At 45.4% G+C, this 576716-nt stretch overlaps 11 protein-coding genes, 1 non-coding gene and 1 pseudogene across 20 annotated transcripts; 6 read left to right on the top strand and 7 right to left on the bottom strand.

The window, feature by feature from the left end:
• Positions 1 to 3991: 3991 nt before the first annotated feature.
• PAFAH1B1 (platelet activating factor acetylhydrolase 1b regulatory subunit 1) lies at positions 3992 to 86801 on the top strand. Of its 4 annotated transcripts, none has more exons than XM_027624883.2 (12): positions 3992 to 4366; positions 26444 to 26514; positions 35450 to 35671; positions 63334 to 63418; positions 63673 to 63747; positions 64556 to 64762; positions 71090 to 71258; positions 73318 to 73420; positions 74355 to 74583; positions 77351 to 77452; positions 81856 to 82012; positions 82879 to 86801. In XM_027624883.2, the coding sequence occupies exons 3-12, from the start codon at positions 35640 to 35642 to the stop codon at positions 82950 to 82952; spliced, it is 1233 nt and encodes a 410-aa protein (XP_027480684.1). In that variant the 5' UTR covers positions 3992 to 4366; positions 26444 to 26514; positions 35450 to 35639; the 3' UTR covers positions 82953 to 86801. The 4 variants fall into 4 exon arrangements, with proteins under 4 accessions (XP_027480684.1, XP_027480683.1, XP_027480686.1 ...); XM_027624885.2 differs by lacking the exon at positions 26444 to 26514 and adding an exon at positions 61546 to 61784 and having other exon boundaries at positions 3993 to 4366; XM_027624882.2 differs by lacking the exon at positions 26444 to 26514.
• LOC113939204 lies at positions 57514 to 57807 on the bottom strand (annotated as a pseudogene).
• A 3396-nt stretch (positions 86802 to 90197) lies between the features above and the next one.
• CLUH (clustered mitochondria homolog) lies at positions 90198 to 106684 on the bottom strand. Its single transcript, XM_027626455.2, is given in 27 exon segments — positions 90198 to 91725; positions 92452 to 92525; positions 92615 to 92749; positions 92850 to 92943; positions 93218 to 93339; positions 93430 to 93555; positions 93631 to 93711; positions 94475 to 94614; positions 94695 to 94848; positions 95020 to 95104; positions 95360 to 95604; positions 95695 to 95757; positions 95850 to 96002; positions 96846 to 96946; positions 97081 to 97185; positions 97395 to 97618; positions 98449 to 99143; positions 99949 to 100029; positions 100031 to 100042; positions 100265 to 100412; positions 100757 to 100882; positions 100963 to 101117; positions 101231 to 101355; positions 101537 to 101680; positions 103195 to 103366; positions 103500 to 103708; positions 106461 to 106684. Coding segments are annotated over 27 exon segments (4095 nt in total). The 5' UTR covers positions 106600 to 106684; the 3' UTR covers positions 90198 to 91538.
• A 12035-nt stretch (positions 106685 to 118719) lies between these two features.
• CCDC92B (coiled-coil domain containing 92B) lies at positions 118720 to 137814 on the bottom strand. The gene is given in 5 exon segments (XM_027626397.2): positions 118720 to 122311; positions 122313 to 122635; positions 124975 to 125022; positions 128568 to 128720; positions 137576 to 137814. Coding segments are annotated over 4 exon segments (771 nt in total). The 5' UTR covers positions 128698 to 128720; positions 137576 to 137814; the 3' UTR covers positions 118720 to 122041.
• A 10856-nt stretch (positions 137815 to 148670) lies between these two features.
• On the bottom strand, positions 148671 to 148921 carry LOC113939113 (MICOS complex subunit MIC10-like). The gene is made up of 2 exons (XM_035724681.1): positions 148836 to 148921; positions 148671 to 148782 (listed from the first exon to the last, which is right to left on the bottom strand). The coding sequence occupies exons 1-2, from the start codon at positions 148919 to 148921 to the stop codon at positions 148671 to 148673; spliced, it is 198 nt and encodes a 65-aa protein (XP_035580574.1).
• A 4490-nt stretch (positions 148922 to 153411) lies between these two features.
• On the top strand, positions 153412 to 398816 carry RAP1GAP2 (RAP1 GTPase activating protein 2). 6 transcript variants are annotated; one of them, XM_027625987.2, is made up of 26 exons: positions 153412 to 153495; positions 167643 to 167759; positions 193544 to 193579; positions 266078 to 266162; positions 320499 to 320534; positions 327311 to 327355; positions 328065 to 328097; positions 328487 to 328699; positions 329869 to 329972; positions 345344 to 345422; positions 346170 to 346223; positions 348670 to 348753; positions 354152 to 354252; positions 356245 to 356374; positions 358566 to 358721; positions 363792 to 363863; positions 364375 to 364461; positions 365760 to 365894; positions 374084 to 374221; positions 375884 to 375999; positions 378293 to 378406; positions 378645 to 378762; positions 379171 to 379297; positions 393393 to 393469; positions 393863 to 393901; positions 394746 to 398816. In XM_027625987.2, exons 1-25 carry the CDS (start codon positions 153446 to 153448, stop codon positions 393869 to 393871), a joined length of 2316 nt encoding a protein of 771 aa, XP_027481788.1. In that variant the 5' UTR covers positions 153412 to 153445; the 3' UTR covers positions 393872 to 393901; positions 394746 to 398816. The 6 variants fall into 6 exon arrangements, with proteins under 6 accessions (XP_027481788.1, XP_027481791.1, XP_027481789.1 ...); XM_027625990.2 differs by lacking the exons at positions 153412 to 153495; positions 167643 to 167759 and adding an exon at positions 172256 to 172394; XM_027625988.2 differs by lacking the exons at positions 153412 to 153495; positions 167643 to 167759 and adding an exon at positions 189756 to 189970 and having other exon boundaries at positions 379176 to 379297.
• On the top strand, positions 234024 to 234128 carry LOC113908428. The gene has a single exon (XR_003515492.1). It is a non-coding gene; the product is annotated as a U6 spliceosomal RNA (small nuclear RNA).
• Positions 398817 to 425802: 26986 nt separating the features above from the next.
• Positions 425803 to 426753, bottom strand: LOC113939859 (olfactory receptor-like protein DTMT). Its single transcript, XM_027626527.1, has one exon. It carries the CDS (start codon positions 426751 to 426753, stop codon positions 425803 to 425805), a length of 951 nt encoding a protein of 316 aa, XP_027482328.1.
• Positions 426754 to 484690: 57937 nt separating this feature from the next.
• Positions 484691 to 485734, bottom strand: LOC113908049 (olfactory receptor 1A1-like). Its single transcript, XM_027567946.2, has one exon. The coding sequence runs from the start codon at positions 485732 to 485734 to the stop codon at positions 484691 to 484693; it is 1044 nt and encodes a 347-aa protein (XP_027423747.1).
• A 14353-nt stretch (positions 485735 to 500087) lies between these two features.
• On the top strand, positions 500088 to 501111 carry LOC113908053 (olfactory receptor 1A1-like). Its single transcript, XM_027567962.1, has one exon. The coding sequence runs from the start codon at positions 500173 to 500175 to the stop codon at positions 501109 to 501111; it is 939 nt and encodes a 312-aa protein (XP_027423763.1). The 5' UTR covers positions 500088 to 500172.
• A 21007-nt stretch (positions 501112 to 522118) lies between these two features.
• LOC113936872 (olfactory receptor 1A1) lies at positions 522119 to 523162 on the top strand. The gene has a single exon (XM_027620383.1). The coding sequence runs from the start codon at positions 522119 to 522121 to the stop codon at positions 523160 to 523162; it is 1044 nt and encodes a 347-aa protein (XP_027476184.1).
• A 27639-nt stretch (positions 523163 to 550801) lies between these two features.
• Positions 550802 to 551812, bottom strand: LOC113908146 (olfactory receptor 1P1-like). Its single transcript, XM_027568188.1, is given in 1 exon segment — positions 550802 to 551812. A coding segment is annotated over 1 exon segment (948 nt). The 5' UTR covers positions 551750 to 551812.
• Positions 551813 to 569326: 17514 nt separating this feature from the next.
• LOC113907971 (olfactory receptor 1D2) lies at positions 569327 to 570292 on the top strand. The gene has a single exon (XM_027567799.2). The coding sequence runs from the start codon at positions 569330 to 569332 to the stop codon at positions 570290 to 570292; it is 963 nt and encodes a 320-aa protein (XP_027423600.1). The 5' UTR covers positions 569327 to 569329.
• Positions 570293 to 576716: the final 6424 nt, after the last annotated feature.

Here is a 576716-nt window from a genome sequence, read left to right as displayed (position 1 = left end):
GTTATGATCTCAGGGTTGTGAGATCGAGCCCAGCATTGGCTCCGTGATGTGTGGAGCCTGCTTAAGATTCTCTTTCTCCCTCTGCCCCTCCTAACTCATGTTCTTGCATGCTCTCTCTCTCAAAAAAGAAAAATAAATAAATGATAATTAAAAAAATGAAATCCAAATTCTCTACTATGTTCTCAAGGCCCTGTACTGATTCCTACTTGTTTTTCTGATCTTGTTTCCTACTTTTTTCCTTTCCTGGGCTATTCAGAGAATAAAACGTGAATGGTGTCCCCTGGACCAGTGTAGTCCAGAAACCTCCTTCCTCACCATCATTTCATTCTATCTGCCAGGACCTTCTTTCATTTCCTGGGACACAGCAAGTGCATTTTCTTGTCTCAGGGTTTTTGCACGTGTTCCTTAATCTGGAATCCCTTGGCTACTCCAGTCTTCGTTTAAATGTCATTCATTCCTCAGAAATGTTTTCTCTTATTACCCTCATTAGTGTAGTCTGTCGTATTTTTTCACCTCGATACTGTTTATTGCCACCTTTTTTTCCGTCTTCTACTAGGATACAAACTCCATGACCTCAGGGATTCTATTTGTTCTGTTCATTGTATCTGGTACACAGAAGGCACTCAATAAATATTTGTTGAATGAATGAATTAAAATTCTAGCCATTTTTTAAGGTCTGCTTTAAATCACCTCCTTCATAAAGCCTTCTTTGAGTCCTCTCAGTGAGAATCTTTTACTCTACTAGGTGTACACACAGTCATAAAAGGGAAGAAAGCTTGTTTTACTTTCTTCATGGTCTATGGTGGTGACATCTAGAACGAATTTGGTATGTCCTTTTGTATGTTAGCATTTTAGAAATTATTTTCTTTTTTTTTTAAGATTTTATTTATTTATTTGAGAGAGAGAGAATGAGAGATAGAGAGCACGAGAGGGAAGAGGGTCAGAGGGAGAAGCAGACTTGCCGCTGAGCCAGGAGCCCGATGCGGGACTCGATCCCAGGACTCCAGGATCATGACCTGAGCCGAAGGCAGTCGCTCAACCAACTGAGCCACCCAGGCGCCCTTAGAAATTATTTTCTATATATATTTTAAAAGTTTTCAGATTACAAAGTGTAACTTCTAAACATTTTTTCTATGTCCAGTTTGAGAATTTCCCCTCTTTTAATAGTCTTTGTTTCTATGGCTTCCCAATGTTCATGACACATGAGGATGTCATGATGCTGAGATGAAGAATGACTAGTTTAGTTGGATTTGCCCTCATTGACATGTCCATGCTTTGGAGAAATGCAGATACACAAATTAATTAGCTAAAAACTCCTATAGTGAGTCTCTTGACAGAATCTTCTCACCATCTAATTGTTCTCTATCAAATATGAACACACAACAATGTGTCTTTGCCTTTAAACGAAGACAGTTTAATTCTCAAAGTTTTAACATTTATGCTCATTGTTATAACTGAAACTAATATAACACTGTATGTTAACTATTTTGGAATTAAAAAGTAATAATAAAAGTAGTAATTTGAAAAAAGAAAAAAACATTTGTTCTCCTTGTAAACAGATTTTAGAAGACATTTTGTCCTCTCCCCAATAGTATTTTTGGAGTGTTTCTTCGTTAGGTTATTTGCAGAATTGTTTAAACTAACACTAATTTTACTGCAGCAATTGAAACAAATGTTTCCATTTTGAAAATGTCTGCTGGAAAAATAAAGATCTGCAATTCAAATGAATGGGGAGATTGTTAAATTGTGGTAAGTAAAATGGATGTTTATACTTAATCTTTTCTCAAGAAACATCATCCAAAATATTATTAAATGTTTCTTGGATGTAGTAGGTTCTATGTAAGTCCTTATGAATTATGATGGATGGCATAGATGTCCTAATTCTCCATTCTCAAAAGACAAGTGTTTATTAAGATGGATCTATCATTTTAGCAACTGAAAAGAAAGTGCACAGAACTATAACACATCACTCCACATCAAGTTAAGCATATAACAGTTTTATTTCCATTCGGAAAAATTATAATCCAAGGAAAGTTTTTTATACATTCCTCCCAAGGGAGTTTGTATTTTAAAGGAGTGCTACAGAAATAAAACCTGATCTCAGTTTAGTGTATAATAACATAAAAACAGATTTTAAAGATTCTAAATACATGAGTCTATGAGCTTAAGGTTTACAGCAGTCAGTACTACCTACTTGTCTCAAATCAGTGTTTATCAATGTGATTCTGATTTCTTTCTGGGCAATTCTGTTGGCTTTTGGAACATTCATTTTAAAAATAACTGATTTACTCAGCTATTAAATACTAAGTAGTATGATATCATACAATAATAAATATTTTAAAAAAGGTAAAAATGAACCAAAGGTGGATTCTTAGAACAAGAGAGGTTAATTTATTTCATGTTTACTGTTACTGGACACAGCACAGACCAAACCTCTGTGCCTCCTCTTGTTGTCCTTGTCTAACTCCAAAGCTGTAAACCTGAAAGAGATCTTCCAGAGACCCTTTGACTTCCTTCCCTGCCTTCATGAAGAAAAACCCAAGCCCTCCAGACAACCAACCCTCACTCATGCTCTTCCTGAACACCTCCAGGGATAGAGACAACCTTTCTCTGGAAAAGTGAACTTGCTTTGGTATCAAGCAACAGAAATGGTTACATGAGTTACCTAGGACTCCCCATTAAGGACAATATATCACACATGCAGCATCACCTCTCCATTTCTCACAGAAGCCTTATAAGTTAGCTATTTCATTAGGTCTGTTTTATAGAGAAACCCAGGCCAGACAAGTAATTTAGCGAAGGTTGCACTTCTGGTAAATGGCTGATCCAGGATTCACACCCAAGTTATCTCTTTCATTAACCCAGTTGCTTCTCAAAGTCAGTGTATGCATTTACCTACACAGGGAATTAATAAAATCAATAAACAAAAGCCTAAACCTATGTTTTAGGAAACGAGTTTCCTTGGACAATATAAATTAAATAATCACACTAGATACCACTTATTAAGAGAATATTCCATATTGAAAGTGTCAGAACTTCAAATCTAGCCTATTTTTATTTTAAATTTTAGTTAACATACAGTGCAATATAAATCTGGCCTATTTTAAATCAAGTATCTCCGTGTGGAATAAATAGACTGCAAATCCCCAAGACTTGTCATCAGTATATAAACCTATAATTTAGCAAACACACACACACACACACACACACACACACACGCACACACGCACGCATGCACGCACATACACGCAGGCGTGAACACCTTCTAAGGATAAAGTTCCAGGTCTTTCTTTGGGTGTCAGTTTCGAGACTTCAAGTGTCTCAAACGTGTGTGTGACTAAGGAAAAGAATAGCTGAATCATGTCTAAAAGCGAGTCCTCCCAATTAAAAATCTATAATAAAAAATAAAACAATTGGGCTTTCCATCAGCCTTTTAACCTCAACAGCTCTTCTCTCCAAACCAACCCAACCTACTTCCCTCCTCTTTGCCCCCACCAAACTGGAAAATAAACCCTAAGGCCGGAGGTAGAAGGGGCCACAGCTTGGCCTAGGCTCCACATTAGCCTGAAGCCTATCGGGGCCCGGAATCCACGGGTCCCAACGGGTCCCCGCTGTTGGCGGGGAGAAGCGGGGAGAGCTCTGTTTGTGGGCAAAAGCAGGGCGGGGAGGTGAACACAGCCGGAGTTCACGAGGTGCCTGAACCATCAGACGAGGGTCTAGGAAAAGAGAACCTCAAGGTTACAGAGGCGAGGAGAACGCGAGAAGGAGCACCTCCTGCGCAAACTCCTCCGCCCGCCACTCGGTACCGCCAAACCGCACCGCAAGCCCGCCGGCTAAGCGGAAGGCAGCGCGGCTCAGGGCCCGGCCCAGGCCGGCGCATGCGCCGCAGCCCTCTCCGCTCCCGGCCCCCCTCCCCTCTCTCATCCCGGCGGGTCTGGGGCGGCGGCGGCGGCGGTGGCGGCGGCGGCGGCGGCGCGGTGACGTCAGGGCGTTGGGGCAGCTCCTGTGACAGACGGAGCTGGAGCGGCGGGGCGGCGGCGGAGTCCGGCGGCTGAGATAGCAAGTGAGCGAGCGAACGAGCAGCGATCCCGGGGCCCAAGGAGCGAGAAAGAGAAGGAGGAGCGCTCGGGCGCGAGCGAGAAAAGCCGCGAGGGCCAGGCTTGGGCTCGAGCCCCGGAACGGCTGAGGAGCCCGCCCGCTCCCCTCCCCTCCCCCTCCCCGGGACCGGGCCCAGCGCGCCATCCTCCCCCTCCCTCCTTCCCTCCCTCCCTCCTTCCTCCCTTCCCTCTCCCTCTCCCCCTCCCCCGCCGGTGGATGGGAGTGAAGGACGGAAGAGGCCCTGCGGAGGCGGCGGTGCAGCGCTCCGGTAAGGCGGCGAGGGGGTCTGTGCCCTCCCCTCTGTCTTCTCTACGGCGCTCGGGCGGCTGCGGGCCGGGCCGGGCGGCCTGACGAGGTGGCTGCGCCGGTCCCCTCCCTCCCATTCTCCCCTCCCCCTGCCACCGCCTCCTCCTTCTTCTTCTCTCCTCGCTCTCAAAATGGCGGCCGCGACGGCCGTTGAGTGAGAGACACGGGAGGAGGGGGGACAGGCCGGGGAGGGCGCTGCCCTCGCTCCCGTCCTCCCCGACCCGGGTTCGGGGGGTGCCGGAGCCGCCGCGACTCCACCCGCGGCCCTCCCCGGGAAGAGATCGCCCTCCTCCCTCAGTGACTTAGCAAGAAAAGTATTCTTGGGTAGGAAGGGCGTGGAGAGCAGGTCGCTCTCTGATCTTGGGGAAATGGTTGGCCCTCTTCTCCCTGGCCGCGGAAGACGAGCTCCGCAGTCCCCACCCCACCCGTGGTTGGCGGCTCGGGGACTGTGCTCGGCTCCGCGCGGCCTGGGCACCCATAGGCCTTCAGGCGTTCCGTCCCCCACCTGTCCTTAGGATGGGGTTGACCTGAGGAGGATGGCCCAGCCCTTCCCTGGTCCCTCTGTGCGGTGGTCCAGCCTCTACTCCCGCTAAAGAGCGGTCCGACCCCCTGAACCATCCGCCGCATCCACCCACCGAATCAGGCAGGTTTTTCTTTTCTGCCCCTGGCTCCTGAGACGGGAGTTGCCTTTTGACGTTGTAACACAGCTTCGAGGCCCTCAGCCATTCCCCTTCATCTAATCTCCCCACTCCTTTAGGAAACGCAGTGCCTTCTTTAGTCTCCCAGGTGACAAAATAGAAAATGTCTTTGAGGTGGTGGGCAAATTTGAACTCTCTCAACAGTAGAGAAGAGTAGGTTTTCAGTATTTTAGATAAGAGAGCAAGGTGCCTTGGCTTTATTTGTTTTTCTACCTTTCTTCAGTGACTTAGCAAGAAACTCCCTGGGAGGAGGGCAGGAAATTTTCTTTTGGGGTTGGGGTTTGGGTCCAAATTACATCCGTCCTTTGGTTAAGAATTTGTGCTTTTGAAGAGAAGAACCAGATTTGTGGTTTCATTCTCAATGGGCGATGTCATGCCAAGGTCCCCCCCTCCCCCTTTCCTTAAGAGGCAATCGGGAGAGAATAAAGATATTACTGTTATCCCGACTTCTACTTTAATACATAGTCCTCAAGATTCATGACGTTTTAAAGGCTAAACAAAAAATTTATGCCATTTTTAGTAATTCTATTTTTGTTGGGAGGTGGGTTGTTTTGTGTGAATTTCATTTGAGTCTAGGGCGGAGGAGAGAGCTTGGGCCTTTCATACCAGTAATGTCATCCCTCCTCCTTTGCCACAGTAGTATTTGCTTAAAAATTTTTTGTGTGTGTGTGTTTGTTTTTTTTCTGCAGCAGGGCTTGATTACTGCAGGGTTCAGTCTTTTAATCAGGAAAATTTCCTGCCTGAGTATGTCGGCAGTGATATAATGTTGAATAAATAAAAGGCTTTTACTTAAAAAATTCTGATTTGCTTCTAAGACATCAGCTAGCTTTTAATCTCTCATGGTATCTTTCAAGACACAGTTTTGCAAAATAACTGGCAATTGCAAGTTGCAGTTTTTATTAAAGCATAACTGTAATCTGTATTTAGGGTGATTTATTCTTTCATGTTCTATTATAAATGATCATTGTTTGGATTGTTCAGAAGGGGAGGATCTCTTAAAACAAATTTGAAGCTGTTATTTTTTTTATAAATCAGAGAAAGGAACCGAATTTTTCACCAGATATTTCTCTGTATATTGATTTTGATAGAGATAACCCTGTTTTGGTACCCATCCCCTCTCCTTTTAAAAATGGGCTAATATTTGTGGATGCTGTGAACAGCCATTGAGCTGAGGAGACTGGGTGGAGTAAGAGAGCAGAAGCTGTGAAATGCTAGATTGCCCTTTCATAGCATTTTTCTTTTGCTTATGTTTTGTAAGGTTATTTGATACTAATTGGTGCTACAACAAAGGCATTTCTCTCTAGTAAATTTTAAAATCTGATGTTTTTAGTTTCCAACATTTTTGCAGTTGGGGTAAAAAGCAATGTCCCTGCTCTAAAGCAGACACTTATTGTCTCTCTGTATTTGTGTATACATATACACACACATGTATACAACCTGTGTTAATGTTTTTTTTATTGTTTTAGTCAAGTAAATGTAAGTTAATGAATGCCAGAAATATTTGGCAAGAAATAGTAATAGATAATATGGCAAAAATCTAAGAATACTATAGATGTTTTCTTTTACTTTAGTTTGCATTGAAACAGTAAATCTGATTTTTTAATAATATCAGAGATGAGTAAAAAAGGATAAGATAATTTGTGTTAAAGGCTATTTATAAAGGTTTTCTTGTGTTGTCCCTTGAAAGGGACCTTTTGTAAGGTACTACCATAAGAGAGGGTAGGTCACTTTAATGTCTTCCATCAAGCATTCATGTGAATAGACATCTTCAAAAGAATGTCAGATTCATATGGTAAATGTGATTTTGATGAGACTTAAGACTGTCAGTGTATGATATATTTTCACACTTTTGTTATTTTTAATGTGATTAGAAGGTAGAAGGGTTCATATGGTGAGGAACGAGTAAGGTAGAGAATGGTAATTGACTGTTATGTGACATATTCCCATCCTAGTATTTTTAAGGTATAAAAGTGCACTAAGAGTGGTGATTTTTCAGTAGACTATTCATTGATCAGGAGCTTAAAATAATTTGACTTAAGAGAGCTTTAGTCCAAATAATGTATCTGTGGATGTTTCTGATACATGTGACAGGATCTTTTGCTTAATTTGTAGATCAGTTTTTAAAATTCTTCATAATCCTATATTTATGAAACTTTTAATGATAGTTTTATAATTATAATTCTACTAAAAAATGATAGATTTCATTTTTTTAGTAGAATTGTTTGGTATGTATTTTTTCAGTTAAAATAACTTTAGAATATTAGAAATTTGGAGATGTTTCTGGAAGGGAAAAATCAGTATCATAACTTTTCTTTTTCTAGCTAGAACATCCATGTTTCATTGTCTCTATTTTTTCTATGTAAATGTTTCCCTTCTGTGTACTAAATAATATGTATGTCAATACATACTACACATACACACACATACGTGCATGTATACACCTTGTGACTCATATTTTAGGTATTCAAGAAAAAATAGGACCTTACTTTTTGTTTACATATGGCTCATCTTATTCACAACTTGTCATCTTAATAAACAAGCCATAGAAACTATGGAAGTTGACAACAGTATGGAAATGTCTTTAAAAAACAGACTCAAAGCAAAATCTTAGAGCAATCAGAACGAATTTTCCAATTCTTTCCATTGAGTTCTACAATAGTGAGTCACATACTCTTTTGCCAAGGGGACTTAAGGCTCAGTTGGTTTTAAACTGAGCTAGCCAATGTCTGCTGTGGTCCTAGAAGAGATTTTTTTATTCACGTCTTAAGTCTCTATTTTGAAATATTTCATTATGACAAGTAACCTGTCACAATGTTGGAAAGAGAAATAGTTAAATGTGAAGTGGAAATTCTTTGTCACTGTTCTTAAAGTCTTCTACAATAGGACTGTAATTGTTTTGTTTTTACTTAAAATGTTGCTCTATTTAAAATAAAACTAATGGTATGCAATGAGTTCTGAAAAGATAAAGGAAAAAAAAAAGATGAAAACCTGTCCTCCTGAAGTTGTTTAGCTGTAGAGTGAATCTTAGTTGTAAAGGCCAAGTGTTTTGAGAAATCTGTACTTCGTGAAGAAAAATGTTATAATACATGAGCCTAATAATGAACTGCAATTAAGGCTTTTTGGATTGTTTTAGCTTTGTTGCTAGTTTGGCATGACATTTTCAGGTAGTTATTTAAACAGAACCTTGGTTATGTGTCTGAACTGCTATATGTATCATTTTTAACCTTGCCATGGCAGTTAGATATAATTGATATTTGTGAAATGCTTTATACTCAGTGGATGCAGGCATCATAAGTGCTTATGATTTTGATTTATTGTTTTCTCTTTAAAAGATGGTGGCTTTTGGTTGAAATGTCCCTAGGTAGGATTGATCTGTGCATTAAGGATACTTCTGGAAAGGTATCCTCTAAAGTTACTGTCATCTGGGTGCCTGGGTGGCTCAGTTGGTTAAGCGACTGCCTTCGGCTCAGGTCATGATCCTGGAGTCCCGGGATCAAGTCCTGCATCGGGCTCCCTGCTCAGCGGGGAGTCTGCCTCTCCCTCTGACCCTCCCCCCTCTTATGCTCTCTCTCTCTCATTCTTTCTCAAATAAATAAAAATCTTTAAAAAAAATAAAGTTACTGTCATTTAACATTGTCATAAACATTTCTCTGGAACTTTGTAAATATATTGAATGTGGTACTCATTTTCATTTGTTCTGCTACTTTTGGAGGCAGATTTGTATTTTTATGGGTGAGAAAATTAAAATTTAGAGAATGTCTTTCCCTAAGGTCACATGTTGGGGCAGCAGCTAGATTGAGGTAAATATAGGAATTTATTTATTTATTTTTATTTTTATTTATTTCACAGAGAGATAGCGAGAACAGGAACACAAGCAGGGGGAGTGGGAGAGGGAGAAGCAGGCTTCCCGCCAAGCAGGGAGCCCGAGGCGGGGCTCGATCCCAGGACCCTGGGATCATGACCTGAGCCGAAGGCAGACCCTTAACGACTGAGCCACCCAGGCGCCCCAAATATAGGAATTTAACCACTTGGGTGTTGCCTTGCATGATTTCTTATTCTTTTGACAAAATGGACCCTTTTTATGACTATTCTTGTGTTTGTGAATTTCTTCCTTTTCTAAAATGGTGAAAATCCATTAGCATTTATTGCCTGCATCATTTAAATTGGCATTTATTAACATACAGTCTTGTATTGTTAACTATTTTGCTTACATAAGGCCTTAGGTATTTGAGTAGGGACTCCCAGAGAGTGCCTGATACTGTTTTACAGTAGTATTAATAAGCAAATAAATACTTGTTGCATACGTGCTGGTAGTATTAACAAGCAAGTGTTAATAAATTAATATTAGGTATTAAATTAATATTTAAGTAAATATACATAAGTTGTATTAATAAGTAAATATTTGTTTTAATAGATTGAATGCAGGGTTATGTGAAAGGAAATGTGCTAAGCTATAGTTCTTAGTAATAGCTGACTTCCAGTGATCTTTCAGGAATTGAGGTGAAGGAGGGAAAAGTGTTCATACTTCCTTTAAAGGGATTTTATGTTGTTCCAGGGAACAGGGTTACACTCCCGACATACCGATCAGGGCCACAAAATTCTCATCCATAAGAAGTGAATTAACTCACCTGGATGCATTACGTTTGCATCTTGTATTATTTGTTTTTTGCATTTTGATTATCTGTTCTTTGAGCTCTTATGTGTTGACAAGAATTATTAACAGTTAACTAAGGTTGTTAACAAATTTTCTGAGAGACTGTCCTTTGATAACAGTGAAATTAAGAATCTGGGAAATTTTCAGGGCGCCTGGGTGGCTCAGTTGTTAAGTGTCTGCCTTCGGCTCAGGTCATGATCCCAGGGTCCTGGGATGGAGCCCCATGTCGGGCTCTCTGCTCAGCAGGAAGCCTGCTTCTCCCTCTCTCACTCCCCCCGCTTGTGTTCCCTCTCTCGCTGTGTCTCTCTCTGTCAAATAAATAAATAAAATCGTAAAAAAAGAAAAATCTGGGAAATTTTCAAGGACTTTAATTTTTAAATGAATACAAAATTTTATGTTTATTAAGATTTTGCATATTGATTAATCCACTTTAATAAGTCTATGGCAAAGATAGATGTTTTGTGATATTAGTGTTCTGTATGCTTAAGGCATATTTTATATTTTATTCATCTTTCCATATTTGTTTTTATTTTATCAAAAATATGCTGACTGCAGGATGCCTGGCTGGCTCAGAAGAGTGTGTGACTCTTGATCTCGGGTCATGAGCTTGAGCCCCACATTGGGTGCAGAGATTACTTAAATGAATAAATAAAAACTTTAAGAAAAAATATGCTGACTGCAAAAAAAGGGAAGGTGAAGATGAGTCAGTTTTATTATTTGTTTTTTTGTTGCTAATTTTTATTTTTTAAGGGGGGGAGTTATACATTCAGCATTATCACAGAAAACAGATTAAGCTATTGACTAAAACCATATCTGAATATTTTAGTAGTCCTACTTCCACAATTTGCCAGCTATGTTCTTTGAGCAGAAGCTTCAGTTTCCTTATCTGTAAGTGGATAATGTTGACAGTATCTAACTCAGAGAATAATGGCTACTATTGAATGAAGAATGGCTTATAAATCCTTCAGTAAATGATTTTTTTTATTGTTAGAGACTTTTTTTAAGGAGAATTTAACATACAGTTAATCAAATAAGTAGTCAATATATTAATATAGTAGGTTTTTTTTAAAAGATTTTATTTATTTGAGAGAGAGAGAGAGCATGGAATTGGGGGGGCAGAGGGACAAGCAGACTCCCTACTGAGCAGGGAGCGCAATGCCAAGGTTAGTGTTAGGGATTTTTTTTCTCTTTGGTATTCGTTATGTGTATCTGAAAACCAATGATGTCTTCATAGTTTCTTTTTTTTAGGATTGTATGTATGTATGTATGTATTTAGAAAGGCTTGTGCAGAGGGAGAGGGAGAGAGAGAATCTGAAGCTGACTCCACACTTAATTTGGAGCCCAGTGCAGACTTGATCTCACCACCCTGAGATCATGACCTGAGCCAAAATCAAGAGTCCCACACTCAACTGACTGAGCCACCCAGGCACCCCTCAAAGTTTCTTAATAGGCAAAGAGTGCTATGTAAATCAGTGCCAAATGGAATAATTCATCTTTTTTAACGTAAAAGTATGTTGCAAATAAGCATTTTATTTAAACTGTAAAGTATGGTTTACATCTTTAACAGTCAGAACATTTTTGTACTTTTAAATATTAATTTAAATAATTTAAATTAATTTAAACACATTTTTCCTGTGTTTTTTTAATAAAGTTTTTTGTTGTTGTTGTTGTTTTAAGATTTTATTTATTTATTTGACAGAGAGGGAACAGAAGCAGGTTTCCCGCCGAGCAGGGAGCCCGATGCGGGGCTCGATCCCAGCACCTGGGATCATGACCTGAGCTGAAGGCAGATGCTTAATGGCTGAGCCACCCAGGTGCCCCTAAAGTTTTTATTTTGGAATAATTTTAGATTTACAGACAAGTTGTGAAGATAGTGCGGAGAGTTCATACACCCTGAACCCAATTTTCCCCATTGTTAACATTTTAATTTTTGAGGTACATTTGTCAGTCTTTGTATTTACTGTTCCTAAACTCCAGACTTTATATGGATTTGACTAGTTTTTCCATTAATGTCCTCTTTCTGTTCTAGATCCAGCCCAGGGTACCGTATTACATTTGGTTATGCCTCTTCTGGTTTGTGACAGTTTATTGGTTCCTTGTTTTTCATTACCTTGACAGTCTTGAGTAGTACTCGTCAGGTATCCAGTAAGATGTCTCCCAAACTGGGTTTGTGTGGTGTTTTTTCAGTAGACTCGGGTTAAGGGTTTTTGGAAGAAATACCACAGAGGTGAAGTGCACTTCTCATCATATCATGTCTAGGGCTGTATGATACACACAAAACATCACTGGTGGTGTTAACCTTCATCATTTAGTTAATGTAGTATGTGCTAGTTTTCTCTACCCTAAAGGTATTTTTTCTTTCTCCTGCTTTATCCTTTGGAAAGCTAGTCAAGTTCAGTGTTTAGGAAGGGGGCAGTGTTTACATGTGTTAATTGGAGTTCTATAAAATAGATTCATCTCCTCTCCCCCATTTATTAAAATAATTTACATTTTTGACTATCAGAAAAATTTTGTTTAGAATCTTAAATATTAATTCAAATAACCCTAAATTTTGCCTGGTTTTCTAAACAGTATTGTAACTATAGTTTGGAAAGTAAAGATCAAAGAAAAATTTTGAAGAAATATGCTTAAGTGAATTATATATCCCTTTAGAAATCATTCTGAGAGTAAAGTTCAGTGTTGGGATTTTAGAGAAGAGCTCCCCATTTCTCCATTTTGGGGCTTATGTAGAGGGAGACTGCTGTGATCTGAGAAGCAAAGCAAATAGGGGATCTTAGTCATTGATTCTTTCCTAGTATTTGAATATTCTAAATAATAAATTTTAAATAGTGCAGCAGAAAACAAAACATTTTGACTGATTAGACTCTTACTTTCAAAACAGAACTGGTAAATGGACAGGACATGTCCTGTCCTAAAAGATACTATTTTATATTAAAGAGAATTTATAATTTGAGAGTAAGATTATTTTTGAGAATTGCAGTTACTACATTCTTTATATCTTGCCCTTCCATTGTAACACTTATATAGAGACTTGCATTGGTTTTCTATTAAAAAAAAAACAAACAACCCTGGGGTGCCTGGGTTGCTCAGGCTCTTGATATTAGCTCAAGTCTTGATCTCAGGGTTGTGAGTTCAAGCCATGCATTGGGCTCTATGCTGGGCCTGGAGCCTACTTAAAAAAATAAAAACTTAAAAAATATCCAACACCATTAGATATATTTCTCTTCTAAATTTTCATCAGTTTTTTTTTTTTTTTTTAGGGGTGCGTGGGTGGCTCAGTCGGTTAAGCGTCTGACTCTTGTTTTTGGCTCAGGTCATGATCTCAGGGTCGTGGGATTGAGCCCTGCCTTGGGCTCCACGCTCAGTGGGGGCTGTTTGAGATTCTTTCTCTCCCTTTCCTCTTGCACTCTCACTCTTTCTCTCTAAAAACAAATCTTTAAAACAAATAAATTTTCATCGTATTTTCTGTCCAGCAAACATTTATTTAGCTAAATTATATCCCAAGTACTAGGGATACAAACATGATTGTCAGTCCCTGCCCTTGAAGGTCTTAAAGTATATAAACACATAATTTAATATACAAAGGTAGCATAACACTGCTATAATCAAAATATGTACTTGGTGTGATGAGGGCCCAAACTGTTCAAGGAAGTCTTCACAAAGGTGTTGAACATTTTTGAAGAAATCCTCTCACGTTGTTTGGGGTTCCAGGTAGAGGAAATGATTTGTACCCAGTCCCATTAGTACAGCTTGGTTGGTGAGGAAAGTTTCAAGTAGGTCAGTATGGCTGGGTTCATGAGTTAGTATAGAGGAGTTGATCTGGCCTGATTACCTTGGTCTGGCCTGTAAAGCAGGGTGTTAATGGACCGTCTTCATCAGAGGTAGGTTTTTATCTGTTAAAAATGTAAATTTCCAGGCTCCATCATAGACTTAAGAAAGAGTTGAAGGAGGACCAAGGTTGGGGAAGGTTTTTTGGTTATTGTTGTTTGTGTGTGTTTTAACTGGATAACCAGTTAGGTGTACTGGAGACTTGAGTCCTAAAACACTTGGTGTTTTTGTGTTTCATATGTCTGCCAGTGTAATTAATAATAGGAAATTTTTGTTTCTTATTGCTCAATAACCTTATGAAGCATTAAAAAATTGATTCTGTCATCAGGATGTATTCAGTGCAGTCTGTTGTAGGAACCATGCTGAGGTACTAGAAGGTGCTCCAGACTGGGGACAGCAGTAGAATCATAAAGGTCACAAAGTGAGGAGAGGGAAGATCTGACCTCCTTTACATGATGCTCAGTGTTACTGGAGTGTGAGCAAAGTGGGACCTGATTAAAAATGAGACTTGAAAAGTGGGCAGGGATCAGATAGTCATCAAAGGCCTTATAAACTATTTTGAAGCATGTGGACTTTAGGAAGTAGGGAGACATCATAGTTGAGTGATGAAGAGCCCCACCTATGGACCCCAGGTGCTGGGTTCAGCTTTCAGCTCTGTTGCTTACATAACTGTGTTATCTATATTTTACACTCGTGTGTGCGTACACACACATGCACACTATATAAAGGCTAGTTACTTAAATTCTCATAAACAGTTATGAGGAGTAAATGAACACCTGTAAAACACTTAAAAGCAGTGACTAGCATATACTAAGTGTTATGTAAATATTAAGTAAGTAAAAAATAGGGGGCCGATGAAGGTTTTGTTTTTAAGTAGAGAAGTGATATGGTCAGATTATATCTTAAATAGATGGCTCTGCAAGCTGTGTAGAGGATAGATGTTAACAGCCCAAGACTGGATTTTGGCAGACCTGTTGAAATTAGTCCAAGTGAGAGATGATGGTGATATGCATAGACAAAAGAATAATCCAACAAATGTTGAGGAGGTAAACTTGGCAGATGAAAGTAATCGGTTATAGAGGAATAAAGAGTCAAGATGGATTCCCACATAAAGTATTATTTCTAACATTTCTAAAGCAATACTTTTTAAAGTACTTATGATCTTAGATATTCTCTGTGCTAGTGGTATTTGAAGCTTTGGGGGTATATTGTGATGCTTCCATAAAAATGAGAACTAATGACCTAAGATAGTTTTTAATTTCTCTAAATTAATAGGCCCTTGTTTTTTTCTAGGTAGAGATAAATTTCTCTTTAAGGATATACTGTTATGGGGCGTTGTTAAGCATCTGCCTTAGGCTCAGGTCATGATCCCAGGGTACAGGGATTGAGCCCCGCCCGCATTGGGCTCCCTCCTCAGCGGGGAGCCTGCTTCTCCCTCTCCTGCTTCCCCTGCTTGTGTTCCTCTCTCGAGTTCTCTCACTCTGTCAAATAAATAAAATAAAATCTTAAAAAAAAAAAGATATACTGTTACGCAGAAAACTCTTATTTAGGTCAATTCCAAAGAGCCAGAAAGCTTGAATAATTTTTTATGTGTTTTTTATGTTATATCTTTATGTTGAGATTTATGATTGTAAAGATAATAGCTAGCATCATGGCGTAATAATTTTAAAAATTTGAAGTGACTGTTTAATCATTAAAAACATTAAAATTTGTTAATTCTGTTATATCCAATTTTTTTCATTGTTTATGAAAATATGGTAATAAACTTTTTTTTAATGTTTTAGTTATTTATTCATGGGAGTCAGAGAGAGAGAGAGAGAGGCAGAGGCAGAGGGAGAAGCAGGCTTCCTGCGGAGCAGGGAGCCCGATGCGGGACTTCATCCGAGGACCCCAGGATCACGACCTGAGCCGAGGGCAGATGCTTAACCATCTGAGCCACCCAGGTGCCCCTCTGGTAATAAACTTTAATAGCCAGAATATTTAATGACTTACTCATTTCTTGGGTAAATCTTAGCTCCCTGCTCCCCTCCCTATTTCTAGATTTGTTAGATTGGGGGGGCTATTTTACTATTATTATTATTATTAATTCCAGTATAGTTAACATACAGTGTTACAGTAGTTTTAAGTATAAGGATTTGTCAGATTTTAAGAAGGGCTCTTTTTTTTTTTTACCATCAAATGGTTTTATAAAAAGGGGGGGAAACTTGACTGAAAGTAGAACTTTTGGATTTGAATTTTCTCTAGATTCTTAGTAATATAATTAAATGGATAGGAAATTTAGTATTCATAGGTTTTTTTTTTCCTTCTTATGTAGTATTTAAAATCTGGGTCCTGGATTATAGGGGTATGCATTGTGTATGATATCTGTCACTTAGGCTATTGCAGGGCCATTAGGTAGAGGAAACAGCAACGTCCACAGGTACAAAAGCATGAAGAACTATTATGTGTATGCTGGAAAGTAGTTGGCAGAGGGGATTTGTAGGGTATGTATGGATATGAGGCTGCCAAGGTAGACTGATAGACTTTGTAAATTATATTCTGTATACATATGGTAGGCAATTTGGAAGTCAACAAACAGTTCCAAGCAAAGATGAGCATTATGATCAGATGTGTATTTTAGATAGTTTATGTGGGTGGCAGTGAGGGATATAGATTGGAGTTTGGAGGTCACTTAGGAAACTTTTTCAGGAAAGGATGATTAGTGCTTGATATAAGGTCATGACAGTGAAGGTTACTGATGAGAGAAAGGTTTAGGAGGTAGAATTGTGAATGAGTAGTGTGATGGGGAGAGGGAAGTATTAGAAGACATCTCGGATTTGTAGCTTGGGTGTCTGGGTAAAATTGAGAAACTGGGTGTTGTTAGCCATAGGAGAGAATAAGAGGAGGAATTATGTGGGATATTACATAAAGCAGCCAGATTAATTTTCCTGAACCACAGTTCTGAGAAGTCACTTTGCCAAAAATTAGCTTTTTACTGTCTTTAGTGAGCAAAGGGCAAAGGGCACGCTGCTGGAAACATGCTATTTAATAGATACCAGCTTAAAACAGATGAGGTACTCAAAGGAGTTTTCTTGTGTCCTGGCTCATCTTTTTACCCTTTTTCTTACTGCCTTCCATGTATCCTGTAATTCAGCCTTATGAAGATACTTCCTATTCCTTAGTGTTTTCACTGTGCCACTCCCTTCTCTTTTTCTCTGTATATACCCTGACCTGTCCATCTTTCAAATCTGCATACCAAATTTTCCTTTTCCAGGCAACTCCCTAATTTTTTTCACCTGAAAGAAATTTTCTTTTCTTCTCAGTTCATAATCTTATGGTATCTGTTACTTTCACTCTTGTTCTGGCTTACATCAAATTTTATGTGATGTAGCAAATGAGTTAATGCATTTAAAGAGCCTAGGACAGTACCTGGCACTCACTAAAACTAAACATTTAGTAAATGTTGATCATTGTTATTAATGGTGATGATGAAGATGATTAAGATGAGTTGATAATGGTAATAGGGCAGTCCACCTTTACTTTCTGCCATCTTGTGATGGCAAAAGTGATTTGTTCTTGTCCTTGGACACTAGGAGAGCAAGGGTCTCTTTTACTTTGCTTATGTATGTAAAAGTGCAAAAGGTACTGTGCCATATTGCCATTTTTCGAAGTGAAATTACTATCTCTTCTTCATTATTCCTGAGCTCTGTTGAGGGAATTAAAATGGCAGGCAGGCTCTTAACACTGATTATCTCATTAAGTTTCACCACAACTATTTGAGGTAGGTAGTAGAACTCCTTTTATAAATGGGCAAATAGGCTTAGGAAATTTGAAAATTTGCCTAAGGTCACACAGTTTTTAAGTGGCCAGGTTGACATTTGAACCTCCACTATTGAACTCCAAAACTCAACACAGTAGGACCTCAAAAGTGTAGGATTTATTCCTTCAGTGCTTTCATCAGTTTGCTGTTGGAGGCCCTGTGATGGAACCTATACTCAGAATGCTTTTGTTTTTTATTTTACATATCTCCAGTTTAATTTATTATTTATTTTAATTATGGAATATATCAAACATGCAGGAAAAGTACTTGCAGTAATGTAAAAAAATCCACATACACTACTACCAGAATTGACAGATGTTAACATTTTGTCATATTTGCTTTAGTTTAAGAAATAAAGCATTATTGGGGCACCTGGGTGGCTCAGTCGTTAGGCGTCTGCCTTCGGCTCCGGTCGTGATCCCAGGGTCCTGGGATCGAGCCCCACATCGGGCTCTCTGCTCCGCGGGAGGCCTGCTTCTCCCTCTCCCACTCTCCCTGCTTGTGTTCCGTCTCTCGCTGTGTCTCTCTCTGTCACATAAATAAATAAAAATCTTTAAAAAAAAGAAAAGAAAAGAAATAAAGCATTATTGGGCACCTGGGTGGCTCATATGGTTAAGCATCTGCCTTCAGCTCAGGTCATGATCCCAGGGTCCTGGGATCGAGTCCTGCATCGGGCTCCCTGCTCAGCGGGGAGCCTGCTTCTCCCTCTGCCTCTCTCTGTCTCTTATGAATAAATAAATAAAATCTTAAAAAAAAACAAAGAAATAAAGCATTATTGTAGTTGATGTCCTTTTTATACCTCTTTCTAATCCGTTACCCCTCCCTCACTCTTCCCAGTGGTAAAGTTCCTCTTAAAGTTTGTATATATCCTTTTGTTCTGTTTTTATACTATAACAGTAAAGTATACATATATGTATCCATAAACTATGTATGATAATGCTTAAAATATGGGTGCCTGCGTGGCTCAGTCGGTTAAGCGTCTGCCTTCGGCTCCTGGGATCCAGCCCCTCATCCAGGCTCCCTGCTCAGCAGGGAACCTGCTTCTCCTCCCCCTGCCCTTCCCCTCCCCCATGTTCTCTTTCGAAGTTTTTAAACAAAACAAAAGAAAACAAATAATGCTTAAAGGGCACCTGGGTGGCTCAGTCAGTTAAGCATCTGACTTTGGCTGGGGTCATGATATTGGGTTCCTGGGATCAAGCCCCCACATTTGGCTCCCAGCTCAGTGGGGAGTCTGCTTGTCCCTCTCTCTCTCTCTCTCTCTCTCTCAAATAGATGAATGAAATCTTTAAAAAACAATAATGCTTAAAATTTATATGAATTATATACTCTATATTATTCTAAAAATTTTTTTAACCTAACAGTGTTTTCTAGATATATTACTAATATGTAGATCTAGTTTATTTTGTTGTATAGTTTATCATATATGATTATACTGTAGCTTCTTTATATCTGTACTACAAAAATAGACATTTAGGTTGTTTCTAAATTTTCATTATAGATAGTACTTCAGTAAACATGAAGCTGTCTATAGATAACATAAAATTATTTTTTATTTTTGCATTGCAGAATTTATCCTAAGGTTATTAATTAAATATTTGTTATTTAGTAATTTGTATGCTTTTAATTGAATAAATAGAATAGATCATATTGTTAGCACTGATATATATATATATATTTTTTTTTAGACCATAAATTCGTAAATCCTGTTTTTCTTTCTTGTCTCTTCAACTATTCAAAAACCCATATTAATCTGGTACTGAGCTAGGGTTTACACACTGGTAGGCAGTCTTTAGGCAAAACCAAATCTGTAATTGCATTTATCTTTGCCTTGCATCATTAAAAAAATTCTTTTGTGTCAACATTTAAAAATTAGCTATTTTGCATAAGGTCTCCATTTTTGGATTATCCTGAAAAATTAGGAGCTCTTGCAACTGTGAGGCTCACATTTTCCCATGGCAGCCGTTGGTCCAAGCGGAGTTGCAGCTGCCCTCCTTTAGATGGGCATAAGCTCGCCAGTGAAACAAGTTCCTACCACTTCATTACTGTTTAATTATTGCCCTTGCACTGTTTTTTATAGTGAAGAAATACTTTGTTGATGTTTCTATAAAAAAATGGAAAAAAGTATAGTTGGATGACTGCAATAGTCAACAAAGTGGAACAGAGCATATTTCTCTAGGAGTGAAGAATATTGTAATATGCAAACAAAATGAGTCTTGTATGGAAAGATTACAACCTTCCTTGCTTTTCTCATTTATATTACCTGCATTGTTCTCTGTAGACCTCTGTTTGTGATCTCTTCATTCTTGTGTAAGTTGCTTTGAGGACACAGTGCAGTTGAAGATCAAAAAGATATTAAGATAGTTTGTAATTCATGAAGTTCTGTACAATGCAAGATATTCACCTTTTTTTTTTTTTTAAGCTGTTATATATACCCTTGTTCTAGAAAGGTTTATTTAAGCAGAGGGGTTGAAAACTCTTCAACCATCCTATGTTTCAGCACTGTGTATTTATTAAATACCTTATCCACAGATTACAAGTGCATGGTCCAGGGTTTTCTTTTTCTTTTTAAGTTATCCCTACACCCAACACAGGGCTCTAACCCACAACCCTGAGATTGTGTTGCACACTCCAGCACACTCCAGTGACAGCCAGGTGCCCCAGGTGGTCCAGAGTTTGGGTTGCAATCATAGTTCTTCTCATCATTTTGTTTTTAATTTTAATTTAACTTATATTAAAAACCCAGTTCTAGGGGTGCCTGGATGGCTTAGTCTGCTAAGTGTCTGACTCTAAAATCTTTAAAAAAAAAACAAAAACCCAGTTCTACCACTGTTGTCTTTTTTTCTAGCTGATTCACAGTTTTACCTGTTTAGTTTCTGTGTTTGATTTGTAACCCTTTATTTAAGGCAGTTTATAAAGATGCACATACTACAAAATACCATAAATTAAAAGTGAAGAGAAAGGGCACCTGGGTGCTCCGTGGTTAAGCATGTGCTTTCGGCTGAGGTCATGACCCAGGGTCCTGGGATCAAGCCCTGCATCAGGCTTCCTGCTCAGCGGGGAGTCTGCTTCTCCCTCTCCCTCTGCCATTCCTCCTACTTGGGCTCTCTGGCTCTATCTCTCTGTGAAATCAATAAATAAGATGTTTAAAATAAAAAATGAAGAGAAAGAAGAAACAAACAAAGGGTAAGGATAAAATGTAATCAGAATCTAGGCCAAAAAGGTGTATCACAATGTACTTGCTACAGGCAGAGCACAAATTTAACTCTTAGCTTTCTATGAGCTAACAATGAAAAAACCTGTTATTTTCACAATGTTCTTATGATAAAAGTAAACTAGTTAATTCAGAAAGATAACTAACCACTGTCAGATTAGAATTTTTCATAGGGGTCTTCGTAAAGGGGATTATGTATTATCATTACCCTCCTTAACATCTCTAAGGTAGATGGTTGTCTAGTATTTAATTACACAATATGGAAAGATCAACCACATGGGAGAGGCAGTCTGAAAAAGTATGTAGATTGCCCTTTGTTGTCTGACCAATGGATAGAATTTCTCTCAACCCAGTCTTCGATACATACTGAGATTGATTTCTTTGGCAAGCACCTTAAAGTGCAGATGTTCCGTACATGAAATACAGACCATTTTTATGTAGGATTTAAATATTTTTGTGAAAACCTAGTTTACCCAAATAGAATTTGTGTGAGGGCTTGTAGCTTAAGATTCCTCTTAGAAAAAAGTTTAAATCTGTTACACGACTGTCATGTTTGAAGGTACTCAGAGCATTATTTTTCCAGAGTATCCCCAAATGGTAAAATCATTAAGAAATAGACTTGAAAGAAAAAAGGGCCAATACACAACCCTGTTTTATGCTGCTAGAATTTGCCTCAGCAGAAGACCATTCCTATGGATCAGAATTCATGATAGTTTTTAGCATAGATTAAATGTAAGGAGGTATTTTTTATTTATTATGTCTGTAATAGAGATGGTCTCTACCCTCAAGAAACATACTAATATATGTCTCTGCCCCTTAAAAATAAGATTTTTTTTCTTCATCTGTACTAGAACTACAGTTCTGTATCTTGTTACTACCTTCACTACTGAATCTTTTGAATTCAGTCAAAACCTAGTTTCTGATGACTCCTTGTATTTGCCATCTTTAGCCTCAACTTTTCAGCAATACTGTATTTTCCAACTGCTTAAAATAATTTTGCATTTGTCATGTTTTATTCAACATATTATTTTTCCTTCTTCCAAAACCTGCCTCAAAAATTTCTAATCACTTGTTTTTTTAGTCTTTTAGTTTATAAAGCTGACTTAGTCTTCAGCTTATGTTATATTCTTGTTTTTGCCTTCTTTCCTGTCCCTCCTTCCCACCTTACTATCATGTTTAATCTTAAAACCTCTTAGCACAGAGCCTAGCATAATCAATGAATGAATGAAAGGATATGTATAGCTCACATCTTCCAATTATATTCAACATATATAAGTTTCTTATGGACAGGAACGATTTCTTAACATTGCTTTTATGTCATAGGCAGCTTTCCTATGTGCTGAGCTACATGGGACACAGATCTGTATTGTTGGGTTTGAATACTGGGTACCTGGAAGATCCTCAGGAAACAAATTGAATAACTGACACCAAGAATACAGTTCTCAGTTGTCTGTTATCTGTTTCAGTGGAGGCAAACACTGCTATAGATAATAGTAAACTAGAAATCAGTTCAGTTGAGAGACACTGAAGGTTTTCCAGTTGTGTTGTCATAATACCTGGGCAGTTGTCCTTGGATGTAAACAGGGCTCTGTCTTTAGGACTAGAGAAAGGTCATCTTCAAGACCAAGAGCAGCAAGTAGTGGACTGTGTCAAAAAAAAAAAAAATTCCACTTATGCTGAGTTGTAGTTTGACCATAAAAGCTCTTTTTTTCTCATCATTCCATTGCTCCATCCCAGTCCAGGCCTCTGTCATCTTCTACTTCCAGCTTTCCCTTGCTTTAGTATCTCTTAGGTATTATCTCCAAAACAATCACCATGAAATACCAATTTTAGAACACTGCTCCCTTGCTTAGGAATTGTAGTGATTTCTGCATTGTCAGAATGGACTATTTGCATTAGTTAGTATTCACCAAACCTTACTCCAAAAAAAAGGACACATAGAACAATATATCTTTGGGGCACCTGGGTGGCTCAGTCGGTTAAGCGTCTGCCTTTGGCTCAGGTCATGTACCAGGGTCCTAGGATGGAGTCCCACATCGGGCTTCTCTGCTTCTCCCTCTGCCCCTCCCCCCTGCACCTGCTCTCTCTTTCTCTCTCTCAAATAAATAAATAAAATCTTAAAAAAAAAAGCAGTATATCTATTATTTGTGTGATTGGAAAGCATTAGGAAACTTTTTTCTTGTGTTACAGCATTGGATTTGTGTGTTTGTGTGTGACTTAGTTTTAACTTAAAACATCAGGCTTACAGGGCGGTTGTAGCTATGTCTGTCTAGTTGTCACCTGAAAATGTAACATTTATAAGCAGAAACTGGAAAAGTAATACACATGTTAGAATGTAAAAAGGTCTTCAGTTTTAAAGTTGTAGTATAATCAGTGTTCAGCCTTTAAAAAGAAAAAAATTATATTGAAACCAGCCCCAGGGAGCTGGACTTTGATTTTTGCCTACATTTCAAAATTTGAATTTTTTGGAATTTTAAAAAAGTAGAATGAGAATAAAGCGATACAGTGCATCTTTAGTTCTGAGGACATAGTAGATTTTTATTTGTTTTACTATTGATGCCTGTACAAGTCATTTAGAAACATTTACTAAATACCAGTTGTATGTTAATTACCATGATTTTTTTTTTTTTAAAGAATTACCATGATATAAAGATACAAGAAGGAATATGTCAAGGTTGGAGGCTTTGGAGGAATGTTGTTAAGAGATATCAAGGCAGATAATTAGAGTATAGTGTGAGAATTGTTAAATTGTGCGTATATATACAAACAAGTATGAAATCACAGGAGGGAGTTACTCTGCTTACTTTTTTTGGTTAAAAATGTAAATAAATCCCTCAAGTTCTGCTATTTATGCTGAGAACTTTGCTAATACTCTTTAAATAGTATTGATAAGTATTAGGTTGAACCTGTGTAATTGCCGTTATTGGCAATTTAATATGGTTAACCCTGATAGTATTTTGATATGGCAATTAAAACAAAATAAAACACGGTTTTTTTGGATAACTGATGTCTTATTAAAATAAAGCCTTGAATATTGAATAAATGTGCCATTTTGGAAAACACTGTAAAATGTTCAGCTTGGTTTCTCTTTTTTAAGAAGATAACATATATATGAAAGAATTTCATTAAGTATAAATTGCTGTGCAGTTATAAATAACTTTATAATTGCCTGTAACTGTGGAAGTATAGTTAATTAATTTGGAAAGTTTTGCTTTGAAGGCTTGATTCCCTACAAACATTTGTTGAGTGCCAAGACCCTATGCCTGGTTCTAGAGGCAAAGAAGTTCAGTTCAGTGTTTGCCTTCTAAGGAGGTCAGTGTGGTACTAGAGACGGCATATATAGAGTTACTTAGAAAGAATGCGCAACACAAGGTAGTATCAGTGATTTTTCAAATTTGCCTTTTTTGTTTTTAAAGATTTATGTATTTGAGAGAGAGGGTGTGTGTGAAGGCAGGGGGGGAAGGGCAGAGGGAGAGGGAGAAAATCTTTTAGCAGACTCCCTGCTGAGCGTGGAGCCTGAAGCAGGGCTCAATCCCAGGACTCCAAAATCATGACCTGAACTGAAATCAAGAGTCAGACTGAGCCATCTAGGTGCTGCTCAAATTTATCTTAAGAGCGGAAACTTTTCCCAAAAAACCTTGTATGCAGAAACTCAATATATAAGCAGATAAAAAGAGAGTCTTGCCTACTTGGCCTCCTCTCTGTTCACATTCCTGCTGTTTGAAACCATTGGTGTGGGAGTCAAAAGCAAACCTGGTTTGAATCCTGGCCCTGCCAATATCCAACTGTTTGACCTTGGATACATGACTTCTTCATCTGTTAAATGAGGATATTAGTTTCCTTGCTGGGTATTGTGAGAATTAAACATTGTAGTAAAGAAGCGTAGCACCTAATGTCAGTAAATGGTTATTAGGGTTATATATATATGTATACATGATACAGTAAGACTAAAAAAGAGGGAACCTACCTCTGCAAAGGGGAGTGGGCTAGCCAGGGTAGGCTTCACAGAGGTAGTGATAGACTGCTTTCAGGCTGAATCTTGAAGGGGAAAGGAAAATTGCAAAACATGGTAAGGGGAGTGTACCCAAAATAAAACATTTAATAATGAAGACTTGGACATGTGGAATGCTGCCTCTTTATACCTTTCTGGAGATAATGGCCTTACTCGTTTTCTAAGGTAGCTTTTCCTTAGATTCTTTGACTCACATTTTAGTATTAGTCTGGGCCAGGCCAGGATGAGAATCGCTAACTTTCTTTTGCTAATTGATTAACTAAAGGAAAAAAGTACTCTTAAACCTGAATTTGTAAGCTATGCCTTGTTTATCGTGTAATGGTACATTCACAGGCAAGTCCTTCCTAAATGCATTTGCATTAGTGTGTTGGAAATTAGGAATCTCTGTGTCCTCCTCTGAGGTCTTAGTAGGTAGGTAAGATGTTTTGTTTTGTTTTTTTTTGCCTGAGATTGCAGTTAATAATACTACTGCTATGGATAAATTGCAGGTAGGTATTTACTTTAGATTTTTGGAAAAGAGAGCTTTAGTTAGTTTCAGTAACTGAAAAGTTAGTTTCAAGGAAAAACTAATGAATCAATTGAATACTTTTTCTCCCTCAACAATGAAGGATTTTCCCTTTTTATAACAGATTTTAGACAAAACATTTCAGTGTGATAGGCTAATAGGGGAGGGGATATTAAACAAAATAGAGAAGATACAGAAAAAAATTAAGGTATAGATATATAAAATCATATAGCACTTCCTATGTACCAGGTACTGTTGTAAGCACTTTATATGTAATCAACTCATTCAGTCTGCTCGACAATTCTGTGAAATAGATCCTATTAGTAAAAGGGGCCTGTATCAGTTAACTTCATTTGTTTGGTTAAGGGGGTTTGGAAATTACGGCTGGCAAACCAAATCCTGCCTGCTACTTGTTTTTGTACAGCCTGTGAGCTAAGCATGATTTTTACAATTTTTGGTGGTTGAAAAAAGCAAAAGAATATCTTGTAAACTTTTTTTTGTAAAAAATTTGTTAATTTTATAAATTATCAATTTGTTAAAAAAGATTGCATGAAATTCACAGTTCGGTTTCAATAAAGTTTAATTGGAACAGAAACACCTGTTCCTTTACATATTTTTTTAATCTTTCTTTTTTTTTTGAGATAGAGTGTGTGTGTGTGTGTGTGTGTGTATGTGTGTGAGAGAGAGAGAGAGAGCACAAGGTGGTGGGTTGGGACAGAGGGAGAGGGAAAGACAATCCCGAGAGAGAGAGAGAGCACAAGGTGGTGGGTCGGGACAGAGGGAGAGGGAAAGAGAATCCCAAGCAGGCTCTACACTGAGCTTGGAGCCCAATGTGGGGCTCAGTCTCACAACCCTGAGATCATGACCTGAGCCGAAATCAAGAGTCAAATGTTTAACTGATTGAGCTATCCAGGCGCCCCTCATCTTTTTTTTTTTTAAGTTTTTATTTAAATTCCAGCTAACATACAATGTAATATTAGTTTCAGGTGTACAGTATAGTGATTCATCACTTAACATACATCACCCTAAGCTCATCATAAGTGCACTCCTTAATCCCCATCGCCTATTTAACACATCCCCCCACCCACTTTCCTCCTGGTCACCATCAGTTTGTTCTCTATAGTTAAGAGTCTTTTCTTTCTGCTTTATTCATTTGTTTTGCTTCTTAAATTCCACATATGAGTGAAATCATGCTGTCTTTCTCTGACTTATTTTGCTTAGCATAACACTCTAGCTAAGCGAAATAAGTCAGAGAAAGACAAATAGCATCTCTAGCTCCATTCATGTCATTGCAAATGGTTTTACATATTTATTGTTGTTTTCTTGCTATAGATACTGAGGTTGGCAAAACCTAAAATACTTACTTTCTGGTTCTTGGGGAGAAGACACAATCAAAATAAAAGGTAACAAAGTTAATAAGATGCAAAAGAATGTTGTCTATTAGAACATACCAGGAAGACTATTTAAATAATGAACAGACCAGCTTGAAGTATTTTTTTTAAGATTTTATTTATTTGAGAGAGGGAACGAGGGAAAGAGCCCACAAACAAGGGGAGGGGCAGAGGGAGAAGACTCCCTGCTGAGTGGTGGGCCAGATGAAGGGCTTGATCCCAGGACCCCAAGATCATTACCCAAAGGCAGATGCTTAACCGACTGAGCCACCCAGGAACCCCTTCTTGAAGTATTTTTAAAAAATTTTTAATGAGGGGCACAGCTGGTTAAGCCTCCGACTCCTGGTTTCCACTCAGGTCAGGATCCCAGGGTGTGAGATCAACCCCCATATCCCTCCAGCTCTGCACTTGGCGTGGAGTCAGCTTGGAATTCTCTCTCTCCTTCTGCCTTTCCCCTTGCTTGCGTGTGGGCACATGAGCACACACACTCTCTCAAATAAAATGAATAAATAAAATCTTTTTAAAAAATCTTAATAAAAGCTTAACTGTAATGAAAAATACTTATTTCAAAATGTTGGATTGACCTCTTTTTCCTGTTAATATACCTCTTCATATCTGAGGAGTCTTGTAAATATTTTTTTGAATTTGAGTGGCAGTTTGGAATTACCATTGAAATCTGAGTAACTTTGCCTTATAATTTGATTTTTGCCCTTAGAGCCCAGATAACATTTTCTGACACTGATGATTTCTTTCTTTTTTTTTTTTTAAGTATTTAGGTATATTTCTTTTTTATTTTTTATTATGTTAATCACCATACATTATATCATTAGTTTGTGATGTAGTGTTCCATGATTCATTGTTTGACACTGATGATTTCTTGATGAAATTTTGCTTTTAACCCTTTAGGACTGGCTGTAGTTTATACTGTTGAGGGTATGGTTTTCCACTGAGGATGTGCATCAAAATCAGTTGGAGACTTAAAAAATTTAGATGTCTCCTCAGAATCTCTGAGGATAAGACCCTTTACCATGATTATCTTCAGGAACAATAAATGCCACATGTGTATTTTTGTCAAACTGGACATATTAAAATAGTTGAAGAAGGAAATAACCAGGTGTACATTAGAACCACTTTGGGAGATGATTGCTTCAGTTTTCATTTCTCAAAATTTATAGAACATCAGTCATGTGACACTAACTGGACCATACACATTCTTTGTTATACTTTATGAAAAAAGTGTCAAAAATAAGTGAACAAGAACTTTGATAAGAAATCATATCCCAGGTTCATTGCAGGTATTCATCGTATTTAAGCTGGGATTTTTAAAATACATTTAAAGTTCAAAACTGATGGCAGAGGTTAACATGTATGGTATTAATTATAGAATTTGTTTATATTATTATCCTGGTTAATCCTCACTAAATCCTGAGGTATATTTCACATTTAAGTCCATTTCATAGTTGAGAGAAGCTTAGAACTTAACTATGTGTTAATTTGATTATCTAAAAATAGTTATGGCATATAACATGAATAGGCAGTTTTATTTATGTCTCTTTTTTGTTTGATGCTGGTTATCTGTTCTTTAAAAAACCTTGGTCTGATTCTTTTTTAAGAGAAAGCCAACAGGGAGGGTGGGGAGGGGCAGAGGGAGAGGGAGAATCTTAAGCAGGCTCCACACTCCACATCCACTGTGAGCCCTGAGTCCTACGTGGGGCTCTATCTCATGATCCTGAGATCATGACCTGAGCCAAACTCAAAAGAGTTGGAGGCTTGGGGTGCCTGGGTGGCTCAGTCGTTAGGCATCTGCCTTCAGCTCAGGTCAAAAATAAATAAAGTCTTTGGGGGAAAAAAAAAAAGAAGTTGGAGGCTTAACCGACTGAGCCACCCAGGCACCCCTTGGTCTGATTCTTTTGAAATGTAATGTATGGCCAGTGTCAACTAGGAAAGTAGCTTTTAGTTGTTTAGGCCAATTTGAGATCTTAATTCATTAAATTATAGACAAGTATTTTTTCATCCTTTTTTACCACCTTGTAAAAAAAAAGGTTAGGGGTACCTGGGTGGCTCAGTTGGTTAAGTGTCTGCCTTTGGCTCAGGTCATGATCCCAGGGTCCTGGGATTGAGCCCCATGTCAGGCTCCCTGCTCAGCGGGGAGTCTGCTTCTCCCTCTCCCTCTGCCCCTGACCCCACTTGTGCTCTTGCTCTCTGACTCTCTCTCTCTCAAATAAATAAAAATCTTTTTATTTTTTATTTTTAGTTTTTTAAAAAAGATTTTATTTTTTTTTTGACAGAGAGGCAGCGAGAAAGGAAACAAAAGCAGGGGGAGTGGGAGAAGGCAGGTGTCCCGCAGAGCAAGGAGCCCGATGTGGGGCTTGATCCCAGGACGTGGGATCATGACCTGAGCCGAAGGCAGACGCTTAACAACTGAGCCACTCGGGCACCCAATAAAAATATTCTTAAAAAGAGGTTATCTTTATTTTTCTTTATTGAATTATTATATATAAAATCTATGTAAGGATAATAGGTAAAATAGTTGGAAGCACCAAGAGGGGTATATCTGTAATATGAATAGTCATGCATATTAATAAAATATCTTACATCCTATTAGTGACTTTGAGAAAAATTCTGTTTTTTGGAACTATGCTAAAAATGTAATGATTTGCAAAGTACCATGAAACATGCAGTTAATTGGGAAACAACAGATTTTATTTAACTTCTGAAAATTAACTAGTGTGCAAAGGTACTCAGTAAATCTTGATTGGCAGTAGTTGCTGCCTTGCCTCATTGCTGTATCTGGAAAATACTGTTTGGATTAGGATTATGAGCTATAATATATGTGCTGTTCAAGCAAGGTAGATAATATGCTGACCCTTTTTTTTTTTTTTAAGATTTTATTTGAGAGAGGAAGTGAAAGAGAATGAGGGAGGGGCAGAGAGAGAAACAGGGAGCCCGATGCGGGGCTCCATCCCAAAACCCTGGGATCATGAGCCGAAGGCAGATGCTTAACTGACTGAGCCACCTAGGCACCTTTCTGCTGACCCTCTTTAAATAAAGCATTGTCAAGTGACAATTTCATGAGAGCAGGAGTTATTGGTAATTATCCAATTACTGTAGTGTAGGTCTTTGGTGTCTCTCCTAAACTCTTATGTCTACATCTAATAACAAATCTGATTATTTCCATTGTATATGTATTAATATCTACTGTTAACATATAGTTGTTTGTTTTTCTCTTACACACATCTTTTATTTTCTGTATTTTCCCTATTTCATAAACTCATGGTTAGGGACCAATGTACAAAATAAATTATTAATGAAATATGGTATAAGTTGTTTTAATAAGTGTGAAACCTATGATAACACATGGAAACTGAAAATGAAAAGAATTTAAATTAACTCACCATTCAGTTTTGTAACATTTTTTAATGCTCAGTTATTTATCTTTTCTTTTTTACTTTTCCCCTTCTTTCTATGGTGAGGTACTTATCCAAGCAATAAACGTTGTTTAGGAGAGCTGCATTTGTATAGCAGATGAACAGATATAATATTAGAATATAGAACGGTTAAGAATTCTGCATTCCAAAAACCATACTGAAGCTTGTTTCTAGTGCTTAGGCAACACAGATCTGATCTCTAAGAATGCCTAGATATTGACATGCAAATGAATAAATGAGACTTTTCTTTGAAATATGTTTGTAATATATACAAGTAGCTTAGAAGGGATTATTGAAGTGCTGCCAGAATACATTTAAAAAATGTTAGGTCTTCTCATTCATTATGTTGACTTTGGAAGAATTTGGAAACTGCCTTGAAATGCATGTAATATTTTGTTTATATGTGCTTCTTTGAGGGAAGAGATCTTGATTTTCATTACATTTTCAAAGGAATCTAGTGACCCCCAAAAAAGATTAAGAACTCCTTTACCAGGTGGTATGAAAATATTGCCTGGTTTATTTGTACTGTTGGTTATAAATATAGATTGTTCATTGCAAAATATTCTAAACTGTCTCTTTTGTTCTGTTGGAGAACCATTTCTGTCTTTTGTCATGTGATATTTTGCAGTTATATGTTAAAATATTAATCAGGCTAAAGGTAAATCTGAGAAATACTGTACATTATATTCTTAGATTCTTAGTCCCAACATTTTATTTTTATGTAAACTTTACACCCAATGTGGGGCTTGAACTCACAACCCCAGATCAAGAGTTGCATTGGTCCACCAACTGAGCAAGCTGGGCGCCCCACTGCACAAATTTTTTTGACCCATATCCCAGACATATTTTACTGATAAATTTTTTGTTGTACATTTCTTTTTTTTTTTTAAGATTTTATTTATTTATTTGACAGAGAGAGAGACAGCAAGAGCAGGAACACAAGCAGGGGGACCGGGAGAGGGAGAAGCAGGCTTCCTGCCAAGCAGGGAGCCCGATGTGGGGCTTGATCCCAGGACTCTGGGATCATGACCTGAGCCGAAGGCAGATGCTTAACGACTGAGCCACCCAGGCACCCCTTGTATATTTCTAAAAGTCTTAAAAATAACCACATTATTGGGATACCTGGGTGGCTCAGTTGTTTAAGCACCTGACTCTTGATTTTGGCTCAGGTCATGATCTCAGGGTTGTGAGATACAGCCCCACATCGGCTGGGCCTGGAGCCTGCTTAGGATTCTCCCTCTCTCTATGCCCTGCCACCCCTGCATGCACGAGCTCGCTCACTCTCTAAAAATAAATAATAAGAAAAACCACAATACCATTATGATTCTTGAAAAATTCACAATTACTCTTTAATATCAGACCTCCATCTAGTGTTCACATTGATTTATTTTGCAGTTTATTTTTCAAACAGTTTTTTAAAATTCCAGATCTAAATAAGGTCTGTAAACTGCGATTGTTGATATGTCACTTTTGTCTTTATCAGTCTGTAGGTTTCCCTTTCTGGCTCTTTTTCTTCCTTTCCTTGGAATTTATTTGAAGAAACTGGGTCATTTATTTTACAAGGATTTTCACAGTCTGGATATTCCTGGTTGTATCCCCATGGTGTCTTTAACATATTCCTCTGCCCTTTGTACTTCTTGCAAATAGATAGTTGGAGCCAGAGACTTAAAAAGATTCAGATTTGATTTTGTGGCAAGAGTATTTTATAGGTGGTGCAGTGTTATTCTGTCATGGGATACATCGTGTCTGGTTGTCTGTTTGCCTTTGGTTGATTAGGGGGTGAAAATGGTGATGTTAAAATTCTTTATTCCTTTCTTCATTTCTTCTGTGTCTTTTTTTTCCTCCACCAGTAGCATTTAAGCATCTCATCTGGTTGAGAAAAACCTTTTAACATTTCCAGCTATTTCTAAGATACTTATTTACGGTACTGTCTTTACTTCATCTCACTGCACTTGTCAGACATCTATATATGGTTTCTGCATGTTCAACCATATCCTTATCATTTTACTGAAACCATTCTCATCAAGGTTATCAGTGGGCTCTATATGGAATGGAGTAGACCCATTTCAGCTTTATTTTGCTTAGTAGTTGGATAATGTTGGATACTGTTGATTGCCACTTCTTCTTGAAATACTCCTTGGCTTCTGTGATGTACTCTTTCCTGTTTTTACTTTTACTTCTTTAACTGCTTTCTCTCAGCCTCAGTTGTAGACTTTTTTTTTTTTTTTTAGGTGTTGGTCTTGTTCTGCTTGGCTCTAGCCTAGGCTCTCTGCTCATCTAGCTCTGCGCATTCTCCATGGTTCCTCCATTGTCATGGCTTCAGTTATACTATCTCTAAAATGATAAGTGCCAAATCGTTTTTTGGTTTTTGGGTTTTGGGTTTTTTTTGGTAGGTTGGTTCTATTCACAGCTGACTTGTTTGTACTATTTCCTACTAAAAACCTTGTAGGCACCTTGGAATCAACTGTACCTAAAATGGAATGAATCATCACTTTCCTCATCCCCTCACACATAGGAGTTTCCTGTTTAACATAGTTCTAAGCCAGAAATCTCTAGAAGTTATCCTTGACTCCTTGCTTGACCCTTCTCACACCTTGCTGCTCAAATCTAGTCACCAGTCATGTAAAACTTACCTGGTTAATAATTTAAATTCAAGTAATTCTGTTCATTTCACTGCTGCTATGCTAGTGTGAATCCCCATAATCTATCCCCTTCATTACTGTAAGCCTCCTGTCTGGTCTGTTCCTTTCCTGTCTTTCTGGTCCATTTTTAACTATGTGAGTAAAAGTAATTTTTCTGAAAAACGTTATCTAATGGCTCCCCATTTCCCCTAGGATAAATGTAAAGACCTGGGCTTGTTTTATGATCTTCATCCTGAGTCATCGCCTCCTATGTAGTACTTACTCTGCTTTTACACTGGTGGTTTTTTGTTTGTTTCTAGATTTTATTTATTTGAGAGAGAGAGAGCAAGGGGGAGGGGCAGAGGGAGAGAATCTCAAGCAGACTCCACGCCTAGCACAGAGCCCAGTGTGGGGCTCGATCTCATGATCCTGAGATCATGACCTAAGCTGAAATCAAGTTGGACGCTTAGCCAGCTGAGACACCCAGGTGCCCCTTTTTGCACTGTTTTAACTGACTCTTCCACTAGACTTTAAACTTCTTGAGTGTAAAGACCAAGTATTTTCCTTCATTAGACCTGGTGCCTGGTACTGGTGTTTTGTAAATGCTTGATGAATTAATAAATTGTGCAGTACACAGTTACACATTCACTGATTTATTTACTTCTTGGTTTTATTGTTATTAGATCATCCTAGTATTCTAGTACTGCTGTTATTCTTGTACACTGGTTTAGTTTTTTGGCTAGAGGTAGTCTTTCTATAATTAAATTGGACCCTGTGGATTACCATTGTTCCAGATAATAGAAACCTGTAGACAGTTCAGATAGTCATCACCATCAGATAAGCCTTACCCTAATGTGACCTTTATCAGAGTGTAGGAGTCCTTAGATGCTTTTGCTTGGTGATGGTTAAGACTTAGAAAAGTGAGGGGTGCCTGGGTGGCACAATCAGTTAAGCGGCTGACTCTTGGTTGTGGCTCAGGTCATGATCTCGGGGTCATGAGATCAAGTCCCACATTGGGCTCCACACTCAGCGCAGAGTCTGCTGGAGACTCTCCCTTTCCTTCTGCCCCACCCCTCACGCTCACGCGCACTCTTTCTCTCAAATAAATAAGTCTTTAAAAAAAAAAGACTTAGAAAAGTAAGGCTTAAATAACTAGAAGTTGTTAAATACCAAAGAGAGATGGTTTTCTGGGGTGTCCATTGTGTTTGGTTCTCATTCCACTATTACTGATATTTAGTCATATTTTTCTAGATTTAAAGAGATGTGGTGCTTTTCAGCTGTCATTTTGAGCCAGGTGGTCTCTAGGTTGGAAGAATCATTAAAGATCATAAAATAAGGGGCACCTAGGTGGCTCAGTCATTAAGCGTCTGCCTTTGGCTCAGGTCATGATCCCGGGGTCCTGGGATCGAGCCCCCACATCGGGCTCCCTGCTCAGCAAGAAGCCTGCTTCTCCCTCTCCCTCTCCCCCTGCTTGTGTTCCCTCTCTCTCTGTGTCTTTCTCTGTCAAATAAATAAAATCTTAAAAAAAAAAAGATCATAAAATAAATCCCTGATTACATTTGCTAGAATTGCTAAACAGAGAAGGATCTTCCCATGTCCATTGGGAACATCTGAGCACTCACTTTTTGACTTAGGGATCATATTTAAAACCAGGGTTTGCTCTCATTTTTTTCTACTCCTTGACTGGCTTATTCACCACTGTATCCCCTTTGCATAGAACAGTGTGACTGGCATAGCACGAAAAAGGTACTCAAGAAACAGTCTTTGTCTCTTCTGTCCATGATGTGTCTCTTGATAGGTGGTCCCACAGGCCCTTCATTAGATGTTAATTTCATTTTATTTACAGGATGATTTCCTGTTTCTTTCAAGTATCCCTGCCAACAGAATTTTGTATGTACCAGTAGTCTGCATTTTAAGTAAGACTATCTCAAATATATTTTCTAAACACAGTGGAAATTCTATCTAGCTATTTTTTGTACAGTGTGAGAAGATAAACTAAACTTACTTTTTTTTGTAAAATAGATTTAAAGAATAATTCTTTAAGAAAAGAAATAGTTTTTGATTTTTCTTAACTTTTACCTACATTTACTCTGATTGAACTGATCACAATGCTTTTTAGATGTTATATAGAAATTGATTTTACAGTGTTACAAGTATAAGGAAAGAGCTCTGAAATACTGAGTAATATTATCCAAAAACTGGGTTAGAGAATTGGATTAGTGTATGAGCACATAGACTTTTGGGTAGTTCATGCAGTTTTTTATTTTGAAAACAGGTGCTTCTAAAGAACACAAAATAAATTGAAATAACATGAAATTGTTTCTTGATTAAATGCATTGGTTAAGAGGGCATGTGTTTGCTGAATACTTTATTACATAATATCAAGTATTCTAAGATTATTACTGACTTATATTCAGTCTTGAAGATTACTTTGGTTATGATTTTTTAAAAGATTTCAATTTTAAGTAATCTCTCTACCCACCATTGGGCTCGAACCCACAACCCTAAGATCAAGAGTTGCATGCACCACCAACTAAACTAGCCAGGTGCCCCAATTTTTTTTACTTTGAGGGAGAGTTATAGTCTAGAGAAGTTATATGTTAATATTTGAAATTTAATAAAATTGATATCAGTATTTTCTGGCAGGTGACATGGTTGGGCATGGTAAATTTGAAAATAATGCTGTTTTGGCTCAGTAAACTATTAAAGGTAGTTTAAAATATATACTAATATTACGGAATTAATTATAACAGAAAACATCTAATAATCATATTAGCATTAAGAAAACCTCGTCTTTGAAAGTGTATACTGCAAATAGTAATTTGGGAATAATTTAAATTCTAAGTGAGTGAAATTATCTTCTCTCTCTCTCTCTCTCTCTCCCTCTCCCCCCCTTAGGTGGAATGAACCCTATTTGTTGACTATCTCCTGATTACTGGTTGGATTCACTTGTAAAAGAATCGTCTTCCCCTGTGTGGACGCCACTTAGTGGCATATTTAATTATAAATCCAGGGATCACAAAGCTTTTTGATTTTCCCAAAGGAGGGACATACCACTATATCAAAGAAGCTTGATATTACAGCCAAAATGGTGCTGTCCCAGAGACAACGAGATGAACTGTAAGTTTCTCTGTTTTGTGTTTTTTAAAAAATCTTCTCATAAAAGACAAAGTAGTAAGTTAAAATGCTTTGGGAGATCTATTCTTTAAAACAATTATTGTAAGTGTTCAAATATTGTTTTGGGCAGTTTGGTCTGATTTTAAAAACTGGGTCTTTGAAGTAGTGTTATTTACCCTTGTGACTTTATTGTGTAGAAGTTTAAAGCAGAACAAATAAGTTAGTTAAAAGCAGAACAAAGAAGTTAGTTGGGATAAGTTTTATTCTAAGCTTGTCTTAAATATATTATGTTCAGTAGGAAAATAGATCATTAAAAGCTCTTCTGAATTTTTTTGTTGAGAATATGTGTTTTAGAAAAGTGAGGGGTGCCTGGGTGGCTCAGTCGTTAAGCGTCTACCTTCGGCTCAGGTCACGATCCTGGGGTCCTGGGATCAAGCCCTGCGTCGGGCTCCCTGCTCAGCGGGAAGCCCGCTTCTCTCTCTCCCACTCCCCCTGCTTGTGTTCCTGTTCTCACTGTCTCTCTCTCTGTCAAATAAAGAAATAAATCTTTAAAAAAAAAAAGAAAGAAAAATGAAAGCTTTGTTGTTGTTATTGCTAATTTCCTTTCCTTTGCCTTATTGTATTTTTTTTTATCTTTTATCATCCAGGGGCTATTAGAGGATTTGAACTTTATGAGGTAGATAACATAATAGTTAATGTAAATGCATTAATTAGAGAGACATAAAATGATTTCACCACTGCTATTTGATAGTATCTTATAACATCCCATATTTTATAGCATTCTGTTTTTTTAGGTGAAGAATATAGAGGAATAATTTAGCTTTATGTTCTAGATTTTTAAAAAATTTTTCTGTGGCTTTTTACAAGACTGTTTATTTGATTTCAAATTAAAGGTAAGTTCTAAGATTGGTACAAAGAATAGTGTACATTTTATCCACTTCACCTGTTTTGTGCCATTTTGTACCATTTGCTTTATTATTTGTACTTTGTACCTATGTGTGTGTGTGTACATGCAGTATTTTTTCCTGAACCATTTGAGAGTAAGTTGCATACACCAAGGATCTTTACCCCAGATATTTGGATGTGCAGTTCCTAAGAATAAGGATATTCTTCTATAAAACCACAGGACAGTTAGCAATTTCAGCAAATTTAACGTTGACACAGTACGCTTATTAAATCTACTTTCCATATTCCAATTTTGTTAGTTGACCCAATAATATCCTTTGTTGCAGGGTTGTTGGGTTTCTTTTTTCTGTCTCTCCTTTCTAGTACATTATCCAGTGTAAGATTAGGTGATGTATTTAGTTGTCACTTCTCTTTAGTCCTTATTTTTTTTTTAAAGATTTATTTCTTGGGGCGCTTGGGTGGCTCAGTTGGTTAAGCAGCTGCCTTCGGCTCGGGTCATGATCCTGGAGTCCTGGGATCGAGCCCCACATCAGGCTCCCTGCTGAGCGGGGAGCTTGTTTCTCCCTCTCCCTCTGCCTGTTGCTCTGCCTGCTTGTGCTCTCTCTCTCTAATAAAAAATAAAAAATCTTAAAAAAAAGATTTATTTCTTTATTTGAGAGATGGAGAGAGAGAGAGAGAGAATCTCCAGCAGACTCCCCACTGAGCACGGAGCCCGATGGGGGCTTTATTATTTGAGAGAGAAAGAGAGCACAAGCCGGAGGGGCAGAGGGAGGAGAAAGAATTTCAAGCAAATTCCATGCAGAGCCCAATATGGGGCTCGATCTCAGGACCCCGAGATCACGATTTGACCCAAAACCAAGAGTCTGACACTCAATCTGTGTCACCCAGGCGTCCCTAGGACAATATTTTTGAGGAATGGTTGTTTGTTTGGGTTTTTTTTTAAATAGCATATTCCTCATTTTGCAGCTGTCTAATGTTTCTTCATGATTAGATTCAGATTATGTACTCTTGGCCAGAATACTACATAAGTAATTTGTATTCTTATCAGGATATCCTGTCTAGAGACACATGTGTATCTATCTCCCAGTGGTGATGCTAATTTTGATCCCTCAGTCAAAATGCCTGATTTCTCCACTGTTTAGTTACATTTATTTTCTTTTCAACAAATATAAGTGGGGAGACATTTTAAGAAAATGCAAAACTTTTTTTTTTTTTAAGTTTATTTATTTGAGAGAGAGCAAGAGACTGGGGTGGGGGGTGGGTAGAGGGAGAAAATCTCAAGCAGACTCCCCTTTGAGTGTAGAGCCTGATGCAGGGTTTGATCCCACAACCCCGAGATCACGACCTGAGCCAAAATCTAGAGCCAGCCACTTAACTGACTGAGCCACCCAAGCACCTCCGTGCAAAACATTCTTATTTCCATCAAATTCCCCAACTAGATTTAACATCCATTGATAATTCTTGCCTGAACCATTTTTTAGTACAGTGGTTGCAAAGTGATGATTTTCCTACACAACCACTCATTCCACATTACTAGTCATCACTCAGCATTTTCTTTATTCCTTTTTATTTAGTTATTTTTTTTCATTATTGGTATGAACTCCTAAGTTCTCATATTTTCAATAGTTTTTATCATTCATTCCTTTTCTTATACTTTTGGTGTTTGAGTATTCCAGACTGGCCCATAGGAGCCTCTTCAGGTGGCTCTATTTATTGCCTTATTTGTGGACACTTTCTTACTTTCTAGCATAACAAGGTGGTCCATGCTTGTGTGTACCCATCCTGCTTTAATCCTAGAATCAGTCATTGCTCCAATAAGCCCTGATTTCTCTTAGTAGGGAATGGTATTAGACATCAAGATATGGGTACTAAGTATACTTGTTGCTATGGGGTGTCTGCTTCTGGGCTCTTTAAGTAGACAGAACCAAGAAATATGTATGTATAAACATATACAGACACCCTGGTACACATGTATACTAAGGTTTCTCAGTCTTGGCATTATTGACCTTGACATCTTGAGCTAAATAACTCTTTGCTGTGGGATCTGTCCTGTACACTGTCAGTTGTTAGCAACATCCTTGGCCTCTACCCACTAGATGCCACAATAAAAAATGTCTCCAGACATTGCCAACTCTCCTTGGGCGGCGTGGGCGGGGGGGGGTGGAATTCTCCCTGAGTTGAGACCCACTGATATACATATACATGTACACGTACTTATTTTAGAAATCATTAGGCTATCCCGATACTTCTAAATCCAGTCTATTCCCACAAGGTTCCTTCTTGTTTTCCTCCCCACCATCTCTTTCTCCTGCTATGGTTAAGACCTGACTCCCAGCAATATCAACACATTGACTCATTTGCTCAATCCTATAATACTTCCAGAATAGTTTCAGAATTGTTACACTCTTACCACTTCAGAAAACAAAGCTTCCTGGAAAGGGTTTACAATTTGTATTCAGTTTTCCTCCCATCCATTCTTCCCGAGACTGAAAATAAATAATTGAATACTGCGTTTTAAGTTATTTGGATTAGTTTTGTTTCTCTCCCTCTCCTGTGGCTATATTATTTGTTTGAAATTTAGTTGGGTTCATCTGTTCCAGTTTTTCAGTTTTGTGTGTTCTGCATTTCCTCTTCTTTCCCATCCTTGTTAATTTAGTATTTTGAATATGTAGGACATTATCTATACAAAAATGTATACTCAGGAGTATTGCTGTCTCCTGAATCCCTTCTACGAAGTTACTCCCTTCTTGCCCCCTGTAAGAACCAACTTCATTCACTGTTTTATAAAGATAAGAGAGGGGCGCCTGGGTGGCTCAGTCAGTTAAGCATCCAACTCTTGATTTTGGCTCATGTCAGGATCTCAGGGTCATAGGATCGAGGTCTGCATTGCTGGGCTCGCCTCTGCTTAAGATTCTCTCTGGGCACCTGGGTGGCTCAGTTGGTTAAGCGTCTGCCTTCAGCTCAGGTCATGATCCCAGGGTCCTGGGATCTAGTTCCGCATCAGGGTCCCTGCTCCTCGGGGAGCCTGCTTCTGCCTCTGCCTCTGCCTCTTTCTCTCTCTGTCTGTCATGAATAAATAAATAAAATCTTTAAAAAAAAAAAGATTCTCTTCCTCCCCCTCTGCCCCTCCCTCCCTCTATAAAAGAAAAAAAAAATAAGAGAGATACATGTATGTTTTCTTGTTTCTCCTTTTTTTTTTTTTTAAGATTTTATTTATTTATTTGAGATGGAGAGAGAGCACGAGCCGGGGGGGAGGGGCAGAGGGAAAGGGAGAAGCAGGCTTTCCACTGAGCTGGGAGCCCCATGTGGGGCTTGATCCCACGGCCCCTGGATCATGACCTGACTGACTTAGCCACCCAGGCACTCCTTGTTTCTCCTTTCTTAAGTAAAAGGTAGCATATTTTATGTGTTCTTTTGCACTTGGCTTATTTTCCATTAGCAGTATCTCCTGGAACTCACTCCATATCAGTTCATAGAGATCCCCCTTTTTATTCTTTTAACAGCTAGATAGTAGTCTACTGTGTATATACCATGTTTCTTCAACCATTCTCCCATATTTGAACATTTAGGTAGTTTCCACTATTTTGTACCTGTAAATAATACTGTAATTAATAACTCTGCATATGTACTTTTGTGTATATCTGGTTTTTAATCATTCTTGTTCCTAAGTCAGGTCAGATCTTGTAGATGCCTTGTGTGCACCAACTGCAGTCATCCTTATTACCCTCATAACCAAGATTAATATTTAAATATTATGACCCAAAATAGAGCTTTTAATTTTTTTAAAAGGTTTTATTTACTTATTAGAGAGAAAGAGAGCACACGCACAAGCGGGTGGAGGGGCAGAGGGAGAGGGAGAAACAGATTCCATGCCGAGCAGGGAGCCCGACATGGGGCTCAATCCTAGGACCCCACGACCATGACCTGAGCCAAAGTCAGATACCCAGCTCACTGAGCCACCCAGGCGCCCCAAAATAGAGCTTTTAATTTTTTTTTATTGTTGAAGTTTTTTTCTTTTAATTTTTATTGTTATGTTAATCACCATACATTACATCATTAGTTTTTGATGTAGTGTTCCATGATTCATTGTTTGTGTATAACACCTAGTGCTCCACGCAGAATGTGCCCTATTTAATACCCATCACCAGGCTAACCCATCCCCCCCCACCCCCCCTCTAGAACCCTCAGTTTGTTTTTCAGAGTCCATTGTCTCTCATGGTTTGTCTCCCACTCCCAATTTCCCCCCCTTCATTCTTCCCCTCCTGCTATCTTCTTTTTTTTTTTCTTAACATATATTGCATTATTTGTTTCAGAGGTACAGATCTGTGATTCAGCAGTCTTGCACAATTCACAGCACTCACCATAGCACACACCCTCCCCACTGTCTATCACCCAGCCACCCCATCCCTCCCACCCCACCCCACTCCAGCAACCCTCAGTTTGTTTCCTGAGATTAAGAATTCCTCATATCAGTGAGGTCATATGATACATGTCTTTCTCTGATTGACTTACTTCACTCAGCATAACACCCTCCCGTTCCATCCATGTCATTGCAAATGGTAAGATCTCATTCCTTTTGATGCCTGCATAATATTCCATTGTGTATATATACCACATCTTCTTCATCCATTCATCTGTCGATGCACATCTTGGCTCTTTCCAGTTTGACTATCGTGGACTAGAGCTTTTAATTTGAGTAAAAATCGGTTGAGAGAACCTAATTTAGGTGGCTAAATTTGTAGGGAATTTTAGGTAAGAATTGACTTAAAAGTGCTCATTAAGCAAAGAAAATTGGTCTTACATCTAAATGTAAACCTGGGGAATAGAAAAATCTTGGAGTTTTTAGTAAGGAGATAAAATAATGGTGTTTGCCTTTTCTCCCATTTTTGAAAATAATATGAATATGTATTTACTGAGGTAGAAACAAATGTGTATGTACCTCTTAGAAGTAAGATACATTTTGGCACTTCAGTTTGCCTTTGTAACATTTTAACATTTCTAATAGGCCGGAAAGCAATTAGCTTGTAAAATACTTTGAGGTATTTTTGGGGTTGAAATGAAATGAATTTTGACAAACTGGGAAACTCATCCTGCCTCTATTACTAGTCATGAAACTGGTAATTTTAATTTCTCCCATCCTCAATTTACCTGTAAAATAAAGATATGTCATATCCATATAAATGAATTTGTTATTATTCAATATTTGTATGCCACAGAATAGTAAAAACAAAGAAGGCAGGTAATATACATTTGCTGAGCTGAATCATACTTAGTAGTACTGCTCAAATGATCAGTTTCCAGTATAAGTTCACTATTCAAAAACACAATTCTATTACCAAAATTAATATATGTCAAAATGTAAACATTACCCCTCCTCAGTTTGTCAGTCCCATTTTCCAGTGGTGGCCACTGTTGCCTTTATATTATAATCTTTTCACATATTTTCATGTATTTACAAAAATTTCATGAACATCTTTTTTCCTTCAGATTTGTAAAATAGAATTGTGTTTTACAACTGTTTTTAATAATTTTTTGTCAGTCTTTCTGTGAATTTGGAAATGGTATTGTCTGTTAGTTCATCTCAGAGTTACTTTTTGTTTAAGATTGATTGATTTGAGAGAGGATGCATGTGTGTGGGGTGGGAGGGTGTTGCAGAGGGAGAGGGAGAAGGGAGAGAAGCAGACTCCACTGAGCGTGGAGCTGGACACAGGGCTCGATCTTATGACCTGAGCAGAAATCAAAAGTCGGACGCTCAACCCACTGAGCCACCCAGGTGCCCCATCTCGTAGTTACTTTTAGTGACATAAGCTTCACCTCTATTTCTGTATCAAATTTTTACCTGTTGATCCTGCTCCATGAAAGATGAAGAAAGTCTGGGTTTTTTTTAGGTTGTCCTGATTGATAACATTTGCACTTTATTTGATTTGTTGCTCACCCCTAATTCTTTGTTCCACAACTTTCTCATTCTTGTGTTCCTTTTTTGGTTAACAGCTGTATTGTAGTGTCAGTGACATACAAAGAACTGTACATATTTAATGTGTACAATTTGATGAGTTTGGAACATTCTTCTTTTTGATTACTCTGTTAGTTTGGTGGATTTTGTCATATCTTTTTCAGGATGGGCTCCTAAATGGACCTCCATGAGTCTTTACATGTTAGGGATTAATTTTTTTCTTGCTTCCATAAATGAACGATTCTTAGGTTACACATTTTTCCCACTCAGAGTTAGATATTAAGGAAAAAATTACCATGTATAAGACTGCAAAGAAAAATCTCAAATTCCAAAAATGCAGAAATCACATAGGCCTCATTTGCTGACCATAATGCAATAAAATAAAAATTAATAGCAAAAGGAGAGCTAAGAGAAACCTATCCATGTAGATATTTAAAAATGTACTTCTAGGGGCGCCTGGGTGGCTCAGTCAGTTAAGCATCTGCCTTTGACTTGGGTCATGATCTCAGGGTCCTGGGTTCAAGCCCCACATTGGGCTCGTGCTTAGCGGAGAGCCTGCTTCTCCCTCTCCCTTTTCCCCTCCCCTACTTGTTCTCTCTCTCTCTCTCTCCCCCCCTTTTAAATAAATAAATAAAACCTTCAAAAAATAATAAAAAATAAAAATGTACTTATAAATGTTTTGGGGCGCCTGGGTGGCTCAGATGGTTAAGCGTCTGCCTTCGGCTCAGGTCATGATCCCAGAGTCCTGGGATCAAGTCCCGCATCAGGCTCCCTGCTCTGCGGGGAGCCTGCTTCTCCCTCTCCCTCTGCCTCTGCCTCTCTCTCTCTCTCTGACTCTCATGAATAAATAAATAAAACATTTAAAAAAAATGTTTTGGAGTTAAGAGAACAAAATGAAATGTAGGAAATTAAGAAATCAATAATAATGAGGTGTTACTCATAATAAAAACCAATGTAGCACACAGAAAATTAGATGGTCTAATGAGTCTTAAAAAACTAAAGGTCAGAAATGAACTACAGGTTCAATTCAAGAATAAGAACAACAGGAGCGCCTGGGTGGCTCAGTCAGTTAAGTGACCAATTCTTGATTTCAGCTCAGGTCATGATCACAGGTTTGTGAGATTGAGCCCCACTTCTTTGGACTCCACGCTCAGCAGGGAGTCTGCTGGAAATTCTTTCTCTTTCTCCTTCTGCCCCTCCCCCACTTATACTTGCTTGCTCTCTCTTTCTCAGATAAATAAATCTTTTTTAAAAAAAGAATAAGGACAATGAAATAAGCCCAAAGGAAGCAGAGGGAAAGAATTAATATTTTTTTAAAAAGCAGAAATTAATAAAATAGAAAATATAACCTGGTAAACTTGATTAGCAAAATTAAAAAGTGGCTTTTAAGAAAGACCATAAAACTGATGAATAAAGAGAAAAGACACAAATGAACAATATAGTAATGAGAAAGGCAACATAAAATGAACTCAGAGGTGATTTTCAAAATTTTGAAAATGTTCTATTAAATTTGAAAATCTGAATTACCAGGGTGATTTTCTAGGAAAATATATGTGATAAAATTCGTTCAGGAAGTAGAAAACTTAAATAGGTTCCTCTATAGGTAACTATAGAGGAAATTGTAAATACAGTTAGAGACATCAAGTCCAGACGGTTTCTAAGGACCAGTAACTTTCCAGATTATATTGTCTTCCACAACATAGAAAAAGGTGGAAAACTAAGAGTTCATTTTATGAGGCTAGAATAGCCCCGTTAGTAGCACTAAGCAAGGGGAAAATAATAAAATTACAAGCTAATTTTTTATATGAATTCAAATAATAAAAGATACTAAATAACAATTGAATGTAGTAGCATATGAAAAAAGTTCATTATGGCCAAGTATTATATACCCAAGAACACAAGAGTTTTCCAGCATTGAGAAACCTATTAATGCAGTTACTGTATCAATAATAGAAGAAAAATATTATCAGTCCAAAAGATACAGAAATATTTTTAATACCCACTTTGATTGTTAATTTTGTTTGTTTGCTTATGTAGGCTCCATACTGTGTGTGAAGCATCCCTGAGATGAAAACTTGAGCTGAGGGCGCCTGGGTGGCTCAGATGGTTAAGCGTCTGCCTTCGGCTCAGGTCATGATCCCAGAGTCCTGGGATCGAGTCCCACATTGGGCTCCCTGCTCCTTGGGAGCCTGCTTCTTCCTCTGCCTCTCTCTCTCTCTCTCTCTCTCTCTCTCCGTCTCTCATGAATAAATAAATAAATAAAATCTTTAAAAAAAAAAAAAAACTTGAGTTGAGATCAAGAGTTGGATGCTTAACTGACTGAGCCACTCAGGCACCCCAGGATTGGGTTGCCTGGCTGGCTCAGTAGGGCATGTGACTCTTGATCTCAGGATTCTAAGTTCAAGCCCCACATTGGGTATAGAGATTACTTAAAAATAAAATCTTTTTAAAAAAACTTAAAAAATGGGGAAGAGTATATTTTCTTAACTTGATTAAGGCTCTCTGCCTGAAATTTACAGCAAATGTTGGAGGTATTAAGTACATTCCCAAGAAAGTCAAGAACAAGTTCAGAGTTCCCATGTTTCTACTACCATTTAACTTAGATTTGACATTCTAACCAATGCAATAAGACAACAAAAAGAACTATAGATAGAACTACTAGAAAGGAAGAAAGCAAACTTATTTGTAGGTGCTAGTATCTGTATAGAAAATCAGAGAGGGCCTGGGTGGCTCGGCTCAGGTCATGATCCCGGGGTCCTGGGATTGAGCCCTGCATCAGGCACCCTGCTCAGCAGGAGTCTGTTTCTCCCTCTCACCTCTGCCCTCCGACCCCCACCGCTCATGCTCTCTCTCTCTCTCTCTCTCAAATAAATAAATAAAATCTTAAGAAAGTGAATCAACAGTTAGAATTACTGGGTTTAGATGGACTCTGAAAAACAAACTGAGGGTTCTAGAGGGGAGGGGGTTGGGGTGGGTTAGCCTGGTGATGGGTATTAAAGAGGGCATGTTCTGCATGGAGCACTGGGTGTTATGCACAAACAATCATGGAACACTACATCCAAAACTAATGATGTAATGTATGGTGATTAACATAACAATAAAAAATTTAAAAAAAAGAATTGCTGGGTTTAGTATATTGTCCATAAATAAGATGGCATACAAGAATAAATTGTTTTTGTTACTGGGTAATGTTACAGAAAAGATTTTTTTGCCCTATTTCTGGTGGGAAAAAACTGAATAATGGAAAAATGTCAGAGTTCCCAAATTATTAATAAAATTAAATACAACCCCAGTTAAAATCCAAGCAGAATTTTTCATGAATTTGACCAGCTTGATTCTGAAATTCTTCTGGAACAGGAAAATACTGAAAAATAGTTAAGAAAAAATTTTAAAGGATCAGTGAGAAAGGAACTAATTGTACCAGATATCCAAACATTGCTGTAATGGTAGTAAGTAAATTATTTTTGGAATAGGCACATAGGTTAGGGGAACAAATAAAATTCAGAGACAGGCTCATTTTATCTATGGAAATTTAGCGTATGTTATCATATGGCATTTTACAGCAGTAAGAAAAAGATATACTATTCAAATAGTATCAGTATCATAGGTTGCACTAAATAAAATAAATTTGGATTCAAATGTAGTAAAATTCCAAATGTTAAGCACATAGAAAGTAACAATGTCAAAGTAGTAGAAAAAAATACAGCCTTTGGTAGGAAAGGACTTTCCACAGATTCCAAACATGACAACCAAAAGAAAAATGGATACGTGTGACTATATCAAAATATAAAATTTGGTATGAAGAAAGACTTGAAACAATATATAAGTGACCCAGCTGGGAAGAATGCTTGCAACACATGTAACAAAGGAATGGCATCTAGAATATATAAAGAAATCATAACAATTATCACAGTCAGTAGAAAAATGAGATAAAGATAGTACTAAGGCCATTCACAAAACAAATTTTAAAATTGGCCAGTAAACATGTGTAAACAAAACGACACAGTTTGTTCTCCAAGCAGTTGAACAAAATGAAAAAATTCCGATGATGGGTAGCTTTCGGTAGCAAGGATGTGGGGAAATCGGTTCTTTCAGACACTGGTGGTGGGAGTATATACATTGTTAAAATTTCTTTAAAGGTCAGTTTTGACAATATCTTTTAAAATATGTCCTTTGATTTAACAGTTTTATTTATAAGGAGCTTTTTTAGCACATGTGCAGGTATTTTTCTAGGGAATAGCTATGTAAAAGGATGTTTTTTGCGTTGTTTGTGGTAGGAAACTGCTAACAACCTAAAATGTTGATCTGTAAGCGTATGTGAAATATGGTACATCCAGGAGCACCTGGGTGGCTCAGTCAGTTAGGCATCTGCCTTCTTCGGCTCAAATCGTGATCTTGGGGTCCTGGGATTGAGCCCCGTATTGGGCTACATGCTCAGCAGGGAATCTGCTTCTCCCTCTTCTTCCTCTCCTTATGTGATCTCTCACTCTTGCTCTCTCTCAGATGAATAAATGAAATCTTTAAAAAAAAAAAACATATATGGTACATCCAATCTGGGATACTGTATAGCAGCTTAGAAATGTCGTATATCCATGTTTATCTACAAGCAGAGAGCTTTAAAATCTATTGTTGAGTGAAATAGCTTGCTAAATAAGATGTTATGATGCATTTATATTAAACATCCCCTCAAACACACACACCCAACTACATATGTTTCTTCCGTGCCTCTGTATGTGTAGGTGCACAGATGAAGGCCTGAGATACACACTAAACTGTGAACAGTGGTTGCCTCTGAAGAGAAGAGTAAGATTTGGAGAGAGTGGAGCAAAGATTTGTGACAGTATTGTTTGAATATTTTACAAGGCAAATATACTTCTTATTTTTTGTGTAATAAGAGTAAAATTTATTGAATTCTCTTTTAAACAAAGGAAGTATAGATAACAAGTTGCAATGGAGATGTTGTAGGTCAGCCTGGTATTTCTCCTTACTTTTCTGCCTGTGTATCCATAGTGTGTTTTTTCTCCTATCTTCATATTCACCAAGCTAGATTTTATTTTAGGAACGTTCTCTTTTTTTTTTTTTTTTGTTTAAAGATTTTATTTATCAGGGCACCTGGGTGGCTCAGTCACTGAGCGTCTGCGTTCGGCTCGGGTCATGATCCCAGGGTCCTGGGATCGAGCCCCGCATCGGGCTCCCCGCTCGGCGGGAATCCTGCTTCTCCTTCTCACACTCCCCCTGCTTGTGTTCCCTCTCTTGCTGTCTCTGTCTGTCAAATAAATAAATAAAAAATCTTTAAAAAATAAAAATTAAAAATAAAGATTTTATTTATTTATTTATTTATTTAGTTTTATGTTACCACAGATTTCTTTGAGAATATAGAGTTATCTAATTTTCCCCTTCTTGGGGTTATTCCTCTCTAAAGCATGCTTTCCTCTATTTTATTTGCTTTATTACTTTTCCCCTTCTCTTTTTTTCTTTCTTTCTTTCTTTCTTTCCTTCTTTCTTTTTCTTTCTTTCTTTTTCTTTCTTTCTTTCTTTCTTTCTTTCTTTCTTTTCTTTTTTTTCTTTTCTTTCTTTTCTTTCTTTTCTTTTCTTTTCTTTCTTTTCTTTTCTTTTCTTTTCTTTTCTTTTCTTTTCTTTTCTTTTCTTTTCTTTTCTTTTTTCTTTTTTTTTAAAGATTTTAAGTAATCTCTACACCCAGTGTGGAGCTTGCCTTTACAACCCTGAGATCAATTGTTGCATGCTCTACTGACTGAGTCAGCCAGGCGTACTTTTCCCCTTCTCTTAAGAAAATATTCATAGGTTCTGTGTTGCATCCTTCCTTCTTCTTAGCCATCTTTGAGGATAGTTCTGTTTGTGGGAAAAAATGAGATAGCTTGAAATTAAGTGTGCTGTCTTAGAACACCTTTCTGTCATCTTATTATAGTCCTTTGCCCGGGAGGCATGTTGTCTCTCGACTTCCCAGATCCTCTTCAGGTGAGCTGGCAACTTTCCTAAAAGTGATCTGAAACCCTTTTTAGATAATTTATTGTTTATCTCTGTTAGCTAATTCTGGCCAACACATTAAAGCTAATATTCTTTACCCTACTCTTCAATTCTGCTTTACCTATATATAGCTTCACTGCCCTAAAAATCCCCAGTGCTCCACCTATTTGTCCATCCCTTGGCAACCACTGATCTTTTTACCATCTCCGTAATTTCCACCTGCAGAAAGTTGGACTCATATGGTATATAGCCTTTTCAGAATAACTTCTTTGATTTGGCTATATGCATTTAAGGTTCCTCCATGTCTTTTCATGACTATAATGTATTTTTAAGCTGTATTTTGCTTTTAAAAACTAACTTCTGCTATTAATTGAGGTGTTCAAGTTACTCCTGTGCATATATGAATATTATATATATATTTAGCATTGATTAGAAAGTTGTTCTGCCCTGGTCTTTAAAAAAAAGTAAAGATCTGCCCTTACCTGTACATGTAAAATTGTACATGAGAATACACTACAGTTACACATGTTCATGGAGTTGAGTTAGATGCCACACAAGGTTCGCACAGGTGCACATTGTCATCATGTTGGAAATAGTTGTGAAGACAAGTTGTAGGCACAACAAATAGAATCATGGCAGTATCCTATTACTGGTAGTTTTAGGGTTTAAAGTTCTGAACACTTCTTGTCTGGCTTTAGGATCTATAATAGGAATGAGAGCAATGTTTAGATCTTATTAGTGGTTCAGTTTTCAAATAGGCATTCCCATTCCTTTTAAAATCTTTTGGTTCAGTTTAAAGAATACTCTGATACTGCATTTGAGCTGTTTAAATCCAGTTACTGTTTGTACTGCTCATCTGTGTGAATTAGAATTTTCTTCATATCGGGCAATGAAAGCAAAATAATGAATTTGATGCTGGGGCTGAAATAAGACTGTGTCTGTAATCCATATCCTCTCAATTTCAGGTTTTTATATTCACAAAAATAGCTGTATATTTTCATTGACTTTAAAGTAAATATAGTTGACCCTTGAACAATGTGGGGGTTTGGATTCCCACCCTTTGCTTAGTTGAAAATCAACATGTAACTTTTGACTCTTCCCAAAACCTAACTACTGTTGAACAGCAGCCTTACTGATAACATAAAGAGTTGACTAACACGTATTTTGTATGTTTTGTGTATTAAATACTGTATTCTAACAATAAAGTAAGCTAGAGAGAGGAAAATATTATTAAGAAATTTATAAGCTGGGGGGGGTGCGCCTGGGTGGCTCAGTCAGTTGGGTGTCTGACTTGTGATTTCTGCTCAGGTCATGATCTCTCAGGGTTGTGAAATCCAGCCCTGAGTCAGGCTCTGTGCTGAGTGGGAGCCTGCTTGGGATTCCCTCTCTCCCTCTGCCCTGCTCGTGAGCTCTTTCTCTCTCAAAAAACAAAAAAGAGGGTCACCTCTTTTTTGAGGTGGCTCAGTCATTAAGCATCTGCCTTTGGCTCAGGTCGTGACCCCGGGGTCCTGGGATTGAGTCACGCATTATCGGGCTTCCTGCTCAGCGGGAAGCCTGCTTCTCCCTCTCCCACTCCCCCTGCTTGTGTTCCCTCTCTTGCTGTGTCTCTCTCTATCAAATACATAAATAAAATCTTTAAAAAAAAGAAAAAAGAAAAAAAATCATAAGGAAGAGAAAATTTATTTATAGGACTGTACCGTATATATTGGGGAAAAACTCCCACAATATAAATAGACTCACACAGTTCAAAACCCCCTGTTTTTTAGAGGGTTAACTGTATATTTAAATATAAGCTTCTTAATATATTGCTTTTATCTAGCTTATGCTTTGAGATTCTGCTGCTTTTTAAACTTTAAAAAGTTGACAATCGTGGAGCCTATAACCATATTGCCTATATTATCACATCCCATACAATGATCACTAAAATTTCTAATTATTGCCTTGCAATAAAATATTGTAAGGGGCCTTCTGAGTCTTCAAAGGGAGATTTAAGTATTCCATTTGTTATATTTAATCTTTTTATTTTTTTATTTTATTTTTTTAAAGATTTTATTTATTAGAGAGAAAGAGACAGAGCACAAGCAGGGGGAAAGGAGAGGGAGAGGGAGAAGCAGACTCCCTGCTGAGCTGGGAGCCCAATGTGGGGCTCCACCCAGGACCCAGAGATCATGACCCGAGCCAAAGGCAGATGCTTAACCACCTGAGCCACCCAGGTACCCCATAATCTTTTAATTTTTTGAGTAGTTTTTTTTCTTAAGATTTTATTTATTTAATTATTTATTTATTTATTTGAAACAGAGAGAGTGCAAGTGGGGGAAGGAAGAGGGACAAGCACCCTCCCCACACAGGGCTCAATCCCACCACCCTGAGGTCATGACCTGAGTCAAAATCAGGAGTCGGACACTTAACGAACTGGGTCATGCAGGCGCCCCATTCTTTTTATTTTTTGAAAATTGATTTTTAATTGAAATATTTCATTCAGTAGAATGTGTCATATTCTGATCATTCCAGATAACAAGTAATGCCACCCTATACTGTAGGAGTACTGGTATTTTTTCCTGTTGTTCATGTTAGATTTGTCAAAACAATAAACCAGTAAACCAAAACACATACTTCATTTGTGGGTTTGAACCAAAAATTATGAAATTGTTGATTGTTTCAAAAAGTATATTTCAGCATTTGTTAACAAGAATGAAGTGTAAGCATCTCTAAAGAGATAAGCAAGGGGAGCCAGGGTGGCTTGGTTTTTGACTCAGGTCAGGATCTCGTGGTTGTAGGATCAAGTTCCGTGTTGGGCTCTTCGCTCAGCCCAGAGTCTGCTTCAGATTCTTGCTCGCTCTCTCAAATAAATAAATAAAATCTTAAAAAAAAAAACAAAAAACAAGATATGGTCATCAAGACCAAAATTGTTGACTTTCTGTAGAACTCATACAAAGCCCCTTTATTGTGCTTATATATCACATTTTATTTCACTGAAAGATTTGATCTTACTCTATTGTATTAGAAGAAGAAACATTGTAGGAGAGAAAGACAGTGCCACAAATAACAATAAGTTGAGAATGTTATATACTGAGTAGCTCCTATTTCCTGTGTGAGGTTGGAGGTCAACCCAAGGCTGGAATACAACCAGATATTTGAGAATTGAGGCAAGGGGACAAGGGACAAGTAAATGATTGATCAGGCAGCGGTGGAATGACAACCATATGTTAGGACTTGACCCATTGTAGATTATTGACTATCCTCCAGTTCGTTGCAGGGTAAAAACTATGATCCATCAACAAATGAAAGCTATATTTAGTGATGATGCAATTTATGATGACCTGATTTTAAGGGATCTTCACTTTTATTCTTTAGGGCTTGACTTATTATATGATGGTCTTCCTTTGGTTTCCCTTCCATCTAATCTGCCACTATACTTCTGATAAATAGGTCTTTTTAAAATATCACTTTCATTAAACTGGCTTTTCTTGCCTTGCATGTCCTTCATATTCTGCTTCTGTCCTGTCTTTTCAGCCATTTCTCTCATTATCTTAATCTCATTTCAGTATTTATATCTATTAGATGGGATTGCTTTTGAAACCATTTGAAATAATAGTAGTGATTATAGGCATCCTTGTTCTTGTTCTTGGCTTTAGTGCAAATATTTGTAGTGCTTTGCCATTAAGTATTCAATTTTTGGTTGAAGGTTTGAGATTTATTTATTTTTTATTTAGGGACAGAAGGAGGGGGCAGAGGGAGAGGGAGAGAGTGAATCTTAAGCAGGCTCCACGCCCCAGTGTGGAGCCTGATGCAGGGCTCCGATATCATGATCTGAGCCAAAATCAAGAGTCGGAGGCTTAACTGACTGAGCCATCCAGGCACCCCTGAGAGATATCTTTTTAAAAACTATTAATGAAGAGGGGTGCCTGGGTGGTTCAGTCGTTAAGCGTCTGCCTTCGGCTCAGGTCATGATTCCAGGTCTTGGGATTGAACCCCACATCGGGCTCCCTGGTCAGCAGGAAGCCTGCTGCTCCCTCTCCTGCTCCCTCTACTTGTGTTCCCTCTCTCACTGTGTCTCTTTCTGTCAAATAAATAAATAAAATCTTTAAAAAATATATTAATGAAGAGGTACCTTTCTTTAATGTTATGAAGACCTTTCCATTGTTAAGGAATGTTTTAAAGTCAAGAATGTTGAGGGGTGCCTGGGTGGCACAGAAGCTAAGTGCCAGACTTGTTTTTGGCTGGGGGCTGTGACCTTGGTGTCATGGGATCGAGTCCCATGTCCAGCTTCTCACTCAGCACAGAGTCTGCTAAGGTTTCTCTCTCTCTCTTCCCCTCTGCCCCCCGCACTCTCTCTCTCTCAAATAAATAAATCAATCTCTTAAAAAAAAAAATCAAAGAATGTTGAATGATTTGATTAAATATACATTGAGATCTTCATTGTGTACCATTCTCATTCCCTTTCCCCACCTCCTTATAATGCCTGCTATTTCTTTTTCCTTTAAGGCTCAGCTCACATCTTGCCTTTTTTTAAAAAATTCTTCCATTTACTCTTGTTTCTCTCTTTTTTTAATTAGGTGTCACATATTTTGGTAACTTTGGTTTTATTCCTTAGATAGATTTATAAACTCCTGGAAGACAAGGGACCATAACCTAATCCTCTTTTATATTCCCTAGTGTGAAGCTGGGAATATAACAGACACTCATCCCTTTTGCTTTACATTTTAAAAATGTAAATGTTTCAAACTTCCCAATATATGACAGCTCAGTATTGTTTATCCCTATTGTACAACCTGACTTTCTTTTCCTTTTTTTTTTAAGATTTTATTTATTTATTTGACAAATAGAAACATAGGGAATACAAGCAGGGATAGTGGGAGAGGGAGAAGCAGACTCCCCACCAAGCAGGGATCCTGATGCGGGGCTCGATCCCAGGACCCTGGGACCGTGACCTGAACCGGAGGCAGACACTTAACAACTGAGCCACCCAAGCACCCCAACAACCTGACTTTATGGGTTTCTTAAGTATGCAAAATAATTTTTTTTAAGTTTTTTTTTTTTTTTGAGAGAATGAAAGACAGCACGAGAGGGAAGAGGGTCAGAGGGAGAGGCAGACTCCCCACTGAGCAGGGAGCCCGCTGTGGGACTCGATACCGGGACTCCAGGATCATGACCTGAGCCGAAGGCAGTCACTTAACCAACTGAGCCACCCAGGCACCCTGCAAAATAATTTCTTACAGAAATATATTCTAAGTGGCTCTCACAGTTAAAATAAATATCTTTAAAAATTACTGTAGACTTTATATTAAAGTTAGAGGAAAAGGGAGAAAATGTTTTGGAAGTTGTGCTGAGGAACTGAGGCAAAATCTCCCATCTGTTTGTTGACATCACTGATTTCTGATTATAGTAGGCTATGCAACTTTTTAAATGTCAGTCAGTAATATATGTATCATTAATTTGAAAAAGCATAATCAGAAGTATAGCCTAGTTAGTGTGAAATCATGTCATAATCATACCTTCATTTACCTTAGTTTTCAGTAAGATTCTTTTTCTTAACAGGTTAAAAGAGTATAAAAAAGAAAACATAAGGGAGATCAAAACTGATCTGTTCAATAGTGACTTCTGGGGGTGCCTGAGTGGCTCAGTCGGTTAAGCGCCTGCCTTCGGCTCAGGTCATGATCCCAGGGTCCTGGGATCGAGCCCCGCATTGGGCTCCCTGCTCAGTGGGGAGCCTGCTTCTCACTCTCCCTCCATCGCCACTCTCTCTCTCTGTCAAATAAAATCTTTAAAGAAAAAAAAATAGTGACTTCTGCTTTGTGGTTCCATAACTCAAAAAGTTTTATCTAAATATGAGAATGAACAGTAATGCATATTTTTGTGTTTATTTTTGTTTTGCTTTAAAAAAAAAAAGTCCAACATAGTATACTTATTTAGTAGATAGTTTTGTTGCTCCTATGTGTGGAGAAGGAGGGGTGGATGTTACCTCAGACCCAGAGCTCTGCTGAAGAGCAGTGGTAACTAACAGGCCAGTATACCAGATATATATTCTTTTGCTTAATGGTGAAGATGAGGGTCCACTCATACTCACCCTAATTTCATTTTCTTTTACTTCATCACTGCCAAGATAAGGTTTCATTGTGACCTCTTGCTGTGCTCATACTTATCCCAAGACTAGTAGTTGTTGAATCCTGATCTACCCTTACGAAGTAGGTACATCTTTTCAAGTGTGATAGTGAAGGATGATCATCGTAACCCTTTGTCAGGGCACATGTGGTTGGAGAGGTATAAGACCTGTGACCAATGGGCAGTTGTAGCATATTTAAGAAGTCATGTTACCTGTCTGAAACTTAGTTGATGTCCTATGGCAGCAGCTATGGAATGACCCTCAGTAGTGTCTCTGCTTGAAATGAACTTTATTCATATTTTCCCCCAGTACTATGTAGTTCATCTTGATGTTTGTGTAAAATGGTGTAGCCTAGCTGGTGAGGGTCATCTGGAGCAGGGCACTAAAGGTGACAGTATCCTCCTGGTGCTGTGAACTGGCATGCTTGATCCTGACTGGTTTTCTTTATTACCTTAACAGTGTGCCCTCATAACCCTGCAGACATCCCAGATTTATTGGGCCACTGCAGCCTTTTAGAACAAAGAACATTAACTCCATTGCTTTCCTAATTCCTGAACATGTAAACTCAGCCTTTTCAGTGTTTCTCTTTTAATGGGCTTGGTAAGAAAACATCTTACTCAGTTTGTCAGCTTTTGATTTAACCTTGTTTCTCCTCATATAGACAATGAATTTAAAGTAAAATACTTATAGAATTCACAAAACATTTTTATTCATCCTGAGAGTGCTAGAGTACACAGTTTGAAAAACACTGTTACTGTCACATTGGCTTCAAAAGACCCAAGTTTGATTCCTAGCTCTACCGCTTGCTAGCCAAAAGGCCAGTTAAATTCACTGAGCCTCTGTTCTTATCTGTGAAAAACAGCTTCCACCTCAATCTCCTCTAATGCATGCTCTGGAATTCCTTCTCCTCTGATTTAAATTTGTCGGAGATACTGGGGACCCTGAAGTATTTTGCTTTTATTGTTGGCGCTATCCAGTCTTTTAGAGTTGATACTGTTTAACTATCAGTTCATAGAATTTGTAGTAACTTTTTTTTTAAGATTTTATTTATTTATTTATTTATTTGAAAGAGAGAAAACACAAGCAGGGAGGAGGGGCAGAGGGAGAGGGAGAAGCAGACTCCCTCCTGAACAGGGAGCCTGATGCAGGGCTCGATCACAGGACCCTGGATCATGACCTGAGCTGAAGGCAGACACTTAACCAACTATCTGACTGAGCCACCCAGGCACCCCACATTTGGAGTAACTTTTAAAAATCTTACCTCCCTTTATAAGGGTTGGTAGTGGTGGGATGTTACAAGTGATATTACAGCTACAAAAATTCTCCTGGGGGATAAAAGAACAATGAAGAGAATGTAGGAAGTCAGCTAAAATGCTTAAAATCTAACCCTGGCATTTTAATAAACTTGGAGTTGTTTAGAAGGCAAACACAGATCTCACTCGTGATAGTTTCAAAGGATAACAGTATTTCCATATGTAAGCCTAAGCTCTGTGTAGCCAATTCTGTTTGTTCATAGATAAAAGTCCTTCATTTCAGTTCGTTCTTTCTATTTTAACCATTTGCTTTGTATATAGGGTTACCAGTTTGGGTCTACTCAGAATGATCTGTTACACTTATGTGTGAATTTTGCTTTGATTCCAGTGATTGGTTGCTTTTTTTCATCTCCTGAGACTTAATAGATTAATTTTTTAAAAATATTTTATTTATTTATTTGACAGAGAGAGAAATAGAGCAGAAACACAAGCAGGGGGAGTGGGAGAGGGAGAGGGAGAAGCAGGCTTCCTGTCAAGCAGGGAGCCTGATGCAGGGATCAATCCCAGGACCCTGGGATCATGACCTGAGCCGAAGGCAGACGCTTAACGGCTAAGCCACCCAGGCACCGCTTAATAGATTAATTTAAGTCATGTGTATGAAGTTTCTTGGAGAGATGATTATAAACTTGTGCCTTGATGTCCACTTGTTTCAAAAGAGATTAAGTCTTCCATTCTTAATAAAACTGATGAAAATCAACTCTAGATTAACAACCAAAATTAGTAGCAAACTCCAGAAGCACAGTTAACTGTTAGATCCAAGAGATTCTTCAGTCTTTACTTACTCTTACTTAAGTGATAGTGGTATACCTTCCCTGGTAGAGGTTCCACATTCACTGGATTCAGCTATCCCTAATGGCATCAGACTCATTTAAACTTAAGTTCTAATTTTTTTTCTGTATTTTTATATATATATCTTGCTCTTTCGTTGTTCTGTGTAGTGATACTATTAATGCCATGTGATACCTCTTTGCAAACTCTCATATATCATAGTGTTAACCAAGCATTTACCCTCATCTAATAAAAAGAGAATCCATTCCTGATATTCTCAAAACTCGCTGCTCTCGCCAACTCCAGTGTTTTACAGTACTCATTTGAAACCTTATTGTGGAATGGAATACTGAGGCCACTTGAAGTTCTGAAACTGCTTGCTAAAGTCGACAGGGACCTTTTAGTGCTTTTTAGACTGACTTTGACCTCTCACGTGTGTTTGTCATTGCTGTCCATCTCCCATTTTTTTGAAGCTTCCTTCTCCATTGCCTTGCTCACATCTCTCTTGATTGTCTTCTCTTTATTTTATTTTTTTTAAGATTTATTTGTTTTAGAGCGAGAGAGCTCATGCGCATGAGTAGGGGGAGAGGGAGACAGACAGGGAGAGAGAATCTCCAGCAGACTCCCTGCTTAGGGCAGAGCCTGGTACAGGCTAGATCTCAGGATCCTGAGATCATGACCTGAGCCAAAACCCAGGAGTCGGACGCATCACTGACTGAGCCACCCAAGTGCCCCTTAGTTCTTTTTTTTTTTTTAACATTGAAGAAATCTTATAAGAGAGTTAAGAATCTTGTTAAGATACTTCCAGGTATTATCTTCAGTGATGCTTTTCTTTATTCTTGGACTCCAGGTAATACTACGCCCCTACAGCTACCACAAATGCTGCAAATCCCCATTTGAATCCTTTTAATAATGCACCAACAAAGGAAACATTGTTTGCAAAGCCACCCATGTATCTCTAAGCTTCGTTGCAGTCCCATGGATCCCTTAGCCCTCGTGCAACCAGCCTCTCCTGGACAGTTGCTAATGGTGTCCTGTCTACCTTCCATTGTTTATGATCTGGAAGTTCCAGTTTACTAGGGCCATGTTCATGCCCATGTCCGTGGGCCATGTCTGACAGCAATCTGACCTCTCACGACACTCAATAGTCAATCCTCCAGCCGGAGCCAAGCAGAAACGGAAGTTGTTCCCTGTCTTAGTTCTTAAGTATTGGTATCTGTCAAGGTTCCATCGGTTACTTTCTGGTCTCTTTTTTTGACCCTCATAATATACCTTCTTCTGAATTGTCTTTCACCACTTACGTGGTTTGAATCACTACTCCCTGATTGCTAATTTTCCCAAATTCTTTTCTTACATCAAGTCTCTCTCTCAAGCCAAGACCTGTATATCTAATTACCTCTCATATCATGTATCTTTACTTAAATATCTTACAGCTATTTCAAGTCAGCAGGTTTAAAACTGAACTCATATTCTACCTCTTTTTCTTCTTGGTACTACAATTCACTAGGAACTTGTGAATTAACTGTGTTCTCCCATCTCTCACATCTAGTCAGTTATCAAAACAAAAGTCTAGTGGTTAAAAGTGTGATTCATTTTTGGCTTCAAGGATTTGGGTGTAGGGATTTTTAAAGAGCAGTATAGGCTTTTATTTTTAATATTTATTTATATATTTTAGAGAGTGTGTGTGCAGGGGCTGGGGATGCAGAGGGAGAGGGAGAGAGAGCCTTAAGCAGACTCTGCACTGAGCACAGAGTCTGATGCAGGGCTCGATCTCACGACCCTGAGATCATGACATGAGCTGACACCAAGAGTTGGACGCTTAACTCACAGTGCCCCAGGTGCCCCATTATAAGTCCATTTTTAAAGCACTTACAAAAAAATACAATATATGGAAATATATAAAAATGGAACCACTCTAATGAAAGGAGGGAGGTGCAGAGCTCCACCTGCTTAGCCAGTTTCTTCCCCAGCCACTCAGTAAATGTTTTTTAGAATTATTATCCTAGAGGGATGCCTGGGTGGCTTGGTCGGTTGAGCGTCTGCCTTCGGCTCGGGTCATGATCCCAGGGTCCTGGGATTGAGTCCCACATCAGGCTCTCTGCTCTGTGGGGAGCCTGCTTCTCCCTCTGCCTTTCTCTCTCATGAATAAATAAATAAAATCTTTAAAAAAAAATTATTATCCTAGATTATTTTACTACTTGCTAGTTTTGTGGCCTTGATAAGACAATCTGCCAATATATAATATAGGGTAATATACTTTTTTACCTAATTTGGCAGGATTGTTTTAGGATCAAAAGAGATAGTGAATGTTGTTTTTTAAATTGTATTTAACATTTTATAAAAAGTATAAATGTGACAAAACTATAATGAGGTGCTGCTTTATGCACATTTGTAATCACCTGCATCTTTCTAATTCATTGCATTTGCCACACAACATTTTTTTAAAATGCAGATGTCGAGGGGCGCCTGGCTGACTCAGTCTGTTGAGCATCTCACCGTTTATTTGGGCTCAGGTCATGATCTGTGGGTCATGAGATCGAGCCCTCTGTTGGGCTCCACACTCAGTAGGAGTCTGCTTGAGTTTCTTTCCCTCTACTCCTCCCCCTGCTCATGCACACTCCCTCTCTGTCTCTCAAAAAAGTAAATAAATCTTTAAAAAAAATACTAAAATGCAGATGTTGGGTTAAGCTACATAGAATATAGAAATATTGCAGAAGTTTTAAAAATTTAACATCTAGTCCACTTTTTATAAAAGTTACATAAGCAGAGGGGGCACCTGGGTGGCTCAGTTGGTTGGGTGACTGCCTTTGGCTCAGGTCATGGTCCCGGAGTCCTGGGATCGAGTCCCACATCGGGCTCCCAGCTCAATGGGAAGCCTGCTTCTCCCTCTGACCCTCTCCCCCTCTCATGCTGTTTCTCTCTCGCTCGCTCTCTAATAAATAAATAAATAAATAAATAAATAAATAATCAAAAGTTACATAAGCAGAATCAAAGGATAAAAACTTGGGTTTTTTGGGGGGCACCTGGGTGGGTCAGTTGGTTAAGCGACTGCCTTCGGCTCAGGTCATGATCCTGGAGTCCCGGGATCGAGTCCCACATCGGGCTCCCTGCTCAGCAGGGAGTCTGCTTCTCCCTCTGACCCTCTTCCCTCTCGTGCTCTCTGTCTCTCATTCTCTCTCTCTCAAATAAATAAATAAAATCTTTAAAAAAAAAAAACTTGGGTTTTTTTTTTAAGTCAGTAAATACTAATCCAAATGTTTGACAAGTAAAGATGGTAAAGGGATGACATAACTCTTGATAGGAATATAAATTGGTATAACTCTGGGGAGCAATTTTTCAGTAGCTATCAAAATGTCCTAAAAATGTATATAACTTTTGTCTTTGTTCAGTCTACTCTAATGAATACTGTAAACTGGGTGGCTTATTAATAACAGATATTTCTTTCTTTTTTTTTTTTAAGATTTTATTTATTTATTTGACAGAGAAAGAGTGAGAGAGGAAACACAAGCAGGGGGAGTGGGAGAGGGAGAAGCAGGAAGCCTGCTGAGCAGGGAGCCCAATGTGGGGCTCGATCCCAGGACCCTGGGATCATGACCTGAGCTGAAGGCAGATGCTTAATGACTGAGCCACTCAGGTGCCCCCAGAGATTTATTTCTTAGGGTTCTAGAGGCTGGGAAGTCCAAGATCAAAGCATTAGCAGATTTGGTGTCTGGTGGTGCTTGCTTCCTAGTTAACATTCTCTTATAAGGGCATTAAATTCCATTCATGAGGGCTCTGCCCTCATGACCTAAGCACCTCCAAAGGGCCCATCCCCAAATACCATCATATTAGGTTTCAACATAAGAATTGGTGGCGGGGAGGAGGATGACATACAAACATTGAATGTGTAGCATCTTTTGACTCTAAAGATGTGAGAAAGGCTTTATATGAATGTTTATTTGCAACATTGTTTAAAATGATGAAAAATTAGAAACAACCTGAAAGTCCAACAGTAGGTAATTGCGTAAATAAAATTTGGTACATCTACATCATAGAATATTGTGTTCGAATATTAATAGCTATAATGTTAGAGATGAATATTTACTGACCAGGGAAGAGTTTCATAACATGGTGAACAGATTAAGTTACTTGATAAAAAGCCATACAGAGGTTCCTGGGTGGCTCATTCGGTTGGGCAGCTGCCTTTGGCTCAGGTCATATAAATAATCTCAGCAGTCCTGGGATGGAGGCTGGACTCCTTTCTGGGGGTTGGGGGGAAAGTCTGCTTCTTCCTCTCCTTCTGCCCCTCCCCCTGCTGGTGCTCTGTCTCTCTCTCTCAAATAAATTCTTGGAAAAAAAGGCCATATATAATGCATCCATGGCGATGTGAATTTATTGGCAAAGAACATGGTATGAGATGACTACGGAAGGGTTAGCAGTGGTAATCTGAAAATGTTGGGACTTTTTTAATAAGGAAAAGGAATAGTTGGTTTGCATTTTTCTCCTTTTACTATTCTTTTCTGGAAAAGTACCACCATTTATCTATCTTTACAGAAAGGAGGTTCTTTAAGATAATAATTGTTATAATTTGTCCATGTATTACATATATATATGTATTATTTCTTATATGAGCTTCAGAGTTGTAAGCTGTGTGCTGTGTCTTCAGGCAAAGTTTCAGGCATTAGGGTTTGACCCTGAGGTAAGAATGGAGCTAGGTAGGAACATTAAATATTTGCAAGTACTATATATAATTTGTTTACCCTTGACATTTTTAAAGAAAAAAATAAAGCTAAGAAATAGATATGTTTTTTAACTTGTTTCCCTTATTATTTGGGATATTCTAACCAAGGGAAATTTACTTTTGTTGAAGGTTTGTAACACAGGCTCTGACAACACAGTATTTGATGGAATATTTTGAGAGATCCATTGCCTTCCTATTTTGTATTGTTTCGGAAGGCCCAAGTAGAACTACTTGGAAATTAAGACGGAATAGATTTCAGCTCCATGTAAAGAAGACACTTCTTATGAATCAAGTTATCCATTAGTAGGACAGGCCAGAAGGTACAGGCTGTGTGATATGAGCAGCACACAGACAGACTCAAAATAATAGTAAGAATTTATCTTTCCTCAGCCCCCATTTTCATGAATGTGATGTGCTTGACCCTGTTATCCATTGGTTACTATGCTTTAATCTTTGGTATGCTAATAATTACCTGGAATATTAAGTGTTTGATGTAATTCCCTATTATCTTTCTCCACCATTTGTTTTACTTTTAACATGCCATTGAATTAAAACTTGATTCCACCAATTCTACGATACTACTAGAGTGTTTTTATTTCCTAAAGCATTAGGTGGGCAGTGGCCTTGATAGGGTAGTCATAGGAGCATTGTTTGTGGTAGTAAAAGCATATGTCTATAATGGAATACAATATATTTTTTTAAAGGCAAATTTATGTCTGCTGGTAAAGAATGATGGCTTAGATTGAGTTTATGTGACTGTGTAAGAAACAAATATTGATTATCTCTAGAAGACTATGCAGGAATTTGTGTGTTTAGGTAGATTCTGAATATACAAAACACTGATTAAGTGGTTACCTTAGGAATGGAATATGAGGGGTCAGTGGTAGAAAGGATATTTTATTGTGTACTTATTATATATTTAAGTTTTGTTTAACCTTGCATATATGTTAACTTTTTAATTAAATTACAATGTTTTAAAGGAAATCCTAAACAGCTATTTCGGTCACAGTGGTACTTAAGGCTCAGAAAAGTTGATAGACACATTGGAATAGGTTGCTTTAGGAGGGGAGGTAGCTGATTTTCTCTTTGAAAGATTATAAGGACAGCATGAAGAGGCACCTGCTAATTGAGCTTTTCTAACCTTCGAATTTTCTAATTCTAAATAAATGTCTCATTCTATGATATACTAAGTTTAGAGCTTGTGCCCTTTTTTCACCCATTCTAATGGTTAAAATTATCTCTGATATTAAATACTTATTAATTATAATTTATCAGAACAATTTTCTCTGTAAAACTAAATTTCAGTTGCTAGTCCTTGAGCGTCTGCTAGCATAACAAGTAGTAAAGGAAGGCTGAATGTAAACATGAACAAAACGATGATTACTGTCACAAATCACTAGCTGTTCTATAAGCTGTATCTTGACCCGCAGAGTCCCCTCATCTTATAAGGTAAGCAATACATTAGAAACTTACAACTAAAAGCTCAAGAATAATGTTTTAATATTATGGATGTACTATGACAGGACTAAATGTTTTAGAGGCTTTGGGGGAGGGTTCCTTTTTTTATGAAATACTTGTGTGATTTGGAACGGAATACTTTCAAAAGAGTGTTTTAAGATTTATGAGATTTTAAATAAAATATTTAACATCGAAATCAGATTTTGTGGGGCGCCCAGGTGGCTCAGTCGGTTGAGCATCTGACTCTTGATTTTGGCTCAGGTCATGATCTCAGGGTCATGGGATCGAGCCCCACGTAGGGCTCCATGCCCACTCGGTGCAGTCCCCTTGTCCCTCTCCCTCCCCCTCTGCCTCTCCACCTGCTTGCACATGCTCGCTCTCTCTTAAATAAATGAGTAAATAAAATTTTATTTAAAAATCAGATTCTGTTAGAAGTCATTTGAATTTGTTTTCTTTCAGAAATCGAGCTATAGCAGATTATCTTCGTTCAAATGGCTATGAAGAGGCATATTCAGTTTTTAAAAAGGAAGCTGAATTAGATATGGTATGTTCGCCTTTTTACAGTTATTCGTGGTATAGCTAATAAGTGGATTTTACTCAAGTATCAGTATTGAACAGTCATGTCAATTATTCACAAATGCTATCATTTGTTATGTGGTTCTTTGGCCCTAGGTTTTCACCCCCACCTTTTTGTATAATCATATATTTAGTAACATTTGGGCTTAGGTGAATGGTCTGTATGCCTTAAACAATGTAGTTGAGCCATTTTTCAAAAGGTTCTAATTTTTTTTCCTCTAGAATGAAGAATTAGATAAGAAATATGCTGGTCTTTTGGAAAAAAAATGGACATCCGTTATTAGATTACAAAAGAAGGTATCTACGTCTTCTTTCTTTAAAGTCACTGGTACTCAGAGTGTTCTTATATAAACTTTCTGAAAATATTAATATCAATTAGTCTGCATTAATTAATAATTATATTTATTCCTGAAAGGCAAATAAAAGTCATTTTTATGCATTAAAAAAAACTGACCTAGACAGGTCTTTGCCTAATACATGCTAACTCATGCAACCCAAATGTTGGCTCCAGTGAATATACATAACCCTGACTTGAAAGAATTGATAATGAACGAACTCATTTGTGCATTTAGATTGGAAGAAAGCATGGAGCCAGTATGAAGCTGGGGAAAGAGCACTAAAGTGTGCACTTAGAGAAGTCATTTTCATCTCTGAGCTTTTGTTTTTATCTGTAAAGTGAAGGCAACAAATAATACTCTGGTCCTAAAATTTATACTTTCAGTAGGCAAAGTTAGAATAAATAAATAACATTCTTTAACATGAGTTAATCCATAAAAAGCTCTTAGAAAAGTTGCATAGCACATACATAATGTCAGCTTTTATTGCACTGCTCTTCCTCTAATTAGTAGATAGAAACTGAAATTTTTTTAGTTAAGTAGTTGATACAGTCATAGTTTTTCTCAAGTTTCAGTTTTGTCACACTAATAAAATTTTGGGTAGTATATTATAAAATCTTTTCAATTAAATTTGATGAATGCTTTGTAAATTACTGAAATTTTTTCAAGTATCCTGCATAAACAGATGCAAACTAAAGGCAGTTTTTAAAAATATCAAATATATTACTTTTATTGGAATCTATGTATATATAACCGTGTTCCTTCTCAAGGTTATGGAATTAGAATCAAAACTAAATGAAGCAAAAGAAGAGTTTACATCGGGTGGGCCCCTTGGTCAGAAACGAGACCCAAAAGAATGGATTCCCCGTCCACCAGAAAAATATGCGTTGAGTGGTCATAGGAGTCCAGTCACTCGAGTAATTTTCCATCCTGTGTTCAGTGTTATGGTCTCTGCTTCAGAGGATGCTACAATTAAGGTAATTTTTTCAAAAAAATTAAAAATGTTAAAAGCAGATTAAAGTTAATTGGGTATAAGGGAAAAAATGATCCTGAAAATGCAGACTTGTACAAGACAGGAAAGACAGGAGTTTGTAGCTCCTGAGAGGCAAGCTGCCAAGTAAGTTTACTGATGAATTTGAGAAAGTAGGGTGTCACTGATTGAGTGTGGGGCCATAGGTCACCTAGTACTTGAATAATTTTTGTTTTTGGAGAATGAAGACATAAGTGTACCTTGCTTTTAAGCAGAGATGATAGATGAAAATACAAGATTACAACATGAGTACTTCAGGGGATGAATATATTCTGCAAAAGAATTCAGCAGGGGACTTGTTCAAATTGGGCTCTCCTTGATGTATTTTAAATACTGGCTTTGATTCCAAACAGTAGTTCTCTCCAGGGGTGTGGGGATATAGAGGGTTTTCACTTTATAAGTTATGTATTTCTCTCATTTTTGTATTTTTTACAGTAAGTATACACATTTTAATGTTTTATCTTTTAATCCGGAAAAAAGTTGTTTTTATAATTCCCTTTGATCCAGACACAATACAGTAACAGTTATATAAACTACCTGCAGAAAGATAAGTAAAATATAGTTAAAAGGTTTAGGTAGGTTTTTCTCTTTTAAGGCTTTTTCCAGATTAAGTTCTAGAGGGAGAGGGAGAAGCAGGCTTCCCATGGAGCAAGGAGCCTGATGCGGGGCTCAGTCCCAGGACCCTGGGATCATGACCTGAGCCAAAGGCAGATGCTTAACAGACTGAGCCACCCAGGCGCCCCTAAGTTCTAGATTTTAAAAAGTTTCATTTATAGAGGTATAATTAAGAAAACATGAGCAGGTTGTTAAGCCTATATCGCCTAGCAGTAGTCCAGTTTAAAGTACCGTAATGACTTAAATGTGACTCTACTTAATTTGTTCTTCAAATTAAACATTGTTTTATATTTTCCTAATGTGGTTTCTTTCTTTAGTTTCTAAATCAGTGGCTTCCTTCCATCCCATGGGCTGGTGATCCATGGGGTGGGCTGCAGAGTAATTGGAAGAGAGTCTTAAATCATATGTGTACCATGTAGTCTGAAATGATTACATACCTAATACATTAACCGTTGCTGTTTCTCTTTTTTTAAGATTTTTTTTTTTTTTTTGAGAGAGAGAGCACGAGAGGGAAGAGGGTTAGAGGGAGAAGCAGACTCCCCGCTGAGCAGGGAGCCTGATGTGGGGACTCGATCCCGGACTCCAGGATCGTGACCTGAGCCGAAGGCAGTCGCTTAACCAACTGAGCCACCCAGGCGCCCCAACCATTGCTGTTTTTCAAATATATGTAGACATGTATTTAAATTATTGATTTCATGATAGTTTTGTGTACTGTAAAAACTGTACTGCTGTCATGAGGCTTAAGGGTGAATAGATTAAAAACCTAGTCTTAATTATTGATTTTACAGCAGTGGTATAAAAGCATAAACAAAACTGTTATCTTAAATCTTAAAATATACCTATTGAGTGAACTTCAAAATATTACAAATCAGGGTGCCTTGGCTGGCTCAGTTGGTAGAGCACGCAACTCTTGATCTCAGGGTGGTGAGTTCAGGCCCCATGTTGGGTGTGGAGCCTACTTAAAAAAATAAAATGTTAAAATTGGAAGTTTTAAAATTTCTTTGTATAATAATCATACCATATATCTCAGCAACTACTTACTAGTTCTCCCTTCCATTTACTCTTTATTTAATGTGTGTACACGTGGTGGTTTCATTAATGAAAATCTTTTGTATTTAGTTTCGATTCTTTTTTTATTAAATTATTTTAGAAATAGGTTTCTTTGTTTCTGATGAATCATTTTTAATGATTTTATGCTAGTTCTGTTTATATGTGGAGGCTTTATATAGGGGAGTTAATGCTCTTGGTTAGAGTCCTGACCCCATCATTCAAAATTAATGTGATCATGGGCAGATTAACTTTTTGTGCTTCTCTTTCCTCATCTATAAAATGAAGATAATTAATACTTATCTCTGGGGCTTTTGATAGGATTAAATGAGTTAATATGTAGAAACTGCTTAAAACAGTACTGGACAGACACTAGAGGAGTACTTGGTGCCAGCAGTGTTTCAGTACCATGAACAAACTTTCTTCCTTTGGACGTTTTATGTCATTTCCAGTCATCTACTATCATAAATAATGTTCTTTTCATTCTTACCCATAAAGCTTTTTTTCCTCTCATTAAATTAACTCTGTGTATATTTTTGGGAATTAAAAAAACTTTTTCTACTCTCCTTCCATACTTTTATTATTCAGTTGTAGTAAAACCTAGGTGATTGCTAAATGAAGATTGTGATAGAACTACTTTCCCAAAAACTCAAAGGAGAACATAGAATTTTTTGTAATTTTGTGACTGTCTTGGACAAAGTGCTTGATATGTTTAAGGCTCAATTTTCTTATTTTTTGGGAATACAATTCTTTGGCTTAAAATTAAGTAATGTGTACATAACATATTAGCAGTATAGTGTCTGAGAGATTTAGGTAGATGGTAAGGGCCCAGTAAAATGTAGTTAATGGTAACAGAAATTTTTATTATATTATTTCCCTTGTGCATCTGGTAAATACAACAGATTTATTCCTTTTATAGTAATTCATTTACATCATCAACCTTTAATAATTTAGGGAAAATGTAGGATAGATATTTGAAATAGTTCATAACAGTATTTTGAAATGTTATTTCTTTTTCTTTTTTTCTTTTTTTAAGATTTAATTTTTAAGTAGTCTCCACACCCAATGTGGGGCCCAGACCCGAAACCTTGAGACCAAGAGTCGCACATTCCACTGACCTAGCCAGTCAGGCACCCCTTGAAATGTTATTTCTGATTGTCATGTAGAGTATTCTTAAATATTTTTAAAAATGAACAAACAAAACTGAAAAATACATTCAACAAATGAAGCAGATGAAGGACTGCCAAACTTTTTTTTTTAACTTTTTTTTTTTTAAGATTTTATTTATTTATTTGACAGAGCACAAGCAAGGGGAGTGGGAGAGGGAGAAGCAGGCTCCCCACTGAGCAGGGAGCGTGATGCAGGGGCTCGATCCTGGGACCCTGAGATCATGACCTGAGCCAAAGGTAGATGCTTAACTGACTGAGCCACCCAGGTGCACCAGGACTGCCAACTTTTTATAGAGTTCAAAACAAATGTGAAAAACAGTAATCATTCTCAATAGAAAATTGAACTGTGGAGTGTAAACAGACAATTCATAGAAGAAGAAAAAATGGCTTACCAACAGTAAAAAAAGTTTTGGCTTTGCTACTAATAGTAGAAAAAGTGCATATTAATATTACAGTATATCTCAAATCTGTCAGTATATTTTACTTCTTAGATGAGAATTCCCAGTGGTGATAAGAATTTAATGAATCAGGCATTCTCATTACATTTGATACAGTCTTATGAGAGAACAATTTAGCAGAAGGGCTTAAAAAGTCTATACTTTTTGACCCAAAATTCTTTTTCACCATCTGACCTAATATTGGAAAATGAGGACAGATATTTTTCAATATTCAAAGATTTTCATTTATATAATGTTTTCTATGATAATGAGAAATTGTAGGGCACCTGGGTGGCTCATTCGGTTGAGTTGTCTGACTCTTGATATCAGCTCAGGTCATGATCCTCAGGGTTGTAAAATTAAGCCCCTTGGTGGGCTCTGTGCTGGGCATGGAGCCTGCTTAAGATTCTCTCTCTCTGTCCTTCCCTTCCCCCACAAAAAATTTAGCTAACAATAGGAATTCCTTTAAAAAAAGATGTTTGCCCCAAAAAGGCAGGGGGAGGGGTACGCAGCACATGGCTGGCTCAATGGGTGGAGCATGCAATTTTTGAGCCCCGCATTGGGTGTAGAGATTACTTAAAAATAAAATCTTTTAAAAAAAAATGTTTGCCAAGTCTTTAATGGCATGGAATAATACTTGTGGTGAGAAGCAGAGAAGAAATGGGATAATGAAGTATACACTGTCATTATACTTAAAAATAGCATAGAAAGAATGGAAAAACCATTCCTTTGGTAGGATAGTGGTTATTTTTATTGCCTTTAGATAAGTACATTATAGCTTATCATGAGCACTTATTTTTATAATCATACAAAAGGTAAATAGCAAGTAAAGGAAAAATAAAATTAATTCTTATTAGTTCTTGATATTTGCAAACTAACATTAAAATGCCTTGTTCACCATCTATGAAGAGAGACAGTTCATTTTCTGAGTATTTATTTTAGAGAAAATGCTATAGTGTTCTTTGACAAATGCATGGAAAGTTAACTGAAACTGAACTGCAAGATCACAGCTTATTTTTAGTATGTAAAATATTCATCTGAACTTTTGGTGTCATTAGATAACTAAATGGAACAAAAATCTTACAAAAAAAGAAAGCAACTGACAGTATTATACCATTCATGAATGCATATGCAAAATTCTTAACAAATTATAAGCAAATTAAATCCAGCAATTTATAAAAAGGTTAATTAATACGACCCAAGTAGGGTTTATCCCAGAGTGCAGAATTGGGAAAATCAATCAGTATGATACACCACATCAATAAAAAAACATAATGGGTTCTGAAAATGCATCTGTGACAAAATTCCAGCCTTCATTCATGATAATAGCTCACAGCAAGCTAGGAAGGGAGCTTCATTAAGCTGATAAAAGGTTAAAAGGTATCTGAGCATAATTAATGGTGGAAAACAGTGCTTTCCCCCTGAGATCAGGAACCAAGGCCAGGATGTTCAGTTTCAACCACTTACATTCATGTTTGTAAAGGAGTGCCTTGTCAGTGCAGTAAGGCAGAAAAAGAAATAAAAGGCAAACAGATTGGAAAGGAAGAAATGAAACTGTCTTTACTTGCAGACATGATCATCTATGTAGAAAGCCCAAAGAATCTACCAAAAAGCTACTAGAACTACTCTGGATACAGGGTTACTCTACAAAGGGTCATTGTATTTCTATAATCCTAGCAATGAATAATTTGAAAATTGAAATTTTAAAATGCCACATAGTAGCATCAAAAAACCCCAGGATACTTAAGGATTAATCTAACAAAATATGTGCAAAATTAGAAATCACTTCTATGTAGAAGTACTTGAATATATGGTAAGAAAAAAATCTGTTTATATTGAGAAGGGTATATACATTTTCTGGAAAAGAAATGTTTTTTAGAAGATAGTTTACTTTTCTTAGGTGAGTTTTTTATGTAGTTGTGATCACATGTAATTTTGTGTTCTTTTTTATGTAACAAGTTCCTTATAATTGCAGGTCTTAACATCTACTTAGCCATACCCCTCATGTTTCCCCTAACTGTTTCCAAGTTTTCGAAATGCATTTTCTAAGTTTCTTTAAATTGGTTGGTATATACCCTACTGCAGGTAAATTTGAACCTACCATCAGAAGAATGGAATCAATCATTTGATTTTAGAGCATATAATTGGTGTCGGGTAAAGATTGAACTTCAGACTAGCATTTGACCACCAGAGTGAAAGTTTAGTATGTTCTTGAGGTCTGTTTCTAATATTTATTCTTTTTTTAATAAAGATTTTATTTACCTGTTTATTTATTTGAAAGAGAGAGAGAGAGAATGAGAGCGCGCTCAAGGGGAGGAGCAGAGGGATAGAGACAAGCAGACTCCGCACTGAGCGCGGAGCCCAGTGTGGGGCTCAATTCCACGACCCCGATATCATGACCTGAGCCGAAATCAAGAATCGGATGCTTAACCATCTGAGCCACCCAGGCACCCCTAATATTTATTCTTGATAGCTTATTATGTCTATTATCTTAGAAGAATTATCTTTAAAAAATGTGTCCGTGAATTCCCATTTTTGCATCAAAATGATAAATCTACTGTTCATGGACAGTAACATCTTATGAAGTCTTTCCTTGCCTCTTAGGTGTCTGAGCTCTGCTTGTCTATTAGATTAAGCACTCTTTATTGTCCCCTAATATTCTACATATAGATGCCTTTCATAACTGCCCTCAAAACTTTTGTCTTTAAATTTACTTGTTTACATGTCTGTTGTCTCCTGTCAGGCTGGGAAGAGACTTTGTCTGTCTTTTGGCTTTATATACCTACTCACTAGCATAATTAGGTATACGGTAGATAATGTGGTACTAGAAGTCTGGTTTAATAATTATAACTTCAGTTTTCTCTGTACAGAAAAGACCAATTTATACTTGAAGACGTGCTGTTTCTAAGACAGCTCTCTGTCATTTGCTCATACTAGTGTGCTGAGTGCTGATGTGAAATGAGAAGGGATGGGGTGATGTTAACTAAGTTTCTGATCATTTGACAGGTGTGGGATTATGAGACTGGAGATTTTGAGCGAACTCTTAAGGGACATACAGACTCTGTACAGGATATTTCATTTGACCACAGTGGCAAGCTTCTGGCTTCCTGTTCTGCAGATATGACCATTAAACTATGGGATTTTCAGGGCTTTGAATGCATCAGAACCATGCACGGTAAGGGGTAGAAGATAGTATTTTGATATTGATTTGCAACATCACATTCCAGAGAAAAGAATATTGTTTTCTGATAGTGTGCAGTCCCCTACATTTAATCCTTATTGTATCAGTGGAAGAGTATATGATGTCCATAGCCCATGGATAAGCCACAGTAGTTGAGAGTTGTTTCAGTTATGAGGTTTTAAGTATCTCCTAGTACTGGTTTATATAAAATACTTAATTCATTTTCAGGAATATTTTTGAATAAGAAAAACTGCTGGGACATCTGTCTTCAAGAAAGAAAGAAAATGGGGATTTGTTTTGTTTTGTTTTGTTTTTCATTTTTCTCACTTGAGAAACTGAAGTCCAGAGCAAATAGGTACAGTAAAAGCTGGAACCTAGCATTTCTTGCTCATTTTATAATGCTCCACATACACTGTAGTCTCAATGTTAGGTGGTTTTCCTGGGTCTTGTCGTAGAGACTATTCTCTGAGTCAGTTTGGCCTTGTGGAAAGAACATGGGCTTTGGAATCAGGTATCTGGGTTCAAATTCCTTCTTGTTTACTTGTGGCATTGGGAAATTTCAACCTCTTTCATCTGCAAGATAGAGGTCGAAGGCAGTCGCTTAACCAGCTGAGCCACCCAGGCGCCCCATCTGCAAGATAGAGGTAATAATACCTGTCATAGGATTGTTGTGAGGATAAAATGAAATCGTATACATGAATCATCTTGGTTTAGTACATGGCACATAGAAGATGCTCACTAAGGATTTTTGTTGTTTCTTTGAACATGATAAAATTTGAATGTTCGGATTTTACATAAGGAACACATGCTGTGTTGGTAATAAAAGGGGTTTTTATTTTATTTATTTTAAGATTTTATTTATTTATTTGACAGAGAGAGATACAGCGAGAGAGGGAACACAAGCAGGGGGAGTGGGAGAGGGAGAAGCAGGCTTCCCACTGAGCAGGGAGCCCGATGCGGGGCTCGATCCCAGGACCCTGGGATCATGACCTGAGCCGAAGGCAGATGCTCAACGACTGAGCCACCCAGGCGCCCCTAAAAGGGGTTTTTTAAATAGATAATCCAGTGATGTAAGCTATGTGATTAGATAGTATAATTTGAAGGGTGTTTTTTCCCCAAATTAAGTGGGAAACTTACCAGTTAAAGGAATTCTTTCGTAAAAGAATTGAATCCTTTCGTAAAATCTGGTGTTTATGTTTCTTTGAGTAGCCTGTATCTTGTTGTTGTGACTTTAGTGAAGAAGGGGAGTGGGAGATAAGGCTTCCAGTTATGGAATGAGTAAATCAAGGGACTAAAAGGCACAGCATGAGGAATAGAATAGAGTGAACAGTATTGTACTGGTGTATGGTGGCAGATGGCAGCTACACTTGCAGTGAACATAGCATAGTGTATAAACTTGTCGAATCACTGTGTTGTACAACTGGGACTAATGTAACGTGTGTCAACTATACTTAAATTTAAACAATTTTTTAAGAAGGAGTTCTTTCCAACCATTGTATATTCCTTAAATAATGATATTTATGAGGATCCTCTAGGGCATTTTCCACACAGAATAGCTAATTAGGAATGTGAATAATGCATATAGAATAATGCATTTTTACCCCCAAGGACATTTAATTTTCAACCATTATTTTAAATATGGAACCAAATCTCCATTTTTCTTCTTTCTGTTTAGCTTTGTAAATCTTATTTCCAATCTATACTGTATCCTAGAATATAAAACATGGAAATTTTTGTGTTTCTAGTGTTCATATATAAACATTCAGCATATTAATATATTCAAATGCTGATGATACTGATGACTTGTGATGTTAAAACAGTTGTACAGGTTGAAATTTAATCATAAATTGAGCTAGCTACTTAATTCATTATGGATTGTTTTATTAAGTTGCTAATTCCTTAACTCGTGTGTGTAAATCCAAGTTTCTTATCAAATTTATATAAAGCCCAGTATATTTAAAGTTGCTGCGATATTTGAAATCTCATGGTAAACTGAGGTTTAATTGCTCTTGGTGATGTAGCACTTAATATGTTGCTGTGTTATGTGTTTTAGGCCATGACCACAATGTTTCTTCAGTAGCCATCATGCCCAATGGAGATCATATAGTGTCTGCCTCAAGGGATAAAACTATAAAAATGTGGGAAGTGCAAACTGGGTGAGTAGGTTTGGTTGAAAAGGTGTCAGCTAAAGAGATATTAAACAACCAAAATGTGTTCTGAACCAATTATTTTGACTTTAAACCAGAATGATCATGGTGCTGGTTGTGTTATATACTTTAAAACGAGATTTTAATCTCTAAATATGTTTCCCAAAAAGGAACAGGAAAATTATAAAATAACTTCCCTGTCCTTGAGAGCCATTTTCTGTGCAATGGCTTATTTTTTTTTTTTTTAAGATTTTATTTATTTATTTGAGAGAGAGTGCAGAGTGAGAAAGAGAGCGCGTGAGTGCATGGCAGGGGGCAGGGGGAGAGGGAGAAGCAGGCTCCCCACTGAGCAGGGAGCCCTACAATGCAGGGCTCCATCCCAGGATGCTGGGATCATGACCTGAGCCAAAGGCAGATGCTTAACCGGCTGAGCCACCCAGGCGCCCCCAGTGGCTTATTTCTCTGTGGTCTTTTCTGTGGGTTGAAATAAAACGTAAATAACATTTGTGCAGGTATTCCCTTATTAGGCTGAGTTTGGTTGTGCACATGATTGTTATCATAAAACCTTAACCTACTACTAGTTTTACCCAGATTAGTAGAGTGTGCCTTTTTCCCAACAAGGCTATAAATATTTTTGTTAGGTTTATTGTGTGTGTTTAGTTCTGGAAGATTTTATTTCTCTCTATATTTTACCTTCTAGAATGTGTTGATTGGTTAGCTCCTTAATGATACTCCCGTCAGCACATTTTGATTGATGTTTGATTTTCCAGCCTGTCCCCATCTTTTATTAACTGTGAATGTACATTTATTCTGTTGACTTGCATGTGATTACTCTAACTTGGTGCCAGCCTCTTCATTCCAGTGCATAGCTAGTTTTATATTGCTTCTGGGAAGTAGCCCAATAATTGCCATTCACAGTGTAAATTATTACTTACTTCGACAGCTACTGTGTGAAGACATTCACAGGACACAGAGAATGGGTACGTATGGTGCGGCCAAATCAGGACGGCACTCTGATAGCCAGCTGTTCCAATGATCAGACTGTGCGCGTATGGGTCGTAGCAACAAAGGAATGTAAGGCTGAGCTTCGAGAACATGAGCATGTGGTAGAATGTATTTCCTGGGCTCCAGAAAGCTCATATTCTTCCATCTCTGAAGCAACAGGATCTGAGGTATGTGATTTATGTGTCATTGCATGATTTTATTGATGATATCAGAACCTTAGGTAACTTTTCTGATTCTCAGTTTTAGGGCAGTTAACGCATTGACAAATCTGCATCCCAAAATTCTGATCTTGAAACTTTTTACTCTTTTGAACTTGCAGAAGTATTTATATTTTTTAACCAGTGATGATTATTGTCAGCTGACCCTTGACTTGTGGTGAGGATGGTAGATTCTCCTGAAGAGTAAAAGTGGTCATTAAATTTATCAGAAATGTCATTGTTAGTATACCTATGCAAAGTAAAACTTAATGGGAGAAGTTAAAGTTATCTTTTAGAAGAATTGCCTTTAATGAACATAATTATTTTATTAAAAATTTCTGGTGGAATACAATTCAGTCCTTAAATATTTATTTTAAAGAATATTTCATATGGAGTCCTCTTGATACTCTTGATCACTAGAAGCACTGAGTCTGGAGTTTTATTTATTTGGTTGTTTGTTTTAAGTTTTTATTTTAATCACCTGGTGCTCATCACAGGTGCACTCCTTAATGCCCATCACCTATTTCCCCCATCCTCCCACCCTCCTCCCCTCTGGTAACCATCAGTTTGTTCTCTATAGTTAAGAGTCTGTTTTCTTGGTTTGTCTCTTTCTCATTTTTTTTCCCCTTTGCTCGTTTGTTTTGTTTCTTAAATTCCACATGGGAGTGAAATCATATGGTATTTGTCTTTCTCTTACTTTATTATAGTGTTCTGACTTATATTCTGACTTTATTTCATTATACTCTCTAACTCCATCCGTGTTGTTGCAAATGGCAAGATTTCATTTTTTCCCCCATTTTTTAGGGATGAATAATATTCTATTGTATGTGTGTGTATCATGTCTTTAGCCATTCATCAGTTGATGGACACTTCAGTTGCTTCCATGTCTTGGCTATTGTAAATAATGCTGCTATAAATATAAGGGTGCATGCATCCTTTTGAATTAGGGTTTTTTTTAAATTCTTTGGGTAAATACCCAGTCGTACAATTACTGGATCATAGGGTAGTTTTATTTATTTATTTATTTATTTATTTATTTATTTTGAGATTTTATTTATTTATTTGACAGAGAGACACAGCGAGAGAGGGAGAAGCAGGCTATTTGGGCTTTTCTGTGGTTCCATACCAATTTTAGGATTGTTCTGTAAAAAATGCTGTTGGTATTTTGATAGGGATTGCATTAAATGTGTAGATTGCTTTGGGTAGTATAGACATATTACCAACATTTGTTCTTCCAGTCTATGAGCATGGAACGTCTTTCCATTTTTTGTGTTGTCTTCAGTTTCTTTCATCGGTGCTTTATAGTTTTCAGAGTACAGATCTTCCACTTCTTTGATTAGGTTTATTCTTTGGTATCTTATTATTTTTGGTGCCTTTATAAATGGGATTGTTTTCTTAATTTCTCTTTCTTCATTATTGAATGCAACAGATTTCTGTACATTGATTTTGTACAGAAATACAGATTTTGTACATTTGCGACTTTACTGATTTGCTTATCAGTTCTAGCAATTTTTTGGTGGAGTCTTTTGGGTTTTCTAGTCTGGAGTTTTATTATATTTCTTCATGGTTCTTAATTTGTACTTTTCATGATTTTAGTCTTTATGATTAATAACTTAAAAACAAGTTACAGAATATTATTTCTTTGAATAAATTGCATGAGCCAAAATTGACCACATGTCTTTTATATAGTCCTATTGGGGATTTTTGCTTTTGTTAGTTAACATACAGTGCAGTATTGGTTTCTAGAGTATAATTCAGTGATTCATCACTTACATACAACACCCAGTGCTCTTCACAAGTGCCCTCCTTTATACCCATCACCCATCTAGTCCATCCCCCACCCACCTCCCTTCATCAATCCTGTTTGTTCTCTATCACATCAGTCCTATTTGTTCTCTGTCATTGAGTCACTTACAGCTTGTTTCCCTCTATTGTGGATATTTTTAAATTACATTTTAATGAAGGAGGAGAATCTTCCCCCAAAGTCCCCATCCCCCCCCCCCCCCCCCCCCCCCCCCCCCCGCCCCAAAACTGTTTTTCCAAAATGAGGCTTCTATAGTAACTTTAGATTTTGGCTGACTGGTTGCCTTTTCAAATTCTTTTTACTGCCCTCTGGTGGTGGTTACTTACCATGTCATAAATTTGATTCTGGCTGGATTTTATATAGACCTAATTACATAGTTTTAAATTTTTCTTGATTACAGAAGTCTTGAACAGTAAATTTATCATCCCATTAGTATTATTAGAAACTGAATCTTAATCTTAGTGGAGATATTCTGTTTTTATGTTATCTGGGTCCTTCCTGTGTAACAGCCTGCGTATGTCAAAAGACCTATGTATTTCAATAGAGAAAATTATGAAGACTAAGTCCTAGAGATCTAATTGTATAGCATGGTGACTACAGTTAACAATACTGTGTCATATACTTGAAATTTGCTAAGAGGGTAGATCTTAAGTATTCTTACCAGCTTAAAAAAAAATGTATTCTCACTACCTAAAGGGGGGGGTGGGAATGTTTATACAAGGTGATGGCTATATTAATTAACCTGACTATGATGATCATTTTACAATATGTATGTATCTCAGAACATCAGATTGTGTAATAAACATGTACAATATTTGTCCCCCCAAATTGCATTTTTATAAAAATTGGAAATATAGATCATTGCTAAAAGTCATTTAAAGTCCTCACCTAACTTCTTACATGGGAAACTTAATATTTGTATGTTTTTTATAGACTAAAAAAAGTGGCAAGCCTGGGCCATTCTTACTGTCTGGATCCAGAGACAAGACTATTAAGATGTGGGATGTCAGTACTGGCATGTGCCTTATGACCCTAGTAAGTTTGCATAATCTTACTGCTTCTTTTGCGTCTTAACTAGGTTTAAACCTTTTTGGGTTAGATGCCTTGTGATATCTTATTAAATAATCTGAATTTTTGTAGGCTTTAAAAGAACTTCTTGGGCGCCTGGGTGGCTCAGTTGGTTAAGCGACTGCCTTCGGCTCAGGTCATGATCCTGGAGTCCCGGGATCGAGTCCCACATCGGGCTCCCTGCTCAGCAGGGAGTCTGCTTCTCCCTCTGACCCTCTTCCCTCTCGTGCTCTCTATCTCTCAGTCTCTCTCAAATAAATAAATAAAATCTTTAAAAAAAATAAAAATAAAAGAACTTCTTGTAAAGACATTTTTTCTTAAACTTTTTTAATTCCATTGTTAGAGTGATAAGAAAATTATTGCTGTAGAATGTCATGTTTATATAAAGGATCTACAAAGCCAGTTAATGCCAGGAGGGAGATCCTAGCTCACTGTATCTTTAAAAATTATATATCTCCTATGCGAGATAAACAGTATTATTATAGACTTTTTTTTTTTAAGAGAGAGAGCGCGTGTGTGTGCGCGCAAGTTGGGGGAGGGGCAGATGGGGGAGGGAGAAGTAGACTCCCTGCTGAGCAGGAAGCCTGTCATGGGGCTCTATCCCTGGATCCCAAGATCATGATCTGAGCCGAAGGCAGGCACTTAACCAACTGAGCCACCCAGGCGCCCCTAGACTTGTTCATTTTTTAAACTGTTTCTGTATTTCACTGTGTTTAATTTTAATATGAAACCTTTTAACTATTATCTACTTGTTCACATGGTCCACTTTATTTGGTTTATTTTACCATTCTGATGTTAATGTTGTTACCTAGCTTTATGACTTAGAAATGTTATTTCAGGGGCACCTGGGTGGCTCAGTTATTAAGCATTCACCTTTGGCTCAGGTCATGGTCCCAGAGTCTTGGGATCGAGCCCCACATCGGGCTCCCTGCTCAGTGGGAAGCCTGCTTCTCCCTCTCCCACTCCCCCTGCTTGTGTTCCCTCTCTCGCTGTGTCTCTCTCTGTCAAATAAATAAAATCTTTAAAAATAAAACAATGTTACTTCATTTTAGGAGCACCTAGAATTTGGTATTAGGATATATAAATGAGGATTTATATATTAGGATATATAAACGCTTAACTGACTGAGCCACACATGGGTGGCTCAGTCAGTTAAGCGTCTGCCTTCAGCTCAGGTCATGATCCTAGGACAAGTCCCACAGCGGGTTCCCTGCTCAGTGGGGAATCTGTTTCTCCCTCACTCTACATCTTCACCCTGCTCGTGCTTTCTCACAAATAAATAAAATCTTAAAAAAAAAAAAGGATATATAGTACAGCATTGTGGACATTCTTATTTGCCCAAGGAAGTTCTGAGGGAATCTGGGTATTAATTCAGTAGCAGTTTTTTGTAATTTGGCATCCATGTTTGTTTTAGAGATTTCTTTTTTTTTTTTAAGATTTTATTATTTGAGAGAGAGAGAATGAGAGATAGAAAGCGTGAAAAGGAAGAGGGTCAGAGGGAGAAGCAGACTCCCTACTGAGCAGGAAGCCCGATGTGGGACTCGATCCCGGGACTCCAGGATCATGACCTGAGCCGAAGGCAGTCGCTTAACCAACTGAGCCACCCAGGCGCCCCTGTTTTAGAGATTTCTTAACCATACCTTGAAGTGATTGTCTCTCTGTAGGATATGGTAGACACTTCGGAAGTATCATTAAGAATTGGCACTTGGGTGGCTTAGTTGGTTAAGTGTCTGACTCTTGATTTCAACCTAGGTCTTGACCCTCAGGGTCGTGAGTTCAAGCCCCACATTGGGCTCCATGCTAGGCATGGAGCCTACTTTAAAAAAACAAACAAAAAGAAATTGGGCTCCCTGCTCAGCAGGAAGCCTGCTTCTCCCTCTCCCGCTCCCCCTGCTTGTATTCCCTCTCTCGCTGTGTCTCTCTCTGTCAAATAAATGAAATCTTTTAAAAAAATTAAACAGAATAAAAAATAAGATGATCTACACTTAAAATCATAAAGTGTGTATGGGGCACCTGGCTGGCTTAGTCAGTGGTGTGTGGAGGCTCCTGATCTCAGGGTTGTGAGTTTGGGCCCTATGTTGGGTATAGAGAGTCCTCAAAAATAAAATCTTTTAGGGCACCTGGGTGGCTCAGTTGGTTAAGCGACTGCCTTCGGCTCAGGTCATGATCCCGGAGTCCTGGGATCAAGCCCCGCATTGGGCTCCCGGCTCAGCAGGGAGCCTGCTTCTCCCTCTTACTGTCCCCCCTCTCATGCTGTTTCTCTCTCGCTCGCTCTCTAATAAATAAATAAATAAAATCTTAAAAAAAGAAAAGAAAATCTTTTAAAAAAGAAAGAAAAGCATGTGCTCTGCTCTCCTGTAATAACACAGGTCACCTTAATTTCCCCAGAGGTTTCTGGCTCCTATTTTTTCAGCTGAAGGAGGGTACTTTTTACTGCTTTATTTTGGTGTAGCCACGGAAATGTGATTTAACTTTTGTTGAAGCTTCTACGTCTAGTGATTGGTGACTTTTATAGGTCACTATAATAGAACAGGTTTTTTTTTTTAATTCTTAAGATTTTATCTGAGAGAGGGCGCCTGGGTGGCTCAGTTGGTTAAGCAATTGCCTTCGGCTCAGGTCATGATCCTGGAGTCTCGGGATCAAGTCCCACGTCGGGCTTCCTGCTCAGCAGGGAGTCTGCTTCTCCCTCTGACCCTCTTCCCTCTCGTGCTTTCTATCTCTCATTCTCTCTCTCTCTCTCAAATAAATAAATAAAATCTTTAAAAAAAAAAAAAAAGATTTTATCTGAGAGAGAGCGCGCATACACAAGCCAGGGGTGGGAGGGCAGAAGGGAGAGGGAGAAGCAGATTCCCCACTGAGCAGAGAGCCCGATGCAGGGCTCGATCCCAGGACCCTGAGATCATGACCTGAGTCGAAGGCAGACGCTTAACCAGTTGAGCCACCCACGCACCCCTAGAACAAAGTATTTTAAATAAGGGTCAAGGCAAAGGATATGTCACCTTGGTCATCTTTTTTTTTTTTTTTAATTAACTCCCTTTTTTTTTAGTTCTTTTACAAAAGCAATATGGTTATTTACACTGTAGAAAAATTAGAAATATACAGAAAAGCTAAAAGAAAATAAAAATCACCCTTATATCACTCATAATAATACCTACCAAGTATATTTTCTAGTCTAGGGCTGCCCAGTAGAACTTTCTGTGATGATGTTCTATATCTATACTATCCAGTGTTGTGGCTAGTGAGACTGAAGGACTGAATTGCTGATAGTATTGTTTGTTTATTTTTTTTTAAGATTTTTATTTATTTGACAGAGAAAGAGCACAAGTAGGCAGACCTGTGCCCCTCACATGTAGCTTTTTAAATATAAACTAACATTGGGGTGCCTGGGTGGCTCAGGCGGTTGAGCGTCTGCCTTCGGCTCAGGTCGTGATCTCAGGGTCCTGGGATCGAGCCCCGCATCAGGCTCCCTGCTCAGCGGGGAGCCTGCTTCTCCCTCTGCCCCTCACTCCACTCTCATGCTCTCTCTCTCAAATAAATAAAATCTTAAAAAAAAAAAAATCTACATGTGACTAAATGGCTACCCTGTTGGACTGTGCAGTTCTAAGCTGTTTTCATTAATTTCTATGTAGATTAATATGGTGGGGATTTTTATATATAAATGATAATTATATTGTACATATTGCTTTGTAGCAAACCTTTAATTTAGGAGGTATGTGACACTGCTCGTGTTGCTAGATATTTTATTACTGATTACATACAGTGCTTTGATGAACATCTTTGTTAAATAAATCTCTGGGCCATTCTTAATTATTTCTTAGGGTAAATAGCAAGAACTGGAACTGCTGGGTTAGGGGATGTAGATAGATGAGTGGATGGAGGGATACGCAGTAAATACCTGTGTACCCGTCACCTAGAGTCACCAGTTGCCAACATTTTCCTGTGTGTGTGTGTGTGGGGGGGGGTGTGTGTGTACATTTTGCTGAACAATTTGAGAGTTACTTGTAGATACCATGGCAATTTTATCTCCTAAAAATAAAGGTATTCTGTATAACCACAATAGAATAATCATACTCAAGAAACTTACCATTGGGGTGCCTGGCTGGCTCAGTTGGTAGAGCATGTGACTCTTGATCTCAGGGTCATGAGTTCAAGCCCCACATTGGGTATAGAGATTACTTTAAGAAAATGATTTTAGAAAAAAAAGAAATTTGACATTAATACTACATATTCACAATTTCTCCAATTATCCCAATGGCTCTTTTTTGACATTGACATTTTTTATTGCACTTTGAGTAATGACTTACTATTTTTCTAGGTGCTATTTATATACTTTATCCCTTTATTAAGTCAAATACCTTTTTGTTTTTAAGGTGGGTCATGATAACTGGGTACGTGGAGTTCTGTTCCATTCTGGGGGGAAGTTTATTTTGAGTTGTGCTGATGACAAGACCCTACGTGTGTGGGATTACAAGAACAAGCGATGCATGAAGACCCTCAATGCGCATGAACACTTTGTTACCTCCTTGGGTATGTACGAGTAATGAGGTTTTTAAGCAATTAGGTTTTGGAGTGCCAGGCATAAACAGTTTTATGTAATCGTGTGGAATTTTCCAGGTAAGAAATGACTGTGTGCTTTCAGGACAGACTAGAGAAGACAGTTTAAAAACTTTGTGGATTCCTATCATTTGTTTTAAATTCTCCTTTCCTTAACTCTCTCTCTCCATCATCAGCCTTATAATAAAAAAATTACTTTCTCCATGCACAACATTGGTTTTGGAAACTAGGATTGTGAAGAGGATGCTTACTAACCACTCTGATGGGTAATTTTTCTCCCCTACTAGTTTGTAAGTTTCTCAAAGTAAATTTTACTCAGCCTTTTTCTCCTCTGGCAGGTATATACTACCATGTACTGGGAACTCACAGAATCATATTTAAGTTTAATAAATATCCTCAGAATTATCTGGACCTGAATCTAGAATTAAAATAGTGAATACAGTAAAATATAATACACCTAGTGTTTGATGGATCTAATGATAAAAATAAAACTAATGCCGATCTCATAGGATTGTTACAGAAATTAAATATGAATATAAAGCATTTAGTACTAAGCCAGAAACATAGTAATTTAAGTAAGTAGATACATTGAGGCTACCCTTGTTGTTAGATTTGAGTGTTTATTCAGATTTAGTTGGGGTGGGTGTTAATGGGGGAGGGATTTTTATTGAAATGTTAACATAGGACTTAATCATTACATCTCAGCTTCCCTAAACCAGGGATGGGTGTGTGGGTGTATATAGAAAAAAATGAGTATCCCTGGCACTTGGACTTGCTTATTTTGTGGCTTGTTAAAAATTTTATCTGGATTTAAAATAAGCCTTTTCTTTTTCTTTCAGATTTCCATAAGACGGCACCATATGTGGTTACTGGCAGTGTAGATCAAACAGTAAAGGTGTGGGAGTGCCGTTGATTGAGTCTCATTTGGCCCCTCCTCCCATTTTTCCTCTGGATGCACTCTGATGATACCATGGTTACCCCATTGAGCTCTGTTTAAATAAATATTGTCCTTTCATGTAAATTATTCTGGATGTAGATTGAGCTTATTAAATGTTACACACAAAGTATTCATGCATGGTGAATCCAAATTGTATACTGTAAATTTACATACGTTGTCTAGAAGTACATAGGGTTTAAAAACCTGGGCTGGCATTGGTCACACCAGGCCTAAGAAGGCAGAAGTTGAATAAATTGAACTTAGGGCACTAAACTGAATAGTTGACAGTGTCATTTTATGTTGGATTATTAATTCCTGTTTTTCTTTCTGCTCTCTGTTGGTGCCTGACTTGATGGCCTCATTTGGGGAAAAGTGGTGATTATTAGGGCTTTTTCTGAAATGTGTATCTATGTAACATCACTTAAGTGTGCTTAATAAATCTTTAAGGATGTTAGATGATAAGGCTACAATTCAAAATCTTCTGAACCATCTATGTAATTAATGGGGATTACACATTGGAATTTTTGTCATGACACATTTGCCAAATCAATAGGATACATTTGTTTTGGCAGCCTATCAAGCAGAGGCTAGTGGTATATTTATGTAAGAAAATGACTGTAAATCTCAAATAAGAAAAATCTCAGCAGCTAATAGCAAATCATTTATTTCATTTGGGTTTTAATGCTTTGTAAACAGGTTAACAAAACACTGTAATACTCTAAGCTTCTATTTTTCACACTAGACACACTTCTAGTTGTATTCTCCATACTATTAGACTGTATAGTGATGTGACTTCCAAGTAGAATTTAATTCCCATTGAGTGTGTCATGGTACAAATCACTATTTGTTTTGATGTTTTTTAGGGATGTGCAATGTGCATTACATGATGACAGATATTGAAAAGGTTATGTTTGCCCATTTTAAAGAAGTGGGAGAAATAACAGCAGTTTGTTTTTCAACATGAATCTGATACCGATTTGAATTGTATTTAACTTACACGTTAAAAAAAAAAAGACAGGGTTTAATGGAGCATGCATAAAAATGTACTGTGTTTTCACCTTTTGTTTATATATAAATGTTTATATGGGCCTATCTATAAGTGGATAAGTCTGTATATGTATATCACACACATACAACCTCCATGTCTTTGGGTCCTGGGTTTTTGAAGAAGTGCTAAAACATACAAGTAGAATAAATTTTGCTGTGGAATACCATGCTTTAGAACAAGCCCTTTTTGATCCTAATGCTTCTGAAAACTAGGTCTGACTCTGTGGGAATTTTTCCCAGTTAAAAGGAAAATCACACACACACACCCCTCCCCCACAGTTTGGCTGTTCAGCATTTTACACAGCCTGATGTATATTGTGATCCAAAGTTACTACAAGTAGGTTTAAGAGAATTTTTATCTATGACTTTGGAAACAATATTTCATTGCAGATTATTAAATAAATAATTCTATTGCTTAGCTAACCAACAGCTTTTTTTTTTAAGGTCATTTGAAAAGTTAACAAAGAAATAACAAAGTTTAACAAAGAAACTTACTCTGAATTGCATTTTATTCATTTGCATAATATATGGTTTTTTTTAAGTGTCCCTTTTAGTATTTAATGGAAATTTGGTTCCTGAAAAAGACAAAGGGTTAGAGTTAGTATCCTCTAGATACACACACAGAGACTAGGCCTTAATGTTTACTAGAAGCAGCTTTATGTCTAACTTGTGTCTTTTTGTTTGTTTGCTTTGTTTTTAATAATTCCTGAGCGACGTCTCTGGAAGGAAAAGTGTTTTGAGAACTAATGGCTATTTTTGAAGACAAAAATTACAACTTAAGCTAATTCCTTAAATACAGTAGAATAACTTTCAGGACAATATTGCCTCACAACCCTGCTCACACTCAGAAGTCTTATTTTGTTTCCCTTTAGCTGTTCTGACTGGAGTTTTCTACAAAAGCTATGGAAGATACCTTTGTTCTCGTTTGCTGCTATTTCCTGTCCTATTTTAAGAAATATAAATACATAGAAATGGTGCATCTTAACATTTGTACATGTATAAATGTCTTGTATTTTAATTCATTTTTAGCATGTAGCAACACAAATTGTTTAAGGGTAAGCCACAACATCTAGAAATCACTCATAGATATGAACAATAAAGGAAAAAATGGTACCAATGTAGGAGGAAACAAAGCTAACAAAGCTGCTGTCCGCTGGGTTTTCCCCCCTGCAGGATACAGTGACTTCGTTGACAAAGGAGGAGAAACAATATTACTCTGTAAACAAAGTTATCCTTACTTGGGAGACTGCCACAGCCTGCTGCTTAGATGAGCTACCAGACATCCTCCGTTTAAGAAGCAGCAAACACTGAATCTCAGGGATGGTCCTCAACTGGATCCAAATGTAACGAGCCCTGTTTGAATAATGAAGGGGGTGGGGGAGAGCGATCCATCCACAGTCCGGAGTCGGAGGTGCGCGGTTTCCTGCACTGTTGTTTGACACTGCCCTGTTGATGCCCTTTCTTCCTGTTGCCTCCGTTTTCTCTGTCTGCTGTCTGACCCTGTGCCTTGCCTGGGATAAGTACAATGATGAGGTTACTGGTTTGGATTGTAAGTGGAGGAATTTATGAATTGGTTTAGAGGTTCACTGCTGCTTTGTCACTTTCTCAATCAAATTGGCCACTTATTTAAGAAATAAAAAGCTGGTAGAATTGCATCCTCAGATGATTATTTGACTTTGTGTGTGTGAAAACAGACATTCCAGTGCCACCCTTAATAATGTGCCCAAGGAGTCCTAGCTGCACTCTTGAACGTGCAAGCCACGGAAACTGTGGTGTAGACATTGCTTGGAGAATAGTTGCTTTTTGACATGGCATCTTGCACTTTAGGAGACTAAGATCGTCCTGTTTTGTCTATGTGTGGTGTGACCAATGGTGTGCCCAGAGCACTGCTCTAAAAATCACTAGTGTTAGCAAGTCGTCCAGGCTGTGGAGCGCTCGCTGTAGTCTTTGGAAGCTTTGGCTCTAGATCACCAAGCCCAGTCTCCTTACTGTCAGTGCCCTGCTCTCCTGTTTGCCTCTTCCTGTTTCTGTGTGAACTTCCAGGTCAAATCACTCATTAAATAGTTTTCTTTTAAACTTATTTAAAGAAAAACTATTTAAAAGTAAAGGATATTTTGTTTTGTTGACAGTGGTGGCTTGATAATCCTTAAGCAACTGAAATTAAAATTGTTGAAGGAAAAGGCACTTAAAATGGTTACTCTTTCTGTCCAGCTGTATATAAGTCCAATGTGTTAATTAATCTAGATGATGCAAAGAAGAATCTCCTGGTAGAGAAGCGACATGTACAAAATCGGTGAAAAAGGTTTTGGGTTTTTGTTTTTTGTTTTGTTTTCTGTAGGGTGGGGGGAGGGCAAGCTGGATTTACAAGTCACGACTGGACTGAACTGGCCTTTTTATCTTTCCACTATATCATGTAAGTAGCTGCTTTCTTGTCCTGCCTATCCTGCAGGCATCCCTAAAGCTCACTCTGAAGATGATAGAAACAAACACAAAATCTTCAGGTTAGATGTTGATCCTGACACTGACATGAAGGCAAGCATTGATTTCATATGAATGTTGCAGAAGTGGTGGTGATTGGAGAAAACAGTAAGAGTTAACAAGTTATTGACACAATTTAAAAAAAAAATCAGTAAAGGAATGTATATAATATTGCTCTTGTGTTTTACAGTAAGATTTGTTGCTCTCAGACTGTGTAAAACAAAATTTATTCATGTTTTCTGCATATTAAAAAATCCTATTGTACCAATTGGTAAACTATTAAATGCCTATAAAACTAGATGTGATTTTGTGTGTGTGTGTGTGTGTGTTGTGTGTGTGTCCTTGTGCAGAGATTTAAAGCCGAGTCCTAATAGGAGATGGGACTGTGTTCAACACCAGCCATAGAGTAAGATGCAGATTGGTAGCAGGGCCTCGATGGTGGGCTTTTCTCGAGGGCCGTGCTGGCACTGCCTTCGCTGTCCGCTTCCTTCACCTTATTAGGAGGTCAGGATCTAGGAGCGATGGCTGCAGGGGCCCTTGGCGATGGTGGTGGGTGGGCTTGCACCGCCCTCCTCTCCAGCAGCCTTTTTCAACAGTTGACTCGTCGGCCCAGGCACTGGAGAGCTGAGGCCAGAAAAAAACCTATTGTAAACACTACCCCCCCCCCACCCCCACACACCCCAACAAAGACTTGGCCCTCTTGTGGTGGTCAGGGCCTAGACAGAAGGATCGTGGTCCCCTTTCATTCTTCTAATGAATGAGCCTCCTGTTTTGTCCGGTGGTCTTGGATTCTTGAAGATTCTTAAAACTGTTTTAAATTTTGGTCGAAAGGTACCCAAATCGCCTTCACTCTTGCCCCAGAAACCCCATGGCTTTCCCTCTGCTTTACACATGTTGGCTATGTCCTACCTCCCATGCCTCCTACTGCCCAGCTGGGGCCTGTGGTGTCCAGGGCACCCAGGAAGTCTCCAGCGTTTCTCATGGATAAAGAACAAGTTGGATGATGTGGTGTCTCTTTACTCACAGCCCAGTTGTTTTCCTGCCTCCCCCATCCCAAAATGGGAATCCTCAAGAGCACCAAAGTAATTACTTGCAATTCGAGTCTTCTGAGTTTTGCAGCTTTTCCACTTCCCTTCAGGGCTCCTCTTTTCCCCTAGCTTGAGATGCCGACATGCCTCACCACTTTCCCTGGGGGTAGAGAGTTCCAGCATTGGTATATCACCATCCTGAAATGCAGTTAGCTATTCGAAACTCACCCACTGGTGTATCACTTAAAGCTTCTTTCCAACGCTCATTGGGTGTGTCCCTGACATAAGACGAGGGATAGGAAAGTGGAAGAATTGGGGAAATGGTACAGCATCCTAAATGTGGCAGCTCTGTCCCTGTTTGGGCTTTGGCGAAACTTGACTTGCATGCAATTTTTGGATGCTGACAGACCTACCAGAATTCTCTAAGAAAGTGATTCTCACGATGTTCCCCAGCAGACCAGTGGCAGCAGTACTTGGGAACTCATTAGAAATGCAAGCTCTTGAGCTCCAGCTCAGACCTACTGTATCTGAAACCTCTATATGAAAAATCAATTTTAACAAGCCATCCAGATGATTCTGACGTAGGCTCAAGCTTGAAAACCACTGATTCTGATTCATTCAACTAGCTTCTCATTGATTAGAATCAGTGGTTGATCTCGGGGTTGTGAGTTTAGCTCACTTTAAGTCTTATGCCAAGGGTATGAAGCCCAGCTAAAACGGTGAGCTGGGACTCAAACCCAAATGCACACGCTCTTTCCCTAATCTGGTTCTGCCTATGTTACGCATCTTGTTAGCTATCTAAAGTGTAAGGAGGACCTTCTGACCTCTCAGTTTTTTAACCTTCAGCAAAGCGGGAATAACCCTCCTCCCGCCCCCCCCCCCCCCCCCGAGGCCCTCTATCACACCACATCACACTGCGAACTCCCTGGGGAGATGACCCTTGGGAACAGGGCGGAGCCTGGGAATGGGTCAGCAAGGATTATGTTGCCTACACTTGGAACTCCTAAATCATTCTGAAATGACCTTGTTCTCAGGATAATTGGGTCCTGCATGGTTTGCATCTTTTTTTTTTTTTATCGATGGATTTGCCTGTCTAATGGGAGTATTTCAGTCTGCATTTGAGCAAGGCCACCTGTCCTCCGTAGGCGTCCTGATATGCATGCTTTGCTGGATTTGATTTTAAGATTTTATGTATTTGAGAAAGAGTGAGCAGGAGCAGGTGGGAGGGGCGGAGGGAGAGGGACAAGCAGACTCCCCGCTGGGCAGGGAGCTCCATATGGGGCTCGATCCCAGGACCCTGGGATCATGACCTGAGCCGAAGGCACACTCAACTGAGCCACCAGGGCGCCCCTGGATTTGACAGCTTGGATTCTGGCAGTAGGAATGTGGAAGTACTCAGGCCACAGCAGGCTCCCTGGTTCTCTGCCTCAGGGTACACAGGTTCCTCAGTGTGGTCCAACAATCCTCTCAACACCCATTTCATGGGACACCTGGGTGGCTCAGTCGTTAAGCGTCTGCCTTTGGCTCAGGTCATGATCCCGGGGTCCTGGGATCGAGCCCCGTGTTGGGCTCCCTGCCCAGCGGGGAGTCTGCTTCTCCCTCTCCCTCTGCTGCTCCCCCTGCCTGTGCGCTCTCTTCTCTGTCAAATAAATAAAATCTTTAAAAAAAATACCCATTTCACAATGGCAGTTTGAAGGGCAGGAAGGAGTGGAGACAGATGATACAGTCGTCGTCGTCTGATACAATCTTAAAAGCTTAATTTGGTTATACTAGCTTTTCAAAAAAGATACTTAAGTATAAAAGTGACATGCATGTTAAATCCATCGGGCTCCCTGCTCAGTGGGAAGCCTGCTTCTCCCTCCCCTGCTTGTAAGCTCTGACAAATGAGTAAGTAAAATCTTTAAAAAAGAAGAAAAAAAACTTCAAGGTCAAGAATATCTTTCCAGTCAGCTCGGGAAAAGTAACCAATACTCGGGCTGGAGTATTTTTTTCTTTTCAGAGAATTTGTTAGACGCACACAAAAAACCCGTCAAGACTCAAGACGGTATTGCCGTGCGCATGCTGCTGAGGCCCACCTGCTCAAGATAGCCAAGTAGCAGCGGCCAGTTATGAGACTTCCCCTCTTCCTGGAGACAGGACCTGCCCCTCACGCTCACCGGCTATCCCTGCCCCCATCTCACTACATCTCCACAACAGCCTAGCTCACCCAGAATTTACCCTAGGACAGCAAACATGAGTTTTTCCCGCAGTCCTAGCCTTCTGGAGGCCACCGCCCAGTTCTCCCGACTCAAAGGGACAAGGGCAGCCCAAAATCAGGTGTTGAGCAACTTATCAAGGCCAGCAAGTCCAGGGCCCGGGTCCCCAGCCTATGGCACCCCTCATTCCAACTGGCCTTCACCCAACCCTGTACCACACAAATCTCTATAGAGGAGTGACTCTCAGCCTCCTCTTCTGTGACCGACGGGTGACACCTGCTGTGTCGGCAGTCAGGGAAACCCTAGCTGGGTGCCTGGGACTCTACCCGCCTTAAAAGACCTTTTCAGGAGAACCTTCAATTTGACCTAATTTATACACATTCCTGGGCTTTAAACTCCTGCACCAGTAATACTTCTGGCAACAGCCCTCCCCGTGGCACGAGCCTGGACAGAACACACAGGAGAGGCTGGGGCAGCAGGTTTCAAAACTCACTTTATTCCAATGTGAAATGAAGACGTGATGGTTTAAAAACAAGAAAAAGTTCTTGATCAGCGGTGGGGAGGCTTCGCTTGCTAGCTCACACCCACTGCCTTTGAAACAAGGGATGTGGACAGACCATACCCAGAAGCAGCTCCCCACAAAGCCCCGGGCAGAGGCCCCAGCCCGGGAACGGGTCCCTCAAGCCCACCAGGGTGGGGTGCTCCCCCCTCCCCCATCAGGGCTCCGACAGCAGGCACAGAGGAAGCGGGAGAGGGAGTAGGTGGGGCTTGCGGGAGCCACCGCCTTCCACGGACACCCCCCCACCCCGCCCCAGAGCTCCTCTCTGTAGGAGGTGCTTGTGTGACAAGGACCACGTAGGGAGCTGGGCTCCACCACCAAGTGGCAATCACTTCTGTATCTAGTCAATTCCCCACCAGGATCCAGGACTCAGCCCTGGTTCCCCCGGTCCCTCCCTCCGCCTACCCCAGCCCCACTGTGCCCACGGTGCCCACTGTGCGTCTGGCAGCTCAGGTTACAAGGGGGAGGATACATTCAGACAAAGCCCCCCGGGGTGGGCCCCAGCTGGGAGGCAGGGAGCGGGACAGGCGACAGGCGTCTGTCTGGGCAACCACCGCCGCGCGCCCGCCCTCCCCGCGCCCGCGAGCGCAGCAAGGCCCGGCCCAGTAGCCACCACCTTGCTGCGGAGCTAAAGTGCACCCCCACCCTCCGGCCCTGCCGCAGAGCTCTGGCTCCCCACCCTAGGACACAGGAAAGCTCCCCTTTTTGGCGTCTGGCTCCCCACCCTAGGACACAGGAAAGCTCCCCTTTTTGGCGTCAAACCTGGACTTGAGGCCAAGTTGGGCCGAGGGGCAGCGGCGGCACATGCAGCAGCCGTGACGTCAAACATATGAGCGACCTGAGAAATCTCATCTTCACGCCATCCACTCGGAACCAACGTGGGGCTATGTACAGGTTAGGAAGGACGGACCGACACACTCACAGGCACGGACACACTCGCACACACCTGCTGGGGGGGGGGCCCGAGGGGGCACTGGCCCCCCAACTGGGAACGGATGCCCACACACTCCATCCACGTGTCTTCAATTAGGCCTCTGCATCGTATATTCATTGAACCAGTGCAAAAACGTCTTTGGGGAAGGGGCAGGCAGGCCAGGGTCCCAGGAGGATGCTTCGGGGTGGGGTTGGGGTTGGAAACATGGAAGAAGAGGGACCTGTTTCCTCTCCCGATCTGCAGGGCATGCCCCCCTTCTCCTGGAGTCTGGATCACTGGGCAACGGGGCAGCCGGCTGACTGTCCATCTGTCTCTCCCTTTCTACCCCTGCAAGCTTGGGGAGGAAGGGTCCTTGGCGGCCCGGGGCTGGGAGGCTGAGTTCTCTGCGGCCCCTGCTGGCTCAGGCTCGGTGGCCATGGGTTCCTCAGCCTTCTCCCTGTTTCTGCTGGCCTCCTGGAGCTGCTGCCGCCGCGCCACCTCGGCTTTCAGATTCTCCAAGTCTTTTTGGCTGAGTAAAGGACAGGGGCGAAAGGCAGGTGTCAGAGCAAGCCTGGGCCCTCTGTCACCTTACTGGCCCTGGTTACACCTACACCCGGGGCAAAACCAGGCTCGTTCTTTGTCTGGAGAGACACGTGCGGAACAAGTGCTTCCCTCCCCAAAGCCAAAGGCTTCTAAGCGCTCAAAGTACGAGCTCCGCGCATGTGGCACGGCCTCCCGTTAAGGGCTGGCTCTGCCTCAGCCTCCACCTCCAGCTCACGCACACGGCAAGTGCCAGCGGGGCAGGCGCACGACCCCCGGCGGCACGCCGAGCCGCCCTAGCCCCTGGCTGGCCACGCCACGTCCCCCAGCGGCGGCAGGGAGGCAGGGCCCGGCTGGGGGGGGCGATGCCCGCGTGGGGGCAGGAGGCCCGAGGACGTAGACAGTTGCTCTCGAGGCGCGGACAGGGAAAGACCACCGGGGCACAGCAAGCGTGGGGTAGATGCAGCCCTGGCCGTGCTCTGCCACAACTGTGTGCAAATAAAAAGGGAAAAAAGGAAAAAAAAAAAAAAGAAAGATCACAGACATGTGTCTGCTCAACTACGCAGACTATTTCCTGGAAGATTCACAGGGCGCTTCTTACCACTGGCTGTACTTCTCAATTCCGAGCCACGACAGTGAATTATTTATTTTGAAAAGCAAAACACTAAAGCCAACTTCCACGCGGGTGCGGAGCGCACTCGGAGGGGGGCCTCACCTGAGAGGAATGAAGAGGATGCCGTTGATGACGTTGAGCTGTTCCAGGACGCTGGCCATGCTGGGGGCTGTGAGCTGAGGGGCGGCAGGGCAGGTGAGCCACGAGCGGCGCCGGGAGGCCGGGCCACGGGCGCCCGCGGGGGGGGGGGGGGGGTGACACCCACCTTGAGGGGCGGGATGTTGGCGCTGGAGCCGTTGCGGTAGATCTCGTTCATGGTGCGCTGCAGGGCCACGGCCTGCTGGGTCAGGCACTTGAGGTACTCGGAGCTCTCCTTGGTCTTCTCGTGGTCCTCGCCCAGCTACGGGGGTGGGGGTGGGGTAGGGCACAGGCAGGAGGGGGTCAGCAATGCCACAGCCCACGGGCCCAACGCCACCTCCCCAGCCCCTGCCGCGGCCCACCTGGGTCTTATAGATGGTGTAGCCTTCCTTCTCGTGCTGCAGGGCTGACCGGAACTCGGCTTTGCTCTCGTAGACCCGGGCCACAAGGTGGTGGCTGCAAGGAGGTGTGCAGGGCACAGAGGGACAGGCGTGGGCGGGGGCATGATGGGGGTGTGCAGACCACTCTAGATTCGGCTCTGGAATCCACCCGAGGGGAACAAACAAGCCCAGGACTCGGAGAAGAGACGAAGTTTAGAGAAAATTCCTCAGGAGTCAGATGGAAGCCAGGATGCTGGATCCCATGTCCACCCTCTATCCCGAGTTGCCTCCTGGGACCTCGTCACCATGGCCCTGGGTGCCCCCCTGCCCCTAAGCCAGCACGGCCTCACCTGAGGGCCACCTTGAGGGATTTGGGCCCGTGGTACTTGGTGCTGACAGCCAGCGCGTTCTCCAGGAAGCGCAGTGATAGGTCATACTCCATCACTCCATGCAGCACCAGCCCGATGTTGTTCTGGGGAGAGCGGGAGGGCCTGGGTCAGTCCTGCTTCCCCAGGACTGAGGCTCACCCCACCACACCCCCCGCTGGTCCCCCGGCACTCACATCCAGCAGGGCCATCTCGGGGTGGTCCTCCCCGAACACGAGCAGGGTGAGGTAGCGGGCGCGGTACAGCAGGCTCAGGGCCGTGGACAGCTGGCTGCTGGCGAAGCAGTACAGGGCCAGGTGCATCTGCGGGGGCAGCCGTGTCAGGCCCGGTGGCCACGCCCTCCCCCCCGGCAGGCCCCGCCCCGACCGGCTGCTCACATATTCCTGGATGGTGTTGGGGTGCTCGATGCCCATCACTCGCTCGCTCATCAGCACTGCCTTCTGTTGGTTACTCAGGGCCTGGGAGAGGTGGGGAATCGTCATCCCAGGGTGGGGAGCTCCCCACATCGAGTCTGCCTGGCCCCCAAGCAGCCCCCAAGCGACTCAGCCTCCTCAGCAGAGAAGTGTTCAAAACTCAGTTCTGAGCATGGAAGGCCATGCCCCACTCTGAGGCCTTTTTAAATAGCTTGTCTTGAGCCTTTTGCTCCTGACAAAATCTGTGCAAACATCTATACAAATTTAACATTAGACTAAAAATAAAGCAATAAAAAAAAAAAAGGCACACACAAACAAAAGAAAAACTCTACGGTTGAGGAGTGGGGGCGTACAGTGCACCTGCCCCATGAAGCAGCCTCTTGAAGTCCCAGGCCAACAAGGCCAAGGATCGCTTAGCGATGCTCCGAGCAGCTTCACACCTCTCACAAGGCCCCAGGTCTAATGACTCTGAGAACCCACCCTCCCCACTGTCCCTGTGAAGGGAGGTCCTGTCAGCACTCTGTCCACAAGCATGGCGGCTCTCCCGACATCACTCCAGAGCTGCAGAGCAAGGGAAGAAAGCCCAGGCAGTCTCCCTGGTCTCTGCCTGTTCCTCCCCGGGGGGGGGGGCCCCAGGGAGAGCAGCACCCTTGGCCCCACAGACGGGGCGCACTTTCCCAGGCCTGGACCTCTGCTGCCTGTGGCAATGGGGTGAGAACACAGCCCCGGCTCCCTCGCTAGCCATCCCCCAGTGCCAAGCCAGGCGCCAAGGCCTCCGCTGACAGCCCAGAGGGTGCTCCAGGCCCACCTCGGCGTAGTCGCCCATAATGTAGTGGAGACGAGCAAGGAGGCGCAAGCAGGCGCAGATCTCCACGTGCATGGCTCCGTACACGTTGTTAAACAGGTTCAGGGCCTCATTGATGAGCTCACAGCCCTCCTTCAGGAAGCCTGCAGGGCACCCCCAAGGGTGGCAAGGTCAGGGCTGGGCCAGGGGAGCCCCCTCCCCCCGGCCACACCTGGTCACGCACCCTGCTGTACTTTGGCCTGCCCACTCTGGAAGAAGTGGAAGGCGTCCGAGGCCTTTGGGTTGACGTGCTTGACCACGGGGAAGATATTGAGCACGTCCTCCTCGGTGAACGCGGGCTTGTGGCGGCTGTCGAAGCCGTACTCCTTCAGCAGGATCTGGGGGCACAGCCCAAGCCCCACAGGTGGCCTCAACCCCAAGCTCACATGGCTGGCACCTGCCAGCCTACCACCCCATGTCGAGAGAAAGCCCCCCGCCCCCACCCTGGTGGCCCTGCAGGAGCCTACAGGAGCAAGGGCGTGGGACGGACCCCCCCCCGAGGCACCCACCTGGATTCCGGTTTTCAGGGAGATTTCCCGCAGCAGCGTGATCTTCTGCAGGCCATACATCTCCACGGCCTGGTCCGCGGTCTCGCTGGGGGAGAGGCGGCCATGTGGGCCTGGGCAGCCCAGCCCGTCTCGGCCCCTTGTCCACAGCTGCCTCCCCACCTGAGTACCAAGTACTCACCAGCCAGGACCCAGACCAACAGCCCCCATCCCCACTCCAGGAGCAAGCAGCCCTCCACTGCTCCCTTCCTCCTCTCCTAGCCCACCCATTGCAACCACAGGCCCTGGCCCCCAGCGGCCCTCGTGCTGAGTGCCCAGCGTCCCCGCAGTGTTGCTCACGCACCACTCAAGGCTGAAGTCGAAATAGTTCTTGGCCTCCTGGCAGATGTTCTTCCAGAGCTCCTGGGGGGTCATGACAGCCCAGGCCGTGTTATCTGCCGCCCCCAGGGGCCGGTTTCTCCTCCTCCTGTTCCTCTTCTTGGAGATCAGCTCATCGGCGGGCAGGTGGGCCACGGGGTTGGGATAGGAGCTCAGGAAGCAGTTCAGAAAGTGGCTGATGGCAGCTGAGAGGCCTGAGAGCTCCACTCCCTGCAGGGAGTTTTGGACTCATGTTGTAAGGGCCCTCAGGCCCCAGCCCAGGGCTCTTCCCCTGCCTCCCCCTGCCCCGCCCCGCCATACCTGTAAGTATGTCTTGAAGATGTGCTTGGCAGAGCGAGTGATGAGCTCTCCGATGCCAATTTTCTGCAAGGGTTCAGAGAAGGGAGTCTGGGTCCCGCCCCAGGCCTCCACTCAGCCCCCCTGCCGCATAGCCTGCCACCCCGAGCACCACTCACATAGATGTGGTCCAGCTGTTCTCGGGCCGGGCTCCGGAGGACCAGGTCCAGCACCTTGCCCAGGTAGCGCATGTTGATGCCCCGCTGACGCATCACCTCAGCCAGCGTGGCCCCGTCCATGGGCAGCACCGCGTGGTCGATGCAGTCCTTCACCTGTGGGCTGCAGCAGGTCAGGCCCCCCCAGCCTGGACCCTCTGCCTCCTCCCACCCTGCGTCTTCCTGGCGGGGAGCTCATGCTGTCCTGAGGTCCTGAGGGAAGGAGGGCACTGAGACCCGAGCTCCCAGTTGGGAAGAGGGAAGAAGGCAAAGCAGCAGCCAGGACACAGGAGAAATGTATCCCCCAGCCTTTTGCACAAGCAACAGAAAAATGGGAGAGCAGTCACCCTGTGACTGCCAGGCCCACCCCATAGAGCAGCAGGGGTGAGGGCTCCCCTCTGAGCATGGAGGACAGAGCAGAGGTGACCACTTGGGGGCCACAGCTTTGCCAAGCCTGGAAGGTTTGTGCCAAGCCTCAGAGAGGTCAGGCAGGGGGCCCAGGCAGCTGGCACAGAACACTTGGCTCCAAGATCTGAGACAAGCATGCTACCCGACCACAGGGCTACCTTACTAGGGAGCAAGCTCCCCATCATCCAAGGAGCCTATGTACAAGGCTTGTGAGGCCAAGAAGATAGGACCCTCCCCACCTTTTTTCCAGATGCCCCGCCCCCTGTCACCCTCCCTTAAGCTGTCCTGTCACACGGGGGCTCAGAGGCCCAGACCCCCAGCTGCCAGCTCCTGTGAAAGGCACAATAGAGCAGACTCTGTGCCTGATGCCTCCCTTGGCCTCTCTGGGTCAGCTGCCCTATCCGTACGATGGTGGCAAGCACTCTGGCCCGCCGCCCTCACAGATCAGCAGGTCTAAGGTTCCACAGCTTCCAGAACTGGATGGATGAGGCACCAGGGCCTTTAACAGCATGCCCTGTGCAGCCCTCTCCCCCACCCTGGCACCTCCCTCACCAAGCCAGGGATCTGGCAGGAGAGCAGGAAGGCAGCGGCGTCTTTCAGCAGCTGCTTCTGGTCCCGAACTTCCTCCTGGCAGGACTCTGGGAAGCGAACCCCTGTGGGAAGAACAGCAGAGGCCTGAGCGAGGCAGAAGAGAGGAGGGTGGGGGAGACAGATACCAGCACCCACCAGCACCAAGGGCCCCAAGATGGCCCGTGTGGTCCTCCACCCGCCCTGACGCAGGGCTTGCCTGGTGAGAAGATATCAGGGTTGAAGCGAACGTCAAAGGCTGTGCTGCTGATGGAGCCAACTGCCTTGCATGCGTTGCGGATCACCTCCCGGCTCCGAGGGTCTGCTGTGGAGACACGGCTGGCTGGGAGGCAGCTTCCCACCCCGCGACCAGCACTACCAGGTGCTACCCTGAGCCTCCCCTAGCTCCACGCAGACACACCTGCGGGCCTCCCTCCGGCTGGCCCAAGCACCCGCCACCCCCCGGCCTCAGCCAGCACCAGCTGCTGGGACAGAAGTGGGGCTCGGCCCTCCCCGCATCCACAGCAGCCCCACCTGTCCCGTCGTCTGAGGCGATGGTCTCCGCTAGCTCCTTCACCTTGGCCAGGCCGCTAGCACTGCCACCTTCCTCCTCACTTCCTGCCTCGGGTCCTGGAGGGTCTTCAGGCTTAGATTCTGAGGACGGGGAGTCACCGTTTTCCAGCGAGGTGGGGTTCTCCATCCTGCTGGCCTTCTGCTGCATGAGCTGCAGGGCAGCAAGCTTCATGAAGAGGAGGTACCTAAAACACAGCAGACCGGGCAGAGCAGGAGATGGGAAAGAGCTCTCCGGAAGCCTCACTGGCTGGCCGGCAGGGACCCGTGCCAGGCCCCCGACTCCTGGCCTGTGCCACCCCAGCAACTCCAACGGGCAGCAGCAGGTCACCACCCAAACCGAGCTCTTCCCAACTGGAGGGCGACAGCTGGGTGAGAGTGGGGGAGAAGCCAGGGGCTCCGTGCAGGCCAGGCTCACATGGGAGAGGGAGCCTCACCGGCATTTTGAGCAGATTGGTTGCAGTGTGGGACATTTGATGTGGCTGACTCCTGAGCACTAAATGCCAGCAGTGATGACAGCCCCCGGCACTGGGGCATTTAAAAACACTTTAGCAGGGGCGCCTTGGTGGCTCAGTCGGTTGGGCGTCCACCTTCGGCTCAGGTCATGATCCCGGGGTCCTGGGATCGAGCGCCGCATCGGGCTCCCTGCTCAGCGGGGAGTCTGCTTCTCCCTCTCCCTGCCGCTCCCCCTGCTTGTGCTCTCGATCACTCTGTCTCTCTCAAATGAATAAATATAAAATCTTAAAAAACAACAACAAAAAACCACCTTTAGCGGATTTCCACATGCCCCCTTAGAGGAACAGCGCCACCTCTGAGAGCCCTGGTCTAGCTGGTTTGCTGGCTCTCCACCAACAGAAAGCTCCTGGACGTCCACGTTGCGGAGCCCGATGTCACAGTAGGGGGGCCGGGGGTGTAATGACCGTGGCCAGAGCGGGCTGCTCGTCACTTTCCCGAGCCTGTCCCGTCAAGGAGCAGGCCCCAGGACCGCCTGCCAGCTGGGCGCCCACCCAAGCCTCACCTGTGCTCCACGAAGGCGTCCACCAGCTCCTGGCGCAGACAGCAGAGCTTGTGCCGGTGGGCACGGGGGAAGCCGGCGCGGCTGCACTCCTCAGGCAGCCCCTCGCCGGGCACGGGCAGGAAATTGAGGTCGGGGGGGAAGGTGCGCAGCAGGTCGAGGATGTAGTGGCGCCCGTCGTTGCCGATGATGCCCTTGCACTCCACAGAGGAGCAGAGCTCCACCTCCTCGTCACGGTCGTTGAGCACCCGGTGCCTCAGGATCTTGAGAGGCCGGCTGGTACGTTCCAGAAGCTCCAGGTAGCGAGGGTGCGACATCACGGTCTTGCCGAAGTCAATGGAGCCGTAAATGACGCTCTGCTCCTGGTCCCGCTCCAGGATGCCTGGGATGATGGACTGGGCCGTGACGCGGTAACCCCGGTAATCCACCACCACCGTGCCCAGCGTGTACAGCCCCTCCACGTCGACGGCGTTGTACGTGCGCACACCGTTCAGGTCATTGGTGGGTGCCACGTAGGCCGCCACGTCCCCACCGAAGTCCTTGTAGTGATCACGAACGTCAAAGCCCAGGCTAAAGAAGATGTTGTTCCAGATGAACATCTGCATCTTGGTCTCCTCACTGGGGTTGATGGCCATCACATTGCCATCGATGACCGCCATGGCACCCCGCGTGGCTGCGGCCGTGAAGTCACTGTGCACCTGTGGGGCGGTCGAGACCAGGAGGGTGAGAAAGGCCCCATCCCCGGGAGCCGCAGGTTTCGGCCCGCCTGGCCAAGCTCACCCAGACAGTGCGGGCAAGTAGATGGCCCCGGGGCCACGGGGGGGGGGGGGGGGGTCTAACATCGGCTTCCTCACTTAGAAAAAGGCAAGAAACCCATTTTTTGAAAAAACGTTAACTTATGCTGAGACACAGAGCTCAGGGATTAACAAGGAGGGAAAGGACTAGAGCGGGTCTTGGATCCACCCATTATGTGCCAGGTGAACTTGGCCAGGTCCCCTCTCAGACCTGTTTTCCCCGCCAATAAAACAGTGACAATCAAAGTATCAACCTTTACGAGGTGTCCAAAAAGTTCCAGATGGTGCCTGTAAGACACCTGACAGAGGCGCTGGCCAAGTCAGTACTCAAAACAGTGCCATCTTAGGTTTACCATTATCATCTCTAGGCAGGAAGATTATAGGAGGTTAAAAACGGCTCTTCTGAAAGCATTATTTTTCCTCCTCTCTCTAGGTAGTATCACATGTGCCCAGGCGAGGTCCCAGTGGCAGACAGCGGTGGGTGGGAAGCCGGGAGAAACCTGTCACGCAGCCCACAATGGAGGAGGTCCCCCTACCCTCCGCCCAGCCCCTGGCCTCCCAAGTCTCAGAGAGGTCACAAAACGGAGCTGGGATAGTCTGCCCGGAGGCGAGAAGCCAGCCAGTGCCCTGCAGGGTACCCTGACCGGCCCTCTTCGCAGGTGGCAAGCAGGCCTGAGGCTGCCAGTCAGGCAGAAGGAGCTGTAGGCACCTTGAATATAGCTCTTTCTCGAAGCAGCCGCTCAGGCAGGTTCTTGCGGGGCAGTTCCCTTGTCGTCTGCAGCTCCTCGTTTCCAGTCCCGGGTCTGCAAAGTGACCAAGGAGGGAGATGCCGGATCAGCCCAGGCCCCAAGACCTGCTCTGGGTAGCCCCTCCCTCCGCCTGCCTGTGGACAGCCTCACACGCTCCCAGGTGAACCAGACAGACAAGCAGATAAAGTTTCCAGGAGGTGCACAGAACCCAGCCTGGCACCCACCCAGGGTGGGGGAGAGAGGGGTCCAGGGAGGGCGGGGCCAGGCTGCAGGCACCTGTCCAGGAATGTGCTCCTCATAGCCCAGCCTGGAGGTGTAAGCATCCTCCGCACGCACACAGTCCATGGCATGCTCTGCCTGGGGGGCTGTCCAGCTGTACACCTGGAACGGGGTGGCAATCCTCTCGAAGGGGTGACGCTGGACCCTGTGGCAGCGACAGGGGGAAATGGGGAAGACGGCCAAGCTCAGAGCCCTGGCCTAGCCCCCTTCTCTGACACCCGCACCAGCGCTCGTGCCTCCCAGCCCGGAGACCCTGCCCCCGCAGAGTCTAACAGAAGCAAATGGGCACCTCTTCTAGGACTGCTGTCTTGGAGTCTAGCAGCTCCCTAAGGTGAGGCTCCGGGGTGCTGGGGGCTGAGGGCATAGGGCTTCTGAGGGAAGCTGCAGCTGAGGGCTTCTGAGGGAAGCTTCCATGGGGCTGAGGGAAGATGCAGCCCCACCCCCTCGCGGGGTGGGAGACAAGGAGCAGAGACAGGGCAAAGGCGCTACCTTTTCTTCTGCAGCACAGCAAAGTTTTTTTTGAAGGTGGGGCTGATCTGGTTGAGAAGCTCCACCAGGGAATGGCTGAGGAAGCGGGGACTGGCAGGCTTGGGGTTGAAGTGATATGCTGTGGACCTGTGGGGAGAGGGTGGTCACTGCACAGGGCACCCCAAGTAGCCACCCAAAGACCTGGGTGGGCTCACACAGGGACTTACTGGTTCAGGTAAAAGCCCCGCGTGGACGCCGTGATGCTGACTTGCCGGTCCTCGGCTGTGATCACAAACAGGTACATGAGGTCCCCGTGCATCTTGCGGTTCCCAGGGGGCGGGTTCCAGCCACTCATGGTGAGCACTTTTAGGCACTGCAGGGGCTGCAAGAATGGCCAAGTATGAGCGGGGGCTAGGCCTCTGGGTGTGGTGCACCGCCCCCCTCCCTGCCCCGCCCCACCAGCGGCCTGCTCCCTGTCTGTTCCGGGTATACTACCTTCCAGTCACGGTTCTGGGGCTGCAGGGGACACAATGGTCGCTCCCGGCTCCCTGGAAGGATGTACTCAGGTGGGGTGCAGTCAATGGGGTCCATCTCCAAGCCTTTCTTCCGCTTCCCGCTGTCTGAGGGACCCGAGGCTGGTGGTCAGTACAGGGCCACCCAGGGGCAAATTGGCCCCAGCATGGAGGCCTCCAGCCCTGCCCCCTCCTGGTGGCAAGGCCTGGCCCCTAGCCCCTTCACCAGCCCCTGGTCAATTTGCCCCTGGACCCTCTGCCCAACCCCCAGCCCCAATGCCTCCCGCACCTCCCAGGTCGCCATCAGTAAAGACGCTCAGGAAGGACAAGGAGTTGCAGTCAACCCCGTTGAAGGCATCGGATGGGTCAAGGCTCTTGAGCAGGTCCCGGACATGGCGCACGTGGATGCGGGCCTCACGGACTGTGTACGGTTCTGTCAGGAGGGCGAGGGGCAGCACGTGAGCCGGGCCCGCCCCCCCCACTGCACCAACCTGCCCAGCACAGAGAAGGCAGCCATCCGGCTACCATGGTAGTATTGATTTTCACATTTTAGGCCTCCACTTACAGATTCCATTATGAGCACATAAGCTGGATTCAACACACACACCCCCTTCCGTTAGGCAAGGATCCTTGTTTGCAAAGAACCTTCAGCCAAAGGGCACAAAAAATGCTTCCTGAAGCACACAGACCTCGGGGAGCCCACAAAAGCCCCCTGCTCTCAAAGGTGTCCCACGTGGGAAGGCCCGAGGAGTGGCAGGGCCCCTACACCGCAGCCTCAATCCTGCTCTCCCAGGGCGGCCCTTGCTCGGGCGTGGCCTGAGAACTTCCCCATAACTACAACACTACCCCCCAATATATGCTTCGTGAATTTTAATGGGGGCTCTTTTGAGGGAGAAGAGAGACTTCATCATCAATTAAGTTTGGGCATGCTTGCATTACACTTTCCACATTTGCTTTTAACAAGCTCACATTGCCCGGAACCTCTGAGCTATCTCTCTCCCCTGGGGACCCAAGGTCACGGAAGCTTTTATTTTACAAGCAAACCAGCCTCACCACACCAGCCGACTGCTGCCAACTGGGCCTGACTGCTCTACTTGAGAGCTGTGAAACTTAATTTCTTTATGAGATTTAACTTTTCTCCCTCTTTTTTTTTATTCTAAGCTGTAACCGTTTCATTTTTTTTTTTTTTTAAGATTTTATTTACTTTGAGAGAGAGAATAAGCAAAGGGAGGGGCAGAGGGAGAAGCAGACTTCCCACCAAGCAGACAGCCCGATGAGGGGCTGGATCCCAGGATCCTGAGATCATGACCTGAGCTGAAGGCACACGCTTAACGACTGAGCCCCAAGATTTAACTTTTCTTTCTATAGAATTTGGGCTGATTTCAAGCCCTTGGTACCGTTTTTTAAGATTGTATTTATCTGATGAGAGAGAGAGAGAGAGAGAGAGAGCGAGCGAGCACATACGCATGCACACCCAGGCGCCCGTTTTTTGTTTTTGTTTGAAAGTGAGCACGCAAGTGTTGAGTTGGGGGGAGGGAAGGAAGGGCACAGGGAGAGGGAGAGAGAATCTCAAGCAGGCTCCATGCCCGGTGTGGAGCCCGATGCAGGGCTCAACTCACAGCCCCGAAATCACGACCTGAGCTGAAATAAGAGTCAGATGCTTAACTGACTGAGTCACCCAGGCGCCCCAGTTGGTACTGTTTTTTTAAAAACAAAACAAAACCAAAAAACATGACTTTGATATTTAACCTATAACGTTGGAGAGTACACATGTGAAGGCCTGAGGAGCAGATCTGGGCTCCAATCCTGCCTTCACAAGTTCAGTACTGTTCCGAGCCTCCACACACCCATCTGTGACACTGAGATACCAGCCAGGGTGGGTGGAGTGCCACCCGGCCCCACCTCTGTGTGCCCTCCCTTGGCAGGCTGCCCAACTTCTGGACAAACCTTCCACCACGCGTAGCACCGAGCCCTCCTGCAGCCCCTCGACACTGCGCAGCTCTGAGAAATGGTCCAACATGTTGCCATCCAGGTGCAGCGAGAAGCACGTGCGGTGACATGTGTCTTCACGGTCCATCAGAACCTGGTGGATCTCCTGTACCATCTCCTGGGGGGACACCTACCAAGGAAAAGGCCCCAAACACCGTGCTGAGGACATACTGCCTTCCCTACAGTCCAAGGCTAGGACGAGCAACAGCCAGGCCCTAATGGGCTCATGCTCTGGTCCCCAGCACCCCTCTCCTCCATCTCACCTGTAAGGAAAAGGGCTCAATCCCGGGTGCCAGGATCTTCACAGAAAAGCCTGTGTCCTGAATGACAATGACTTCCTGTCCAGTCGTCTCCTCTCCCGGCTCGGCCTCATCCACACCATTTTCCCGGGATAGCTCAGCAGCCCTTTCTTCCTTCTTTAGGCCCTCTGGACAGTCCCCATTCAGTAGCATGACTGACGGCAGCTCTGCAGCTAACAAGGGAGGAGCTGAGGTAAGTGGGGCCACCTGCCTCACCCACTTGGGTGGACATGTGCGCCACATAATGGCATCTGCTGCACTTCCTCCCGAGACTCAGCCCTACCCCAGACCCACAGTCCCACTCACACTGGGCACACAACTTCCCTCAACCCTGGCCACCTGGAGACCACTGCCTCCTCCCTTCCACATCCTGGGCCTTCCCTTCCATCGGCTCCTCAGTCTTCCAGTCTGGCTTCCATCTGGGCACACCACCCAAATCCCTCTCCCCAGAGTCACCCCAAGGCCCAAGCCCAACTGTTCTCTGGCCTCAAGGTGTGTGACTTCTCAGCAGCACCCATCACTGCTCACTTTCTCCTCCCCTTCTCTGTAGCCACTGATCCCTTGTTCCTTGCTCTCCAGCTCCACCCCCCCCCCTTCCAGCAGCCCAGGCTGTGGGTGTCCCAAGCCCCAGCCTCTCCTGATCTCCCAGGACTTCAAACGCCCTCCCGTCATGCAGCTAACCTGGCCAATCTAGGCCTTGCTCAAGCTTTTCAACATGTAGCCATCCTTTAGGCATCACCCAAGTCTCATCTTGTTGACACGGAATTCACTTGCCTCCACAAGCTGGCCTCTGCTCTGTAAATGCCCCCCCGCCCCAGTCACCCAGCCTAATCTCCAAACTGGTCATGGAACCCAGCCTCTGCAGCCACGGCCCCGGATAGGCCATTTTCCCTATTTCAAGAGCACCACTTAGAACCCACTGTTCACAAGATCCAAGCTTCTTAGGCCAACACTCTCAGGCACCAGCCTGAAGCCCATCTCAGCTCCTACCAGCTCTCCCTGTCAATGTCTCAGGTACACAAACTACTAGGAAGCCTGAGAACAGGCTCCACATCTTCCCTCCCACGTCTGTGCTTTCGTGCAGTTCATGCTGCCCTCAATATACCACTGCATCGGGCAAACATACCCATGCATCAAGGCCCAGGTGAAATAAGCCCCCCCCCCCTATTTATTTATTTATTTAGAGCAGAAGCAAGGGAGGGGGAGAGGGAGAGAGAATCTCAAGCAGATTTCCATGCTCAGCACTCAAGAGCCCAACGCAGGGCTGGAATCTCACGACCCTGAGATCATGACCAGAGCCGAAATCAAGACTCGGACGCTTAACCGACTGAGCCACCCAGGCATCCCTAAACCCCCTTCTCTAAAGCCTGCCCAAATGACCCCTGACAACAGAATCACTGCATCCTCATTGCCCCCCAGAGACATGGTGACCACCTCCCAGAGCACTGTTTTGTCATTCCGGGGGGCTGTTCACACTAGCAGTTGTATCTTCTTCCTCCATCTTTCTTGCATTCAACAGAAGTGCGCTGAATTAATGAACTAATTACTGCACATGTGGAGTTAAGTCCAGTATTTGTGAACAGCACCCAATTCACATGCTGTGGGGAAAGAGAAATAAGCAGGTGACAACACCTTCCCTTTCTACCCAGGCACTAAGGGGAATAAAGAAGAGTCCCCTCCTTGCCCTGGGGAGCAAGGACCTCCTCACAATCACGCCAGCAAAACACAGGCCTGCCTGGATATCCACTTGGCCCATGGGCCTTTCCGCCCACGGTCAGGCCCCTTGCTTGTCTGAGAGGTCCAGACAGGTCAGCTCACCCAGCTCTGCTCCACACACCACCTCCTCTTCCCTGTTAGGAGTGAGATGCATTTCCCCCAGAACTCCGTGGGCCCTGCCCAGACCCACCAGAAATGTGGAGCCAGGGGCCTCAGGGAAGGAGATAAGCCCAGGACAGAAGGGCACGCCAGGGGCGGTGTGCAGAGAAGCCACTCCCTCTTCCCTGTGTCCCCCCAGCTTAGTGATAAACAGGACCGCCAGGAGCTCAGATACAGTTCCCTCCAAATAAGGACGTATGAGGCCCAGAAAAGTTCAGAGCCTTGTCCAAGGTCAAGAGCGGACCCCAGATTCCCCATCAAGAGCCCCCACCGCCAGACCATCAAACTGCCCTCAATCTCGGCCACTATGGATCTCCAAGGACTGTTACCACTCTCGTCCCAGCACACCTCTCCAAGCCTGAGGTGGGATTCCTGAGACCCACAAGGACACACGAGGGCCTCTCGCTAGTGAGCCCGCAGCCCCAGCAGTGCGAACCCAAGCTCCTAAAGTGAGCAGCCACCCCAAAGGGAGAACTCGGCTGACTCTATGAGGAAGCAGGCAGGAGGGTGGGGAGAAGGGTGGTGCTTGGTCAGCTTCCAAAAGGCAGCAAGAGGAATGGCAGATATGAGAAGGCGCTTCCCCTAACTCGGTCCTTGAAAAAGGCTTTGCTGTTGGAAGGCCCCTGGGATGAGGGCCCCCCCAAATATGGTGCAGCAGCGCTGAGGTCTAAGACCCCAAAAGTGAGAAGTTAGAAACGCGGACCCTGATGGGCAGCCTGTGCTCCCTGAGTCTGGGCCTGGAAGGATGGGAAGGAGGGCAGGGGAGACAAGGCAGGATGGCTGCAGCTCCCTCCCGTCTTCCCCAGGCCGGGGAGCCTGCCCAGAAGGTACCTCAGCACCAGGTTAGTCCCAGATGGTACCCAATCCCAATCCCCTATCAGATTTCAAAGGAATGTGGCTGGTTCCCAGGGGGCCTCCATTGCCCCAGAATGGTGGCTCTGCCCTCCTCCTTCCTCTAAGGAACACTGAAGGTCTCCCTACCCCTGGATTAAAGCCAAGTGATCTCCCCAGAAGAGGATGGCCACCTGGCTCCCTGCCCCCACAGCCCACCTGGTGCAGTTGGAGGCTGCCCTCTCCTGGACTCTGGAGTCTCGGGACCACCATGGCAACGAAGCGGCCAGCTCTCCGGCTCAGGCTCGGGACTGCCTGAGTCCCCTGTTCCGGCCTCTGCCTCCACCCTCACCCCCATGCAGCTGGTCAGCCCAGGGCTGGAGCTCTGGCTGGCTTCGGGTTTCAGTGGGGCCAGGCCTGCTGGAGCAGCCCTGGGAAGGGCACACTCCCCCTGCCTCTCATCCTGCTCAAGGTCGGCCAGAAGGACGGCTGTGGGCCAGGAGGGCCCTAGTGGCTCCAGGATCCCAGGGGGAGCTGCTACCAGCACGCAGGCCCACCTCCCTGTACCCACCAAAAGGGGGGTCACTGCTGCCGAAGCCATTAGGGGAGCAGGAGAACCCAGCGTTTGGGGTACCTGGGCCCCTCAGGACCGAGGGCCCTGGGACTGGCTGGCCGGGGCAGGGCCCAGTAAGGGGGTCCTCTCCTCAGCCCTAACCCCAGTGGGGGTGGGCAGGATGGCTTCAGCCAGCTGCCAGCAACAGCTGCTGCAGACCCGGGCCCAAGCCATGAGGTGGCCGCCGTCCACCGTCCACCAGTCGCAGGCGCCCGAGCACCCGGCCTCCTGGGTCAAGCGGCTGGCTGAGGCCGCTGGCTCATGCTGCCCCCTGCAGGTGACCCGGCAGCTCTCTCTCCGACAGTCCTGGTTCTGGTGGGAGGGGGGAGGGGCCCGCAGTCTCCCAGAGGACAACTGCACCCGCGGCCCCAGGTCTCCAGCTCCACCACGAAGCTGGCAGGCTCTATCTTCCCTTCCCAGCAGCCCCTGCGCTGCCAGGAGCAAACCAAGTCTCTCCCCCCGGGGGGAGAGCAGAGCTGGCAGCAAGAGGCCGAAGGCCATTCGGTTGTGGAGAAGGAAACATGCCCAGCCTCGCCAGGGCGCCTTCCCAGGGCCCCTGACTCGTTGCCAAGGCCCAGGCAGCACTGCTCCGGCATCCATGCAAACCAGACTGGGGGCGGGGAGCCAGGCTCCCTCCAGGACCCGCCCCCCAGTCCTGTCCCAGGCAGCCCTGACAGCCAGGCACGCAGCAGGCCCTCGGCCTCTCTCCTCAGCCCCCACCCAAGGGTTCCAGTCCACACACACTGACCAGATGGGAAGAAGGGCCAAGACGCAGGCAGCGCTCCTCTTATCCTGCCCTCTTCTCAAACACACCCTCACCCTCTGGAAAAGGGGGCGGGGCACAGCAGCCCAGCAGTAACCTCTGAGTAGCAGCATGTACCGTCCATCTCCATTCTGGTTCCCAGAAAGCCTGCGCTCGCTCTAGGGCCCATCCCACAGCAAGTCCCTCCATCAGCTCAACTGGCCCATCTCACTTGAGGAAACACAGGCCCCAGAAGCCAGTAAGCCCAGCTGCCCCAAGGACCCGGAGGAGACAGGCGGCCAAGCCACGTCAAGAAAAAACGAGGGGGGCGCCTGGGTGGCTCAGTCGTTGAGCATCTGCCTTCGGCTCAGTCATGATCCCGGGGTCCTGGGATCGAGTCCCGCATCGGGATCCTTGCTCCGCAGGAAGCCTGCTTCTCCCTCTCCCACTCCCCCTGCTTGTGTTCCTTCTCTCGCTGTGTCTCTGTCAAATAAATAAATAAAAATAATAAATAATAAATAATATTAAAAAGAAAAAACCAGGTCTGTCAGGTGTCCAAACCCATGCCTCTGAGTGCCACTGCCCCAGGCTGCAGAACCCACTAGGCATACAGCATCTCTTCCTCCTCCAGGCCTCAGGCCTCAGGCCTGAGGCCAGGAGGCAGATCTATCTCCAATCATAGCGCCCTCCCAACCCTCTACACCTCTGGGCCAGCACCCCCTCTTCTCACATCCCGGGGGGAACCCCTAGGATCTGGGCTTGGGGAAGAAAGTGGTCCGCTGCAGGGGCTGGGAAGGGGTTGCCTAAACTGCACACTGCACACTGCACATACACACCCCCCGACTCTTCACTGGCTGGATTGGGATGAGGAGATAAAAGTGTACCCCTGGCCTGGGAGCAAAGAGACCCCATGGGCAGCAGAGAGGAGGAGTTAGAAAAGAAACTTAGGACATCCCAAGTGGCCTCTGTGTCTTCCCCGGCCTGGCATGGCCTCACTCAGTAGACTGTGCCAGGGCCAAGCCCCGCCCCAGTCAAGGCCTCAAAGCCCCACCCCAGTCAAGGCCTCGGCAGGTGAGGCTCCAGCAGAAGTTAAGGCCCCAAAAGACACATCACCCCTCCCAGGAATGCAGGGCTTCAGGGGAAAGGGGTAGGGGCGGGCAGGGAGCCTATGGAAGACCCCAAGGATACGGGCATCTGGTCCCCCCAGGCCAGAAACAGGTATGCAAGGTCTGAAGATAGTCCAGTGATCCTCAACTGGTCTACTCAGACCTCCCCACATTTAGAGCTTTAGGATTCTATCACGGAGCTCCCCTAAGCCCTCAAGCTCCTCCCCAGTCTGCCAGCTCCCTTTTCTGCTCTGGGCCTCAACTCCAAGGAGCCCTCCCCTAGGCAGAAGGAACTTGACACACCACTGTGAACTTGAAAAACCTGCCTGTTCTCTTAACCCTAAAGGTAGCTTTATTCCCAAGAAGGTAACTGACCCTTGCCCCCAACCCCCCCCCCCCAAAGGCCTGGATTAGCGCCTCAAAGGGACTGAAAGAACCTTCAAGAGCTGGGTCCTAAGGGTCAGGAGCCTGGATGAGAACCTACTCGGGGGTCTCCATTAAGGCCACCCTCCTTCTTTGAACAGATTCAGGCTGGCTGTAATTCAAAGCCTACCTATCTATACTAGCTTCCCAGAGACATAAGGAGCTAATGTCCCACCCGCTAGCATGCTCCCAGTTTCCCAAAAATGAACAGCTGAGCCCTTCCCCTGACCCCAGGCTGCCCCCGACAGAGGCTCTCGGCACACAGCAGAGACAGGGGCTTTACTCAAGCCCGCGGGGTAAACCCTCCAACAGACTCTCCCCCTCCTCACTCCCCATGTTCTCAATATAAAACCCAAACCAACATGCCTGTCCCGGGCTTTCTCTGGGGCAGGTAGGGGAAGCCTTGGCATGCTGGCCACAAGCTAGAAATCCAACCCCCCCACCAACACACACACACACACCAGCTCAAGCGCTGTGTGACCTTGGGCAAGTCACTTTCTCTCTTCATGTCTTTTTGCTAGAAGGGAAATCAGCCAGACCTGACTTCCTCTTATCTAGCCTGCCCCACTGATTCAGAGCCACATCAAGGGAAAGCCTGGCAGGTTGGAGTCATCAGTATCTGTTGTTCTGCCCAAACCTTGGCCTTATCTAGGCAATCAGCAAAGCTGCCACAGTACCTACCACCAACACAAGGTAACTCTGCTGTGACTGACTGGGTCAGAGAGCCTCCTCCTAAATATTGTTCCCATCCTGACTCACCAAAGCTGGAAAGGGAGATGAAGATGACAAGTCCATGCTGAGAAGGGGGGTGGGGGGGGGGGGAGTGGAAGACAGAGGTAGTTCTGCATTCCCACCACCAACCACGCCAGAGGGGGACCATAGCCCAGGCCTGGAACCCTGAGGATGATTTGGAGATGACAACTGAGGCTCTGGGAAAGGGAATCTAAGAAATGAATAAGGAACAGAGGAAGCCCAGGAGAGAAAGATGAAGCAGGCACCACTGCCACATAGCCCCCACGGGGGAGAGTTGGGAGCTCCACTCCACACTGATGACCTTTGCCTTAAAAACAGCAACCCTGGGCTGATCCACTTTTCGCAATAAGGCGGGTTAATGATCAAGTTCTGGCACAAACACCTACTCCTGCCAAGGAATTTGGCTTTGCCCCCCACACGCAGGCAGACCCCCTAGGTCTGCAGATCAGGCCAACACCCAACAGGGAAGAAATCAGAGCCTAAACACCTGGGGTTAAAGCACTGCCCCTGGGAATGAACCAGACAAGCCCCCTCAGAATACACACCCACAGCCCAGATCGCACTCTTCCCCACAGACCCATGCCTGGGAAGTCCCAGGTTGAGCCTTACTCGCAGGGCTGCAATCCTGTACACAGGCAACGCTTGAGATCCTGACGCGAAGGGCGCCAGACCGAGCAAGTGTCAGCGACCCCAGCCCGGAGGGTTACCCATGCCCGCGCGCGGAGGGGGTGGGGCCACCGATTCCACAGTCTGCGGCGGCGGCGCACCCCGAAACCGCGTGTGCGCGCACGTGTCCCCTCTACCGCTGTCCTCCCCGGGACCCCACGTGCGAAACCCAGGCCGCAGCCAGGGGCGACAGGTGAAGGTGACCTTCAGGGCGGGGGCGGCCCGGTGAGATGCAACCCGGCCCGGGGCGGAGGGAAGGCGGCGGTCCCTGCAAACCCCGAACCCCGCCCGCCCACTCGGCCCGGTCCAGCCTCCCCCGCCCGGCTGACCGCTGGCCCCGGCCCCGCTCACCGGCCGCGCCCGGCCGCCCCTTGCCACCGGCCTGCGAGCTGGGCTCCCGGGCGCCGTCGGCCGGAGCGGCCGCCGGCAACTCGTCCCGTTTTGATGACCATGGCGGCGGGAGCGGGCGTCCGGCTCGACTGTCCGCGCCGCCCGCCGCGGCCACTAACCCAAGTGCCCTGCGCGCCGCGGCCGCTGCGGGAAGGGACGGAGTCACCGGCCCACGTGGTGCGCGCTGTAACCTTTGACCTCACCGCCGCTTCCCCCTTGCCCCGCCCCTCGCGCCCGGCCTGGCCCACGGAAGCCCGCGAGGGGACAAAACGCACCGCGCTCGTTGGCCGTCCACCAAAGGCGGTGACTTTCCCGAACGGCCTTAAAGGGAACGCACTGTGACTCAGGGTACTGGGAGGCTTCTGGCCCCCTCGAGGGGCGGGGCTGCGGAGAGACGTCCTTGCAGTTCTTAGTCGGTCCCGCGGGCGTCCTGACCTTGGGTGGAGATTGTTCTAGGACTGCCATTGCTCACCGTCCCTTCCCCCAATGACCCTCTGCTTCCTATTGCAAATCTGCCAAATGACCACGCGGTCTCTAATCTGCGGTGTCAGTGTGACCCACAGAACCCTCCTCACCAGGCTCAAAAGGGTGGAGCTGGGGTGGGGGGCGTCTAGCTTCTTGAGGAAGGGGTGCAGGGCAGCTAAAGGGGATGCAGTGTCAGAAATGGAGCCACCAAACTTTGCTGTGAGCTGCAACCTGCTCCTCCCACCAGTGGCCTCGACATTCCCCCCCCCTCAAAATGGGTCCTTACTTCCAGGCTGGCACATTATCCCCATTTTTCAGTAAAGGAAGCTGAGACCAAAGTCACACAGAGAGCAAGAACTAGAGCTGAGTCAAGCTAAATCCACAGCCTGGACACTTTCCAGTCGTTCATTATTTTAGGAGTCTGGGTTTTGGTGGGGACTGAGAAGTGAGGTCAGAGAGAATGCCGCCCAGGTGACATTTTGCCAGGTCTTGCCAGTGAGCTGACATTCTCCAGGCATGGAGAGTAGGGAGGGTCTTTCATGCACAGGCCTGGGATTCAGGTAAGGCCTATTCCTGACATCTGCCAGGATCTGAATGGGAATTGGGAAGCTGAAACTGCAGAGGTGGGCTGGGGCGGGTCCTAGAGCCTTGTAAAAATTGCAAAGAAAAGCGGACTTTGTTCTGGAGTACAGGTGCTGGGAAGAGGAGCTAGTGAAAGTCTTTAAGCATTTAAGCAGGAGGAAGAGAAGTGAGAAATGCTCTGACTGGGGGCGCCTGGGTGGCCCAGTCGTTAAGCGTCTGCCTTCCACTTGGGTCATGATCCCAGGGTCCTGGGATCAAGCCTTGCATCGGGCTCCTTGCTCCGCAGGAAGCCTGTTCTCCCTCTCCCACTCCCCCTGCTTGTGTTCCCTCTCTCGCTGTGTCTCTCTCTCTCTGTCAAAAAAATAAATAAAATTTTTAAAAAAACGCTCTGACTGCTGTGTGGGGATAAGGGGACGCTGAACTAGACTAGGGGCAGATGAGTCTGAACCATTGCACAAGAAGCCTGGAAATAAAAAAAGACCTGACTATTGGGTGTATAAGGAAGGCAGGCAGTCAGGAATGTGTATCAACCTAATACTTGATTAGGTTAGAAATCTGCATCCTGCAACCTCTACCTTGTCTCACCTAGCTATTGTGAGGAGATAGTGGTCATCAAAGTACTTTAGATAGTGTGCACACTCAGTGTGATCTCAGGCTTTCTAGCACAGCTTGCAAAAAGTTCAGTGCTGCAGGAAGATCAGAGATATCAGACCCAGTACCTGCCAGGAGAAGTTTCAATCTCGTGGATGAAGTGAAATGCACACAGCAACTTCATGTCCACAGCTACAGAATAAAAGCCTTTAAAGATGGCTGTTTTAAGTGTGCAGGGAGGGCTTCTGGAAAGAGGTGGCTCTGACCTGAGCTTCAAAGGGTAAGAATGATTTTAATGAGCAAGTCAGAGGAATTATATGGGCAGACACAGAAGGAAGGACTCTGGGAATTTATTCACTCATTTATTTTTTAAATATTTTAATTTTACCTAGAATTTTAAATAGGTAACACATTCACATGGTTCAAACTTCACAAAGTACAAAAGGATATACGGTGAAATCTCTCACCTGCCCCCAGCCACCTAGGTTCCCTCCCCAGATCACCAAGGTTACCAGTTCTTTTATACTCTTTGCATATAAGAGTGTGTATAAATATTTTTCCCCTTTCATTACACAAATGTCAACACACTATACCTGCTATTCCTTACCCTGATTTTTTTTTTTTAAAGATTTTATTTATTTATTTGAAAGAGAGAACAAGCAGAGGGAGAAGCAGGCTCATGTGATGCGGGGCTGGATCCTAGGGTCCCGGGATCATGACCTGAGCCAAAGGCAGACATTTAACCAACTGAGCCACCCAGGCGCCCCTCCCCTGATTTTTTACTTAACAAAACATTCTGGAGATTGTTCTCTATCAGTACACAAAGAGCTTTCTCATTCCGTTTTATGGCATTCCATTTTACGGCCGGATTATATTCCATTGTGTGGTGGTACCATAATTCTTTTAACCAGGCTCCCAACTGGTGATGGGTACTTTGTATCCATGAAACTCAAGGAATGTGGAGAATTGTACCTAGTCCAATGTAGCTGAAGGTAGAGGCCCCCTCCATTTTGGTAACGTTACTCATAACCAGAAACATAGCTGAGTTGTTTTTTTTTTTAAAGATTTTATTTATTTATTTATTTGAGAGAGAGAGAGAGAGAGAGAAACAGCATGAGAGGGGAGAGGGTCAGAGGGAGAAGCAGCCTCCCCGTTAAGCCGGAAGCCCGATGTGGGACTCGATCCTAGAGATCCTGACCTGAATCAAAGGCAGTCGCTTAACCAACTGAGCCACCCAGGCGCCCGAAACATAGCTGAGTTTTAACACTAGGAGCAGCAAGCCTGGTAATAGGGAAACAGACACACACAAAAAAGCGTCATCCTCTGGCCACTTTCTCTGTAGCCTGGTGGTCCGACCTCCAGTAACATATTGAACAGACAGTTTTTTGCTTTCAAGCTGCCTCCGCCAATGTCTCTTCATCGTGGTCTTTAAAAAAAAGAGAGAGAGAGAGAGATTCTATTTATTTGAGAGAGAGAGAGAGAGAGAGTACCAGCAGAGGAGAAGGAGAGGAGGAGCAGGGAAGGGACAGGGGGGAGAGGGAGAAGAAGCAGGCTCCCCACTGAGCAGGGAGGCCTGATGCGGAACTTGATGGGGGGTGCTCTATGCGGGGATCCAGGACCCCAGGATCATGACCTGAGCCCAAGGCAGTTGCTTCGCCAACTGAGCCACCCAGGTGCCCCTCTTCATCGTGGTCTTAAGAGCAACTACAACCACCACTTTCCACCACTATTCCCACCAGTGCCTGGACATTGTGCCATGGTTAAGGTGACTATGTCCGCCAAAGCAGGACACTTTTGAAAGCGGACGCTAATTAATAATGGCATTGGGATAACGGGCATAAACTGAGTCTGTCTTGGCCATGCTGGCATGTCTGGTTCTCAGGTGAGAACCCTGGTGGCTGCTAGACTGGGGGTCTTCTTCTTCTTTTTTAAGATTTTATTTACTCATTTGACAGAGAGAGAGCACAAGAGGGCAGAGTGGCAGGCAGAGGGAGAGGGAGAAGCAGACTCCCCGCCAAGCAGAGAGCCCGACCCTGGGATCACGACTTGAGCTGAGGGCAGAGACTTAACCGACTGAGCCCCCCAGGTGCCCCTAGATTGCGGGACTTTTTTTTTTTTTCTAAAGATTTTATTTATTTATTTAACAGAGAGAGACAGTGAGAGAGGGAACACAAGCAGAGGAAGTGTGAGAGGGAGAAGCAGGTCTCCTGCGGAGCAGGGAGCCCAATGCGGGGCTCGATCCCAGGACCCTGGGATCATGACCCAAGCCGAAGGCAGACGCTCAATGACTGAGCCACCCAGGCGCCCCAAGATTGGGGGACTTCTTAAAAGCAAGGGCCATACCTTATTTATCTGGGAATCCCCGGCATCTTCCCAAAGCCTGAAGCACAGTAGGTGCTTCATGCACATTTGCTGGTTCGAATGGATGAATCACATGTAGAGAGTACCAAGCAGTTCTTTTGAGGGCTCCACAGGATGTTAAGGAGGGAGTGTTGCTAGCAACGCAGGGTTTCACCTTTGATCCCCATCATTATTTATAATATGTGGGCTTTCCTTGTAGATATCTCTTTTGTGAACTCTATGTTTTGACTCTTGTATCCAGAGCTTCAGATCATTTCCACAATGCCTGGCTGAGACCCAGGCTGACCTTGGAGAGGTACCAGTCTGTACCCTACCCTGGCCCTTTCTCTCCTGTCCTCTTCATGGCTGGGAGCTGAGTGCCTACTGGTCAGCATGGGTGCTTGCGACCAATCGGCCCATGGGCCTAGTGACTATCCAGTCCCAGCATCCTCAAAACCTGCAACTTAGTTTCCATAGATCCTCTTCCCGTTTCCCTGGCAAGCTCCTGTTACATAGTCCCCAACCTCAGGGCTGCCCTGGTGACCCTCCTGAGCATCTCAGTTTTCCTGTCTTTAGGGCTCCTGGGTAAAGATGCTAACGAAGTATGAAGGGAGGTTTATCAAGGCTGAGACCTAGCCTACATAATTAGCCTGTTTAAAGCCTCCCACCTCCCTAATTAGTGTTAGGATGAATACACCCACTCACCTGGGCATTCCTATTCCCCCCTCCTTTTCAGAGTTCCCAAGGAGTTGGAGAGGTGAGCAGGAATCCAGACTTCGGGATTGCAGGAGGGAGTCCCCCTACCTTACTGGCTTGACTCCAGGGACCCATAAGAGAGGAAATGCTCCATCTCCCTCAACCCCAAACCTGTGTGGGCAGAACTGCCAGGAGGGAAGGAATGACAGTCCTAAAGATGCCCTGGAACTCAGTCTCCCCATCTGTAAAATGAGGGGGTTGCCTACATGATCTCTGAGTTATCTGGTGCTGACGTTGCAAATCTCCACCGTGTACTGTGTCTCTGGGCTGGGTTCAGCCAAGCACCCCTTGAGGTTTATGAGGGGACCCTAAGGCCAATTCCCCCTGTCTCTTCCCTTTCTCTCCTTTTTCTTGAAGTGAACGTGGGACCCCAGAGTCTTGGGCAGATCTTTATCTGGGGCTGGGCCTTCCCTCTCCTAGCTGCCCCAGGAGATAAAAGGTGATGGACAAGCAGAAGCCTGGGCCATACTTCTCAGAATGGGAATTGCTATAGGTCTGGTCCTCGCCCATCCTGGGCTCAATTCTGATCCCCAGAGGTTGGAACAAGCAGCTGAGATGGGGCAGCTCAGGCCTGCCTGCCTGCTCCACCTGGATATCCTGGGTAGGAATCAATACACATGACTTCAAGTCCAGCTCCATCCCTGACTCTTTCACTACAACTTCCTTGCTTACCTTGAGTAAGTCACTTCTTTTTTCTTGATGCCAACTTCCCGGGGAGGAGCGTCACAGGCCGGGTGTAGAAGCTATCCCAGGTCTATAGTCAAGCTCAGATATCACTGTATGTGTTAAACTCTTTAGTCTTGGCTAGAAGTGGTTATCCCCTCCCTAGAGCTCTGCAAATATTGTATTTAATGTCATTTATTGGTTGGGGTCCACTTGTTTCCCCCCCATGGTTGTTCTTGGGCATCATCATGACTCTTGGGATTAGCAAGCCAGTGAAACCCAGCTTAAAACGTCTTTAAAAAGTGTGTCATAGATTGAGAAGACTAAGGAAAGATAACTAAATGCAATGGAATCCTGGAGAGAATACCTGCAACAGAAAAAGGGCATGGGTGGGAAAACTGGTGAAATTCAAATGAGGTCTGTGGCTTAGTTAATAGTCATGTACCAGTGTCAATTTTTTGGTTTTAATTGTACCACAATAAAGTAAGACGTTTATATAGGGGGGGAGGCTGGGTAAAGGGTATACTGGAACTCTGTATTATTAATTTTTTAAAGATTTTATTTATTATTTATTTATTTATTTATTTATTTATTTATTTATTTATTTGAGAGAGAGGGAGAGAGAGCACAGAGGAAGAGGGAGAAGCAGACTCCCCGCTGAGCAGGGAGCCCGAGGTGGGGCTCGATCCCAGGACCCTGATATCAAGACCTGAGCTGAAGGCAGACGCTTAACTGACTGAGCCACCCAGGAGCCCCAAGGAACTCTGTATTAATTTTGCAACTTTTCTCTAAGTCTAAAATTAGTTCAAAAAAATTAAGTTAGGGGCGCCTGGGTGGCTCAGGCAGTTAAGCGTCTGTCTTTGGCTCAGGTCATGGTCCCAGGGTCCTGGGATCAAGCCCCGCATTGGGCTCCTTGCTCAGCGGGGAGCCTGCTTCTCCCTTTGCCTGCTGCTCCCCCTGCTTGTGTTCCCTCTCCCTCTCTCTCTCTGACAAATAAAAAAATAAAATCTTTTTTAAAAAATGCACAAATTAGGCGTGCCTGGGTGGCTCAGCCATTAGGTATCTGCCTTTGGCTCAGGTCAGCATCCCAGAGTCCTGGGATTGAGCCCCGTGTCTGGCTCCCTGCTCAGCGGGAAGCCTGCTTCTCCCTCTCCCACTCCCCCCTGCTTGTGTTCCCTCTCTTGCTGTCTCTCTGTCAAATAAATAAATAAAATCTTTAAAAAAAATACACAAATTAATGCTGACCACTTAAAAACAAAAGTATGGGAGGAGGAGGGGGTTTATTGGTCCACATAACCGAGAGGGGCTGGGGTATATGGAATGCAGGCAAAGCTGGATCCAGCAGCTTAATGGTCAGGAGTTATCTCCATCTCTCCTGCTTTTGCTTCTGGTGTGATAGCTTCATATTCAGGCAGCCCTATCCCTTGTGGTGGCAAGCAGCCTGCCAGATTTCTAGGCTGATATTCTGCCATTTTAGCGGCCCAAAAGTCCTGTTTTGTTCACTGATGTATCCCTAGCATCTAAATTGGGTGTGTTGAATGAATGGCTCCTTCCAAAGTCCTGAGACTGACTCCCATTGGTTCAGACTGAATCGTGTGCTCACCTCCAACCCAATCAGTGTGACTTACTTTACCTGGGTCACATGGGTAGAGTCAGCTCCCCACCCCCTCAACACGGACTGAAATAGAAGGGCAGAAACCCAAAAGAAAACAATGGATCCTAGTATCAGAGGGGTTGCTGGCAAACCAATATGTCCCCCAAATCCTTAGAATGCAGGGCTACTGCTCTTTCTCCTAGAGTCATCCACAACATAGACCTACACTGAAAATGTACAGGCTTAAATTCTTGTGGGTGCTGGGTGTGCTGAGCTCCTTAACTGCAGCCTCAGCATAACCCTCACTAATGGAATATAAGAATAGGGCTTATTTCTGGGATGCTGGGCTTCTGCAGCTGGATCAGATGGGCTTGGGGGTCAGGTAAGGGAAACCAGCATGGCTAAAGATGCCAGAACCCCAGGATTCCTTCCTGGCCAAGACAATGGGCAGTTCCAAGCCTGGAGCCCTTCTAGTCTCTCTCTTGCAACCCTAGCCAGGAGCCTCAGATCCAAGGTCTCATTTGTTCATTTGGATTGGCCCGGGATGGGGAAAGAGTCAGGCTAGCCTGAACACTGGGATGCCTCAGATGAGTGCCTTATGCCTTGTGAGGAATATCCAGTAGAAGACTCCAGAGTCTCAGCTCCCAGTCTCACCCAACCCACCAGCTGACTCCCAAACCACTCTCCATGTCTTCCACATCTTCTCCCACACCTGCAGGAACAGAGGTTGGAGTAGGGCAGAGTGCCCACAGAGAAGAGGTCTGACTTGTGTGTTTTTCAGGTATTTTATTAAGAATAAGGCATATGACAGTCACCCCTAAAGCATAGGGCTCTATTTCTGTGGGTGAGTGAGTACACTCTGAAAAGCATTGGATTAAAAAGCACAGCCAACAGAGAATTTGGAGCAGGATCCCTCTGCCCCACCCACGGAGCTCCTGCCAGGGGGTTCGGAAGCCCCGCGTGTCCCCCATTCAAGGCTGGCACCTCAGGGAGAGGGTGCTCAGGGATCCCCAGCTCTCTGCACTAAAGAGATGCTGTTCCACACCCTCCTGGCCTCCGTCCTCTCCATTGGGAGACCTCTATTCTGCTGCTGATTTGGGGAAGGGCTACCCCATTTCAGCCCTGGAGTGGTCCCCCAAACTGCAGACCACTGTGGGTGGGATATGGGGGGCAGGGGGTACGGAGCCTCATGCTGAATTGCCCACTGGTCCCTCCAGAACAGGGAGGGGTTCCCACCTGCTGCTCACCTTCCTGGGTCTGTCCACACTTCGGGTGTGGCTGGACCTCCACCTAGGGCAACATGCCCCCCACCCAGTGGGGATTTGTGCTACCGAGAAGAGGGGAGGAGGGGAGAGGAGACACAATCCTTTCTATTCTAGTCACTCAGACCGTCCCGGGGCTTATGGGAGGGGGCTCTTTCCTTTGGCAGAGTGGGTCCCCCAGGCCAGAAGAGGGAGAGGGCTGGAGGCTAAGGAATTTGGGGCTCCTGAGGCCAAGGGCAGGCTACTGACTCCCAGTCCCATTCTGCTGCACTGAGGGGTCTGTTCCAAATCCCAGGGGGCGGATGGATAGAGGGAAGTCTTTAGTCCATTATTTCCAGGAGAAGAACGGGGAAGAGGAGTTTGTTAAAACAAAACTGGAAACCTCCATCTGCTTCAGCCCCTCCCCCAGCTTGCTAAGTGGAGGAGAAGGGCGGTTGGCTCATTTCCTTTCCCAGACCCTCAACACCCCAGGTGAGAGTCAGCAAGTCAGCCGCCCCAGCACTCTCAGAACCTTTCATCTGGGGGATCTCCAAGCACCCCACAAATAATTAAGTGTCATTATAGCTGGTCGCTCGGAAGAGAGATAGGAGTTCGGAGGTGCTGATGGGGTCACTTGGGGAGAGGCAGGCGGGCCACTGGAGGCTCCCTGGGGTAGGGGTGTGGTAGAGGCCCCCAGCTAGACACCCTGGGCCCCCAGGAGGGGAGGGGGGAAAAGGGCTATTGCTATAGAGCTGGGGGGAGGCCAGGCGGGCATAGCTATGGCTTTTAGTAGGTGGGTGGGTGGATAAAGTATGTCACCCTCTCTGTCGAAGAATCAACATAACAAAGTCACCCTGTTTACCCCAAAAGTGTGGCTGTGGAAGCTCAGGGTCTGGGTGGGCTGCTCCAGAAAGACACCCTTTCCCTCCTTCCCACACAGTCCTTTGGGCCCCTTCGAGAGAGTGCAGCCAAGAGAGAAGAGAGGTGTCCTCACACAGACACCTCTGGAAGGTAGGCAACAGGACCAGGGGTACAGTGTGTCACACGCACCTGAGGGGAGACATGGAGGGCAGAGGCACAGATGGGGCGGGAGAGGAGGGTAAGAGGCCAGGGCAGGCAGAGCAAGGGCCCCAGGCCACCACCACTGTGGCCCAACTTAGACTGAGAGAGAGAGAACACTGTCTGTCCCAAGGGCGTCCACACCTTGGTTGGACACCCGGATGAGGCCTGGTTATTGCTCAGTGGTCTCAGCAGTCCTGAGTGCAGTCAGCTGGGGGAGGACAGCATATTTGTGGGGGCTGGGAGTGTGCTCACTGGTTTTGCTTCTTGCCCATTGATATCCCACACCCTCTGACCTACACAGCGAAAGGGAACACGATTGCGGGTTCCTCCGGTTCATTACAGGGACTATGATGGGAGAAGGGTTCACCACCCCTAGAGATGGACTCTGCTCATCTCCCAGACCCTGGGTGCCGCACAGAATGCTTGGCCGCAGCCAGGGCAAGGCGTGCCAGGATGCGCTATCTGTGAGTGAGGTAAAGGCCTCTCCCTGCCCCCCACACTCCCTCAGCAGCCCCTGGAAGACCTCACAGGCACTTAGGACTCAATGCAGGACCAACAGAGGAGGCATGGCATGGGGAGAGGGGCTCTAGGGTTTGTCTTTCTAGGGGCTGGGCTTGCGGTGGGGGCCACTTGTTGGACTGGACCTGCACTCCCTGCCTTTGGTCAGGAGAGGGGAGCTGGGGAGAAAGTAGTTAGGAGGTGGGGTGTCCCACTTTCCATTTCACCACTCCCCATCCTAGATAGAAGGGTTACACTGAGCACAGGCCACTGTCACCTCTGGTAGGACTGGGGGCCTCCCTGGAGGGGACCAGCCTGGGGACTAACCTGTGCTCTTACCTCCTCCCTCAGCAAACTCAAGCCTCTATCCACCACTGCCACTTCCAGGAACCTGGCCCTTCTTCCCACCTCCGGGTGCAGCTGGGCAAAATTAGCACCAATAGACAGGACTAAGAAAGCTCCCAAGGCAGCCTTCACGTTCCCAGCTACCTCCCGCAGGGGAAGGCAGTTTCTGCCCTTCCAAAGCCTGACCTGGGGGGCGGCTGACTCGGGCTGACTCGGCAGTGTCCCCCTTGCTTCCCTAGCACAGCTCCCAGCCGAAATCCTCAGGTGGGCGTCCTGGGGAAAAACCTAACTGGAGACAGCTTTAGACCAGGTTCTGCCATCGAACCCATTCTGTACTCCTCTCCAGAAGTTCAAACCTCCATCACGTCACACTTTCCCTACCAGGGACACTGGCAGGAAATGCCTTTAAAGAGTTGGGTGCTCTCCGGTAAGGACCTATCAGCGGGGTAGGGGTCGGAGAAGCGGCGTCAGAGGAAAAAGGTCCAGCCGCCAGCCCGGAGCCCGAACCTCCCCTCGAAGGCAGGCTTGGCGGGAAGGGCAGCCGTGCGGGAATGGGGGAGGACCAACAGGGGAGCTGGAAGGCCTAGGGGTGCTAAGTGCCACTGCGTTCCTTTCGTAGGCCAGCCCAGCCTTCCCCCTCGCGTCCCGCGATTGTCCGCTTCCCGGGACCGGGCGCGCCCCCCGCCCCTCCCCTCCCCGTAGCAGATAAGCCTCCGCACTGCGAGTCCTTGCCACAAAAGAAGGTGCACTCTCTCAGCCCCGCCGAGGAGCCCCCTCGGGGCAGGACAATACAAAAAGGCTGGGGCGGTTGGAAGGGGTGGGGGTGGGGGAGCTGGGGCCGCCTCCGCTCGCTCCCTGGAGGAGCGCCGGCTCCCGCGGCCCCCCCGGGACCTGCCTGCGCGGGCCCAAGCTGCGTCCCTAGCCGGAGGCCGAGCCGGCCTTCCCCACTCCCCGCCCCGCAGCCCCGTGCCTACTCCGGCTCCCCGGGAGCGCTGGGCGGGCTGGGCGCGGCCGGCGGGCTGGCTTGGTCCGGGGGCTCCTGGGGAGGCGGCTGGCGCGGGCTGCGGCCGCTCGGCCTCGGGGGCCTCCGGGCATAGAGGAAGAGCGCGGGGTCGGGCATGGGGTCGACGTCGTCCAGGGCGCGGGCCGCGCGCTCCCAGGCGGCCCAGTCCCGGCCCGGGCCCTTGGCTGCGGCCTCGGCGGCGGGCGGGCGGCGGGCCCGCTGTGCTCGCCGGCGGGGGCCGGGGCTCGGCGGCGGCGGCGGCGGCGGGGCCCGGGCGCGGAGTCTGCAGTCTCTGGCGCGCCGCGTGCAGCTGGCAGGAGAGGTAGGCGGCCGCCTCGGTGTGCTTCTGCAGCTCGGTGCCCAGCACGGTGGCACGGTGGCTGCGGCGCCGCAGCTCCTCCAGGAAGCGGCGCTCCTCCGCGCGCAGGCTGCAGCGCAGCGCCGACACCAGCGCCTCGCGCTGCGCCACCTCCCGCCGCAGCTCGGCGTTGGCAGCCGTCCGCGCGGCCAGCTGCGACTCCAGCGCGCGGCACTTGCTCTCCAGCTCCCGGGACGCCGCCTCTGCGGGGGAGGGGGGGGGGAGAGATGGACAGGAGAGGTGATGGTCTCCGCCTGGCCGACCCTGCACAGCTCGCCGAGCCACGTTACGGAGCCCCGCACTCCCTCCGCACTCCTCCGCTACGCTGGCCTTCCTTTTCTCCTCCTCAGGGCCCTGGCATCTATCCTACCCTCTGGCCTAATTCATCAGGCTTCAGCTTAAATGCAAACCCCTCCCTGACCATTTATGCACCCCACAAATATCTGTTGAACTCTTACTATATGCATTGTGCTAGGCATAGGGAATATGGTGGATAATAAAACATTCCTTATGAAGCTTACAGCAAGCATAGTGGGAGAGGTATGGTACATAATCACAAATGAATGTGAGGTTGCATCTGTGACTTGTGCCAGTGCCATGACTCACAGGAGACTGTGACCTAATCAGGCTTCACAACAGAAGAGCCACTTAGGCTAGCAGGAGTTGGAAGAATGAGTTGGAGTTAAGCACTGAAGAGCTAGAGAGGAGGGTGCTTTGCACAGAGGAACATGTCTCCCAGGGGAGGAGAGACATGCAAGAGTGAGGGACTGAAAGACCTGGGACCTGAGAATGTGGGCAGGAAAGGGGAATCAGCTGCCTTGGAGCTTGCTGTTTCTTTCCTAGAGCATTTGCTACATTTTGTAATTTATGTGTGTTGCTTATTGTTTGCCTTTGCCCACTGCACTGAGTTTCAACACTGGACACACACTGACCACCCAGAGAGCTTTAAAAAATCATTTCCTGGGCCCTAACAAAGACCAATTGAATCAAGATCTCTGGGATTGGACCTGGGAACCGGCACTTCTTCAATGTGCCCAGGTGATTCTAATGTGCCCGCAGAGTTGAGGACCCCTGTCTCCCAGATCATGAGCTCCATTTCAGCAGGGAACATATCCTGGGATTAACACATGTGAGAGATTGTAGTGACAGAGATAGCTGAAAGGTGACAAAAGGTGGGCAAAATGTGACCCCGGAAAGGATATGAAAAATCAGCAAGTGGTAGGGGGACAAAGAAAGGGAGCTCAAATCCACTGAGAGAGAAGATTAAAAAAAAAACCAGGACACTAACTAACCCTTGAGCTCAGATGACCCCAGAAACTCTTTCAGAGGAAGGATAGTAGGTGGGGTGAAGGTTACGATTGTTACAGAACTGGTGTTTGGCATGTATGCCCCCTTCCTCCAAGTACCGAGGCATGAAGAGGTTGCCCTGGGTGCCACTTAAAGAAGTGGGCAGAATTCGTTCAAGTCTATAAATGTTTAGATCTTTATGCGTGAATATGCAAAGCAATTTGTAGGGCTCTCAACATTTTACCTTAAACTTCAGCTTTCTCCATGCCTAAGTCTTGGTCATGTATATCGTTCTTGATCTATGAGCAGCACATCAATGGCAGGGAGTCCATTCCCTGCTAAATTCCTCCCGGCTAAGAAAGACTACATGGTGATTCATTTTAAATTAAGCATTTACCAAGTCCCTCTTCATGTCTTGCATTGGGAGACAATGGGTAACACCCAGTCCCAGTTCTCAGAGATCATATAATTTTGGTGATTAAGATCTCACAGTGGAATCCCTCCCTTTTAAAAAAAAAGTTTTAATTGTAGCAAAAACCAAATAACATAGAGTTTGCCATCTTAACCATTTTTAAGTGTACAGTTCAGTAGTTTTAAGTAAACTCATATTGTTGTGCAACAGGTCTTTAGAACTTTTTCGTTTTGCAAAACTGAAACTCTATGCTCATTGAACACCATCTCCCCCCACCCTCCATTTTATGGGTGAAGTAATAATGTGTAAACAAATATTTTAGTGGAATTGCTACAACGGCAAGAAGTCCTGCTTTTGTAAAATGAAGGATTTGCTGATGTGCATGTGTTTCTTTTTTCTCATCATCTAGATGAAGTTCCTTCAAGTCATGGACTCCATATTGCCATTGTGTTGCATCTCAACAATTAGCATCTTGGACGGTGTGGACACTGACCATGGAAATCACTTGTGCAAGGATGGGAAGGATTAGGGAGGTAGGTCATAGAAAGGAGTAAACTCGACGAGATGGACTTCCTGGATACCATATCCTTCCTGCGTTCATTTTCCTACTTTGGACAGAGACACGGATACAGGGTATGGTGGTGCAGGTTGTTCATTTTACAATGTCACCCAGATGAGTAGGTAAATGGGGCTGACATCCTGCACTCTGTTTAACAAGCTGAGGAGTGGCTGTCCCCCATGTCTGGACTGGGGACAGAGAAGGCTTGGGTCCTACTAAGTGGTGGGGAAAAGGTGACCTCTTGGGCCCACATGGCATTTCCCCACCAGTCATTCTTCCCTTACCTTGCTGGTGAGACTGGGCCTCTCTCATCTCCAGGTCACGAGTCAGTTCTGGGGGGAGGAGAGAAAAAAAAAAAGGCAGTCGTGTGTGTGTGTGTGTGTGTGTGTGTGTGTGTGTGTGTGTGTGGTGTATGAGAGAGAGAGACATACGGAGAGACAGAGGGAGAGAGATCAGGGATTCACAACTCAGTAAAAGTGGCAATATTAGCATCCTTAGAAGCCATCTAAACCACTTCCCATGCCTATTTTACTGCAGTTCAGTGAGGGAAAGAGATGAAGAGACGTGCAAGGCACAGCCTGAGCCTGACTGGCCTGATTCTAAGCCCAGAGAACTTTCTAGTGCAAGTGCTATGGGCTGCATTTGGAGATTAGTTCAACCCTTGGACTGAAGAGGGGGAGTATTTGCTCCTTCCCAACCGTGATATACAAATATCTAACATGACAGCCAATCAGAGCCACTCTGGAGGACCCCTGCTGTGCTAAACCGTTAGGGTTTAGTTGGTGGATGTGGGAAGGCTGGAGGGTCCTGGGCTGCTTGGGGGCCCTGGAGCGGGACTCAGGGCAGTAGCTATTTACCAATAGGGTACATGCATTTCACTATTTTCACAGCCAGTACTGCTGTGCCTGCGTTATTTTCTGAACATCAGCCCTGCTCCTTTCCAAGCCCTGTTTTCCGCCATGTTTCACAAGGCAAGGAGAGGGGCCTCAGGGAGGACAGCGCCACCTGGTGATGGAAGGCCTACATGGCACTTCCCTTGGAGCTGAGGGGGCGGGGTCAGCCCGCCGAGGGGGCTGGTGTTAAGAGAGGTTTCCTCCTGGGTGCTGGCAGCCCAGCCACGACCCTTGCGCCTCCCTGTCTTCCCAGTCCCCATTCCTTACCGCCCAGAATGCCCCATCCCTCAGCTAGCTGAGTTTGATCATTTTTTTCAGCCCCACCCCAACTCCCCCAAATCCACCACAGCTCAAGAGCTGGAAAAAGGGCAGGAGGGAGCCCGGTAGCAGCTGGTGACAGAGGGCATCTCCTCTGGAGCAAGTGTGTGTACTTGCAGGGATGCGATCTGGTGCCTAAAGGGAGGAGGTTGTGAACCTGGCAGTGGGATAAGGTAGCAAATCTCTGGGATCAATGCCCAGCAGCACCTAGAGAGTCTAGCCTTGTGGGCCCTCTGCCGCTCCTCACTGGCTCTTCCCTTGGGAGGCCAAATGTTGCTAGGAGACCAAGAGCCAGGGTACCTGGGCCTTTTGCTGTGACCTGAGTCTGAACCTCCTTCCTGGAGCCCCAGGGAGGACCCTGATGCCTCTATCCTCCAGGGCTTCCTGGAGCCAACTTGGCCCCTCCTGCAAGGCCCCTGGGTAGCCCAAGGGATCTGGCTCTGCCAATACCTCCCACTGGAGTGTCTTCACCCTTAATCAGGGAAGTTGGGGGAGGGGAGATAGACTCCTAGTTGGGCTCCACTCCCCCCATCCATCAGATCTCCCTGCCCATCTTCTGGCCAGGGAGGCCCCCACCTTTAGAAGAGCATGCAGTGAGATCAGATACCCTGTGTGACCTTGAGCCAGGAATGGCACCTCTCTGAGCCTTAGTATTCTCATCTGTGAAATGGGGACAAAATCACACCTGCTTCTCAAGGGGCTATTGCTAGGATTAAATTAGAGAAAATAAACAGAGGGCCCAGCCCAGGGCTGAGTCAGTGCTGAATACATGGGGCAGTTCTTCTTATCATCCAGGCTGCCCCACCACCCAAAATACACCCACCTGTCTCTTAAACCCCTTCAGTCTGAATGGCACCCCTTTTTTTGCAGGCTCTTTCTGAAGCCCTGCCTGCTTGGTTCCTACACTACTTTATCCCTTCTCCCATCCCCTTCTCAGCCTCTGAGCCCCGATTTATTTTATTTATATATATATTTTTAAAGATTTTATCTATCTATCTATCTATCTATTTATTTATTTACTTACTTACTTATTTGAGAGAGAGAGAGAGAGAGAGAACCCAAGCCAAGGGAGAGGCTGAGGGAAAGCCCATGCGGGGCTCGATCTCAAAACTCTGAGATCATGACCTGAGCCGAAATCAGGTTGGACATTCAACTGAACTGATTGAGCCATCCAGGCGCCCCTATATATATATATTTTTTTTATTTATTTATATATTTAATTTATTTTATTTTTTAAAGTAAGCTCCATGCCCAACAAGAGGCTTGAACTCACAACCCTGAGATTAAGAGCCAGGCACCCCTCTGAGTCCCTGTTTAATCTCCTTGAAAAAATCTTTGTTCTGCTCCCTTCCCCTCACTCCTCTACCCCTTGGAAGAAGGGCCTTATTCAGTTATTTCAGCCCTAAGAGTGGCTGTTCCAGGCCAGCCCAGAGTTATTTTTATCTCCTTAATCAATAACCAAGAGGCTGCAGTCCCATACCCAGCTGGAAAGGGTGGTGGGGGCTGTTCCAGCCCTATCACACTTTCTTGGAATTCTGGCCTATGTCCTGCGTGGAAGGACCCAGGTCTTCAGAATTAGGGCAAAGCAAAAAGAAACTAGAGCAAGAGCTGTAGGGTCTTTTTTATTTTTTTAGAGCTGTAGGGTCTTAGGGTACACTCATTCTGATTTTCCTTTCATGTTGCCACTGCAATGAAAAAATGCATCAGGCAAGGGCATCAGGCAGGGGTGAGTCAGTGTGGGCCATCTGTGCCCCCTGGGCTGGCCTCTGCTGCCATCCCAGCTTCAGGGGAGATTGCAGGGGGCCTGGCCTAGGAGTGTAGCTGCTGAATCTGTATATGGAGCCGGAGGAGGGCGTGGTGGTGGAGAGTCAGGATGACCAGCGTCGCATGCCACAGAGTGAGAAGCCAGGCAGGTCTCTCAGTTTCCCTCTAGAGAATGGGGGGCCTCCCATGAGCAGAGGCTGGAAGGGAGGTAGAAGTGTGAGCATCTTGGGGAGAGAGTGTGCAGAAAGCTGCAGAGGCATGCACAGCTGAGAGTCTGGAGCTCTGGGTTCTAAACTTGGCTCTGTCACTAGCATATTGTGCAGCGCTCTCTCTCTCTCTCTCTCTCTCTCTCTCTCTCTGGATCTCAGTTTACCTACTTGTATAATGAAGACGTTGGGCTGTTCCAACTGACACATTCTATTAGTCACGGACTCTAAAGCCTGTACTTGGAGACTCAGCCTGGGTGAGCACTTGGGCCAGAGCCCAGCCTCTGAGAGGGCCAGGCAGCTGAAGCCTGAGGTCCAAGAGCAGAGGTCAGGCCTGGGATTTGGCTTCATTCTTGGTGCCTCCTTCTCTCTTGTTCACAAATCCAGTCAGTTGCCACGTCCTTCCCTTCACCCTGTCTCCCACCAGTCTTCCCCTTTCTACCCCTTTCATCTCTCCCCGGACCATTTCATTGGCCCCATCACTAGCCTCCCTGTCTCCCTTCCCCTCCAATTCATCTTTCATACAACTGCTGAGTTTGGAGTTTCATAATGCAGCATGATGCTCTTCAGAAACATTCAGTGGCTCCCCACTCCCCAGGAGGACAGGCCAAACTTCTCAGCTGTCCTGATACTTGTCAGGGTCTCCCATGAGCTGCCCCCACCCCTCCCCCCAACCCCCCATCCCTCCGGCCTCACCTGAACAGCGTTTCTGCAGCCTCAGGATTTCCAGGTGCAGGTCTCTCAGCAGGGCCATCTGCTCCTTTTTCAGGAAGCTGATGTGGCGTTGCACACTCTGGATCTGATGCTCCAGGGACACGGTATCCATGGCAACCCAGGCCTGGGCCCCACCTGGCGGGGAGATGATAAGGTAAACCCACATCTTGTGGGCCCATCTGCCCCACCCACCCTCAGATCCCTCAGAGTCTCCCGCAATCAGGGCTCCTGTTGCCACCAGGCAGAGAGTTCTACGGCCGCACTCATTTCCCCCATGTTTACTCACCAAAGCGTCACACGTGTGTTGTCAGGGAAGTATAGTTATTCCCATTTAACAGATGAAGAACCAGAAGCCTGGAGGGAAATGGCTGCATGCCCCTGCCTGCATGTAACTTTAGCCTATCTGCTTCTTAGAAAGGAGCACGAATGGAGCTGCAAAGTCAGTGAAGAAAGACAGAGGCAGGCTGTAGCCTGCTTCCTCACCAGCTCTGGGCAAGCCCTCTCCCTCTCTGCGCTCTTGGTTTTCTTGTGCCTAAACTGAGGGAGTTATGGAGTGGAAAAACCCATCCCGCCAGCATCCCAGTTCAAGGGTGCCCACGAGCTGGTAGACCAGCATGATGGTTAGAGCACATCCTCTCCCGGTTCAACTCCATTTCTCTGACTTAACCTTAACCCAGGACTCTGGGGTCCTCTAGGTTGCAGAGGAGGAGGATCTGATGAGTAGTCTACTAACACCAACTCTATGGGCTGAAGGCAGGTGGCAGAGTCCCTTTATGAAAGAGAAGTGGCTGGCTCAGTTGGTAGAGCATGTGACTCTTGATCTTGGGATTGTGAGTTCAAGCCACGTTGGGTGTGGAGATTACTTCAGAATAAAATCTTCAAAAAAAATAAAAGAGGAGTGGGAGAGGTTGATAAGGAGATCCATGCAAATGAATCCATGAATCACAGAAGACACTGTGAAGGGAGGGGAGCTCTGTGCCCCTGAATCCTAATGATGCCCTGGCTTTGCAGCCCTCCCCCTTTTGATCCCATCCCTTTCCCAGGAGGTTCCTCCTGTGATGATCACCGTCCTGGAGAAGCATAAGCAGAGGGCAGAAACAGGAGGCAGAGTTCATGCCTTTTCTGCCAGGGACTCCCTAAGCGTTTTTTGTTTTTTTTTTTAATTTGAGACAGAGAGAGAGAGAGAGAGCGCGCGCGCGCGCGCGCGCGCGCGCGCGCGCGCAAGTGGGGGAGGGGCAGAGGGAGAGAATCTTCAAGCAGACTCCCCGCTGAGTGCAGAGCCCAACACAGGGTTCCATCCCATGACCCCAAGACCATGACCTGAGCCAAAACCAGGAGTCTGACACTCAACCGACTGACCCATCCGGGCACCCCTCTCCCTAAGCTTTTGAAGGAGCTGTTTCTACCTGCACCAGGAATTCCCTGGGCCGTGGAGAGAGAGGCCAGTTGATGGACCGCTCTTTTTGGCAAATGGTCCCCTCCAGATTGACTTCGATGTAAGTCCCTGCAAATCCAGATTTTCATTTGTAGGGTTGCATCAAGCATGTGCACCTGAGAAACTCACATTCATAGGTTGGTCTCTTGGGCTCCCCTTTTTTTTTTTAAAGATTTTATTTATTTATTTGAGAGAGAGAGAGTGAGAGACAGAGAGCACGAGAGGGAAGAGGGTCAGAGGGAGAAGCCGACTCCCTGCTGAGCAGGGAGCCCGACGCGGGACTCGATCCCGGGACTCCAGGATCATGACCTGAGCCTAAGGCAGTCGCTTAACCAACTGAGCCACCCAGGCGCCCATCTTGGGCTCCCTTTCCTTGTATTCCCTTAATCCAACTGAAGAGGCCTTTCATTTCAGCAGGGGGTGGCCCTTTGGCCTGTGGGAACCACTGGCTACATTTACTGACCATCTCCTATGTTTAGGAACTTTATACACATTATCTTACCTCTGCTAACCACTCTTCAGTAAATATTACCACCCCCATTTCACAAATAAAGAAACTGAGGCTCAGAGCCGAAGTGATTTGCGCCAGTTCATATGGTAAGTGGTGGCAGACCCAATTCTCTAACAGTCTTTTGAATCCAAAGTAGGTTCCCAGTATTCACACTGAGGACAGTCCGGGGTTTGAATCCTGAGACTTTTGGTTACCTGCTGTGTGACTCTGGGCAAGAAAATTAACCTCCCTCAATCTTTTTTCCCTTCTCTGTAAAATGGGGCTAATGGTAACAGTCTTGGGATAGTTGTGAGAATTAAATGAGATTAAAAAGTTCAGAGCACTTCTTCTCTGTCTAGTGTGTGGAGTTACAAGGAGTAACCTACTCCATGTCTTGATTTGCTCATTTATTCATTCATACATTCATACATTCAATGATCTACTTATTGCCAACTATGGGGGTATGGGGGACACAGTGATGAACAAAACAAAATTCTTGCTCTCATGGAGCTCACAGGATGAAGAGAATCAAATAAATAAATGCATCAAACAAATAATAATATAAATAATATACAATTATAATCTGTGAAGAGCACCATGAAAGAAACATAGGGTAATGTGAAAGAATATAAAGTGGGACCTATTTTAGATTTGGGGCCAGAGAAGGTCTCTTGAAGGAAGCGATTTTAAGCCAAGACCTTGTGGCAGGCAGAATTCTAAGCTGGTCCCCAAGATTCCCAGCCCCTGGTGGATACGTCCTCCTGCATCATCCCCTTTCTTTGAGTGTGGGTGGGACTTGGAATATGACGGATTTCTCTCCTGTGATTAGAAGGGATTTTGCAGTGTAATAAAGGTCTCCAATCAATTGACTCTAAGTTAACCGAAAGGGAGATTATTCCAGGCAGCCGGTTCATAGGGCCCATACTGAAGGAAAAGATCTGAAGCCTGAGAGAAATGGTGCTGCTGGCCTTGCAGGAGTAAGCCACCATGCTGTGAGGCAACCCAGGAAGGAAGGCACAAGGCAAAGACCTGAGAGAGGCTGCTGGTGGCTGAGGATGGTTCCTGGCAGACAGCAGGCAAGCAATGAGGACGGCAGTTTGACAGCTGCAAGTCCATTCTATGGGCTACCTAAGGGATCTTGGAAGTGGATCTTTTCCCTAGTTGAGCCTTCAGATGAGAATGCAGCCAGCCTTAATTTCAGCCATTTGAGACCCTGAGCAAGGACCCAGCTAAAATATGCCAAACTCCAGATCCTTGGAAACTGTGAGGTAACAAATTTATGCTGTTTTAAGCCACTTAGTTTGTGGAAATTTGTTACGCCACAATAGAAAACTAATACAGACTTGGAGGAGGTGTAGGAGTTAGAAGAAGAATAAAGGGAAGAGCATTACAAACAGGGAACAGCATTTGTGAAAGTCCTGGGGTAGGCTAATAATGATAACTTACATTTATTCAGTGCCTACTATGTGCCAAGCCTTGTGCTAAGAGCTTCACATGCTCTTTTTGGGGGAACAGGGACATTGTCACTGCTGGTGAGGACTAAAGTATAAGGTGTCAGGGGAGGGTCACAAGAAGTGAGGTTAGCAGGAGAAGGATTGCATAGAGTCTTGTATACTATGCTAAGAATTTTGGATTAATACTAAATGGATTGGTAAGTTACTAAAGGATTTTAAGCAGAGGAGGGACATGATATGATTTGCACTTTTAAAAGATCATTCTGGCTGCTGTGGGGAGGGCAGGTTAGAGGGGGCAGAGTGGATACAGGAGGTGAGCTGGGAGAATGTTGCAGTGGTCAAGGTGAGAGATGATAGAGGCCTGGGCCAGATGATGGAAATGAAGACAGGGAGAAGTTCCAGGTTTGGTATTTTGGGGGTAGAATTGTCAGCATGTGGGAATGGATTGGATTAAATCATGATGACGGGGAGGGTGAATGTTCAGGATGTCTCCCAGTTTTCCAGTTTGGGCAACTCAAGTATGAAGGCACATTTGCTGGCTCTTTCTACAGTTCTTCATTTTTCACATAAGACCTCATTCACAATGGACCTCTTCTCTAATCTCTAATCTCTAATCACTCCCTAGGTGATCTTGTCCAATCCTATGGCTGCAAATACTATTTATATGCTGACTCCTACATTAACTATCCCCTGCACGCTAGACTGACTATGTATCACCTCCATTTGGATGTCTAATGGGTCCCTCAAATTTACAAGTCCCAACGCTGAGCTCTTGCGATTCATCCTACAAACCTTGCCCACTGTTCACCATCTTGATAAATGGCACCAGTTTTTGCGTGTTCACTCAGTTGCTCAGGCCAAGAACTTAAGAGTTATCTTTGATTCCTCTCTTTCTTCATATTCCACAGCCAATCCATCTGCAAATCCAGTTGTCTCTACCTTTGAAAAGGTATATGCTTAATCCAGTTAGTTCTCATCATTTCCATTGCTGTCACCCTAGTCCCGGCTACTGCCATCCCTCTGATGTACCCTGCAGTAGCCTGCTGACTGGCTTCTCGCTTCCAGTCTTGCTCCTTGTTTGCCATGCAGAGCTGGGGTTCCTTTAGCAAATCTGATCACATGGTGCTGCTCCCCACTCAAAACCCTCCAACAGCTTCCCATCACACTTAATACCTAATGCAAAATTCTTATCAGACCCTATGCAATTGCCCCTGGCTCTGTTTGCCCTCATCTACTACTATTCTTCCCCTGCTGGCTCCACCCCAGCCACTCTGGCCTCCTTACTATTTCCTGAACCTGCCAAACACATTCTTGCCTCAGGGACTCTGTGCCGTCCCCTCTCCCAGGAATATCCTTCTCCAGATACCCTCATGGCCCATTCCTCCCCTTCATTCAGGATTCTGCTCAAATGTCACTTCCTTAGGGCCCTTCTCTGATTACCTGATTTAAAATAGAACCCTCTGTCACTGTCCATTCCCTTAATCTGCATTGTTTTTCTTCCATGAATTTATCATCACATGAATATACTACATTTTGTTTTTTGTCTATTTCCTCTGCCAGATTTTGGCAACACAAGATGAAGGACTCTGTTTTGTTTCCTCCTGTTCCCTAGTGCCTAGTACAGTATCTGGCAAATAGAATATACTCAGGAAATACTCGTGGATTGCACCAGTGTGTGAGTTTGTGAAGCTGGGGCAGCCTGACGGAGGAGCAGATTTACAGAGAAGGGAAGATCAAGCCTAAAACATATTAGAATTGACATGCTCAAGAGACCTAAACAAGGAAACATATATGTCAAGTAGGCAGTCAAATATCCTGGTGCGTAATTCAGGAGACACAGATGAGCTGTGTCTGTGCTATCGTGTAACCAGGTTGGGATGTGTATGCCTGTGTCTGCACACGTACCCGAGGCTGCGGGTGCCTCGAGGAGTGCACGTATGTGTACACACATGTGGAGGGGGTCCTGCTTCTCTTGCATCTATGTGCCGATGTTCTGTGTGCACCTGGATGATGAAGGATGTGGGCCTCTGCTTATGAGGAGAGAGAAAATGTCTGTCCCCAACCACTGAAATGCAAGTGTTGCCGAAGACGAAAAGCCCTTTCCACACAGCCCTGGAGACTGGACCCTGGCCACCGTGAGAGGCTGAGCCAACCAGCTGTTTCTGAGCCTTCCCAGAAGGACTTGAGGATTTGCTTCCAACTAGGCAGGCTGCTCTTCTCAGGGCAGGAATTTGGGTCACAAACGATCTTGGCAGATATTCTTTCTTACACATGTTTAGTTTGTTTGGGGGAGGGTGGGAAATGGGTTGGGGAAGGGGACTACAACACAGCCCTCTCCCATGTGGCTGTCACATGCATTTCAGAAGGCCCAGGCCAGGAAGATGTCATAGAAATGTCATAGATATTCACATAGAAATGTAGTCGTGGAACCCTCTGGCTTGAGAAGAAGCTTGTGCCTGAGGGCTTGGTCCAGACTGGTGGCAGCAGCCAAAAGGTTAGAGTTATCAGCTTTATCTTCTGGCCACATCCAGCCCAAGGTGCCCAGCCTCACAGGTTAATGTGAGAAGGCTCCCTTGCCTTTGTCCACTGTCCTGACCTCCTCAGAGTCTGCATTGTTTCTTTTTTTTTTTTAAAGATTTTATTTATTTATTTGAGAGAGAGAGAGAGAGCGAGCACATGAGAGGGGGAAGGGTCAGAGGGAGAAGCAGACTCCCCGCTGAGCAGGGAGCCCGATGCGGGACTCGATCCTCAGACTCCAGGATCATGACCTGAGCCGAAAGCAGTCGCCTAACCAACTGAGCCACCCAGGCGCCCCGAGTCTGCATTGTTTCTGCTGCCCACCTTCTCCTGGAGCTCCTAGGTTCTTCTTTGTTTTAATTTTCTAGCTTGATGAAAAATGTTCATTAAAAATTGTTTATTTAGGGGCACCTGGGTGGCTCAGTCATTAAGCGTCCACCTTCGGCTCGGGTTATGATCTCAGAGTCCTGGGATCGAGCCCCGCATCAGGCTCCCTGATCGGTAGGAAGCCTGCTTCTCCCTCTCCCACTCCCCCTGCTTGTGTTCCCTCTCTCGCTGTCTCTCTCTGTCAAATAAATAAATAAAATCTTTTAAAAAAATTGTTTATTTAAAAATAAAAAAAGGACCTGTAACAAGTTTATAGAGTATAGAGTATAAACAAGTTCAAGTTTATAGAGTTAATCCAAGTACTTTTGACATGTCTCTCATCTGTCTGAAACTTACACAGTTCCGACCCTAAGGCCTGGGCTCCTGGTTTCTGAAAACAATCTCACCTCCTGCTTGTTTTTTGGCGCTTGTGAGTACCCGCTTTTCTTTCCAGCTATCTGACTCCAACTGACATGGCAAGTAGGAAATTTTCCTCTTTCCACTTCTTACAATTCTTTGCATTGGAAGAACCACAGAAAGAGAAGAATCATAGCACTCAGGGCTCAGAGGGGTCTTAGGGATCATCCTAATCAGTGGTTTGCAAATTTTGTTCTATAGAGCCCAGAGTTCTGCAGAGGGGTCTCAGAAGTTGCCAAAAATGGTTGGGGGCCCAAGGTAGGGCTAGAGGCTTTGCTATTTTTACCCCTCTTTATTTTGATGGGCTTGTACATACAAATTCATTGGAGCGAAGGCTTCTGCTAATCAAAAATCTGAAAACCACTTTTATAGTCCAGTCTTTCCTTGGGTGGCTAACCACTCCCCCTCCCTTAATCTGCTCAGTGTCCCCTGGTCTCTGCTGCCCCAACTCACCCTCAGTCAGACAAAGTGGCTGGGCAAGGAACCAGAACTGAAGACTCTTGCTTTCTGCTTGTGTAGAGTTTGCATTTTCTGCCACCCCTCACCCCCTGACTGCTTCTCTTGTCCCAGTTTCAATTTCATCCTTAGTGCTCCTTTTCTCTTTGGGACTGAAAGTATTTATTGAGTCAACAAATATCCTCAAACACTCAATATCCACATTTTGTTAAAATTTTTTAAGTACGCCTTCTTGTTTCAGGGAGAATGTTAAACTCATCGTTATCATTTTTATAGCCAGGGCAGGCATATTAGATAGGACAGGCATGGTAATAAATGAATAAAGGAATTATGTTCTTTATTTTTCTTAGTCATTATTCTTCTTTACTACCTGACTCTGAGGCCTGGGATAGAGGGAGAGCAGAAACTCAAGAAATCTTTCTCCAATAGGGAGGCATAGGTAATAATACTTACAATAATCACCAATGCACAGGTAATAATACTTATGTAACCATAATAAATGGCTGGCACTGTTCTTAGCATTTTACATATATTAACTCATTTTTCTTTATAACAACCCTACACTGAAGGTTCTATTAGTATGTCCACTCTGTAGATGAGGAAACAGAGGCTCAAACAGGTTAAGTACCTTGCTCAATATATACAACTGCAGTGGCCAGCAACTAGGAGCTCCCCATTGGGTTCCCAGCCTACATTAAGGCCCTTCAAATCTAAGCACAGTCCACATTTGCAGTCTGATCTCCTTCTTTTTGTGATTCTACCTTTTACTGCTCTCACAACAAACTCCTCATAAACATGGAAGGACATCCCACGACCCTATCTCTGCCTCCTGAAACCTGACCCATCCTTCAAGGCACTTCTCAAAAGCTACCTTTCTTACCAAGTTTTTCCCCTGACCCTCACCAAGCTGGGATGACTCTCTTCCATCTCTGTGTTTCCCAGGCATCATTATGCCATGTATCACACTTCTCCCCCCACCCCACCCCCGGGATGTGTGCCTACCTGGTTTCTGCTCTAAGCCATAAGCTACCTGAGGGCAAGACCTTATCTCTGGGAATCCTTTGTATGGGACAGGTGTACAACGAATGTTGGTGAAACTGGGAGAATGAGTTGAGTGTCACTGGGAATCACCAGGGCAAGTAAGTGCATGTATTAGAAAGTAATCCCCACCCCACCCCCACCCCCACCCCCCAAGTCCTTGGCTTTCCTGGGGACTTGTGTTGGGAACAAGAAATCAGCCTTTGACAAGTGTCTGGGACTCTGCAAGGCGGGCTCACCTGGCCAGTGGTGGAGCCACCTTCTCCAAGGGTCTCGTGGTCCTCTCCACTCCAGAAGCCCTCCTCCCCTGTTACCCCTAGGCTATGGCGTCCCCCCCTCCACTGAAGATCTCAGGACACCCAACCTCAGCAAAGCTGAGGATCCAGGGGCACGGGAGTGAGATGTATGAGGAAACTGGACCGCCCATCCCCTTCAGTCTGGTGTTCTGCCTGATTATGCCTCCAATATGACTCCCAGAGAAGGCAGAGGGGGAGATGGAGACTAAGGAGGACGGGGAAGAGGGTTACCAGGGAGGACAGGGAAAGGAAGGCAGAAAGACGTGTGTGATGGGAGGTGGCAGGAGGTGGCGGTGGCTCGACCTCAGGCCGCTCTGGACTCTTCGCCAGGGCCGGTAAGGACCTGAGTCTGGGCAGCGGAGGACAACTTCTGCCAGCAGCCCGCGGGTCCTGTCCGCCTCCCGCGCGCTGCGGTGCCCAGCCCAGCGCCAGCCCTCCCAGGGGAGCTGGAGCTCGGGCCCCGCTGCTCCCCGCCCCGGGCCACCCGGCCGTCCACCCCCCACGCCCACCGGCCTCCTCACCTTCGGGACCTGAGGGAGCGACGGGCCACCGGGGCCCTCGGACCGGGCCAGGCTGGGTGGGGGGAGGCGCTCTTCTTCCCCGCGCTAGCTGCGCCGGGGGTTCCGCAGCACCCGCTCGGGCTGCGGTGCCATCAGCTGCTGCGAGGCTGCGGGGTTGTCGGGCCGGGGCTCCAGGGGGGCTCCGGGGCGCCGAGGGGGGTCCGGGGCGGGCTCCAGGCGTAAACACCCAGCAACGTGACCGGAACTGGCGAACAAGCCGTAGGGGGAGCGGGGGGGGGGGGCGGGGGCGGGAGAGATAAGGGGGGAGGGGAGGGACCTGGGACTGGCGGGGAGGGGCCGTGGGCGGGGCGGGGGGAGGGGAGGCTGGCGGCGCGCAGTCGGGGGAGGGGGAAACCCAGTAGCCCGGGAGCCAGGCCTGTGGACCCCGGCGGGCAGCCGAACTCGGAGAGCTGGCTTTGGCTGGGAGCTGGAAGGGAAACCCGGGGAACCTGCGGGCCACTTGGCGAGCAAGGGCGCGGCGGGCGGATCAGCACCGCGGACAGCGCCCAGGCCGATAGGCCGCGATCCGCTCCGCCCCTCTGCCCACCCACTGGCGTAGGAACCGGAGCAGTTCCCCACTGGCCCAGGGAAGGGTTGGGGGGCGAGCTGACCAGGGGTCAGGAAACCTATTCTGTGCCTAGTTGGCAGTGAAGCCACCCCAGACCTCTCACTAGCTGTGTGACCTTGGAGGAGTCACATCACGTCTCTGGATCCCAGTTGATAAGACATCCTCTCTCCTATGAGGGTCCAAAGAACCAAGAGAAGATCCTTTGTAAACTCTGAAGTCCAGAACATTGGTATTGATACGCTTTCACTGTACATGGGAGACTTCTGGACTTGGGCTACTTGGCATCTAATTCTGGCTCTACCAATACCTTTCTCTTCCTTGGACCTTGGTCTCCTGATTTGTAAAACAGGATAATGATGAGCTATGCAGCCCATAAGTCTTTGAGTTGTTGTGAGGATGAAATAAATTAATATCTGTAAAGTGCTTGAAACAGTGCTGCATGCTCTTTAGGCATTCATGCTTATGATGGCAAGGGACCAGGTAGCATTGTGTGAATGGCAGGTGGCTCAGCTCTGGGTAAGTCATTTCCATCCCTACCTTTAGGGGCCAGAGGAAGGGTCTGAGGGAATTCAGATTAAAGGGCTGATCTGACTTTCCCCACACCACTGCCAACCAAATATTCCATGTCCTGCCTTTTTGGACCAAATATCCAGAGAAGTCCTCCATCTTTGTCTCCGGAACTGGAAGACTCTGGCATGAAGGCTTTGGAGAGGGTTTTGGCAAGTCATTGGCCTCAAGGGCACCCTGCCTTCTCTCTGTGGATCCCTTTCCTCCCTGCCCTCCCCAGTCAACTTTTAAGCCTTAACTGGACTTGGGTGTCAATAAAGAAAGGCTTTAGCTGCTCCTAGAAAATTATAACCCTCAAAAAGTTGAAGAAATGACTCTGTTAGGTCTCTTGACAAGTGGGGTTCCTATTTTGTTCAAGGGCATCTCAAATCCCACTCTGTAGGAACTGTAGATTCTAGTTGTGCTTTGGGGGGCCCCACTTCCTCCTGTCTTCTCTAAAGAAACCCCTGAGAGAGGAGCAGAATGGCCAGCCCAGTCCTGCTTCTTAGTGCCTCGCTGTCCCTGCAAGGACAGTATTCCTGGGCCATGTACTGTGTGTGTGTCTCCAACAGGGCCATGGGTTCTGATGAACCATCTGTTCATCAATGATTTCGACTAACCCTCAATTCTGAGGAAATAACCCCTCAATTTCATGATATATTGGTAAGAAAGATGAAAGATATGTTTAGTATCCCCCCAAAATGTGTGGTATGAAGGAGGCTGAAAACCTGGGGTCTCATGCCAGCTCTGTTACTTACTAGTTACTTACTTACTAGTACTCCTGGACTAATCTCAAGCTCTCTGAGTTCCAGCTTCTCCTCAGTAAAATGGGAGAAGTAACATCTATTCTGCCAACAGGATCATTGTGTTGGAGGGGTGTCAGGAGGTGAGAGTGAATGTGTTTTGTAAAGGGTGTACAGATGGGATTGTAACGACCACATCTTAAATGTTTTTCTCTTTGATCTGTATCAAGACAGATCCTGGGACTTTGGCTTTTCACCAGCTAAAGCAAACAGTCCTGCCCTAGATGTTTGTCTGAGGGGTGGCCCTGCCTCATGCAAAGCTCTAGCCCTGCCCCAAGAAGCACTTCTTGCAGAGTCCTGCCCTGGGCCAAGCTCCCATCTGGGCACCAAAGGCCTGGCCTCTAGGGCTGTCCTCAGGGCACTTGCCACATCTTTGGCAACATGTGCAACAACACAAAATGTGCACAAAACACCCATAAAACAACTGAAAGTGATGGGCCAGCAGAGCTGAGAGAACACTATGTGGAGACAGAGCTAGGGCCTGGACTTGGGGCAAGGGGACTCAGGGGCGCCTCCTTGAGGAGGTGAACAATCGTAAAACCAGTACACAGAGTAATACTGAGCAAGGCTGACTGCATGGCACTCTACTTCAGGTTGTAGGGAGACCAGAATGTTGAGAGATATGGGGATGATGACATTGGAGATGATGGTGTTGATAATAATTGATGTTCATTAAGCATGTTCTCTGTGCCAAGCAATCTACTAAATAATGCTTAAAAATCTTTTTTACTATTTTAAAAATTAAACTTGTTTTTTTTTTTTAAGTAAACTCTAACCCAAGATGGGGCTCAAACTCATGACCCCGCAATCAAGAGTTGCATGCTCTATGGACTGAGCCATCCAGGCGCCCCTCAAAATTAAACTTGTAATAAAGTCTAAGGAAACCAAAGTGTATAAAAAGTGTACATCTGGGGCAGCTGATGGGCACAGTCAGTGGAGCAAGTGACTCTTCTTTTTGGGGTCATGAGTTCGATCTCCAGGCTGGACATAGAGCTTACTTAAAAAACAAACAAACACTGGGGCATCTGGGTGCCTCAGTCGGTTAAATGTCCAACTCTTGATCTCAGCTCAGTCTTAATCTCAGGGTCATAAGTTCTAGCCCCAAGTTGGGCTCCATGCTAGGTGTGCAGCCTACTTAACAAAAAAAAACCCCAAAACCCACCAAAACCAAAAATTAAAACATTAAAAGCCTACAAAAAGGTGTATATCTCACCTCAAAAGTAACCATTATTTTGAGCTGAGCACTTTACCCACATAATGTCATTTAAACTGTAGAGAAATCTTATTGGAAAGATTTATTCCCATTTGTAGGTAGAGAAAACGAGACTCAAGAGAGGTTAAATTTAACAGCACCCAGATGGTAGGCAGTGGAGCCAGGACTCAAACCCCAACCCAGTCAAGGCCAGAGGTAACTTTGTTAGGGCACTCAGTAAACAGATGAATCCAGCTCTGGTGGAAGGCACCCACAGGGGTCATGAGTTTTAGGGGAAGCTGCATACCAGCTAAAAGAATGAGGTCTGGGTAGCAGAGAAGGCCTAGAAGTTCCCTTTATCTCTTTGTGACATCTTAGGATATGGGCTTTCTGAGTTCTGTTTGGGTAACAGCTCTGTATGTGGGTCACTGTCCTGGCAGGGAACAGACGGCACATTTAAAATGGATCATTTGAAAAGAGTTAAGGGACTATTTACAAAGCTGTGGTTGGAGTTTAAGGGACAAGATATAGGTAGAGCTGTTACCATCCCTAGGCCTGGAGGGATAAGAGAAGGCAGTTCGGGGAGCTCAGAATGAATGGATGGTGAATCATGATCTTGGGCAACTAGCTCCCAAACTCTTTGGTGATCTGGTATAACTGTGGCTTCCTTTTTCCTTATTTTTCCCTAGGTTTATATTAGCTTTTTTTTTTATGATTTTATTTATTTGTTTGAGGGGCACCTGGGTGACTCAGTCGGTGAAGCATCTGCCTTCGGCTCAGGTCATGGTCCCAGGGTCTTGGGATCGAGTCCCACGTCGGGCTCCTTGCTCAGCGGGGAGACCGTTTCTCCCTCTGCCTGCTGCTCCCCCTGCTTGTGCTCTCTCTCTCTGTCAAATAAATAAAATCTTTAAAAAAAAGATTTTATTTATTTGAGAAAGAGCACATGAGAAAGCACAAATGGGCGGAGGGGCAGAAGGAGAGGGAGAAGCAGACTCCCCACTGAGCAGGGAGCCCAAGGTGGGGCTCAATCCCAGGACCCCAAAATCATGACCTGAGCTGAAAGCAGACGTTTAACCAATTAAGCCACACAGGGGCCCCAGGATTTATGTTAATTTTACCACACATGATGCTCTTCATTTTGCCTTAAATGTGCCACTTTCTATAGCTTGTTCTTTTCAATATATTTTATTAGAGAAGTATTAGAATTACACTTTAAAAAGACTGGGAAATGGATGCAGTAACAAAATTGTGCCTGTAATCCTACTGTCTTAATGCAACTAGTATCACTTTTGTGAATTATCTTCCAGTATTTTCTTATGCATGATGATTCACCTAGTTGTTTCCATGCCATAACTATCTGATTTTTTTCACTACCTTGGATTATATTTTTTTTTCATGTTTCGGTATAGTCTTTATAGTTTCACAAACTCTTTTTTTTTAAAGATTTTATTTATTTATTTGAGAGAGAGAGAGAATGAGAGATAGAAAGCACGAGAGGGAAGAGGGTCGGAGGGAGAAGCAGACTCCCTGCTGAGCAGGGAGCCCGATGCGGGACTCGATCCCGGGACTCCAGGATCATGACCTGAGCCGAAGGCAGTCGCTCAACCAACTGAGCCACCCAGGCGCCCAAACTCTTAAAGATAATTGGCCATTTAGGGGTGCCTGGGTGGCTCAGATGGTTAGGCATCTGCCTTCGGCTTGGGTCATGATCCCAGGGTCCTGGGATGGAGCCCCACATCAGGCTCCTGGCTCGGCAGGGAGCCTGCTTCTCCCTCTCCCTCTGCCTCTCTCCCTACTCATGCTCTCTCTCTCTCTCTGTATCTCTGTGTCTCAAGTGAATAAATAAAAATCTTAAAAAAAAAGATAATTGGCTATTTGTAGTTGGTTTTTGCCTTTTATTTGTTAGAAATAACTTGCTACTCAAGGTGCCTGGGTGGCTCAGTCATTTAAGTGTCTGCTTTCAGCTCAGGTCAAGATCCCAGGGCCCATCCCATTCAAGGGCCCACATTTGAGTCCTGCATTAAAGTCCCATATCGAGTCCCACATCAGGCTCCCTGCTCAGCTGGGAGCCTGCTTCTCCCTCTGCCCCTCCCCCTGCTTGTGCTCACTCTCTCTCTCAAATAAATAAATAAAATCTTAAAAAAAAGAAATTATTGCTTTATTTTTTAATTGTTAATTTTTTAAAGATTCTATTTATTTATTTGACAGAGAGATAGAGAACAAGTAGGCAGAGCGGCAGGCAGAGGGAGAGGGAGAAGCAGGCTCTCCGTTGAGCAGGGAGCCAGACGTTGGGCTTAATCCCAGGACCCTGGGATTGTGACCTGAGCCTAAGGCAGCCACTTAACCAACTGAGCCACCCAGGTACCCCAAGAAATCATTACTTTAAAATGGTTTTTAGGGGGTGGGTGGCTCAACATTCAACTGAGTTAGTTAAGCATCCAACTCTTGATCTTGGCTCAGGTCTTTTTTTTTTTTTTTTTTTTTTTTGGTGGGTGGCAGGTTTAATGAGTAAAGTGAACTTATTTTTTTTTACAAATATTTTTTATTGTTATATTAATCACCATACATTACATCATTAGTTTTTGATGTAGTGTTCCATGATTCATTGTTTGTGCATAACACCCAGTGCTCCACGCAGAATGTGCCCTCTTTAATACCCACCACCAGGCTATCCATCCTCCTAACCCCCTCCCCTCTAGAACCCTCAGTTTGTTTTTCAGAGTCCATTGTCTCTCATGGTTCATCTCACCCTCCGATTTACCCCCCTTCATTCTTCCCCTCCTGCTATCTTCTTTTTTTTTTTTCTTAACATATATTGCATTATTTGTTTCAGAGGTACAGATCTGTGATTCAACAGTCTTGCACAATTCACAGTGCTCACCATAGCACATACCCTCCCCAGTGTCCATCACCCAGCCACCCCATCCTCCCACCCCCCACTACTCCAGCAACCTCAGTTTGTTTCCTGAGATTAAGAATTCCTCATATCAGTTAAGTCATATGATACATGTCTTTCTCTGATTGACTTACTTCGCTCAGCATAACACCCTCCAGTTCCATCCACCTCATTGCAAATGGCAAGATCTCATTCCTTTTGATGGCGGCATAATATTCCATTGTGTATATATACCACTTCTTCTTTATCCATTCATCTGTCGATGGACATCTTGGCTCTTTCCACAGTTTGGCTATTGTGGACATTGTTGCTATAAACATTGGGGTGCACGTACCCCTTCGGATCCCTACATTTGTATCTTTGTGGTAAATACCCAGTAGTGCAATTGCTGGATCGTATAGTAGCTCTATTTTCAACTTTTTGAGGAACCTCCATACTGTTTTCCAGAGGGGTTGCACCAGCTTGCATTCCCGCCAACAGTGTAAGAGGGTTCCCCTTTCTCCGCATCCCCGCCAACATCTGTCGTTTCCTGACTTGTTAATTTTAGCCATTCTGACTGGTGTGAGGTGGTATCTCATTGAGGTTTCGATTTGGATTTCCCTGATGCCGAGCGATGTTGAGAACTTTTTCGTGTGTCTGTTGGCCATTTGGATGTCTTCTTTGGAAAAAGTCTGTTCATGTCTTCTGCCCACTTCTTGATTGGATTATTTGTTCTTTGGGTGTTGAGTTTGATAAGTTCTTTATAGATTTTGGATACTAGCCCTTTATCTGATATGTCATTTGCAAATATTTTCTCCCATTCTGTCGGTTGTCTTTTGGTTTTGTGGACTGTTTCTTTGGCTGTGCAAAAGCTTTTTATCTTGATGAAGTCCCAATAGTTCCTTTTTGCCCTGGCTTCCCTTGCCTTTGGCGATGTTTCTAGGAAGAAGTTGCTGTGGCTGAGGTCGAAGAGGTTGCTGCCTGTGTCCTCCTTTAGGATGTTGATGGACTCCTGTCTCACATTGAGGTCTTTCAACCATTTGGAGTCTATTTTTGTGTGTGGTGTAAGGAAATGGTCCACTTTCATTCTTCTGCATGTGGCTGTCCAATTTTCCCAACACCATTTGTAGAAGAGACTGTCTTTTTTCCATTGGACATTCTTTCTGGCTTTGTCAAAGATTAGTGGACCATAGAGTTGAGGGTCCATTTCTGGGCTCTCTCTTCTGTTCCATTGATCTATGTGTCTGTTTTTGTGCCTATACCATACTGTCTTGATGATGACAGCTTTGTAATAGAGCCGGAAGCCCGGAATTGTGATGCTGCCAGCTTTGCTTTTCTTTTTCAATATTCCTCTGGCTATTCGGGGTCTCTTCTGGTTCCATACAAATTTTAGGATTATTTGTTCCATTTCTTTGAAAAAAGTGGATGGTATTTTGATGGGGATTGCATTGAATGTGTAGATTGCTCTAGGTAGCATTGACATCTTCACAATGTTTGTTCTTCCAATCCCTGAGCATGGAACATTTTTCCATTTCTTTGTGTCCTCTTCAATTTCTTTCATGAGTATTTTATAGTTTTCTGAGTACAGATCCTTTGCCTCTTTGCTTAGATTTATTCCTAGGTATCTTATGGTTTTGGGTGCGATTGTAAATGGGACTGACTCCTTAATTTCTCTTTCTTCTGTCTTGTTGTTAGTGTATAGGAATGCCACAGATTTCTCTGCATTGATTTTATATCCTGCCCCTTTACTGAATTCCTGTATGAGTTCTAGCAGTTTTGGGGTGGAGTCTTTTGGGTTTTCCACATACAGTATCATATCATCTGCAAAGAGTGAGAGTTTGACTTCCTCTTTGCCGATTTGGATGCCTTGGATTTCTTTTTGTTGTCTGATTGCTGTGGCTAGGACTTCTAATACTACATTGAATAGCAGTGGTGATAGTGGACATCCCTGCCGCATTCCTGACCTCAGGGGGAAAGTTCTCAGTTTTTCCCCATTGAGAATGATATTCGCTGTAGGTTTTTCATGGATGGCTTTTATGATATTGAGGTATGTACCCTCTATCCCTCTACTCTGAAGAGTTTTGATCAAGAAAGGATGCTGTACTTTGTCAAATGCTTTTTCTGCATCTATTGAGAGGATCATATGATTCTTCTTCTTTTTTTTGTTAATATTGTATCACATTGATTGATTTGAGGATGTTGAACCAACCTTGCAGCCCAGGGATAAATCCCACTTGGTCGTGGTGAATAATCCTTTTAATGTACTGTTGGATTCTATTGGCTAGTATTTTGGTGAGAATTTTTGCATCCATGTTCATCAAGGATATTTATTGGTCTGTAATTCTCCTTTTTGATGGGGTCTTTGTCTGGTTTTGGGATCAAGGTAATGGTGGCCTCATAAAACGAATTTGGAAGTTTTCCTTCCATTTCTATTTTTTGGAACAGTTTCAGGAGAATAGGTATTAATTCTTCTTTAAATGTTTGATAGAATTCCCCTGGGAAGCCATCTGGCCCTGGGCTTTTGTTTGTTGGGAGATTTCTGATGACTGCTTCAATTTCTTTAGTGGTTATAGGTCTGTTCAGGTTTTCTGTTTCTTCCTGGTTCAGTTTTGGTAGTTGATACATCTCTAGGAATGCATCCATTTCTTCCAGGTTATCTAATTTGCTGGCATAGAGTTGCTCATAATATGTTCTTAAAATTGTTTGTGTTTCTTTGGTGTTGGTTGTGATCTCTCCTCTTTCATTCATGATTTTGTTGATTTGGGTCATTTCTCTTTTCTTTTTGATAAGTCTGGCCAGGGGTTTATCAATCTTGTTAATTTTTTCAAAGAACCAGGTCCTAGTTTCGTTGATCTGTTCTACTGTTCTTTTTGTTTCTATTTCATTGATTTCTGCTCTGATCTTTATTATTTCTCTTCTCCTGCTGGGTTTAGGCTTTATTTGCTGTTTTTTCTCTAGCTCCTTTAGGTGTAGGGTTAGGTTGTGTATTTGAGACCTTTCTTGTTTCTTGAGAAAGACTTGTATTGCTATATACTTTCCTCTTAGGACTGCCTTTGCTGCATCCCAAAGATTTTAAACAGTTGTATTTTCATTTTCATTGGTTTCCATGAATTTTTTAAATTCTTCTTTAATTTCCTGGTTGACCCATTCATTCTTTAGTACGATGCTCTTTAACCTCCATGTACTTGAGTTCTTTCCGAGTTTCCTCTTGTGATTGAGTTCTAGTTTCAAAGCATTGTGGTCTGAAAATATGCAGGGAATGATCCCAATCTTTTGGTACCAGTTGAGACCTGATTTGTGACCTAGGATGTGATCTATTCTGGAGAATGTTCCATGGGCACTAGAGAAGAATGTGTATTCCGTTGCTTTGGGATGGAATGTTCTGAATATGTCTGTGAAGTCTGTTTGGTCCAGTGTGTCATTTAAAGTCTTTATTTCCTTGTTGATCTTTTTCTGCTCAGGTCTTGATCTCAGGGTCGTGAGTTCAAGCCCCATGCCCAGCGTGGAGCCTATGTTAAACAAAATTTAAAAAATAAATAAAATAAAATACATAAATAAAACGAATTTTAGGGACGCCTAGCTGGCTCAGTCTGTAGAGCATGCGACTCTTGATCTTAGGGTCATGAGTTCAAGATCCACATTGGGTGTGGAGCTTACGTAAAATTGTGAAAAATTTAAAAATGATTTTTAAAAATTTTTAATGAAGAAAATAAAGAACCTATAATCTCACCATCCAGATAATACAGAATTATATAAATATTATACAGACAATTCTTTTTTTTATATCCAGACAATTTTTTTAAAAGATTTTATTTATGTATTTGACAGAGAGAGAGAGCACACAAGCAGGGGGATCAGCAGGCAGAGGGAGAAGCAGGTTCCCCACTGAGCAAGGAGCCCAATGCAGGACTCGATCCCAGGATCCTGGGATCATGACCTGAGCCAAAGGCAGACGCTTAACCAACTGAGCCACCCAGGTGTCCCTATATCCAGACAATTCTTAAAAACACTTAAAAAAAATAGGACATGTTGATGCTTGAAAAAGTAAAAACCTCCTCATTGTCCATCATTTTCCTCATTGTCCCCATTTTCCTCAACTTCTCTGTCCAAAGTTTTCCATCATTAACAAGTTCCATGTGTATACACACACACACACACACACACACACACACACACACACACACAGTTTGTTATTTTTAAGACACTGACAGGATCATAAAGTACCATACCCTGTTCTGCATTGTGCTCTGTTCACTTCTATTTTGGAGATCTCCTAAAGATCAGTAGATGCTTTCATTTGCTAATCAATGCCTATGCATTTAAAAAAAAATGATTTTTCTGGGGGCACCTGGGGTTAAGTGTCTGCCTTGGGCTCAGGTCATGATCCCTCAATCCTGGGATCGAGCCCCGCATCAGGCTCCTTGCTCAGCGGGAAGTCTGCTTCTCCTTCTGCCCCTCCCCCTGCTTGTGCTCTCTCTCTGAGATAAATAAAATCTTTAAAAAACTAAAATATTATTTTTTTCTCATTATTCACTGTGGAAGATTAGGAATTCTAGATAAGTAAATATGTGAAAATAAAATTGCCCATTTATATCTCCCAGTCATAATAACTTATAACATTCGGCATTTATGCTGCTTGTGTGTGTTTTTTTTAATATTTTATTTATTTGATAGAGAGAGACACAGTGAAAGAGGGAACACAAGCAGGGGGAAGGGGAGAGGGAGAAGCAGGCCTCCTGCCGAGCAGGGAGCCCAATGTGGGACTCAATCCCAGGACCCCGGGATCATGACCTGAGCCAAAGGCAGACACTCAGTGACTGAGCCACCCAGGCACCCCATGCTGCTTGTTTTTAATTTATTTATTTTAAGAACACCTCCTTGCAATTCCTAGACAGAAAATACAAGACAAGAAACAGACTTAGTTTCAAATATATAAACAGTGTGCGGGAGTTTAAAGCATTACTGATAACATTGTTACAGAAGAATGTCAGCTTGCTCTAGGGCACTTCAGTATTCCTGAGGAATAGACGTGATTTCTCTTTTTCTCTCACCGGGATGCTCTCAGGGTTAAGTCACTGCTCCTGCTCCTTGACATATTTTCCATGTAGAAGATACGGAGCCTGGAAATCATGCTGACAGTTGGAGTAGGCCATTCCCAGTCCCATGCCAGAACCAAAGGCTAATGTAATGGCCACATTCCTCTTTTCAAGAAGGTAAGTGAGAAAACAAGTCCTAATCCAAAACCAGTACCTGTCTTCAGGACCACATCCACCATGCACTGGTCCCACTTCCTGCTCAGCTCTGAATCCGGTAAGTTCCCCATCTGTAATATTTGGCATTAAAAAAATTCTTTTTCCCTTGCATATATAAACATCAGATATAATTTTAACATCTTATTTTGTTGTCTTTTTGTTTATTATTTATTTGTTATTACTTTTTTAAGTAGGCACCATGCCCAGCCTGGAGCCCAACACAGGGCTTGAACTCATGACCCTGAGGTCCTGAGATCGAGTCCTGAGCTGGAATCAAGAGTTGGACACCCAAAGGACTGAGCCACCCAGGTGCCTCTGTAGTCTTTTTAACTTAGCAATATAGCATGAACATTTTTCTCCACTACAGAGTATGATTCCACTGTACACAGAAACTACAGTACAATGTATCTATCCATTTTCTTATTGTTTGATAATCAGGTTGCTTCTACTTTTTTTTTCTTTTTTTAAAGATTTTATTTATTTGACAGAGAGAGACACAGCGAGAGAGGGAACACAAGCAGGGGGAGTGGGAGAGGGAGAAGCAGGCTTCCAGCCGAGCAGGGAGCCTGATGCGGGGCTTGATCCCAGGACCCTGGGACCATGACCTGAGCTGAAGGCAGACGCTTAACGACTGAGCCACCCAGGCGCCCCAACTTCTACTTTTTTTTTTTTTTAGAAGATTTTGTTTATTTATTTGACAGAGGGAGAGAGAGAGCATGAGTGGGGGCAGAGGCAGAGGGAGAGGGAGAGGGAGAGGAAGACTCCCTGGTGAGCAGGGAGCCCGACAATGCAGGGCTCTGTCCCAGGGCCCCAGGATCATGACCTGAGCTGAAGGCAGGCGCTTTAACCAATTGAGCCACGTAGGTGCCCCTGGTTGTTTCTACTTTTTAATGTTATAAACAGTAATGTGATGAACATCTTGATAGCTTAATCATTTGAAAAGTGACTTTTATTGTATTTTTTCTTATTGCACATATTTAGAAAAATTAGGATATATGGATTAGAAAAAGAATAAAATAAAAATCATTATAACTTCACCCATCCATACATAAATCACCTTTTTATGTGTTCCTATAGTTCTTCCAGATTTTTCTAACAAATACAGTTATATACTAGTTCTTTATGGTAACTGATTTTTTCATTTTTTATTTTTTTATTTTTTAAAGATTTTATTTATTTATTTGACAGAGAGAGAGAGACATAGCGAGAGAGGGAACACAAGCAGGGGGAGTGGGAGAGGGAGAAGCAGGCTTCTTGCCCATCGGGGGGCCCGATGCGGGGCTGGATCCCAGGACCCTGGGATCACAACCTGAGCCGAAGGCAGACGCTTAACGACTGAGCCACCCAGGCGCCCCTCATTTTGTTTTATTTATTTTAAATATTTATTGATTTATTTTGGAGAGAGAGAGTACAGTGGAAAGGGGCAGAGGGAGAGGGAGAGAGAGTTTTAGACAGTCTCCTCGCTGAGTGCAGAGCCTGATGCGGGGCTCAGACTCATGACCTTGAGATCACAACCTGAGCTGAAACGAAGAGTTGGGTGCTTAACCAACTGTGCCACCCAGGCGCCCCAGATTTTTTTCATTTAAAAATATATATTGACTTTTTCATATCAATAAAAGTTTTTCTTAGTAGCTATATAATATCCCATCATATGGACGTGCTTCTTAACTAACCTCCTGTTGGACTTTTGTGTTGTTTCCAGTTTTACTTTATTGTAAACAGTGCTGTCTTCTACAGAGGATCTGTTTTCACATTTTTAATCATCTCAGGATGAATTCCAAAAAGAGAAATTACAGAGTCAAGACACACGTCCATCTGATGGCTTTTGATCGTCCTGTCAAATTGCCATGCTCCATAGTTGGACCAATTTGTACTCCTCCTTCAGTCATGATTAGGACTGCCCACTTCCCTTCTCCATACAAACCCTGAGTGGGATAATTAAAAATAGCAACAACCAGCTGTTCCAAATTTGACAAATAAAAAACGGTACCACATTTAAATTTTTGAGTACTTAATTTCTAGCACGATTTATATTTCTTGCATGAGTTGTTTGTTCATGTTCACTCATTTCTCTATTGGAATGTTCATCATGTCCTATTCTTTTATAATAAAAATTTTCAATGTTTTAGTTTTTTATTGTAGTAAGATACACATAACATAAAATTTACTATCTCTCTCTCTCTTTTTAAAGATTTTATTTATTTATTTGAGAGAGAGAGCGAGCACAAGAAGGGGGGGTGGCAGGCAGAGGGAGAAGCAGGTTTCCCGCTGAACAGGGAGCCCAATGTGGGACTCGATCCCAGGACCCCGGTATTATGACCTGAGCCGAAGGCAGATGCTTAACAGACTGAGCCACTAGGCATCCCTAAAATCTACTATCTTAACTGTTTTTAAGTGTATAGTTCAGTGGCATGAAGTACATTCACATTGTTGTGCAACCATCACCACTATCAATTTCCAGAATTCTTTTCAGCTTACAAAACTGAAACTCTCTGTCCATTAAACACTAACTCTCCATTCTTCCTCTCTCCAACTCAAGACCCTAGCAACCACCATTCTGCTTTCTGTCTCTATAAAGTTGACTACTCTAGGTACCCCATATAAGTGGTATTGCACAGTATCATATTTTTGTGACTGGCTTCTTTCACTTAGCATAATGTCCTCAAGCGTCATCCCTATTGTAGCACATGTCAGAATTTCCTTCCTTTTTAAGGCTGAAGACTATTCCATTATATGTATGTACCACATTTTCCTTATCCATTCACCCATCCATGGATACTTGGATGTATCCCTCTGCTATTGTGAATAATGCTGCTAATAATGAACATGGATGTACAGATACACGCATATATTTTAGAAACATTTAAGTTTGACATTTGCCTTTTAATTTTGCTCATCATATTTTTCTGATTTGCTAAGGTTAAATATTTTTATTTTGGTCAGATCCATTGATTTCTTCCCTTATGGTATCTGACATTGAAGTCAAGCTTAAAAAAACCCACCTCCCACTTTAATACATAATGAAATACTATATATTTTTTCTAGTCCTTTATATATATTTATACACTATATTTATAATTCATTTGAACTATATTTTGTGATGTGAAATAGACACTTTTCTCCCCCCCATAAATGGTTAACTAATTGTCCCATCACCATTTCCCCCACCAATCTGAAATACATTATCACACACACACATCTTTGGGGATGTTTTTGGACTTTCTGTTTGTTTCCTTGGTTTCTGTGTTAATTAAACTGGGAAAACTTAAAGAAAGGATGCTCAGGGGCGCCTGGGTGACTCATTTGGTTAAGTGTCCAAATCTTAATTTTGCCTCAGGTCATGATCTCAGGGTTTGAGATTGAGCCCCTCGTGTGGCTCCCTGCTGGGCATGGAGCCTGCTTAAGATTCTCTGTCTCCCTCTGCCCACCCCCCCCAAAGGATGCTCAAAGGTAAGGATACACTTGGAAGGTCAAAGGCAAGCTGCCAAATTACCTTGTCTGTATTTCCTTCCCTGTTTTCTTTTTATGTGATGCCTCTGTGTTGGTTACATTCTTTGTCCCCTGTTGCTTCCTGTCACTTCTTTAGACATAGTGGAAAGCTTTGGTGAGGCTTCTTAGGATATATGCAATTTTGGTTTTCATTGAACATTGGGGAAGGCACCTATGGATATAATAGCAAATGCCAGTAGCTTTTGGATTTCCCTGCAAACTTTTTCAATACTCCTGGGTATGGCCAACAGTCCCTAAGAGGTAGGCAAGCTCTCAGGATCTTCACACTGGAGGCCAGGTTTTCTCCTCTCAGCATGTTTCCCTCCTGCAAAGGATGTGGGCTGTCCTGGTATGGGAGGCAGGTGAATTTGGAGGGCACTGTGCAATGTGCAGGCAACCTCTATATTTATAAACATGTCTAAAACTCAGCTGCTTCAGACAAGGCTTGAGAAGCATGCTCTTACGATGCTGTCGGCGGGCCTGGTCTCTGCTCAACTCCAGGAATGTAAGCGATCCTGGGGCGGAAGTAGCTTGAAGCCTGGATGGAGCTGGTCCTAGGGTCGGGCAGCATGCCGGAACAATGTCCTACTGTTTTAAATACAGTCCCTTTAAAATATTTTAATAATCTGTAGGGCCCACCAGTTTTCATTTTAGGTATTGAGAGTGATTTAATTTTGTATGCTTAACTTTCCAGGTAGGCAGAGCAGGTGTCGTAAGGGAGAAAGGCCTCGTCACTCAGCAAATCCGATTTCCCTCGCAGTAGAACTCTGAGAATCTGATTCCTCACGCAGTGCTCCAAAGAAACCCGGCTCTTCGGCGCCACTGGGCAGTGAGCGGACGGGCTGTGGCCTCGGCGGCCGCGGCGCAGGAGCGCGCAGCCCCAGCCGCAGCCCCAGCCCCAGCCCTAGCCAGCTCCAGGGGCGGGGCCGCGGCCGCGGCCGCGGCCGCACGGGGGATGAGCGCCGCCGGCCGCACCGCCCGAGCTCCAGGCGGAGTCGCATCGCGCCCGCCCCGCCCGCCGGGACCCGCGCCCGCGAGCGCGCCCTCGGCACTGGCCTGCGGCAGCCGGACTTGCCTCCGCCCAGTGGCCCGCGGCGGGGCGAGGCATGGCGGGCCGCCGGACGCCGGGGGACAAGCGCTGGCAGCTGGTGCGCTGGTGAGTGGGCACCGGGGGGTGAGGGGGGGTAGGCGCGGGGCCTGGTGCGGGCGCGAACCCGCGCGCCCTGCGCCCGGAGGTCCGGCTGGGCGCGGGAAAGCGCGGGGCGCTGGCCCAAAGTTTCTTCTCGAGCTGAGGTTGCGGGGCCGGGTTTACCGAGGGGCGCTGGACTACCTGGTCGTAACCATCCCGCGTCCCCGCGCGGGGTCTTTGCGGCTCCCCAAACAGATGGGCACTGGGACCCGGGACTCTGTCCCTGACGTCAGGCTTTGGAGGGACCCCGGCCCCCCTTCCACAGGCTCATAGGCAGGGCTTCCCTCCTTCCTTTAATTCCCAACCTCAGCTTTCTGATTTGTGCCATGGGGGTCCCGCCTACCTCCATTCCTTCTGCTGCTTTGGTCGGGCCACGGAATTGGGCCCCAGGCTGCACAACCCACAACCTTCCGCTCCCCTGTTCAAGGAGCTACCCCTGTCTATCTACACAGGGACCTCTGAGGGTGGGGGGCACTTTGGGGTTGTAGGCTTAGAGATGGGGGCCTGGGAGGTGAGGGAAGAGGTCCCTGCGTACGTGGGTGGTTGCCCCTACCCCCACCGCAGTCCTGCCCAGGCCTGCGGGTATCAGGTTACCTGACTGCAGCCTGAGCGGGTATCAGACGCAGCGCTGGGAGTCACCTGGGTTGGGCCTATGTCCCCAGTGTCCGAACGAACGTTGAGGGCTGCTTCAGCCAGAGGCTTGACCTCTGCTTGGCGGGATTTAGAATGCAAGGTAACCTGCTTTGGGAGAACTCCAAGAATCGAAGGAGGATGTCTGGCTGGGACCACTCCCCATCCCACATCATCCCACCCACATAAGGACCAGGGAGCATCTCTGAAGTAACATTCTGGACACATCTCACCAGGTATATTCTGTAGCTGGAATACAGATAGGAATAATATCATCAATAATAACAACCTGGGCTTCCTGCTCACTTTCTTCTGGCTCCAGGATCCAGGTGTTGCACTTACTCTTCATAGTGATGCTCAGAGGAAGGTATTTGCACCCTATTTTACAGATGAGGAAACTGAGGCTTAGAAGAGGAAAGTGGTTAGTCAAGGCCACCCAGCAAACAAGTGGCTGAGTCAGGGTTTATCCCCAGGTCTTGCCCAGGGGATTAACTGCTCCTCTGTTTTGCTCATTTCCTGGACCCTCCCACCCAGCCTGGCCATGCATCCAAGTTCCCATTGTCAGAAAATCCTAGCATGTCAGAGCAGGAGGGGTCATTGGGTGTCCAGCCTGCTCAGCCCACCTCTGCACTGGGAGGATTCCAAAAATCAAAGTCTAAATAATCAACATTATTATTTAGAAGTGGAACCACTTTTCAGATTAAACCCCAAATACATAAATCAGATAAAAGTAGAGTTAATCTGTTTGAAGAGTTGGTGGAAAGCTAGTGTCCTCTCCCTGGTAAGGAGGCAGCACCCCAGTGCTGCAGATCAGTGTGCTCAGATCAAGTGTGCTTCACCGGGGAGGAAGTAGGAAGTTTTAAAGGGGGAGAGCTTAGATTCCTGCTCTGAATCTCTCCCCCCCCCCCCCCCCCGCCCTGGTATTGCCTGGCTGCGTTGGATCCTGGGCTGAACTGGATGATGCATGAATTATTGTTAGTGCCCTAATTAGGTCTGGGGTTACCTTTCACCCCCAGGTGAAAGCCCTTTGCCATGAGAAGGTCCTGAAGATGTGGCTTGAGTGGTCAGGCAGCTTGGCAGGGAGCACTCTTGAGGGCAAGACACCCTCTGATCCTCATGGTATGCTCCCAACATGTCAGCCTTGGCCCCTGGTTCCAGAATTTCACATTGAGTCAGTTTGCTCCACTCAAACTGGCTCAAGAGCAAAAGGGGATATATTGGCTCACAGAACTGAGAACTCCAGGGACTTTTCGTGTTTCAGGCACAACTGCTCTCAGGTACTCAAATGTCACCAAATAATGCTCTATGCTCTTCATCCCTCTGTTTTCCTCTTATTCTCTTGTGGAGGCAAGTTGGCTACCGCAGCTGTAGGCAGCTCTCCAGTTAGCAACCCTCATGGAAAGAGCTTTCCTTTCTCAGTGGTCCCAGCCAGTCTCAGGATGTCATCTTTTTTTTTTCTGCTTTAAATTTTTTATTGTTATGTTAATCACCATACATTACATCATTAGTTTTTGATGTACTGTTCCATGATTCATTGTTTGTGCATAACATCCAGTGCTCCAAGCAGAATGTGCCCTCTTTAATACCCATCACCAGGCTAACCCATCCCCCCACCCCACTCCCCTCTAGAACCCTCAATTTGTTTTTCAGAGTCCATCGTCTCTCATGGTTCGTCTCCCCCTCTGATTTACTCCCCTTCATTCGTCCCCTCCTGCTATCTTCTTCTTTTTCTTTTTCTTAACATATATTGCATTATTTGTTTCAGAGGTACAGATCTGTGATTCAACAGTCTTGTACAATTCACAGCGCTCACCATAGCACATACCCTCCCCAATGTCTATCACCCAGCCACCCCATCCCTCCCACCCCACCCCCACTCCAGCAACCCTCAGTTTATTCCTGAGATTAAGAATTCCTCATATCAGTGAGGTCATATGATACATTCCTTTCTCTGATTGACTTATTTCGCTCAGCATAACACTCTCCAGTTCCATCCACGTCATTGCAAATGGCAAGATCTCATTCCTTTTGATGGCTGCATAATATTCCATTGTGTATATAGACCACATCTTCTTTATCCATTGTCTGTTGATAGACATCTTGGCTCTTTCCATAGTTTGGCTATTGTGGAAATTGCTGCTATAAACATTGGGGTGCACGTACCCCTTCGGATCCCTACATTTTATCTTTGTGGTAAATACCCAGGAGTGCAATTGCTGGATCGTATGGTAGCTCTATTTTCAACTTTTTGAGGAACCTCCATACTGTTTTCCAGAGCGGTTCCACCAGCTTGCATTCCCACCAACACTGTAGGAGGGTTCTCCTTTCTCCACATCCCCGCCAACATCTGTCGTTTCCTGACTTGTTAATTTTAGCCATTCTGACGGGTGTGAGGTGGTATCTCATTGAGATTTTGATTTGGATTTCCCTGATGCCGAGCGATGTTGAGCACTTTTTCATGTGTCTGTTGGCCATTTGGATGTCTTCTTTGGAAAAATGTCTGTTCATGTCTTCTGCCCACTTCTTGATTGGATTATTTGTTCTTTGGGTGTTGAGTTTGATAAGTTCTTTATAGATTTTGGATACTAGCCCTTTATCTGATATGTCATTTGCAAATATTTTCTCCCATTCTGTCGGTTGTCTTTTGGTTTTGTGGACTGTTTCTTTTGCTGTGCAAAAGCTTTTTATCTTGATGAAGTCCCAATAGTTCCTTTTTGCCCTGGCTTCCCTTGCCTTTGGCGATGTTTCTAGGAAGAAGTTGCTGCGGCTGAGGTCGAAGAGGTTGCTGCCTGTGTCCTCCTTTAGGATTTTGATGGACTCTTGTCTCACACTGAGGTCTTTCAACCATTTGGAGTCTATTTTTGTGTGTGGTGTAAGGAAATGGTCCACTTTCATTCTTCTGCATGTGGTTGTCCAATTTTCCCAGCACCATTTGTTGAAGAGACTGTCTTTTTTCTCCTGGACATTCTTTCCGGCTTTGTCAAAGATTAGTGGACCATAGAGTTGAGGGTCCATTTCTGGGCTCTCGATTCTGTTCCATTGATCTATGTGTCTGTTTTTGTGCCAGTACCATACTGTCTTGATGATGACAGCTTTGTAATAGAGCTGGAAGTCTGGAATTGTGATGCTGCCAGCTTTGCTTTTCTTTTTCAATATTCCTCTGGCTATTTGGGGTCTCTTCTGGTTCCATACAAATTTTAGGATTATTTGTTTCAGGATGTCATCTTATCGGCCTGGCTTGGGTCCCATGACCATCCAAGAGCCAATCACCGGGAGCTGGGGGATGGACTGCTCAGTTGGGCCAGGCTGGGTCATGTGCCCACTTAGGGAGCTGAGGCCTGGGGTCAGCTCTACCCCAACCACAGAGTTCTGAGTGATAGAGAGGGTAATGAATGGTAAATTATTGGGAAACAAAAACTCATGCAAACCCGCAATAAAGTTAAAAGACAAACTAGAAACTGGATAACAATATTTACACAGGGGCGCCTGGGTGGCTCAGTCGGTTAAGTGGCTGCCTTCGGCTTGGGTCATGATCCCAGAGTCCTGGGATCGAGCCCCGTGTCGGGCTCCCTGCTCAGTGGGAAGCCTGCTTCTCCCTCTCCTACTCCCCCTGCTTGTGTTCCCTCTCTCTGTCAAATAAAAAAATCTTAAAAAAAAAAACCCCAACAATATTTACACAAAACAAACTAACTGCTAATGTGCTAAACGTAAGAAGTGCTCTTATAAATAGGTTTAAAGGGGCGCCTGGTGGCTCAGTCAGTTAAGCGTCTGACTCTTGATTTTGACTCAGGTCTTTATCTCAGGGTTGTGAGATCGAATGCCTCGTGGAGCCCCAGGTTGAGCCCTGGGTCGGGCTCCACACTCAGGGTGGAGTTTGCTTCTCTCCCTCTACCCCTCCCCCCACTCATGTTGGTGCCCTCTCTCTCTAAAATAAAGAAATAAATCTTTAAAAATAAATAAATAAATTTAAAGATAAGAAAAAGAAGAGACCACCACGGACTAGGTGGCTTAAACAACAGGCATCTATTTTCTCACGGTTCTGGAGGCTGGAAATCCAAGATCAGAATGCCAGCATGATGAGGTTCTGGTGAGAGCCCTCTTCCTGGCTTAGGGATGGCTGCCTTCTCCCTGTGTCTTCAACATGGTGAGAGAGCTCTTCTTATATGGACTCAAATTCTGTTGGGTCAGGGCCTTATCTAACCTTAGTTCCACAAAGGCCCCAATAGAGTTGTATTGAATATATGAATATGAGGTGGGGGTGAGGGGATAGGGGTGGGGGCACAAACAGTCCATAATACTTACCCAGAAAAACTTGGGAGTCTAAGTGGTGAATGATTCAGGCTCAACACCTGGAAGCTCGTGGTTGCTGCTCAGGGTCTCACTGGGGGAATAATGTCTGAATGTGAAGCAAGGGAGCCCCCTTTGGAGCCCAAATGTGGCGCACCACTGCAGAAACAGCAGATACAGAACAAGGACCTCCCCACAGCAGTTTATGCGTCCACCAGGCTGTGCAGGACTGGTGTTCAACAGTGCCACCTTGTGGTGCAGAGAGCAAGAGCACTAGAGGGCTGCTGACTACAGTTCTCTCTACATCTGGTATTTCAGAAGCAGAACTGAGTAAGGCTTTGGGGGTTTTTGGAGCATTCAAAAGCAAGATATTAAACTTTATAATAATAGAGGTTGAGGGGGAAGGAGGATTCAAGCGACTAATTAGGAAAGAACTCCGATCAACTTCATACCCTAAGCTATTGGTATAGTTTGTACCAGTTCTGCAGGAAATGAATGCACCTGTTGAGCTGTTGGAACTCCTTGGTAATAAAGTTTTTCAGCTGTTCAGATTGGCTACCCTTTTAATGTGCTCATGGTACATAAGTACATAGACATACCTAAATAGCCACAGAATATGGGGTGAGACTTTAGTGGTTCTCTCATAAAATAAAATGCTTCAAGTGCTTTTTGAAAACAAAAACCCAGGGTGCCTGGGTGGCTCAGTGGTTAAGCATCTGCCTTTGGCTCAGGTCATGATCCCAGGGTCCTGGGATCGAGTCCCACATCGGGCTCCTTGCTCAGCAGTGAGTCTGTTTCTCCCTTTCCCCCTGCCCCTCCACCTGCTTGTGTGCTCTCTCTCTCTCTCTCAAATAAATAAATAAATAAAGTCTTAAAAAAATAAAAGTGAAAACTCAAGGCAGAACCACTTTTAAACTTTAACTGTGGTAAGCTTTAACAGTGCCATGTTCAAATTTGTGGGAGAATTAGGATCTTTCAAGAACTAGGATATTTTATTTTATTTTTTATTTTTTTAAAGATTTTATTTATTTATTTGAGAGAAAGAGCACAAGCAGGGGGAACAGCAGGCAGAGGGAGAAGCAGGCTCCCGGTCGAGCAGGGAGCCCAATGCGGGACTCGATCCCAGGACCCCAGGACCATGACCTGACCCGAAGGCAGATGCTTAACCGAGCCACCCAGGTGCTCTGAGAATTAGGATAATTTAAAAACTATATCGATAGTCTGTTGAAATGTATGCTTTTAAAAGAAGTAGAGGCTTAAAACAACAATGAGATATTACTGCACACCTGTTAGAATGGCCTAATTCTGGAACACTGGTGGCACCAAATGCTGGTGAGGATGAGGAACAACAGGAAAAGTCAAAAATTGCTGGTGGGAATGCAAAATGGGATGACTACTTTGGAAGACAGTTTGGCGGTTTCTTGCAAAACTAAACATATTCTTACCATATGATCGAGCAATCTCGCTCCTCGGCTGAAAACTCATGTCCACGCAAATACCTGTGCGTGGATGTTTATATCTGCTTTATTCATAACTGCTAAAGTTGGAATCAACCAAGATGTTCTTCAGTAGGTGAATGGATAAATAAACTGGCACAGCCAGACAGTGGAATATCTTTTGGTGCTAAAAAGACATCAGCCATTGAGCTGTGAAAAGACAAGGAGGAACCTTAAATACACACGGGTCAGTGAAGCTGCATCCTGCATGGTTCCAATTATAGGACATTCTGGAAAAGGCAAAATTTTTTGTGTTTGTGAGTTGGGGGGTGGGGGGAGATGAGTAGGCAGAGCACAGAGGATTTTTAGGGCAGTGAATGTACTCTGCATATTAATATAATGACGGGTATATGTAAAAAAAATCCTCATGTTCACTTACCTGTCAGAATTGCCCTCTCCCATTGGACTCTCCTCCAAATTCTCCATAAAGTACCAAAAACTAAATTAAAATTTGATTGCGTTCATTAACAGCACAGGTTGTTAAATATGTTCGGTTTTCAGCCTTCCTGTTCTATCTGAGAGCCTGTGCTGGGCCCTGCCCAGGTTCTGATGGGGGGGCCTTCGAGTCTGGGGGAGAGAGCCCAGGAGGCTTGAGGCTAAGGCTGTGTAAGTCATTGAGAAGCCAAGCAGTGTGCTCTGGCAATGTTCTTTTTATTGGCTGCAGGGTATTCCACTATGAATTGGACCATAATTTCTCTACCCAGCCTCTATTGATGACCTTTTAGGGTATTTCAAATATTTTGATATTACACACATTGCTGCAATGAACATCTTTAAACCTATTCCATGCAAACATATGCAAAGGTAATGGTTGTGTATAATCTTCAATGTAAAATTGCACAGTAAAATCATGTGCACATTGTGAAAGATACTGCCGACCTGACATCCAAAGAAATTGTACCATTTCATATTATCTCCAATGATGTGTGAGATGCCACTTTCTCCACAACTTTACTCACACTGGGAATTAACAAACTTTTGAATCTTGGCCAGTCTCACCAGTGAAAAAAATATTCTCTCATTGTTCCTGTAATTTTCATTTCTTTAAGAAAAGTTGCATTTTAGGGCGCCTGGGTGGCTCAGTTGGTTGGGCGACTGCCTTCGGCTTGGGTCATGATCCTGGAGTCCCGGGATCGAGTCCCACATCGGACTCCCTGCTAGGCGGGGAGTCTGCTTCTCCCTCTGACCCTCCCCCCTCTCATGTGCTCTCTCTCTCTCTCATTCTCGCTCTCTCAAATAAATAAATAAAATCTTTGAAAAAAAAAAAGAAAAGTTGCATTTTATTCATGTTTATGGGCCTTTTGTGTTTCTACTTTTGTAAAGTAGAAACTATAATTTCCTTTGCCCCTTTCCCCCCCTACTGGTTTGCTCATTAAATATTTTTCTCTATTGATCTGTAAAAGCTCTTTGTTTATCATGGGAATTCGTCTTTTTTTTTAGTTTTTGGTAAGTATTTTAGAACAGTTTTAGATTTACAGGAAAATTGAGAAGATAGTACAGAGAATCCCCATATACCCTACAGTCAGTTTCCCCTATGAACATCATACACGAGTATGGTACATTTGTTACACGAATGAACCAATATTGATGTGTTATTATTAACTAAAATCCATAGGTTATTCAGATTCCTTAGTATTTCCCTAATGTCCTTTTTCTGTTCTAGGGTCCCATCCGGATACTGCGTTACATTTAGTTGTCGTGCCTCCTTAGGATCCTGTTGGCTCTGACAGTTTCTCAGACTTTCCTTGTTTTGTTTAAGATTTTTATTTGTTTATTTGAGAGAGAGTGAGACAGAGAGAGAGAGAGAGAGCGCACAAGCAGGGGAGGGGCAGAGGGAGAGGGAGAAGCAGACTTCCCATTGAGCAGGGAGCCTGACAAGGGCTCCATCCCAGGACCCCGAGATCATCAGCTGAGCTGAAGGCAGACACTTACCTGACTGAGCCATCTAGGTGCTCCTCGGACTTTCCTTGTTTTTGATGACCTTGACAGTTCAGGACGTACTGGTCTTTTTGTAGAACATCCCTCAACTGGAATTTGTCTGATGTTTTTCTCACAATTAGAGAAAACCCCTCATGATTAGGGGTTATGAACTTTTGGGAGAAGGATCACAGGGATGGAGTGCCGAGTCATCACATCATATCAAGGGTACATACCATCAACGTGATCCCAGTCCATACTGACTTTGGTCACCTGGCTGAGTTAGTGTTTGTCAGGCTTCTCTGCTGGAAGGTTACTGTTCCCCTCCCCCTTCCCAGAGAGTACTCTTGGGAAGGAAGTTACTATGTGAAGCTCACCTTTAAGTACAGTGGAGTTGTGATCTGCTCCCTGAAGGGCAGAGTTTTTACATATATTGTTTGGAATTCTTCTGCATGGAAGATTTATCTCTTTCCCCCATTTATTTATTTATTCATTTATTTATATCAGTATACACTCATGGATGTTTGCTTTTTTATAAGAGCTTTATTTTTTATTTTTAAAAAATATTCTTTTAAAGATTTTATTTATTTATTTGAGAGAGAGAGAGAGTGCAAGCAGGGGGAGGGGCAGAGGGAGAAGGAGAAGCAGACTCCCTGCTGAGCGGGGAGCCTGATGTGGGACTCGATCCCAGGACCCTGGGATCACGACCTGAGCTGAAGGTAGACGCTTAACTGACTGAGCCACCCAGGTACCCCTAGAGCTTTATTAAAATAGAATTCACATATCCTACAACTCACCCATTGAATGTGTACATTTCAGTGGTTTTTAGTATTTCACAGAGTTATGCAACCACCACCATAAGCGATTTTAGAACATTTTCATCTCCCTGTAAAGAAACCCCATAATCATTAGCAGTACTCCATCACTTCCATTAGCTTCCAACTCTCCTCTCCCCCCTCCCTAACCCCAGCCTTAGGCCAGCACAAATCTACTTTCTCTAAGGATTTGCTTATTCTGGACATTTCATACGAACAGAATCGTACAGCATGTGGTCTTTTGCCACTAGCTTCTTTCACTTGGCCTGATGTTGTCAAGGCTCAGGGTTCAATGCCTGCCTGACCTACCCCAGGGTTAACTGAAAAAATAGGTGTAACCTGTAAAGCGCCTGACTGGTTTCTCTTTTGGTGATGGGTTGCGTCCTCCTGGAGGTGTCACCCGGCCCCCAGAACCTGGGGCCTGTTTCTAGGAGCAGCTTCTGCCCTCCCTCTTCCCATTCCCTTAAAAATGTCCCTGACTATGCTCAGGGCTCTTGACTGTTACTCTCCCAGAGATAATCTGAGCAGCTGCTTCTTGCTCAGGTTTTAATGGTTGACAGGGGCTTACAGGGTGAGCCTCTGCAGTGTTTAATCTCCCCCAGAGTCCAGTTCAACAGGATTTCAGGTACATGGCAGGTTAATGCGGGATATATGTGGGAATGGCTGCTGTTCCTTCAGTGTGGTCCAATACAGCAGATACGTGACGTTAATACATTGGACTCGTTAATAGAGATCATCGGTGCCAGAGCATTCTGTGAAGGAAGCTTCCCACGGATGTGATGAATTGATCGGTGTTGTTGTTGTGACTTTGGCGAGAGGGCTGCGTGAGGATGTTGCAAGGGGTTTCAGAGGTGATCAGACACGATCTTTATACTTAGCAGGAGACAGACAGGCACATAAATAACTCGTGTAAAGGCGGGTAGAGAGCAACGTTGTGATCAAGGTTAAGCGAGGCCTCGCTGGAGCCTGGCTCTTCATTCTGGTTAGAGTATCAGGGACAGACTCTTAGAGGCAGTGTTGTTTGAGGAGTCGAGGCGAGGCGGGCAGATCTGGGGGAGAGATGGAGGGAGGGCAGTTCAGGTCAGAGCACAGCCTGAGCAAAGCCTCCGAGGTAAGAACAGGCAGGGCATGCTTAGAGAAGGACAGACAGATGAGACATGCGGGGGCCCATGCGTGTGATGTGGAGGGGGTGGCCTGACATGGTGAGAAAGGCTGGAAAGGAACAAGTGGGAGAGATCGGGCTCTCAGGTGAGCAGTTTGGAAGATACTTGATATGCAGTGGGAGGACACTAACAGTTTTGGGCAGGGGTCTGGGTTGGGAAGTGGGGGCTGGTATGGGGGAGGGAGAGGATGTGTGTGTGTGTGTGTGTGTGTGTGTGTGTGTGTGTGTGTGTGTGTGTGTGTGTGTGTAGGGGGCTGGCTAGAAGGACACTGGATGCCATGAGCTGACTGCATGTATGACCTCGGACAAGTTCAGTCCCCTCCCCTGGCCTCTTCTTCCTCATCTCTGAAACGGAATCGACCTGTTCTGGGGGTTTGCTGTGAGGCTTAGAGGCTGTGGGTTTGTCCATCGGGGGTAAAGCACGTGAGGCCCGTGACTTGGTGAAGGCCGATGGGGATGGTGGTGGGGAGGGAAGACGGTAAAGAGGACTACGTGGCAAGGGATTCCCTCACATTATTTCATGTAAGCCTTGCCCCAACCCTTCAAAGTGGGTGTTATTGTCACTCCTATGTTACCGACGAGGAATCTGGGACTCGTGGTGGGAAGATCACTCAGCTACAGTTGGTAAGTTGAATCCAGGCCAGGGTGCCTGCAGGTGGAGGACAGGGCCTTCCACCTGCCTCACGGGAGTGGAAGGAGAGGGAGGCGGAGGTGGTGCTCGTAGCTGAGGGGGTTTGCATCCCGCACAGAGGCACAGGGGAGTGGTGAGTGAGGAGAGAATTTGGGCGCGCAAGGTCCCGGAGTGGGTCTACTTCTCCTGCAGCCTGGGGGCCTGTGTGTGCTTGGTGGGGTCAAGGGCAGCGCTGTTGTGGTCTATCAGCCTGGAAGTGAGGGGACATCACTATCAGGTTTTGGTTCTGCCACATCTTTGGGCAAGCCCTGTGCCTGCTCTGGGCCGCATGTCCTCATCTGTAAAACAAAGCCCTTGGAACAGATGAGTGACCTCTGGGGGTTCTCCTCGTCCTAATGGCCTAAGACTTCACGATCAGCAGAGTTCTCAAATTAAAAAAGAAAAAAAGACACTTTTTTGAAAACATAGTATGCTCATGGTTCAAATTCAAAAAGCACTAAAGCAGTGCTCCTCAGCCACTCCGTTCCCCTTCTTGGAGGCAACTGGTATTACCAGTTTCTCCCGCAGAGATGGTAACAGTGTCATTCAGGGCTGAGTGCCAAGGAGTGCAAGGACGGGGAAAGGTGTAGAAACTTGTCATCAGAATAGGATGGGATTAATCAGGTGGGCTTCCTGGAGGAACCACACTTTGAACCAGGTTTTACAGGAGGGCAGTCATCTTGGCGCAGGAAGCACATCACAGAGGAGGGTCACGTCCCAAACGGAAGTCACAGTCTTCCCTCCCAAACCTGCTCCTGTCCAGCGTGAATGGCACTGTGGCCAACTGCCCGCCCCAACTAGGAACTGGGGAACAACTTTGCTGCGGGTCTCCCCTTCACCCATGTCCAGCCCATCACCCTGTGCAGCCAACACTGCCTCCTTAGCTCACTCAAGAGTCCTCCCACTTTTTTTTTAAAGATTTTATTTATTTGACAGAGAGAGACACAGCGAGAGAGGGAACACAAGCAGGGGGAGTGGGAGAGGGAGAAGCAGGCTTCCCGCGGAGCAGGGAGCCCAATGCGGGGCTCGATTCCAGGACCCTGGGATCATGACCTGAGCCGAAGGCAGACGCTTAAGGACTGAGCCACCCAGGCGTCCCACAATTTTTTTTTCATAGCACTTTCTGTAGTTCGTGGTTTCTCCCCCTCTCTCTCTTTCTCTCTCTGTCTCTGTCTCTCTCTCTCTCTCTCTCTCACACACACACACACACACACACACACACCATGTGGAATAGGTAATACCTCTCCTGTATGAAAATATACATTGTTAAAAAGTCACTCTCCCATGCCTCCATTCACCCAGTTCTGTTTTTATTAGCTTTTGTGTTTCCAGAATTTCTTTCTATAAAGATAAACAAATATGAATTCATATTTTATTCCCTCCCCCTTTTTTAACATAAATTACACATACGGCTATTTCTGCAGGTTTTTTTTTATCTTAACAATGTATCTTTTTTTTTAAAGATTTTATTTATTTATTTGAGAGAGAATGAGAGATAGAGAGCACGAGAGGGAAGAGGGTCAGAGGGAGAAGCAGACTCCCTGCTGAGCAGGGAGCCCGATGTGGGACTCGATCCCAGGACTCCAGGATCATGACCTGAGCCGAAGGCAGTTGCCCAACCAACTGAGCCACCCAGGCGCCCCTTAACAATGTATCTTGAAGATCTTTGCATGATAGTGCACAGAGAATACCCTCATTTAAAACATTTTTAATGACTGCACACTTTTTTCCATATGGTTGTACCATAATTTATTTAACTAGTCTCCTACTGATGACTGCTTAGGCTGTTCCCAGACTTTTGCTCTTATAAACAATGCCACAGGTGGCACCTGGCAGTTGGAAGAGTATGCGACTCTCGATCTTGGGGTCTTAATCTTGGGGTCGTGAGTTTGAGCCCCATGTTGGGTGTAAGGATTACAAAAAAAACAAAAAAAACCCAAAAGAACCCCCCAAAACCAATGCCCCACATAACCTTGTTCACATGGTAGAATCTGTAGATAAATTCTCTGAAAGGGCATCCTTGTCCTACAAAGGAAGTGCACTTGTAATTTTTTTTTTTAATTAAAAAATTTTTAAAGATTTTATTTTATTTTATTTATTTTTCTAAATTAATTTATTTGACAGAGAGAGAGAGAGCGCACAAGCAGGGGGAGTGGCAGGCAGAGGGAGAAGCAGGCTCCCTGCTCCAGAGGCAGTCGCTGAACCAACTGAGCCACCCAGGCGCCCTAAAGATTTTATTTTTAAGCAATCTCTATACCTAGCCTGGGGCTTGAACTTACAACCCTGAGATCAAGAGTCACACGCTCTACCGACTGAGCCAGCCAGGCGCCCCTGCACTTGTAATTTAGACAAGTGTTGTCAGGTTGTCCAGCAGAGGAGTTATCCCAACTGACACTCTTGCTGGTAATGTATGAGAGGGCCTGTCTGTAATGATATATTTGTTCATGTGACTATTTGGTGGTTTCTCTCTCCAGAAGACTCTAAACTCCAGGGATTAAGTCTCTCTTGCTCATCATCATAGATACTCAATAAATTTTGAATTCATGAATGGATTCACACTTCAGGAGGGGGTGGCCAGAGTGGGAGGGACCCGCTTGTCTTCACCTTGCCCAGCCCAGCTTCCTTCATTCTTACTGTAGGCTCACTGTCCATCCAGACAGTGACTGAGACCCTGTGAGAGGTTCTGGAAGAACCTAATCCTGACATCTGCCTCATGACCCCCACTCCAGGGCAGCCCTTCTCCTGCTGGGAAATCAGGAAGTCTAGTATCTCAGTCCTATAAGGAGCTTGGAAAATGAGCCCTTGTCTAATGCTTGAATCCCCTGCCTAGCCTCTGCTTACATTCTTCCAGCCACAGGGACAGGGAACTCACCCTTCCAGGTGACTCCTTTCAATTTTAGACAGCTAACTTTCAGAAAGCTTTTCCATCAGTGAGTTGAAACCCTGTAGCTGCCTCCTCTTCAGGGTATTCTAACCGTGACCTTGTGGAAACAGGGCTTTCTGGCAGATGAGCAGGAGGGAGGTTTGGGAACAGGTACCCCTCAGCGATCTTTTTCCAGCAAGCAGGGTCAACTTCTCAAAGAAGCTGTGCAGAGTGCTGCCTGCCATCCGCTCACTCTCTCCTGTCCTGCTCGCAGGTACGTGCAGGAAGGACGGTTCCGAGTTGAGGAGAGGACCCTGACAGCCTTCCAGTGGCTTTACAGTCCACAGCAGCATCGCATCCTCAGCCGCGCCGACCTTGAGTCCCCCTCCAGGTAAAGGGACCCACAGCCCTTGTTCTCCAAAGGCGGTACTTACACAGCCGCCCGCACAACGGTCTGCAAAGCTGCCATGGGGGACCACTGCCCTCAGGGCAGAGGAGCCTCCCAGGGTTCTGGAAAGAGTATGTCAGCCTGGGTGCTTGTTCAGCCTAGAAGGCACGGAGTGATTTGAGGCAGATCACTGCCTCTGCTTTCTCCTCTGTAAAATGGGTATGATTATACATTCCCTGCCTTCTATCAGGAAGATCATGAGTTTCAAGGGAAATGACGCCTACAGAGAATCCTAAGGTTGGTTCCTCTTTAAGAGGGAGAGTGGCTGGCATATTTGCTGGGCTGCCTCCCCATCCCTCCTTGACCTGGGTGGATGGAGCCAGCCCTGCCTTCCTCATCTCCTCCTTCCTTCCTCAGGCATCCAGCTGGGAGCCTGAGTCTGAGTGAGGGGCTGGGAGAAGAGGGCTTTTCCTGGCCCAGATCCCTGCTCCCAGCCTCCTGCCCCCTCTTCAACCACACTGGACTGATGTGATGAGCATTAGCAGTCTCCACAGAGATCCTGGGTAACCCTGTTGCAGCCTCAGCCCTTCCCAAGGCTTTTGCTAGACCTGACCCTGAACCTTTCTTCCACGTTCCCCCTCAAGACCACTTTGCACCAGCTCCTAAATTAGTAGACCCTCACAGCCAAGAGTGAGCAAGCCCCACTTCCCCGGAGTGGTTTAAATGAAAGAAGAGTGGAGGTGGTATCATTTGGGGGGTATACCATGGGCTAGCCAACAAGAGAACAGGGGTGATGCTCTACTGCTTCTCCCCAGCCGACCCCAGGAATAAGATTTAGAAGTCGCTGGGAGACTTCACCTCCTAGATATCTGCCAGGAATCCTATTTAGCTAAGAGCAGTGCATCTGCTCCCTCTTGTCTCATCGAGATTTCAGTAGGTACAGGAAACAGTGAGGTGGCCGGGTACTCTGGATCTCGATCTGATACTCTGGAGGAAGAATTAATTGGAGGATGATGTGGAAATGACAGGAACTCTGGGGAAGGTGACTCTGGCCACCTGTGAACTCTCGGTAGTCAGGGAGTGGGTAGTCAGATGAGTGCCCTGGACTCCGGAGGGTAGATTTCAAATAATGTAGAGAAAAGACAGAAAATCCCCTGGAGCTTGAGGCAAGACTATTGGGAAGGCTGCCAAAATGAAATTCTGAGTGTATAGCTGTGAATGCTTGCAGGGAAAAAGAAAGAGGCCAGTGTGGCTGCCCTGGGAGCAGGGGAGCGACACATGGACATGAGGGCACAGGGTTGGGGTCAGTTGCAGGCAATGTGCAAAACCCTAATGTGTGCCATTCGCCTCTGACATAATAAAGTAGCTTCTCCCTCACCTTCTCTCCTTTCCTTCAAAGTTCTTGCCACTATCTGACCTTCTCTTATTGGTCTATTTGTTCATTGTCCATGACACCGCTCCCCCTCATAAGCTTTATGAGGGCAGGGCCTTCTCCAGCTTGTTTTTTGCTGTATCCTGAGGCCCTGTGTCAGAGAAGGAGTTCATGAAACGGGTACTGGGGGAATGACAGACAAACACAATGCAGGCTCAGAACCTGTAGGAAGGCTGGGAGAGAGGCTAGCCTCCCAGACTCCAAGACAGGTGGGCCAGCAGAGGGTGAGTACCGGAGGATGAGCCCTCCTGCCCACGCAGGTGGCCTGGGGCTGACAGAGCTGCTGCCTTCTGAGCCAAAGAGCAAGAACGCATTTGGGAGTCACAGCAGTAGGGGCGCCTGGGTGGCTCTGTCGGCTCGGGTCATGATGCCAGGGTCCTGGGATCGAGCCCCGCGTCAGAGTCCCTGCTCAGCGGGGAGTCTGCTTCTCCCTCTCCCACTCCCCTGCTTGTGCTCTCTATCTCTGTCAAATAAAGAAATACACACAATCTTAAAAAAAAAAGAAAAGAGAGAGAGTCACAGGAGTAGAGCTGAGTCCTTGGAGGAGGGCAGCAATCATAAGACAGGATGGAGCCATTTGGAATAAAATCAGCTTTCATACTTGGGAAGGCTACATCCCAGGGGAGTTGAAGAGGAGGCTGCCATATTCTGTACTAATTTTTGTGACAGAATATTAATAGTTAATTTTTTGAGGGCTTATTATGTGTCATGTGTAAATGCTTTATAAGAATAAATTGATTTAATCTTCATAACAATGCTATGATTTAAGTACTCTTGTTCTCCCCATTTTTCAGATGACTCAACCAAGGCACAGGGGTTAAATAACAGCTAGTCAGTTGCAGTGCATATAACCACCATGCACACTGCCTCTTAGAGAATAAGGTGTGTGCCCAAAGGCAGGAGATAGCTAAGGTAATGCCTATCTTTACAAAGAGGAAATAAGTCCAGAAACCATAAATAAGGAACTCAGGATTTGTCCTGGTCACATTTCAGAGTTTGTTTTTAAAGAGATGATTTGGTAGAGGTAGATGATCAGCAGCAGCAAGTGAATTCGCTGAGAACCCATCCTGCTGGGGGAAGCTTATTGACTTTTCCGATTAGTTTTCTAGACTAGAAAGTAGGTTGGGGGTGGCAGAGCAGAAGACTGTAGTTCTGGGTCTGATGAGTGGGCTGCCATTGGCTGCGTCCCGCTCCACATGTTTATGAGTAGGCTGTTGAGGAAGGATGTGGAGAGCTGGTGACATTGCTGATGGCAGGAACCTGGGCACCATCCCAACAGGCAAGATGGCAGAATGGGGACCCAAAATGCCCTGGAGGCTGGATTCCAGGTCCAAGTCTAGTAGGTACAATTTAACAGGGATGAAGGAGAAATCTATTTTGGCCTCCAGTCCTGCCTATACCTGGGAGCGAGACAAGGGAATCAGAGCTGTCTGAGGGGTTCCGATTGACTAGAAGCTTGGGTCTGGCCCCATGATTTAGGTTTTAAGAAAATGCTTGCATCTTGGGGCTGCAAGAGCTCAGAGCAGAGTCCAGCGCAGGGGAAGGAAGGCCCTGCTGTTCTGAGTCTCAGACTCTAAGAGGAAGGTTCCTTCATTTGTTCATTTGTTTGGGGGACTGGGGCTGAGTGCCTTTCCTCTGGTAACACTGCACCAGATATTACCCGGAATGGCTGAGCAGGTTGCATTTCAGGATGATGGACAAAGCTGCTGAAAGGACTCAGACCATGGGCGGGCCACCTCTGTCTTCCTTTCTTCCTTCTCCCTGCTCTGGGTCAGGCCTTGGTGTTACAGGGTCTCGTGGTAAGGCAGATAAAGATTCTGCCTCCATGGGGCACATATTCTAGTGGGAGATAGACCATAGACGCATAGACAAGAGCATTTCCTCTGACGACCAGGGTGCTGAAGGTGCTAAAACAGGGCATCAAGAAAGGGGGACCAATGTGTGTGTGTGGGGGGGACTTTGGATGAGGTGGAAGGCCTCTCTGAGCAGCTGAGTCCTGAAGGATGCAAGGGTAGCCATATGGAGAAGCTGCTGGTGGATAGGGGAAGGGGACACAGGAGATGGGATGGAAGAGAATTGCAGGGGCGGGGAACAGCAAGGACAAGGCGCTGAGTATATTCTAGAAGCAGAAAGCCATTGTGGCCAGAGCAGAATGATGCTGTGGTCAACAGACAGAAGGGAGGCAGATTTCCATGAAGCTAAAGAATGGCTTTTAGCACGTAGATTTGCCCGAGGACAGCATGGGCTGCCCCCTGAGGTGTACAAGCCGTATTCCAGAGGCCGCCTGGTGTGCGGGTTACCAAAGAAAGGACTCAGGCATCCCAAAGGCTGCCTAGAGGACCCCTTCAAGTTCGGAAGCGTCCTTGGTCTGGCAGAAGCTGGGAGGAAGTCTGTGGAGTGAACGAGCGAAACCCGGCTGCCAGGTACAAAGCAGGGGCAGCTTCAGGGCTTTGGCCGTCCCAGAGGCCTCCTGCCTCCAAGTCCAGAAAACACTGTACCTCCTCGCTAGGCTCACCCCACACAGAGCTGGAGAGAGCCTCGGAGTGTTCACCTCAATAGACCAGGAACCCAGGGATCTTTCCACAACTCCCCTCCCCACCGCTCCGGGGCCCCATGCTCCAGAAACTTCTGTGGGCTGGTGGGCTGTTCCCTCCTCTCCCCCGGGTCCCTTGGGCGCGCCCGCCCCGCCTCGCGCCTTTGTTCCCCAGGAGCCGCCTCGGGAAGCTTGCTAGCGCCGGCGACGAGAGCTTCTCCCGTGCGGGCTCGGCACTCGGGACCCGCCGCAGCTCCTCCCGCCCCGGCCCCCCCTTCAGCAGCTGCGCGGCGGCGGCGCTGGGCCAGCCGGGCGGGCACCGCCAGGACCCGGGCGCGGGCGGAGCGGGCCGGGCGCGCCCCTAGCAGGCGGGCGCGCGGCTCGGGCGGCGGGGGGCGCGCCCGCCAGGTGTGCGGGCGGCCGGCGGGCGCGGAGGGCGCAGCTTTGTGCGTTCGCAGCAGCCGGCCGGCCGTGCGCGTGTGCGGCGGCAGTGACTGCGCACGCGGCTGGGCGGGCTGCGAGGGAAGCCCGCCGCCGGGAGGGGGCTTGGGTCCGGATGGAGGCGGGAGGACGCCGCCGTTGCGGGCGCACGGGCGGGGTGAGCCGCCGCCGCTGACTGTTGACATTCTGTCCGCGTCGAGGAGTGAGCTCTGGGCGCCGTGCGTCGGAGAAGGTCAGTGGGTCCTGGGCTGGGTGGGGATTCCATGAACAGCCTGGATCGGGGCGCGAGTCCTGGGTGTGACTGAGCGTGGAACCGGGGTGTCTGTTGCGAGTGTAAATGCGTGTGTTTGCAAAGAGAAATGCAGCCCGTACGTGTGTGAGCTCTGTGCTCCGATTGCACAGGGCATTTAAGCGTAATGGGCTCTGTTTGGCAGATGGGGTGACTGTCCTCAGCAGTCCATGCGGGTGGGGCGTTGCGCACACACATCACGTTTCGGGGTGTGTGTGTGTGCCTGAGGCAGACGTTGCTTAGCCCTTGTCAAAGTCTTTGGCTAGAGAAGCTGACCGAGGTCGAGGTCAGAGGTGGGGTGTTTACAGGTGGTGGCAGAAGGAAACAGCCAGGAACCCCAGGAGGACCCTGTGGCTAGTCTGGGTTAGTTTTTTTTTTTTTCCTTTCCCCCTCAAAGGGCATAAACCCCACCCCATCGTCACTCCAACCTGTGCCTGTTGCGGAGAGGGCGGCCAGGATGGCGGGGTGCTGGCAGGGAGGCCTTAATGGACCTCAGGGGCAGGGCCAGCCACCAGCCTGCTCCTCATTTCTGGAGGCCCTGGGTGAGGGCGTGTGGGAGAGCCAGCCTTGGGTGGGGGGCTAGGGCAGGTGTTTGTTCAGGGGACCTCAGGACTGCGTAGAGTCCACTTGGTTTTGCCACCACCAGATACTGCGTGTCTGGACCAGGGAGCTGGTTGGGGGGACATCCTTCTTCCTCCTCATCTGTTTCCTGTAGCTCCAGCTACACCCTCCTTAACAAACCCAAGGGCATTTATATGCAAGTGGGGTTTGGGCTCTGAATGCTGGAGATCTGCCTCTGTTGAGTGGCCCCCTTCAGAGCAGCCTCCCTAGGGAATAATAGGGTTGTCCTGGGCCGGGTGCCAGGGCTCTTGGGTTCCTTTCATGCTTTGTGACACTGCGGCTTTGCCTTAAGCCCCACAGGCCTCAGTTTCCCATGCAGAGGGAAGGAGCCCCCCCCCCCTTTGCTGCGCGTTAAGGAGGATCCAAACAGCTGCCAGGGTAGGGGTGGGGTTGGGCAGGGAGGCTGGGAGTGACTCAGGGCTCTGAGGTCCCAGGAATGATTTCCCCCAGGCAAGTCCCATCACATCTTTGTGACTTGGTCAGGAGTTGCGGGAGGCTCTGTCCTCACCTCCAAGCAGGTGTGTTGGGTTTTCTGAGTCCAGGGATGAGGCAGTGTGGGCGTCTGCTAGTTCTGGCTGCTCAGGCTTCAAGAAGCTACCTGAGGTCCCCCCTCCCTTCCAAGACTTGTGTTGAAGATTGGGGAGGCGCTTGGGGGGTCTGCTTGGGGACTGGGATGGGGGACTGGAGCTGAAGAGCCCCAGAAGTTTCTGGATGGAGGCAGATGCTACTCGTAAGTAGGGCCAGGGCATATCTAGCTGGGACTCCTGCTCAACCCAGCATGTTGGAGCAATTTGGTAGAGGTGGCGTCAGTTCCAGAGAGATGACCCTCCTGCGGCAGGTACCCTCATCCTCTCTCTGTTCCCTGCACCCTGTCTGGAGCAAGTGTGGCTGAGCCACTGGGGTTCAGAATGACTTGAACCTTGAGGAAAAGGGACCCTGGCATGGATGGTGGTAGCAGCAGTAGCTGGTTCAGCATAAAGGCCCTGTGGTTACTCGGACCTGGGTTCGTATCCCAGCCCCTCCACCCTCTCACTGTGTCTCCACCGGTGTTCCCCCAAAGCAGAAGCTGCTTGTGTGTGGTGGTTTATTTGGGAAGTGGTCTTGGGAAGCGAGGGCGCGGCAAAGGGCATGAAGGGGAAAAGGGGAAAGCATGGGGCGGCTGGCTGGCTTAGTTCATGGAGCATGGGACTCTTGATCTCGGGGTTGTGAGTTCAAGACCCACGTTGGGTGTAGAGCTTACTTAAAAAAAAATAGAAAAGGGGACAACATTACAAGGATGCATTTTTTTAAAAAAGATTTTATTTATTTGAGACAGAGAGAGAGAGTGCACACAGGAGCAGGGGTGGGGGCAGGGGTAGAAGGAGAAGCAGACGCCCCGCCCAGCAGGGAGCCCAACGACGTGGGACTCGATCCCAGGACCCCAAGATCATGACCTGAGCCGAAGGCAGATGCTTAACTGACTGAGCCACCCAGGCGCCCCAAGGATGCTTTTTTTTTTTTTTTTAAGATTTGTTTATTTTAGAGCGAGAATGAGCATGAGGGGTGGGGCAGAGAAAATCTCAAGCAGGTTGTGCGCTAAGTGCAGAGCCTGTCGTGGGGCTCGATCCCATGACCCTGAGATCATGACCTGAGTGGAAACCAAGAGTCGGATGCTTAACTGCACCACTCTGGTGCCCCAGAATACATTATTTTTATGACCACCATTCTGTCCTGGGCAGTCTCCTGAGGAGCCTTATGGAATGCATTTCAGAACTGTCCTGTTGGGGAGAGAAATAGGGAAGCGTTCATCCATCGGCACTCTTCCCCACTGGACAGGATGACTCTGTGGACATTAACACCCACATGCTTGCAGGCTGCACCTGTGTGAGACCCATGTAGGTTCTTGCGGGCATCCCACACTGCAGCCTCAAGGAAGGCCCCATACAGCCCTCGGGGGTGAAGTTTTGCACGTGGACCATATGCTGCTTCACAAAGGCTTCAGGGAGCTGGTTGTTGCTGATGTGGCTGGAGTAGGAAGTAGGGCAAGAGAGGGTTTGAAGTGGCATACTGAGGTATCCAGCACACTGCATGACCTTGGGCAAATTACCTAACTTCTCTTGAGCCTCATTTTCCTTATTGGGGGTTATAAGTGTTAAATAAGGTATTTATTGAATTTTTGGACATGGTGATGGGTCCTAAAATATATTTCTGTATAGTTGGGAAGATAGCACATTCTGGGGGGCTCAGACATTCAATCAGTCACATGGAGGAGGAGGTGGATTAAGTGACCTCTAAAGATGCCCCCACGCCTCCACCCCCCTCAGCCCCTGGCAGTAGAATCTGGGGCTCCAGGGCCAGACACCTGCCCTGGTCAGTTCCTCCTGGAGCTGCAGCCCCATCTCCCAGATCCCCTGGAGGGCTCTGTTGCGCAGTCTGTGAACTGGAGCCAGCACGCCCTGCCCCTGGGCCGGCTGCTCAGAGGTGCCTCTTGCTGGGCTTGTCCCTGGCAGTGGACAGAGGGAGGCGAGGGGTGTGGGTGGCTTGAAGCAAGTGCTTGGAAGAGGAGTGGCAGGAGGGCAGGTGCCGGCGTGTGGAGTTGGCAGATGGTTGTGGGCACGGGTCTGGGCCACAGTCAGTGGGGAGTTCAGTACAGGGGAATAGAGAGCAGAGAGGGAAGGGAGAAGGTGGCCAAGAGTGAGGAGGAGCCAGGCCTTCGGGGTGGGGTGGGCAGCCTGGGTGCCTGGGGCAGGCCTCTGGGAGAGCGACGAGAGATAAGGGATGACCTGACCGTGGTTGAGGATTAGTTGGGGGGCCCAGACAGGCTTCGGATTTCAGAGTATAGCGCCTAGATTTGGCCTCCTCATTCTCTGCCCCCTGAGTGTCTCCCAGCCCCTCTCTGGCCACCACCTGCTTTGGCAGCCAAGATGCTGACCTCAAACACTTGGGTCCTGTCGAGGACGTGCCTCTGCCAAGGCCTTGTGTCGTGGTGGCCCTGGTCCCCCGAGCCCACCTGCTGTCTCTGAGAAACATGCCATCCCCTCAGGGAGACGTCCCAGGTGGGGAAGGGGCCCAGCCGCCTCGTGCTCATGCACGGGCACCTCAGGTTCCTGCATCCACCCCTCTGCCTGCAGGCGAGGTCACAGGCAGCCTGGGGTGGGGGGGCGGTGTTCAACAGCCACGCTCATTTACAGCCATTTAAAGATCTCTCTGACCTCTGCAAGTTGGAACTCCTTTCGTTTTTAATAAATTTAGTAAAAAAGAAAAATTGGTAATGCTAGTGTATCCACCTCCTCCCTTTTTATTTATTTTTTATTTATTTATTTATTTATTTAAGATTTTATTTATTTATTTGAGAGAGAATGAGAGAGAGCGCACATGAGAGGGGGTAGGGTCAGAGGGAGAAGCAGACTCCCTGCTGAGCAGGGAGCCCAATGTGGGACTCGATCCCGGGACTCCAGGATCATGACCTGAGCCGAAGGCAGTCGCTTAACCAACTTAGCCACCCAGGCGCCCCTATTTATTTATTTTTTAAAAGATTTTATTTATTCACGGGCGCCTGGGTGGCTCAGTTGGTTAAGCGACTGCCTTCGGCTCAGGTCATGATCCTGGAGTCCCGGGATCGAGTCCCACATTGGGCTCCCTGCTCAGCAGGGAGTCTGCTTCTCCCTCTGACCCTCTTCCCTCTCATGCTTTCTATCTCTCATTTTCTCTCTCTCTCAAATAAATAAATAAATCTTTAAAAAAAAGATTTTATTTATTCATTTGAGATACAGAGCGAGAGAGAGAGAGCATGAGGAGGGGGAGAGGCAGAGGGAGAGGGAGAAGCAGGCTCCTCGCTGAGCCAGGAGCCCGATGTGGGGACTCGATCCAGGGACTCCTGGGATCATGACCCGAGCTGAAGGCAGACGCTTAACCATCTGGGCCACCCAGGCGCCCCTATTTATTTTTTAAAAAAGGTTTTATCTATTTATTTGTCAGAGAATCCGAGGGCGCAAGCAGGGGGAGAGGCAGAGGCAGGCTCCCAACATGGGGCTCGATCCCAGGACTCTGGGATCATGACCTGAGCCGAAGGCAGATGCTAAACCGACTGAGCCACCCGGGCGCCCCACCTCGTCTCTTTTTAAAGAAGACTTCTTTATGGAGCCAGATGACAGTCTCTTCTTGCCCACACCTCTCTTTGAATGCTTTGGTGCTTGTCTAGTGGGAAGTTCTGCTTCATGTCTGATCTTAGCCAGCAATGCTGTAGTTGGTTTTTATTTGCCACAACCCTTCGGGGCTTCTGTACAGTTATAAGGGGATTCCTCTCCACCTGCTCAAAATGTAAAGCAGCGATAGGGGCTCTCATGGCAGGTGGGACACCAACGCAGGGCTTGTGCTCTGGGGGCTGAATCCCGTGTGAAGGTCTCAGGGCCTGAATCCCATGCAAAGGTCTCAGGGCCATCTGGTTTCCCACCCCCTTCCCTCATTCTGGTCCAGGGCTGGCAGCCTGCTTCCTGGATTATGCCGGGTCTGCTGGCTGGGCCCTGCCAGGTCCAGGTCAGCAGATGGCAGCAGGCATGGGCCCCTGGGGGCCTTGCCGATGAGATGACTGGTAGTGAGCAAGAGCGGGAGGGAAGGGACTGGCGGCCGGGCACAGGGAGCTGTGCACACATGTTTGGAGGGCACATTGCTGCACATCTCTGTATGTGTGTGTCCCTGTGTGCATTACTGTGTGCTTTGTTGTGTGTTCGTGTCCTCTCCTCTGGGTATGTGTGTTGGCCACCCACTGGGTGCTCTCCAGAGTCCTCAAGGGTGTGCCTGTCTGATGGCAGGTAATACTTGACCCCAGCAGGATTTCCTGGCCCCCTGGGTCTCCTGAGTCTTCTGCCCTGCCTTGCTCTGCCCTCTCTCCAAGTTTCCTGTCCCTGGGCCTCCCCCTGCCTTGAGGAGGTTGCTTCTCCTCCACTGGCCCTGTGGGTGCCCGTTGCCTATGGAGCAGGGCCTGGGAGGGATAACCAGTGCGTCTTCCAGCCCCGTCCTTTGAGCTCTGAACCTACGGTGGTAGATGGGTGAGCCCTGGATTGAGGAGATGAGACAGGAACGGCTGCAGGGGGTGGGCACAAGCCTGGCTGTATGTGTCAGCATGCTTCAGGGAAGTAGGTGTGCACACCACACACTTGACCACCCCGCCCCCCAGGCCTGAATATCGGTGCGGCCGTGGGAGGGCCCCCTCCCCCCCGCCACTGTCCACGCCCTCTTCCCTGGCAGCTGTGACCAGCACAGTTTCTGACAGGGAGCAGAGTGGTCTCGGGGGGCTCTGGGCATTCCACTGGGGCCCTTCACCTCGAGTAATTCCTGTCACCACAATCCTTTATATTTATGGAGCTCTTCCTGAGCCAGGTCCTGGACTGTACACTGCACTTGTATTAACTCCTTGGCTCCTCAGAGCAATGCTATGACGTGGGTTCTGAAAGCATCCGTATTTTATGAGGAAGTGGAGGCTCAGTGGGGCTGGGTCACTTCCACAAGCCCACACAGCTAGTCAGCAGTGGAACCAGGAGGCACCCCAGCTTTGTTCTTGACTTTGGCTGCTGCATTCACTCTTCACAAAGCTGGGCCATCTCGTCCTTGCCGTCTCCCCTTCAGAGGGGCTGTCCCAGGTCGCCCTTTCCAAACAGGGCTCCCCACCTGCCCAGGCCCCTTTGGATCCTGTCACCTTGTAAATGTGGCTGTAAAGTGATCTCTCTTTCATCTTTCACCCCCTCCCTCCCAATTTCCCTGGGGCAGGGATCTGTCTTGTTCACCATTATATCCTCAGCACTAGCAGAGCCTGGAACACAGTAGGGATGGTCTGAGACCAATTCCTGTGTGTGTGTGTGTGTGTGTGTGTGTGTGGATGGGTGGTGGGTGGGTAAGTTTCCCCATACATGTAACGGAACAATTTTTGGACACCAACAGGGTATCTGAGAATTCAACTCAATTCTGACATGATCTCCCCAGAGATAGCACCATATTCCACAGGGGAAGGGTTCAGTCCAACAGATGCTAGTCACGAGCCCAGGTTGTCACCTGTATTCTGACTCCCTGGCTACACATCAGAGGTTCCCAGGACCTCCTCCTCAGGTTGGGGTTATTTGCTAGAGCAGCTCACAGAACTCAGAGAAACATTTTCTTACTAGATTACCCATTTATTATGAAAGGATGTAACTCAGGAACAGGCAGATGGAAGAGGTGTGTGGGGCAGTGTGTGGGGAGAGGGTTACCCTATTCTCCACATGTCCACCAACCTGGAAGTGCTCTCAGCCCTGTCCTTGTGCCTGTTTATGGAGGCTTTCTTACGAGTCATAAATGATTAAATCATTAGCCATTGGCGATGGAATCAACCTCCAGCTCCTCTCCTCTCTTTGGAGGTCAGGGGGTGGGACTAAAAGTTCCAACCCTCTAATCACATGATTGGTTCTCTTGGCAACCAGCCTCCAACCTTTGGTGCTTCTAAAAGTCACCTCATTCACACAACAAGACACCTTAATCACTCTCAGCACTTAAGAAATTCCAAGGGCTTGGGGAGCTGTGAGCCAGGAACTGTAGACAAAGACCAAATAGATATTTCTTATAAATCACAATATCCCGGACTGTGGTAAGTAAGCATGTATTGATTGAATGAATGAATGAATATCTGAAGATACATCTGCCTCGAGGCACAGGCTCTAACCCCCTCCTCGGTGCTGTCTCTCACACAGAGACCATTGCGGAATGGCCAGGGGCTCAGGCGCTGGAGCCAGCTTGTGGGTCCTATTCTGGCTCTACCAGTCTTCTGGTTATTTTATACTGAATCATACACTGCCCAGAAGCTTATGGCTTAAAACAGTGGCGACATTTATTTTGTTCAGGAATCTGCACTTTGGGCAGAGCAGTCCTCATCTGGGGCGGCTCAGAGTAGGGGATGGAATGGTCTGAAGGCTCAGTTGCTCACGTCTGGCATTTAATGCTGGCTGTTGGTTTAAGGACGCGTCTCCTGCCCACACGGGCCTCTCCGTGGGCTCAGTCTTCTTGTCACACAGGCCACCTCCCTGTGTGCTAGTTTGGGCTTCCTCACAGCATGGTGGCTGGGTTAAGGGGCAAGAATCCCCAGAAATCGCTCGTAGAAGCTATTTTACCTTTTCTTACATGCTCTCGGAGATGATGTAGCACTGCTCCTGCCATAGTCACAGACCCACACGGATCCAGGAGGAGGGAACAGAGATTCCCCCTCTCAGTGGAGGGGGTCAGTGTCATAAGAGCACGTGGGATGGGGGATATGTCGTGGGGTGGGGTGGCTGTCTTTGGAAAATACAATCTGCCACAGTTACTTCCTAGGAGTGTGAGCAAATTACTTAGTCTCTCTGTGCCCCAGTTTTTCCATCCGTAAAATGGGGATAACATTAGCATATACTTCATTGGTTATTTCTTTAGCAGTGACTGTAATTCCACCTACAGATCCCCCAGCCCCACGTGAGGCGTTGGTCCAGGTTTTCACCATGCTGCGGGATCCAGCCCAAGTTTCCCACCCACCTGCGTGCAATACAGGCGGCACCTCACTGTTCAGAGGCCTTTTGAGGGTGGGGCTAGCAATGGGGAGGGAAGAGGGGATCTTGAGTGGAAAAGGCCTTTTCTGTCTCCATGTGTTGTGTCATCCTTAGTTAACCCTGCTCCCTTCAAAGGGGCAAGGGACAAGTATTGATGGAGATGTCACAAGGCTAGGACTCCAGCTGGACTTCTCCTTCTGGGCCCGGGAGGGCAAACCCCACTAGGACCCCCGTCTTTATTCAGGGAAGTCGTGATAAGTGCATCATGAGCAGGCTGTGTTTGAGCTGCGGGGCTTTTTAAACAGTGTTTGAGGGAGTGCCTTGCCTCTCCTCTGTCCTCCCACCCGCCTCCACCTGAGTCACTGTTCATCTGCCAGAAGGCGCACTCCCCAGCCCAGTCTGTCAGGCCCCGGGGAGGAATCCCAGTGTGTGCTCGTCCTGGCCCAGGTTGGGGCTGCTCCTCAGCTTAGCATTGGCGGGGGCCCAGGAAGAATCTCAGTTTGCTTGAGCCCAGCCTGGAGCTAGCTCACATCTAATGCTGCCCTCATTCTCTATAGGAAGGGCAGACATATTAAAGGCCCGGCCTCTGGGTTTGAATTCTGCCTCCGCCACCTACCCGCCCTGTGACCTTGGGCAAGTTCCTTCTCTATGGCTCCATTTCCTCACCGGGAGAGAGGACGTGGTTGTGGCAAGGATTAAATAAAGTAAAAAGTATGACGTAACTGTTTCATGGGAGATTCTCGAGACATGAGTGCTGGTATTCTTTATAGATGAAAAAAACGGCGGCGGAGGGCAATGAAGTGGTTTCTCCTCAGCGGTATTTAACGTCAGAACCAGGGCCGGAACCTGTGTGTTCTGACACCAGGTGGTTGTTCCTTATCTCCTGCAAGACCTAGGATTCCTCCAGCCCCCAATCCCTTATGCCGGGGGGGGGGGGGGGGGGGGGGGGGGGAGGGGCGGAGTGGCTGTCATCCGAGAAATACAAGCAGGACGCCCCCTTTTCTTTCTTGCACTACCCAAACTTGCCTGCAGAGGGTGCCGATGCCCACACCAGCCCATTCAGGAGAGGCTCTGCAGGTGTAGGGGAGGGTTGGGAGTGACCCAGCTGAATGGAGGGAGAGTGGAAAAACTGGCTCTGTGATCTCCTTTAGTGAGATCTCCCTCAGACAGCTCCTAGTGCCCAAGACTTCCTGCGGATAGTTCCAGGGCCACTAAAGATAATGGGGGCATTGTAGTGGGTTTCCTTCCAGTGTTTTTAATGGGGCCGGAGTCATCAGGGGAGTTTGTTAAGCCTGCAGATTCCCTGGCCCCATCCCAGAACGATGGAATCAGGATTTTAGCAGTCCCACTGGCTAACACACCTATAGGTCTATGCCGGGCACCCCTCTGAAGGCTTCATGCATAGTAACTCATGTACCCCTCCCAATGGTCTTCTGAGGTAGGTACTATTGTTATCCCCATTATATAGATGGGGAGTCTGGTCTGAGACACACAGAAGTTGAGGGTCACACTGCTGGTAAGCAGCAGGGCTGGGGTTTGAACCCGTGTTATTCTAAGCCCCAGGTGACTCTCGTGCCCAGTGCATTTGAAAACCACTAATTTATAACCCTGGCCTGTCCCCTTTCTTGCCTCCTTTTGCCTCCTTTTATTTGTCATTATTTTAAGTAGCGTTTATTGTGCTTTTCTAATTATAGATGTAAGGCATGCTTATTTCAGAAAACAGAAAATTCAGAAAAGCGCTAAGAGGAAATAAAAATCATGATCCTTAATCTCACCCCCTGAACGATATGGCACCCAACATAATATTTAGCCTGTTTTATTCCATTCAGAAATATACTGTAACTGCTTCCCCCCGTCATTACATGTATTTCTACACCTACTTTATATTGGCTGGAATGGACTCAGTTGTTAGGAGGTACGATCTTTCTTGAACCTACCCTGTCGGTAATTTAGGTCATTCCCATAGTTTCATAGTTATGACAGCAATGTGCCGGAGACCCTCAAAAGTACAACTTGGCACACAGCTCTGATTTTTTTTCTCCTTGGGATGGTGTGGAATTGGGAGCAGAATTGCAAGGTCAAAAAGGAGGCATATTGGGACACCTGGCTGGCTCAGTCGGTTAAGCATCTGCTTTTGGCTCAGGTCATGATCCCAGGGTCCCGCATTGGGCTCCTTGCTCAGCGGGGAGCCTGCTTCTCCCTCTGCTGCTCCCCCTGCTTGTGTGCTCTCTCTCTCTGACAAATAAATAAAATCTAAAAAAAAAAAGATTAAAAAAACAAAACCCCAAAAAACATGTGTATGAAAAAACAAACCTCTTTATTAAAGCTTAATATATATACAGAAAAGTGCACAGATTTTAAGTGTATGGGTGAATTTCCATAAACTTGATACACCCATGTAAAACCAACACCCAGATCCAAATTTCCTCCAGCAAAGTTGTATGTTGGTCTCCTTTGAGTTTTCTTAAGATTAAGGCACAGATTCTTTGCTTAAAAGAAGAGTGGTTGGAAGAACCATCTGGAGTTAGGCAGTGAAAGAGAGATCCTGGTCTGCCCTTTCTGGGGCAAGACAGACTTCCCTTCAGAGTAGAAGAGGTAGTTGCTTGCAGGACTGGGATCAGTGTCTGTCTGAGCTCCAAACAGTTTAAGAAAGTTTTAAAGAAATGAGCCTTTGTAGCTGCTACTGTTTCTGCTTGCTTTTGCTTATTTTTTTTTCAAAACAAACCATTTGTATATTTAACATTTTTTTCTTTAAAGTATAACATGTTCATGGCAAAAAACCCCCAAGAAAACAAAAAAACAAAAAACAGGCAGCACAAAAGGATATAAAATGAAAAGTCCCTTCCCCCCAAATTTCCAGTTCTGGTCCCATTCTTCAGAGGTAACTAGTCTCGGACCGTTGCTTATGTTGCATTCCAGAAATTATCTAGGCATGTGTAAGAATTTACATATTTATTTAAGGGGCGCCTGGATGGCTCAGTTGGTTGAGCGTCCAACTTTTGATTTTGGCTCAGGTCATGATATCAGGGTGGTGGGGTCAGGTTCCTGCTGGGCGTGGAGCCTGCTTAAGATTCTCTCTTTGCCTCACCCCTTCCCTCTCCCTCTCTAAAAAAAAAAAAAAAGAATTTATGTATTTAAACTAATGAGATCCTACTATATGAGCTGTTTTTTTTTTTTTAATTGAGTTCTTGGGTTATCTTTATATAGCAACACATATAAATTCTGCCTCCTTTTCAGTGGCTCCATAGTATTCCATCCTTTTTTTTATGATTTTATTTATTTATTTGACCGAGAGAGAGCACAAAGCAGGGGGAGCAGCGGAGGGAGAGGGAGAAGCAGGCTCCCCACTGAGCAAGGAGCTGACATGGGGCTCGATCCCAGGACCCTGAGATCATGACCTGAGCTAAAGGCAGATGCTTAACCTACTGAGCCATCCAGGCGCCCCCATAGTATTCCATCTTATACTTGTTTTCCAGTATAGTTAAATGATGGTCATTTAGGTTATTTTTTGTATTTGCTGTTTCAAACAATGGTATAATTAACATCTATATGCATAGATCTTGTCAACTTGTATGACAAGTGGAATAAATCTCTAAAGACAAAACTGTTGGCACGAAGTGTCTTAAAATTTTGATAGATATTTCCAAATATCTACACTAATGATGGGAGTCCTGTTTCCTTATAGCCTCATACCACTGTCAAGGTTTCTTTTAACTTTTACTGTTTGATGGGTAAAAGTGATACCGTGTTATTATTTAAGCAGTTTTATTTATTTGTCTATTTGTTTATGTATTTTTAAAAAGATTTTATTTATTTGAGAGGGAGAGGGTGAGCGAGAGAGAGCGATCACGAGCAGGAGGAGGGGCAGAGGGAGAAGCAGACTCCTGGCTGAGCAGGGAGCCCGATGCGGGACTCGATCCCAGGACCCTGGGATCATGACCTGAGCTGAAGGCAGATGCTTAACTGACTGAGCCACCCGGGCGCCCTGTTTAAACAGTTTTAGGTTGTGGTTCGTTTGACAGTGATTTAGTCCATAGCATGTGTTGCTGGCAGCTCTCTTGGTAGACTGGCTGCACTGAGCCTGTCAGAATAAACCGTGCAGTCATGGGTCGGGAGTCCGGTTTTCACTCACATTGCTCTTGCATATTTTCATCATCGTCTTGCTTTTCAGAACTTGTGCAATGGGAAATTCAGTCTGGCCCTTGAGATAGCACGTGTGGGGAAGTGATCAGTGCACCCTAAATCACAGTGCAGATCTTAGACGTCATTTTTTCTCGATCCCAAAGCGTGGATTTCTAACTGATGGGTGTTTGCTGGCTCTGAATGCCATTGCACCCTGTTTTCCTGGAGATCAGAGTGTCCTTCTCTGCCACTGTCCTTTGTCCTCACTTGACTTATGAAGGAAGCAGGGGTGAATCTCGCCTCCCCTTTAAGGAAAGGTCAGCGGAGGCCCCAAAGAAGTATGTGACCTGCTCAAGGTGGTTCAGCGGGCAAGGCGGGAGGAGAGCTGAGCCCCCGCTGGTCGCTACCGGTGCCGGCTCCTGCGGTGTGGAGCAGGGGAGGATCTTGGCCAAATGATCTAGCGCCTGCTTCTCCAGGGGCCTCTGCTTTCTGAGCTTCCCATCGCTGCTCGTCCCCATGCCTGGGAAAGGAGCTTGTCTCCTCTTTCAGCTCCCACTAGTGGTTGTGAGGACAGAGCTGCAAGCAGGGGAAACCACATGGTCGCTCTCTTCCCTCCTGCCCCCCCAGGGCCTGCACACATGGTGCAGGGGCTGTTGGCAGGTGCTTGGACTGCTTCCTCCGCTGATCCCAGCTGGCGTTCTCAGCTCCTCATTCCGCTAAAGCCCAGAGAGCTGGTGGCTCCCCTGGAGTTCTGTCCTGGGCTCGGGGCTCTGGCTGGAACTTGTCCCTCTGCTGGACCAGGAACACCCACAGGTGTGTGTGTGACTTGGTGTGTGATTTGGTGACCCCAAGCTGGCTCTGTGGAAGGGGCAAGGACCAACCTCAGGACAGAAAGAGCCCGCCTCACCTGGTGTTAGAAGGACTCGGGCACTTGCTTTTTCTGACTTCACCCTTGTTTTCTCTTAGCTGTTGAGCTGGGCTTTGCTTCCAGGTCTTTAATTTCCCTGTCTGTAAAATGGGCACTGCATGAACTGGGCCCTTGTGTAGGTTGCAGAGTTAATGGGGCAGGTTTGATCTGGTGGTCAGCACTTGCCGATGCAGATCATCATATAGAACACTGACTGATGCCTCGGTCTCTGGCGTCCGACCTAACTTGGCCACCGTTGTGCTGGGCAAATTTTGTCAAGTTCCTTGAACTTTCTGTGCCTCAGTGTCCTCATCTATAAAATAGGGGTAACAATGGTATTATCTCAGAGGTGGTTCTGAGACTGAGAGGAGCTAAGCAGTTAGGTCAGCGCTGCTCATAGTAAACTCCCAGATACAGGCGTTGCCCTTGGCACCCCCCCCCCCCCCCGCCCCATCCCCATGGCCTGTCCTTGTCTCTGTTCTGACAGCTTGGCCATCTGAGTCAGTGGAGGTCTGGGAGGAAGCGGGGCTGTGCTTGGTGGGGGTAGGAGGGCTGGCCTGGCTCACAGCGTGCTTCTCTTTTCTCTGACTCATGGTCTTTCCCAGAGAGCACGCAGACCCCTTGCCACCCCCCCCATACAGAAGAGGAACTGAGGGGTCGGAGCAGGGGTGACAGGAAGTTGGGCAGGACAAGGGGAGGGGGCAGAATTGTAAGAGATACTAGTTATAACAGCTCCCATAATAGTGCGGGAGCCCTGTGCTGAGTGTTTACATTCATTTATAATCTGGTGAGCTTGGTGGCAGTCACCATATTACAGAGGAGGAAACCGAGGCCTCCGGGGGTAGGTTACTTGTTGGAGGTCACACAGCTCTAAAGCTCAGGAGACTGGAACTGAGGAAGGGAGAGTGGAAGATGCTCTAGATTGGCTCTCACCTCCCTCTAGAGCTCAGAGAGTAAAGTATAAGCCATGTGGGAACCTCCCTTCTCTCTCTGCAGGCCCTTACTCTGAGGAGAGAGGAGGGCATGGGTCCGCCTGGACTCTCCAAGGTTCCCGGATCTGAGCAGCTTCCAGGACGTCCAGGGTGCTGTGAGTTCTGTGTTCTTTACTGCTGATGCCGCCAGGCCATCGCCGCTCCTTGGCCAACGGTCTGAGTTGCATAACTCCTTGTCTTTTGTGGTTACCATGCAAGAGACCAGAACCCCAGGTGGGAGAATCCAGCCTCCAGGTGGCAGCAGCTGAGGCCTTGAAATGTCTGGTCGCTGGGCCGCCCTGCTGACCTCCAGATGCTTCGGCCTGGGCCTGCATCCCTCTTGGGCTGTGGCCTCTCACCTAGTGTCCACCCGGGTATCTCTGTCGGCTGTGAGGTCCTGCGTGAGAGCATCTCTCAGCTGCTTCTTCCCCTAGAATATGATGATGGGTAACGTGAAAACATGGTCACGTGTGTGGACAGATAAGACTAGATGACAGGTGGTTGGAAGTGCCCCAGCTTGTGGGGGTAACCCCACTTCATTCTCTCCCACATGAAAGACGGCAGATGGTGCTCCAGTGATGGGTTCACCAGGAACTCCCTCTCATTGATAAAAAAGTAAGTAATTTGCAACAGGATTTGTGCTATTAGTAACCTGCATGGTGCCCAGGCCCGGGCTCTCACCTGGTTCTCTCTGTGCCCGGAGCAGTGCTGGGCCTAGAACTGGAGTTGGTGCGGGGAGGGACAGGCTGAGCGGCCCGCCGGCTTTTCTCACCTGTACTCCTGCACCCACCGAGCTCTTGATCTTAGTTGGAACTTCCTCAGTGGAGAGTGAGAGGAATCCTACTGGCTTTAGGAATAATGGGATATATCCCTGCCTCTTATAGGCCCAGGGGTGGACTGGCTCCAGGAGTTTTGATGATGTCCCAGAGACCTGCTCTTTCTCCTGTTCCCGCCCCTGCTCTCCTCTGTTCTGTACGTCCATCTTGTGGTTTAGCAGCCTAGGCAGGAGAGAGGGTGTGCTCTGGGAGTGAGGTCCACGGAGTTCTGCCCACTTCCGAGTGAGTCACTGCAGCCAGCAAGGTGGGCACCCTGGTTAGTCAGGCTGGCCAGGTGCTCCCTCTGGGGGTGCATGGAGCACAGAGCTGTTTTACCCAGAGGGAGGCCAAATGGACGCAGGGCAGGCAGGACCCCAGGCATCCATGCTATCTGCTGAGCATCTTCTGGGTGTGGGGTGGGTGCAGTGTGGGGAGAGGTCTGGGTGTGGAGCAGACATCTAGCGGGAAGCCAGTAGTCTGATGCAACCCCAGAGGGTGGGCCACACCATCCTTCCTTTCCTGGTGAAGGTGGGGGCGGAGGATGCGGCCGAACTGAGGGCCACCAGGCTTCTGCTGAGAGGCCGCTGCCTTAGAGGAAAGGACCCCACGCTTGGCACTCATAGACCGGAACTGGGCCGGGCCCTGAAGCTGCTCCTGCGGCCCATCTCGGGAGCCACCTGCCACCCATGTGGCCTTCCCTGCTATGGAGGAGTCCAGAAAATAGAAATGCCTGTGCCCAGTTTATGAAGACCTGAGGTATAAGCTCTCCCTGGAGTTCCCCAGTGGCTACCCTTACAACGCGCCCATGGTGAAGTTCCTCACACCCTGCTACCACCCCATCGTAGACACCCAGGGGAACATCTGCCTGGACATCCTGAAAGACAAGTGGTCTGCCCTGTATGATGTCAGGACCATCCTGCTGTCCATCCAGAGCCTGCTAGGAGAACCAAACATTGATAGTCCTTTGAACACATGCTGCCGAGCTCTGGAAAAACCCCACAGCCTTTAAGAAGTATCTGCAAGAAACCTACTCAAAGCAGGTCTCCAGCCAAGATCCCTGACTGTCCAGCCTCTCTCTTTGTGCTGTCTTTTTATTTTCTCCTTAGATAGTCTTTCTCTTCATTTCTGTCTAGGACTCTGTATCTTAAGCTGTGGTGTCATCTTTGTTTTGTTTGTTTTTTAAGTTCTCTGGTTGAGCCCTTGTGATGAGTATATTAAATAAATACATTGGGTTTTTTAAAAAAAATGCCTGTGCCCTTTGCCCATGACCTGGGGTAGGCCCCACCCATCTGACACCCAGAGTGGCAGTGGGCCCTGAACAGGAAGCTGTGGGGAGGGTGGGTCAGTGAGAAAAGCCACGGCAACTGTATTTCCCTTTCTCCGCTGCTTGAGGGCAGGGTGCAGGCCCGGTGCCCCACCTGTGGTCCCCTGCACCCTAGCCCGTCCTGGCGCATGTGCCACATCCTTCCTTGGGCTGTCATTAGTGAGCACCTGCTGTGTGCCTGGCACGGTTAGCATAGGTGCATGCAGAGCTGAGGGCTAGCCTTGACTTCCAGTGGGAAAGAAACACCCTCGCACCCGTGGGCTACCCACCTGCCCCCACTCTTGCCAGCATGAAGGGTGGTCCTGCTGACCTCTGTCTGGACACTCGAGGGTGTCTGTGCCTCTGCATGTATACGTGTGAATGCACCTGTGGGCATGTGTGCTGCCCGAATGTGTGTCTGGGTGTGTGCACGTGGGTCTGTATCCCTGCGTGAGCCTGTGTCTCATGGGGAGTTACAGAGACACAAGATCTACGTGCAGGTGTCTCCGTCGAGGTCTGTATGAACTTGCATGGGAGTGTGCAGTGCGTGTGCACTTGTGCATGGGTGTCTAAGGACACTTGTGTGAGCACACCTATGTGCACCTGTGGATCCTGTGCGTGTATACATATGCACGTGTGTGTGCCCCTGTGAGTGCATGTGTACTCATGCCCACGAGTGTGCAGGTGTGGGGCTGGTTCGTCTGGTGTGTGCTGAGCCCTGGTGGAGCAGGAAGGCAGAGGTCCTGTCTTGGGCAGCCCTAGGGAGTGGGTGTGAAGGGCGTGTCTGCAAGGCTCCTGAACCTTCCAGGAGGCTCTTTCCCTCACAGGCACATTGGTGTGTGCCTGTGCCTCACGGTCCTGTGGGTTCTGGGAGGCCGGGGCTGTGTGGGACTGAGCTGCCAACTCGGGCTGTGGTGCAATCTGCCAGCCGAGCCCCTTCCGGAGCTGCGGGTTCCTCTGGGCGTAGGGAAGCTGCCCTCTGAGAACTCCCCTGCTGGCAGTCTGGGGGCCTCCGGGAGGGCAAGACACACTACCCAGCCCTGCAGCCTCACCCACAGGAAGTGCTGGGGTTGGGGGGCAGGCAATGGGGGAGGGACCGCGCTGGGTGTCCCACGCTATGCCTGTGGCCCCACTGACCCGGCTGCGCCGCCACGGCGCTTTGGCCAACAGCCCCGGGAACATCGCTGGGACCTGGGGCCTGGCGGCTACAACCATGTTTCGCAGGAAGCGCAGTGTCTCCTTTGGGGGCTTCGGATGGTAGGTGATGAGGGAGGGCAGCTGAAGGGATGGGAGTGAACCTAGCCGGGAAGCCCTGCGTCTGCTGTGGCCGCCGTGGGAGCGGAGGGCTCGGGCTATGCCGGAGGCCTGGGGGGTGGGGGGCATTTCCCATGCTGCGGCTGGATGGAGATGGAGGGGCTACCAGATGCCAAGCTTTTCCTCACTGTCCCTGTAGTAGGATCCAGTGAGCAAGCCTGTGTGGCTGGGGTTGAATGTGTGTGTCTTGTCATGTGTTCCCGTGTGTGTAGTGCGTCTGTGATGATTGTGGCTGCGTGTGTGGGGGGCATGTCTGCAGCTGCCCATCTGGGCGCCTGTGTACATACGAGGTATGTGGCCGGCTGCATAGGTGTGTTAGGCATGTGACTACGTGTGCGTTTTTGAGCAGGTGTCTGCACTCCTGGTCTTCCATAGCTTTGTGTGCTCTTGTCCTTGTGTGTGTGACTTTGTGATGGGGGCGTCTATGGCCCACTGGAGCTTTGGGCTGCCTCCGCTGGGGGGTGAGCTGTGAGGGGAGGGGCAGGCCTGTCTGCAGAGGTGCCCCCCTCCCCAGCAGCCCATCCCGGCTCTGTCTGAGCCTGATCTGCTGGCTTTGTGCTCCAGCCTCTTGCCTGGGCCTCCAGGCCACTTTTGCCACTAAGCTTCTGTGAGGACAAGGGAGAGGTGCTTCCCTCCCCAGGGCACCAGAAAATGGGGAGACCGAGGTCAAAGACTTGTCTTCGGTTACCAGCTGCTGACAGCTTCCCCTCAGCTGGGGAACAGGGTCTAGCGGTTTTCATGATCGGTTTCCTTTCAGCTTCTGGGCCTGGGGCGTTGTCAGAGAAAAGGTTCCCACCGCCGCAGGGAGGTGGCTGGGGGAGCCCTGGTGTGGAGGCTCGTGGGCTGACTGGTGGGCACCCAGGCAAGGGAAAGAGGGAGGGGCCGCAGGGGCCTGGAGGAGGTGGGCTCTGTCTGCTCCTCTGGCTAGTTACGCTTCTGCCTGTGTGCAGCCGTTGACTTCCCTTTCCCTTCTCTCTGCAGGCACTTTGCCTTCCATCCTCTGGCAGGAAGGAGTTGTGGGTGCTGCATGTTTGGCAGTTGGGGAGAGTGGGGATGAGATGGTGCTAGGGCTGGCACAGTGTGGCCTGGTGCCTGCTCACGGGCCCTCCCTGACGCCCACCCCGGGCCAAGGGATTGCTGTGCTGAGCGTGGGCTCTGGGTTCGAATCCGGTCAGGCTGGCTGGGATTGCTACAGGGCAGGGCTCGGCTGAGAGAGGGTTTCCCCTAAGAGCCACACTCCTCTGGGAGCCGGCGGGGGGGGGGTGGTGGTGGCTGGGGGACTGTGTGTGGCACATTGCGCATGCTCAGTCCATGCTTATGGAATGACTGAGTGTCCACGACAGGCATTTGGTTAGGGGCTCATTGAGCTTGAGGGGATGGCAGGGCTTCCTGGTGGGGTTGGAGGGTTAGAGTAGGCATCATCTGGAGATGGCTGTCAGCTGGGAGGGTTGGAGACTAAAGTGCAGATTCCTAGAGCCCTGGTCCACTCCAGATGGTGACCAGAATCTCAGGGCCTGGTATTCTAGAAGCTCCATTGATGCCAGGGTGGAGAACCAGTAGCATTAGGGATAGACACGTGAGGAGAGGGAATGGGGTGGGGCAGGCGGGCAGTGGGGAGGAGAGAGAAGGCGCCAGGGAGAACCTAGGGAGTTTGGCTTTCGAAAGTGAAAAGCCCAGTGTCTCCGGCTGCCTGCCGCTCTTGTCTCTGGTCTCAGTCCTGCCGAGGCCGTTGGCCCCGCCCTCCCAGGGCCACACCCCAGTGTGGGACCCTGCGGACAGACTGCTGGCTAGTGTGGGTGGGTGCTGGGCCAGAGACTGCTGTGACCCACAGTGCCACCCAGTGGTGCAGTGGTTGGTTGGGAGGGCGCCGCACCAGGAGTCCCGCTTCTAAGCGCTGGCTCCACCTTGACTCATTGAGAAATTCAGATAGGATACTTCCCCTCTCTGGGTCTCAGTTTCCCCATGGGAAAGTGGGGGATTTCCACCTTATCTACAACGTACGGATGTTGTAAGAATTAAAAGAGATTCCTTGAGAAAATATAAAATGTAAGGGCTTGTTGTTAGGTAGCTCTGGTCTACAAATATTGCAGCAGAATGTGGGGATCTGCCCCCTGGATTCACCCTACCCCTATCTGGTGGGCTGAATGGGAGAGGAAGAATATCTGCATGCCAGAGGGATTGGGGGGCCCCATGAGACCCTTGGGGACCAGTTGTGGAGGCTCCATGAAAGGGGCCCAGGATGCAGTGGGGAAGCTGGGAGGGACCTGGGTCGGGAGCCTTGGGGTGTGGCTTGTTTTGCCGCTGAGCACTGAGATCAGAAGGCGTGGGGAGTTTACTCAGAGTGAAAGGATCCCATCTCCCAGCTCAAGGGCTCGGTGCTGACCTGTGATTGCTCGGCCAGCTCTGTGTCCTCCACGCGTGGCCCCTGACACTGCTCCCATCCGGGGTTGCCCCATAGGAAGCCTGTGGCAAAGCTGAGAGGGGGTGGCTCCTGGAGGGGGTGGCTGGAGGGGGGTGGCTGAAAGCATCCTGGACGTGGCACTGATGGTCATGCTGACGTGGTGGTGGTGACACGGGGGGGGGGTGGTGGTGATGCCGAAGGTGATGAAACGGGGTGGTGGGGATATGGATGGTGATGGAGACAAGGTGGTGTTGATGACATGGGGCTGGTGGTGACACTGGTGGGGGTGATACTGGTGTTCGTGACCCCTAAGCAAGAGGAGACACTGACAGTGGGAATCTCGCCCACTTTCTGTCTCTAGAGAGAGGAAGGGGCCCCTTTTACCAGCCATAAGGGCTGGCATATGCAGAGGGTAAAAATAGAAGTGTAGCAGCCCTGCCGTGTCTTCCAGCAAGGGTGGGTGCAGGCTGGGGTGGAGGGGCTGGGGGCCATACAGTCTGCCGTAAATGTGATCTTCTCTGCTCTGAGTTCCATGCCTGACATCCCACTTGCCCATGCACCCTGGAGCCTGCTGTTGGGTTCTGTCTCAGTTGTGGGGTCTGTCTCCTCGTGTAGATTGGCAGCTCCTGGAACGGGGCCGGGGCGGGGCAGGGGGTCCCTGGTGCTGGCAACTTTCCAAAGTGGAAGCCCAGGGAGTATCACTGTATTGAATGTCTAGCTGCCAGTGACTGATGGAGCCGGCTCGCAGAGCTCTCTTGTGGAGGGGGGGTAAGGAAGGGAAATGCTGTCTACACGTGCTTGTGATCTCGGGGTGTGGAGTCAGAACCTGGATTCAGACTGGGCCAGTGATGTGATCCTTCTGAGCCTCCGTTTCCTCATCTCTAAAATGGGAGGAATAGCAGGACCTGCCTCCTAGGGTTATGTGTGGCTCCAGCCCTCCCAGAGCTCACAGCCCTCCTTCCTGGGCTGGAGGAGAGCTCCCCTCTGTAGCGGCTGTCCCCTGCAGGGCCCTGTTGGCTTGGTGGTCTGGACTGGCCAAGGGACCTCCCCTGCAGATGCTAGGTGGGAGCCTTCAGCCTTAGCACTGACCAAAGCCTTTGCTTTTCTTTTGGCAGGATCGACAAGACCATGCTGGCGAGCCTAAAGGTCAAGTAAGTAGCCACTTGCTGTTATGCAGTGATTGGGGCTGATGGTAGGCCAGCGCTCCTCTGAGGCCCCCATTTCCCCCTGAATTGTGGGAGACATGAATGGGGCTGTTGCGTTTGTCAGATTCTCCATCTCAGTCTTAGGGGCTTTGGATTAGAGAGGTTGGACCAGGCTCTTGATTCCTGGGGCATTTGGAGAAAGACAAGTGCTGGAATGGAAACAGCAGGTGTCACATGGATGGCAATGTGTTTAGCAGTGTCTTTTAGGCCATAACTTGGGGGTGTAAGAAAAATAATTATGTTTCCTATCATCTTGATTTTTACGTGAAGCCCCAGTTCCATCAGGCTTTCTGACATTCCTACTTACCTGGAAAATTGTGCCACATAGTTCTAGAACCTCATAAAACACTCCAGAGCGTGCACATGCATGTGTGTATGCGCATGCGTGTGCTGGTGCACATACGTGTGGTCAGTTGGTCATTGAGTCATCTGTTATCAGACACGTCATCCTGTGAGCCCAGCCTGGGGCTCCCTGAAGCTTCCGCACCAGATCTGGGGTCTGGGAATTGTCTGTCGTGCTTGGCCATATGTCTGCTCATCTGTCTGGGAAGCCCTGAGCAGACACACCTCTCTCCTAGAACCTCCAACCGCTCTTCCATCACCATCTTTGCTCCTTTTCCACATGTGTTTCTGGCCAAACCATTTTGTTTGCATCCTGACCCCCTTTCCCCTTCAGACTTTAACAAAATCAGCTTCCACCTTCATTCCTTCCCTGGGCAGTGAGTGACCAACCACCTGCTCCAACTGAGTGAATTGAAAAGGAGGGGAATTCTAGGAGGAAAAAATAGCATTGGTCACTAGCCCAAAATATGATCCTGCCATATGTGAATTAGCCTGTGCATGAAAAATTCCTCCAATGAGTGTGCTTCTGTGGAGGCAGCTTTTCCCACTTGTAACCCTCCATCTCAGCTGAAAGGTTTTCCAGGCCGGCCTCCCTCTGCCATGCCATTTGGTTGTTAGCACTGGCTCTGTGTGCCCTGGGTACAGGTCCCTGGATAAAGCATGGCTGCTCTTGAGGGTTGGAACATCGGGCGTGAGGCTTCCCACTTCAGCCTGCTTTGCTCAGAAGGGTGAGGGTGAACAGTTAGCAGGGCAGGGATGGATGGCAAACAGTCCCTGCTTTCTGAGAGCTTTCTGTCTCTGTGTAGAATTGGTCAGAGGTCCAGTGGGACCCGTCTTGGAAGACTGCCAGGGGGAGGTAGTCTCTATGGCAGCTCTTGAAGATGGGGTGGGACAATGGGTACACCTGTGCCTGTGCTGGTTGGTGTGGGGTGTGGGTGCCACAGTGCAGTGCAGCGTTCAGGGCAAGTCACTCCTGGGCAAGACATTTAACTTCTCCTGACTTCGGTTTTTGTATCCTTTGTCCAGGGGGCACAACGATGGCTGATTTCCTAGAGCTTCTTATCGACAGATTGAGTGGGATTGAGGCATGAAGCAGGGTTACTAAGGGGTGTAGAGTGGTAGGAATAGTTTTTTTTTTTTTTGGTGCTATTTTGGGTTCCTAGTTCAATTTCACAAGCATTTATTGAGGGCTTGCTTAACTGGTAAAGGTGATGTATGTAACCTGGAAGGGAACTGGTTACAAGGTGGCTGGGGACACTGGCCAGTGTTGAGATTGGGACCCCAGTGTGGGTATCTGGGGGGCAGGTTGAGTGCTTTAGTCCTGGGGAGGTGGTGTTGAGATGATTGCCTGGGACAGTGTGTAGGATTGTATTCTTACTTGTGCCTGGCTAAGATCCTTCTGATTGCAAGAAAGAAAAACTCAGTGTAACCCGGTTAAGCAGAAATTATGGAGAAGATCCCAGGGTGTCTCAGGGAACACCTGAGAGAGGTGGAGGGGTTGAACAGGGACTGGAAACCCTCCCCAGCAAAATCCCAGCTGGCTTCTTTGCAGTAATTGCTAAACTGATCCTAAGATTCATACGGAAATTTAAGGGTAGTCTTGAAAAAGAAGAACAGAGTTCAAGGACTCTACTTCCTTGTTTCAAAACTTACTACAAGTCTCTAGCATTCAAGAGTTTGGTACTGGTGTGAGGATAGCCATATGGATCAATGAAATAGAATATAGTGTCTGGAAATAAACCCTCACATTTGTGGTCAGTTGATTTTCAACAAGTATGTCATGACAATTCAATGAAGAAAAATAGCTTTTCAACAAATGGTGCTGGGACGACTGTATCCACATACAAAAGAATGAAATGGAGCCCCTCTCTCACACCGTATACAAAAATTAACTTAAAATGGATCAAAGACCTAAATGTAAAAGCTAAAACTATAAAACTCTTAGAAGAAACCATAGATGAAAATCTTTGCAACTTCGAATAAGGCAATGGTTTCTTAGATATGATACCAAAAGCATTGATAAATTGAACTTCACCAAAATTAAAAACTTTCGTCTTACAAAGGACACCATTAAGAAAGTGAAAAGACAAACTGCAGAGTGGGAGAAAATATTTGCAAATCACATATCTGATTAGAGACTCATACCTAAGATATATAAAGAACTGTTTCAACCCAATAAAATGACACAAAGACGCGTAACACACTTAAAAAATGGGCAAAGAAGGACGCTTGGGTGGCTCAGTCGGTGAAGCATCTGCCTTTGGCTCAGGTCATGATCTCGGGGTCCTGGGACTGAGTCCCGCATCGGGCTCCCTGCTTCTCCAAAGAAAGCAAATGGACAGTAAGTACTGAAAAGATGTTCAGCATCATTAGCCATCAGAGAGATGCACATCAAAGCCACAGTGAGCTACTCCTTCACACCCACTAGAATGACTATAATCAAAAAGAAGATAATGGCAATCAGAGAAAGACATGTATCATATGACCTCACTGATATGAGGAATTCTTAATCTCAGGAAACAAACTGAGGGTTGCTGGAGTGGTGGGGGGGTGGGAGGGATGGGGTGGCTGGGTGATAGACATTGGGGAGGGTATGTGCTATGGTGAGCGCTGTGAATTGTGCAAGACTGTTGAATCACAGATCTGTACTTCTGAAACAAATAATGCAATATATGTCAAAAAAAAAAAAAGAAGAAAAAGATAGCAGGAGGGGAAGAATGAAGGGGAGTAAGTCGGAGGGGGAGATGAACCATGAGAGACGATGGACTCTGAAAAACAAACTGAGGGTTCTAGAGGGGAGGGGGGTGGGGGGATGGGTTAGCCTGGTGATGGGTATTAAAGAGGGCACGTTCTGCGTGGAGCACTGGGTGTTATGCACAAACAATGAATCATGGAACACTACATCAAAAACTAATGATGTAATGTATGGTGATTAACATAACAATAAAAAATTAAAAAAGACAATGGCAAGTATTGGGGAGGATGGGGAGAAACTGGAACCATCATATGCCGCTACTGGGAACGTAAACTGGTGCAGTCGGTTTGGAAAACAATCTGGTAGTTTCTCAAAAGGTTAAAGGTAGAGTTACCAAATGACCAGCAATTCCTTTCTTAAGTACATATCCAAGAGAAATGAAAATATATGTTCATGTAGAAACTTGTAACACAAATGTTCGTAGCATTATTTTTTTTCAAAGATTTTATTTATTTATCTGAGAGAGAGAGAGAGACAGCATAAGCAGGGGGAGTGGGAGAGGGAGAAGCCGGCTTCCCGCGGAGCAGGGAGCCCTATGTGGGGCTCGATCCCCAGACCCTGGGATCATGACCTGAGCCAAAGGCAGATGCTTAATGACTGAGCCACCCAGGCGCCCCTGTTCATAGCATCATTAATAATAACTCAAAGTGGAAACAACCCAGGGCGCCTGGGTGGCTCCGTCGGTTAAGGGTCTGCCTTCGGCTCAGGTCATGATCTCAGGGTCCTGGGATCAAGTCCCACATCGGGCTCTCTGCTCGGCAGGGAGTCCGCTTCTCACACTCTCTCTCTCTCCCCGTCTCCTTCTGCCCCTCCCCACTGCTCGTTCTTTCTCTCTCCCAAATAAATAAATTAAATTAAATCTTAAAAAAAGGTGGAAACAACCCAAATGTTCATCAACAGATGGATGGGTAAACAAAAGGTGACATATTGATACAATGGCATATTATTTGGCCATGAAAAGAAATCAAGTACTGATACGTGTTACAACATAGAGGAACTTTGAAAACATGCTAAGCGAAAGTCACAAAACACCACACACTGCGTGATTCCCTTTATAGGAAATGTCTGGAATAAGCAAATCCATAGAGACAGAAAATAGATTCGTGATGTCCTAGGGTTGAGGAGGTTGTTGGGGGGACCAAGGGGAGTGAATGCTAAAGGATACAGGCTTCTTTGTGGGGTGGTGTAAGTGCCCTGGGCCTAGATAGTGGTGACGGCACCACCAACTTCATGAATACACCCAAAACCGTGGAATTGTACAGTTTTAAATGGTGAATTGTATGATCTATAAATTACATCTCAGTAAATCTTAAAAAAGAGGGAGCATCTTACTGGCCCAGCCTCGGGTCAGTCAGTTTAGCTGGAGAGATGGGGTTTTATGGATAAACCAGGGCTGTTGTGGCCATCTCTGTCTGTGGGAGGGGTTAGTTCGCAGACAAGGAGGGTGGACTGTGGGCTGGGCAGACACCATAGGGGTCTTATCTAGCCACCCCTACTCCCCTTGGCACTAAAAGTGCGTTCAGTCCCCGTTCTTCCGTCCTTCTTCCTCCCCCCATTGATGGCACCGAATATGGAGTTCTGCCTGGATGCCCAGGATGTGGCCCTACTCACTGATGTGTCCATTGGGCCGCCAACTCCACAGGCTACAGGTCTCCTAGAAGCGCCAGGAAGCCACTTTCCCTCTGCCTCTGCTGGGTGAGACGTCTTTCTCTCTACTAGTGTAACCCCAAACACGCCCGGGCTGTGGCCTGTGCTTCCAGTCGCCTTGGCTCCTTCTCCGGGGACCTGGTCCTGTGCACACAGTCAGCCACATACCTCCTGGAGGTGTCCCTGAGGCACACAGCCCTGAAGATGGGGGTTCTGGCCCCAGCACTGTTGAGCACGTTTGTGTGTGCTAAGTTGTCACACATTGCACGGTCTCCCTGAGGTTTCACAGCCACCTCCTGAAGCAGCTACCACTACTCCCTGCGTGTTACAGATGAGAAAATGGAGGCTCAGAGAGGTTAGGCCACTTGGTTAAGGTCATGGAGCTGGGATTTGAATCCAGGTCTGTGCTTCGTGGCTGGCTTCGTCTTGGCTGGAGCTGAGTAGTTCTCATCACCTCCCCCACCCTGCTTTCCCACTCTTGTTCCCCCCGATATGCATGGGGGCCTTGGCCACAGAATGCATCTCTGCTTTCACAGTACATGCCCTTGCTGGAGACCCAGGTTGAGTGGCATGAGGCCCCTCACAGGCAGGTGGTGCAGAGGGCATGGAGCACACAGGAACACTGGAGGGGGGGTGGTGGCAGTGCACAAGAATCCTTCAGGTACCACCAAAATGTTCTAGAACCTTCTGGGGCTGCTCCCTATGTCCCTTCGTCTTACACACCCAGAGCATGTGCTGAGAGTTTGCTGGGTTGTCCAGGGTGGGGGAGCTTGCTGTTCTAGGGGGTTAGAATGCTGCATCAGTTCAGCTCACAATTACTGGGCGCTTCCATCCCATGCCCAAAGCCAGGCCCTGGGGTCGGTAGGGGAAACAAAGATGAAAAAGACCCGTCTCTGCTCATGGAAGCTTACAGCCCTGCAGGCAGGCAGACATCTAGACAGACAATGCAGTGGAATGTGATGAAGGCTAGCAGAGATGTCCTCCAAGAGGATGGAAGGGGTTCCCTGCAGACTTGGTGATGCCTGAGCCATCTCAGGGGTGAGTAGGGTCAGCCCCCAGGAGAGAGAGGCGCTCTGGGTAACAGCAACAGTGCATAGACGGGTTAGAAACGCAGCGGGTCGGAGGGGTGTGGGGCCGGTACTACTAGAGATGGAACACTGGGGTGGGGGCTTGGGGACAGGCGGGGCTGCCTCTGGGAGTATGGGACAGCTGTGCAGGGGGCTGAGCTGGCTTCTCCGGGTGAGTGGGAGCCATTGAAGGCTTTTGAGGGGAGTAGGACACAGATTTGAGTGTCCCCCCCCCCTCCCTGGCTGCCCTCTGCTGACTCATTGGAGAGGTTGGAGTCTGGGGTGGGGGCAGTGGGGTTGGAGAGAGTGGACAGATTGGAGAGTTAGAGGAAGTGGTCTCCCCAGGCTGCATTGGTTTGGATGTGGAAGGTGAGGGCAAGGGAGCGGTCAAGGTGAAGACTTTTAAGTTTCCAGTTGAGTTCTTGGGTGTATGTTGGTCCCATTTATGGGGATGAGGGAGTAAGGCTCTGAATACATAATCTCTGCTCCCCCTTTCTCTTCTTCCCTCTTCACGTGACTGGTTTAGGTCCTGACTCTCATACTTACCCGCTCATGGAGGAGGCAGAGGAGAGGGGTAATATGTGGAGGGTTGCAAGAGTTGGTCTGTGGTCAGGAAACAGGCCGGGCAGTGCCTGTGGTGGTCCTGGGCTCTCAGCTCCCCCTGCTCAGCCCCTAGGGAACCTTTGGCAGGTGAGCTCCAGGTAAGCGCTGGCTGGTGCCCCTGCCCCGGAGCCACACCTGGCTGGACCGTGCATGCAGGGAACCCACTTTCGGACACCTTGTGGGCCCTGAGCCTGAGAACAGTGCTGGCGTGTGTAGGGGTGTGTAGGCCTGTGTGTATGCTTGCTTGTGCAGGTGGACATGAGCTTTGAGGGCCCATGTGGGTGACTGTGTGGTGCCTTTTTTGGCTTTAGCGAGTTCCTATGGTAACCACGAACATGTCTCTTTTGGGATCTGGAGTCTCACGGCGTGAGTGGCTCCAGGGAGAAGCAAGGCGGGCGGGTGCTTAGCTGACAATTGGGCTGTGGCCTGATTTCATTGCCAGGCAGGCACCGGGGATGCACCTGGAGGTGCCATTTGCCAGGCGGCAAGGTCTGCAAATTCCAGGGGTTTGTGTGTTCCTGGCCGTCATCCCGGCCGGTCTCCGCCATGCCTAGGAAGCCCTGGTGAGTCCCTGTTCTGATTTCTTGATGGATAAGCAGCTCCCTGGGTCTTGACCAGGTCTGGTGGATATCTGCTGGTGGGCAGGCAGGGTGCTGGCTGGCAGCTCTGTCACTGGGCATTGGGCTCTTCTGAGATGGGTATGGGCCCAAGGGCAGGCAGGTTCCTGGGGCCCTTTGAGGGTGTTTGCCATGTGGCCGGTGAGCTGAATGGCCCTTATTGACCCCGTGGGACAGGGCTAAGTGTGTTACGGTGACAGACAAGGGCAGGGAAGCAGGAGAGCAGGATGCCTGGGCCCAGCTATCCTTGGGGGAGCCCTCTCACCCCACTTAGCTCCCTGAAAGCATCCTTCAATCCCCAGGTCCCTGGCCATGTGCTTGAGCTTCTTCACAGTTCTCCCCAGGCCTAGAGGCCTGCTGGCCTGACCTGATGAGAAGACTCAGGGTCCCACGAAGAGGAGGCCGGAGAGCTCTGCTTGGCTCACCAGGAGCTGGATTTGGCCAGGACTGGGGAACAGTTGCTCTTATGGGCTTTGGAGAGAGGTTCTGACCCCTCTACGTTGTGCTTCCCATGTGCTTCCTGTCCATACACTATGGACCCCTGGGCGTGTCAGGACCCCCACTGCCCTCAGAGAGGCTCCTGCTGGACAGGGGCCTAGGCAGCACTCAGAGGTGCCTGGGAGTGTGTTGGGGGGTGCTTCCTTCTATTTCCTTCCTCCTGCTGGCCCCCTCTGGGGCTGGGAGCAGGGAGTGGGGACGCGAGTGTTGGGAGGGGATGTAGGTGGCCCCTCTGGCTTGTGCTGGGAGGGCCATCTAGCTGTTCCCTCTGCCTGGAGGGGCCCCTGATGAGACTCTTCTGGGACAGGGGCTGTGCAGCAGGGGTTGCTGGGTCTGGCTTGGGGGTTGTGGTCTTGCTGAAGGGCAAGGGAAGTAGGGAGGTGGACGTTCTGTGCTTTTTCCAGACCAGCTAGGCCCTCCCTTTCTAGAAGGCAGAGTCCAGAGCTTAATCTCCAACAGCTTTCCCTGGGGGCATTGGGAGGAGTGGGGAGCCTTTAAGAGAGATCTCCAGATCTCTGGAACCCTTGAATCTTAGAACTTGAAATTAAAAAAAAAAAAATAGCGACTATGCAGATTCTTTGTGCCCCTGAAGCTAGTCACTGAGCCTGAGCTTGGTTACCTCCAGTGATGGGGAGCTCATTACTTTGTAAGGATGCCTATTCTGTTACAATACAGCTCTGATTATTCAAAGCTGACCATTCTTTTCATCTGGAATCTCTGTAACTGCTGTTTCTTGGTCCCCCATCCCTTCCCAAACAAGGCTAATCCCTCTTTCTCCTGAGACCCCTTCAGATTTGGAAGGCAGTTCTTTTTTTTTTTTCATTAAGATTTTATTTATTTATTTGACAGAGAGAGAGCACAAGCAAGCGGAGCGGCAGGCAGAGGGAGAGGGAGAAGCAGGCTCCCCTCCGAGCAGGGAGCCCAATGTGGGGCTTGATCCCAGAACCCTGGGACCCTGACCTGAGCCAAAGGCAGACACTTAATGGCTGAGCCACCCAGGCGCCCCTGGAAGATGGTTCTTGTTTCTTATGTCTCCTCTTCTCCCTGGCCCCTTCAGCTGTATTTGGGATTTCTCCCGGCCTGGGCTAATCTTTGTTGGAAAGAATCAGGTTTTCCAGTCTTCATCTCAAAGCCTGGCCAGGGGGGTTGATCTGGGCAGCCTGCAGGAGCCCAGTGGACAGGAGAATGCACAACTAGAGGTCAATGGGCATCAGCCTCCTTGTTTACAGATCAGTACATGGGACCCCAAGGGGGGATGTTCCTAAGTTGAGGTGGCACCGCACAGAGGTGGGGGATGCAGGACCAGAATGAGAGGTCGGCAGTCCGGCTCTGAGCAGCGTCTGGCTCCTTTCCTGCTTCCCTAGCAACCCCTCGGTCTTCACTCCTTTCTGAGGTAGCACGTCGTCTCGTCTCCTCTTTTTTTTTTTTTTTTTTAAGATTTTATTTATTTATTTGCCAGAGAGAGAGAGAGAGTGTGAGAGCACAAGCAGGGGGAGCGGCAGGCATAGGGAGAAGCAGGCCTCCTCTGAGCAGGGAGCCTGATGTGGGACTCGATCCCAGGACCCTGGGATCATGACCTGAGCCGAAGGCAGGCGCCTAACCGACTGAGCCACCCAGGCATCCCACATCTCCTTTTTCTGAAGAGAGGCCTGACAGCTGCAGGAATGTGGCAGGGCCAAAGACAACCACAGGCAGGGGTCGGGGGGCATACAGCAGCACTCCGCCAGGATGCTGTCTGTCTCACCACATCTTCCACTGTCCAAGAGAAGCTGGAAATCTGGAATTTTAGGAAAAATCTTGACAGCTAACTCAAGCTGCGTGTGGCCTGCCTTGCAGGCCGGATTCAGCACAGAGGTCACCAGTGGGCCCCCCTGTTCTGGGGCTGTCATCCCTCTTAGGTTTCCCCATGGCTGACTCCTTAGTCTCCCTCCCAGGTCACCCCCTCCCTGGTGCACTCACCCCCACCTTCAGCCGCTCATGGATCATTTCCTGCTCTGTACCCAGACTGCACTCACTCTCAATTAACCTTTTCTGTCTTCCAATCGAGTTCTTTCTCTGTCACCGGGTTGTGAAGTTCCTGAGTCACGGGATCCTCTCCTGCCCTCCTCCCAGTTCAGGCCCATTATCTCCCGCCCAGACAGTGACAAAGACTCTCTAATTATCCTCCTCCTCAGGCCTCTGCCAGCTCTGAGTAACCTGTCACCCCGAAGCCATCTCTAGCTCTGCCCTCCCTGCGCCCATGGCAGGCTTTGTCGGTGCTGATTCCATGCAGGCTTGTTCCGGGGACAGTCCCCACCCCACGTTGTTGGGGCCCTGGGCAATCTCTGGTTGTGTTGACTTTCCAGCGACTTCTCTTTCTGGCATTAGCATCCATGAACAGTCTTGGGTCCATTGCAGATAGCTGGAGCCTTCCCTCCCTGCCAGGGCCATATTTCTTAGACTTTTGGCACTTTGCTGTCACCTGGGAGGCTTTAAGAAATTCTCATGCCTGTCTTGTTAATTTTAGCCACTTTGATGGGTGTGAGGCAGTATCTCACTGTGGTTTTGATTTGTATTTCCCTGATGCCAAGTGATGCTGAAAAAAAATAAAAAATAAATTCTCATGCCCAGGTTTCACCCAGTTCCAGAATTGGAAATCAGAATGCCTGGGGTGGGACCCAGCATCAGTATTTTTGTTGTTGTTGTTGTTAAGATTTCCAGGTGATTCTATTTTTTTTTTTAAGATTTTTATTTATTTATTTGACAGAGAGAGAAAACGAGAGAGGGAGCACAAGCAGGGGGAGTGGCAAAGGGAGAAGCAGGCTTCCCGCTGAGCAGGAAGCCCGATGCGGGGCTCGATCCCAGGACCCTGCGATCACGGCCTGAGCCGGAGGCAGACACTTAATGACTGAGCCACCCAGGCGCCACCAGGTGATTCTAATATGCAGCAAAATTTGGGAACCTCAGTCGCAAGGGTTGAGCAAGTGTGATGCTTGTCAATGGTTCAGGTCAGGTTGGATGTTAAAATGGGCTCCAGGTGGGTGAGTCACTCTAGGTCAAGGTTTCTATTGACATCTGGGGCTGGATAACCCTTTGTGGTGGGGACTGTCCTGTGCACTGTAGATATTGAGCAGCATCTCTGGCCTTTGCTTACGAGATACCAGCAACCCACCCTCCAGCAGTGACAATTGAAAATGTCTCCAGACATTGCTGAATTTTCAGGGTGTGGGAGTATAGAAGCTCTCCCACCCCACAGAGGACCCTTGCTCTAGGCCTAGCCAGGCTCACCTTCCCAGTGTTCCAAAATATGCACAGAACCAAAGGCTGCCAGACAGTGAACCCCATCTTAGTGGTTAATGTGTGGGCTTTGGAATCAGGCAGTTTTAAATCCTGACTCCACCATCTCGATGACCTTGGGCAAGTTATTTAACCTCTCTGTGCCTCAGTACATTTGTAGGTTTTTTTTTTTCCTCTTTTCTTACAACCTCCTCTTGATCTTTAGCTCCAGCCAGATGGTGTGACTTGCTGTTTTCTGGCACTTCTTAGCCTTGACGTCTTTGCTGATTTTGTTCCCTTAGCAGGAAATGCCTTTACTTCTTCCTGCCCTGCGGCGGTCCAGTGGTTTCTGCCTGCGCCCCTCTCCCCTTGAAGTCTGAGGCTTGGGGAGCCTCTCAGGTGCCCAACCCGACTTCGTCACAGTTTGTTGTTCAGGTGAGGTGGCTGACCCCTCCCTGCCTCTGGCTGAGCTGTGAACCCGCAGGTGACCGCAGCATCATCTCCACCCCATGCCCCACTCATTCGTAGAGGGTGGAGTGGGCGGAAATCCGTGCCTGGCAGGCCGCAAAGCCACATAACTGACTTTTGGAGCCCTGCCCTGAGGTGTGTATGTGTGTGTGTGAGAGAGAGAGAGCGCAAGAGAAAGAGAGTGAGAGATGGGGCAGTCAATTGCCACTTTCTTGGTTACCTCGCTGTGAGCAGACATCATCTGGAATAAAGGAGCTTTGGGCCGCAGGCTTTCCAGGCCCATTTCTGGGCCCAGAAAGAGGACTTGAAGGGGCCTGAGGTTGCCATGCCCTGTCCAGACTTCCCTGCCAGCTCAGCCGAGGCTGCACCAGGGGGTGCCCACCCTGGCTGCTGTGCAGGCCTGCCCTGGGAGTCAGCTTCCTCAGGCCTGGGTGGGGCCCAGGAGACCTGGCTGTTAGCAGGGCCGGAGGTGGTACCGGTGAGGCAGCTTTGTTTGTGGCTCTCTCCCCACAGTCTAGATTCCGTGGGTAGGTTCGGGTGCTCGGGGTGACCCTGTGCAAGCTACACAACCTCTCCGTGTCTCAGTTTCTTTATCTGGGGATAACACATGTAGGTACTACTGTTGTGAGGTTTCAAGGAGATAATCCAGGTGAGGTGTGGGGTACCCTGCCTGGTACATAGTTCATGCTCGGTAAATGTTACCTGCCACAGGATTTCCGGTGTTAGTAATCACAGTCCTGGACTGTGTGGACACTGATCCCCATGTGACAGGCCCACATGCGTGCAGCCACACCCCAGGGGCAAAGGGGACCCAGAGGCACCCAGACCCAGGCCTGTGGCTGTCGGGCGTGGGCAGCTGGTGTCACTGCGGGCACCTCCATGGAGTAAACCTACCAGGAGGGCAGACGTGTGTGTATGTGTGTGTGTGTGTGTGTGTGTGTGTGTGTGTGTGTGTGTGTGTGTGTGTGTGTGTGTGTGTGTGTGTGTTTGTGTGTTTGTATGTGTGTATATGAGGCCCTGGGTGATCCGGCTTTTGTTGTATTCATACTCTGACATGATTCCTGGAGTTAGCAGCACCTGGGCTGAGCTCTGGGAGCCCAAGTGCCTTGTTTCTATAGCAACCACAGTGCAGTAGAAATAGGAGGAGGTGGGAGGAGATGGGAAACCCTGAGCAGGGCGGTGAGGAGCATTTTGCCTGCATGGGCCTTGGGCCTCGCTTCCACACCCTCTGCTGTCCCGAGGCTCTTGTTTTGTTTCTTTGATTTTTACAATAATGACACGGCCACCTCGGAGTACTGATGACCCAAACCTGACAGTTGTGAACATTCTGTTGCCTTTTTCACCAAACCTTTTTAAAAATTATGTTAAAATATACCTAATAGAAGATTTATTATTTTATTTTATTTTTAAGATTTTATTTATTTATTTGACAGAGAGAGAGAGAGATCACAAGTAGACAGACAGGCAAACAGGCAGAGGGAGAGTGAGAAGCAGGCTCCCTGCTGAGCACGAGCTTGATGCGGGGCTCGATCCCAGGACACCAGGATCATGACCTCAGCCGAAGGCAGATGCTTAACCGACTGAGCCACCCAGGTGCCCCAAAGATTTATTATTTTAATCATTTTTAAGTGCACCATTCAGTGACATTAAGTACATTTATAATGTACAACCATCACCACTAGTCATTTCTAGAACTTTTCATCCTCGCAAGCTGGAACTCTCCGTTCTGCCGCCCCCCACAACCCCTGCTGACCAGCATCCTACCTTCTGTCCCTGTGAATTTGGTCACTGCACGACCCCAGAGAAGTGGATTTGTGCAGTGTTTGCCCTTTTGTGTCTAGCTTATTTCACTTGGGCATAGTGTCTCCAAGGTTCATCCATGTGGTAGCACCTGTCAGAATTTCCTGCCTTTTTAAGATTGAATACTACTCTATGTATATTTTATTTATCCACATGTTGTTTATCCACTCATCTGTTGAGGAATGCTTGCACCTTCTGGTTGATATGAATAATGCTGCTATGAACACGAGTCTACAAATATCTGTTTGAGTCCCTGCTTTCAGTTCTTTTGGGCATATACCCAGGAGCTGAATTGCTGGATCATATGGTAATTCTTTATTAAACTTTTTGAGCTTTTTTTTTTTAAATAAAAGAAATAGCATCATCAAGTTAAATCCCTGTCATCACTCCTTCTTGCCCCCATTACCCTGTCTCCCCTATCCATAGAGGTGAGCACTATCAGGAATTTGGTATGTCTTTTCTCAGTCTGTGTTTTTAATACTGTCACATCCATAAGTAGACATTAAGAAACGTTATATAGTTTTCTTTGTGTGTTAGGAATCCACATGTGTGATATCCTTTTAAATTTATGTGAATGTCATCGTCATGTTCTGGCATCAGACTGCTGGGGTTCAGGTCTTGGCTCTGCCACTTACCAGCAGGGCAAGTTACTTAATTTCTCTATGCCTCAGTTTAGTCATCTGTAAGATGGGAATAACAGTAAAGCCTAAAACCTTTTTTTTTTTTTTAGATTTTATTTATTTATTTGATAGAGAGAGACAGTGAGAGCAGGAACACAAGCAGGGGGAGTGGGAGAGGGAGAAGCAGGCTTCCCACTGAGCAGGGAGCCTGATGTGGGACTCGATTCTAGGACCCTGGGATCATGACCTGAGCCGAAGGCAGATGCTTAATGACTGAGCCACCCAGGCGCCCAAGCCTAAAACCTTCTTGCAGGATTATTTTGGGGATTACGTAAGCCTGCATATGTCTAGTGCTTAGAACAGTGTTTGTTGTTACCATGATAGTTCTGCATTCGTGCCCCTCCACATGGATTTTGGAATCTATCCATGGTGTCATGCATCCAGTTCCTTCTTTTTACCTGCCGTGTGGTATTTATGTGTACAAACCTGTCATATTTTTTGTTTCCCCTTTGTATTTCCTATTGATGGCTCTTGGGTGGTTTCCATTTTTTTTTTTTTTAAGATTTATTTATTTATTTGAGAGAGAACACACACACAGGGTTGGGGAGGGGCAATGCCCCATGGAGCCTGACGAGGGGCTCAGTCTCACCACCCTGAGATCATGACCTGAGCTGAAACCAAGAGTCGGATGCTTAAGTGACTGCACCACTCAGGAGCCACCCAGGTGCCCCCCATTTTTTTATACTGCAAACAATACTGTAGTGACTGTGTCCTGGTGTGACCTTCTGTGCATATGCGTGAAAGGCTGTGGTCTACCTGGAGGTGGGGCTGTTGGGTTGTAGCTCTTCCATCTGTAGCCAGATTACCCTCAAGAGAGGTTTATGTTCATGTCTTCTGTCCATTTTTAATTGGATTGTTTTTTGGGTATTGAGTTGTATAAGATACTAATTTTTTTCACATGTTTTTTATTTTTATTTTCCATTTTAAGTAGGCTCCATCGCCAATGTGGGGCTTGAACTCATAACCCTGAGATTAAGAGTCACATGATCTCCCGACTGAGCCAGGCAGGCACCCCTATAAGTTCTTTATACATTTTGGATGCTAACCCTTTATTGGATATGTCTTTTGCAAATATCTTCTGCCATTTGGTAGGTTGCCTTTTAATTTTGTTGATTGTTTCCTTCACTGTACAGAAACTTTTTATTTTGATATAACACTGAGGTTAACTATACTGGAATTTGAAGTAAAAAAAAAGATTTTATGATTTTTACTTATGGGTGGATCTACAAAACAAACAAATAAACAAAAAGCAGAAACAGACCCATAAATACAGAGAACAAACTGATGGTTGTGAGAGGGGCAGAGGGTGGAAGGCACAGACTTCCAGTTATGGAATCAGTAAGTTGCAGACCTAAAAGGTACAATGTTGGGAATATAGTCAGTTAGCAGTGCTGTATGGTGCCGGATGGTAGCTGCACCTGTGAGCACAATGTGCAGACTCTCCAAGCCTGTGTTGTACAGCTGAACGTAAGGGAACATTGTATGGCAACTATGCTGCAGTAAAACCAAGTATATATATGAAATACGGATTTTATATATACAATTTTTGTTTTTATTTTTTTAAAGGAGGTTTTACCGTTAACACTCCTGCCAGGGGTATATGTGGATTCTACTAGGGTCCTTTTCCTCATGTCCTCACTGATATTTAATTTTTACATTGATTTGATTGACATAGTGCATTTTAGTTGATTCTCTATTATATGAGCATTTACTGTAACTCTGAGTAACTGAACAAAAGCCCTCATGGCCTTCTTGGGTCTTCTTTTCTCTGCATTGTATAACAAATGTTTCCCTGTATCCGAACAGTCTTTTTTTCCTTTTTTAAAAATAGCTTTTTTCTTGATTATAAAAATAGTACATGTTCACTGTAGAAGAGTTAGAAAATGCATACAAATACTGGGATGAAGAATTAAAAACCCACAAACCACTACCCAAAATGTTATCATTTTGATGTTTCTTTAGTCATTTTGTACTTTATAGCATCCTTTTTTTTTAAACTATTTATTTATTTGACAGAGAGAGAGAGCGAGAGCAGGAACACAAGCAGGGGGAGTGGGAGAGGGAGAAGCAGGCCCCCCGCCAAGCAGGGAGCCCGACGTGGGGCTCGATCCCAGGACCCTGGGATCATGACCCGAGCTGAAGGCAGACACCCAACGACTGAGCCACCCAGGCGCCCCTGATAGCGTCCTTTTAAAACTTATTATATAATTATGTTTTCAACACCATTAAATATTCTTTAAAAACATGATTAAAAATATTGCACACATTCCTATCCTTATGATGTTTCATAATTTAATTTGGATATTAAGGTTGTTTTAAATTTTTAACTATTAGTAAATAATGCTTCAAGAACATCCTTGAATATAAATTTTTGTATGTCTCTATTTTCTTTGACAAGCACTAAAGTTTTCACGCATTTATTTTTATTTTATTTTTTGAGAAAACATTTTATAATGACTCTTGCCTATTTTTTTTTCTTTTTTTTTTTAAGATTTTATTTATTTGACAGAGAGACACAGCAAGAGAGGGAACACAAGCAGGGGGAGTGGGAGAGGGAGAAGCAGATTCCCTGCTAAGCAGGGAGCCCGATGCGGGGCTCGATTCCAGGACCCTGGGACCATGACCTGAGCCGAAGGCAGATGCTTAACAACTGAGCCCAGGCGCCTCTCTTGCCTATTTTTCTATTGGGATGTTCATATACTTCCTTTTGACTCATTAGAGCTCTCTTTTAGTTAAAGCTGTTAACCCTTTGTCATTCATATTTTTATTTCCAAATAATCTTTCTCAGTTTATCCTTTGCCCTTAAATTTTACTCTTGTTTTTTAGTGCAAAAGTTTTAAATTTTGAGCTGGTAAAATCTGTCAGTCTTTTCATTTGTGACTTCTTTGTTACTTTATTTTTTTTAAGATTTATTTATTTATTTTAGAAAGAGAGAGCACAAGTGGGATGGGCAGAGGGAGCAAGAGAGAATCTCAAACAGACTCCATGCTGAGCGCAGAGCCCAACTCAGGGCTCAATCTCATGACCGAGACCATGACCTGAACTGAAACCAAGAGTCGGACCCTTAACTGACTGTGCCACCCAGGCGCCCCTTCTTTGTTACATTTGTGCTTAGAAAAGTCCTTCTCCATCCAGAAAGTTGATGGTTCTCATATATATATATATATATATTTTTTTTTTTTTTTTTCTCAACAGGTTTATTTCCTTTTCACATTTAACTCTTTAATCCATTTGCAATTTAGTTTGGGTTAAGATGAGAGATGAAATTAGAATTTTATTTTTCCAAATAGTCATTCTAGTGCTAGACTTTAATTTTTCACTTCCATTACTAAATTCTTACGTATACAAAGATATCTTTTCTGGGTTTCTGTTTGATTCCCTTGACCTGTCTGTTGAATCTTATACTGGCTCAGAGGCGAAAAAGAGCAAGGTTTGCTCACATGACGAGTGAGGCTGGAGTATTGGAAGAGTAAGGAATCAGGTCAAAAGGGTGGAGGGCCTGGGTGGTGGAGGTGGGCCATGAAGGTCAGATTTCAGAGTGTGCGTTCAGCTTGTTGAGCTACGGGGCAATAGTTGGAGGCTCTGAGTGGAGGCACGGAGCTTTATAGGAGGGTTGCTGTGGCTACCAGGGCAGACCCCGTGGGACTCCTTGGAAGCTGATGGACGTGGACCACAGCGGGTCAAGAGAAAGATGAAGGCGGCTTCAGGTGTGCTGTGGGAATAGACAAATGGCTGCAAGATGCTACAGGGTGTAATCTGCAAGATGTGGACGCTGGCTGGACTTGGGTTGGAAGGAAAGGGGGAACCAGGGAGTATGTCCCAGTGTGGCATCTGGATGACCCAGATAATTGTCCTATTAATCCAGTTTTTTGTTTTTGTTTTTTTTTAGTTTGTAAAAACTTACATGATGATGGTTTAATATAAAGCTGTATAGAACTATTAATAATTTAGCCAACATTGCCTGCTTATTCTGTGCTGCACTGTATGAGATGCTTTTATATGCCTTATCTTGATCCTCACCCAGTCCTTCTGACATACGTACTCTGATTCCTGTTTCACAGGTGAGGAAAATTAGCCCCCGGGAGGTTACAACTGGCTTAAGTCACACAGCTGGTTTCTCTGTCTCCGAATCCATGCTTATGTCTGCGTTTAGGAGGCCCTTCAGTCATGTGGGACCCTGCCTCTTCCAGGACTGAGGTGGGCCAGGGGCCTGGTCCCTCTTGTTTTTTAGTAGCTGGTTGCTTCCTGCTGCCTTCTCTGAGTGGGTTTGTATCCATATGCTCTAGGAGAGGGTCTTGACTGGCCGGTTGGTCATCAGATCGATCAGGACTCTGTGGACGTGGTCAGAGTCAAACCAGCCTGTGTGAAAAAGAGGTGCCTTGGTCCTTGAGGCTGGGAGGTCCAGGGAGTTCGTCTGTCTGGTGTGGGCATAGCGGGATCCCAGGGATCAAACAGTCCTTCAGACTAGCACTGTCCTCCTGTACAGGCACGTGTGGTAATTTGCATTTAAATTAATTAAAATTAGTACAGATAAAAATTCAGCCCCCCATTTGCTTTAGGCACATTCGAAGTGCTCAGTAAGCACCTGTGGCTGGTGGCTACGGTGTTGGACAGCACAGGCACAGAACATTTCCATCATACAGAAAGGTCTGTTAGACAGCACTGGTTAGAAACGGAAGGCCAGACTCCCTTGGAGGTTTTCCGAGAAATGCACAAGCCCAGAGATTCTACAGTCTGTGACTTGTCTCATGCTGCAGACATGTTCCTGGACCCTCCAGCCAGAAGGTGTCTGCGTCACACGAATCCAGTGCCACTGGGTGGCGCCCACGAGCTGGCCACAAACTGGTATCTTTGGCAGCAGGGAGTTCATACCCAGCTGTCTCCTTGGGCCGGGGAATAGGAGCAGAGAGAACCAGGTGATGTCCAGTTCAGCAAGCCCCATGTAGTAGGTCGTGGGCCCTGGCTTCCCCTGCACTCACACACACACACACACACACACACACACACACACACACACTGGTACATGCATTGAGACAGGACCTTGCTCGGAGTCACACACACAGTCACATCCACTCTCAGAAACATAGTCCCTAAAAAGCACAGGCTTTTGTTTGACATTTGATGCCACATTCCATTATAACAGCAATAAAAGTAGTTGCCAGTTCCAGAGCACGGGCTCTCTTATCTCATTCCATCCTCACAACTATGCTGTGAAGTGGCCCCTTCTGTTCTTTCCGTTTTAAAATGGAAGAAACCAAGGCTCAGGGTGGTAAATTGACCTGCTCCAGTCCTATAGGTGGTACAAGATGGAGGGGAACACAACCAGGGTTGTCTGACTCCATAGGCTTTGTCATTCTGTTCTCTCTCCCTTTCTCTTTTTTTAAGTAGGCTCAACACACAGTGTGGAGCCCAAAATGAGTCTTGAACTCATGACCCCGAGATCAAGATCTGAATCGAGATCAGAGAGTCAGACACTTAACTGACTGAGCCACCCAGGCACCCCTGTTCTCTTGATCATACATAATTCTGAGCACAGGCCCAAAGGCAGACCCAGTGTCATGCTCAGACACAGGCCCAGGCGTGGAAGGATAGGATGGTGCTCTACACTCCCACAGACGCACATCGATGCTGCTGGTCCCACTGAGGCTCGAGGGATTCAGATTTTGGAGGGGATGGTTGCTGCTTCCATCCCAGGGGTATGAGGCACAGGTGTGTAGAAAATCTCTTGGTAGAGCGAGAAGTGCAGTAAACAAGGGTGATACGCCCGGCTCCAGAGTGTTGGGTGTTATGTGGATGAAGCATGGGGTTGGAGCAGGCTTCCTGACACCTGACCTCTGGCACTTTCTCTGCTTACACCTGATCCCAAGACTTCTAGGTGCTGTTGTGGAAGCCACATCAGCCAGAGGGTTGGATGCACTTCCTCTTTGCCTTGGGACCAAGTTAGTTTCCGGCCTTATGGATCTAGGAGGGCTTTGTTCAGAGAACATACGTCAGACAACTATGCCTTATGTATTTTGGTCTTCCAGCCTGCGGCCCAAGTTCCCCGGAGTGAACTGGGACCCAGGCTTTGTCAGGGGGGCCCCAGCGATGTCAGCATGTCCTGCCTCCCAAATGGTATGGGTTCAGGAATTTGTGTCTGAGACAGGAAAACTGTTGGGATGCTAATTCAGTTAAAAAGCCATTTTGCCCTTATCTTTTTCTTGATCATTTAGTCACCTGTGAGTACGGAGTAGGTGCCATTGCATTGGCTGTGGTGGGCCTTGAGCATACAGAATAATGTGGGATGACTGTGCCCTGCATGCTCCCCTTTGGGTTAGCTGTCCGGAACTCACAGCTCACATACCCATTGAGTCAGGGTCAGAAGAGGCAGCCATGTTCCTGAGTGGTTGTGTAATAAATAAGGCGTTGGAGAGAGGACAAAGCACTACTAACTAGAGCAATTGCTGATTGAAACAGTGGGAAAACAACACAGTTGAATGGGAAACCGTGTATGGGTTGCAAATTCTGTATACTGAGCCGAAGTAAGGAGGCTCGGCTAGAGAAGAGGAAGGGGAGGTAGGTGTAGATGCCTGTGCGGGTTCTGAAGGGGACGCCTCTGCATAGAGCATAGTTTTACCTACAAACTTATCATGCCCTTGAAACGTAGGTTCGTCACTAGTGTTTCTCTCACCTGACATGGCAGGGTCACTTTTGGCTCGCCATTTGGACAGGAGGGGGAAGAGGGAGAGAACAGGAGAAACTCAGCTGATAGAACTCGGTCAGAATTGGCACAGAGAAAGCAAGAACACAGGGTGTTCATGCCTTTGTGAACAGCACTGAGGTCTGATGAGGGAGAAAGAGCTGTTTGTTTAGCTGATGAATATTCACTGGCCACCTACTTTGTGCCAGGCGCTGATTTGGGTGCTGGGGATCCTGGTTCTGTCACTCAATAATGACATTCTTTGGATAAACCCCCGAACCTCTCTGAGCTTCTGTTTTCCCATCTGGAAAGTGAAGATAATGAGAGTCCCTACGTCACAGGGATATTTGAGGGTTAAATGAACTCACATGAAAAGTGCTTAGCACAGTCCTTACTGCTCATGACCATAGCTGTTACTGAAGACACTGAGAGTGGTTAGGTGATTCAGGGCTGGTCCCTGTGCTCAAGGAGCTCACAGTGTGTGGGTGACAGACGTTTAACAGCCAACTGCAAAGTGTGAGGCAATGCCGGTAGAGATGTGGGAGGAGCAGTGAATTCTTCCTCGTGGAATCAGGGAATGCTTCCTGAAGGAGGCAGCATTTGAAGGTTGAAAAGGAATCCCCCGGGGGGGGGGGAGTTGTAGGGGGCATTTCCGGGCACAAGGGCAAAGGCATGGGATGGGCAAACGTATGGAGCTGTTTGAGAAACAGTGAGTCAGGTACTGAGGTGAGTGTGGGTTGTGCTCAGGGAGGGTCTCCAGTGTGGTCCTGAGGAGGGGATGGGTGCCCCAGGTGAGTGGGAGAGGGAGCCCTTGGGAAGGCAGCTTTGGCAGTCCTGGGCTGGATCTGGGAGGTGAGGACACTTGCTCCTGAGGAAACTGGAGGCAGGGACTGGGGCTGGAGGGGAGGGACCTGGCCAGGGCCATGTGTAGGGGCATCTTCAGAGGAGGTGTCTGGTCCACATCAGGTCCGTGTGAGAGGAGGGGTCCCGAAGAAGCTGGGGTTTCATGCCTAAAAGCTTTGCAGAGTTGTCATGTGGATCACTGAGCCGGGAGTGCAGGAAGGAAGCCCAGTTTTCAGGGGAAGATGAGGACTTTGGCCTTGGACAGGGTGAGTTTGAGGAGCTCGTGGGTCATCCCTGTGGAGTTTAAAGTTGGGTTCTTGAGCTCAGGGTAGCTCAGCTGAGTGAATATGGAGCCAAGTCATACACAAGTAGACTGTTAAGATCCAGATGAGCCTCGTGGTACTTTCTGATGAGGGAGGCAGACAGGAACATAATAAAGAACTGAGGTGGTTTCAGATAATGCCCAGTTCTGTGAAGGAAACACGACAGTGAGGTGAATAGGGGGCATGCCCAGCGGATACTTTGGGGGGTCCAGAATAACCCCTCCCTAGAAGTGACATTTGAGTGAAGACCCAAAGGAAGAGAAGGAGCCAGCCACCAGGAGCATTCCAGGCAGCGGGAACAGGCTTGGAAGGCGCGAAGATGCAGAAGGAGGGTGGGCAATGGGTTAAGACCTGTCAGGCTTGCCCCCTGCCTGGTAGGCAGGATGGGAACACACAGTTCTCCCGCGCGCCAGCAGGTGGCGCTGCTAGCACAGACGGCCTGCCGCCCGGGCGTCCAGGAGGGCAGATGGGAGAACAGGTGTCTTGAGCTCAGGTTCGTAACCTGGGATGTGTGCTCTTGCTCTCTGGGGCCATGAGATCCACGCACGAGGGAGCCCTGGCCAGGGCCAGAAGAGCAGGTGACGATTTCCTGACTTGTGCTCCCTCTGCTGTATCGTTTTCAGTGTTTCTTTGCTCATCTTCTCTGTTGGTGACTGTTTCCTCCCCATTTCTGGGGATCTGTGTCTTTCCCATCTCTCCTTGCTCCTCTGTCTTGCTCGCTTTCCGTCTCTGCTCCTCCCCTCTCCCATTGCTCGCTGGTGCAGCGGGTTCCTGTCTTAAAGATTAATTACTTGCTTTCCTGATGTAGCTCAGAGGGAGGGCGTGGTGAGTTAGGGTCAGGAAGGCACTTTTTTTTTTTTTTTTTTTTAAATCTCTGTGTTTACTCCTCCTTCTCGGGGCTTCAATTCTCCATCCAGGGAAAGGCCAGAGCTTGGGTAGTGACCCCCATCAGCAGAGAATGTTTCTGGGGACCCCTCACTCCAGGACCCCTCGGGCCCAACTCCCGGTGCCTCGCCCAGCTCACCTGGAGCACTCCAGCAAGTGGCACTGGCCTTGACCTGGCTTGACCCAAGAAGGGAGAACTGGACAGCAAAACAGATGGCATGAAACAGCAGAAGAGCTCACCATAGAGACTACTAGGAAAAAGTCATTTTGGGCGACAGAGATAAAGCATCCCCCCACCCCACGCTTAGGCCGTGCCCTTTGAATGATTTCTCAGGGAGACTGAACTGGCCGCAGCCTGGTGTTGACCTCCTGGCCCATCTGGCAGGATTAAGGCTGTTGGGTGAGCACAGTGCTTAAAAACTTGATTTCCTTCTTTTTTTTTTTAAGATTTTTATTTATTTATTTGACAGAGAGACAGCGAGAGAAGGAACACAGCAGGGGCAGAGGGAGAGAGAGAAGCTTCCTTCTCGGCAGGAAGCCCGATGCGGGGCTCCATCCCAGGACCCTGGGATCATGACCTGAGCTGAAGGCAGACGCTTAACCAACTGAGCCACCCAGGTGCCCCAGAAAGCTTGGTTTCTTAAAGCCTCCTGCCTGGTGGGGAGTCCAGCTCTGTACCTTATCTGAGATCCTGGGCAAATTGTTTCACCTTTATGTCTCTCAGCTTTTATGTCTGTAAAATGGGAGTATTAGCAGTAATATCACACAGATTGTCATGAGGATTAATTGAGTCAACAAGTGTAAAGAGCTTCCAACAGTACACATGGTAAATGCAATGAAATTGCTAGTTATAATAACATTTATTAATAATTAATAATGCTTATATTTATAATACATTAGTAATTGATGTTGATGTAATAACAGCAATAGAATGGTAACGTATTATTAGCAGAATATATAGGGCTTTCTGGTCTGCTGGAAAACAGGACTGAGATGTTTGCTTCCAGAAGACCTCAGCTTCCTGTGCTTTTGCTTATATACAAAAATCATCCATATGTGCAGGTCTTTGTATTTACTGGAAAGATAACCTCACACGATATTAAAGAAAACATGAGAAAGCGCCTGGCTGGCTCAGTGGGTAGAGCATGCAACTCTTAATCGCAGAGTCGTGAGTTCAAACCCCATGTTGGGTGTGGAGCCTACTTAAATAAAAGAAGGAGAAGAAAACAAGAAAAGTGAAGCAAAAGGCTCCTGTAATTAATCTTTTCTCCCTAATGGAAATTACTTCCAAATTTGCATTGACATAGGCCAGTGGTTATCAAAGGAGACCACCTGGGGTACTTGTTAAAATTCAGATTCCTGGGCTTTATCCCAGATGTACTGAACTAGAGTTTGGAGGGTGGACATGGGACCTGTAGCTTTCACAATGGCCGCGGACTGTGCTCAGGCACATGGGGTGTGAGGCTCCCACCGGAAACCCTGGGCGTCAGTGGCTTTCACCTGTGCCATCCGCCATTCTCATCACCTGAAGGTTGGTCACCTGCACTCAGTTGTCATTGTCCTGAGACGCGTGTTTGGGACGGGTGTGGAGGAGCATCCCGAGGGAGGCAGCCCACGACCACCCAGCAGCCTGTCTCCAGGGCATAAATAAAGGAACTGATCCCATATCCGTGGGTATTTAGGTTGCTTCAAATTCTCCATTCCCAGATATACTAATGGAACACCCATTTTGGTGAATGTAGTTTCTTGCATGGACAGAACTTATTTCCTTGGGATACATATTCCTGAGGATGACCTCTGTTTTTATGACTATTGCTAAGTGTTTCCATGATGCTTTCTAAAGTATTGTGGTTATCGTGACTGGTGCTATTTAATTATTTATTTATAATTTCTTTTGAATAGTAGATATATTTACATGTATTTGGTTCAAAAAGCAAATCGACGTAAAAATATATATGGTGAGAAGATTTGCTCCTACTACAGGTCCACCCTGTCACCTCCTTCTTAAATCCACTTACAAGGTTCTTTCCAGTGCTTCTGTATATATTCCTATATAATATGAACATATATTGTTTGTTTTTTTAGATTTTATTTATTTTATTTTTTTAGATTATTGTTTATTTATTTATTTGACAGAGCAAGTGAGAGAGAGAGAGAGCACGAGCGAGGGGAAGGAGCACAGGCAGAGGGAGAAGCAGGTTCCCTGCTGAGCAAGGACCCTGATGCGGGGCTCGATCCCAGGACCCTGGGATCGTGACCTGAGCCAAAGGCAGACGCTTAACGACTGAGCCACCCAGGTGCCCCTTCAGCCCTTATCTTTATTTTTTTTAATTATAGGTTTTTATTTGAGAGATTAAGAGAGAGAGGGAGAATGAGCATAAGTGGGGAGGGGAGGGGCACTGGAAGAGGGAGAAGCAGACTTCCCACTGAGCAGGGAGCCTGACGCGGGGCTCGATCCCAAACTCCCTGAAATAATACCGTTCTCTGATGTAACCACAATACTATTATCACATGTAAGCAAATTAATATTAATTTAATAATATAATTTAATATCTAGTCTGTATCTAAACGTTCTAAGTTTGGATATGGACTGTGTGGTAGATATTACTGGCTTCTTGTTAGTGTCCACTCCCTGCACTAGGTCGTCATACTTCTTCAGTCCCTGTAAATACAGAACAGCAGAGCTGGCAAAGTGGTTCTATAGAATGTCCCACATTTTGGATTTGAATGTTCCCCCTCCTTTTTTAAACACTTTCCTTGAATAGTCCTTGATTTTATTGAAGAAAGGCGAAATGAGTGACCTGTATGGTGACAGCAGAGAGGAAGAGAGAAATTCCTGTTTTATCCTCAGGGTCAGAATCATGCCATTTGCTTTCCCCTAGGTAGGGTCGAGGACTCTCTGCGAACTGTCCTCAAGCCTGTCGCTCATTGGGCGGGTTGGTGCATCCAGGTCTGTTTGTGTTTGAGAAGCAGTTTCAGGGGTTCCTCCCAGGAAGTCTTCTCCATGGTCCACCTTGGGGGGTGCTTCCCTGGGTGAGGGAGTCATCGATGTGGCTCCTTACTTGCCTAAAGCTGTTATTTTGCCCCCTCATGTGTGTCCTTACCCATTGGGTAGAGATCTGTGTTAATTAATAGGCTACTCATCTAATTGAGATTGGCTTAAGGAAAAAAGAAAAACATCGAAAGGAAAAAGAAATCCAAAAAAAAAAAACTCTTGTGATGGATACTTTTATGAAAACTGGGCTTCGGGAATGGCTGGATCAGGTGGGTCAGAAAATGTTAGACAGCCTGTTTGGCTCTGGTTTCTTCTGCATTCACTTCATTCACAGGCAACCCTCCTAACGTAGCCGCTGACATTGGAAACTCCAGGGATTAGTAAGCTGTTTCTTCCTGTGGAGCCAGCAAAGGGTCAGGCGCTTACTCTGGACCAGCCAGGTTAATGTGCCCATCCCTGAAGCAATCACTGTGGCCTAGTGAATGGAATACATGGATTGGTCAGGCCTGTCCCATGGTACCCAACCGAGAGTTCAGGTTGGGTAGGTTGAGAGAAGGACAGCCCCACCTGAGTCACAAAAAACAACGGTGGTGTCAGAGTGCTTCCCAAGGGAAAAATCAAGGTTTTTCAACCAAGAGGGGCCTGGGTACTGAGCAGGCAGAAATCTGGTGACAGGCTTGGAGAGCCTCTGGCCCAGTCATCACCTCCTCTCCTGGAGTCTCCAGTACTCTTCATTTTGGATTTTGGGGGAATCAGTATCTATGGGGATCATTTGTGGCTGAGTCCCAGCTCTGCTTTCTTAGTAGCTATGTGACCCTGAATAGAAGCGTTAACCTCTCTGGGTCTTAGTTTACGCATCTAGCAAATGGTGAGGATATATATTTTTAAAAGATTTTATTTATTTATTTATTTATTTGAGAGACAGAGTGAGTGAGCAAGCGTGAGTGGAGGGTGGGGGGGGGAGGGCAGAGGGAGCGGGAGAAGCAGGCTCTCCACTGAGTAGGGAGCTCGCCTCAGGGCTGGATCCCAGGACCCTGGGACCATGACCTGGGTCGAAGGCAGATGCTTAGCGGACTGAGCCACCCAGGCTGCTTAGGATGAGCAATGCCTGCCCTCAGAGCTGTTCCTGGACAGCTGGGGATGGTGACCTACACCAGGCCATGGACACCTCAGAATGGGTGGGGTGATTTCTCCACGGGGACCATCTGAACCCTTTGCTTATTGTCCAAGCTCCATGTGAAGAGAGGAAGAAGGTGGAAATGCATGGGCTGGTGCAGTGATTCCAAAGTTGGAACTGGGAAAAGTGACATTAGGTGGTACACACCATTGCCTGACACTGGTCACCAGAGAGAAAGCCATTCACTTTTCGGATCTCTTTTGGTGCTCCTCACAACCTCAAGGAGAAAATCTCAGTTAGGTGCTAATATGTCTTTAACAATCTCTGTAACATTTGCTGATCTTTCTTATTATTAGAGACAGTGGGTCTAGACTCAGGGCCTTGGGCAGGCAACAGCTAGCTGAAATGTAATAACCTTGTTTGATTTTCATCATATTTATTTTTGGGGGGGTGTCAAATGATCCTGTATTGAGATATTTTCCTTCGTAGTTCTTAACTAGCGGGGCATCCCACGGCACCACTGTTGACCTCATCTGTGAGGTCAGGAGGGTGGTGACATCAACGTTGCAGCCCACAGACTGGGCAGTCCCTGGGGTCTCTTCAGTGGTTCCAGAGAGTTCTCTGGCTAAAGATGGGTGCCGCATCTGTCGGGCAATGTTGACAATCTCATCGAAAGTGATATTTCCACCGTGCTTCATGTTTTTCTACTTCTTTCTGTCTCTTGGTGGTTCTTTGAGGGCTTTGATTTGATAATCAGGGCAGAGGCAGAAGGTCCCACTTCAGTCTGGGCCTGTCTGTTCTGAACGGTCAGTTTCACTGTTATCCTCGGACCCTTCCAATCACCGGCTGCCTTGGCCATGTCATCACCAGCCTTTTTTGGAGACAGCCCCAGGGGGCCGATCTCTGGGGCCAGGGCAGACAGATGTGGCACCGACTTCCCCCCTGGTATGCTGGTATGCCACAGATATATGACTTTGATCTCCATTGGGCTTGAACTTAGACTTTATGGGGGAGGTGGCTGGTGTCGGATGAACCAGATTCGGGACCACCTAAGACAATTGCACCTTCCGTGCAGTTACGCTCTTATTTTTCTAAAAATACTTAGAAAAACTCCCTCTAGGCTTGGTAGGAAATATGGTATTTTTGGAGCCCTCTCCTCCCTAGGGTTGTTTAAAGCTGGGGTGGCTTTCAGGCACTCCAAAAGAAATCTTGGAGTTGGAGTGGCTGCCTTGCAGTTGCTAGACTCACCAGGCTGCCCCAGCTTGGTGCAGGGCCCTAAGAAGTCATCGTTTTAGCCACCCCATCTGAGTCTTTCCACCTGTGAGGGGAGGAGGGTAGTTTTCCAGCCCTGGGACCTCAGTGCTCGGCCTTACCCTACAGCCAGCCAAACCTGTTCTGTCAAGTCAAAAGCCTAAAGATCTGAAGACAAGGAAGCTCAGACTCCAGGACACAGGATCCTCCTGGAGGGGTACCCTTCCTTACTTCCTTCTTACTCCTTCTTTCCCCCCTGCTTCCCTCCTTCCTACCTTCCAGTAATGTTTACCGAGCGTTGGAGTGTGTCAGATGCCATTCTGGGTGCAGGGTGGGGTGGAGGGAAATGGTGGTGATGTCTGAGACGTCCATGGTGTCTGCCCCTGGGGGGTTTATATGCCAGTGGGACAGAAAGACCAGACAACAAGTGAACAGACAAATCAATCAAAACAAAACAAAACAAGCTAGGTGCCCCATAACTGAGGGGATGTTCTAGGTAAGTGCTCAGTGAAGGCCTCTCTGGGGAGGGGGCATTCTTTTGGGACCGAACAACAGCCAAGAAAGCAGCTCAGTTGATTTCCCCATTGGATCATTGGGTTACATTACACCGTCAATCCATTGTCCCGCCTCTGTTTATTCTGGGGCATCCCACTGTGGGGCGGGGTGGGTTGCAACTGTCTCTGCTCCAGATCCCTGCTTTCCCAGCATGGTGAAGAGAGTGATTCTCATAACTGACATGGTGAAGAGAGTGATTCTCATAACTGACAAGGTCACGGCTGGCTTTGCCTGGAGACTATCTTAGGACACCCTTCCTGACCTGTCCCCTGCCGTGACAGATTTGATGGATGGTGTTCACACAAAGCTGGCTCCTGAGCCTGGCTCCCCATCACCTTGAAGCTGCTCTTATCTATTAAGAAGAAGGGTCGAATTGGGAGACTTTAATCCTTTAGTTATTAGCTGCAACCCATCATTTCGGACCCATGCAGTCCCTGATCCTGCCTTGTGACCGAGTGAAGGGGGCTGGGGCAGGGGAGAAAATGGATGGAAGCAAAGAGTTTGGAGCCTTGGGTAAAAGGAACACGGACCCTGCACAGCTCTGGGACTTGGGGGAGGTTAAGATGGTAGGAACTAAATGGGGTTTTTCCCTAAGGGTGGAGGGGAGTTGCTTACCAGAAGAGCTCAGGTTACAGCAGGAGTAACACAGGCAAGGCAGCTGGAAGGACTTTCCTAATGGAAAGTGCAGAAGGGCCCTGGAAAGCCTGTCTGGTAGAAAGCTTGCAAAGCTCAGACAGCTGCTCAGGAGGAGCCTCAGGGCTGGGCCCGGTGGGGCGCAGCTCAAAGCCCGGGGAGTCAGTGTCAACACGGAAGGTAAGCTTTGTGTTTGTCTTTGAGGCTAAGAGGACTTAATGTCAGAGTGGGAAAGAGCTATTAACACATCACAGAGTCCCAGTCCAGAGTCCGTTGTGAAGGAAACACCTTCCCGTGGAGCCGAAAAGCTTTGATTACCTCCACCCATAGGGGCAATTTCCTCTAGAAAAGAGTATCCATCCCCGAGAAGCAAGAGATTAGTTTAGACAACAGAAAACAAATTAAGATTTATCTGGTATCAGGTAGATCAGGGGCCCAAACCTGAGTTTTCTGGTTGACCAGGCTCAGGAGCTGACTGCAGTGCACACAGCCATCCTCCTGGTGTTGACTCGGAGGTGAACTCAGTGCTCCTATCTGGTCTGGTGCCATCTAGCACCCTCTGCTTGCATCCCATCCCTGCCCCCGTGCACGCATATGGCAAATATGTACAAGTCAGGAGCAGAAAGGGGAGCCTAGGAGAGATCCTAAAGTGAGGCTCACAGCACCCCTCAGTGCTTCCTCTCACTTTTGCCAAGCTCAGCTATTTGGTCTCCCAGTGAACAGTCCCTGAGCAAGGATTCAAAACAGCGCAGTGAGAAAGGCCCCTGAAAGAGTACTTGTCAGGGCTGTCACAGGCATCCTCATTTAAAATGTTTGACAGTATCCATCTTTTTACTTGGAAAACCAAAATGGAGTCCTTATAAATTTGTATATAGTAGAAAAATACAAAGACAACAATAAAAATCATCATTTACTTCCTGAGATAATCTGTTCACCTTTTCTTCCCACTACGAACATTCTCTTTTACTTCTGATTATGGAAAATGTCATGCACGTACACAGTAAATAGAATCGTGCACCCAACAATTATCAATGCTGTGCCCTTCCTGAGCCAGCTAGGCCTCCCCCAGCCCACTCCGCCACTCTATTCTTACTGCCCTTACTATTAATTTCAGTGTTTTAGGGGTAAAATTTACATACATTGAAATGCACAGATCTTAATTGTACATTTTGGACAAATGGATTCCACCACCCTATGTTGATATAGAACCTTTCTTTCTATCCAGAAACTCCCAGAGGCAAATACTGCCCTAATTTTTGCATCTAAATTGTCTGTTTTAGAACTTCATATAAATGGAATCATATTGTTTTTTTTTGTATCTAGCTTTTTTTACTCAGCATAATGTTTTAGAAAGTCATCCATGTTGTTGCATGTCTTGGTATTTTGTTTCTTTTTATTACCAAGTGGTATTCCATGGTATGGATATTCCACAGTTTGTTTATGGACTGTCCATTTTGTTTATTTTTTTTAACTTTTAAAGATTTTATTTATTTGACAGAGAGAGACACAGCGAGGGAGAGCGCACAAACAGGGGGAGAGGCAGAGGGAGAAGCAGGCTCCCACTGAGCAGGGAGCCCGATGTGGGGCTCGATCCCAGGACCCTGGGATCATGACCTGAGCCGAAGGCAGATGCTTAACCCACTGAGCCACCCAGGCATCCCAGGACTGTCCATTTTGAAGTTTATTTGTTTATTTTTAAGTAATCTCTACACCCAGTGTGGGACTCAGACTCACAATCCAGAGATCAAGAGTTGCCAGCCGGGCGTCCCTGGACTGTCCATTTTGAGTAAAGCTACTGTGAATGTTTTCATACAAGTCTTTGTGTGGACTGTGTGTGCTCATGGTGGTACTATTCCCTACATTTTACAGACAACAAAACTTGAGGCTCAGAGAGGTTAAATTTCTAGCCCAAGGCCACACAGATAGTAAAAGTTGGAGATGGGACTCTAACCTAGGTTTGTCTTTTAGTTTTTATTCCCTCCCTGTGGTAGCTTTGTGCCGCAGCTGTTTGGGGTCGCTAATTATAGGGACATATGGGTCCTCAGCTTAGCGGCCTGTTGGTAGCTGAGTTTTAGTGCAGCCCAACGGTTGGTATTGATCATAACATCTCCGAGTCACCAAGAAAAGGTTACCTTAAAGCTGCCTTTAAAAAGAACGAAAATGTGTAAGACTTTTAGAGAAATTTTCAGCCGAGGTTATTACACTAAAAGCAAGCCAGCAAACAAAAAGTTTTGCTACTCAGAGCCCTAGTTGTCTGGAAATCTCAGGCGTAATACGTCATTTCTCAAGGAAGCCAGAGACAGAAGGCGTGACTGGATGTATAAAATAGTATATAAATAATACATGTATAAGAAACCATTCTGTTCTTTGTAGATCCAAACAGAATAGGTTTTTGGAGCGTCTGCTGGTTCTTGCTTGGAAAGATGTTGCTAAGCAATGTTGCTAATATTATGGAAGGACAGCTTTCCTCCTCGCTTTTCCACTCAGCCCTGGGAAGCCCGGGAGTGGAAGTGCCTTCAGGGTAGACACAGCTGGTGAAGCTTGGTGATCTGTGACGTGGGGGCCAGGGGCCCCGGGGGTGAGAGGAGTGTGCTGCAGGCCACCCAGTCCTCAGCCTCCTCCACTCCTGAGTCTCTGGAGGGACCCCTGGGTGGCCTCCAAGCAAAATGTCACACACGGAAGAGTCCTTTTGAATATTTCTACTGTGGGAAAAATTAGAGTCATGCCACTTAGATTCATGGGTTCAAATTCCCTAAATGAGCCAAAAAGAAGTATTTCAAATACCTTCAGTAACCCAGAAATAAATCAAGAACTCCTTTCTTCCTCCTCCTACCCCCGTTTTTGTAATCTCCCCGAGCAGAAAATCAGCCAAGTCCTGATTGAGATCATGCACGGCAGGCTCTGGGTACCAAATGATGTGCAGCCCGAGGGCTGGATCCTTGCCCCTGAGTGGGATCTGTGGGTTTCCTCAGGCATGGTTTCCTTTCCCTGAAGCTCGAAAATGCCACACAAGTCACCAAGATCCGTTTCCAAAATCTGAGCCAGTTTCTAGGCAGATCTTCTGTTTAGTATGAAATGTGTGGCTCCAGGGAAAGTATGGCTGTGCCAGGGCTCCCCAGGCTTGTCTTTGCGGCTTCCCAGCCGGGCCTGAGCATGACCTGTTGCTGTCACTGAAGAACCCTGTTGTGGGATGGGCTCTCTTGGGGGCTGCTGGTGGGCTCCGAGAGGGGACGTTAGGAGCTGGGAGGAGAGTCAATGTGTTGGCTGTTGACAAAGACCCCTCCTGCACCTCTCTTTTCGAAGTAGAAATGGTGGGGCACATGCGGGGCTCAGTCGAGCATCTGACTCTTGATTGCGGCTCAGGACTTGATCTGAGGGTCAGGAGTTCAAGCCCCATGTTGGGGGCTGGACATGGAACCTACTTAAAAACAAAACAAAATATAAATGGCTTCCACACCTCGAACCTTCCCAGCCTTTCTCTCCTCTCTCTTTCCCTCCGCAGCCCGCCCTCCCTCCCCCTCTCCCCTTTTCTCTTTTTCTCTTCTTCCTGTGCGGGTATCCCAGAGACGCTGCTGTAACGAGGTCCAGCAGGGGGCGCTGATGAACCTGCCACGAATGAATGACGTCCGGTTGCCCAAGGAGCACAGGTGTGAGTGCTCTGCGGCAGTGAGAGTGACAGAGGCTTCAGAGGCTCCGGGCTGCTGTACATACGCGGGTGCCCCAAAGCCATAAGAGAGTGGCGGTGCTGGCCTGAGCAGGTCCAAGGTGGTGCGATCCATAGGGCGGTCAGGGACGCTGTCCCCGGCAGAAGGGGAGGAGCAAGGCATCGGAAAGAAGTCTGGTTTTCCTAAAAGGCCCCGCCCTCCTGGCTCCAAAGACCCTCTTTGCTGCTCATCTACTCCCAATCCTAGCCAAGCCTCATTTTGCAGAGGCATGGAGGCACCCGAGCTGGAGGTGGGGAGGGGACGGAAGGGAAGGGGTGGGGACGGGAGGGGAGGGAGCCCTTGCCCCCGTCTCACTCTGAAACCTGGGCGCTGGCAGCGGGGCTGAGTCCCAGTTTCGCACGGATGTGTCTCCTGGAGCGGGTTCCCAGGCACAGAAGGCCCTTTTCTTTAGGACCAAGCATGCGTGTCTGTCTGTCTCACCCCACTGGCCCCTTAGGAACGGGCTGTGCAGCTGTCTGCCCTCTGTTCATGATTAACTTCCCTGTCGTGCCCTCCCCCCACTCTATCCAGGCCCCCTCAGCCTTTGGGTTTCCCCCAACTGGGGCAGAGACCCAGGTTGGCAGCTGCCTGGCACTTTGTTCTCAGGGACTGCAGGCTTGGGGGTGGGTGGGGGTGGGCTGGAACAGACCTTTGAGGTCCGGTGAGCTGCTGGCGGTGCAGATCGGGAGACCCCTTTTCTGCAGTCCTCCTTGACCTCCCTTGCTCTGGTCTGGTTGTGTCCAGCCTTCTCTGTTGGGTCACGAATGTGAAAAGTGTTCCCTTTCGATTCTCTTTCAAACTTTGTGGTTTCTTTAAGGACCATGTCTTTGGTGCAAGTGTGTGGCTAACACCTCACACTTGCCTATTTTTCTCTTTTAACGAAGTTGTTTTAAGCTCAAAGCCTTTGTCAGGCAATAGTATTGAGCTAGAGTTTAATAAGTTTGTATTTGTTTTCATAGTTTGAATGACAAGCGATAAAAGATTTTCATTTAGGGTGGTGATGTTTTCTTTTTGAAGTAAGTAAAAGAGTGAGTTGATTTAATTAAGGGAAAATAATAAATAAATGACAGGGTATGTTGAGCCAAAAAATGGTGAAGGGGGTATGAATGGCCTAATTTTGGGGAATGGTGGCCGGGTCACACTGCACAAGGTAGCCTGGAATGGGATTGATTCCGTGGTTTCAGGTGTGTTAGCACTGTTTGTTTTGGGCGAAGGTGGTCTTTCCATTTCTCACTTATCCCAGTCTCTCTGCACAAAGTATTTAATAAAAGTTGGTGGAATGGGGAGGTCTAGCATAGATGGCCATTGTATTCTCTGCCTTAAGCCGGGGAGGTGGGGGGGTGCCCCCACCCCACCGGCACCTGGTGCCCCATTGTGGCACACACCCCATGACAATCCTTCCCTTTCTCCTGCATACTCCACGCAAGCTTCATCTTCACTTCAGATGGTCACTGGCCAGCTTGTTATGCTTTGGTGTTTTGGTGTGGGGTATTGGGCAGAAGGAAGGGCTTCCTCACCCCCAGCAAACTTCTACCTCTAGGGCCTCAGGAATCAGATCAGGTTTTGGTCTTTTAGGGACAACCTTGTGTTTTCAGCCATGTTGGGGCTGGAAACATTGTGGTCGTAGAGGAACTGAGAGTGCCTGGAACCCTAAAACAAGAAGGATAACCTGCTTGGTGGAAAGATTTTTTGCCTTCATTCCTGTGCGCTGTTGCCCACTGATGCACTTGACCTGAAATACCTCCCAGGCGGTGGGGGATGGGCTGGAGCCACCCATATTCACTCCCCTGGGAAGCGGTCAGGCCTTGCACTGAGATGCAGCTTTCTTCTGTGTGTGGGTGGATAGAATACACCCCATGCTGGGCTAGACCTACGGCCAGTGCCCCCATCACCCTCCGTGTCCTCTAGCTGAATAGTCCAGTTCTGTGTTCTGCCAAAGGCAAAAGCCCTGGGCTGCTTGTGCCCTGCCCTCCTCCCCACTGAGGACACTCCTTTCCCCATTCTTTTTCCAGATTGATTCTCAGGTCCCTACTGGTGTACTCCTTGCAGCAGGCCTAGCCACAATCCCAGGGGTGGGGCCTGGGTCACTCACTCTCTGGCTATAAATAGATGTCCATGGCTATCTCTGTGATCCCCCGCTACCCAGGCGGGCCCAGGATGGCCTGGGCCATTGCTAATGGATGCTTCATAAATAAACCAGACACATTTTGGCACCACCCTGGGGTTCTCTCCTCTCCACCCCAACTCCAGTGCCTGCTAGAAACTGTGCCCCCTGGAGAGGCAGGGTTGAGGCCTCAGGCCCTGGAATTCATTTCCAGCCCTGTCTCTGGCAGGTCCCCTCCCCTGCCTGATTCTCTGTGCTTGCATGAACACCAGACTATATTAAAAACAAAAACAAAACAACAAAACCCACAACAAGGCAGATTTCCTCAGGGACCCTTATGGCCCCAAAGGGCTGTTTTGGAAGATGGACTAATTGGCTTATTTTAATTCCCTCCAGTCCTCTGCCCAAGTCCCTTCCCTGGGGGAGGAAGAAGCAAAGCCAGTGTGGACGTGGGGGTGGGGGGTGGTGGTGGTGATGATGATGATGATGGTGGTGAGAAGGGGCTAGGCTTCCTGGCAGCAGATGGAAGTGAGGGAGTGGGGCTGCCTATATCAGGGACTCAGCCGCGGCCCCTTCCCTACGAGCTGGCCAGTGATCTTATGTCTTTCGGTTCTGAAGTGAAGATGAAGCTTGCCGTGGGGTATGCAGGAGAAAGTCCGCAGCAATCGGGCGCTAGGTGCTGGTGGGGTGGGGGCGCCCCTTCGTCTCCCTGGCAACCCGGGACGCCAGGCAGAGGTGTAACCTCAGTGAAATTGATCATTGACCCCGAGTTGTGTCAAACTTCCAGGGCAGGGGAAACAAAGGTTAACCGGGGACTGACCCCAGACCAGGTAGGCGCCGATGCTGGAGTAGCCCCCTCCAGCCTCGCAGGACCGCCCCTCCCCGGACTTGGGGAAAGGTAGGAGGTAGCATCCCGCTGAGTCAAAACGCCAGGGAGCCTCAGGCCGGGGAGGGCGGGCGCTCGGCGCGGGGTGCCCTCTCTAACTGCCTGGCCCTGGGCCGGGAGAGATCCCGCGGCGGTGCCGGTGTACGCGGGCAGTTTCGCACAGATTGAGGACGCGCGTTTCGTCTCGGTGCATGTTTTTTCTCCCTGTGTTTTAAAGACAGTGACAGCATTGGAGAAGTATCCCGGCGGGCCGGGCTAGGAGAGCGCGTCAGCCGCCTTTGCCTGGGGAGGGAGCCCGGGGCCCCGCCAGCGGAGGCGGGGGCGGAGGAGCGCAGAGGAGGGGACGGAGAGGGAGAGGCGAGAGAAGGGGGGGGGCGGCGGCTGCCCGCCCGGAGGGGAAGGGAGGGAGCCCGGGAGCCGAGCAGAGGGCGAACGCGGCGCCGAGCCCCCCGGGGCGCTGAGCGCCAGCGGGCCGCCTGAAACGCCCGCAGCCGGGGTGCACGGGCCGGGGCACGGGAGGCGGGGCCGGGGCGGGGTCCCGGCGCGGGCGGCGCGTCGGAGCCCGAGCCCCGGAGCCGCCCGTCCGGGCCGCACCCGGAGCGAGCCTTGGAAATGCCTGCGCTGGGGGAGCGGGCGCCGGCCGCCCGGCGGGCTCCGAGGAGACGCTGAAGGTCGCCGGGAAGTGAGCGCCCGGTCACCTGACCCCCGGGGCGCACCTAGGCGGGGCGGGGCCCATGAGAGGCGGGCGGCCGGGGGCCGGGGCGCAGGGGCTGGGAGCGGGCGGCGCGGAGCGCGCGGAGCCGGGCCGACGGGGGCGCGCTGCGGGCGGGCGAGGGCGCGGCCGGGCACCGCCGGCGGCCTCGCCATGTCCCAGCCCGCGGGAAGGATGCATTGCCGAAAGGCAGGGATCCGCGCCGCGGTGGTGCTCATCGGACTCCTGCACAAATCCCGAAAACAGAATAAAGAGAAAAGGTAAAGCCTGGCAGTGCCGCCTCCCCCTTCCCTCCACTCTCATGCTAAATCCCCGCTTTCTTTGGGATAGACTTTTCCAAAAGGGCCTTTGGCCCCGAGTTGGTTGGGAAAAACCTCCGCTCCACGCGTCGGGGGAGCGACTCAGGAGCATCGCCCGGGACACCGGCTGTTGGGAGAAAGCCGAGGCAGGACTTTGGCTGGGTCGGAGGGTGGCTGGGAGGGCCCTTCGGGATCCATCAGCAACAGAGGGGCACTAAGTGTTTCGTCCCCATACCCATTTGCCCATTTCGTTCCCATTTGCCCATCGCAGCGCCCTTCCTGAAAACTACAGCACGGGTAGCCTTGATCCAACCCGGCTGACAGCCCCTGGCTCAGCCCGAGTGGCCCAATGCGCTGGAGATGCTATTTGCTTCTCTGCAACTTGGCTGAGCCCGCGAGGTGCCCGCCAGGCCGGGATCGGCTTGCCTTGCGCACAGTGTTGGCAGGCAAGGAGCAAGTTTGGAGGTGGCTTGACAGCCCCCTCCCCCCTTCTTTGGATTTTTTTTTTCTCTTTGCATCTTCACCTTTCTTGGGTTTACTCTACTAATTGTCTGCTCCTGGATGTTGGAATTCGTTCTCTCCAGCTATTTCAGAGATACCCTGGATGACCTGTGGGGTAAAGAGGTGGGGGTTTGGGGGTGGCAAAGGAGCTTCTGGGGCAGCTTCCTGGGCTCCAGTCCCTTGCTGCAGGCTTGATGTCCGCAAGACCCAAGGGAGCTGCTCACACAGGCTGGCACACACTCCTCTGCCAGGGTTCCTGAGCCCAAGGCTGCCTAGCAACTGGGGTTCATCAGAGCCAACTGTCCACAGAGATATTGCAAGGATTTGGGGTGACTCCAGGGGCTCTGCTGGATCCTGATTTCCAGAGGAGTTTGGAGTGGTTAGTGCTGTGCTCTGCATTAGACAAGGGCTAAGACAAGGGCAGTGGAGCCAGAGATACCTGGGTGGTGATAGGTGACCCCTGGGCTTGCCCAGAAGCTGGGTGTGCCTGATGGGGGGTGGAGTGGTGGGCAGTGGATTAGAGCACTTTGTGAAGCTGGCATGGGTTCTGTGGTGTGGCTGTCCCCCATCCCTCTTGTCCCCCTTCCTATGATGCAGTCTGATTCGATGTTTCCCATAGCTAAGGTGACTAGCCAGTGAAATGACTTCAGGTGGTTAAGCATGAAATAACATTGAGTCACCTAGTGAGAAGGTTCTTCCCTTTTCAGTTCTCTACTAATGCATGTGATTTCTTCAAGGGGAAAGTTTCAGGTTGGTGCTAGTCTGGCTTTAACACCTTTTTTACACTTGCTAATCTCTCTTTCATAACAAAGAGAAAACAGACCTCTGGGTCTGGGCCTTTAAGTGGGGAACAGTGCCTGCCTACAATTTAGGTTGTATTCGTGCTATTTATTTTTAGGATTCTCTCCTAGTTAGGGTCAGTGGTACTGATTTTCCTCTTTGTGCTGGTGATATAAAACCTCACTTTAAATTAAACGTATTAAGTCACAAGAATGAGTCCATTTAATAGAAATAGTAATAGTACAGATGGTATAGAATGTGGCAGAAAACCTGCAAGTGATGTCGGGAATAGCTGATGCTGGGGACAAACCTGTCTAGCAGTAAAAGCTACCAGCAGGACTCTGGAGCCCAGTGCTCCGGGTCTGGGCCCCATTTCTCCCTAGACTTTGATTCTCTTCCATTCCCTGTCCTTCAGCATTTTATCTGTAGAGGGGGGGGATGACTAAGCCAAACCTCTAAAGTCAGAGGGATAGGGGATGGCTGTTCTGAGACAACCAGCGCCTGTTTTGAGGAATGAGGAGGATGATGTGCTTGATAGACAGGCAGCTGCCTCAGACCAGTTCCTGTTTCTGAGAATAGAGTGTATGGTGGGGTGGAAGGTTCCTGCACAGTCCTGGCTTATCCGTTGACTATGACATGGTAGTATCAATGTAATCTCCCTGAGCCTGTTTCTGTGTCCATACAAAAGGCCGAAGTGAGATATTGTGGGTGAAGATGCATCTGAGAGGTGTGAAGTGCCACGTGAGGGTGAAGGGATTTGGACAGAACTGTTGCCATTCGCCTCTCTATGGGCTTGTGCTCCTGGAAAGCAGGGTAAGATGTCTGGTGTTGACAGCCCGCCCAGGAGGCAACCAGGTGCAGTGAGGCACAGGGAAGGACTGGACAGGGGACAGGGCAGGAAGGGGAAGATGCCCATGGCTCATGGCATCTTGTCCTTCCTCCTGGATGCACTATGCCCTTCCCTGCAATGCAGCCGACATTGAGGCCCTCCCAGCCCCTGCCTTCGTCCTATTCTGCTGTTGCTTTTGTTATCCTGATTGCTTTGGCCACAGACTTAACTTACCCAAGGAGAGAGAGGGATTGATCTCATGTTGGTGCTAAATGACCTTTGCTTTCCTTGCTGTAATCTGGAGTTTCTTTGTCTTTAAGCATCTGAAATGCAGTGCTCACTATTGACCCTTGCCCTGTGGGCACCAGCCATAGGGGTTGGGGGTGGGGTGGATGGGTGGGGGTGGTGGGCTGGAGCAGGCTGCAGCTCCCAGCCTCTCTAATGTGCTCCCCAGAATCCAGGCTGGGTGTTCAGTGTGTTAAGTCTCTGCTTCCTCCCCACCCCCATCATGGCCAACTCAGACCCCTTCTTCATCCTTCCTAGAAGGCCTGAGCCATCCATCGATCTTCCCAGCACCTTTCTTTAATTGACAGGCTTATGCAGATAACACTCCTGGCTGTTGGCCTTAAGGGATGAAGTGGTCCTGTGTGGCTTCGCAGTGGATGGCCCCAGGGTCCTTGTCATCTTCCTGCCCTCCCCGGGCTCCTTAGAAGTATATTGCATATTGGGGGAGGCAGGTGTGCCAGGGAGGCTGGTAATGACACAGGTATCTCAAACGGGCCCAGAACCAGAAGACTGCAGGTCACTGCTGGTAGGTCCTGAGAACTATGCCGAAAGCTCCAGCCACAGTTTGCCTCCTGGAGAAGCGGCTGTGGTGCTCGTCAGCGTTTACTTGACGACTCTGTGTGGGAGTTGTGGGATGACCCGGAGGTTCTGCCTCTTCCTGACCATCTTCCAGTGACTCCACCACCTGGGTTCCTGCAAAAACAATGGTGTGTTTGCAAGGGGGGATTGATTGGAGCATGGTTCCAAGGAGGCACCTGAATGAAGCCTTCCTTGCAGATGGCATTTTGGAGACCACTGTAGTGGGAAGCTCCTTTCAAGTGCTTTGATTTTCAGACCCTGCTTTCTTGTAGTTGTGGCAGATTGGGGCAAGATCCTGAGCACCACCTTGGTCATGGTAGAAGTGGACGGGTGGGTGGGGGGGCATGCTTTCCTCTGAGGTGGAAAACAGGTACTTCTGGTAGGAAGGGTTAAGGCAGAGAAACAATCAAAATATGTATGTTCCAAATGGTGTGGATGAAGTTGTGTGGCCTTGAGAGTGACAATCTGAACTGGAGGGAGGTCGGTTAGCATAACTGAAAAGACATCTACTTCTTACAGGGGGTAGTTATTTTAAGACAACTCCCACCATGCGGTTTGTGAGGAGGAAAATATGAATTCAGTCATTCAGCAAACCCCTCATGGCAGGCTCTGGGGAGGGCAGAAGAGTGAATCTAACGAATCTGATCCCTCTGTTGTGGGGTATAATATCTAGGGGGTTATTAGAAAAAGTTCATCCTGTGCTTGCTTCGGCAGCACATATACTAAAATCGGAACGATACAGAGAAGATTAGCATGGCCCCTGCACAAGAAAAAGTTCATTCCTAGCTTTATTTATTTATTTTTAGACTTTTTATTGTGGAAATTTTCACACATGCACAAAAGTAGCGAGAATAGTGTAATATGATACCCAGTTTGAGCCATTATCAACTCATGGCCAATCTTGTTTCATTTATTTACCAACCCACTCCCCCACAAGATTATTTTGAAGTAAATCCCAGACATGATATCATTTCGTTCTTAAAGATTTCAGTATATATCTTAAAGAATTTTTCTAAGAAAATATTAACACTACCATTATCCCTGAACTAACAGTAATTTCTTAATATATTTAATTAGTGTTCACATTCCCCTAATTGTCTCACAAGTTTTTCAAAAAATTTTTTAAAGATTTTATTTATTTGAGAGAGAGAGAGCACATGTGAGTGTGTGGGGGGGAGGATGGGTGGGGGAGGGGCAAAGGTCGGGGAGAAGCAGGCTGAGCAGGGAGCCCCAGTGTGGGTTCGATCCCAGGACCCCAGGATCTTGACCTGAGCCAAAGGCAGGTGCTTAACCGGCTGAGTCACTCAGGCGCCCCTCAAATTTTTTTTGAGTCAGGATTCAAAAAGTCAGTGTAATTGGTGATATGTCACCTTATGAGTTTTCTCCTCCAACTTTCTTTTTTCATTATAATTTCTTTATTGGAGAAATTTGATCATCTTGGGGAGTTGCCCATATTAAGGATTTTGTGGATGACATCTCCTGGTGTCACCTAACATGTTCTGCAGTCCCCTATGCTACTGTAAGTCGGTATTTAGTTTTAGAGGCTCTATCACATTTGGGTTTGTTTGTTTTTTGAGCAAGACCTTGCATTGGAGTTTATTTGATTGTCTGTTTTTGTGATGTTGGCAATTGATTGATTTGTCCTTGGAGTCTGAGGGCTAGTGTCATAGAGGATACTTGCATTCTGCCATGGGAGAGCATGTGACAAGCCTATGAGCTGGCTGGATCGGGGGCCTGAGCCTGTGGAGTGTGCAGGAATCCTGGCATTCGAGTCCCAGAGCCCCAAGGCTGGAAGGGGCACACGGTGGGAGCTGATCTGCTCCCTGGCCCCGGAGCAGATGGCTGCTTGTTCTCTTCTTTGGAGGTGGCTGGGTCCTGCCCTTTGTGGAAGGGCCTGTTACTTACCCTCTCTTGTCCGATGTTTGAATGCCATCTGGTTGGCTGTCGTTGCTTTAAAGAACAAACGTCTCCCTTTAGCCAGCTTCCCATTTTAAGCCTCACTGAGCACCTGAGAAGTTAGACTCATAGAGTTCAGGGAGAGAATTTGAGGCAGAAATGAGGTTTTTTTGATTCCTTTGGAACCCTGTTTTCATCTCCTCTTTGGTGTCCCTGCTTCTTGTCCTCCTTATCCATTCTTCTCATGGTGGCCAGAGTGGAGCTTTAGAAATTCTAGTAAAATCAAGTCTCTTCACTGTAGAAATCTCTACGTAGGCTTCCCATTATAATTTAAATGAAGTCCAGACTCTGAAGCTGTTCTCTGACTTTACTTCCACTTTGCCTCTCACTCACTGTGGTCATTGTGTTTCTGGTGCAAAGGCCTTTCTGTTTCTGGAACATGCCAACCTTGTTCCTGCCCCAGGCCCTTTACATGTGCTGTTTATGGTGACTTAATTGAGTGGTACTTCCTCATTGTTGGGTGTCAGCTCAGATGTCATCTCTTCTAAAAGGACTCCCCTGGCCATCCAATCTGAGCAGCTCACTCCAGCCGTTATTACTTTACCCTGATTTATTACCTCCATGGCACTTATCATTAACTGATATTATCTGGCTTATGTAGTAAACAATTTACTGACCGTTCCCACCCCTAGAATGTGAGCTAAGAGCAGGGACTTTGCTTTTTTCACTCCTGGGTCCCCCATTGCCCGGAACAGGAGGTGCTTAGTAAATATTTGCTGCATGAATGAATGGGTGCACATGAAACTCACTGACTCCCCAGAAAAAATATGCCCACTGCCTGTTCCCCCGAGGTCCTCTTAATACTACAGTGCCCTCTGCCACAGATTTCAAGATGTCCTTTTCTTGTGTGGGGTTGGGGAATTCTCCCCTTCTCTCTCCTTCGTTCCCCTTTGGAAGAAATCTGGAGAGAAATACAACTGAGGACGTGCACACGTAGAGTGCCATTATTACTTTTTCGACTCCTTTCCTGCCCCTGTGCCTTAGGGAACCTATACATGGTGAGGGTCGGGGCTCAGCCCTGAAGCCGGGGCTGGGCTGCAGTGCTGTCCTGACACTGAGTTCTCAGCTCCCAGGTCCTGGCGCTGCTGTCTGAGAGGCAGAGGCGGGCTCCCTTCATTCATGCCAAAAAGGGGGTAAGTGGGTGTTTGAATTAGTGAACAATTGCCATTAGTGAATATATGTTTTTTTCTAAATGCAGCTTTATCTCTTTGGAACCCGAGATTCACTGATGGCTGGTTAACCAGGATGTTGCCAAATAGAGGGCCTGCCAAACCCACTTGGTTAAACCAGTGAAAATCACTTCTGTGCGGGCGGGGAGGGCTGCTGAAGGGCTCAGGAAATTTCTCCGTCATTTTAAGCAGATGAGACCCTCTTGCCCTCCCTACCCCATGCCCGCCCCACAAACTGAGTTTCTTTGCCTCCTGAATCCATACAAAGTAAATGAGGTAGGCAAGATGATTTCAGGTGGACAAATGCTTTTTATTTTAATTGCTATTTTAAAAAATGAATTCTGGCAAGTGATACTGGTTTTCCATGTATGATGGTTACATAACATTTTTAAAAAGTAAATTTGTTTAAGTAAAAAATTGTGATCAATTTAAAGTGTTAAGAAAAGTAACAGTCAGGTGGTACACGGACTTGGGAAAAAATTGAGAAGGTGATGTGGAAATGTCTGCAGTTTGGGAAGCACTGTTGGAAGGAAGGGGGCACTTTTCTCATACTTTCAAGTAGGCCCCAAACACCAGGGTCCTGGGGCCGTTGAAGGTTGAATGGTTGTAACTAGCCAACATTTTTGAGGCTTACTGTTTGCTAGGCTTGCATACCTGGCTTAATTCTACCGGTTATTATCTTTGTTTTCCAGTAGAGGGACAGAGGCTCAGAGTTTGAGGAGCATGCAGGGGACAGAATCAGAGGTGGAGGGGTGGAGGAACAGGGATCTTAACCCTGGTCTGTTGAGGTCCAGGGGCTGTACTGTTAACTGTTATGTTATTTGGAACCCAGGATAAGCACGTACGCAGTGCCGGGCTTCTGAGAAGTGCCCCATGCGTGCTGCTGCTGCATTTCTCATGAAGGCACGAAGTGCAACAGATCTTGGGGCACAGCTCAGGGAATTTCCACATATGTATCCACCTGTCTAGATACCATCCACATCAAGACATAGAACTTTCCTGAAGCCCAGCAGACTCCTTCTTTCCTCCCCACAGTCCATTTATAATTACTGTGGAGTCAGGCCCGTTGCCTTGTGTGGGGGGCACCTGAAGTAGCCTTGAAACCCGTAATAAAGGAAAGAGCATATTTGGGATTTCTTTCTTTTTTTTTTTTTAAGGAGGCTTCATGCCCAGAGTGGAGCCCAGTGCGGGGCTTGAACTCATAACCCCGAGGCAGATCAGGAGTCAGACACTTAACCGACTGAACCACCTAGGCACCGCTGTGAGTTGGGATTTCTGAGTGGGGAATCCTAGTTCAACCCTGAAGAAGAAGGTGTTGAAGAATCCACACTGATTTCTAGGGGCACATAAGCTTGGTTTCACCTTCCCCTCTCCTTCTAGACACACTCAGTGGGAACCTGGAGCCGATGCTGTGTTTATTCACTGTCCTTGGAGCAAGGGTGGGTTGAAAAATTGTCACTTGCTTTTAAGCTTATCAGTTATGAACACACTGTTTCATGAAGGCTGGAACTCTAGCCAAGTCCTTCCCGGAGCCCTCTGGGGGTGGGCTGACCCTGCCAGGCCTCCGGGTTAGTCGGCTTCTCCAAAGGAGGGAGCAGGCCTGTTGATTAGAGCCTCCCCTCCCCCTTTTCCATGTATTTACTCTAAAGATCTTTACCAACCACTGAATGTGTGGGGCAGAATAAGGAGGCTGTGCGGATGTCTGTTGTCATGAGCACTTCCTCGTGGGGTACAACAACCTGAGACAGCCCCCAGGCAAGGCACACCTCTCACGTGGTTTACAGGACAGAGCCCTATAAGGGTGGAGGCGGGACCTCCCCTCATTCTTCACGCCTGCGTGCTGTAACACCACACTGTCTTGTCTACAGAGTGGGACAGCCATGGTCCGGCGCCTGGGAGTTTGCCAGGTGTCTGAGGCGGAGGTGGGATATGGCCCCTGCACGTTCCTCAAAGCTGCGTGAAGCCTCTGTTCTGTGCCTGACACCCGTATAGGTGCTGGGGCTGCAGCAGGGAACCGCACAGGTGCAAAGCCCTGCTCATTCTCCAGGGGCTTTATTAGGCCCACATGCGTTTTTCCCATTTAAGTTGTTATTTTTAAAAATTGGAAGGTTCCATGTTACCAATGGCTTTTTCAGTCTTGTCTTGAGAAATCAGAAGCTTTGGCAACATTGGCTGGGCCTGCCTTCCTGCATCACATCTAAACCACCACCAGCCGGCTTAGCGTGGGGCTGGTCCCTTTCTGCTCACCAGTGCACCTCACCTGGCCACACCTGGCCATGCCTGTGCCACCTCCCCCACCCCTGAGGGATTGGATGTACAGTGTGGGAAGCAGGAGGCTCAGGGGTGGGGAGCTAGCTCCAGATGGGGCCGGTCCCAACCCTGCATGCCCTTTGGGCTCCCTTGGTTTTGGGGAGGTCCATTGTGATTGGAAATGAGGGTTCCCTCCAGGAGACGGGCTGCAGAGTGGCCACTATTAATTTGCCTTTAGATGTTGCTCCCCACTGTCCTTCCCTAATTACCCCTAAGTAAAATAACAAGTTATGGGAGGAATCCCAAGAGAAGGGACTGGGCTGGGAGCTTGTGTTGGCCCTGCTGTGGGCATGGCACTAGGCTGGCACTTGGAGCTCAGTTGTCCCAGCCTCTGCACCACACTTAACTGTCATCATCTTTGTTTTTCATAGAGGAGAAAGCTGAGGTTCAAATGGAGTGACATTTTCAGTGTCATTCAGCTCGTACAGCAGAGCTGGGATTCCAACCCAAATCTGCCTGATACTCGATGCCTTTTCTTCCATTGCCAAGTTTCGTGGGGACCCCGGCTGAATTACTTGACCTCTTTGTCCTTGACTTTCACTCTCTGAAGTGGATGGTGATGCAGCGCAGGTGTATGAAATGCACACCAGGTGTGAGAAAACGCCTCAAAACATGAAGAACCATGGCACCTGAACACCTTGCCATTATTTTTTAGGAAGAGACTGGACTGGTTTCTTGGGCAGCTGGGCTTCTTTTGAATCCTGGGCCTGAGCTGGGGCGAGGGAGGGGGCAGTGGAACCCAGAGTGTGGCAAAGTCTGATTTACCAGGCTTTCGATAAGCTGAAAGGGCTCCTGGCTCCTGTCTTCACTAATTAGTACAGAAATTTCTGCTTCTCTATGAGAACGGGAAGGTCTGGGCTGGAGCCCAGGTTACCTGTGCCATCTGTATTGTAATAGAACAGTTATTTTAATAAGATTTAATCCGAGATGCAAAGATGGAACCAGTGTGTCATTTGAGAGGTGACTGAAACAGGCTGTCTGAAAACGAGATCTTCAAATGTGCCAGGAAGGGCTTCTGAGTGTGACATCAACAAAGGCCAGTTACTGATAGCTGAGAAGGTCCCCCAAGGGCACAGCCCTGTGGAAGCAGGACACAGCCTGTGGTGCAAGCGATGGGAACGGGGACACCTGGCTTTCACAGCTTAGTTCCTCTGACCCTCCCTCCCCTTTTTCTGGAAAGCGCGCCCATTCATCTCTGCAGGGTTCACCCTGTCTTTCTCCCCCATGAATGCAAATACAGGCAGCAGTCCTGCTTATAAGCGGACTGTGTTCCCAATGTTCATTTGTGCAGTTTCAAGTTTAGGTGCTGGGGCTGCAGCAGGGAACTGTTTGTGGAGCGCCAGATGTGTACCAGGCATGGACAACAGGGTCCAGGAGGGCCTGCCTTAAGCCGCCTGTGCTCCAGAAGGAGAAACCAGACATGTAATGTGAACCCCATCCAGAAGACGAGGGATTCTGGAGAAGAGGTGTAAGGCACTCTGGAGGTCAACAGAAAGAGGGACCACCCAAAGAAGGCTTCCTGGAGTTGGCGGCATTTGAGGTGGGCCATGGAGACTGGACAACGTTTCTGAAGGGGGAGATCGAGTGGGGAAGTACATTCTAGTTAAATGGGACAGGCTAAGCGAAGGAATGGAGGAAGGGAGAGCAGGGGACATGTTCAGAACTCAGTTGGACTGTGGTGTGGATTTCATTTGGGGCAATAGAGGGAAATGAGGCTGTCAGGGTCACTGAGGCCACTTTGTGGTTGGTGTTAAATGCCAAGGAGTGAAGGACAGGTTAGGCTTCTCTGTTCCCTGCCTCCCCCAAACTCACGGGGCACTTTGGTACCCTAGTTGGCATAGAAAAACTGAATTAGTATTACAGTTGAAATAACTTTTATTGTTAATTCTCTTTATGAGGGTTTGGGGCTAGAGGGTCTTGGTGTTGGAGGAGTGGTACCCCGAAAATGACTCTTCTGATTGGCAATTTAGCTAAATGAGTCAGTAATCTTTTGGTTGCAAGAGATAAACCCCAATTCTAATTAACCTAAAGGAAAAGAAAAATTTATTGGTTTAGGTAATTGGATAGTTCAAGGGGGACAGATTCAGGTATGGCTGGATCCAGGGCTTGACTGGTTCTCTCTCCCCATCTCTGAGCTATGCTTTCTTTTGGGTTGGCTTCTTCCTCAGATAGGTTATCCACAAAGAAAGATGATGGCTGTGCCAGGCTTACATTCTGCCAGTTTAGCAACACCAACAGGAAGAGCAAATCTGTTTTCTAGTAATTTTAGCAGGAGTCCCAGGGATGACTCACACCGGGCACAGTGGCTCACGTGCCCATCCCAGAACTTTGGTCAGAGGGATGGGATACGCTGATTAGCTGAGTCTAGGTGTTGTGCCCCCTCCTGGGTTCTAGGATGGAGTCACCTGGACTGAGAAAATAGGAGGGGCAGGTCACCTAGGGACATTTGATGTGTTGCTGTCAGTAGACCAAGGAGTGGAAACTGGCCAGGAAAACCCGGCGGCTGTCCAATCTGCTGGCCCTGGTGGTTTCGTTGGTGTTGGTCTCTGCTCAGTCTTGTCTACTTGGTTGGTGGCTGCAGGTGCTTGTACCCCGCCCCCCCAGATGCAGGGATGCTCCCTTTTGCCTCCGCTGGGTGAGGCGTTCTCTCTTCTTCCCTGATGCAGCCTATTGGATCCCCCAGCCTTATTAAACACAGTCCCTGGGCCCCCTTTTCCCAGCATCCGTTCTGAACATCGAGGCGGTCAGATGTGTGACTGAGTGAAACCTTGTCTGGGAGAATGGTCTGGCCTTGCTCAGGGTTGGCGCTCAGCTTTGGGGTTGAATGATGCTTCCCCACCCTCTTTTGTTGTTGTTCTATAGGACTCATTTGCTCCTCAACCCAGAAAGTCTGGATTCCTTCTATTTAGATTGCCGCTTCCTCTGGCCATCTAGCCGATGGGTACTCTTGGTCGCAAGGTCCTGGCAGACTCTCCTTGATCCATCCCCCTGCTGGAGGCCCAGGCCCAGCAGAGATCTCAGGGGTATGAGAGGTAGGGACCCCTAGATTACAAGGAAATGACTGCAGCAGGGCTGAGGGGCAGCCTGAAGCCTCCTGGAAAACCCAGGGGAAGTAGCACTGTTTGTGATCCTGAATGTACATGGTGTTCAGACTGTGGCCCTCAGTTTCCCTATCTGTGAAATGGGAGTAGAGCTAATGAATGATTTCACTTGTTCTTTAATGGAATTGTTTGTGTAAACAAAACTCTCATTCAGCAGTTCTACTCCTAGGTACAACATATACCCAAAAGAACCAAAAGCAGGGACTCAAACATCTCTGCCCACCTGTGTTTATAGCAATATTATTCAGAACAGCTAAAAGTGGAAACAGCTCAAGTGTCCTTCCGCAGGTGACTGGATGATAAACAAAATGTGATATATCCATACAAAATATTATTCAGCCATACAGTGGAATGGAATTCCAATGCAACGTGGATGAACCTGGAAAACATTATACTAAGTGACGAAGCCAGACACAGAAGGACAGAAATTACTTGATTTCACTTGTACAAGGTACTTAGAATAGGTAAAAGTGTAGAGACAGAAAGTAGAATAGAGTCAACAGAGTTTGGAGGTGGTGGGAAGAGTTATTGTTCAGTGGATCAGAATTTCTTTTGGGGATGATGAAAAGATTCTGGAAATGGGTAGTCGTGATGGTTGCATAATACTGAATGCCACCGAATTGCACACTCACAAATGGCTACCTTTGTAAAAGAAAAACATCTTAAAAACAAACAAACAAACAAACATCTTATTCAGACCCTAATATGTAAAAAAGATAAAAGAGAGTGTTTCTCTGGTTGAAGATGGGGCAGGCAGTTGCGGGTAGCTCTAGTCCAGTCTCCATGAAAACTGGGGCCAGTGTGTCTTAGGGACTCCTGGGAAGCGACGGCCACCCTCCTTTGCAGGCCGTGTTCTGAAGTTGAGGGTTCCCAAGGCCTCTGGCCTGTCCAAGTCCACCCCCCTCCTCCAATGGTCATGTGTTGATGGGAAAGGTCAGCTCAAGGAGAAGGTGCTGGAGAGACCGGACCACCTTGCGTGAGCTCTCATTTTATCCCAGTCTTTTCCGTTCCTGCAGCCGAGGACTCATGGACAGGTGTTTGCCAGTGCCTTATGGGGCTCTCCTTGGAGGCCAAGGGGACTGATGGTGGGTGGGGACTTCTGGGGGCTCAGCTTGGGTTCCAGTAGGAATGTGGGGAGAAGAGTCTTGGCTCTGAGTTGACCTTTGGGCACGGACCAGAGCCTGTGACCACACAATGGAAGGCTTGGGTTTAGTGCCCACAGCACGGATGCCTTTAGTGACCTGCCAGCCAGCCCTGAGATGGGCAGCCGCCACTCCAGCATTTGCTGTTCATGCAGAGCAGGGCTCAGGGGTGGACCTCTCTGCTGTCCCTGACCATTGCACGGGCTTAGAACCTTCCTATGAGCGTTTTCTGGGCTGCTTCTTGCTAATCTGATTTTTTAAAAGAAATGTTTATTATATTTTTAAGATCCATGTTCCTTGAAGAAAATTTGGAAAACACAGAAAAGTACAAAGACTAAAATAAAAATCATCTGCAATCCCAGATGGGGGATTGCAGAGATAACTACTATTAACATTTAATATATTTTCTTCTGGTCTTTTTTTCCCTCTAGATGTATACCCTCCCACACAGTGTATTTACATCTGCATCTACATCTATTTCTTTATATTATAACAAAATTGGGATTATATTTTATTTTTATTTATTTTTGTTTTTTAAAGATTTTATTTTTATTTATTTGACAGAGAGACACAGTGAGAGAGGGAACAGAAGCAGGGGGAGGGACAGAGGGAGAAGCAGGCTTCCCGGGGAGCAGGGAGCCCGATGCGGGACTTGATCCCAGGACCCTGGGACCATGACCTGAGCCGAAGGTAGACGCTTAACCCACTGAGCCACCCAGGTGCCCTGGGATTATATTTTAGATACAGTGTATTAGGACTCTTGGGGGCAAGTGACAGAAGCCCAGGTTGAATTAATCAAACAAAATAGGGGGAGTTTTTGACTATCATAACCCATCTATAGAAAGGGCTGGGCCTCAGGAAGAGCTAGATCCAGGACCTTGAGCAGTCCCTTTTCTTCTCTGTCTCTTGTGTCTGTGTCTCTGTTTGTGTTGGCTTCATTCTCTTGGGTCATCTCTACATATGATGTTGAAACCATGGTTATAGAACACTGTGGGCTTAACATTTTAACCCTTTTGCCTCCAGAGAGGGGAACAAAATCTCCTTTCTACAAGCTCCACTTGGACAAACCCCAAGGAGTTCTGATTGGCTTGGATCACATGCCCATCTCTGCATTAATCTATGTATGCGGGTGGGGGTGGGGATTTATGATTGGCCCAGTCTGAGTTGGGCCCATTCCTATGGCCGGGTGTGGGTATTGTGACTGTAAGCGTCCTTTCCACTGGGAGAGAGCAGATCTCTGAAGCAAAGGTGGGGAGTTTCATTATCAGATGAAGGGGTAAAAGTGAGTTGGGCAGGCAGAAACCAGAGGCAAAAGTTGCTTTGGCGTTGGTTCCAGCCGTGGGGGGCTGGCACAGTGTTTTGAGTGGCCACGTGGGCCCTCCTTCTCCTAGCAATTTAATGAAAGGCGAATTGATACCATCCCATGAGCAGTACAGTTTGGCAACACTTAGCACCATTATGCATGCATATATCCCCTTTGCCCAGGAGATCCACCTTTGAGAATTTATCCAGCACCTATATTTCCACACGTGTGGAGTGGTATTGTATAAGGTCATTCAGTGCAATATTACTTGAAATAGCAAAACATTGGAAACGACCAAATGCCTAGCGATAGAGAACTGGGCACTTAGATTATTTCAATTTCGTGCCCTGGACGGCTGCGTTATTTAAAAAAAGAGTAGTGCCGTTGTCTCTGGAGCAAGATAAAGTTCTCCCAAGATATTCAGAGTAGAGAAAGCAAGGTGCAGCATGGAATGTACAGTGGACTATTTTTTGTATAAAAAGGGAAAATAGGACTCCATCTTTGTATTGGCTTACGTTTGCATAAAGAAACTGCAGAAGGGTCTGTAGAAAGCATTTCATCGGCTGGAGGGTGGAGAGCTAGGCGGGTTGGGACAAGGATAGGACAACGCCTTTCACCATATACCTTCTAAGAAATTTTTGCTTTTGAACTGCATTAATGCATTCTTCAAAAACCAACAGATCAGTTTCCTTTTGGGGTGATAAACAAGTTCCGGAACCACAACCTCTGTGGTGGTAATAGTTGCACAACACTGAATTGTATACTTTAGAATGGTCAAGATTGGAAGTTTTGCGTATGTTTTACCACAATTTTAAGAGTAAAAACAAAAGTCAACAGGCTACAAAAAGAGTGGGGGGAAAAAAAAAAACCCAGAAAAACCTCACAGAGTGTGAGCTCCGAACTCAGGTAGCCTGGGTTCAAATCCTGCCTTTGCTACTCTGTAGCTCTAGTACTGTGGATAAATTGCTTACTTTCTCAGAGAAACAGTTTAGTCATTTGTGAAGTGTGGATAATTAAAGAATCTGTATTCTGAGGGTTGAATGAGAAGTTCGGGATGAAGTGTGGTGCCTGGGAATGGTGGGCCTCCCTGTGAGTGAGCTCTGGAGGAAGGGCAGGATGACCGCAGGAGCCTTACCAGCTCCCCTCTCACTAGCTGGGACATTTGCATTTTAATGGAGACTCTTGAAGACTGAAAACCTTCTAGACTCCAAGGGAGGAATGGTTGGAATTTCAGAAAAATTTATAGCTCCTGTCTGGGGAAAATGAGGTCTTTTCATTTCCTGGGGAGAGTTTAACTTTTACCTTGTCCTCCCAGCCACCCCAAGTGGTTGGGTTGGAAGCTGGAGAACAAATGAGCTGCCAGGGAAAGGGGGCGAGCTGGGAGAAGGGACAAAGGACAGCCCCGCATCAGCCCCGGACTAGGTGAGGGGTCCACGCTTGAAGGTTTGAAACTGAAGAAAATGAGGCCAGCTGATATAGGAAAGATGTTAGGGTTTGGAGCCGATGGCCAAGAAAGAATTCTTGAGATGTCTTTGATGCAAAAAGGTGGTTTTATTAAAGCCCGCGGACAGGACCGGTGGGCAGAAGGAGCTGCAGTGGGGTCCTGAGGACTGGTTCGCTGTATACTTTCAAGTTGGGAGGGGGTTAGGGATGGTGTAAGCCTTCCAGGTATTTTGGAAACAGGGTTGCCAGGACCCTGAGGGGGCTAGTGAGCTATTGTTGGGAAAAGGTCATTTATTACTGTTTAGTAAACCGTCAGTCATGAGACCCTTCAGATGTATATCGGTGGGTCCTATGCTTGGGGGATGATTGCCAACATGTGTCTTGGGGTGGGGGGTAGAGATAAAGGAAGTTTCCAAAGGAATTTTGATATGTTAAAGTAGACTTACAGGATCCTGGAGGGTTGGGCTGAGATTGCCTTTTGCCCTTAACAAAGTATCAGCATCAAGGCAGCTGAGTCCCTAAGAGGGTCAGTCACTCTGCCTGTTTCAAGGACTTGTCAGTGAGCTCTGGGCAGTAAGGAAATTGAATAATTTTTCTTCTGCCTTTGTTTCCCACATCAGTAGCCGTTGCAAACCAGTGAGCTCCAACCTCCCTCAGCCCCGTATCCACCTGCAGCTGCCGCAGAGCTTCCGGAAGACCTCCTCTGGCTTTGCTCCCCACCATGCCCCCCCCCCCCCCCCGCTGCCTTTCTGCCCTCTGATTAGTCTTTGACACAGCTCAATCCTCCCCCCTTCCGTCTCCATTTTGCTGGTGAAAGCTCACCGTCCTGCTTTCCCCCTGTCTCCTGGCAAGCCCCCCCTCCTCAGACTCCCCGCGGTGTGCCCAGGCTGCTTCCTCTTCTCTGTCTCCCTCAGTGGCGCCCCCCTTGGTGTCTGGAAGGCATTCCAGATGTGGCAGGTGCACAGTGAAATTCCTGCTCTCTGACACCCTACTCATCCCTCCTGTGGCCTTCCCCAGCTGTCTTTTAGGCCCAACTCTTGGAGTCACCCTTGACTTCTCTGTATTGTTCTCATTCCCCACATCCAGTCTGTCAGCAAATCCTGCTGGCTGTACCTTCATCCCTGTCCAGAGTCGGATCACTTCCCATCATCTCCGTAACCATCAGTGCAGTCCAGCCCGTCCGTAGCTCTATCCCTGGGCGATCGAGGCGACTTTTTAGCTGGCCTTCCCGCTGCCATGCTTTGCGCCCCCACCCCCTACAGTTCTCAACACTCCAGTTGGGATGATCCTTTAAACCTATAAGTCAGGTCACATCTCTGTTCTGCTCACAACTCTGCCTTCTGTGGCTTCCTGTTTCCTCATGGTGGAAGCCAGCGTTCTTACCACAGTCACGGGCTCCCTGCGATTTCTCTGGCCTCAGCTCCTGTTCTTTACTCTTTGTTCTCTCTGCGCTGGCCACATGGGCCTCTTTGCTGTTCCTCGACCAACTAAGGTATGCTTTTACTTCAGGGCCTTTGTGCTTGCTGTTCCTTCTCCCTGGACTGCTTTTCCCCAGACACCCTCACCCCTTGCTTCCTCGCTTCCTTCGGGTCTTCTCTCAGATGTCATCTCATTGAGGTTTTCTCTAATGACCCCAGTTAAATTTGCAAACTGTTCTGTGCTTTGTTTTTCTTCCTAGCATTTGTCATCACTTGATATGCCTCTTATTTTAACTTTTTACATTCTTAGGTGTTTATTATCTCTTCCCTCCATTAGAATATGAACTCCATGAGGGCAGAGCTTTTTGTCTGTTTTGCTCACTGTTCTCTCTCCATTGCCTAGAACAGTGCCTGGTACGTAGAAGATGCTCAATAAGAATGGAGTGAATGAACGAAAGAAATTTGGTTTTCATAGTGAGGGCAGTAGGATTACATTTCAAGGCTTTATGTAGCGAGCTCATATGATCAGATTTACATTTGGAAGGGTCACTCGAGCTCCTGGGGAGAAGTTGTTTGAGTGGGACAAGAGTAGGATTGTGGAGATTGGTTAGGGAGATGTCCTAACCAGTGGCTTTGAGATGATGGTGGAGGGGGATGGAGGGACATTGATGCACCTGGGAGAAATGCGGGCAGAATGAAAGGATCGTAGATTGTTAGAGCTGCGCTTCTCAAACTTTATTGTGTGTGCAGGTCACTTGGTCATCTTGTCAAAATGCAGATTCCCATTGGTGGTTCTGGGGTGGGCCTGAGAGACTGCATTTAGACCAGCTTCCAGGTGATGCACCTTGAGTAGTAGGGGATGGATGTCAGGCCTAAGGCAGGAGGAAGAGTCAGAAGTGCTCAGTGCCTTTATTTGGGAGACAGAACTTGGGAGGAGAAACTGGTGGGGGGAAATGATGTTACTTCTGGGCATGCAGATTTTGAGACGCCATGAGACCCCAAGTGGAGACGTTCAGGTTGGCAGTGGGGTCTGAAGCTCACAGGAGAGGCCTGAGCAGGAGACAGATAATGGGGAGTCCTCACAGGAATGGCAAAGGCGGCCCCTGTATGGGTGAGACTGAGTGGGGAGAGGCTATATCAAGGGGGGTCAGGGCTACAGGAACCCCTACTCTCTGGAAGTCATATTATTGCCATGAAAGATCGATTGCATGAAAGATCCAGGGCATTGGTTAAGATACCTCATGGGATGTGGGGCAGATGTTTTCTTCCCTAGATTCATTCAGTACTGTTCTGACCTTGAGGGTTTAATAGCTTCTCAAAGAAAATGAGCAGGAGCCTTTTGCCCGAAGGCAGCGGCCAGCCTAGGGCAGGTGAGGGAAGCCACACAGCTCTGGTTCTCAAGGGGGAGGCGGGACATCCTCCAGTTCTGCCTGTCCTGGAACATTTGGGTGTCCTGCTGCCTTGGAGCCCCATTGTGGACTCAGGCGAACCTGGTCTCAGATCCCACTTAGCTGGGCTAACTTGGGCAAGGCACTTTACCTCTCTGGACCTTGGTTTCCTCATCTGAATGATGGGGTAATAATAGTGGTGGTTGTGAGGGTCAGTGAGACGTATATAACATGCTGAGCCTGGAGGCCTATAAGGCTGGACTAATTCTCTCCAGAGGATGTGTGCAGTCAGGATGGGCACTGGCCTTGCCCACTCCCTCCCTCCCTGCCCCTCTGCAAGCGCCTGACGTGGCCCCACATCCAAACGCTTCTTGCACTGATGGTCCTGCTTCCTTCTCCATCCATCTCCTTGGCTTGAGCTCTCTCTCCACCCCCCGCCTCCCTGCCGTTTAGATCAGTCCCCACCATCTCTCTTGCTGTGAATCACACCCCTGCTGGTGCCCATGCATTCAAGCTGGTCTCTTATCCACTTACTTTTCCCTTCTGAGCCTGACTGTAAACTTCCTGGGGGGTATTGTCCATCTGTCTGTCCATGTCCGCCATTGCACTTTGGTGCTGAGGATCCATCGGGTTGAGGCAGGCCCGATCCCTGCCGTAACGGAGCTCTTAGTCCGGTGGGGAAGACGGGCATCCAGCAGGTCATGGCAGTGGAGGGGCTGGGTGCTGTGACACGGGATGGTGTGCTGCGGTAGCAGAGAGCACAGGGCCCTGACCCAGGCTGGGCACACCATCTCAAGGAAGGGACATTCTGGCAGGGACAGGTGGACAAAGTCTGGAGAGGGAGTGTGGGCAAGGAGGAAGGTCTGGACGTGTGAGCGAGAGGTGGCCCAGGGGATGAGGAGACAGGTTTTGTGGGCTGGGGGACCCAGGTGAGGAGAGGAAACGAGGGGATGAGATGAGGCTGGATGGGCCCAAGACAAGGGGCCCTTGAGGGCGTGTTGAGGAGTTGGGTTTGGTCCTAATGGTTGAGGCGAGCCAGTGAAAGGAGACTGTGCCATCATTACTTTGCACGGAGTTTACACTTTCATTTTCTTTTGCGCTAGTTCCACATGAAACTTACCATTTTAGCCATTTTAATGTGTGCAGTTTGGTGGCATTAATTACATTCATGGTGTTGTGCAACCACCATCACCGTCCTTCTCTGGAACTCTCTCGTCACCAGACAGAAACTGTGTCCTCAGGAGCAGTCACTCCCATTTCCCTCCACCACCCTAATCAACCACCAGTCAGCTTTCTGTCTCTGGATTTGCCTATCTGGACATTTCATTTAAACGGAATCATAGAGTATGTGGTCTTTCGCGACTGGCTTCTGTCACTTGCTGTAATGTTTTCAAGATTCATCCGTGTTACAGGCTGTGTCGGCACATCATTCCCTTTGAAGGCTGAATAATATTTGTGTGGACGGACCATAGTTTATTGCTCTGATCGTCTGTTGATGGACATTCGGGTTATTTCCACCTTTTGGCTGTTGTAAATAATGTTGCTGTGAGCATTCATGTACAAGGTTTTGTTTGAACATGTGTTTTTAGTTCTTTTGGGTATATTCCTAGGAGCGGAATTGCTGGGTCATGTGATAATTCTATGTTTAACTTTTGGAAGTTAGGCTGTCTGTTGTTTTCCAAAGAGGCTGCACTTAAAAAAAAATTATGGTTATCCTGGTGGGTGTGATTAGCTTTTCGCTTTAGAAAGATCCCTGTGTCTGCTCCCTGGAGAATAGATGGAGGAGTGCAGTGGGCGGAGATGGGTTGGGATGGGGGTGCCGTTGTTCAGGTGAGAGATTGATAGGTAACAGGGAGACAGTGGAGTGGAGGAAATAGAACCAATTTGGGAGGTGGTGAGGACTTGGTGATGCATTGGAGGCCTTGGGTGGGCAAGAGGGGGTTCAAGCATGACTTAGTCACCTCATATCCCTGGAGGCTGGCACAGAGTGGGTGCTTTATAAATACTCACTGAGCACCAGGTTCCCGAAGGGGAGAAGTGGGGCCTTTGAAGCTCTTTGTGCTCTTACCGGGGGCTTTTCCCATGACTGCTCCTGATAGTGTCCTTGGTCTCGGAGGGAAGGGGTGAAGAGAGGTCTCGACAACCCCTCTTGTGAGGGAGGTGTGGGGTTACAGAGCCCCCTGCTCTGGACCACCTCCATCGTCTCTTCATTTCAGGGTCTCCTGCCTCAGGAGACCGTGTGGGGGGAGAGGCGGGGCGCTGGAGACAATGGCCCTTCTGGGGAGGGTCTGAGCCTGTGGGGGCAGTCGAGGGCTGGCCTGGCCGCTCTGAGGACACCGAGCCGTTTCTGGGGCACTTCTGTGTATGGGTCACGCCACCTGAAACTGCTCCTCCAGGGACACCCAGGGAGAGCTCAGAGGGCTCGGGAGGACCCAGAAAGACCTGGCCCAGGCCTTCTTGTGGTGCTCGTGGATGTTCCTGCCACAGGCCCCGGCTCTGGGTGCCCCCCGACCTGCTGGGGCTTCTCCAGCTCTGCGGCCTTTTAACTGATGGATTTTGGCCTAGATGGGGAGGGAAGTGTCTTTGGATTGAAAAGCTTGCAAAAGCTTCCATTTTCTCTCTTTCTCCTCTGTCCACACTGTCTTTTTTCTCTTTTCTCCCTTTTCATCCTCTGCCCGGTTCCCTTGCCCCTCCCTCCCATCCCTGTTCTGTAAATCTGTAAAACAAACACACTTAAAAAAAAAAAAATCTCATTCATCTATTGCATCTGCAGCTCCGAGCCGGATAAAGCTGCTGCCTCCCTTGGGAGTTGGCTTTTGCGCTTTGGGCAATAGTCAGCTCTGTGCAGCCTGGGGCTGTTGGTGGAGAATCCCAGGCCACTGCCATGCAGCCTGGGGCCCTGTCAGCCAGGCCTCAGAGGCTCTGACCCAGATAGATGGGTGGGTGGCCATTTGCTCACCCTCTGGTCCAGAGAGGGACCCCGAAAGGACAGGCAGGGGACCAGAGACCTGAGCTAGCCTTTGAGCAGTAGCAAATAGACGGGCTACGGCAGTGACCCCTGGTCTGTGTGGACTGCGGGCTCCTCTGCCTGCTCTCGTCTCTTCAGGGAGAGCATGGGGCCCCGAGGGAGGATTTGCTGGGGGCCACCTCCTCCTGATGGCTTGTTGTGTGTTCCTGGCTTAAGCAGACCCAGGTGAACCTTGCAGCAACACCAGGTGCTACCCTAACAAGCACATGGCCCATGTCCTTTGCTCGGCCAGACAGTAACTTATTGTTCAGCGCTGTTGGAGGTGTGGGGGGTATGTAAGGAGTGCAGGGTGTTGTCCTCAGAAGCTTGGAGTTTGCACCCTGCTCACATGGTAGGACCCTGACTGAGCTGGGAAGATGACAGTCAGCGAGTTCCAGGCTTTGCTGCGGGAAGGGAGAGGTGGCAGGGGGCAGAGGGGCTGCTGCTCGCTGTCTTTGCTTTCGTTCTTTCCTTCGCTGGCCTGCTCTTTCACTCCCTGCAGAAACAGGATGGCTCGGGCCATGGACTTGCATTTGAGTTCTGGTCCCTCCAGGGACTAGCTGTGTGGCCTGAGCGTTAGCCGACTCATGGGTGTAGAAGATGCAAACATCCCTCCTTGTCCCGATCATCTTCCAGAATTGTGCTTGGCAGAGAAGGTGATAAGAAACGTTCTCAGTGCCATTTGTTATACGAGGCAAAGTCTTAGTATTAACAGTGTTTGCAGGCCTACAGTGAAGGAGCGTGGCCACGTGAACCCCACGGGCTGTTCAGAGATGGCTGACATGGCTCCTGCCCTCAGGGCGCGAACCACCTGGCCTGCAACTAGACACATTTCACGGAGGATCTGGCTGGAAGGTTCTCGTCATGTTTTCTTACGGGGCACTGACCCAGCATGGCCCTCACGCTCTTCAGTTCACTCAGCGAATAGTTACGTAGTGACTACAGGTGCCAGGTGCTGTGGAGGTCAGCCAGCAAGGGCCCAGGCGCCCCACCGAGTCTTGAAGCTGTGACCTGCTCCTCTAGCAGGAGGCTGTGTGTCCCCTGCATCCAAGTCCGGAGGCTTCAGCAGTGCTCATTCACTGGATGATCTTTGGGGCTGGCTTCCTTTCACTGTTTGGTTCGGCCAGCTGGGGCAGCGAGTAGATCTGGGAGGGGGCCACGGAGGCCCTGGGCAGGGACCCTTAATTTTCGGTGGCCCCAGCTGCCTGTCGAGGCCGACTTCATGCCTCCTGGGGAGAATAATGCCATTTTTGTGCACAGACCCTTCCAGCGTTATTGACATTGATGCATCATCTTGTCACTAAGTGACCAGGGCAGCAGGAGGGCTAGGATAGCAGCCTTTCTCAGCCCCAATTCCCTGTGGCAGGTGCTGGGTCTGCTCCCTGAGGCCTCACGTGCCCTTGTTTGATGGGTTGCAGGAAGCAGACGTGGCAGGCCCTTCCCCTCACCCAGTACACTTCATTAGATGCCTCTGGATTCTTTGAATCCCCCCCCCATGAATATGTATTGATATTTATAATAAAAATGTAAAATTCGGAAATAGAATGACGGTCCCTCACTCGGTGATGTCCTTTGAAACAATCCAGGATAGGTTATTTGTATTTAAAAGATACTTCTGTAGGGATTTAGCAAATGAAAAATAACTTTCTTTTAAAAAACCAAAAAAAAAAAAAAAACCAACCAAAATAACTCACGTCAGGCTCTTTTCCCAAGCAGCACAGCTTTTGGAATCTGGTTTGTCTAGGAACCAGCCTTCAAGGATCTGGAACTACCCTTTTCCCAGCAGAGAGTTTAACGGCTGATCCGACTGCCTGAGCTGCCAGAGCTCCCAGACACCAGGGCTGCCATGGTGGGGGGGCCATTTAGAACTTGCCACCCACCAATGAAGCTTTCAGAGATTGGTAATAACATTATTAATGGAAAAGACCATATATATTTACCCTGACATTCTACGGTCGGTCTCCACTGAGACTCCATAGTGTGAACCAGTGATGAAACTCTCTAACTGACATGTTACTAATAACATATTCAGAAGAGGCAAGACTTAAGAGGCAGAGTGGGGAGTGGAGCGGAGTGACGGCTGACTAGGGAGGGCGATTCACTCTGTGACAGCTGGGGTCACCCCCATGCCTGCAGACGGGTAGTTTCGTAGCATCTATGGTTTAACACACGCCTGTGCTGGCCATGAGGAGGTGGGGCTCCTTCTCTCCGACGGTTTACTAGGATTTCTGCCAAGACTTGGGGCCACTTAGGTAGCAGTGTATCCTTACATTAGCATCATTTTTTGGGTTCAATTCAATAGTCAAGGTTTCCTTGCCATGACTGTGTAAGAATCACTTATTGTTGAGCCAAGGAGGGCACTATAATTATGTTTCCTTTTTTTTTTCCTAAGAGAGGGAGGCAGAAAGAGAGAGAGAGAGAATCTCAAGCAGGCTCCATGCCCAGCTTGGGCCCTCATGACCCTGAGATCATGACCTGAGCTAAAATCAAGAGTCAGACGTTTAACTGATTGAGCCACCCCGGCGCCCCTGCTTCCTTTCTTGAATAAGCTTTTATTTTTCCTGGAGTTAATAATTAACTCATGTTCCCTCCATTAGCATAGTTTTCTATGTACTTATCTTTATTTTTCTGTTTTACCATTTTTATTTATTCTGTCAAAATTCCTTGAACAGTTTTTTTCTACCAAAAGTTTGCACCTATTAGATATCCTGTCAGTTCCATTCTTTTCATCATGAGACCTCACTTCCAGAGCCCTCTATCCCTTACTGCTCCTGTTATGGTAAAACACCAACCATTTTATTATGTGCAAATTCTGTGGGTTAGTATTTCAGGTAGGGCACGTTGGAGATGGGTGGCTTTTCTCTACTTCGCAGTGTCTGAGACCTCATCCTGGATGGCTCACATGGCTGGAGGTGGCTGGGGTGCTCAGCTGGGGTCATACGTGTGGGGTCTTGGTTCTGGCTGGGTTCCTAGGTCCTTCTCTTGTCGCATCTGCTGGGGCTGAAATGTCCAAGATGGTTTCTTCACTCAGATGGTCTGGGATGGATGTCTGGAATGTCTGGAAGCTGGCTGGTATCTGCATCAGTCTCCATGTGACTGGCCATAGGACGGTAGGCTCCGCAGAGCTGGACTTCTTACATGCTGGCTGTTTTCCCTGGAGCAAATGTTCCCAGAGATCGAGGTGGAAGCTTCGAGGGTTCCAGTGACTCAGGCCTGGAAGTTAAGTAGTGTTATTTCTGTCCCCTTCTGTTGGTCCACATTGAGTCACAGGGCCAGCCAGATTCAAGGCAAGGGGAGGTACAGGGGCATCAATACCAAGAGAAACGCTCGTCGGGAAACCAGCTTCGGAGACTAGCTACCACATCTCCTGTCTTTCTCTGCTACTTCTTCCTGGCACTGTTTTGGGGCAGGTATTGGATCCTCTGGTGTTTTTGTCTTTTCTTTTTCATTTTCCACATCTTTGTCTTTTTGTTCTACTTTTTGGGAGACTTCTTCAACTTCCTCAAAGTCGTCCCATCATATTTTTATTTTCTAAGATCTCTTTCTTTGCTGATCATTCCATTTTTTATAGCATTCTCTCCTTGTGTCATGGATACAAAATCTTGTCTTATCTCTCAGAAGGTATTACTTTATAGTATATTGTGGAGGTTTCCATTGGTTCCTTGCTTTGTCTGTTACCTTCAGGTTCCTCTTGATTATTTTGAGATCTCTCCCATATGTTGGAGGCTTTCCTCAAATGTCTGGCTACCTTTGGATGTGTTTCTGTAGCCAAGAGTTAGGCACTAGGAAGTGGGCTGGGAGCTGTGGGGCTTGGGCTGGTGTGCCACCTGGGAGCTTCCATGCAGGGTGATGATTAGGTAGCAAGCTTCCCTTTCATAGGAGGAGCCCGGATGCCTTTTCTCAGGGATCGCTGGTCAGTTGTTCAGTTTCTGATAGTGGTGGGTGGGGAGGTTACCTGGCTGTTGAGGAAGTGATGGGTTGGCAGTGCTCCGTGTTTCAAGTATCAAACACTCCCCCAGGGTCATCCATCCCCAGCCCATCTTCCAGGCACCAGTGATCTCTTGTAGGCTGAATTTTCCTCTTCTATTACATTTGCTCTTGTTAGTTCACACTTTAAAAAAATCCAAAAAACTATTATTTTAAGGGGCTTCAGAAGAAGCAAAATAATTGCAGATAATGAGTCTGCTGTGTTCATCATGGAAGTCTCAACAGGCTGAAGATGATGTCTGTCTCTCCCTCTAGGTCTGTATCCATTTCTTTATTTATATCTATCTCCCCTAAAGGAAGTGAGAGAGAGAACTATTTAAAAATTATTTTTTACTGTGATATGTGCCATACATCCAAATTGAATTAGGCAGCAAGCACCCATGTACTTGCCATCTGGGTCAAGAAATACTAACAGGCTGGGAAAATGCTGATATTCTGTGCTTTTGTAGCTCCATGGCTTTGTGATTTTGGGTCTGAAGCTGTCTGAGGCCATGACCTTGGGAGCTGGCCGTCTTTGCTCTGACCATGGTGGCGCTCCTTCTGCTGAGGCCAGGCAGTGCCAGGCCGAGTGGCCGACCACGTGAGGGAAGCTGCTCACTCGGCAGTTTCCAGGTGATGCAGTGCGCTCAGGCTGGATGATGCGCGCACCTGCACCTCCCTTGCCCTTACTCCTGTCTCTCTCTGCTAAGGCTTCGGTACTTTTCTGAACCCACCTGGGTTTCCCGGGGCCCCATAACTTGCGGTGTGTCCAGAATGAACGTCTGCCTCCTGAAAAGCTAGTTCTCCCCCTCCTTGGTCTGTGTCGTGGTCAAAGCACCCATCCCTTGGTTTTCTGAAACCAGCCTTTTAGCTTCTCCTCCTCTTATCACGAAGTGATCTTAGTTTTGCCTCTGAGATGCCTTATGACCCCCTGGTTCTGTTTCTGTGGCCGTAAGTGCAGGGGGCGCCCGTCCTCCCTCTGCCTTCTGCCCCGCAGCAGAGCCGTGCCTCGGAACTGTCGCTCCCCATTATGAGATAGGCTTCAGATGGCTTGGTGCCTGTTTCCCAGACTGTGCTCCCATCCACAGACCTCTGTCACTGTTTCTGTCATGTCTGGGCGCCCCTGGGGTAGCTCTTTAGTAGTTTCCCTTAACTGCTTAATTAAATGAACTCATTTTATTTTTATAAGATTTTATTTATTTTATTTGAGGTGGGGAGGGGCGGAGGGAGAGGGAGAGAGAATCTCAAGCAGACTCCCCGCTGAGTGTGGAGCCTGACACGGGCTCGATTCCACCACCCTGAGATCGCAACCTGAGCCCAAACCAAGAGTCGGACACTTAACCAACTGAGCCACCCAGGCATCCCGAACGAACTCATTTTAGAAGGCGGTGCTGTGTCACCCCCGTAAAAGGAGACTCAGAATAGCCTGCTGTAAATAGAGGGCACCTGTAAGGGACCGGTAACTAGTCATTGAGGAAAGAGCCCCGCGAGCACCTGCCGTGCCAGCAGCGATGTGAGCACCCGACGCTGGGCAAGTGTGATGCGGATGCGCCTCTCTTGTGAGCCCCAGTTCTTTCCCTCCATCAATGCACTGTGGAGCCGGACTGCCCGGGGCCAGGCTCTGCTCTGCTGCCCTCCAGCTGTGGGAACTGGGGCAAGTCACCCCACCTCTCGGAGTCTCAGTTTCCCCTTCTGTAAAGCGGAGTTAATAATATTTGCTGCGGAGGGTTGTCGTGAGTCTTAAATGAGCCAGGCCTCCAACAGCGCCCGTCCATGGTAAGCCTGGGGGCTGTGGGCTTTCACTTTTCCTTTTCGAGGGCCTGCTAAGTGTCAGGGAAGTGTTTCCTCTGCATTGATGACACCGGGTGGTCTGACTCGGTGCTCTTGACTTTCACTCCTCCGTGCCTCTGCTTCTTTGCTGGGTAGGTGCTAGCCTTGCCATCAAGGTCTAGCTCAGCTGTCACCTCTTCTGTGATACCTGAGCCAGTTTCCCGGGGAGACCTGGCCTTCCCTTCCCTGTGTCCCATGGCACTTTATTCTATATAACCCACAGTTGGTATTTGGCAAGAGGGTCTTTCACGTGGGTGTGCTGTGCCTTCAGGACGGTGTCTGCATTTTCACTTCTCCTGCCTGGATTGTCTTTTCAGGTGTTTGTAAATAGTCCTGAAGTCACTGCCCTTGGTAACTAACACACAGCGCACGCTGGATCTCCAAGAACTCAAGCTGCAGGGACATGAGAAGGTGCTGGCTGTTGTCCTCTCTTCTCTGCCTCTGCTGGGCATGCAGGACAGGTGGAGCTGGCTTTCTCATTGTGACGGGAAAGCGCAATGGGATTGGAGTGGGGGTTCTGGGGAGTTGAAGCCCAACGCTCAGATTTCTGACTCTGTGACTTCAGGCCCACACCAAACCCCTCAGGGTCTGCTATTACTCATATGGGAGCCGTGCAGCATCAGTCAGTTCTAAAAGTTGTCTGTTCAGTAAGGCTTTTCCCAGGAGTGTGTAGATGTGCCTGTGTGTGTAGGTTGGACCATCGGCTCTGAGATGTGATAGAGGAGGAGGCTCGGTTGTCTCACACCAGTGGCCGCGGCTGGGTCTCCTGGGCTGGGTGACCCTCCTGTGTTTTTCCTCTTTGTGCCTGCCCTTTCTCCTACCCTGGCCCAGTTTAGGGACTCAGGGTCCTCGCCCAACACACCCAGGGAGAAGCCAGTAAGTTCTTGGAAGCTACAGGCACGAACTATCGCCCAGACCTCCCCTTGGTCCCACGGATAGCCCCGTCTCATTGCCCAGGGTGCAGCCTGTTTACCTCCTGTGCAGCCCTGGCTTCTGCTGTCGATTCATTCCTTATGGGGGACCCATAGGCCCTGTGGACCCCTGACACGCAGCCCCCCCCCTTTTTTTTTAAATAAGCTCTATGCCCAACTTGGGGCTTGAACTCATAGTCCTGAGATCAGGAGTCACATGCTTTACTGAATGAACCAGCCAGGCGCCCCAGCGCTCATGCTTTATAAATGTGTGTGCATGGACCAGCTGTACTTCTTGACCGGTTCTCCCTGAGATGCGGCCTGCTCACTTTTCGCACACTCATGATGCGGTGATTGGGGAACTGCACTCTCTGGAGACCAGGAGACAGGCTGGCTTTGGATTTGGGCATCTCCCCTTGCCTCTCTGGGCCTTGGTGTCCTTGTGTGTGTGATTAGGTTGTTGAATGGCTTCTCATGGTTTCTCCCAGAGCTGCTGGGGGTCTGTGTCCATGCACCCCAGGATTGAGTGGGGGTGGGGGCGGCCATTTTGCATTCCCGGGGAGTTTTGAGTCATCAGCGGTCCAGAATTGGGTTCCAAATCCCCAGGAACCAGCAGTGTGCCCAGGGATGGGACACGACACCAAAGTCAAGCCTGCCAGATGCTGTCGGGTGAGCAGTACCTGCTCCTTCCTGAGAGGCTCTTCAAGGGGGGCATTGGGACTCAGTCCCTCCACCTGCTGGAACCTCTCATTCCCAAATCCTGTGCCCCCTTCTGTCCCTCTGCTATCCTGACAGCTCCACTGGGCCCTGTTCTTCTCCCCTTCCACATCCGCCCCAGCACAGGATGGACATTAACCCCCTCACCTCTGTGTCTGTCCTTTTGGGGCTTGCAATCGGGCCATGAGCTTGTGCCGAGGACCCAGTGGCCCACACGGTGGCTGGGCTCTCCTGTCCCTGCCTCCCAGGCTTAGGGTCCAGAGCGTATGGGCATCTGAGTTCCCCCATCTGCATCTGCTCCTGCCTCCCTCTGCCCTCTGACTGGCTTTCTGCCTCGGCCCTCCTCCTCCATGCCCACTCCTTCCCCCCTTTGACGGCAGCCTTGGCAACAGCAGCGGTGGTGACCAGGTCTTCTGGAACCAGGCCCTGTGCTAAGTGCCTCATTGGCCTTATTCAGCCCACCCGTGAGAGGGCTGTAATTATACCATTTTACAGATGAGGAAGCTGAGGGGCACGGAGATGAAGTGACCTGACCCGGGTCACATGGCTAATCGGGGTAGGGCTAGAATTCAAATCCAGGCCTGTTGAACCATAAAGCGAACGCTTTTGATCCACAGTACGTGCTGCCCATTTGCCTGGCCCTCTACTCCATCCAGCCTGCTGCCAGGCTGTCCTGCCAAGCCTGGACAGAACTTCTCGAATATGTTTCCAACCCCAGGGATGCCCCAGCATGCCGGCTGCTAGGATGGGGGCTATGTGATTTGTGCCGCAGCGCCTGGGGTCTCCATAGACAGCAAGGCAGACTCCTCTGGGCATGGACCCTCAGTCTGCACCCCACTTTTCCCTCCCCCCAACCCCGCTCATCCCTCCCCCTGGCCCGCCTTGCCCAAGCACTACAAAATTGTCTGCCATCATAAAAGCTGTCTAAGACACCAGTCACTGAGGAGTTGAGCACAGTTTTCTGAATCCTGTTCAGGGAACAGGTGTTGGGAGTTAACCTGCCCATTCTGCAGACGAGAAAGCGGAGAGACTTTGAGGTTCAGCTCGTCAGGCCTAGAGCTAGTCCTGGCTTCTAATTTCCCTTCCTTCTCAGCGTGTCTGCTTCCTATGATGATTTTTCGTGAAGCTTTTTATGTTATTCCTATTGTTTATGGTCTAATTATATAAGATGGGGAAATATGAAACGTTAGAACTCAGACAATCTCTCCAAATAAATGACAGTGCAGGTACTTCTGAGTGCTGGGAGTGGAGACAGAAGGCCTTGCTTTCAACAGGTGTGGTTATGAGGGAGCCCTCATCGGGGTCTGAAGCCTTGCCACAAAGCCAGAGCTGCACGCAGCCCGGGGCCCTGGGGGCGCCAAAAGGCAGCCAGGGCAGCAGAAATGACAGAAATAGAGCCCATTCAGCCCCTTCTCTCTTATTCCTTTTAAAAAACTGAATTATAATTTATACACCGTAAAATTCACCCTTTAAAGTGTATAAGTCAGTGCTGGTTAGTATATTTACACAGTTGTGCCTCTGTCGCCTGCGTGGTTCCGGCACGTTTTTATCCCCTCGGGAGGAAACCCCGAACCCATTAGCAGTCACTCCCCACTCCAACCCCACTCCCCACCAGGCCCTGGCAACCACTGATCTACTTTCTGTCTCTGGATTTGCCTGTTCTGGACATTTCCTGTAAATAAAATCACACCGTATGTGGCCTTTTGTGTCTGGCATCTTTCCTGTAGCATAATGTTTTTGAGGTTCGTCCACATTGTAGCCTGAATCAGTACTTTGTTCCTTTTTACGGCTGAATACTAGTCCATCCTGTGGCTAGGCCATATTTTGTTTTTCTGTTCATCGCTTGATGGACGCTGGGTTATTTCTACCTTCGGTTGCTGTGAATGGTATGTCTCATTCCTTTTGGTTCGGTTTTCCTGGGAAGCTCTTTACAGTGGCCAGCTATCTGCATTCTTCTAGCTTGGCTCTTTGGAAAGCAGGAGAAAGCAGAGCCAGATATGGCTGGGTGGCTGGGGTCCCAGTGGGATGAGAGATGCAGAGGGAGTTTGTAGGTTTGGGAGAACTCTCTGCCAGAAGGAGGGCTTAAACCTGGCCCCAGAGCCATCTGCTGGTAGGTGGGTATTCTTCCTGTTGTTGATTATTAACTGATCATTAAGATCCTGAGAGTGGATCCCTGGGGCTAGAATTGGTGTTTTTATGAAATGCCAGAAATGTTTTCAAAGACATTAAACAGTCCTGGACCCTTCCTTGCTTCTCTCTCTCCACTTGGAGATCAGATCACCGTTTTAGGAGTTATAGTAACAATAAAGGTGATAATAATAATAATGGTCTATATTTGTATAGGACTTTATGTTTTATTTCACAGCCATGACATTTAATTCCTCGAAACATCATCACCCCCATCTTTGCAGATGAAGGAAGTGGGACACAGAGAGGTGAGGTGACTTACCCAAGGGCACACAGTGAGGTAGCAGGTAGAGCCAGACTGGAACCTGGGAGTCTCTTGATCCCTAGTGTAGGGCACTTTCATGGAAGTGGGGAGGAGATGACCTCAGATGGTCTAGGGCAGGGAAATCTGAGGCTGGACAGAAGGAGCTAGAAGGCTTGGGTGCTGTAAGTAGGGCCCTCACCTTGGGGGGAGTGAACAGTCCCATCTGGGTGAACCATCCCTGGCTTTCTCAGCTTCCTCCACAGGCTCCTTGATCATTTCCTCCCAAGATCTGCATTTGGCTAAAGCCAGCTAGGCCCTGTCCCAGCTGCCCCAGGTTTCCCCATGCTTCCTGGGAAGGAATCCCAGAGCAGAGAATCTCAGTGTTAGGTGGCTCTGGGGCAGAGGGATGCTGAGTGGGTCGCACCCCCATGACCCGCAGAGGCTGGAGGGGGCCGCTGACCTGCCCCTTTGTGTCCATGCTTATCCCCTTTCTCTCCGAGCAGAGTGTATGCTCTTCCTCCTCCCTCTCTGCCTTCTCTCCATTCCCATTTCTCCCTCATCCCGTGGGTCCCTGTATGGCTCTGGGACCCCACGTCGTTGGAGCTATGTGTGAGCATTTGGCCGGCCTGGTTGGAGAGGTAGTTTCAGACTCCGTGCCGTGACAATGTCAAGACCGCTGTGGGTCACAAGAAAGTTGTTACAAGTAATAGTAAGGATACCACCTCTGCTAATAATTTACCTTTTGCTTATAATAAATGAGAGCAGATTCAAGGTTATTTCTTGGTATAATCATGTCACTTTCACCTACTCGTGTGTGATTTGTTTGCTTGAGAAAGGGCTGGAGTGGCACTGAGCCCCCAAGTTCTTCCTCTGTCTTCACACCAGCTGGTGGCCCGGCTGGGCCTGGCTGTCCCTGGGAAGGTGGCTCCCGCACACGAAGGTTGTAAGGGCGGGGGCAGGACGTGGTGGAGCCCAGCTGACCATGGCAGGGGTGGTGAGGCGCGAGCGGGGGGTTCTGTTGTCTTTGTTTTTGGTCCTCTGATGACAAAGGCACCAGTCAAATCGAATTGAGGGGCAACCTTAACGGCCTCTTAACTTGATTACATCTCCTAGTAAGGACATATTCACGGGTACTGGAGGTTAGGACTTCCAACTATCTTTTTTGGGGACATGATTCATAATAGGCAGTTGGCTCTTAATTAAGTACCTTTGACTTCTAGGAGTTGAGAATGGGGTTGGAGCAGTGTGTCCTGTCCCCTCCCACAGGTGCCCCTCAAAGCCATCGGTGTACCAAGGCGGGGTAGGTCTGTGACCAAGGGCCCATGTGTACTGAGTCCTGCTGTTTTCGAGGGCAGCAGTCTTGCCTTCTCTCCACCCTGGCACCCCATCTGGAGTCTTGGCCAGAGCCCTAGAACAAGCACGAAGCCACTAGCCACTGGTGCTCATTCCTGCTGCAGTACCTTCCAGGCTCCAGACACCAATCCGGAAATCCTTCTGGCTGGAAGACACCTTGTGCCCCCACTGAATTGTCCTCACCACTCTCTGGTGACTGGTCCCAGGAGCTTATGCCGGCATCCAGGGAAAACAGGCTGGTGCAGGGAAGCGGGGCTCAGCCTAGGAGGGGTTGGGTGCGGGGGCCCTTTGCCTGAGACTCAGGGGCCTTGGGTAGTAATCGCATCTGCTTTGGTCCCATGGGAGTGGACATCTTGCACCTTATGGCCAGAAGCAGACAGTGTGACTCTGTGTATGAGCGTCCCTACACCAGTGATAGTAAAAATCTGCCAACATTGCCCTCCTCTAGGATTCGTGTCCCTACAAATCAGGACTGTGGTCAGGCAAGTGTGCCACAGCTCTCATCCTGTAGACTTTGGGCAGGGGGCTTGCCTCCTGCCCTCTCCCTGCCTGCTTCTTTCTCCTTGGCTCCCGGCCTCTGAGGGGAGCTGTCCTCATCCATCCTCACCTCAGGGGACCTGAGGGTGGCGCCCCCATCCCTGCTCATCCTTCCGCCCCTCCCTTTCCCTTATCGTGGCTCTCAGGGACTGGCCCGTTGACGGGGAGCAGTATCTGCTTGGGAGAGGGCCGAGTGGCCGGAGGGGGCGAGCCTGTGCTGGGATCCAGCTCCATGGGGTCCACAGGCAGGAGAGGGCCAGAACAGCTGGGCTGGACCCTGCACTGGCCCAGGGCCATCAATGGAAGGGGAGGTGGTGGCTCTCGACTAAGAGGTAGAAGGAGCCTCATTCATTCCTTTGTGTGTGAGTGTGTGCACATCTGCATGAGTCGTGGCCCTGCTGGTTCTTGTGCGAGTTATAGTCTGGACCCAGAGGGGGGCACCCCCCTCTTCCCCGCCCTACGTGAGAGCTAGGTCCAGGAAGACATGAAGAAAAAGACAGATGGAGGATCAAAAAGGGGGATTGGCAGGTTGAGGTTAATGGGGGTCATATGGATCCTCTTCGAAGCCAGATGTTCACGCAGCCTCCTTACCTGGTTGCCTAGAGGACAATGAGGCATGGTCCGCTGCAGGGGTAGGCAAGGGTCATGCCAGGGTACACAGGGCCCCACAGCATCTGGTCTGGTTTCTTTCAGGTTGGGCTGCCCTGTGGGCTAAGGGGAGCCAGGCTGGGGTGGTGTCTGGCTCTCAGGGCAAGGGCTTCTTCTGGAAAGGCAGAGGGCGGGGCTCTGTAGGGAGGGTGGGCTTCTCTCATGAAGGAGGCCTGGGGTTGGGCTTGTCATTCCTGTTGGCAAGATGTGGGCTAGAAAGTATAGAAGCATTCTCTTGAGGTGGCAGTGGGGGTCCTTTGGACATTGAAATAGGACCCAGGTGTCAGACTGACTCGGCTGCTTCAGGGTAGGGCTTTGGAGAAGGAAGCAGTTGCAAAGTTCGGAGCCTTGGCGGCTCAGCCTGGTCTTGGGCTCTTGATACTGTTACCCTCGCCTCTCCCTGCTGTCCCAGGAGATAGCCAGGGCAGGTCCAGGACACCAGAGGCCCTTGTCTGGGGCTCCCCCAAGTTCTGCCCAGCTGGCCCTGTTGCGTAACCATTGCTCCAAAGGCTTATCTCACTGCCAGCATCCTGCCTGGTGATCGGACTGCAAGCTAGCACTGCCTGGTCACCAGCGAGGGCCAGATGGAAAGTGGGGAGAATGTGAGAGCAGTGAACTTGTTGCTGTCATGTTGTCATGGTGACACGACTCTGTTGAGCTGCTTCTCCACGGTCCTAGCCCACATGGACTAAAATAAGTCCTACCTGCAGCTTACACAGCAGGCAGCCCCATCCTCTCAAGGTCGGCTCTCTGGCCACGGGGTATGCGCGTGTGCGTGTGCGCGCTCATAGGGGCAAAGGGGACCCAGGAAGGATGACTCACAAACGCTTATATCCCTCTTCTGTCTCTCTTTTTTTTTGGTCCTGAATTCAAATGTATTTCGAAATACATCTACCGAATGTATAGCTGTATTTTAGTAACCTCTATAATTTTGACAAATGAAAATGCTTAAAGATAAATGGTAACTGCTACAGTTTCAGGGCCTAATTATTTCCCACTGTCACTGCGGTAAAACAGTTACGCTTATTTTGATGCCTTTCAACATTTGTCCACGCCCCTGAGGCCTGTGGCTGTTGTGGGTCCCCTGTCTTTAGAGCGGCGGTTCTCAGACTGCACTGTGCATCAGAAGCAGCTGGAGGGATTGTAAAACCCAGATTCCTAGGCCCCACGGCTGAGACTCTGGTGTGCACCTGAGCATTTGCATTTCTCACAAGTTCCCAGGTGATGCTGATGTGGCTGGTACAGAAACCGCATGTGGAATAGCCCCGGGGGGCTCAGTTGATTAAGCGTTAGACTCTTGATTTTGGCTCAGGTCATGATCTCAGGGTTGTGAGATTGAGCCCCAGGTCTGGCTCTGCGCTCAGCGGGGTGTCTGCTGGAGATTCTCTCTCCCTCTCCCTCTGCCCCTGCCTCTGCTTGCACACACACTCTCTCTCCCTCAAATAAATAAACAAAAAATGAAATAAGGGCGCCTGGGTGGCTCGCTCAGTTAAGTGTTTGCCTTCGGCTCAGGTCACAATCCTGGGGTCCTGGGATCGAGCCCCACATTGGGCTCCCTGCTCAGCGGGGAGCCTGCTTCTCCCTCTGCCTCCCTCACCCTGCTCGTGTTCTCTCTCTCTCTCTCTCTCTCATTCACTCTCTCTGTCTTTCTCTCGAATGAATAAATAAAATCTTAAAAAAAATAAAAGGTATTTTCTGACTACACTGGACTGTGCTATGCTTTTGTTTTTTTTTTAAAGATTTTATTTATTTATTTGACACAGAGAGAGACACAGCGAGAGAGGGAACACAAGCAGGGGGAGTGGGAGAGGGAGAAGCAGGCTTCCCGCAGAGCAGGGAGCCCGATGTGGGGCTCGATACCAGGACCCTGGGATCATGACCTGAGCCGAAGGCAGATGCTTAACGACTGAGCCACCCAGGCACCCCTGGACTGTTCTAGGTTTTAAAATGAAACAAAATAAAGTTTAGAACACCCCAGCAGAGAGTGCAGTACAGTCTGGTGTCGCACGGTGTGTGTTAGAGCGTGTGTCCCCGTGCCCACTCCTGTAGGCAGGGAGAGGCGATGGCTAGGCAGGCCCTCACTGACCTCTGACCTCTTCCATATTCTGTGGCCTCTTCACAGGAAGCAGGAGCTGGCCAACAGCCCGGACGTGACCTTCCCAGACCGGCCGCTGTCCCCCCCTCTCACTGCACCTCCCACTATGAAGGTAAGAGGCCTAGAGTTGGGCAGTGGGGGGGCGGTGGCTGTCCTTTTGGCCAGTGGGTGCCACAGAGTGCCCCGACACCTCAGGAGGCAGTGTCTACCTTAGCTCACCAGTGCAGGAGGACAGTGTGACTGAGGCTTGGGGGTGTCAGAGGCCGAATGAGGCCTTGGGGGACTGTGGGGTCGAGCACAAGGGGCCCAGGCAGGAGGGAGTGAGGACACTCAGAGTGCAGCCTGCTGTCTTCACTTGGTCTTAGCCAAAAGGCTGAGAAGGGATTGCGGCCTGGTGTCTTTTTTTTTTAAGGGGCTACTGCCCAGGAGGGCTGCCTGGTGCCGGGGTTGGGGAAGGCGGGTCCTGTGGGGCGGCACCCTCCTGGGACTTGGGTGGCACTTGCATGCTGCGCTACCTGCCTCTGGCCCCCCTGGGCTGGCCCTGTCACCCCAATCCGTGTGGGAGACTTGCTCTGGAACTTCTGGGGGTCAGTAAATCTTTCCTATTAGCACTTCGTTCACAAGTCTCCTTCCTGTGAGACTACCTCCCAGAACCCTGGGCCCAGCCTGCTCATTCCTGGAAAGGAGCTGAGTCAACTGCACCCTCCCCCCACCATGCCCAGCTCCCTTCAGCTATCAGTGCCCCCTGACAGGATGGTCAAAGGCCCGAGCTGGCTCTCAGGGAGGACTTTAGCTCAGCCAGTATTCCTGCCTAGGCAGCAATGCATGATGCTCCTTCCCTCCCTCCCTCCTTCCCTCTCACAGTGTGCCAGGTGAGGACTAGCTTCTTGAGTCATCTGAGGGGACATCTAGGCCACCCTCCATCTCTGTCCTGGGGCTTTGCTAGGAGATGACTCACAGGGAAATAATTACGCATCTCTCCCCTCTTGCTCTCTGTTGTACCCCCACTCCCCTCATCTGGTCTGTTGGAAAATGATCCCCTCCCAAAGGAATTAGATAAAAGCCACCTTTCCGTTATCCCATATTGAATGCCCACCGTGCAGAGAGTTGTGTGGTGTGCATCAAGGGGGAATATCATGGAATGACAGCCAGAGCCTGCCCTGGTTGGATTAGGAGTTCAGGAGTTGGTGGGGCGCAGGGCTGACCGTGGACAGCTCTGCTTTCCTCCTGATGGGGTATCCAGGGGTATTGAAAGGCAGAGCACCTCCATCAGCCTAATCCCAGTGCAGGCACCTGAGCCAGGTGCTGGGTGGTTTGTTTGCAGAGGGTAATGCTGAGAAGCACGTCACCATTCTGCGTTTCAGCCCCTTGGTCTGCAGAGTTGGATGTGGGATGCTTGTCACTGTGCTCATGGGTGGTGGGAGTTTGCAGGGAGAACCCTGGAAGTCTCCTAGGAGGAGTCACTGAGTTCTCTTGGCAGGCTTCCCTTACCCACATGCTCAATTATTTCATTCAACAGCCAGTACTTGCTTGAATGTTGTATTCGTCAGGACTCTTGGTTATAAGTGACGGAAACATAACTCACTTTGGCTGAAGCATAGAACAGAATTTATTGCTTTGTAATGGCAAGTGTAGACTCTAGGCATGGCTACATCTATGAGATCTGTCTCTTCCCATCTCTCTTCTGTGTTGGTTTCATTCTTTGTCAAGCTCTGTCTCTGTGGTGGCAAGATGGTGACAGTAGCTCCTACCTGCTAAGTAACTTCAGTGGAAAGAAGAGTATCTTTCCCCCAGTACTTCTTCTTTTTTTTTTTTTTAAATTTTTTCTTTAAATTTTTTCTTGTTATGTTAATCACCATACATTACATCATTAGTTTGTGATGTAGTGTTCCATGATTCATTGTTTGTGCATAACACCCAGTGCTCCACGCAGAACGTGCCCTCTTTAATACCCATCACCAGGCTAACCCATCCCCCCACCCCCTCCCCTCTAGAACCCTCAGTTTGTTTTTCAGAGTCCATCGTCCACCTGCCTAGTTCTGAAGCAATCATTGTGGCCAGAGAGGTGGGGGCTCTGATTGGCCACACCTGGTCTCAGGCCCACTTATCTAAGCCCAAAGAACTGAGAGTGGGAGAGGGGTGGTTCCTCAAAAGAACATTGAGGTGTCATTAGGAGAAGAAGGTGGGGAGATGGATGCAGGGCAGGTACAAACAGCTTTCTACCACAAGTGCTGGCCCTGTGCCAGGCCCGGTGCTGAGTGAACATGGCGTCATGGTCCCTGCTGTCCTGGAGCTTGTCATCTAGCTGGGGGGGGCGGGCGGGGGGTGAAAGTTGAAAAACTAACTTGAAGATGAAGGATGGACAGTTAGGTGTGATGAACGTTCCAAAGGAGAAGCACAGCATAGCTCAGGGACAATATAAGGGGTGTGTGTGCGGGAATTGAACCTAACCTTGGAGAGAGTCAGGCAGGACTTCTTAGGAAATGATGTGGAAGCTGAGCTCTGGCAGTTGAGTAGGACCTTGTTGGCAAAGGTGCAGTCAGGGTGGACGAGAGTGTTCTAGATGCTTTCTACTCAAAGGGAGGCCAAGGGACCAGCAGGCCCTGCATCATTTGGGAGCTCCTTAGAAGGGCAGAATCTCGGGATAGGTACGCAGACGTAGTGCTGCAGGCTCCGTGAGCCCCTGGAGCAAGAGAGAGGAGGCAGACGCTTAACGACTGAGCCACCCAGGCACCCCTTATTTTTGAATTTTTATTTTTTTTAAAGATTTTATTTATTTATTTGACAGAGAGAGAGAGAGAGAGACAGAGTGAGAGGGAACACGAGCAGGGGCAGAGGCAGAGGGAGAAGCAGGCTTCCTGCCGAGCAGGGAGACCGATGCGGGGCTTGATTCCAGGACCCTGGGATCATGACCTGAGCCGAAGGCAGACGCTTAACGACTGAGCCACCCAGGTGCCCCTATTTTTTACTTTTTAAAAAATTTAATCTGAGAACATTTTTTTTACATGGAAGTACAGTTGGCACAATGTTACATTAGTTTCCAGTGTACAACACAGTGACTGGACAAGTCTGTACGTTCTGCTCCGCTCGCCCCAGTGTAGCTGCCATCTGTCACAGAACACCGCTGTTACAGTATCACTGACTCTCTTCCCTGTGCTCGGCCTTTTACCCCGTGCCTTCGTCCTTCCAGAACTGGAAGCCCGTGCCCCCTGGTCCCCTGCACCCACTCTGCCCATCCCTTCCACCTACACCCTTAGAAGTTTTGTTAAAGATTTTGGACTTTATCCTAACTAAAGGCATTGTTGTCTTTGAAGATTTTAGTCAGAGCAGTAGCCAAATGAAGGAACTTTTGGAAAAACTCACCCTGGCTCTTGGCTGGAGAGTTTGTGGGAGGTGCAGAGTGGAAAGTGAGGGAGGGGTTGGGAGGTCACTGAGGGAGGTCCGGTGCAGGGGTGGGGAGGGGACGATGGTGGCCTGACTCTGAGGGGTCTATGCGCTTGTTTGGAAGTGGTCAGAGCTCTGATTTCTTAGGAGGTAGACTGATGAGATAGGAGGATTTGGGGAGAGGTAGGAGGCAAGAGTGGCCCTGGGTTTGGAACCATCGGTAAATGGTACAGCTGTTCTCTGAGATGGGGGACCCCAAGGGAGGATGAGGGCTGAAGTTGTAAGTGCCTTGTTGCGCGTGCTTGAGACACAAATAGGAGTGTCAGTGAGCTGCTGAGTATTTGGGGGCCAGACTCAGAAGAGGGTACGCACTGGAGGTAGTCGAGCCATTCTTCTAGAGGTGGGCATTAAAGCTTGGGGTGGAGGGCTGGGCCAGGGGCAGTGAGCACTCCAGGAGAGGGTGGAGTGAGAAGAGGAGAGATTCCTGGGGTGGCACCCTGAGGGGCTCCCTGAGGGGCAGAGGGTGATGTGGGCGAGGCTGGAGACTGGCTGGGAGGAGCATTTCTCGAAGGGAGACCGGGCAGCCGTGTCAGCTGCGGCTGAGGGGCCAAGTATGGTGCGGAGTGCGCCGCGGCTTGGTAACCGTTCTGGGGAGGGAAGAGGGGGCAGCAGATGGGGGTGGGCTGAGGGGTGAGTGGAAATGTTGAAAGGAGGGAGCCAGGACGGTGCATGGATATAGGAGGAAGGGGTGCTGGTCAGGAATCTGCAGAATAAGTAAGAGATTGTTAGTTAACACAGGGATTCTTTCAAACCATTATTTATGACCGTCCACTGGGTACCTGAGTCTACTCTGTTCTGGCCGGCACAGGGCCCAGCGGGCTGTCGGGGGTAAGGCTGGCCTGACTGGAACTCTGGGCAGGCTCAGAGCAGGGCAGCAACCTATTGGGTGGCTTTCCTGTCCAAAGCCCCAAGGCCAAGGTCAGAACTGAGGACTCAGAGGAAGATATGAGGGGTCACCCTGAAGGCTCACAGTGGGGTTGGCGCCCTTCTGTGGCCGGTGTTGGGGGTCAGTGTGTACGTGTGTGTGTACCTGGACTTAGGGGTCTCTTTATGACTGTTGTTCGGGCTTATTTGGTGGCAAAGACTTAGCCGTGGCTCTGGTTAGGAGGCTGTGGCTAGCATATTTTTTGTCCTTTGGCAAAGCAAACCAACTCATATGGTTAAAACCACAATCCTCCTGTCAGCCTGCTCATCAGAGAGGGAGCGTCCCTTTTGTGACTGCATTTACCAAGTCCTGTTGCTGGTCATCTCTCACTGCCCTGCACCGAGCTCCTTGTGGGCAGCGACTCTCCTAGTCTGTGGCTTGGGTGGGTCCTGGTGGATGTTTATGGTGTGTGGACTGTCTGGGACATGCAGGTTGGAGAAGCCTGTGCTTGATCTTCTACTTCTCTGGTTTTGCTTGCATCCTGTATCCTGGCTGACCCTCTATTTCCAGGTAATACTTTTCTAAATTAAGCCCCTAGCCATGTATTCTTTTTTTTTTTGCTTAAAATATATTTTATTCTTTTTTTTAAATAATTTTTTGTTTTGTTAATCACCATACATTACATCATTAGTTTTTGATGTGTTCCATGATTTATTGTTTGTGCATAACACCCAGTGCTCCACGCAGAATGTGCCCTCTTTAATACCCATCACCAGGCTAACCCGTCCCCCCACCCCCCTCCCCTCTAGAACCCTCAGTTTGTTTTTCAGAGTCCATCGTCTCTAATGGTTCGTCTCCCCCTCCGACTTACTCCCCTTCATTCTTCCCCTCCTGCTATCTTCTTCTTTTTTTTTCTTAACATATATTGCATTATTTGTTTCAGAAGTACAGATCCGTGATTCATCAGTCTTGTACAATTCACAGCGCTCACCATAGCACATACCCTCCCCAATGTCTATCACCCAGCCACCCCATCCCTCCCACCCCCCACCACTCCAGCAACCCTCAGTTTGTTTCCTGAGATTAAGAATTCCTCATATCAGTGAGGTCATAGGATACATGTCTTTCTCTGATTGACTTATTTCACTCAGCATAACACCCTCCAGTTTCATCCACGTCGTTGCAAATTAGCCATGTATTCTTTAACATGTGGATGGAAACTCCCTCTTTTCTCATCAGTCGTAGGTGGGGTCTCTACCCGTGTGGACCTAGGCTCCCACTCGTGATGTCGGGCTCCAGGGTGGGGCCAGGCCTCTGCTTTGCTGATCTCCCGAGCTCCCCAGGTTATTTATTGCACAGTGATGTCTGAGATATCCAGGGTGAAAGCTGGCCTCTCTCCAGGGTCTCTGGCTTTGGTGGTTCTGCAGCACTGCCCCAACCCTAACCCCAGCATCTGGGCAGTGGGGGCAGGGCTCACCTGGTTCCTTCCGCAGTGCAGGCTTGGGGCAGGGCTCGCAGGCCTCTGCCTTGGGTGGATTAGCTTGGGAGTCACACAATGTCAGGGAAGGATGATTAATTTCTTTTATAGATAAATTGGATGGGAAATTGGACTCACCTAAGGTCCTCCTGAAGATAGTAGTGTTCCCCCTGTGGTCAGTATAGTAAGTTCAGTTCTCACACCCAACCAGTTTTGGTAAAGTGCTCCTCTCATCCCGCTCCTCACAGCCAGGACAGCCCCTCCTCTGGTTGCTTCTCCCACCAGGAAGGGACTGCCGGAGCAGAGGGAGCCTGCAGTCCCCCAAGAACCTCCTCAACCCAGGCTCCTGCCCCCGCACTGAGCACCTGATGCAACTGGTCTTTGCTTCCCCTCCCCTGCCCCTTTGCTGTTTGTGTTGTTCAGGGGGATTTTTTTTTTTTTTTTCCTAACATGAAACTGAGAAAAAGCAACCAAAGAGATGCTAAGCAGATGGGCTGAATGAGAGCCCAGTTCCAGCCAGAACTCACACTGTGGATGGTGCAGGGTGGGCTGGGAGAGGGGTTTGGGGCTGTCTCCCTGGGAATGCTGTGGATTGTTTCCAGGTCCACATTTTTTATGATCTGGTTTTCATGCCCAGATGGATCAATAGGCATTTAGAGAGGGCCAACTGTGTGTGCCCAGCATTGCGGTGGGCTCTGTGGGGTCAAACCGAGGCCACAGTCCTCACCCCTTAAAGAGCCTGCTGTCTACAGGGGGCCTTAACTGAACAGAAGAAACCATATGGCTCAGCATGTGACGAGCTCAAATGTGTCATGTGGGCTTTTCAGTGGAGTGAGGATGGCTTCTTGGGGAGGCGGTGTGGGGCGGGCAGAAGGGCCCTGATGGCAAGTGCGGGGGTGGGCTAACCCCCTGGGACTGACCTGAGACAACCACCTTTCTGGGCCTTGTGAAGTGAAGGGGTTGGGGTTGACCCTCCTGATTCTCTCCCAGCTCACAGTGAGTGTGCAGGGCATTTCGTTGAAGGTGACAATGCTTGGGCTTGTTCTGACCTTGACCTGAACTGTCATATTCGTCTCTGGATCCCCACCAGGCTTGCGGTGGCCTGGTCAGCTGGGAGGCGACCCTTGCTCAGTCTACTCCATCCCCCTTTGTGCGAGTCTGAGGGCAGCTCGCTCAGACCTTCTTTATCCCCCTTTGTGACAGTCTGAGGGCAGTCCCTCTCAGATCTTTTTTCCAGAAGAAGATAATGGGGGCCTGGGGTTCCCGCTGTGGGGATGAGCAGGAAGTCTTGTTCCTGCATTGTTCCTTCGGTACTCAGCTCTTCATGACTCACTAATGCCCTCAAAACCCTCAGGGGTAGGTCAGGCAGGTGTATACGTCTCCAGATGCTAGGGAAGAAAATGGGGTCTGAGGAGCTTGTCTTCTGTACCTTCTTCATTCCCTTTGGGCCGAGCTGTGCACGTGTCCTCCTCCCACTCCCCAGGCCGCCAGTTGCCCATCAGCCTCGCTCTTCCTGGAGGGGCTGGGCTTTCCTTTCCAGCTTAAAGCTCAGCCTCAGGCCCGATGCCAGCTCTCAGGTTTGTTCCTGGTTCCAGCCTCCTCTCTTCTGTCCATGCTGGGAAGGGAGGCTGCCCCCTTCCGTCAGGGTTGAGTGGAGGGTGTATTGGCCCCCCTGAGATCTACCCGTTCTGTTTGGACAAGGTGAGGAGGTATTTGTGAGAAGGATGTTGGGGACTTTCTTGGGGCAGGAAGGGCTCAAGGACATAGCAGGAAGGTTTGGTTTCCCTCTCTTCAAGAAAGCCCTGGAGAGCAACATGAGAGTCAGGACAAATACTTGTTCCCTCATTACCACCACTGCACAGGTTCTCTTGGTAACACTGGGCCCTGGGAGAGTCGTCCCTGTTCTTCACGCAGACCCCTGTTTATGTCACCTGTCCAGATGTTGTCCCCTTGGCAGCTACCTCCCAGGAGCTCCAGGACAGGGCAGACATGAGGAAGGGCTTGCCTGCATCTGGATCTGTGGGGGTGCACCTGGGAGGCTTTAAGAACATGGCCATATCTAAGTGTGCACCACCTGCCTGAAGCTGCCCCTCATGTGTACATATCTGCACATGTGTGTCTTCCCTGATTTTGTTCATGCTTTCAGGCCAACTAGCTTACACTTCTTGCAAATCACCTCAGATGTAACTGCTTTTCAGAAAAGTTAGTTACATTCAAATGCATAAATCTTAACTGTACGCTTTCCTGAATGGATACATCCATGCGACCCTACTCTGATTCAGGTGTAGGACATCTCTGTCTCCCCAGAATGTTCCACTGTGTCCTTTTCTAGTCAACTTCCCCCACCCCCACTGCCCCCTGCCACAGAAGCAGCTGGTGCTCTGATTTTTTTTTTTCCACTCTTAATTTGTTTCGCCTATTTTAGAATTTAATTTGAAAGGAATCATGTAGTACGTACTCCTTCGTGTCCAGCTTGGCATAACGTCTGTGGGACTTGCCCATGCTGCTGAGTGGGTTCGTAGTGTGTTCCTTTCCATTGCCATTGTCTGAATGCACCACAGTTCGTTCATTCTCCTGTCGAGGGACATTTGGGTTATTTCCAATTTGGCTGTAACAACTAGCCAGATGCTGCGAACAATCTGATTTGTTTTGTGTCGTTGTTTTTGTTTTTTGGAGATGTGTTTTTATTTCTCTTAGGTAAATACCTAGAATGAAACTTCTGGGTCAACGGGTAGGTGAATTTTTTTTTAAATTTTTTATTGTTATGTTAATCACCATATATTACATCATTTGTTTTGGTGTAGTGTTCCATGATTCATTGTTTCTTCATAACACCCAGTGCTCTATGCAGAATGTGCCCTCCTTAATACCCATCACCAGGCCAACCCTTCCCCCCACCCTCCTCCCCTCTAGAAGCCTCAGTTTGTTTTTCAGAGTCCATTATCTCTCCTGGTTCGTCTCCCCCTCTGACTTACTCCCCTTCATTCTTCCTCTCCTGCTATCTTCTTCTTTTTCTTTTTTCTTAAAATATGTTGCGTTATTTGTTTCAGAAGTACAGATCTGTGATTCAACAGTCTTACACAATTCACAGCGCTCACCGTAGCTCATACCCTCCCCAATGTCTATCACCCAGCCACCCCATCCCTCCCACCCCCCGACCACTCCAGCAAGCCTCACTCTGTTCCTGAGATTAAGAATTCCTCATATCAGTGAGGTCATATGATACATGTCTTTCTCTGATTGACTTATTTCACTCAGCATAACACCCTCCAGTTCCATCCACGTCGTTGCAAATGGCAAGATCTCATTCTTTTTGATGGCTGCATAATATTCCATTGTGTATATATACCACATCTTCTTTATCCATTCATCTGTCGATGGACATCTTGGCTCTTTCCACAGTTTGGCTATTGTGGACATTGCTGCTATAAACATTGGGGTGCACGTACCCCTTCGGGTCCCTACATTTGTATCTTTGGGGTAAATAACGGGTAGGTGAATTTTAACTTCATAGGGAACTGCCGATCGCCACATGGCGGTACCATTTCCCTGGCTGCTGGCAACGCTGGGAGAAGGGTGATGGCTCCACATCCTTGCCGCGCTTGCCCTTGTCAGTCTGTGTCAATTTAGCCTCTTGAGTGGGCCTGTAGGGGCATTTCATGTGGTGGTTTTAACTGGCATTTTTCTGATGACTAATGATGTTGAACAGTTTTTCACATGCTTGTTGACCATTTTATAGTTCCTTTTGCCCCTCCTTCCCCTTTAGAATCGTCTGTCGTCTTGTAGGCATTCTTTACATAGTCTGGATATAAATTCATCCTTTTCTTAACAGTGTCTTTGATGAGCAGAAGCTTTGGTTTTGATGACGTCTGACTTTTCATTTTATTGTCTGCTGCTTTCTCTGTCCTAAGAAGTCCGTGCTCACTCCATACCACAAGAATTCCTTCCGTGTTTTCTTCTAGAAGCTCTGTAGTGTTAGCTGTGGGTCTAAGATCCATCTCAATTTAGTTGCCTGTGGCAGGATATAGGAATCTAGGTCTATTCATTCCCATGTAGATATCCGGTCACTGGAAAGACTTTGAGTTGCTTTAGTGCTTTACTCACAAGTGCACGGGCTGTAGAAGTGTGTTTGTGTGGGTATTCCACGAGCCATGGTGTTTCTCTGGATGTGGGATGGCCCAGATGTGACTCCATCCTCCTGCCGCCCCCCCTCCCCCCCCGCCCCGCGGAGGTCAGTAATTGATCACAGCACTCTTTCCCCTGACCTTGTATGTGGTCTCAGAACCCTCCCCACCAAAGCACTGCAGGCAGCCACTGCCAGGCCTTCGGAGTTGATGTTTGAGATGAATTACTTCTGGCATCTCTGACTGCAGTTGTCAGAAGAGGTTAAGTTATTTGCTCAAGGTCCCACAGCTGGCGAGTGCAGAGCCAGGATTCGGACTCAAGTCTGTCTGTGTGACTCTAAGAGCCTGTGCTGTCTTAAACACCACTCCACGCTCTTGCGTGTGAATCATTGGCACGTGTTACTTAATCTCCCTGACCCTAATTTCTTTACCTGTGGGATAGGGACAGCGGCCGCCTGACCTGGAGGAGGGGCTGTGAGGAGTAGTGGAGTAATCCATGAAGTAGCTAGTGGAGTGCCTAGCACATAGTAGGTGGGGAATAATTGGTTGTGATAATAGATGATGATTTTTTTAATATTTTATTTTTAAGTAATCTCCACACCCAATGTTGGACTCAAACGCACAACCCCGAGATGAAGAATCATACACGCCACTGACTGAGCCAGCCAGGCGCTCCTGATAATGATGATAATTTTGACAACGATGATGAGGATGATGATGATGATGATGATGTGGTTCTTGCCCTTGAGAAACGTGTAGTCAAGACTTCTTTCTAGGGAACTGGGAACCACCAGCACATGAGAGTCCCTGATGTGCTCCCATGTAGCCTTGGGATCCTCGCCTTCTGAGCTCGGAGGCATCAGAGGGGAGCCCTACTTCCTCGACATTGCTAATTGAAGCCTAAGCCACAGGCCTTGGCCTGGCCATGTGGACTACTTGAGCCTTGTTCCTTCTCTCCCCTGTGTGGGGGGAACAGCCAGGCTTCCAGAATGCTTTCTCTGGGAACCCTCTTCCCCTCTTCTTTGATTCTCCAGCGCATTCCGCCTTTCCTTCTGCCAGGCCACATGGTCTCCCCCACTGTGGAGGCTAATCCCGTTCCTTTGACCTGGACTCGGACCCCTTTGATGTTTTTTTTCAAAAATGTGAAGCAATATTGAGTAGTAGTTAAGAACAGTTTCAGGAGCCAGTCCGCCTGGGCTTATTATAGTTTTAACACTTCCTCGCTGTGTAACTTCTCTGTGCCTCAGTTTCCTCATTGGTAGGATAGAGATGTAAGAGAACTTGCCTCCCAATCAAGTGGTTGTGATGGGGGCTGATTGAGGTGATGTATGTTTATTACTTAGAGGCCTATAGCATGTGCTGCAGAAATGTTAGTCGTTATGATTCCTCCATAGGATTGCAGGGCTTAGAGAGAAAGTCTAGAAGGAAATATACTGATTTTTCTGTTGTTAATATAGTTTCTCCTGATTTCTTGCCCTGTCTGGTGCCCATGGTTGAGGTGCCTCTCCCTGTCCAATGAACAAAATTGAAATCGCATTTTGTGTGATTGGCCCCACCTGAGCCCTGGGTCTCAGACGCCGAACCCTGCCTGATAAATGTGGGTGACAGTGAGGGTATTGGAAAAAGGCCCAAACCAAGGGTCCTGCCCCTGGGGAAGGGGTCTTCAGGGAGGGAGCATCCCTCTGGATCATGTTCCCGTCTCCTGTAGTTGGGCTGCCCAGAGCCAGTCAAGGGTCTCAGGTGACGCTGGTTCCCATGGTGGCACAAAGCACCTGCAAGGCCAGCATCTGCATAAAGGATTTTGGGATTGGACTAAGTGTAGACCTGGGCAGTTCAGGGCCTTGGAGAGTCCAGGGTTGGCTTTGGAATGCATTTCATGATCTGTTTGTCCCTGTCGGGAGTGTCCTCCCTAATTCCTTTTGCCTGTGGCTAATATTAAAATGAGCCTCTGCTTCTAGACAGGTCTTGTGCCCTGGTAGAACAGAGTTAACATTCCAGAATCTCCTTGGGGACGCTCCCTTCACTGCTCCAGCCCTAGTCATGCCTCCTGCCTTTGAGGGCTTGACCAGCTGTCCTGCCCCCAACTTAGCGCCTGCTTCTATGACATCCCTGCTTATTTTGGGTCCTGCCTCCTGTGATGAATGTGTGGGACAGAACCCTGGGCCTGGGCCTGGAATTTCATAACTGTGTGACATTGTGCAGTTCAGTGATCTATGAACTTCAGTTCCTTCATTTATAGACTGAGCCCAGCCGTAGGGTTGCTGTGAGGATTACAGAAGGAAATGGGTGAGTGATGGCTTCATAGAACACATGCACGTATTATATGTATTGGTATGTAACGGATACTAGTGGTTATTATTGTGGGGAATGAGCTAAATGCATGTGGGGAGGTTTCCTTGATAATCCCACTCTTCTTTTCTTGTGGCTGCCATAGATCTGTCCTCACAGAGAGTGGCCCAGGAGGGGGTCCTGCCGGATTCCATGCCCCACCTTCCTCCCCCCGCACCCATGCCTGTGTGTCCTTCCCCTGACACTTGAGCCCAGTGTGTCCGGCGCTTGGGAGGGGGCAGTGGCTGGTGGGTTCTTTCCTTGCTCCTGCAGCGGTATTATCCCCACAGTTATGAGTCCAAGTAGCTATCTCCCATGTGTCCCTCTCCTTTTGGCTTCCCCCGCTGGACCCCTGGCAGATTCTCTGCTCCTAGCTGAGTGTGGAGATGGAGTTTCAGGCCTTGACGTATATATTCCTTACTTGGGGCTGCGGTAACAAAACCCCACAAGCTTGGTGGCTGAAAACAACAGCAATTTACTCTTATGCGGTTCTGGAGGCCAGAAGTCTGAGATCAAGGTGTTGGTAGGGCTCTGCTCCCTCCAGAGGCACTAGGGGAGGAGGATCCTTGCCTCTTCCAGCTTCTGGAATTTCCAGGCATTCCTTTGGCTTGGGGCCGCATGACTCCACTCTGTCTTCACGTGGCCTTCTCTTCTCTGTGGCTGGCTCTGCTCTGTGGGTCTTTTATTGGGACACTTATCATTGGATTTAGGGCCCACCTGGGTAACCTAGGGTGATTTTGTCTTGAGGTCCTTAAGTTAATTACATCTACCTTTGAGGGCTTGACCAGCTGTCCTGCCCCCAACGGGGCAACAGGAAAATAAGGTGACGCTCACAGGTTCCTGGATGCGGATATATCTTCTGGGGGGCTATCATTTAACCTGTGATAGGGTGTGGGTTGCCCTCTCCGGGAGCTCCTGATGGGAGCTTATGAGGCCCAGGAACTCTGTAAGCACCTGCTCACCCCTTTGTAGTCAGACGTCATCCAAATGTGATTGGAGGGGTGTGTGTTGGGGGGGTGGGGGCAGGGTGTTACAGGGGCAGGGCCGGGAGAGACTGGCTCAGTGCAGCCCCAGCACTGTCCTGAGGGGGCAGGGTGTGTTCTTGCTGCCATACGGCCTGGTACCTTAGGGGCCCAGAGTAGGGGCTTTATAAATATTTAGTGGTCAGTGCTTAATAAATATTCTTGATAGGTGATTATGAGTCTTCAGTGATTAATCCAGCCTTGAGAATGTGGCACTGAACAAAAAAAGCCCAGCATTTTCTTGGAGAATTTTCATAAGAGCTTTCTGCAAGTAAATGACAAGCAACAAAAAGCAAACTATTTTTTTAAGTAATTTTTTATTGTTATGTTAATCACCATACATTACATCATTAGTTTTTGATGTAGTGTTCCATGATTCATTGTTTGTGCATAACACCCAGTGCTCCATGCAGAATGTGCCCTCTTTAATACCCATCACCAGGCTAACCCATCTCCCCACTCCCCTCCCCTCTGGAACCCTCAGTTTGTTTTTCAGAGTCCATCGTCTCTAATGGTCCATCTCCCCCTCCGACTTACTCCCCTTCATTCTTCCCCTCCTGCTATCTTCTTTTTTTTTTCTTAACATATATTGCATTATTTGTTTCAGAAGTACAGATCCGTGATTCATCAGTCTTGTACAATTCACAGTGCTCACCGTAGCTCATACCCTCCCCAATGTCTATCACCCAGCCACCCGATCCCTCCCACCCCCCACCACTCCAGCAACCCTCAGTTTGTTTCCTGAGATTAAGAATTCCTCATAACAGCGAGGTCATATGATACATGTCTTTCTCTGATTGGCTTATTTCACTCAGCATAACACCCTTCAGTTCCATCCACGTCGTTGCAAATGGCAAGATCTCATTCCTTTTGATGGCTGCATAATATTCCATTGTGTATATATACCACATCTTCTTTATCCATTCATCTGTCGATGGACATCTCAGCTCTTTCCACAGTTTGGCTATTGTGGACATTGCTGCTATAAACATTGGGGTGCACGTACCCCTTCGGATCCCTACATTTGTATCTTTGGGGTAAATACCCAGGAGTGCAATTGCTGGATCGGATGGTAGCTCTATTTCAACTGTTTGAGGAACTTCCATACTGTTTTCCAGAGTGGTTGCACCAGCTTGCATTCCCACCAACAGTGTAGGAGGGTTCCCCTTTCTCCACATCCCCGCCAACATCTGTCGTTTCCTGACTTGCTAATTCTAGCCATTCTGACTGGTGTGAGGTGGTATCTCGTTGAGGTTTCGATTTGGATTTCCCTGATGCCGAGCGATGTTGAGCACTTTTTCATGTGTCTGTTGGCCATTTGGATGTCTTTGGAAAAATGTCTGTTCATGTCTTCTGCCCATTTCTTGATTGGATTATTTGTTCTTTGGGTGTTGAGTTTGATAAGTTCTTTATAGATTTTGGATACTAGCCCTTTATCTGATATGTCATTTGCAAATATTTTCTCCCATTCTGTCGGTTGTCTTTTGGTTTTGTTGACTGTTTCTTTAAAAGCAAACTATTTTTAATAAGATGATACATGCTTATTATAAAAAATTTGAGCAATTGTAAAGTACAAAGAAAGTAGGGAAAAAAGCCCTAATAATAATCCTACCATCCAGACATATTCCTTCTTACCATTTGCTAAGCGTCCAGACATCTTGGCATCATCCACACAGAGGCATAAATACATGGGATCTCACTGTTTGTGCTCCTGTGGAATAAAAAGAGTTAAATTTGATTTTACTTGCATTTAACCAGTGAGGGAAAAAACCAAGCAGCTCAGAAGGGATTGCTAAAGTTTAGGTAAGTGTGTCCTCTCTGTAAAAGATATTAATTTCCAGAAGAGTACTCTAAAGATGAGGTAAAAAACTTAAAAAAAAAAAAAAGACAAACCTTTGAAGGCAGAGACATTATTATTATTATTTTGCTAAATTATTTCACCTTTATAACATAGTGGTTGGCTCCTTGGAGGGGAGTGGTGTAGTCTGTGAGCTCGGCCCCTCAGCGAGCATCACCCAGTCCTTTGGAGGGGAACTGCTGTGCCCTTAGCAGGAGGCTGGGTTGGCAGGGTCTCCTTCATGGCGGGAGCCTCTGGAGCCCCCTGGCTTAGTTACACATGGAAGTCGAGCCTGTTTCAGGAGTGAATTGAGTTTGTTAGCAAATGATGTGGGCTGAGCTGATTTGATTTGGCAGTAAGACAGAGAAGTTTCTGAAATGTCAGATGTTAATAGGATGGCTGGTTGGCTCCAAACGGAAAGCCAGGAGTGAGGGGTGGATGGCCAGGTGGCATTGTCTGCTGTAGGAGAGGAAAAGAGGGGGACAAGGGAGGGAAGAAAGAGGAAGCAGGGAGGGGAGAAGAGACAAGGAGAGGGCAGGAGGCAAGACGTGGGAGGAGGGCTGGAAGGGGACGGGAGAGGAGAGGTGGGGGGGCTGGGTTACTTCATCCAGGATCACTAGTTGCTGGGCCCCAGCTTGCCCTCACCTAGGCTTCTTTTGACCAACATGATGTTAAAAGATTCATTTCAATATTATTGGGAGGGACGTGCTGTCTCCAGCGACTGTTTTCCTCATATCCTCTCTGGCTCCTGACCTCTGCCAGATGCCCTGCTACTGTTTCTAGAGCTCTCCCTTCCCATGGGCTGGTCGTGGCGGGTGGCCCGGGCTCAGAGGAGACCCGAATTGCATCTCACCCCAGAGATGCAGTGGGGATCAGGATGATTCTGAGAATCCGGCGGGATCTCCCTATGGCTACTGTCCAGATGGAGTTTGGGACAGCATTTTGAGTGTCCCTTTGGGGTAGTCATTCTGTGGTCAGGACAGTTAGGGCATGCGGAACAGGAGGTAGGAGCTGTGTCTTATTCATCTGTCTCCTCATGCTTGGTGACCCCTTGTTGAACTGGGAAGTTACGATCTCGCCTCTTTGAGGGTATGACGGCTGCAGGGAGGCAGAAGCCCCAGAAACTACCTCTGAGAGGGACCCAAGGTGGGACATGACCTCCACTAAGGAGTCCAGTGGTCCCTGCTTGGACGTAGAGACAGGGACAGCCTGGGTTAGCTCACAAAGGCAGGAACTCCTGGCATGATGCTCTCTCTGTCACTTCCCCATGAGGGAATGAATCCTGAAGTCTGGGAGCCCCAGTGAACCCTTCAAACACCAAAATAGTGAAGAAGGTTAGGAGCCACAGTCAGATCTGGGGAGCAGAAGGTGGGTCTTCCAATGCTGGGAGGGTCCAGTAAGTGTCAGGGTCGGGCCTTGTCACCCAGAGACTGAGGCTGATGCAGGGACCCAGAGCCCAAGGGCTGGCAGCAGAGGTGGGAACCAGGAGGCCCAGGCATCTCAGGTCATCAGACCAGCTTGAGTCGCCATGGACAGGCCCCAGTCTCCTTTGCATGGCTTGGTTCTCTGCCACCTGCTTGGGTAACCTTTCTTCTTAAGGCATGAGTCCCAGGCCCAGTGGATGTCAGGAGTCCACACCTGGTTTCTTTTCTTTTTTGAAATTTTTTATTGTTATGTTAATCACCATACATTACATCATTAGTTTTGGATGTAGTGTTCCATGTTTCATTGTTTGTACATAACACCCAGTGCTCCATGCAGAACGTGCCCTCTTTAATACCCATCACCAGGCTAACCCGTCCCCCTACCCCCCCAGAACCCTCAGTTTGTTTTTCAGAGTCCATCGTCTCTCATGGTTAGTCTCCCCCTCCGATTTCCCCCCTTCATTCTTCCCCTTCTGCTATCTTCTTCCTTTTTTTTTTCTTAACATATATTGCATTATTTGTTTCAGAGGTACAGATCTGTGATTCAATAGTCTTGCACAATTCACAGCACTCGCCATAGCACATACCCTCCCCAATGTCTATCACCCAGCCACCCCATCCCTCCCACCCCCCCACCACTCCAGCAACCCTCAGTTTGTTTCCTGAGATTAAGAATTCCTCATATCAGTGAGGTCATATGATACATGTCTTTCTCTGATTGACTTATTTCACTCAGCATAACACCCTCCAGTTCCATCCATGTCGTTGCAAATGGCAAGATCTCATTCCTTTTGATGGCTGCATAATATTCCATTGTGTATATATACCACCTCTTTATCCATTCATCTGTCGATGGACATCTCGGCTCTTTCCACAGTTTGGCTATTGTGGACATTGCTGCTATAAACATTGGGGTGCACGTACCCCTTTGGGTCCCTACATTTGTATCTTTGTGGTAAATACCCAGTAGTGCAATTGCTGGATTGTACGGTAGCTCTATTTTCAACTGTTTGAGGAACCTCCATACTGTTTTCCAGAGTGGTGGCACCAGCTTGCATTCCCACCAACAGTGTAGGAGGGTTCCCCTTTCTCCGCATCCCCACCAACATCTTTCGTTTCCTGACTTGTTAATTTTAGCCATTCTGACTCACACCTGGTTTCTTAAAGTTCGGCAAAGAGCTTCAAGGCAGGTATCAAAATATCGAAATAAAAGTTCACCCCAGACTGTGAATATGTGCCACAGAGCAGTTCAGTTTTGAGGGGCAGGGAGAGGTTACCCAGTCAGCAGCATGGAGCTGGAATGTCAGAGCTCCTCCCTTCCATAAAGTCTTGCTGGACTCTTCCGGTCGGGAGGTCTGTACTAGTTTCTTACGGGTACTGAAACAAATGACCACAAATTGGGTGACTTAAGACAACACAGGTTTATTGTCAAAATTTTGGAGGTAAGAAGTCTCATTGGCTAAAATGAAGGTGTCGACAGGGCTCCGCTCCTTCGTCTTCAAGGGCAACAACATTGGCCAAGTCCTTCTCCCATTGCTGTCTCTCTGCTTCTCTCTCTTTGGCTTCCTAGTTATAAGGACTCTTGATTAAATTGGACACACCTATGTAATCTAGGATGCTCTTCATATCTCAGGGTCAGCTGATTTAGTAACCTTAATTCCATCTGCAACCTAATTCCCCTTTGCTGCCATGTAACTTCATATATTCATAGATTCTGCAGATGAAGACGAGAGCATCTTTTGGAGGGCGACAAGGCAAGGTCAGGCCACCTCCACGGTTCAGTGGGAGGTGTTGGGCTTTGTTAGACTTGAGTTTCTCATCTGTCAGATGGAGGATTTTTACCCATTCCTAAGGAAACCCTAGAAGCCCCCCACACAGTACATCTTCTACGTATGGGCTTCCATGGTTCTGTGGCTGATTCTCTTATTTGCCTTATTTCACTGCTTTGTAAGCCCATGACCAATTGTATAATTTCAAATGTCCTCTCCCAGTTATGGGTTTTGAAACATAGGCATGTCGTATATCCCTCAGCTTTTCCACAGAGAAAAGAAGGGCACACAACACTCAGATGGTCAGTCTAGAGCTGAGATGTGACCTCAATTCTGTTACCTTAGGTTAGCAGCTTACTGATCCCCCATCCAGGTGGGAGTATTACCCCTTCGTTGAGGGCAAAAAAGTGACATGTGAGCCCTGACTTGGCCTTGTCCCATGTTTTCCTGAAAGGAGCTGCCATTGCCTGCCTCCAACCACACATTTTCCTCTTCCTCCCATTCAACCTGCTTCTTCCCATCAGAGTGGTCTGCTGTGTGGCCTGTGGGCCCGGGATCATTTGGGGGTGAGGGAGGGAAGGTGTGGGAGGGAAGACAGGAGCTTCATTATGCTGAGACTGACTACACTTAGATAACCCTCCCCAGGTGACCTGCCCGGCACGGAAAGTCCCCTCATGGTACCCCACGTCAGAGAGTGTTGCCTGGCTACAGGGCAGCCAGCAGGGCTCTGGCAGGGAGAGTAAACAGGCACACATGTTTAAAACTCAGTATCACCGGGTGTGCAAACACCCCAGCAGGGCCTTCCAGCTCACTGATAATCTCTAGATCTCCTTGATGCACGAGTGTGGGGGATGCTCTGCACCAAGACCCAGATGGTCTCTTCTGGGAATTGCCTATCAGCTATTGTGAGGGACAGGGAGGGGGTGGGTGACTTACAGCCTCAGCCTGAGGACTATCACCCTGGTCACCTGGGAGACCCTGGGGCTGGCCTGGACTCCTCGGCAAGATGGGGCTTCAAGGGCAGGAGCTGTTCTTATCCAATCCAAAGCCTCTGGTTTCAGGCCGGCCCATCTCAGGGCTCTGGGGTTATGTGTCCAGATTCTTCCTTGGACTGCAGAGAGATCATTATGGTGGGCGCGGGCCCCCGTGGACTGTAGATCAGCAAAAGTGGAAGGAGGGAGATCACACTGGGGGCTTTTGCTCTAGTCTGGGCAAAAAATTGGAGGGGGCTTGAAACTGGGGGTGGGTTGGCGGTGGAGATGAAGAGAAATGGGTGGATTTGAGTTATACTGGAAGAGGTTGAGACAACAGGATGTGTTGTTGGACTGGATGGGGAAGGAATCTAGATGTCTAGTTGTCCCACATGAGACTTGAGCAATGGGTGGGTTTTGGTCCCATTTTTCTGAGATGGAAAGGCTTGGAGAGGTTCTGGAAGAAGATCGGGGCTCTGTTTTGGACATGCTGAGTTTGAGATATTCATGAGACAGCAGAGTGGAAAAACCAAATATTCATTTGGAAATGCTAACTTGGAGGCCCCAGGAGAGGTCTAGGTGGGAGACATTCATGTGAGGTGTCAACGTAGAGATGGCATTAAATCCAGGGGGACAGATAGGTAGCTTGAGAAGAGAGCAGAGATGGAGATGCGAGGGGGGTCCAGGCTGAGCCTTGAGAATGTCTGCAGAGAAGGTTTCCAGAGGAGGAGGAGCCTGTGAGGACGGCTGGGGAAAACCAGGAGAGCAGCACTCTTCGGAAACCCCGGGAGGGGACTGTTGAAGGGGGGAGCGGTGCTGAGAGATGAGATAGGGCCAAGGTTCTTGGGTCTGGCAACATGGCGGTCATTGGTGACCCTGAAAAGAGCAGTCTCAGGGGAGCTTTGGGGCCAGACTGGTTAGCAGTGGAGACAGGAAGACTGTGTCACTCATGTACGGAATTCCACAGAGCTGACCAGAGTGGCCAAGCACAGCTGGAGCTGGGGTCTCTTCTGTGCACGGTCAGACTGTCCTGGTGGCTAGGACCCCAGCACTGTCCTGCCCGAGAGGGCAGTGGGCTCCCTTTGCAATCAGGGCACCCTGTCTCCCAGGGCAGAACAGATCCAGGCTGCCTGGTGGAGCAGTTAGAGAAAGGCCATAAGGGTGAGTGCCCAGCCTGAGCCTTGTGGGTTCAGCCGAAATCACAAATGCACCTTCCTTCTTCGGGAGACATGTCCTTTAGGCCTGGGAGGGCAGGGTCATGGTTTCACCTCCTGAAGGCCCTTTCAGACTGGGCACTCCCAGGGTTCCAGTTTACCCCTCCCTCTGGACAGTCATGTGGCCAAAGGAACTCTCAGTGAAAATGCGGCTGTGCCTTGGGGTTAGGGCATATCCCCTGGCCGTTGGGGAGCTGAAAGGGTCCTGGAAGTGTGTCTCGGTCTGTAAAACGCAGGAGCTCTCCTTAGATAGAGCTAGGACAATCACTTGTCTCCACCTCAACCATCTGCATCCCAGCACACCCCCCCTGCTGTGGGGCTGGACCCTCCATATGGCTCACCAGGCCTCCTGGTAGCCAGTACCATCAACACCAGCCACTAGCCTGGACTGGGGCTGCAGGGGACTGGGGAGCAGTGACCGGCCCATCAGCTGCTCAGTCAGCTGGGCAGACCCAGGGGGTCGTGTTGCCAGGAGCTGGGGCCCCACCACTGTGGCCACTGCCTACCTTACCACTCAGGCGCTCCTGGAGACATCCACAGGGGAGACCAGGCCTAGGTGGGGGCTGCGGCAGCTGCCTCTGTCCGAATGAGTGCGTTTGCCGCTGGCTCCTACATTCTCTGCATGGCAGGCTCATCTGCTGGGTCGGTCCTGCCCTGCCGACAGCCTCAGTGTGAGGTCTGGAGGGTGGCACAAGCCCTCTGAGCCAGGTGTCCATACCACTTCCAACACATCCACCGGATGCACAGATCTGGTAGAAAAGCCATTGGATCGTGAGAAAAAGGCTGAGATCTTCCACTTGGTCCTCCTTCACCCTGCACACCTCCTCTGTTGTCTGTCTGCTTTTGAGGAAGGGACCACCGGGCAGGCACATTAGAAACGGCAACAGATACCACAGTTTATTGCGGGAGGGCATGTGCAGCAGGCAGATGGTCCTCACCTTGGGGGCCCCCAAACCTCCAAAGCATGAGGCGTGTGCGTGTGGGGTGGGGGGAGGGTGTCTGTGCATGTTGTAGTTCCCCGTGTGGGGCTGTCTGTCTGGGGGTGGATGCTGCAGGACCTTGCCACGGGTGTGGTGTCTTTGTCGCCGAATGCTGCTCCCAGCCAGGACAGCCGGGCCTGGGGTGGGCAGCCCAGCAGCACTGCCCTAGATCTTATGAGGGCCTGCGTTTGCCTCAGCATCCCTTCAATCAGCCTGAGCTGGCAAAAGTGGGGCGGGGCAGTCCTGTAACTTGACATATGGTTTATGGGAAAGAGCTGTTCAGTGTCAATGTCCCCATGCGGTTGTATGTGTATAATTAGACTGTTGGAGCTCTGGGCCTGACTGCTAGAATCACTCAGGGACCGAAGCATTTATTTAGGTGATTATTAACTGGAAGATGGGGAAGGGAAAGAACATGCAATCTGCAGATGTCCCCTTCCTGCAGGTTAGCCACTGGTGAAACCTCCCACAAGGGGGGAGGCTGGAGCCCTCCAGCCTTCCCGCTGCCCTGTCCCTCTGGGGAGGGGACCGTTGGGTCTGTTAAGGGCCGCCGGGGCTGAGGTGGGATGACTCTGCTGGCATCTCTCAGGCACATTGGGAGCATGAGCCCCCAAAGTTACCGGTTTCCTGTGACTTCTTCTCTGACATTGCCCTTTGCTTGGCCAAGCCCAGCAGCACAACAACATATATTGATCTGTTGGGTTCTTAGTCTGGTGCATCTGCTGAGGACCTGCTATGTGCTAGGAACGGGATTGGCTCCAGCCAAATCCCAGGAATCTGCTGTCCTGGATGGAGGAGGTATTAACTGGAAGAGCCCAGATAATTGAAATTCTGGCTTAGATAATCTCTAGACCTTGTTGTTGTCACTTAGTAACGGTGCTGGTGTGGGCATGGGCTGGCTGGAGAGCTTTATTTTTCTTCTTTGTCTCAGAACGGAGGTTGTATAGCTGGGAGCATCTCCCAGGCAGGAGGTTGCTGGGAGTAGCCAAGTGCCAGGTCGTCAAGAGCCCATGGCGGGTGATAGGGCACCCAGTGGTCTCTCTGGGGTGACAGCTTGGCCCCGCTGAAGGGGAGGGGGGAGCAGCCCCTGTGGACTCTGAATGAGTGTGGGAGCCGAGGCACAGAGCTAGGAGAGGCCTGCTGAGAAGGTTGGTTAGTACGTGGTATCTGTCTTGGGTCGTGCTGCCTCCTACTTGAGAAATGGTGTGAAGTTGTGTCCTTGCACTCAGTCTTGCCTGAAGACTTTGGAGTGAATTGGGGAGTGAGAATAGGAGGAATCTTTAATTTGTAGACGTGTGAACTGAGCTCTGGTCACAGCCCAGTGGCTGGCAGGATGAGGACCCCCTCCCTGGCGGTAGCTGCGTATGTTCCTGGCTCCCTGAGGTTGTCTGGACCGCTAGCAGGGCAGTGACACTCCCGCAGGAGGGCAGGGGACAGCTCCTGAGATAAAGGAAGGGGAGCAGTGTCTGCTGGGAAGGGTGCAGGTCCCACATCTGGGCTGGGCGGGGCTGGGTTCTCTCTGCATGGGCAAACCAGCGGCAGCTTCTTCAGCCTCTTTTTTCTCCCAGGCAGGGGGTCAAGGCCAGGAGTGGGGGAGGCGGCTGGTTGGCGCAAGGGTCAGTAGTACTTCAAACTTCCTTGTTGGAGGGAGAGGGGGAGAGGCAGGGTACAGAAGGCTTTTGCTGCCCTCGCTGCAAACCCGGTGTCCGGGGGTGCTGGACAGCATGGCTCTCACTCCCAGAGAGCCGGCTGGAGGGTGGGTGGGACGGAGCGGGGAGACAGGGGCAGGAAGCCTAATGGGACAGGGTGAGTGGGAAGGTGCCCTGGTTTATGCAGGAACCTTGCCTGGGGAACAAAGATCACCAAGGAGTGGTGGAGCGAGGGAGCCATGCCTCTGACACTCAGCCAGACACCCACCCCCAGCGCCAGGTAGGAGGACAGCCATGGAGCATGGGACACTTTGCATTTCAGGGACAAGAAGGCCTGAGGGGAAGCAGAGATTTTCTTGGAGGCCAACACTGCCCTTTGCTCCTACCCTCTCAGCCTCAGGGTTCTTTTATTTCCTATTCCTCAGGATAGACACGAGCAGGAGGACACAGTATGGCCGCTGGTGAGACCAGAGCCAGACTACCTCCATCACTTTCTTGCCTGCACGCTTTTGTTCAGGCTGCTGCCTAACGCCCCGGCTCACCCTGGTGCAGGCCCCTAACTTGGTAACCCCATGGAGTGGGCCATGAGATTTACAGAGCTGTTTCTCCAGGCCCCACTGGGAGGCTTGGACCTGAAGCTGAGCCCACCTTGGTTTGGAAGCCAGGGAATGTCACGCCACAGACTGGATTGGATCCAGAAGCTCTGCAGCCTGGCTTGGAGAGCCTCTACCGTGTAGACGCCATGATTCCTTAATCAGCGCTGGCCTGGGAACAGGGGTCACACCCTTGCTCCAAGGCAGGGACATCTTGGAAGCAGGAACCTCGGTTGTTTTCTAGAAAATGGGGGCTGGATTGCCCCAAGGCTGTGCCTCTTGCATACACCCCCAGGGTCTCTGTCCTTGGTCATAACCACAGATGGCGTCCACCCTCCACCGTTCATCTTCATCCTGTTTGTACTTTATTTGGGACAGTGCTTCGCAGTTTATGAAGCATTTTCTTGAATGCTTCTAGTTCTCACAACTACCCTGAAGGGAAGAATTCTCTCCCCCACTTTATAGATGAGAGAATTGAGTCTTAGAGAGGTACATGGAGCATTCTCCTTAGCCAGCTGGAAAGACACAAACTCGAGGCTTGCGATTTCAAGTTCAGTATTCTTTCTACTACCCCAAGAAATAATTACTGAGTACAAATAATTACCAAGTAGCTACGACTGTATTTCATCGCTTTGAGATAACACGTTTCCCCTCTCATTTAACATTTCTGAGATCAGGCTGCATCTCACTAGTGATACAGGCCCCAGTTTGTAATTGGCCGTGTTTTTGCTTTGTTAGTGATATCCATAAAATAGTATGTGTCTTACAGTGGAGGTCATTGTAGATTTGAAGAAATCTGGTATGTGTAGACATAGCCTCTGCCTGCCAGGAGTTTTTATTTTTTATTTATTTAATTTAAATTTAAATTAAATTTAAAAAAGATTTTTTATTCATTTGAGAGAGAGAGAGAGAGAGAGAGCAAGCAGGAGCAGGAGCAGGGGGAGGGACAGAGGGAGAAGCAGGCTTCCCGCTGAGCAGGGAGCCCAATGTGGAACTCGATCCCAGGCCCCTGGGATCATGACCTGAGCCGAAGGCAGACGCTTAATGACTGAGCCACCCAGGCGCCCCACCACCGGGCATTCTTAATAGTGGGTTTTCTGGTGTAGAAGGAAGAGAGGTCTCATGTCAGAGGCACAGGAGGCTAATTTGACAGAGGGGAGATTTACTCAGGCCTTAATCCGGCGGTCAGTGGGCAGGTTTGTCCCACTGGAATGGCTGCTTGGCTCCCTGGCCCTCTTCCTTCTTCTGTGCGTGGCTGTCCTCAGGACTCTCGGCTGCTTCGAGAGGCCGCCAGTGCCCGTGTACGGTCCCGCTGCCACCAGGGCTCATGACCCTTGGGGGGGGGGCGTGGCCCTCCTTACCCAGAGCCTCCTTCCTCCCTCTTGAGTTTAGCAAAGACAGATTCGCTGATCTTCCCCCCACCTTGCCCCTTCTTCCCCTCCATTTCCTCCACCTCCTCCCTTCTTTCATCTGGAACACTTGGCTCTGCTCCCAATAGTCCGTGTGACCCTAAGCAGGTCAGTTAGCTTCTCTGAACTTCATTTCCCACCTCCTCCCCAACTGGATTATCATAAGGGTCAAATGGGAGGGAGTGGGAATGAATCCTAGGCCTGGATATTGACTCCCACTCTACCACGGTGTATCGTTAGGTGCAGGACTTGACTTTCTCTGTGGCCTTACCTGCAAAACGGGAAGAGTAAGCCGTGTCTGCAGAGTCCTTCCTTTGTAGCATAGCCATCGCCCACCCCTCTGTGCGTCCATGCAGGCGTTGGCCCATCCCCGTTATTGTTCCTCTGTTGCTGGGTTGTAATTATTTCCTTATGTGATTGTCTTAGTCACTAGACAGGAGTCAGTTCCTTTATTCAGTTATTCATTCAGCAAGTATTTATTGAGCACCTGTGTGCCAGGTGCTGAGGTGATGGATGAAGTGGAGGGAACGAACAGAACTTAGAATACAGAGAGAGAAGTGATTCCATAGGGCATGCGTAGGATACTGTGGCAGCACCACTTGGGGGAGGGGTGGAGGCCAGGAAGACTTCCCAGAGGAGGTGATTTTCCAAGCTAAGGCCTAAAGGGCAAGTAGGAGTCTACCAAATAAAGGGGAGTGGGTGAGAGGGACTGAGGCTGGGCTTCTCTGGGTCTCCTGCCTCTAGCCAGTGCTTGGCTCAGGGGGGATTCGTTCTCTGTCTCTTTCCTTCCTCACTGCCTTGGCCTCTGAATGCATTTCTGTGCAGAGGCAGGGGGTTGGACCCCAAGGCTTCCTGGGCCCTGGGGTGCTGTGGCAGGGGGGTTGCAGCACTCTTCTGGATATGGCGAGTCCTGGGAGCGGCCCTGCAGGAGTGGGTGTAGCAGGGTGGGGTCGGGGCTCAGCTAGATGACTACTTGGCCCTGAGCAGGAATGCGGAGGCGCCAGAAGGAGGTGTGGGAGGGAGCAGGGAAGACACCAAGGACACCGGAGCCTTACTCTGGGTACATCTCCCCAGGGGCAGGGAGGCTGGTTTTCTTTCAGAACCTTAACATTGTCACCCTTCTCTGCAGCCAGGGCTCCCCCTGGCACACGACTCCTACAGCTGTGTGCAGTGGCACCGTTCACATCCTAGAACTCTGCCCTTCTCCCTCCACCCCTTATGACTCCCAGTGTCATTTCAAGCCACCAGGGATGGACGCATACCAAGGCCTTTTCGGACCCCAATTGAGCTGTGCCCTCCTGCAGCCCCTGGGGACATTTCCTGGCCTTTGTTCACCCATGGATGCTCTTGGGCTCTCTGGAGCTCAAGCAGTAGCAGTATGGGGCTGGACTGGGGAGAGGAGATGGGCCATGTGCCTGGTGGTGGGCTGGGTCAGAGGAGGGAAGGCAGAGACAAGATTGGCTTCTTGGGTGGGGCTGAGCAGGTGGTGGGGCACTTTTCATACCACCAACTAAAAGGCTGAGGGTCTTTGTGTTTTGCCTTCCACTGGACACATTCTGTACACCACATCCTGTTCTAAAACACCTTGCAAAGTGGGTCAGATCTCTCCATTTTACAGATAGGGTAACTAAGGCTCAGAGGCTGAGTAACCAGCTCATGCGGCTTTGTAAACAATAGAGCCACGAGTTAAAACCTTGTCTGCCACCACTAAGTCTGGGGCTATTTCCACCACACCATACTGCCTTTGGAGGGATTAAAAATAAATTCATTCCTTTCCTTCTGAGCTGGGGACATTGCTTTCTGCCCAAAGCTGAAATGGGATCGAGGGTTGTGGATGGATGTTGAACGTAGTGTGTTTATTAGTGTTGGAAAGAGACTCTGAGACCCAGGTGAGCCCTGGGCTGAGCTCGGGACCTGGCTCCTCGCTCCCCACGCTTGTGCTCTTATTAATAACACAGCACTCTGGTGCCTCTGGGCCCTGAGCTGTTGAAGCCACATGTGTTTCTCCAAGCCATTTGCTTTATTTATTTTTAATTTTTCTTATGGGATAGCCACAGGGCATGAGGACTGCTCTCTTTTTTAAAGCACGTTCAAAAAGAATTTTTTTTAAACCAATACATGTAATGATTCTAAAAAAAACCCCAGGCTGTTCATGAAAGCAAGCAGTTCACTGTGCCCTCCCCTCCTACTGGAAGCCCCACCTGGAAGGGGGCCACGGCCTACTCTTTGAGCTGTTTCTTCAAACCTTTGAGGAGGATGGTTCAGGGTCTGTGAGGTCCATGTGAATGCCTTTAAAGATGCAGACACCTGCTTGCTTGCTTTTACTTTGTCCTTATTCTCCTTATATATTGGGCTTCCCAGCTCACGGATGGGAACATTGAGGCCAAGCACACGGGGTCCTGCCTCCTATTCCACATCGCACCAACAGCAGGGCGAGCTCATGCAAGGATGGAAGGTCAGGAATGCTTCCTGCACCCTGACCTGCCTATGCCCCCAAGTGGGTCTCCTCTTCCATCCTGCTGGCATGGTGCCTCTCCCTTGGGGGGCACCCCTTGCCCTTATGACACATGACCCTGAGCCCCGGGCTCCCAGGAAAACAGCACTGGCAAAGGAGGGGGTCAGAAGTCAGGGCTAGTCAATGTGGAATAACAGCTCCGGGCGGACACCCAAATCCTGCAGTTCCTTGTTTGATCTTAAGGAAGTTGTCCAACGTCAGCCGCAGCCCAGTGGCTGGGGTGGTAGCAGCAGCAGCCCCAGTGGTGCTCAGGCAGGCAGAGCCCCCCTCCCTGCCCCCCGACTTGCAGGGGAGGGCACTGGTGGGAGATGATGGATTTCTTAAAGAACATTTTGGTGAGTGGCCCCAGGCTGTGGAGGAATGTCCGCCCAGGCCCTGCTGCCCCGAGTGGGGTTGGGGGGGTGGGGGAGGGGCCAGAGTCCCTTCTCCTGTTGCCTGGCAGGGAGCCGCTGGTGGCTCTTGGCCTACTATGGGGCATAGAAGCCACCTGTCACTCAGGGGAAGGAGGAACAAAGATCAGGGACGGAGTTGGGGACCAGGGCCTTTCCTCCCTGGCCTGGAGATCTGAGATGGGGTCCTGGCATGGAACTGGGCAGAGCTCACGTCTGTGTAACTCTGACGGCTTCTTGGCGCTGTGCCAGAGCTGGAGGGGACCCACAGCTAGCCACTGGCTGTGTTGCAGGTGGGGGTGCCCAGGCGAGGGAGGGCGGGAGGGAGGAGGGACTCTGGAGCTGGGCTTCCACCTGGCCGTGGAGACTGGAGCTGGCCAGGTCTGCCCTGGAGGTCCAGCCCTCTGTCCCCTTTGCACTGCAGGGCTCCACATGGCCTTGGCAGGGGCTCTGCGTCCTGTCCCAGAGCCTCGGAGCTGTGCAGTTAGTGTGTACTTGGGAGTGGTGTGTGTGTGTGTGTGTGTGTGTGTGTGTGTGTGTGTGTGTGTGTGTGTGTGTGTGTGTGTGTGTACTTGGGAGTGGTGTGTGTGTGTGTGTGTGTGTGTGTGTGTGTGTGTGTGTGTGTGTGTGTGTGTGTGTGTGTGTGATGTTCCTGGCTAGCCTGGAGAGTCAAGGTCCTTTATTGCCAAGCCAGATTGTTCTTGGAGACTCTGTGATCCCCTAGTTCAGTTGTGCCAGGCCCTTTGTACCCTCCTAGGGAACATGGGAGGGCCTAGATTGACTGGGTGAGGTCGGGACTGCTGGGCTCTTCGTCACTCACAGACCTGTCTGCTGTAGGCCGGGGTGGGCTGTGTTCTTTCCTTTCTTCTCCCTCCTCGGCTGTGTTACCCTCCTTTCTCTAGGGGAGTTGAGGGTGACAGTTTAGGGATGAATGTGGGCAGTGTAGGACACTTATTTGGGGGTGGGGGTAAGGAGTCCCCCAAATCTTAGGCTGTGCCACTCCAGGACAGGGGGTGAGCCTGGTGACCCTGTTACTAAACAGAAATGGCCTGACCTGCCCCCGGGCCTTGGCAGGGGTGTGGAGTGGTATGTTGGAGGGTTTGAAGTTGGGTACCGACGTCATTTGCTTTATCTTTCAGAAAGACCATGTGTCTATCAGATGGTGAGGGAGGCTGCTGCGTGGTCCTGATGAGGGACAGTGAGACATGGTGGAGGCAGGGTAGCTGCTGAGAAGTGCTCAGACTTGGGATGTGTTTTGGCAGTGGACTTGCAGGATTGGGGTTGGGGAGTGAGGGATAAAGAATCCAATGATGGTGACTCTGGGGTTTTGTCCTTAGTGTCAGGATGGGTGGAGGAAAGTTTTAGAGCAAAAACATTAATGAGAGTTCTTTGGGGCCCTTGTGAAGTCAGAGATGCTAATGAGACATGTGTGTGAGATGTGGAGGTGGTAAACCCAGATAGATCTGGACTTGAATCTGGGTTCTGCCTTTTCTGAGTGTGTTTACTCTGGGCTAGTTGCTTAACCACTCAGACCCTCTGCCCTCCCACCCCCTCCCTGGGCACTTATGAGGCTTACGTTGTGGCATTTGTGAAGTGCCTGAATCAGTGCCTGGTACATCACGGGGGCCCAACAGAGGATACCTTGGGTCTTCCTAAAACTTTCCTAATGTCATCCCATTTTCCAGCTCAGGGACATTCATGGGCTTGCTACTGTCCAGGGTAGAGTGTGGAACTTATGTCTTGTGGGCTGATTTGGCTCATAGATGTATTTTGTTTGGTCCACATAGAGATTTCTAAAGCTTTGAGTTAGCTATAGATGTATAAAAATTGGGAGAGTTCATATGCAAATTTGGATTTCTGGCTTTTTTTTTTTTTTAAGATTTTATTTATTTATTTGACAGAGAGAGAGAGCGAGAGAGGGAGCACAAGCAGGGGGAGTGGGAGAGGGAGAAGCAGGCTTCCCGCTGAGTAGGGAGCCCGAGGTGGGGCTCGATCCCAGGACCCTGGGATCATGACCTGAGCTGAAGGCAGACGCTTAACCCACTTAAGCCACTTAAGCCACTTAAGCCACACAGGCACCCCTGGCTTATCTTAAAAAGTTGAAAACTCTTGTGACACTGAGCTTGCATTTCGGCTAGTAGCCTCGCTAGACACCAGCGGCAACGGCACCTTTTGGAAGGGCATGCGCTCTGCAGCTCAACATTGGTACATTTTGTTGGTGTTGTTGGGATGAAATTTACAGAACATAAAGTTAATCATTTTAAAGTGGACAATTCAGTGCATTTAGTATGTTCACATTGTTGTGTTAGCACCACTTCCGTTTAGTTCTACCTTATTTTCATTACCCCCAAATGAAACCCCCTTAAGCAGTTACTCTCCATTCCTCCTCCCTCCAGCCCCTGGACAAAACTAGTCTGCTTTCTGTTGCTCTAGATTTAATGATTCTGGAACTCTGGGTATTTCAGAGACGTGGAACCATACAGTATGTGACCTTTTGTATCCGGCACCTTTCACTTAGCCTACATGTTTTTGAGGTTCATTCACATTGTAGCATTTGTCGATGCTTCATTTCTTTTGGTGACCGAACGATATTCCATTGTGTGGAGACACTACAGTTTGTTCATCCATCTGTTGGTGGACACTGGGATCATTTCCGTTTTCTGGCAGGTGTGAATAGTGCTGCTGCCGTTCACTGTACAAGTGAACAACTTTTGTGTATAAGTATCTGTTGATTACCTGTTTTCAGTCCTTTTCGGTCTATAGCTGGCATGGAATTTCCGGGCCATATGGTAACACACTATATTTAACTTTCTTAAAAAAGACTTTATTTATGTATTTGAGAGAGAGAGAGAGAGAGAGAGAGAGAGAGAGAGTATGAGCAGGGGGAGAGGCAGAGGGAGAGAGAGAGAGAAGCAGACTCCGTGCTGTGGGACTCGATCCCAGGACCCTGCGATCATGACCTGAGCCGAAGTCAGATGCTTAACCGACTGAGTCACCCAGGTACCCCTATGTTTAACTTTTTGAGGAATCACCAAATTGTTTTCTACAGCGGCTGCACCATTTTACATTCCTACCAGCAGTGCATGAGCCTTCCAGTTTCTCTTTATGATCACCAACACCTGTTATTTTTTCTCTCTCTCTATTTTTCATTATAGCCAGCCAAGTAGGTGTGAAGTGGTATCTCACTGTGGTTTTGATCTGCACTTCCCAGTGATTAATGATGTTGAGCGTCTTTTCATGTGATTATTGTCCACTTGTATATCCTTTATGGAGAAATGTCTTTTCAGGTCCTTAGCCCACTTTTTAAATTGGGTTGTTTGTCTTTTTGTTAAGTTATGAGTTTTTTTATGTATTCTGGCTACTAGGTTCTTATTAGATACATGATTTGCAAATATTTTCTCCCATTCTCTTCCTGTCTTTTGACTTCTGTGATAATATCCATTGAAGGACAAAAGTTTTAAATTTTGATGAAGGCCAATTTACCTGTATTTTCTTTCTTTCTTTTTTTTAAATGGTGTCATACCTAATAATCCATTGCCAAATCTAAGATCATGAATGTTTTCCCCTATGTTTTCTTCTGAGAGTTTTACAGTTTTAGCTTTTAGGTTTAGATTGTTGCTTTATTTTGAGTTAGTTTTTGTTTATGATATAAAGTGTAGGAGTCCAACTTCATTCTTTTCATGTGGGTATCCGGTGTTTCCAGTACCATTTGTGAAAAGACTATTCTTTCCCCAGTGAGTGGTCATGGCACACTTGTCCAAAGTCAGTTGGCCATAAATGTATGGGTTTCTCTCTGGACTCTTAAATTCTGTTCCCTTGCTCTGTGTGGCTATCCTATGTCAGTGCCACACTGCTTTAATCACTATAGCTTTGTAGTAAGTTTTGAGATTGGGAAGTGTGAGTCCTTGTTCAAGAATGTTTTGGCTGATGCTCATCAACCAAAATAGAAAAAGGACCCAAATAAATAAAATAAGAAATGAGAGAGGAGAAATAACAATTACCACCACAGAAATAGAAAGAATTATAAGAGCGTACTATGAAAAATTATGTGCCAGGGGTGCCTGGGTTTGGTTTCCGCTCAGGTCATGGTCTTAGGGTCACGAGATTGAGCCCCGCGTTGGGCTTCACATTCAAAGTGGAGTCTGCTTGTCTCTCTCCCTGTGCTCCTGCCCACCCATTCTCAGAGAGAGAGAGACAGAGTGAGCACGAGTTGGGGGGAGGGGCAGAGGAAGAGGGAGATGCAGACTCCCTGCTGAGCAGGGAGCCCACTGCAGGGCTCGATTTCAGGATACCAGGATCATGACCTGAGCCGAAGGCAGACGCTTAACCAACTGAGCCTCCCAGGAGCCCCTAAATAAGCAAAATATTGAAAAAATTATATGCCAATAAACTGAACAACCTAGAAGAAATGGATAAATTCCTAGAAACATACAGTCTTCCAAAACTAAAGCAGGACGAAATGGAAAATCTGAACAGACCAATTACAAGTAATGAAATCGAATCAGTAATCAAAAAACTCCCCAAAAATAAAAGTCCAGGACCAGATGGATTTACTGATGAATTTCACCAAACATTTAAAGAGGAGTTAGTACCTATTCTTCTCAAACTATTTCAAAAAATAGAAGAGGAAGGAAAGCTTCCAAATATATTCTAGGAGGCCAGGATTACCCTGATACCAAAACCAGCCGAAGACAAGAAAACTATAGGCCAATATCCCCGATGAACATAGATACAGAAATCCTCAACAAAATATTAGCCAACTGCATACAACAATACATTAAAAAGATCATTCACCACAATCAAGTGGGATTTATTCTGGAGATGCAAGGGTAGTTAAGTATTCACAAATCAATGTGATATACCACATCAACAAAAAGAAGGATAAAAATCATATACTCATTTCAGTAAAGGCAGAAAAAACATTTGGCAAAATTCAACATCCATTCATGATAAAAACTCTCAAAAGTTGAGTTAGAGGGAACATGTCTCAACATGATAAAGAAATATGAGGGGGGCGGAGCAAGATGGCGGAGGAGTAGGAGACCTAGATTTTGTCTGGTCTCAGGAATTCAGCTGAATAGGGATCAAACCATTCTGAACACCTACGAACTCAACAGGAGATCGAACAGGAGAGTAGCAACAACTCTCTGAACAGAGAAGCGACCACTTACTGGAAGGTAGGACGTGCGGAGAAGTGAATCCGAGGCGATATTCGGGAGGATAAACGGCGGGGGAGGGGCCTCCGCCGGCCGCTTATGGCAAGTGCTAGAGCCGCGGAGCACAAAATCGGACCTTTTAAAAGTTGGCTCGGTGGAGGGACGTCGCTGCAGTGGCTAAGCGGGGGGTGGAATCCTCCCGGGACAGTGTGGTCTCAGGACCCTTGGGGTCACAGAGAGACCGGGGGTGCCTGAGTGCGGCAGAGCTCCCAGGTGTCGGGGCGGGGAAGCCGGCTGCAGATACGGAGCAGAGTCGCGGGCTCTCAGCTCGGGGTTGCCATAAACTGTGATCTGCGGCCCAGTCGGGGCACGGCTCCCCCAGCAAGGACCCAACAAGCAGCAGATCTGGGGAGACTCCCCTTCCTTCCCGGGGAGGAGCGGTGCGGGAACGCACTGCAGGGATCTGCTGGATTTGGAGACTCCGAGCGGGGTCGGGTGCCAGAGATAGCAACGCTCGATCACAGGCCGGGTGAGCATGGAGAGCGGCCGGAGACCGGGGACACGGGAGTGACTGCTTTTCTCTGGGGGCGCACTGAGGAGTGGGGCCCTGAGTTCTCGGCTCCTCCGGGCGGAGACTGGGAGGCCGCCATTTTCGCCCTGGTCCTCCAAAGCTGTGCCGAGAGCTTGCAGGGAACAAAAGCTCCTGAGAGCAAACTGGAGCAGCTTCCTTAGCCCGGACCGACAAGGGCGGGGCAATTCCGCCTCCGGCAAAGACATTTGGAAACCACAGCAACAGGCCCCTCCCCCAGAAGATCAACACAAACAGCCAGCAAGCCAAGACCAAGTTGATCGATCAAGGAGAATAGGAGAACTCCAGCGCTAGGGGAATACTGCACATAGATTCATGGCTTCTTTTTTTTTTTTTTTTTTTTTTTTTACCATGATTCATTATTTCATCAAAGTTAATTTTTGTTGACTTTTTTTTATTTTTCTTTTTCCCTTTTTCAACCAACATCTTATAAATCCCTTTTTTTTAAAAAAAAAAAATTTTTTTTTTTCATTTTTAGAGTCATATTTTATCCCTTCATAGTAGTTATCCTTGTTTTTGGCATATATATATAAGTTGTTCTCTCTTTAAAATTTTGAGGTACAGTTTCTTCTAACAGATCAAAATATACCCTAAATCACTAGTGTATGGCTTTGTTCTAGTCTCCTGCCTGATCACATTCTCTCCCTTTTTCCTTTTTTTTTTTTTTTCCTTAAATCTTCTTTCTTTTTTCAAACAACTTATCTTACCAAGTCCTTTTATAAAATCTTTTATAATTTTCATCTTTACAGTCATCTTCCATCCCTTCATTGTATCAACCCTTATTTTGTACATATATGTCTTTCTTCCTTTAAAATTTTAGGAGGCACTTTTTTCTAACAGACCAAAATACACCCAAAATCTAGTGTGTGGCACTGATCTATGCACTAGCCTGATCATATTTGATCATATTCTGCCTTTTTTGAATTGTTTTGTTTTTGTTTTTATCTTTTTTTTCTTTTTTTTTTCTTTTTCTCTTTCTTTTTTCTTTCTTTCCCTTTCTTTTCCCCTGGTTTCAGGTCTTTTCTGATTTGTATACAGTATATTTGCTGGGGACGTAGTAAACCTGTTAGCCTTTTGTTCTCTCATTCATCTATTCTCCTCTGGACAAAATGACAAGACGAAAGAAATCACCTCAGCAAAAAGAACAAGAGGTAGTACCGTCAGCCAGGGACCTACTCAATACGGACATTAGTACGATGTCGGACCTAGAGTTCAGAATCATGACTTTAAAGATACTAGCTGGGCTTGAAAAAAGCGTGGAAGTTATTAGAGAAACCCTTTCTGGAGAAATAAAAGAACTAAAATCTAACCAAATCGAAATCAAAAAGGCTATTGATGAGGTGCAATCAAAAATGGGGGCACTAAATGCTAGGATAAATGAGGCAGAAGAGAGAATCAGCGATATAGAAGACCAAATGATAGAAAATAAAGAGGCTGAGAAAAAGAGAGAGAAACAACTACAGGATCACGAGGGCAGAATTCGAGAGATAAGTGATGCGATAAGACGAAACAACATTAGAATAATTGGGATCCCAGAAGAAGAAGAGAGAGAGAGAGGGGCAGAAGGTATATTGGAGCAAATTATAGCAGAGAACTTCCCTAATGTGAGGAAGGAAACAGGCATTAAAATCCAGGAGGTACAGAGAACCCCTCTCAAAATCAATAAAAATAGGTCAACACCCCGACATCTAATAGTAAAACTTACGAGTCTCAGAGACAAAGAGAAAATCCTGAAAGCAGCTCGGGAGAAGAGATATGTAACCTACAATGGTAGAAACATTAGATTGGCAACAGACCTATCCACAGAGACCTGGCAGGCCAGAAAGGACTGGCAAGATATCTTCAGAGCACTAAACGAGAAAAATATGCAGCCAAGAATACTATATCCAGCTAGGCTATCATTGAAAATAGAAGGAGAGATCAAAAGCTTCCAGAACAAACAAAAACTAAAAGAATTTGCAAACACGAAACCAGCCCTCCAAGAAATATTGAGAGGGGTCCTCTAAGCAAAGAGAGAACCTAAAAGCAGCAAAGAGCAGAAACGAACACAGACAACAGACAGTTAACAGTCACCTTACAGGTAATACAATGGCAGTAAATTCATACCTTTCAATAGTTACCCTGAATGTAAATGGGCTAAATGCCCCAATCAAAAGACACAGGCTATCAGATTGGATTAAAAAACAAGACCCATCAATATGCTGTCTGCAAGAGACTCATTTTACACCCAAAGACACCCCCAGATTGAAAGTGAGGGGGTGGAAAACCATTTACCATGCTAATGGACACCAAAAGAAAGCTGGGGTGGCAATCCTTATATCAGACAAACTAGATTTTAAAACAAAGACTGTAATAAGAGATGAGGAAGGACACTATATCCTACTTAAAGGGTCTATCCAACAAGAAGATCTAACAATTGTAAATATCTATGCCCCGAACATGGGAGCGGCCAATTATATAAGCCAATTAATAACAAAAGCAAAGAAACACATTGACAACAATACAATAATAGTGGGGGATTTTAACACCCCCCTGACTGAAATGGACAGATCATCTAAGCAAAAGATCAACAAGGAAATAAAGATGTTAAATGACACACTGGACCAAATGGACTTCACAGACATATTCAGAACATTCCATCCCAAAGCAACGGAATACACATTCTTCTCTAGTGCCCATGGAACATTCTCCAGAATTGATCACATCCTAGGTCACAAATCAGGTCTCAATCGGTACCAAAAGATTGGGATCATTCCCTGCATATTTTCAGACCACAATGCTTTGAAACTAGAACTCAACCACAAGAGGAAAGTCGGAAAGAACTCAAATACATGGAGGCTAAAGAGCATCCTACTAAAGAATGAATGGGTCAACCAAGAAATTAAAGAAGAATTAAAAAAATTCATGGAAACCAATGAAAATGAAAACACAACTGTTCAAAATCTTTGGGATACAGCAAAGGCAGTCCTGAGAGGAAAGTATATAGCAATACAAGCCTTTCTCAAGAAACAAGAAAGGTCTCAAATACACAACCTAACCCTACATCTAAAGGAGCTGGAGAAAGAACAGCAAAGAAAGCCTAAACCCAGCAGGAGAAGAGAAATCATAAAGATCAGAGCAGAAATCAATGAACTAGAAACCAAAAGAACAGTAGAACAGATCAACGAAACTAGGAGCTGGTTCTTTGAAAGAATTAACAAGATTGATAAACCCCTGGCCAGACTGATCAAAAAGAAAAGAGAAATGACCCAAATCAACAAAATCATGAATGAAAGAGGAGAGATCACAAGCAACACCAAAGAAATACAAACAATTATAAGAACATATTATGAGCAACTCTATGCCAGCAAATTAGATAACCTGGAAGAAATGGGTGCATTCCTAGAGATGTATCAACTACCAAAATTGAACCAGGAAGAAATAGAAAACCTGAACAGACCTATAACCACTACGGAAATTGAAACAGTCATCAAAAATCTCCCAAGAAACAAAAGCCCAGGGCCAGATGGCTTCCCAGGGGAATTCTATCAGACATTTCAAGAAGAATTAATACCTATTCTCCTGAAACTGTTCCAAAAAATAGAAATGGAAGGGAAACTTCCAAACTCATTTTATGAGGCCAGCATTACCTTGATCCCAAAACCAGACAAAGACCCCATCAAAAAAGAGAATTACAGACCAATATCCTTGATGAACATGGATGCAAAAATTCTCACCAAAATACTAGCCAATAGGATCCAACAGTACATTAAAAGGATTATTCACCACGACCAAGTGGGATTTATTCCTGGGCTGCAAGGCTGGTTCAACATCCGCAAATCAATCAACGTGATACAATACATTAACAAAAGAAAGAACAAGAATCATATGATCCTCTCAATAGATGCAGAAAAAGCATTTGACAAAGTACAACATCCTTTCTTGATCAAAACTCTTCAGAGTATAGGGATAGAGGGTACATACCTCAATATCATAAAAGCCATCTACGAAAAACCTACAGCGAATATCATTCTCAATGGGGAAAGGCTGAGAGCTTTTCCCCTAAGGTCAGGAACGCGGCAGGGATGTCCACTCTCACCACTGCTATTCAACATAGTATTAGAAGTCCTAGCCACAGCAATCAGACAACAAAAAGAAATCAAAGGCATCCAAATCGGCAAAGAGGAAGTCAAACTCTCACTCTTTGCAGATGATATGATACTGTATGTGGAAAACCCAAAAGACTCCACCCCAAAACTGCTAGAACTCATACAGGAATTCAGTAAAGTAGCAGGATATAAAATCAATGCACAGAAATCAGTGGCATTCCTATACACCAACAACAAGACAGAAGAGAGACAAATCAAGGAGTCTATCCCATTTACAATTGCACCCAAAACCATTAGATACCTAGGAATAAATCTAACCAAAGAGGCAAAGGATCTGTACTCAGAAAACTATAAAATACTCAGGAAAGAAATTGAAGAAGACACAAAGAAATGGAAAAACGTTCCATGCTCATGGATTGGGAGAATCAACATTGTGAAGATGTCCATGCTACCTAGAGCAATCTACACATTCAATGCAATCCCCATCAAAATACCATCCACTTTTTTCAAAGAAATGGAACAAATAATCCTAAAATTTGTATGGAACCAGAAGAGACCCAGAATAGCCAGAGGAGTACTGAAAAAGAAAAGCAAAGCTGGTGGCATCACAATTCCGGACTTCCAGCTCTATTACAAAGCTGTCATCATCAAGACAGTATGGTACTGGCACAAAAACAGACACATAGATCAATGGAACAGAATTGAGAGCCCAGAAATGGACCCTCAACTCTATGGTCAACTTATTTTTGACAAAGCAGGAAAGAATGTCCAATGGCAAAAAGACAGTCTCTTCAACAAATGGTGTTGGGAAAATTGGACAGCCACATGCAGAAGAATGAAACTGGACCATTTCCTTACACCACACACAAAAATAGACTCCAAATGGTTGAAAGACTTAAACGTGAGACAGGAGTCCATCCAAATCCTAAAGGAGAACACAGGTAGCAACCTTTTCGACCTTAGCCGCAGCAACTTCTTCCTAGAAACATCGCCAAAGGCACGGGAAGCCAGGGCAAAAATGAACTATTGGGATTTCATCAAGATAAAAAGCTTCTGCACAGCAAAAGAAACAGTCCACAAAACCAAAAGACAACCGACAGAATGGGAGAAAATATTTGCAAATGACGTATCAGATAAAGGGCTAGTATCCAAAATCTATAAAGAACTTATCAAACTCAACACTCAAAGAACAAATAATCCAATCAAGAAATGGGCAGAAGACATGAACAGACATTTCTCCAAAGAAGACATCCAAATGGCCAACAGGCACATGAAAAAGTGCTCAACATCGCTTGGCATCAGGGAAATCCAAATCAAAACCTCAATGAGATACCACCTCACACCCGTCAGAATGGCTAAAATTAACAAGTCAGGGAACGACAGATGTTGGCGGGGATGTGGAGAAAGGGGAACCCTCCTACACTGTTGGTGGGAATGCAAGCTGGTGCAACCCCTCTGGAAAACAGTATGGAGGTTCCTCAAACAGTTGAAATTAGAGCTACCGTTCGATCCAGCAATTGCACTACTGGGTATTTACCACAAAGATACAAATGTAGGGACCCGAAGGGGTACATGTACCCCAATGTTTATAGCAGCAATGTCCACCATAGCCAAACTGTGGAAAGAGCCAAGATGCCCATCGACAGATGAATGGATAAAGAAGATGTGGTATATATACACAATGGAATATTATGCAGCCATCAAAAGGAATGAGATCTTGCCATTTGCAACGACGTGGATGGAACTGGAGGGTGTTATGCTGAGTGAAATAAGTCAATCAGAGAAAGACATGTATCACATGACCTCACTGATATGAGGAATTCTTAATCTCAGGAAAGAAACTGAGTGTTACTGGAGTGGTTGGGGGGTGGGAGGGATGGGGTGGCTGGGTGATGGACATTGGGGAGGGTATGTGCTACGGTGAGCGCTGTGAATTGTGCAAGACTTGAATCACAGATCTGTACTTCTGAAACAAATAATGCAACATATTTTAAGAAAAAAGAAAAAGAAGAAGATAACAGGAGAGGAAGAAAAGGGGAGTATGTCAGAGGGGGAGACGAACCATGAGAGATGATGGACTCTGAAAAACAAACTGAGGGTTCTAGAGGGGAGGGGGGTAGGGGGATGGGTTAGCCTGGTGATGGGTATTGAGGAGGGCACGTTCTGCATGGAGCACTGGGTGTTATGAACAAACAATGAATCATGGAGCACTGCACCAAAAACTAATGATGTAATATATGGTGATTAACATAACAATAAAAAATTAAAATGCAAAAAAAAAAAAAAAAAAAAAAAAAAAAAAAAAGAAATATGAAAAATCCACAGCTGACATCATACTCTGTGGTGAAAAACTGAGAGCTTTTCCTCTACGATCAGAAAGAGGAATCCTTGTATACTGTTGGTGTGAATGTAAATTGGTGCAGTCATTGTGGAAAACAGTATGGAAGTTCCTCCAAAAATTAAAAATAGAATTACCATATGATCCAGTAATTCCACTACTGGGTATTTACCCAAAGAATACAATAACACTAATTTGAAAAGATATGTGCACCCCTATGTTTATTGCAGCATTGTTTACAATGGCCAAGATATGAAAGTAGCATGTCTATTAATAGATAGATAAGGAAGATGTGGTATATATATATATATATATACACAGTGGAATATTATATAGCCATAAAAAGGATGATATTGTGCCATTTGAGGCAATATGGGTGGACTTAGAGGGTATTATACTAAGTGAAATAAGTCAGACAGAGAAGGACAAATACCATATGATTTCACTCATAAGTGGACTCAAAAAAAAAAAAAACCCAAATGAGGGGCGCCTGGGTGGCTTAGTTGGTTAGGTGCCTGCTTTAGGCTCAGGTTATGATCCTGGGGTCCTGGGATTGAGCCCCCTGTTGCTGCTCAGCAGGCAGCCTGCTTCTCCTTCTCTCCCCCCGTTTGCGTGCTCGTGTGTGCTCTCTCTCTCTCCCCCCCCATAAAATCTTAAAAAAAAAAAACCAAACAAACCGCAAATGAATAAACAAAGAGCAGGATCAGACTTAGGAATACATGGAGCAAACTGATGATTGCTATCAGTTTGGGGAGGGAGTGGGGAGATTGGGCAAAATGGGTGAAGGGGAGTGGGAGATACAGGCTTCCAGTTATGGAATGAGTAACTCATGGGAATAAAAGGTACAGCAAAAGGAATATAGTCAATGACTTGTAATAGTGATGTATCAGGACAGATGGTAGCCACACACTTGGTGAATGTAGCAAAACGTATAAACTAGTCAAATCACTGTTGTACACCTGAAACTACCGTAACATTGGTGTGTCAGCTATACTCAAATTAAAAAAAGAAAGAACATTTTGGCTGAATGTTTTCTCTTGAGTTTCCAGATCAACTTTAGCATCAGCTTTTCAATTTCTACAAAGAATCCAGCTGGGGTTCTAATAGGGATTGCATTCTAGATTGCTTTGGATAGCATTGCCATCTTAAGAATACTACATCTGCCGACTCATGAACAAGGGATGTCATGCTATTTATTGAGGTCTTCTTTAATTTTTTTCATCACTGTTTTGTAGTTTTCAGTGTACAAGTGTTTTATCTCCTTGGTTAAATTATACTAGATTTTTTTTTTAGAATATCTGAAATATTTATTTTTATTTAAATTTTTATTGTTATGTTAATCACCATACATTACATCATTAGTTTTTAAAAATTTTTATTGTTATGTTAATCACCATACATTACATCATTAGTCTTTGATGTAGTGTTCCATGATTCATTGTTTGTGCATAACACCCAGTGCTCCATGCAGAATGTGCCCTCTTTAATACCCATCACCAGGCTAACCCATCCCCCCACCCCCCTCCCCTCTAGAACCCTCAGTTTGTTTTTCAGAGTCCATCGTCTCTCATGGTTCGTCTCCCCCTCTGACTTACTCCACTTCATTCTTCCCCTCCTGCTATCTTCTTCTTTTTCTTTTTTCTTAACATATGTTGCATTGTTTGTTTCAGAAGTACAGATCTGTGATTCAATAGTCTTGCACAATTCACAGCGCTCACCATAGCACATACCCTCCCCAATGTCTATCACCCAGCCACCCCATCCCTCCCACCCCCCACCACTCCATCAACCCTCAGTTTCCTGAGATTAAGAATTCCTCATATCAGTGAGGTCATATGATACATGTCTTTCTCTGATTGACTTATTTCACTCAGCATAACACCCTCCAGTTCCATCCACATCGTTGCAAATGGCAAGATCTCATTCCTTTTGATGGCTGCATAATATTCCATTGTAAATTATACTAGATTTTTAAAAATGCTATTGCAAATGGAATGGTTTTCTTAATTTTCTTTTTAGATTTTTCGTTGTTTGTATATATATAGAAACAACTGATTTTTGTTTGTTGATCTTGTAGTCTGCAGTTTTACTGATGTCCTTTATTAGCTTTAGTAGTGTGTGTGTGTATATTCTTTGGGTTTTCCTTTTTCTTTCCTTTTTAAAATATGTTTTATTTATTAGAGAGAGAGTGAGAGAGAGGGAGCGCACAAGCAGGGGAGGGGCAGGGGAGAGAGAAGGAGAGAGAGAACCCCAAGCCGACTCCACAGTGAGCACAGAGCCCAACATGGAGCTCTATCTCACGACCCTGAGATCATGACCTGAGCTGAAATCAAGAGTTGGATGCTTAACGGACTGAACCACCCAGGCGGCCCTGGGTTTTTCTATCTTGGCTCATGTCATCTGGAAATAGAGATAGTTTTATTTCTTCTTTTCCAGTTTGGATGCCTTTTATTTCTTTCTCTTGCCCAATTGCTTTGGCTAGAATTTTCAGCACATTGAGTAGTAGTGGTGACAATGGGTGTCCTTGTTTGGCTCCTGGTCTTATGGATATGCTTTCAGTGTCATTGAGAATGATTTGAGTTTTTTTAAAAAAGGCCTTTATCATTTTGAGGAAGTTCCTTTTTATTTTTCTGAGTGTTTTTATTATTGGATTTTGTCAAGTGCTTTTCCTGATTTACTTGGGATGATCATGTGGGTTTTTTTCCCCTTCATTCTATCAATATGATATAGTACATTGATTTTCTAATGTTGAACCAACTTTGCATTCCTGGGATAAATCCTACCTGGTCATGGCTTATGGCATGGTGTTCAATTTGGTTTGCTACTGTTTTGTTGAGGATTTTTGCCTCTATATCCATCAGGGATATTGGTCTGTAGTTCCCTTTCCTTGTAGTTTCTTTGTATGGTTTTGATAATTGCTGGCCTTGTAGAATGAGTTGGGAAGTATTCCCTCCTCTTCTATATTCTGGAAGAGTTTATGAAGGATTGGTGGTAATTCTTACCAAAGTGCTTGATGGAATTTACCATGATGCCTTCTGATCCTGGACTTTTCTTTGTTGGGAGGTTTTTGATTATTGAATCACTCTTTTTACTTATCGCTTCACTCCTATGTTGCTTGGTATCTGTAGTCATTTGCATTTTGAATCCTGTCTTAGAGATTTAAATAGAATTCTGCCTAATTTTAAGATGTCCTCTAAGAGCCCAGCCATCTTCCCATTACTCCTGACGCTGTTCCATCTCTGCTCTGGCCAGGTTGGTCCCTTTCGCACACCACCTGCATTAAGTACAATTAATTCCACAGGTTAGTGAAATTCTCCGTGTGGTCCCTAGACCAGGAGTATCAGTACCACCTGGGAACTTGTTAGAAATGGAGATTCTCTGGCTAAGAATTAGAGACTCAGGGTGGGGGGTGGCTAGAAACCTGTTTTTCAACAAGCCGTCCAGGTGGTTTTGTTGAACCATCATTGCCATAGAGAATAAGGAGCTCTATAGGCTCCTGGCCCAAGTTGACATAGTTGAAGCAGTGCCTCCCGACGCCAGCAGCAGAGGGGCTGTGCCCAGTGTGAGTTGGTGGGATTGGTGTCCAAAGAAGGGAAAGAGGAGCAAGAAGATAAGATGGGAGAGGAGAGGAAGAAGCCTTGCTTGGAACCGTCCCTGTATCTGGATGCAACTTATTGGAGGCACCTGTTGGGGATAGGGTTGGCTGTCCAGGGTGAGGGGTGCAGTCTGTGGCCGAAGGTAACGCTTACTAGCAGCAACATTGGCCAGTGCAGCCCAGGCTCCCAGGCCTGAGACTCAGCCTCCACTGCCTGCTTCATTCTCAGCTTGCTTGGCAGAGAAATCAGTCATTCAGCAGAGGTTTCTTGAGCATCTACTATGTGCCAGGCAATTCTAGGCCCAAAGACATAGCAGTGAACAAAATAGTGTGCCGGTGAGGACCTTTTGTTCTAGTTAACTACTCTTTGTCTTCTTGTGGGGAGCAGCCCCAATGTTTTCGGCAGGCCTCAGCAGCTAGGCTGGTGGCCCGCTGGCCCCCTCATCCTGCCCGCACCATGGATAGGGACCTCCCAGCCAGCAGCGGAGTTAGGATGGTGTGGCTTGTGCTGTGGTTAGACAGCCATGGGACACATCGGTCTGGCTCCCAGTGAGGTGTGTGCTCTGGGTTCCTAGCTCTCCCAGCTTTCCCAAAAATCTCTTCACAGAACTGTCCCGGAATCCTTTTCTTTTGCAATGTCTTCCTTGCCTGTGGGGAAAAGAAGCTTGGTCTGGTTTCCTCCTCACCCGGCACTGCCCAGCCCACATGGCCATCCCATTTTCCTGGGGCCTGTGCAGAGGGGAGAATACCTTGTCCTCCATCCTTTTCTTATTTTAATGTTTCTGGTGGCTGTTGACACGCCTTTGCCCCTTTGTGTTCTAGATTCAGACAGGCAGGGGTAAGGAGAGAGTTGCTACTGTGCAGGAGCGTGTTCTGGGTTGGGTGCTGTGCCAGGCTGTGCAGACTGGCTCACGTTACGCCACCACAGCTCCACTCCAAGGCGCAGATGCTCAGACAACACCGTCCTGTGCTGGGAGCCGTGGGGGTGGGCATCTCCTGGGCAGGGGGGATAGAAAGGCTGTTCACATGTAAACACACCCCATCTCCAGGAGGGGAGGAGAGGAGCTTCAGAGCTGATGGGCAGCAGGTGGGTGGCAGTGGGTGTCCCTCTCCAAATAGGGTAAGGGAAGAGGAGGAGAGGGAGAGGGAACTTGCTAGTGGGGGGGTCTCCCAAGCTGAGATGGAACAAGAAGGAAAAAGTAGGTGAGGTGGCCGCTTGTCTGCAGGGAAAGGCCACATCCAGGCACAGAGCTGCTGAGGGACAGAGGGAGGTGGGCCACAGGGTGGTGGGATGGGAGGCGGTGGCCCTGCTCCCCTCACATATACCATGTTACTTTCTGGCTGTTATTTCATCGCTGGGCAGGGGGCCGGCCCTGGAGTGAACAAGGAGGCCATCGGGAGGATTTCTTGAGACTGGCCCTGCGGGTCGTGTGCACTTCTGCTTCTGCTGCCTTGGCCCTCCGGTGTTCTGCCCCCAAGGACTCGAGTTGCCCTTAGCGGGAGGTGGAGAGGGTGGCGTGGGACCCCAGCACAACCCTGGGGCCCAGCCTGTGATTTCCTTGGCCGGGCGCTGGCTGTTGGTGATTATGTCACGGCCAGCTTGACTGGCCGCTGAGGTGGAGCCCGAGGGGAAACGGGCCGGCCGGGGCTCTGGTCTGGGTGGCAACGGTTGTCGCTAATAATACAGGGGACAGCTGAGCGGACACTGCGATAGACGAGGAGGCTGAGTTACCTTTCTCTGTGAAAATCCAGGGCCTGGCTTCCTGACAGAGGGGGGATCCCCTTCCTGAGGGTGCCCCGGATAGGACTTCATTCTGGCTTGAAGGGCCTATGGGACAGTGCTGGTGAGTCAGCGAGCATTTCCTGAGTGCCTTCTGTGTGCCCGTGGCTATGTGACGCAACCTCGGGGGTGTGGACGAGGGTCTGCCTGAGGGGCCGGAGAGCTGCCGTTCCAGGCCCGCCTGAGTCACCCTGCTTCTGGGCGGAAAGAGAGACGTGCTCTTTGCCAAGGCCGGAACTGTCCCATTGGAAAGTTCAGTGAGTCACCAAGAAGTGGGGCCAGCACATCCGAGGTCAAGTTGCCACTGTTCTGTGCTCCTGGGCGCTGTCCACCCAGGAGGCATCCGCCCAGTGCATTACTCAGGCCTGAGGCCGGATCTCAGCCCTTTCAGCCCCCAACCTGTGCCAGCCCCAGCACCCTCACGTAGGAAACACAAACCCGTTTCTAACAGTAATCTAAACACACTGCCTCTGGGAAGACAGTGTCAAGAACAGGACAAGAAAAGCTGTCTTCTAAATCAGGAACTATCCTAAAGCTTCCAGACCATCTCCCAACAGGACAAAGTTCACTTGCAGAATGAGCTTTCTAATAGTAAAAAGCAACTACCAGAAGGCACTGCATGCTTGCTGTGGACCAGGCCCTGGCCAGGTACTTCTTGAATCCACGTTCTCACTTCCTCCTCATGTGAGCCCTGAAAGGCAGGGCTGATTCTGCCTTCAGGTGAGGGAGTGAAGAGAGCTTGACTAATGTGTCTCATGTCACACAGCGGGGCAGTAGCGGGCTGGCCACTTCCCAGACCTGGCTTTGACCACTGGATTCTGTTGCCTCCTGCATCCTTCAACTGGACACAAACGTCTGTAGCTCTCTGTGGCCTTATAGATTAAGCCTGGGTTCCTGGCATGTGGAGTCTCTCAGGCCTAGACCCCAGCCCCCCTTTCCAGTCTGATCTTCAGGATGTTGACCCAGAGGCCTGTCTGCCAGGTTGATCCACTCACTCACTCTTCATTGAGCACACATCATGCTTCTCCATCTTTCCACCTTTGTCCGCACAGTAACCATTGCCTGTAAGGCCTCTTCCTCCCCCCCTATCGAAGTGGTTTCTGTTTATCCTTTAAGGTTTAGTGGGATCCTACTTCTTGCAAGAAGCCTTCCTTGGTGTGGTGGTGTTAAAATGTGTCCACACATTTTTTGATACTTCTCTCCTCAAGAGGTGGAACCTGATTCCCCTCCCCTCATGTGTGGGCTGGTTCATTAGAAGCTGACATCCGCTTCTAATGAAGAGGACAAAGGGGAAATGATGGTGTGCAATTTCACAGACAAAGTCATAAAATGTACTATAGCTTTGTCTCTTGGCTCACTCACTCTGGGTGGGTTAGCTGCAGTATACTGACGACATTCGAGCAGCCTATGGAGAGGTCCATGTGCTGAGGAACGGGGCCTTGTGAGTGTACCACGTCGGAAGCAGATGCCCCAGTCCCAATCAGGTCTTTGGACGATGCAGCCCCTGCTCCTATCCTTACAGCAACCGCCTGAGAAGCTCTGAGCTAGAACCATACAACTAAGCCATTTCTGACTTCCTGAACCAAAGGAATTTCGAGCCACCAAGTTTTGGAGTGATTTGTTACACAGCAATAGAGAACTAACGCACTTGACCTTCAAGCCAGAAGTGCTTCTTGCCTCCTCTGAACACTGGCACTGGTGAGCTGTAACATAGGCCTGGGCAGCTTTGTCTCTTAAATAAGATCAAGGACCCTGGAAATTGGGGCCTTGCTTAGAACTTTCAGTGTCTAGCCCATGCCTTGTAGGTGCTTAATCATTTGGGGTTAACATTAAGGCGTACAAGGGCATTGTCTAAGAGCACACAGATTTTTTTTTTTCCACACAGAAGATTTTTTGATTGTCAGTCGGCATGGATAACAGAGAGTAAGCTGGATATGGGGGTGATTCAGGAGGGCCTCAGACTGGAATCCACAGAGCCAAGGTTAGACCCGGAAATGAACTGGCCTGAATCCAGGGGCTTTCGTGGGCACCAAAGTCAGCGTACTTGTATCCCTGGACATCCTGTGATGAAGATGGGGGAAGGGCCTGGGGAAGGGCCTGGAGCAGGGGTTGAGAGAAGCAAAGAAAGCAATGTCACAGCTTACACGAATGTGTTGAAGTCTTTTTTTTTATTTTTAAGATTTTATTTATTTATTTATTTAAGATTTTATTTATTTCTTTGACAGAGAGAGACACAGTGAGAGAGGGAACACAAGCAGGGGGAGTGGGAGAGGGAGAAGCAGGCTTCCTGCCGAGCAGGGAGCCCGATGCGGGGCTCGATCCCAGGACCCTGGGACCATGACCCGAGCCGAAGGCGGGCGCTTAACTGACTGAGCCACCCAGGCGCCCCTATGTGTTCAAGTCTTAAAAACTATTGCTGGGTAACCAATTACTCCAAAAATAATTTATCGTCGTTACAGAAAATAAATAAAATACTGAAAGGCAAAAAGGAAAAAAAATTATCCTTAACCTGTAACTTATTTTGGCATTTATCCTTCAAGTTATTTTTTTTTTTTTCTGGATGAGTGATGTGTGTATTCACATGCAGACCTATATATATCTGTATGTATACATACATATATATGTATATATATATATTCTGTATCTGTATATCAATATCTATAAATATCACGTAGGAGATACACACAGAAACACGATTTTTATATTTAATTGAAAAAAATGGGATCACCTAAGCTCCATTTTTCTCACAGTGCATTGTGAATCTTTGTTTTGCATAATTAGCATAGATCTCCTCTCATAGTATTTTATTGTAGGGGCATAATCTCATGCATTATTTACTCTTTCTCTCACTGGTGGGTACTTTGGCTGTTTCGACTTTTTTTTCCTTTGAGATTTTATTTATTTGAGGGGGGTGGAGAGAGAGAGAGAACATGTGTGCGTGTGCCCACGAGCTGGCGGGGGGCGGCAGAGGGAGAGAGAGAAGCAGATTCCTTGCTGAGCAGGGAGCCCTGAGATCATGACCTGAGTGGAAGGCGGACTCTTAATTGAGCCCCCCAGGCCCCCCTGGCTGTTTCTACTTTTCTTCCTGTAAACAATGTTGCAACAAATATCATTGTATAGGTGCCCAAATATTGCATTAGGGTAAATTTCTTAGAGTGGGTTTATTGGACCAAAATATCGGAACTTTTTTTTTTGGAAATATTTTATTGACTTATTTGTCAGAGAGAGAGAGCACAAGCAGGGGGAGCGGTAGAGGGAGAGGGAGAAACAGGCTCCCTGCTCAGCAGGGAGCCCGATGTGGGGCTCCATCCCAAGGACCCCGGGATCAGGACCTGAGCTGAAAACATGCTTAATGGACTGAGCCACCCAGGCGTCCCATATGTGAACATTTTTAAAGCTGTGGACACAGAGCACCAGATTGCCTTCAGAAAGATTGTACCAGGTTCACACTTACCTCCAGTCCCTGTATCCTTAATGCGGTATCCTCGCCAACCTCAGGTTTTCTTTTTAATCTTGGCCAATCTGACAGGTGAAAGATGTTAGCTTATTATCTTAATTTCTTTAATAGCTAGGGAGGCTGGGCATGTGCCATGTCTTTTCTGTTCATTTTATTTTTCTCCTTTAGCAAATTGTTCACATCTTTTGCACATTTTACTGTTTCCCTTACAAAATGTATTTATTTGAAATTTAATTATGCAAGTCATGTAGGTCTGTGTGGTTGTGAGGCAGGCCGTATGTAAAGCATAACCCCCCTTGACTTCTCCCACTCCCCCTTCTCAATATAATTGCTTTTTCACAGTGAGGCATATTCCTTCATATTATTTTCTAGGTATTTATATACGTATAGGCAACCTTTGGTTTTGTTTTTATAAAAAATGGGATCATATTCTATGTGTTCTCCGATTTGCTCTCCCCCACCCCAATGTATCTTGGAGAGTGTCTCATGTAAGCAGTAACTCTGTTGCTTTCTTTTGAATGGCTGCATAGTTTATTTGAAACAGCTTTGTAGAGATATAATTTATGTAGCAAGGTCACCAATTCAAAGTGTATAATTCAATGGTTTTTCATATATTCACAGAATTGTGCAACTATCACAATTGAATTTAGAACATTTTCATCACCTCAAAAGGAAACCCTGGTACACCTGAAACTAATATAACATTGTATGTTAACTGTACTGGTATTAAAATGAAAAAAAAAAAAAAGAACAAGAAACCCTGTACCCTTTAGCCATCATCCTCCAAATCTCCCATTCCCTTTAGCCCTAGGCAACCACAGATTTACTTTCCGTCTCTATACATTTGCCTTTTCTGGACATTTCACATAGATGGAATCATAATACATGGTCTTTTGTGTTCTGGCTTCTTGCACTTGGCGTAATGTTTTCAAGGTTTATCCATGTTGTATGTAGCATGAATATATACATTGTTCTTTTTTATGGCTGAATACTGTTCCACTGTGTGGATATGCCATAATTTGTTTGTTCATGAGTTGATGGACGTTTAGGTTTTTTCTACTTTTTGGATGTTATGAATATTACTGCTGTGAACGTTGGTGTGTGATTTTTTTCTTTTTCTTTTTGTGGACGTATGTTTTCACTTCTCTTGGGTTACATACCTTGGAGTGGAATTGCTGGGTCAAATGGTATCTCTATGGTAAACTTTTGGAGGAACTGCCAAACTTATTTCCACAGTAGGTGCACCATTTTGCATTCTCATTAGCGGTGTGTGAGGGCTCAGATTTCTCCACATTCTCACCAGCACTGGCTCTTATTTCTGTTTGGTTATAGTTATTCTTGTGGGTGGAAAGTGTTTCTCAGTGTGGTTTTGATTGACATTTCCCAGTGACTAATGATATTGAGCATCTTTGCATGTGCTTATATATTTATACATATTCTTTGGAAAAATGTCTATTCAAATCCTTTGGTCATTTTTAAATTATCTTTTTATTGGGGCATCTGGGTGGCTTAGTTGGTAATCCTCCAGTTCTTGGTTTTGGCTCAGGTCTTGATCTTGGGGTCCTGGGATCCAGCCCCGTGTTGGGCTCTCTCCTCAGCATGGAGTCTGCTTCTCTCTCTCTCCCTCTACCCCTAGCCGCACTCATGTACATGTTCACTCTCTAAAATAAAAAATCTTTAAAAAATTATCTTTTTATTGTTGAGTTGTAAGAATTCTTTATTCTAGTTACAAGTCCCTTATCAGATACAGGATTTGCAAATATTTCTCCTATTCTGTGAGGTTGTCTTTTTGCTTACTTGATAGTATCCATCGAAGCACAAAAGTTTTTAATTTTGTTGAAGTCTAATTTATTGGGTTTTTGTTGTTGTTGCTTATGCTTTGGGTGTCCTATATAAGAATCCATTGCCAAATACAATGTCACAAAGACTTACCCCTATGTTTTCTTCCCCCCCCTTTTTTTTTAAAGATTTTTATTTATTTATTTGACAGCGAGAGAGGGAACACAAGCAAGGGGAGTGGGAGAGGGAGAAGCAGGCTTCCCGCTGAGCAGGGAGCCCGATGCGGGGCTCAATCCCAGGACCCTGGAATCATGACCCAGGCCAAAGGCAGACGCTTAACGACCAAGCCACCCAGGCGCCCTGCTCCTATGTTTTCTTCTAAGAATTTTGTAATTTTAGCTCTTACACTTAGGTTGTTGATTAATTTTCAGTTAATTTTCGTATATTGTGTGGCAAAAGGCTCCAACCTCATTTTTTGGCATGTGGACATCCAGTTTTCCCAGCACAATTTGTTGAAAAAACCCCATTGAATTTTTATTCCATTGATCTGTAGGTCTATCTTTCTGTCAGGGCCACATTATCTTGATTAAAACCTTTTTGCTTTGTAGTAAGTTTTGAAATTGGAAAGCGTGAGTCCTCCAACTTTGTTCTTTGGTTATTCTGGGCCCCTTGAGTTTCCATGTCAGTTTTAGGATCACCTTTTAATTTCTACAAAGGACTCAGCTAGGATTTTGATAGAGATGGCATTGAATCTGGAGATCAGTTTCGGGGGGTGCAGTTATCTTAATCATACTGACCTTCTAATTGTGATCATGGGATTTATTTCCATTTATTTAGAGCTTTTAAAATTTCTTTCATCATTGTTTTGTGCTTTTCAGAGTATAAGTTTTTAATTTCTTTTGTTAAATTTCTAAGTACTTTATTCTCTTTGATGATGGTATTGTAACTGGAATTGTTTTCTTAATTTTATTTTAATTGTCCATAGATAATATATAGCAATACAATTTATTTTTGTATATTGATCTTGTGTCTTGCCTCCTTATTGAACCCATTTATATTAGTTTTAATAGTTTTTTTTTTTGTGAATTCCTTAGTATTTTCTTTTTTAAAAAAATAAATAATTAATTTAGAGAGTGCCAGGGGTGGGAGGGGCAGAGGTGGGGGTCGAAAATCTCAAACAGACTCTGCACTGAGTGTGGAGCCCCATGTAGAGCTTGATCTCCTGACCCTGAGATCACGACCTGAGCCAAAATCAAGTGTCACCGAGCCAACCAGGCACCCCCTTAGTATTTTCTATATACAAGATCATGTCATCTGTGAATAGGGATAGTTTCACTTCTTACTTTCCAGTTTGGATGTCTATTATATAGTTTTTCTTTTTCTTTTTCTTTTGCCTGTTCTGGCTAGAACATCCAGCACAGTGATAAATAGAAATGATGACAGTGGTTAGTTTTATTCCTTATTTTATGGACAAAGTATCTGGTTTTCCATTAATAAGAATATTATTACCTGTGGTTTTTTTGTAGCTGCCCTTTATCATGTTGAGGAACTTCCCTTCTATCTAGTTTATTGTTTTTTTTTTTTTCTTTCTAATTTTTAATCAAGAAAGTGTTTGGAATTTTGTCAAATGCTTTCTTTATATCTGTCGAATTGATAGTACGGTTTTTGTTTTTATTCTGTTCCTCTGGTGTATTATAGGCATTGATTTTTGAATAAACCAACTTTACTGTAATCCCACCAGGTCATGATGTATAATTCTTTTTTTTTTATGTTGTTGGATTTGGCTTGCTAGTGTTTTTGAGAATTTTTGTATCTATATTCATAAGCTATATTGGTCTGTAGTTGTGATGTCTTTGGTTTTGTTGTTGGGGTATTACTAGCCTCGTAGAATAAGTTGAGAAGTGTCCCCTCTCCTATTTTAAGAGTTTCTGAGGAATTCGTATTAATTCTTCTTTAATGGCAGAATTCACAGCTGAAGCCATCTGGACCTGGGCTTTTCCTTGTGTAGCTTCTTGATTACTAATTCAGTTTTTTTACTTCTTATAGATCTTTTTAGATTTTCCATTTCTTAGAGTCAGTTTTGGTCATTTGTGTATTGCTAGAAATTGTCCATTTCATCCAAGCTCTTTAATTTATTGGCACTCAGTTGTTCATACTATTGGAACGTAGCTCATTGTAACCCAGCAGTGCTGCAGGGAACATCCATCCTTGTGCTCACACGGAAGTGTTTATAGCACGGATCCCTGAAAGAGGAATCACTGGGTCAGACGTCTGCACGTGTAATTGTTGATTGTTTCTGCCCTTTTGTCCTCTTCCTGCTCATCTTTCTAGCCTTATTGATTTGTGTAAATTCTTTCTGTCTAGGAATCTTGGTCTCCTGGAGAATGGAGTTGGTGAGGGTGCACAGAGCCAGTGGGAAGGATAGGTTCGGGAGCTGTGTGTTTCACGGCTGCTTCTGGGCAAGGGTGCTCGATGTGGGTGCCTGAAGCTCGTCCTCCACGCTGTAGGTTCACATGGGGGGTTTCCAGACCTTGGGGCCTGAACCGCTGGGGGTCAGAGACTGTTACCTCTGACGGGCCAGCTGTGGCCTGGGGGGAGCTCATTTTAAGCCCGGTGACTCCACAAAGGTCCTTCCCATGATGGTTCTCTCTGGGAACTCTGCGGGCAGGGGACTCCAGGTAACTGGCCCATTGCTGCCTGCAGAGGGAGGGAGGCATGCTCTTGCTACGCAGGAAGAAGTGACAAGGACCTCCTTGTTTTTCATCATCACAGCTTTCTTTCTTTCCTATTCATCCAGAGACTGTGTTCTGGGTGCTCATTAACCCATGGCTTGCCAGGGCCCAGATGTGGGCAGTGACGTGAGGACAAGAAAGTGTAGCTATTTTTATGGATGGGGACGTGGGGAAAGTGCTCAGAGATCTCTGTGCGTGTTTTGTTAGGGTAGAGCCTCTAGCCCCTCACCCCTCTCTTCTACTTCCTTTTTCTGCTTTTTGCCTTTACAAGGCGGGCACCAGAGCAGGTTAAACGTTTGGACTTACATAGTTCGAGATTTTTAGAATCATCTCTCCAGGTCCCTGGAGACTCCAGTTCAGTGGTTCCCAGGCTTTGCTCACAAGCTCTTAGGGCCCCAAAGAGATTTTGGGGGCAGGGGACCAGGGCAGGCACATTAGGAGCTCAAGCCCCCAGGGGGGCTCTGCTTTCACTGGCTTTATATGTTGGAGTTCTAAATGAGATGGCAGACCCGAAGGCCGTGTTGCCACAAAAGGTGGAAGACTATTTGTGTTGGGCACCCTGGCCCCACTGTTGGGCTGAGAACATCCCAAACAGGACTCCTCCTGGAGGCTGAATCCCGGGGCTGACAGGTGTCTTAGGGAACTTGGCTTTTCCCTGGGGCCTCACAGGCTCCTCTCCCTTGATGGAGACTGAGTGCCTGCTCTCCCTGGGGACGTTTGCCAGCCTGGACACGTGTCATTTTTTCTTTTGTTGTAGGGGGTGTTCTGGCCCTCCAGCCCTGCAAAGGCAAAATCAAATGACCTTCTCTCTTGATCCAAATGACTCTTGTCTCCAGGGAAGCCCTGGGCTAGGCTTACAGACAGTTGGTGAGGAGACTTTCTCAGCAGACCTCCTGGCTGACGCATTCTCTTTGTGTCTTTCAGTCGGCGGAGTTCTTCGAGATGCTGGAGAAAATGCAGGTGAGCATCCCCAAACAGCTTCGGTGGGGAGGCCGAGCCCTGGGTGGGGGGCATGCTGCAGTGACTGTGGGGGCAACACCACCAGGCAGAACTTGGGAGCCTTGGAGGGAGGGACAGAGAAGAGAGAACTCCCAGTCTGCTGGCTGGGACTACCTTGGGTTGTTTTTGTGGTGAGTGGCACCGAGGATTCTGGGAAAGCTCCTGCCTGACGAAGGGAAGTAGATAGAAAGCAGAAGCCCTCCAGCAGAGCAGATGCGGATACCATAACCCCACAGATGTGGAGAGGGCTTGAAAGGGTCCATTGTTCCTGGAATGGGTGGGAAAGAAAGTCTGAAAAAGGAAGCCCTTTCGTAGGGGAGGTCATCTTGTGTCTGGGAGGCAGAGCTGAGGGGGAGAGACCCACTGGGGTTCAAAGCCGCACCTAACACTCATTAGCACAAGTTTCTTCCCTTTTCTGAGCCTCTGGCACCTGTTTTTTTGGTCTATTCACAGCACCATTTTCACCTTCCTCCGACACCAAATGTATGGCGGTTTCTCCCCCACCAAGCAATTCTGTGACACCAGCCGGGTGTCCTACACCTACATTCTGACCCTGTCTGCCCAGAGAGCATATCCGATCCCACAGCGCAAGGGCTCTGCCTCACAAGACCGCCTCCCCCCAACTTCGCATGCCATCATCACCAGCAGGCCGTAGATTTGAGGTTCCCTTGGCCCCCTGCTCAGGTTCGATTAATTTGCTAGCATGGCTCACAGAACCCAGAACCACTTACTTCCTGGATTATCAGTTTATTATAAAGGGATATAATTCAGGAACAGCCAGATGGAAGAGTTGTAGGGGGCCAGGTGCTGTGGGGATGGCCTCGGATGTATCACTCTCCCTGCACTGCCATGTGCTCATCAACTGGAAGCTCCCTGAGCCCATCATTTGGTTTTTTATGGAGGCTTCACCAAGTCGGCAGGATCGATTCACCCTGCAGCCCCTCTCCCCTCCTGGGAGGTTGGAGGGCTGGGACTGAGCGTTCCAGCCCTCTAATAGTTCCCCTGGCGTCCAGCTCCGTCTTTAGGGGTGTCCCCAAAGACACCTTGTTCACAAACTTATGAATAACCTTAGGGCTTTCACCTTTATAGCTCTGGAGCTGTCAGAACTAAGGACAAAAGATGAAGTATTGTAACAAAAGATGCTCCCAAGTGTTCCCATTGCTCTCATCACTTAGGAAATTCAACAGGTTTTAGGAGTTCTGTGTCAGGAATGGGGTGAAGACCAAAATATTTATTATTACAAATCATGCCACAGCCCCTATAAATAATAATTAAAATACCCGCATACACAGTTGGGATGAAATGAGATGGTATATGTAAATACTTGCTAGGCACTGCAGAAAAATCAGTGTTCAGAATGGATTTGGGAGCCTTTCTAATCACCCCTCACTGAGGGGCCAGGGCTCACAGGTAAGAACTGCTGCCCTGGGGAATATGGGAGGGGGGCGCCCAGAAGGCTTAACTGATGCAGGTGGGAAGGATGGGAATAAGATGTTGATAATAGCACATGTATTTTTTTTAAAGGTTTTATTTATTTAGAGAGCATGAGTAGAAGGAGAGGGAGGGGCAGAGGGAGAGGGAGAGAGAATATCCCCAAGCGGACTCTGCGCTAAGCAAGGAGCCCAATGAGGTGCTCAATCCCACGACCCTGAGATTATGACCTGAGCCAAAATCAAGAGTTGGACGCCTAACCGACTGAGCCACCCAGGCGCCCCTAGCCCATGTATTTTAAGCACTTTTCTCAGCTCAGACATTGACAAGTGTTAGCTCCTTTCTTCCTGGTAAAGCCCACAGGAAGCAGCTCTGTTATCATCACTGTCCCCTTTTCACAGGTGGGGAAACTGAGGCACAGAGGTCTTACTTAAAGCACTCAAGGTCTCGTGGGTAGTAAGCAGCTTCAGAGCCAGAGGCTTGGCCATTATGTTATGATGGTTTTTGCCCTAAGTAGATGCTACAGGCTCAAGGAAGGGGGATTCTGTGGTTAAGGTCTGGAAGCACTAGGGGAGAGGCAGACAGGGTGCCTCTGCAGTTCTGAGATGCAGGTGGAGCTGCTGAGGTTCTCGCAGGGAAGCCAGATCACCCTAACGGTGGGGGGAGGGGGCGCTGGAGGGGACAATACTGTTGGTGGTTGTGCCATTGTCACCAACAAGTTATTAAGATCCTCCTCTGTGCCCAGCACTGTGTGGACTGCAGACTAATTCTGTATACATTTAGGGACCTCAGTCAAGCTGTGGAAAGAGGATTGGCATGTACTTTGACAGCGAGTGGCGGGAGGTGGTGTGTAATTACGAGCTCAGCTGCCTGGATTAAAGTGGGGATTCTCACCCCGAGCCCATGGGGAAGCTGGCAGGGGATTTGCAGCTCACCCTACCTTCCCTTCATTTGTTTCCACAACCCACCGGTCCCTCGCACCCCCGCTGGAGACCCCTGCTTCCCTGACAAAGTGCTCCCTGAGCACATAATTCAGCCTCACTTGATTGGACTCCATTGTTTCTGTTACTAGATTGCGGGGCTTGACTTCTCAACCAGATTGGAACCCTCTTGAGGGCGGGGGTCTGGTTCCTATGCTCCCTCTGTATGTTCGTGGCAGCAGACATCCAAGGGTCTGCCTATTCCATCTCTGTTGAGGCTGCCAGGAGCTGAAATCAAACTTCCTGGGGTCTAGGTCCCTGCCTTGTGCCCCGCTGGACCCCGGCCTCTGAGAGGCCCAGTTTCCAACTCCTCTGTATGTACACAACTCACATATGGGGAAATACTGGTGGGAGTGAAGCAGGTGGCATGGTGTGGCCAGATCCTGTCCGTGGGTGTGGGTGCCACCTCTTCTCAGGCTGTGGCTGTGGAGACTGGGTCTCAGAGCCGTCAAGTGCCCAGGGTACTCTGTGAGTCGTGGGGGGCTGAAACTCATATCCGGGGCTCCCCCCTCCCAAGAGTGGAGGAATTGGAAGAAGGGCACAATCCCTATGAAGCAATATGGACTAGGTACACAAGATTTGGGTCCATTTGGTCCTGGGTCCATTTGGTCCTGGGTTCAAAGTCTTAACCCTGACACTGTCTAGCTGAGTGTCCTTGATCAAGTCTCTCTACCTCTCTGATCCTCTATTTCTTCATCATAGGGAAAAGGGGAGATAATGATAATGCCTATTGCAAAGGTAGACACAGAGCTGGGTGGTGGCTCTGTCAGAGAGGGAAGGGGAAGGGAGGAGGTTTGCTTTCCTGCCCAGGTGCTGTTCCCAGGTAGGGGTGACTCATGCAGGACAAACAAAACAAACTCCTGACATCACCCCCCTCCCCATCTGCCCAGTTTGCTTCCCTGGACAGGGTCTGCCGGGCCACCCAGGTGGTTTTCTCCCTGTGTGGGGAGAGGAGCACCTGTCCAGTGGGAGGGGTCCTCCCACGCTCTCCTGAGCAATACTGCAGGGTGACTCAACCCCGAGAAGTCTAGAGAAGCCGAAGTCTAAATCCGACTGAGCAGAAGCCCTGGGCTCAAGGGCCTGTGGGATATGATTGTGCACTTGCACAGCCCAGCTTCAAATCCAGGCCCTGCTACTCACTAGCTGTGCAACATCAGAAGCAGCCTGCTCCTTGTGCCTCAGTTTCCCCTTGGTATAAAGGTGCAGAGGGCTTCATAGGAGACAACAGTGGGAAGGTGCTGAGGAAGCTTAAATCCCCATGTTATGCCACTGCTATTCAACATAGTACTAGAAGTCCTAGCCACAGCAATCAGACAACGAAGAGAAATCAAAGGCATCCAGATCGGCAAAGAAGAAGTCAAACTCTCACTGTTTGCAGATGATGTGATACTTTATGTGGAAAACCCAAAACACTCCACCCCAAAACTGCTAGAACTCATACAGGAATTCAGTAAAGTGGCAGGATATAAAATCAATGCAGAGAAATTTGTGGCATTCCTATACACCAACAAGACAGAAGAAAGAGAAATTAAGGAGTCAGTCCCATTTACAATTGTACCCAAAAACATAAGATACCTAGGAATAAATCTAAGCAAAGAGGCAAAGGATCTGTACTCAAAAAACTATAAAATACTCATGAAAGAAATTGAGGAAGACACAAAGAAATGGAAAAAACGTTCCATGTTCCTGGGTTGGAAGAACAAATATTGTGAAGATGTCAATGCTACCTAGAGCAGTCTACACATTCAATGCAATCCCCATCAAAATACCATCCACTTTTTTCAAAGAAATGGAACAAATCATCCTAAAATTTGTATGGAACCAGAAGAGACCCCGAATAGCCAGATGAATGTTGAAAAAGAAAAGCAAAGCTGGCGGCATCACAATTCCGGACTTCCGGCTCTATTACAAAGCTGTCATCATCAAGACAGTATGGTAGTGGCACAAAAACAGACACATAGATCAACGGAACAGAATCGAGAGCCCAGAAATGGACCCTCAACTCTATGGTCAACTCATCTTTGACAAAGCAGGAAAGAATGTCCAGTGGAAAAAAGACAGTCTCTTCAACAAATGGTGTTGGGAAACTTGGACAGCCACATGCAGAAGAATGAAACTGGACTCTTTCCTTACACCACACACAAAAATAGACCCAAAATGGTTGAAAGACCTCAATGTGAGACAGGAGTCCATCAAAATCCTAAAGGAGAACACAGGCAGCAATCTCTTCGACCTCAGCCGCAGAAACTTCTTCCTAGAAACATCGCCAAAGGCAAGGGAAGCCAGGGCAAAAATGAACTATTGGGACTTCATCAAGATAAAAAGCTTTTGCACAGCCAAAGAAACAGTCCACAAAACCAAAAGACAACCGACAGAATGGGAGAAAATATTTGCAAATGACATATCAGATAAAGGGCTAGTATCCAAAATCTATAAAGAACTTATCAAACTCAACACCCAAAAAACAAATAATCCAATCAAGAAATGAGCAGAAGACATGAACAGACATTTTTCAAAGAAGACATCCAAATGGCCAACAGACACATGAAAAGGTGCTCAACATTGCTCGGCATCAGGGAAATCCAAATCAAAACCTCCATGAGATACCACCTCACACCAGTCAGAATGGCTAAAATTAACAAGTCAGGAAACGACAGATGTTGGCGGGGTTGTGGAGAAAGGGGAACCCTCCTACCCTGTTGGTGGGAATGCAAGCTGGTGCAACCACTCTGGAAAACAGTATGGAGGTTCCTCAAACAGTTGAAAACAGAGCTACCATACGATCCAGCAATTGCACTACTGGGTATTTACCCCAAAGACACAAATGTAGGGATCCGAAGGGGTGCGTGCACCCCGATGTTTATAGCAGCAATGTCCACAATAGCCAAACTGTGGAAAGAGCCAAGATGTCCATTGACAGATGAATGGATAAGGAAGATGTGGTATATATACACAATGGAATATTATGCAGCCATCAAAAGGAATGAGATCTTGCCATTTGCAACGATGTGGTTGGAACTAGAGGGTGTTATGCTGAGTGAAATAAGTCAATCAGAGAAAGACATGTATCACATGACCTCACTGATATGAGGAATTCTTAATCTCAGGAAACAAACTGAGGGTTGCTGGAGTGGTGGGGGGTGGGAGGGATGGGGTGGCTGGGTGATAGACTTTGGGGAGGGTATGAGCTACGGTGAGCGCTGTGAATTTTGCAAGACTGTTGAATCACAGATCTGTACTTCTGAAACAAATAATGCAATATATGTTAAGAAAAAAAAGATAACAGGAGGGGAAGAATGAAGGGGAGTAAATCAGAGGGGGAGACGAACCATGAGAGATGATGGACTCTGAAAAACAAACTGAGGGTTCTAGGGGGAGGGGGGTGGGGGATAGGTTAGCCTGGTGATGGGTATCAAAGAGGGCATGCTCTGCATGGAGCACTGGGTGTTATACGCAAACAATGAATCATGGAACACTACATCACAAACTAATGATGTAATGTATGGTGATTAACATAACAATAGAAAATTAAAAAAAATCCCCATGTTATGATTAGGAGGGTCTTCTCTCCCTAGTTGTCTCACCATTTCATACCCTTATTTAATTTGTTCAGACATTCTATTCAATCGTGTGCTCCCCTCTTGAAAAAAACCCAATTAAGTCCTGTCTTGACCATAGGACCACTGGACAAGGCACAGCTTCCCAGAAGTGAATGAGCCCCAGGCCCCCTGCCTGTCACCTGCGAGTCTGCACCCTGAGGAGGGAGAGGAGCTATGGTGGCACCAGGTCCAGAGTGCTGGCTTTGACACCATTCAGATGTGGGTTCACACCCTTGCCCCATACCTGCTGGTTCTGAGGGCCTGGCAGAGAGATTTCCGTGCCAGGATGACAACACTGCCTGGTAATATTGGTGATAATGACCTATAGCAAAACCAGTCCCTCTCTCTAGGGCTTAGCACATCCTCCACATTTAACCTTTACCACAATAGTAGCTGCAGTCACCGTCCCCGTTTTGCAGATGGGAAGACTGAGCCACAGAGGTTTGGGACTTGCTCAAGGTCATAAGTGGCAGTTTGGGATTTGAACCCTGGTGCTCTGGCTTGAGTCTATGCTCTTCCCTGCCTGTCCTCCTGCCTTACTTGGAGCTGCCATGAGGACTGAGTGTGACAAGGTGTGTGATGTCTAAGGACCCGGCACACATCCGCTGTTGCTGTTATTACCAGCCCTATCAAGGCAGGTGTTTGAGAATCCCGAGGGAACGCTCCATTTGGCCTCTATTTTATGACCTTTTCTCTTTCATGGATCCTCTTCTCCTTGTTTCCACAGGGAATCAAGCTTGAAGAGCAGAAGCCGGGCCCCCAGAAGAACAAGGTGGGCTGTGTGGATGAGGGGGCAGCCCGATGGGCCCAGCAGGGGGACGGCCGGCGTGCTGGGGTCTGTGGTCTTCCATCTGCCTTTCACCAAGAGCTCCTTAAGTGGATGTGCCCGTGTTCACTGGTGCATGGTGGGCAGTAGCAAGGCCCTGACTTGATGACTTTAGGGCAGCCTTGGCATGGAAGGCTGGGGTGGAAGCTTCGGGTGAGACCTAAGGCCTGTGGCTCAGCCTAGCTCTTCTGTACCTGCGTCTGCAAACAAACCGCACACGGCATTTCGGGGTATCAGGCTTTGGGTCCAGTGATCCTCAGCTCTCAGCTTCAGTTTCTTTTCCCAAGGCTGAGGGGTGCGGCTCATCACTTGGAGGTCAGCTCTTTTGCCTGAAGGCAGGGCTGGTTGGGATCAGGGGTCATCTTCCTGTTAGAGCTTCCTAGGGGGTGAAGCTGACGTCATGCAAGGCGTGAAATTCAGAGCCTCTGTGTACTGCGTTCAGGTTCTGTCAGGTTGGGGGAGCACTCAAGGGAAACCAGATCCCAGCTGCCTCTCTGCTGTTCTTCCTCTGGTGTTCTCTTTGCTGCTCTCTCAAAGCTCGGGTACAACCTGCCAGGCACTCCCACCCCCCCGACCTGGGAGAATGGAAAAACAACCCTCAAACTTCACGGGCACTGCTGGGGCTAACGGCAGCCTTATCTGGTTTGTCTTGCAGGATGACTATATCCCGTACCCCAGCATTGATGAGGTAGGAGCCCCCTAGCTTCACCGTAGCCTGTCCTGGGTCTCATCTCTGGGGTGGGCTGGGGCAGCTGGTGGTGCTGATGGCTCTTGCCCCACCCCATGTGGCCGAGAGCCTCAGGCCCGGGATTTTACCTTTGTGGCCTCAGTTTTGCCGTGTCCAGACTGGGGTGCTGATCGAAGCCTTGCCACTCTGGTGCTCCAGGGTCAGTGAAGCTGGGAGATGTTGTTGGGCTTAAATTTGGGGTTTGTGTTACTGTATTTGGCCTCAACTACAGGAGTCTCCACCTTGGAGCAGTTCAGAGGTGGGGGGGTGCCACCACTGGCACCCCTCTCCTGCCCTCTCCCTGTAGAACCAGGGCTGGCCGAAGTGCAAGACCTTCTCTCTGCCTCCAGGTTGTGGAAAAGGGAGGCCCGTACCCCCTGATTGTCCTGCCCCAGTTTGGAGGCTATTGGATCGAGGACCCGGAGAACGTGGGGACGCCGACCTCCCTTGGCAGCAGCATCTGTGAGGAGGAGGAAGAGGGCAGCCCCAGCCCCAGCACGTTTGGCTATAAGCTCGAGTGCAGGGGCGAAGCCAGGGCCTACCGCAGGCACTTCCTGGGGAAGGTGAGGCCGAGGGCCCTGCACAAAAGCAGCTGCGGGGCGGGCAGGGAGATGTACCTGGCCCGGCCGCCTCCCGCATCCCTGTCTCCGTCTCGCCTCCCTCCTGGGCCTGCCTCCTCCCTAGGGCCTGCTGCTCTCCTGCTGTCCTGGCTGGGGAAGTGCAACTAGCTCTGCTCCTGGGCGGGAGGACAGGGTGTGCAGAAGTCAGGAAGACTCACTGCGGTGGGTCCTTGGGGGCACCACTCCCAGCACATGTTCTCGGGGGTGATGGGATGGGTAGTGTTGGGGTGTGAAGAAGGGTGAAGGAGAAAATGTGTTATCACACCTTGGAAGTCTTTGTCTCCATCTAAGTAGTCAAGTCTCCCCTGTCCTCACTCCAGCAGGTCCCCAGGGCACTTGTAACAGATGAGATGAGCCTCTGATTGCTCACAAGTGGCAAAGTCACATTTCTTTAAATATATTCTGCTCTTCAGACTTGCCTGGTTTGGAAGTCCCGAGGGCAGGTTCCAGAAGTCTCCAGCCTAAGGCAGTTTTGCAGAGTCTCATCTGCATTGTTTAAATGCAGATTCCAGGGCCCCACACTGATATGGCAGGTCTGGAGTGGGCTCCCTGAGCCTGAGGGAGACCCACTCTCCAGAAGACCTCCTAGCTCCCCATGCGTGGAGGAGCCAGGGTGCCTCCTAGCTTTATTCCTGCAAATGGTCTGAATCAGCCAGTGCTGCTCCCTGGGAGCAAGGAAGTGGATGTGTGGGGTCCTTGGAGATGAATTTGAGCATCAGCGTTCAAGGTGGGCTTGAATGCTGGATCTGTCACTTACTGGTTGTGTGACTCTGGGCAGTTTCTTAATCTCCCTGGACATTGGTTTACTCATCTGTGAAATGGGGATGATGATGTCATCTCCCCCATAAAGTTGTGGTCAGGATTAAAGGAGTCAATGTGTGTTAAGTCCTTAGTCCATTGCCTGGCATGTCCCAACGACTGGGCCGTTGGAATCTATTCCTGTGGTCTTGCTCCTTCGCCCCTCCTCCCCAGCAGCAGCAACCACAGCAGTAGCACCCTTGTCTTTCCTCCTCGTTGCTGTGTGGCTTCTTGCTCCTGGTGAAGGAGGTGATTTGGGGGGCCATGTCTGGAAGGTCCCCTCCTCCCTGTTAATACCTGATTTCTGTTTCTAGGATCACCTAAACTTTTACTGTACTGGCAGCAGTTTGGGGAACTTGCTCCTGTCCGTCAAGTGTGAGGAGGCAGAGGGCATGGAGTACCTTCGGATCATTCTCAGGTGGGGCTGCTGCACCACTGGAGGCCACGCCTCTAGTGGCAAGGACCCAGAAATCCAGTCTGACCAGTCTGGTCTGGATGTGCTGGGGGGAACAGACTGGCTGGAATCCTGGGGCTGTGTTCTGGTCACCAGGCCAAGAGACCAGGTGTTTATGTCAGCCAGGGGATTGTGGGAGTCAGAGTGGTATCCTAGTCTCAAGGTCACCTAGGCCATACCCCCACCTGCCTTTCTGTCTGGTGGGGACTATGGCTCTGAAGGAGTTGGGAAGGAAAACTGGAGCCGGCTTATTCTGCTGAGCTACAACTCCACATCGTCCTGGGAGAGGGTTTGCCAGAATGCTGCCTGTGGTGTGCATCCCATCGGGAAGTTAGATCCCAAAGCATCTGTGTGTGTGCTGGGTTCCCCGAGATGGAAAGGTGTTCACGATGGGAGCACTAATTTACAGCTAAGCCAGGCTAGCTCTCTCTCCTCAAGGGCAGGAGCTAGAACTGGTTTCTGTTTTGTTCGACTAACATGTTTTGTAAAACCTCCTTTGTACCAGGAAGTGTAATAGGTGCCGGGGATGCAATGATGACTGAGTGGTGGTCTGTTTTCTAAAGACTTCTGGTATAGTGGGAGGAAAAAAACAGAGGATTTTAGTATGTGTCACAGGTATTATTTTAGTGATATGCACAGGACGCTGTGGGAGCAGAGAGTCTGTGTCTCATTTATCTCTGGTGGGCTGGTGGAAAAGCCTGGAAGGCCAAGTGTTAGTGCTTAACAGAGTGCTATGAACCTGCCAAGCTCTCAGTATATAGTTGTTGAATCTAACTGGAAGTCCTTGATGGTATTTGGAAAAAAAGCAGTAACATTTTTTTTCTGCCCAAATTTTGAGATAGGTACGGGAGGGAGCAGGGGCACATAGCTGTGCTGTGGGAGAGGGGTGTGTGTGTGTGTGTGTGTGTGTGTGTTACAAGGAAGTTGTCAGCACCCATCCAATCTTGGTTTTTTATTAAGAAAGGAAGCAGTTTTCTTTACTGAAGTTCACTTGGCTAGAAATCATATTTGCAAGGCAAGGAGAAGTTAACTAAATTGTTAGAGCAAATTTTTTGAGGGAGTGATATATGGATCCCCAACTCCAAATAGGATTTTGAGCTAGGTGAATCTCTGTAAAGAAAATTATTTCTTTTCTTAGTAAAAATCAGACTTAGATTGGGTAGGATTTCTGAGTAAGATGATAATTGAACCCAAGGATCTAACTCCTTTTTTCCAATATTATATGCTATCTGAAATACTGCTTCAGAACTGAAAACTAGAGAAAGATGTCAGGAACACAACACACACTTTGAATATTTTAAGAAATAATTTATGGAGCAGTTAGGTCTATAATGTAGATGATATTGAGAGTTGAAATCCAGCTCACCTTCCTTAGACAGCAATGTAGCATGGGGATATATGAAATTGGAGATTCTGGGAGAATCTTGTACTCTTCAGAAGTGAGTGTGAGCCCTGGAATAGCCAGGAGTCTTTCCACATAGAACCACTTTTGTTGTTTTGGGTCAACAGCATTTGAAATCAATCCTGGGGAGCCCAAGGGCAAGCTCAAATGTGGCTCTCTGAAATAGAAAACCAGTGAGTAGGGTGGCAGGGAGAAGCCATACACCAGCTAGGAAGTTGGACAATCACATCATGTACTTGGGGTGATGGCCAGGCCAAATTGAAAACGAGACATGAGAAAATTGGCCCCACAGCTTTAGAAGCTTTACCAGACACAAAGAAGAAATTATACAGAGGTGAAACTCCCTTGCTGGCAGCGACTCTTGTCCCAGCATCTTCCTCATTCCCTGTAGGCTTCTGGATTATTTAATTGATGTCTTAAGATAAACAGCTCTCCAGTTTAAAATCTGAGAAGAGCATTCTGACAGCCTCTGTGTATGCTATGAGAGTAGCCAAGAGGAGTCTATCCACTACAGGACATGAATAACAAGCCTGAGCAGATTTCTTCTTTTTCAAGTCTGGATATAAAGAAGAAGTAGGAAAAAAAAAAAAAAACCCCTCACAGGTCAGTGAAAGAAGATTCTGCATCTAAAAAAGCATGACCTAGCATTTAGAAGGTAGGGAAATGACCAAATTTTAGGAAGGTTTTACTACAGAAAGCAGAGTAAAATTTAGATACCTGTTAAATTTGTATTTTCAGCAAACTTCCAGAAAAACTGTATGAAAGAAAAGACAAAAGATAAAATAGGAGAGCAGAACGAGATGAAAAAGTTGCTGGTTAAATTAAGCAAAGAACATAAGAAAACTAAAAATGGCCAAAAAGAATGTTAAATGTTTTTTTAAATTTTTTATTTTTATGTTAATCACCATACATTACATCATTAGTTTTTTTTAAATAATTTTTTATTGTTATGTTAATCACCATACATTACATCATTAGTTTTTGATGTAGTGTTCTATGATTCATTGTTTGTGCATAACACCCAGTGCTCCACGCAGAATGTGCCCTCTTTAATACCCATCACCAGGCTAACCCATCCCCCCACCCCCCTCCCCTCTAGAACCCTCAGTTTGTTTTTCAGAGTCCATCGTCTCTCATGGTTCGTCTCCCCCTCCAACTTACTCCCCTTCATTCTTCCCCTCCTGCTATCTTCTTCTTCTTTTTTTTTTCTTAACATATATTGCATTATTTGTTTCAGAAGTACATATATTGCATTATTGTTTCAGTATTTGATTCATCATGTTGTACAATTCACAGCGCTCACCATAGCACATACCCTTCCCAATGTCTATCACCCAGCCACCCCATCCCTGCCACCCCCCACCACTCCAGCAACCCTCAGTTTGTTTCCTGAGATTAAGAATTCCTCATATCAGTGATGTCTTTCTGATTGACTTATTTCACTCAGCATAACACCCTCCAGTTCCATCCACGTCGTTGCAAATGGCAAGATCTCATTCTTTTTGATGGCTGCATAATATTCCATTGTGTATAAATACCACATCTTCTTTATCCATTCATCTGTCAATGGACATCTTGGCTCTTTCCACAGTTTGGCTATTGTGGACATTGCTGCTATAAACATCGGGGTGCACGCACCCCTTCGGATCCCTACATTTGTGTCTTTGGGGTAAATACCCAGTAGTGCAATTGCTGGATCGTATGGTAGCTCTGTTTTCAACTGTTTGAGGAACCTCCATACTGTTTTCCAGAGTGGTTGCACCAGCTTGCATTCCCACCAATAGGGTAGGAGGGTTCCCCTTTCTCCACATCCCCGCCAACATCTGTCGTTCCCTGACTTGTTAATTTTAGCCATTCTGACTGGTGTGAGGTGGTATCTCATGGAGGTTTTGATTTGGATTTCCCTGATGCCGAGCAATGTTGAGCACCTTTTCATGTGTCTGTTGGCCATTTGGATGTCTTTTTGGAAAAATGTCTGTTCATGTTTTCTGCCCATTTCTTGATTGGATTATTTGTTCTTTGGGTGTTGAGTTTGATAAGTTCTTTATAGATTTTGGATACTAGCCCTTTATCTGATATGTCATTTGCAAATATTTTCTCCCATTCTGTCGGTTGTCTTTTGGTTTTGTGGACTGTTTCTTTTGCTGTGCAAAAGCTTTTTATCTTGAGGAAATCCCAATAGTTCATTTTTGCCCTGGCTTCCCGTGCCTTTGGCGATGTCTCTAGGAAGAAGTTGCTGCGGCTGAGGTCGAAGAGGTTGCTACCTGTGTTCTCCTTTAGGATTTGGATGGACTCCTGTCTCACGTTTAGGTCTTTCAACCATTTGGAGTCTATTTTTGTGTGTGGTGTAAGGAAATGGTCCAATTTCATTTTTCTGCATGTGGCTGTCCAATTTTCCCAACACCATTTGTTGAAGAGACTGTCTTTTTTCCATTGGACATTCCTTGCTGCTTTGTCAAAGATGAGTTGACCATAGAGTTGAGGGTCCATTTCTGGGCTCTCTATTCTGTTCCATTGATCTATGTGTCTGTTTTTGTGCCAGTACCATACTGTCTTGAGGATGACAGCTTTGTAATAGAGCTGGAAGTCCGGAATTATGATGCCGCCAGCTTTGCTTTTCTTTTTCAATATTCCTCTGGCTATTCGGGGTCTCTTCGGGTTCCATACAAATTTTAGGATTCTTTGTTCCATTTCTTTGAAAAAAGTGGATGGTATTTTGATGGGGATTGCATTGAATGTGTAGATTGCTCTAGGTAGCATTGACATCTTCACAATGTTTGTTCTTCCAGTCGATGAGCATGGAACGTTTTTCCATTTCTTTGTGTCTTCTTCAATTTCTTTCATGAGTATTTTATAGTTTTCTGAGTACAGATCCTTTGCCTCTTTGCTTAGATTTATTCCTAGGTATCTAATGGTTTTGGGTGCAATTGTAAATGGGATCGACTCCTTGATTTGTCTCTCTTCTGTCTTGTTGTTGGTGTATAGGAATGCCACTGATTTCTGTGCATTGATTTTATAGCCTGCTACTTGACTGAATTCCTGTATGAGTTCTAGCAGTTTTGGGGTGGAGTCTTTTGGGTTTTCCACATACAGTATCATATTATCTGCAAAGAGTGAGAGTTTGACTTCCTCTTGCCGATTTGGATGCCTTTGATTTCTTTTTGTTGTCTGATTGCTGTGGCTAGGACTTCTAATACTATGTTGAATAGCAGTGGTGAGAGTGGACATCCCTGCCACGTTCCTGACCTTAGGGGGTAAAGCTCTCAGCTTTTTCCCATTGAGAATGATATTCGTGTTGGTTTTTCATAGATGGCTTTTATGATATTGAGGTAGGTACCCTCTATCCCTATACTCTGAAGAGTTTTGATCAAGAAAGGATGCTGTACTTTGTCAAATGCTTTTTCTGCATCTATTGAGAGGATCCTATGATTCTTGTTCTTTCTTTTGTTAATGTATTGTATCACGTTGATTGATTTGCGGATGTTGAACCAGCCTTGCAGCCCAGGGATAAATCCCACTTGGTCATGGTGAATAATCCTTTTAATGTACTGTTGGATCCTATTGGCTAGTATTTTGGTGAGAATTTTTGCATCCATGTTCATCAAGGGTATTGGTCTGTAATTCTCCTTTTGGATGGGGTCTTTGTCTGGTTTTGGGATCAAGGTAATGGTGGCCTCCTAAAATGAGTTTGGAAGTTTTCCTTCCATTTCTATTTTTTGGAACAGTTTCAGGAGAATAGGTATTCATTCTTCTTTAAATGTCTGATAGAATTCCCCTGGGAAGCCATCTGGCCCTGGGCTTTTGTTTGTTGGGAGATTTTTGAGGACTTCTTCAATTTCCTTAGTGGTTATAGGTCTGTTCAGGTTTTCTGTTTCTTCCTGGTTCAATTTTGGTAGTTGATACATCTCTAGGAATGCACCCATTTCTTCCAGGTTATCTAATTTGCTGGCATAGAGTTGCTCATAATATGTTCTTATAATTGTTTGTATTTCTTTGGTGTTGGTTGTTAGCCTGTGTCTTTTGATTGGGGCATTTAGCCCATTTACATTCAGGGTAACTATTGAAAGGTATGAATTTAGTGCCGTTGTATTGCCTGTAAGGTGACTGTTACTGTATATTGTCTGTATTCCTTTCTGATCTATGCTGCTTTTAGGCTCTCTCTTTGCTTAGAGACCCCTTTCAATATTTCTTGTAGGACTGGTTTCGTGTTTGCAAATTCCTTTAGTTTTTGTTTGTCCTGGAAGCTTTTTATCTCTCCTTCAATTTTCAGTGACAGCCTAGCTGGATATTGTATTCTTGGCTGCATAGTTTTCTCGTTTATTGCTCTGAAGATCTCATGCAAGTCCTTTCTGGCCTGCCAGGTCTCTGTGGATAGGTCTGTTGCCAGTCTAATGTGTTTACCATTATAGGTTACATATCTCTTCTCCTGAGCTGCTTTCAGGATTTTCTCTTTGTCTTTGAGACTCTATTTGAGTATCCATGTCTATGTCTATTGAGACTACTATTAGATGTCGGGGTGTTGACCTATTTTTATTGATTTTGAGAGGGGTTCTCTGTGCCTCCTGGATTTTGATACCTGTTTCCTTCCTCACATTAGGGAAGTTCTTTGCTATAATTTGCTCCAATATACCTTCTGCCCCTCTCTCTCTTTCTTCTTCTTCTGGGATCCCAATTATTCTAATGTTTCGTCTTATCGTATTGCATATCTCTCGAATTCTGCCCTCATGATCCTGTAGTTGTTTCTCTTTTTCTCAGCCTCTTTATTTTCCATCATTTGGTCTTTTATATCGCTAATTCTCTCTTCCTCTTCATTTATCCTAGCAATAATGCCCCCATTTTTTATTGCACCTCATTAATAGCCTTTTTGATTTTGACTTAGTTAGATTTTAGTACTTTTATTTCTCCAGAAAGGGTGTCTCTAATAACTTCCACGCTTTTTTCAAGCCCAGCTGGTATCTTTAAAGTCATGATTTTGAACTCTAGGTCCGACATCGTACTAATGTCAGTATTGAGTAGGTCCCTGGCAGACGGTACTACCTGTTGTTCTTTTTGCTGAGGTGATTTTTTTTCGTCTTGTCATTTTGTCCAGAGGAGAATAGATGAATGAGAGAACAAAATGCTAACAGGTTAACAACGTCCCCAGCAAATATACTGTATACAAATCAGAAAAGACCTGAAAGCAGGGGAAAAGAAAGGGAAAGAAAGAACAAAGAAAGAGAAAAAAGAAGAGTAAGATAAAAACAAACAAAAACAGAACAAAACAAAAAAAACAGAATATGATCAAATATGATTAGGCTAGCGCATAGATCAGTGCCACACACTAGAGTTTGGGCGTATTTTGGTCTGTTAGAAGAAAGTGTCTCCTAAAATTTTAATGGAAGAAAGACATATATGTACAAAATAATGGTTGATACAATGAAGGGATTGAAGATGACTGTAAAGATGAAAATTATAAAAGATTTTATAAAAGGAATTGATAAGATGAGAAGTTGTTTGAGAAAAGAAAGAAGAAGAGTTAAAAAAAAAGAAAAAAGGAGAGAATGTGATCAGGCAGGAGACTAGAACAAAGCCATATACTAGTGATTTAGGGTATATTTTGATCTGTTAGAAGAAACTGGATCTTAAAAGTTTAAAGAGAGAATAACTTATATATATATATATATGCCAAAAATGAGGGTAACTACTGTGAAGGGATAAATTTTCTAAAAATGAAAAATAAAAAGTTTTTTTAAAAAAGGGATTGATAAGATGTTGGTTGAAAAAGGGAAAAAGAAAAATTCAAAAAAAGAAAAAAAAGTTAAAAAAATTAACTTTGAAAAACTAATGAATCATGATAAAAAAGCAATGAATTCTATGTGCAGTATTCCCCTAGCGCTGGAGTTCTCCCATTCTCCTTGATCGGTAAAGTTGGTCTTGGTTTGCTGGCTGTTCGGGCTGATCTTCTGGGGGAGGGGCCTGTTGCCGTGGTTCCCAAATGTCTTTGCCGGAGGCGGAATTGCCCCGCCCTTGTTGGTCCGGGCTAAGCAATCTGCTCGGGTTTGCTCTCAGGAGCTTTTGTTCCCTGCAAGTTCTCGGTACAGCTTTGGAGGACCAGAGTACAAATGATGGCCTCCCAGTCTCCGCCTGGAGGAGCTGAGAACTCGGGGCCCCGCTCCTCAGTGTGCCCCCAGAGAAAAGCAGTCACTCCTGTCTCCCCGGTGTCCAGCCGCACTCGGTGCTCACCCAGCCTGTGACCGAGCGTTTCTATCTCTGGCACCTGACCCCGTGTGGAGTCTCCAAACCCAGCAGATCTCTGCGGTGCACCGCTCCTCCCAGGCGAGGAAGGGGAGTCTCCCCGGATCTGCCACTTGTTGGGTCCCTGCTGGAGGAGCAGTGGCTTGACTGGGTCACAGATCACAGTTTATGGCAACCCCGAGCTGAGAGCCCACGCCTCGGCTCCATCTCTGCAGCCGGCTTCCCCGCTCTGATCCCTGGGAGCTCTGCCGCACTCAGGCACCCTTGGTCTTTCTGTGACCCCCCCAGGGTCCTCAGACCATACTGTCCCGCGGGTGTTCCACCCCCAGCTTAGCCACTGGAGCGATGTCCCTCAGCAGAGCCGGCTTCTAAAAGTTCCAATTTTTTGCTCCGTGGCTCTATCACTCGCCAGAAGCGGCCACCGAGGCCCCCTCCCCCGCCTTCTATCCTCCCGAATATCACCTCGGATTCACTTATCCGCACGTCCTACCTTCCAGTAAGTGGTCGCTTTTCTGTTCAGAGAATTGTTGGTATTCTTTTCTTCGATCTCCTGTTGAGTTGTAGGTGTTCAGAATGGTTTGATCCCTATTCAGCTGAATTCCTGAGACCAGACGAAATCCAGGTCTCCTACTCCTCTGCCATCTTGCTCCGCCCCCCGAATTTTAAATGATTTTAGAAGCAGTAAGGAGCAGAGTCTACTTGGTGGAAAACCCAGTTGGTAATATTGAGAGCAAGCTTAATAGGCTTTCACATAATTCAGAGGAAAACACAACTCTAAAATTATAAGCAAAATTATAATGAATATGGAGGATAGTGAGCAGGAATTAAACATGTGGATAATTGATGTTCTTAAGCTGATTGAAGATTTACTCTGCAGATCAAAATGACTCACCCAGTATCAGACAAAATCAATGAAAGGAAACTAAAAAGCTGGACATCTTTTGATGAAAATGTATTCCATGGATATAAAATCACTGGTAGAATGGAAACATTCCAAAATAAAGGAACATAGGGCGCCTGGGTGGCTCAGATGTTTAAGCATCTGCCTTCGGCTCGGGTCATGATCCCAGGGTCCTGGGATCGAGTCCCGCATCAGGCTCCCTGTTCCTTGGGAGCCTGCTTCTCCCTCTGCTTCTCTCTCTCTCTCTCTTTCTCTCTCTCCCTCTGTGTCTCATGAATAAATAAATAAAATCTTTAAAAAAAAACAAAATGAAGATAAAACATTAGGTATAGAAAAAGAAAATAAACATAAATAAATAAAATGTAAGTCTGAGTACATGTGATGTATAATAAATATAAATGAGTGAAATTATACTATTAAATAGCAAAGATTCTCAGTTTGAGTCATCCTTCCACCCCCTACTGATCAATCAGTATCTATGTATTTTATTAAAGAAAGTAACTCAGTATATTTAAAAAAAAAGTGTTGAGAAAAAGTTATAGCAATCAAATACAAAAAGCACAGTTGGCAGTATTAATATGAAAAAGTAGAATTTGAAGCAAAAGCAATCATTGTGACTAAAAGGGCTATTATCTATTCATAAAAGATAAAGCTTTGTTCAGTCAGGGCTTAATATGTATCAGACTTTGTCCAGGGATGGGGCAAATGTAAGGAATAAGCTCATCTCTTGTTACTTGGCTACAGAAAACATTCAATACATATTAGGCATTCTTATTCCTGTTCTCTCACTTATTTCCTTCTTATGGACATGGATTATTTTATTTTATTTTATTTTATTTTAATTTTTTTAAAGATTTAATTTATTTATTTGACAGAGAGAGAGAGACAGCAAGAGAGGAGACACAAGCAGGGGGAGTGGGAGAGGGAGAAGCAGGCTTCCTGCTGAGCAGGGAGCCCAATGTAGGGCTAGATCCCAGGACTCTGGGATCATGACCTGAGCCAAAGGCAGACGCCTAACGACTGAGCCACCCAGGTGCCCGGACATGGATTATTTTAGTCTAGTGATGGTGATCCAAAGACAGATGGTATGAGAGAACTGAAAGAAGTTTATAAGAGCTTGAATGTGGAGTGTAGGCTTCTGGATTAACACTAACACAGTGTGAGTGTAAGTAAGGTTGAGAGGTCATGCTGGAGAGGTAAGGAAAAGCTAAATCACGTATGAACTGTGTTTAGAAACTTAGATTTTCTTCTATGAGCCATAGGAGAGCTCCTGAAAGGGGAATATCATGATATGATTTATACTGTAGAATGATCACTGGCTAGAGTAAGGAGAATGTAATGGATGGAAGGCAAGGCCAGAAGCAGGAAGATGAGTGACAGGCTGCTGTGATGGGTCAGCTATTATGTGATTAGACAGGCCACCAGGTTGCATAAGGTTTATGCAACCAGTTCTGATGGGAACTGGACCAGGGTGCCTTGCACTGAGGATAGAGAAAAATGGATGGTAAGTTCCAAAACACCCAGGGAAAACTGACATTAAGAAAGACAGCTGAGGGGCACCTGGGTGGCTCAGTTGGTTAAGTGTCTGCCTTTAGTTCAGGTCATGACCCTGGGGTCCTGGGATAAAGCCCCACATCAGACTCCCTGCTCAGCAGGGAGCCTGCTTCTCCCTCCCCCTGCTCATGCTCTCACACGCTCTCTCTCTCAAATGAATAAATAAAAAATCTTAAAAAAAAAAAAACAGCTGAAAACATCAACAAATGAGAGCTGGTTTTATTGCTGATGAGATGCAAATAATGGTACACTTTCAAAATGACTTAAATATATTTAATATCTGAAGAAGATAATGAATAGCAGCTATAAAAGTGATAATAAATTATGATACAGTGAATGAATGGAAATGAATCAAGAATGGATACACCTGGGTACAAAATGAAAACAATTGGAATTATTGGAAATAAAACAGTTGAAGTTAAAAACCTCAATACATGGGATAAAATCTAGTCTAATATTGTCTGTTCAGAATCAAAGCGTGAATCTGTGCCTTGGAAGATAGTCTCAAAGAATTCATCCAGAGCACAGCACGGGGGATGGAGTGATGAAATACATGAAAAAGAAGGAAGATTTGTGGGTAATAGACTGATAGGTCCCAGCATTTGTCTTAGAGTCTCAGAAGAAAGAGGAGAGAAGCCAGTGGAGAAGAGATATCCAAAGAAATAATGGCTGAGAATATTTCAGAACGGAAGAAAACACGCACTGGGGTGCTGAACATGATTATAAAACAAAGCAATACTAAGGGACACATCAAAGTGAAGCATTAGAACATCAAAGGGAAAGAATATTTTAAAGCTTCCTAAGGATAAAGTCACTCATCTATGAAGTAATGACAACCGGGCTGAGATTAGACTTCTTATCAGCCACAGGACAACAGGACAGTATCTTTAAAATGTTGGAGGAAAGAAAGAAAGGAACGAAGGAAAGAAAGAATCCTTTAACCTAAAATTCTATACCCAGAGAAGCTATCGGCAAAGACAAAATAAAACTGTTTTCAGACAAAAAAATGGAGTGTACCACTCACAGACTCTCCCTGAATTACTAAAGGATGTACTTCAGCCAGAAGAAAAGAGAAACCAGGGGCACCTGGGTGACTTAGTTGGTTAAGCGACTGCCTTCGGCTCAGGTCATGATTCCAGGGTCCTGGGATCAAGCCCTGCATCGGGCTCCCTGCTTTGGCCGGAAGCCTGCTTCTCCCTCTCCCCCTCCCCGTCCCCCTGCTTGTGTTCTCTCTCTCGCTGTCTCTCTCTCTCTCTCTGTCAATTAAATAAAATCTTTAAAAAAAGAAACCAAAAGAAAAGATGCAATTAAAAAGTGTCAAGGGTGCCTGGGTGGCGCAGTTGGCTGAGTGTCTGACTATTGGTTTTGGCTCAGGTCAGGGTCATGGGATCGAGTCCCACATTGGGCTCTGCGCTCATTGAGGAGTCTGCTTGGGATCCTCTCTCCCTCTGCTCCTTCTGCTCATGTGTGTGAGTGCTCTCTCTCTCTCTCCCAAAATAAATAAATCTTAAAATAAAGTGGCAAGAAATAGGTAAACTATGTTGATAAATTTAATTACTGATGGGGGAAAAAGGAAGTAATTTTTGTGTGTTTTAAAAAGAGGCTTGGGGCGCCTGGGTGGCTCAGTCATTAAGGGTCTGCCTTCGGCTCAGGTCATGATCCCTGGGTCCTGGGATCGAGCCCCACATCGGGCTCCCTGCCTTGTGGGAGTCCTGCTTCTCCCTCTCCCGCTCCCCCTGCTTGTGTTCCCTCTCTCGCTGTGTCTCTCTGTGTCAAATGAATGAATAAAATCTTAAAAAAAAAAATAAAAAAATAAAAAGAGGCTTGATCTGCAGCGACATGGATGGAACTAGAGAGTATTATGCTAAGCGAAATAAGTCAATCAGAGAAAGACAATTATCATATGATCTCACTCATATGTGGAATTTAAGAAACAAAACAGAGGATCATAGGGGAAGGGAGGGAAAGATGAAACAGATGAAACCAGAGAGGGAGACAAACCATAAGAGACTCTTAATCATAGGAAACAAGCTGAAGGTTGCCAAAGGGGAGAGGGGTGGGGGGATTGGGTCACTGGGTGATGGACATTGGGGAGGGTATGTATTGTAATGAGCACTGGGTGTTATATAAGACTGATGTCACAGGCCTGTACCTCTGAAACCAATAATACATTTTATGTTAATTAATTGCATTTAAATTAAAAAATTAAAAATAAATAAAAAGAGGCTTGAACCCAACAGAAGTAGGAAGGACAATGGGGAGGGAAGAGTTTCCTAAGTTACTGTTTCCTCTTCCCTCCTCAGAAGAGACACAGCAAGTGAGTTTAGAGTTTGTTGGAAAAATGTATTAATATGTGATTGGAAGTTATAGACATACAATCCATAGCTCAAACTAGCAGAGGGATAAAGAGATTTTTTTTTTTTAATTAAACTGAGGGCAGGAAAGGAGGAGTTTTAAAAAGGAAAGAAAATGCAGAGTAATAGAAAACACAAAATAATAGAAATAATTCCGAATACATTAGTAATCACAATAAATATAAATAGATTAAGTTACCATATGAGTATAGCAGACTAGCAGACTGAAATTGAACTAAAAATACAGCTTTGTTCTTTTATTTTCCTCTTTACCATTGTTTTTAAAAATTAAGTTTGTTTTAATTCCAGTATTATTAACATACAGTGTTATATTAGTTTCAGGTGTACATCATCCTGTGCTCATCACAACAAGTGCCCTCCTTAGTCTCCATCACCTATTTCCCCCATTCCCCCCACCCACCTCCCCTCCGGTCACCATCAGTTTGTTCTCTAGAGTTAAGTGGCTGTTTCTTGGTTTGTCTCTCTCTCTCTTTTTCCGTTTGCTCAATTGTTTTGTTTCTTGAATTCCACATATGAGTGAAATCATATGGTATTTGTCTTTCTTTGACTTATTTCACTTAGCATTATATTCTCTAGCTCCATCCATGTCGTTGTAAATGGCAAAATTTCATTCTTTTTATGGCTGAATAATATCCCCTTGTGTGTGTGTGTGTGGTCTTTCCGTTTTCCCTGTGGGAGCTGGCAGCCCTCAGGGTGTGCCCTCTGCTTCCCCGTGCTGGAGGTCCCACTGGAGCTGATCCCTCCAGAGGAGGCTTGCCTCTTGCCCAGCAGCACCTGTTACCTGGAGGACAATCCTGGGGTTTAGTTAGAAGACCCATTTCATCTTTACACTAAACTGGGTGGCCTTTATCAGTAACAAAGGAGTTATTTTGCCTTCTAACCACCTTACTCTTAATATTTTTGTTTCTGAATCTGTTCATTACCTGGGCAGAGAAAAATGCCCTTTCCTAGACACACAGAGGGCTCAGCCCATGGGACAATAAAGAGAACAGTCCCCCCAGAAGATCTAACAGTCATGAAGTTGTACTTAGTAATACAGTCTTGAATTCAGACAGGCCAAAACAGATAGGAATATAATAGACAAATCCTCAGTTATAGTGGGAGATTTTAGCAACATCTTTCAGACACCGATTGAACAAGCAGACGATTATAAATACGTAGAAGATTTGAACAATACAGTTAACAAATCTGATCTTGTAACATACATTCCTGAACTCACAAAACAAAACAAAAATACATTGTTTTTAAGCCCACATGGTACATGAAAAAAGTCTGTGTAGTAAGTTAACAGATCTAAAATAATTAGCATACAGATTATGTTCTCTGAACTTGGGAGAATTAAGTGAGAAATCAACAATTACTGAAGGAAGAGATCATACATTTAGAAAGTTAAAAAAAAGGCGACCCTTAAATAACTCATGGACTAAAGAGGAAATCACAGAAGAACTGACAAAATATTTAGAACTGAATGACAGTGAAAATACTACCTATCAATGTGTGGGATGCAGTTCAAGTGGTACTTAGAGAGAAAGACGTACAGTTTTAAATGCATTTGTAAAAAAGAAGAAAGATTAACTGTGTAAGCATGCAGGTCAAGAAATTAGAAAAAGAACAATAGAAAAAACCCCAAAGGAAATAGAAAAGAAGGAAATAAAAAAGAGAACAAGGCTAGTGAAGTAGAAAGCAACAATAACAAAGAATGGAGACTACAAAACCAAAAGTTGTCTCTTTGGAAAGATTAATAAAATAGGAACACCCTCATCAAGGACTGATTATGCATAACTGAGAAAAGATACAAATAGATCATGTTATGACAGTGAAGCGAGGGGTGTGTTTATAAGTGCGGATTAACTCCTAAGAGAATACCAAAACCCATTCTATGTCAGTGTACTATTGCATAATTATATAGAAAAACATAAATAACTGACTCAATAAGGAGTAGAAAACCTAAATATTCACTGTTAAATAAACTGAATTGGTAGCCAAAGGTATCCTCCCCCCATAAAAAAACAAGCCCAGAGATTTCACAGATGAGTTTTAGCAAACCTTTAAGGAACAGTAAATCCCTGTGGTGTATACAGACTAATTCAAAGGTTCAGAAGCTACCCAGCAATTTTATGAGGCTGGGATAACACCTTGATATCAAAACCTGACAAGGGAAGTACAAGAAAAAAAAAGCCAGTGTCGCTATTGATGTGAAACTCTCAATAAAATATTAACAAATTAAAGTCAGCAGGATATGAAAAAATAATACATCACAAGCAAGCGAGTTTTACCGATGGAATGAAAAGATGGCTCAACAGAAATGTAATCTACCAAGTTAACAGATTAAAAACCATATGACTATCTCAGCAGATGCAGAAGAGTATTCAGTAAAATTCAACACTTTCATAATGTGCTAAATGAATCAGGGGAACAGGCTAAATTTAGAGTCTTACGGTGAATCCCTTTATAAAGCAACTTTCATCCCATTTATATTTTGACTAAATCCAGATTTTCAAGTATTAGATTTTCTTTTCATAAGGGCTTAATTGCATGTGAGAACACACATCTATCCAGAAGCTGTGCCCGGTTCTTTGGGAGAACACAAAAAAATCCCCACAGCAACCCGAAAATTCATGGTGAACTTGAAGGTGACTTTCCGCATGTCCCATATCTCAGTTGCAGAGGCTCTATCAGGCTTCTGTATCCTCCAGGATAAGGACAAGATTCCGTTTTCCCACCATTTGAGTGTGGCGCTCCACTCACGGGTTGGGTGAAAGGCGGCAGATCTGACCCGGGGAGACCCAGCGAGTGTGCCTTGTGGTCTGGCGTGACCTCAGCCCCTTCCCTAACGGGCTCCTTTTCTCACCCTCATTCACGTGTGCAGGTCCAAAGTGAAGACAGTGCACGAGAGGATTCCCTTGGCCGGACTGAGCAAGTTGCCCAGCGTCCCTCAGATTGCAAAGGTAACAAGCAGCCTTTGTGAGAAGCTGGCTTCCTCTTTTAGCCCAGGGCTGGGAGGGGGAGGGTACAGGCTTGTCCCGAGAGGGCTCTGCCCTTGGAGAGGGGAAGGACACCGTACTCTTTGGCCCTTGACGGTGTAGGTGGGGTGGAGGAGGGCTATTGGCAGATGCCCTTGTTTTCCCTGCAACCTCCCCATCTCTTCCTCATGGCCTCTGCCCCCAGGCTCACAGCTGGTTTAGGGGACCAGAGAGATGGAAGGAAAGGGCTGCCTATGGAGAGTGCTGTAGGACCTGAGAGGAGGAAGGAAAGGGGTGGCCAGGGATACTTCACCGCAGAGGAGAGATGGGCTGGAGGATGGCCGGGCTGTTGGTCCAGACAGAGGACCCCCCCTTGAGTAAGGAGCTGTCCGTCAGCTGGTGGAGGGACCCGTGTCTCTGCTCTGGGATACTGGGAACTTGAGAACTGAGTCAGCAGAGTGAGGTGAGAAGGATGGTCAGTTGGGTTGGACCCACATGCCAAGCAGAATTGTGCCGAATGCCTTCTGTGGCCTCACTTTATCAGGAAGCCCCGGGAAGGTGAGTTGGCTTTCCTGGCCACTCGTTAGTGAGCGGCAAAGCCGGGGTTCAGCCCCAGGCCTTCTGACCCCACAGGGCCAGCCCTCCCATGCTCTTTCTCCTGGTGGGCAGAGCAGCCCAGATGTTTTCAGTGGAAATGACCTCTGAACTGTGTGTCTCTTTCTTCTTGCTTAGGCTTTCTGTGATGACGCCGCGGGGCTGAAATTCAACCCTGTCCTGTACCCCAAGGTGAGGACCTTCACCTCCTCCCCTTACCCAGGGCTCTGTCGCTTGGCACGGATTTGCATGCCTGTGGCTCTGTGGAATGTTCTGTGCATCTTGGTGGGGTTTTGATACCTCCGTGTCTCCCCCTTTCCTGGCTCACCCCTGTGCAAATGGGTCCCCTGGGAACCTGTCCTTGGCCATACCTGGGGAGAGACCCACCTGAACAGTTCCCCATCTGTTGTGGAGGTGCCAGAGGGGCTGCAGTGTTGTGACCTCTCCCCCTACTCTGGTCGTACTTCCCTGAGGCCCGTCTGGGGTGGGGAGTGAGTCTACTTATAGCTGGAGGGTTAGCGCAGATCTGGTCTGCCATCATGGAGGTGTAAGGGGGGGCAGAACCCCACTAAGAAATCAAAGGCCAGATCGTGGCTCCCGCCTGCCAGTGTTACTGCAGCACTGAGCCCGTACAAGCCCCTGCACAGCCCTAGTTAATAAACAGGCTGGTTCTCTTGTCAGTTTCCTCAGGATTGGCCTGAACTTGACTCCAGCTGTGGGAGTGCGGGTGGGCAGAGGAGCAGTAATAACAAAGCAAGCCAGCAAGCCCACTCAAGAACAATTGTGGCATGACAGGACTTCAATCACTCACGACAGTGAATTGCTCTAAATTGGCCACAGGAGGAGAGCGAGGGCGCAGACTGCGTCTTCATGAGCCTGCAGGGCCCGGGGAGCCGGAAGCGGAAGCCAGCTGTGCTTCTGAGCCCACACTGTGCGCCGACACGGTGGCCTCAGAGGCTCCAGGGGCTGGCCCAGTCTGCTCCCTGTGCCCCACTGCACCCCACTGCACCCCACTGCGCCCCACTGCTGGTAGCGAGGGACGGCGAGGTGCGACGTCTGCTGGGGAAGAGAGGCCCTGTCCTGGCCGAGACATCCAGAACCCCCTGGAACAAGTAGCTTGAACATTCATGATTGTGCTCGACACCGTTCTTCCCTGTGCCATGGCCGAGCTAATGGCAGGGTCCTCACCTGCACAGGGAATGTGCCAGAGCTCCCTGTCTCAGACACCCTCTGAGCATCTGTAGGCTCTCCCCAGTAATAAGCTGCCCACCACGGAGCATTTTCTTTCATTCAGACCACCCTTCCCTTTATAATTAAAGCTGAATTAGTGAGCTTTAACCAAACATTAAAACCCTGTCATAAAGGTCTTACTTAACTACAAGTTTGGCAAATTTTGTCATCAAATCCTGTCCACCGAGAGAAGCCGGTGACGCTCATTTGCACAGTGCTCTCTGTGACTTGGAAAGCCTCCGGCTCTGGTAATAATGGAAGAGCAGCTGTATTTTCATGTTTTCTATGTTTGAAGGACTGCTTAGTCCAGCTGGGGTGTTAATCCGGCTGAGGTGTGTGTACTTAGAATTCACAGAGTTTAGGACCTTCTGTGGAGGGTCTCCGTGGCCGGATGCCTCTTCCCTGGCAGGACAGCTTCTCTGCACCTTTGACCATTGCATGTGGGCGCGGGGTCTCCCTCTGGAGCTGGGCAGCAGTGCTATTCCTGGGGAGCTGAGAAGTGCCAATTTCCTTGGGTAGCAGAGAGCCTCACTTGGGTTGCATATTCCGACCAGTTTGTTCTTCCTGTTGTGTAACACATGGTCAGATCCTTCCTTTTTACTGCAGAGACTATCCCAATAACACCCAAGTCTCCTCTTCCTAACAAGCTGGTTCAGCTCTGATCTTTCTGGAGGGTTCTGTAGATGATGAGGATGATGATGGTGATACCTGCTCTGTTCTCAGCACTTTATGTGCTTAGTCTTACTGAATCTTCACAACCACACATCTCCATTTAATGGATGAGAAAACGGAGACCCAGAGAAGTAAAGTGGCTCACTCAAAGCTATCCAGGTAAAAGCAGTGGATTCAAGATACAGACTTTAGTGTTTCTAAGCCCTGGACACCAACACTGAGGCACAATAGGAAACTAAACAGAACCAGTGGTCAGGGTTCTTCTCTCCCCGCCCAGCCCCCCCGCCCTTGCATATTGTATGTTCCTCCTTAGAGACCTTCACTTTATGGATTAAGGGGGATTGGAGTCTGGGCATGAGCTGTGCCTTGCTCAAAATCGCCCTGCTGATCAGAGGTGTAATTAGAGCCAGCGTCATCCTTGCTGACCAGTTTCAGGGTCCTTTACTTTTTATGCCACAGGTAAAACACTGAGTAAGTCCCTGTGTGCCCAGGCCTTGGCTGGCACATCTGGATGGGAATGGAATGGTGATCCAGAGGTGTGGCCACCGTGGGGGAGCCCAGGTCTGGGAACTAGCTGAGACCTCTGGCTTTCCCTTTGCCTCGCTGCACATGCGTGGATGTCTCACACCAGGGGGGCATATTCTCCGCCAGAATGGGTGCTTTCCCTTCTGTTTGCTCCTTCACTTGTCTCTAAGTTAATCAACAATCTGATTTTTTTCTTTCTACGTTTTTCCAGGCCTCCCAAATGATTGTGTCCTATGATGAGCACGATGTCAACAACACATTCAAATTTGGGGTCATTTATCAAAAAGCCAGGCAGGTAAGCACCACAGATCCATACTGGTCACTCTACCCTGTGGTTTCTCTCTGGGGGCTCCCTCTTGGCCTCCCCCACGCACGGGAGCCCTACGCTAGGCTCTTACACATGCCGAACACAGCAGTCACATTTCACAGATGAATTAGGCTGGAGGTGACAGAATCTTCAAGGTGGGCTACTCCTCACAAGAAGGCCTGCAGATCCTTTAACAGCAATGTTGTTTTTCAGACAGCAACTTCTAATTCTTCCTGGCTACCTCAGCTTATACTGAACCCTGGGCTCTTGTCACAAGAAAAGTCAGACTGGGTCAAGGGAATGGATTAGCACAAGCTGCTTTCTCCTTGCCTACTCTTCTCCCAAAGAGGAATTAGCTTTTTCTCCCTGAACTTCCTTAGATTGCTGGAGTATCGCGTGCATTTCTTCCCAGCTCTGCGTTCCGTGATGTCATGCTGGTTGCTTGAAATCAGCCATGGCGGAAGTATTTACACTGTGGAAATGTGCAAACCAGGGCTTCTGTTTTCTCTCTTTGGAAAGCTGGTTGTTAAAAAATTTACCAGTAGTACTGCTCACCCTCCTTTGTCTCTTGCAACACTCATATGCTGCTTTGGGGTTAGTCAGAATAATGTTTCTCAAAGTGTGTTCCATGAGACGCTAGCCTGGTGGGTACTCTGTGAACAAATGACTTGTGGGGGTGGGGGCAGTGTGTGGGAATATTTTAAAGGGTCTAAGAACCCCCAAGGTAAAGAGCTCACATAGCTTTGTTGCACTCAGTGTTTCCCATACTTACTTGACCACAAACTTCCCGTCTTCCCTACCACGGACATGTATTAGCATCCTGAGAAGTGGTCTGCTGAACGCACCCATGTTTCCTCACCTAGAAGGTTCCACACCAATTTCATCTTGGTATCATCCAAGAGCGTAGCATGGTGATTTTATGGAAATACACTCAATAACTTTTTGCTGTGTGAATTAATGGATCAAAGTTTTGATGCTCTTGTGGTAGGTCAATAGTATCTTTCAATATTATCTGTGGGTTTTTTTGTGTGTGTGTGTGATGGTGTGTTTCTTGGCTAGATGATAGCCGACTTCCTTGTCTGAAGATATTAGACCACAAGAGACATGTGTTTGCTTAAAAACATTCTAATTAAGTGAAGAGTTTAGGAGCTGAGAGGCCAACACAGATGAATCTTATAATTGAAGGGAGATTATTCAGGTAGCTGCTCTAATTATTTTTACATATTGCATATTTATTTTGTACAACTCTGGTAATATAACCCCCTAATTAAAGTTTTTGCTTGTGAAATTTACCATAGCAGATCTCCTAAGGTGATTACAATCCAGTGTTCCAGCAAAATTATAATTAACACCATCCACCTCTGAGAGGAGTCTGTGTTTTGTTTATTTACCTGATGTTGCTGAGCCACAGTGGAGGTACACAGGGAAATAAGAGTCTTTTTTAAAAAACTTTTTAAAAAGTTATTGTTTTGCAGACCTATATCCGTGGGGCAGTTAGTATGAACATTTGTTGCATGAAAGCTCTATGCTGTTCTTAGGATATAAATAAGTCCCATCTAATTCTCCTGTTTGTCAGGCACAGTGATGACTAAGACCCCCTCCCTGAGTGCATGGTCAAATTCATGGCCAGTGTAAAAATAAAGATTATGCTAATACCAGGCTGGGTGTAAATGCTAGAGAGAACTGCATACCCCAGTGAGTAAGCTGGATTGCTGGGGCGCCCGGGTGGCTCAGTCATTAGGCGTCTGCCTTCGGCTCGGGTCAGGGTCCCAGGGTGTTGGGATCGAGCCCCGCATCAGGCTCCCTGCTCCGCGGGAAGCCTGCTTCTCCCTCTCCCTCTCCCTCTGCTTGTGTTCCCTCTCTGGCTGTCTCTCTCTCTCTGTCAAATAAATAAATAAAACTTAAAACAAACAAACAAACAAGCTGGATTGCTTTCCCAGCAGAAGATGTCTGTTACCCGGAAGCAGCTGTTCTCCCACACACTGGCCTCATGACCTGGGGTAAGCAGCATGCTGGGTCAGGGTTGTAATGCCTTTGTGGCCATGCTATATATACCTCAGGACTTAGCACACTTTCTGTGAATGGCTGCATAGTTAATATTTTAGATTTCATGCGCCATACTGTCTCTGTGGAACTACCCAAACCTGCCTTTGTAGTGCAAAAGCAGCCATAGACAAAACTAAATGAATTGTCCTGGCTGTGTTCCCATAAAACTTTATTTATAAAGCCTCAGGTTGGATGTGGCCCTTGGGCCATAGTTTGCTGACCCCTGCTAGAGGACTGTGTTTCCCAAACTTCAGACATTCACAAATGACATCCAAGATCATATTTCCTACCGTTTGCCTCTGTTACACTTTTTATCACACCTATATTATTAACTACCTAACATTTTCCTTAAAAGGTTTTTTTCACCTTAAGTCCATTGTTTAAAGGGAATTTTGTATCACTACTCTAATTAGAAAATCAGTATCCCTTGCATGAAATGAAGGTAATTCTAAAAAGAAATACTATAAAAAGAGAAAAGTTATTGAAATCTAGCTAGATTCTGTTGCCTCTTGAAGGCATAGAACCTGGGATCTGCTCTTTTTTGTAATAAAGCAAGTGTTAAGGAGATATTAAAGAATCACCTATTGGAGACTTTCTTCCTGAAGCACTTGTGCATACTGGAGTTTCCTGTGTCATCTGCAGCTGTTAATTGCCGTCTGTGGATGTTTGCAGAGTCATCGGCTGTTTGCCGATCCTCCCACGGTGGGCAGAGCCTGCTGATCAGGCAGGGCCGTGCACTGTTTGAAGCCTGTCACAAGTGCAGAGCTTACTACTGTTTTCAGCTTTGCTTTCTACTTTTTAAAAAATTGTTAAACTTTTAATTTCTAGATATTTATAGATTGGCATGCAGTTATAGGAAATAATACAGAGAGATCTTTGTACCCTTTACCCGGTTTTCCCCAAAGGTAATGTCTTATAAAACTATAGTGCAAAATTACAGCCAGGATATTGACAGTGATACAATCCTTAGATCTTGTTCAGACTTTCCTAGTTTTGCATGCGACCATAGGGTGTTTGTGTGTGTATTTCATTGTATATAATTTTATTACATGTGTAGCCTTCACAGTCAAGATACAGAAGAAGTCCAGCAACACAAGGATCCCTTGTGTGGCCCTTTCATAAGCATGCTAACCTCCCTCTTGCCTCCATCATCCCTTCCCACCTCTAGTCCCTGAGCCCTGGCAACCACTAATGTATTCTCCACTTTCTAAAGCTTTGTCATTTCAAAAATGTTACATAAGTGGAATCATACACTATATATAACCTTTGGGTATTGGCTCTTTTTCCCATTCAGGGAGATTCATCCAAGTTCTTAAGTGTATCAGTAGGCTTCATTTCTTTTTCATGGCTGCATAGCATTCCATGGTATAAATATACTGTGGTCTGTTTAACGAGTCACCCTTTGAGGGATATCTGGGTGGTTTCCAGTTTGAGGCTATTATGAATAAAGCTGCTATGAACATTTGTATATAGGTTTTTGGGTGAACATAAGTTTTCATTTCTCTGGGGTAAATGCTGAGGAGCATATGCTGGGTTTATGGTAATTACATGTTCAGTTTTGTAAGAAGCTGGTGAACTGTTTTCTGGAGTGGTTGTTCCATTTTGCATTCCTACCAGGAATGTATGCGTAATCCATTTCCTCTACATCCTCACCAGCATTTGGTGTTGTTACTGTTCTAATTTTAGCCATTCTGATAGATGTGTAGTGATATGTCATTATGGTTTTAGTTTATATTTTTCTAATGGCGGCTAATGGTGTTGAACATCTTTTCATGTGCTTATTTGCCATCTGTATACAGATATATATATATCTCTTTGGGTGAAATGGCTGTTCATGTCTTTTAACCATTTCTTTTTCTTTTCTTTTTTTTTAAGATTGTATTTTTAAGTAATCTCTACATCCAATGTGGGGCTTGAACTCACAACCCCAACATCAAGAGTCGCATGCTCCACCGACTCAGCCAGCTAGGCACCCCTCTTTTGACCATTTTCTAATTGGATTTTTTTTTTTTTTTTACTGTTCAAAAACTTTATAACAGCTTTATTGAGGTGTAACTCACATTTAATATGATTCACAACGGTTTGAGAATTAGATCTCAATGAAGGGTATGATTCAGTGGTTTGTAGTATATTCACAGAGTTGTAAAACCATCACCACTCTCTAACTCCAGAAAATTTTTATCAACCCCCAAAGAAACCCCATACCCATTAGCGGTCACTCCATCACCATTCTCTCCAGCTCCCATCATCAAAAATCGACTTTCTGTCTCTACGGATTTGGCTGTTCTGGACACTTCATGTAAATGGAATCATAATATGTGGCCTTTTATGTGCTTTTGCTTAACATGTTTTCAAGGTTCATCCATGTTGTAGCATGAGTCAGTCGTGCATTCCTTTGATGGCAGAATTATATATTGTATGGACATACCACATTTCATTTATCCATTTGTCAGTTGATGGACATTCTGGTTGTTTCCACTTTTGGGCTGTTATGAATAATGCTGCTTTTAACATTCATGTGCAAGTTTTTGTGTGGATTTATATTTTCATTTTTCTTGGATATATTCTTAGGAGTAGAATTGCTGGGCCATATGGTAACTCTATGCTTAGCCCTTTGAAGAACTGCCAGACTCTTTTCCAAAGAGATGGCACCGTTTTATATTCCCACCAGCAGTGTATAAGGCTTCTGACTTTTCTGTATCCTCACCATCAGTTCTTTTTTTTTTAAAGATGTATTTTTTTTTTTTGAGACAGAGAGAGAGAGAGAGAGAGAGAGAGCACGCAAGTGGGGGGAGGGGCAGAGGGAGAGGGAGAAAAATCCTCAAGCAGACGACCTGAGCTTAAATCTGGAGTCTGCCACTCAACTGACTGAGCCACACAGGTGCCCCCTCACCATCAGTTCTTGTCTTTCTTTTTGATTATAGCCACCCAGGGGGTGTGAAGTGGTATCTCATTATGATTTTGGTTACTACTGAGTTTTGAGAGTTCTTTATATATTCTAGATACTAGTCCTTTGTCAGAAGGCCAACTATTAATTTTTCATTTATGGAATGGTTTTTGGTATCAATTCTAAGAACTCTTTGCTTCAGCTTTGCATTGTGTATGGACCAGTAGCCTTTCTGGAGATAGCAAGTCCTCATTAACCAGCCCCGAAGTTCCGGCTCTGCTGAGTGAGCTTCTATTTGTCCTTCCTCCAGTCAAGCAGAGCCACTGGCTGGCAAATATGTTGGGGCGTAGAAAGAAAGGAAGAAAAGGACCAGGTAGCTGGACAACCACACTCCTTCCCTTGGCATCAAGAATGCTTTTCTGACTCTTACCCCTGATTTTGTTTCTCTTTCAGACCCTGGAGGAGGAGCTATTTGGGAACAATGAGGAGAGCCCAGCTTTCAAGGAGTTCTTGGATCTTTTGGGGGACACAATCACACTGCAGGATTTCAAAGGGTGAGTTTCAGCCAACGGATGGCTCTGGCTCTATTGATAAAAGCCTAGAGTAAGGGAGAGGGGCAACCCCTGAGTCTCAGGGGGTATGTGAGAGGCAAAAACACACACAAGAAACATGGGATCATTTTTCAGCAAGTGATCAACATTCACCTGCATTCCTAAGGAAACGGGTGGTGTGGGGGATAATCCAGAATGGCACATTATCTGAACGGCACCGACATTGGCCTTCTGATGCATGATGAAACTGCTCAGACCAAGAGTGAAATGAATCCACCTTCTCTGTCACTCACCTGCCAGGACTTCAGGAAAGAGGGCCCTGTGCAGTTTTGGGGGACGTGGCCCATTTCAGATAACACACAAAAAGAATGGATAATTAAGAGGTGGTGGAAATACAGTAATCTCCCTGGAACGAACCTATGCAGTAGTCTCTGGTTCTCTAAGTGGAAAGAAAGAATTTTGGAGCTATTGCTTGGAAGACTCCGGGCCCTGATTTCCCTTGACAAAGGCAGCATTTAAGCATGGTCTTCCGGCCTGGCCAGCCTGTTCCGTGCTTTGTGGCTGGCACACAGCTGAGCCCCAAGGAACCCCTGCTTCAGCAGCCAAATTAACAGGATCTCCTATCAGGTGCAAAAGTGCCCAGCTCTGGGTCTGGTGTGTAGTGGGTGTTCAGTAATTACTTCCTTCCTCTACTCCCTTCTCTTCTCTTCTTCTCCCCCTACCCCACCCCTCTTCTGTCTGCCTCCCCCTCCAAGGTCATCACGGCCACCTGGAGTCAGTCACACATGGCTAAAAGTCCCACTTCCACCACTTATTGGCTCTGTGTCTTTGAACAAGAGACTTACTCCCTGAAAGCCTCAGTTTCCTCATCTGTAAAAGGGGGGTAAAGATAGCGCTGACACCGCCAGGTTGTCGGGCATGTAAAACGGCTAAGCTGGTGCCCCACGTGGAATCAGCACAGGGAGTCCTCGAGTTCTTGCTCCTCTTGTGCCACCTTCCATTGACTCCGAGATGCCTTCATCGTAAGATGCATCCTGATTTCGGAGATGTTAAACTACGAAAAAAGGTGTGCCTTAGAATAGATGAAATAAAGGCTCTTCAAACCAGGAAGAACCCCAGAGATCAGGGACTTCTAGCCCTTTATCGTATAGAGGAAGGAAACTGAGGCAGATTAAGACAGGTTAAGTGGTGTGCCCGAGGTCACGCGCTGACTTAGTGGCAGAAGCAGCGGCAGAACCCAGAGCGCCTGGCTCCTGGGCTGGTGAGCTTCCTGCCATGCCGGGCGGGGCATGTTTTCTGGTTTGTGTTACAGCGCTTGTGGGGACTGACGTCCAGGGTCTGCTTTATTTCATTTTCTTAAAGGAACCTGCATCCTCCTCCCCTTGCTAAAGAATGTGACCCAGGGCCGGGAGCCACATGTCTATAAAGGAAGAAGGGGCGGCTCCCGGAAGCCCACCCAGTGTCTTAGTACTTTCCTTTCCTGCCTTTGAGGAGATACCCGGAGAGGGGCTCCTTGGACGCCGCTAGGTTGGGTGCTGCTGTGGCTGGGTCTCCACACGGGGGACTGGCTGGGTGGAAATCCAGACTCTTCAGGCTGACTCTGGATGCTCCCCACAGGATGGCTGCTTGCCCTGGCTCCGGGCTGAGGATTTGGACATGGCCTTGCAGAGAGGAAAGGCTTATGCCCAGCCGTGGGGGCCACTGGCCCCTGGAATGGCGTTTGTCTGGGACTGCGGATGGGTGACCTCCCTTCCCACTGACCGTATGGATGTTCTGCCTTTGTCTTTTAAATAACAGGCTTATGGGTAGAACTCCGGGGCTCGTGTGCTCAGGAGCACAGACCTACCTGCGCTGTGCACATCATTCTCTCTGTGCCCCCACTCTCACGTGTCTTCTCATTCCTTCTCCTGCCCCCATATCCTCAGGGAAGGCACCACGTAGCCTACTTCTCCTCACACTCTCTCCCTCCCTGCTCTTGCCCTGTTTTACTGACAGTTTCCGCGGAGGCCTGGATGTGACCCACGGACAGACAGGGGTGGAATCCGTGTACACGATATTCCGGGACAGGGAGATCATGTTTCACGTCTCCACAAAGCTGCCATTTACCGAGGGAGACGCCCAGCAGGTAACCTGGTTTGGGAGGGCGTTGGGAGCATGGGGCATGTGAGGTGAAAGCCTGCTTCTGGTCTTGGGTACTTGAGGGGCTGGGACCCCCTCCCCACTTTCATAATCCGGAGGCCAGTCTGTTCCATTGCGCTAACCCACCCAGGCAGCACGTCAGCCCCTGTGTGGGAGTCAGGACAGGGCTCCCAGTTGTCCTGCTCTGCCCGGTGGGGAACCTGCAGCTCAGCGTGGTTAGAAGACTGTGTCCTAGTTGAGTAGGGGCAGAGCTGGGAGCAGAGTCCAAGTGCCCTGCTCATGGAGGGTGGTGGTGAGGAGGATGTGTCGGCGTTTGCAAGTAGCAGCTTGACACCAGCTCTGCCACGCGGGGCTACGTGGCTCCGGGCAAGCTGGTGAACCTTGTGGCCTCATGTTCCTCAGCTGTAAAACAGATACCACCACCTAAGTGAGGGGCTTGTTGTGGGCATCACAGAAGGTTCTGAAGGTAGGGCTCAGTACGGTATCTGACTTGTGGCAGGCTTCCTTCCTGACCATTGCCCTCCTTCCTGCCCCGGTGATGGGTGGCAGCCCCCCCGCCCCTCGCCATGGTGGTTATTGCTTTAACACCCCCCTGCCTCTCAACCTTTCTAGTCTCATGGCCTCATCTCTTGCTGCACCTGTTCGTGGGCAGGAGTTCGGCCTTCACCTCAACCAGGGAACCTGGATGAGACCTCTGCATCCAGCGTTTCCCTGCCCTCCCTCTCATTTGCTGCTTCTGAGAGTGGTGTGTCCCCAGGGTGGCCCGGCTCTTTCCTCGGTGAGCCCTGAGATCAGCAGCTGAGGCCTGGCTGTTGCGCCATCTGCCCCCTCCCACTCTTTGTGCCTTTTCAGTCTCTAGGAAACTCAGAAAGGAAGGTAGGCTCTTCCCCAGACTGACCCATTCCTCTCTGAACAGGGAACTGAGGAGGGAGCACAGATATAATACTGTAAACATAGTGCCTGGCTTCTTAGGGAAAAAGGAAATTGGCAAATGAGACTGTGATTTGGCTCTAAAATAACCACTGAATGTTCCAGAAACAAATGGGAGCAGGATTCCTTTTGAATCCAAAGTAGGTTTTCTCTCCACGTTTCGCCTTTGTTTCTCTGTTCCTTCATGGCCTCCTCGCCCCCTGCCCCAGCCTGGGGCTCTCTTTCAGTCTCCCCCATATTCAGTGGGACAGACACAGAGCTTGGCTCTCTGCAAGGACTGAATAAATATTAATTTTCTGCTCCCAAGAAATGGGAGGAGGTGGATGGGATAAGTGACAATTTGTGTAAAAGTGCCCAGCATGGGGCTCAGTCTATAGCAGTGCTCTGTAAATAAGAAAGTAAGTGTGAAACGGAGGGCCTCCATGCCTTAGGTGCTTAATAAGAGAACAAACGCATAGGTAAGCACCTCACCAGGCTTCCGTGGCCCCAGTAGTTGAAGTCATGCATGTGAGCACCTCAGCATGGTTCCTGACGCACAGTAGGTGCTCGGTGATTGAGAGCACCTGTGGAAGGACCCGGCCCCGTTTGGGACACTGAATCAGGCTTGGATTTCTCTCCCGTGACCTCCGCCAAGCCAGGTCCCCTCTTTCTCTAAGCGTGGCTCTCCTTCCCTCTGGTATAGAATGATCTGCCCGCTCATCCCTGCTCATCCACATTTCCACCAAGCACTGCCCCCTCCCCCACCTCTATCTCCTCTTCCAGGAAGCCTTCTCAGGTTAGCACCAGGCCTCTGATTTTGCCCTCCTTTCTGCCCCCAGAGTGCCAGACGCTTTGTGTGTGGCCGCTGATGTAGCACGTGCTGGCTGGTGCCTTTGTTACTGTTCTCAGGTGGCTTCACCTGTGTTTGTGTCTCTTCCGGATCTATTACAGGCTTTACCAGGGCAAAACCCATTCCTCACCTTTTAACTATTCTCCCTGAGTCCTGTGTCAGGGCTCTGCGTGCTGTAGAGCTCAGTAACGTGCTTGCTAGCCTCTACCTAATATCTTAGGCGTCTTCCCCATTTTTTCTTTTGGGTGGCTTCTGAAGATTGAAAAGATAAAAAGAAAAAAAAGTTCCCCTGGAGAGATAGGTCTCAGTTTCAGGGTTTCTGTATAAAGATAGAATAATGAAGAATTTCCTGTATAGATCTAGTCTGTTTTCACGATGTTCCTAGCTGGCTTACAACAACGGACCCTTCTTTGTTTAGCTCCAGAGAAAGAGACACATTGGGAATGACATTGTGGCCATCATCTTCCAAGAAGAAAACACACCATTTGTCCCAGATATGATTGCCTCCAACTTCTTACACGCCTACATTGTTGTGCAGGCCGAGAACCAGGGCACGGAGACCCCATCCTACAAGGTGAAGAGAACGGCTCGTTGGAGGAATTGGGGGGCGCAGGCACTTCACACCTCCTGGATTTAGTAATGTCAAGGACCACTAGTTCTCCATGGCTCCTCAGCAATGCTCCAGCATTGGTGTGATCAATTTTCTAGAAATCCCAGGTTTCTGGGATTTGGGAGCTGGACTCTTGGTGGAAGGCACCTTCTGAGGTCATCTCATCTGTCTGGCTGCCTCCGGGTCCAATAGCATCTCACTCAAGGGTTGAGAAGCCCCTGGTGCCCCTGTTTGGAATCTGGTGATGCTATTGGCTGGACTAAGGCAAAGCCAGAGGAGACGAAAAAAAGAGAAGGTTGGAGGTGGGGGGACCGTCAGGAAAGGAAGAGGAAGCAGGGTGGTAACAAACAAAGGGAAAGAAAGTAGGAGAAATGTTTATGGTGAGAATGGTGGAGAGCAGGGGCCCTGGACATGGGGTGGGTCCTTCTGGTTTAGCTGTTCTGGAAGAAATGATCGATCTTAATTTGAAGACTCCCAGGGAGGTCGGGTTGCAAGCAGCTGAGTCGAAGCCTCCAGGTCAGTGAGTGGTCTTCCAAAATGGCTTAGTGTCCTCCCTAAAGCAGGTAAGCCCCAGCATCCTCACCCTGCCCATTCCTGGTGGCTGTACAACCAGCCTTGCCCTTCTCTTCTCCATGAGAAACAGTTCTGACCTCTTGGGCAACAGTTTCTCTCTATCTCAGTGTTGTTGGGGGTGTGCGACCCAAGGGAGATAGACTGAGGCAGGGTCTTTAATGTGGATGTTAGTCTTTGAACCCCTTGTGGATATGTGCAAAATGTTGCTTATGCACAAAATGTTGAGTTTATGTGCTGCTTTGCGTTTTAGAGGGAGAGAGACCAAAGTTCAAATTCTCAGAGGGCCCCCTGTTCCGCACAGTGTTAGGAACCACCGTTCTAACAGGAAATGAGCGCGTGGTTGCTAAGGGGGAAATTGGGAGACCTGAAAATGTAATAACTATGTCATAACCTGGCCAGTGCTCTTCCAAGGGCTCATGAAGTCCTAGTGCTTCAGGGCCATCTTCACGAAGTATCAACTTTGCTTGAAGACTTTGGAAAAGAAAATGATGTCATGTAATTGTTACATCAGTAGAAACCCACATATTTTAAGTGCACAATTCACACCAACTTTAAAACTAAATATGAGACTACAAATAAAACCCCACATTCTTTCCTACGAGGAAAGCTGATTCTTTCATATCCCCATGTTCATGTTCTTGCTCCTTTGTCACTGAGCAATTTCAGCTGAAATGTCAGAAAAGCTGCGGTTTGGGCATTTCCTCGAAGGATCGCCTTCCTAGACCAACATGGGCATTCACTTCAGACGGCTGCTTGATTTGCTGATGGAAGCAAGTGTATTCAGTTGGTGGCTCCTGTATGCCTGGCTAGGGGTGGGGCATGTGGAGGTGATATACAGAACCGGCCTCCCAGGAGGGAGAGAGGACTACGGAGGTGCAGTTCAGCCCCTGGGCCGCTCAGTCAGCCAGCTGGCTCTTTTCCCAGCCAGTAGAGACAGAGGGCCACCGCGGAGGGTCCTCGAGGTGAAGCTGTGTGGCAGGAGGGCTCCCTGCCCATGCCGGGCAGTCATTTGCCAATGTGTGGCTTGTCTGCTGGGCCTCTGCTGGCAGAGTGGGGCCTCTCGTGGACTCTTAGTATTTGTTTTTAGCTCCCGATAGGAAATGGAACTCAGCTAACCGGCTTCTCCACTTTCCCAAGAGCTTAGTAGAGTGGGAAAATACAGCGATCCAAACAAAGCACCACCTCACCTTCAGCTTTGATGCTGGAAGTCTTTACCAAGTCTTCCCAGCCACAGCCCATGGTCCAGGGAAAAGCTCTGTCCTCAGAGAGGGTGATGATGGCAGAGAAGCAGGACCCACAGGAAGAGCCGGACTGTCCCAGGCTGTGGGACCGTGTGGCACCGGCCGGGCAAACATCTGGGCCCGAAAGGCAAGACCTGTGAGTGGGGGGCCGGGGGTGCAGAGTGCAGGGAGGGGGCCCAGCCTTCCAAGGCACTCCCCAAAGCTGTGTCCATTCATGCTCCCAGCAGCACCCCAGGTGATGAGAAGACTGGGGAGGACCTGGTCAGATTCCTCAGAGGGTCCAGGGTGAAATGGGACCTTCTCTGACCTCTGCAGACTTGGGGGCTATGGCAGAGGAGGCTGGGATAGCCCCAGGGAGCTGTGCACTAGGGAGGATAAACAGGAAAGAGGAGGAAAGGAAGGGAAGGACAGGGGTAGGAATGTGCAGGAAAGGCCTCCAAGACCGAGAGGCTCAGGAGCTGGGGCTTCTGGTCCTGGCCCTGCCTCTGACTGCTCTGTAACCTTGGGCCAGTTCCTTCCCTCTCTGGACTTCAGCTTCCATTTGTGTGAAATGAGGAAGTTGGACTAGATCCTCTCTGTTCTTTACAGCCCGGATATACTGCAGGAAGGGATGTGGGGCCGGGGTGGGGGTTCTGAGGACGAGGGGCATGTGTGTGTGTGTGTGTGTGTGTGAGAGAGAGAGAGAGTGTGTGTGTGTGTGTGTGTGTGAGAGAGAGAGAGAGAGAGAGAGAGATTAGAAAGTGGTTTAGGGGAACTCTGTAGTATTCCGGGTGTCCTTTATTAGGTTTGGGTCAGCAGGGAAAGTAAAAAAAAAAAAACAAAAGCACCAGGTAGCAGGTTACCCCTCCCCAGGTACTTGCTCTGTACCAGGCACTGTGCTGGGCCCTTAGAAGCACAGTCTTCTTGAATCTTCCCAAGCCCCTGGTCAGGCAGGATCTCTCGTTAGCCCTATTTTATAGGAAGGAAATTGAGGCTGAGAGCTTAAGTTCCTTAAGGCCTGGGCCACAGAGCCCGGAAGTGGTAGAGCTGGAGTCGCTGTCCAGGCCTGCCTGCATTCTGCATCCCTGAGCCGTCGGAGCATGGGGGAAACTTGGCTCCCAAACTCAGGTGTACAGAAAAGGTTACATCGCATTATTTCTCAGACATGAATTTTGTCCCTGCCCTGCCAGATTGGAAGGGAACTCCAGCTGAGCCATCACTCAGACTCCCTCTTCTTCCCGTCTGAGGTCACCCTGGCCCTGGTTCCTGAGGTCCTGCAAAGGTCTCAGGAATCCTATGCGAAGCCCACCACTGGGGAGGGGTCCTGTCTGGATGCATCCCTTCCCGTCACTGCTGATCTGGTGCTTGAGCACCCCGACACAGTTTTCGAAGGCTGCCCCGCTGCACTTGGCTATGGCATCTCAGGTTTGGAGCCCCTGGAGGCTCCCCACCTCCCTGGTGGATGCTTGTACTGGCGCCCCAAGCCTCCTTCTGCTTTCCAGCCTCTCTCCTCAGCCCTGCCCTGCCCCCTGCTGGGAGGCGCGCACTAACTTTAGAAAACGGAAGACGGGGTTGTGTTCTGGCAACTTCTGCTTTTGGCCCAGCAACCCACCTGTCCTCAAGAGGAGGGACCAGCAAAGACCCAGGCGCTGTGTTGGAAAGGGGTCAGGAGAGGGAACATGGTAGGGATAGAAGATGCAGGACTGTCACCAGGAAGGATCCTGTCTCCTGCTTTTCTGACACGGCTGCTGTGGTGGGCTTGGCCAGCTGGGCGACCCGGCCGGTGGAAAAGCATGTCTGAAGCTCCTTACCCAGTCAGCACAGACCGCTCTAGTGTAAGCCGGAGCGGGGGGCACTGGGGTGGCAAGAGGGCAGTGGCTTGACCCCTGGCCTCCTCCCAGGTGCCTTCCCACCACCCCTTCCCAGATTCCCGTGCGCAGTGGGTGGTGGTGGGGGACTGTGTGGGGCAGCTGGAGCCAGCCAGAAATCCTGTCAGCTGAACACACACTGTTTCCTAATTCCAGGCGTGCAGACAGCCTTGAGCTTGGGGAGAGAAAGCCGTACTGACCAGCTCTCTCCCACTGTTTCCTTCCAGACCCTGGCAGGGCCTTCCCTTGGCCTGGCTCCGAGCTGCCTGCTTGCCCAGTCTGGCAGGCTCTCGGCATCTGCCCTACTTCACAGGCCAGGGAGGCTGGCAGCGTGCCAGGGCCAGGCTCACGTCAGCGGCCGTCTGGGAGAGGGAGAGGGCAGAGTCTCCAGAGAGGCCTTTGACCTCGTGGGCTGAGAACGGGTGAAACCAGGGCACCTCCATGCAGGGAGAACAGCTGGACGTGCGGGGCCTGTCCTGCACCTGGGAGCCCCCCACGCAGAGCACCTGGGTGCTCCCACTGCATTAGTTCCTGCCTCCCCAGGCTGGCCAGAGCCTGGCACACCCTGTGCGGGGCACCTGGATGTCCCCCCACCCACAGTTCCCATCCTGGGCCCCAGCGCTCAGGTCAAGCCTCAGCCAGGCCGTCTGACCCGGCGCGTGGGGCCCAGGGCGCCTGAACACTAGTCCGCCAACCGCACAGAAGCTCTGAGGAGCATGTGACAGTTGCACCTTCCTGGCTCCGTACCAGAGCTTGTGATTTAGGAGGTTTGGGGTGGAGCCCATGCAGTCGGTATTTATTTTTTAAACACTTGAAGTGATTCTGATGTATGGCCAGGCTCGGGAGCCAGCGTTGTGGGATACGAGCCCCACAGCGGGGTCGGGGGTCTGGATTCTCTGGTCATCTCTGCGGCTGATCCATCACCTGTGTGCTTGTGGGGAGATGGCTCCAGTCTCTGGACGTGTTTCCTCATCAGTAAGACAGGGTCAACAGTTCTCACTTTGCCTTCTCCGTGGGGTACTGTCCAGTCAGATGAGGCAACAGGTAGGGCCTCCTGGGCACTTGTTCTGCATTCGAAGTCGGGCCCCAGGCGACGCCGCCTCAGCCCTGTCCAGCCATCTTGCCAGACTTGCTGCTGGCCTCTAGGAATGCAGATGGGAGCGTGCACATGGCTTTGTGCTGTCCGACCCCACTTGTACCAGCAGCCATGTGGCCCTACTGGTGATGGCTCATGGGAACGTTGTGTTTGGATTCTGGGGAGGGGCGGAGGTGTGCTGCGAGCAGTGGGCGTCCCTAGGGCCAGGGCTCGGGATGCATTATCTTCCTCAGCTTGGATCTCTTCCCTCCTGGCCCATACCAACACTCTGTTTTAGGTCTCAGTCACTGCACGGGAAGATGTGCCCGCCTTTGGCCCCCCTCTGCCTAGCCCTCCTGTCTTCCAGAAGGTAAGGAATTCCCCTCCCTGCTCTCCTTTTACCCGAGACTCCGGGTTTCAGTATCTGAGCGGCAGGGGCTGCAGTGGGGTAAATCTGGGCTGGAGCACCTTTGGCAGGCTTGGGAGGATCTCCTCACTTGGGGTCTCTCCCACCTCTCCTCGTGCTGCCAGTCTGGTCTAGCACAGCACCTCTTGTCAGGGTGTTTGACTCTGGGGTTGCCTTTCTGCGAGAAGGCTTTTTGCACTTAGGCCTCAGTCCGAGAAGCCTCGGACAAGAATCGCCTCCAGTCATGGAAACGGTGTGGAGGGGGTTGATTTCCCGGGACCAGGACACCTGGTTTCCACCAGTCGGCATCTTAGCAGGTGGTCCTGGTCTGGGCTAGAAAATGACCAGATGTCCGAAGGGGACCCTTTAGGGACTCTCCCCAGAACCCCCATTCTGCGTAGCTGTTACTGTGGCTGAAAGCCCTTTCAGCAACAGCTGAGACTGGGGGAGTCGCCGAGCTTCCTGTCTGTTCTAGGGCCCGGAGTTCAGGGAGTTTCTGCTCACCAAGCTCACCAATGCAGAGAACGCTTGCTGCAAGTCAGACAAGTTTGCAAAGCTGGAGGTGAGTGCGCTGTTTCTGGACATCTTCCTCCTGCCTTCCCGGCTGCTTGTTAGTCAGTCTCTCCTGGGTGTCTGTTCCTCGGGGCGCACAAGGTGAGGAGCGCCGTCTTTGACCCCTTGGAGCCTTCAGCCCTGTATTGGTATAGGAACTCTTCCTTCTTGTGGAAACTCCACCCAAACCTTAGGTCTAGCCAACCATTCACCGGTCATTTATTGAGCACCTGCTGTGTGCCAGGCTCTGTTCTGTTCCCTGTGATACAGGGGTAAGTGAGGCACAGTTTCTGCCTTCCAGAGCTTTTGGGCTGGTGGGAAGGGGCCATTACTTAAGAGACAGGTTATGGTACGGTGTCGGCACGGGGCCATGATGGAGGCCAGCACTCATGCTGCCTATGAAGAACTGGGATGTGTTCAGAGGGCTTCTTGGAGGAGGTGGCCCTTGAGCTGCTGAATTTAGATATCTGATGAGCCTTTTGCCAGGAGGAAAGATTGGGGAGGGTTATTCCAGGCATGGGAAACAGCATAAGCAAAGGCCAGGCAGATCAGAGCATGACTTTTGAGGGAGCTCCAGAGGGTTTGAGGGGTCCTAAGAGGAGGACTCGTGTGGGGGCGGAGACTCAGCTGGAGATGGTGTTGTTTGGGTCAGGTCAGGAAGGGCTTTGAACTCTGGAAGTGATGAGGTGCTCATAAAGTACTTAGTGTGTTAGATTACACCGGCGGCGATGAGAAAGGAGGAGGGCGGGAAGGGTGGCGGGTTAGAAGCTGTTATGGGAGTCCAGGAGGGAATGGTTTGGGGGCAGGGTCGGGAAGACTTTATGGACTCCTGTGTATAGGGTGGGGCGAAGTGGAATTGCAGGGCGGCTCTTGGGCACTGACGTGGGGGCCTTTGGGACGCGAGGTCTGTGAGGCTCTGCTGACGGAGGTGCCTGCAGGGGCTGGGGCTGGTGTGTGTGAATGGCACCCCCTGGAGGTCGTCTGCGTGGCCCTGTTCCACCGTCCGGATGGAGAAGAGCTGTGCGGGCAGTTGGGTACCTGGCTGTGGAGCTTGGGGCAGAGGTCCGAGCTGGGAGTCAGCAGGGTAGAGGCGTGGGACGGCCCACGGAGAAGGGGCAGGGGAAGAGGGCAGAGGCCAGCCACAGAGCTTTCGTGGTAGCTGCGGTATTTGTGAGCAGGGAGCCCAGCCAGGCCTCCGGTCCATGCTGTCCCTGGGAGGCTGGTGGCTAGGTGTCGGGAGACCCCAGGGAGAGGGCCCGTCTCTGTCCTCCGTGCCAACTCCATCATCCCCACCGTCTTTCCTTTCAGGACCGGACGAGGGCCGCCCTGCTGGACAACCTCCACGACGAGCTTCACGCGCACACGCAGGCTATGCTGGGACTGGGCCCTGAAGAGGACAAGTTTGAGAATGGGGGCCATGGGGGATTCCTGGAGTCTTTCAAGGTACGGGCACAAGAGTGGCTGGCACGGTGCGTGGTGGGGGGCATGCACAAGGGACGGGGTGCAAGGTCGCCGACCCCAGAGCCCGAGTGCCAGCATGGTGGTGTTGGCAGAGGGCGGGGCCGTCAGGAAGTGCGAGCGGTCAGAGCAGCCGGCGGCGTCCCCGGCGTCCTCCACATCCTTCCTTGATGCGGATCATCTCCTCCCGGCCCAGGAGTCTGAGAAGCAGGGACAGGGAGAGAGTCGGCAGCAGGAGAGGAACCAGTCCCAACCAAGAACGTTACTGCCTTCGACACCTCCTTCTGTGTCAGGATGAGGAGCCCAGGGCAGGATGACCCGAGCGAGGACACAGCCTTCGTTCGGGGTCTTTGACAGCCTCTGTGCGGTACTGGCAATGAGTTTTTCCAACTGGCAGGGCATTGGAGGACCTGGCCAGGGCCAGTGCGATGGAGTTACAGGCAAGTAACTCCCTGTGGACTTTGCAAAAGGAAGAACTTTCTAACCATAATATAACGGGCTGCTAAAAGAAGCAGTGAGCTCCCTGTTCCTGGCAGTATGTAAGTAGAGCTTGGGCAGCCCCTGAGCCGGCGTGAGGTACAGGAGGTGTATGGTCCTGGGCTCACTGAGTGCTGTGGTCTGCACAGCACCGATGCCCAGCACCGAGCTTGACCCTGGCTGTTCTCCTGTGCAGTCAGCGGGGCAGACCTCGTCCTTCCCATGTGCACACGAGGGGACAGGCCGAGGGAGGTGGCAGGACTGCTCCAAACCTTACACCTACTTACAGGTAGAGATACAGCCTCAGGTTTTCTGGTTCTTAGGTTAGCGTTCTGCCAGACTGCCCATTGCAGAATGATTGGTGAGGGGCCGGTATGTGTGGGGCCAGGGTTAGCCCTGCCTGTGTTAGAATCCCAGCTCCCCCAGTGTGATCCGGGTCTCCGAGCTGCAGGGTTCTCCTCAACGACACAGGGATGGTAAGTCAGACGTCCGCAGTTGCTGGAGCAGTTCGCCCATGTCAGACCGGTTGCCCGACAGAGTGTGTGTTGCCTGGAACATGGCAGACGCTCAGTGAGAGTGTCAGCTGCTGGTGTTGGGTCGGGTGGACGCTCCACACGCACCGTCCCACATAAGGCCTCACAGTGCCCTCGGTGCCCTGTGTGGAGGGCTGTTATGATGGTGATAGTAATTCATTCCCGATCCGATGAACTATGGGTGTCATTTTACATGTGAGGAAATGAAGGCTCAAAGAGACAAAGTAAGTTGCATCCGAGTCTGCTGATTGCAGAGCCTGTGTTCTCCGCGAGCCGGCCTCTGGTTCCCGGCTCCGGTAAGATTCTACCCACGCTAGCGCGGCCTGGGCAAGCCTGGGGTCTGTCCCTGGCTGCCCGGCTGGCCGCAGAGAGCAGGGCACGGTTCTGCTGGCCCCCATCAGGGCAGCTGCTGAGATTCCTCAAGGGGGCAGAAGGGTAGGAGGTGAGCTCCTTGTCCAGGCTGGTGGGACATTCCTGAGGCATCTGTTTCAGGCTTCGTGGACAGCAGCAGCCAGGGCAAAACAGGAGAAAGTGGAGATCAGGAGGAGAGGGGCGTGAGGGAGAGGAGGGGCCGGGGAGGAAAGAGGGCGCCAGGTCGGCTAGCCTGGGGTGGGGGGGTGGGGCCCAGTAAATAGGATGAGGCCCAGTAAATAGGAACACCTGTGTAGGCCGCACCCCCACCATGTCGAGCATATCCTAATGCTCCCACACCCCATGGGAGCTGTAAGTTATATATGGCTTTAGCTGCAGGGGACCAGCTAACATAATGTGATAGTTTGCAGATTTTAAAGAAGTGTGTGTTGCTTTCAGGTTTGCAAGTTTCTTTCTGTATTTGGAAGTTCACCATTTTTTTTTTTCAAGTTTCAAGGGTTTTTATAACCTGGGAAAGCTTGTGGGCTGCGGACACTGCCTGTGGTGCCCGTGAAGAAAACGGCCCACAGCAGCTACACGCAGGCTGTGGGTCTTAAAGGAGGGCGGCCTGAGGTCTTTTGTTCGGTCCCCTGCCTCTGGAGGGGGAGCCGTTGATCTGCCTTTGCCTCCAGGGGTTCCGACTGAAGGGGTTTCTTTTCTTTTCTTTTTTTTTTTAAATTTGATTGTTATGTTAGTCACCATACATCATTAGTTTTTGACGTAGTGTTCCATGATCCATTGTTTTCGTATAATACCCAGTGCTCCATGCAGTACGTGCCCTCCTTAATACCCATCACCGGGCTAACCAATCCCCCACACCCTCCCCTCTAAAACCCTGTTTGTTTCTCAGAGTCCATAGTCTCTCATGGTTCATCTCTCCCTCCGATTTCTGCCCCCCTTCATTTTTCCCTTCCTTCTCCTAATGTCCTCCATGCAATTCCTTATGTTCCACAAATAAGTGAAACCATATGATAATTGACTTTCTCTGCTTGACTTATTTCACTTAGCATAATCTCCTCCAGTCCCATCCATGTTGATGTAAAAGTTGGGTATTCATCCTTTCTGATGGCTGAGTAATATTCCATTGGAATATATGGACCACATCTTTTTTTTCTTTTTTTAAGATTTTATTTATTTGAGAGAGAGACACAGCGAGAGAGGGAACATAAGCAGGGGGAGTGGGAGAGGGAGAAGCAGGCTTCCTGCTGAGCAGGGAGCCCGATGCGGGGCTCGATCCCAGGACCCTGGGATCATGACCTGAGTTGAAGGCAGATGCTTAACGACTGAGCCACCCAGGTGCCCCTGGACCACATCTTCTTTATCCATTCATCTGTTGAAGGGCATCTCAGCTCTTTCCACAGTTTGGCTATTGCGGACATTGCTGCTATGAACATTGGGGTGCATATGGCCCTTCTTTTCACTACATCTGTATCTTTGGGGTAAACACCAAGGAGTGCAAGTGCTGGGTCATAGGGTAGCTCTATATTTAATTTTTTGAGATACCTCCACACTGTTTTGCAAAGTGGCTGTACCAGCTTGCATTGTAAGAGGGTTCCCCTTTCTCCACAACCTCTCCAACATTTGTTGTTTCTTTCCCTGTCCATTTTTGCCATTCTAACTGGTGTAAGGTGATATCTCAATGTGGTTTTGATTTGAATTTCCCTGATGGCTAATGATGATGAACATTTTTTCATGTGTTTGTTAGCCATTTGTATGTCTTCTTCAGAGAAGTGTCTTTTCATATCTTCTGCCCATTTTTTGACTTGATTATTTGTTTTTTGGGTGTTGAGTTTGAGAAGTTCTTTATAGATCTTAGATACCAGCCCCTTGTCTGTAGTGTCGTTTGCAAATATCTTCTCCCATTCTGTGGGTTGTCTCTCGTGTCCTAGAGGCAGAGAGGACCCCTCCCAAGATCAAGGAAAACAGGCCAACACCCTGGCATGTGATAGTAAAACTCACAAATCTTAGAATCAACTGAAGGGGTTTCTAAGAGAGGAGAGGCTTCGAGACTTTATTGTTACTCGTCTTTGATCCAATAGTTCAGGGCCTTTTCCTGTTCAGCCCTTAATCCTTCCACCTGTGGGCTGAAGACATCTGCTTGCACCTTCTGCTTCCCTGCCTGTCCCTGAGGTAGTGCTCCGTGTCACAGGCGGTCACGCAGTAAGCCTCAGAGTTATCATCATCATGACGAGCTTCCCCGAGTTGGGAATGTTGGGCTCTTTTGCCCCATGCCCCTTCCACCATGACCCTCTCGTCTCCCAGGCTGTGGAGGCCGAAGCTGGGGGCAAGCCAGGCTCAGGAACATGGAGCCCGGTGGCCCCGGTGGTTTCTGATGCCTGGGCTGTGCCAGGATCCAGCTCAAGAGGCCACCTCTCAGTCTGGTATTTCTTCATGCACCCCCAGGGTGCTGCTGTGGTGTCAGAATCACTGGCACGCCTCATGGAGCTCCTTACCTGCACCTCCATGGGATCCCTTTTGAAAGAAGGGCACGGAATGATTTCAGAAAGAAGAGTTGTGTGTTCTGTCTCCTTTTGGTCAAAGGTCTTCTCTCACGTGGAAACAACTGAGAATTCCCAGGGCTAGAAGCAGTCTCAGCCATCCATCCCCTGGCTCCTTGGGATGATTCTTCCCTCTCCCAGGAAGCAGACCCATCGCTGCCCTAGATCGTGCTGCCTGGTGCCTCACACCACGCAGCATAGCTCTCCCTTCTTGCCTCGAATCCACTGGCTGTGATTTAAGCTTTTCTTCCATGAGAAATGGAACAGTTGGTTCATGGACGTCCAGACCTGCTTCTCAAATGGAATGCTTAGAGATAGTCTCAGGAATCTGCCAGTTCTACCAACACTTAAAAATTTTGCATTTTCACTTAGATGATCATCTAAAAATATACGTATTTCCAATTATAGGGACTAAACTTTTGCAATGAAACACAATTAAAAGACAGTTCTGTGGAATAAGTAGGTATCTTGCAAATGCAGCCCATGGAGCCACTGTTGAGGGGGTGTTGTGGGGGTTGGGGGGCGGTGTCTGTGGATTTATTCTTGGGCTTGCAAGAGTATTTTACTTTATAAAAGAGATGTACGTTATTCACCTTTGAAAAGCGTCGATCTCTAGGCCATTGTTCTCAATGCCATTCTCCACCACTGCCTGCTGTTGGTGAAATTTTTATCGGTCTGTAATGAAAAGTAAAGTAACGCTCCTTGACGTAGCCACGTGAACTGTATGCAAAGCACGTGGGAACCACATTTTGAGAAACAGGGAGCTAGCCTAGCCCTCCATTAACGTCATCATGCAGGAGGGGGAATGGAGGACCAGGGAGGAAAAGGTCCAGTGGCAGAATGGGGGCCACGGCAGGTGACTTGTCTCCCAGCACTTTGGGGGGTGGTGGCAGGTAGTGCGCCGGTATGCTCCGACCCCCAGTGGTAGGAGAGGAGCGCCAGGCTGTGGTTCCCCAGGCAAAGTACCTGTGAGCAGGGGCAGCCTGGGTGGCTCACGGGTTGGAGCTCTGGTCTCTGCAGATTGTTCCCTCTCCTGTCAATCTCCATCCTTTATTTGCCCTGCTAGGGGGGGACAGAAGACCCCGTTCGAGTCCTCAGGGTCCCTCAGGGTGCCTCCTGATTAGGAGTGATCTCAGGAGGCGAGCAGTTGGTATCTTTCTCCCCAAGCACCTCTCCCTCTGTTGCTTGCCTGGCACAGATAGGCACCCCCCCCCCACCCCCTTAGTGCTCATGTCTGTGCTTTGTGTCCCTTAAGTTTATGGAATTGAACCAACTCCTAAAACCCATTTGGAAGCATAAGGAAGCACAAACCCATAAGGAAGGAGGGCTCGTGCTTGGCCCCGAAGAGACTTGTTCCCTGCATAATGCTAACTGGTAGCTTAAACCCCAGCTGACATGAAGTGACATAAGCTGATAAAGAGAAAGTGACACCATCTCTTTTTTCTTGCCCCTCTCCTTCCAAAGGAGAGCCTGTTCCAAGGTAAGCCATGGGGTGAGCCGAGGGCTGGGAAAGCACCAGGGCTAAGGGAGGGACACTGGAACCAGTTGTGGTTAGCCAGGAAGAGAGCAGATTGAGGACCTCAAGACTGTCCTCAGAGAGTTGAGGGACAGTCGGGTGAAATACGGAATAGACTGGCTAAAGACACCAAGGTCTAGAACAGGTAAGACTTCAGCCCGGTGCACAGAAGACCTTTGCAAAAGTCAGGCTCTCCACCACTGGAACAGGCAGTTTTGAACGCAGTGAGCAGCCCGTCCCTGGGAAGATTCAAGCGGGGGAAGACTGTCCTTTCTCTTCTTCACCCTTTCCCTGACTTTTCTGCCCAGTTTGAGAAGGTTGGTGTTTCCAGCTCAACATCAGATTGAAACATAAAATACTTCAGACCATATCACTGGGTGATTTTGTCCAAATCAGGCTTAAAGTTAAAGTTTTGAGGCAACCATGGGGTCTCTCAGAGCGGGGGAGGAGAGCTGGCCCCAGTGAGCGGGTTTGACACCAGCTATTTGGCACACACGGTCTCCTGGCATCCTCATGCAGGACCATCACCACATTGTATAGACAAGGAGGCTGTGTACCAGAGAGGTTCATACACGGTGTTGGGAAGACCAGGATTCGGCCCTCTTTCTGTTAGTTTCAAGCAGCAAATGGCCACCCTGTACATCCCCGGAATTCCCTGCCAGCCAGCCCATTGTCTCCTCAGACTTACCTTGTCAGCTCAGACGGCAGCACCAAGGGCATTTGAGGAGAAAATAGCCTCCCTGACATCAGCCTTGAAGACTTTTTTCGAGGAGAGGCTGGGAGCCCTTGATTTCTAATCATCCTTAGTCCATCAACACGTTCAATTCTATGTTCAATCTGGACCTGTTTTTGGGATAGCAGGGACCCTTTCATCTGGAGCCCAGGGGCCTGGGTTTGGGCCCTAGCTCCGCCTCTGACCTGCAGCATGACCTCAGGCAATCATTCGTTTGCCTTTTCTATCAGTGCCCGCCTGTCTGCATCTCAGAGTTGTAGGGATTCAGTAAGTTCATGGATATGAAGCTCTGTAGACCAGAACCTACCACACTGCATCGAATCTTTCTTGGAAAGAGACCGTGAGGAATGCCTTAGAACATACTTGATTAACTGACATGTCATTGTTGGTGGTGGTGGTGGCACCCACGAGGGCACTGGCAGAATGTCATGCTGCTGAGATTTATGGAGCACTTGACTCACTTAAGGAACCTCGCTGTTTATCCCGGGACACCTCAGTGTAGTGCCACACCGTTCCTCCTCTCAGTTTTTCAAAGGGTGTGTGACTTAATGTTGTCTTTGGGTGATGGAATTAATAGAATGTACTGGCTGGAAACTGTTGCTAGGCGATTCTCTTCTGTGGTTTAGAAAGGGAGAGCGATGATGTCCCTCAAACGGTGTCTTTGACTCACACAAAGAGAGGCTGGATGACATCAGGGGTAGGAGGCTGGTGGGCTCCGTGCCTCATTTGCAAAAGTAGCAAGTCTCCAGGGTGGCTGTGTTTGCAAATGGCCCTCCTTGAATCCGCTTCCTGCATCCCTACCATTGTCCTTCTGAGTCCATTTTCTGAAGCTAAGTTTCTGAGAACCTCAGCCGGCTCCCCCAGTAAGGAAAACCCATGAGCCCACTTAACGAGGAGGCTTGGGGTGACTTGTGGCTCAGTGGGGTCCTCGGCATCCAGGTTCTTTCCCCTTTCCCCCTCTGCCATCCTGGCTTGTGACCTTTGTCCCTTCGGGCTTGACCCGTCAAACCCCGGGGGCTACTGCAGTTCAGGTGCAGGATGTCACCTCTCTTTTGGCCGTCCTTGAGGAAACCTTTCCCCCCCCAGCTCCCAGCAGTCATCCCCTCAGGCAAGGGGAGAGGTTTGGAGACCACCTTAGACTGATCGTAATTTACTCCCTTGTTCCATGGAGGAAGAGGGGAAATTGGATGAGACGGTGGCTCTGCCATCGAGGAATATGGTGGGGATGGCACTTTTATGTGAGCAACTCTTGTCTCTGTGTATCTTCGCATGTGTCAGCCCTCTGTTCTACCTCCTATTAGCTGGGGGCCCCTGGTCAGGTCACTTAGCTTCTCTGAGCCTTAGCTGTGAAGTGGGATGGAGGATATCCACACCAGGGGTTGGTGGTCAGAGTACATCTCGAGCTCTTCGCAGAGAGCCTGGTAATCCTAAGTCCCCAGGAAATGTGGCTACTCTTTTTTCTGCGTGTTTCCCATGTGTCTGTCCCCATGCTGGGACCGGGACAGTTGCAGGAGAGGAGTCAGAGAAGGTCAGACCTGACTTCTGCCTCTAAGGAGCATCCAGTCAGCTGGGGAAACCAGATGTGTTCCTAAAATTAGGGCAATACTAAAAGGTCCAGGGCCCATGGGAATGCTCCCTCTGTGTTAACTAGCTGTCCTCAGTGTGGCCGCTGCCCTTGGGTCTGGTTCCAGAACAGCAGAGACCTGCAGAGTGGTCTGGGGGAGCAGTCATCACCTCCCAGGCCCGTCCCTGCCGTAGGCTCAGCAGTCTTGACTTTAGCTGTCCTTATCCACGCACACTGACAAGCCCCTGATCATCCCGCCGTCCCCTCCTGGACACGTCACTGTTTGCTCTCTGGTGGCCCTAAATGGGCACAGGGCCCTGTGTGGCCGGAGTGTGCAGGAGCATGCACAAGCCAAGGGCTGTGTCTGCAGACCCCACGGGGAGGGCAGGGGCAGCCGGCGGGCCGGGCTCCAGCGATCGGGTCCCTGCGCGTCTCCCCGCAGAGGGCCATCCGCGTGCGCAGCCACTCCATGGAGACCATGGTGAGCAGCCAGAAGAAGCAGCACGGCGGAGGCATCCCTGGCAGCCTCAGCGGTGGCATCTCACACACCAGCACAGAGGTCACCAAGACCACCTTCTCGGTGAGTGCCGCAGGCCCCGGGGCAGCACATGGTTCCCGGGGACCCCCCTGCCCCCCAGGCCTGCGAAGGAGGGTCTGTTCATCCAGGCTTGGGCCAGAGAAGGCACCGGGGAGATTGGGGCTGTTTGGGGGGTGACCCCAGGCCCTGCCTGTGAAATGCAGCCTCTGTCTCAGGAACCCGCCCATTATGCTGTTCTCGGAGTTCCTTTGACAACTGGGCCTCCTCCTTGGGGCCTGCCCTGCAGAGTGGTTCTGGGGCACATTGTTTCTCTGCTGAGGGGCTTGGGACCCAGGAGGGGTGGCTTCGCTTTGTTATTAACGATCGCAGTAGGGTTCCCCCCCGCCCTGGCCCAGCTTACTGTGCCTTAGGGCCTGAGCAAAGTCATGCATGAACATTTTCTCATCTGATCCCTGTCACAGCTCTTTGAGGTAGGAACTGATGTGTTCTCCGTTTCCGATTTGAGGAAAGGAGGCCCAGAGAGTGGACCTTTAGTGACCTGCCCCCGGTCACTTAGCTAAGCTGAAGAGCTGGGGATTTGAACCCACATCTCCCCGACCCAAAGTCTTTGCCGTTAATCACTGTGTGTGCAGTTCCCAAGGCAAGAGCCTGGCATGGCGGTGGGTTTGGGCCTGGTCTGCTTGCACCAGCGACTGGCCAGGTGAAGGAACCACGTAGCTGGTCCATTTGAAGAACAAAGTGACTTTGGATTCACATAGACTAGGGTTTTCTTTTCTTTTTCAAACAGAATACACCATCTTGATACTAAGGATTAGTATTGCAAGTAATCTTACACAGTTCATTGAACTTACCAAATAGTTTCCCAGCTGTTACCTTGTTCCACCCAGAAGGTCTGTGAAAGGAGCAGGGCGGGACTCTGTGGGTGAGGAGGTTGGGGTCCAGAGAGTTTGGCTTCTCACCCAAGGTAGCACAGCACACGGATGGCAGAAGCTGGGCCTGCGCTAGAGGCTGGTGGGCTCTAAAGAACAACCTTGGTCTCCCTTTCCTCAGCCCCGTGCTCACCCCCCCACCCCCACAGCGTGTGCTGAAACAGAGCCTCATTCTTGGTGGGTTCCCTTGGCCTGTGGACCTGGGTCTGCCAGTCTCGTTCCGTCTTGTTGTTGAGGCGCCCAGCTTGGACCCAATTATTTGTGAGGAATGGATGGAGAGCCAGGGCCCTGGGTTCTCGTCCCTGTCCGGCCAGCAATTTGGGCATAACCTTAGCCCAAACCCCTCACCATTTGGCTCCTCAGCTTCCTCATTGGTAAAGCGAGGGGTTGGGCCAGGTCACTCCCAAGGCTCCCTCAGCCGTGTGGTTCTCGGTGTGTGACCCCCTGAACCGTCCTGGCCTTCTTGATAATGCTGGGCTCTCTTCATGGGGGCCCTGACCCCTGTTCCTCCCAGAGCTCCAGTCTTTGATGATGATTACGTGGGGCCACGAGGTTTGGCTTAAGAACACAGGAAAGCCGGCTGCAACGGCTGGAGTCTCGGGGTCTCAGCTCCTGTTACGGAGATCCTAGCCTTCCCAGCTGCCTTGCTATTTTCTGGGATCTCCTCCAGACTAGTTGGGGGCTGCAGGAGCTATTTGTAGACCAGCAAGGGGGGTGAGAGCAGTCAGGGTGTGGGGTGGGCTGGGAGTGCTCATGTTGGTGGTTTTATTGGCAGCCTCCGGCGGCGGCAGCGGCGAAGAACCAGTCGCGGAGCCCCATCAAGCGGCGGTCGGGGCTCTTTCCACGGCTGTACACAGGCTCTGAAGGCCAAGGCGACGGCCGGACACGATGGTAACTGTCCAGTGTGGGGCTTGCAGGTCCTGCCACTGCTGTCAGATGCCCAACCTTGGGGAGGGCTTTTGCGCAGCTTCGGGAGATGGCTTCCCTCCAGCCTGGGCCCGTGCTTTGGATACTGGCACATCCCGGTCACTCCCTCTGCTCCGGCCACCGAAGCAGATTTGGCCAGTCTCTGTTCGGGACTTTCCGGAAGTGTCCATGTAGCATTTGGACCCAAACTAGGAACGTTGCTTGGGTTCTTTTCTTCCTTTACCTCCTTTCTTATGGAAGCCTTCCCTGATTGTGCCTGACAGTTCGTTGAACTTCCCTCAGGGCTTCTAGAATGTTTTCTCTTTTGTTAAAAGCAGCTTTCATATTGCATCATACTTAACCCGTTCTTGCTAATTGTCTTTCTCATCCTTTAATGGTGAGCCCATTTGTTGTTTAATTCAGCAAGCAACGTTTCTTGAGTGCTTGCTACATGCTGGGCTCAGTGATCAGGCAAGAACTACAGAAGACACAAACCTGCCTTCCAGAAGCTTACAGTCTTGTGAGGGAAAGGGAGACATTTAGGTTGACTTCCAGGTTGTCGCCCTGGATGGTGGCACCAGCTCCTGAGCCTCGGGCATGCAGGATGAAGGACAGGCTTACGGAGGGGGATGAAAGACTCTGGAATCTGTACACGTGAGAGTCCTTATGGCCTACCCAGTAGAGAAGTGCAGAATTCGCAGTGTCCAGAAGGCAGGTCTTAAGCTTAGGAGCCAGGCCTTGACTGCAGAAGGGAGTCACTGGGGCATAGGTGGTGTTTAAAGCTGGAGCAACGAATACAACCACCCAAAGGAGTGTGTAGAATGCCTGGGGAACACCAGTATTTCAGGGCAAGGGGAGAAAGGGAAGGAAGATGAGAAGAAAGCCTGGAGAGGAGGAATTCCAGGAGGGAGGGTCCACCGTGTCAGACGTGCAGAGAAGCCCTGCACCATGGCCCAGACCCCTGCTTGGGGGGGCAATTAGGAGGAGGTCATTAGCAGCCTCATTAAAAGTGCACTGAGGCACTCGTGCCTCTAGGATGGCTGTCATCAAAAAGACACATAATAACAAGTGTTGGCCAGGATATGGAGAAATTCAAATCCTCAGGTTTTGCTGGTAGGAGTGTAGACTAATGCACCTTCTTTGGAAAACGGCCTGGCAGCTCTGCAGAGAGTTAAACATGGAGTTACCATATGACCGAGCAGTTCCATTCCTGTATATGCCCAAGAGAAGGAATACGTATGTCAGCATGAAAACTAGCACACAGATGTTCCTAGCAGCATTACTCATAATAACCCAAAGTGGAAATGATCCAGATGTCCATCTCTCAGTGAAGGGATAAATAAAATGTGGTGTAACTGGAAAATGGGATTTTTTAAGGAATGCGGATATATGCTACAACTTAGATGAACCTTGGAAAGACTGTGCTAAGTGAAAGAAGCCAGTCACAAAAGAACACAGCACGTCATGTGATTCCATCTGTATGAACTGTTCAGAATGGGCAAATCCAGAGAGACGGAAAGTTGGTCGCCAGGTGATGGAGGACGGGCGGACTAAACTTGGTGGTGATGGTTGTACAACTCTGTGAATAGACGAAAAACCATTGAATTATACACTTTAAGTGGGTGAATTGTATGTGGATCATGTCTCAGTAAAGCTGCTGTAAAAATTGTGTTGAAGACAAGGCCATCTTGTCCCCACCAGGGGGCACAGGATGAATTGTGGGCGTCAGTACATGGTCTTTGTTAAACTCCAGGAGAAGGAAGCCCTTGGGCCCTTGGCCAAGAGTAACCCGTTTACCAAGATACCCTTCCCAGCCACCTTGTCACACAGATCGAGGGAGCTCATATTGTGGCCTGTGTGAAGGGTGTTATGCACGGTGACCCTGCCAGCCCCTCCATGGAGTCCACGTGCGTTGGGTTATTTCCCTGCTGTGGGAGTGGGCGTCATAGACCCGCCTGCTCTTGACTTAGAGCTCTGCCAGGTGGGATGGCCAGTGTAGGTGGGGAGTGGACATGGGCTTGGGGGCATCAGGCCAGGACTCTTGCTTGATCGCTTTTGACTTGCCTAGAAGCCTAAGGTAGCCCCTGATTGTCCGCTGTGGCTGGGGTGGGGCTCAGGGGAGTGGAGGTCCTGGTGGCTGTGCTCTGGCAGGGGGTGCCGTGACCCCACAGGCCCTGTGGTGCTGAGAGCTGGTTGGGCCTGTATCAGGCCTGGGGTCGGGATGGGGGCGTAGGGGCTGGCCCCATGGCTTCACCCCTCTTTATAACTCTTTCCTTAGTGACAGCGCATCCAGCAACCCCAAGACCCCGGATGGTGCACACTCTTCTCAAGAGATAAAGTCTGAGGCCTCTTCCAATCCCAGCTCTCCAGAAATCTGCCCCAACAAGGAGAAGTAAGAGAGTGAGGGTGGGGGCAGGGCTGGCTTTAGCCACTTGGAGCCCTGGAGTGTGCGCTCTGCTGAGAGCCCGCATTTTTGCCTGGAGAACTCTGCAGAACACAGAAGCCAGCCGGCAGGGGGCACGGGGAGTCGCTGGTGGGCAAGCTCAGTCCCTGCCAGGTCTCCCCTGCCTGGGGTGGGGGTGGGGCGGTCTCGGTGAGTGACCAGGCCTGTTCCGCTCCTGTTCCCACAGGCCCTTCGTAAAGTTGAAGGAGAATGGCCGAGCTAACATCTCCCGCTCCTCCTCCAGCACCAGCAGCTTCAGCAGCACGGCGGGGGAGGGGGAGGCCGTGGAGGAGTGTGACAGTGGGGTAGGTGTGGCTCCACCCAACCCTGGGGAGCAGGGAGGGGTGCCCTGGGCCCAGCCGGACACCTGCCGTGTGTATCAAACTAGCTGCTGTGGGTGGAGCCCCGTCCGGGCTCTGGGGTGTGGCAGGGAGGAGGGAAACAAGAAGGAGGTGGGCCAGTCGGCTGTCCCCACTCCCTGCCAGTGACACAGGAACAGTCACAGAGGGCCAGAGGCCGGCCTGAATGGGGTCCCTGCCATGGGGTTCCCGGCAGGAGAGGAGAGGGTCAGGGGCACCTCTAGGGGCGGCAGCCAGATGAGGTCCATATGGAAAGTGGAGGGCAGTGATGGTGTCAGGCCTGCCGTGGTACGGGCCACCCTGTGGGGCCACTGAGGACGGAGCTGGCCTCACTCACCCGGCCTCTCTCCTCAGAGCAGCCAGCCGTCCATGACCTCACCCTTCAAGCAGGAGGTGTTTGTCTACAGCCCGTCCCCGAGCAGCGAAAGCCCCAGTCCGGGGGCACCTGCCACCCCCATCATCGTGAGCCGGAGTCCTACAGGTCAGTGGCGGCTGGGGCTGCACGCCCTGTGGCCGGAGGGGCAGGGGCTGTGTTGTGACCACTGTTCGTGGGCGTGCGCCTCAGCCACACCGAACCAAGCACTTTCCGCTCCAGCCCCAAAGCGTTAGGCCCTTGAGCTCTGCTAGCTCACTTCATCTGTTCATCAGCCTTAAGATGCCTGTGTTCTTATCATCTTACTCCTGGGGAAACTGAGGCTCTGGAAGTTCAGTGATTTGGTAGAGGACTTGGGATTTGAAAGTGGAGGCCCTTTTGCCACACTCCATCACCGACGCAGGCCGCCTCTGCCCCGGTGATGGTCGTGACAAGGGCAAGGGTATGAAGTGGGGGGAGTGTTGCAGGTGGAGGGAACTGCACATGGTTCCTTGGGCTGCAGTCTGTGGAGGGGACAGGTGTGAGAGGAGACAGCAGGCAGATCGGGCACCAGGCTGGGGCTGCCACCGAGACCCTGGCAAGGAATTGGGTGTTCTGCTGGCGAGAGAAGCCACTGGAGCGTCTTACGTAGAGAAGCGCGGTCTGGACTAGGTGGCTGCAGCTGGCTGAGTAGACGGGGTTGGTGGGGAATGGACGCAGGGAGGGAGATCAGTGAGGGGTCGCGGTGGGCAGTGAGGGGTGGCTGAGCTCTGTGGATCGGGGCTGTCTGGAGTAACGGGAGAAGGATGTAGATTTAAGAGATGTCAAGGAGGTAAAATTTTCCGCTCAGTAGTGGGGGTTCAGGGAGAGCAAAGAGTCTGGGCCTTTGGGGGTTCTGGGACCCGTGCGGTCAGGCAGAGTGCGAGGCAGCAGCTCTGGGGAGGGGAGAGGGGCTGGAGCGTGAGGGGACTGCACGGTATGTATGGCGGGGCACCGTCACCCAGAAATCAGAGCCTTGGTGTCCGGCCCTCGAGGCGGGACAAGTGCAGGACACTGGAGCTTGGGTCCAAATCCTTGATCTGGCACTTACTAGTGATGCGACATTGGCAGGTTACTGAGCCTTTCTGTGCCTGTTTCCCCAAGCAAAGGATGGAGGGAGGGGAATAGTTCCTACCTTGCGTGGTTGGTTGTGTGAAGATTAGATGAGCTTAGTTGTCAGAAACTTAGAACTGCTAACCTAAATGTTGGTTAGGTTAAATAACAGGAATAAAACAGTAGTGTAGTTAATGGTGCTCCCCAGAGCACATTTGACAATATCTGGAGACAGTTCTGGTTTTCATGATTGTTTTTAAAATTTTTTTATTGTTATGTTAATCACCATACATTACATCATTAGTTTTTGATGTAGTGTTCCATGATTCATTGTTTGTGCATAACACCCAGTGCTCCACGCAGAATGAGCTCATGGAGGTTTTGATTTGGATTTCCCTGATGCCGAGCGATGTTGAGCACAAAGAATTATTTGCTGTACAAGTTTCCAGTATTTTTTTTAAATTTAAATTCAGTTAGCCAACCTACAGTACATCATTAGTTTCAGATGTAGAGTTGAGTTATTCATCAGTTGCCTATAACACCCAGTGCTCGTCACATCACGTGCCCTCCTTAATGCCCATCACCCAGTTACCGCATCCCACCCCCCTCCCCTCCAGCAACCCTCAGTTTGTTTCCTATAGTTAAGAGTCTCTCATGGTTTGTCTCCCTCTCTGATTTCTTCCCATGCTGTTTCCCCTCCCTTCCCCTATGATCCTCTGCGCTGTTTCTTATAGTCCACATATGAGTGACACCATATAATTGTCTTTCTCTAATTGACTTATTTCGCTCAGCATGATACCCTCCAGTTCCATCCATGTCGATGTAAATGGTAAGATTTCATCCTTTCTGATGGCTGAGTAATATTCCATTGTGTGTATGTACCACATCTTCTTTATCCATTCCTCTGTTGATGGACATCTGGGCTCTTTCCACAGTTTGGCTATTGTGGACATTGGTGCTGTAAACACTGTGGTGCAGGTGCCCCTTCGGATCCCTACATTTGTATCTTTGGGGTAAATACCTAGTAGTGCAACTTCCAGCATTTTTTTTCCTCGTAAATTGTTCTTTCCTAACAGGGCTTTCATCCAATGAATGCAGGAGTTGATATTCCGCCAAAGGCTTACTCTCAGTAAGCTGATCCCTATGCTGATAAATATAATTCTTTTTCTGTGTAACTTTCTCCTCTCCATAACTCTGCCTCGCAAATTCTAGTCATCCCAGTCTCCCTTAACACTGATCTCTGTCTCTTCAGCTCAATGAGATTTATGGTCTTTGGGTTTTCTCTCCCTGTGCTACAGTCTGGAAATTTGTTCCAGACAGAAAATCTGTGCAGTGGTGGAGTGCATGTCATTTGTTGTCCTTCTTCCAGGTATTATAATCTTTGCTGCCTATTGTCCAATATTTGAAAAGAGTTTTCTCCTATGTCCAGTCTAGCCTACATTGGTAGTCCAGACTCTGTTACTCTATCATAGATAGAATTTTTTTGGTATATTAACTTTCTTTAATTGTTTTCTTTAATTTCTTTATCTCCCTTGATTTTCTGGATTGTATCTTCAGGTATTATTTTATTTTATTTTTTAGTATAGTTTTAAATAATAATGGTTATAGTGGGCAGCTTTGTCTTGCAGGAAAGCACTTAAGTGATAATGTAGCTTATTTAATTCTGTTGTCTAAGAATATGCCTTCAATTGTGTGATGATGACACCATATTGCTCTATTTACAAATATCTTTATTTTAGAAAAAAATTTTTTAAACTAGGCTCCACGCTGGGTGTGGAGCCCAATGTGGGGTTTGAACTCACAACACTGAGATCAAGACCTGAGCTGAGATTAAGAGCTGGACACTTAACGGACTGAGCCACACGGGCACCCCACAAATATCTTTATTTTAAAATTTTTATTTGGGTGAGTAGCAAGGATACTGAAAATTTGATAAAACCCTGGGTGATAGGAATAATTTTCAGTTTCCAATACTCATTGAAAATTATTACCCTTATCTATATATTATGTTACTCTACTTTTATTATGCTAATAGAATAAATAAAATATTGATATAGTATTGGTGAGACTGCGGGGAAACAGTTATGTTTTGATATCAGTTTGGCACTGTAGAACATGAGCTTAAAACTGTCCATAATTGGGGTGCCTTGGTGGCTCAGTTGTTAAGCGTCTGCCTTCGGCTCAGGTCATGATCCCAGGGTCCTGGGATCGAGCCCCACGACGGGCTCCCTGCTCAATGGGAAGCCTGCTTCTCCCTCTCCCACTGTCCCTGCTTGTGTTCCCTCTCTCGCTGTGTCTCTCTCTGTCATAAAAAAACCAAAAAAAACCAAAAACAACTATCCTTAATTATAGGAGGATATTTTAATTTCTAAGAACGTAGGTAAGAAGAATAAATCATGAATAAATAATGCTTACTGAAATGATACTTTAATTTGTCTCAGTTTTATTGAACTGTCAAATAAAAATGTATATAATTAAGGTTTACAGTATGATATTTTGACAAATACATATTGTAAAATGATTATCACAATCAAGCTAATTAACATATCAATGACCTCACAAAGGTAAAGTGTGTGTGTGTGTGTGTGTGTGTGTGTGTGTGTGTGTGTGTGTGGTGAGAGCACCAAAGATCAACTTAGTGAATATTATATGTATCTCTCTCTCTTTTTTATTTTCAGAGATAGAATTTAGTGATTCATCAATTGCATATAATACCCAGTATTCATTACTTATTTATTTTTTATTATGTTATGTTAATCACCATTATTACATCATTAGTTTTTTGTATTATGTCATGTGAATCACCATACATCACATCATTAGTTTTTGATGTAGTGTTCCATGATTCATTGTTTGCGTATAACACCCAGTGCTCCATGCAGAACGTGCCCTCCTTAATACCCATCACTAGGCTAACCCATCCCCCCACCCCCTCCTCTCTAGAACCCTAATTGTTTTTCAGAGTCCACAGTCTCTTATGGTTCGTCTCCCCCTCCAATTTCCCCCCTTCATTCTTCCACTCCTGCTATCTTCTTCTTTTTTTTTTTTTTTAACATATAATGTATTATTTGTTTCAGAGGTACAGGTCTGTGATTCAACAGTCTTGCACAATTCACAGCGCTCGCCATAGCACATAACCTCCCCAATGTCTATTACCCAGCCAACCCATCCCTCCCACCCCCACCACTCCAGCAACCCTCAGTTTGTTTCCTGAGATTAAGAATTCCTAATATCAGTGAGGTCATAGGATACATGTCTTTCTCTGATTGACTAATTCCGATCAGGATAACACTCTCCAGTTCCATCCACATCGTTGCAAATGGCAAGATCTCATTCCTTGTGATGGCTGCATAATATACCATTGTATATGTATACCACATCTTCTAAATCCATTCATCTGTCGATGGACATCTTGGCTCTTTCCACAGTTTGGCTATTGTGGACATTGCTGCTATGAACATCGGGGTGTATGTACCCCTTTGGATCCCTACATTTGTATCTTTGGGGTAAATACCCAGTAGTGCAATTGCTGGATCATGTGGTAGTTCTATTTTCAACGTTTTGAGGAACCTCCATACTGCTTTCAAAAGAGGCTGCACCAGCTTGCATTCCCACCAACAGTGTAGGAGGGTTCCCCTTTCTCTGCATCTCCGCAACATCTGTCGTTTCCTGACTTGTTAATTTTAGCCATTCTGACTGGTGTGAGCTGATATCTCATTGAGGTTTTGATTTGGATTTCCTTGATGCCGAGCTAAGTTGAGCACTTTTTCATGTGTCTGTTGGCCATTTGGATGTCTTCTTGGAAAATGTCTGTTCATGTCTTCTGCCCATTTCTTGATTGGAACATTTGTTCTTTGGTTGTTGAGTCTGAGAAGTTCTTTATAAATATTTTTATTGTTATGTTAATCACCATACATTACATCATTAGTTTTTGATGTAGTGTTCCATGATTCATTGTTTGTGCATAACACCCAGTGCTCCACGCAGAATGTGCCCTCTTTAATACCCATCACCAGACTAACCCATCCCCCCACCCCCTCCCCTCTAGAACCCTCAGTTTGTTTTTCAGAGTCCATCGTCTCTCATGGTTCGTCTCCCTCTCCGATTTACTCCCCTTCATTCTTCCCCTCCTGCTATCTTCTTCTTCTTCTTTTTTTTTCTTAACATATATTGCATTATTTGTTTCAGAGGTACAGATCTGTGATTCAACAGTCTTGCACAATTCACAGCGCTCACCATAGCTCGTACCCTCCCCAATGTCTATCACCCAGCCACCCCATCCCTCCCACCCCACCCCCACTCCAGCAACCCTCAGTTTGTTTCCTGAGATTAAGAATTCCTCATATCAGTGAGGTCATATGATACATGTCTTTCTCTGACTGATTTCACTCAGCATAACACCCTCCAGTTCCATCCACGTCGTTGCAAATGGCAAGATCTCATTCCTTTTGATGGCTGCATAATATTCCATTGTGTATATATACCACACCTTCTTTATCCATTCATCTGTCAATGGACACCTTGGCTCTTTCCACAGTTTGGCTATTGTGGACATTGCTGCTATGAACATTGGGGTTCACATACCCGTTCGGATCCCTACATTTGCATCTTTGTGGTAAATACCCAGTAGTGCAACTGCTGGATCGTATGGTAGCTCTATTTCAACTGTTTGAGGAACCTCCATACTGTTTTCCAGAGTGGTGGCACCAGCTTGCATTCCCACCAACAGTGTAGGAGGATTCCCCTTTCTCCGCATCCCCGCCAACATCTGTCGTTTCCTGACTTGTTAATTTTAGCCATTCTGATGGGTGTGAGGTGGTATCTCATTGAGGTTTTGATTTGGATTTCCCTGATGCCAAGCGATGTTGAGCACTTTTTCATGTGTCTGTTGGCCATTTGGATGTCTTCTTTGGAAAAATGTCTATTCATGTCTTCTGCCCATTTCTTTTTTTTTTTTTTTTAAGATTTTATTGATTTGAGAAAGAGAGTGAGAGAGAGAGAGCAGATGAGAGGGGGGAGGGTCAGAGGGAGAGGCAGACTCCCTGCTGAGCAGGGAGCCCAATGTGGGACTCGATCCTGGGACTCCAGGATCATGACCTGAGCCGAAGGCAGTCGCTTAACCAACTGAGCCACCCAGGCGCCCTCTTCTGCCCATTTATTCATTGGATTATTTGTTCTTTGGGTGTTGAGTTTGATAAGTTCTTTATAGATTTTGGATACTAACCCTTTATCTGATATGTCATTTGCAAATATTTTCTGCCATTCTGTTGGTTGTCTTTTGGTTTTGTGGACTGTTTCTTTTGCTGTGCAAAAGCTTTTGATCTTGATGAAATCCCAGTAGTTCATTTTTGCCCTTGCTTCCCTTGGCTTGGCGATGTTTCTAGGAAGAAGTTGCTGCAGCTGAGGTCGAAGAGGTTGCTGCCTCTGTCCTCCTTTAGGATTTTGATGGACTCCTGTCTCACATTGAGGTCTTTCAACCATTTGGAGTCTGTTTTTGAGTGTGGTGTAAGGAAATGGTTCAGTTTGATTCTTCCGCATGTGGCTGTCCAATTTTCCCAACACAATTTGTTGAAGAGATGTCTTTTTTCCACTGGACATTCTTTCCTGCTATGTCAAAGATGAGTTGACCATAGAGGTGAGGGTCCATTTCTGGGCTCTCTATTCTGTTCTGGGCTCTCGATTCTGTTCCATTGATCTATGTGTCTGTTTTTGTGCCAGTACCATACTGTCTTGATGATGACAGCTTTGTAATAGAGCCGGAAGTCTCAAATTGTGATGCTGCCAGCTTTGCTTTTCTTTTTCAACATTCCTCTGGCTATCTGGGGTCTCTTCTGGTTCCATACAAATTTTGGGAATATTTGTTCCATTTCTTTGAAAAAAGTAGATGGTATTTTGATGGGGATTGTTTTGAATGTGTAGATTGCTCTAGGTACCATTGACATCTTCACAATGTTTGTTCTTCTAATCTATGAGCATGGAACGTTTTTCCATTTCTTTCATGAGTATTTTATAGTTTTCTGAGTACAGATCCTTTGCCTCTTTGGTTAGATTTATTCCTAGGTATCTTATGGTTTTGGGTGCAATTGTAAATGGGATCGAGTCCTTAATTTCTCTCTCTTCTGTCTTGTTGTTGGTGTATAGGAATGCCACTGTTTTCTATGCATTGATTTTATATCCTGCCACTTTACTGAATTCCTGTATGAGTTCTAGCAGTTTTGGGATGGAGTCTTTTGGGTTTTCCACATACAGTTTCATATCATCTGCAAGGAGTGAGAGTTTGACTTCCTCTTTGCTGATTTGGATGCCTTTGATTTCTTTTTGTTGTCTGATTGCTGTGGCTAGGACTTCTAATACTATTTTGAATAGCAGTGGTGAGAGTGGACAACCCTGCCGCGTTCCTGACCTTAGGGGGAAAGCTCTCAGCTTTTCCCCATTGAGAATGATATTCGCTGTAGGTTTTTCATAGATGGCTTTTATGATATTGAGGTATGTAGCCTCTGTCCTTCTACTCTGAAGAGTTTTGATCAGGAAAGGATGCTGTACTTTGTCAAATGCTTTCTCAGCATCTATTGAGAGGCTCATATGGTTCTTGTTCTTTCTTTTGTTAATATATTGTATCATGTTGATTGATTTGCGGTTGTTGAACCAGCCTTGCAGCCCAGGGATCAATCCCACTTGGTCATGGTGGATAATCCTTTTAATGTACTGTTGGATCCTATTGGCTAGTATTTTGGTGAGAATTTTTGCATCCATGTTCATCAAAGATATTGGTCTGTAATTCTCCTTTTTGATGGGGTCTTTGTCTGGTTTGGGATCAAGGTAATGGTGGCCTCATAAAATGAGTTGGAGGTTTTCCTTCCATTTCTATTTTTTGGAACAGTTTCAGGAGAATAGGTATTAATTCTTCTTTAAATGTCTGATAGAATTCCCCTGGGAAGCCATCTGGCCCTGGGCTTTTGTTTGTTGGGAGATTTTGAGGACTGCTTCAATTTCCTTCGGGGTTATAGGTCTGTTCAGGTTTTCTATTTCTTCCTGGTTCAATTTTGGTAGTTGATACATCTCTAGGAAAGCATCCGTTTCTTCCAGGTTATCTAATTTGCTGGCATAGAGTTGCTCATAATATGTTCTTATAATTGTTTGTATTTCTTTGGTGTTGGTTGTGATCTCTCCTCTTTCATTCATGATTTTGTTGATTTGGGCCATTTTTCTTTTTGATAAGTCTGGCCAGAGGTTTATCAATCTTGTTAATTCTTTCAAAGAACCAGCTCCTAGTTTCATTGATCTGTTCTACTGTTCTTTTGGTTTCTAGTTCATTGATTTCTGCTCTGTTCTTTATTGTTTCTCTTCTCCTGCTGGGTTTAGGCTTTGTTTGCTGTTTTGTCTCTAGCTCCTTTAGGTGTAGGGTTAGGTTGTGTATTTGAGACCTTTCTTGTTTCTTGAGAAAGGCTTTTATTGCTATATACTTTCCTCTTAGGACTGCCGTTGCTACATCCAAAGATTTTGAACAGTTGTGTTTTCATTTTTATTGGTTTCCATGAATTTTTTAAATTCTTCTTTATTTTCCAGGTTGACCCATTCATTCTTTAGTAGGATGCTCTTTAGCCTCCATGTACTTGAGTTCTCTCCGAGTTTCCTCTTGTGATTGAGTTCTAGTTTCAAAGCATCGTGGTCTGAAAATATGCAGGGAATCATCCCAATCTTTTTGTACCGGTTGAGACCTGATTTCTGACCTAGGATGTGATCTATTCTGGAGAATGTTCCATGGGCACTAGAGAAGAATGTGTATTCTGTTCCTTTGGGATGGAATGTTCTGACTATGTCTGTGAAGTCCATTTGGTCCAGGGTTTCATTTAAAGTCTTTATTTCCTTGTTAATCTTTTGCTTAGATGATCTGTCCATTTCAGTCAGCGTGGTGTTAAAGTCCCCCACTATCATTGTATTGTTGTCAATGTGTTTCTTTTCTTTTGTTATCAATTGCCTTATATAATTGGCTGCTCCCATGTTAGGGGCATAGATATTTACAACTGTTAGATCTTCTTGTTGGATAGACCCTTTAAGTAGGATAGAGTGTCCTTCCTCATCTCTTATTACAGTCTTTGTTTTAAAATCTAATTTGTCTGATATAAGGATTGCCACCCCAGCTTTCTTTTGGTGTCCATTAGCATTAAATGGTTTTCCACCCCCTGACTTTCAATGTGGGGGTGTCTTTTGGTCTAAAATGAGCTCTTGCAGACAGCATATCGATGGGGCTTGTTTTTTAATGCAATCTGATAGCCTGTGTGTTTTCATTGGGGCATTTAGCCCATTTACATTCAGGGTAACTGTTGAAAGATATGAATTTAGTGCCATTGTATTGCCTGTAAGGTGACTGTTACTGTATATTGTCTGTGTTCCTTTCTGGTCTATGCTGCTTTTAGGCTCTCTCTTTGCTTAGAGGACCCCGTTCAGTATTTCTTGTGGGGCTGGTTTCGTGTTTGCAAATTCCTTTAGTGTTTGTTTGTCCTGGAAGCTTTTTATCTCTCCTTCTATTTTCAATGACAGCCTAGTTGGATATAGTATTCTTGGCTGCATATTTTTCTCGTTTAGCACTCTGAAGATCTCATGCCAGTCCTTTCTGGCCTGCCAGGTCTCTGTGGATAGGTCTGTTGCCAATCTAATATTTTTACCATTGTAGGTTACATATCTCTTCTCCCGAGCTGCTTTCAGGATTTTCTCTTGTCTCTGAGACTCGTAAGTTTTACTATTAGATGTCGGGGTGTTGACCTATTTTTATTGATTTGGAGAGGGGTTCTCTGTGCCTCCTGGATTTTGATGCCTGTTTCCTTCCCCACATGAGGGAAGTTCTCTGCTATTATTTGCTCCAATATACCTTCTGCCCCTCTCTCTCTTTCTTCTTCTTCTGGGATCCCAATTATTCTCATGTTGTTTCGTCTTATCGTATCCCTTATCTCTCGAATTTTGCCCTCGTGATCCAGTAGTTGTTTATCTCTCTTTTTCTCAGCTTCTTTATTTTCCATCATTTGGTCTTCTATATCGCTTATTCTCTCTTCCTCTTCATTTATCCTAGCAGTCAGTGCCCCCATTTTTTATTGCACCTCATTAATAGACTTTTTGATTTCGACTTGGTTAGATTTTAGTTCTTTTATTTCACCAGAAAGGGTTTCTCTAATAACTTCCATGCTTTTTTCAAGCCCAGCTAGTATCTTTAAAATCATGATTTTGAACCCTAGGTGTGATATCATACTCATGTCCATATTGAGTAGGTCCCTGGCAGATGGTACTACCTCTTGTTCTTTTTGCTGAGGTGATTTTTTTTTGTCTTGTCATTTTGTCCAGAGGAGAATAGATGAATGAGAGAACAAAATGGTAACAGGTTAACAATGTCCCCAGGAAATATATTCTAAACAAATTAGAAAAGACCTGAAACCAGGGGAAAAGAAAGGGAATGAAAGAAAAAAACAAAGAAAAAGAAAAAGATAAAAACAAACAAGAACAGAACAAAACAAAAAAAACAGAATATGATCAAATATGATCAGGCTGGTTCATAGATCAGTGCCACACACTAGATTCTGCGTGTATTTTGGTTGGTTAGAAGAAAGTGCCTCCTAAAATTTTAAAGAAATAAAGACTTAAATATGTACAGAATAAGGGTTGATATAATGAAGGAATGGAATATGACTGTAAAGATAAAAAGTATAAAAAATTTTTAAAAAGGAATTGGTAAGGTGTTTGAAAAAAGTAAGAAGAGGATTAAAAAAAGAAGAAAGAAAAAAAAAGGGGAGAGAATGTGATCAGGCAGGAGACTAGAACAAAGCCATACCCTAGAGATTTAGGGTATATTTTGATCTGTTAGAAGAAACTGTATCTCAAATTTTAAAGAGAGAACAACTTATATGCCAAAAATAAGGGTAACTACTATGAAGGGATAGAATACGACTCTAAAAATGAAAAATAAAACAAATTTTTTTAAAAGGGATTAATAAGATGTTGGTTGAAAAGGGAAAAAGAAAAATTCATTAAAAAAAAGACAGTTAAAATTAACTTTGAAAGACTAATGAATCATGGTAAAAAAGCCATGAATTCTGTGTGCAGTATTCCCCTAGTGCTGGAGTTCTGCTGTTCTCATTGATGGGTAAACTTGGTCTTGGCTGGCTGTTCATGCTGATCTTCTGGGGGAGGGGCCTGTTGCCGTGGTTCCCAAATGTCTTTGCCGGAGGCGGAATTGCCCCGCCCTTGTCGGTCCGGGCTAAGCACGCTGCTCGGGTTTGCTCTCAGGAGCTTTCTTTCCCTGCAAGCTCTCGGTGCAGCTTTGGCGGACGAGAGTGAAAATGGTGGCCTCCCAATCTCTGCCCCAGGGGAGCCGAGAACTCAGGGCCCCGCTCCTCAGTGCGCCCCCAGAGAAAAGCAGTCAGTCACTCCCATCTCCCTGGTCTCTGGCCGCACTGCGTCCTCACCCGGCCTGTGACTGAGCGTTTCTATCTCTGGCACCCGACCCGTGTGGAGTCTCCAAACCCAGCAGATCCCTGCGGTGCGCTCCCGCGCCGCTCCTCCCTGGGGAGGGAGGGGAGTCTCCCCGGATCTGCCGCTTGTTGGGTCCCTGCTGGAGGAGCAGTGGCCTGACTGTCACCGATCACAGTGTATGGCAACCCTGAGCTGAGAGCCCGCGCCTCGGCTCCGTCTCTGCAGCCGGCTTCCCCGCTCCGATACCTGGGAGCTCTGCCGCACTCAGGCACCCCCGGTCTTTCTGTGACCCCGAGGGTCCTGAGACCACACTGTCCCGCGAGGGTTCCACCCCCTGCTTAACCACTGGAGCGACGTCCCTCCGTGGAGCCGACTTCCAAAAGTTCCGATTTTGTTCTCCGCGGTTCTAGCACTTGCCAGAAGCGGCCGACGGAGGCCCTCTCCCCCGCCATCTATCCTCCCGAATATCGCCTCAGATTCACTTCTCCGCACGTCCTACCTTCCAGAAAGTGGTGGCTTTTCTGTTCAGAGAGTTGCTGCTATTCTTTTCTTCAATCTCCTGTTGAGTTCGTAGGTGTTCAGAATGGTTTGATCCCTATTCAGCTGAATTCCTGAGACCAGATGAAATCCAGGTCTCCTACTCCTCCGCCATCTTGCTCCCTTCTCCCCCGGTTTTCATGATTGTGGGAGAGTGTGCTGCTGACATCTGATGGGTAGAGTTCAGGAATGCTGCTAAACATCCGACAAAGTACGGAGCAGCCCCCCACAACACAGGATTATCTGGCCGGAAATGTCAATAGGCTGAGGCTGAGAAAGTCTAGTCAGATGATAGAAACACAGAGAGAGCCAGTTCACGGGCTTCCTTTCACTCACTCCCTGGGTGTGGCAAGGACAGGCTCACCCCTCTGAGCCTCAGTCTCCCCATCTGTAAAACCCTCAAGTGCCCAGACTCTTTGGTCTAATATAAATACCCTGGTTTTTAAAAAATAAGGCTTAGGGCGCCTTGGTGGCTCAGATGGTTAGGCGTCTGCCTTCGGCTCAGGTCATGATCCCGGGGTCCTGGGATCGAGTCCCGCATCGGGCTCCCTGCTCCTTGGGAGCCTGCTTCTCCCTCTGCCTCTCTCTCTCTCTGTCTCTCATGAATAAATAAATAAAATCTTAAAAAAAATAAAAATAAAAAAATAAAAAATAAGGCTTAATTAAATATTGAAGGAATGAATGAAAGAATACGTAAGCAAACGTGGCTCCTACTTGGTATTAAATAAATACCAAAGCAAATAAGGTTCTGAGTAGCAGGAGGTTTTGAGAGGGTCTGCCACTAGCTGAAGGTCACCTGGGGCAGGAGGGGACCTTGAACGGGCCTGGGGACCCGCTCCCGTGCTTCCTGCTCTCCACCCCTGTCCCTGCGCAGTAGTGAACCCCGGCCCCCTCCTGCTGCCAGCCTCACGGAGGCCGTGCTGGGGACCTGCAGGACCGGGGTCAGTTTGCTGACCTCTGGGAACCTGTTGTGAGCTGCTTGGCTGCTTTTGGGGAGAGACAGGGCCAAGCAGAGGGGAGTCCCCTGGGAGGGCCTGACCTCCAGTCTTCTGTAGTCTCTGATGCCCCGACCGTTGGTCATGTCACACCTGGGCGCCTGGAGCCCTGAGTGGGGATTGGCAGGCCCGACTGGGAGTGACTCACCACGCTGGCTGGAACCCCCTGATCTGAAGGGGCCAGCAGTGTCCGGCTGGAGTGTGCTGACCTGTAGACTCCCCCAGGGCAGAGGAAAGCCGGAAAGCCGAGCAGTCCCCCTGCCGCTGGTGTGCTGGTCATGTTCCCTGCCCAGCTGTCCCGCGCACGTGCACATGTGCACACGCTTGTTTACGAATATAAATAATGATACATTAGAATTCTCTATTCTAAGTCCCGTATTGCCAGTTGATTCTTGCCAAGCGCTCCGATTGGTGTTTGTCTAACCTCTGTATTTGTGGACGACTGGAAGTTGCAGATGACCAACAAGGTGTAGTTCTGACATGACTGATGATTGATATTTCGTCAGGGACGTAAGCAACTTCTTTGCTGACTCACATACTAGTTCTCAAGTGCTGGACGAGAACCGGCTCTGGTGTTTGTATCCTTCCTAATGTGATGGCTACAGACGCAGCGCGTCTTCAAATTTCATCTGTGTTTCTTAACATTTTCTGCATTAGTTGAAGCCAGGCCCTGATTTTGTAGCAGCCGCTGCTCTCCGTGCTGAGTGCCCAGCTCTGCCCGAGCCCCGGCCCACAGTGGGCTGTGCCAAGCGGGGAGGAAGCGAGCCCCGGCCCACAGTGGGCTGTGCCGAGCAGGGAGGAAGCGCCCGGCAGGCGCCGTGGACCTGAGTCACCCGACGAGAGCTGATAGTAGTCAAGTGCAGTGAAATAATTGGGGAGCGAGGACTTTTGAGTATTTATTATCTTTGGTGAATAGGGTTTATTGAGTTGGAAGCTTCTGTATATTTTTTTTAAAAATGCCTGGGTTTTCCAACCAGCTGACATTTCTAAAAATTTCTCAAGGTTTAAGAGTTGACTCTGACAAATTGCTGCAGGTCAGCTGGAGTGCCCTGGGGCGGGAGGAGTCCCCCCCCCCCCCCCCCCCCCGCACTAACTCTACAGCCCCGCCCACTCTTCATGGACACTTCTCTCTTTCCTAGATGCCAAAAGCAGAAATTCCCCGAGGTCAAACCTGAAATTCCGCTTCGACAAGCTCAGCCATGGCAGCTCTAGTGCGGTAAGAGTTAGGGGCATGACGGCATGGCCTCCTGCATCCCACCCTCAGCCCCCTCCCAAAGCCAGCTGTCCTTCCTGGGGGCCAGAGGAAGGGGGTGTCTCACACAGCCCACTGGGAGAAGGAGAGCTCTGGCCAGATCTGGGGGTGATGCCACAGTCCCCGCATGGAGCAGGCATTGGCCTGGGGCTGCCAGCCACCTCCGCCACACCTCCTGTGTTAGAGTCACACCCTGGGACACACACAGGTGTGAGCTGGGAACTCTCGGCTCCTGGGGCCCTGTGTCCCTTCCCTAGCTCCCCAGAGAGCTGAGAGCTGAGCGCACAGGGGCCGCAGTCAGCGGGGATTCTGTTGTTTGGTTACTTATAACTCTTGTGTGGGTTTTTCTTAAAACAGGGTCACTAATGTGAAAGAGGAGTCCTTCGCTTGTCAAAGGTGGGTCACGTGTTTGTCCTGCTGTGGCCACGAGGGAAGGTGTGTCCACTTTAAAATCAGGGTCCTCGTGTCCTGAGACTGGCCAGAGGGGTCCTGAGCTGGGGAGGGCCGCACACCTCTTCCCTGAAGGCTCTGTGATGGGGCCCGGGTCTGAATGGAAGAAGAACCGCAGGTGGCCTTGGGTGCGGACGGGAAGGGTTGCCCAATATGATTGGGCCAGACTCACTGAGTCGGTCTCCCTGCCTTGGGAGGAGCCCGGTTCCAGCAGGCAGAGGGGTAGTTAAGCCCAGAGCTGGCCTTCCTCCCTCAGACAGGGGATCCTTCAGTTTGTCCCCTTGTCTCCCTGTTCTTGGAAGCCTTTCCCTCCTTGTGTCTTCTGCTGGGGCTCTGGGCTGAAAGGTGTCCTCTCTGCATGTTCAGGGATGCCCCAGCCCCCTCAACATTCGCAGCTGAGGGAGTGTGTGGTTTTCAGCAGAGCAGGGCCTGGGTCCGGTGTGCCACCACCAAGGCCTGACCTCCTGCTGGTGAAGTTACTAGAGAGCCATTTGAGTTTCCAGCCCTCTCCCTGCCGGCGAGGCTCGGTGGGAACCAAGCGGGGGCCAGAGTTCCGCCCACTTTATAGAAACCTGTGAAAAAGCAGAAGAGACCGTGGCAATTCTGACACTCACCTTCACCCCCCTCTGTTCACCACGTGAGCGTTTATGCCCACCTGCTCACACTGCCTAATGTCCGGCACCCTTGTCTTTGGCCCTCGTGTCCCAAGCCCATTCAGTGGGCTGTCGCCACGGGCACACGTTCTCCTTACGCAGCGTTTGGTCATCCTATCCCTCCCTCTCTCCTCCAGGGAAGCCCCGATTCTGTCTCGGAGAAGGCTCCTATTCCGGCAGTTTGGGGGTGCCATCCACTATTCTGACCGTTACAGTCCTGCTGCCCCACCGGCCACTTGCCCACCAGACCAGCTGTCTGCCCCCGTGCCCCGATCTGGCCACCATCCTGCCTGCCCCTTGCCGAGGCACCCTGCAAGCACTCTCCTTCTCTGGACGAGGCCTCATTCCTCCGGGCTCCCCCTACTCCCGACCGGCCCGTGTGACGTGTGTCTGGCTCGTGCATCACCTTGTTTTGTGCACAGAGGAAAGAGTTGGGCAAAGGGGATCTGGGTCCTGGGGACTGGGGCCAAGACTGGAGAAGCAGAAAGCGGTGAGGTGGGGTGCGGGGGCCGCCAGCTCGATGCTGCACGGGGAGGGGCAGCACAGTGTCCTGCACGTGACAGGCACAGCAAACCCATTGAGTGGTGGCGGAGGGCCCACTTTTCCAGGCACCAAGATCTGTAGCCGGCCTCCACGATGTGAGGCTAGAAATCAGCGGCGTTGCTCGCACAGCTGTGTGCTTCTGCGCTAGGAGCTGCTTTCTGGCCCATCTGCCGCCCTCGGGCCCAGCACTGCCTCGTCCCTGAGGCCAGCGCACCCTGGGTGCCGGCAGCAGAGGCGAGACAGAGCTGCGCGTGTGTGGAGGTGGCCCCACGCCGTTGCTGTGGGAGAAGCCCTGGTCAGTCTCTCCCCTCAGAGCAGATGTGTTCCCCAAGGAGGGGTGGGCGGCCCGGAGCAGGAAGGAATTCAGGAAGAGCAAGCTGGCGAACTGTGCTGTGGGGCCTTGGCTGAGGAGAACCGTGGGGCCGTGGGCTGGGATGGGATCAGGTCCCCGCTGGAGGTGGAGGTTCGTGGAAGAGTTGCTTTAGCCTACCACTTAGGTCAGAGCCGGGGAGGTGGGGGGTGACCTGTCCCCTCGGTCGACGTGTGGACGTGGAAGGTAGGCGTGAGGAAGGAGCGACATCCTTCTGCGATTTCTGCTCCTGGCATCTGTGGGCCGGGGGGGCGGGCAGGGCTACCTTGGGGGCTCTTTCCAGCTGCTGTGCCCTTTGGCCTTGTTGGCGCTTGGTCCCCCGATCCCCTTCACCCACGGGTCTGTAGGCAGTGGTCACGTTGGCGGGATTTTTACGACCTGGGCCCCAGCTGGATGCAGTTCAGAGGCTGCCTGCCCCCTGCCCCCTTGGCCAGAGCCAGCTCACTCTCAGGAGCAGGCCCCCCTTCCCTGTGTCTCACCCATCCCCGTCTGCAGAGCCCTGGGGGTGCGAGTGGGGCCCTGTAACATGGGATAGCCCTGGTGCCTCAGGCTGGGCCCCTTCTTCCGTGAGCCGATGACAAGGATTTCTACCAAATTCGGGCCTGTTCTGAAGTCAAAGCAATCCTGTCAATGTTCTACTTGTTTTTGACTGATGTGACCGTTTCCCCACTGCTTTTGCCATTAGAGCAAAACCTTGATCCTTTGTCTCTCACTCATGCGGACGTTGTGGGATCCTATTTGCCGGCTGGGTGGATCTCTCCCCTCACTATTTGGGAAACGTGTTTACTTAAAATTCTAGTCCAGTAAAATTTCTTCCAGTGAGAAAGGTCAACAAGCGTCTGTTTAGCTTTTATTAAAAATCACTGTAGCAGCACCCACTGCTGGAATGAGGTCTGCGGATTCTGGCAGTGTTCTGTTGGCTGGCTTTCTGAAGGAACTTGAAAGGTCAAACTGCGTTTAAAACAAAAACAAAAAACACACAACTCTTCCAGGTTCTGGCTTGCTTCTTGGGTAGCTGGTATTTATAGCTGCTTGGTGGTTGTGCTGTGCTGTATTGTGGTCTGGGGGTCCTCTGGAGTTTCCAGGTTGTCCCCACCCTGTCCTTGGGAGCCTCATACCTGCTTTCCTCCACTGCTCTGGCTGTTCCTTCTGCAGCCCCCACCTCCTGGGAGGGCTCTGCCCCTGCCTCTGAGCCAGTGGCCAGGATGGGACCCTGGGAGGCACAGGCCTGTTCCCTACGAAACAGACCTGAGAAGTGGTGTCTACCTTCTGTTTGCTACTGGGGGTGCACTGGGCAGGGTCTGAAGCGTTCCTCTCTCTGGGTCCTGTCTCACCTTCTCTAGAAAGTCCAACCCATCTATGGCTTCCAGAGTATACATGACCAGCCCGTGAGGTCCTAGGGCTGAGGGGGACGAGGACAGAGAGTGGACAGTCTCATCCCACCCCTCTGCACCATGGGGCAGGCAGCTTGGGTTCCTGAAGGCTGCTTCCCCCATATTCTCTTGCATCTGCTCTGGTCCAAAGTTTCCTTTTATTGCTGCACCCAGTCTTGGGGCTCAAATATTTGCTCAAGTCTCCTTGGTCCCTGTGACCAGACTCATCCTGATGGTGCTCATGCTGGGATTTGAAACACTCTGCTTGTGATCTGGACACATCTCTGCCTCTGGGAAGTGCCTGACTCGTGGAAGAAACTACACTGGTCAGACTCTGCAGGGCACCCATATGCTCAGTTGATGCTTAACAACAGATGCAGAATGAGCTTGAGATAGAAGATCTGACCTAGAGTTTCTAATGAATGGAAAATGATGAATGAATGAAAAATGAGTGAAAAACATTCTGTGGTTCAGCCTTGTTGGCCTCATCTCAATGTCCAAGGCTTCTGGGCCCCTTTTGACATCTAATCCATCCATATCGTCATCCAGCTGAGAAACCTCAGCCCCAGTGAGGGGAAGTGACTCACTGGAGGTCGCACAACTAACGAGTGGCAAAGCTGGGATTGGAACCCACAGCCCAGGCCCGTTCTTCGGTGCCACCTACATGGTCGGTTGAACGGGTGGCTACATTTGCTGGGGCCCTGAGTTTTGGAGGAGTCAGTTAGCTAGTGCCTGGGCCCTGGTTGGGAGCTGTCCGCGGTCAAGGTGGGACTTCAGTCTCTTCTTTTCATCAGGAGGGATATGCACTCAGTTTTCCAGTGAGGGCCCTGGGGTTTTGGATGCGGCTTGAGCAGAGAAACCAAGGAGGGAAAGAGATTTTTAGTGGACCGTTCCTGGTAACCTCAGGTCTTCAGCTCTGGTCTGTAATGGGGGTGGAGGCTGGGGCAGAGTGCAGTTACCTAGCCCTCAGTTTCCCCTTCTTAAGTTCAGAAGAAAAGTGGTAAAAGAAAACTCTGTTCTCCCTGATCCTTAAACAAAGGTGGTTAATAAAAGTGTAGGTTCCTGTGCCAAGGTAGGACGAGAGCCAGAGTCACTTTCTTACCCTGACTGGTTAGGGTGCCAATGCAAACACTACCTTCCTCATTTGATTCTGAGTCAACAGAGATAGGTTGTTGTGGGGGAATGGCCAGGGGTCAAGTAGGTGGCTGGCAGGGACCCACGGCTTTTCTCCTCAAGCTCCCTCTCGGCAAGGTGGAAGTGGGTCAGTGGAGTTTGCCTAGGCTGCCGAGGAGCGTTCTAGCTAGTGGTAGCACTAGCCCCTCGCCCACCCCAACCCCACAACTCCCTCCTCTCAGCCAGGCCATCTGCCCCTTTGGGAGGAAGGAGACCACCCCCACTAGGGCCAAGGACAGCAGAGCCCTGCCTAGTGAGAGGCTCTTGGGGCAATGGCTCTGTCCTGGGCCTTACCAGCCCTGGGGAGAGGGTGTTTGGCTGGAAGGCTGGAATTTAAATGCCATCATCCTTGATTTTGTAATATTTCCACTCGGAACGGTCAGTTCCTCCTTCCCGCTCCTTAGCATGTATGCCAACTCTCCCGCGTCATGGACGTTACCCTTCTACACTCCGGCCTGGGGAGTGCCAATGTTCTAATGTGAAGAGATTCCTTTGTGTGATAGAACCCAAGAAGTGTAGCTTGGAAATGATGATCCATGTGATGATGACTTTTCTTTCTTTCCTCTTCTTGAGGAGGTGATTTGTAGACCCCGACTGCCTATGTAATGTAAATAATGTACATTTAATTTATTGCTATGGTAGCACATTGTATTTGTTAATGTATAAAACAAATTCTAAAAGGTCGACAAATGTATATTTTGTTGCTTAAATGTGTCTTTGCAGAAATTGACAATAAATAACATATTTTGTGTCCATCATTGTTCAGACTTCTTTGCTTGGGGCCCCAAGCCCTGAGCAGCATCTCTCAGAGGTTGAATACTGGCAGCCTACCGGCTCTATCTGTGAATGTGTGACTTTGGCCTCAAGAGTGTTTTAGAATATTTGAATTAGTTGCCAATGTTTAGAAAACAGTTGATGTTGAGACCGCAATTAGAATGAAAAAACAGCCCAACCTAGAAGTGTCACATAAAATCTGAATTTTCTTCTCTTAAAAAGTCAGATGTTGGATCCCCTCTGTAGGAGCGGCACAAATTGGTCAGCGCCCCCCAGAGGCTACCCCTCTGGTGAAACCTGAGTCACCGCAGTCCCCACCCTTCTCTACCGGTTACACCTGCAGCATTTCATTCATTCCTGTTGTTTGCTTGGCCCCTGTCGGCATCTGAGTTTGAGACCCCTGCTATCCACTGATTTGTCTCCATCCTGCAACTTTCTTCCTTCCACCCACTCTTTTTCCACATTCCCAAGTCACCTCTTCAAGGATTCTTTTGTGATGAAATGCCCTCTCTCCTATCCACCTTTGACTCCCAAATGGCCATGATCTTTTTTTTTTTTTTTTTTTTTTTTTAGATTTTATTTATTTATTTGACAGAGAGCACAAGCAGGGGGAGCAGCAGAGGGAGAGGGAGAAGCAGACTCTCCGCTGAGCAGGGAGCCCAATGCGGGGCTCAATCCCAGGATCCTGGGATCATGACCTGAGCTGAAGGCAGCTGCCTTAACTGACTGAGCCACCCAGGCGCCTTCAAATGGCCATGCTCTTATGTACATTTTGCTTTACAAGGTTTGGACGTAGGTTTTACAAGTAATATCTGCATTTTTTTTTCCTTAAGAAATTTGAAGAGAAGGAACAGGCTTTTTTCGGCTGGGACTTGAGAGTGTGATCTTGGGCAAGTTCTGTCTCTGGGTTGCGTTTTCTTTTATGTATAATCAGAAAAATCCACAAGCAAAGCATGAGGATAAAGTCAATTCATAATTGGGAAAGAACTTTGAAAAAAAATGGCAAGTGTTATTCAAGCACCAGAGGTTCAATAATAATTGTTACTATGATCATAACAGCAGCTGAATGTTTTACTTATGCACTCAGTTCTATAACATGACGTCCTAGTTCCTAAAAATCACAACACCAAACAAAACTGCAAGCACAAGTTTTGCGGGAAGTAGGGCTAGGGATACAGCACTCACAAACGTTGGTGATACAAATAAAAAGGTTAATGAAAATGGTAGCGCAGTTTTACACATGTGAAATGAAGAAATCAGTACTACAAAAATAGGGCTTTTTACTTTGTCACAGACGTGAGGTTAGGTTGTGGAAGCAGGCGTGTGGGTTCTTGTGAAGAGGTGGAAGGAGAGATCCCTGCAGTGGGACGGGCAGCGGGAGCGCCCGATGAGGCTGCGTGAGGGTCACGGCACACGGTGTGCGGGGTCCCACGCGGCTCCCTTCAGCCGGGTGCGGTTTTCGGAGTTCACCTGGTACTTCGGGTGGGTGAGTTGCAATCAAACGTGCAGTTTGGGTAAGACTCGAATGCCATCTTACCATACCAATTGCATCCGGTCCAATTTCCGTTTTCAAAACAAGCGTTAGCACAAGACGGAGGCCCCCAAGCGCCCCACTGAGGCAGGTGCTATTATTATCTCCATTTCACTAAAGCATCAGAATCCAATTGCAGTTTGGAACCTAAATTTGATGGAGATTTGCATGGATGCGCTGACTTCTATATGAAGGTAAGTTTCGGACCGTGGGGGGTTCTAGATGCACAAGGACGCGCCCAGGAAAGCGGGTTCCAGCTCTCATTGGTTGCCTGCCCGGCTTGAAGGTGCTGTCCCGGAGCCCGCGCCGGCAGCATCCTGGGCTGCGGTGGTCACGCCTCACCGGAGCCCCGTTTCCCAGCGTTTCCGGGTCCGTCTGTGGAGCCCCCATGAGGGCAAGTGAAGCCGCATCTTCCACACAGACACCCCCACACCGTCTGCACCTCATGATTTGGCGGCTTCCTGGGTTCAAGCCTTCTCCCCAGAAGCTGGGGGGTCGCCGATCCCCCGGAGCCTTGTGGAGGTGGGACATTTTTTCTGCCTGGGGGGCAAGTGCTGTAGGAGGCATGAGCACTGCTGAGATGGGCCAGTTACTGTCCCTCCAAACCTTCGGAGCTTCCTCGGGCCCTGCAAGCTCACCTTTCACCCGGGGTCTGCGTTTGCGCGTTCTCTCCACTAGATGGCGCTCGTTGCCAGGACTCCTGAAACCGGTTTCCCCCACCGCACCGCCCGGCAGCTCCCAGCAGTCGGTGAACATAGTGGGGGACGTTATCCTGCCTGCCGCACGGGGAACGCTTTCCTGAGGAGCCTGCTCAGGCCATGCTCGGGATTTCGTTCAGTCTCGTTTCTCCAGTGCCCGCTGTGTCCGGTGGAGCTACCGGCTGTGCTCTGACCAGCCCTCCTTTGCCCGTGGAGGGCGAAGGGCTGGCTCCAGTAACAATTCCCAGTCCAATCCCGAAACTTTGCAGTAGCTGTCAGTCATGAAAACCGTTTCATTTCGGTTCAGACTCAATCCTGTTTGTTTTAAACTTCAATTCACATGTAATTCCAAGCCCCCTCGCCTGCCAACACTCTGGAGTTTTGGCTCAGGGTGAGGCAAGGACGCCCCCCTTGCCCCGACTTCAGTCAGGGTCGCCTGAGCCCTCTTTTGAACGAGATGTCATCCTCGGCCTGCCTTTGGCCTGCCCAGCTGAGTTTTAGCAAAGAATCCTGCTAGACTGGTTTGTTGAGAAGCCCTCCACTCTTGCTGTCCAATCACTTTGCGTCCCCCTGCCCTTGCTACTTCACCAAGTTCTTCTTAGTAATTTTCCATCCAATTCCTCACCCTGCCCATTGGCTAGAAATCCCCACGTGTCCCTGTTGTATTTGAAGTGGAGTTCAATCTCTCTCCCCGGTTGCAATAGTCCTGAATAAAGTCGTCCTTGCCTGTTGAACTCTGGTGAAGTTTTTCTTTGACAGGAGGCCCGTCTGTCGCACATCCACGCCCCTCCTTCTCCTTTGCTCTTCCACACCAGTGCTGGGGTAGGGAAGAGAGCTTTTTTTTTTTTAAACTTTTTTTTTTAAGATTTTTTTTATTTATTTGAGAGAGAGAGAATGAGAGATAGAGAGCACGAGAGGGAAGAGGGTCAGAGGGAGAAGCAGACTCCCTGCTGAGCAGGGAGCCTGATGCAGGACTCGATCCCGGGACTCCAGGATCATGACCTGAGCCGAAGGCAGTCGCTTAACCAACTGAGCCACCCAGGCGCCCGGAAGAGAGCTTTTTAAAAAAAATTTTATTGTTATGTTAATCACCATACATTACATCATTAGTTTTTCATGTAGTGTTCCATGATTCATTGTTTGTGCATAACACCCAGTGCTCTAGGCAGAGCGTGCCCTCTTTAATACCCATCGCCAGGCTAACCCATCCCCCCACCGCCCTCCCCTCTAGAACCCTCAGTTTGTTTTTCAGAGTCCATCATCTCTCATGGTTCGTCTCCCCCTCCGATTTCCCCCCCTTCATTCTTCCCCTCCTGCTATCTTCTTCTTCTTTTTTTTTTAACATATATTGCATTATTTGTTTCAGAGGTACAGATCTGTGATTCAACAGTCTTGCACAATTCACAGCGCTCACCGTAGCACATACCCTCCCCAATGTCTATCACCCAGCCACCCCATCCCTCCCACCCCCCACCACTCTGGCAACCCTCAGTTTGTTTCCTGAGATTAAGAATTCCTCATATCAGTGAGGTCATAGGATATATGTCTTTCTCTGATTGACTTATTTCGCTCAGCATAACACCCTCTAGTTCCATCCATGTCGTTGCAAATGGCAAGATGTCATTCCTTTTGATCGCTGCATAATATTCCATTGTATATATATACCACATCTTCTTTATCCATTCATTTGTCGATGGACATCTTGGGGGAAGAAAGCTTTTATTTTGAGACTGCCCCTCAAAGAGTGAACTCATGAGTGTTAGCATGGGCACTCGAGACAAGAAGAAATGTACTTGGGAAAAGGCCTGTGAGAGAAAATGGCTGGACTGTGATGCAGGTCTGACCTGAGTGGAGGAAAGATGGGAGGGAGTGAGCTAGGGTGGAGGTGTCTTTTGCATCAGTCCAGTTCTAAGAAAAGTTCAGCAAGGCCACTGGGGAGTCTTCTAGCCAAGGTCACCCACCAGGGGGGTCCCACACATCACCAGAATGAGCCCCAAATTACTATCCTTGCTGCACCCAGACATCGGGTGTGAGTGGCCTGTGGGAAACCTGGCTTTGGTGTGAGCCATGGAACACAGTGACAGATTTCAGAGTATTGCACTGGGACCATCAGTCAGCTATGCCCCTGACGTTGGAGACGGGCCATATGAACTTGCCCCAGTTTTGGTTGGTTACAGTTTACCCTCATTTGTGGGTAGACCCACATTAGTGGAGGGGAAGGTTGAACCTCTTCTCTTGGTTTTCTCTCTTTAATACCAACCTTCCATTGGTTCTTTTGCTTGGCAGTCCTGCAAGTGCTGTTTTTGTTTGTTTGTTTGTTTTGTTTTGTTCGTTTTTTTTTAATGATTTTATTTGAGAGAGAGAGAGACAGAGATAGTGTCAGAGATAGCAAGAGACAGCATGAGTGGGCTCTCCATGGAGCAGGGAGCCTGATGTGGGGCTCAATCCCACGACCCTGGAATCATGACCTGAGCCGAAGGCAGACGCTTAATGACTGAGCCACCCAGGTGCCCGGGTTCTGTTTTGTTTTTAAAGATTATCTTTACTTATTTTGAGGGAGAGAGAGAGTGCGAGCAGGAGGAGGAGCCAAGGCAGAGAGAGAGAGAGAATCTCAAACAGACTCCACACTGAGTGTGGAGCCCGACGTGGGGCTCGATTTCACGAGCCCAACATCATGACCTGAGCTGAAATCAAGAGTCAGATGTCCAACTGACTGAACCCCCCAGGCGCCCCCAAATGCTGCTGTTTTGTTGCAAGTCCCCGCCACTGAGAGGCGGGGCTTAGGCTGGACCCATTTCTGCCCTTCCTCAGCTCCTGCCCTAAGACGTCTATCTTGCAGTCTTCAGTTAATGGTATAGAGCTTCAAGCCCTGCTACCAATTTGGTTTCTGCTCAATTCTCAGGATATTCCCTTATCCTCCTGATGACAGCAGGAAGCAATGTCTACCACTCTATGCCATATCCTAGTACTCTTTCTCTTCACTCTGCACCTACCTTCTCCCTTCTCCAGGCCCTAGGGGTGACAGGTGGTCTTGGCAGCGTTAAGACAATCACCTTACGATCCACAGGGGGATGTGGTTGGAGGCCCCTCAGTGTTGGAGGAATAGAGATGGACAAGCCAAATGCTTTCCCTCCTTCACAGAGCCAGTCCTCCTCTTAGATTACCTAGGGAATGAGGTGGGGGGTAGGGTTCATGGCTGGTTCTCATGAAATGGTGCTTTTGGCAAGGCTGGTGGGGCTCCTTGGCTGGCTCTTGTGACTCCAGTGGTTCTCTGAATTTGAAATATGAATTTGGTGGGCCACTGCTATGGCCCATTCAAACATGTGCCCTCAAACTTTTAATGTTGCACCTGTGTTCCCATGGTGGAGTAGGTAGGGGCTGAGGGCAGGCTGCCCCAAGATAGACCACTTTGGCATGAAGATTATTCTAAGCTCAAGGCAATCAAAACCCAATGCCTCAAGAGAAATTTTTGCTCCTCCCTTAGCTACATAGAAGATTCGAAATTGGGGGTCTTTCCCAGAACAAGGGTTCTCAACAGAAATAAATTTTATCTGAGTGACCTATCTGTAAAGCAGGGCAATATCTGATTACTAAACATCTGTTCATTTTCTCATTGTCCTCCATTCCTTTCCTCTGAAGTCACAGACCCCTACCCCTTCTCCTTCGTTCAGGATGACATAGAGACCTCATTTTGCCTGACCATCTTTGGAATTTCCATGCCTGTGTGAATTCCCTTTACATATAGTATTAATTTGATTTTTCTCCTATTAACGTGTCTCATGTCAATTTGATTCTTACTCTGGCTAAAGGACCTTTGAAGGATACAGGAATTCTTGCTTCCCAACAGTGGGCACTGTTTATGGGAACCAGGGTTAAGTTCCAGAGATGAACTCTGAAACATGGTTATGACACGTAAAGGCAGAGATGCTTGGAAGGGGACTTTTGATCTTTATTTCTGCAGGCAGAGGTAACATGTGCTGGAAGCATCAGGGTCTCGAGAAACTTTGTGGAAGCTCGTCCCTAACTTCAGACCAGCCCCTTCCACTCTCAGAACAGGATACGAATCCTATCTGGGGAGGCCTTCTTCCCTAGCAGTTCAACTTTAGGGTGCATAAAAATCACCTGGAGAGTTGTTAAAATGCAGTTTGTAGGCACCATTCCAGAGATTAGAATTCAATGGGGCTGGGTGGGACCCAGGAGTCTGCCTTTTTAACAAGCACAGGAGGATTCTGATGCAGTCTTTCGCTTCGGGAACCACTGATCCAGTCTACAGTGTCTGTGTACATCTCTCTCCTATTATAGTGGTCTCAGGCCCAGTGAGAAAGGGGTGGGGAACAGCGAGGGTGTGGGGGGGGGTTGAGTGATGCTCGCCCCACAACTAAGGGGATTGTCATAATTGTCATTATCACAAATGTGGAAGAAATGTCTGTTCCAACAAGACACAGGATCTTGCGGGACAATGAAAGGGAATCACCAGCCGGAACAGAATAGAGTACACAGACACCGTGAAGCTTGTAAGGTGTACTTTAAGATGAAAATGGATTATGACCCTCTGAACGAGAAGGGTGTCCTGTAATGAGAAACACTGGGAGAAAAGATGAGCATCATGCATGAGACAGAAGGAATTTGGTGAAGAGAAAAGTCAGATGCTGAGAAAATTGAAAATAAGAGCATCTTCCTCCAAGAAAAGGGGAGTATGTCAGAGGGGGAGACGAACCATGAGAGATGATGGACTCTAAAAAACAAACTGAGGGTTCTAGAGGGGAGGGGGGTAGGGGGATGGGTTAGCCTGGTGATGGGTATTGAGGAGGGCACGTTCTGCATGGAGCACTGGGTGTTATGAACAAACAATGAATCATGGAACACTGCACCAAAAACTAATGATGTAATATATGGTGATTAACATAACAATAAAAAATTAAAAAAAAAAAAAAAAAAAAAAAAAGAGCATCTTCCTCCAAACCCAAACAAATGATCAGACAAAAGAAGTGACATGAAAGTATATAAAACTCCCAGTGACCTGGGGACAAAGCAGAGCTGCTGGAAGCAACCCCCATGGTGGGATGTTCCCTAACACTGACGATTTTAAAGGCCAAATAGTCTAGTAACTATGGTAGGTGAAGACTGTGGCTGATGCCTTGACTCCATCAAGTGGGATAGTAACACCAAGCAGCCCACATCTAAGAACCGATAAAAACAAGGTGCAAAATAAACAGCTCCCCATCAAAGCATCGTGAGGATGAATGATTAGACAGAAGTGAGACTGTGTCACGGAAATGTGCAGATGCTTCATGAGAAAGATGGTAGAAAGCCTGCCTGAATTATTAGATCAGATGGATTTTACTAATCTCCTGTAGGACAGTATGTTAAAAAATTAAATATAAAAAATAAATATGACAAGGAAGTCTTTATAGCCTTGCTCTAAAATATCAATTGGTAGGTTTTTATAAGAACTTAATGCTAATAAGGAATCTGAGGAAACGTCCCGGGAAAATGGACAACAGGGCCCAGATGACATCTAGCGACATCACTTAGAGTGCAGTAGTGACTTTAATGGAAAAGGATTTTAGCTTGTTTAATTATAGTATTTACCCCTAAGGAAGAGTGCTTCTGAAAACTGGACGGGGTAAGATCACCGCAGGTGCAAACAACTGTAAACTATTAGGAGGACCTGGCAATGATAAAATGATTAACTGAGATTTTAATTCGGTGACTTATTATTGCTGGCCTGGATTGACTAGGATGCTCAATCTAGTTTAAGCTGACAAAAAGGGAGGCATTTATGAAAAAGAGACAGAGGATTCTCCTAGAATCAAAGGACGGGAATGCAGCCGGGCAACTGGAAGGACAGCAAAGGTCATCAGACCTCTCACTGTCTCTTGCCCTCTGCTTTCTGCTTTTCTCCGCGCAGCCCTGTGTTTTGTTTCATTCTAGGGTTGTAGGTCTTTTCCTGACGGATTCGTGATGGTTTTTCATTTGGCTTTACTCTCTCCCTGAAGACCAGCTGAGCTGGTCTCTGATTCACTGCCCAGACTGTGAAATGGATCTGAGTCCTTTAAATGTTTCCTTTGCCAGCGGCCGTGATGTTAAGCTTTGTCAGGAAAGGGAGCAAGAGAGACACTGTAGGAGGAAAAGAGTTTTGCTTCTGCATCCCTAGTGCTTGTGTGGCACGCTCTCAAGGCTCAGGCGCATGCGTGGGTTTCTGATTCCTGCGCTGCCTGCAGGGTCTCCAGCGCCCTCTCCCGCCGCGCCCGCGGCGCCCGCAGTGTCCCCAGCGCCCACTCCGGCGTTGCAGGGCAGCCGGCAGCACCCAGTGGCTGATGGCTTCTGGGAACAACCTCTTCTTGTACGCTGGTACAATAACCTTGGGAGTTTCCTGGGTGAAATCTGAAATTGGCCCCTGGACATGCGGTCAAGGACAGACTGAAGAAAGAGGCAGGGCCTCCAGATCGGTAGGTGGCAGTTTAAAAAGCAAGGGAACTTGCTTATGAGGCTTGTCCTGGGCGGCTGCAAAGTGAGCAGATCTTCACACCCACCTGTCAGAATCCTAAAAGTTTATGTAGAGGCCTTAACTGGGTTCAGTCCTGTTTACCAGATGGTATACCCAGTCGTGTATATCCAGATGGTCTCAACAGCACATTACTATCTCAAGTCTGTGTCCCCGAGGCAGCTTTTAGGGCAGGAGGCAGGCAGAATGCACACACAGGCATTGAAATCAAGGACAGCGGAGGCGGGTAGGAGCCTCCAATGCCTGGGTCCAGCTCACCGGTCAGATGGCTGTCTTATCCTCTGGGTGGCCTCCTCCAATGCTTCCCCTCTTGTAATGATAGCAGCCTTCTTTTGCAATGTGCCCTGAGCAGTCCGCAAGGGTTTTATTAGCCAGGAGGTGGCTTGTTGAGTGGCTCTCTGGCCGAACTGGAGACAGATGCCACAGCACCCGTTTAGACATATGCAAGAGAAAACACAGATTAAGATAATGATTCCCAAAATAAGTCACGGTTTTTGAAATTAAGAGCCCCATGACCTGAGTCACTGATTTATTAAGTCCCCTAGATTGGGGGTTGGATAAGTCAGGATATTTAGTTGTTTCTTTATGTGACTTACTAGAGAGGGTACATTAGAGGATTTGTCAGGTATAAACACACAGCATTCTGTGCGGATGGTGGTATAGGTGCTTCCTTGCAAGGCCGTGATCCTATGTCGGGGGACAGCTTTTCTCATGAGAGCTATTTTTTTTTTTAATTTTTTAATTGTTATGTTAATCACCATACATTACATCATTAGCCCTTGATGTAGTGTTCCATGATTCATTGTTTGTGCATAACACCCAGTGCTCCACGCAGAATTTGCCCTCTTTAATACCCATCACCAGACTAACCCATCCCCCCACCCTCCTCCCCTCTAGAACCCTCAGTTTGTTTTTCAGAGTCCATCGTCTCTCTCATGAGAGATATTTTAGTGCTCAGTAAGGGCAAGCTTTTCCCTCACTGGCTGTCAGGTAAGGTGCTGGGTGAATATAGTAAGGGCTTCTGTGTGGGTTACAATGTTCTCCAGGCCACTGGAAGCAACAAACATGGCAGCCAAATGACCAGTGGAAAACAGAACATGCCCATCTGGCCTTGAGGAGAGGGAGGCTGGCAACTGCTGTCACGATGGGGCCGATTCTCCCTTGTGCCCAGGGAAAAGCCAGGGTGCAGTGGCCCAGCCATCCAGGTGGAAGCCGTGGCCAAAGATCCGTGCTACCCAACCACTGGGCTCCCTTCAGGGCTTCCCAATAAATATCTGGGTGGTGTGACCAGTCAGCGTCAAACTAGTTGCTATTTGGTGTGACAGAATGACCACCTACATCCCATATTTCTGGTACAGATGGGTTGGTTCTCTTTAGAGTGATTTTTCTGTTCCCCACATGGGGGTGCCAGGTGAGTCAGTGCTCAAGTGTCCATAACCCGGGGTGAGCCATCTGAATATATCCCAACTCTGAGCCCAGTCACCCGTGGCTCAAATGGCATTTTTTAGGGCCCCGTTGGTCAACAGTTTGATGGGCTGCCTGTGTAGTTTGATTCCCAGAAAAAGAATGTCCAGCGTTACTGATAGTCGGTGCCATAGTCTGGGTTTCAGGAGTCATATTGGTAATATCAGATGAATTAAGAGTACTAGTCCTAGCTTGTTCTTTTTTCATGTACTGCTTTCAGACTTTTTAATTCACTCCCTGGAGCAGTGATAATCCTGATGAGCTGTCATATACCCAAGAGTTGGAATAATTCTTTTGTTGGGCATACAAGTGGGCCCACTGTAGAATGGTATTTATAATAGGAGTCCATCTCATGACTGGACACCATAGGTGCAGCAGAAATCTAAGGCTGAAAAGACAGACAGTTAACAGGAAGTTGTGTGGGGAAAGTGTTTCCCTTCTGAATTACACTTGTGACCTGATCCTTGGATGTTACTGTGGTTGTAGTGTTAGAAACTTGACCTGGTTGTGTGTGCCATACATATTGGCTGGGGAGGGATGGAGGCAGGAATAAGGAAATGGGCTGGGAGTGGCAGACCAGGACCCTCACCTCTCCCCCTCTTTTAGTGGGGCATGTTCTACTCCAGGTATAGTGCATTTCAGCAGGTCTAGCTTGCAGCAGGACAATGGGATCCCATTGGAGACTGAGTAGTCCCCCCCGCCCCCAGTGGGGGGAAGTAATTCACCTATCCTGGTGGGATGTCTTACTGAGAATTCCAGTACAAAATGCCTTTCCCAGGCATGGTGGGGCTTGATGTTCTCAGCGGGATATAGCATGGATCCATGGTGAGACTTGGGGCAATGGCTGTCTCCCTCGACTTTAATATTTTAGTTTTTAAAAAAGATCTTATTTATTTGAGAGAGAGAAAGAGTGCAAGAGAGAACATGAGCAGCGGTGGGAGGGGCAGAGGCAGAGGGAGAAGCGGGCTCCCTGCTCATGGGCTCAATCCAGGACCCCAAGATTATGACCTGAGCTAAAGGCAGATGCTTTTTTTTTTTAAAGGATTTTATTTATTTATTTGAGAGAGAGAGCATGAGAGAGAGATCATGAGCATGGGGAGAGGGGTAGAGGGAAAAGCAGATTCCCTGCTAAGTGAGCCCAATGCGGGGCTTGATCCCAGGACCCTGAGATTATGACCTGAGCCGAAGGCAGATGCTTAACCAACTGAGCCACCTAGACACCCCTTCCTTGACTTTTATACCTTTGTGGTAGGTGTTAGGTGCCTTGGCAGAGGGGTTCCTAGTTTGGCATATTGGGTAATAGGGCTTACTGGTTGATCACGTAAATGTATTAAAGCCTGGGATAATTTAGTCCACTTGCAGGTGGTTTTACTTGTTAGTAAATTAATCTGCTGCTTTAATATTTCTTTATTTTTTTCCTATCAGTCCTGCCACTTGCAGATTATAGGGGCGATGTTCTTCTGTTTAATGTCATGGTCTTTTGTCCACCCTTGTATATCATGGCCTTTGAAATGTGATCCCTGATCACATTTGATGTGAGTAGCTGTCTATTTGATGAGAGTAGCTGTACACGGTGCTCAGCTTCTACAATCCCCTGTTGGTGGAAACTCGGATGAGGCCATAGTGCCCATGTGAACAAAGGCATATTTAGAATCCTCACTTGGAGGGAGGGGGCAAATGTAATCAATTTGCCAATCCTTCACCATTTGGAAACTCCAGTGGATGGTCCCGGACTCCTTTGGCAGTTGCGTTGAGGATGGTTTAGAACACACAGGATTTATTACTGCATTAACCAAGCCACTGTATTTTAGGGGCAATCTGGCATCCGTGGTAATATGCCATTTAATCTGGGAGTTATGGTGGCCTCTCTTTCTATGTGTCCAATCAACCGTATCTACTGAGGAGTTTTTACCCAAGTTAAGGCATCAGTTCCCTGGTTGCAAGGAGTGTTAGTGCCTCATGAGCTGGGATGTGAAAAACAGTGAGGACTGCCTCAGGCTCTTGCAGGCAAACCTAAATGTTTTTTTTTTTCACATATCTTGAACTCGTAAGGGCTTATTTATGATCATCTGCACCTCAGCTTTTCATTGTCTAAGCCATAGGGCTAGTTCTTTTAGAACAATTCAACTTTTAGTGCAAAGGTTTAACGGCCAGGTTCCTTTCTGTTTCCATCTGGATGGTGTCAGTGTTGGCCTGCAGAGCTGCCACAGTCCTTGTGGGAGGGTTGCCCCGACTAGATCAGCAGTTTTCCTCGTGCCCTCTTTTTTTTTTCTTTTTGTCATTTCAACTTTTTTCCGTTAAATTTTTTATTGTTGTGTAAATCACCATACATTACATGATTAGTTCTTGATGTAGTGTTCCATGATTCATTGTTTGTGCATAACACCCAGTACTCCATGCAGAACGTGCCCTCTTTAATACCCATCACCAGGCTAACCCATCCCCCCCACCCCCATCCCCTCTAGAACTCAGTTTGTTTTTCAGAGTCCATCATCTCTCATGGTTTCTCTTCCCCTCCGATTCCCCCCTTCATTCTTCCCCTCCTGCTATCTTTTTTTTTTCTTAACATATATTGCATTATTTGTTTCAGAGGTACAGATCTGTGATTTAACAGTCTTGCACAATTCACAGTGCTCACCAGAGCACATACCCTCCCCAATGTCTATTACCCAGCCAACCCATCCCCCCACCCCCCACCACTCCGGCAACCCTCAGTTTGTTTCCTGAGATTGAGAATTCCTCATATCAGTGATCATATGATGCATGTCTTTCTCTGATTGACTTATTTCACTCAGCATAATACCCTCCAGTTCCATCCACGTCGTTGCAAACGGCAAGATCTCATTCCTTTTGATGGCTGCATAATATTCCATTGTGTATATATACCACTCCTTCTTTATCCATTCATCTGTCGATGGACATCTTGGCTCTTTCCACAGTTTGGCGATTGTGGACATTGCTGCTATAAACATCGGGATGCACGTACCCCTTCAGATCCCTATATTTGTATCTTTGTGGTAAATACCCAGTAGTACAACTGCTGGATCGTATGGTAGCTCTATTTCAACTGTTTGAGGAACCTCCATACTGTTTTCCAGAGTGGTTGCACCAGCTTCCATTCCCACCAACAGGGTAGGAGGGTTCCCCTTTCTCCCCATCCCCACCAACATCTGTGGTTTCCTGACTTGTTAATTTTAGCCATTCTGACTAGTGTGAGGTGGTATCTCATTGAGGTTTTGATTTGGATTTCCCTGATGCCGAGCGATGTTGAGCACTTTTTCATGTGTCTGTTGGCCATTTGGATGTCTTCTTTGGAAAAATGTCTGTTCATGGATCATTTGTTCTTTGGGTGTTGAGTTTGATAAGTTCTTTATAGATTTTGGATACTAGCCCTTTATCTGATATGTCATTCGCAAATATTTTCTCCCATTCTGTCGGTTGTCTTTTGGTTTTGTGGACTGTTTCTTTTGCTGTGCAAAAGCTTTTTATCTTGATGAAATCCCAATAGTTCGTTTTTGCCCTTGCTTCCCTTGCCTTTGGCGATGTTTCTAGGAAGAAGTTGCTGCGGCTGAGGTCGAAGAGGTTGCTGCCTATGTTCTCCTTTACGATTTTGAGGACTCCTGGGCGCCTGGGTGGCTCAGTTGGTTAAGCGACTGCCTTCAGCTCAGGTCATGATCCTGGAGTCCCGGGATCGAGTCCCACATCAGGCTCCCTGCTCAGCAGGGAGTCTGCTTCTCCCTCTGACCCTCTTCCCTCTCGTGCTCTCTATCTCTCATTCTGTCTCTCTCAAATAAATAAATAAAATCTATAAAAAAAAGGATTTTGAGGACTCCTGTCTCACATTTAGGTCTTTCAATCATTTGGAGTCTATTTTTGTGTGTGGTGGAAGGAAATGGTCCAGTTTCATTCTTCTGCATGTGGCTGTCCAATTTTCCCAACACCATTTGTTGAAGAGACTTTTTTTCCACTGGACATTCTTTCCTGCTTTGTCAAAGATGAGTTGGCCATAGAGTTGAGGATCCATTTCTGGGTTCTCTATTCTGTTCCATTGATCTATGTGTCTGTTTTTGTGGCAGTACCATATTGTCTTGGTGATGACAGCTTTGTAATAGAGCTGGAAGTCCGGAATTGTGATGCCGCCAGCTTTGCTTTTCCTATTCAACATTCCTCTGGCTATTCGGGGTCTTTTCTGGTTCCATACAAATTTTAGGATTACTGCTCTTCAACATAGTATTAGAAGTCCTAGCCACAGCAATCAGACAACAGAAAGAAATCAAAGCCATCCAAATTGGCAAAGAGGAAGTCAAACTCTCACTCTTTGCAGATGATATGATACTTTGTGTGGAAAACCCAAAAGACTCCACCCGAAAACTGCTAGAACTCATCCAGGAATTCAGTCAAGTGGCAGGATATAAAATCAATGCACAGAAATCCGTGGCATTCCTATACACCAACAACAAGACAGAAGAGAAACAAATTAAGGAGTTGATCCCATTTCCAATTGCACCCAAAACCATAAGATACCTAGGAATAAATTTAACCAAAGAGGCAAAGGATCTGTACTCAGAAAACTATAAAATACTCAGGAATGAAATTGAGGAAGACACAAAGAAATGGAAAAACATTCCATGCTCATAGATTGGAAGAACAAACATTGTGAAGATGTCAATGCTACTTAGAGCAATCTACACATTCAATGCAATCCCCATCAAAATACCATCCACTTTTTTCAAAGAAATGGAACAAATAATCCTAAAATTTGTATGAAACTAGAAGAGACCCTGAATACCCAGAGGAATGTTGAAAAAGAAAAGCAAACCTGGAGGCATCACAATTCCGGACTTCCAGCTCTATTACAAAGCTGTCATCATCAAGACGTATGGTCCTGGCACAAAAACAGACACATAGATCAATGGAACAGAATAGCGAGCCCAGAAATGGACCCTCAACTCTATGGTCAACTCATCTTCGACAAAGCAGGGAAGAATGTCTAATGGAAAAAAGACAGTCTCTTCAATAAATGGGGTTGGGAAAATTGGACAGCCTCATGCAGAAGAATGAAACAGGACCATTTCCTTCCACCACACACAAAAATAGACTCCAAATGGTTGAAAGACCTAAACGTGAGACAGGAGTCCATCAAAATCCTAAAGGAGAACACAGGCAGCAACCTCTTCAACCTCAGCCGCAGCAACTTCTTTCTAGAAACATCGCCAAAGGCAAGGGAAGCCAGGGCAAAAATGAACTATTGGGATTTCATCATGACATGAACAGACATTTTTCCAAAGAAGACATCGAAATGTCCAACAGACACATGAAAAAGTGCTCAACATCGCTCGGCATCAGGGAAATCCAAATCAAAACCTCAAAGAGATATCACCTCACACCAGTCAGAATGGCTAAAATTAACAAGTCAGGAGATGACGGCTGTTGGCCAGGATGCACAGAAAGGGGAACCCTCCTACACTGTTGGTGGGAAGCAAGCTGGTGCCACCACTCTGGAAAACAGTATGGAGGTTCCTCAAAAAGTTGAAAATAGAGCTACCATACGATCCAGCAATTGCAGTACTGGGTATTTACCCCAAAGATACAAATGTAGGGATCTGATGAGGTACGTGCACCCCAATGTTTTTAGCCACAATGTCCACAATAGCTAAACTGTGGAAAGAGCCAAAATGTCCATCAACAGATGAATGGATAAAGAAGATGTTGTATATATATACAATGGAATATTATGCAGCCATCAAAAAGAATGAAATCTTGCCATTTGCAATGATGTGGATGGAACTGGAGAGAATTATGCTGAGTGAAATAATCAGCTGACTGACTAGTCAGAGAAACATGTATCATATGACCTCACTGATATGAGGAATTCTTTTTTTTTTTAACATTTTATTTATTTATTTGACAGAGAGAGACACAGGAAGAGAGGGAACACAAGCAGGGGGAGTGGGAGAGGGAGAAGCAGGCTTTCCATGGAGCATGGAGCCCGATGCGGGGCTCGATCTCAGGACCCCGGGATCATGACCTGAGCAGAAAGTAGATGCTTAACGACTGAGCCACCCAGGTGCCCCAATATGAGGAATTCTTAATCTCACGAAACAAACTGAGGGTTGCTGGAGTGGTGGGGGATGGGAGGGATGGAGTGGCTGGGTGATAAATATTGGGGAGGTTATGTGCTATTTTGAGCGCTGTGAATTGTGTAAGACTGATGAATCACAGATCTGTACATCTGAAGCAAATAATACATTATACGTTTAAAAAGAAGAATAAGAAGTAGAAGAAGATAGCAGGAGGGGAAGAATGAAGGGAGGGAAATTGGAGGGGGAGCCAAACCATGAGAGACAATGGACTCTGAAAAACAAACTGAGGCTTCTAGAGAGGAGGCGGGTGGGAGGATGGGTCAGCTGGGTGATGGGTATTAAAGAGGGCACGTTCTGCATGGAGCACTGAGTGTTATGCACAAACAATGAATCATGGAACACTACATCAAAAACTAATGATGTAGGGGGCGGAGCAAGATGGCGGAGGAGTAGGAGACCTAGATTTCGTCTGGTCTCAGGAATTCAGCTGAATAGGGATCAAACCATTCTGAACACCTACGAACTCAACAGGAGATCAAAGAGGAGAGTAGCAACAACTATCTGAACAGAGAAGCGACCACTTACTGGAAGGTAGGACGTGCGGAGAAGTGAATCCGAGGCGATATTCGGGAGGATAGACGGCGGGGGAGGGGCCTCCGCCGGCCGCTTCTGGCAAGTGCTAGAGCCACGGAGCACAAAATCGGACCTTTTAGAAGTCGGCTCCGCTGAGGGACGTCGCTGCAGTGGCTAAGCGGGGGGTGGAATCCTCCCGGGACAGTGTGGTCTCAGGACCCTTGGGGTCACAGAAAGACCAGGGGTGCCTGAGTGCGGCAGAGCTCCCAGGTATCGGAGCGGGGAAGCCGGCTGCAGAGACGGAGCCGAGGGGCAGGCTCTCAGCTTGGGGTGGCCATAAACTGTGATCTGCGGCCCAGTCGGGCCACTGCTCCTGCAGCAGGGACCCAACAACCGGCAGATCCGGGGAGACTCCCCTTCCTCCCCCGGGAGGAGCGGTGTGGGAACGCACCGCAGGGATCTGCTGGGTTTGGAGACTCCACACGGGGTCGGGTGCCAGAGATAGCAACGCTCTGTCACAGGCCGGGTGAGCACGGAGTGCGGCCGGAGACCGGGGACACGGGAGTGACTGCTTTTCTCTGGGGGCGCACTGAGGAGTGGGGCCCCGAGTTCTCAGCTCCTCCGGGTGGAGATTGGGAGGCCACCATTTTTGCCCTGGTCCTCCAAGGCTGTACGGAGAGCTTGCAGGGAACAAAAGCTCCTGAGATCAAACCCGAGCAGCTTGCTTAGCCCGGACCGACAAGGGCGGGGCAATTCAGCCTCCGGCAAAGACATTTGGAAACCACAGCAACAGGCCCCTCCCCCAGAAGATCAGCACGAACAGCCAGCAAGCCAAGACCAAGTTTACCGATCAAGGAGAACGGGAGAACTCCAGCGCTAGGGGAATACTGCACATAGAATTCATGGCTTTTTTTTTTTACCATGATTCATTAGTTCATCAAAGTTAATTTTTGTTAACTGTTTTTTTTTTCTTTTTTCTTTTCCCCTTTTTCAACCAACATCTTATCAATCCCTTTTTTAAAAAAAAAAACATTTTTTATTTGTCATTTTTAGAGTCATATTTTATCCCTTCATAGTAGTTACCCTTATTTTTGGCATATATATATAAGTTCTCTCTTTAAAATTTTGAGATACAGTTTCTTCTAACAGATCAAAATATAACCTAAATCACTAGTGTATGGCTCTGTTCTAGTCTCCTGCCTGATCACATTCTCTCCCTTTTTTCTTTCTTTCTTTTTTTTTTTAAATCTTCTTTCTCTTTTCAAACTTCTTATCTTATCAAGTCCTTTTATAAAATCTTTTATGATTTTCATCTTTACAGTCATCTTCTATCCCTTCATTGTATCAACCCTTATTTTGTACATATATGTCTTTCTTCCTTTAAAATTTTAGGAGGCACTTTTTTCTAACACACCAAAATACGCCCAAAATCTAGTCTGTGGCACTGATCTATGCACTAGCCTGATCATATTTGATCACATTCTGCTTTTTTTGTATTGCTCTGTTTTGGTTTTTATCTTTTTTTTCTTTTTTTTTCTTTCTTTTTTCTCTTTCTTTTTTCTTTCTTTCCCTTTCTTTTCCCCTGGTTTCAGGTCTTTTCTGATTTGTATACAGTATATTTGCTGAGGACGTTGTAAACCTGTTAGCATTTTGTTCTCTCAAATATCTATTCTCCTCTGGACAAAATGACAAGACGAAAGAAATCACTTCAGCAAAAAGAACAAGAGGTAGTACCGTCAGCCAGGGACCTACTCAATGCGGACATTAGTACGATGTCGGACCTAGAGTTCAGAATCATGACTTTAAAGATACTAGCTGGGCTTGAAAAAAGCGTGGAAGTTATTAGAGAAACCCTTTCTGGAGAAATAAAAGAACTAAAATCTAACCAAGTCGAAATCAAAAAGGCTATTGATGAGGTGCAAACAAAAATGGGGGCACTAACTGCTAGGATAAATGAGGCAGAAGAGAGAATCAGCGATATAGAAGACCAAATGATGGAAAATAAAGAGGCTGAGAAAAAGAGGGAGAAACAAATACAGGATGACAAGGGCAGAATTCGAGAGATAAGTGATATGATAAGACGAAACAACATTAGAATAATTGGGATCCCAGAAGAAGAAGAAAGAGAGAGAGGGGCAGAAGGTATATTGGAGCAAATAATAGCAGAGAACTTCCCTAATGTGAGGAAGGAAACAGGCATCAAAATCCAGGAGGCACAAAGAACCCCTCTCAAAATCAATAATAATAGGTCAACACCCCGACATCTAATAGTAAAACTTATGAGTCTCAGAGACAAAGAGAAAATCCTGAAAGCAGCTCGGGAGAAGAGATATGTAACCTACAATGGTAGAAACATTAGATTGGCAACAGACCTATCCACAGAGACCTGGCAGGCCAGAAAGGACTGGCAAGATATCTTCAGAGCACTAAACGAGAAAAATATGCACCCAAGAATACTATATCCAGCTAGGCTGTCATTGAAAATAGAAGGAGAGATCAAAAGCTTCCAGAACAAACAAAAACTAAAGGAATTTGCAAACACGAAACCAGCCCTCCAAGAAATATTGAAAGGGGTCCTCTAAGCAAAGAGAGAGCCTAAAAGCAGCAAAGATCAGAAAGGAACAGAGACAATACACAGTAACAGTCACCTTACAGGCAATACAATGGCACTAAATTCATACCTTTCAATAGTTACCCTGAATGTAAATGGGCTCAATGCCCCAATCAAAAGACACAGGCTATCAGATTGGATTAAAAAACAAGACCCATCCATATGCTGTCTGCAAGAGACTCATTTTAGACCCAAAGACACCCCCAGATTGAGAGTGAGGGGGTGGAAAACCATTTACCATGCTAATGGACACCAAAAGAAAGCTGGGGTGGCAATCCTTATATCAGACAAACTAGATTTTAAAACAAAGACTGTAATAAGAGATGAGGAAGGACACTATATCCTACTTAAAGGGTCTATCCAACAAGAAGATCTAACAATTGTAAATATCTATGCCCCAAACATGGGAGCAGCAAATATATAAGGCATTTAATAACAAAAGCAAAGAAACACATTGACAACAATACAATACTAGTGGGGGATTTTAACACCCCCCTGACTGAAATGGACAGATCATCTAAGCAAAAGATCAAAAAGGAAATAAAGACCTTAAATGACACAGTGGACCAAATGGACTTCACAGACATATTCAGAATATTCCATCCCAAAGCAACGGAATACACATTCTTCTCTAGTGCCCATGGAACATTCTCCAGAATTGATCACATCCTAGGTCACAAATCAGGTCTCAACCGGTACCAAAAGATTGGGATCATTCCCTGCATATTTTCAGACCACAATGCTTTGAAACTAGAACTCAATCACAAGAGGAAACTCGGAAAGAACTCAAATACATGGAGGCTAAAGAGCATCCTACTAAAGAATGAATGGGTCAACCAGGAAATTAAAGAAGAATTAAAAAAATTCATGGAAACCAATGAAAATGAAAACACAACTGTCCAAAATCTTTGGGATACAGCAAAGGCAGTCCTGAGAGGAAAGTATATAGCAATACAAGCCTTTCTCAAGAAACAAGAAAGGTCTCAAATACACAATCTAACTCTACACCTAAAGGAGCTGGAGAAAGAACAGCAAATAAAGCCTAAGCCCAGCAGGAGAAGAGAAATAATAAAGATCAGAGCAGAAATCAATGAAATAGAAACCAAAAGAACAGTAGAACTGATCAACGAAACTAGGAGCTGGTTCTTTGAAAGAATTCACAAGATTGATAAACCCCTGGCCAGACTGATCAAAAAGAAGAGAAATGACCCAAATCAACAAAATCATGAATGAAAGAGGAGAGATCACAACCAACACCAAAGAAATACAAACAATTATGAGAACATACTATGAGCAACTCTATGCCAGCAAATTAGATAACCTGGAAGAAATGGGTACATTCCTAGAGATGTATCAACTACCAAAACTGAACCAGGAAGAAATAGAAAACCTGAACAGACCTATAACCACTAAGGAAATTGAAGCAGTCATCAAAAATCTCCCAACAAACAAAAGCCCAGGGCCAGATGGCTTCCCAGGGGAATTCTATCAGACATTTCAAGAAGAATTAATACCTATTCTCCTGAAACTGTTCCAAAAAATAGAAATGGAAGGAAAACTTCCAAATTCATTTTATGAGGCCACCATTACCTTGATCCCAAAACCAAACACCCCATCAAAAAGGAGAATTACAGACCAATATCCTTGATGAATATGGATGCAAAAATTCTCACCAAAATACTAGCCAATAGGATCCAACAGTACATTAAAAGGATTATTCACCACGACCAAGTGGGATTTATCCCTGGGCTGCAAGGCTGGTTCAACATCCGCAAATCAATCAACGTGATACAATACATTAACAAAGAAAGAACAAGAATCATATGATCCTCTCAATAGATGCAGAAAAAGCATTTGACAAAGTACAGCATCCTTTCTTGATCAAAACTCTTCAGAGTATAGGGATAGAGGGTACATACCTCAATATCATAAAAGCCATCTATGAAAAACCTACAGCGAATATCATTCTCCATGGGGAAAAGCTGAGAGCTTCTCCCATAAGGTCAGGAACGCAGCAGGGATGTCCACTCTCACCACTGCTATTCAACATAGTATTAGAAGTCCTAGCCACAGCAATCAGACAAAAAGAAATCAAAGGCATCCAAATCGGCGAAGAGGAAGTCAAATTCTCACTCTTTGCAGATGATATGATATTTTATGTGAAAACCCAAAAGACTCCACCCCAAAACTGCTAGAACTCATACAGGAATTCAGTCAAGTAGCAGGCTATAAAATCAATGCACAGAAATCAGCGGCATTCCTCTACACCAACAACAAGACAGAAGAGAGACAAATCAAGGAGTCGATCCCATTCACAATTGTACCCAAAACCATAAGATACCTAGGAATAAATTTAACCAAAGAGGCAAAGGATCTCTACTCAGAAAACTATAAAATACTCATGAAAGAAATTGAAGAAGACACAAAGAAATGGAAAAACGTTCCATGATCATGGATTGGGAGAACCAACATTGTGAAGATGTCAATGCTACCTAGAGCAATCTACACATTCAATGCAATCCCCATCAAAATACCATCCACTTTTTTCAAAGAAATGGAACAAATAATCCTAAAATTTGTATGGAACCAGAAGACACCCCGAATAGCCAGAGGAATATTGAAAAAGAAAAGCAAAGCTGGCGGCATCACAATTCCGGACTTCCAGCTCTATTACAAAGCTGTCATCATCAAGACAGTATGGTACTGGCACAAAAACAGACACATCGATCAATGGAACAGAATCGAGAGCCCAGAAATGGACCCTCAACTCTATGGTCAACTTATCTTTGACAAAGCAGGAAAGAATGTCCAATGGAAAAAAGACAGTCTCTTCAACAAATGGGGTTGGGAAAATTGGACAGCCACATGCAGAAGAATGAAACTGGACCATTTCCTTACACCACACACAAAAATAGACTCCAAATGGTTGAAAGACCTAAACGTGAGACAGGAGTCCATCCAAATCCTAAAGGAGAACACAGGTAGCAACCTCTTCGACCTCAGCCGCAGCAACTTCTTCCTAGAAACATCGCCAAAGGCACGGGAAGCCAGGGCAAAAATGAACTATTGGGATTTCATCAAGATCAAAAGCTTTTGCACAGCAAAAGAAACAGTGCACAAAACCAAAAGACAACCGACAGAATGGAAGAAAATATTTGCAAATGAGATATCAGATAAAAGGCTAGTATCCAAAATCTATAAAGAACTTATCAAACTCAACACCCAAAGAACAAATAATCCAATCAAGAAATGGGCAGAAGACATGAACAGACATTTTTCAAAAGAAGACATCCAAATGGCCAACAGGCCCATGAAAAAGTGCTCAACATCGCTCGGCATCAGGGAAATCCAAATCGAAACCTCAATGAGATACCACCTCACACCCGTCAGAATGGCTAAAATTAATAAGTCAGGGAATGACAGATTTTGGCGGGGATGTGGAGAAAGGGGAACCCTCCTACACTGTTGGTGGGAATGCAAGCTGGTGCAACCCCTCTGGAAAACAGTATGGAGGTTCCTCAAACAGTTGAAATTAGAGCTACCATTCGATCCAGCAATTGCACTACTGGGTATTTACCACAAAGATACAAATGTAGGGACCCGAAGGGGTACGTGCACCCCAATGTTTATAGCAGCAATGTCCACAATAGCCAAACTGTGGAAAGAGCCAAGATGTCCATCGACAGATGAATGGATAAAGAAGGAGTGGTATATATACACAATGGAATATTATGCAGCCATGAAAAGGAATGAGATCTTGCCATTTGCAACGACATGGATGGAACTGGAGGGTGTTATGCTGAGTGAAATAAGTCAATCAGAGAAAGACATATATCATATGACCTCACTGATATAAGGAATTCTTAATCTTAGGAACAAACTGAGGGTTGCTGGAGTGGTCGGGGGTGGGAGGGATGGGGTGGCTGGGTGATAGACATTGGGGAGGGTATGTGCTATGGTGAGCGCTGTGAATTGTGTAAGACTGTTGAATCACAGATCTGTAATTCTGAAACATATAACGCAACATATTTTAAGAAAAAAGAAAAAGAAGAAGATAGCAGGAGAGGAAGAATGAAGGGGAGTAAGTCAGAGGGGGAGACGAACCAGGAGAGATAATGTACTCTGAAAAACAAAGTGAGGTTTCTAGAGGGGAGGGGGGTAGGGGGATGGGTTAGCCTGGTGATGGGTATTAAAGAGGGCACATTTTGCCTGGAGCACTGGGTGTTATGAACAAACAATGAATCATGGAACACTACACCAAAACAAATGATGTAATATATGGTGATTAACATAACAATAAAAATTAAAAAGAAAATGCTTAAAAAAAAACTAATGATGTAATGTATGGTGATTAACCTAACAATAAAATAATTTTTAAAAAAATGTTCATTTTTTGGGGCGCCTGGGTGGCTCAGTTCGTTAAGTGACTGCCTTCGGCTCAGGTCATGATCCTGGAGTCCCGGGATCGAGTCCCACATCAGGCTCCCTGCTGGGCAGGGAGTCTGCTTCTCCTTCTGAACCTCTTCCCTCTCATGCTCTCTATCTCTCATTCTCTCTCTCTCAAATAAATAAATAAAATCTTTAAAAAATTGTTCATTTATTTCCATTTTTTAACAATAAAATATCCTTATATGTTATATGAACCTATTAGTTCCCCTTTCCCAATTAATATGATGGTGTAAATGAAGAGGGGAAAATGAAAGTTAATGGAACATTGTGCAACATAGTACTGAAAAATATTAAGACAACAATGGAATATCAGAATTCTACTTATACCTCCAAAAAAGTGACCCTAATTATAAAAATGTCTGGTCACCTGGGTGGCTCAGTTGGTTAAGCGACTGCCTTCGGCTCAGGTCATGATCCTGGAGTCCCAGGATCGAGTCCCCCATCGTGGTCCCTGCTCAGCAGGGAGTCTGCTTCTCCCTCTGACCCTCTTCCCTCTCATGCTATCTCTTATTCTCTCTCTCTCAAATAAATAAAATCTTTTAGAAAAAGTCTGTGCAAAGATTTGATCCATATTTAAAGTGGAAGTGTTTGTGAACAGCTCTTGCCTATTATTAAACAGAAAAAAAAATCTAAATATCACTCCCAGTTTAATGGACCCAAGCCTAAATTCTCCACTAAACAATTCAAGAAAAAAACAAAGGACTTCACACTGACATCTTGATCAGAAGAAAAGGTGCCAGGTTTTGCTTCCAAATCAAAGGAGTTAAAAAATCCAATAATGTATTTAATGATTATTTCTATTTTCATTTAGAATTTTTTTGATATCAAGGTTAAAATATCAACTCCAGTGGCATATATTTTGAGTTATGATAGAGGCATACTCCATATATTAATAAAATAAAATACCTTTGATCATATTTCTGCAGTTGATTTTTCTTAAATCTGATATACTTTACACTCATCTACTTGAATTGCTTGGTCACTGGGATATGGCTTTAGAACTCCTGTTTTATGCTTTATGATTTTATATGAAAACAATCATAATTTAACCAGAAAAATGAAGATATGAAAGAAATATATGAAAGCACGATCAACTGACAAGTGACTGGAACTGAACAGAATGCACCATTACAATGGAGGGAGTATGATTCTATAGTCTCAAGACACAGTATAGTGTAGTCGTGAGGATCTTGGGCTGTAAGCCAAACTGTCTAGGTTCCAATCTGAACTTCTTACATGAAGTGAGACAGTAAACTAACTCTTCTATCATTTTGGCTATAGAATGGGGATAATAATAGGACCAACACCATAGAGGTGGTAGTTTAATAGATTAGAAAAGTGCCTGACACATACAAAAGCACCCAACAAGTGTTTGCTATTTGTTTTCTTTTAAAGAATGATTTTTCTGATCTGGCTCAAAAAATATAATTAGAATTAAAGGATAGAATGAGGCAAGCATATGGATGGAGAGAGGGAAATAAGAGGTGCTTTTATTCATAGTGGAGAATAAGGTATATACAGAAGTTGAGGCTCCAGGAGTCTCTGTGTTCTGTGAGAAAGAAAGGTTGGATTTTATCCTTTCTTCACTTGTGTGCATCACTGAGGATTCCTGGGCAGGAAAAAAAGGAATGGTTACAGTGATGTTTTAAGAAGATAATTCCTATGGGTGTCTGGGTGGCTCAGACAATTGAGCGGCCAACTCTTGATTTAGGCTGGGGTCATGATGTCAGGGTCATGGGATCAAAACCTGGGTTGGGACTCTGCATTCAGCAGGGAAATGACTTCAGGATTCTCTCTCTCCCTCAACCATTGCCCCTGCGAAAGAAGAAAGAAGAAGAAAGAAAGAAAGAAAGAAAGAAAGAAAGAAAGAAAGAAAGAAAGAAAGAAAGAAAGAAAGAAAGAAAGAAAGAAAGAAAGAAAGAAAGAAAGAAAGGAAGGAAGGAAGCAAGGAAGGAACGAAGGAAGGAAGAAAGAAAGAAAGAAAGAAAGAAGAAAGAAAGAAAGAAAGAAAGAAAGAAAAGAAAAGAAAGAAAAGAAAGAAAGAGAAAGAAAAAGAAAGAAAGAAAGAAAGAAAGAAAGAAAGAAAGAAAGAAAGAAAGAAAAGAAAGAAAGAAAGAAAGAAAGAAGAAAGAAAGAAGAAAGAAAGAGAAGAAAGAAAGAAAGAAGAGAAAGAAAGAAAAGAAAGAAGAAAGAAAGAAAGAAGAAAGAAAGAAAGAAAGAAAGAAAAAGAAGAAAGAAAGAAAGAAGAAAGAAAGAAAGAAAGAAAGAAAGAAAGAAAGGAAGAAAAGGAAAGAAAGAAAGAAAGAAAGAAAGAAGAAAGAAAGAAAGAAAGAAAGAAAGAAAGAAGAAAGAAAGAAAGAGAGAGAAGAGAGAAAAGAAAGAAAGAAGAAAGAAAGAAAGAAAGAAAGAAAGAAGAAAGAAAGAAAGAAGAAAGAAGAAAGAAGAAAGAAAGAAGAAAGAAAGAAAAAGAAAGAAAGAAAGAAGAAATAAGAAAGAAGAAAGGAAGGAAGGAAGGATGGAAGGAAGGAAAGAAAGAAGAAAGAAAAAAGAAAGAAAGAAAGAAAGAAAGAAAGAAAGAAAGAAAGAAAGAAAGAAAGAAAGAAAGAAAGAAAGAAAGAAAGAAAGAAAGAAAAAGAAAAAGAAAGAAAGAAAGAAGAAAGAAAAGAAAGAAAGAGAAAGAAAGAAAGAAAAGGAAAGAAAAGAAAGAAAGAAAGAGAGAAAAAAAAAGAAAGAAGAAGAAAATTCCTAAATTGAAAGGAATAAAGTATTTTGCACAAAGGAATATAAATCTTATTTTCAAACTTCAATTCCACCTGGCAAGAGGGAAATAAGGATTCAGAGCAGACTGGTTTCCCACCCTCAACTCTACCTCAGAACAGCTAAGTCGTCATCACAGTTGCATATTTGCCTTTAGCATGGGGTTTTATTTGAACAAAAAGTTTGATGACTTTAAAATTGAAGGGAAAAAGCCACTGATTTAGAGTAATACCCCATTATCAACATTACTATACCCACTGAATTAAATAATGTAAAAATCTCAATTGTTACCATTTTAGAGAGAAAGATTCTTTCTTTTTCCAAAAGACTCTTCCCAGGGCTCCCTTCATGTCTCTGTTCCTCAGGCTGTAGATGAAGGGGTTCAGCATGGGGGTGACCACAGTGTACATCATAGCCATCACAGTCTCCTTAACAGTAGAATTATTAGTTGATGGGCACAAGTAGAGACCAATAACTGTCCCATAGAAGAGAGACACCACAGAGAGGTGGGAGCCACAGGTGGAGAAGGCCTTGCGGATGCCCCTGGCAGAAGGGACCTTCAGGATGGAGGACACAATCCGTGCATAAGACATGATGATGAGGAGGAAGGGGATGACAAGAATGAGCCCTCCCATGATAAATATCACCAACTCATTAACTCGAGTGTCAGAGCAGGCCAGCTTCAGCAGAGCAGACATATCACAGAAAAAGTGGGGGATTGTGTGGTCTGCACAAAACCACAATCTGGCCATGAGCAGAGTGTGTAACATAGCATGGAACATGGTCAGCACCCAGGAAAGCACCACCAGGGAGAGACAGAGCTTGGGGCTCATGATGGTGGTGTAGTGCAGAGGGAAGCAGATGGCCACATAGCGGTCATAGGCCATGGCCACCAGGAGGAAGCTCTCCAGGTCTGCAAAAAGCAAGAAGAAGTACATCTGGGTCAGGCAGCCAGCATAGGAGATGGATGGGACTTGGCTCTGCATGTTCTGCAGCAATTTGGGCATTGTGACAGAGGAGAAGCACAGGTCAGAGAAGGACAAATTGCTGAGAAACAAATACATGGGCGTGTGGAGGTGGGAGTCCAGGCGAATGAGGACAATGATGAGAAGGTTCCCCAGGACGGTGGTAACATACATGGCCAGGAACAAGGCATAGAACAGATTCCACTGCTCTGGCTTGATGGGCAGACCCAGAAGGAGGAAATCTGAGACAACAGTTTGGTTCCTCTCTGTCATTCTGTGACTCTATTATATTTATGAAGAAAATACAGACCTTAAAATCCAAGTATAAGAAATAAATATAAGTCTATTGCATTTGCCCTGTTGTCAAAGGTGGATGAGTGAGAATTTAGGCACAGGTGGCAGCTGGCTCTATTAAAACTACCTCATCAAAATCTCCAATGATATCCAAGTCTCTAAATCAGATGACAGCACATTTAACACCAATGATCACTTCTTCCTTTGTAAAACTCTCTTGTCTCTCGGTAGTGGTGATACCTCAGCTTCATGTTTTTTCCCGCCTGCCTTGCAATGCCTTCACTGAGTCCTTAGAGAGCTCCCCTTGCCCGGTCATCATTTAAATATTGGTGGTCCTCAGAATATTGTCTTCTATGCTTACCCTAAATATAACGATGAATCCCAAATGTATTTATTCAGCCCACATAGCTCATCTGAACTACAGACCTGGGTGTTCAGCTCTCTGATGACCCTGTGTGTCTCACACTCACTCTGAAACCAATCTTTCTGAAATTTAGTTTCTTGTCTTCCTTGCCCTGTAGATGTTCCACTCCCAGTAGCTCTAACCCAGTGACTGGCAGTACCACCTACAAGGTACTCAAGCCAGACTGAGAGCCATCCTTGACTCCTTCCTCTCTTCATGCTTGTCGCTCATTTACTGTATGTTACCAGTCTCCCTTTTTGCTCACTTTTCATATAGGCCCTGCTACCCATCCCACAGCCATCATTTAGGTCACTCAACTTTTCTCACCTGAACCATCACAACAAATCTGGTCTCTTCACATTTACTTTCACTGCCTTCCATCCCATTGACATTATCCAGAATTGTTCTTTTATAACTCAAACTTGCTTGTGCCACTATTCTAATTGAAGAATTTCCTCTTTCCATTAACATAAAGTCCAAAATGGTTAACAAGACCCACAAAACCCTTTTACTTCATCAGATCAATTAGCTCATGTCTAATTTTCTCTCCACTTCAGGCATACCAATTATTTCTGATTTTCTCAAAGGTATCCTGTTGTCACCCACCATATCACATCATGTCTTCCATTACCTGACACATGCTGTCTGCATCTCATTCCATCCTGTCTCCTAGGAATTCACCCAGACCATTAAATAGGGATTATTTGCTCTTTACTAGATTTTAAGGAAAGGGAAATGTTCTATCTTGTTCATTGCTGAAGCCTAAAATCTAGACCCAAGTGTGGAGAAAGAAAGAAAAAGAAAGAAAGAAAGAAGGAAAGAAAGAAAGAAAGAAAGAGAAAGAAAGAAAGAAAGAAAGAAAGAAAGAAAGAAAGAAAGAAAGAAAGAAAGAAAGAGAAAGAAAGAAAGAAAGAAAGAAAGAAAGAAAGAAAGAGAAAGAAAGAAAGAAAGGAAGGAAGAAAGAAAGAAAGAAAGAAAGGAAGAAAGGAAGAAAGAAAGAAAGAAAGAAAGAAAAAGAAAGAAAGAAGGAAAGAAAGGAAGGAAGGAAGAAAGAAAGAAAGAAAGAAGGAAAGAAGAAAGAAAAAGGAAGGAAGGAAGGAAGAGGAAAGGAAAGAAAATGTATGCCACTCAAGAGATTTCCTATTTGTTTCAACAGACACCAAAAATTTTGGAGGTTGAAACATCCATTGACATTGAGCCTTTCCAAATCTGAGCTCCCTTATCTAAATCTGTTGTATTGATTTCCAGATACTGCACTGCAGACTGTCCAGAATTTCTCTCCTTGGGTCAACATACTACCCCATCTCAAGGTATCCTGCTCTATGTCTTACACTAATCTACCCAGACTACAATGCTATCATTTTTTCCTTAAGATTTACCCCACACAATATCAATATTGATGTGGGAAGAAATGAGACAGATGTGGAAATTGAGAGATCATGGAAAAGAAAAAGGAATGAGGATAATTTCTAATCTCTTGGATCTAGTTTCTGGTCTCCTCCAGATACCCTTCCCACAATGTGAGTCAGGACTGACAAAAAACAAGAGCATTTCAGGATGAGAAAAATATCTCCTAACCCTGAAGAGAGAGGAATGAACTCATTGCAGGACATTCACCAAGATCTTGGGGCTTAAACCAGGCATATGCATGTGTTTTCACACTTGGACAGAGGAAAGGAAGATCTGTTTCTATGTATTACTGGGGGAAGGATCCATCTCTGACTCCTCAGGAATTTCCTTTTCTGGAAAATAAGTAGGATCCATCTATTGTATAAAATACCTGACTGAGAGCCCAAAACAGTCAGATATCACTTAAAAATGCTGCCATTGAGGAGCCATCTGAACTTTACCTACTCCTTTCATTTCTTTACATCTTACCTGCTTCAGCTTCAAAATGCCAGACTGGCTTTTCCCCTGTCTATCTCCCAAAACTACTGTAAACTGAAATCTCTTTTGAGAAATCTCTTTGAAAAACATAAAGTACTCTGTTGTGAAATACTTACAAGTACTATTTTAAATAGATATTGAATCTGGTGACACTAATGAAGCTATTTCTAGAATGTTGAGCATTTTTTAAAATTTAGACTGCCTGAAGAACAATCCCAGAGAGTCACATCATAAAACCTCAGTAACCTGAATGCTAAGGTTAGAAGAAGCCTGAGGCATGTACCCTCCAGCCTAACTTACCAAGTATGTCTCAAGGTGACCAGGACTTTTGCCCAGGACCCCTCACTCTTTTATTCATTATAAGCTCATGGAGACTCAGACTCTGTAGTCATTACCTGAGTCTACACCAACCCTTCTCATTTCTTTCATTTTGTCTTCCTGGGCCTGGGGGACATTGGGTCCCAGTGGAACCTACGCCTTGCAGGGTGGGGGGGAAACATTAATAACAAACAAAGTAAATTCCAAACCTCCCTGGGATAAATCCCCTAAGATGTCTAAAGCAGGGATTTCTTAATTACTGGCCATCTTTAGGTAGTGGGACAGGCCACAGAGGAAACAGCTCATGCCCTAGTCCCACCAGGAATGCTGCCCTAGTTACCACAGTCTAGAAGATTTCTCCCTTCTTTGACTTCATTATTTTCACTCCTGAAGTATTTGCCTTCTGAAGTACTTAAGCATGATAACCTATTTTTCTGGATAGTCCAATTATTGCTTCAAAGATCATCCTGAAAACAGGAAAAGAATTGTTCTTTGTTGATCAACTTATTTAATAATTGAGTCCCATAATTTATCTCTGCTACATTTAGGAAAAGTAACCGTGACTTATTTCCACACATCACTCGTCACTTAATGATGAAATCTAATCATAGTCTGTAAACACAGTGCAGTCACTAACTCCTTACTTTCCTAGTCACTCCCAGCCACATTTGACGACTGTGTCTTGGATCTTGGATCTCTGTGAGGCAACTGGATGAAAGGGATAGATGGAAAGAAAATGGTGTTCTCAGCAAACTAAATAATATGTGCAAAGATTTAAGAATTAAAGATAACATGGCATACTCAGGAAATTTGAGGAAGTTCAGCATGACTATCACATATTGTTGAGGGAGAGAATGCGAGGGCTGGGATGAGAGAGTCAGGCGGAGGCCTGGTCAGGCAAGATCTTATAAGGTGTGTTACGAAGGCCATCTTCATCCTCAGCAAAACATCTCTAAATGGTTTTAAAGGGAATTACAGATTCACATTTCATTTTTAGGACAGTAATTCAAATTAAAGGAGAACACACTAGCATTAAAAATGAGGAAGGCAGAGAAATCATTAAAAGGCTATTTAAATTTTTTTTAAATTTTTTATTGTTATGTTAATCACCATACATTACATCATTAGTTTTTGATGTAGTGTTCCATGATTCATTATGCATAAAACCCAGTGCTCCATGCAGAATGTGCCCTCTTTAATACCCATCACCAGGCTAACCTATCCCCCCACCCCCTCCCCTTTAGAACCCTCAGTTTTTTTTTCCAGAGTAAAAGGCTATTTTAGTACCCCAGGTCAGAGATAATGGTTACTTGAATCCAGGTAGTAGCAACAGGGTTTCAAAGTGGACATATTAGAAGAATGTGTCACCTACAAATACCACTAAGTGTTTTAACCAAACTAATATTTCTTGACATGAGTCTCTTTGGAAATAAAATAAACAAATCTCTCTATCCACATAGAATATAGTGGGTTGCACCAAGCAATGTGCCTGCTGCAATGATCACTTAAAAATAAATAAATAAATAAAATTTTAAATCATGAAAGGCATCAAAGAGTTGCAAAAGCAACAAAAACTACATAAATTAAAGTTTCAGAGAGAGACAGAATGTTCTGAGATTAGGTGAGTACAACTGGCTAATTTTATGTTAAAGGCTATTTCCTGAGTCTGGGTACAGACTGAGACAGAGGATATCTGCTAGGGAAATAGGAAGCATCAAAGCTTATAGCAGTTGTTCAGTACTGGAAATTTGAGGGGACATAAATACATAGCTGGTTTTCCTCAGGGGACATTTGATGAATCTGGTGCAATTCTAGGGAGTGAGGACAAGTTTTTAAAAAGGCAACATAAAATGTCTTACAGTCTTTCAGGACTGAAAACCACGATTCATCAAAGGAAGAGGTCTTCTTCAAACACATGTCTGGCCTTTCTCTCAAGATTATTTGCCAAATTTTGAAGTTTCATGGAACAAGAGGCTAAAGACCTAGGGGGAAAAAAATCTAAAGAGACTCTCCCATTATCTTTTAAAGCTGAGGAACTCATCAGGTTCTCAATCAAAAGCCTAGGAAAGGGGCGCCTGGGTGGCTCAGTCCATTAAGCGGCTGCCTTCGGCTCAGGTCATGATCCCAGGGTCCTGGGATCGAGCCCAGCATCGGGCTCCCCACTCAGCGGAAAGCCTGCTTCTCCCTCTCCCACTCTCCCTGCTTGTGTTCCTGCTCTCGCTGTCTCTCTCTCTGTCAAATAAATAAATTTAAAAAAAATCTTAAAAAAAAAGCCTAGGAGAAACACACCCTAGGAAGTAGTAAGTCTTGTAACCCAGCCTTAACCCAAAATCAATCCCTGGTTGTAATGAAGTGATCAACCCATTCACCATATCTGCATAGCAGGAAATGGAGAACCATCTCTGTTAGAAGATGACATCATCCAGAGTCAATGCAGTGCTAATGGTAATAACATCCAGCATACAATAAAAAAGACCAGAAATAGGGAAGAGGCAAAATACTGTGGCCAATAATAAAGAAAAAAAGAAAATAAAGGAGGAAGAAGAGAAAGAAGAAAAGAAGCAGCAAAGATAAGCTGATTTTAGAGTGTCAGATAAGGAATTTAAAATACAGCAATTAATATCTGAGAATAATAAAGGGATGCATAGTTTTCACCAGGAAATGACATACATAAAAAGAAATCAGTGGACATCCTAGAAGTGAAAAATAGAGTATCTGGAATTAAGAATTCAGTGGATGAGTTTAACAGCAGACTGGAAATGGCAGGATACAGAATTAATAAGCTAGAAGACATGTCAATATAAAATACCAAAACGGAAGGAGGCGGAGCAAGATGGCAGAGGAGTAGGAGACCTAGATTTCGTCTGGTCTCAGGAATTCAGCTGCATAGGGATCAAACCATTATGAACACCTACGAACTCAAAGGAGATCGAAGAGGAGAGTAGCAACAACTCTCTGAACAGAGAAGCGACCACTTACTGGAAGTCGGGCCACTGCTCCTCCAGCAGGGACCCCACAAGCGGCAGAGCTGGGGAGACTCCCCTTCCTTCCCAGGGAGGAGCGGCACGGGAGCGCACCACAGGGATCTGCTGGGTTTGGAGACTCCACACGGGGTCGGGTGCCAGAGATAGCAATGCTCGGTCACAGGCCGGGTGAGCACGGAGTGCGGCCAGAGACCAGGGAGACGGGAGTAACTGACTGCTTTTCTCTGGGGGCGCACTGAGGAGCGGAGCCCCGAGTTCTCGGCTCCACCAGGCGGAGATTGGGAGGCCACCATTTTTGCCCTGGTCCTCCAAGGCTGTACCGAGAGCTTGCAGGGAACAAAAGCTCCTGAGAGCAAACCGGAGCAGCTTCTTTAGCCCGGACTGACAAGGGCGGGGCAATTCAGCCTCCGCAAAGACATTTGGAAACCACAGCAACAGGCCCCTCCCCCAGAACAAACAAAAACTAAAGGAATTTGCAAACACGAAACCAGTCCTCCAAAAAATATTGAAAGGGGTCCTCTAAGCAAAGAGAGAGCCTAAAAGCAGCAAAGATCAGAAAGGAACACAGACAACATACAGTAACAGTCACCTTACAGGCAATACAATGGAACTAAAGTCATACCTTTCAATAGTTACCCTGAATGTAAATGGGCTCAATGCCCCAATCAAAAGACACAGGCTATCAGATTGGATTAAAAAACAAGACCCATCCATATGCTGTCTGCAAGAGACTCATTTTAGACCCAAAGACACCCCCAGATTGAAAGTGAGGGGGTGGAAAACCATTTACCATGTTAATGGACACCAAAAGAAAGCTGGGATGGCAATACATATATCACACAAACTAGATTTTAAAACAAAGACTGTAATAAGAGATGAGGAAAGACACTATATCCTACTTAAGGTGTCTATCCAACAAGAAGATCTAACAATTGTAAATATCTATGCCCCTAACCTGGGAGCAGCCAATTATATAAGGCAATTAATAACAAAAGCAAAGAAGCACATTGACAACAATACAATAGCGGGGGAATTTAACACCCCCCTAACTGAAATGGGCAGATCATCTAAGCAAAAGATCAACAAGGAAATAAAGACTTTAAATGACACACTGGACCAAATGGACTTCACAGACATATTCAGAACATTCCAACCCAAACCAACGGAATACACATTCTTCTCTAGTGCCCATGGAACATTCTCCAGAATTGGTCACATCTTAGGTCACAAATCAGGTCTCAACCAGTACCAAAAGACTGGGATCATTCCCTGCATATTTTCAGACCACAATGCTTTGAAACTAGAACTCAATCACAGGAGGAAAGTCGGAAAGAACTCAAATACATGGAGGCTAAAGAGCATCCTACTAAAGAATGAATGGGTCAACCAGGAAATTAAAGAAGAATTTACAAAATTCATGGAAACCAATGAAAATGAAAACACAACTGTCCAAAATCTTTGGGATACAGCAAAGGCAGTCCTGAGAGGAAAGTATATAGCAAAGAAGCCATTCTCAGGAAACAAGATAGGTCTCAAATACACAACCTAACCCTACACCTAAAGGAGTTGGAGAAAGAACAGCAAATAAAGCCTAAACCCAGCAGGAGAAGAGAAATAATAAAGATCAGAGCAGAAATCAATGAACTAGAAACCAAAAGAACAGTAGAACAGATCCACGAAACTAGGAGCTGGTTCTTTGAAAGAATTAACAAGATTGATAAAGCCCTGGCCAGACTGATCAAAGAGAAAAGAGAAATGACTCAACTCAACAAAATCATGAATGAAAGAGGAGAGAACACAACCAACACCAAAGAAATACAAACAATTATAAGAACATATTATGAGCAACTCTATGCCAGCAAATTAGATAACCTGGAAGAAATAAGTGCATTCCTAGAGATGTATCCACTACCAAAATTGAACCAGGAAGAAATAGAAAACCTGAACAGACCTATAACCACTAAGGAAATTGAAGCAGTCATAAAAATCTCCCAAGAAATAAAAGCCCAGGGCCAGATGGCTTCCCAGGGGAATTCTATCAGACATTTCAAGAAGAATTAATACCTATTCTCCTGAAACTGTTCGAAAAAATAGAAATGGAAGGAAAACTTCCAAACTCATTTTATGAGGCCACCATTACCTTGATCCCAAAACCAGTCAAAGACCCCATCACAAAGGAGAATTACAGACCAATATCCTTGATGAACATGGATGCAGAAATTCTCACCAAAATACTAGCCAATAGGATCCAACCGTACATTAAAAGGATTATTCACCACGACCAAGTGGGATTTATCCCTGGGCTGCAAGGCTGGTTCAACATCCGCAAATCAATCAACGTGATACAATACATTAACAAAAGAAAGAACAAGAATCATATGATCTTCTCAATAGATGCAGAAAAAGCATTTCACAAAGTACAGCATTCTTTCTTGATCAAAACTCTTCAGAGTATAGGGATAGAGGGTACATACCTCACTATCATAAAAGCCGTCTACGAAAAACCTACAGCGAGTATCATTCTCAATGGGGAAAGCTGAGAGCTTTTCCCCTAAGGTCAGGAACGCGGCAGGGATGTCCACTCTCACCACTGCTATTCAACATAGTATTAGAAGTCCTAGCCACAGCAATCAGACAACAAAAAGAAATCAAAGGCATCCAAATCTCTCCTCTTTCATTCATGATTTTGTTGATTTGGGTCATTTCTCTTTTCTTTTTGATCAGTCTGGCCAGAGGTTTATCAGTCTTGTTAATTCTTTCAAAGAACCAGCTCCTAGTTTCGTTGATCTGTTCTACTGTTCTTTTGGTTTCTAGTTCATTGATTTCTGCTCTGATCTTTATTATTTCTCTTCTCCTGCTGGGTTTAGGCTTTATTTGCTGTTCTTTCTCCAACTCCTTTAGGTGTAGGGTTAGGTTGTGTATTTGAGACCTTTCTTGTTTCTTGAGAAAGGCTTGTATTGCTATATACTTTCCTCTCAGGACTGCCTTTGCTGTATCCCAAAGATTTTGGACAGTTGTGTTTTCATTTTCCTTGATTTCCATGAATTTTTTTAAATCTTCTTTAATTTCCTGGTTGACCCATTCATTCTTTAGTAGGATGCTCTTTAGTCTACATGTATTTGAGTTCTTTCCGACTTTCCTTTTGTGATTGAATTCTAGTTTCAAAGCATTGTGGTCTGAAAATATGCAGGGAATCATCCCAATCTTTTGGTACCGGTTGAGACCTGATTTGTGACCTAGGATGTGATCAATTCTGGAGAATGTTCCATGGGCACCAGAGAAGAATGTGTATTCCGTTGGTTTGGGTTGGAATGTTCTGAATATGTCTGTGAAGTCCATTTGGTCCAGTGTGTCATTTAAAGTCTTTATTTCCTTGTTGATCTTTTGCTTAGATGATCTGTCCTTTTCAGTCAGGGTGGGTGTTAAAGTCCCCCCCCCCCCATTATTGTATTGTTGTCAATGTGTTTCTTTGCTTATGGTATTAATTGCCTTATATAATTGGCTGCTCCCATGTTCGGGGCATAGATATTTACAATTGTTAGATCTTCTTGTTGGATAGACACTTTAAGTAGGATATAGTGTCCTTCATCATCTCTTATTACAGTCTTTGTTTTAAAATCTAGTTTGTGTGATATATGTATTGCCATCCCAGCTTTCTTTTGGTGTCCATTAGCATGGTAAATGGTTTTCCACCCCCTCACTTTCAATCTGGGGGTGTCTTTGGATCTAAAATGAGTCTCTTGCAGACAGCATATGGATGGGTCTTGTTTTTTAATCCAATCTGATAGCCTGTGTCTTTTGATTGGGGCGTTTAGCCCATTTACATTCAGGGTAACTATTGAAAGGTATGAATTTAGTGCCATTGTATTGCCTGTAAGGTGACTGTTAACTGTATGTTGTCTGTGTTCCTTTCTGATCTTTGCTGCTTTTAGGGTTTCTCTTTGCTTAGAGGACCCCTTTCAATATTTCTTGGAGGGCTGGTTTCGTGTTTGCAATTTCCTTTAGTTTTTGTTTGTTCTGGAAGCTTTTTATCTCTCCTTCAATTTTCAAGGGCAGCCTAGCTGGATATATTATTCTTGGCTGCATATTTTTCTCGTTTAGTGCTCTGAAGATATCATGCCAGTCCTTTCTGACCTGCCAGGTCTCTGTGGATAGGTCTGTTGCCAATCTCATGTTTCTACCATTGTATGTTACATATCTCTTCTCCCGAGCTGCTTTCAGGATTTTCTCTTTGTCTCTGAGACTCGTAAGTTTTACTATTAGATGTCGGGGTGTTGACCTATTATTATTGATTTTGAGAGGGGTTCTTTGTGCCTCCTGGATTTTGATGCCTGTTTTCTTCCTCACATTAGGGAAGTTCTCTGTTATTATTTGCTCCAATATACCTTCTGCCCCTCTCTCTCTTTCTTTTTCTTCTGGGATCCCAATTATTCTAATGTTGTTTCGTCTTATCGTATCACTTATCTCTCGAATTCTGCCCTCGTGATCCTGTAGTTGTTTCTCCCTCTTTTTCTTAGCCTCTTTATTTTCCATCATTTGGTCTTCTATATCGCTGATTCTCTCTTCTGCCCTATTTATCCTAGCAGTTAGTGCTCCCATTTTTGATTGCACCTCATCAATAGCCTTTTTGATTTCGACTTGGTTAGATTTTAGTTCTTTTATTTCTCCAGAAAGGGTTCCTCTATTAACTTCCACGCTTTTCTCAAGCCCAGCTAGTATCTTTAAAGTCATGATTCTGAACTCTAGGTCCGACATCGTACTAATGTCCGTATTGAAGAGGTCCCTGGCTGATGGTACTACCTCTTGTTCTATTTGCTGAGGTGATTTTTTTCGTCCTGTCATTTTGTCCAGAGGAGAATAGATGAATGAGAGAACAAAATGCTAACAGGTTTACAACGTCCCCAGCAAATATACTGTATACAAATCAGAAAAGACCTGAAACCAGGGGAAAAGAGAGGGAAAGAAAGAAAAAAGAAAGAGAAAGAAAAAAAAAAGAAAAAAAGATAAAAACAAAAACAGAACAATACAAAAAAAGCAGAATATGATCAAATATGATCAGGCTAGTGCATAGATCAGTGCCACACACTAGATTTTGGGCGTATTTTGGTGTGTTAGAAAAAAGTGCCTCCTAAAATTTTAAAGGAAGAAAGACATATATGTACAAAATAAGGGTCGATACAATGAAGGGATGGAAGATGAGTGTAAAGATGAAAATTATAAAAGATTTTATAAAAGGACTTGATAAGATAAGAAGTTGTTTGAAAAAAGAAAGAAGATTAAAGAAAAAAAGTAAAAAGGGAGAGAATGTGATTAGGCAGGAGACTAGAACAGAGCCATACACTAGTGATTTAGGGTATATTTTTATCTGTTAGAAGAAACTGTATCTCAAAATTTTAAAGAGAGAACAACTTATATATATATGCCAAAAATAAGGGTAACTAGCATGAAGGGATAAAATATGACTCTAAAAATGAAAAATAAAAAAAAAAATTTTTTTTAAAAGAGATTGATAAGATGTTGGTTGAAAAAGGGAAAAAGAAAAAAAAACAGTTAACAAAAATTAACTTTGATGAACTAATGAATCATGGTAAAAAAAAGCCATGAATTCTATGTGCAGTATTCCCCTAGCGCTGGAGTTCTCCCGTTCTCCTTGATCAGTAAACTTGGTCTTGGCTTGCTGGCTATTCGTGCTGATCTTCTGGGGGAGGGGCCTGTTGCTGTGGTTTCCAAATGTCTTTGCCGGAGGCTGAATTGCCCCGCCCTTGTCGGTCCGGGGTAAGCAAGCTGCTCGGGTTTGATCTCAGGAGCTTTTGTTCCCTGCAAGCTCTCCGTACAGCCTTGGAGGACCAGGGCAAAAATGGTGGCCTCCCAATCTCCACCCGGAGGAGCTGAGAATTCGGGGCCCCGCTCCTCAGTGCACCCACAGCGAAATGCAGTCACTCCCTTGTCCCCGGTCTCCGGCCGCTTTCCGTGCTCACCCGGCCTGTGACCGAGCGTTGCTATTTCTGGCACCCGACCCCGTGTGGAGTCTCCAAACCCAGCAGATCCCTGCGGTGCGTTCCGCGCCGCTCCTCCCGGGGGAGGAAGGGGAGTCTCCCCAGCTGTGCTGCCTGTTGGGTCCCTGCTGGAGGAGCAGTGGCCCGACTGCGCCGCGGATCACAGTTTATGGCAACCCCAAGGCTGAGAGCCTGCGCCTCGGTTCTGTCTCTGCAGCTGGCTTCCCCGCTCCGATACCTGGGAGCTCTGGCATACTCAGGTACCCCCGGTCTTTCTGTGACCCCAGGGGTCCTGAGACCACACTGTCCCGCGAGGGTTCCACCCCCCGCTTAGGCACTGCAGCGATGTCCCTCAGCGGAGCCGACTTCTAACAGTTCAGATTTTGTGCTCTGCGGCTCTATCACTTGCCAGAAGCGGCCGGCGGAGGCCCCTCCCCCGCCGTCTATCCTCCCGAATATCGCCTCGGATTCACTTCTCCGCACGTCCTACCTTCCAGTAAGTGGTCGCTTCTCTGTTCAGATTGTTGTTGCTACTCTCCTCTTTGATCTCCTGTTGCGTTCGTCGGTGTTCAGAATGGTTTGATCCCTATTCAGCTGAATTCCTGAGACCAGACGAAATCTAGGTCTCCTACTCCTCCTCCATCTTGCTCCGCCCCCTGATATGAGGAATTCTTAATCTCAGGAAACAAACTGAGTGTTACTGGAGTGGTTGGGGGTGGGAGGGATGGGGTGGCTGGGTGATAGACATTGGGGAGGGTATGTGCTACGGTGAGTGCTGTGAATTGTGCAAGACTGTTGAATCACAGATCCGTACTTCTGAAACAACGCAACATATTTTAAGAAAAAAGAAAAAGAAGATAACAGGAGAGGAAGAATGAAGGGGAGTAAGTCAGAGGGGGAGACGAACCATGAGAGACGATGGACTCTGAGAAACAAACTGAGGGTTCTAGAGGGGAGGAGGGTAGGGGGATGGGTTAGCCTGGTGATGGGTATTAAAGAGGGCACATTCTGCATGGAGCACTGGGTGTTATAAACAAACAATGAATCATGGAACACTACATCAAAAACTAATGATGTAATATATGGTGATTAACATAACAATAAAAAAATTAAAAAAAAAGGTGCTATACTTCTTTAGTCAGCAGGGACATGGAAATTAAAACTATAATAGGATACCACCACACACCAACCAAAAGGCTCCAATGAAAAGGATGGGAAAACCCCAAGTCATGTTAAGAATGTGGAGCAACTGGAACTCTCACTGGCTGCTAAAGGGAACATACAAATACTATGTTACAAATAGTAGGGGAAGTTGCATAGCACTGTCTTCTAAACTTAACGCCTGCCCTATCATCCAGACATTACCCCAATATATAGATGCCTAAGAGGAATGTATAGCTGCACTCTTCTTAACAGCCAAAACCTGGAAGCCACAAGTGCCCATCAATGGTAGAATGGATTTTAATGGCATGGTCACACAATGCAATGAAAATGAACAACTCACAACCATATACAACAATGTGGGTAAACCTCACAATATAGAGAGTGAAAGAAGCAGACACAAAACAGTGCAAAAAGGGGCACTTCCATTTCAATAAAGTACAAAAATGGGCAAACTGATTCATACTACTAGGAGTCAGGGTCTGCTGCCCTTCCAGGAACAGTGAGTGACTAAAAGAAAACAAGACAGCATTTCTGCAGGGCTAGTAATGTGTTTTTTATCTGACTGCTGGTTACTCATGTCTGTTCGGCTTGTTAAAAGTCCTGCCAACATTTCACAATTGGTCCTATATCCCAAGACATCACAAACATCATTATTTTTCATTCTGTGTCCGATTGTTCTATCATCTAGAGTCCTATAAGCCTTTCAGGCTCTTGCTTTCAGTATCTTATTTCTTTGTGTGTCTGCTTATCTCAAAATTATATTTGAAAATATGACTGAGAAAAATAATTTGAAGTTTACTTGATGTGATTTTCCTACAGGTAAGATTTTTTTTACTTCTTTTACTTGGTACTCAGAGCCACTAGCAATCTGGGATTATCCAAATTCAGTGCTTGAGGTTTTCTGGACCTCTGATGACTCAAAGCCAGGCTGAATGGTGTGTGTGTAGCTCTTTCTTTCCTGCTAATCTAACTCCTAGGGCACGACTTAGGATTGCTGCCCAAGGTGGAGCTGGTTTACTCCTTGTAAACAAGACTTATTTCCCAAGACCTTTGCATATAGATATTAACATTAGAGCAATTATCCAGGTTCATCCCGACAAGCTGTCTTGGGATTTCCTCCCCAGTGTCTCTCCAAAATTAATAAATAGCCCTGATGTGGCTCCAGTTCCGTCCCTTTTTTAAAATAATTTTTATTGTTATGTTAATCACCATATATTACATCATTGGTTTTTGATGTAGTGTTCTATGATTTATTGTTTGTGCATAACACCCAGTGCTCCATGCAGAATGTGCCCTCTTTAATACCCATCACCAGGCTAACCCATCCCCCCACCCCGCCTCCCCTTTAGAACCCTCAGTTTGTTTTTCAGAGTCCATCGTCTCTCATGGTTCATCTCACCCTCTGACTTAACTCCCCTTCATTCTTCGCCTCCTGCTATCTTCTTCTTTTTTTTTTCTTAACATATATTGCATTATTTGTTTCAGAAGTGCAGATCTGTGATTCATCAGTCTTGTACAATTCACAGTGCTCACCATAGCACATACCATCCCCAATGTCTAACACCCAGCCTCCCAATCCCTCCCACCCCCCACCACTCCAGCAATCCTCAGTTTGTTTCCTGAGATTAAGAATTCCTCATATCAGTGAGGTCATATGATACATGTCTTTCACTGATTAACTTATTTCACTCAGCATAACACCCTCCAGTTCCATCCACGTCGTTGCAAATGGCAAGATCTCATTCTTTTTGATGGCTGCATAATATTCCATTGTGTATATATACCACTTCTTCTTTAACCATTCATCTGTCAATGGACATCTTGGCTCTTTCCACAGTTTGGTATTGTCGGCATTGCTGCTATAAACATTGGGGTGCACGTACCCCTTCGGATCCCTACATTTGTATCTTTGTGGTAAATACCCAGGAGTGCAATTGCTAGATCGTATGATACCTCTATTTTCAACAGTTTGAGGAACCTCCATACTGTTTTCCAGAGTGGTTGTACCAGCTTGCATTCCCACCAACAGTGTAGGAGGGTTCCCCTTTCTCCGCATCCCCGCCAACATCTGTCATTCCCTGACTTGTTAATTTTAGCCATTCTGACTGGTGTGAGGTGGTATCTCATGGAGGTTTTGATTTGGACTTCCCTGATGCCGAGCGATGTTGAGCACTTTTCCTTGTGTCTGTTGGCCATTTGGATGTCTTTGGAAAAATGTCTGTTCATGTCTTCTGCCCATTTCTTGATTGGATTATTTGTTCTTTGGGTGTTGAATTTGATAAGTTCTTTATAGATTTTGGATACTAGCCCTTTATCTGATATGCCATTTGCAAAAATCTTCTCCCATTCTGTCGGTTGTCTTTTGTTTTTGTGGACTGTTTCTTTTGCTGTGCAAAAGCTTTTTATCTTGATGAAGTCCCAATAGTTTATTTTTGCCCTGGCTTCCCTTGCCTTTGGCGATGTTTCTAGGAAGAAGTTGCGACTGAGGTCGAAGAGGTTGCTGCCTGTGTTCTCGTTTAGGATTTTTATGGACTCCTGTCTCACATTTAGGTCTTTCAACCACTTGGAGTCTATTTTTGTGTGTGGTGTAGGGAAATGGTCCAGTTTCATTCTTCTGCATGTGGCTGTCCAATTTTCCCAAAACCATTTGTTGAAGAGACTGTCTTTTTTCCATTGGACATTCTTTCCTGCTTTGTCAAAGATGAGTTGACCATAGAGTTGAGTGTCCATTTCTGGGCTCTCTATTCTGTTCCATTGATCTATGTGTCTGTTTTTGTCGCAGTCTTGATGATGACAGCTTTGTAATAGTGCGGGAAGTCCGGAATTGTGATGCCTCCAGCTTTGCTTTTCTTTTACAATATGGCTCTGGCTATTCGGGGTCTCTTTTGGTTCCATACAAATTTTAGGATAATTTGTTCCATTTCTTTAAAAAAAGTGGATGGTATTTTGATGGGGATTGCATTGAATGTGTAGATTGCTCTAGGTAGCATTGACATCTTCACAATGTTTGTTCTTCCAATCCATGGGCATGGAATGTTTTTCCATTTCTTTGTGTCTTCTTCAGTTTCTTTCATGAGTATTTTATACTTTTCTGAGTACAGATCTTTTGCTTCTTTGGTTAAATTTATTCCTAGGTATCTTATCGTTTTGGGTGCAATTGTAAATGGGATCGACTCCTTAATTTGTCTCTCTTCTGTCTTGTTGTTGGTGTATAGGAATGCCACTGATTTCTGTGCATTGATTTTATATCTTGCCACTTTACTGAATTCCTGGATGAGTTCTAGCAGTTTTGGGGTGGAGTCTTTTGGGTTTTCCACATACAGTATCATATCATCTGCAAAGAGTGAGAGTTTGACTTCCTCTTTGCCCATTTGGATGCCTTTGATTTCTTCTTGTTGTCTGATTGCTGTGGCTAGGACTTCTAATAATATGTTGAATAGCAGTGGTGAGAGTGGACATCCCTGCCGCGTTCCTGACCTTAGGGGAAAAGCTCTCAGCTTTTCCCCATGGAGAATGATATTCGCTGTAGGTTTTTCATAGATGGCTTTTATGATATTGAGGTATGTACCCTCTATCCCTATACTCTGAAGAGTTTTGATCAAGAAAGGATGCTGTACTTTGTCAAATGCTTTTTATGCATCTATTGAGAGGATCATGTGATTATTTTTCTTTCTTTTGTTAACGTATTGTATCACGTTGATTGATTTGCGGATGTTAAACCAGCCTTGCAGCCCAGGGATCAATCCCACTTGGTCATGGTGAATAATCCTTTTAATGTACTCTTGGATCCTATTGGCTAGTATTTTGGTGAGAATTTTTGCATCCATGTTTATCAAGAATATTGGTCTGTAATTCTCCTTTTTGATGGGGTCTTTGTCTGGTTAGGGATCAAGGTAATGGTGGCCTAATAAAATGAGTTGCAAGTTTTCCTTCCATTTCTATTTTTTGGAACACTTTCAGGAGAATAGGTATTAATTCTTCTTTAAATGTTTGATAGAATTCCCCTGGGAAGCCATCTGGCCCTGGGCTTTTGTTTGTTGGAAGATTTTTGATGACTTCTTCAATTTCCTTAATGGTTGTAGGTCTGTTCAGGTTTTCTATTTCTTCCTGGTTCAGTTTTAGTAGTTGATACATCTCTAGGAATGCACTTATTTCTTCCAGGTTATCTAATTTGCTGGCATAGAGTTGCTCATAATATGTTCTTATAATTGTTTGTATTTCTTTGGTGCTGGTTGTGATCTCTGCTCTTTCATTCATGATTTTGTTGATTTAGGTCATTTCTCTTTTCTTTTTGGTAAGTCTGGCTTAGGGTTTATCAATCTTGTTAATTCCTTCAAAGAACCAGCTCCTAGTTTCGTTGATCTGTTCTACTGTTCTTTTGGTTTCTATTTCACTGATTTATGCTCTGATCTTTATGATTTCTCTTCTCCTGCTGGGTTTAGGCTTTCTTTGCTGTTCTTTCTCTAGCTCCTTTAGGTGTAGGGTTAGGTTGCGTATTTGAGACTTTCTTGTTTCTTGAGAAAGGCTTGTATTGCTATATACTTTCCTCTCAGGACTGCCTTTGCTGTATCCCAAAGATTTTGAACAGTTGTGTTTTCATTTTCATTGGTTTCCATGAATTTTTTAAATTCTTCTTTAATTTCCTGGTTGACCCATTCATTCTTTAGCAGGATGCTCTTTAGCCTCCATGTATTGAGTTCTTTCCGAGTTTCCTCTTGTGATTGAGTTCTAGTTTCAAAGCATTGTGGTCTGAAAATATGCAGGGAATAATCCCAATCTTTTGGTATCGGTTGAGACCTGATTTGTGACCTAGGATGTGATCAATTCTGGTGAATGTTCCATGGGCACTAGAGAAGAATGTGTATTCCGTTACTTTGGGATGGAATGTTCTGAATACGTCTGTGAAGTCCATTTGGTCCAGTGTGTCATTTAAAGTCTTTATTTCCTTGTTGATTTTTTGCTTAGATGATCAGTCCATTTCAGTGAGGGGGGTGTTAAAGTCCCCCAGTATTATTGTATTGTTGTCAATGTGTTTCTTCGCTTCTGTTATTAATTGCCTTATATAATTGACTGCTCTCGTGTTCGGGGCATAGATATTTACAATTGTTAGATCTTCTTGTTGGATAGACCCTTTAAGTAGTATATAGTGTCCTTCTTCATCTCTTATTACAGTCTTTGTTTTAAAATCTAATTTGTCTGATATAAGAATTGCCACCCCAGCTTTCTTTTGGTGTCCATTAGCATGGTAAATGGTTTTCTACCCCCTCACTTTCAATCTGGGGGTGTCTTTGGGTCTAAAATGAGTCTTTTTTTTATTAATGGGTCTTGTTTTTTAATCCAATCTGATAGCCTATGTCTTTTGATTGGGACATTTAGCCCATTTACATTCAGGGTAACTATTGAAAGGTATGAATTTAGTGCCATTTTATTGCCTGTAAGGTGAGTGTTACTGTCTATTGTCTGTGTTCCTTTCTGGTCTATGCTGCTTTTAGGCTCTCTCTTTGCTTAGAGGACCCCTTTCAATATTTCTTTTAAGGCTGGTTTTGTGTTTGCAAATTCCTTTAGTTTTTGTTTGTCCTGGAAGCTTTTTACCTCTCCTTCTATTTTCAATGACAACCTAGCTGAATATAGTATTCTTTGCTGCCTATTTTTCTCATTAGTGCTCTGAAGATATCATGCCAGTCCTTTCTGGCCTGCCAGGTCCCTGTGGATAGGTCTGTTGCCAATCTCATGTTTCTGCCAGTAGGTTACATATCTCTTCTCCTGAGCTGCTTTCAGGATTTTCTCTTTGTCTCTGAGTCTCCTAAGTTTTACTATTAGATCTCGGGGTGTTGACCTAGTTTTATTGATTTTGAGAGGGGTTCTCTGTGCCTCCTGGATTTTGATGCCTGTTTCCTTCCTCACATTAGGGAAGTTCTCTGCTATAATTTGCTCCAATATACCTTCTGCCCCTCTCTCTCTTTCTTCTTCTTCTGGGATCCCTATTATTCTAATGCTGTTTCATCTTATTGTATCGCTAATCTCTCGAATTCTGCCCTCGTGATCCTGTAGTTGTTTCTCTCTTTTTCTCAGCCTCTTTATTTTCCATCATATGGTCTTCTATATCACTGATTCTCTCTTCCGCCTCATTTATCCTAGCAGTTAGTGCCCCCATTTTTGATTGTACCTCAGTAGTAGCCTTTTTTATTTTGACTTAGTTAGATTTTAGTTTTTTTATTTCACCAGAAAGGGTTTCTCTAATAACTTCCATGCTTTTTCAAGCCAGCTAGTATCTTTAAAGTCATGATTCTGAACTCTGAGTCCGACATCTTACTAATGTCCGTATTGAGTAGGTCCCTGGCAGACGGTACTACCTCTTGTTCTTTTTGCTGAGGTGATTTTTTTCGTCTTGTCATTTTGTCCAGAGGAGAATAGATGAATGAGAGAACAAAATGCTAACTGGTTAACAACGTCCCCAGCAAATATACTCTATACAAATCAGAAAAGACCTGAAACCAGCGGGAAAGAAAGGGAAAGAAAGAAAAAAGAAAGAGAAAAAAAAGAAAAAGAAAAAGATAAAAACAAACAAAAACAGAACAAAACCAAAAAAACAGAATATGATCAAATATGATCAGGCTGGTGCATAGATCAGTGCCACACACTAGATTTTGGTTGTATTTTGGTCTGTTAGAAGAAAGTGCCTCCTAAAATTTTAAAGGAAGAAAGACTTATATATGTACAAATTAAGGGTTGATACAATGAAGGGATGGAAGATGACTGTAAAGATGAAAATTATAAAAGGTTTTATAAACGGAATTGATAAGATAAGAAGTTGTTTGAAAGAAGAAAGAAGAAGATTTAAAAAAAAGAGAAAAGAAAAAAGAATGGGAGAGACTGTGATAAGGCAGGAGACTAGAACAAAGCCATACACTAGTGATTTAGGGTATATTTTGATCTGTTAGAGGAAACTGTATCTCAAAATTTTAAAGAGAGAACAACTTATATATTTATGCCAAAAATAAGGGTAACTACTATGAAGGGGTAAAATATGACTCTAAAAATGAAAAATAAAAAATGTTTTTTTAAAAAAGGGATTGATAAGATGTTGGTTGAAAAAGGGAAAAAGAAAAATTAAAAAAAAAAAACCAAAAATAGTTTAAAAAATTAACTTTGAAAAACTAATGAATCATGGTAAAAAAAAGCCATGAATTCTATGTGCAGTATTCCCCTAGCGCTGGAGTTCTCCCATTCTCCTTGATCGGTAAACTTGGTTTTGGCTTGCTGGCTGTTCGTGCTGATCTTCTGGGGGAGGGGCCTGTTGCTGTGGTTCCCAAATGTCTTTGCCGGAAGCAGAATTGCCCCGCCCTTGTAGGTCCCAGTTAAGCAAGCTGCTCGGGTTTGCTCTCAGGAGCTTTTGTTTCCTGCAAGCTCTCGGTACAGCTTTGGAGGACCAGGGTGAAAATGGTGGCCTCCCATTCTCTGCCCGGAGGAGCTGAGAACTCAGGGCCCTGCTCCTCAGTGCACCCCCAGGGAAAAGCAATCAATCACTCCAGTCTCCCCGGTCTCCGGCCGCACTCCGTGCTCACCCGGCCTGTGACCGAGCGTTTCTATCTTTGGCACCCGACCCCGTGTGGAGTCTCCAAACCCAGCAGATCCCTAAGGTGCGCTCCCGCACCGCTCCTCCCGGGGGAGGAAGGGGAGTCTCCCCGGCTCTGCCGCTTGTTGGGTCCCTGCTGGAGGAGCCCTGGCCCGACTGGCCCGCGGATCACAGTTTATGGCAACCCCGAGCTGAGAGCCCGCGCCTCGGCTCTGTCTCTGCAGCCGGCTTCCCCGCTCCGATACCTGGGAGCTCTGCTGCACTCAGGCACCCCCGGTCTTTCTGTGACCCCGAGGGTCCTGAGTCCACACTGGCCCGCGAGGTTTTCCCCTCCCGCTTAGCCACTGGAGTGACGTCCCTCAGCAGAACCGACTTCTAAAAGTTCCGATTTTGTGCTCCGCGGCTCTAGCACTTGCCAGAAGCGGCCCACAGAGGCCCCCTTCCCCCGCCGTCTATCCTCCTGAATATCGTCTTGGATTCACTTCTCCGCACATCCTACCTTCCAGTAAGTGGTTGCTTCTCTGTTCAGAGAGTTGTTTCTACTCTCTTCTTGGATCTCCTGTTGAGTTCGTAGGTGTTCAGAATGGTTTGATCCCTATTCAGCTGAATTCCTGAGACCAGACGAAATGCAGGTCTCCTACTCCTCTGCCATCTTGCTCCGCCCCCAAAATATCATTATTTCAAGTGAAATTATTTATACCTGAAAATCCAGAAAATTCCACTAAAAACTGAAGCATTCAAAAAGGTGTCTGGAAGAAAGAAATATTTTTTAAAATAATTTTTTATTGTTATGTTAATCACCATACATCATTAGTTTTTGATGTAGTGTTCCATGATTCATTGTTTGTGCATAACACCCAGTGCTCCATGCAGAACGTGCCCTCTTTAATACCCATCACCAGGCTAACCCATCCCCCCACCCCCCTACCCTCTAGAACCCTCAGCTTGTTTTTCAGAGTCCATCGTCTCTAATGGTTCATCTCCCCCTCCGACTTACTCCCTTTCATTCTTCCCCTCCCGCTATCTTCTTCTTTTTTTCCTTAACATATATTGCATTATTTGTTTCAGAAGTACAAGAAATATTTCTGTGTACAATGTGTTGTGTGTGGGCATACAGAAAGAAAGAAGGGACCACATAAAAGGAAAGAAGACTATAGCTTTTCTGTATGCTAATATCAAAAACATGCTCTGTGGAAGAAAAAAAGATCCCATTCAATGGAACAGGGAAGGCAAAAATTTGGTATAAGAGATTATATGATTGTATACTTGGAAATATAAAGAGACTCAATTGAAAACTATTAATAACAATAAGATAATGGCATAATTTGGGTACAAAATCAGTATACAAAAATTAGTGTTTTCATATACAAAGAAAATATAATAGGTAGAAAGTATAATAGAAATAAAAATATAATAGAAAGAGAAAATATCCCATTTATAATAGCGGCAAAAACGGAATAATAACTAGGAATAAATTTAACAAGAAATGTTCACTTTCTTCTATAGGCCACTGAGGTACATAAAAGAAAACTTAAAATAAGTCCCTGTTTGTGGATAGGAAGATTCAACATAATAAAGATGTCAAGTCTCCCTAATTTAAATTATAACTTTAATATAATCTTAATAAAACTTCCAAAGGTATTTGAAAGGTATTTGAGAACTAGAAATTTGTTTTTTTTCTTTTCAGATTTTTATTTAAATTCTAGTTATTTAACATACAGTGCAATATTGGTTTCAAGAGTAGAATTCAGGGGCGCCTGGATGGCCCACTCGGTTAAACATCTGACTCTTGGTTTCAGATCAGGTCATGATCTCAGGGTCCTGAGACTGAGCCCAGGGTCAGGGTCCACACTCAGGCTCTACACTCAGTGGGGAGTCTGCTTGAGGAGTCTCTTCCTCTCCCTCTGCCCCTCTTCCCACTCACGTGCTCTCTCTCTAAAATTTTAAAATCTTAAAAAAAAGAGTAGAATTCAGTGATTCAGTGCTTACATACAACACCCATTGCTCATCATAACAAGTGCCCTCCTTAATACCCATCACCCATCTAGCCCATCCCCCACCCACCTCCCTCCATCAACCTTATTTCTTCTCTATCTTTAAGTCTCTTGTGGTTTGTTTTCCTCTCTTTTCCTCTTCCCCCCTCCCATATGTTCATCTGTTTTGTTTCTTAAATTCCCCCATAGGAGTGAAATCATATGGTATTTGCCTTTTTCTGACTGACTTATTTTGCTTAACATAATACACTCTAGCTCCATCCATATCTTTGCAAAGGGCAAGATTTTGTTCTTTTTATGGCTGAGTATGTATATACCACATCTTCTTTATCCATTCATCAGTTGATGGACATTTGGGCTCTCTCCACAGTTTGGCTATTGGTGATAATGCTGCTATAAACATTGGGGTGCATGTACCCTTTTGAAACTGTATTTTTGTATCCTTTGGGTAAATACCCAGTAGTGCACTTACTGGATCGTAGGGTAGTTCCATTTTTAACTTTCTGAGGAACCTCCATACTGTTTTTCAGAGTGGCTGCACCAGTTTGCATTCCCACCAACAGTGCAAGAGGGTTCCCCTTTCTCCTCATCCTCACCAACATCTGTCATTTCTTGTGTTGTTAATTTTAGCCATTCTGACCAGTGTGAAGTGATATCTCATTGTGGCTTTATTTTGTATTTCCCTGATGATGAGTGTTGAACATCTTTTCATGTGTCTGTTAACCATCTGGATATCTTCCTTTGAAAATTGCCTATTCATGTCTTCTGCCCATTCCTTAACTGGATTATTTAGTTTTTGGGTGTTGAGTTTAAAAAGTTCTTGATTTTGGATATTAATCCTTTATCAGATATGTCATTGCAAATATCTTCTCCCATTCCATAAGTTGCCATTAGTTTTGTTGACTGTTTCTTTTGCTGTACAAAAGCTTTTTATCCTGATAAAGTCCCAATAGTTCACTTTTGCTTTTGTTTCCCTTGCCTCCAGCCATGTGTCTAGTAAGAAGTTGCCCCAGTTGAGGTCAAAGAGGTTGCTGCCTGTGTTCTTCTCTAGGATTTTGATGGTTTCCTGTCTCACATTTAGGTTTTCCATCCATTTTGAGTTTATTATTCTATATGGTGTAAGAAAGTGGTCTAGTTTCATTCTTTTGCATGTCACTGTCCAGTTTTACCAACACCATCTGCTGAAGACACTGTCTTTTTTCCGTTGGATATTCTTTCCTGCTGTGAATATTAGTTGACCACAGAGTTGAGTGTCCATTTCTGGGTTTTCTATTCTGTTCCATTGATCTATGTGTCAGTTTTTGTGCCACTGCCATACTGTCTTGATGATTAAAGCTTTGTAATACAGCTTAAAGTATGGAATTGTGATGCCTTTCACTTTGCTTCTCTTTTCAACATTAATTTGGTTATTTGGGGTCTTTTATGGTTCCATACAGATTTTAGGATTGTTTGTTCTAGCTCTGTACAAAATGGTGTTATTTTGATAGAGATTACATTGAATGTGTAGATTGCTTTGGATAGTATAAACATTTTAACTATATTTGTTCTTCTAATCCATGAGCATGGAATGTTTTTCCATTTCTTTGTGTCCTCTTCAATTTCTTTTTTTTATTTTAATTTTTTTCCTTTTTAAAATTTAAATTCAATTAATTAACATATAATATATTATTAGTTTCAGAGGTAGAGGTCAATGATTCATCAGTCTTATGTAATACCCAGTGCTCGTTACATGTGTTGTTAATGTCCATCACCCAGTTACCCCATCCCCCCACCCCCTCAATTTCTTTCATAAGTGTTCTATAGTTTTCCAAGCACAAATCTTTTACCTCTTTGGTTGGCCTTATTACTAGGTATCTTACGGGTTTTGGTGCGATTGTAAATGGGATCAACTCCTTGATTTCTCTTTCTGCTGCTTCATTATTGGTGTATAGAAATGCAACACATTTCTAGGAGGGGCAGAGCAAGATGGCGGAGAGGTAGGAGACCTGGATTTCGTCTGGTCTCAGGAATTCAGCTGGATAGGGATCAAACCATTCTGAACACTTACGAACTCAACAGGAGATCGAAGATAAGAATAGTAACAACCCTCTGAACAGAAAAACGACCACTTTCTAGAAGGTAGGATGTGCGGAGAAGTGAATCCGAGGTGATATTCGGGAGGAGAGACAGCGGGGGAGGGGGCCTACATTGGCCGCTTTTGGCAAGTGCTAGAGCTGTGGAGCACAAAATCGGAACTTTTAGAAGTCAGCTCCGCTGAGGGACATCACTCCAGTGGCTAAGTGGGAGGTGGAACCCTCGCGGGACAGTGTCGTCTCAGGACCCTCAGGGTCACAGAAAGACTGGGGGTGCCTGAGTGCGGCAGAGATCCCAGGTATCAGAGCGGGGAAGCTGGCTGCAGAGATGGAGCCAAGGCATGGGCTCTCAGCTTGGGGTTGCCATAAACTGTGATCGATGAGAGTCGGGCCACTCCTCCTCCAGCAGGGACCCAACAAGCAGCAGATCCGGGGAGACGCCCCTCCCTCCCCTGGGAGGAGCGGTGTGGGAGCTCACCACAGGAATCTGCTGGGTATGGAGACTCCACATGGGATTGGGTGCCAGAGAGAGAAATGCTTGGTCACAGGCTAGGTGAGCACAGAGTGCGGCTGGAGAACGGGGGACAGAAGTGATTGACTGCTTTTCTCTGGGGGTGCACTGAGAAGTGGGGCCCTGAGTTCTTGGCTCGTCCCGGGTAGAGATTGGGAGGCCGCCATTTTCACTCTCATGCTCCAAGCTATAGGGAAAGCTTGCAGGGAACAAAAGTTCCCGAGAGCAAACCCAAGCAGATCGCTTGGCCTGGACCGACAAGGGCGGGGCAATTCCACCTCTGGCAGAGACATTTGGGAACCACGGCAACAGGCCCCTCCACCAGAAGATCAGCCCGAACAGCCAGCCAAGACCAAGTTTACCGATCAATGAGAACGGCAGAACTCCAGCGGTAGGGGAATACTGCACATAGAATTCATGGCTTTTTTTACCATGATTCATTAGTCTTTCAAAATTAATTTTTTTTAACTTTTTTTTAATTTTTCTTTTTCCCTTTTTCAACCAACATCTTATCAATCCCTTTTTGAAAAAAAAATTTTACTTTTCATTTTTAGAGTCATATTCTATCCCTTCATAGTACTTACCCTTATTTTTGGCATATATATATATAAGTTGTTCTCTCTTTAAATTTTGAGATACAGTTTCTTCTAACATATCAAAGTATACCCTAAATCTCTAGTGTATGGCTTTTTCCAATCTCCTGCCTGATCAAATTCTCTCCCCCTTTTTTTTCTTTCTTTCCTTTCTTTAATCCTCTTCTTTCTTTTTTCAAACACCTTCTTATCAATTCCTTTTTAAAAATTTTTTATATTTTTCATTTTTACAGTCATATTCTATCCCTTTATCGTATCAACCCTTATTTTGTATATATATAAGTCTTTCTTTCTTTAAAATTTAGGAGGCACTCTCTTCTAACAGACCAAAATATACCCAAAGTCTAGTGTGTGGCACTGATCTATGCACCAGCCTGATCATATTTGATCATATTCTGGTTTTTTTGTTTTGTTCTGTTTTTGTTTGTTTTTCTCTTTTTCTTTTTCCTTTTTTTTCCTCCTTCTTTTTTCTTTCTTTTTTTTTTTTTTTTTTTTTTTTAATTTTTTATTGTTATGTTAATCACCATATATTACATCATTAGTTTTTGGTGCAGTGTTCCATGATTCATTGTTTGTTCATAACACCCAGTGCTCCATGCAGAACGTGCCCTCCTCAATACCCATCACCAGGCTAACCCATCCCCCCACCCCCCTCCCCTCTAGAACCCTCAGTTTGTTTTTCAGAGTCCATCATCTCTCATGGTTCGTTTCCCCCTCTGACATACTCCCCTTTTCTTCCTCTCCTGTTATCTTCTTTTTCTTTTTTCTGAAAATATGTTGCGTTATTTGTTTCAGAAGTACAGATCTGTGATTCAACAGTCTTGCACAATTCACAGCGCTCACCGTAGCACATACCCTCCCCAATGTCTATCACCCAGCCACCCCATCCCTCCCACCCCCAACCACTCCAGTAACACTCAGTTTCTTTCCTGAGATTAAGAATTCCTCATATCAGTGAGGTCATGTGATACATGTCTTTCTCTGATTGACTTATTTCACTCAGCATAACACCCTCCAGTTCCATCCACGTCGTTGCAAATGGCAAGATCTCATTCCTTTTGATGGCTGCATAATATTCCATTGTGTATATATACCACATCTTCTTTAGCCATTCATCTGTCGATGGGCATCTTGGCTCTTTCCACAGTTTGGCTATGGTGGACATTGCTGCTATAAACATTGGGGTACACGTACCCCTTCGGGTCCCTACATTTGTATCTTTGTGGTAAATACCCAGTAGTGCAATTGCTGGATCGAACGGTAGCTCTAATTTCAACTGTTTGAGGAACCTCCATACTGTTTTCCAGAGGGGTTGCACCAGCTTGCATTCCCACCAACAGTGTAGGAGGGTTCCCCTTTCTCCACATCCCCGCCAACATCTGTCGTTCCCTGACTTGTTAATTTTAGCCATTCTGACGGGTGTGAGGTGGTATCTCATTGAGGTTTTGATTTGGATTTCCCTGATGCCGAGCGATGTTGAGCACTTTTTCATGTGCCTGTTGGCCATTTGGATGTCTTCTTTGGAGAAATGTCTGTTCATGTCTTCTGCCCATTTCTTGATTGGATTATTTGTTCTTTGGGTGTTGAGTTTGATAAGTTCTTTATAAATTTTGGATACTAGCCCTTTATCTGATATGTCATTTGCAAATATTTTCTCCCATTCTGTCGGTTGTCTTTTGGTTTTGTGGACTGTTTCTTTTGCTGTGCAGAAGCTTTTTATCTTGATGAAATCCCAATAGTTCATTTTTGCCCTGGCTTCCCGTGCCTTTGGCGATGTTTCTAGGAAGAAGTTGCTGCGGCTAAGGTCGAAAAGGTTGCTACCTGTGTTCTCCTTTAGGATTTGGATGGACTCCTGTCTCACGTTTAGGTCTTTCAACCATTTGGAGTCTATTTTTGTGTGTGGTGTAAGGAAATGGTCCAGTTTCATTCTTCTGCATGTGGCTGTCCAATTTTCCCAACACCATTTGTTGAAGAGACTGTCTTTTTGCCATTGGACATTCTTTCCTGCTTTGTCAAAAATAAGTTGACCATAGAGTTGAGGGTCCATTTCTGGGCTCTCGATTCTGTTCCATTGATCTATGTGTCTGTTTTTGTGCCAGTACCATACTGTCTTGATGATGACAGCTTTGTAATAGAGCTGGAAGTCCGGAATTGTGATGCCGCCAGCTTTGCTTTTCTTTTTCAGTATTCCTCTGGCTATTCTGGGTCTCTTCTGGTTCCATACAAATTTTAGGATTATTTGTTCCATTTCTTTGAAAAAAGTGGATGGTATTTTGATGGGGATTGCATTGAATGTGTAGATTGCTCTAGGTAGCATTGACATCTTCACAATGTTGATTCTCCCAATCCATGAGCATGGAACGTTTTTCCATTTCTTTGTGTCTTCTTCAATTTCTTTCCTGAGTATTTTATAGTTTTCTGTGTACAGATCCTTTGCCTCTTTGGTTAGATTTATTCCTAGGTATCTAATGGTTTTGGGTGCAATTGTAAATGGGATCGACTCCTTGATTTGTCTCTCTTCTGTCTTGTTGTTGGTGTATAGGAATGCCACTGATTTCTGTGCATTGATTTTATATCCTGCTACTTTACTGAATTCCTGTATGAGTTCTAGCAGTTTTGGGGTGGAGTCTTTTGGGTTTTCCACGTACAGTATCATATCATCTGCAAAGAGTGAGAGTTTGACTTCCTCTTTGCCGATTTGGATGCCTTTGATTTCTTTTTGTTGTCTGATTGCTGTGGCTAGGACTTCTAATACTATGTTGAATAGCAGTGGTGAGAGTGGACATCCCTGCTGCGTTCCTGACCTTAGGGGAAAAGCTCTCAGCCTTTCCCCATTGAGAATGATATTCGCTGTAGGTTTTTCATAGATGGCTTTTATGATATTGAGGTATGTACCCTCTATCCCTATACTCTGAAGAGTTTTGATCAAGAAAGGATGTTGTACTTTGTCAAATGCTTTTTCTGCATCTATTGAGAGGATCATATGATTCTTGTTCTTTCTTTTGTTAATGTATTGTATCACGTTGATTGATTTGCGGATGTTGAACCAGCCTTGCAGCCCAGGAATAAATCCCACTTGGTCGTGGTGAATAATCCTTTTAATGTACTGTTGGATCCTATTGGCTAGTATTTTGGTGAGAATTTTTGCATCCATGTTCATCAAGGATATTGGTCTGTAATTCTCTTTTTTGATGGGGTCTTTGTCTGGTTTTGGGATCAAGGTAATGCTGGCCTCATAAAATGAGTTTGGAAGTTTCCCTTCCATTTCTATTTTTTGGAACAATTTCAGAAGAATAGGTATTAATTCTTCTTTAAATGTCTGATAGAATTCCCCTGGGAAGCCATCTGGCCCTGGGCTTTTGTTTCTTGGGAGATTTTTGATGACTGTTTCAATTTCCTTAGTGGTTATAGGTCTGTTCAGGTTTTCTATTTCTTCCTGGTTCAATTTTGGTAGTTGATACATCTCTAGGAATGCACCCATTTCTTCCAGGTTATCTAATTTGCTGGCATAGAGTTGCTCATAATATGTTCTTATAATTGTTTGTATTTCTTTGGTGTTGCTTGTGATCTCTCCTCTTTCATTCATGATTTTGTTGATTTGGGTCATTTCTCTTTTCTTTTTGATCAGTCTGGCCAGGGGTTTATCAATCTTGTTAATTCTTTCAAAGAACCAGCTCCTAGTTTCGTTGATCTGTTCTACTGTTCTTTTGGTTTCTAGTTCATTGATTTCTGCTCTGATCTTTATGATTTCTCTTCTCCTGCTGGGTTTAGGCTTTCTTTGCTGTTCTTTCTCCAGCTCCTTTAGGTGTAGGGTTAGGTTGTGTATTTGAGACCTTTCTTGTTTCTTGAGAAAGGCTTGTATTGCTATATACTTTCCTCTCAGGACTGCTTTTGCTGTATCCCAAAGATTTTGAACAGTTGTGTTTTCATTTTCATTGGTTTCCATGAATTTTTTTAATTCTTCTTTAATTTCTTGGTTGACCCATTCATTCTTTAGTAGGATGCTCTTTAGCCTCCATGTATTTGAGTTCTTTCCGACTTTCCTCTTGTGGTTGAGTTCTAGTTTCAAAGCATTGTGGTCTGAAAATATGCAGGGAATGATCCCAATCTTTTGGTACCGATTGAGACCTGATTTGTGACCTAGGATGTGATCAATTCTGGAGAATGTTCCATGGGCACTAGAGAAGAATGTGTATTCCTTTGCTTTGGGATGGAATGTTCTGAATATGTCTGTGAAGTCCATTTGGTCCAGTGTGTCATTTAAAGTCTTTATTTCCTTGTTGATCTTTTGCTTAGATGATCTGTCCATTTCAGTCAGGGGGGTGTTAAAGTCCCCCACTATTATTGTATTGTTGTCAATGTGTTTCTTTGCTTTTGTTATTAATTGCCTTATATAATTGGCCGCTCCCATGTTCGGGGCATAGATATTTACAATTGTTAGATCTTCTTGTTGGATAGACCCTTTAAGTAGGATATAGTGTCCTTCCTCATCTCTTATTACAGTCTTTGTTTTAAAATCTAGTTTGTCTGATATAAGGATTGCCACCCCAGCTTTCTTTTGGTGTCCATTAGCATGGTAAATGGTCTTCCACCCCCTCACTTTCAATCTGGGGGTGTCTTTGGGTGTAAAATGAGTCTCTTGTAGACAGCATATTGATGGGTCTTGTTTTTTAATCCAATCTGATAGCCTGTGTCTTTTGATTGGGGCATTTAGCCCATTTACATTCAGGGTAACTATTGAAAGGTATGAATTTAGTGCCATTGTATTACCTGTAAGGTGACTGTTAACTGTCTGTTGTCTGTGTTCGTTTCTGTTCTTTGCTGCTTTTAGGTTCTCTCTTTGCTTAGAGGACCCCTCTCAATATTTCTTGGAGGGCTGGTTTCGTGTTTGCAATTTCCTTTAGTTTTTGTTTGTTCTGGAAGCTTTTTATCTCTCCTTCTATTTTCAATGATAGCCTAGCTGGATATAGTATTCTTGGCTGCATATTTTTCTCGTTTAGTGCTCTGAAGATATCTTGCCAGTCCTTTCTGGCCTGCCAGGTCTCTGTGGATAGGTCTGTTGCCAATCTAATGTTTCTACCATTGTAGGTTACATATCTCTTCTCCCGAGCTGCTTTCAGGATTTTCTCTTTGTCTCTGAGACTCGTAAGTTTTACTATTAGATGTCGGGGTGTTGACCTATTTTTATTGATTTTGAGAGGGGTTCTCTGTGCCTCCTGGATTTTAATGCCTGTTTCCTTCCTCACATTAGGGAAGTTCTCTGCTATAATTTGCTCCAATATACCTTCTGCCCCTCTCTCTCTCTCTTCTTCTTCTGGGATCCCAATTATTCTAATGTTGTTTCGTCTTATCGTATCACTTATCTCTCGAATTCTGCCCTCGTGATCCTGTAGTTGTTTCTCTCTCTTTTTCTCAGCCTCTTTATTTTCCATCATTTGGTCTTCTATATCACTGATTCTCTCTTCTGCCTCATTTATCCTAGCATTTAGTGCCCCCATTTTTGATTGCACCTCATCAATAGCCTTTTTGATTTCGATTTGGTTAGATTTTAGTTCTTTTATTTCTCCAGAAAGGGTTTCTCTAATAACTTCCACGCTTTTTTCAAGCCCAGCTAGTATCTTTAAAGTCATGATTCTGAACTCTAGGTCCGACATCGTACTAATGTCCGTATTGAGTAGGTCCCTGGCTGACGGTACTACCTCTTGTTCTTTTTGCTGAGGTGATTTCTTTCGTCTTGTCATTTTGTCCAGAGGAGAATAGATGAATGAGAGAACAAAAGGCTAACAGGTTTACAACGTCCCCAGCAAATATACTGTATGCAAATCAGAAAAGACCTGAAACCAGGGGAAAAGAAAGGGAAAGAAAGAAAAAAGAAAGAGAAAAAGAAAAAAAAAAAAGAAAAAAAAGATAAAAACAAAAACAAAACAATTCAAAAATGGCAGAATATGATCAAATATGATCAGGCTAGTGCATAGATCAGTGCCACACACTAGATTTTGGGCGTATTTTGGTCTGTTAGAAAAAGTGCCTCCTAAAATTTTAAAGGAAGAAAGACATATATGTACAAAATAAGGGTTGATACAATGAAGGGATGGAAGATGACTGTAAAGATGAAAATTATAAAAGATTTTATAAAAGGACTTGGTAAGATAAGTTGTTTGAAAAAAGAGAGAAGATTTAAGGAAAAAAAAAAAAGGAAAAAGGGAGAGAATGTGATCAGGCAGGAGACTAGAACAAAGCCATACACTAGTGGTTTAGGGTATATTTTGATCTGTTAGAAGAAACTGTACCTCAAAATTTTAAAGAGAGAACAACTTATATATATATGCCAAAAACAAGGATAACTACTATGAAGGGATAAAATATGACTCTAAAAATGAAAAAAAAAATAAAAAATGTTTTTTTTTAAAAAAAAAGGGATTTATAAGATGTTGGTTGAAAAAGGGAAAAAGAAAAATAAAAAAAGTCAACAAAAATTAACTTTGATGAAATAACGAATCATGGTAAAAAAAAAAAAAAAAAAAAAAAAAAAAAAAAAGAAGGCATGAATCTATGTGCAGTATTCCCCTAGCGCTGGAGTTCTCCTATTCTCCTTGATCGATCAACTTGGTCTTGGCTTGCTGGCTGTTTGTGCTGATCTTCTGGGGGAGGGGCCTGTTGCTGTGGTTTCCAAATGCCTTTGCCGGAGGCGGAATTGCCCCGCCCTTGTCCGTCCGGGCTAAGGAAGCTGCTCCAGTTTGCTCTCAGGAGCTTTTGTTCCCTGCAAGCTCTCGGTACAGCTTTGGAGGACCAGGGCGAAAATGGCGGCCTCCCAGTCTCTGCCCGGAGGAGCCGAGAACTCGGGGCCCCACTCCTCAGTGCGCACCCAGAGAAAAGCAGTCACTCCCGTGTCCCCGGTCTCTGGCCGCACTCCGTGCTCACCTGGCCTGTGACCGAGCGTTTCTATCTCTGGCACCCGACCCCGCTCGGAGTCTCCAAACCCAGCAGATCCCTGCAGTGTGTTCCCGCACCGCTCCTCCCCGGGAAGGAAGGGGAGTCTCCCCGGATCTGCTGCTTGTTGGGTCCCTGCTGGGGGAGCCGTGCCCCGACTGGGCCGCAGATCACAGTTTGTGGCAACCCCGAGCTGAGAGCCCGCGACTCTGCTCCGTCTCTGCAGCCGGCTTCCCTGCTCTGATACCTGGGAGCTCTGCCGCACTCAGGCACCCCCGGTCTCTCTGTGACCCCGAGGGTCCTGAGACCACACTGTCCCGGGAGGATTCCACCCCCCGCTTAGCCACTGCAGCGACGTCCCTCCGCCGAGCCAACTTTTAAAAGGTCCGATTTTGTGCTCCGCGGCTCTAGCACTTGCCAGAAGCGGCCGACGGAGGCCCCTCCCCCGCCGTCTATCCTCCCGAATATCGCCTCGGATTCACTTCTCCGCACGTCCTACCTTCCAGTAAGTGGTCGCTTCTCTGTTCAGAGAGTTGTTGCTACTCTCCTGTTCGATCTCCTGTTGAGTTCGTAGGTGTTCAGAATGGTTTGATCCCTATTCAGCTGTATTCCTGAGACCAGACAAAATCTAGGTCTCCTACTCCTCCGCCATCTTGCTCCGCCTCCCTTCTTTTTTCTTTCTTTCCCTTTTTTCCCCCCTGGTTTCAGGTCTTTTCTGATTTGTTTAGAGTATATTTGCTGGGGACATTGTTAACCTGTTAGCATTTTGTTCTCTCATTCATCTATTCTCCTCTGGACAACATGACAAGATGAAAAAAATCACCTCAGCAAAAAGAACAAGAGGTAGTACCGTCGGCCAGGGACCTACTCAGTATGGACATTAGTGCAATGTCGGACCTAGAGTTCAGAATCATGACTTTAAAGCTAGTAGCTGGACTTCAAAAAAGAATGGAAGTTATTAGAGAAACCCTTTCTGGAGAAATAAAAGAACTAAACTCTACCTAGTCAAAATGAAAAAGGCGATTAATGAGGTGCAATAAAAAATGGGGGCACTAACTGCTAGGATAAATAAGGCAGAAGAGAATCAGCAATATAGAAGACCGAATGATGGAAAATAAAGAGGCTGAGAAAAAGAGAGATAAACAACTACTGGATCATGAGGGCATAATTCGAGAGATAAGTGATACGATAAGATGAAACAACATTAGAACAATAGGGATCCCAGAAGAAGAAGAAAGAGAGAGGGGGGCAGAAGGTATATTGGAGCAAATTATAGCAGAGAACTTCCCTAATGTGGGGAAGGAAACAGTCATCAAAATCCAGGAGGCACAGAGAACCCCTCTCAAAATCAATAAAAATAGGTCAACACCCCGACATCTTAGTAAAACTTACGAGTCTCAGAGACAAAGAGAAAATCTTGAAAGCAGCTCGGGAGAAGAGATATGTAACCTATAATGCTAGAAACATTAGATTGGCAACAGACCTATCCACAGAGACCTGGCAGGCCAGAAAGGACAGGCATGATATCTTCAGAGCACTAAACGAGAAAAATAGGCAGCCAAGAATACTATATCCAGCTAGGCTGTCATTGAAAATTGAAGGAGAGATAAAAAGCTTCCAGGACAAAAAAAACTAAAGGAATTTGCAAACACGAAACCAGCCCTCCAAGAAATATTGAAAGGGGTCCTCTAAGCAAAGAGAGAGCCTAAAAGTAGCATAGATCAGAAAGGAACACAGACAATATACAGTAACAGTCACTTACAGGCAATACAATGGCACTAAATTCATATCTTTCAATAGTTACCCTGAATGTAAAGGGGCTAAATGCCCCAATCAAAAGACACAGGCTATCAGATTGGATTAAAAAACAAGACCCATCGATATGTTGTCTGCAAGAGACTCACTTCAGACCCAAAGACACTCCCACATTGAACGTGAGGGGGTGGAAAACCATCTACCATGCTAATGGACACCAAAAGAAAGCTGGGGTGGCAATCCTTATATCAGACAAATTAGATTTTAAAATAAAGACTGTAATAAGAGATGAGGAAGGACACTATATCCTACTTAAAGGGTCTATCCAACAAGAAGATCTAACAATTGTAAATATCTATGCCCCTAACATAGGAGCAGCCAATTATATAAGGCAATTAATAACAAAAGCAAAGAAACACATTGACAACAATACAATAATAGTGGGGGACTTTAACACCTCCCTGACTGAAATGGAAGGTCATCCAAGCAAAAGATCAACAAGGAAATAAAGACTTTAAATGACACACTGGACCAAATGGCCTTCACAGACATAGTCAGAACATTCCACCCAAAGGCAACGGAATACATATTCTTCTCTAGTGTCCATGGAACATTCTCCAGAATTGATCACATCCTAGGTCACAAATCAGGTCTCAACCGGTACCAAAAGAATGGGATTATTCCCTGCATATTTTCAGACCACAATACTTTGAAACTAGAGCTCAATCACATGAGGAAAATCGGAAATTACTCAAATACATGGAGGCTAAAGAGCATCCTACTAAAGAATGAATGGGTTAAACAGGAAATTAAAGAAGAATTTTAAAAATTCATGGAAACCAAAAAAATGAAAACCCAACTGTTCAAAATCTTTGGGATACAACAAAGGCAGTCCTAAGAGCTAGAGAAAAAACAGCAAATAAGCCTAAACCCAGCAGGAGAAGAGATATAATAAAGATAGGAGCAGAAACCAATGAAATAGAAACCAAAAGAACAGTAGAACAGATCAACGAAACTAGGAGGTTTTTCTTTGAAAGATTTAACAAGATTGTTAAATCCCTGGCCAGACTTATCAAAAAGAGAAGAGAAAGGACCCAAATCAACAAAATCACGAATGAAAGAGGAGAGATCACAACCAACAGCAAAGAAATACAAACAATTATAAGAACATATTATGAGCAACTCTATGCCAGCCAATTAGATAACCTGGAAGAAATGGGTGCATTCCTAGAGATGTATCAACTACCAAATTGAACCAGGAAGAAATAGAAAACCTGAACAGACCTATAACCACTAAGGAAATTGAAGCAGTCATCAAAAATCTCCCAAGAAACAAAAGCCCAGGGCCAGGCGACTTCCCAGGGGAATTCTACCAAAGATTTCAAGAAAAATTAATACCTATTCTCCTGAAACTGTTCCAAAAAATAGAAATGGAAGGAAAACTGCCAAACTCATTTTATGAGGCCACCATTACCTTGATCCCCAAACCAGACAAAGACCCCATCAAAAAGGAGTTTTACAGACCATTATCCTTGATGAACATGGATGCAAAAATTCTCACCAAAATACTAGCCAATAGGATCCAACATTACATGAAAAGGATTATTCACCATGACCAAGTGGGATTGATCCCTGGGCTGCAAGGTACGTTCAACATCCGCAAATCAATCAACGTGATACAATACATTAACTAAAGAAAGGAAAAGAATCATATGATCCTCTCAATAGATGCAGAAAAAGCATTTGACAAAGTACAGCATCCTTTCTTGATCAAAAGTCTTCAGAGTATAGAGATAGAGGGTACATACCTCAATATCATAAAAGCCACCTATGAAAAACCTACAGTGAATATCATTCTCAATGGGGAAAAGCTGAGAACTTTCCCCTAAGGTCAGGAACGCGGCAGGGATGTCCACTCTCACCACTGTTATTCAACATAGTATTAGAAGTCCTAGCCACAGCAATCAGACAAGAAAAAGAAATCAAAGGCATCCAAATGGGCAAAGAGGAAGTCAAATTCTCACTGTTTGCAGATGATATGATACTTTATGTGCAAAACCCAAAAGACTCCACCCCAAAACTGCTAGAACTCATCCAGGAATACAGTAGAGTGGCAGGATATAAAATCAATGCACAGAAATCAGTGGCATTCCTATACACCAACAACAAGACAGAAAAGAGACAAATCAAGGAGTTGATCCCATTTACTATTGCACCCAAAACCATAAGATACCTTGGAATAAATCTAACCAATGAGGCAAAGGATCTGTACTCAGAAAACTATAAAATACTCATGAATAAAATTGAGGAAGACACAAAGAAATGGAAAAATGTTCCATGCTCATGGATTGGAAGAACAAACATTGTGAAGATGTCAATGCTACCTAGAGCAATCTACACATTCAATGCAATCCCCATCAAAATACCATCCACTTTTTTTAAAGAAATGGAACACATCATCCTAAAATTTGTATGGAACCAGAAGAGACCCCGAATAGCCAGAGGAATATTGAAAAAGAAAAGCAATGCTGGCAGCATCACAATGCCGGACTTCCAGCTCTATTACAAAGCTGTCATTATCAAGACAGTACGGTACTGGCACAAAAACAGACACATAGATCAATGGAACAGAATAAAGAGCCCAGAAATGGACCCCCAACTCTATGGTCATCTCATCTTTGACAAAACAGGGAAGAACATCCAATGGAAAAAAGACAGTCTCTTCAACAAATGGGGTTGGGAAAATTGGACAGCCACATACAGAAGAATGAAACTGGACCATTTACTTACACCACACACAAAAATAGACTCCAAGTGGTTGAAAGACCTAAATGTGAGACAGGAGTCCTTCAAAATCCTAAAGAGAACAGAGGCACCAACTTCTTCTACCTCAGCCGCAGCAACTTCTTCCTAGAATCATTGCCAAAGGCAAGGGAAGCAAGGGCCAAAATAAAATCTTGGGACTTCATCAAGATAAAAAGCTTTTGCACAGCAAAAGAACCAGTCCATAAAACCAAAAGACAACTGACAGAATGGGAGAAAATGTTTGCGAATGACATATCAGATTAAGGGTTAGTATCCAAAATCTATAAAGAACTTATCAAACTCAACACCCACAGAACAAATAATCAAATGAAGAAATGGGCAGAAGACATGAACAGACATTTTTCCGAAGAAGACATCCAAATGGCCAACAGACACATGAAAAAGTGCTCAACATCGCTCGGCATCAGGGAAATCCAAATCCAAATCTCAATGAGATACCACCTCACATCAATCAGAATGGTTAAAATTAACAAGTCAGGAAATGACAGATGTTGGCGGGGATGCGGAGAAAGGGGAAACCTCCTACACTTTTGGTGCGAATGCAAGCTGGAGTAACCACTCTGGAAAACAGTAGGGAGGTTCCTCAAAAAGTTGAAAACAGAGCTACCATACGATCCAGCAATTGCTCTGCTGGGTATTTACCCCAAAGATACAAATGAGGGACCCGAAGGGGTATGTGCACCCCAATGTTTATAGCAGCAATGTCCACAATATCTAAACTGGAAAGAGCTAAGGTGTCCATCGACAGATGAATGGATAAAGAAGATGTGGTATATATATAGCATGGAATATTATGCAGCCATCAAAAAATGAGATCTTGCCATTTGTAACGACGTGGATGGAACTGGAGGGTATTATGCTGAGTGAAATAAGTCAATCAGACAAAGACATGCATCATATGACCTCACTGATATGAGGAATTCTCAACCTCAGGAAACAATCTGAGGGTTGCTGGAGTAGGGGTGGGTTGGGAGGGATGGGGTGTCAAGGTGATAGACATTGGGGAGGGTATGTGCTATGGTGAGCGCTGTGAATTGTGGAAGACTGTTGAATCACATATCTGTACCTCTGAAACAAATAAGGCAATATATGTTTAGAAAAAGAAGAAGAGGAGCAAGATGGCGGAGGAGTAGGAGACCTAGATTTCGTCTGGTTTCAGGAATTCAGCTGAATAGGGATCAAATCATTCTGAACACCTACGAACTCAACAGGAGATCGAACAGGAGAGTAGCAACAACTCTCTGAACAGAGAAGCGACCACTTACTGGAAGGTAGGGCGTGCGGAGAAGTGAATCCGAGGCGATATTCGGGAGGATAGACGGCGGGGGAGGGGCCTCTGCCGGCCGCTTCTGGCAAGTGATAGAGCCGCAGAGCACAAAATCGGACCTTTTAGAAGTTGGCTCGGCAGAGGGACGTCGCTGCAGTGGCTAAGCGGGGGGTGGAATCCTCCCGGGACAGTGTGGTCTCAGGACCCTTGGGGTCACAGAGAGACCGGGGGTGCCTGAGTGCGCCAGAGCTCCCAGGTATCAGAGCAGGGAAGCCGGCTGCAGATACGGAGCAGAGGCGCAGGCTCTCAGCTCGGGGTTGCCATAAACTGTGATCTGCGGCCCAGTAGGGGCACGGCTCCCCCAGCAGGGACCCAACAAGCAGCAGATCCGGGGAGACTCCCCTTCCTTCCCGGGGAGGAGTGGTGCGGGAACGCACTGCAGGGATCTGCTAGGTTTGGAGACTCCGCGCGGTGTCGGGTGCCAGAGATAGCAACGCTCGGTCACAGGCCAGGTGAGCACGGAGTGTGGCCGGAGACCGGGGACACGGAAGTGACTGCTTTTCTCTGGGGGCACACTGAGGAGCGGGGCCCCGAGTTCTCAGCTCCTCCGAGTGGAGATTGGGAGGCCACAATTTCTGCCCTGGTCCTCCCAAGCTGTACCGAGATCTTGCAGGGAACAAAAGCTCCTGAGAGCAAACCCGAGCAGCTTGCTTAGCCCGGACCGACAAGGGCGGGGCAATTCCGCCTCCGGCAAAGACATTTGGAAACCACAGCAACAGGCCCCTCCCCCAGAAGATCAACACAAACAGCCAGCAAGCCAAGACCAAGTTGATCGATCAAGGAGAATAGGAGAACTCCAGCGCTAGGGGAATACTGCACATAGATTCATGGCTTTTTTTTTTTTTTTTTTTTACCATGATTCATCATTTCATCAAAGTTAATTTTTGTTGACTGTTTTTTTTTATTTTTCTTTTTCCCTTTTTCTTTTTTTTTTTTTTTTTTTTTTTAATTTTTTATTGTTATGTTAATCACCATATATTACATCATTAGTTTTTGGTGCAGTGTTCCATGATTCATTGTTTGTTCATAACACCCAGTGCTCCATGCAGAACGTGCCCTCCTCAATACCCATCACCAGGCTAACCCATCCCCCTACCCCCCTCCCCTCTAGAACCCTCAGTTTGTTTTTCAGAGTCCATCATCTCTCATGGTTCGTCTCCCCCTCTGACATACTCCCCTTTTCTTCCTCTCCTGTTATCTTCTTCTTTTTCTTTTTTCTTAAAATATGTTGCATTATTTGTTTCAGAAGTACAGATCTGTGATTCAACAGTCTTGCACAATTCACAGCGCTCACCATAGCACATACCCTCCCCAATATCTATCACCCAGCCACCCCATCCCTCCCACCCCCAACCACTCCAGTAACACTCAGTTTCTTTCCTGAGATTAAGAATTCCTCATATCAGTGAGGTCATGTGATACATGTCTTTCTCTGATTGACTTATTTCACTCAGCATAACACCCTCCAGTTCCATCCACGTCGCTGCAAATGGCAAGATCTCATTCCTTTTGATGGCTGCATAATATTCCATTGTGTATATATACCACATCTTCTTTATCCATTCATCTGTCGATGGGCATCTTGGCTCTTTCCACAGTTTGGCTATGGTGGATATTGCTGCTATAAACATTGGGGTACATGTACCCCTTCGGGTCCCTACATTTGTATCTTTGTGGTAAATACCCAGTAGTGCAATTGCTGGATCGAACGGTAGCTCTAATTTCAACTGTTTGAGGAACCTCCATACTGTTTTCCAGAGGGGTTGCACCAGCTTGCATTCCCACCAACAGTGTAGGAGGGTTCCCCTTTCTCCACATCCCCGCCAACATCTGTCGTTCCCTGACTTGTTAATTTTAGCCATTCTGACGGGTGTGAGGTGGTATCTCATTGAGGTTTTGATTTGGATTTCCCTGATGCCAAGCGATGTTGAGCACTTTTTCATGTGCCTGTTGGCCATTTGGATGTCTTCTTTGGAGAAATGTCTGTTCATGTCTTCTGCCCATTTCTTGATTGGATTATTTGTTCTTTGAGTGTTGAGTTTGATAAGTTCTTTATAGATTTTGGATACTAGCCCTTTATCTGATACGTCATTTGCAAATATTTTCTCCCATTCTGTCGGTTGTCTTTTGGTTTTGTGGACTGTTTCTTTTGCTGTGCAGAAGCTTTTTATCTTGATGAAATCCCAATAGTTCATTTTTGCCCTGGCTTCCCGTGCCTTTGGCGATGTTTCTAGGAAGAAGTTGCTGCGGCTAAGGTCGAAAAGGTTGCTACCTGTGTTCTCCTTTAGGATTTGGATGGACTCCTGTCTCACGTTTAAGTCTTTCAACCATTTGGAGTCTATTTTTGTGTGTGGTGTAAGGAAATGGTCCAGTTTCATTCTTCTGCATGTGGCTGTCCAATTTTCCCAACACCATTTGTTGAAGAGACTGTCTTTTTGCCATTGGACATTCTTTCCTGCTTTGTCAAAAATAAGTTGACCATAGAGTTGAGGGTCCATTTCTGGGCTCTCGATTCTGTTCCATTGATCTATGTGTCTGTTTTTGTGCCAGTACCATACTGTCTTGATGATGACAGCTTTGTAATAGAGCTGGAAGTCCGGAATTGTGATGCCACCAGCTTTGCTTTTCTTTTTCAGTATTCCTCTGGCTATTCTGGGTCTCTTCTGGTTCCATACAAATTTTAGGATTATTTGTTCCATTTCTTTGAAAAAAGTGGATGGTATTTTGATGGGGATTGCATTGAATGTGTAGATTGCTCTAGGTAGCATTGACATCTTCACAATGTTGATTCTCCCAATCCATGAGCATGGAACGTTTTTCCATTTCTTTGTGTCTTCTTCAATTTCTTTCCTGAGTATTTTATAGTTTTCTGAGTACAGATCCTTTGCCTCTTTGGTTAGATTTATTCCTAGGTATCTAATGGTTTTGGGTGCAATTGTAAATGGGATAGACTCCTTGATTTGTCTCTCTTCTGTCTTGTTGTTGGTGTATAGGAATGCCACTGATTTCTGTGCATTGATTTTATATCCTGCTACTTTACTGAATTCCTGTATGAGTTCTAGCAGTTTTGGGGTGGAGTCTTTTGGGTTTTCCACATACAGTATCATATCATCTGCAAAGAGTGAGAGTTTGACTTCCTCTTTGCCGATTTGGATGCCTTTGATTTCTTTTTGTTGTCTGATTGCTGTGGCTAGGACTTCTAATACTATGTTGAATAGCAGTGGTGAGAGTGGACATCCCTGCCGCGTTCCTGACCTTAGGGGAAAAGCTCTCAGCCTTTCCCCATTGAGAATGATATTCGCTGTAGGTTTTTCGTAGATGGCTTTTATGATATTGAGGTATGTACCCTCTATCCCTATACTCTGAAGAGTTTTGATCAAGAAAGGATGTTGTACTTTGTCAAATGCTTTTTCTGCATCTATTGAGAGGATCATATGATTCTTGTTCTTTCTTTTGTTAATGTATTGTATCACGTTGATTGATTTGCGGATGTTGAACCAGCCTTGCAGCCCAGGTATAAATCCCACTTGGTCGTGGTGAATAATCCTTTTAATGTACTGTTGGATCCTATTGGCTAGTATTTTGGTGAGAATTTTTGCATCCATGTTCATCAAGAATATTGGTCTGTAATTCTCTTTTTTGATGGGGTCTTTGTCTGGTTTTGGGATCAAGGTAATGCTGGCCTCATAAAATGAGTTTGGAAGTTTCCCTTCCATTTCTATTTTTTGGAACAGTTTCAGGAGAATAGGTATTAATTCTTCTTGAAATGTCTGATAGAATTCCCCTGGGAAGCCATCTGGCCCTGGGCTTTTGTTTCTTGGGAGATTTTTGATGACTGTTTCAATTTCCGTAGTGGTTATAGGTCTGTTCAGGTTTTCTATTTCTTCCTGGTTCAATTTTGGTAGTTGATACATCTCTAGGAATGCACCCATTTCTTCCAGGTTATCTAATTTGCTGGCATAGAGTTGCTCATAATATGTTCTTATAATTGTTTGTATTTCTTTGGTGTTGCTTGTGATCTCTCCTCTTTCATTCATGATTTTGTTGATTTGGGTCATTTCTCTTTTCTTTTTGATCAGTCTGGCCAGGGGTTTATCAATCTTGTTAATTCTTTCAAAGAACCAGCTCCTAGTTTCGTTGATCTGTTCTACTGTTCTTTTGGTTTCTAGTTCATTGATTTCTGCTCTGATCTTTATGATTTCTCTTCTCCTGCTGGGTTTAGGCTTTCTTTGCTGTTCTTTCTCCAGCTCCTTTAGATGTAGGGTTAGGTTGTGTATTTGAGACCTTTCTTGTTTCTTGAGAAAGGCTTGTATTGCTATATACTTTCCTCTCAGGACTGCCTTTGCTGTATCCCAAAGATTTTGAACAGTTGTGTTTTCATTTTCATTGGTTTCCATGAATTTTTTTAATTCTTCTTTAATTTCTTGGTTGACCCATTCATTCTTTAGTAGGATGCTCTTTAGCCTCCATGTATTTGAGTTCTTTCCGACTTTCCTCTTGTGGTTGAGTTCTAGTTTCAAAGCATTGTGGTCTGAAAATATGCAGGGAATGATCCCAATCTTTTGGTACCGATTGAGACCTGATTTGTGACCTAGGATGTGATCAATTCTGGAGAATGTTCCATGGGCACTAGAGAAGAATGTGTATTCCGTTGCTTTGGGATGGAATGTTCTGAATATGTCTGTGAAGTCCATTTGGTCCAGTGTGTCATTTAATATCTTTATTTCCTTGTTGATCTTTTGCTTAGATGATCTGTCCATTTCAGTCAGGGGGGTGTTAAAATCCCCCACTATTATTGTATTGTTGTCAATGTGTTTCTTTGCTTTTGTTATTAATTGGCTTATATAATTGGCTGCTCCCATGTTCGGGGCATAGATATTTACAATTGTTAGATCTTCTTGTTGGATAGACCCTTTAAGTAGGATATAGTGTCCTTCCTCATCTCTTATTACAGTCTTTGTTTTAAAATCTAGTTTGTCTGATATAAGGATTGCCACCCCAGCTTTCTTTTGGTGTCCATTAGCATGGTAAATGGTTTTCCACCCCCTCACTTTCAATCTGGGGGTGTCTTTGGGTGTAAAATGAGTCTCTTGCAGACAGCATATTGATGGGTCTTGTTTTTTAATCCAATCTGATAGCCTGTGTCTTTTGATTGGGGCATTTAGCCCATTTACATTCAGGGTAACTATTGAAAGGTATGAATTTACTGCCATTGTATTACCTGTAAGGTGACTGTTAACTGTCTGTTGTCTGTGTTCGTTTCTGCTCTTTGCTGCTTTTAGGTTCTCTCTTTGCTTAGAGGACCCCTCTCAATATTTCTTGGAGGGCTGGTTTCGTGTTTGCAAATTCTTTTAGTTTTTGTTTGTTCTGGAAGCTTTTGATCTCTCCTTCTATTTTCAATGATAGCCTAGCTGGATATAGTATTCTTGGCTGCATATTTTTCTCGTTTAGTGCTCTGAAGATATCTTGCCAGTCCTTTCTGGCCTGCCAGGTCTCTGTGGATAGGTCTGTTGCCAATCTAATGTTTCTACCATTGTAGGTTACATATCTCTTCTCCCGAGCTGCTTTCAGGATTTTCTCTTTGTCTCTGAGACTCGTAAGTTTTACTATTAGATGTCGGGGTGTTGACCTATTTTTATTGATTTTGAGAGGGGTTCTCTGTGCCTCCTGGATTTTAATGCCTGTTTCCTTCCTCACATTAGGGAAGTTCTCTGCTATAATTTGCTCCAATATACCTTCTGCCCCTCTCTCTCTCTCTTCTTCTTCTGGGATCCCAATTATTCTAATGTTGTTTCGTCTTATCGTATCACTTATCTCTCGAATTCTGCCCTCGTGATCCTGTAGTTGTTTCTCTCTCTTTTTCTCAGCCTCTTTATTTTCTATCATTTGGTCTTCTATATCGCTGATTCTCTCTTCTGCCTCATTTATCCTAGCATTTAGTGCCCCCATTTTTGATTGCACCTCATCAATAGCCTTTTTGATTTCGATTTGGTTAGATTTTAGTTCTTTTATTTCTCCAGAAAGGGTTTCTCTAATAACTTCCACGCTTTTTTCAAGCCCAGCTAGTATCTTTAAAGTCATGATTCTGAACTCTAGGTCCGACATCGTACTAATGTCCGTATTGAGTAGGTCCCTGGCTGACGGTACTACCTCTTGTTCTTTTTGCTGAGGTGATTTCTTTCGTCTTGTCATTTTGTCCAGAGGAGAATAGATGAATGAGAGAACAAAAGGCTAACAGGTTTACTACGTCCCCAGCAAATATACTGTATACAAATCAGAAAAGACCTGAAACCAGGGGAAAAGAAAGGGAAAGAAAGAAAAAAGAAAGAGAAAAAGAAAAGAAAAAGAAAAAAAAGATAAAAACAAAAACAAAACAATTCAAAAAAGGCAGAATATGATCAAATATGATCAGGCTAGTGCATAGATCAGTGCCACACACTAGATTTTGGGCGTATTTTGGTCTGCTAGAAAAAAGTGCCTCCTAAAATTTTAAAGGAAGAAAGACATATATGTACAAAATAAGGGTTGATACAATGAAGGGATGGAAGATGACTGTAAAGATGAAAATTATAAAAGATTTTATAAAAGGACTTGGTAAGATAAGTTGTTTGAAAAAAGAAAGAAGATTTAAGGAAAAAAAAAAAAAAAGGAAAAAGGGAGAGAATGTGATCAGGCAGGAGACTAGAACAAAGCCATACACTAGTGATTTAGGGTATATTTTGATCTGTTAGAAGAAACTGTACCTCAAAATTTTAAAGAGAGAACAACTTATATATATATGCCAAAAACAAGGATAACTACTATGAAGGGATAAAATATGACTCTAAAAATGAAAAAAAAAAATTTATAAGATGTTGGTTGAAAAAGGGAAAAAGAAAAATAAAAAAAAGTCAACAAAAATTAACTTTGATGAAATAATGAATCATGGTAAAAAAAAAAAAAAAAAAAAAAAAAAAAAAAAAAAAAAAAGAAGCCATGAATCTATGTGCAGTATTCCCCTAGCGCTGGAGTTCTCCTATTCTCCTTGATCGATCAACTTGGTCTTGGCTTGCTGGCTGTTTGTGTTGATCTTCTGGGGGAGGGGCCTGTTGCTGTGGTTTCCAAATGTCTTTGCCGGAGGCGGAATTGCCCCGCCCTTGTCGGTCCGGGCTAAGGAAGCTGCTCCAGTTTGCTCTCAGGAGCTTTTGTTCCCTGCAAGCTCTCGGCACAGCTCTGGAGGACCAGGGCGAAAATGGCGGCCTCCCAGTCTCCGCCCGGAGGAGCCGAGAACTCAGGGCCCCACTCCTCAGTGCGCCCCCAGAGAAAAGCAGTCACTCCCGTGTCCCCGGTCTCCGGCCGCTCTCCATGCTCACCCGGCCCGCGATCGAGCGTTGCTATCTCTGGCACCCGACCCCGCTCGGAGTCTCCAAACCCAGCAGATCCCTGCAGTGCGCTCCCGCACCGCTCCTCCCCGGGAAGGAAGGGGAGTCTCCCCGGATCTGCTGCTTGTTGGGTCCTTGCTGGGGGAGCCGTGCCCCGACTGGGCCGCAGATCACAGTTTATGGCAACCCCGAGCTGAGAGCCCGCGACTCTGCTCCGTATCTGCAGCCGGCTTCCCCGCCCCGACACCTGGGAGCTCTGCCGCACTCAGGCACCCCCGGTCTCTCTGTGACCCCAAGGGTCCTGAGACCACACTGTCCCGGGAGGATTCCACCCCCCGCTTAGCCACTGCAGCGACGTCCCTCCGCCGAGCCAACTTTTAAAAGGTCCGATTTTGTGCTCCGCGGCTCTAGCACTTGCCAGAAGCGGCCAGCGGAGGCCCCTCCCCCGCCGTTTATCCTCCCGAATATCGCCTCGGATTCACTTCTCCGCACGTCCTACCTTCCAGTAAGTGGTCGCTTCTCTGTTCAGAGAGTTGTTGCAACTCTCCTGTTCGATCTCCTGTTGAGTTCGTAGGTGTTCAGAATGGTTTGATCCCTATTCAGCTGAATTCCTGAGACCAGACAAAATCTAGGTCTCCTACTCCTCCGCCATCTTGCTCCGCCCCCTCTTTTTCCCTTTTTCAACCAACATCTTATAAATCCCTTTTAAAAAAAAAAAAAACATTTTTTATTTTTCATTTTTAGAGTCATATTTTATCCCTTCATAGTAGTTACCCTTATTTTTGGCATATATATATAAGTTGTTCTCTCTTTAAAATTTTGAGGTACAGTTTTTTCTAACAGATCAAAATATACCCTAAATCACTAGTGTATGGCTTTGTTCTAGTCTCCTGCCTGATCACATTCTCTCCCTTTTTCCTTTTTTTTTTTTCTTAAATCTTCTTTCTTTTTTCAAACAACTTATCTTACCAAGTCCTTTTATAAAATCTTTTATAATTTTCATCTTTACAGTCATCTTCCATCCCTTCATTGTATCAACCCTTATTTTGTACATATATGTCTTTCTTCCTTTAAAATTTTAGGAGGCACTTTTTTCTAACAGACCAAAATACGCCCAAAATCTAGTGTGTGGCACGGATCTATGCACTAGCCTGATCATATTTGATCATATTCTGCCTTTTTTGTATTGTTTTGTTTTTGTTTTTATCTTTTTTTTTTCTTTCTTTCCCTTTCTTTTCCCCTGGTTTCAGGTCTTTTCTGATTTGTATACAGTATATTCGCTAGGGACGTTGTAAACCTGTTAGCATTTTGTTCTCTCATTCATCTATTCTCCTCTGGACAAAATGACAAGACGAAAGAAATCACCTCAGCAAAAAGAACAAGAGGTAGTACCGTCAGCCAGGGACCTACTCAATACGGACATTAGTACGATGTCGGGCCTAGAGTTCAGAATCATGACTTTAAAGATACTAGCTGGGCTTGAAAAAAGCGTGGAAGTTATTAGAGAAACCCTTTCTGGAGAAATAAAAGAACTAAAATCTAACCAAATCGAAATCAAAAAGGTTATTGATGAGGTGCAATCAAAAATAGGGGCACTAAATGCTAGGATAAATGAGGCAGAAGAGAGAATCAGCGATATAGAAGACCAAATGATGGAAAATAAAGAGGCTGAGAAAAAGAGAGAGAAACAACTACAGGATCACGAGGGCAGAATTCGAGAGATAAGTGATATGATAAGACGAAACAACATTAGAATAATTGGGACCCAGAAGAAGAAGAGAGAGAGAGAGGGGCAGAAGGTATATTGGAGCAAATTATAGTAGAGAACTTCCCTAATGTGAGGAAGGAAACAGGCATTAAAATCCAGGAGGCACAGAGAACCCCTCTCAAAATCAATAATAATAGGTCAACACCCCGACATCTAATAGTAAAACTTACGAGTCTCAGAGACAAAGAGAAAATCCTGAAAGCAGCTCGGGAGAAGAGATATGTAACCTACAATGGTAGAAACATTAGATTGGCAACAGACCTATCCACAGAGACCTGGCAGGCCAGAAAGGACTGGCAAGATATCTTCAGAGCACTAAACGAGAAAAATATGCAGCCAAGAATACTATATCCAGCTAGGCTATCATTGAAAATAGAAGGAGAGATAAAAAGCTTCCAGAACAAACAAAAACTAAAGGAAATTGCAAACACGAAACCAGCCCTCCAAGAAATATTGAGAGGGGTCCTCTAAGCAAAGAGAGAACCTAAAAGCAGCAAAGAACAGAAACGAACACAGACAACAGACAGTTAACAGTCACCTTACAGGTAATACAATGGCACTAAATTCATACGTTTCAATAGTTACCCTGAATGTAAATGGGCTAAATGCCCCAATCAAAAGACACAGGCTATCAGATTGGATTAAAAAACAAGACCCATCAATATGCTGTCTGCAAGAGACTCATTTTAGACCCAAAGACACCCCCAGATTGAAAGTGAGGGGGTGGAAAACCATTCACCATGCTAATGGACACCAAAAGAAAGCTGGGGTGGCAATCCTTATATCAGACAAACTAGATTTTAAAACAAAGACTGTAATAAGAGATGAGGAAGGACACTATATCCTACTTAAAGGGTCTATCCAACAAGAAGATCTAACAATTGTAAATATCTATGCCCCTAACATAGGAGCAGCCAATTATATAAGGCAATTAATCACAAAAGCAAAGAAACACATTGACAACAATACAATAATAGTGGGGGACTTTAACACCCCTCTGACTGAAATGGACAGATCATCTAAGCAAAAGATCAACAAGGAAATAAAGACTTTAAATGACACAGTGGACCAAATGGACTTCACAGACATATTCAGAACATTCCATCCCAAAGCAAAGGATTACACATTCTTCTCTAGTGCCCATGGAACATTCTCCAGAATTGATCACATCTCACAAATCAGGTCTCAATCGGTACCAACAGATTGGGATCATTCCCTGCACATTTTCAGACCACAATGCTTTGAAACTAGAACTCAACCACAAGAGGAAAGTCGGAAAGAACTCAAATACATGGAGGCTAAAGAGCATCCTACTAAAGAATGAATGGGTCAACCAAGAAATTAAAGAAGAATTAAAAAAATTCATGGAAACCAATGAAAATGAAAACACAACTGTTCAAAATCTTTGGGATACAGCAAAGGCAGTCCTGAGAGGAAAGTATATAGCAATACAAGCCTTTCTCAAGAAACAAGAAAGCTCTCAAATACACAACCTAACCCTACACCTAAAGGAGCTGGAGAAAGAACAGCAAATAAAGCCTAAACCCAGCAGGAGAAGAGAAATCATAAAGATCAGAGCAGAAATCAATGAACTAGAAACCAAAAGAACAGTAGAACAGATCACCGAACCTAGGAGCTGGTTCTTTGAAAGAATTAACAAGATTGATAAACCCCTGGCCAGACTGATCAAAAAGAAAAGAGAAATGACCCAAATCAACAAAATCATGAATGAAAGAGGAGAGACCACAACCAACACCAAAGAAATACAAACAATTATAAGAACATATTATGAGCAACTCTATGCCAGCAAATTAGATAACCTGGAAGAAATGGGTGCATTCCTAGAGATGTATCAACTACCAAAATTGAACCAGGAAGAAATAGAAAACCTGAACAGACCTATAACCACTAAGGAAATTGAAGCAGTCATCAAAAATCTCCCAAGAAACAAAAGCCCAGGGCCAGATGGCTTCCCAGGGGAATTCTATCAGACATTTCAAGAAGAATTAATACCTATTCTCCTGAAACTGTTCCAAAAAATAGAAATGGAAGGGAAACTTCCAAACTCATTTTATGAGGCCAGCATTACCTTGATTCCAAAACCAGACAAAGACCCCATCAAAAAAGAGAATTACAGACCAATATCCTTGATGAACATGGATGCAAAAATTCTCACCAAAATACTAGCCAATAGGATCCAACAGTACATTAAAAGGATTATTCACCACGACCAAGTGGGATTTATCCCTGGGCTGCAAGGCTGGTTCAACATCCGCAAATCAATCAACGTGATAAAATACATTAACAAAAGAAAGAACAAGAATCATAGGATCCTCTCAATAGATGCAGAAAAAGCATTTGACAAAGTACAGCATCCTTTCTTGATCAAAACTCTTCAGAGTATAGGGATAGAGGGTACAAACCTCAATATCATAAAAGCCATCTATGAAAAACCTACAGCGAATATCATTCTCAATGGGGAAAGCTGAGAGCTTTTCCCCTAAGGTCAGGAACGCCGCAGGGATGTCCACTCTCACCACTGCTATTCAACATAATATTAGAAGTCCTAGCCACAGCAATCAGACAACAAAAAGAAATCAAAGGCATCCAAATCGGCAAAGAGGAAGTCAAACTCTCACTCTTTGCAGATGATATGATACTTTATGTGCAAAACCCAAAAGACTCCACCCCAAAACTGCTAGAACTCATACAGGAATTCAGTAAAGTAGCAGGATATAAAATCAATGCACAGAAATCAGTGGCATTCCTATACACCAACAACAAGACAGAAGAGAGACAAATCAAGGAGTCGATCCCATTTACAATTGCACCCAAAACCATTAGATACCTAGGAATAAATCTAACCAAAGAGGCAAAGGATCTGTACTCAGAAAACTATAAAATACTCATGAAAGAAATTGAAGAAGACACAAAGAAATGGAAAAACGTTCCATGCTCATGGATTGGAAGAACCAACATTGTGAAGATGTCAATGCTACCTAGAGCAATCTACACATTCAATGCAATCCCCATCAAAATACCATCCACTTTTTTCAAAGAAATGGAACAAATAATCCTAAAATTTGTATGGAACCGGAAGAGACCCAGAATAGCCAGAGGAATACTGAAAAAGAAAAGCAAAGCTGGCGGCATCACAATTCCGGACTTCCAGCTCTATTACAAAGCTGTCATCATCAAGACAGTATGGTACTGGCACAAAAACAGACACATCGATCAATGGAACAGAATCGAGAGCCCAGAAATGGACCCTCAACTCTATGGTCAACTTATCTTTGACAAAGCAGGAAAGAATGTCCAATGGAAAAGAGACAGTCTCTTCAACAAATGGTGTTGGGAAAATTGGACAGCCACATGCAGAAGAATGAAACTGGACCATTTCCTTACACCACACACAAAAATAGATTCCAAATGGTTGAAAGACCTAAACGTGAGACAGGAGTCCATCAAAATCCTAAAGGAGAACACAGGTAGCAACCTTTTCGACCTTAGCCGCAGCAACTTCTTCCTAGAAACATCGCCAAAGGCACAGGAAGCCAGGGCAAAAATGAACTATTGGGATTTCATCAAGATCAAAAGCTTTTGCACAGCAAAAGAAACAGTCCACAAAACCAAAAGACAACCGACAGAATGGGAGAAAATATTTGCGAATGACATATCAGATAAAGGGCTAGTATCCAAAATCTATAAAGAACTTATCAAACTCAACACCCAAAGAACAAATAATCCAATCAACAAATGGGCAGAAGACATGAACAGACATTTTTCCAAAGAAGACATCCAAATGGCCAACAGGCACATGAAAAAGTGCTCAACATCGCTCGGCATCAGGGAAATCCAAATCAAAACCTCAATGAGATACCACCTCACACCCGTCAGAATGGCTAAAATTAACAAGTCAGGGAATGACAGATGTTGGCGGGGATGTGGAGAAAGGGGAACCCTCGTACACTGTTGGTGGGAATGCAAGCTGGTGCAACCCCTCTGGAAAACAGGATGGAGGTTCCTCAAACAGTTGAAATTAGAGCTACCGTTCGATCCAGCAATTGCACTACTGGGTATTTACCACAAAGATACAAATGTAGGGACCCGAAGCGGTACGTGTACCCCAATGTTTGTAACAGCAATGTCCACCATAGCCAAACTGTGGAAAGAGCCAAGATGCCCATCGACAGATGAATGGCTAAAGAAGATGTGGTATATATACACAATGGAATATTATGCAGCCATCAAAAGGAATGAGATCTTGCCATTTGCAACGACGTGGATGGAACTGGAGGGTGTTATGCTGAGTGAAATAAGTCAATCAGAGAAAGACATGTATCACATGACCTCACTGATATGAGGAATTCTTAATCTCAGGAAAGAAACTGAGTGTTACTGGAGTGGTTGGGGGTGGGAGGGATGGGGTGGCTGGGTGATAGACATTGGGGAGGGTATGTGCTACGGTGAGCGCTGTGAATTGTGCAAGACTGTTGAATCACAGTTCTGTACTTCTGAAACAAATAACGCAGCATATTTTAAGAAAAAAGAAAAAAAAGAAGACAACAGGAGAGGAAGAAAAGGGGAGTATGTCAGAGGGGGAGACGAACCATGAGAGGTGATGGACTCTGAAAAACAAACTGAGGGTTCTAGAGGGGAGGGGGTAGGGGGATGGGTTAGCCTGGTGATGGGTATTGAGGAGGGCACGTTCTGCATGGAGCACTGGGTGTTATGAACAAACAATGAATCATGGAACACTGCACCAAAAACTAATGATGTAATATATGGTGATTAACATAACAATAAAAAAATTAAAAAAAATAAAAAAATAAAAATAAAAAGAAGAAGAAGAAGAAGATAGCAGGAGGGGAAGAATGAAGGTGAAATCGGAGGGGGAGATGAACCATGAGAGACGGTGGACTCTGAAAAACAAACTGAGGGTTCTAGAGGGGAGGGGGTGGGGGAATGGGTTAGCCTGGTGAAGGGTATTAAAGAGGGCACGTTCTGCATGGAGCAATGGGTGTTATGCACAAATAATGAATCATGGAACACTATATCAAAAACTAATGATGTAATGTATGGTGATTAACATAACAATAAAAAATGGGTAAAAAATTTCATCCCCCCCTAAAAAGAACTAATGATGTAATGTATGGTGATATAACAATAAATAATTTGAAGTAAAAAAATAGTATGTGTATTACCATGAATACATATAACTACATACATATGTATATTTGATATTTAATGAAGTTATTTACTTTTTCTACACCTGCATTGCATGTTTTGAATTTCTTGTGTAGCACTTATATTTTTTTTCTTCTGTTGGCTATTGTTTCATTTTTTTAGTTGAGTGCCTACTCAAAATTACTGTGATAATACACTGCTATGTGCTTTAGCTGTTACATAAAGGAGCCAGATATGTATCTTGACATCAATTCTGGATTGTACAAGTGTCTTACTTTCCCCACTAGAATCTTCATTCTGCATCATGGTTCCCTTTCTTGAAATTTAGTTGCTCTATAAGACTCTCAGTCTTGAATCTTACACTCTTAGATGATTTCATCTATTTCCATAACTTTACTTATCACTCCACTATGGTCCATGTGCTGTTAATTTTACCCCAAAATTTCATATCTTTCATTCTACTCTTATTTGAATACTTCCATGAAAATGTCCCATAAGAACTCTTGAAAATATGAAATTAGTTTTTCTTCAATGACTCTTGTTCACAATTTTCATTAAATGCATCATTAACTTTTTAGTGAAACCTTAAACCCTATCTCCTTACTACTTTCATAGTAATTACTGTATTCTAAGTTTCTATTTCCATTACCTTTGTGTTTACAGTTGACCATCTAACAACTGGGGGTTAGGGACACCAAGCCCCTACACAGTAAAAAATCTGCAAGTAGCTTCTGATTCCCCCAAAGCTTAGCTATTAATAGCCTACTGTCGACTGGAAGCCTTACCAATAACATAAGTAGTCTATCAACACATATTTTGTATGTTGTATTATATACTGTATTCTTACAATAAAATAAGCTAGAGAAAATAAAATGTTTATTAAGGGAATCACAAGGAAGAGAAAATACATTTATAGTACTGTTTTGTAAAAATTTTGTGTTTAAGTGGACCCGTGCAGTTCAAACGCATGTTTGTTCAAGGGTCAACTGTAGATCCTCTTTCTGTATCTTCACTATTTCTTTAGATTGCTCTGAGCTGTATAATTAAACTCCTGGTCTCATGAGAGACTATGGACTCTGAAAAACAAACTGAGGGTTCTAGAGGGGAAGGGAGTGGAAAGATGGGTTAGCCTGGTGATGGGTATCAAAGAGGGCACGTTCTGTGTGGAGCACTGGGTGTTATACGCAAACAATGAATCATGGAACACTACATCAAAAACTAATCCTGTAATGTATGGTGATTAACATAACATAAAAAAAAACTCCTGGTCTCACCAATCCTCTGCTCCCATACTGCTCTCTGTCTACCCAATTTTAGTTCAACACAAACTCTCATTATTGCTTCATGCAAAGCTTTTATTATCTATCAATCAATCAATCGATCTATCTATCTACATAATACCATAAATACCCCTAGACCCACCATGCAACCTGAAAGTTAGGTCTTTAGTAATAATTCATATCTAACTACATGGTATCCCCAGTTGCATTCTCCTGACTCTCCCTCTTGAATTTCCTCTCATACTGAATCCTATGCTCATCTTTGCTTTGCTTTTGTTTATAATACACTGTTATTGCATATATATCTATTCCCAGAAAATTTATTTTCTTGTTGGTTTAGCTATTTATAGCCTTATAAAAGGGTATCAATAACAATCTTTGCGGATTTACATTTTTTAAATTTTACTATTATGTTGCTCAGATTCAGTAAAATTGTAGCATGTATCACCAGGACAGAAAAAGGAATTTCTCTACTGGCTGGAGAGATAACCCAATTACCAAAGACATTTTGTTGCCTTCACACATGAGGGGCAAGAAGGACCGTGTCTAGAACTATGTCTGAATTTTGTATTTCTATGACCAATAATAGAGATGAACAGAAATTACAGCAACCTAATAATAATAATAATTATGATGGTAATAATAATGATGATAATAAAGGCAGTACTATTGTGGATTGAGACCCCTCAGGAATGAAAGTTTGGGTCATCTCAGCAGGTGAAGCCCCAGTGGCAGCTGTTTGACAACTCCCCTCAGAGATGTGAGCATCAGACATGTGGTCATTCCTCTTCTGAGCTCCCAGGTTCTGGTGACTCCACCTTTCCCTTTTGTACCTAGGGGAAGTAAGTGACTTCTTCCTGTGGTTAATAATCTTTGGACCTTCACATCCATCTCTTTCTCCTATAGTTTTCTCGGGACAAACATATGTTATCTACTTCCCTCTATTTAAAAAAAAGTATTATTTTTTTTCTTCCAAGTTTTTATCTAAATCAACTTAGTTAATGTATAGTGTAGTATTGGTTTCAGGAGTAGAATTTAGTGATTCATCACTTACATAGAACACCCAGTGCTCATCACAACAAGTGCCCTCCTTAATGCCCATCACCCAGTTAGCCTATCCTCCCACGCACCTCCCCTGCAGCAGCCCCTGATTTGTTCTCTATAGTTAAGAGTCTCTTATGGTTTGCCTCCCCCTCTTTATTAAATCTTATTTTATTTTTTCTTCCCTTCTCCATGTTCATCTGTTTTGTTTCTTGAATTCCACATATGAGTGAAATCATATGGTATTTGCCTTTCTTTTACTGACTTATTTCACTTAGCATAATACCCTCTATTACTTCCATCCATGTTGTGACAAATGGCAAGTTTCCATTCTTTTTGATGGCTGAGTAATATTCCATTGCATGTATATTCCACATCTTCTTTATCCATTCGTCAGTTAATGGACACTTGCACTCTTTCCAGTTTGGCTATTGGTGATAGTGCTGCTGTAAACATTGGGGTGCATGTACCTTTTCAAATCTGTACTTTTGTATCCTTTGGATAATACCTAGTAGTGCAATTGCTGGAATGTAGGGTAGTTCTATTTTTAACTTTTTGAGGAATCTCCATACAGTTTTCCAGAGTGCACCAGTTTGCATTCCCACCAAAAGTGCAAGAAGGTTCCCTTTTCTCTGCATCCTCTCCAGCATCCGTTGTTTCCTGTGTTTCTACATCCCTGTATTAAATCTTCTTGGTATAAAAATACCAGATGTGATTTGTGTTTCCTTTATGGGCCTGAACTGACCCCAACTGACATACCAGCTATATACTGCAGTCTTTTCCAGACTTAGTCAATCCCTGGATATTGGTATGTGGAGTAATTTAAATTATAGTGTTTAAATTATTGCAGGACAGAGTCAAAGGAAATGGGTGGGACAATGACTTAACATACAGATGCAGTGATTTTTATTTGCATTATAAACATACATGTAGATTCTAATGATTACTGCAGGATACAGTAAAGGAGCTTAACTTCCCTTGTCCAAATTAAACAGAGGAATAATGTGAGACTGTTATAGGGTAGCTATGTGGTATGGAGTTCTCCTAAGAACCTACATTTTCTTCATTTATACACTCCTTTTTGGCACTTAATATTTCACTATGGGAAATATTTGAAACATCTCATACCATTTGGCCTTCTTGAGCTTACCCATAACAACAAAATTAACATTGTTGTATTTGTTAAACATATTATTTTTTTAAAAGATTTTATTTATTTATTTATTTGATAGAGACACAGCAAGAGAGGGAACGCAAGCAGGGGGAGTGGGAGAGAGGAAGCAAGCTTCCTGCGGAGCAGGGAGCCTGATGCAGGGCTCGATTCCAGGACCCTGGGATCATGACCTGAGCCAAAGGCAGACTCTTACTATTGTAGGATTCATATATTCATTTCATACAGATTTATTAAGTAATTACTATATGTCAGCACTGTCTAAGTACTGACCATACAACAGTGAACAAAACAGATCCCAAATCTTCATACTCTCCTGGGGGAGAGAGCGGCAATACATTTATAGAACCTTTTAATTGGCCATCCTTGAAAATTCCCCACATGAAATACCTCCATTTCCTCCATTTTGGTCAGTCATTCACACAGATTCATATGCATCTGTAATCAAATCCTTTTTGGTTGAAAAGAAGGTAATTGGGATAGTTCTCACCCTTGGTGTTTTAGAGACCCAGAAAGCATTAAATGGTGAATAACGTCATCTTCCAACATCCAAATTCTTCCAATATGGACAACTAGCTGACAATGTGAATTATCTACAGAAAATAATCATTTATATTTTTACTGGCAGTTAAAAATAGTAGATAATAAAAGAGCTTGCACACTGTTCTAAGATACACTCAATTCACTTTTTGCTAATGTTACCCTGTTTGGAAATCTGATATTTAGGTACAATCACTTACATATTATTAATATTTTGAGAAAGTTTTATAATTTCCTCATGACTGAATCAAATCATAGGTTGTGGGGTTCCTTGGTGGGTATTTTGTGACCCCCTGGATTAATATCTCTGTTTAGGAAATATCACCTACCTGTCAGGGTTGATCATCCAGAATCCAAGTCTCATCTTCCCTGGGCCGTACTGGAGAAACAAAGTCACATCATTTTCAACATTGCTCTTTTTTTCTGCATTTATTTGGCACCCAAATTTCTGTCACTGTAATTTTATTTCATGATGTAATTAACTAAGTCAGAATATTTTTTACTTTAAAATGCAATAACTCAATTAAAGAGCATCATTTTGTTAAGGTTATAGGCAAAATCTTATGCTCTTTAGAAACAGTCTAAGCGATGATACAGTGAGAACAAAAATCTCTGCCCAGGTCATTTCCTTTAAAGATTTTATTGGATAGGTATATAAAGTCTAGTCTGATTATGTCTATCATTATGAAATTACAGTTCAGAGAGTGATATTTTCATTTGTCCATGCCATTTTCCAACATGAATCATTGGGGACACTTTATATCACCAAGACTGTGAGAGGTACAGTGATGTTTTAAGACAGTTCTTGCCCTCAGAGGCTTGTAAGCATAGTAGGGGTAATTAGTATAATAGTAAAAAATCAGACATTTGAATAGTGATTTATAGCCTTTAAATCATGAACTATTGTGATCCTCACACCCTGTGACAATAGTGGGGCAGAATTCTTATTCCTAATATGTTGATGTAGAAGCAGAACTTTCGACTGTCTCAATTTTGTTCTGATTATCAGTAGCTTATCTAGGATATGAACCCAATATTCCTGTGCTGCCAAAAGGACAATAATCTATACAAACTGATAGTTTCATAAGAGGTATCATAAGATTTCAGAGAAGAGGAATTACTAGCTAGGAAGAACAAAGTTGATTGTTGGTGGAGGAGGACATTGGAGCTGGATTTTCAAGTGTATCATAATTGGTGACTCCAATTGACTCTCCAATATGACCTCACATTGGTTATGAGGAGAGTCTTTTGCTGAAGAGTTTCCCCAGGGCAGCCTTCATGTCTCGGTTTCTCAGGCTGTAGATGAAAGGATTTAACATTGGGGTCACTGTCATATACATCACAGTTATCACTGCATCCTTTAGGCTGTAACTAGACAGAGGCCGGAAATACATGCCCATGACTGTCCCATAATACAGAGAAACAACTGTGAGGTGAGAACCACAGGTAGAGAAGGCTTTGAGCACACCCTTGGTGGATGGAACCCGTAAGACTGTGGAAAAGACATGAATATAGGAGATGATGATGCATAGTAATGGCACAGAGAAAACACCAGCCCCTACGTACATCACCTTCACATTAAAATGGATGTCAGAACAGGAGAGTTTGAGCAAAGGGATAGTGTCACAGTAGAAGTTAGCTACTTCCCTGTTCTCACAGAAAGACAGACTAGCTGTGAGCAGAGTGTGGGGGAGGGCATTGGCATTTCCCACCACCCAAGACCCAATAACTAGGAGGACACAAGTCCGTGGCCTTATAATTGTTGTGTAATGAAGTGGGCGGCTGATGGCCACAGCACGATCATATGCCATTGCAGCCAGCATATAGCTATCTGTGTTACCCAAGGCAATCATAAAATACAACTGTGTTAGGCATCCTCCAAAGGAGATAACTTTGCTGTGCAAGAGGTAGTTGGCCAGCATTTTAGGGATGGTTACAGAGGAGAAGAGGATGTCAACAAAGGAGAGATTGGCAAGGAAAAAATACATGGGGTTTTGAAGGCGAATGTCAGAGCGAATGGCCAAGATGATGAGCAGATTTCCAATCAGTGTGATAGGATAAATGAATAGGAAGAGGATGAAGAAGAAGTCTTCCTGGTCCTGCTGACCAGTAACTCCCAGGAGGATGAACTCCAGGGTAGAGGATTGGTTGTCTTCCCTCATGGCTCCTTTGTTAAGAAAGGGGGAGAAGAATCCAGAAATATTAGTGGAGTTACTGTAATGATCTTCCTTATCCATCAGTTTTGGTTCAAGTGACCAGCAATCTCTATGAAGCATTTACCTGAATCCAGAGATAGCCAACATTTTGGGCAATTATCCTTGTTGTTCAGTGGGCCTGATCAACAATTAGCCCCTGACACTCATGTCTAAGAAGTGAGCAATCTGTGAATCAAAGATGTCCATCCTCCTCCATCCCAGAACCATCCCTCAAACACCTAGGATTTAATCAATTAAGTTCTTTTTATATTACATGCGCTAGATACTTTGCTAGGCTTATGGAAAAAATATGCACAAAATACAATGTTTAATCCACTTATTCAACACGTAAGACATAGTCTTTGCTCTCAGGGACTTCACGGTGTAATGGAAAAGCCAAAAGTCACACGCTAATTTTATTACACTTGACAAAGAAAGGGGAGCATTTTGGAATCTTTGACAAAATAGGCCGGTGCAAAGCATGTGTTTTTATAAGGACAAGCCATGAATTTGGGAATTGTTCCAATGGCCAAACTAATAGTGATCCCAGAGCCCAGGAAGTAGCAGGTGTCTACACTGACACTGGATGATTGTAAGTCACCAGGATCACTGGGTTTATGTCCTAGCAAAAACAAGCCTAGTGAATTTCCTCCCCAAATATCCCCTTTTCTAAGAATTTGACCACCTCCTTTGGTAGGGTGTATCTCTTTGGAGAACTCCCTAATATTGATAATCACACAGCTTTTCTCTTCCCTTTCTTTCTTATTTCTTTTGTTGAGTGATCCAACTCCTTAGTCATTTCAACTAGTGCTTAGTAAACTCTCGGGTCTATATCTGTAGGCTTGACCTCTCTCTCCCATATTTCTGCATGCAGCTGTCTTGCCAACATGTCTGTCCAAACACTATACTCTGCACTCCAACCTAAGTAGTTTGCAAGCTCATTGGGAAAGGAAAACCATACTTTGTTTATTTTAATAACCCCAGAGAGACTGTTGTGGAAAATTGTGTGCACTCGATATCTCTTGGGTTAAATCGAGGTTTATATTTTGGGCTCCCCACATGTGCGAGGTTCAGAAGCACACTCACCCAGTGTATCCCTCACTTTTACATCTGATCTTGTTGATTGTTCATTTAAAATAATTCTTACATAACTCAACTTTTCTACTTATGGTTTTGGAACTCCAGCTTAGATCATCATCATTTTCTGCCTGAAATACTGTAATGCTCCCGTAACTGCTTGCATACAGAGTCTCTCCTCTTTGATTCACTTGCTTTCTGAGGCATACTAATGATGGCAGAGACTGCTAGCTGTCATCCAAATCCCTGTTGTTCTTTTCTTCCTGGACACACACTTAAATTACATTTCCTAGGCTCCCTTGCACTGAGGTGTGTTCATGTGACTGAGTTTTGGTCGATCCATCGTAATCCATGTTTTGCAGTTCTGGGCTTCCTCCAACTAGATGGAAATGGCCAGGAGGCTGACTGGGTTGGTGAAGTCACATGAGAGAATGAATCTGTGTTCCTAGTTCCCCATATCCAAGGATACCCACAGGGACTATTATGTAGGAGAGAAATAGACTTTATTCTGTTTAAACCAGTATATGTTTTGTGATCTATTTGTTATTGTAGTTCAGGATATCTTAAGTAATTCACTAATTTTTCTAAGGGGCACTCTACTCAAAAATTAATTCAATCTATATTTAATTCAACCACTAATTCTCAATGTCTCCTGTAGTGCCTGTGTGAATTATATGCTGGGCACAGGGATGCAGTTCTCATTATATTTTCTCCAAATATCATGTACTTAAAAAAAAAAATCTCTGTACCTAAAGGAATTTGGTTTTCTCTTTTGAAATGTCTTTCCCTATCTTCACACATAATATATAAGGGTTCAGAGGGTTCAATAAAGCTAAAGGGCTAAGAGAGTGTGAATAGTTCGTGTGGTCTGTAATGTTTCAGAGGTGGGGCTTTTGGCAACATGGAGGATTAAGCTAATGTTGACAAGTCCCCCCAGTTAAAACACAGAGATTCTAGATAACATTGAAAACTTTAAAAAAAAGCATGTAGCTAAACCTAAAGGAGAGAAATGGGAATACCTGGGTATGAGAAACAAGAAGAAAACTCAGAACTAGTGTTGTCAGCCGTAGTTGATAATGATCTTGAGAACTTGGGTTCTAGAGCCAAGGTTTGAGTCCTAATGTTGCTACTATGTCTCTGTGTGACTTTGGGCAATTCAATTCACCATTTTTTTGTCTGGTAAAATGACAAAAATAATTCTACTTACCTTTTGGAGGTTTTGTGAAGGTCAAAGGAAGTAATGCAGGTAGTACAGTTGCTGGCTATCTATCCTTGATTTGTTACTGTATAAAGACTCACTTCTCCAACATTCACAGCTCCTACTGAGGAGTCAGCTCAGATGCTGTCAAAGAGGGTTTTGGTCCTGTCGCCTTCCCTCCTGTTCCACAAATGGGACGTTCACAGCCAGCTGCTGTAGCACTTGTTAACGTTCCTCCTGGGGGGCAGGCATGCTGCAGAAAGGGCCATGAGTAGGCCTGGAGAGCAGGTCTCTCTGATCCTCTGGACCTGAGGTGAAGGAGCTAGGATGGGGATGGTTTGGAAAGAAGAGCCCTGACGTTCCTAATCATGGAGAGAAGGGGTGACTGTTCTAGATGGGGCCTGAAGATGAGGACTCTAGCTTCCCCTTCAGGAAGCAAAGTGGTCATAGAATAGAGAAAATTAGGAGTTATTTACCAGGTTATGACATCTCTGGAAACATGACTCCCTCAGGTCTTCATTATGGCCATAGTCAGAGTAATTGTTGAGACTTATTACACACTCCTACAGCTGTGCCCTGAGGAGACAATGATTCTCAAGAGTAGTCTTTCCCAGAGTTCTTTTCTGGAAGGCAGAATGGGCAAGAGGGTTTCCCAGAGAATGTGTCTCCAGGGTCCAAGCTCTGAGCTGACCTCTTCTAGCCACTTTGTTGGAATATGAGCCCCCATCCTCTGCTTCAGCAGAGGGTGCTGCTCCTTGGGTGCTGCAAAGACTGTGGTACAATTAAGCAAAAGAAATAATCAACAAAATGAAACAATGATGTGTATATATTGCAAACCAGATATTCGGTAAGGCGTTAATATCCAAAATACTTGCAAACCATATATTTGGCTTCCTTAAATGTTTGTTAAAATTCACCAGTGAAGCTCTCAGATCCAGGGATTTTCTTTGTTGGGCAATTTTTGATTACCGATGTAATCTCCTTACTAGTTATAGGTCTATTCAGATTGTTTCTTCATGATTTAGTCTTGGTAGGTGGTGTGTTTCTAGGAATTGTGCCTACAATTGTTTGTAATGCTCTTTCATTATCCTTTTTTATTTCTCTATGGAAATAATGTCCCCAGGTTCATTTCTGATTTTAGTAATTTGAGTCTTCTTTCTTTTTTCCTTAGTCCATCCAGCTAATTTTTTTTGTCAATTTGGCTGATCTTTTGGAGAACCAACTTTAAGTTTTATTGACCTTTTCTACCGTTTTTCTATGCTCCATTTGTCTTTCTCTACTCTAATCTTTATATTTCCCTTCTTCTGCTAGCTTTGGGTTTTAGTGTGTTCTTTTTCTAGTTCCTTAGGTTGTAAATTTAGGTTATTGATGTAAGCTCATTCCTATTTTTTAATGTAAGCAACTTTAGCTAAAAATTTCCCCTCTAGCACTGATTTTGCTGCATCCCATAAGTTTTGATATGTTATATTTTTACTTTCATTTGTCGACTATTTTGTAATTTTCCTTGTGATTTTTTCTTTGATCCATTGGTTATTTAAAAATGTGCTTTTATTTCCACAATTTTGTGAAATTTCCAGTTTTCTTTATGTGATTGATTACTATTTTTATCTCATTGCAATCAAGAAAGATAGTTTGCTTATTTATTTATTTATTTATTTATTATGTTATGTTAATCGCCATACATTACATCATTAGTTTTTTTACTTTTTAAAAATTTGATTATGTTATGTTAGTCACCATATAATACATAATTAGTTTTTTTAAATTATTATGTTATATCACCATACATTACATCATTAGTTTTTGAAGTATGTTCCATGATTCATTGTTTGTGTATGACACCTAGTGTTCCATGCAGTATGTGCCCTCTTTAATACCCATCGCCAGGCTAACACATCCCCCCATGCCCCTCCCCTCTAGAACACTCAGTTTGATTCTCAGGGTCCATAGTCTCTCATGGTTTGTCTCCACCTCCAATTTCCCCCCTTCATTTTTCCATTCCCGCTATCTTTTTTTTTTTATTAACATGTAATGTATTATTTCTTTCAGAAGACAGGTCTCTGATACAACAGTCTTACACAAATCACAGCGCTCACCATAGCACATACCCTCCCCAATGTCTATCACCCAGCCACCCCATCCCTCCCACCCCCACCACTCCAGCAACTCTCAGTTTCTTTCCTGAGATTAAGAATTCCTCATATCAATGGATAAAGAAGATGTGGTATATATACACAATGGAATATTATGCAGCCATCAAAAGGAATGAGATCTTGCCATTTGCAACGACGTGGATGGAACTGGAGGGTGTTATGCTGAGTGAAATAAGTCAATCAGAGAAAGACATGTATCACATGACCTCACTGATATGAGGAATTCTTAATCTCAGGAAAGAAACTGAGTGTTACTGGAGTGGTTGGGGGTGGGAGGGATGGGGTGGTTGGGTGATAGATATTGGGGAGGGTATGTGCTATGGTGAGTGCTGTGAATTGTGCAAGACTGTTGAATCACAGATCTGTACTTCTGAAACAAATAATGCAACATATTTTAAGAAAAAAGAAAAAGAAGAAGATAACAGGAGAGGAAGAAAAGGGGAGTATGTCAGAGGGGGAGACGAACCATGAGAGATGATGGACTCTGAAAAACAAACTGAGGGTTCTAGAGGGGAGGGGGGTAGGGGGATGGGTTAGCCTGGTGATGGGCATTGAGGAGGGCACGTTCTGCATGGAGCACTGGGTGTTATGAACAAACAATGAATCATGGAACACTGCACCAAGAACTAATGATGTAATATATGGTGATTAACATAACAATAAAAAAATTAAAAAAAAAAAAAAAGAATTCCTCATATCAGTGAGGTCATATGATACATGTCTTTCTCCGATTGACTAATTTCGATCAGCAGAATACCCTCCAGGTCCAATCATGTCATTGCAAATGGCAAGATTTCATTCATTTGATGATTGCATAATAGTCTATTTTATATATATATAAAGATATACCACAACTTTTTCTTTATCCATTCATCTGTCAATGGACATCTTGGCTCTTTCCATAGTTTGGCTATTATGGACATTGCTGCTATAAACATCGGGGTGCATGTACCCCTTCAGATCCCTACATACTTAGTAGTAGGGATCCCTACATCCCTAAATACCCAGTAGTGCAAATTCTTGGTTGTAGGGTAGCTCTATTTTCAAATTTTAAGGAACCTCCATACTGTTTTCCAGAGTGGTGGCACCAGCTTGCATTCCCACCAGCAGCATAAGAGGGTTCCCCTTTCTCCGCATCCCCGCCAACATCTGTTGTGGAACAACTATTATTCTTAAATCAGAGTTCCACGTCTTTCCAACACCCAATATTTCTCTCCTCTCTTATTGTTTTAAACTCCTTCTTTTTTCATTTTAAGTATTTATTTTAATTTCAGCTAATTTACATTATTGGTTTGTTTTAAAGATTTTTTTATTATTTATTCGACAGATAGAGATAGAACACAAGTAGGCAGAGTGGCAGGCAGAGGGAGAGGGAGAAGCAGGCTCTCCACTGAGCAGGGAGCCAGACGTGGGGCTCGATCCCAGGACCCCAGGATCATGACCTGAGCCGAAGACAGCCACTTAACCAACTGAGCCACCCAGGCGCCCCGACATTATTGTTTTAAACTCTTTTTTTATCTTCATCTGGAAGGACTTCTGAAGTCTGTTCTCCACATTACTAATTTTTTGTCTGTCAATTCTGCCTAAAAAGCCAATTAAAATCTTATTTTTTTGTACTTAATCATGTCTGTCTGCTGTTTCCATATCTGCTTCATTTTCATCTAAATTTGTTTCTGATTTATACTATATTTTTTATCTCTTAACATGAAAAAAATAATTTACAAAAATTTTGTTTCCTTTCTTACACTATGTGCATGTATAAGTTTTTCTTACAGTATGTTAGATATTGCTCTCTTTCTCTTACTCTGTAAATACATTTCATAAATCATTCCTTTACAAATTTTTTTTTTAATGAGAAGAGATTTACTCAAAGCTGGATTAGCCAACAGACAACTCAATTTAGCCTCTCTCACCATCCAGAGGTTTTTCCCTTTGTGGGGAGGAGACAATCAAAGATTCTTTTGTAAGTCAATGAAAGCTGTAGTCACTGTCCACAGTTAATATTTGCAAATATTTTAGTATCAAATATCATTTTCTTCATCGTTCTCTCCAATACCATTGCATAATCCCTTGCCTCTAATGGATTCCCAGTAATCAAAATATGGAAGTAGCGAGAGAATCTGGAAAGGAAGCCAACATCAAAATGTGATTACAGAAGAAATATTATCATGACATGTCATAGTATCCGAGTCTGGGGGTCCCAAGTCCTGGACACTGGAGCATGACCCTAACACAGGGCAGAAACAACAGATCATTGAATGGCGTGACTTGAAACATGTCTAGAGCAAAATGTGGTGAAACAGTGTTTATTAACATCTGTGGTAGGTGTGCACAGTCTGATGGAAGATTTTAGAGAGGTGTCCAACAACCACAGGAGTAGATCAGGAGTTAATAAAATAACAGTTAACACTGACTGGGACTCTTAACTATGTACTATCTGCTAGGCTCTCCTAAAGACACTTAAGATAGTAATTCATTTGATCCTCATAGAAACTTTATGAGGATAGTATTGTAGGGTAGGGTAGTATTAAGGTAGGGTAGTATTAGCAGTAATGGTACTCCTATTTTAAAGGTGAGAAAATATGTTGAATAACTGTCCGAGGTCAGTTACAGCCAGTAAGAGACAGAGCCTGGCTGGATACCTGGCCAGAGCTCAGTCTTCACCACAGCCCTCTAAGAAAGAAGTGACCTCTCTGTTACAGAGGGTGCTAAGTCATAGGATAAATGCCACTAAGCAGACCTATTATAAAGGTAACACATACATGAAGCAGACTAGATAAACACCTAAGTCCCATCCGTCTCTATGAATGCCATCAGCATGCGAGATAAAGTATAGCACCTGCAATAACTCCCCTCAAGTCAAATCCTAGAGGAAAGAGGAAATAGAATTCTTTTTCCTTGCACACGTAACACCACAAAGTTTTCAGAGTAGCCTGGAAGAATGACCAGGAAGAATGACCAGCTGTAGCACAGTCCTTGTATCCCAAGGGGTGATTCCAAGTTTGTGTTGAACTGCAGAGGGGCCCACATTTCAACAAAAAGGATAGAATGAGTCAGCCCAGGGCTCGGGCCACAGAGACACATTCTGCCTGATACCGTCTTACGTATCCTTCCTCTAGAAGAGAACTGTGGGAAAGATTACCCTTGAGAGTCCCTGTGTCCCCTCAGGAGACCAGTATAGGAGTGTGCCAACAGGTCTCAACGATTCTTCAGATTTGGGCCTGAATGAACACCTTGGGGAGTCATTTTTCAAAACATTATAACCTGGTGAATATTCACAATTTTCTTGATGCTATAATATACCTTCTTCCTTGAAGGAGAAACCGGAGTCCTCATCTTCAGGTTCCATCCAGGACAGCTCCCGAAGCCTCTTTGTCCACACGTGGGAAGCTGGCGGCTCCTCTTTACAAGAGAGCCCAGCCTTTCTCCACCCCAGGAACAGAAGATTCACAACCCAGCTTACCTGCCCCCCAAAATGAATGTTAACAAACACTAGACGTTGGCTGTAAACTCCCCATTTGTGGAAGAGGAGTGAACGCCACAAGCTCAAGACCCTTTCTGACAGCATTTGAGCTGTCTCCCCGGTGGAGAGCCCAACTCCTGTAAATGTTGAAGAGTCTTTATGACAGCAACATCAAAGGATGCAGAGCCAACAACTGCACTACCTGTGTTATCTCCTCTGACACTCACAAAACCCCTAGAGGTAAGGAGAATGATTTTGTCATTTTATCAGATGAAAAAATGGTGAATTGAATTGCCTAAAGTCACACAGAGAGGTAGGACTCACACCTCAGCTCTGGAATTAGACTCTCAAGATTTAGTGGACAAAAGGGAGAAAGTTGGGGCAGGGCTAGGCAGGATACCCTCCCCTTCTGACAGTGGTTACTTATGGGCTCTTGTCCATGAAAACAGGATCAGGAAGAAGTGTTTCTGTTGGTTTTGTCAGGTCTGAGCCTTTTGTGACTCCTGAAAGTGTGTGTGTGTGTGTGTGTGTGTGTGTGTGTGTGTGTGTGTGTGTGTGTGTGTGTGTGTGGACTTGCAGGAGCTCATTGCCTCATGGAGGACCTACAGAGCCACCTTGGGCTCCCACACTCAAGGGCGTTGGCTAAGACGTCCCTTCAGAAAATTACATTACTTCATTGTCAAAGCACCGGTGGCTTGAACTAACAGGGATACTCAAAGCACTCAGAGGACTTTTGTTGGCCTTGTCTGTTACCACTGATGCCAGGGGGAGGCATTTTGTCTCGTGTATCCTGAAAGACTGTCCTCGGCACCATCATATGCTGGAATTCTCAGAGCGCAAACACTTCCCAGGAAGAGTAGTTAGTGACCGGCATTGCCTGGAAACCTGGGAACTCAAGGCTGTCTTTCCAGGGCACTCAAGGCTGTCACGGCCTCTGGCATTCATGTTGATGCATGTCCTGCTTCTCTTCTGGGGAGGGTAAGATACTGTCTGTCACCTCTTCCTCCTGGGCTTTTGCAAGTATCATCTCTCCCCATGATCACCTCCAACATCTTGCTCTGTGCTTCTACATCCTCAGTCCTTGACTGCTCAGCAACCCTCTCCTTGGGTTCTCTGTTTCTCTAGTTCCTGCAGTGATTATACCAATCTTCTCCTTTTCTGGTGCTGCCTTTCTTCCATTCCTTCACTTTCTAATTTTATCTCCTTGTGGTTGTCTCTGTACCAGATGGTCATTCCAAACTGTTGCCCTATTGATCAGTCACTTTATTTATATGTCCAAATATCTGTATTTATATGAAACAAAAGGTGCATATGCCTATTATTACAAAGAGTTAGTGCAACCTATACCCACTATGCTAATCTTACCTCCCAATGAATATAGAACAAAGTGTTTGCATTAATTCAAAATCCTCCAGGTATGAACCCAAGCAACTTTTCCAGGCTGTTTTCCTGCTTTAATCTGGTGCTCCTAATAAAGATATATAACTCATTTGCCCTGAAGTATTCCTCAAATGTATAAGTATTTTGTCTTTGAAATTTTCTCCATGATAAGGAAATTGGACTTTATCTGTTAGGTGATGCTAAATAGTGAGTTATTTGAAGACATGTGTACAATCACATTTTTATATTATAAATATAACTTGGGGTCCAGTAAGCAGACGTGTCTATAAAGAAGCCTGCCTGAGAAAGGAATAACGTAGATAAGAAATGGCATGGGAGCTAGAAAGAGTTACAAGATTGAGGAACATTCACTAAATAGACTGTGTTATGCCTAATGGTTAATGAGAAACAGCTGGTGGTGAGGGAAATCCTGCAGAGAGCAAATACTGCAGCTGAAAGAATGGTGGAGCAATATAGTTGAGGAAACAGAAGAGAATAAGAATGAGAGTATATGGGTTTCATGGACACTTTTCTTCCGAGTCTTTGAGGCAAATGAAAAGGATGGGAGTAGGTGTATGGAAGTGATGTCCAGGGCAAATATGAAGAAATATTATCTCTCTAACCCCAGAGATGACTGCTGCTCAACATTGGGTAATATATTCCCATTCAGAATGTATGTACTTTACCGGCGCATGCATGTATTATTTTATGTGCTAAAATTTACACATATGGTGTGATATACCAAGTATCTTATGGAAACTTGTTTTTTTCCCATCACATTGTGGTTTTTAAAAATTGTTCCATGCAGGGCACCTGGTTGGCTCAGTTGGATAGTCATCCAACTCTTGATTTCAGCTGAGGTCATGATCTCAGGGTTGTGGGATCAAGCCCAGGGTCAGTCTCCACACTCCGTGTTTGTCCCTCTCCTTCTGCTCCTCTCCTCTGTGCACTCACTCTCTCTCTCTCTCCATCTCTAAACTAAATTAATTTTAAAAAAAGAAATGTCATTTTAATAAAAAAAATTGATCCATGAGAATACATTTTGTTCAGCTGTTGAACAATATTAATAAACAAATCTTGTAGGGGCACCTGGGTGGCTCAGTTGGTTAAGTGTCTGCCTTCAGCTCAGGTCATGATCTCAGGGTCCTAGGATGAGTCCTGCATCAGGCTCCCTGCTCAGCATGGAGTCTGCTTCTTCCTCTGTCCCTCCCCCAACTCGCCCTCTCTGTCTCTCTCTCAGATAAATAAAATAAAAACTTTAAAGAAAAAAAAAGCAAACGTTTTATATAACTTATCCATTACTAATTTTTCTGCATGACAATATACAAATATATTCTTGAACACATAATCCTCCAGGATCTAATCAAGAATTGGAAGTGCTAGTCAACTAGAGGTGAAAGAGTTATCAGCTGTCCTAGATATGGGATAACTGTTCTCCAAATGATAAAATGAATTTTTCTTTCCTAACCATTGGAATTGTCAGACTTTAGGGTTGTTCCACGACAAAGGATGGTAATTGAATTTTCTGTATAGGAATCTTCTGTATTCTGAACACTAATCCCTTATTGATGTGTGTGCCGCATATACCTCTTCCAGTCCATGACTTATCTTTCTTTGTTCGTTATGGCATCTGTTTCATACAAATGTTTTAAGTTTAAGATTGTCAAATTTTACATGTTCTCTCATATGTTGAACAATTTGTGCTGGATTAAGAAATCAATTCCTACACTGATATCATAAACATATTCTTTCTAAAGTTGGTGAAGTTTTGCTTTCCACAATCAATCCACTAGGACTCATTTTCCATGTTATTTGTTATGTACCACATCCAGTTTTCCCAGCTCTTTACCAACAGTCAGCACAACCACTCCCTGCCTGATTCTGAACCAACCATGTCATCTACCGATTGCTAAGAAATACTTGGTCTGTTTCTAGGCTTTCTGATCTGTTACATAGATTTATTTGTCAGTACCTATGCCAGAATTAATCCACTACATGAAGTACCAGGGGTGGGATGTCCAGGTGGCTCAGTCGGTTAAGCATCTGACTCTTGGTTTCAGCTCAGGTCATGATCTCATGGGTAGTGAGATTGAGCCCTGTGCCAGACTCCACGCTCAATGGGGAGTCTGCTGGAAGACTCACGCCCTCTTCCCCTTTGCCCACTCTCTCAAAAATAAATAAATCTTTGAAGTACCAGGGGAAGTAATTTTCATACCTATAGGGCATTCCTCTTTCCTTATGCTTTTCCTCCAATTGTCTCAGATTTTCTTTGTTCTTTGTTCTCCTGCATGAATTGTTGGGTCATTTTACCAAGGTCCAGTGTTAAAAGAAATCTGTGGTGTCTTGACAGGAATTGCAACAAATCATAGATTTATGGAACAGAACTGATATACCAGAAACATTGAGTCTCCATAAACATTGCTTATGTCTACATTTTTTATGATATTCCTCTTTTCTTTCAGCAAAGTTTTATAATTTTTGAATCCCAACTTGGACTTCATTTGTTAGAATTATTTCTAGATTCCTTAAATTTTCTGTTCATATTGGGAATAGGAATCTTTTAAAATTAATATTTTGCAATGTATTTTTAAAGTATACCAAAAGAATTGATTTTTCAACATTGACTTATATCAAATAAATTTTCTGAAACTTCGTAGTTTGTATAGGGAGTCTCTCGTGGATTTCTTCTGTAGACAATCATATTTTCTGTGAATTCTTTCGATTTTATTCTTTCTCTTCCAATTCTTATATGGCAATAATTTCCTCTAGTGTTCTCTTCACAAAGAGGACCACACTTCAAGTTTATGCTGAAAGCTCAATATAAATTCCCTGCTGTATATGGATAAGTGGTCACATCTCCAAGGGTACCACAGCATCAGCTCTGGCCCACAACTCCCTCCTGCTCTGAGTCCTTTTACTTTCTTTGCCTCTGTAATACCATTTCTTTCTTTTAAATTTGGCTATGTGTTTTTTTCTTTTCCTTTAATAATTAGCCTATGTGTTTTAATAGGGATGTGACCTATCAACATCAGTTAAGTCTGTCATGTTGCCAACACAGTGTGTCTGTAATACTATACTTCTCTAGCATTTCAGGTAACCATAGTTTCTGAGCCATCTCATTTATTGAATGCTCCCAATGCTGAAATAACATGATTCTGTGTACACCAGAGTAAAGGGCATTTAAGGGAAAAAAAATCAAATTCATTTAAGTGCAGAGATGAAAAAGAATACCATTTTTAGGGGAAGATAATTTTACCTACTTCCCCTTGCCTGCCATATTCAGTGGGTACTACAGGAGACACTGTGAATTGGTAATTAAATTAATTACAATTAATTACAGATAGATTTAATTATTGAGTCAAAATCTCTTTAGAAAACCTAATGAATTACTGGGGCACCTGGGTGGCTCAATCAGTTAAGCATCTGCCCTTGGCTCAGGTCATGATCTCAGGGTCCTGGGATTGAGCCCACTGTCTGGCTCCCTGCTCAGCGGGGAGTCTGCTTCTCCCTCTTCCTCTGCCCCTCCCCACCCCTGCTCGTGCTCATGTACACACACACACACTCTCTCTCTCTCTCTCTCTCTGTCTCTCTGTCTCAAATAAATAAATAAAATCTTTTTTAAAAACCAGAAAACTTAGTGAATTACTTAGTATATCCTGGGCTACAGTAACAAATGCATGTAAAATATGTAACAGTTTAAACAGAATAAATTTCTCTCTATTATATTGTGGTGCTAGTGGGTGTGCTTGGTGGTGAGTGGCTTTCCTGAATGAAGAGTACTGGAGACACAGGCTCATTCCACCATGTGATTCCACCATCCCCTTCAGCCTCCTGGCCATTTGCATTCAGCTGGCCCAAGGAGACAGAGAATTTGGAGGAAGAGCAGAACTGGAACGTATGGATTGGCTAGAACTCAGACACATGCCACACTTCAGTGCAAGGGAGGCTGGGATATGTAATCTAGGTCAGTGCCCAGGAAGAAGAGAACAAAGTGGATTTGGGTAATATTCTAGCAGTCTCTGACACACTTAGTATGCCTCAGAGTCTAGATGGATGAAAGGAGGGAAACTTCTTCAGTCAAGAAACAATTAAGGGAGCACTACAATATTTCAGGAAGGAATTGATGGTGGTCAAAGCGAAAGCACTGAAACAATAAGTAGAAAACATATGTATGAATTATTTAAAATGAAGAATCAACAAGATCAGATGTAGAGGTGAGGGGTAACCTAAGTGACAATGACTGGTAGCATCCTCCTTGTGAGAAGCCATGAAACAAACCAGGTTATATTCAAACTATTGAGTACAAATGTATTGGTGCATAAAATAATATTCCAAATAATCTCTGTAAGGGAGATTAAAAATAAACAAGATACGTTTCTCTTTCTCATTTTGTTGTCTACTCAGGAAAGATGTGCAGAGGATGAGGTTCAGTTTCACATGTTGGCGGGATGACTATTCATGGAAATGAGAAGAAAAGATCTAGTCTACACATAGAGACCTAGAGTCTACTAAGCAGGAGATGAATCCACAGGGGAATTGTATGAGTCACCAGGGGAAACAATTTAAAAAAGGTAAGAGAAGGTCAAAGAGAAAAAATATTATAATTCCATAAATTTAAGGGTTTGGAATAAAGATGAAACCTATTGAACGAAGTAGTGAATGTCTACTTTCAAAACTGGATACCTGGAGAGTAAACACCCAGTTCTTCTTTTGCTACAACCTAAGCCCAGTAGTCTTAAGATTTACAATATTCCATGCCAGTTCAGACAGACACTAGTTACCTCCTGGCTCTGGGTTCATTCTCAGTCTGGTCAGTGGAAAAATTTCTGATTGTTCATGGTGCTCTTGTACTAACCACTCCTTCCACTGGAGAGGTTTTTTCAAAGACTCCAAAACACTGTCCTTTCATTTTCATGTGTAATACAATTAGCATGCAATACTGTCATCTCTATTAAGTTATAAGGTGCTACAGAGCAGAGACTACATCATATATGACTAAATGGATAAATAAATTGTTTTTCACATATTTATAATTTTTCCACAAAGCCTAACAAAGTTTCTAGCACATGGAAATTAGGTACACTGACAAACAGGGATTTCTTCTGCAATTTATTGGATTTAGCACACCTATGTAGAGACACAACAACCACAGGGGTCAAAGTGATGGCTTAGGAAGACCATTACACACAGTAACTTTAGTCATAATTCTGGATTCCTCTCCTCTTTCTGCTGAAGGATCCATGAGAGGATGAGAGGAGACAACGAATCCTTTAACCTTGGTTTCATTCTCCTGGGAGTCAGTGGTCAGCAGCAACAGGAAGACTTCTTCTTCGTCCTCTTCCTGTTCATTTACCCCATCACATTGATTGGAAATCTGCTCATCATCTTGGCCATTCGCTCTGACATTCGCCTTCACAACCCCATGTATTTTTTCCTTGCCAATCTCTCCTTTGTTGACATCCTCTTCTCCTCTGTAACCATCCCTAAAATGCTAGTCAACCATGTCTTCAGCAGCAAAGCCATCTCCTTTGGGGGATGCTTAACACAGATGTATTTCATGATTGGCATGGCTAACACAGATAGCTACATGCTGGCTGCGATGGCATTTGATCGTGCTGTGGCCATCAGCCGCCCACTTCATTACACAACAATTATGAGCCCACGGACTTGTGTCCTCCTGGTTGTTGTGCCTTGGGTGGTGGGAAATGCCAATGCCCTCCCCCACACTCTGCTCACAGCTAGTCTGTCCTTCTGTGGCAACAAGGAAGTAGCCAACTTCTACTGTGACATTACCTCTTTACTCAAGCTGTCCTGTTCTGACACCTACTTTAATGTGAAGATGATGTACCTAGGCGTTGGTGTTTTCTCTGTGCCATTACTATGCATCATCATCTCCTATGTCCGGGTCTTTTCCACAGTCTTACAGGTTCCATCCACCAAGGGTGTGCTCAAAGCCTTCTCTACCTGTGGTTCTCACCTCACAGTTGTTTCTCTGTATTATGGGACAGTCATGGGCATGTATTTCCGCCCTCTAACTAGTTACAGCCTGAAGGATGCAATGATAACTGTGATGTACATCGCAGTGACCCCAATGTTAAATCCTTTCATCTACAGTCTGAGAAACCGAGACATGAAGGCTGCTCTGGGGAAACTCTTCAGCAAAAGACTCTCCTCAAAACCAATTTGAGGTCATACTAGAGAGTCAATTGGAGTCACCAATTAGGATGCACTTGAAAATTCAGCCCCAATGTCCTCCCTCTCCAAGAAGCCAACTTTTTCTCCCAGGGCAAGGCCACTCTGTCTGAAGCTTCCATTTAATCTCATCAGGTTCCAAAGTAGGAGTGGTGTCAGCAATATGTAGCTTCACCATTTCAGACATCAGATATAATTGAGTAAGAATCAATATTATCTTTTAATATCACTTTTTGTTAGGAGTCTCTTTCTAGGTTTTTATGTAATATTGAATTACCTCATTACATAATTCATTTATTCATTCTCATAACCTCGCCTTCATTCCACCTTCTCTCCTTCTTTACCCTAACACTTCCACCTTTGGAAGGGGCATTAAGTTTAGCCTCTGTACTGGTCCATCTTGTAGGCAGCAATTCCAGTCTAACAAGTCCCTCCCCATCTGTCCACTTTATTCAGATAAGGCAAGGTTACCTAAATACAGATCTAGTGTGCTATCCTGACCACTAGGCAACCAACGTCGCCTTTGATACTGGATCAAAGTATAATCCACCCTATCATGCCCTCAGGAGTTCTGGAGACTTAAATTAAGATTAAAAACATAGTTACAGTTTCTTGCCCAGGAATCATCCCTGCATCCAGCCCTTGTAATTGTAGCCCTGGTTCTGTAACCACTGCATCAAGTAGGGTGAAAAAGTCAAGGTAATGTGGGAAGAAAGAAAAAAACAATCATTAGACCAGTAGCAAACACTGGACTGTCATAGAACATCCTTCCTCACCACCTGTTCCCCACATCCACCAGAAAAAAATGGTGGGGACACTCCTTGAGCCCTACTCATGTTCATGTTGAGTGCGAGCACACACAAGTGAAGCCATCCCTTCATACATTATCTCCATCCATTTCAGACAACCAATGTTTTATTTTTTTATTTCTTTAAAAAATTTTTTTATTAACATATACAGTATTATTTGTTTCAGGGGTACAGGTGTGTGATTCATCAGTCTTACACAATTCACAGCACTCACCATAGTACATACCCGCCCCAACATCCATCACCCAGCCAACCCATCCCTTCCAACCCCCTTCCACTCCAGCAACCCTCAGTTTGTTTCCTGAGATTAAGAGTCTCTTATGGTTTGTCTCCCTCTCTGGTTTTGTCTTGTTTCATTTTTCCCTCCCTTCCCCTATGATCTTCTGTCTTTTTTCTCAAAATCCTCATATCAGTGAGATCATATGATACTTTTCTTTCTCTGATTGACTTATTTGTTTAGCATAGTACCCTCTAGTTCCATCCACAGCATTGCAAATGACAAGATTTCATTTTTTTGATGGCTGCATAATATTCCATTGTATATATATACCACTTCTTCTTTATCCATTCATCTGTCGAAAGACATCTAGGCTCTTTCCATAATTTGGCTATTGTGGACATTGCTGCTATAAATATTGGGGTGGAGGTGCCCCTTTTGATTACTACATTTGTATCTTTGGGGTAAATACCCAGTAGTGCAATTGCTGGGTTGTAGGGTAGCTCTATTTTCAACTTTTTGAGGAACCTCCATACTGTTTTCCAGAGTGGCTGCACCAGCTTGCATTCCCACCAACAGTGTAGGAGGGTTCCCCTCTCTCCACATCCCCGCCAACATCTTCAGACAACCAATGTTTTAATTGCCAGTTCTAATTCTCTATCAACTAGTACTCTAAGGAGGATATCTCTCCGCCTATTGTTGGACATTATGGGCTGTAAAATGTGCTACTTGCTATGAAGAAATGATGGACAGCCACCCAAAATGGTGCAATGGCTTCTGTTCTGGTTCTTTTACAGCACTCTGAGCTTTTGCATCTACCACCGGGTAAGGAAAGCCTGGTCCAGAATATCTACTCCTGTTAGGACCCAACAGATGGCCCCCAGGGCTACTGACATCAGGCTCACTTACCAGCCACAGGGAATATGTTGTGGAGGCATCTGTAGTCTCTGTCTCTTCCTAGCAGAAAGAACAGCTCTTATTGGCATTTTGTGCCTCACAAAGTGCAAGAGAAATATGTCTACATTCAGGCCACCTCTACATTATTGCAGGACTCTATGTCTACTCATTTCATAGACCCAGGTGGCCACCTCAAGTGAGCACTTCAGGATATCGACTTGCCCATTCCAATCTCTTTCCAAACTTGGAAGTGAGTTCTTCTGATGGGCTTTCAACACGTCCTACTTTAATGCATTCCTTAAATTCCCACTGTGATTACTTTAGTGCTGTGCCTGATATGAAGATCCTTTTAATAGGACAGTTTTCCATTGTCTTTCTGTTGGGCCATATATCTAGGCAATTGGCCACTGCCCATGAGTCAGTAAAAGCCTAAACATAGGGGCTTTTACCACTGTGCAATCAGTGTCATATTCTGAACCTACAGCTATCACAAATATTTAACCTTTAGCTATATGTGGCTGTAGAACTCTTGAAATGTGCTAGGCTAAATTGAAATGTGTTGTGAATGTAAATTACACTCTGGATTTTGATGATGATAAAATATCAATAGTATTTTAAAAATATTGATTGCATGTTGAAATGACAATAATTTGGACATATTGGGTTAGATTAAATATATTATCAAAATTATTTTCATATGTTTCTTTTTCCTTTTTTCCCCAGCATTATTGCTCATCTATTCATAAAACCAACCCTCCTTTCACTGGTCTTCTATTGTTTTTTGGTCTGAATCTCATTTATTTCTGCTCTGATCTTTGTTGTTTCCTTCCTTCTGATAACTATAGGTTTAGTATATTCCTCTTTTTTGTTCCATGAGGTATAAAATTAGATTGTTTACTTGAGATTTTTATTTTCTCTTAATGTTTTATTGCTATAAACTTCTCTCTACAAGTGCTTTTCCAGCATCCCACAGGTTTTGGTATTTTGTGTTTACATATCCACTCATTTCCAATATTTTTTAAAATAATTTTTATTATGTTAATCACCATACATTACATCATTAGTTTTTGATGTAGTGTTCCATGATTCATTGTTTGAGCATAACACCCAGTGATCCACACAGAATGTGCCCTCTTTAATACCCATCACCAGGCTAAACCATCCCCCCATGCCTTTCCCCTCTAGAACCCTGTTTGTTTTTCAGAGTCCATCGTCTCTCATGGTTCCTCTCCCCCTCTGACTTACTCCCCTTCATTCTTCCCCTCCTGCCATCTTCTTTTTTTTTTTGGTTCTTAACATATATTGCATTATTTGTTTCAGAAGTACCGATCCGTGATTCATCAGTCTTGTACAATTCACAGTACTCACCATAGCACATACCTTCCCCAGTATCTATCACCCAGCCACCCAATCCCTCCCACCCCTCACCACTCCAGCAACCCTCAGTTTGTTTCTTGAGATTAGGAATTCCTCATATCAGTGAGGTCATATGATACATTGCCTTTCTATCATTGACTTATTTCACTCAGCATAACACCCTCCAGTTCCATCCACGTCGTTGCAAATGGCAAGATCTCATTCCTTTTGATGGCTGCATAATATTCCATTGTGTATATATACCACCTCTTCTTTATCCATTCATCTATCGATGGACATCATGGCTCTTTCCACAGTTTGGCTATTGTGGACATTGCTGCTAAAAACATTGGGGTGCACGTACCCCTTAGATCCCTACATTTGTATCTTTGAGGTAAATACACAGTAGTGCAATTGCTGGATCATATGGTAGCTCTATTTTCAACTGTTTGGGGAACCTCCATACTGTTTTCCAGAGGGGTTGCACCAGCTTGCATTCCAACCAACAGTGTAGGAGCGTTCCCCTTTCTCCACATCCCCGCCAACATCTGTCGTTACCTGACTTGTTAATTTTAGCCATTGTGACGGGTGTGAGGTGGTATCTCATTGAGGTTTCGATTTGGATTTCCCTGATGCCGAGCGATGTTGAGCACTTTTTCATGTGTCTGGTGGCCATTTGGATGTCTTCTTTGGAAAAATGTCTGTTCATGTCTTCTGCCCATTTCTTGATTGGATCATTTGTTCTTTGGGTGTTGAGTTTGATAAGTTCTTTATAGATTTTGGATACTAGTCCTTTATCTGATATGTCATTTGCAAATATTTTCTCCCATTCTGTCGGTTGTCTTTTGGTTTTGTGGACTGTTTCTTTTGCTGTGCAAAAGCTTTTTATCTTGATGAAATCCCAAGACTTCATTTTTGCCCTGGCTTCCCTTACCTTTGGCGATGTTTCTAGGAAGAAGTTGCTGTGGCTGAGGTTGAAGAGGTTGCTGCCTGTGTTCTCCTTTAGGATTGATGGACTCCTGGCTCACGTTTAGGTCTTTCAACCATTTGGAGTCTATTTTTGTGTGTGGTGTAAGGAAATGGTCCGGTTTCATTCTTCTGCATGTGGCTGTCCAATTTTCCCAACACCATTTGTTGAAGAGACTGTCTTTTTTCCATTGGACATTCTTTCCTGCTTTGTCAAAGATGAGTTGACCATAGAGTTGAGGGTCCATTTCTGGGCTCTCTATTCTATTCCATTGATCTATGTGTCTGTTTTTGTGCCAGTACCATATTGTCTTGATGATGACAGCTTTGTAATAGAGCCGTAAGTCCGGAATTGTGATGCCGCCAGCTTTGCTTTTCTTTTTCAATATTCCTCTGGCTATTCGGGGTCTCTTCTGGTTCCATACAAATTTTAGGATGATTTGCTCCATTTCTTTGAAAAAAGTGGATGGTATTTTGATGGGGATTGCATTGAATGTGTAGATTGCTCTAGGTAGCACTGACATCTTCACAATGTTTGTTCTTCCAATCCATGAGCATGAAACGTTTTTCCATTTCTTTGTGTCTTCTTCAATTTCTTTCCTGAGTGTTTTATAGTTTTCTGAGTACAGATCCTTTGCCTCTTTGGTGAAATTTATTCCTAGGTATCTAATGGTTTTGGGTGCAATTGTAAATGGGATCGACTCCTTGATTTGTCTCTCTTCTGTCTTGTTGTTGGTGTATAGGAATGCCACTGATTTCTGAGCATTGATTTTATATCCTGCTATATGGCTGAATTCCTGGATGAGTTCTAGCAGTTTTGGGGTGGAGTCTTTTGGGTTTTCCACATACAGAATCATATCATCTGCAAAGAGTGAGAGTTTGATTTCCTCTTTGCCGATTTGGATGCCTTTGATTTCTTTTTGTTGTCTCATTGCTGTGGCTAGGACTTCTAATACTATGTTGAAGAGCAGTGATGAGAGTGGACATCCCTGCCACGTTCCTGACCTTAGGGGAAAAGCTGAGAGCTTTTCCCCATTGAGAATGATATTTGCTGTAGGTTTTTCATAGATGGCTTTTAAGATATTGAGGTATGTACCCTCTATCCCTATACTCTGAAGAGTTTTGATCAAGAAAGGATGCTGTACTTTGTCAAATGCTTTTTCTGCATCTATTGAGAGGATCCTATCATTCTTGTTCTTTCTTTTGTTAATGTATTGTATCACGTTGATTGATTTGCTGATGTTGAACCAAACTTGCAGCCCAGGGATCAATCCCACTTGGTCATGGTGAATAATCCTTTTAATGTAAGGTTGGTTCCTCTTGGGTAGTATTTTGGTGAGAATTTTTGCATCCATGTTCATCAAGGATATTGGTCTGTAATTCTCCTTTTTGATGGGGTCTTTGTCTCGTTTTGGGATCAAGGTAATGCTGGCCTCATAAAATGAGTTTCGAAGTTTTCCTTCCATTTCTATTTTTTCAAACAGTTTCAGGAGCACAGGTATTAATTCTTCTTTAAATGTCTGATAGAATTCCCCTGGGAAGCCATCTGGCCCTGGGCTTTTGTTTGTTGGGAGATTTTTGTTGACTGCTTCAATTTCCTTAGTGGTTATAGGTCTGTTCAGGTGTTCTATTTCTTCCTGGTTCAGTTTTGGTAGTTGATACATCTCAAGGAATGCACCCATTTCTTCCAGGTTATCTAATTTGCTGGCATAGAGTTGCTCATAATATGTTCTTAGAATTGTTTGTACGTCTTTGGTGTTGGGTGCGGTCTCTCCTCTTTCATTCATGATTTTGTTGATTTGGGTCATTTTTTTTCTTTTTGATCAGTCTGGCCAGGGGTTTATCAATCTTGTTAATTCTTTCAAAGAACCAGCTCTTAGTTTCGTGGATCTGTTCTACTGTTCTTTTGGCTTCTATTTCATTGATTTCTGCTCTGATCGTTATGATTTCTCTTCTCCTGCTGGATTTAGGCCTTATTTGCTGTTCTTTCTCCAGCTCCTTTAGGTGTAGGATTAGACTGTGTATTTGAGAACTTTCTTGTTTCTTGAGAAAGGCTTGTATTGCCATATACTTTCCTCTCAGGACTGCCTTTGCTGTATCCCAAAGATTTTGGACAGTTGTGTTTTCATTTTCATTGGTTTCCATGAATTTTTAAAATTCTTTTTAATTTCCTGGTTGACTCATTCATTCTTTAGTAGGATGCTCTTTAACCTCCATGTATTTTAGTTCTTTCCGACTTTTCCCTTGTGATTGAGTTCTAGTTTCAAAGCGTTGTGGTCTGAAAATATGCAGGGAATAATCCCAATCTTTTGGTACTGGTTGAGACCTGATTTGTGACCTAGGATGTGATCAATTCTGGAGAATGTTCCATGGGCACTAGAGAAGAATGTGTATTCCGTTGCTTTGGGATGGAATGTTCTGAATATGTCTGTAAAGTCCATTTAGTCCAGTGTTTCATTTAAAGTCTTTATTTCCTTGTTGATCTTTTGCTTAGATGATCTGTCCATTTCAGTCTGGGGTGTGTTAAAGTCCCCCCCCCCCATTATTGTATTGTTGTCAATGTGTTTCTTTGCTTTTGTTATTAATTGCCTTATATAACTGGCTGCTCCCACGTTAGGGGCATAGATATTTACAATTGTTAGATCTTCTTGTTGGATAGACCCTTTAAGTAGGATATAGTGTCCTTCTTCATCTCTAATTAAAGTCTTTGTTTTAAAGTCTAATTTGTCTGATATAAGGATTGCCACCCCAGCTTTTTTTTGGTCTCCCTTAGCATGGTAAATTGTTTTGCACCCCCTCACTTTCAATCTGGGGGTGTCTTTGGGTCTAAAATGAATCTCCTGCAGACAGCATATCGATGGGTCTTGTTTTTTAATCCAATCTGATAGCCTGTGTCTTTTGATTGGGGCATTTAGCCCATTTACATTCTGGGTAACTATTGAAAGGTATGAATTTGGTGCCATTGTATTGCCTGTAAGGTGACTGTTACTGTATATTGTCTGTGTTCCTTTCTGGTCTATGCTGCTTTTAGGCTCTCTTTTTGCTTTGAGGACCTCTTTCAATATTTTTTGTAGGGCTGGTTTCTTGTTTGCAAATTCCTTTAGTTTTTTTTGTACTGGAAGCTTTTTATCTCTCCTTCAATTTTCAATGACAGCCTAGCTGGATATAGTATTCTTGGCTGCCTATTTTTCTCGTTTAGTGCTGTGAAGATATCATGCCAGTCCTTTCTGGCCTGCCAGGTCTCTGTAGATAGGTCTGTTGCCAATCTCATGTTTCTACCCTTGTATGTTACATATCTCTTCTCCCGAGCTGCTTTCAGGATTTTCTCTTTGTCGCTGAGACTCGTAAGTTTTACTATTAGATGTCGGGGTACTGACCTATTTTTATTGACTTTGAGAGGGGTTCTCTGTGCCTCCTGGATTTTGATGACTGTTTCCTTCCCCACATTAGATAAGTTCTCTGCTATAATTTGCTCCAATATACCTTCTGCCCCTCTCTCTCTGTCTTCTTCTTCTGGGATCCCAACTATTCTAATGTTGTTTCGTCTTATCGTATCACTTATCTCTCGAATTCTGCCCTCGTGATCCTGTAGTTGTTTCTCTCTCTTTTTCTCAGCCTCTTTATTTTCCATCATTTGGTCTTCTATATCTCTGATTCTTTCTTCTGCCTCAATTATCCTAGCAGTTAGTGCCCCCATTTTTTATTGCATCTCATGAATAGCCTTTTTGATTTCGACTTGGTTAGATTTTAGTTCTTTTATTTCTCTAGAAAGGGTTTCTCTAATAACTTCCACACTTCTTTCAAGCCCAGCTAGTATCTTTAAAGTCATGATTCTGAACTCTAGGTCCGACACCTTACTAATGTCAGTATTGAGTAGGTCCCTGGCAGACGGTACTACCTCTTGTTCTTTTTGCTGACGTGATTTTTTTCGTCTTGTCATTTTGTCCAGAGGAGAACAGATGAATGAGAGAACAGAATGCTAACAGGTTAACAACGTCTCCAGAAAATATACTCTATACAGATCAGAAATGTTCTGAAAGCAGGGGACAAGAAAGGGAAAGAAAGAAGAGAAAAAAAAAAGAAAAAGAAAAAGATAAAAACAAACAAAAACAGAACAAAACAAAAAAAACAGAATATGACCAAATATGATCAGGCTAGTGCATAGATCAGTGCTACACACTAGCTTTTGGGCATATTTTGGTCTCTTACAAGAAAGTGCCTCCTAAAATTTTAAAGGAAGAAAGACTTATATATGTACAAAATAAGGGTTGATACAATGACGGGATGGCAGATGACTGTAAAGATGAAAATTATAAAATATTTTATAAAAGGAATTAATAAGATAAGAAGTTGTTTTTTAAAAAGAAAGAAGATTTAAAAAGAAAAAGAAAAAAGAAAAAAAAGAAAAAAAAGGCAGAGAATGTGATCAGGCAGAAGAAGAGAACAAAGCCATGCACTAGTGATTTATGGTATATTTTGATCTGTTGTAAGAAATTGTATCTCAGAATTTTAAAGAGAGGACAACTTATATATATATATGCCAAAAATAAGGGTAACTACTATGAAGGGATAAAAATATGACTCTAAAAATGAAAAATAAAAAAAATTTTTAAAAAAGGGATTGATAAGATGTTGTTTGAAAAAGGGAAAAAGAAAAACTCAAAAAAAAACAGTTAAAAAAATTAACTTTGAAAAAATAATGAATTATGGTAAAAAAGCCATGAACTCTATGTGCAGTATTCCCCTAGCGCTGGAGTTCTGCCCTTCTCCTTGATCGGTAAACTTGGTCTTGGCTTGCTGGCTGTTCCTGCTGATCTTCTAGCGGAGGGGCCTGTTGCCGTGGTTTCCAAATGTCTTTGCCGGAGGCGGAATTGCCCCGCCCTTGTGAGTCCGGGCTAAGCAAGCTGCTCGGGTTTGCTCTCAGGAGTTTTGTTCCCTGCAAGCTCTCGGTACAGCTTTGGAGGACCAAGGTGAAAATGGTGGCCTCCCAATCTCCGCCCAGAGGAGCTGAGAACTCAGGGCCCCGCTCCTCAGTGTGCCCCCAGAGAAAAGCAGTCACTCCAGTCTCCCCGGTCTCCGGCCGCACTCTGTGCTCACCCGGCCTGTGACCGAGCGTTTCTATGTCTGGCACCCGACCCCACGTGGAGTCTCCAAACCCAGCAGATCCCTGCGGTGCGCTCCCGCGCCGCTCCTCCCGGGGGAGGAAGGGGAATCTCCCTGGATCTGCCACTTGTTGGGTCCCTGCTGGAGGAGCAGTGGCCCGACTGGGCCGCGGATCACAGTTTATGGCAACCCCGAGCTGAGAGCCCGCACCTCGGCTCCGTCTCTGCAGCTGGCTTCCCCGCTCCAATACCTTGGAGCTCTGCCACACTCAGGCTCCCCCGGTCTTTCTGTGACCCCGAGGGTCCTGAGACCACACTGTCCCGCGAGGGTTCCACCCCCAGCTTAGCCACTGGAGCGACGTCCCTCAGTGGAGCCGACTTCTAACAGTTCCGATTTTGTGCTCCGCGGCTCTAGCACTTGCCAGAAGCGGCCGACAGAGGCCCCTCCCCCGCCGTCTCTCCTCCAGAATATCGCCTCGGATTCACTTCTCCGCACGTCCTACCTTCCAGAAAGTGGTCGCTTTTCTATTCAGAGTGTTGTTACTCTTCTTATCTTCGATCTCCTGTTGAGTTCATAGGTGTTCAGAATGGTTTGATCCCTATTCAGCTGAATTCCTGAGACCAGACCAAATCCAGGTCTCCTACTCCTCCGCCATCTTGCTCCGCCCCCTGTGCCATTTCCTTATTAATAAATTCTGTACAACAGTTTTGAATGTACTCATGTAGAATAGTTTTTAAAAACCATAGTGCTAGGTAAAAGGCAAGTTACTGGAAGACATGTGACATATTACACAGTATATGTAAGTTTTATTGCATAAAATAATATACATGTATGTAGTAAAACCATAAATCCTGAATTGGAGTAAACTACCCATTCTAGAATAGCCGCCTTTCTGGGGGAGAGTGGGAACACTAAGATTTTGGATGGGAACAAAGAGAGTTTTAAGTGAGTCTGTATTATTTATTTCCTTAAGAAATTTGGAGGAGATATGACATAATGTTTATATTTGTTCATGATTTTGTTAAGTCCATGTGATAACTTCTTGTTATGTTATTCTCTTTGTCTTTTTGATTTTTAACAACATCATAATAAAAAATTTAAACTTAACATAAGAATGTAACAGACTTCGTGATAACTAGGTCCAGATTGTGGCCATTGACTTGGGTACTCAAGTCCAGTTTCACTGAAGGTGTTGTATGTGAAGAGATTGAGGACAAGTGAAAGTTTATTTATGGTGGGAAGAGGGACCACTGGGACAGTATATCATGCTGAGAGAGAAAGATGCAATGGAAAAGAAGATTCAGGTTAGGGAAAGCAAAATACTAAGTGGAAGCAAGTAGGTTTTTGTTTTTGACACATTTGGCCAGTGTTATTTAATCATTCAGTGCTACCCCTTCCAGCTCATTCTTTTTGTGTACACCTGTTCTTTTTTTTAACCCTGTCTTTTTTATTGTTATGTTAATCACCATATATCATTAGTTTTTTATGTAGTGTTCCATGATTCATTGTTCCCCAGTGCTCCATTCAGTATATGCCCTCTTTAATACCCATCACCAGGCTAACCCATCCCCCCACCCCCCTCCCCTCTAGAACCCTCAGCTTGTTTCTCAGAGTCCATCATCTCTCATGGTTCTTCTCCCCCTCCAATTTTCCCCCCTTCATTTTTCCCTTCTTAATATATTCTTTTTTTTTTTAACATACAATGTATTATTTGTTTCAGAAGTACAGGTCTGTGATTCAACAGTCTTACACAATTCACAGTGCTCAACATAGCACATACCCTCCCCAGTGTCTATCACCCAGCCACCCCATCCCTCCCACCCCCCACCACTCCAGCAACCCTCAGTTTGTTACCCGAGATTAAGAAATCCTCATATCAGTGAGATCATGTGTGCACCTGTTCTTTGACCCAATGATGATCTCAAGCCCCTTGACCTCTATATTGCATCTCAGGTAGCCAGCTTAGCTCTGGTACTTTCATCCCCGCCCAGCCTGCACCCCATGGTCATGCACCCTTCAAACAAAACCTTCACCCTAAGGCAATCTGTTCATGTGTTCACTTCCTTCTTCCTACATGGTTGAGGCGTCTTGGAGAAATCACACAAAATGGGGCTAGAATTTATAGTGCTCAATTCCATTTGGATCCTCAACAAGCTTTCCTCTCATTATTCATAGTAGTCCATCAAAACCTTTGACACTATCCCCAAACCCACCATGCACTTTACCTCAGCACTCTTCCAGACCTATATGTCATGTCCTACTTCAATGAGAAACTTGAACCCGTATGGGTACATTCCCTCACATTAACTCTTTGTGATAATAGGCATATGAATCTTTTGTTTAATGTAAATACAGATATTTGGACATATAAATAAAGTGACTGATCAATAGGGCAACAGTTTGGAGTGACCATGTGGTAGAGAGACAACCACAAGGAGATAAAATTAGAAAGTGAAGGAATGGAAGAAAAGCAGCCCCAGAAAAGGATGAGATTGGTATAATCGCTGCAGGAGCTAGACAAACAGAGAACCCAAGGAAAGGGTTGCTGAGCAGTCAAGGACTGAGGATGTAGAAGCACAGACCAAGATGTTGGAGGTGATCATGGGGAGAGATGATTCTATTTTTTTCAAAGATTTTATTTATTTGACAGAGAGAGAGACACAGCAAGAGAGGGAACACAAGCACGGGGAGTGGGAGAGGGAGAAGCAGGCCTCCCGTGGAGCAGGGAGCCCGATGCAGAGCTTGATCCCAGGACCTTGGGATCACGACCTGAGCCGAAGGCAGATGCTTAACGACTGAGCCACCCAGGCACCCCGGGAGAGATGATTCTTGCAAAAGCCCAGGAGGAAGAGGTGACAGACAGTATCTTACCCTCCCCAGAAGAGAAGCAGGACATGCATCAACATGAATGCCAGAGGCCGTGACAGCCTTGAGTGCCCTGGAAAGACAGCCTTGAGTTCCCAGGTTTCCAGGCAATGCCGGTCACTAACTACTCTTCCTGGGAAGTGTTTGCGCTCTGAGAATTCCAGCATATGATGGTGCCGAGGACAGTCTTTCAGGATACACGAGACAAAATGCCTCCCCCTGGCATCAGTGGTAGCAGACAAGGCCAACAAAAGTCCTCTGAGTGCTTTGAGTATCCCTGTTAGTTCAAGCCACCGGTGCTTTGACAATGAAGTAATGTAATTTTCTGAAGGGACGTCTTAGCCAACGCCCTTGAGTGTGGGAGCCCAAGGTGGCTCTGTAGGTCCTCCATGAGGCAATGAGCTCCTGCAAGTCCACACACACACACACACACACACACACACACACACACACACACACACACACACACTTTCAGGAGTCACAAAAGGCTCAGACCTGACAAAACCAACAGAAACACTTCTTCCTGATCCTGTTTTCATGGACAAGAGCCCATAAGTAACCACTGTCAGAAGGGGAGGGTATCCTGCCTAGCCCTGCCCCAACTTTCTCCCTTTTGTCCACTAAATCTTGAGAGTCTAATTCCAGAGCTGAGGTGTGAGTCCTACCTCTCTGTGTGACTTTAGGCAATTCAATTCACCATTTTTTCATCTGATAAAATGACAAAATCATTCTCCTTACCTCTAGGGGTTTTGTGAGTGTCAGAGGAGATAACACAGGTAGTGCAGTTGTTGGCTCTGCATCCTTTGATGTTGCTGTCATAAAGACTCTTCAACATTTACAGGAGTTGGGCTCTCCACCGGGGAGACAGCTCAAATGCTGTCAGAAAGGGTCTTGAGCTTGTGGCGTTCACTCCTCTTCCACAAATGGGGAGTTTACAGCCAACGTCTAGTGTTTGTTAACATTCATTTTGGGGGGCAGGTAAGCTGGGTTGTGAATCTTCTGTTCCTGGGGTGGAGAAAGGCTGGGCTCTCTTGTAAAGAGGAGCCGCCAGCTTCCCACGTGTGGACAAAGAGGCTTCGGGAGCTGTCCTGGATGGAACCTGAAGATGAGGACTCCGGTTTCTCCTTCAAGGAAGAAGGTATATTATAGCATCAAGAAAATTGTGAATATTCACCAGGTTATAATGTTTTGAAAAATGACTCCCCAAGGTGTTCATTCAGGCCCAAATCTGAAGAATCGTTGAGACCTGTTGGCACACTCCTATACTGGTCTCCTGAGGGGACACAGGGACTCTCAAGGGTAATCTTTCCCACAGTTCTCTTCTAGAGGAAGGATACGTAAGACGGTATCAGGCAGAATGTGTCTCTGTGGCCCGAGCCCTGGGCTGACTCATTCTATCCTTTTTGTTGAAATGTGGGCCCCTCTGCAGTTCAACACAAACTTGGAATCACCCCTTGGGATACAAGGACTGTGCTACAGCTGGTCATTCTTCCTGGTCATTCTTCCAGGCTACTCTGAAAACTTTGTGGTGTTACGTGTGCAAGGAAAAAGAATTCTATTTCCTCTTTCCTCTAGGATTTGACTTGAGGGGAGTTATTGCAGGTGCTATACTTTATCTCGCATGCTGATGGCATTCATAGAGACGGATGGGACTTAGGTGTTTATCTAGTCTGCTTCATGTATGTGTTACCTTTATAATAGGTCTGCTTAGTGGCATTTATCCTATGACTTAGCACCCTCTGTAACAGAGAGGTCACTTCTTTCTTAGAGGGCTGTGGTGAAGACTGAGCTCTGGCCAGGTATCCAGCCAGGCTCTGTCTCTTACTGGCTGTAACTGACCTCGGACAGTTATTCAACATATTTTCTCACCTTTAAAATAGGAGTACCATTACTGCTAATACTACCCTACCTTAATACTACCCTACCCTACAATACTATCCTCATAAAGTTTCTATGAGGATCAAATGAATTACTATCTTAAGTGTCTTTAGGAGAGCCTAGCAGATAGTACATAGTTAAGAGTCCCAGTCAGTGTTAACTGTTATTTTATTAACTCCTGATCTACTCCTGTGGTTGTTGGACACCTCTCTAAAATCTTCCATCAGACTGTGCACACCTACCACAGATGTTAATAAACACTGTTTCACCACATTTTGCTCTAGACATGTTTCAAGTCACGCCATTCAATGATCTGTTGTTTCTGCCCTGTGTTAGGGTCATGCTCCAGTGTCCAGGACTTGGGACCCCCAGACTCGGATACTATGACATGTCATGATAATATTTCTTCTGTAATCACATTTTGATGTTGGCTTCCTTTCCAGATTCTCTCGCTACTTCCATATTTTGATTACTGGGAATCCATTAGAGGCAAGGGATTATGCAATGGTATTGGAGAGAACGATGAAGAAAATGATATTTGATACTAAAATATTTGCAAATATTAACTGTGGACAGTGACTACAGCTTTCATTGACTTACAAAAGAATCTTTGATTGTCTCCTCCCCACAAAGGGAAAAACCTCTGGATGGTGAGAGAGGCTAAATTGAGTTGTCTGTTGGCTAATCCAGCTTTGAGTAAATCTCTTCTCATTAAAAAAAAAATTTGTAAAGGAATGATTTATGAAATGTATTTACAGAGTAAGAGAAAGAGAGCAATATCTAACATACTGTAAGAAAAACTTATACATGCACATAGTGTAAGAAAGGAAACAAAATTTTTGTAAATTATTTTTTTCATGTTAAGAGATAAAAAATATAGTATAAATCAGAAACAAATTTAGATGAAAATGAAGCAGATATGGAAACAGCAGACAGACATGATTAAGTACAAAAAAATAAGATTTTAATTGGCTTTTTAGGCAGAATTGACAGACAAAAAATTAGTAATGTGGAGAACAGACTTCAGAAGTCCTTCCAGATGAAGATAAAAAAAGAGTTTAAAACAATAATGTCGGGGCGCCTGGGTGGCTCAGTTGGTTAAGTGGCTGTCTTCGGCTCAGGTCATGATCCTGGGGTCCTGGGATCGAGCCCCACGTCTGGCTCCCTGCTCAGTGGAGAGCCTGCTTCTCCCTCTCCCTCTGCCTGCCACTCTGCCTACTTGTGTTCTATCTCTATCTGTCGAATAAATAATAAAAAAATCTTTAAAACAAACCAATAATGTAAATTAGCTGAAATTAAAATAAATACTTAAAATGAAAAAAGAAGGAGTTTAAAACAATAAGAGAGGAGAGAAATATTGGGTGTTGGAAAGACGTGGAACTCTGATTTAAGAATAATAGTTGTTCCACAACAGATGTTGGCGGGGATGCGGAGAAAGGGGAACCCTCTTATGCTGCTGGTGGGAATGCAAGCTGGTGCCACCACTCTGGAAAACAGTATGGAGGTTCCTTAAAATTTGAAAATAGAGCTACCCTACAACCAAGAATTTGCACTACTGGGTATTTAGGGATGTAGGGATCCCTACTACTAAGTATGTAGGGATCTGAAGGGGTACATGCACCCCGATGTTTATAGCAGCAATGTCCATAATAGCCAAACTATGGAAAGAGCCAAGATGTCCATTGACAGATGAATGGATAAAGAAAAAGTTGTGGTATATCTTTATATATATATAAAATAGACTATTATGCAATCATCAAATGAATGAAATCTTGCCATTTGCAATGACATGATTGGACCTGGAGGGTATTCTGCTGATCGAAATTAGTCAATCGGAGAAAGACATGTATCATATGACCTCACTGATATGAGGAATTCTTTTTTTTTTTTTTTAATTTTTTTTATTGTTATGTTAATCACCATATATTACATCATTAGTTCTTGGTGCAGTGTTCCATGATTCATTGTTTGTTCATAACACCCAGTGCTCCATGCAGAACGTGCCCTCCTCAATGCCCATCACCAGGCTAACCCATCCCCCTACCCCCCTCCCCTCTAGAACCCTCAGTTTGTTTTTCAGAGTCCATCATCTCTCATGGTTCGTCTCCCCCTCTGACATACTCCCCTTTTCTTCCTCTCCTGTTATCTTCTTCTTTTTCTTTTTTCTTAAAATATGTTGCATTATTTGTTTCAGAAGTACAGATCTGTGATTCAACAGTCTTGCACAATTCACAGCACTCACCATAGCACATACCCTCCCCAATATCTATCACCCAACCACCCCATCCCTCCCACCCCCAACCACTCCAGTAACACTCAGTTTCTTTCCTGAGATTAAGAATTCCTCATATCAGTGAGGTCATGTGATACATGTCTTTCTCTGATTGACTTATTTCACTCAGCATAACACCCTCCAGTTCCATCCACGTCGTTGCAAATGGCAAGATCTCATTCCTTTTGATGGCTGCATAATATTCCATTGTGTATATATACCACATCTTCTTTATCCATTGATATGAGGAATTCTTAATCTCAGGAAAGAAACTGAGAGTTGCTGGAGTGGTGGGGGTGGGAGGGATGGGGTGGCTGGGTGATAGACATTGGGGAGGGTATGTGCTATGGTGAGCGCTGTGATTTGTGTAAGACTGTTGTATCAGAGACCTGTCTTCTGAAAGAAATAATACATTACATGTTAATAAAAAAAAAAAGATAGCGGGAATGGAAAAATGAAGGGGGGAAATTGGAGGTGGAGACAAACCATGAGAGACTATGGACCCTGAGAATCAAACTGAGTGTTCTAGAGGGGAGGGGCATGGGGGGATGTGTTAGCCTGGCGATGGGTATTAAAGAGGGCACATACTGCATGGAACACTAGGTGTCATACACAAACAATGAATCATGGAACATACTTCAAAAACTAATGATGTAATGTATGGTGATATAACATAATAATTTAAAAAAACTAATTATGTATTATATGGTGACTAACATAACATAATCAAATTTTTAAAAAGTAAAAAAACTAATGATGTAATGTATGGCGATTAACATAACATAATAAATAAATAAATAAATAAATAAGCAAACTATCTTTCTTGATTGCAATGAGATAAAAATAGTAATCAATCACATAAAGAAAACTGGAAATTTCACAAAATTGTGGAAATAAAAGCACATTTTTAAATAACCAATGGATCAAAGAAAAAATCACAAGGAAAATTACAAAATAGTCGACAAATGAAAGTAAAAATATAACATATCAAAACTTATGGGATGCAGCAAAATCAGTGCTAGAGGGGAAATTTTTAGCTAAAGTTGCTTACATTAAAAAATAGGAATGAGCTTACATCAATAACCTAAATTTACAACCTAAGGAACTAGAAAAAGAACACACTAAAACCCAAAGCTAGCAGAAGAAGGGAAATATAAAGATTAGAGTAGAGAAAGACAAATGGAGCATAGAAAAACGGTAGAAAAGGTCAATAAAACTTAAAGTTGGTTCTCCAAAAGATCAGCCAAATTGACAAAAAAAATTAGCTGGATGGACTAAGGAAAAAAGAAAGAAGACTCAAATTACTAAAATCAGAAATGAACCTGGGGACATTATTTCCATAGAGAAATAAAAAAGGATAATGAAAGAGCATTACAAACAATTGTAGGCACAATTCCTAGAAACACACCACCTACCAAGACTAAATCATGAAGAAACAATCTGAATAGACCTATAACTAGTAAGGAGATTACATCGGTAATCAAAAATTGCCCAACAAAGAAAATCCCTGGATCTGAGAGCTTCACTGGTGAATTTTAACAAACATTTAAGGAAGCCAAATATATGGTTTGCAAGTATTTTGGATATTAACGCCTTACCGAATATCTGGTTTGCAATATATACACATCATTGTTTCATTTTGTTGATTATTTCTTTTGCTTAATTGTACCACAGTCTTTGCAGCACCCAAGGAGCAGCACCCTCTGCTGAAGCAGAGGATGGGGGCTCATATTCCAACAAAGTGGCTAGAAGAGGTCAGCTCAGAGCTTGGACCCTGGAGACACATTCTCTGGGAAACCCTCTTGCCCATTCTGCCTTCCAGAAAAGAACTCTGGGAAAGACTACTCTTGAGAATCATTGTCTCCTCAGGGCACAGCTGTAGGAGTGTGTAATAAGTCTCAACAATTACTCTGACTATGGCCATAATGAAGACCTGAGGGAGTCATGTTTCCAGAGATGTCATAACCTGGTAAATAACTCCTAATTTTCTCTATTCTATGACCACTTTGCTTCCTGAAGGGGAAGCTAGAGTCCTCATCTTCAGGCCCCATCTAGAACAGTCACCCCTTCTCTCCATGATTAGGAACGTCAGGGCTCTTCTTTCCAAACCATCCCCATCCTAGCTCCTTCACCTCAGGTCCAGAGGATCAGAGAGACCTGCTCTCCAGGCCTACTCATGGCCCTTTCTGCAGCATGCCTGCCCCCCAGGAGGAACGTTAACAAGTGCTACAGCAGCTGGCTGTGAACGTCCCATTTGTGGAACAGGAGGGAAGGCGACAGGACCAAAACCCTCTTTGACAGCATCTGAGCTGACTCCTCAGTAGGAGCTGTGAATGTTGGAGAAGTGAGTCTTTATACAGTAACAAATCAAGGATAGATAGCCAGCAACTGTACTACCTGCATTACTTCCTTTGACCTTCACAAAACCTCCAAAAGGTAAGTAGAATTATTTTTGTCATTTTACCAGACAAAAAAATGGTGAATTGAATTGCCCAAAGTCACACAGAGACATAGTAGCAACATTAGGACTCAAACCTTGGCTCTAGAACCCAAGTTCTCAAGATCATTATCAACTACGGCTGACAACACTAGTTCTGAGTTTTCTTCTTGTTTCTCATACCCAGGTATTCCCATTTCTCTCCTTTAGGTTTAGCTACATGCTTTTTTTTAAAGTTTTCAATGTTATCTAGAATCTCTGTGTTTTAACTGGGGGGACTTGTCAACATTAGCTTAATCCTCCATGTTGCCAAAAGCCCCACCTCTGAAACATTACAGACCACACGAACTATTCACACTCTCTTAGCCCTTTAGCTTTATTGAACCCTCTGAACCCTTATATATTATGTGTGAAGATAGGGAAAGACATTTCAAAAGAGAAAACCAAATTCCTTTAGGTACAGAGATTTTTTTTTTTAAGTACATGATATTTGGAGAAAATATAATGAGAACTGCATCCCTGTGCCCAGCATATAATTCACACAGGCACTACAGGAGACATTGAGAATTAGTGGTTGAATTAAATATAGATTGAATTAATTTTTGAGTAGAGTGCCCCTTAGAAAAATTAGTGAATTACTTAAGATATCCTGAACTACAATAACAAATAGATCACAAAACATATACTGGTTTAAACAGAATAAAGTCTATTTCTCTCCTACATAATAGTCCCTGTGGGTATCCTTGGATATGGGGAACTAGGAACACAGATTCATTCTCTCATGTGACTTCACCAACCCAGTCAGCCTCCTGGCCATTTCCATCTAGTTGGAGGAAGCCCAGAACTGCAAAACATGGATTACGATGGATCGACCAAAACTCAGTCACATGAACACACCTCAGTGCAAGGGAGCCTAGGAAATGTAATTTAAGTGTGTGTCCAGGAAGAAAAGAACAACAGGGATTTGGATGACAGCTAGCAGTCTCTGCCATCATTAGTATGCCTCAGAAAGCAAGTGAATCAAAGAGGAGAGACTCTGTATGCAAGCAGTTACGGGAGCATTACAGTATTTCAGGCAGAAAATGATGATGATCTAAGCTGGAGTTCCAAAACCATAAGTAGAAAAGTTGAGTTATGTAAGAATTATTTTAAATGAACAATCAACAAGATCAGATGTAAAAGTGAGGGATACACTGGGTGAGTGTGCTTCTGAACCTCGCACATGTGGGGAGCCCAAAATATAAACCTCGATTTAACCCAAGAGATATCGAGTGCACACAATTTTCCACAACAGTCTCTCTGGGGTTATTAAAATAAACAAAGTATGGTTTTCCTTTCCCAATGAGCTTGCAAACTACTTAGGTTGGAGTGCAGAGTATAGTGTTTGGACAGACATGTTGGCAAGACAGCTGCATGCAGAAATATGGGAGAGAGAGGTCAAGCCTACAGATATAGACCCGAGAGTTTACTAAGCACTAGTTGAAATGACTAAGGAGTTGGATCACTCAACAAAAGAAATAAGAAAGAAAGGGAAGAGAAAAGCTGTGTGATTATCAATATTAGGGAGTTCTCCAAAGAGATACACCCTACCAAAGGAGGTGGTCAAATTCTTAGAAAAGGGGATATTTGGGGAGGAAATTCACTAGGCTTGTTTTTGCTAGGACATAAACCCAGTGATCCTGGTGACTTACAATCATCCAGTGTCAGTGTAGACACCTGCTACTTCCTGGGCTCTGGGATCACTATTAGTTTGGCCATTGGAACAATTCCCAAATTCATGGCTTGTCCTTATAAAAACACATGCTTTGCACCGGCCTATTTTGTCAAAGATTCCAAAATGCTCCCCTTTCTTTGTCAAGTGTAATAAAATTAGCGTGTGACTTTTGGCTTTTCCATTACACCGTGAAGTCCCTGAGAGCAAAGACTATGTCTTACGTGTTGAATAAGTGGATTAAACATTGTATTTTGTGCATATTTTTTCCATAAGCCTAGCAAAGTATCTAGCGCATGTAATATAAAAAGAACTTAATTGATTAAATCCTAGGTGTTTGAGGGATGGTTCTGGGATGGAGGAGGATGGACATCTTTGATTCACAGATTGCTCACTTCTTAGACATGAGTGTCAAGGGCTAATTGTTGATCAGGCCCACTGAACAACAAGGATAATTGCCCAAAATGTTGGCTATCTCTGGATTCAGGTAAATGCTTCATAGAGATTGCTGGTCACTTGAACCAAAACTGATGGATAAGGAAGATCATTACAGTAACTCCACTAATATTTCTGGATTCTTCTCCCCCTTTTTTAACAAAGGAGCCATGAGGGAAGACAACCAATCCTCTACCCTGGAGTTCATCCTCCTGGGAGTTACTGGTCAGCAGGACCAGGAAGACTTCTTCTTCATCCTCTTCCTATTCATTTATCCCATCACACTGATTGGAAATCTGCTCATCATCTTGGCCATTCGCTCTGACATTCGCCTTCAAAACCCCATGTATTTTTTCCTTGCCAATCTCTCCTTTGTTGACATCCTCTTCTCCTCTGTAACCATCCCTAAAATGCTGGCCAACCACCTCTTGCACAGCAAAGTTATCTCCTTTGGAGGATGCCTAACACAGTTGTATTTTATGATTGCCTTGGGTAACACAGATAGCTATATGCTGGCTGCAATGGCATATGATCGTGCTGTGGCCATCAGCCGCCCACTTCATTACACAACAATTATAAGGCCACGGACTTGTGTCCTCCTAGTTATTGGGTCTTGGGTGGTGGGAAATGCCAATGCCCTCCCCCACACTCTGCTCACAGCTAGTCTGTCCTTCTGTGGCAACAAGGAAGTAGCCAACTTCTACTGTGACATTACCTCTTTACTCAAGCTGTCCTGTTCTGACACCTACTTTAATGTGAAGATGATGTACCTAGGCGTTGGTGTTTTCTCTGTGCCATTACTATGCATCATCATCTCCTATATTCATGTCTTTTCCACAGTCTTACGGGTTCCATCCACCAAGGGTGTGCTCAAAGCCTTCTCTACCTGTGGTTCTCACCTCACAGTTGTTTCTCTGTATTATGGGACAGTCATGGGCATGTATTTCCGGCCTCTGTCTAGTTACAGCCTAAAGGATGCAGTGATAACTGTGATGTATATGACAGTGACCCCAATGTTAAATCCTTTCATCTACAGCCTGAGAAACCGAGACATGAAGGCTGCCCTGGGGAAACTCTTCAGCAAAAGACTCTCCTCATAACCAATGTGAGGTCATATTGGAGAGTCAATTGGAGTCACCAATTATGATACACTTGAAAATCCAGCTCCAATGTCCTCCTCCACCAACAATCAACTTTGTTCTTCTTAGCTAGTAATTCCTCTTCTCTGAAATCTTATGATACCTCTTATGAAACTATCACTTTGTATAGATTATTATCCTTTTGGCAGCACAGGAATATTGGGTTCATATCCTAGATAAGCTACTGATAATGAGAACAAAATTGAGACAGTCGAAAGTTCTGCTTCTACATCAACATATTAGGAATAAGAATTCTGCCCCACTATTGTCACAGGGTGTGAGGATCACAATAGTTCATGATTTAAAGGCTATAAATCACTATTCAAATGTCTGATTTTTTACTATTATGCTAATTACCCCTACTATGCTTACAAGCCTCTGAGGGCAAGAACTGTCTTAAAACATCACTGTACCTCTCACAGTCTTGGTGATATAAAGTGTCCCCAATGATTCATGTTGGAAAATGGCATGGACAAATGAAAATATCACTCTCTGAACTGTAATTTCATAATGATAGACATAATCAGACTAGACTTTATATACCTATCCAATAAAATCTTTAAAGGAAATGACCTGGGCAGAGATTTTTGTTCTCACTGTATCATCGCTTAGACTGTTTCTAAAGAGCATAAGATTTTGCCTATAACCTTAACAAAATGATGCTCTTTAATTGAGTTATTGCATTTTAAAGTAAAAAATATTCTGACTTAATTAATTACATCATGAAATAAAATTACAGTGACAAAACTTCGGGTGCCAAATAAATGCAGAAAAAAAGAGCAGTGTTGAAAATGATGTGACCTTGTTTCTCCAGTATGGCCCAGGGAAGATGAGACTTGGATTCTGGATGATCAACCCTGACAGGTAGGTGATATTTCCTAAACAGAGATATTAATCCAGGGGGTCACAAAATACCCACCAAGGAACCCCACAACCTATGATTTGATTCAGTCATGAGGAAATTATAAAACTTTCTCAAAATATTAATAATATGTAAGTGATTGTACCTAAATATCAGATTTCCAAACAGGGTAACATTAGCAAAAAGTGAATTAAGTGTATCTTAGAACAGTGTGCAAACTCTTTTATTATCTACTACTTTTAACTGCCAGTAAAAATATAAATGATTATTTTCTGTAGATAATTCACATTGTCAGCTAGTTGTCCATATTGGAAGAATTTGGATGTTGGAAGATGACGTTATTCACCATTTAATGCTTTCTGGGTCTCTAAAACACCAAGGGTGAGAACTATCCCAATTACCTTCTTTTCAACCAAAAAGGATTTGATTACAGATGCATATGAATCTGTGTGAATGACTGACCAAAATGGAGGAAATGGAGGTATTTCATGTCGGGAATTTTCAAGGCTGGCCAATTAAAATGTTCTATAAATGTATTGCCTCTCTCTCCCCCAGGAGAGTATGAAGATTTGGGATCTGTTTTGTTCACTGTTGTATGGTCAGTACTTAGACAGTGCTGACATATAGTAATTACTTAATAAATCTGTATGAAATGAATATATGAATCCTACAATAGTAAGAGTCTGCCTTTGGCTCAGGTCATGATCCCAGGGTCCTGGAATCGAGCCCTGCATCAGGCTCCCTGCTCCGCAGGAAGCTTGCTTCCCCTCTCCCACTCCCCCTGCTTGCGTTCCCTCTCTTGCTGTGTCTCTATCAAATAAATAAATAAATAAAATCTTTTAAAAAAATAATATGTTTAACAAATACAACAATGTTAATTTTGTTGTTATGGGTAAGCTCAAGAAGGCCAAATGGTATGAGATGTTTCAAATATTTCCCATAGTGAAATATTAAGTGCCAAAAAGGAGTGTATAAATGAAGAAAATGTAGGTTCTTAGGAGAACTCCATACCACACAGCTACCCTATAACAGTCTCACATTATTCCTCTGTTTAATTTGGACAAGGGAAGTTAAGCTCCTCTACTGTATCCTGCAGTAATCATTAGAATCTACATGTATGTTTATAATGCAAATAAAAATCACTGCATCTGTATGTTAAGTCATTGTCCCACCCATTTCCTTTGACTCTGTCCTGCAATAATTTAAACACTATAATTTAAATTACTCCACATACCAATATCCAGGGATTGACTAAGTCTGGAAAAGACTGCAGTATATAGCTGGTATGTCAGTTGGGGTCAGTTCAGGCCCATAAAGGAAACACAAATCACATCTGGTATTTTTATACCAAGAAGATTTAATACAGGGATGTAGAAACACAGGAAACAACGGATGCTGGAGAGGATGCAGAGAAAAGGGAACCTTCTTGCACTTTTGGTGGGAATGCAAACTGGTGCACTCTGGAAAACTGTATGGAGATTCCTCAAAAAGTTAAAAATAGAACTACCCTACATTCCAGCAATTGCACTACTAGGTATTATCCAAAGGATACAAAAGTACAGATTTGAAAAGGTACATGCACCCCAATGTTTACAGCAGCACTATCACCAATAGCCAAACTGGAAAGAGTGCAAGTGTCCATTAACTGACGAATGGATAAAGAAGATGTGGAATATACATGCAATGGAATATTACTCAGCCATCAAAAAGAATGGAAACTTGCCATTTGTCACAACATGGATGGAAGTAATAGAGGGTATTATGCTAAGTGAAATAAGTCAGTAAAAGAAAGGCAAATACCATATGATTTCACTCATATGTGGAATTCAAGAAACAAAACAGATGAACATGGAGAAGGGAAGAAAAAATAAAATAAGATTTAATAAAGAGGGGGAGGCAAACCATAAGAGACTCTTAACTATAGAGAACAAATCAGGGGCTGCTGCAGGGGAGGTGCGTGGGAGGATAGGCTAACTGGGTGATGGGCATTAAGGAGGGCACTTGTTGTGATGAGCACTGGGTGTTCTATGTAAGTGATGAATCACTAAATTCTACTCCTGAAACCAATACTACACTATACGTTAACTAAGTTGATTTAGATAAAAACTTGGCAGAAAAAAAATAATACTTTTTTTTTAAATAGAGGGAAGTAGATAACATATGTTTGTCCCGAGAAAACTATAGGAGAAAGAGATGGATGTGAAGGTCCAAAGATTATTAACCACAGGAAGAAGTCACTTACTTCCCCTAGGTACAAAAGGGAAAGGTGGAGTCACCAGAACCTGGGAGCTCAGAAGAGGAATGACCACATGTCTGATGCTCACATCTCTGAGGGGAGTTGTCAAACAGCTGCCACTGGGGCTTCACCTGCTGAGATGACCCAAACTTTCATTCCTGAGGGGTCTCAATCCATAATAGTACTGCCTTTATTATCATCATTATTATTACCATCATAATTATTATTATTATTAGGTTGCTGTAATTTCTGTTCATCTCTATTATTGGTCATAGAAATACAAAATTCAGACATAGTTCTAGACACGGTCCTTCTTGCCCCTCATGTGTGAAGGCAACAAAATGTCTTTGGTAATTGGGTTATCTCTCCAGCCAGTAGAGAAATTCCTTTTTCTGTCCTGGTGATACATGCTACAATTTTACTGAATCTGAGCAACATAATAGTAAAATTTAAAAATGTAAATCCACAAAGATTGTTATTGATACCCTTTTATAAGGCTATAAATAGCTAAACCAACAAGAAAATAAATTTTCTGGGAATAGATATATATGCAATAACAGTGTATTATAAACAAAAGCAAAGCAAAGATGAGCATAGGATTCAGTATGAGAGGAAATTCAAGAGGGACAGTCAGGAGAATGCAACTGGGGATACCATGTAGTTAGATATGAATTATTACTAAAGACCTAACTTTCAGGTTGCATGGTGGGTCTAGGGGTATTTATGGTATTATGTAGATAGATAGATCGATTGATTGATTGATAGATAATAAAAGCTTTGCATGAAGCAATAATGAGAGTTTGTGTTGAACTAAAATTGGGTAGACAGAGAGCAGTATGGGAGCAGAGGATTGGTGAGACCAGGAGTTTTTTTTTATGTTATGTTAATCACCATACATTACAGGATTAGTTTTTGATGTAGTGTTCCATGATTCATTGTTTGCGTATAACACCCAGTGCTCCACACAGAACGTGCCCTCTTTGATACCCATCACCAGGCTAACCCATCTTTCCACTCCCTTCCCCTCTAGAACCCTCAGTTTGTTTTTCAGAGTCCATAGTCTCTCATGAGACCAGGAGTTTAATTATACAGCTCAGAGCAATCTAAAGAAATAGTGAAGATACAGAAAGAGGATCTACAGTTGACCCTTGAACAAACATGCGTTTGAACTGCACGGGTCCACTTAAACACAAAATTTTTACAAAACAGTACTATAAATGTATTTTCTCTTCCTTGTGATTCCCTTAATAAACATTTTATTTTCTCTAGCTTATTTTATTGTAAGAATACAGTATATAATACAACATACAAAATATGTGTTGATAGACTACTTATGTTATTGGTAAGGCTTCCAGTCGACAGTAGGCTATTAATAGCTAAGCTTTGGGGGAATCAGAAGCTACTTGCAGATTTTTTACTGTGTAGGGGCTTGGTGTCCCTAACCCCCAGTTGTTAGATGGTCAACTGTAAACACAAAGGTAATGGAAATAGAAACTTAGAATACAGTAATTACTATGAAAGTAGTAAGGAGATAGGGTTTAAGGTTTCACTAAAAAGTTAATGATGCATTTAATGAAAATTGTGAACAAGAGTCATTGAAGAAAAACTAATTTCATATTTTCAAGAGTTCTTATGGGACATTTTCATGGAAGTATTCAAATAAGAGTAGAATGAAAGATATGAAATTTTGGGGTAAAATTAACAGCACATGGACCATAGTGGAGTGATAAGTAAAGTTATGGAAATAGATGAAATCATCTAAGAGTGTAAGATTCAAGACTGAGAGTCTTATAGAGCAACTAAATTTCAAGAAAGGGAACCATGATGCAGAATGAAGATTCTAGTGGGGAAAGTAAGACACTTGTACAATCCAGAATTGATGTCAAGATACATATCTGGCTCCTTTATGTAACAGCTAAAGCACATAGCAGTGTATTATCACAGTAATTTTGAGTAGGCACTCAACTAAAAAAATGAAACAATAGCCAACAGAAGAAAAAAAATATAAATGCTACACAAGAAATTCAAAACATGCAATGCAGGTGTAGAAAAAGTAAATAACTTCATTAAATATCAAATATACATATGTATGTAGTTATATGTATTCATGGTAATACACAGACTATTTTTTTACTTCAAATTATTTATTGTTATATCACCATACATTACATCATTAGTTCTTTTTAGGGGGGGATGAATTTTTTTATCCATTTTTTATTGTTATGTTAATCACCATACATTACATCATTAGTTTTTGATATAGTGTTCCATGATTCATTGTTTGTGCATAACACCCATTGCTCCATGCAGAACGTGCCCTCTTTAATACCCTTCACCAGGCTAACCCATTCCCCCACCCCCTCCCCTCTAGAACGCTCAGTTTGTTTTTCAGAGTCCATCGTCTCTCATGGTTCATCTCCCCCTCCGATTTCCCCCCCTTCATTCTTCCCCTCCTGCTATCTTCTTCTTCTTCTTCTTTTTCTAAACATATATTGCCTTATTTGTTTCAGAGGTACAGATATGTGATTCAACAGTCTTCCACAATTCACAGCGCTCACCATAGCACATACCCTCCCCAATGTCTATCACCTTGACACCCCATCCCTCCCAACCCACCCCTACTCCAGCAACCCTCAGTTTGTTTCCTGAGGTTGAGAATTCCTCATATCAGTGAGGTCATATGATACATGTCTTTGTCTGATTGACTTATTTCACTCAGCATAATACCCTCCAGTTCCATCCACGTCTTTACAAATGGCAAGATCTCATTTTTTGATGGCTGCATAATATTCCATGCTATATATATATACCACATCTTCTTTATCCATTCATCTGTCGATGGACATCTTAGCTCTTTCCACAATTTAGATATTGTGGACATTGCTGCTATAAACATTGGGGTGCACATACCCCTTCGGGTCCCTACATTTGTATCTTTGGGGTAAATACCCAGCAGAGCAATTGCTGGATCGTATGGTAGCTCTGTTTTCAACTTTTTGAGGAACCTCCCTACTGTTTTCCAGAGTGGTTACTCCAGCTTGCATTCGCACCAAAAGTGTAGGAGGGTTCCCCTTTCTCCGCATCCCCGCCAACATCTGTCATTTCCTGACTTGTTAATTTTAGCCATTCTGATTGGTGTGAGGTGGTATCTCATTGAGATTTTGATTTGGATTTCCCTGATGCCGAGCGATGTTGAGCACTTTTTCATGTGTTCCACAATAGCCAAACTGTGGAAAGAGCCAAGATGTCCATCAACAGATGAATGGATAAAGAAGAAGTGGTATGTATATATACAATGGAATATTATGTAGCTATCAAAAGGAATGAGATCTTGCCATTTGCAATGACAAGGGGGGGTATGTGCTATGGTGAGTGCTGTGAATTGTGCAAGACTGTTGAATCACAGATCTGTACCTCTGAAACAAATAATGCAATATATGTTAAGAAAAAAAAGAAGAAAAGATAGGAGGAGGGGAAGAATGAAGGGGGAAATCGGAGGGGAAGACAAGCCTTGAAAGACGATGGACTCTGAAAAACAAACTGAGAGTTCTAGAGGGGAGGGGGCGGGAGGATGGGTTACCCTGGTGATGGGTATTAAAGAGGGCACGCTCTGAATGGAGCACTGGATGTTATACGCAAACAATGAATCATGGAACACTACATCAAGAACTAATGATGTTAGAAGGGAGGGGGGTGGAGGAATGGGTTTTCAGAGTCCATCGTCTCTCATGGTTCGTCTCCCCCTCCGATTTCCCCCCTTCATTTTTCCCCTCCTGCTATCTTCTTCTTTTTCTTTCTTTTTTCTTTTTTTAACATATAATGTATTATTTGTTTCAGAGGTATAGGTCTGTGATTCAACAGTCTTACACAATTCACAGCGCTCACCATAGCACATACCCTCCCCAGTGTCTATCACCTAGCCACCCCATCCAAATACAAGGTTCCGGACTTATTTAATATAGGTCAGTGGGTAGATCCCCGCCCTCCACCTACACATGAATTCAGGGAAACTACCTTTTGGTTTCTCCTCACGATGTGGGCCTCAGTTTTCTGGAGGTAAAATGGAGGAACTGAATTATGCATCTTGCAGTGTTCGTGCCTGCATTCACCCAGGCAATGTGTGTTTATAAACATCTCTTTGGTGCTGGACATTATCTTAGGCACTCGGGAATCATACAAAGTGAATACACAGTGGCCCTGATTTCTTGATGCTTTCATTTTGGTGGTGAGGCTGGATTTAATGAAGTAGTGTTGTAAGTTAGAGTGGTGTTAAAATATGGGCAGTGGAGTTTAATATCAGAACACTCAGCAAGCTGGAAAAGGGTGAGAAATCATCTCAGGGATGTTTATGTTGAGACCTCAGGGATGCACAGGACTTAAGTGAAGGAAGAGGGATGGGGGTTGGTGGTGGAACAGTGTTCTAGGCAGAAGGAAGAGCAACCGAGAATATTCAGAGATGAGGAGTAGGGGCTGAGGTTGAAGGGAGCCTGTGTACTCAAGAAGCTGATAAGTATCATATTTTGTGCTGACAGAGCAGGCACAGTGTCAGATTGATGTTGGGGGCATTGAATGAACAGGTCACAGGAAGAACACTGGGGCCAGGCAGGCACCGATGGAAGCCCAGGGTGGCATCTGTCTGACCATCAGTGGGAGAGCCCTGGATCAGAATGGACAACCAGTTGGTCAATAGGAAGCTATTTGAGAGCAAGTGTCAGCTCTGCCCAGCCTTTCTGTCCTCTACAGCACAGGGTACCAGAGGCTGGCATGCAGAGTCACAAGATAAAGAGCAGATCCGGATTCTGCCACTTAGTGTGTGACCTTGGGGCACCTCATGCAGCTTCTTTGAGACCAGCTTCCCCATCAGTATAGGATGTTAGCAAAATCTGTGTCCTGTGTCTAGAGGGGATGTTCCCAGGTCAGGGTCCCTAGAAGGACTCACTGAATGTAAGTTCCTTGCCTTTAACTGTCCATTCCCCGTCATTGTCCCCTCATCAGCAGGGAGGCTGTGGCAGGAACTTGCTCTGCTCACTTTGTGTGTGCAGGAAATACCTTTACTCCGGGGGAGGCTCCGGCAGAGCCAGGTATGCAGCTCACTGGGCTGGGTCCTGCCCTCTTCAGGGAAAGGGTCGCGACCCCCAGAGATGGCTACATCCCGGTATCCTTGCCCTGCCCAGGATCCAGGCCCCTCTCTCTGTGGCTCCTCAGGGAGACTCTCCTCTCCTCTGTGCTCCTGTCTGCTGCTTGCGGGGACATGTGGCAGCATAGACAGTGGAACCCCATCACACAGCTCCTCTCCCCTGCTCCGTCTCCGCACACTTTCCTCTCCTGAGACTCGGAGCTTTCCCAGATCCTCCCCAGTGACAGGATCTTCCTTCATGACACTGACCTGTAACTCCTTTAACTCTGCTTTCCTCCCTCCTTCCTTTTGTTAATGGAAGGAACATCAGAATTAAAGGTGCTGTGGAGGCTGCCCAGTTCACCCTTCCTTCAATTCAGGGATCCTCTCACCAGGGTCCAGGAGATGCTGTCCTTCCTCAGCTTAGGGACTGATGGTGATGGGGAGCTCCACCATGACAGAGCAACACACCCCACTTTGGATTGGGTTCCTATTTCACCTTTTCATGTTGCTAGTCTGTGCACTTAGTACTGTCCAAATGTGTTTTTAAAACAACTCTAATATTAATAATGCATTTCCCTATATTATTACCATGACACATAAACCATGTTCTTCAAAACATGATTTAATAGGGGGGCAGAGCAAGATGGCGGAGGAGTAGGAGACCTGGATTTCGGCCGGTCTCAGGAATTCAGCTGAATAGCGATCAAACCATTCTGAACACCTACGAACTCAACAGGAGATCGAAGAAGAGAGTAGCAACAACTCTCTGAACAGAGAAACGACCACTTACTGGAAGGTAGGACGTGCGGAGAAATGAATCCGAGGCGATATTCGGGAGGATAGATGGCGGGGGAGGGGGCCTCCGTCAGCCGCTTCTGGCAAGTGCTAGAGCCCTGGAGCACAAAATCAGAACTTTTAGAAGTCGGCTCCGCTGAGGGACATCACTCCAGTGGCTAAGCTGGGGGTGGAACCCTCGTGGGACAGTGTGGTCTCAGGACCCTCGGGGTCACAAAAAGACTGGGGATGCCTAAGTGCAGCAGAGCTCCTGGGTATCAGAGTGGGGAATGGGCTGCAGAGACGGAGCCGAGGCAGGGGCTCTCAGCTCGGGGTTGCCATAAACTGTGATCGGTGACAGTTGGGCCAATGCTCCTCCAGCAGACACCCAACAAGTGGCAGATCAGGGAGACTCCCCTTCATCCCCCGGGAGGAGCGACACGGGAGCGCACCACAGGGATCTGCTGGGTTTGGAGACTCCACGTGGGGTCGGGTGCCAGAGATAGAAATGCTCGGTCACAGGCTGGGTGAGCAGGGAGTGCGGCCGGAGACCGGGGACACGGGAGTGATTGACTGCTTTTCTCTGGAGGCGCACTGAGGAGTGGGGCCCCAAGTTCTCGGCTCCTCCGGGCAGAGATTGGGAGGCCACCATTTTCACCCTGGTCCTCCAAAGCTGTACCGAGAGCTTGCAGGGAACAAAAGCTCCTGAGAGCAAACCCGAGCAGCTGGCTTAACCCGGACCGAGAAGGGCAGGGCAATTCCACCTATGGCAAAGACAATAGGGAACCACGGCAACAGGGCCCTCCCCCGGAAGATCAGCACAAACAGCAAGCAAGCCAAGACCAAGTTTACCGATCAAGGAGAAGGGGAGAACTCCAGCGCTAGGGGAATCCTGCACATAGAATTCATGGCTTTATTACCATGATTCATTAGTTTTTCAAAGTGAAATTTTTTTAACTTTTTTTTTTAAATTTTTCTTTTTCCCTTTTTCAACCATCTTATCAATCCCTTTTTGTTAAAAAAACATTTTTTATTTTTCATTTATAGTGTCATATTTTATCCCTTCAGAGTAGTTACCCATATTTTTGGCATACATATATAGGTTGTTCTCTCTTTAAAATTTTGAGATACAGTTTCTTCTAACAGATAAAAATATACCCTAAATCACTAGTGTATGGCTTTGTTCTAGTCTCCTGCCTGATCACATTCTCTCCCTTTTTTTTTTTAAATCTTCTTCTTTCTTTTTTCAAACATCTTATCTTATCAATTCCTTTTATAAAATCTTTTATAATGTTCATCTTTACAGTCATCTTCCATCCCTTCATTGTATCAACCCTTATTTTCTACATATATGACTTTCTTCCTTTAAAATTTTAGGAAGCACTTTCTTCTAACAGGCCAAAATACGCCCAAATTCTAGTGTGTGGCACTGATCTATGCACTAGCTTGATCATATTTGATCATATTCTGGTTTTTTTTTGTTCTGTTTTGTTTGTTTTTATATTTATCTTTTTCTTTCTTTTTTTCTCTTTCTTTTTTCTTTCTTTCCCTTTCTTTTCCCCTGGTTCCAGGTCTTTTCTGATTTGTATAGAGTATATTTGCTGGGGACGTTGTTAACCTGTTAGCATTTTGTTCTCTCATTCATCTATTCTCCTCTGGACAAAATGACAAGACGAAAAAAATCGCCTCAGCAAAAAGATCAAGAGGTAGTACCTTCTGCCAGGGACCTACTCAATGTGGACATTAGTATGATGTCAGACCTAGAGTTCAGAATCATGACTTTAAAGATACTAGCTGGGCTTGAAAAAAGCGTGGAAGTTATTAGAGAAACCCTTTCTGGAGAAATAAAAGAACTAAAATCTAACCAAATCGAAATCAAAAAGGCTATTAATGAGGTGCAATAAAAAATGGGGGCACTAACTGCTAGGATGAATGACGCAGAAGAGAGAATCAGCGATATAGAAGATCAAATGATGGAAAATAAAGAGGCTGAGAAAAAGAGAGAGAAACAACTACAGGATCACGAGGGCAGAATTCGAGAGATAAGTGATACGATAGGACAAAACAATATTAGAATAATTGGGATCCCAGTAGAAGAAGAAAGAGAGAGGGGGGCAGAAGGTATATTGGAGCAAATTATAGCAGAGAACTTCCCTAATGTGAGGAAGGAAACAGGCATCAAAATCCAGCAGGCACAGAGAACCCCTCTCAAAATCAGTAAAAATAGGTCAACACCCTGACACCTAATGGTAAAACTTACCAGTCTCAAGGCAAAGACAAAATCCTGAAAGCAGCTCAGGAGAAGAGATATGTAACCTAAAATGGTAGAAACATTAGATCGGCAACAGACCTATCCACAGAGACTTGGAAGGCCAGAAAGGACTGGCATGATATCTTCAGAGCACTAAACGAGAAAAATATGCAGCCAAGAATACTATATCAGGCTAGGCTGTCATGAAAATTGAAGGAGAGATAAAAAGCTTCCAGGACAAACAAACACTAAAGGAATTTGCAAAAACGAAACCAACCCTATAAGAAATATTGAAAGGGGTCCTCTAAGCAAAGAGAGAGCCTACAAGCAGCATAGACCAGAAAGGAACACAGACAATATACAGTAACAGTCACTTACAGGCAATACAATGACACTAAATTCATATCTTTCCATAGTTACCCTGAATGTAAATGGGCTAAATGCCCCATTCAAAAGACACAGGTTATCGGTTGGATTATTAAACAAGCCCCATCGATATGCTGTCTGCAAGAGACTCATTTTAGACCCAAAGACACCCCCACATTGAAAGTGAGGGGGTGGAAAACCATTTACCATGCTAATGGACACCAAAAGAAAGCTGGGGTGGCAATCCTTATATCAGACAAATTAGATTTTAAAACAAAGACTGTAATAAGAGATGAGGAAAAACACTATATCCTACTTAAAGGGTCTATCCAACAAGAAGATCTAACAATTGTAAATATCTATGCCCCGAAAATGGGAGCTGCCAATTATATAAGGCAATTAATAACAAAAGCAAAGAAACACATTGACAACAATACAATACTAGTGGGGGACTTTAACACCCCCTGACTGAAATGGACAGATCATCTAAGCAAAAGATCAACAAGGAAATAAAGACTTTAAATGAAACACTGGACTAAATGGACTTTACAGACATATTCAGAACATTCCATCCCAAAGCAACGGAATACACATTCTTCTCTAGTGCCCATGGAACATTCTCCAGAATTGATCACATCCTAGGTCACAAATCAGGTCTCAACCGGTACCAAAAGATTGGGATCATTCTCTGCATATTTTCAGACCACAATGCTTTGAAACTAGAACTCATTCAGAAGAGGAAACTCGGAAAGAACTCAAATACATGGAAGCTAAAGAGCATCCTACTAAAGAATGAATGGGTCAACCAGGAAATTAAAGAAGAAGTTAAAAAATTCAAGGAAACCAATGAAAATGAAAACACAACTGTCCAAAATCTTTGGGATGCAGCAAAGGCAGTCCTGAGAGGAAAGTATATAGCAATTACAAGCCTTTCTCAGGAAACAAGAAAGGTCTCAAATACACAACCTAACCCTACACCTAAAGGAGCTGGAGAAAAAAGAGCAATAAAACCTAAACTCAGCAGGAGAAGAGAAATCATAAAGATCAGAGCAGAAATCAATGAAATAGAAACCAAAAGAACAGTAGAACAGATCACCAAAACTAGGAGCTGGTTCTTTGAAAGAATTAACAAGATTGATAAACCCCTGGCCAGACTTATCACAAAGAAAAGAGAAATGACCCAAATCAACAAAATCATGAATGAAAGAGGAGAGATCACAACCAACACCAAAGAAATACAAACAATTATAAGAACATATTATGAGCAACTCTATGCCAGCAAATTAGATAACCTGGAAGCAATGGATGTATTCCTAGAGATGTGCCAACTTCCGAAATTGAGCCAGGAAGAAATAGAAAACCTGAACAGACCTATAACCACTAAGGAAATTGAAGCAGTCATCAAAAATCTCCCAACAAACAAAAGCCCAGGGCCAGATGGCTTCCCAGTGGAATTCTATCAGATTTTGAAAGAAGAATTACTACCTATTCTCCTGAAACTGTTCCAAAAAATAGAAATGGAAGGAAAACTTCCAAACTCACTTTATGAGGCCAGCATTACCTTGATCCCAAAACCAGACAAACACCCCATCAAAAAGGAGAATTACAGACCAATATCCTTGATGAACATGGATGCAAAATTTCTCACCAAAATACTAGCCAATAGGATGCAACAGTACATTAAAAGGATTATTCACCATAACGAAGTGGGATTTATCCCAGGGCTGCAAGGCTGGTTCAACATCCGCAAATCAATCAACGTGATACAATACAATAATAAAGGAAAGAGCAAGAATCATAAGATCCTCTCAATAGATGCAGAAAAAGCATTTGACAAAGTAAAGCATCCTTTCTTGATCAAAAGTCTTCAGAGTATATGCATAGAGGGTACATAACTTAATATCATAAAAGCCATCTACGAAAAACCTACAGCGAATATCATTCTCCATGGGGAAAAGCTGAGAGCTTTTCCCCTAAGGTCAGGAACGCGGCAGGGATGTCCACTCTCACCACTGCTATTCAACATAGTATTAGAAGTCCTAGCCACAGCAATCAGACAACAAAAAGAAATCAAAGGCATCCAAATGGGCAAAGAGGAAGTTAAACTCTCACTCTTTGTAGATGATAGGATACTGTATGTGGAAAACCCAAAAGACTCCAACCCAGAACTGCTAGAACTCATACAGGAATTCAGTAAAGTAGCAGAATAAAAAATCAATGCTCAGAAATCAGTGGCATTCCTATACACCAACAACAAGACAGAAGAGAGACAAATCAAGGAGTCGATCCCATTTACAATTGCTCCCAAAACCATAAGATACCTAGGAATAAATCTACCCAAAGAGGCAAAGGATCTCTACTCAGAAAACTATAAAATACTCATGAAAGAAGTTGAAGAAGACACAAAGAAATGGAAAAACGTTCCATGCTCGTGGATTGGAAGAACCAACATTGTGAAGATGTCAATGCTACCTAGAGCAATCTACACATTTAATGCAATCCCCATCAAAATACCATCCACTTTTTTCCAAGAAATGGAACAAATCATCCTAAAATTTGTATGGAACCAGAAGAGACCCCGAATAGCCGGAGGAATATTGAAAAAGAAAAGCAAAGCTGGCGGCATCACAATGCCGGACTTTCAACTCTATTACAAAGGTGTCATCATCAAGACAATATGGTACTGGCACAAAAACAGACACATAGATCAATGGAATAGAATAGAGAGCCCAGAAATGGACCCTCAACTCTATGGTCAACTCATCTTTGACAAAGCAGGAAAGAATGTCCAATGGAAAAAAGACAGTCTCTTCAACAAATGGGGTTGGGAAAATTGGACAGCCACATGCAGAAGAATGAAACTGGACCATTTCCTTACACCACACACAAAAATAGACTCCAAATGGTTGAAAGACCTAAACGTGAGACAAGAGTCCATCAAAATCCTAAAGGAGAACACAAGGCAGCAACCTCTTCGACCTCAGCCGCAGCAACTTCTTCCTAGAAAAATCGCCAAAGGCAAGGGAAGCCAGGGCAAAAATGAACTAGTGGGATTTCATCAAGATCAAAAGCTTTTGTACTGCAAAAGAAACAGTTCACAAAACCAAAAGACAGCCAACAGAATGGGAGAAAATATTTGCAAATGACAGATCAGATAAAGGGCTAGTATCCAAAATCTATAAAGAACTTATCAAACTCAACACTCAAAGAACAAATGATCCAATCAAGAAATGGGCAGAAGACATGAACAGACATTTTTCCAAAGAAGACATCCAAATGGCCAACAGAGACATGCAAAAGTGCTCAACATCGCTCGGTATCAGGTAAATCCAAATCAAAACCTCAATGAGATACCACCTCACACCAGTCAGAATGGCTAAAATTAACAAGTCAGGAAACGACAGATGTTGGCAGGGTTGCGGAGAAAGGGGAACCCTCCTACACTGTTGGTGGGAATGCAAGCTGGTGCCACCACTCTGGAAGACAGTATGGAGGTTCCTCAAACAGTTGAAAGTAGAGCTACCATACGATCCAGCAATTGCACTACTGGGTATTTACCACAAAGATAGAAATGAAGGGATCCGGTGGGGTACGTGCACCCCAATGTTTATAGTAGCAACGTCCACAATAGCCAAACTGTGGAAAGAGCCAAGATGTCTATCGACAGATGAATGGATAAAAAAGGTGTGGTATATATACACAATGGAATATTATGCAGCCATAAAAAGAATGGGATCTTGCCATTTGCAATGACGTGGATGGAACTGGAGGGTGTTATGCTGAGTGAAATAAGTCAATCAGAGAAAGACATGTATCATATGACCTCGCTGGTATGCGTAATTTTTAATCTCAGGAAACAAACTTAGCGTTGCTGGAGTGGTGGGGGGTGGGAGGGATGGGGTGGCTCGGTGATAGACATTGGGAGGTTATGTGCTATGGTGAGCGCTGTGAATTGTGCAAGACTGTGGAATCACAGATCTGTACCTGTGAAACAAATAATGCAATATATGTTAAGAGAAAAAAAAGAAGTAGAAGATAGCAGGAGGGGAAGAATGAAGGGGAGTGAGTCGGGCGGGGGGGATGAACCATGAGAGACGATGGTCTCTGAAATACAAACTGAGGGTTCTAGAGGGGAGCGGGGTGGGGGGATGGGTTGGCCTGTTGATGGGTATGAGGGAGGGCACATTCTGCATGGAGCACTCGGTGCTATGCACAAACAATGAATCATGGAACACTACATAAAAAACTAATGATGTAATGTATGGTGATTAAGATAACAATAAAAAAAGTGACAAAAAAACCATGATTTAATAAATCATGGTTTTTTTCTCTTTCTATGGTGCAGACACACACCCCGCACACCACTTGTCAGCCGTTCTTTGCCGCTTTCCATGCACTGAAGATCCATACTTTCTCTTGCCTCAGCTCAGATGTCTTCCTCTAGGAAGCCCTCCCTTTCCAACAATGGTGAATTAAACATCCCTTTGTCGTGCTATGTGGCATCCTACACGACCCTCTCTTATAGCAGGTTGCAAGTGCATATGAGTCTAACCTGTTTCTGCCCCTCTTTGAGGTAATGAAGACACAGTCATGGACCAGCCAGACAAGGAAATTTCATGGAGGGAAAAAAGATCATGAAACAGTGAACATATGAACAATATAATCTTAGCATGTAGAGTGTACCATGAAGTTAATGAGCATAGCAACATGATGGAGAGCACACAATGGGGTGTGAGAGTGGTTTTTTAAAATAAAGATGTCAAGAAAGGGGAAAAGAATTTGAGCTGAGATGTAAAAGTTGAGACTCAGTAATTAAATTGGAATTATATTACATTTATATTTCGATTTGGCGAGGATTAGAATTTTTATGTTATTAAATTCTTCCCAGCTAAGAGCATGGTATGTCTTTCCATTTCTTGTATCTTGATTGATTTTCTTTGATCAAATTTTATAGTATTCTTCCTGTAGGTCTCATGCTTTATTTGTTGCACTTAGGCCTAAGTATCTCATGGATTTTGTTGTTGCTCCTGTGAATTTTTTCCTTTTACTACTTCTGTCTTCTTTTTGCTAGAATGGAGAAAATCTATCATATATATCTTCTTCTATCCAGGCTCCTTCATATCATCTTTCTGAATCCTCGGTTGATTACCTCATCATTCCAGTAGTATATGACAATTTATGGTCATTTATCCTTCTATAATTATGTGCAGAATTTAGAGAACCATTCAGATTTTCAAATACAGGACTCTTTTCAATTTAATACAGTTTGCAACAGACTCACATATTTTGCTTTATTTGGGGGGGGGTTCTCAAATTCCTGGATTGGATCTTGGTTCTCTATCTCCTCTAACTATATTTCCTTTCTCCTTATTTTTATCTCTGTCCCTTTCATTTTAATTTTTTGAGAAAAATCTCATTTGTATTTTCAAAATGGATGATCTTTTCTGCAGTTTCCACGTTGGTATTATTTGCAAACTGTGTAAATTATAAAATCACACATAAAAATTCACATTTTTCTGCTGAATTATTTTAAAGTGAATTATATATATCATATTACATTCCTAAATATTCAGCATATATCTCTAAAAACCCTTCTCCACATGCCTTAAATAGCACTTTCAACCCAATTAATAGTCATTCCTTATTATTATCCACTCCTAGTTTATATGTAAATTTCTCCACTTATCCCCAAAGGTGTCCTTTTCAGTTGGTTTGTCAAAATAGGAATGTAACGTGGACCTTGCATTGTATCTGGTTGTTATGAATCTTGTTATAGATTTTTCATCTCTAACAATTCATTTTTTTCACAGCAGTGACTGACTGAAGAGATTGCCTCAGTCTCCTCTGCCTCAAAGTCAGGTTCACTGACAGGGGCAGCAGTATCCCTTGGAGCTTGTTAGAAATGCAGGCTCCACCCCAAACACACTGAAATGCAGATCTGCATTGACTTGTGTGTCCCTGGTAACTCATATGCGCATAAAAGCTTAGGAAGCTTTCCTGTGGTGTCCCACCTTTAGGACTTCTGTGATTGTTTCCTCTTGGACTAGTTTGCTCCTTGAGATCCAATATTACTATAACTGAAAGTTATGGCTAGCAGTTTGATAACATTCAAGTTAAACGTTTTTGGCTAAAACACATCATGTTATGTGTGCCATGTTTGACAGATAGGAAAATTCACCACTGGATTTGTAAAATAATACACATTGCATTATTACACATTTTACACTTTGTATATACAATTTACACATTGTAAAGTGAGAGTGTCCCTCTTGTGACCAGGAAGGAATCTGTGTGGTGTTAATTTGGCATCATTCAAATATACAGCTCCCCATCAACCATTTGCTGAATGGCTTTAACAACATTTGATATTCTCTTTACCTTACCTGAATCAATGCTTTACTCAGGGTTTTAAAGTGTTCCTCATATAAATCTTAAACACTTCTTTTTAAGTTTTTTCCCCCTAGGTATTTTGCCTTTTTTGGTGGCTATTGTAAGTGGGTTCTTCTTTTTCATGATTTCCTGTAACTGAATGTTGTTTTTATATATGGATATGACTGATTTGTGTATGTTGATTCTATAACATGTTACTATTCTCAATAGTTTTGTTGTTTCTCAGTTGATTTTCTTGTGTTCTCCAGAAAACTTTTTTTAAATTTTTTGTTCTTATGTTAATCATCATACATTACATTATTAGTTATTTTTTTTAAAGATTTTATTTATTTATTTGACAGAGAGAGACACAGCGAGAGAGGGAACACAAGCAGGGGGAGCAGGAGAGGGAGAGGCAGGCTTCCTGCGGAGCAGGGGGCCCAATGCGGGGCTAAATCCCAGCACTCTGTGATCACGACCTGAGCCGAAGGCAGACGCTTAACGACTGAGCCACCCAGGCGCCCCACATCATTAGTTTTTGATGTAGCCTTCCATGATTCATCGTTTGTGCATAACACCCAGTGCTCCAGGCAGAGCATGCCCTCTTAATACCCATCACCAGGCTAACCCACCCTCCCACAACCCTCCCATCTAGAACTCTGTTTGTTTTTGAGAGTCCATCGTCTCTCATGGTTTTTCTCCCCCTCCGATTCCCTCCTTCATTCTTCCCCTCCTGCTATCTTTTTCTTTTTCTTTTTCTTAACATATATTGCATTATTTTTTTCAGAGGTACAGATCTGTGATTCAACAGTCTTGAACAATTCACAGCGCTTACAGAGGCACATACCATCCCCAATGTCTATAATCCAGCCACTCCATCCCTTCCACCAACCCCCACTCCAGCAACCCTCAGTTGGTTTCCTGAGATTAAGAATTCTCCATATAAGTGAGGTCATAATATACATGTCTTTCCCTGATTGACTTGTTTCGCTCAGATTACACCTTCTGGTTCCATCCACGTTGTTGCAAGTGGCAAGATCTCATCCTTTTGAGGGCTACATAATATTCCATTGTATATATATACGACTTCTTCTTTATCCATTCATCTGTCGATGGACATCTTGGCTCTTTCCAAAGTTTGGCTGTTGTGGACATTGCTGCTATAAACATCGGGATATATGTACATCTTTGGAACCCTACATTTGTATCTTTGGGGTAAATACCCAGTAGTGCAATTGCTGGATCGTATGGTAGCTCTATTTTTAACTTTTTGAGGAATCTCCATACTGTTTTCCAGAGTGGTTGCACCAGCTTCCATTCCCACCAACAGTGTAGGAGGGTTCCCCTTTCTCCGCATCCCCGCCCAGATCTATCGTTTCCTGACTTCTTAATTTTAGCCATTCTGACTGGTGTGAGGTGGTATGTCATTGAGGTTTTGATTTGGATTTCCCTGATGCCGAGCGACGTTGAGCACTTTTTCATGTATCTGTTGGCCATTTGGATGTCTTCTTTGCAGAAATGTCTCTTCATGCCTTCTGCCCATTTTTTTATTGGATTATTGTTCTTTGGGTGTTGAATTTGATAAGTTCTTTATAGAATTTGGATACTAGCCCTTCATCGGATATGTCATTTGCAAATATCTTCTCCCATTCTGTCTATTGTCTTTTGGTTTTGTGGACTGTTTCTTTTGCAGTGCAAAAGCTTTTTATCTTGATGAAGTCCCAAGAGTTCATTTTTACCCTTGCTTCCCTTGCCATTGGTGAAGTTTCTAGGAAGAAGTTGCTGTGGGTGAGGTCAAAGAGGTTGCTGCCTGTGTCCTCCTTTAGGATGCTGATGGACTCCTGTTTCACATTGAGGTCTTTCAACAATTTGAGTCTATTTTTGTGTGTGGTGTAAAGGAATGTTCCAGTTTCATTCTTCTGCATGTGGCTCTCCAATTTTCCCAACACCATTTGTTGAAGAGACTGTCTTTTTTCCACTGGACATTCTTTCCGGCTTTGTCAAAGATGAGTTGACCATAGAGTTGAGGATCTATTTCTGGGCTCTCTATTCTATTCCATTCATCTATGTATCTGTTTTTGTGCCAGTACCATACTGTCTTGATGAGGACAGCTTTGTAATAGAGCTGGAAGTCCGGAATTGTGATGCCGCTGGCTTTGCTTTTCTTTTTCAACATTCCTCTGGCTATTTAGGGTCTCTTCTGGTTCCATACAAATTTTAGGATTATTTGTTCCATTTCTTGAAAAAAGTGGATGGTATTTTGATGGGGATGGCATTGATGTGTAGATTGCTCTAGGTAGCATTGACATCTTCACAATGTTTGTTCTTCCAATCCATGAGCATGGAACATTTTTCCATTTCTTTGTGTCTTCCTCAATGTCTTTCACGAGTATTTTATAGTTTTCTGAGTACAGATCCTTTGCCTCTTTGGTTAGATTTATTCCTAGGTATCTTATGGTTTTGGGTGCAATTGTAAATGGGATCAACTCCTTAATTTCTCTTTCTTCTATCTTGTTGTTGGTGTATAGGAATGCCACTGATTTCTGTGCATTGATTTTATATTCTGCTTTACTGAATTCCTGTATGAGTTCTAGCAGTTTTGGGGTGGAGTCTTTTGGGTTTTCCACATACAGTATCATATCATCTGCAAACAGGGAGAGTTTGACTTCTTCTTTGCCGATTTGGATGCCTTTGATTTCTTTTGTTGTTTGATTGCTGTGGCTAGGACTTCTAGTACTCTGTTGAATAGCAGTGTGATAGTGGACATCCCTGCCGCATTCCTGACCTTAGGGGGAAAGCTCTCAGTTTTTCCCGATTGAGAATGATATTCACTGTGGATTTTTCATAGATGGCTTTTATGATATAGAGGTATGTACCCCCATCCCTATACTCTGAAGAGTTTTGATCAAGAAAGGATGCTGTACTTTGTAAAATGCTTTTTCTGCGTCTTTGAGAGGATCATATGGTTCTTGTTCTTTCTTTTGTTAATGTATTGTATCACGTTGATTGATTTGCAGGTGTTGAACCTACCTTGCAGTCCAGGGATAAATCCCACTTGGTCACGGTGAATAATCCTTCTAATGTACTGTTGGATCCTATTGGCTAGAATTTTTGTGAGAATTCTTGCATCCGTGTTCATCAAGGATATTGGTCTGTAATTCTCCTTTTTGATGGGGTCTTTGACTGGTTTGGGGATCAAAGTAATGGTGGCCTCATAAAACGAGTTCGGAAGTTTTCCTTCCATTTCTATATCTTAGAACAGTTTCAGAAAAATAGGTATTAATTCTTCTTGAAATGTTTGGTAGAAACAAACAAACGAATAAAAAGGACAAAAATAAATATTTGGTAGAATTCCCCTGGGAAGCCGTCTGGCCCTGGGCTTTTGTTTCTTGGGAGATTTTTGATGACTGCTTCAATTTCCTTAGGGGTTATAGGTCTGTTCAGGTTTTCTATTTCTTCCTCGCTCTGTTTTGGTGGTTGATACATCTCGAGGAATGCATCCATTTCTTCCAAGTTATCTAATTTGTTGGCATAGGGTTGCTCATAATATGTTCTTAAATTGTTTGTATGTCTTTGGTGTTGGTTGTGATCTCTCCTCTTTCATTCATGATTTTGTTGATTTGGGTCATTTCTCTTTTCTTTTTGATAAGTCTGGCTAGGGGTTTATCAATCTTGTTAATTCTTTCAAAGAACCAGCTCCTAGTTTCGTGGATCTGTTCTACTGTTCTTTTGGTTTCTAGTTCATTGATTTCTGCTCTGATCTTTATGATTTCTCTTCTCCTGCTGGGTTTAGGCTTTCTTTGCTGTTCTTTCTCCAGCTCCTTTAGGTGTAGGGTTAGGTTGTGTATTTGAGATCTTTCTTGTTTCTTGAGAAAGCTTGTATTGCTATATACTTTCCTCTCAGGACTGCCTTTGCTGTATCCCAAAGATTTTGGACAGGTGTGTTTTCATTTTCATTGGTTTCCATGAATTTTTTAAATTCTTCTTTAATTTCCTGGTTGACCCATTCATTCTTTAGTAGGATGCTCTTTAGCCTCCATGTATTTGAGTTCTTTCCGATTTTCCTCATGTGATTGAGTTCTAGTTTCAAAGCATCGTGGTCTGAAAATATGCAGGGAATTATCCCAATCTTTTGGTACCAGTTGAGACCTGATTTGTGACCTAGGATGTGATCAATCCTAGAGAATGTTCCATGGGCACTAGAGAAAGATGTGTATTCCGTTGCTTTGGGATGGAATGTTCTGAATATGTCTGTGAATTCCATTTGGTCCAGTGTGTCATTTAAAGTCTTTGTTTCCTTGTTGATCTTTTGCTTAGATGATCTGTCCATTTCAGTCAGCGTGGTGTTAAAGTCCCCCATTAGTATTGTATTGTTGTCAATGTGTTTCTTTGCTTTTGTTATTAATTGCCTTATATATTTGGCTGCTCCCATATTCGGGGCATAGATATTTACAATTGTTAGATCTTCTTGTTGGATAGACCCTTTAAGTAGGATATAGTGTCCTTCCTCATCTCTTATTACAGTCTTTGTTTTTAAATCTAGTTTCTCTGATATAAGGATTGCCACCCCAGCTTTCTTTTGGTGTCCATTAACATGGTAAATGGTTTTCCACCCCCTCACTTTCAATGTGGGGGTGTCTTTGGGTCTAAAATGAGTCTCTTGCAGACAGCATATTGATGGGTCTTGTTTTTTAATCCAATCTGATAGCCTGTGTCTTTTGATTGGGGCATTGAGCCCATTTACATTCAGGGTAACTATTGAAAGGTATGAATTTAGTGCCATTGTATTGCCTGTAAGGTTACTGTTACTTTATGTTGTCTGTGTTCCTTTCTGATCTTTGCTGCTGTTAGGCTCTCTCTTTGCTTAGAGGACCCCTTTCAATATTTCTTGGAGGGCTCGTTTCATGTCTGCAATTTCCTTTTGTGTTTGTTTGTTCTGGAAGCTTTTTATCTGTCCTTCTATTTTCAATGACAGCCTAGCTGGATATAGTATTCTTGGCTGCATATTTTTCTCGTTTAGTGCTCTGAAGATATCTTGCCAGTCCTTTCTGTCCTGCCAGGTCTCTGTGGATAGGTCTGTTGCCAATCTAATATTTTTACCATTGTAGGTTACATATCTCTTCTCCCCCGAGCTGCTTTTAGGATTTTCTCTTTGTCTCTGAGACTCGTAACTTTTACTATTAGATGTCGGAGTGTTGACCTATTATTATTGATTTTGAGAGGGGTTCTCTGTGCCTCCTGGATTTTGATGCCTGTTTCCTTCCTCACATTAGGGAAGTTCTCTGCTATTATTTGCTCCAATATACCTTCTGCCCCTCTCTCTCTTTCTTTTTCTTCTGGGATCCCAATTATTCTAATAGTGTTTCATCTTATCGTATCACTTATCTCTCGAATTCTGCCCTCGTGATCCTGTATTTGTTTCTCCCTCTTTTTCTCAGCCTCTTTATTTTCCATCATTTGGTCTTCTATATCACTGATTCTCTCTTCTGCCTCATTTATCCTAGCAGTTAGTGCCTCCATTTTTGATTGCACCTCATCAATAGCCTTTTTGATTTCGACTTGGTTAGATTTTGGGTCTTTTATTTCTCCAGAAAGGGTTTCTCTAATAACTTCCACTAGCCCAGCTAGTATCTTTAAAGTCATGATTCTGAACTCTAGGTCCGGTATCGTACTAATGTCCGCATTGAGTAGGTCCCTGTCTGACGGTACTACCTCTTGTTCTTTTTGCTGACGTGATTTTTTTCATCTTGTCATTTTGTCCAGAGGAGAATAGATGATTGAGAGAACAAAATGCTAACAGGTTTACAACGTCCCCAGCAAATATACTGTATACAAATCAGAAAAGACTGAAACCAGGGGAAAAGAAAGGGAAAGAAAGTAAAAAGAGAAAAAAAAGAAAAAAAAATAAAATCAAAAACAGAACAATACAAAAAAGCAGATTATGATCAAACATGATCAGGCTAGTGCATAGATCAGTGCCACACAGTAGATTTTGGGCGTATTTTGGTCTTTTCGAAAAAAGTGCCTCCTCAAATTTTAAAGGAAGAAAGACATATATGTACAAAATAAGGTTTGATACAATGAAGGGATGGAAGATGACTGTATAGATGAAAATTATAAATTTTTCTTTAAATTTATATATAATATAAATTTAAATTATATATATGAAAATATAAATATAAAATCTTTATAAAAGATTTTATAAAAGGACTTGATAAGATAAGGAGTTGTTTGAAAAAGGAAAGAAGAAGATTTAAGAAAAAAAAAGAAAAGAAAAAAGGGAGAGAATGTGATCAGGCAGGAGACTAGAACAGAGCCATACACTAGTGATTTAGGGTATATTTTTATCTGTTAGAAGAAACTGTATCTCAAAATTTTAAAGAGAGTACAACTTATATAGATATGCCAAAAATAAGGGTAACTACTATGAAGGGATAAAATTTGACTCTAAAAATGAAAAATAAAAATGTTTTTTTTTAAAAAGAGATTGATAAGATATTGGTTGAAAAAGGGTAAAAGAAAAATAAAAAAAACAGTTAACAAAAATTAACTTTGATGAACTAATGAATCATGGTAAAAAAAAGCCATGAATTCTATGTGCAGTATTCCCATAGCGCTGGAGTCCTCCCATTCTCCTTGATCGGTAAACTTGGTCTTTGCTTGCTGGCTGTTCATGTTGATCTTCTGGGGGAGGGGCCTGTTGCTGTGGTTTCCAAATGTCTTTGCCAGAGGCTGAATTGCCCCACCCTTTTTGGTCCGGGCTAAGCAAGCTGCTCAGGTTTGATCTCAGGAGCTTTTGTTCCCTGCAAGCTCTCGGTACAGACTTGGAGGACCAGGGCACAAATGGTGGCCTCCCAATCTGCACCCGGAGGAGCTGAGAACTTGGGGTCCCGCTCCTCAGTGCGCCCCCAGAGAAAAACAGTCACTCCCGTGTCCCCGGTCTCCAGCCGCAGTCCGTGTTCACCTGGCCTGTGACCGAGCATTGCTATCCCTGGCACCCGACCCCGTGTGGAGTCTCCAAACCCAGCAGATCCCTGCGGTGCGCTCCCGCGCCGCTCCTCCCCAGGAAGGAAGGGGAGTCTCCCCGGCTCTGACGCTTGTTGGGTCCCTGCTGGAGGAGCAGTGGCCCGACTGGGCCGCAGATCACAGTTTATGGCCACCCCGAGCTGAGAGCCCGCGCCTCGGCTCCGTCTCTGCAGCCGGCTTCCCCGCTCCGATACCTGGGAGCTCTGCCACACTCAGGCTCCCCCGGTCTTTCTGTGACCCCGAGGGTCCTGAAACCACACTGTCCCGGGAGGATTCCACCCCCCGCTTAGCCACTGCAGCGACGTCCCTCAGCGGAGCCGACTTCTAACAGTTCCGGTTTTGTGCTCCGCGGCTCTAGCACTTGCCAGATGCGGCCGACGGAGGCCCCTCCCCCGCCGTCTATCCCCCTGAATATCGCCTCGGATTCACTTCTCCGCACGTCCTACCTTCCAGTAAGTGGTCGCTTCTCTGTTCAGAGAGTTGTTGCTACTCTCCTCTTCGATCTCCTTTTGAGTTCGTAGGTGTTCAGAATGGTTTGATCCCTATTCAGCTGAATTCCTGAGACCAGACGAAATCTCGGTCTCCTACTCCTCCGCCTTCTTGCCTCTCATCCCATGTTTCATATTCTTAATATCCTCCCCAATAACCTTGAGTATATTCATCAGGTTTATTTTAAATTCTAACTCTTTTCCAATAATTTAGATTCATGTGGTATATGTTGTTCATTTATATTTATTCCATTTGTCCTTGCTGATTTCAGGTTAGTTTCACATGTGAACTCATGTTCACCAGGAATATCATTACCCTGTTTGGTGATGGGTGTTCAGAGTAGCCAAAGGTCAGATTCTATCCCTTTAGGTACTCACCTAGAGGAGGCGAGGGGGACAGAGTTATCTTAAAGAAGAATGTATCAGATTTCTCAAAATTTCTATCAGCCACTCCCATTGTTGCCACTCCATTGACAGTTTCTGTGGTCACTAGGAAGAAGACATCTCCTTAGCTTGTATCCCAATAGGCTTGAATATTTAGAGAGTGACTGAGTGCCCACAAACTCTCCTGTTTTCATGAGCTCTTCATCGTAGCAGGGCTTTTCATTGCCATAATGGCACCTAACTATAGCAGAGATGGCTGGTGTTGCACTAATGCAAGGTTTGTGCTTCTTCCATGCTAATATAATATTAGCTGGGAATATGGCCACCAATTATAGAGAATATATTTCCCAGGCCCAGTTGCAGCCAGGTGAGGCCAAGTGACCAAGTTCTGGCCAATAGGATATAAATGGAAGAGGTGTGTGCCACTTCTCCAGATTTTGTCCTAATGGGAAAATTTGGATCCTCCAGGTGACACTTTCTCCCTTCCTATTGGTTGAAATGAAGACCAAGGCAGAAGTTTAATGGCTATGGAACCATTCTTTGATGGTCTCAGAAAAACAAGAGAGAAGTAGCCTGGTTTGCTTGATGATTTTGTAGCCAACATCTCACACCTGGACTACTTACATGTATATGAGAAAGAAATAAATGTCCAGCTTTTTAAATCTATAATAATTTACAATCTCTCTATTATAATAGCCAAACCATAAGCATTTTCCCCACAAAGTTCCCGTTAGGTAGGCAGGAAAAAATGTCAATAATTTTATCTCACAAAAGAGAAGACTAGTCTTAAACAAAATAAGTGGAAGCACTGAGGTTAAGATCTGGGAATCCTGGGCACCAATCTAGAACTCTTTCCTTACAAAGCTCTGCAATGAATTTGTTCCATGACCGCGACTTTAGGCAATGATTTTGTATTCACTCTGTCTTGGTATGGAATTGCAACTTTTCCACTGCAGAAATAAAAATCATAAGTCTTGGTTATCTTTGATTTGGTCTTGGTTGAGTCTAGAGGCCACAAGTTTCAACAGAAAGAACCTTGAGAACACACAAGATTCCTTTACTGCAGATGTGAAAATCAGCTTTCACAATCAGCTATGACTTAAGCAGATAAGGAAGAAGTTCAGAGAATAGCTACACACTAGTTGCCATAATATTTAATTTAAATTTATTTAATCTTCTCACTATAAATTGTTCAAAAGTCTGCTCACTGACAATGACATAGATCATTCCATATTGTTGAGAGCTTTAATAGCAAAGATTTTTGACTCACAACCTTGAAGCAATAAGTGTTTATATAATTTCTTATTTTTGTAAGAAAAAATAAAGTATATTCACGTGTATACTCAAAGTTGTAAACTCTTTGCCATCCAATATTGTCCTTACTTGCTAATATTTTGATCACTAATCCACTTTCCATGACCTCACTAATTGAATTTTGGTGAACTAGCATAAAAGGCTGCACAGACTTTTAGAATTAAAAACATTGCAAAAGGCATTTTTCCTTGTGGAAAGTTATAAGTGAAATAAATGAGTAAATAAGCAACTCCTAACATATTAACTTTAAAGCATGATTTTCCTCAACAATATCAAACTCATAAAGCAATTCGGGAAAGGGAGTGGTGAAAAGGCATATGTGGGAGTCAGAAGTGAAAAACCTGAGGTAGACATTTCTGTGAAGTTCCTCACTGGAGGGGATGGAGGACACCTGCATCATCACTACAGAAGTCACTGGCTCCATGAAAAGAAGACTTTGCCCCTGAGAAATCTCGCCAGGGCACACTTCATGTCCTTGTTCCGCAGGCTGTAAATGAAGGGGTTCAGCAGAGGAGTTACCACTGTGTACATGATAGCAGCTACTGTATCCTCTTCTATGGAGTTGGAGGAAGAGTATGAGGGGCACAGATAAGCCCTGATCGCTGTCCCAAAGAACAGGGCAACAACAGCCAGGTGTGACCCACAGGTAGAGAAGGCCTTGCACCTTCCCTGGGCAGAGGGGATTCTGAGGATGGCTGAAACAATATGGGTATAAGAGACCAGGATGAGCATAAAGGGGATTAAAATGACTACTCCACCCAAGAAGAGGAGCACAAGCTCATTGACCTGAGTGTCAGAGCAAGACACCTTCATCAGGGGTCCCAGATCACAGAAGAAGTCAGGAATGATCTTCTTAGAGCAAAAGGAAAGTCGAAAGATGAGGAAAGTGTGGGTCATGGCAACAAGACTCATAAGGATCCAGCAGGCAGTAACCAGGAGGGTGCAGCGCCAGCGGCTCATGACCATCTTGTAGTGGGGAAGGTAGCAGATGGCCACATAGTGGGCATAGGCCATTGTGGCCAGGAGAAAGATGTCCATGTCCCCAAAAGTCAAGAAGAAGTAGAGCTGAATCAGGCATCCTGTGTAGGAAATGGACCTGCCCTGAGTCTGGATGTTCACCAAAGCCTTGGGCACAGTGGTGGAGGTGAAAAGGATGTCTGCACAGGACAAACTGGCAAGGAAGAAGTACATGGGCATGTGGAGACGTGCATCAGTGCCAAGTGCGAGGACAATGAGCAGGTTCCCAGCCACAGTGACCACGTACATCCACAGGAACACCAGGAAGAGGTGCTTCTCTGGTCACTCTGAGAGTCCCCAGAGGAGGAACTCAAAGATGCTGGTCTGGTTCCCTCCTGCCATGATCCCGGAAGTCTGAGAAAGAGACCGCCAGTGAGACCCATTAAAACTCTCTAAACATACTTTAGATCGTTGATGAATGTGCCATTCTCTGAACTCTAGAGAAGAGAGAATGGCCTTAATGTATTTTTATTGATCACATACTATGGGCACTGTATATTTTTATTAAAACTTACTAATGTGCTAGGAAGTGGGAGAGATACAATTTAAGAGAATTAAAGTAGATTTCTTTCCTGGTTTATTTCTCTACGCTCCTTTCTGTCCCAGATTTCTTTAGTTGTAATTGCTATTTCTTCAGCTGTATTCTCAGGGGTGTCAAAAAGCGTTCATTCATTCACTCACTCATTCATTCATTGATTCATTCATTCAAAAGAGACTAAGCACCAGCTCTGGACCTGGTAGAGTGCCAGGTAAATAGGACACTGATAATCCTTACCTCCTAAGAATTTTCAATCTAACGGGGTAGACATAATTGCCTATGTTAAAATCCTATGATATTTTGATTCAAGGTTCTCTACCCATTCAACTGATGACAAATCTCTCTCAGACCCCAGACTACCTCTTCTGACCCATCATGCCCAAACGTCAGTATTCTGAAGATAGTTTCAGGTTATCCATTCCTCCAGAAACCAATTTAGCAATCAGCTATTTAATAATGATATGTAAAGATAACTCTTCTTCAGTTATCTGTAATGACAAAGAAGGACTCATAATCTCTAACCTCAATACATGAAAATCCTGCCCTTTCCCATGTATAGAACCAACTAAGGGTTAGTCACAGAGTCAGTCAGTCAGATGGAGAAAAAGAATCATCTTTGTTACTGAAAAAGACTAGGTTGGAGAATTTATATTAGCTGTGTTCACTAAATGAGCTTTGTAATACTCCTCCAAAATTAATCTATTTTCCCTTTCACAGGCTCAGCTGGACGATCATAGGCCTCTCCAGAGGGGAACAGCCTGCCTTCATAAAACATAAAGTGTGGAAGAACAGAACAAAGTTTTTCCTGAAAATGATCAGATTCCTGATGAGAACAGAGAAGCTGAGGCCCAAAATTCAGCAATCAGAGAAGTCACTCCAGGTATAAGAACAGAGGGTCAGGGCTATTAGTCTGGAAAGTAGGACACATCAGACTTAAATACACGTCTGTCATCCAAGGCAGATCAAGTGATTAAATGTAGACAAGAATAGGGGTGTCCGGCTGTCTCAGTCAGTAGAACATGTGACTCTATCTCAGCGTCATGAGTTCAAGCCACATGTGAGAGGTAGAGTTTACTTTAAAAAAAAAGAATTCATCCTTAAAAGCACTTTTAAAAAAGTAAGAATAGATAATATGAAACAAAAATAATAAGATATGTTTGTGAATATATGCATGTGAATATGTGTATGAATATATACATATGTATGTATACATAAATGGGTATATATAATATATATTGCTATGTTCTAGTAATAGTAATAAATACTTACTTTCAAGTTCCTAGAGAGTATAAAAAAAAATACATAAGGCCACAGAAAAAATTTCAAAAAATCCCGAAAAACAATAATAATTCAACTAATGATCTCTGAAAAAATTGCAATAAAAGTAGACATTAATAACAAAACCAGCGGGGGCGGAGCAAGATGGCAGAGGAGTAGGAGACCTGGATTTCATCTGGTCCCAGGAATTCAGCTGAATAGGGATCAAACCATTCTGAACACCTATGAACTCAACAGATCGAAGAAGAGAGTAGCAACAACTCTCCTGAACAGAGAAGCGACCACTTACTAGAAGGTAGGACCTGCAGAGAAGTGAATCCGAGGCGATACTCGGGAGGATAGATGGCGGGGGAGGGGGCCTCTGTTGGCCGTTTCTAGCAAGTGATAGAGCCGCAGAGCACAAAATCAGAACTTTTAGAAGTCGGCTCCGCTGAGGGACATCGCTCCAGCGGCTAAGCGGGGGGTGGAACCCTCGCGGGACAGTGTGGTCTCAGGACCCTCGGGGTCACAGAAAGACCGGGGGTGCCTGAGTGCGGCAGAGCTCCCAGGTATCGGAGCGGGGAAGCCGGCTGCAGAGACTGAACCGAGGTGTGGGCTCTCAGCTCAGGGTTGCCATAAACTGTGATCCGCGGCCCAGTCGGGCCACTGCTCCTCCAGCAGGGACCCAACAAGCGGCAGATCCGGGGAGACTCTCCTTCCTCCCCAGGGAGGAGCGGTGCAGGAGCATACCGCAGGGATCTGCTGGGTTTGGAGACTCCACACCGAGTCAGGTGCCAGAGATAGAAACACTCGGTCACAGGCCGGGTGAGCATGGAGTGCGGCCGGAGACCGGGGACACGGGAGTGACTGACTGCTTTTCTCTGGGAGCGCACTGAGGAGTGGGGCCCTGAGTTCTCAGCTCCTCCAGGCGGAGATTGGGAGGCCACCATTTTCACTCTCGTCCTCCAAAGCTGTACGGAAAGCTTGCAGGGAACAAAAGCTCCCGAAAGCAAACCCAAGCAGATTACTTAGTCCAGAACAACAAGGGGGGGGGCAATTCCGCCTCCGGCAAAGACATTTGGGAACCATGACAACAGGCCCCTCCCCCAGAAGATCAGCACGAACAGCTGGCAAGCCAAGACCAAGTTTACCAATCAAGGAGAACGGGAGAAGTCCAGCGCTAGGGGAATACTACACATAGAATTCATGGCTTTTTTACCATGATTCATTAGTTTTTCAAAGTTAATTTTTTTAACTGTTTTATTTTTAATTTTTTTTCCCCTTTTTCAACGAACATCTTATCAATCCCTTTTTGAAAAAAAGAATTTTCCATTTTTCATTTTTTGATTCATATTCCCTCCCTTCATAGTAGTTACCCTTATTTTTGGCATATATATATAAGTTGTTCCCTCTTTAAAATTTTGGAATACAGTTTCTTCTAACAGATCAAAATGTATCCTAAATAACTAGTGTATGGGTTTGTTCTAGTCCCCTGCCTGATTGCATCTCTCCCTTTCTTTTTTTTTTTAATCTTCTTTTTTTCCAAACAACATATCTTATCAATTCCTTTTATAAAATCTTTTATAATTTTCATCTTTACAGTCATCTTCCATCCCTTCATTGTATCAACCCTTATTTTGTACATATATAAGTCTTTCTTTCTTTAAAATTTTAGGAGGCACTTTCTTCTAACAGACCAAAATACACACAAAAGCTAGTGTGTGGCACTGATCTGTGCACTAGCCTGATCATATTTGATCATATTCTGTTCATTTTTGTTTTATTCTGTTTTTGTTTGTTTTTATCCTTTTTTTTTCCTCTTTCTTTTTTCATTCTTTCCCTTTCTTTTCCCTGGTTTCAGGTCTTTTCTGATTTGTTTAGAGTATATTTTCTGGGGATGTTGTTAACCTGTTAGCATTTTGTTCTCTCATTCATCTATTCTCCTCTGGACAAAATGAGAAGACAAAAAAAATCACGTCAGCAAAAAGAACAAGAGGTAATACCATCTGCCAGGGAACTACTCTATACGGACATTAGTATGATGTGAAACTAGAGTTCAGAATCGTGACTTTAAAGATACTAGCTGGGCTTGAAAAAAGCATGGATGTTGTAAAGAAACCCTTCCTGGAGAAATATAAGAACTGAAATCTAACCAGATCGAAATCAAAAAGGCTATTAATGAAGTGAAATAAAAAATGGGGGCACTAACTGCTAGGACACATGAGGCAGAAGAGAGAATCAGTGATATACAAGACCAAATGATGGAAAATCAAGAAGCTGAGAAAAAGAGAGATAAACAACTACTGGATCACAAGGGCAGAATTTGAGAGGTAAGTGATACGAAAGATGAAACAACATTAGAATTATTGGGATCCCAGAAGAAGAAGAAAGAGAGAGAGGGGCAGAAGGTATATTGGAGCAAATTATAGCAGAGAACTTTGCTAATGTGGGGAAGGAAACAGGCATCAAAATCCAGGAGGCACAGAAAACCCCTCTCAAAATAAAAAAAAATAAGCCAAACCCTGACATCTAATAGTAAAAGTTACGAGTCTCAGAGACAAAGAGAAAATCCTGAAAGCAGCTCGGGAGAAGAGATATGTAACCTATAGTGATAGAAACATAGGATTGGCAACAGACATATCCAAAGAGACCTGGCAGGCCAGAAAGGACTGGCATGATATCTTCAGTGCACTAAACGACAAAAATATGCAGCCAAGAATACTATATCCAGCTAGGCTGTCATTGAAATTTGAAGGAGAGATAAAAATCTTCCAGGACAAACAAACACTAAAGGAATTTGCAAACACGAAACCAGCCCTACAAGAAATATTGATAGGGGTCTTCTAAGCAAAGAGAGAGACTAAAAGCAGCATAGACCAGAGAGGAACACAGACAATATACAGTAACAGTCACCTTACAGGCAATACAATGGCACTAAATTCCGATCTTTCAATAGTTACCCTGAATGTAAATGGGCTCTATGCCCCAATCCAAAGACACAGGCTATCAGATTGGATTAAAAAACAAGACCCATCAATATGCTGTCTGCAAGGGACTCATTTTAGACCCAAAGACACCCCCAGATTGAAAGTGAGGGGGTGGAAAACGATTTACCATGCTAATGGACACCAAAAGAAAGCTGGGGTGGCAATCCTTATATCAGATAAATTAGATTTCAAACCAAAGACTGTAATAAGAGATGAGAAAGGACACTATATCCTATTTAAAGGGTCTATCCAACAAGAAGATTAAACAATTGAAATATCTATGCCCCTAACATGGGAGCAGCCAATTATATAAGGCAGTTAATAACAAAAGCAAAGAACACATTGACAACAATACAATAATAGTGGGGGACTTTAACATGCCCCTCACTAAAATGGACAGATCATCTAAGCAAAAGATCAACAAGGAAATAAAGACTTTAAATGACACACTGGACCAAATGGACTTCACAGACATATTCAGAACATTCCATCCCAAAGCAACGGAATACACATTCTTCTCTAGTGCCCATGGAACATTCTCCAGAATAGATCACATCCTAGGTCACAAATCAGGTCTCAACCGGTACCAAAAGATTGGGATTATTCCCTGCATATTTTCAGACCAGAGTGCTTTGAAACTAGAACTCAATCACAAGAGGAAAGTCGGAAAGAACTAAAATACATGGAGGCTAAAGAGCATCCTACTAAAGAATGAATGGGTCAACCAGGAAATTAAAGAAGAATTAAAAAAATTCATGGAAACCAATGAAAATGAAAACACACCTGTTCAAAATCTTTGGGATACAGCAAAGGCAGTCCTGAGAGGAAAGTATATAGTAATACAAGCCTTTCTCAAGAAACAAGAAAGGTCTCAAATACACAACCTAACCCTACACCTAAAGGAGCTGGGGAAAGAACAGCAAAGAAAGGCTAAACCCAGCAGGAGAAGAGTAATAATAAAGATCAGAGCAGAAATCAATGAACTAGAAACCAAAAGAACAGTAGAACAGATCAACGAAACTAGGAGCTGGTTCTTTGAAAGAATTAACAAGATTGATAAGCCCCTGGCCAGACTTATCAAAGAAAAAAGAGAAATGACCCAAATCAACAAAATCATGAATGACAGAGGAGAGATCACAACCAACACCAAAGAAATACAAACAATTATAAGAACATATTATGAGCAACTCTATGCCAGCAAATTAGATAACCTGAAGAAATGGGTGCATTCCTAGAGATGTATCAACTACCAAAATTGAACCAGAAAGAAATAGAAAACCTGAACAGACCTATAACCACTAAGGAAATTGAAGCAGTTAACAAAAATCTCCCAAGAAACAGAAGCCCAGGGCCAGATGGCTTCCCAGGGGAATTCTATCAAACATTTAAAGAAGAATTAATACCTATTCTCCTGAAACTGTTCGAAAAAATAGAAATGGAAGGAAAACTTCCAAACTCATTTTATGAGGCCAGCATTACCTTGATCCCAAAACCAGTCAAAGACCCCATCACAAAGGAGAATTACAGACCAATATCCTTGATGAACATGGATGCAGAAATTCTCACCAAAATACTAGCCAATAGGATCCAACAGTACATTAAAAGGATTATCCACCATGACCAAGTGGGATTTATCCCTGGGCTGCAAGGTTGGTTCAACATCTGCAAATCAATCAACGTGATACAATATATTGACAAAAGAAAGAACAAGAATCATAGGATCCTCTCAATAGATGCAGAAAAAGCATTTGACAAAGTACAGCATCCTTTCTTGATCAAAACTCTTCAGAGTATAAGGATAGAGGGTACATGCCTCACTATCATAAAAGCCATTTATGAAAAACCTACAGCAAATATCATTCTTAATGGGGAAAAGCTCTCAGCTTTTCCCCTAAGCTCAGGAACGCGACAGGGATGTCCACTGTCACCACTGCTATTCAACATAGTACTAGAAGTCCTAGCCACAGGAATCAGGCAACAAAAAGAAATCAAAGACATCCAAATGGGCAAAGAGGAAGTCAAACTCTCAGTCTTTGCAGATGATAGGATACTGTATGTGGAAAACCCAAAAGACTGCACCCCAAAACTGCTAGAACTCATACAGGAATTCAGTGAAGTGGCAGGCTATAAAATCAATGCACAGAAATCAGTGGCATTCCTATACACCAACAACAAGACAGAAGAGAGACAAATCAAGGAGTCGATCCCATTTACAATTGCACCCAAAGCTATAAGTACCAAGGAATAAATCTAACCAAAGAGGCAAAGGATCTCTACTCAGAAAACTATAAAATACTCGTGAAAGACATTGAAGAAGACACAAAGAAATGGAAAAACGTTCCATGCTCATGGATTGGAAGAACAAACATTGTGAAGATGTCAAAGATACGTAGAGCACTCTACACATTCAATGCCATCCCCATCAAAATACCATCCACTTTTTTCAAAGAAATGGAACAAATAATCCTAAAATTTGAATGGAACCTGAAGAGACCCCAAATAGCCAGAGGAATATTGAAAAAGAAAAGCAAAGCTGGTGGCATCAGAATGCCGGACTTCCAGCTCTATTACAAAGCTGTCATCATCAAGACAATATGGTACTGGCACAAAAACAGGCACATAGATCAATGGAAAAGAGTAGAGAGCCCAGAAATGGACCCTCAGCTCTATGGTCAGCTCATGTTTGACATAGGAGGTAAGAACGGGCAATGGAAAAAAGACAGTCTCTTCAACAAATGGTGTTGGGAAAATTGGACAGCCACATGCAGAAGAGTGAAACTGGACCATTTCCTTACACCACACACAAAAACAGACTCCAAATCGTTGAAAGACGTGAATGTGAGACAGGAGTCCATCAACATCCTAAAGGAGAACACAGGCAGCAATCTTTTCGACCTCAGCCGCAGCAACTTCTTCCTAGAAACATCGCCAAAGGCAAGGGAAGCAAGGGCAAAAAGGAACTATTGGGATTTCATCAAGATCAAAAGTTTTTGCACAGCAAAAGAAACAGTCCACAAAACCAAAAGACAACCGACAGTTTGGGAGAAAATATTTGCAAATGACAGATCAGATAAAGGGCTAGTATCCAACATCTATAAAGAACTTATCAAACTCAACACCCAAAGAACAAATAATCCAATCAGGAAATGGGCAGAAGACATGAACAGACATTTTTCCAAAGAAGACATCCAAATGGCCAACAGACACATGAAAAAGTGCTCAACATCGCTCGGCATCAGGGAAATCCAAATCAAAACCTCAATGAGATACCACCTCACACCAGTCAGAATGGCTAAAATTAACAAGTCAGGGAACGACAGATGTTGGCGGGGATGCAGAGAAAGGGGAACCCTCCTACACTGTTGGTGGGAATGCAAGGTGGTGCAACCACTCTGGAGAACAGTATGAAGGTTCCTCAAACAGCTGAAATTAGAGCTACCATTCGATCCAGCGATTGCACTACTGGGTGTTTACCCCAAAGATACAAATGTAGGGACCCGAAGGGGTACGTGCACCCCAATGTTTATAGCAGCAATGTCCACAATAGCCAAACTGTGGAAAGAGCTAAGATGTCCATCGACAGATGAATGGATAAAGAAGAAGTGGTATATATACACAATGGAATATTATGCAGCCATCAAAGGAAGGAGATCTTGCCATTTGCAATGACGTGGATGGAACTGGAGGGTGTTATGCTTAGTGAAATAAGTCAATCAGAGAAAGACATGTATCATATGACCTCACTGATATGAGGAATTCTTAATCTCAGGAACAAACTGAGTGTTGCTGGAGTGGTCGGGGGTGGGAGGGATGGGGTGGCTGGGTGATAGACATTGGGGAGGGTATGTGCTACGGTGAGCACTGTGAATTGTGTAAGACTGTTGAATCACAGATCTGTACTTCTGAAACAAATAACGCAACATATTTTAAGAAAAAAGAAAAAGAAGAAGATAGCAGGAGAGGAAGAATGAAGGGCAGTAAGTCAGAGGGGGAGACGAACCATGAGAGATGATGGACTCTGAAAAACAAAGTGAGGGTTCTAGAGGGGATGGGGTGGGGGGATGGGTTAGTCTGGTGATGGGTATTAAAGAGGGCACATTCTGCATGGAGCACTGGGTGTTATGAACAAACAATGAATCATGGAACACTACATCGAAAACAAATGATGTAATATATGGTGATTAACATAACAATAAAAAATTTAAAAAAAGAGGGGTAGTGAGAGAGTAGAAAATGAGTGGGCTTTGGAATCATAGAGGAAGTGTTAGCTGTAAAACCTGGATAATTTTAGCTGTAAAATGTTAAGCAAGTTTATTGTGTATGTTTGAATCTTAAGTTTTCTTCTCTCTAAAATAGACATAATAATCGTCCTCCCAATTTTTGTCAGCATACAATGAGCTAATATATGTAAAGAGCCTAATACAATGCTTCTTATGAGGTAGATAATAGATCTCAGCTGTTATTATCAGTTACAATGATCTAGGCATTTTATCTTTGTGTCATTTCCTTAGTGTTTTCACAGTGTCTGGAAAACTATCTGTTTCAAAATTGTTTGTTGAATAAAGAAATAACTCCCTTGGAAAAAAAAAAAAACTTAAAGTCCTGGAACCAGAAAGTGTTTTTCAGGAGGAGCGTATGTCAGTTTTATCCAATGTCATGCTGCTCTGAGGCGCTTCAGAGCCACATTCTCAGACACTGTTCAAGAAACTCCCAAACCTAAATTTCTTGTGCAATCCTCTGTGGGCCATAGTTTCTTACTAATTAACATCTGAGCTGAGGAGTATGGAGGAAGCCAAATCTTGCTGGATGGAGCCTTAACCAACTAATCTCCCAATAGGCAAATACCAGTAATGTCCTCGAGGCCCCAAGTCTTCGGCTGGGCCCTGTGAATTTGAGAGGAATGAGTGATTCTTACCCAGAGAAAACCTAGATCTTGGTCTAGTGGGAAACAAACCTAAGTAAAAATCACCCTCTAATCCCATCACCCAGAGATGACTGCATGTAATACGTTGGTATATTTACTTCTAATATTTTTTGTGTGCATGTAGAAATAGTTTTCCTTTTGTTGTCTTATCTCATAAGGAATTTCCCATGCCCAGAAACATGTTGCATAATATTTCACCAGTTATAGGTAGCATAATGGGCTTAAGCATTTCCTAATTGATAGGTATTTAGGCTCTTTTTATTTAAAAAATTATAAATAATATTGTGACGGATATGTTTGTTTATAAAGCTGATTCCATTTTGGATGATTTATTAGGACTTCTATCCATAGCAGTAGATTTATAGGGTCAAATTATATGCCTCTATGGCTCTAGGTATCTTTTATATGTGAATGTCTTCCAAATTTATGCCACCATCTAAGAGGTCTTATACCTAAATATCTTCTTGCTGTCTCCCTTACTCACCTCTCAGAAGTTCAAACTCTTCCCTATGTTAATTCAGTATGCTCCTTCCTTAGGTCCTCCAAGTCAGAAATAAAAGGTCATCCTTGATTTTACCTTTTCTTTCTTTCCTCTTTTTTTAATGATCTATTTATTTGAGAGAGAGTGAGTGAGCAAGCAAGTGCAGGGGAGGGGCAGAGGGAGAGGGAGAAGCAGACTTCCCGCTGAGCTGGGAACTTGACGTGGGGTTTGATCCCAAGACTCTGGGATCATGACCTGAGCAGAAACCAAGAGTGTGACGCCCAACCAACTGAGCTACCCAGGTGCCCAGAGTTTACTCTTTCTTATATCTCTAGGGTCCAGTACCCTATTGAACTTCATGATTTCATCTCCAAGGGTAGCTAGATCATCTCTTTTCCTCTCTCTCCTACTCCCATCCTGGTGCAGTCCACTGTCCCTACTCATCTGGGCCACAGCTGTTCCTATCTGTCTCTAGCCTGTTATCCTCAGGGCAACCAGAGTGAGCCATTCAACCTAAATCGAACCATTCCGCTCCACCGGCTGAAACTGCTTCGATGACTCCTTGTTGCAGTTAGAATAAAAGCCATAATGACTCCCTGGCTTCATCTGCCCCTGTGTACCTCCCCCCACTCAACTTGTGCCCCTTACAGCTTTGCTGACAAAGTACCAGCACTGGCTTTCTTGTAGTCCTTGAACACGGGGTTTTTTGCTTTGCAGATGCTGTTCCCTCTCTCCGGAAAGCTCTTTCCCTGACTCCCTGAGGAGCTGGCACCCTCTCAGCCATCTGGTCTCAGCTTGAATGTTTCTCAAGGAGACTTTCCCTGACCAACCAATCTGAGAAGGTGCCCATTCCTCCCCCAGTTATTCTCTATTTCAGATTACTTCTTCCTTGGGGCACTCATTGTTGTGATTGCTTTCTTTCCTGGGTGTCTTCTTTTAGAAGATGTCTCCTGTACTGGTCTGTAAGCTCCGTGACGGGAGGCGGTTGTGTCCACCCTGTTCATGGTTTTCCCCAGCACCTAGCCCAGTGCCTGCCAGCAATATAGGAATCAAGTAAGAAAGAAGGAAGGTAGACCCCCTAGGCATGAGTATAACGGAGGTTCTTTATTGATGAAAGGTGTTGGGTGTCTGGGCTGCTCCCAGAAGGGGGTCCGGCTTGTAAAGACTGAATGCAGGGACATGGGCATCAGGAGAGAGGCCAACTATATGAACTGACTCCATGGGGTGGCTGGCTGGAGGCACCGAGACACCTGTGACCTCATGGAGCACTGGGTATTATATGCAAACAGTGAATCATGGAACACTACATCAAAAACTAAGGATGTAATGTATGGTGATTAACATAACATAATAATAATTTTAAAAAAGTGAAAAAAAACCCCAAAACTTGACCAGTGGAGGGTTTCTTTTAGATTTGAAAAGTGGGGAAACTGAGGCCTAGAACATTTCAATAAATTAATTGAGGCTCATCTAGTAGTGGACCTAGGAACAATCTGAGGTCATTCATCCTCTCCTCCAGCAGTGTGTCCTAGATGAGGACTGCAAATGAAGACATTTGTTTTACAACTACCAACTATTAGACTGGAAGCATTTTTCTTGAAATTTGTTTTAAGGTAGTGAACTCCCCATCAGAGAGGCGATACAAAGACAAGACAAAGTGTTCTTTGGACAGGGATGCTAAAATTCCAGTTCCTCCATTTAGAGGGTGTGGAGGGGGTAGATAGGCTTGTTCGAATCTAGAATCCTATCATCTCTGAGTCAGTGGTGCTAGGAGTTTGGTCTAAGAGAGGATGGGCTGAGGTAATCTATGGTTTGGGACATCCAAACTCATCCTATCCATCTAAAATAGGGAGGGAGGGGGGCAGGGGGAAGCAACAAAGTGGAAGAAGAGGGAAGGAGAATCTGGCTTACTCCTTGTAAACAAGACTCATTTCCCAAGACCCTTGTTCGTTGGAGTGATTACCCATGTTTGTCAGAAGAAGCTGCCTTGGGATTGCTTCCCTGAGGCATCCCCCAAATTAACAAATAGGCCGGACACAGTCCTGACTCAGCCACTTCCTTCCTGAACTCGGCACTCAGGCAGCGGCTCTTGGGTCCCCCAGCCTCGCTGGGGTGCCCACAGGCTTATAGTTGGTCTCCTCTGCTAGGGGATCAAAGATCCAGGCACCAGCTCCCCTGCTTTTCACCTTTACCTTGTTCCAGCCCTGAGTCCCACAGTCTTACTTAAGATCCTTTATGTCCTGACTGTGAATTTTCGTTGAATGGAGGAGAAAAGTGGAGGCAACAGAATGAGTGAGCTCTAACACCAGCACAGAGCAGTGAGTAGGTTTGGATGTCATAGCCTCTCTCTCTCTTCCTTCCTTTCCTTATCTCTTTTCTTCTCCATTTGCTAAGTCACACAAACATACTCACATACTTTGAAAATTCTTCATATAATCTAACCCTTTAGTATTTAAAGGTAAATAACAATGCCTCCAATCTTTATAGCGCTCTCCAGTTTTCAAAGTGCTGTCACATGCTCTGTTGCATGTGATTCTCAAGCCTCCAAGAAAGGCTTCCTGGGTGGGATGAGGAGGCTCAGGGAGGTTGCACGCTCTCCTCATGGTCCTGCAGTTAGGGAGCAACACAGGAGGGATCAAAGGACAGTTTTCCAACATCAAGTTTGGAATACTTTCCCTACACTCTCTGCCCTCACTGCAGAGGGGTTCGTGTCTCTAAGGCCATCTGACCACACAAGTGTTCAGAACCCATTGAATTTTACAGACTCAGAACAGCATTTCTGCACAGTGAGAATCACCACTGCTAAAAAGGACTTGGTCCTCAGCCCAGAGCCACTGAATCATCTCAAGGAAGGGGACCAGAGCATCTTTTAAAAATCTGCATCACATGGGTGCCTGGGTGGCTCAGTCGTTAAGCCTCTGCCTTCAGCTCAGGTCATGATCCCAGGGGTCCTGGGATCAAGTCCCACATGGGGCTCCCTGCCGGGCGCGGGGCCTACTTCTCCCTCTCCCACTCCCCCTGCTTGTGTTCCTGCTCTCACTGTGTCTCTCTCTGTCAAATAAATAAACAAAATCTTTTTTTAAAAAAAATCTGCATCACAGATGATTCTGATGCACACCAAGATGTGGGGAACACTTGCCTTGAGGGCTAGAAAGCAGATGGGCCAATGTCCCTGAAATGTCCTCTGGCTTTCCCCAGCCTTGTTACCTGCCTCTGACACTCGCTCCTGTCAGGGAGGAGTCCCGGCTCTCTCCCCCACCCCACCCAGTCCAGGCACCCGGATGGCTGGGGAGGGGGCTGAGCCAGCACTGAGCACGTGCCACACAGTTCCCTGTTCCTCCTCCTCACAGTCACAACACGGGGCAGGCATCACCAGCTCAAGTCAAAACTGCACGTTTTCTATTTTATTGTGTAAGAATAAACTGGAATTTTGATTCAGCAATTATTATAAACATCTTTCCACATACAAATGAGAAAAATTTTTAACATTTATGATGTTCATAATCTCTGATTTAATGGACTACATAATTTTTTAGAACAGCTTTATTGAGACGTATACCATTGTGTATACATGTATACCACCAATACCATTAAAATTAACCCATTTAAAGTATACAACTCAATGGTTTGAATATGCTCACGGAATTGCACAAATGTCACCACAATCTAATTTTAGAACATTTTTGTGACTCCCAAAAGAAGTCCCGGGCTCATTAACAGTCCCATTTTGCCCTTCCCACAGCTCCTGGCAACCCAGAGTCGACTTAATGTCTCTATGGATTTGCCTATTCTGTAATTTTTTAAGCAAAGTCTCTACTGTTGAATGTTTATGTTGTTTCGACATTTTTACTATTATTAACAAGGCTCTGATAAACATATACACATTTTTTATATTTTGCCTGATAATATCTTTTTTAAGATAAATTTCTAGAACTAAAAATGCTTAATCAAAACCATGTCCTTTTGTTTGTTTCCAAAGTCACAAAATGACATTGTTGAGTATACATTTTTCTCCTTTTTGGTCTGTGTGGAAAATACCCAGTAATGTGGAGAAAATATTTTTCAAGAGTAATTGTGTGTGTGTATGAAAATGTACTTTATAGCATACAACTATGATTTTCAGGAAATATAAAATTAAATTTACAAAAAAAGCAGGAAAACCAAGTATAAGCCGTCTAGTGTTTGTGTCAGTGCCCAGCATGATCACAGTGATTTCTAGCATAAAAGCAAGAAGTTCCTGGATCTCAAGTATCTTCAATAACTGCCAGTCTAATTTATGACTATTGTCCTTGCTTCTTCAAGAGATATCCTTCTCAATATTTGTGATTTAGCTCCAAAAATCTATTTTGCTATTTCCTTGAGGTATTGAGTTAATTAAAAAACTTCTTTCTCTTGATTTACCTCTAGTGAAAGCTGTGAAAATTAAAACATGTTTCACAAATGAGATTGGCAAAGGATGAATGAGCCTAGGACCCTCTGGCAGCATGTATGAAAATGAAAAGTATGCATCCTTTTCACTATAGCTAAAAATATATCCAAACTCTATGTACAAAAATATTCACTGGTGTATTTCTGTAATAGGGAAAACAGGAAAAAAAACTAAATATCCATCATCAGCATATTGATAAAAATGTGTATGATATAATCATAAAATGCAATAGTATGCAACCATTAAAAATGTTGAAAATATTGATTTAGAGAATGTTCTCCAGGACATTGTTGAGTGAATAAAAATGATTTAATGAAAAAACAAAACTGAAAGAATTTCACCAAAATGTTAACAGAATCTGGGGTAATTTTCCCTTTTTTTAAATATTTTTCTTGTATTGTTTGAATTTTTCATAATGAATTTTTTTGTTTATAATTAATAGATTGCAATATAGTAAAAAGCTAATTTTATTTGGAAAAAAAATCCACAGAATATCTTTAAAAATTTATACTTAAGGGTAGGGAAGACATTTCAACAAATTTCAAATAGAAGTTAACAATAAGTGGAAGTTAACTTAGATGGAGGTTAACACAGATGTCATGATAAAAAGGAAAAAGATTGGCCCATACAATAAGAAACAATGGACCAATCTTACTTATAAATAAGAAAAGTATGGTTTAATATCAGCGAAGTTATTACCAGTAATGGGCACTGAAAAAGCATCTGATCAAAAATCCCACGGCCATACCTGATTATTAAAATACCATCATAAAATACAAATAAAAAAATAATTGCCAAATATATATATATATATATATATATATATATATATATATATACCCTCCTTTGCTTAAAATCCTTTAAGTCTTCCTAACTGCACTTAGAATAAAATTTTAAAACCTTAAAAAGACTGTCTGCTCTGGACCCTGCTGGCCTGCATGACCTCACATCTCACCCATACCCTCCTCACTCAGCCACACTGGCCCTTATTCATTCCATAAACATGGCAAACCCTTCCTCAGGGCCTTTGCACACACATCTCTATCTACAAGGCTCTTTGCTCAAGACTTCATAAGACTGACTGCTTTTTGTCCTTCATGTCTCAACAAAAAAAGACATTGAAATGTGAAGAGTGGTTATCTATCTCTACACGGTGAATTAAATCAAGTCTAGTTATATTCTCTCATTTTTTATTTTCAAAGTTTTCATTCCACTTACAATAGATTTTCAAAAGAAAGAAAGACACAATAAACTGTTTTAATCTTAAGTACTTTTAAAATGTTGTTGGTCTAATATTTTCCCCTAAATAGCTATCCCAACACCATTTATTGAATAATGCAACCTTAACCCGTCATTTTAAACTACTACCTTAATAATCCACTCAGTCTTACCTGCCTTGGGTCTGCTTCTAGGGCTCTACCCAGCCCTCCAGCACCATGACCTCACGGGTTCAGAGTCCCTTATAGTTGGTAGAGAAAGTGTCCCCTTCTTACACTTTTTCAGAATTTTCCTGGCTTATTTTCATATGAAATTTAGCATAGTCTTTGTTTCCCCAAAATCTTGTTGTGATTTTGACTTTAGCTAGGTTAAATAAACCAGATTAATTTAGGAGAATATACACCTTTGCAATATTCCATCTTTCTGTCTAGAAATTAGCAAGTCTGTCCATTTATTATTAAATGGAGAAAAGGATAATTGGAAGGTCCTGCCTGATTCTTAACATCTTAATGCTTAGAATATTGTGTTGATAATGTGAATAGGATTGTTTCACATTGTATTTGCACCTCATGATTGTTTATATATATTTTTCATAATAGTAATAGGCAATATGCATTCAGTGCCCACTACATGCCAGCTCTTTGTGTTAAGCACTTTAGTGCTTAATTTTATATTTGCCACCACTCACTTTTCACATGGAGAGGGCAAGTCTTAAGGAGCTCAGGTAAGGGCCTGAAGTTTCACTGCAAGTGGCGGGGCTCAAACGGAGATACCAGCATCTGACAGCCCAGTTGGAATCATGGCGTTGTTTGTCTTACTAAGAATACTCTTTGTTTGGGGTCTGTTCATTGTGTGATTGACCACTTTACTGAGGTTGCTTTGTATTTCTAATAGCATTTCAGTTGATTGTTATAGGTTCCCCAGATAGACCATCCTATCAGCAAATAATAATGTTTCCTTCTCCTTCCCAATATTTTTACTCTCCCCTTTTGTCCAATTGTATAATAACCATTTCTTACAATGCATACACCGGTCTAGGTATCAGTTAGAAATCTATTTGATATCAGCACATAGAGATCGTTAAACACTTTTCAGGTACTGTAAGATGATAGAATTTTAAATAAGACATAGACATTATTCCTGTAATACTGAGTATGCCAGATTAGAAGTTGCTGGAATGACTGAGTTGTATAAGGATTTTCCATGTTATTAGTTTGTTGTTAACTTAAGATATTATATTTTTAATTTTTGGAGAAGCCTCCATACTGTTTTCCACAGTGGCTATACCAGTTTACATTCCCACAAAGGTTCCCTTTTCTCCACATTCTTGTCAACATTTCCTGTTTCTTGTCTTTTTAAGAAAGATTTATTTATATATTTTAGAGAGAGAGAGAGCACAAATGGGAGGGGCAGAGGGAGAGGGAAAAAGAATCTAAAGCAGACTCCACACTGAGAAACAAACAAAAATACCAAACAGACACTTAAATACAGAGAGCAAACTGGTGTTTGCCAGAGGCGAGGTGGGTGGGACCTAGGTTGAGAAGTATCAACTTCCATTTATAAAATAAGCCACAGAAATGAAAAGTACAGTATAAGGAATATAGTCAATAATATTGTAATAACATTGTATAGTGACAGATGGTGACTACATAGACTGTGGTAAGCAGTGCATAATGAAAAGAATCGCCAAATCACTGTTGTATACCTGAAACTAATATAACATATTATCAAAGTATAATTGATAATAACATTTTTAAATTATAAAATTTAGGGCGCCTGGGTGGCTCAGTTGGTTAAGCGACTGCCTTCGGCTCAGGTCATGATCCTGGAGTCCCGGGATCGAGTCCCGCATCGGGCTCCCTGCTCAGCGGGGAGTCTGCTTCTCCCTCTGACTCTCCCCCCTCTCATGTGCTCTCTCTCTCTCTCTTTCTCTCATTCTCTCTCTCTCAAATAAATAAACAAAATCTTTAAAAAATAAATTATAAAATTTAGTCAGATATTTTAATGCTAAGAAAACAGTTAATTGTGCTTATATGAATGTCCTTGTTCAATTGAGGACACTTAATAAACAAACATTTGTTGGTGCCTATGTTGCAGACAGTTGGGGAAATGGATGGAAGCAATCACAGTGGAGTCTCTGAGTTCCTGCTCCTAGGGCTCTCAGAGAGTCCTGAGCAGCAGCGGGTTCTGTTCTGGATGTTCCTGTCCATGTACCTGGTCACAGTCGTGGGAAATGTGCTCATCATCCTGGCCATCAGCTTTGATCCCCACCTGCACACTCCCATGTACCTCTTCCTGGCCAACCTCTCCTTCACAGACCTCTTCTTTGTCACCAATACAATCCCCAAGATGCTGGTGAGCCTCCAGTCTCAGAACAAAGCCATCTCCTATGCGGGGTGTCTAACACAGCTCTACTTCCTGGTCTCCTTGGTGGCCCTGGACAACCTCATCCTGGCCACAATGGCATATGATCGCTATGTGGCCATCTGCCGCCCCCTCCACTACACCACGGCCATGAGCCCTGGGCTCTGTGTTTTGCTCCTCACCTTGTGTTGGGCACTTTCTGTCCTCTATGGCCTCACCCAGACCCTCCTTATGACCAGGGTGACATTTTGTGGTTCCCAGAAGATCCACTACATCTTCTGTGAGATATACATCCTGCTGAGGCTCGCATGTTCCAACACCCAAGTCAATCACACAGTGCTGATTGCTACAGGTTGCTTTATCTTCCTCACCCCCTTAGGGTTCATGATCATGTCCTATGCCCAAATTGTCAAAGCCATCCTCCGAATACCCTCAGCCACTGGGAAGTACAAAGCTTTCTCCACCTGTGCCTCCCATTTGGCTGTGGTCTCCCTCTTCTATGGGACACTTGGTATGGTATATCTGCAGCCCCTCCAAACGTACTCCACGAAGGACTCAGTAGCCACAGTGATGTATGCTGTGGTGACCCCCATGATGAACCCTTTCATCTACAGCCTGAGGAACAAGGAAATGCATGGGGCTCTGGGAAGGCTGCTCCTAGGGAAAGCTTTCCAGAGGTTGACCTGAGATAATTTTGGGTATCGAATTGGAGACTGGGAATTTCCTCTACCATGTACAAGGTATTGTCCTATGGGAGACAGGAGAGTAATTAGCTCAGAGTGGGCTTATATTGTATCTGTGATGAAGAACAGACACCTCTATGTAACCTGGTGTCCCCCAGACCTTGCCAGCCTTGGTAATGCTAACACTAATACTAGAATTTTACAGGATCATTCTTTCAACTTTCCTGATCATAAGACCACAGGGCCACCATCCCAGCCTTTCAAAATATGCCAAGTTATGGCCCGGGGAGGGGTGGGTCTCTGGTGTTCTCTAGCACACATCCACTCATGGTCCTGAGTTCTGGGGGAACACCCTAGCCCTGGGCAGCCCATCCTTCATTACCGTGGCCCCATCTCTTCTGTTTGCTACCACTCAGTCCTTCGCTCAAAACAAAACTCCCCAGCTTCTCAACACAAGCTCATGAATAGGAATGGTTGTGGAGGCAGCAGAAGGCAGGAGGTAACAGTGAGACTCAACCTCTACTTAGGTTCAGCCAGCCATGTAAAATGCAATGAATAGAAACTGAAGAGCAACTGACAAGGTTAGTCACTGGGCTGTGGCAGTTCCAAAGAGGGAATAATCCTTTGCAGATCAATCAGTGGAGCCAGACTAGACTTTGACAGATGGAGGATCGAATTGATCAGAGGTTCAATTCAAGTAACTGATAATGACTGGGTGCCTATTAAGGGCCTCAATCTGGGGTACAAACATGAATCAGGAGCTCACAATAGACAGGGAAGAAGAGTGTTTTAAGGCAATGTCTGAAGGCAGTGGTTATGCTCTGGGCAGGAGGGTTGGGGGGCACAAAGGAGGAAAGCCTAGCTTGGCTTGTTAGTGAGGGAGGATTCAGGGAAGGCTTCCTTAGGGTGGTGACAGCTGAGCTGAGACTTAAGCAACACCATGCCACATGAAGAGTTACCCAGGAAAAGTGGCAGGGCAAAGTAAGATCACTGCGAGAGAGGAGGGACATGGTGTGGAGGGGAATCTTCCTATCTGCAGTAGCCAGCCAACGTTCTCGCCCCAGCCTGACTTATCCCTTGTGTGGTCATGGTCATCCCTGGCTAGGCCTTGTGTTCTCATCAGAACGTTGAGTACAATAACATCATGTCACTCAGAGGGTAGCTGTGAGGATTACATGAGACAGTCATTGGCCCATAGTTGTTGTGGTTGTTATTAAGCAGAAACAGGTGGACAAAGACAAAGAGGCAGGAAAAAGCCTGGTAGGCGAGGGGGTGACCCAACTGAGAGTACCTGGTGAGACAAGCAGCAACCTGTGGTGAAGCTGAGGGAGTAGGTGGGAGGGATTTCAAATGGCCTCCAGTGTCTTATAGAGGAGCTCGAAATAGAGTCTGTAGACAATGAGGTACTACGAGATATCTATTAGTTTTACCTTTCATTGTTTTTAGTAAAACAACAATGTGCATTTCTTGTAGAAATACTAAAATAAAAACAAACCCCAAATACTCACCTGTCTGCTACCCAAAGACAACTATTTGATATAAATTCTAGAACATTTGGTATAAATTCCAAACTTTGATCTCTGCTCAGTTCATTCTGAAATATATACATATATACATATATATTTCAGAATGAATTCAAATTGTTTTGCAACTTGCTTTCTCTCTTAATAATGCCTTTTTATGTTAGTAAATATTCAGCTACATTACAACTTAATGCCTATACAGTATTTCAGTGTGCAATTTAATGAATATAGCAGAATGCATTTAACAGACTGTTTCAATATTTAGTTGCGTTCAGTTTTCCTATTGTTTGCAACTTGGCAATAGTGTCTCCATGTGTACATCTCTGTTATTGTTTCCTTAGGGGCAATTGGTGAAATGGAATTGGGGGGGCCAAATGTTTTTATTGTTCAGAGCCTTTGATACATTTCCTGAATCATTCTCCACAAAGTTCATAATGACCTAGACTTTAATTGGAGGGGCCAAGAGATCCTGTTTTTGTTTTGTTTGTGTTTATTGACCTTGAAGGATGGAAGGAGAGGAAGCTCCAGAACTTTTAAGTACAACAGGCAAAAGCAAAAGCAACTTTGTGCTTCTCTAGCAACATTGTTCTACAAAGGTGGGACAGGGTTTCTGGTGAGCTCACCTTCTGATCTGTTACTCTCCCAGAAGCTGTGCCCATGAGAAAAAAGCCTCCCCCTCTTTCACCAAAGGAAAGCACTGGAAAGCAGGCCCTGGCCACAGCAAGGCTGTGCTGCAGTGTTGTATCACTCTCTGCCTGGTAAGATGGTGTCCCTCAGGAGCCAAGTTCTCCTCCACAATGAGTCATTTCTTCCTCAACCATCCAGAAGAGATGACATCCAGACCCTGGGAGTATCTCCCTTGGACACACTTGGACACAGGAGGTAGAAGGAAGGGTAATGACAGCTCATGCCTCTGTTTTCTTCTTTGTCCTCTTCATCCCAATAAATATGTCTTTTATTTAAAATCCTGAGTGTTAATGTGGCTTAATTTGGCCTTTTGAGCTGTGGCAGATTGTGAGAAACTGTTGTTACTGCAGGACATTTAGGCATTTTCCCCATAGCCTAGTTAAAACTTCTGGGACGTAAGTTCTGATTATACAGTAGTCCCCCCGTTAAGTGTGGTTTTGCTTTCTGTGGTTTTGGTTATCTGTGGTCAACCACAGTCAAGAAGCAGATGATCCTCCTGACACATCCTCAGAACATCAAAAGTATCCTGATGCTACATCATGGTGCCTATGCCATTCATCTCACTTCATCTCCTCATGTAGGCATTTTATCATCCTTACATCACCACAAGAGGAGCTAAGATATTTTAAGAGAGGGAAAGAACACATTCACATAATTTCTATTACAGTTTATTGTTATAATTGTTTTATTTTCTTATTGCTGTTAATCTCTTACTGTACCTACTTTATAAATTACACTTTATCCTAGGTATGTCTGTGGAAAAAACAGTATATATAAGGTTCAGTACTATCCTGTGGTTTCAGGCACATTGTTGATGAGGGTTCGCCTATTTCCTATTGTGCGTTACTTCCAGAAAGTAGCATGTTGGAAGTCCCAATTGAAAACCTGGAGTGCTTCTCTCTGTCAGGACTCTGCCTCCACTTTTTGTCTCTCTGGCTCCATAAGCCTGCTAAAGCTTGGCTCACGGCTCAGCTCCTCAGCCACACCTTCCGCTCCCGGCCTCTCAGCCCCTGTCTTGGAATCAACAAATGGCTTGTGGGGAAAGCAGGGAAATTGTCAGCAGTGTCTCTCTGGGATTCTTTTTTTTTTTTTTTTCCTGCGTTTTGGCCCCTCAGTTCATTTGGTAGCTTTTTGATGCCTCTTAGACTTCTCAGGGCAAGGATGTTTCTTTGCTTGACCAGGAGTGTTGACACAAAATAAACCTTTTAGCGTTTCTTAAAAAAAAGGAGGAGAGTTTTTATTCGAGCCCAAGTGAGGAGAGCTGCCGGGGGTACATAATCTTCACAAAGAAGAGAGTGCTCTGGAGAAGGAATGTTTACTACAGGATCGTATATGTTTTTGTTACATCAAGAGTTACAAATCATCGTGAGGAAGGACATTTCAGAAAATTACAGACTTTATCTTATGCTTTTAGTACCTGCAAGGTTGCAGGCTTTGGAGGTATGGAGGCAGAACCCTGGGAGATTTTCATTCTCATCTTGAGTTTGAAATGTTTCTTTTAAGTTATTTGTTGATGAAGCTGATGTACAATGTGTGCTCAGGGCAGAAAGAGCTTGTGCTTTGAAGTTTGGTGGCGTCATTGTGACCTTGGTAAAGGTGTATCTTTCCTGGGAGCCCAGGAGCAGGGCCCACAAACATTAAAAGTTGAAAGCTTCCTTTATGAGGAGCAAGTCTAGAGTGGCTCTTCTCAGCCAGAGTTCCAAAGGGAATTGAGTTCTAATAACCTAAGGTGTCCATTCTATCTAGCGAGTTAGCTTCTGTCCTGTGCATCTAGAACATTGCTATAGCTGTGGAGCCTTGGGAGAATTGAGAAAATCGTCATTCAGATAGTTTTGTATAGGGCTTAATTCTATCATGGAAACCCAGTTGTGAAATGCTAGTGTTGTTACAGGATCGCAGGGTTCTTGTCTCACGGAGTCAAAGAATGAATCTTGCGGACACAAAAGGGTGAAGTGAAGTGACAGTTTGTTAAGTGAAGGTGAGAGCAGAAAGCAAAGAAGAAGCTCTCTAGAGGGAGAGGGGTCCCGAATGGGTTGCCACTGAGGGTTTTTAGTGGCAGTCTTTTATTGAGAACTGACTGGGAAGCTTGTGGCCTTGAGATTCTTGTGCCCTCTTGGTTTGAGCAAAGACTATTGATAACACCCTTAATGACTTAATTCTTTGAGGTTTGGTTATTTTCTGTGATTACACTGTAGCCACCAAAGAAATATACTCCCTGACATTCAGGGCCAGGTGGTCTGGTCTATTCTCTTATCTCTTGTTCACTCTGTCTTAGCAATTTGCCAGCCAGGAATAGTTTCAGAGCCCAGCCAGGGGCCCCCTACCTCTCCCTGCCTAGACCTTAACCCTTTCCTTACTCACTATAAAGAATTATATGAAACTAGCTTAGGCCACATGCCCACGTAGAACCATCCCTGCGGCCAGGCCAGTGCCTCAGGTGGAACCACATGCCCAGAAACCACCTGGATGCCAAATAGAAACTAATAGCTGTTAGAAAAGGGGAAATAGAAGTCAGAAAGACCGTAAATGTTCACTACAAGCAATTATCAGGTAAAATAAAATGTAGACTTCTGGCTTCCTCTCTGACTTGGAAGTCATTACTCTCATCCTCAAAATAAAAAAATAAAAAGATGAAGAATCAAAACAACAGCTCTTCTAGATCTATCAAATAATTGAGGTCACATAAATAAGAATTTAACCTTTGCTGTCGAAAGCCATTGAGATTTTAGGGGCTGTTTGTTAGCACAGTGTAACCTAGCTTATCTTACCTGATATAGATGGAAAAAATCTTTTCCACTCAATGTGAGACACAAAATCCTAAAGCATTATAAGGAAAGATTGTCAATCTGAAAACAAAGAGCCACAGCGAGAGGCAAATGCGCATTTGTTTAGGATTAAAGAATTGCAATTCAGAGAGCACGGATTCTGGTAGACACCCAAACAGTGCCTCGCTTACGGGCTGAAAGCAAGGGGCTTTTTATGAGGAAAAGGAAGGGGCAATTACATGAGTTGGAGAAGAAAAGTTTCCTATGCGGAGGAAAAAGGGTGTCTTTTAAACATGGAGAGGTAGGGAATTATTGGCACCTGCACACTTAAAGGTCATGCTTCTCCATGTGTCATATGTGTAATTAGCATGTTAAATATCCACCCCTGGGCATGATTTTTAGTACTATAATGAGAGAAAAAGTGGGGGAAAAGTCAGCTTTGGGGTCCATCTTGGCACAGACTAGTTTGGTCCAGTCCTTGCCGGTCTTTGTCTTTGAGTCCCTCCTTCGGTAGATATTCTGCTTCTGCATTCCTGCAAGATATGCCATTCAAGGGGCATAGCGTTTCAGCTATCAAGGAATGCTGGGTTTTGCAGTTAGGGCTGAGAGGACCAGAGTCCGGTCCCTGCTCTGTCTCACCAAGGTCTGGAGATCTTTGATGCGTAATAGGTAAGACGAGTTGGGGCAGGGTAAAATGCTCATCGAGTAGATGGAGTAGTAGCAATAGTGGTGATAATGTTCTCAAAATGTTTTCTGGGTTCAGCCCTAGGAAAAAGTTCATCCAGCCTATTGTAATCAAGGGGCATTTAAGGTGAAGAGCTGTGGAGATGATCTTGTCCCAGTTCTTTATGGTGGAGGTAGGAAGAAGCCCAACCATAGAAAGGAAATTTCTAAGGTATCAGAGCAGTGGGTTATAGCCCACATTCCTGATTTTTACTTATAAGAACTTTGCCCTTTGAGGGAAGTTCATTTTCTTTAACCCTGAGGTGTCCGGAGACCCAAGAACATCAGGAAAGAGACCTACATCATCGCTGCTCCTTTGACCGTATTGGCAGGCACCGTCCCCAAAGGCAGGGGGATGGCAACTTGGGTGGGCCAGTGGTGAGCACACGTGTCCACCCTCCTTTTCCCCCCTCAGCTCCACTCTCTGTTCTCCTGGGATTGGCTCCTAGCCAGAGGAAGCAGAAGACTACTTTTCATTATTATACCTTCAGCAAAACTTAATTTTTTTTCCTAGTTAGAAGGAAGCGGGGTCGGGGGGACCCCAACAATAACATCAAAGGTGATGATGAGAAGTGATTCCATGGTATGAATTTTATTCTCATCTCCCATCATCATTCATTCTGCATTTTCTCCATATTCATCTTCGAGCTCAACATTCCCGAGGCATCCCGTTCGATGATCCCAATTCTCCCACGCTCTCTCCTCCCTGGCTCTCCTGTGTCCTTTCCCT

Source organism: Zalophus californianus, chromosome 16 (genome assembly GCF_009762305.2).
Source record: "Zalophus californianus isolate mZalCal1 chromosome 16, mZalCal1.pri.v2, whole genome shotgun sequence".
Lineage (NCBI taxonomy): Eukaryota > Metazoa > Chordata > Mammalia > Carnivora > Otariidae > Zalophus > Zalophus californianus.
The sequence above is the reverse complement of the archived record's forward strand: the minus strand, read 5'-3'. Positions and strand labels throughout refer to the sequence as shown.

What these genes read in the sequence shown, in the direction of transcription:
- PAFAH1B1 (XM_027624882.2), top strand. Translation starts at nt 35,640, where the DNA reads ATGGTGCTGTCCCAGAGACAACGAGATGAACT. An exon ending in CAGAGACAACGAGATGAACT is followed by an intron (nt 35,672 to 63,333) that starts GTAAGTTTCTCT and finishes GTTTTCTTTCAG; the next exon opens with AAATCGAGCTATAGCAGATT. An exon ending in CTGAAGCAACAGGATCTGAG is followed by an intron (nt 74,584 to 77,350) that starts GTATGTGATTTA and finishes TGTTTTTTATAG; the next exon opens with ACTAAAAAAAGTGGCAAGCC.
- LOC113939113 (XM_035724681.1), bottom strand. Translation starts at nt 148,921, where the DNA reads ATGGGGAACTTACCGGATTCAGAGCTGAGCAGGAAGTGGGACCAGTGC. An exon ending in AAGACAGGTACTGGTTTTGG is followed by an intron (nt 148,783 to 148,835) that starts ATTAGGACTTGT and finishes TGTGGCCATTAC; the next exon opens with ATTAGCCTTTGGTTCTGGCA.
- RAP1GAP2 (XM_027625986.2), top strand. Translation starts at nt 189,798, where the DNA reads ATGGGGGAGGGACCGCGCTGGGTGTCCCACGCTATGCCTGTGGCCCCA. An exon ending in AGATGCTGGAGAAAATGCAG is followed by an intron (nt 320,535 to 327,310) that starts GTGAGCATCCCC and finishes TTGTTTCCACAG; the next exon opens with GGAATCAAGCTTGAAGAGCA. An exon ending in ACACTGCAGGATTTCAAAGG is followed by an intron (nt 354,253 to 356,244) that starts GTGAGTTTCAGC and finishes TTTTACTGACAG; the next exon opens with TTTCCGCGGAGGCCTGGATG.
- LOC113939859 (XM_027626527.1), bottom strand. Translation starts at nt 426,753, where the DNA reads ATGACAGAGAGGAACCAAACTGTTGTCTCAGATTTCCTCCTTCTGGGT.
- LOC113908049 (XM_027567946.2), bottom strand. Translation starts at nt 485,734, where the DNA reads ATGCTTCATAGAGATTGCTGGTCACTTGAACCAAAACTGATGGATAAG.
- LOC113908053 (XM_027567962.1), top strand. Translation starts at nt 500,173, where the DNA reads ATGAGAGGAGACAACGAATCCTTTAACCTTGGTTTCATTCTCCTGGGA.
- LOC113936872 (XM_027620383.1), top strand. Translation starts at nt 522,119, where the DNA reads ATGCTTCATAGAGATTGCTGGTCACTTGAACCAAAACTGATGGATAAG.
- LOC113907971 (XM_027567799.2), top strand. Translation starts at nt 569,330, where the DNA reads ATGTTGCAGACAGTTGGGGAAATGGATGGAAGCAATCACAGTGGAGTC.